This window comes from Gymnodraco acuticeps, unplaced genomic scaffold (assembly GCF_902827175.1).
Source record: "Gymnodraco acuticeps unplaced genomic scaffold, fGymAcu1.1, whole genome shotgun sequence".
Lineage (NCBI taxonomy): Eukaryota > Metazoa > Chordata > Actinopteri > Perciformes > Bathydraconidae > Gymnodraco > Gymnodraco acuticeps.
The window spans coordinates 4,182,332-4,587,773 of record NW_022990583.1 but is presented as its reverse complement, the minus strand read 5'-3'; the positions used below and the strand labels follow the sequence as shown (position 1 = coordinate 4,587,773).

Sequence of the window (405,442 nt, the reverse complement as noted above, 5' to 3'; positions counted from 1 at the left end):
ATCGCTCCCTCAAGTCGCCGGAAACGGCCGAATTGATCTGGAGGCGGATGTGACAAGGAGAGGTGTCTGTTGGCTGCTGCCAGACGTTCCACCTCAGTGATTCTAGCCACTCTGAGCGCCCGAGGCATGCAGCTACAGCTCATGCAGGCATTTGCCGTGAGAACCTCCCTCAGATGCTCACATTTCGTCCCCACTGACCGACAGAGGCGGCCGAGGCAGGAGGGGCAGCGGTCGTGGCCGTCCTCGGGCTCAAAAGAAGCCACACAGGCGCTACATGAATGAGCCATTCTGTAGGTAGCCAGATGCAGCGTAGCCGGGAGCGGGTGCGGGAACAAAGCCTTCACCAGCTACCTGCTTAATGGAAAGAGTAGAGCGTTGCTGCTACTCGCCGTACAGAAAGAGGGATGTAATTACACCCACGTTACCGGCAGAGGGGAGCGGGGAGCGAGAGCACTGCCTTCACCTGGATGGATTAATAAACACGGCAGTTCAGCGTCTACCAGGAGCGGGGGCGAGAACACTGCCGGCTGATTTAGAGACGAATGCCAGATGCAGCATAACCGGGAGCGGGGTGCGGGAACACAGCCTTCACCAGCTACCTGCTTAACGGAAAGACAAGGCAGTTCAGCGCCTACCAGGAGCGGGGGGCGAGACACACTGCCTTCACTGGTTGAGTCAGAGACGAATGCCAGATGCAGCGTAACCGGGAGCGGGTGCAGGAACACAGCCTTCACCAGCTACCTGCTTAACGGAGAAACAAGGCAGTTCCGCGTCTACAAGGAGCGGGGGCGAGAACACTGCCTTCACTGGTTGAGTTTAGAGACGAATGCCAGATGCAGCGTAACCGGGAGCGGGTGCGGGAACACAGCCTTCACCAGCTACCTGCTTAACAGAAAAACAAGGCAGTTCAGCGTCTACCAGGAGCGGGGGCGAAAACACTGCCTTCACTGGTTGAGTTAGAGATGAATGCCAAATGCAGCGTAACCGGGAGCGGGTGCGGGAACACAGCCTTCACCGGCTACCTGCTTAACGGAAAAACGAGGCAGTTTGGCGTCTACCAGGAGTGGGGGCAAGAACTGCCTTCACTGGTTGAGTTAGAGACGAATGCCAGATGCAGCGTAACCGGGAGCGGGTGCGGGAACACAGCCTTCACCAGCTACCTGCTTAACGGAAAAACGAGGCAGTTCAGCGTCTACCAGGAGCGGGGGCGAGAACACTGCCTTCACTGGTTGAGTTAGAGACAAATGCCAGATGCAGCATAACCGGGAGCGGGTGCGGGAACACAGCCTTCACCAGCTACCTGCTTAACGGAAAAACGTGGCAGTTCAGCGTCTACCAGGAGCGGGGGCGAGAACACTGCCTTCACTGGTTGAGTTAGAGACGAATGCCAGATGCAGCGTAACCGGGAGCGGGTGCGGGAACACAGCCTTCACCAGCTACCTGCTGAACGGGAAGAGTAGAGCGGTGCTACTACTCAGCTAACAGAAAAAGGGATGTACTGTAGCTACATCCGCATTACCGGTAGAGGGAGCGGGAGCGAGAGCACTGCCTTCACCTAGTTGGGTAAAATAAAGAAGCTTAACAGTACACGCAAGACGTTAGCCGAGCAGCTGCTGCTAACGATCAAGCGAGATCAAGTCAAATAACACACATGTTTAAGACCAGATAACTAGCTTCTAAAGAAGAGAACATCACAGAGCCGTAGTTGCAGCAGTAACCCTGGCCAGTGCTCACACGGCATATAACCGTAGTTACAGTAGTAACTATGGCCAGTACTTACACGGCTTAGAACCGTAGTTACAGTCGTAACTATGGCCAGAACTTACACAGCATAGAGCCGTAGTTACAGTAGTAACTCTGGCCAGTACTTGCACGGCTTGGAACCGTAGTTACAGTAGTAACTATGGCCAGTACTTACATGGCTTGGAACTGTAGTTACAGTAGTAACTATGACCAATACTTACACAGCATAGAGCCGTTTACGGTATTGACTATGGCCAGTACTTGCACGGCTTGGAACCGTAGTTACAGTAGTAACTATGGCCAGTACTTACGGCTTAAAACCGTAGTTACAGTAGTAACTATGGCCAGTACTTACACAGCATAGAGCTGTAGTTACGGTATTGACTATGGCCAGTACTTACACGGCTTGGAACCGTAGTTACAGTAGTAATTATGGCCAGTAGTTACGGCTTAGAACCTTAGTTACAGTAGTAACTGTGGCCGGTGCCAAAAGTGTCAGCCAAACGGCTGCCCACTAGATAATATAATATTGGGAGGATGAAATCCTCCTTAATGGCCACACATGCAGAGCATACATTACACACAGTGAAGATTGTTCTCTGCATATCGTCCTAGTGCTAGGAGTCTAGTACTAGGAGCAGTAAATACAACGATATAGCGCTACTGCAACCATACCATATGTGTACCGGGAGCGGGAGCGAGTTAAATAATGAAGCTTAACAGTACATGCAAGGTGTTAGCCAAGCGGCTGCTGCTAACAATCAAGCAACCAAGTCAGAACACAATGTTAAGACCAGATAATTAGCTTCTAAGAAAGAGAACAGCCCGCATAGAACCGTAGGCCATGGCACACAGCACCCGCAGTGAAGATGTTCTCTGCCAACACATCCTCACTCCCAGGTCGGCCTATGTTGACGTTATGTCAAGTCCCCTGTCGGCTTTTTCCAACGCAAGGGGGGGGGCCTTAGCGTCCATTTTCAACGCATGGGGGGGGCCCTTAGCGTCCATTTTCAGCTTTCCGGGATGTCCATATGCTTCTATGGACGCTCATGGAAGCACGGCATTCGTTTGTGTCGGCTGCCCTTAAAGGCAATGTGAGCGTCCATTCTCATTGGATAACGGAGAATTGTACACCCGGAAGTAAGTATTCCCCTTACTGTCGATTGATTTTACAGTGATATCTGCACTACTCATCGACTAAAAAACACCAGATTATCCTTGTTAATTACACAACATTGATTGGTTTAAATTGTGTGCAATGCTTTTGTATTTTTCCCCTTCGATTCGGAGAAACAAATGTTTTTTTCGGAGGTAAAGGATGGCAGAAGACACTACACTACCCAGAATCCCCAGCTATCGTTTGGACTACACTGTGTGCTCTGTTTGACAAACCCCGTGATAGTCCTCAAGCTCTGTGATTGGAGAGTGTGCTCCGAGGGTTATGCCGAGCCTCGAACAGCACTTGAAATGGGATGGAATCACGGCAGACTGTCCAAAACTGGATTTGAACGGGTCCACCGCGTCCCCCCCTCCCCCACCCTGTCCCCAGAACTACAAATGCTGGCTATTCTGTTTCGCAACATGTTCTGTATCTATGGCACGTCTCTACTGGGAGTTGTAGTTTTAAAAGACGTTTTCGTATTTCCCATAATAAGAAGTTGCCAGTATTAAACTGTGTACATCCCTGGAGGTTTAGGGGATAGGAAACACTCACATTTAAAACATATAATTAATAAATGGGTGAAAATTGCTTGTGCCCATAATGGGCAGCATTAATATATATATACTGTAGAGTTATATTTGTATTTATTCATGTTAGCAAACTATGGATAAGCTTAAAATGAGAATAATTTGGGTAAAACTGTGAGCTGCATTTGGGGCCTGTTGACATGTGTTTTTGAGGACAAAGGAAGATGGGGGAAGGTGAGAGCATGTCCTGATTTGCATTCAACTTAGAACGAGCTACAGTGGTTGTGCTATTAAGAGAGGTCTCTTGGGTTTCTCTGGTGCTTATCAACAGTAGCAGTTAAGTGAATACTGTTCAAACAATACCTGTGTTTGTGTTTTATATTGATTTCTCTGTTTTATCCTTTCATAAATGTAAGGACTACAAATGGCTATAAACATTCTGGGCTGGTTGGAGTAAACAGGGTTTTATTGCCCTGTGGGGGAGGTGTAGGTATGCAGGCCTTGAGACCTTTTGTTGGAAAGTGAGCCTGTTTGGTTTCCTGCTGCGTTTCCTGCTGCGTTGCGTCTCCCAATGAGATGACCTGAAAAGATGACCAGCTGACCTAACACCAAACCCCTCCTTCTTACTCTGGTATATATCCGGTGGATCCCTGGCGTTCGGCCTCTTCTTCACATGCTGCCCTCGGGTGAAAGTAGCTCTGCAGTATGCGGACCAGAGCAGGAGTAAGCCGGCATTACTCCTTAAGCATTACAATATAACTGTAATATATCATGTTGTATTGTAATGATTGTATTGCATTGTCATATTGCCATTAAAGTAGATTATTGTTAACGGTTACTTTGTAGCTATGGATTCCTTCCTGTATTATAACCAGCTTCATAGGAACGCGCGGAGATTTGAAAAGCGGACCAGTTATCCCTCCAAATCTCCAACAATACACACATGCCAGCTAAGGTCAGAAGAGCTTTATTTAACAGCTGGTCTTATGTTTGTGACCCCTGTTGTTAATTGATAACATTACATTACATTAATTGATAAGCCTGAAACATGCACTTGTTAAGGTTCAGAGGCACATTTTGCAAATATGGCAGTAGCCATCGATCAGCTTAAGATAAGATATACTTTATTGATCTCAAGTTGGAACATTTGCGTTACATCAGCATGTGTAACAGTTAAATATGCAGTGGTGTTTATTTGTAAATCATTTAGTATAATCACACAAATTCTGTGTTTTATATTCAACAATTCTGTGTTCTTTATTTATTGATTGTTCAATACCTGACAAGGTCGGAGATGAAATATCTACATACATCTTATAAGAGTATAATACATTATCTATAATATTAGTTAAAATAATTGCTTCAACATAGTTAACATTGCTGGAGGTACGCACAAATATTGATAGATGTCTTGTAATGCACTATTGAGGAACCTGCGACCCAAGTTTTTCATTCAATGCATAACTACACCATAGTTGTGTAGGCCTATATGATATGTCAATAAACCTTAGAAAATCTTGAAATCTTGAAAGGGATGTGCAAAATAGTCATTATATACAGCCTTGAAATTAACTATTAGTAGAGAATAACGAGTAATTAATATACTTTATAGGGATCCTATTAATATCTAATAATAAAAATAATGAAATTCAATAACATGCTTTAACCACTAGGTGTCCCTTTATATCAGCTGTGCACCTTTATGGTGTAAATACAGCCTATCTACCAATTGGATCAAATATAAAAGTCAGCCGAATTAGTGTTGATACTGCAAGGAGACGTATTGTGTGAAAAGAAATGTAAGATGTTGTTTAATGGCTGATATATTTATGATCCACGTCACGTTTTCAGTTCCTCATGTTTGTCTAGAAGTCTTCTCATCAGGGCTCTATAAATACAGAACTACGGCAGATATGTAATATTTAATGCAGCCGAACCGTGTATTACAATGCCGTTATGTGATGACTTCCAAAGAGAAAAGCAAGCACACTCGGAATAAAGTATTATTGTATTTTTTTTTAAATGTTTTCGGTCTGTTTCCGTTATTTGCAGTGCTTGAATTGGAATGAAAAAGGTGCCAGTACGCTAAAATCAGCAACTTTTTCAAGTCAATTTTATATATACAGCCCACAAACAAGAATTTGGCTACTATAATGCTGGTGGGTTTGTCTCTTTACTACTGTATATTTTAGAAAGGTTCACTGTACTTAACATTTTTTATGATAGGCAGCGGATATTGCTAAAGCTCAGTAAGGTCAATATTAACTGAAAATATAGCAATCAAAGTCTAGATCTTCTGCTGAAGACACATGAAGCAGAGACCTTTCAGGTGAGAGCCCCTCTGGTGGTGTTCAACATTAATGACAAGGAAACAAAGCTCTGGTCAGAAGCATTTTTTATAAAAAGCTTTAACAAAATTAAGTATTTCTGTACATTTTGAATGCAATCTAACTTTCCAACTCAGAAAACGAAAAACGAAAAAGTGCCAAAAGTCTTCTCACATGGCTGAGCTGCTTTGCAATATACTTCACCACTGAAGAATACAAATATGTATAAAGTAAACTATGATGCAATCTAACTTTCCAACTCAGAAAAATGATAAAGAGCATGAACAAAGAACATGTAAAAACAAATGCAAAATTTGCACAATCTAAAATGAGAAACTGTAACTGCAAGTAACAAAGTCTGAGCCATGGTAAAGAGTTACATTGAACACCAAGCTGATCAGATAACTCCCTGGTTGGTCTGAAGTCCTTCTATCTCCAGGATCTGTACAAATCGGCACATTATGCCAAAAGTCTTCTCACTGGGTGAGCTGCTTTGCAATATACTTCACATTGTTAGAAAAGGCTCCAGAAGGCCTTGGGGACATCAGTATCAGGGGCTGGAGCTGGACAGGCTCTTTCATCAGCACTTCTCCTTCTCTTTGCCAGCCAGGACCTCACATACTGTTCCGGATTGAACTGTCCTAGTGATGGTCCATTACATTTAATGAAAACCAGGCTGGACAGTCGGCTGACAGAGAGAGCATTCCTTTTTGCAGTAAGGATATCGTTCATGCAGCTGAATGCCCGCTCACACTCACTAGTGGAGACAGCGATGGTTCGGACTGCTTTCAGTAGAGGCTCCATGGCAGCAGGTGTACGGGATGCCCTGGTTTCCTTGTATTCGCGAAAGCCCTGAACAGTCTCTCTTCTGTCCACTTTCAGCACTTCGCACAAACGTAGCACCTCTACGTCCCCATACTGTACGTCTAACTCCTCTTCAGGCCAACTTTCAGGATGGATAACTTTCATGTCCTGGATTAGCTGATTGTCCCGGGCCTCCCGGCCATGTAATGGGATTTCTCTTGTGCTGACATGAGAGGAGGTTGTGGAAGTCATTCTGTGTCTCAGATTCTCTACCATACTGCGGAAAAACTGACCTGCATGAATCTGTACAAGCCTGCCATTCTCACGCAGGGCAACACCCTTGAAGGACTTCTCAGCTAGAGCTGTATGAACTGTAGTCATGTGTGGGCCAGGCATGGTGACCATGGATTCAAAAACTCGTATTTCTTGAGTTAAGAGCCTATCTGCTGTAGGCAGTATCATCTCTCTTTTTTGGAGTTGCCGAGAGAGGTCGCTGAGCTCTGTGAGCGCATCGTACATCAGTCCCAGATTGCTGACAAACGTTGCAGATGTGAGCACATCATCCAGGCCCTTGTACTTTGCTCTGTCTCTGGAATCCCTGCTCGTGTCGTTTGCAGCATTTGTGAAGTGATCATGAAGCACTCGGTAGTTTCCCCAGACTGCTCTGACGCTCCTTTCACTTGAAGCCACCCAGCGGATGGACAAAACACGCCCTATCACCAGGAGACGCTGTCCGACTGCTTGCGCACACTGCGCTAACTGCCTCTGATTGTTGGGGGAGGCATGGAACAAGGAATAGAGTTTGTCAAAAAAGATCTGGAAATGATTGAGCCCTGAGACCTCCTTGACCACATCCCCAACTGCCAGCTCTAGACGATGATTGGAGCAGTGCCACACAAACAGGCTTGGAAATTTACTACACAACTGGGTAGCAACGCCTGTTCTCTTCACTAGCATGACTGAAGCCCCATCACATGCAAAAGAAACGAAACACTGACCTAAAAAGTCCTCGTTAAAATCTCTTCCAAGACACTCCATTAACGCCTTTGTGATGTCATCAGCCGTTGTTCCATCCAACTCGATCAGCTCCCAAAAAAACGTTTCGGGCTCAGCATCAGCTAATGCTGAGCGTAGACACACAACAAGCACCGTTTTACCACTAATAGTGGTAGATTCATCGACCAAAACACAGAGTTTTCTATGGTTTTCTGTAATGTCTTTTGCCATTTTTTTCTTCAGCTCATGAGCTATGTGGTCGATGATTTCGCCACAGGTTTTATTGGAGTGCAAAACCCTGCCCACGTTCAGCCCATTCAGTTTCTGTACATTCAAATCAATTGGCATGTCTGTGAATGGCCGGCTATGTTTGCCAATTTTATATGCCGTTCGAAAAACTCTGATAGTGGTGTCTAATTCAGATTTATGCATAGACTGCACTTGATGTTGAATAGTTTCACGTGAAGCAGATGTAAGGATGTCAGCAGCTTTTACATGGGCTTGTGATTCTTTATGTTCTTTGATTTTTTTTTCTCAGGCTAGCTTGTTGTTTGCCCTTGTCAACACCGAAATGAGACACTGCACACTCACCCCATTCAGTTGACAGTTTCAGTCCTTGTCCAGTGTGTATTCCCAAAGATTTGACATCTCTGCATATCCGACATCCTAGCTTCTTATCTTTAAGAAGGAGCCATGCATTGGTCTTGCAAAAATATTGCACCTGGTCCGTTGTCCAGCAGTCAGGTGCATCGCTTTGCCCGGTGTTGGTGGTGGCAGTTGCGCCAGCAGCAGCTAACGTTAGAGGCTCTGGAGGAGGCGGCGGAGCTAGTGCTAATGCTAATGCACTAGAACTTGGAGCAGGAGGATCAACCAAAGAAAGCTCCCCATCAGACACAATTTCCAACACAGGCACAGCATTCTCTGTATTTGAAGTTTCTTCCGGCGACAACCGCTGTCTTTTTGCACTTTTATTAATCCACGCTAACATTTTAGAAATGCTAATTTGTGACGTGACTTGCTTTCCTTCTCTCGGGGGCGTGCCTGCTCTGTTCTATCACTCTACATAGCCACCCACTGGGTGGGAGTTGCACTGCATAAACACAACACACGTGCATCTAGGTATGTAAATTGTAAAGCATTAAAACATGGTTTTACTAACAGTTTTCAGTATGTTGTTACTTCGGCATTATTATTATTATTATTATTTTGAAACGTGTATTACTATTAAATCACGGTCAAATAGGTTAATTTTGACATAGTCGTTTCCACCACAGTATTTACATGGAGAAGATAAGCCCCGCCCCCTCTCCAGCACGTTCTGTTTGAATGACAGGAGTAAACAGCTGACAGCCGCTGTGAAACTCCAGCGGTTAGAGCGATGAGAATGTCCGTTCTGCACCTCATGACGCATCTACTGAGTACCGGGCGGCTGTATATATATATATGGATGTATAATAAGAACGGCGGGAGAGTGTTGAGTACTGGCACGGTGCATGAGTACCGGAGTACCGCCAGCATGCCGGTACTGAGCAAGAAGTGCCGGTACTCCATGGGTCAGAACCAGAAGTGCCGGTACTGCGTACCGGTGAGTACCGGCCCAATTCCAGCACTGATATATATGGATGTATAATAAGAACGGCGGGAGAGTGTTGAGTACTGGCACGGTGCATGAGTACCGGAGTACCGCCAGCATGCCGGTACTGAGCAAGAAGTGCCGGTACTCCATGGGTCAGAACCAGAAGTGCCGGTACTGCGTACCGGTGAGTACCGGCCCAATTCCAGCACTGGTTATTTGTTAATGACGATGTGCTGTGAGATGTGAGACTGGAATTGCACGGGGGAAAATAACGTAGGCTATCTTTAGATGCGGATTTTGTTAAACTAATATGTTTGCGCTGTGGACCAACACTATACATTGACGGGGAAGGGGGTAGCAATAAAGATAACACCATTAAACAGTTACACAACATAACAGAAATAATATCGATAGCAGCGTCCCTAGCAACCACCTTGGTAACAATGAAAACGTTATGGACGCAATTTCCTGAAGTAATCTTCGTAATAACTAGCAAACTAAAGATCATGTACATCCACTGCACACATAATCTGAAATAACAACTCATATTTCTCGCATCAAATGACATCAAAACGCATTTTAATGGCCAAACTAACTTTAAAATAGGCATTTTCCATCGAGAATAAAACGAAGTTCGGCCATGTTTTTTTTTTTCTGCAGGGAGAAATTTGAAGATCACGTGACGTCAAACAGAGCACATGGTGTAGTCCAAACGATAGCTGGGGGTTCTGGGTAGTGTAGTGTCTTCTGCCATCCTTTACTCCGAAAACATATTTGTTTCTCCGAATCGAAGGGGAAAAATACAAAAGCATTGCACACAATTTAAACCAATCAATGTTGTATAATAAGGATAATCTGGTGTTCTTTAGTCGATGAGTAGTGCAGATATCACTGTAAAATCAATCGACAGTAAGGGGAATACTTACTTCCGGGTGTACAATTCTCCGTTATCCAATGAGAATGGACGCTCACATTGCCTTTAAGGGCAGCCGACACAAACGAATGCCGTGCTTCCATGAGCATATGGACATCCCGGAAAGCTGAAAATGGACGCTAAGGGCCCCCCCCCCCCTTGCGTTGAAAATGGACGCTAAGGCCCCCCCCCCCTTGCGTTGGCAAAAGCCGACAGGGGACTTGACATAACGTCAACATAGGCCGACCTGGGAGTGAGGATGTGTTGTCTCTGCATATCATCCTAGTGCTAGGAGTCTAGTACTAGGAGCAGTAATAGTTAATAGTTAAGCTTAACAGCAAGGTGTTAGCCAAGCGGCTGCTGCTAACAATCAAGCGACCAAGTCAGAACACAAATGTTAAGACCAGATAATAGCTTCTAAGAAATAGAAAGTACTTACCTTACTCTCTGCATCTAAACGAAAAACGGGTTTAAAATATGACACTCTGGGCTTTCCATACTAAATTGAATGAGGGACACAGCCAAAGCTGGGACTCAAATGATAATGATAGCTCGGGCACAACGCCACAAGCAGAACTTTCAAAAGAGCATAAGGGCAACTTTATGGGAGAGGAAGCGGGAACACTGTCGTCACCAGAAAGTCTAAGCCAACAAAAAATAAGACAGCAATCAGGACAACTTGGCTGGGAGAGGGTGCGGGGACACAGACATCACCAGCAACAAGCTGACACCAACCTGTCTGTCGAGTAGGGGTGGGCGGATCGATCCCAAAATATCGATACCTCCGATATTACGTTACGTTTCAAAATATCGATACTAGAGCCAATAGGATCGATACTGTTATACTTTTTTTCTCGTCTCCTCTACTCGTCAATTTCTTCAAAAAACTATGTGCAGACGAACACAAGTATATGCTCTTTTCTTCTCTCTCCACTGCTGTCCTCTTCTGCTCGAGGCTCCCTGCCTGAACGCCGATTATCAAGCTGACTGACAGCAGCCAGCAGGGCAGGACAGCAGCAGCCAGCGACTCGCGAGTGCAACACACACACGCGCATGATGGCTGAGAGAAAGAGCAGCGTTGTGTGGAGCAATTTCACAACTGGCCATTAAAACTTAGCGAACTGTGATGTGTGCAAGAAGACAGTTCGCTACTTTGGCCACTTTGTATTGTTATTTTTCATGTTTGCACTTTAAATTTGCAAAAGTAAAACGTGTATTTGTCTATAAAAACTGTCCTGTCTTTATTCATGAAAATGAATTCAGATTTAGTCTATTTATGATGATTTCAGCTCAAAAATCATGTCATGCAGCTCTCCCCTATATGAAAGTACATAAGACGCTTTTCATTCAAAAAAGTATCGGTATCGATATCGGTATCGGCGATACTGGCTCTGAAATACTTGGTATCGGATCGAATCCAGATTTTGTGGTGTCGCCCACCCCTACTGTCGAGGCTCTGCACAGCGCACAGCCGGCCACAGCTCCTGGAGGACGCGTTAACGACCCGTAGCTCCGACAGTCAGTCACGAAGCTGCACGCGGCCAGCTGCTTGCAGAGCAATCCCTCAGATCAAACGTTCAAACCTGAACGCTGTAGGCTACAAAAATGTAGCCACAGTACCCTCGCGCAGCGAGAAGATGAAAGGAACAGATCCTCTGACGACACCGGCTAATATAGCCGGTGTCACGTGGGTCACAGGTGACTTTGTTGTTATTGGTACTCGAGCTGCGCATGCGCGCGATGGACATATCCCGGGTTGCGTTCCGATAATCCAAAAATTAGCTCCTAAATTCTAACCCTATCTCCTATTCCTTGACCTCTGAGTGAAACGTCACGGGGTTAAGGGATAGTGGATAGGAGAATTCAAAAGGATTTAGGAGAAGAGACTGCGGTGCTTAGAGAATCCGAATGCACTTTCACTATCCGACGTGTTTATGATGCGCCAGCGGACGTCATGAATGTGCGTCTGCTGCTGTGGGGAAACTATGGAAACTACAGTTTTCTATACAGCGGACTACAACATGGAGGTTTAATAAGAACGACAGACTCATCTAGAGACTCTGCACCGTGCTCTGATGCTGTTGCTTTATGCTTTATAAATGTGGACAACAGAGAAACATATTCTTCATGACCAAAGTTGGAATTGAAATAAAAAAGGAAAGTGAAACTTATGCTCGTCACCCTCTCCCTTCGGTCCACATTAATACAAATAATCCCAATACGTATGATTGTATGAACTATTAAAAGATCTTAAAATCAATACAAATGTATTTATTATAAAGTTAGTCCTTAACGTCTATCACTGTGTATATCACCATTCAAACATCTTTTAAAAGTTGAACAAACCCCACACAGCTCAGTGAAATGTTGACTTTATTTGATCATTTCAGTAAAAACTAACGTTCATATTTCTCTTTTTGATTATAATACTGATGAACGTTCAAAACAAAGCACTTTGGCAACTTACCACATACGTTTTAAAATGCGTAATAAGCACCGTAACTTTCATGATATAATTTCTCCCATTATCGTTTGTGTCCGTGAACGGCCGACTGTTGAGTGACGGCAAATGCTGCGGCTGCAATGCATTGTGGGGCAGCATTTTCTCCTCTCCTTTCGGTTAGGGAGGTCCAGTGGTTCCTAAGCTAAAGGAGGTTATAAAGGAAGTTTGAAACCTCCTTTCCTTTCATTTGGAGAATTGGAACGGCACTTATCATGGCTGCCAGTGACGTACTTCCGGGTCATTTCACTTGGTTAGGAAGGTTCCTAAGCTAAATGGACTATTGGAATGGGCCCCAGTGCTTAAAGCACCGCCTCTGGCGGTCAGTAGGGACGAAATAGAACACAGGAAGGAAGACACAGGAGAAAATAAGTCAAAATAAAACTAAACACAAAAACTAAGATCGTGACAGTTTTGCAAAATGTAGGTTTCTATCATCTTGAATTGATCTTCGCATGGCAACATTTGGACCCTGATAACACAACTTCATTTCAGTTTCAAAACTATGGATAAACCCGAAATCTTAAGGACATTTTAAATGTAAAATTTGGGTGTGTTGATTTGACGGCAGTCTGTGACACTAGAAGAACAGCTTTGAGAAACTCAACATAAAACTCCTGTAACATTAAGCCATTGCTGATTTGTAATTACAAGAGATAAGAAGATGAGTTGGGGGTTTAGCGCATGTCTTGACTAAATGAGGCATGGAATGATACACTCATTTTACAGAGGCTTAGCCCACCACGCCGCTGTTTGAAGAATCAGAAAGGATGCTTCTCTTGTCCTCTGTGCGCTTCAGCCCACTAACAAATACACGTGTTTTATTTGGCAAACAAACAAACATAGGAAGGCCTACTGTAAGTACACGTGTACTGACAGGTTGACAGTCTGTCCTTTTTGCTCATCGATTCCTATTTTCGTCACCTAAAATGCACACTAATCTACATTGGTGACACGCTGGTTGCTGCCCGGAGGTGCTTAGTAATCAGTGTCTCAGAGTGTGTTAGTGTGTGAAAAAGAGGGAGGCCACCAGAAGGCTTTGAGATTTGATCTGATTTTACAGTACACTGCAGCTGAGACATTTGGAAAAACAAGAAATGATGCAGTACAATAGAGATTTGAGGAGACACACAGGGGCAAATGAAGAATAGAAGTCAGAAAGGGAGAGCTGAGGGGGAAATGTATCGTCAGCGTTTTCTCTTCAAAATTGAACTGACAAACAAGCATTTATGTGAATATTAAACTCCCTGGATTGAAGAAAGCGTGAATGAAAAGGTGTGATGGCGGAAGCACTGTGAAAGAAGCAAAGCGTTTTCACTGAAATCACTCCTCGCTGCAGAAACTGATAAGGTTTTTTAATTAACTCGTATGACCTGCGGTTCATTCAAAAGCACATTACAATTTGACAGCATAACGTTATCTCCGGGAAATGAAACATGTACAATTATTAATTTTAGTTAATCTCAAATATAGCATGCGTTTTGTTTTACAATGAGACACATAGCGTGATCCGCGCCAGACAAGCATCCAATTAGTTTTACAACCTATATTTCAAAGGTTAAAGTTCGAGGTGACCTAATCATTTAAGAATAAGGCCAATGTAGGACTCATGAGCAGAAGCTTTCAAGAACTATAACATTTGTTCAAATCAAAACCAGTATTAAGCAGCAGTGAAACAACAATAAAGAGTCCAATGCAGTAAATACTCAAGAGTCTCAGACATGTATTATATTGTCACTGTGTCCCAGACAGCCTGTTAATGTGTTCCTCATTAATTCCTCTTCTTGGCCAAGCTGTACTCAGCAAGTTGCAATGTGCTCACAGCTTCAGTCGTGCTCATCAGCTCGTGTGTGTTTTTTTGGGAACGCATGTGTCTGTGTGTGTGTGTGTGTGTGTGTGTGTGTGTGTGTGTGTGTGTGTGTGTGTGTGTGTGTGTGTGTGTGTGTGTGTGTGTGTGTGTGTGTGTGTGTGTGTGTGTGTGTGTGTGTGTGTGTGAGAGAGAGAGAGACAGAGAGAGTCGTGTAGTCGGCTCAGCTGTTTGTTTCATTTGGCATTTGAGCGACTTGTGTAGATACATGTACAATTGGGATTTTTTGAGTAAAAAGCAGGACGGAAAAATCAAAATGAGACACATGAGAGATTAACACGAAATCTAGGGGAAAATAATGCAGCTAGACAACACCATGCCCCATGGTGTATTGTCATCCACTTCAGTCGAGCTTGCACTTATGTGGACCCAATGGGTTTCTTGAAGCTCAATTTAGCAAAACAAGAAAAGGAAATTCAGTATACAGTCGCCTTTTTGGTTCCATATTTCCAGATAAAATAATGGCATTTGAACAATTAATTGTTGCAGAAGTACACATGGAGTCCCTTCTCCCGAAACAAATCTTATATTAGTTCAAATGGCCTGAAAGGTGGATGCTTTAAGGTATAGTTCAATATTTTGGTAAGTTACAGTCGGGAGTTAATTAGTTAATGAACATAAAGACTGGAAGCAGACTGGCAGCATATTTGACACCAAGAAAAAATAAATTAATAACTTGTTAAAGCCAGCTTTCAGGTCTACATGGAGGGAGTTTTTTTTAAATTAAAAAAATAAAATAAAAGTGTTTTCTGGGTTTAGAATCACTTTCCTGGGACACAGTGAGGGGGAGAAGAAATATAAATTAGTGAAACATTTTAATTAAAAATAATCTGGAGTGCATGGAAATTGCCAAATTTAACCAAACATTATATATCAGAGAATAATTTCCGTCACCCTGAGCTGACATTTGTACTCTGTGTGCATGTGCGCTGAAGGTGGGAAGACATTTCCAACACTCTGAGAACAAACAACACAATATGTCTAACCTGATGGCCGCCCTGTGTGTGTGTGTGTGTGTGTGTGTGTGTGTGTGTGTGTGTGTGTGTGTGTGTGTGTGTGTGTGTGTGTGTGTGTGTGTTGTGGGGGAGTTCATGACTGTCACCGTTGGGGCGTGCATATGTTGAATATACAGTAGGTGGGTGTGTGCCAGTGCATATAATATTTAAGTATGTTCACACTTGCGTGGCATGTTTTTTTGGTGACTGAGATGATTCAGAAAACGATCGTCACATATGTCTCAGACAGTCACCGCACATGTCTCTAAACTGTGCCAGTATGTGTTGTGCGGGTTGGAAAAGTTTGCTGTACTGTACATCTCAGGAACTCAGGATGAGTTGTTATGATTCTTTAGGGGCCATGTATTTCTTCTAGTTTTGTGAGATAAAGGTCATATTAAGGTTATTTTGAATGTAATATTGCAGAAAATGTTGAATCAATACCTAATTAACTTATCTTTATTGAAACCATAGGCCTGTGCTCTCAAACAATACTGATGTAAGCAGACCTTCTGAAGAAATCTCCATACACTGAATGAATAGACATAGTTGAAAGCTCTAAAGAACAAGTAAGTACAGTAGACCTTGAGTTTGGATGTTTTTCCTTATTTTGTCAAAATAATAACTTTAAGATTTAGCTAGCTTTAGATTTTATTATGTTTTAGTTTTAATATTCAAATACCTGTCACTTTGTTCTTTGGTTGACATTTGATCCCAGTTAGGATCTTTCAATAGATGAGTTATATTTTCAATTTTTTGGAAACAGTGGCAACTATCAGTTAAAGGAAAACATGTAAGAAGAGATTCAGATGTCAAACAGGATCTTTCAGATCAGGAGCTTTGTGGAGAGCAAAATAAGTTGTTGTTGTCAGAAATACATAAACACCCGAATGACGACCGTCACTCCGGAAATCTTAGGGCAGATTATCTGGTGATTAGAGGAAAACAAATGAGGACATGACTGGTTGGAAGTACAGTTTAAGCTCGTAATCATTTACATCTGAGTCCATTAGATATATCTGATACTGTGTATGAACTTAACACAAATATCTTGATATCATAGAAAACCAGCATAATGTGGGAACAATGATAATGCATCATGCAAAAGCTTTATTTGTAATGTAGTGACTTGACAAGATGAAGGATCAAATTACACTTTTTAATTTACACGTTTACTCTCGAGTCAATAGTTTTATTGATAAGTCTTTGATTTCCAGTGTGTATTCTAATGTTTGTGCAGTGTTAAAGTACATTGGTATTGTATGGAGTGAGACAGACAGAGAGACAGGGTATATATAACACTCCCATCTGTTTGGGGCTACATATGCTGTCTCAGAAATAGAGGATTAGTTCTAAACATAGAGAAGAGGGGGACATGTGATGAGTGGATGGGGGGGGGGGGGGAGCCAGGCAGTGACTAACACCAAAAGCATACATCTGATGGTGACTGACAGCTTCAGAGTAGCCGCTCAAAGGGGAGGATGAGAAAATGGAGGGACGGCTGTGCAAAGATGTGATGGGGCCAAGCATGTTGCATCCATGTGAGGGAGGAGGAACCGGGGAGAATGCAAAAATAAGGAAGCCTGGAGGGATGAACAGAAATATAAAGAGAGAAATTTGTAACTTTCAAAACTGTCATAACATCTCATCAAAGCCTTACATATAGTTGGTTAAAAATATCCACCGTGTTATTACTTTCTGGAGATGTAGTCGTTGGTCTGTAGGGAGGAAATGTGCTTATATCTCTCTGAGTGTATGCAAACAAATTCACTGAATGTGTTTTTGTCTCCGTAGACAGGATAAATCATAAACTACACGATTCACACTGCTGGGAATTATTGATTTTCTTTTAGCTAAATTAGCAAACAAAGGCTTTTGTATAAACACAGAACTCAATCCACATAACACAAATTGTATTCATTTATTTCTCGTGATGCTCTTGGGCATTGCTGAATTTCAATGGACCTTTCAATCAAACAAGAAAGAGGCCTTGAGAAGCTGTAATCAAAATCTCATTTGTTTTCTGCTTGTCAGGGGAAGACACGTTACAGATGGAAGGAGGTACAAATGTCTGATTTCATAGCTGTCGGCAATAAAAAGGTCAGCTGAGTCCAAACTCTCAGTGGAGAAGCGTACAGTGTGAATGTGAAAGAGTGATGATGTACGAGGATCACGTAAAGGTATGTAAAACATATATTTCTAAAGTGAAACACAAATCCTGAACTAAGTAACACCAAAAAAGACATTTATGGTGGTGTTTTGCAGTAGTGTTTGATGAAAACCAATGCATTGTGTTGAACAGGGTGAAACTCTGGATGTCTTTCTTTGTTCTTTTGTTCGTCCCAATTTAAGTTGTTCTGTTTTCGATATCTACATGTACCCAGCCATGGTGGCTTTCAATATTTCAGCACACAATTGTTCTTTTTATATTCCAAATAACTGACTATTGCCACTTGAATAACAAAGACAAATCACTTCCTGTGCTGAGAAAGATTTCCCTCTGATATTCCCAAGTTTTCATGACATTTTAAATGTTTCACACACATGTTTCAAGTTTAATTAATACTGAATAGAAAAGCAGAAGTTCATTTATATAAAAAGTTACACTGATTATTATTTTAGCGTTTTTACCATGAGGTTACAGAAGTGGAATCATCGGCATCATTGATCAGTGATGACATTGCATCTTTCAAATCCTATGGGATCTCTATGAAGCACGTCAGGGCCCTCTAGGGCCTCTATGAGGGCCTAAGATATTCTAAAAAATAATATTTGAAAACATTAAAAAAAAAACATTTTTAAAAAAATATTTGTTTTAATATAGTTTTTTGTCGTTACATTTTTCATTAGTTTTACCAAAATGACTTGATTTAATTGTATTTAAAATAATATTTCCAAAGAAATAAATCCTTCGAATCTACCTGTTCAGTTTATGTTGGAATGTGAAGGGTTAAATGCCGTCTCTGCGAGTTATGTGAAGACGGGCTTGTTGGTCCCTCTCACAGGGCCCGCATAGTAACTCAATGTAATGTCAAATGACAGTACAATTGACCAATCATATCTTCCCTCTAAATGGGCGGGCTTTATTTTCGCGGACTTTATGACAAGTTCCGCCCGCTGTGAGGTCTATGCCTTACCCCTAGGTTGCGTTCGGATAGTTTAAAAATCAGCTCCTAAATTCTAACCCTATCTCATATTCCTTGACCTCTGAGTGAAACGTCACGGGGTTAAGGGATAGTGGATAGGAGAATTCAAAAGGAGTTAGGAGAAGAGACTGCGGTGCTTTTTAGAGCAGTGATTCTCAAATGGGGGTACGCGGACCCCTGGGGGTACGTTGGGGTACTGCAGGGGGTACGTGAGATTTAAAAAAAAAAAAAAAAGGTTTATTAAAAAAATAATCTTAGTAAAATAAGTTGAATAGAAAACACAATTTTATATAAAACATTCCTAGAACCACCAAGGGGGTCCTCATATAAACATGTTAAATGTGTGTATTGTATTTTATAGTTTTTCACAATAACATATTACTTAAATTGAAAAACTCCTTGGAAAAATCTGTTTTATAAAAGTGTTATGTTATTTTTTTTTCATGCATAAAATGAAAATATCCTTACTTTGTTGTAATGCATACCACGAAGGTATACACACATCACTATATTGTAATTATTTATATAGGCTTTTTTGATCAAAAATGTTCAGGATCGGTCAGGGGGTACTTCGCTGAGAAAATGTTTCAAAGGGGGTACACTACTGAATAATGTTTGAGAAGCACTGCTTTAGAGAATCCGACTGCACTTTCACTATCCGACGTGTTTATGATGCGCCAGCGGACGTCATTTTGTGAGTCTGCTGCTGTGGGGAAACTATGGAAACTACAGTTTTCTATACAGCGGACTACAACATGGATGTTTAATAAGAACGAGGGACTACTGTAAACTCATCTAGAGACTCTGCATCGTGCTCTGATGCTGTTGTGTTATGCTTTATGAACGTGGACAACAGAGAAACATATTCTTCATGACCAACGTTGGAATTGAAATAAAAAAGGAAAGTGAAACTTATGCTCGTCACCCTCTCCCTCCGGTCCACATTAATACAAAAAATGATCCCAGTATGATTGTATGAACTATGAAAATATCTTAAAATCAATACAAATGTATTTATTATAAACGTTAATCTTTAACGTCTATCACTGTGTATATCACCATTCAAACATCTTTTAAAAGTTGAACAAACTCCACACAGCTCAGTGAAATGTTGACTTTATTTGATCATTTCAGTAAAAACTAACGTTCATATTTCTCTTTTTGATTATAATAGCCTACTGATGAACGTTCAAAACAAAGCACTTTGGCAACTTACCACATACGTTTTAAAAAGCTTAATAAGCACCGTAACTTTCATGATATAATTTCTCCGTCATAATCGATTGTTTCCGTGAACGGCCGACTGTTGTGTGACGTCAAATGCTGCGGCTGCAAGGCATTGTGGGGCAGCATTTTCTCCTCTCCTTTCGGTTAGGGAGGTCCAGTGGTTCCCAAGCTAAAGGAGGTTATAAAGCAGGGGTCTCAAACTCAAGGCCCTGGGGCCAAATCCGGCCCGCGACTTCATTTTATGTGGCCCAGCAAGAGCTTGCAAAGAATATAATACGTTTATTATACGGTTACATGCCACTTTACAGAAGCAGGTTGCCCATAAATTACATACGCATCTCATTTTGTGACATGTGCACTGAAGAGACTTGCAATTATTTGCCCTGGACTTCTGCTTTCAGACGTAGTTAATTACCAAGTTATTATCCTATCTGATAATAATCCAATTCAGAGGCAATAATGTAATATAATACATTATTTTATATATATATTATATATTTATATAGTTACAACCGGCCCTTTGAGTGCAACCTTTATGCGAATGTGGCCCACAATGAAATTGAGTTCGACACCCCTGTTATAAAGGAAGTTTGAAACCTCCTTTCCTATCATTCTAGAGAATTCGAACGACACTTATCATGGCTGCCACTGAGGGACTTCCGGGTCATTTCACTCCATTAGGAAGGTTCCTAAGCTAAATGGACTATTCGACTGCAGCCCTGGGTTGCGTTCCGATAATCCAAAAATCAGCTCCTAAATTCTAACCCTATCTCTTATTCCTTGACCTCTGAGTGAAACTTCACGAGGTTAAGGGATAGTGGATAGGAGAATTCAAAAGGACTTAGGAGAAGAGACTGCGGTACTTAGAGAATCCGAATGCACTTTCACTATCCAACGTGTTTATGATGCGCCAGCGGACGTCATGAATGTGCGTCTGCTGCTGTGGGGAAACTATGGAAACTACAGTTTTCTATACAGCGGACTACAACGGATGTTTAATAAGAACGAGGGACTACTGTAAACTCATCTAGAGACTCTGCACCGTGCTCTGATGCTGTTGATTTATGCTTTATGAACGGAGACAACAGAGAAACATATTCTTCAGGACCAAAGTTGGAATTGAAATAAAAAATGAAAGTGAAACTTATGCTCGTCACCCTCTCCCTCCGGTGCACATTAATACAAATGATCCCAATACGTATGATTGTATGAACTATTAAAAGATCTTAAAATAAATACAAATGTATTTATTATAAACGTAGTCCTTAACATCTATCACTGTGTATATCACCATTCAAACATCTTTTAAAAGTTCACAACCCCACACAGCTCAGTGAAATGTTGACTTTATTTGATCATTTCAGTAAAAACTAACGTTCATATTTCTCTTTTTGATTATAATACTGATGAACATTCAAAACAAAGCACTTTGGCAACTTACCACATACGTTTTAAAATGCGTAATAAGCACCGTAACTTTCATGATATAATTTCTCCCATAATCGTTTGTGTCCTGAACGGCCGACTGTTGAGTGACGCTAAATGCTGCGGCTGCAATGCATTGTGGGGCAGCATTTTCTCCTCTCCTTTCGGTTAGGGAGGTCCAGTGGTTCCTAAGCTAAAGGAGGTTATAAAGGAAGTTTGAAACCTCCTTTCCTTTCATTTGGAGAATTGGAACGGCACTTATCATGGCTGCCAGTGACGTACTTCCGGGTCATTTCACTCCATTAGGAAGGTTCCTAAGCTAAATGGACTATTGGAATGCAACCCTGGTTTCCACTGGGTCCGTCTGCGGCGCGTTACGGCTGCGGCGTGTTACGGCTGCGCCGCGGTTTTGGTCCGGCCTCCTCCGTCGTCATACCTTACCGGGCGCGTTTCACGAGCGTTTCAGAAGCATTAAGGAAGCGGAGCATCGTGCAATGCCGGCTCGCAGTTCTTGTTGATTTGGGCATATTTCCTACAAGAAAGTAAGTAGGCTACGTAGTAAAATGGTTTATTTTTGTGTCTGTTTAAATCATGTTTATTGTTGTTATTTCCTATTTTGTTGTGTTGTAGACTACAGACATAATTAATAATAATTGTAATAGTCCAGTTAAAAACAACATGAATCAAAGATGGGTTGCTGTATTTTAGTGGTAAAAAAAATGCATTCATCATCATAATTATTCTATATAATTTACACACAGTGCCTGTAAACCGAAGGAGAACGCTGGTGTTGTCCTTGTAAAAAAGATTTGTTGTGTCATATAAAATCAAGTGTTTTTCCACTTCCAATATAAAAACTTCGTTGTCCATTGTGCGTGTCGTTGTGGAGACGATGTAGTGATGTGAAGCGGGGTCTGCAAATTAGTTTATTTGGGGGATGGGCCGGATGCTGTCACCTTACGGCTACGTCGCGTCGAAAAATAGACTTCAATCCTATTTCGAGCGGAGCCCAGCGCCGAACACAGTTTGTGTTCGGGCGGCAGACACCCTATCCGTTTTTAAGAGTGCGCTTAAGACCTTCCTTTTTGATAAAGCTTATAGTTAGGGCTGATTAGATTCAGCCCCTAGTTTTGCTGATATAGGCTTAGTTTGTCGTGGGACATCTTACTTCTTCCTTCTCTCTGTCTATACCTGTGTACTCTCATGTTCCGATTAACCCAGCTTCCCCAAATGTCTTTCTTTTTGGTGTCTATATACGCCGGGATCCGGAGTCATGGATGATCCCGCGCTCCTCTGTCCTGGATCGCGAGCCCTGGATCTTGAGTCGTGGCTGTGGTCCTGGATCATAGATCCTGGATGGATATCCTCGTGGATTCATCTTCCTATTATACACACATGCATTTCCAAACATTTGGACTACCTATGTTGCAAATGTATTATCTTTTCAATTTACACACGGCATCTATTGCACGTCTGTCCGTCCTGGGAGAGGGATCCCTCCTCTGTTGCTCTCCCTGAGGTTTCTCCCATTTTTCCCTTTAAACTGTGGGTTTTCTTCGGAAGTTTTTCCTTGTACGATGTGAGGGTCTAAGGACAGAGGGTGTCGTATTGTCATACTGATATTTTGTACAAACTGTAAAGTCCACTGAGACAAATGTAACATTTGTGATATTGGGCTATATAAATAAAACATTTGATTGATTGATTGATTGATTCTGGGACGCTTCTGAGCCGTAACGTGGTGCGTCTGGTGGAATAGCACCCATTGACTAGAGTGGCCGCGATCCTTGCGGACGCCGCGGCGCAGCCGCAAAGCGCCCGTAACGCGCCCGTAACACGCCCGTAACGCGCCCGTAACGCGCCCGTAACGCGCCCGTAACGCGCCCGTAACGCGCCCGTAACGCGCCCGTAACGCGCCCGTAACACGCCGCAGACGAACCCGGTGGAAACTAGGGGTTATACATCCATGGTCTATGCAAGTGGTGCAGTGACGCGTCCTAAAACCCGGAAGTAAGCTGCGCTCGGATTTCCTTGACAGAAAGCAATGGGATTTCTCCATAGGATTTTGGAAAATAGCTCGAAATAAGGTCTGTGGAAAACGAACCTGTTAGATAAATGCACGTTTTGTTCAGCCGGATAATATCCACATGTCTACCCTACTTTTATTATTTTTCGAATCATAAATCTAATCGATAGATTTATGATCGATAGATTTATAATTAGCATAAGTTCGTTCATGATGGCTCACTTCAGTGATAGTGATGAGGGCCTAGGTATAAAAGTCACGGCTCGCCACTGGCATCTGCCAATGCTGTAACCGATGTATGGGCCCTGTGTACAAGTGTTTTTTTTTTACAAGACTTTAAACCTTGCAGAGTTATGAAACAAGAACAAAAACAAGGTTTGAGCTATTTCGTTTTGACTTAAATCCAAACAAAACATGAAAAAGCTTTAAAACTGTCGTTGAACTTTTAGAAAGCTGTAAAGGAAACCCTTAAGTCCACCAGGTTTCTTAGAGATATGGGGAAGGCTTTACTGTACCTCCATGTAAAGTGTGATCATCCACACAGACGTGATGTTTGACCTGGTTGGTGAGTGGGTTTTGCCCAAGGTGCCTCCACAACGTGACATCAGTGACTTCTCTGGCTTTTACCTTCTGTGGCTCTGGAGCGATGAGCACCAAACACCACGTGTATTTCGTTATGCTCAGAGAAACATCTCTGACTTAATGGCACACATTATTCAAGGCTCATCATCATGAAGACAGAAAAGCATGTTCACATGTCGAGGAACGTGCTTTTTTAGGCAGGAGCCATAAGGCACAGGGTTTTTCTGTGCCAGTACCGGGATTCATCACTAAACAAACGTCACTGAGAGCACGGGTATCAGGTCGGGTGTCAACGCGGGGTGATCATCTGTTTCACATTTGTTGCGGTATTTTCTTTCTGATAATGTGTTCTTTGGGTGTTGCAGATGGATGGGTGTAGGGAGGCGGATGATTTCTGAATTATGAAGACCATATGTTAATGAAACATTTGCAGTTTGTATAGACTTGTGTGTCTCAGGTCATTGGTTCTTTTGATTCTGATAACCTTTTACATGGCAAAGTTGTTGTTAAGACATCAGAATGAGGCACCACATTAAATCGTGGTCAATGGAGCAACAACCATGAGTGGGCAGATCACAACAAACCCCAGGTTAGTCAAATTAGTTTGAATGGGAACAAAAAGGTGAACTGGATAAAATGAGAGCCCAGACACTCCATTTCCTATCAATACCAAATGGCAATGTTTGGTAGAAAGGCAGGACCCAAACGCAGTACAAAACAAGAGGTCAAGTAGTTTGACTAAAAGCTAGCTTTAATCCACAAAAAAGCCGATAACAAGGAAAAACTGAAGGCACAAACCTGGGAACGGGAACAAAACCAGGAACGCGAGGTACAGGTGCCCAGGGGAAACCAACAGGAACACGCATGGGAAACCAACGACGATGACCCAACAAGGACCACAAGGGAAGACAAGACCATTTAGACACCAGACTAATCACAAGACAAGACACAAGAGCAACAGGTGAACACAATCAGACTATCACTTGAAGGTAAGACATTTCAAAATAAAACTAAACAGACCGTGACACCAAAACTGTCAGCCAGACTTTGTTGTTCAACTTTGACCTAACATTCTCACCAGTTGTTCCCCAGCTGAAGCATTATTTATATCATCAAATGAGATCATTGTGGGTTTTCTCACTTTGGTTTACAACCTGTATCCTTGTCTGACCACTTTTATTTATTGCCTCAACCGAGCTATTTGTGGGTATGTTTCTTCATTATGTAATCACAACACTGTTGGTCACAATGTATCATAATTAATTAAAGGTCAGAAGGCCTGAGTTACACACATACAACCTGAGTTATATTTAATAGTATTTATTTAAAGTTACAAGACTTTAAATACTACTAAAGTGTGGAGATATTTGAGGAGGCCCAGATGAGCTTCAGCATATGACAGCTTCATGTAGGCCTTATCCCTTTAACACACAGCTATAAATGAAACTTTAAGTGTTCCTCTCTTTGAGAGTAAGTGTTAAAATGCATTTTAAACAGTTCATTGCAATGTCAGAGGTCCTCACAAAAAGGTAGCACTTTGTAAATGTGTGTGTCTCAGATATTGGTAGAACAAGCCTTTAGCAAACAGCTTTATATTTACAAGCCTGCCCATGCATAACATTGGTTTCTCTGTTAAACAAACACAATCAGAGTAGGCAGGACATTTTCTCTTCAGCCTGACTCATTGTGATAAATGAATGCAGACAAAAACGCTGCCTTGACATCCTTGACTGGGATATTTTTCTAAAGCCTTGGATGCATTATGCACAATATTTTAAAGGTTGGTATGTTGGAGAAAATGTCCTTCGCCTCTACAAGACACATCTTCAGCTTGGCGCCACAGCAAACCTTCTCTATGAACCAACCTGCTTCAACATGCTGTAGTTATATCATAACCCAGTTAAATACATCTGCATGTTTAATCCCAGTGACTCCAGTTACACAATGACCATTGTGGCTTTAATGGATTTATGTATTAAAATAAAGGATTACAAGGCAGGGGCATCGGGGGCTGCACCTCCCCTCACCAGAGCTGTGACTGAACAGCGGCCCCAAGTGGGGCACTTTTTTTTTACAGCTTTGGTCAATCATGATCAGTGTAAATGTGATTGGAAACTGCATCAGCTTCAAGATGGGGAAACAGAATAGAAAGGCTTTTACCTCAATTAAACTGCATCAATTATTCAGGCCTGCTAATTAAGTTATTGTTGGAATTCAACCCAACCACAACATCAGGCATTATAAGAAGAATGGTCTGAGATTAATAAGAAGGGAGTGTTTTGATTATATGAAAAATCATAAAAAATGTGTCTGGAAGCTTGTTTACACCCCAAAATGACTCAGGGTTATTCTTGGAAAATAATTGATGTTTCCAGAATATGGTTTGTTAAGCATTCCAGTCATAGCATTCATCCATCAAAAGTTTTCTTCTTAAATGTCTGACTCACGGCCTGGATCATATTCCTCTGGGCTGATGATCTACTGTATCCGTTTCCTGAAAGATGTGATGTTGCTTTTTTTTCAAACACAAGATCAGCGAGATTATAAGGATACGTCATTGCAGTAAATCAAACAACATGCCCATATCCCTCTACCACTGATACAAAGCTAATATGGTTTCATTGAACTTTTTAAATGTAATCTACATCATTTTTATAAACCTGAAAAGACACTAAATGAGTGTTAACAAAGCATCAAACTTGACTAAATCCTCCAACGTATTCCTCCCTTATTAGTCAAATCAGAACTTCTGTATCTCATTAAAATAACAATTTAGCCAAAAAACATGTGATTGAATAGCACTCTTTGAATTTAGATGTCATCTGGTACGATACATATGGTAAACAAAGAGGTGGTCAGGATTGGTTTGAAAAGTTCCTATGGATACTTTTTTTCCCCCTTTATCAAAGCACCATTTCGAAGACTATTAAGTATTGATAATTACATTTATAGCTATGGTTACTTTGCGTCCAAAGCCCGAACCTCAACGTGTTTGACTTTGCTGCCAGAACATTGTCTATGTGAACATGACTACTTTGACCTCTATCTGTCGATCTTCTTCCTCGTGCCTTCCTGTCACTTAGTCAAAGATATCTTTGGCACAACAAAAACCTGTTCAGAAGATCAGTGAGCCTGGCTTCGCTCTGACATTAGAAGCAGTTTTATCCTTCAATCACCAGCGCAGACATACAGGTACACACTGCAGGTTGGGCCCATTGTCATTCAAATGTGAGGCTGGTGATTGAAGCGTTTATCACTCCTAATCGGAGCGTGTAAAGGTATTACTGCTGAGGGAGAGAGCGCCACACCAACTTTGATATGGAAAATCACATCTGTGGGCTCCCAAACAACATTATCTATAGAGAGGTGAATATACCAGGAAAAACATTTCCTGCGATCTGCTGTCTTGGATTAGCTCCATGCATGTTTTCTGTTTTTTCAGATCCTCAAAGAGAGAGCGAAAAGGGCACGAGAGGGGGGGGGGGAGGGAGAAAAATAAAGAGCCGAACACACATCTTGTTAAAAGTAATATTTGTAAGCTTATTATTTTGTTATCATGATCATTGTTATAACCTCTGTTATGGTTTGTTCATTTTACATTTTATTTTCAAGTTCATTTAAAGTCATTCCAGTCGAAAGGTAAACATGATTGTAATTGTTGTTTCCAACACTATTAAATGCTTTTTTTTCTTTTGCCAGACAACATTCGGTCACACACTCTCGCTCATACACACACAGGAAGAGCAGAAACAAAGAGACTATTGCTCACCCATTCATTTGCTCACACACACATGTACACACTGACATCAGCACACACTAACACAGACAGCCTCTGATGCTAAAGCTCTGCACAGAGATGAAGTGATGAACAGAAATAGGCTCTTACTCTCTCTCTCTCACAGACACACACACACTTTCTTATTCTCGTGTCTAAGTTCTTAAGTGCAACTTCTTGAAGAGTTTGTAACCCTCTGCCTCCACACCAGGACCCACAACCCTCCCATCATGAGCCATATATACACCTGGGTCTTTAACACACTAATGTATTGATTTCAATGATGCTCCAAAACTACATGATCAATGTTTTTTTCCAAAGGTATAAACTCTTGTTTGGGGTGACAGGAGCTACATTCATTAAAAAATGTGTGCTCTCCAAAGTTTTGTGGAGAAAAGAATCTAGCTAACTCACAAACCATTGGGGAAGGTTACACAGAACTACTAGCACACTGATGAAAATAAAACGTTATAAGTGGTTCCCAACCTGGTCGACTTAACCCAGACACAAATCTGACGAGTCATGGGATCGTTAAGCAAAAAATTGAAATTCTACCGCACAATATCTGCTATGATTTTGGACTTTTTCTTATGATTTTCCGGTTCTGATTAAGATGACTGGATAATTTGACTTGTTCAAGAAGTATAATCATCTCTTGGTTGAACAGTAGGTCTATTTTTTCTCAGATTTTAAAAATGTCCCTATGTGTGACAGGAAACATTTTACAACATGAGTAAAGTCATCCTTATGTGTATGATTGATGAACTGTCCTTTAAAGGGGTCACTAGAAAAAAAAAAGGGATGGGAACCACAGCCATAAATGATTTGTCAATATTAATATTTCTGGAAATCATACTAACCCAAGATAGCTTAACCTTAAAGTTGACAAAGAGACTCACACAGTGCAGCCCAGGTTTACATATGGCTCAATCCCAAGACAACAACAAATTCAGCACAGCAATTAAAAAATAAGAGATTTAAAAACAAGATTTAAAAAACAACCACAAGGAAAATGAGCTTCAAGTTTGTAAAAATGCTTACAATACATTTCACCTTGGCAAATGTAAAGACATTGTTATTCCATTCTTTGTCCGTTATGACATTTACACGCGTACTTTAACGCCTCACATGCCGGTGGGTGAGCCGGTCAGCTCGCAGTCCATCAAGGTCTTCATCAACACTAAAATCATCTTCACCATCATCATCATCGTTTTTATCAGCTACTATGGTAAGCCATGCCCTACTAGAGTCCATCGTTGGCAGGGTGGGGTAACCATGGTGAATAAGGTGCTAGTTGCTATGGAAACTATTCTGAAGCAACCGACTGGTATAGTTGTTTGAGTTTTGAATCGCCGCAGCTCCCCACCAAAGCACTTGGTTTTATGTACTGTATATTACTTGTTGCTTTAGTTTGTTTTTATTTAAATTTTTGCATTTTCATACGTATAAGATGTACATAATGTGGATGTATTTTCTGACCGTTAGTACCATTTAAAATAGTCTCTCTCAATCTCAAACACACATGTGGCACACTCAGACATATGTTTTCTCTTTCAGGCACACTTAACAATCAAACAGTAACAGAAAACCGTTTACATGTGGCATCTGATGAATGGGTTTACAGAGATGGCATTGGTGGAGCGGACTGCTGCGCCACATTGATCAGTGGAGGGCTGCTTATTGTCCAGGACTGGACCCGCTCATAGATGCCTGTGTGAGGGACTGTCCTTTCTCCTTTGTCCCTGTTCCTCTTGCTCTCCTCAAAACAGCCTGCAGTGTGTTGAGAGGAGGGCAGTATTGCTGCATGTTTCCATGGCTGCTCTGTAGCCATCGTGTTCTTCCTTAACCTCGGTACTTCAAATACAGGACAGAAAAGTGACACAGCAACTTATAACATCAACAAACCCCCCGTGTCAATGGCACATCTACAGTAAATCCCCTCTTGTTTTGTTTGAGTGAATGCTTCATTGTTTAAATGCTCTGTGTTTCCCCAGGACCCCGTCCAGCCCCTTCCATAGAGACGAGCTGATGGTGAACACAGGATGACACGGCAGACACCGGAGATGAAAACTAAAACACTGGCTTCTGGAGTCCCAGGGTGTGTTTATGAAATATCAGCTACTTCGACTAGTCTCCTACACAGGACCTGCTCAGTTCATCAGCTGGTTCCTTTTTTCTTTCGTGGACTGGGAAAAGTCTCCAGCATCAACATCAACAACAACAACAAAAAAGGCAATTTCAGTTCAGTTTTCATTAAATCTATCTGATTCAGTTCATTTGAGTTCAGTTTAATTCTTGTTGCAAGAAACTATGGCAACTAGCTCTAAGGAAGTGTTTCAGCCAATCACATCCAGGGGAAAGTCTTCAAATGGTTTTCAATTGGTTGGGTGGATTTGATGCTTTTTTTTTTTACTAGGATTTCAGCCCGGCCTCTCCTGGTGTATAAATGCTTTGTGTGGTGTGCATGATTCAACAAGCTCAACCTGTGGCTTGTTCAGACACACAAACACACACTCACACAAACACAGTCTATCACACCTGCATCTGTATGCACAGGCTGACTTTACGGTTCAGTTTGTGTCACCGAGTGCCTCAAGGTCTTTCAACTCCACGAAAACCACACACTTCCTCATACACACAGCTGAACACACACACACACACACACACACACACACACACACACACACACACAACACACCACACACACCACACACACACAACACCACACACCACACACACACACACACACACACCACACACACACACACACACACACACGACACACACACACCACACACACACACACACACACACACACACACACAGGTGCGTGAAAACTCTAATTTCTTGCTCCTCTCGCCTTCTGCTCTATTTGTGGTATCTTAACTCTCCTCTCTCTCCTGACTCCCCCCTCCTCCCTCGACTCCCCCACCCGCTGATACTGTACACCCTCCCAAGGCTAGTTGGCATGGTGACACTGATGGGTATGGCCGTTGCTAGGAGATGAAGAGAGCGGCCAGAAGGAGCATCGTCACGGTGAGGAGAAGGCGATCCCTGGACGGGCTGCTTCCGCTGACACTCTTCTCCAGTTTGGGAATGAAAGGGTTATATTCATCTGGAAAAACAGAAATGGAGAGAAAAAAAGAGAATGAAGCAGAGCAATGTCTTCATTTAAAACTCATTACAGTACAAGGAAAGGGAAGATAAGTCTATCTGTGCTTCTTATTGTGGTATAATCTGCTTACACAGCAGGGCTTTTGGTAAAACACTTTTTTAATGAAACTGACTGACTGAAAAAAGGCAGCTTACAGCACAGCTACACACTCCCACTGAAATATAACAAGTCCACTACAAAGACATCAGCAGTGCCATTACAGACTGCTGCAGCTGTTATCAGGAAGTGACACGCTGTTATAACACACTTACATACTTTAACACAGACACACCGTATATAAGGAAACCCCCCTGCATGTACATCTGGCGAATGATGACCTAAAAATAGTATGCAGTCTTTTGTTGCGTTGATGTCTAGTCGTACGAAAAACACCAGACAGTTCTCAGCACGCCAACACTTATGAGACACACGTGCGGCCTGACACACCCTCTGAAGTCAGTTGATTAATGAGACTTGAGGCCAGACAGAAGCACAATGTTCAGTCTGTACACGGGACGGCTGATGCTGATTAGGAGCATTTGTGTTAATGGTGGAGTGGGGAGATTCTCAGTGTTTCCACTCGGTGCCATATCTAGCTTTCCAGCTGCTCTGGGGGTCAGACAGCAGAGTAATGACTGGCTGACACCTGGTTTAAGAGATGGCCTCTTCTGGTATGCTCTGCTGGCGAATCTAATGAGCTCTATGCAGCGGTGGAGCTCAGGTTAAATGCTTTGACCGCTCTGTAACCGAGCAAGCAGCGGGGGGGTCAGGACACTGTTACTGTGGCGCTGAGTGACATAGAAATGTGGTTTTGAAGACACAAAACAGCAGACTGCGGAGCATCTCGCAAGACCGGTTCTAAAGTGTGGCTCTAATCGCCTCATACACACTTACAGTACACACTGTCTCTCACTAGCTGTCACAGATAAACACATCATTATCAGCACGTGTTATTGGTGCGATGTTTGTGCAGGGGCCATGTGACGTGCATCATGACCTTCTGACATGTTCCTGCGCCAAACATCAGTGAGTAAGCTGTGTGTATTTCAGTGTGTGTGTGTGTGTGCGTGTGTGTGTGTTTGGGTGGGTGTGTGTGCACGCATTTGTGCATTCTACATTTTGGAACAGAAAAGCAGACAACATCCGCCTGATAATTAGAAAGCTCAGACACCTAGAGGCGTCTATGAATGTGAATGTGAATGTCATGTTGGCAAGAACAAGGAGATATTTTAGTCTCTGATTGTGTTTGTGAGTATCTGTCCTAGTGTGTGGGGTGTGTGTGTGTGTGTGTGTGTGTGGTGTGTGTGTGTGTGTCAGTAGCTAATTGACTGCAGTGTTTTCTGTATGAGCGTAAGTATAAAACTATATGCATGTAATATAATGTATTTCTTACTTTTCTCACATACAATATTTTTTAATTGGCATTTAGGATCATAAAACATTTTATACAAAACTATATAAATATGGCACTTTAATACCCCAGACACTATTATTTATGTATGTATAATGATAGACCTGGAACCACCTGTATATTGTTACACAATCCATGCCACTCGTAACATAAAATGTGTGAAAATAATTATCTTTAATTGTAGTTGTCAACAGGTTGCAACTATGGAACTATGAACTATGGAACTATGCAACTATGTGGGGATGTTCGACATTAGGATTTGTGGTGTTCCCGAATCAGAATGTCCTCATTTGAGGGTCAATCCAGTGATTAAGTATTGCAACCCCATAAAGTTTGGGAGGATTAGAGACATCATTGATACTATAGTATATATCCTTTATTTAACCAGGTAAAAGACGAATTGAGATTAAAATCTCTTTTCCAAGAGTAACTAGTATCTTTCAATAGCCCCTCCCTGATTGGTTTATAGTCATGTCTTTCAACTTGAGACTTATTAAAGTTCCTGCAGAAACACAAAGGACAGTAGACAACTGTTTAAGATGCTGGGTAGTTCTCCTTGTGACTGGTGGTTAGTCTTTAACATGTAAAATGAGCGGGGTGCTAGTGTTAATTATACAGAAAATTACTAATGGTTAGTCGACAGGCCATTTATTATCAAATAAAAAGCTAGTTTTATGTTTCTGCCCAATGAGATTTTAGAGATAACACCTGAAGATGTCTAGACATCTAACCGGCACATGGTTCATATCAATTATGTTATTACACTGCACCCCCTGGCGACTCTGACTATACCTGTATGGAGGCAAAAAATGAGTAGGCTTTCCATATCAGAATCGTTGATACATGCAGTAGTTAATACATGCAGACAACTTTTTCAGCTCCATGATGCTTTTGGTTTCATTTTTGCATTATGGAATATTCTTGCAAGTCATGCCCTTAATAAGCAACCTAAAAAATATACATACTAAAGGAAGAATAATTTGCCACTACAAGATATACACCTTCCTTTAACAGTAGTTACACGCTTATAAGGATCTGAAGTTGATGACATGTTGTTGAGAGCATTGGGTGTTGATTGTCGGTGGTAATAATATTGCAAGATATAATGCACAAATGTATTTTTGACACTTAAATTATAAATGTTTGCTACATACTGTATACGATTTGAAGACCTTTATATGGGACCTTTCAAAGTATAACTAAAGCATATAACACTTTTTGGATGTAAAGTAATAAATGTAATAAAAGCAGAGGCAACAGTTAGTTGGTGCTGCGCTCTGCCTACTGATAATCAGCCTGATGTTTCAGTGGCAAACTAACCAATCCACACTGTCACTTAACGGAGTGCTAATTAGGACAATAAACCTCATTAAAGATTCTTCTCCGGACCTGATCGTCAGATGCAGTAACCTGAGCCAACAGGGCTGGTAAATGAGTATCCTCCCACTGAAAGACATCAGTAATCACATGGCTGCACGGGGACCTGCTAGCACCATTCCATCTGTGTCGTAAATGAGATCTAAATGAAATCTAATACTAGAGGCCGTATTCAGGAGGGAACCACTGTTGAGCTGCAGACACTGATTGAAAGGGGCAGCGACCAGGAAATAAACTGTGAGCAGTGAAGGGGAGAGAGCCTGCTACATTCAGCTTAGTTGAACATTTTCAGACACGGTAATCAGGCAGATTTGAACGGAGCAGTTTGCGCATTGCCTCGTGTTTGTGTGAACATTGAATACGAGTAATTAAAGCTATGATGTGATGAGTCTAATCGGCAGTCAGAAGGACGAGGGAGGGGAATAGGAAACTGCTCTGCTTCTTTGTTTTCAGTTAATTCCACAGCTCCCTGCTGGCTCCCTCACTTCCTCTTCAACCACTTGAGTTATCCTATTAATTTAATTGGGAACACAGAAGACTACAGGTGAAAATGACCCACAGGAGCCGGGGTAATTTGTGCTCTGCTATTGTTTCAGCAGTTCACTTCATATTAGCAGTATTTTCATGTAGCTCACATTCTTTATTTGTTCAACTGTTCTTTTGTGGAAATAACTTTTTTTCTTTTCCGTATACTCTTCTGTGTAACCTGTAATTTATTCGGCAATGTTTGATTTTCAGTTAAAGGTTATATGTATTCTGTTATTTGACTATATTTTGATACGTGCAGAGAATAAAGTCATGTGCACAATTGGCGTGGAAACGTGATATATATGTAGAGACAAACACAATTATGGGTTACTTTACTTCGATCTGTGATAATGAAAGCTATTATTACATAGCTCACACCACTGTGACAACATTCGTGCATTTGATAACCCTAAGATTAATATCAAACTAAAATGTTAGAAGTGGGAAAAACTTAATTTCACACATCAAATGATGAATAAACTTGGTTTTGGTGGCTTTCCCCTCCACTGCGTTTCTACTTGTGCGCTCGGAGGAAACATGGAGGATGGGAATTAAAGAGCGGGAGGATGAGGAGGGCATGGATGAAGAAGATGGGGTGAGGGGAAAAAAACAAGATGAAAGAATGATGGAGGGAAGAAAAATAAGAGAGGTATCTCCACAAACTCAAACAACATGCTGCCTTGGCCACAGTGATACGTTTTCTTATGACAGTTATGAGAACACACTGATTTATTATGCACTGACACGCATGCGAGCGTGCATATTGACAGAACCATATTTTACAAGCTACCTTGGAGAGGTGTGTGAAAGCAGGACAGGATGATGATTGATCCCCACATGTCTGAATGTGTAACGGGTAGCCAGGCCAAGCTATCTGTGCATGTTGTTATTGTGCTGCTCATAACACTGAGCAGCAAGCACATGATCATCCCAAAGCCTATCACTTATTGATTTACTGCTCTGCTTCCCCCTTAAATCGCTGCCACATTTTATACAGTTCCAGTGCTAACAGATTTAGCATGATTGCCATGATTTCCTCAAGTTTCGTGACCCTGATCAGAGCAACACAAACAAACTAGGGGCACAAGATTTAGAAGTTACAGCAAATCTGATAAATATCTTCTTTTTTGCAACTCACCATGAAACTCTGTGTTCTTTGCATATCCGGGTGAAAATGGTGAGTGTGAGATGAATATGCATGTAGTTGTTTAGCGGGATCAGCAGCCTGCCAAGCCAGCTGGTGCTGTGAAGTTAACTCTGCTGAAGCCGTCTTTTGAAAATGCCACATTTAACTTAAGCTCTTCATTTTGGACTTTTGATGCATTGAACTGGTCTCTCTGCTGTCAAATATGAACGTTTAAAGTGCTGTCAGTATTCAGATAATAAAGCTACAGCATGTTATTCTTTTGTTATTGTCAATAAATCCCATCAAATGACAAGTGTGTAATTTACATCAGGGTTGGTTAGGGAATATTTTTTCCATTTTCATATTTTTGTCCACCCTATATTTAAAGCTTCATCGTGCGTTTGATTACTACAATATGTCTGATAAGTGCCCTCTAATTTTCCAGCTACCATAATAGAAATTGGAGAAGCTTTGAATCACTAAAAATGTTGATTTGCTCATTTATTTCACCGGTATTATGCTGCCCAGACTAACCTGACTTTGTTATTAGGGGACGTTGTCATGGTTGAATGTAGCCTGACAGAAAGCGATTGGAAAGAAAAATAAGCTCTAATTTCTGCCCAAGGACACAATATTGTCTTTAAAAGATACCTACATGCTTATTAATCAAACATAAGGCAGTAAAGGACAGATAAAGATGATATGTTACTGATTAAAATAATGATATTTGTTTAGAGATGCAAATGTAGATGTGACTTAACAAACTAAATATAATTTTTAGATGCTTTAATCGCTGAGCTTTAAAGAAGAATGAACTAATATGTGTGTGACCTGTTCAGGAAGTGCTACAGACACATGGACACACGTCAGTTTATGGGATTTGTTAAAAGTAAGAATAAAACATTAATAATCATTTAACGGCACCTTGAAAAGTGTGTATCATATAATTGCCATGATTTGAGGCTGTTATGATCTGAATGACAAACACGAGTGTATGTCTGTTTTTGTGAATTCAGACAGGCCGGATGTAAGTGCTCCACACTTACTCAACGACTACGTGTGTGCGTGACTCACCACTATCTTCCAGTTTTAGGCCTGGTCTAAGCGTGTAGTCTGGTTCTGTAGGCTCTGGCTCATCATCCACGTCAGAGGCTGAAAGAGAGACACAGAGGTCATTGAGTGAGGCGGCAAAAGAAGGAGGGAGAGGGTGAGAGAGCATGGGTTAAACCACTGCTCCAACCCAAAAGATTTTAATGAGATTCAACCTGACATCTTCAGAGAAACATGTGAGAGAGCAGCAACGCAAAAGGTGCAGGGGTTAAAATAAATACCCCGGAGCAGACAGACTGACAAGCCACAACACAACCAGCAGAACAAGAGGGAGAGAAAAAAAAGGAGAGAGAAAAAGAGGCTGAAAGATGGGAGGTGAAGGGAGGCAGATCAAACTGAAGAGAGGCAGTGTGTGAAAAGGGATGGCGAGCGATGGAGGGGGGTGAAAGGGAGGAGAGGTTAATACTACAGGGCTATGGAAGTTAAAAGGACCGGACAGGCCAGGGATCAAAGTCTGTGTGTGTGAGTGTGTGTGAGTGAGTGTGTGTGAGAGATTGAAGGAAGGCAGGAGAGCGAGATGGAAAGGTTAACACTACATATACACAGACACCCACTGACCGCACACAGCAATAAATGGATTCTGACAGGGGGCGAGGGGGGAGGGCTGAAAGAGGGAGGAATAGAGAGAGGAGGTGAGAAGGGGGGGAGGCGGGGGTGAGGGTCTTCAAAGCTGGAGCTGCTCCTCTCTGCTGCTGTGGATGGGGACTAGGGAGAGAGAGAACAGAGAGTCAGAAAAAGAGAGAGAGAGAGAAGCGGGAAAAAAAAAGAGGAGCAAGAGGGGTTCTGTGCCGCGAGTGAAAATGCTGCAGGGGAAACTCAGCAGGAGTATTAATAGCTCTGCCTGTTTTAGACTGTATTTAGATTATGTATGCATCTGTATGCAGTCAGCGTGTGTGTGTGTGTGTGTGTGTGTGTGTGTGTGTGTGTGTGTGTGTGTGTGTGTGTGTGTGTGTGTGTGTGTGTGTGTGTGTGTGTGTGTGTGTGTGTGTGTGTGTGTGTGGGGAGCCCGTAGCCTGCCAGATGGGTAGAGTGTCCAGATGGATGCAGGTACTGTCTGCAAACACGTCCTAGCATTGCATTATAGGTCAAACACTAATGCTCGCACACACACACATACAATACATACACACACACTCACATACACTTACCCGTGGAGCAGCAGACGTACACTCGTAGTCTCAGACAGCTGCGGCCGTGATGGTGGGTGGGCGTGGCTGTAAAAACACAGAATGCACAAAGATAAAGATGTGTGTTCACATGCGTATAATGCTTTCAGTGGTCTGCTTAAAAAAACAGACAAAAGTTGGGATTTGCTGCTTCACATGTAAACGAGATATCAGAAATAAAACACCGATCCAAACTGGATCAGTGTCGGCGCTGATGCTGACCTCATGAAACATCTATCAGCCAGACGGGACTGTTCCAAAATAAACACAGCTAACATACAATTTTACACATAACATCAAACGTTCTCTACATCGCTGCGCTTGGGTTATTTTGTACTATTGCAAGAAGCACTGGACAACAAGCTACAATTATACAGCAACTGTTTGTGACTTACAACTGCCTTTCCTAAAAATAGGCCTGCATTTATTGTACACATTACTGCAGAGTGAAATGAGCACTCTGTGTATGGCAGGAAAGAAGCATTCAGTTCTAGTTTCTCCAACCCGAAAACAGCAACTGTGGTAACTGTAAGTTCACAAGGTGTTTTTATTGGAGGTTACTAAATGCAGCAGAGTAATGGCACAGAAATTCGAAATGACAGCTTTGAGACAACTTTTGTGTTTTGAACACAGCACATTTCAGCAAAAATAAATCATCAAATTTGATAGTTTGAGCGACTTCTGATATATTATAGAAAATATTGTATTCTATAATATATCATAATTAAAACTATGTATTATAAAGATAACATGTTCCTCTACAGAGAGGACAGGAAAAGCCTCATTCCTGGTATTGTGCATTCTGTCTTACTGTCAAAAAAGTGAAATTGTCTTTAATACAAAAATATATAACCAACCAAATGTCCCATTATGACTGAATATTAGAATTTGAATATATTACATGGTAATTGAAAAAATAAAGGCATTTTGAGGTTTTTCAAAAACAAGCCTGCATAAAACCAAACAAACATGAGTTGTGTCTCGATCAGCTTTCTTATTACCGAATTGCAGAAACAAAAGGTTTTTAGAAACGTCTCCTTCAAGTAATGTAGGTTAAGAGTGCAGCACTCTATCTTAAACATTAATTTTTATAATGCATTCTTCTAAACGCTAAAAACGCATTATTTTTACTTTGACATATTGCCACGAAGTGTTGTTATTTTGATTAACAATCTGCAGGGTCATTTGATCAGATGTGAAACAACAATTTGTTACACTGAAATTACCTAAGGAGGGTCTTAACTGAGTTAATCGTTAAATCCACTCAAAATCCCCAAAATAATTACAGTGTGTGTTTGTCACATTATGGCTCTAGTCTCACAAGCTTTTACTGTAATTAATATATTTTACTTTCCACTTCAAGACAGCTTCATATTGATACGTTTCATCATGATATTGGTTTCACTCACAGATGTAGTAGTACTCCTGTCCAACGTGGAACTCGTATCCCAGCGAGAAGGCACTGTAGCGCTGGAACTTCTCGGAGAACTTGATGGGTGCGTGGGGGGCGTGGGGCCGGTTGCACTCCCACCTCTTGAAGCCCAGCTGGGGGTCGCAGTTCCTGTAACCGCGGTAACTGACCATGTAGAGGATGTACTGCTCGCCGGTGCCCACCATGCGCTGGCTGTCGTTGTAATGAGGGCAGTAGATGTCCAGGTAGTCGTTGACGTTCACCTGCATCGTGTAGCCCTCCCTACGCAGACTGGACACACAGAGAGAGGGCAAACAGTCAGAATTCATATAAACACAGCGCTGCAGAATATACATTTTGTATCATTACAATCATTTTTACAACCATTGAAAGTGTTTCATTTAGACATTAAAAATAATTGCATTTTCTATTAATTTTTAACAGGCCATTTTGAATTAACTAGAGTCGACAGATCATAATTGGACATGTTCTTGATTGTTTCCCCCCTCGGATAATCATTAAATGTTTGTGCAATTTGAGAGGAAATAACAGTTTTTTGCCTGTCAGGCAGATTTTAAGTATTATGTCTAAACTGCCCCTGGATACTAATAATATGTATCAGCCTTAGTGAATAACAATAAATATAATTTATATTGCCAAAACATGCATTGAATGCAGCTCATAGTTCTTAGCACACAGAGCAATTAAAGTAATTAAGATGTACAACACGCATTATAAATTACAATGTTTGTATGTGCAAAACATGATTATGTTTTTTCATAGAATGGGGTTCTACAATGAACAATATAATTAAAAATGTGTCACTACTACACACATAACACACAATATTTTGAGTAAATAATGGAACAACGAGTAGTGCAATCTAATTGTAGCTGCACTTTTTGTTTCATTTTATAGCAGTTAGCATTTAACATGAATGCTTATTGTCACCTATTTCCAAACGATGTGTGGAATATTTAATATTTTTACATACCCAGATTGTTTTAGCCTTAACCAAACACTCACATAACTCACTGCAGAGACATCATAACATGTCAGCGTAAGGCATACTGTGTTTCGGATGCATGCGTTTTAGCTTGAATGTTCACCCGGGGTCAAATAAATCTTTACTTGAGAGTTATTGAGTTATTAATAACACAAAGAAAGCAGGTGTGTGTGAAAGAGTGTGTGTATTTGTGGCTGCAGGGCTGCTGCATGCGGAGAATGCGGAGCTGGCTCTTCAGTACGGGCCGAGGGCCCCAGGGCCGCCGCTCCTACCTCTGGTGTCAGCGCAGTGCTGTCTCCTAACCCCAGCGCTCGTACATCAACCTGAGCACAACATTGCGCTCACGTCAGACGTCAACATCCTCGCCACGTCCCCCCCCCCAAAGCTCATAAATCAGCCCCAAAAAAAATCTCGTCTTGACAGGAAGATAAGGTCTGAACCTGTCTCTGCGAGTGTATGAGTGTGTGTAGTGTAGTGTGTATGACAAAGTGAAATAGATTTAGATTTGTTTCTGACATCCCAGACCTTTTTTTTCTCCCCATCACAGACACAGGCCTATATCTGTGTGACAAAGACAGGTTGCAGTTGTAAATCATACACACGCTGATGAGCATGTGAGCACACACACACGCTCATATGTTAAAGTGGTGACATCATAAAATCACAAGGGGGCAGCAGTGTGTCATCCTCACTCTGATGCTGCCTCTCTTCCTCTTTGCCAATTCTAGGTCATGTCTCAAGGGGGATTATTATTCAATTATTAAATGAAGATCGAAACACTGTTTCCAATGTGTCCCTCTCTCCATCACTCCTTAACGCTCTCTTCAAATCCTGCATGAATTTGTCTTTCTCCCCCTCCTCTCCATTTCTCTCATCCCTATCGCTCAGACTAACATGAAGGGAAGATTAATTGTTCAACATTCATCCTTTGCTCTCGTTCTCCTCTCCTCTCTGTTCTTCACTTTCTCTCATTACATCATTTAACTAGCCTACAGAGGGTATTAGTGGTAGAAAAAAGGGGGAAATGCTTCAAGGGAACTATATTTATAGTGAATGCAAAAAAAAGGGAGAGAGAAAGAACACGAGTGAGGGATGAGTTTAGTTCCACCAGGGAGGCGTGAATGCAAATTGAGTAAAAAAGAGAGAGCCAGAATGGAGAAGAGAGAAAAAAAGAGGCGGTGGGAGAGTTTTACGCTACCAAAGAAAAGCAAGTTCTCTGAGATGAAGGGATAATGGTGGAAAAAAGAGAGAAAAATGAGGGGGAGGGCAACTCCGAGCATCTTGAGTAATCTGAAAGTAAATCACTTCTCTAAGATAAAAGCTGGCGTTAGGATTCCCACTGTGCATGTGTGTGTATTTGTGCTTGTGCGCCTGCTTTGGTTTGTGTATGCATCTCTGTGTGAGATATCAAAGCATCTCATCTGCCGACATTTCATATTTGAGGTGGTGACATCTATAGGTGTGAACACACGTAGAACACTAAAGAGGGAGGTCATTTAGAACAAGTGTGTCTTAACAGTGAGTCTGTGTCATGTAAAAGGAGCGGTGGGAATCCTTGGACTTTAAAACAATCTGAATGAATTTAAAAGCATGATATAAGTCATACATTTACATGGACACAATAAATGTGCCTTGGGGAATAATCCTGTACACCGTAATGCAATACTTGACTTTGTGCGCACTTGTGACAAACTGGGTTTTAGTAGCAAGTGGCATATTAATGTTTCCAATAATCGTTGTTCTTTTGTTCAGTGATGTAGCAAATAACGTTTTTCTACGTGGATTGTTGCACTTATAGTACTTGAACAGGGACATCATTAATGGTATTAGAAACATCTATGATTTTTTTTTAATGCTATGACAAGTCTATAGTAAATGTATGTTGGTGAGAAAGCTGGTTAAAAAAAATTACTGTATATTTAAAATGTAATAAAACCAACCAATTGCACTAAATCCACACACATTGTACTGAAATATATCCAGTTGGTGGGATATTTAAGACGTTTTTAAGGTTTTGCAAACACTTCTGCTTCCAGAAGACCAAAACAACAGGAGGTGTCTCTTGGGAGTGAATCACTGATTATGGATTTGAAGAACAAAAAAAGTTCCTAGAAATGTCTCCAATCAAGAAATGCGTGTTAAATGAGTGCTGCAAACGTTAAAAAGCTATTTAATTTCATGAGACATTCATCCTTAGCCTGAAATGTTTGTTTTTAAATTGTTTCAAGACAACGACATTTTCATTATTTATACTGTGTCATGTTAGTGCAAGGTGTTAATTTAATCAGCAACCAACAAAATGGATGATATGATTAGAAGTGAAACAGCAATTTGTTAACCTGAAATTGCCTGAGGATGGATTGGTTTAATTGAAAGTAAAGCATTATGTTATGAGTAAACAAAAAAACAACAACCCTGGTATTGTCGGTACTTGGATATATTTGTATTCAAGTAAAGTATGTTTTACTGCACAGACATTGTATTGTCTTGTATTTCATTTGATATGATTTTGTACTGGTCAGACAGTGTCAACATGATTTTCTATCAACCACTTTGCTACATGTGCTGATGTGTACAAGTTGATTTAAATAATGTACTGAATTGTTTTATACAACCGATTCAAAAATCCATAAACTGTCTTCGCTATGACTCACACTTAAAGGTGGGGTAGGTAAGTTTGAGAAACCGGCACGAGATACACTTTTTGTTATATTCCATGGAATGCTCTTAACATCCCGATAGCAATGAATATCTGAAGTGCTTTGACAAAAAATCCATAAAAAAATGTCATCTGTAGAAGCCGTAGTACTGTAAAAAGCACGACCAATCATTTTAGTCGGCCCGGCTAAAACAACTGGATGGCCTACCTGCCTGTCAGCCCGAGGGGCTCTGTAAGGAAGTGGCAGATTTTTTCCGGCTGTGTATTTTAAAATTCTAGCACACTCGAGCTGGTTTCTCCAAAATTACCTACCCCACCTTTAAGTGAAGCAATCGGCTATAAACTGTGTGTTGGGAATGTGCCCTTTCCTTTGTGCAAAGTTGGTGTGACAGCCCCACACCAGTCACGATCATATTCTTCTTGCTTTAAGACGTAAGAGAATACAATACATATTTAAATTTTAAAACAGCTTTACATAAAAGTGTACTTGAAAATCCACTCCGACTGAAGATAAGAGTTTATTAGATAGTATTTCTCTTTTCAATTTCAAACCAAAACAGACGGACACAACGAAACAGATAGTAACAGGTTGAGAAGCTTGTATGGTGTGTTGCTTTCCTGTGCTCTCTCCTGATGCCTCCCTTTCATTTTGTGTCGTGTCCCTCGATCGCGACACCTGGTTAGTTGAAGCTGATAGCGAGAGCTGAGAGACGGAGCGGGACGCTTCATCGACAATAACAAATCTGACGAGCACAGCAGAGGCCACGATGAGCAAAAGAACACTTATATCTACAGATCCACCAGGGGACGGAGCGATGGAAGGATGGAAAGAAAGATGGGAGGGTTTATAAGATGAGACGAGGGGTAGTCGGGGTTAAAAGCTGCAGAGTCTGGCCACCAGGGAGCGGAGGATGATAGCGCGAGGGAGCAACAGCTAAGAGCAAGATCAAAGTGGGCCTGGATCAATGTCACTACTGTAAAATCACATCAGAGAGTGTGTGAGAGGGAGTATGTTGCCTATAAATCAGTCATGGGCAACATAATGCCACAGCGTTAACCCCTGCCTGCCTGTCATCTGGCTGGCCTGTTGGAGAACTGTACATCGATAAAACACTTTGACAGTAAGAGCAATCATTCCTTTTTGTAACCAGAGCTTAGAGTACCAACTAACTCTGCTGTGGGTAAGATGGCAGACTTTGAGGAAAAGGAGAGGTTGGAGGATTATAGCATGGAGTTACGCTGAAAACACACAATGTTTCTGCAACAAAGGGAAATTGGCCAATGGAGTTGGGAATGCTGGCTCACTGCCTAACGAACACAGACACTTGAATAAAACACAGGCACCATTAATGTTGTTAGTGACTTCTGTAGTGACTTAATACTAAGACGAGTTAATATGAAAAAGATCCTTTACTTAATTTTTCATAATAAAGACCCACAAGCATATGTTGAAAGAAAGTAGTTAAAGCAAAATAACCTTCATCAGGTAGCAAGCCTCACAACAGTTTCACATATCAATGCTAGTTGACGAGTGGGCTTTTATTTGCCTTTTTTGTAACTGTAGGAATCCGATTTATGATTAATTTTGGCAATTTTCAAGATATTTCCCTTCATTTATTAACCAATTCAGATCTTTCCGACGCCGTTGGCTGGAAATGTGTGTTTTCTCAGTTTTCTTTTACAGAACTGCGATCGTATAATATCACCTGACCTTACATAACCTTTTAAGACTTAGATACAAAATCATTAAGACTTAAAGAGAAAACTTTCTTCAAAGATTCTTGAGCTTCCTAATTACTTCATCATGTAAAAACATGCTAGTTGGCAAAAGATAACTACGCACAGTGAATGCTAACATGTGAGAAAGGAGCATCTGAGGACTTGACCTAGACTCCTAGAGGGCTCACATGGACATCTGTTTTTTATTCTTTCAAACGACTAAGTGCTCAACAATCAAAAAGTAGAACACCACAGGTGGCTGATTGGATTGCGTGGTTGTCAGTGTGTGTAACTGCCAAAAAAGCATGCATGCCTAAGTAAATCAAGGTCAAATAAATCAAAGGAGTCACTGCTGATAGGTACAAGTTTGGGCTGGATTAAAACTTGTCCAGCAGTGTAACAAATGATTGCCAATCAGGACTTAAAAGACAGTCGTCCCCATGAGGCCGGAATACTTAATCCCATCTCAGTTTGGTACAGATGTGCTAACATTGTTGCAGGAGGACTCAGAGCGAATTGAATGGCTCCCCCGCTGAATGGAGACTCCCAGAAATCTGTAGCATCAATGAGGCCCTCATCAAACACAGGCAGGAGTCTTCCTCCTCCATCCTCTTCCCACTCCCTCTGCCTCGCTCGGTTGTCTCCTTGCCTACATTTGTTCTCACTTCCTCTGTTACTTTCTAAGTTTGGCTTTTGTCTGAGAGGAAGCAGACCAGAGTATTTAAACAAATGTGTGTATACATGCTCTTTAGTATACATGCTCTTTAGTGATGCCAGCTGATTCAATATTGTTTGACATTGAAGATATTGACCTGTGACAGCTGCCAAAAAAGAGCCATCCTTCCCTTATACTATCTTCTGCCTTGTTTCAGTCTTCTCCTCTCCATCCCTCAATCATTTGTTCCTGAACCACTGGAGGAACATGCCTGGGCAGGTGGGTTTGTGAGAGTGTGTGTAAGGGGGCGTCTGAGGGTGTGTGTCCAGATATGGTGTAGTGCAGGTTCTAAATTCTCCTCATTGAAATCAATAGCTGTCGAGAGTGTGTCCAACAGACTGGAATAGGCTGCCTTCTCTCAAGGCCACACACACACACACACACACACACACACACACACACACACACACACACACACACACACACACACACACACACACACACACACACACACACACACACACACACACACACACACACACACACACACACACACACACACACACACACACACACACACACACACACACACACACACGGCTCGTCATTGGTAATTGATCAAAGTATTACAGCTAACAGTGTTTCTTGCCAAGCGGCCTCACACGCAGCACGGACATGATCCCATAACACGAGCAGCATTCTCTCTCTCTCTCTTTCCACACTTTTCTTCTACCTCGTTTGCTCAATTTTCTGCTCTTGTCTTACTTCTCTGGAGCTCTTAAGCACTCTTTCTCTTTCCCCTCCTTCCTCCTGATCCTCATCCATCATCCTCTCCCTCTCTCTCCCTCTCTCTCCCTCTCTCTGCCTGTAGATATTGACTGTGTGGTGTGAGAGAGAGTGCTCCGGCAGCACGAAACCTAATGGCAGGCGTTATTAGCCCTCTGCACTGAGCTGTCTCTCTTTCACACAGAGCCAGGTTCAAAACCCATTATGTGTACGACGAGCATGTCCTCCTGCACATGCATGTTTGCAATCAATCATTCATGCTTTTATTTGTGGGGTTTGTCCGAACACGCGTGACACAGATGGATGGATGAAATGAACAACTGCAAGAAACAACAGATGGTGGAACACGTGCTGGATACAAAGACAAATGCTGGAGGAAGAGGAGATCAGAGACGTGGAAGGAAAAAAGGATGAACGACAACAACTGAAAGGAGAAGAGACAGTGCACTTTGATCAAGACAAATGTTGTTTAACCCGTGAATGAGCCCGGGAGTAGTGGTCTTTAACTTAATTTGCGTGTTTATCGATTTAGTTTTCAACTTTAATTTATCGTCCATTTCACAAGCGTCCTACTCAGCCTATTTTACGCTCCAAAGGTTTCTCCACTTCAAGGCTTCCTCTACCTCTCAAGTGTCATTCACCAAGAATCTGCCAATACCAACCAATCTCTCCCTCTTATTCTATCACTTTGCTCACATCAATCCTTCCTGGGCCCGCTCTATCTCTCGGTTTCCCTACATCTCCCGCTGTCTCTGTTCCCAAAGCCCTTACATGAGCAATAGTGATCCCATCAGACACTGGGCCACAGAGGAGAAGAGACACACAGAGAAGAGAAAGGCAGTGTATGTTCCCTAAGCTCTCCGATGATTGATAGTGATCCTGTCTGATGGCTGTGTATAGACTCAGCACTCAGTGAGACATTACCCTCTGACCCAGCTATTGATTCTCTGCCCCAAACACACAACACTAGTCATGACCCTGCCCGTGCAAAAACCACACACACACTCTCACTCCTCTGTGAGTACAGTTCCTACAGATTGATAGTATCGCGGTGTCCTGTGAAACTTGATCAATCTGCTGCATTACAATCATTCTCCCTGCCCACTTCCTGCCCGAGTCACATGGCACCCGTGTCCCGCTGACTGATGTGTTTGGGTCAGGGTCTGGAGGCTTGAATATCAGGGCTGCAGGGAAAAGAGCTCCGGAGCTGGGATCAACCATTCTCAACAACAACAACATTACTCAGATCCCTCTCTTGAGCCACATTAAACAGAGACCATGGGCGAGAAACAATGCTTTCCAGACAAAAGTGCAATGTGGAAAGAGAAGTAGGGCCATCTATCACGCAGACATGGGTCAGATGTACTTTTCGCTAATAATTCTCCATCTGCTTGCACTCGTTTTAACCGACTTGACCCGCGCTGTAGGTGGGAGCGACTATATAAGCTACTAAAGGAACCTATTTAAAACTCACTTTCCTTTTTGTTTGCACTGCCAACTGGCTAAGAGAACTGGGGAAAAATCATCTATCGAGTACTTCAAATAGGGTAAAACAAAAGCTTTGAATGATTTGCAACCGTTATTTGACCCATGTCCGATATCAAGAGACAAGTTAAACACGGAGAGGATATTTTGGCCATTGTGAGTCCAAGGAGGCGAAGCCAGAAAGAAAAGCGAGACAGAGAGGAGTGCCAACTGAGCTCCAGCCTAATGGGCTTCCAAGACAAAACCACAGCTGGCTTTCAACATTAGTCTCCATGACGACAGAAGAAGCCCTAGCTATGCGGCTATTGTAACAAAAAAAGGGGGCTACAGGGGTTCATTGCTTTGTGCAAAAACCCATCTATCCCCTTTATCCACCATCTCCCCTCTGTCTCTCTAATGGCTAATTAAGTACCACTTATTACCATTACACATGATCACAAATCATCAGCTATTACTGTGGCAAATTCAGTGTCACGGCGTTTTCAGGAGTAGATGTCTGTCTCAGTGTGGCTGCAAAGGAACAAAGATTAAGGCTAAAAGCAGACGGGGAAGCAGGGGTGTGTTACTAACGGCTACAGGCAAAATGTGGATAGGTCATTTAATGTACTACCAGCAACACTTCATGTGGATACTATGGGGGACAGCCAAAGGTGAAATTAGGAAAGGTTATTTTTGTATTAAATGTACTCTGTTTCAGTGCAAAATAAAAAGAAGCATTATTCTGATATTATGTTAAGTTGTACCTACTTTAAATTCATCTCTCAGACTTTTTCATTTGCTTAGAAAGTGTTGAAAACCCACTACTACACGAAGGGCAGAAACAGAGCACTTAGGTTTTCAGGGCAAATAGAAGAGCTGTTAGTCTCAGGGCACGGTAACCACACACACTCAAATGCACACACAAAAAGAGCAGCGAGATGTATAGCAGACATCAGCATGAAGTCTTTAAGTGTTTAAATGCGTCTGGGTATTCTTGTCAGACTGAAGATGACATTGAGCTCGAACACTTCGAGCATTATGGATGTTCTATTAATGCACTGTGACGTGGAGAATTAAATAAATGTATTCGCATATACCCGGTTACAAAGGCCTGAAATTAAAGCATGCAGATTGAGGCACAATGCTAATCTAAGCGATAAGTGCTCAATTAGCCATTTAGGCAAATAAATCTGCTGCGTGGAATCAATGGAGTAAAACAATGAGGGGATAAAAAAAAGGCCTGCACTCAAAAAGAAACCCAACGATGTTCAGCCTCACTTCATCTGGAGAGTTTTCTATTTGTATTCTTTATCAAAGCAGAACATAAAAGAAAATCACAGCACAGATGTTTCAGTGCAAAGACCTTCCACATCGTGCAGGCCAGAGTGATAACAGAAACAAAAATATTTTGTTTTGTGATGAATGAGCTAAAAATCTATCAATGCCAGATTTGAACTCTGCACACAATAGGCTTACAAACAACTTATGGTGATGCACTCGGAGTGGAAACTAAAACTTTGGGATGTGCAGTGTTTCGCTAAAAAGACGTGTGTGTTTGCGGGGGGCTTCTACAGATGCAACCGTATGAAGCTTTGCCTCGCTATCTTCCATTACGCCTCCTAACCGGGCCAGAGGAATGTTACCAGAGGCAGCCAACACAGGGCACTGACTCGGCCCCGGTGCATGATATCCCCCTCGCAGCGTAAATTACCTGTCAGAAACTTAAACTCTGCAAAGCCTGTGAAAGTCGATACAAACAATAGTGAAAACGCAGCAGGACAATGATGGAAAGAGAAGCAACAGAACGTAGTTAGCTTGAAGCCAGATAACAACAGGACACCTGCTGGATCCCTGCATGGCAATTAAAATGTTAGTAAATAAAGTGTAGTTTGAGGAAACCTGCGAGTGTACGATTACGCACATTAAGCTTTAAATCCTGTTGATTCTACAAGCTTGTGGATCCGTGTTTGTGGGTGTCAGTATTTCATGATGTGACCGACTCTCTCCACTGAACATAAGCAGACTGTCAGACTCGACAGTCTATCAGTGGAACATCCCTCTCCCATTTCCCTCCCCTCTCCCTCTGCCTCCCCCACTATCACTCCCTCTGCCCTACTCTCCTCCTCTGTCTCTCCATCCTTATCAGTGTCCTTCCATCCGTCTCGCGTTCAATTTTTCATTTCAGGTTCAATCTTTTTGACGTCCTCACACACCTCGCCCTCCCTTTCTGTCTTCCTCTACTGGCCTATCAATCTGTCGTCCCCGCCCTCTCTCCCTCTCTCTCACATGAAGTCAATATGCCTATATGTGGCGGCGACCTGTCAATCATCATAAGGCAGTCAGCAAAATGTGCATTCATGTGGACCTGGTGGATGTGAGCTTGTGTTTAGGGAAGAGAAAGGAAATGTTCCTGCAACCAGAATTCTCAGGTGTTCGAAACAAAGTCCCTTTTTACAAGTTACTTACACTCACAATGCAAGAACTTTGCCTCCACATCCCAAGCAGTTCTTTGAAATAAATCAGTGGAGGGTGACAAACCACCTCTTACAGGTATCATTGTATCATGACTCTAACAAAGCAATTCCACTATTCCAAAAAAAATGTTTCCACCCATCTGTGTGGGTGTTCAGCTCAGGTCAGTGCGCTGCTGCAGCTTCACCGTGACTTACTGCTTTAATTTAAGAGGTATTCCACATAGACCTTCTTTATTTTTTATTATTCCAGCAAAGACTACAGTAGTTAATTTTGCCCTGTACCTCCCACCCACCAACCAATAAAATAAAGTTAATAATTTCCTAAGCAAAATATAAAACGCTGTGATGTCTTTCCGTCTGCACTTTCTTTTGATGAGGTTTGACTTCCTGTAGGTTTTTTATTTCATCCCAACTATTGAACTCCTCATCTGTTTAATTCAAAACAAACTTCTGCTGCTACTTGGAGCGTAAAATACACTTTATGTGTGCCTAGGGGTATTGCTCAAGAAAGAACAGGAAATTAAAAAGGTATCAGCTGAATCGCTTTTGTGTTTTTATGAAAGCAAATGGAGAGTAGCAAAGTAAGCATTCATTCATTTATAGAAACTGCAGTTTATTACTTTAAACAACTCTCTCGCAGTGAGTGACATGCATCAGCGGATAATAAAGCCGGCGGCCTCGCGGGTCCATTTAAGATCTGACATTCTATGCGTGACATTAGGGATTATGGATTTGTAGGTATCTTTTCGGCGAATGTTATGAAAAATGTTGTATTTATTTGTACTTGGGCGTTTATTCAAAGGGAACAAAGCAGTGGGATGAGTATATGAGCTCTCATAAAGTCAGCCCACGTCCCAGTGCAACATCTCGGCCATATAAGCAATGCCTGCTCTGCTTTGCTGCTGGAATATGAAATATGTATGGACCATAAAGAGCATATGGACCATCCATCTCAATATCCGCTACACCAGACCATCAAAAAAGATCATTAAACCTAACTCGCACACACACGTACACACAAAATGGCACATAAACATGCACTCCCACGTCGTGCATAATGGTTTATCAGTTTCAGTGCCAACTTTCTGCTGACAGAGCACACCTATTACAGGCAAAGGCATGCACACACTTAAAATGACACACACGCAAACACACATTAAGGAAAGAGACGGGATCCAGCAGTTGTGTAGAATTGTCACATTTCTAGTCTTAATCTAAATACATTACAATCAGCTGTCGCATAATAACAGTAGACAGAGAAACATTAACACATGTCTTTGTTCCGCTCTTTATCTAACACACACGCACGCGAACACATGTGCCACCCCTCTAAGCTGTCACTCTATATTTTCTTTACCATGGCGGCCCCCGTCAGGCTCTGTCACTATCAGCCCTCCACTGCAGGGAATAAAGATTTAATATGAAAGGAGAGTGAAGAGAGAGAGAGAGAGAGAGTCAAAGTCACAGTGACATTAAATCTGAAAATGGCCCAACTCATGGCTAGAGCGACAACAAATGCACAGATACAGAGCGAAGACAGGGAAACTGTTAACAGAGAACAAAGCAGGGAGGGATGGTGCGATGGACAACACGTGAAGGTGAGGGAGGAAGAAGAAAAATAGAACGACTCAGGAAGAGAGTCACTCACTCACATTTTACAAAACTTATAACACAGACTTCAACTGGGTGAGGCATCTGTCCTTCTTCATCTCTTCCCTCCATTCCTCACCCTTTCCCTCCTCTCCTTTCTCTCACATCCCTCTCTCTTTCTAACTACACTATGTGTCAGCGAGGAGTCTGACACTAAGTCAGCGTCATATTCTATCATCCATGCAGACGAAGACAGGAGCAAACAGGACAGCTACAAGGCGGGCTTCTTCTTTATCTGATCTCTTTACTACTTCAGCCCTTCCTTCTTCATCCTGCCATCTCATTTCCCCGAAAAACGTGTCAGCCCAGGTGCAGCAGACATCAATATGCTAATGGGCGCTGCTCTCTTGTTAGTTCTCACTGTGGCCTGAAAAGCCCATTCGGGTTGGTGAAAAGCTCTCATATTTTTGCAACAATGAGGATAGAATGAGAGTTGGAGCAAATGTGCAGCATGCGTGTACTTTCCAAGATGTTATAACTGCCACCTTGTTTTCACCTTCACAGCAGAGGGCAGAAGTTGGAGGAATCCAATTTTGGTTGCCAACTTCTGTACTTGCAGGTGTTATAATTTACATATTTATGTTATGTGTCTCCACAGGCATTTTCCATTTCCGATACACAGACTGCCTGTATAATTTAACAACTGTAAACATTTATGTGTATTTTTTCCATCAATTTGCTGTGGTTTTTATTACTCCGGTATCCATGAGCCCCGACTGCTGTTGCTATGGAGAAAAAGCCAGTTGGAGGCATGTTGTGTAAATGCTTGATTGTTGCAAAAAAAGACTGCAGCACAGTAGACATTATCTAAAGTAGAGTGTTGACTGCATGCATAAAGGTGTGTTTAGACAGAGAGCAGAGTACATTTTTGCCTCGTGTAATTCCTGTGTAATTAACTTTTGGATTGTTGGGGTTATTTACCCAAAACGGCATTAAAACCAACTGTAAAATATGCATTGCATTTCTGTCTGAACTTGCACTGATCATGAGCTTTCTCATTAGAAAATCACACAACTTGATTTTACACCAACATATTGGATTTTGAAAGTAGTAGCTCATTTTCTCGCTTTTATGAATAAGCTTATATATGTTTTTACCAAGCAGCAAACTTCATTTCTCAAACCAATATATTGGTGATGATTCACAAACGAACGGTAGACGTCACTGTGACTATATCCAATTCATATAGACTATAGTTTGACTATATCATTTTCATACTTTGTAGCTCATCTTTTATACTGATGATTCAACCACAATAGTTTCAAGCCCACCCAAGCTGCTAGTCACCAAACATTTCCTATGCTCAAAATGAACAGGACTTTTACCTCTGGAAACCTGGATGCTTAAAATATCTCCTCCTACTACTCCATTTCTCATTCAACCACCTTCTTCCTGTGGGATACTACACCCTCCAGTATGTGTCATTGGTATATGGCTGCTTTCTGGTTTGAGATTTAAAAATATCTCTCTTGAACCCAGATGTGCCACCTGCTCACCTCACCTGCTGTGGAGCTCCTTTGACAGGCTGACTCCCTGCCTTGTTAACGGCACTTTCATTCAGCCAATTTCAGGAATTTGAAAAGATGCTGTCATGTCTTGGGAGGCATTTGTTGTGCCTTTATGAATGGTGGCAGTGTGTATGTGCAGCTGGCTAAGGATTGATGCTGTATACATTGATGAGTAAGTAATTGTACACCTCAACAGATGTGTGTAAAAAAAACACAAACAGGCTCTGCTGACATTACAAAAAAACACACCAGACAAATGAATCAACAGTGTTTGTGTGTTTTTTGTCCCCTCTGGCAAGGACTTTCTCTCTCACTCACTGTCCTTACTCACCTTCAAACACTTTGTTTTTGAGTGTTTTCTGACTCTGTTCGACATCACCTGTTCCTCCTAGCTCCTGCTCTCCCTCTCTCTCTGCCAGTCTCTCCACCGTGGTGTAAAGTCATAATCCCTTCCTTTCTCTCCTGTCGTTTACTTCCCTCTCTATCTTAGTAATTATCTCTCCGCCCTGTCCCCTCGTCGCATCCCCTGTCATCCATCTATCTGCTTCTATGTAAAATATCTCCATCTGCTTTCACTTTCATACTTTTCCATTCCCTGCCTTCCCTTATCTCACTGGACTGACCCGTTCATCACTCCCCTCTTTCCCTCCATCCTTCTATCTCTCCTCCTCTCATCAGCACCCTCCTCCCGCCTGCCTGCCTCCATCTTTCCATCCCTCCTCCCGGTCACGAGCTGATTGAAATTCAAACCCGAGCTTTATTGTCGGTCCGTGCGGTCGGCGATTTGCTTAGCACACGTTCCTGTGCGAGGCCGTGGAGGTTGTGAGCAATCTGGTTTTGGGTGTTCAGAGAGAAGATAAAGCAACATCAGAGGCAGCGGCCTCCGACTCCACCATCCATTACTTTGCTGTAATGTTTATCATTGCCACTGAGCTAGAAGCAGCAGCAGCTCGGAACTTAGTTTTTCTCTCAGTTAACTCGCTCTAAATGGTCCAACACACCTGCATTTAGCTCTTCTAATCGTGCAATCAGTATTCCTTCCTCTTTCCCTCTGCGACCTCTATTTATTCTCCTCTATTCGTCCCATTTATCCGGTCTTTCTCACACATCCTGCTCCGACGTGTCCAGGCCATCATTTCCTCTATTTTCCTAGTCAGAGCCACAGCAGAGTGAATCAGACACAGTGAGAAGAGAATATGATGCTCAACATTTGGATGGAAAGGTGCACATGTGTACATTGATGTAACATCAATATTGGTACAATTCAATATTGTCTGCAATATGGTTGTCATCAAGACTTTCCTGGTTATAAAGGCTGCATTACAGTATAGGAACTGAGGTTATTTGTGAATATATAGAGATGGATTCTCAATTGAATTTCCAGAAAACACGATATACTTTAACTAGCAGTGCTATTCTGATATAGATTTACATATCCCATTATTATACCATGGGCTGCAATGATTGCCTGTCCATCAATAAGTCCACCAGAGAAAATCAGTCTGCACCAACTATATTCATCTTTCAAGCAATGTGTATATTGAATATTTGAGGGTTTAAAGACAATGGGACAAAACAAGACATCTGATTGTAGCTTTGATCACACTGTCATATTGAAGCAAATGAAAAATACAGCAACATTACCTGCTAACAAATAAATGATAGGCAGATGGTGTGTATGAGTGTGTATAAGTGTGTGGGTGTTGGGCAGGTAATAGAAGGGGATGTTTGTTTGCCAATACATGTGAGCAGCAGACAGGTTACATACATATTTGCAGGTGTCACATCTGCTCCTGCAGGCGGATTTATCCTCATGTGATTGCTTAAAAGTCTGTGTGTGTGTGTGTGTGTGTGTGTGTCAGTTAATGTTTCTATGTGGATTTGTCTGGCGCACGTGTGTGTGTGTTATCTGTGTGTGCATGGGACAGCAGTTTCAAAGATGGCAGCGTGAGCTTTTGTTCTGTCTCTTCAATCAAAGTGCTTCCCTACAGCTCGGCCTGGCAGACAAAACCAAAGTCAGCCAACACCGGCTCTGAGCTCGGATCAGCCGGAGAGAGAGAAAGAGAGAGAGACAGAGAGAGAGGGCGGAGTGAGAGAGGGAGAGAAAGACAGAGAGTGAGACCTATGGGTGAGAGGCCATGAGGTCTGTTTCTGTCTCTGGTGCAATGTGATGAAACCGGCAGACAGCCAATCAAACATGACGATGAGCCAAACAGGGAATAACCTGCAGGTCAGCTAACACACACTCTCACAAACGCAAACGCACGCACACACGCACACGCACATGCACACACACACACACACACACACACACGCAATCATGCGCATGTGCTTGTTAGAATGGCAGCATTGTTCACCGAGGTCTAAGAACACTTTTTCTTGATATCAAGTGTTGCATGTAGAATGTAATTGGATCAGATGTAATTGGTTGTGGTCGGCTGATTTGAATAGCAAATGCTGGCTTTGCATAAACACACAAATTAAATCCTTGTTTATGTTGTGTGTCTGCATGTGCCCATGCCACTGCGCGCTGTTGTTGTAACTGTTGGTGTGCTGATTGCAAAAACAAACCCTCAGCTAAGAAAGGCTGCTGGTGAAATTGGCAAATGATTAAAAAAAAGGTGGAAGAATGAGTGACGTGTGAGCGAGACAAGGAGGGAGGAAGTGAGGGTGGTCAGGGATGGAGAAAGAGACAGAGTGAGAGGCCAAAGAGGTCAGGGAGAAAATAAGGAGGGGGGTAGGCTGTACTGGTCTCTAGCGGCATATAGCTTCAAGCTTGGCTAATGTGCTCTGAGTGTGTGTGTGCCTGACCCTTTGTCTGAGCCAATGCTCCGTTACAGTGAGTCATATGAGCTGTAACTAGGAACAGATTGCTGTTTTTATATGAAGCAGGCATTTGTGTTTGTGTTATACTACCCTGGTGACTCTAAAGGTTTTCCTCATGCCCCTTAATGCAGCAGCACACGGTCTTAAACACACACACACACACACACACACACACACACACACACACACACACACACACACACACACACACACACACACACACACACACACACACACACACACACACACACACACACACACACACACACACACACACACACACACACACACACACACACACACACACACACACACACACACACACACACACACACACACACACACACACACACACACACACACACACACACACACACACACACACACACACACGTTGTGTTATGAGAGACTAAATGAGACAAAGAAACTTCAGCAGTGTAAGAAACACACAGATACACTTTGGACCTCCCACTGAGTACGAATGTGTAGTGTCAGCTTTCATGTCTCTGCCTTCCCTTTATTACCCCCTTGTCTCTCGCCTCTCTCTTTCTCAACGGCTTCATTTTCATCTCTCACTATACCTCACTCTTTCCTTACTTTCTCCCCCACTCCGCTCCGTGCCTCTCTCTCTCTCTGCACGGTCGTTATGGCAGAGAGGAAGCGGTGATGTCATGTCAACATGTCTTACTGGCTCAACTGTCTCTATATGATGTCGTTTCTACATCTCACCGCTCCCCCCCCCCCCCCCCCCACATTACAATGGGCTTAATGCACCGTTTAACAATGCCGTGAAAATGCTACTATGCAGTCTATATGGTGTTTTGCATGTGTGTGTGCTTTGTTGTGTGTGTGTGTGTGTGTGTGTGTGTGTGTGTGTGTGTGTGTGTGTGTGTGTGTGTGTGTGTATGTGTATGTGTGTGTGTGTGTGTGTGTGTGTGTGTGTGTGTGAGAATGTGCTAACATTGAGATCACAATAGTCCTATCTTTACACAACCACTGTGCTAACAGCAAAGTGGGGCAGCTAGAGAGGCAGCAAAACATTAGAGTGTGTCTGTTTTGGATTTTGCATTCCCTTTATGCGTGTGTGGGTGTTCGTGTGTGTGTGTGTCAAGGGTCAGATCGACGGGGAGATGATTTAAAGAAGAGATATGCAGGAGAAATGGAGAAAGACGGGCATGCAGTGCGGATTGTTAGTGAAGACGGAAAGATTCGGTTTTTCACCTCTGCCAAACACTTAAATCCAGACTGTATGCTGAAAATCGATCGAGACCTTCTGTTATCAAGGTCACTTCAACTGTTTCTCAGAGGGGAAGCTTTTTCAGGGGAGCCCAATGAGAGAGAAACACAATTGTATCCTGTGAGGAAGTCTCTAATTGGAATGTGTGTCGTATACAACGACGCTTGGCTGAGCAAAGACATCCCACTTAACAATATGTGTTGCACTGGCTTGTGTGTCCTCGATGTGCAGCCTTTCATCTCTCTGAAGCAGAAAGGAAAGGATGGAAATGAAGGAAGCACAGAAGTATTAACTGGGAATTAAAAATAATCCAATGATAGATAAGCAGTGGATTTTGGGTAATGGTGGGAAGGTGTATACAATGATAGAAGAGAGGGAAATAAGGTGGTGGGTTTATTGTGATTAGATACTGTTTATTGGCATTGTCCCCTTTCATTAGACCATTTTCTATATATATTTTACAATCAAGCTTTATGTGAACTAATGATGTTGAGAATCACAGCATCCATTTGATGTAATGGTTAATCTACTGTGGAGATTTTTATTAAGTTTTATTTTTCTTGAATCTTAAATTCTCCAGTGATTGCTGGTAAGCATACGGAGCTACGGGAATGAAAACGTAACCTTGTTTGTACTTAGTTTTTGCTGCAATATTGCTGATTACTCCCCAAAGCTTTTGTCTTTTAGGTGGTTGTACACAGATAATAGTAGCTTAGGTGATTGTAACAGTCAATCATTGGTATCTCCTATAAACATATCAAAAGGCCTTTGAATCTTAGATTGTTCCCTATTTGTGTGAAATGTGGGGTGTAATAAAACTCATTCTCTGCTTGATCAATTGAAATAGCTTTAAAATTCTGGAACAGACACTTTATAAATAATACAGCACAGAGATGGCTGTTTTAAGCTTTATACTCTAGATATAATGAACTCCCCGAAGTCTCTTGGTTTGGTTTGACTCCAACATCTCTGTCAAGAAAACAAATAGTTTGTGTTTTCTTGATTTTCAATTCATGTATCCCTGCCTTCACTGTCATCCTTCCTCCAGCCTGTGACCCAGAAAGGAATTGAGGTTCTTCATTTTGTTTTAAAGAAGAACAAGAGAAAATCTGACTAATGATGAAGCAAAAACCTCAGGTCTTGCTTTCAGTGTTTCTGCAGTGTTGTGTTCCTTATATTTCTTCAAAAATGTGAAGTTTTTGTGGTGAGGCTTCCTGAACTTGTTTGCAAAGCTGTGTTGGCTGGTGCTGATGGGCTGATGCAACACTTTAAAAAACAATTATTGGTTTCTCATTCACACTGACTGATTACCTTCAGTGACTGTATTAGACGTCTCTGGAGATGTGTGTGCTGCTGGTAAATGAATGGGAATTAATGAGCCTGAGAGGTATGGCAAGAAGTACTTAGAAATGTATTTAACTGTGTGCAGAATTAACAATGAAGAGATGAAAAATGAAAAAATATGTGTAAAAAGTGTTTTTTTTTCCTCAATGCAATGCAACGTCATTGAAAAAAGCCAATCCGATATCTGAAGCACACACTCTTTATAGATCATTATGTAAAGTGAATGTAATAATACTATTCTTTATGAGATGAGAGGTAGAATGATTGTTGTCTTGCCTCTGGGTTTAATTTCATCGTCCCACCTAAACCTGAGGCAAAGTGCCTGCATCCTTCTTGTGTTTTCTAAAGGACATTTAAAAAAAAAAAAAATACAATTAATGATGAAGGTACAACCAGCAGCTTTTAAGATAAGCTTAGCATAAGGTGTGTAACGGAAAGAGTAAGGCGGGCCATGTCAAATAGCAAACTTTTATGTCCTAAGTTAATGACAAGATTTAACAAATAATGTCTTACATATTAATTAAAGAGCTTGAGCGTTACTGCTAGGTGTTCTCTTTCGGATACAGGCAGGCTAGCAGTTCCCCCCGTTTCCAGTCCTTATGCTAAGCTAACCGTCTGCTGGATGTAGCTTCACATTTAACAGACAGATCTAAGTTGTAATTTATCCTTAATCCTACTAGCCTACTATTTATGTGTTGCTGTCATTCCTATTCAATCAGTATCAAAGTGAAAGTTAACTTTATTGTCAATCTTTCAGTTTGTGTGTACAGACAGGGAGATCGAAATACCGTTTCGAGCGATAGATTTATCAACAAAGCACTTATATAGGCTACTAATAAAGGGCTGGCTTATCTAAAGCCAGTTGAGTAGCACTTGAAATGTTTGGCTCTATGAAACCTGATGTACTTATATGATTCTGTTTTCTTCAAGGTTGTGTCTTCCTGGTCGAATGTACTTATTGTAAGTCGCTTTGGATAAAAGCGTCAGCTAAATGCAATGTAATGTTTCCCACAATCATGAATACGAAAAAAGAAAAAGAAAAACATGTACACAAAATGGCGGGTCAGGGAGTCAAACCAGCAACCTCCCAGCCTGTAATCCATCTTCTCACTGGGCCCAGTCTACTGCAGCTCCCATGTCGTTTAAAAAAAGATTATCACTCAGCAGGTCGCACTGCTCTCCTTCATATTTAAAGACTTTATCAGGATCATTATTCAGGAAGTGAAAGTTAAAAACTGATGAATAAGGATAATGCTCTCTGCCATTGTGTGACGGGGAGTGGCAGTCATTAGCAGGAGATATTAATAGACAGGCTATTAGCTTAGGTCGGAGCTCTGTGTCAGACTCTGTTACAGTTACACTGTCTTCCTCCTCTGCTTTTCTCTCCCGTATTGGCTTGCCCCTCTCTCCAACACATCTCTTTTATCCTCCTTCACCCAGCTCTAGCTTATCCACTCTGATTCCCTACCTTTACTCGTTTATGCCTCTTCTGTCTCCCCTCATACGCTCACTTTCACGTTGGCACACTCGCCCTCTCTGTCACTTTACTCACTCACAGCTCAGCTTGCTGCAGGCCCGAACCACTTCCCCATTGCGTTGTCTATCTAATCCTGTTTTCCATCATTCCCCGCTCTTTTCTCTTTTCTCACATTCGCATCATGCTATTTCTCACCATAAATCTTCAACCCCCCCCACAACACCCCCTTTGGTCACCACGCATCATTTAATAACACAGTCTAACCCCCCTCCAGCCCATCTTTTCCTATCTCTTTCGTTTACTTGGCCGTGACCACATGTAGATATATTTGATATTTGATAATTTGATATTTAATTCATCTTCTTATTACAGACACATGCATTTCCTAACATTCGGTCTATATGCTGTAAAATGTATTATCTCTTCGATTTACACACGGCATCTATTGCACATCTGTCCGTCCTGGGAGAGGGATCCCTCCTCTGTTGCTCTCCCTGAGGTTTCTCCCATTTTTTTCCCCTCAAACTGTGGGTTTTCTCTGGAAGTGTTTCCTTGTACGATGTGAGGGTCTAAGGACAGAGGGTGTCGTTTTTCTCATACTGATATTCTGAACAATCTGTGCTGTTGTATTTGCTATAAAGTGTCTTTACTGTAGGCTAATTTTATTATATGTACAGCACTTTGGCTCGACCAAAAATCGTTTATAAATGTGCTATATAAATAAAACTTGATTTGATTTGATTTGATAACCTGTTTTTTGTGCCAAACAGGCTTCCATATATATTTAAGTGTTCCAATCCAAGTTGAAGAAATAAAGAAAATACATTTGTAAACACAAAGCTGTTCCTCCCTTATATCCTCTGGTTTTCAGGGTAATATTAAGCAGAGAGCTGAGATCAGAAATGCTACCTGTTGCTACCAAAGCATGGGTGAGACCATCAATAAAATGAACACTATTTTATATTTAGGTATTGTTTGACAACTTCAAAATATGCCGACAACATACCAGTTTGCATCCTCAGCTATGCTTACTAACAAAAATGAAGTCACAGACATTCAGAAGATATGGACACTTAGCTGCTTAATGTCGCTGCCTGGCTGAGGAAGGGGCTGCGGATCAAATTAATACAGCGATGAAAACAACACCATTAACTCAAGCTAATTGTGTTAAGAGTCAGCATTGAGTGATTGACTTAAACTACATCTTGGCTGGTGTCTGAAATAACTCACTGGTTAATTCATTCACTGCTCTCTAAAGAATAATCACCCACGGGTTTGCTTTATAGTGAGCAGGTAAATTAGATTTTGGATAATTATCAATCATCATTTTATGGTTTCACTGATAAGGTGTAGTTTAAACAGTGTTCAAAAATGGTTACACCTTGCATTGTAGGATTGATGGTGCCATAAACAGGACTAATTAATTTGGGGAAACTTTAGACCATAAGTGTGTCCATTTCTCAATAATAAAATAAAATAAATGTCCAGTAAAGATACTGAACAACACATTATATTAAAGTGTTGTTGGAAACAGCTGTATTTACAAAATATTCTCACACTGACAAATGTAATAAAAACGTATGAAACTGATATTAGAACCTCAAACTCTCTGTGAGAAATAGTCTTTATGCATCTATAAAAGGAGGCAAACCTTTAAAAGGCTGAATCAATTGTTTATAAATGTATCCGTAAGCTTTGTTTTAGCCTTAAAATCACCTGCTTAGAGTCAGGCTCAAAATGAAAAAATGAATGCACCTTTATGTGGCTTCGCTCTTCATCCTTCATCAAATGTGGCTTCACCTCAACGCTGCGTCTCCTCTTTATTCCTCACTAACGACCTCCTCTCTGTCTAACCCCCTATCTTTAACAAATTCACAAATGTCTTCCCAATAATTGTATCTCTTCTCTTATCGCTGCTCCATTGTCGAGTTGTGACCCCTCCAAGAGAGAGAGAGAGAGGTTGAGGGAGAGACAGTTAGCAGTGGGTAAAAAGGAGAGAGCGGCAGAGGGTAAGGTTTCGATTTCACAGCAGACACATAGGCTGACTTTACGTACGTAGGTAACCTTTGTAAATGGGATTTCGATCTCTAATTCTCAATAGATCCTTGTAAACGATTACATAAAAACTCAGGGGTGAGAGAGAGGACGAAGAAGAGGAAGAACAAGACGAAAATAAGGAGAAGAAGAAGAAAAATATGAGACTCTTAGACTAACACCTACATCAAATTTGACAAATTGCCTCAGAATTTCCCGGTGGTTTTGCAGTCTGGTCGGTGAGTCAGAGACTTTACAGTCACACTGACTCCCACACTTTCCAACACATAAACAGATCAGTATTTAAACACAGATATACACATATGGCTTTCGCACATACCAACAGTTGTTTGGAGGTCTGACCTTAATTGCTCTCCTCCTGTTTGTTAGCCAGATATTACCAACGCTTTGGGAAAAGATCAAAACGCTCATTTGAGGCATTTTTTAAAAATTAACTGCATACTCCACTGATGTGATTAGCCTTGAAAATGATGTGTCTCATTAGTGTGGCTGTGAGAGAGAGGCATACTGCTAAGTAAAATACAAATCTTGGGTTTTATCTCTCTAAGAGTTGTACAAAGGCTTCACAGGTGGATTACCGCACAATGATCTTAACAAACTGAAGCAATAAAAACATTGAGTTGGAACAACTATTATTGAGCCATCCATCAACATGTAAAATACATTTCTTCCACAGCAAGGTGGCAGAAGCTGGAGTCTATCCCAGCATGAAAGGGCATCCTAAACAGGACGCCCACATTCACATCTAAATGCAATTTCCAGTTTACTCAAAACACATGTTTTTGGACTGCTGGAAGAAACCAAAGCATCAGAAGGGGGACTAATGCATACTCTGGTAGAGAAGAAGGAAACAACCCCATTGTCAGGTTGTTACATTTGTTAACACTGCTGAACTAAAATGTTTTTACCACAAAAGATAATCTTAATATTTCAGTAGTTATTGGTTGATTGATAGAGAACGGTCCACGCTTTAGGTATCAATTCATCCATCAATCATCAAAAATTACAAACATTGGCCAGTTTTTATCACTTTGAAATGAATATCTTTAGATTTTGGACTTCCCATCAAAAGGAAAATAATAATCAATTTGAAGACGTCACCTTTGGCTCTGAGAATATGGTCATGGTCATTTTTCCGACACCTTACTTAAAAAGTAATCGGCAGACTGATCGATAATGGGAATAGCTCTCAATCTGAAGACTGTAATGTGTTCTTGAGCAACGCATCAGTCAGAATCAACTCTCTGTAATTGCAAGGAAAATTCCTCTTTGTTTCTTCAGTCCGTGAATCAGCAGATATACAGTCATACTGACAGAGATTTGGAAACTAATGAAGAGAGAGCGAGGTAGAGTTTAATAAACCTAATCTGTACTTTCTGTTTATTCCGTCTCAGTTCAAATTGCTTCTAGGTGCGGTTTGTTCGAAAAGTAATTCTCCTCCACCATATTTAATTGTTTTATTGTGTCATTACTTCTTGTGGCCGGAGCATTAATGCGGCGTGCATTCCACTACGCCTATTAAAGTGTAATGGCTCTACAAAGCAATATTCGTCGTGATCAGATGTACACACAAACACTATCAAACACACACACACACTATTAAGCGCCAATGGTGCCAGAGAGTGATATGAGGCAATATTGCAGGCGAGCGATCTGATGAAGTGTGCAGAAACAGTCATTAGCCGAGTCCTCATCCCTGTTCAGTTTACCACACATTAAAAATCTTAACGAAGGAGCCGCATTGCTTTCGCTCGGCGTGGACTTATAATCACTCACAGAAACACATCGGAATTATAACACACACTAACTTTGTCACTCACTTATAAAGTGTGAAACGCACAAACACACTCTGCTTATAGTACAAACTGTGGAGAGAGAATCTGATGATATGTGCATACATTATGTAACGTGTAAGTGCAAGCTAGCGAGAGAAACTCTTAAATGTTTCTGAGAGTGTGAGAGGAAGTAATAAGATGAGTGGAGTGCGTTTGCCTGCTGAGAGGGGGATGATGGATTGTTGAGGAGAGGCAGGTGAGGCTGCATATCTCCCTACAGCACCGGTCATAAAGCAAGAGAGCAGCCTCCTCTCCAACAACACAATGAGATCAAATAACCTTCAGTGCCTCGGAGCACACACACACACACACACACACACACACACTGAGGTGAAAGCAAAATCAGTGGCTGGCTCTCATATTCAGGACTCGCTCTGTTTGAAACATCCATCATATTCTTGGGCAAAAAGAGAGGCAATGAAAGTATCAAGATGAGCACTCTTTGACACGCTCCCCCCCTCCGTATCTCTCATAAAAACACATATACGCTGACACACACGGGGCATGCACACGCTGATAAACAGCAGTTCGTGAAGTATCGTCTGAGAGGTGGTGAAGTAAGATGAACAAGCCGGAGAGGAGGATGAAGGAGAAGAACAAATGCAAGTAGGAAGTGGAGAGGGGAAAGCAAAGTGCTCGAGTGGAAGGAGGGTCACTGATGGGAGAGACTCTTCAGGGCTCAGAGGGGGATTAGGTCCCTGTGTGTGTGTGTGTGTGTGTGTGTGTGTGTGTGTGTGTGTGTGTGTGTGTGTGTGTGTGTGTGTGTGTGTGTGTGTGTGTGTGTGTGTGTGTGTGTGTGTGTGTGTGTGTGTGCGTGTGTGTCTGTCTGTGTGAAAAAAAGAGAAAGAAAGAAGGAATTACATCAATCTTGCTGAATCTGATCGTTTCGTTACTTAACAATAAACCTGTGAGCAAGGCATTTTTACAACCAGCATCTGTCACAAAGCCTTGACACCACCAGAGTCCCGCTCCCTTTCTGTCCCCGACAGTCATTAACAGCCCTTTCTGACTTCTCGCTTTGGTGTGTTATTGTGTGTGTGCGCTTGTCTGTGTGTGCCTGTCCACATGTGAGACTCCCCATTGCAATACAATGTGTGTGGAATTTCATGCTATAATCGGTTGGGGACCGGAACACACGGCAAACAAAGCAATCGGCACAACAGCGCCCCGTCTCCTCCCACACACACATAGTTTATAGGGCACACATGGATGAGGCTTCACACACATACACACACACCTCCTGAACAGGCCAGTGAGATGTAGTCCTCTGTGAAAGTCTGCACTTTGCCCTCTTCTGCAGATGGCCAATTACATGATCAGATGTGGTCCGTTATACCGTAGCCACACACGAAATGCCACATGTTCAGACTCCATGTAACATTCCCACACACACACACACACACACACACAGAATCATAGGATGCCAGATAAAAACATCCACCAGCATAGGGGGTAATTTAGGATTAGGATGGTGCGATGCTCAAAACATCCAAAAACATTCTGAAGAAGAAGAAGATTCAACATATTGTCATTACGTAGTACAGGTACTATGTAACGAAACGGTTTCTCTGCATTTGACCCATTCTAGTGTTAGGAGCAGTGGGCTGCCATTATGTACGGCGCCCGGGAGCAGTGTAGGGAACGGTGCCTTACTCAGGGGCACCTCGGTAGCACTTGGTCTTTCCGGGACTTGAACTGGTGACCTTCCAGTTGCCAAGCCAAGTCCCTATGGACTTCGCCACCACCGCCCTGAAAGCATCCAAAAGCATTCTCACATTGATATGGAAATTGGACCAATTTACAACTGCCGTAAATGGCTGAAAAACTGTTACTTAAATGGCAAAAAAAACAGTGTGTACATGCACACACACAGCGAAGGATATGCATATGAATGGCATGCATGTCCCAGAGCTTGGTTGTGCTTATCAAAGGCCCGTCTTTCCCAGAGACCAGTCGAGGCCCAGCCTTACACTTAGCATTAGAATACATCAATGGCACAGCAATGGAGGCACGCAGGCTTTCATAATCGGAGAACCCACCTATCTTCCCCTTTTCCCTCCCTCTATGGTCCATCCCAGCTCTCCACCCCCACTGTTAGCCCTCTCTTATTATCTCCTGCTTCTCTTACTCCCCCCTTCTTCAACTTAAGACTCAACTCCCCCCTCCACTCCAGAAGGAAGCCTCTTTAACCGTGACCAGAACTCACATGGACCGTGACCACATAGCCATACAACACCAAATAGGATGTGTGTGTGTGTGTGTGTGTGTGTGTGTGTGTGTGTGTGTGTGTGTGTGTGTGTGTGTGTGTGTGCGTGTGCGTGCGTGCGTGCGTGTGTGTGTGTGTATGTGACTGACATAAAATAATCATAGTTAGGCCTGCCACTGCTCAGTCACCCTCAGTGTTGTGAGTGTCTGAACAGGCAGCTTCAGATCCTGTTCAGCTCTGTGGGATTCGCTGTCTGGCCATCAGCATTCACACCAACACTTCATGACTAACTGACAAACTCCACTTAATAGAATCAAACTTGGCCCATCAAACGTGTGTCAGTGTATGTATATGTGTGGTGTGTATGTGTGTCCTGTCACTTGTCTGTCGATACCCTGGCAGACTTCAGCCAGAGAATAGGAGAGAGAGGTGAGAAAAAAACAAGCCAGCGATCCTTTACTCTCTAATTACAAATGACAAACCTGCTACCAAGAGTGAGTCTGGCACCTGACAACGCATGATAACCTCTCAGCTCACTGCCGATACTCAGTGGCCGACTGGAGCCAATCTGCGTGTCTGTGTGTAAGTGTGTGTGTATGCGCTGACTGACAGATTGAAACAAGAAGAACAAAATCAAACAGTGTCCTGCCCGACGGCACTGATTTCCAATGACAAAGCAAGAAGTCTACGGACAATAACTCACCTGTCTTTCCCTCTTCATTGCCCTTTTAGTTTTCCATCCTTTACTTTTATTCATCGATCGTCTCCTTACTTCCTTCCTCTCTCTATCTCTTCCTCCATCTCTTCTGCATCAATAAGAGAGCAGCTCTCCTTCTCCAGATGATCAATTTCCTCCCCATTGCGTAATAATGAGGTTAACACTACATTGTGGCTTGTACTCTTACTGGCTAATATCTCTAATTGCATTGTAATGATATCAACTTCTACTGTAAGTGTCGTGTGTTATAATATCCTCACAACACAGGGAGGTTGTAACATGTTCTCACACCATCCCTCAGCTCGGCTTTTTTAGTAGTTTCCTATTACATGGAAGCTGTACAAGGCTGTTGAGTTAAGATACTAAAGGAGATATGGGACCTGAGTACTGATACGAACATTTAGAAGAAAAAACATCTTGCCAAAAGTCTACATATCTGTTCCAAAGTTAAGAAAATATCATATTATTTTTGAACAGCAGGGAGTCGGGACCCACTACATTGAGTTAAAACATACATTTCTAATTAAAAACTGGATGTACAACAGAAAGTAGTTGTTGAACAGAGATCAATAATAACTCAAAATTAGGCTACATATTATTTGTTGTTATTTTTTCGTGACTTGGTTTGTCCTTTGCTCAAAACTAAAAACGTATTTTCTATCTGCCAAGTACTGTTAGTGTTACCTAGCTTATTGAACAAACTGACAAAGCTAACATTAGCTTGCTAACAGTATGACACAGCAGTTAAAAAGGTAATCTTAACCGCGAGGTCAATGTAATAGTTATTCCGGAGCTTTAAGGGTATATCACCTAGGTTTTTTTTATCAGTAAATGTTTGGCCAGTTGTCCCTCTGCGATAAAGAATTCTTGTTTTTCTATAAAAGAAAATTGTTCCTATATTAAAAAAAATGTAAAGTCTCAAACAAACTCAAATGGTAAGGTTGTTAAGATGGAAATGAACTTGACCTTGACAAAAAAGGTCTAAAATTATTATTCAACAAATAAAGATAAGCAAGGATATAATGGCACCTTTTGGTATTTCAAACAAGTCGATACTACTGCGCAACAGAACCAAAAACCTACAAAAGTACAGATAAACATAAGAACAACTTAAAATGTGAAAAGTAAAGTGGGGCGTAGAGATAAAGAGCGAGAAAGCCATGAGACTTAAAAACACACAAACTCCTGTCTGAATGGACCGGCAGACATGGGTTCACGCTAAAGGAGTGAGCTTACACTTCTTCCCATTCACACTTAGCATTGAGTTAGCATTGACTCCCCGCTGAATAGCCTTGTGAAGGCACAGGCTGATGCTAACCGGGAGGCACTATCGCTAGCCACCCTGCTCCCTGGCGGAATAGCCGGGGTTGCATTGATATGGTAATGTCAGGGACGTTTCAGGGCCAAAGCTTGGGACCGTGGGCTCTCTGTGATCCTCCAAGCCTAAAAAAGGACAGATCTCTGGGGCATTGTGATTTCCCCAGTCAAGGCCCTGAGTGATCAGGATAAGCCCGTCCATGCTGCTTTAGTGCTGTCACTCAGCCGCTATTGTGGTCATGTGAACGGCCATTTTCATCACAATTGACCTCAGTTTTGGCAGTACTGTTCTGCTAGACCCTCCTTTCTCTTTTCTTCGATGCCCTCCCCTCCTTCGCCTTCTATCAATGATTTTTTTTTCTTCTGTCTGGTCTTTCTTGTTCTGTGTTCTCTCTTTCTTTTTTTCCTCTCCGGCAGCAACAGAGGCCCTTAGATATGGCTGATGCAAAGTTTAACTGGCCTCTCTGCCTACCCACTGCCATCTCAGGAGTCCTCTGCTCCAAGAGGAGAGTGTCATGGAGCCTTTGATTATCTGGACTGATACTGTAGAAGATTGCAACCCGTGATGCAATACATATGCTGGGAATTACTATTGGCTTCAGTGCAACAATTGAATTTGAACACAGACAATGAGTGGGATGATAGGTGTCATTGTTCTGTTTTTTATTCACTCATGGTTTAGCAAATATAGGAGTGTAATATATGTTTGTGTGCGGAGCAGTGTGTGTGTGTGTCCTATCTGCTCTACTTTATTTAATCAGGCCTGGAAGAAAATAACAATGTAGTCCCTTGAGGAAGCTGTGGGAGGTAATGACAGAGATTGTCCCTGTGAAACGAGTTTTCCTTGCACGTGTATGTGTGTCAGTGAGAGACCGTGTGTGCATGTATGGAAGAGGGGGAAACAGAGGGAGGAATGGAAAGAAAAGAAAGAGGTACAAGAGGTGGAGAGTGAAGAGTATGCAAATGTATGGGTCTAATTAATACATGTGGGTAATGTGTGTGGGTGGTACACTTGTAGGCTGTGGGGCATTCCAAATCCTTCTTTCTCGCTTTCTTTCTGCAACACACCACACACACACACACACACACACACACACACACACACACACACACACACACACACACACACACACACACACACACACACACACACACACACACACACACACACACACACACACACACACACACACACACACACACACACACACACACACACACACACACACACACACACACACACACACACACACACACACACACACACACACACACACACACACACACACACACACACACACACACACACACACACACACACACACACACACACACACACACACACACACACACACACACACACACACACACACACACACACACACACACACACAAGGATGGGAGGAGAGTTTGCCTGGCTGCGAAGAACTCTGCTCCATCAACACAACACATCCTATTTCGCAACATCTCCTCCCACATCTCCCCCCCTTAACTGCGGTACATTCATTACAACAACCCTGCAACTCCCACATCCTCCAAACAGCCCTCCACCCTCTATCTTCTACGCTGCGTCTCCCTCCCTATAACACAAGTGAAATGAAGACAGGGTCCATATCCACCTCCAGCAGCTACCCTGGACTTTACTCTCTCATTAAAAAACTGATAGTCCGGCCGTAGAGAGAAGTTGGCTGAGAGAGGAGGTAAACACTCATTCATATACAGCCTTACTACAGTAGTGCTAGCCCATTCCCATGCCTGAGAGCGTAGGAAGGGAAAGCAGAGCCTACAGACAGTGTGGGTGTTAGCATTGAGGCCAGCCAGCACTTCCAGCTCTCAGCATCCTCCTTCTATCTCCCTCAATTGAGATCCATTGACTTTACAGTGTACACACATATGCAAACAAAAAACAGCTGTCCCTCTTGTAAATTCATGCACACCAAAGGTCAAAGGTATACATTGAATCACACATGTACACATTAACCCACTGACAGAGGAGATACACTACATCCCACAGATAATGCTAGATTAATAGACAATGTGTACCCCAAGTCAATAGGAGTTTGCCAATATCCAAACAGGCAATGTTGCAAATTAATGTTTCAGACTTCTTTATGGGAGTATTGGATTTGTGCATAGCAGTGATTAGGTATTTGGATTTATCAGGTAATTAAAAAGGACAGACTTTCCCCATTTAGTTATTTCATCTACAGATGATTTCTCAACAGAATTTTCAACAGGTAACAATTACTGAATCAATTACACAGTCCTTGCTCACTAGACAATTGTATTGACGGATGCATCGCACACTGTTAGTACCTTATTTCATTAGACATGTAGCTGAAGTGTCTGATGAGTTCAGGGCCGTCCCTGGCCAACATGAGGCCCCACGCAAAGTTATATGATGAGGCCCTCTGTTTCGCGAGCGTCGACGGGGGGGGGGGTGGGGGGGTGCTAGTGGAGCCTCGCAGCGGCGAAACCGTGCCACACTAATTGCGCCCCATAAGCGCATAGGTGTGCCACATTTTCGGCTCAGCTGAGACACCCTCCTCAAGATGAGGCCCCCTCCGCAAGGTGAGGCCCCACGCAGTCTGCATGATCGGCCTGTAGGGAGGGACGGCCCTGGATGAGTTACACTTTAAACTTCTTTAGAGAAGGTGAAGTCTTAAAAATAGCTTGTTTCGGGCAAAACCACAACAATTTATAAACAATAGAAAACATTGAATATACAACCAAGACAATCAGTAAGTCATCAAATTAAAGGAGCTTGAACTGATGAATATTTTGTGTTTTGCTGAAAAATATTTTCAATTAAATCTCTGTATCGGACAAAAAACATTTGTGTCAGACAATGCTCACACATAATACATTTCTTATAACACATAAGAAGAAGAAGAAGAAGAAGAAGAAGAAGAAGAAGAAGAAGAAGATGTGCAGCATTATATTGGCATTCTGCACACAAACACACACTGGCCAAGATATGAAGCCAAGAACAGGAATCCCTCATGAAGAAGCAGCTAGGTTTCTTCAGCACACACACACACACACACACACACACACACACACACACACACACACACACACACACACACACACACACACACACACACACACACACACACACACACACACACACACACACACACACACACACACACACACACACACACACACACACACACACACACACACACACACACACACACACACACACACACACACACACACACACACACACACACACACACACACACACACACACACACACACACACACACACACACACACACACACACACACACACACACACACACACACACACACACACACACACACACACACACACACACACACACACACACACACACAGCTGATCGGATCTAAAGAGAGACTCTAGAGTAGTACGGAGAAACAGGACAATGAGGAGGAGGAGGAGGAGGAGGAGGAGGAGGAGGAGGAGGAGGAGGAGGAGGAGGAGGAGGAGGAGGAGGAGGAGGAAGAAGAGTGATGGCGTGAAGTCTAGCCAACGGGAGAGGGAGAAGGAAGATGGGGAGGGAAGAGATGATGATAGGCGACAAGAGAGAGAGAGAGGAGAGGAACAAGCTGAAATATCGTGGGGACGCGTGCAATGTCTGTACGACGCCATCGATTCAACACTGGCAGAAATAGACAGCCAGAGCAGAACTGACCCTAAGACCGATAACACACAGCAGTGCTGCTGGCCCATGTGTGTGACCTCACACACATGGGCCAAAAGGCCAAAAGGCCGAAAGGTGTCAAGAACAACATTTGAATTATCATATTTTTCCCCAGCAGGGAATAGAAAGCTAAAAAGTAACTTCTCCTATCTTATACTACGGCTGCTCAATTAATCATATTTTAATCGCGATTACAATTATAGCTTGCAACGATCGAAATAAAACGATTATTTTTTTATTATTATTATTACTTTTTAAATAATTATTTTTGGTCAGTTGAATTATACTTAAAGTTCAGGGTAATCAACTGTTAAAAACATACTGTTCACATTTTTTTTCTCCAATAAATGGATGTTTTCAAAGTCATTGAATAATAGCATTTAATAATCGCAATTACAATTATTGACCCAAATAATCGAGAATATGGTTTTTGCCATAATCTTATACCCATCGATTAGAGTTATAAAACGATAACATTAACGGAAATTATTCTGCAACAATATTGCTTAACATTGTTAAATGAAATTGTAAAGAAAATGTTTTCTGGTTCCAGTCTACTAAATTTGAAAAAAATTACTGTAGGCAAGGCAAGGCAATTTTATTTATATAGCACTTTTCAGCATGTAGCGATTCAAAGTGCTTTAGGTTGGAAAAAACATACAATGTAATGATTTTTCTTTTGGCTCTGGGATGTCGAAGTGGGCGATTTTCACTATTTCCAGACATTTAATAAAAATATATAATAATTAAGAAAAATAATCTGTAATTGATAGTATAAATACTGGTTGTGCCTACAATACAAAATGTGAAAAGAGTCTAAAAAGCTAAATATGATTATTTAGAATTATTGAAGACCCACCATCACAAACTTATATGCAGATATAAAACACCAAAACAAAGACGATATAATAATAATATGGCTCTTTATGTCCATTAATGAATTTTCTGCCAATGTTTTGGACTAACCGGCTGCTTTCCACTGACACATCCGACCGGTTGACAGTTTCACTGACTGGTGGCTGTCAGAGTGCTTGTGTAGCACACATTTCTGCCTCTCTCTGGCCTGGCTGGGACTGATTAAAGCCTTCTGCTGAAACAAGGTCATAATTCACTTAGCCATTTCCCAATTTCCGCATAATTACCCTCCTGCTTCACGAACACTAACACACGCGCACCCGCACACATTCACACCGACGCTCACACACAAACGCATTTCCTCTCTGATTTGTGTCATTACTGAGAGGAGAGTGGTTAAAAGGTTTCAGAGTTGGCCTCTTAGTGACAGCTTAAATGGATAAAACCTCAATTAAAGACTCTTTCCCTCTCTGCCGCGCGCTCTCTCTGTGGATGGAATAAGCATAATTGTGTGCCCTCCGCAGTTTATTGAAGTGAGGACATTTTTCCTCTTCCTCTGGCTGCTAAATCAAACCTTCTCAATCAGGACTTTCTCACATCTCGCTATAATTGTTTCTTATGAAAACCTGTTAGAAACTAGCATTAAAATAAAACCATATAAAACTGTGAAGTTCTTTAAAAACTGATAACAATGCATAATCAAAGCTAAACAATAAGCATAATTTCTGCCTGGCGAGCAGTGACAAAAGAAACTCTTCCTGTTGAAGCTTTGGCTCTCCTCCCTGCTGCTCCTCTATCCTGATGTGGCCTGCGACAGTTGACTCCTGGTGTGTTTGATTAAAACAGTGGCATTTTCACGTGAGACGTTATTGTCTTTATGCGGAGGATTCTTAATTGTCATGTCGGTAGAGTTTATTAACGCTAGACCACTCTGCTCTGTTGTGATCAGGCTCAGCATATGGCCTCAGACTGCCACTACGCTGCTACCATTAGCCACATCACAAACACACCATGTGAGCATCTGGTGTGTGTGTGTGTGTGTGTGTGTGTGTGTGTGTGTGTGTGTGTGTGTGTGTGTGTGTGTGTGTGTGTAGGAGCTGACAGTCTGAATTATTAGAACCCCCTCCCCAAAGCCCAAAGAGTGCTAGCAAGGAATAGAGTAGACAAAGTATACTCGCACGCACTCTCTCACACACATACAGCGCTTTCAAACAGCTTGTAAACATCACAGCCTTGTTATTAGCACCTGATTACACTGCTGGAGCTTAGGCGTCGGCTCAGAGAATATTGTTAATATCAACAACAACATCGGGCATGTGTGCCTGAGTGTGTATTTGAATGTTTTTGTGCATTGCCTCCAGCCCATCGCTGTGGGATTGGCTCTCTGTGGACAATTTGTTCAAATTGAACACATGGGTGGGAAAGATACATTCTTGTTTTCCCTAAAAATCTACAGATAACGAGGAAAGATGGTCATTCAATCATTTGGCTATCAAGGGAACAAAAAGAATGCATCTGCGTCAGGCGACAGCATTTTAACTTAAATCAACACAAATATCATTTGGTATCGCCTTTTGATTTCTGGGAATTCATTGTTAAGATAACTTTCCTGAAAAGATCTGTCACTTTACCGTCCCTATTCAATCTCATCTGTGAGATCTACATTGCCCTTCTATGCTTTAACATTACTCATACAGACACTGTCCTGGGATTACCTCCAGATTGTGCAGCACAGTAAACACAGACTACCTAACATCCTGAAATCACCAAGAACAAAGCCAATATGGATGTGTGTGAACTTCTGCGGGTCCTAGTGCAATCAAAAGCCGGTAACTGCAATGTAAAATGGATCCCTGCTGTTGAAAACAATGGTATGCTTCTATAAAGCTATAGAGTGTGCATCTGGTAGTGTACAAATAAGGTAAAGGGGAGGTCAATGTTATCGACTCAATGTTGATCCTAGTCTTTGCTGCTTTGGCTCACTCAGGAAGCCACCAGGGCAGAAGCTTACATTTCTTGCTCACCTTATTTTCTCACCTGGCCGGGACGCAGGTGTGCCAGTCAGCTTGTTAAAAGTTACAATAATTGGGGGCGCCACGCCAACATTATCTAATTACCTGAAAGGAGCATTTTCTCATTTTAAGGCTTTCCAAACTGAAATTCTGAGAGAGTAGACAGTGGCCATAACATAACTCTCAGTCTTTGTCACGCCTTTGGGTATTTAGACCGTCCAATCTGACTGATGACGTGGTGTTGGAAGCGAGTGTAAACTGAAGCACAAGAACCAAAACCTGCAAACATATTTATCAAGCATCTACAGTGAGAAACAAAAATATCCTAACTAGCGAGATATGTCGGAGTGATGCATATTTCACCATCCTTTTAGGCAAGGCAATATAGCCATTAAATGTGCTGTTTAACTGAGAAAAGACATCCCGTCTGATCCAGGATTTAGTTGAGCTGCAGAGCTGCTCTAAGCTAGTAGGGATTCCCAGCAGGTGGCAAATTACATGATAAAGATGCACGTTTATGCTGAATTAGAAATATTAATACAAGAACACACTTCATTCTCGAAGATATGCAAAGATTACTGAATAAATCTAACATTTTGATTGTGTCAGGGAAATGATGCTCTCTCCAAACATGCCATTCACGCTTTATTGAAAACAAATAAATAGAGCAATTACATGGGACATAAATACTCGGAAGGCACTCTCAGAACATCAAAGCTCCAACACCACATATTTTCTATAAAATTGTGTAATTTAAGACCTCTCTGTGAATCGACAGTTTCATGAATTTCATAAATCACTGGCCAAGCATTGAAAAGGACAGATTCCAAATGAATATCTATATCACATTACGCATTATCCTTGATGTTATATCCAAATGACACACAGATGTGGTCCGAACATGAAACAGCCAGCAGCCAGCAAGGAATAAAGGCATGCAGTGCTAAATGTTGTAAGGCCGTATCATTTGTGTGTCATGTTTATCAGTTTAAAAAAACCCTGTTTCGCCTTTATTAAATGAACGACAAAAAACCTCCCGTTCAAAAAATGCATTAGGATGGCCCACTCAATAAGATGTTTTTCTGTTATCTTATTTCTTCATCTTCACATTTGTAGGAAAATGGGGATGAAATTGAACATTGACTGAAAAGTCTGCAAGAACTCAGCATTCATGTGCGCTGCTAAGCTTGTGAATTCACTGCAGCCGACCACGCTACACCTCCACCTCCCTGGAGGTTCACTGCCAAAAATACATTCTCAACCTGTGGGAAACACTAGCAGTGATGCTGTTTTCTGTGTTTTATTTAATCTTTCCTGCTACAACTTACTGTAAGTACATCATCCGGCCCTTGTTTTATCCATAGTGAAACTTCTAGGATAAAAATCACAATTCACATACCTTTTCTGATTTGCTACGTTTGATATTTTTATTTCTTACTTTAACAAAGCAAACTGAAATGACACTGAGGTAGTGTTTGTTTAGTGTTATTTCGAGCAATGACTCTGTTAGTCTCAATACATTTTTTTACTGCAAAGCATCTTTGCCAACCACTAAGCCACCAGCATGGATTCAGCAGTCACTTAAATCAATACTAATCGCAGGCCAGGCATTTACACTTATAAGACTCTTGCTTTGCTGGATCAGAAATTCTCAACATGGTCCGACTCTCATAGGATTCGTCTTAGCAGTATTACATCCCTAAAATCCCTAAGAACCTGCTTTCTTTGAATCTAAACCACGACAGTGACCAGTTTGCATTTGATCCAGACAGAGCGAGTGCAAACGCCACACATCAATACTGCGTTTTCACAGCAATGCTTCCGATTAGTCGATCATAAGCAGGACAGTGTTTGTGGAGATGAAAGAGACAATCAGAATAGGTGGAAAAAATTGGGGTGGGCTCGATATTATAGGCATGTATTTTTCCCAAGATCAATGTAAGAGTATGTGTAAATTCATAAGATCTGCACGGAGTTGTGTTTGAGGTGGCTTTCGTCAAAATCTCAAAGAGGAGAGAAGAACAGTGGAAAGAAGGGAATACAATGAAAGTGTGGATGAGGAAAAGAAAAGAGGAAACAGACAACAAATTCTATTCACTGGAAAGATTTAGTCCAAGTTAATTTGACAGAGAAAGAGTCTCACAACGTTCACATTAAACCACATAGCTCCCAAAATACCAACACCCCAGGAGTGCTTTACCATTAGACACTTGGAGGAGAGAAGAAGAGAGAGGGGGGAGCACTCTACTGAATCTAGCTCATCTCCTAAGAGGAAAAAGAAATAAAGGATAAGAATTAATTTGTTTTATTTTCCTTCTTTTTTGTACATGTCTCGGCTCACATACCACACCTGTCCAATCAGGAAAATGTATTAACAACACATGCACATAAAGAGAGAGAGAGAGAGTGAAAGAGAGACCACTGGATCTTATTATGCAAACAGTAGTCATCAATCACACAGGTGTTTCCTATTGCTTTTAATTAATGACGTCTCTATGCAAGCGTCTGCATGACACACACACACACACACACACACACACACACACACACACACACACACACACACACACACACACACACACACACACACACACACACACACACACACACACACACACACACACACACACACACACACACACACACACACACACACACACACACACACACACACACACACACACACACACACACACAAAAGCTGGAATCCATTCACTCTTACACCATGTGGCCTTATTATGTGTTACTAATGAACAACCTGATAGCTGTTTCTATAAAACTCTTATTATGATCACTGAGGCTGTGTCTGAGGTTTTTTTATGTGTGGGTGCATGTGCACAAAAACACATCACAGCGGTGGCTGACATGTAGCGATGGAGCGAACGCCTATGATGGATTAGTTGTACACACGTATACACACACACACATGCACAGGCGGGCCGTGCGCCTTGTGATAGTGAGTGAGTAATACTCTCCTTTGTGCAGATATTCATAAATGTAAATGTTGTTGTCCTAAGTGAGGCTGGGAGACAGATAGTTTTGTGTTGCTGTCGAGGGGTTGGTTGATTGGTCTGCTTAATCCTCTTGTCTGTGTTTCCCTTTTCTCTGTCAGGCACACACACATAAACTCCACCTGTCTTATGATGTCTAATGTGAGAACTCAGTGTGTGGATCAGGGCCCTGGCCAAGCATTATTATCATGATGACCCTCCTCCCCCCGCTCTATTATAGTTCTACACAAAGTCTGTTTGTGTTTTTCCTGACTTGCTCTCTCCCCTTTTCAGTCCCATTGCATTTCTCTCTCACCTCTTCTCATATATTCGTGCATTATTTCTCTCCTGCCCTGCGTGACGTGTCTCTGCACACTCTGAAGAGCCGGATGAATATAAAACAAGTTCCACATCAGCATCGATTACCACACATGCATGTGCATTTTTATGAGAAGCAAATTCTGCTTGCCATAGCTGGCCTCATTCCAGTGGCATGCGTTGAGGTGACAGTGTCAATGATACACACAAACTGCTGACTAGAAATGCTTATGCCTGTGTTTATTTGCAACTTAACCGCTTTCCGAAAATACAACTGATAAATTAAGAGATATCACCAGATATCCATTATGCAAACCAGTTAACTGCTGCCTTATTAGATTAAACATATATACGCACGCACACTCACAGCGGTGGTTAATTGCCAGGTGGTGGAAGATAATGTGTGATTTAACGGACTGATGGATTTGTTTTTGTTTCAGTCACCCATCGATGAACAGAGACATCTGTAACAGGGTAAACACACACGCGGAGATCTCACACACACAAAAACCCACACTGTTACACGCACACTCATGCCCAGGGATGTTGGTGACAATTGACTGATAGGCAAAGGCAACAGCCATTGTGAAGGATGCAAACGTGGGAAATTATCCTTCTTAAAGTTAAAAAAGTACACAGCGGGGAGATGTGTTTTTTGTGTACTCGGAACATCATAGATACATATGCAAATGTCCAGTAATAAGCACACATGCTGATCTTTGCGAGTGTGTGTGAAGCAGTTAATCCTTGGTAACAGTCCCAGCCTGTCTCTGGTGGTTGATGAGTGGCTCGGGGTCGGAAGCTGGTTGAGAAACTGCAGGGTCCTGAGGCTTTACAATGTGTTTACCACTCAAACTGACAGCTATACTACAGCTTATTATTGGCCTTCTAAACCTCTACACTGCATTGTGAGTTAGAGAAACTCCAGAGAGGCTGATTGCCAACGGCTAGAGACGTGCCAGTAAACCCTACAAATGTGGGATGTGTGACTGCAGAGATGAAAATAAAGGTTGGAAATAGGATCTGTACGGTTAAAAAATGTCCAGGAAGTGTATGCATGAGCAGATTACACAGGTTATCGTACACTTTATCTGCCTTTTGTTTGTCACTGTGCCGTGTCTCCTAATTTAATAAGTGAGCTGAATTGAAAATGTTATCCGCATTCACTGCTCATATATTGTCATTGTGTATGTGTGCACTGAGGAAGACAAAGAGAGGGAGAGATGGGAAGATCAGGGATGAGGCAGGTCCACGGAGATGCAGTGTTCTTTAATTAACCACAGCCTTGTATAAAAGACACACACACCAAGACTCACACTGCAGGGGCTGAGAATATTCTGCCGCTGGGATTGAAAGCGTATTGGCAATGAACGTGTGGAGCAAGAGAGAGGAGAGACTGCGGGGCTCTGCAGCACTCAGGTGCTAGACAGTTAGGTTAAAGGTTAGGCTGCCCCAGACTGCCTACTTCTCCCACTGCATTGTCAGAAAAATCATCTGCAGCCTTTTTTCTACTTTACAGTCTGAGCAGCATACAGCAAAAAGCAGCTGACAAATTACTTAATTAAGTATACATTTGACCAAGGTCAAAGCTGCTCATGTTACGTTGAGCTGATTGTACCGAGGTCCCGGGTTCACTTATTCCCTTCTCCTCCATGCCTTGAAGCGTTTCTTCCACATGTTATCTAAATCAACTTCTGTCTCTGATATGGAAACCGAAGGTGGAATTTCATTTGCATTTATTATCAAATTGTTACAGAGGAAAAAAAGAGTACTGTATATAAATTGAAAAGGAACACTTCCCACATTGAGAGAAAAATATCAGCTATAATGCATTAACAGCGAAAATATGCACACGATGTTAGTTTTTCTAAAATATGGCGGAATTTTTTTTTTTACACATTCAGGAAAACTAATACTGTTTACAGTATTGTACCACGACCAATAACCTTGTGTTTTCCGCTCCAATTACTTGGGGCAATACTTCATGTTAAGTAATTATGTTATAAATTCACTTGCCTCTCACAGTTTTATTTCATGCTGTAAACTAAAGTCATCAGCCTACAGTTATTGTCGGCGGACAGAATCATCGATCCTCCTGCTAAAACAACAGTGTATTTTCTGAGATTTCATTTTGTTTACGTCTTTAATAAGTGCAGTCGTAAAATATGAGTTGCTGTATATCTGGCTGCCCGTCTAGGGGCCAAGTAAATTCAGCTGAAGACGTAAATACCGCAAACTGAGATGTTATAAGGGCTGCCTGCTAGCCGAAACATAGCTTACACATAGACAGGATTCACTATAAGATGGAGAGCAAAAGGGAAGGTGTGTGTTAGTGTGTGACATGCGCTCTCGTGCACCTCCTAGACCTAAAATGCTGGTTGATTGTTGCATTATTTTGCAAAGTGATTGAGAAAATAAAGATGCATTACATTACACAGCTAGCTTAATTGCTCATTAAACGGAAGTCTTGAAAATTCACCAATATTTAATGTGAAATCTGGCATGCAGTTGTAAATTAACACAATTTGATCTGCATAATTTGGGCAGAGGAGAAGAAACGTGGATGTACAGTTTGAGACATGTGGAAATGCTAATTAAACATAAACTTACAAGATTTGACTGTGGATTGTAAGACGAAAGATAAGCCTAGAGTGTGTTGCAGCAGACTGACGCTAGGATCCAGCAGCAGAGCCATGGACTCAGGAGGACAGTATTAAAAAGGCAGCTTTCAGAAAAAAAGGAGAATGAGGAGAAAAAAAGCGTTTCGACTTGAATCGAGATAAAGGCGAAGAGCGAGGGATTAGGAGGATAACAAAAAGGCCAACGGACTGAGTGTAAACAAGAAAAGGGGTTAGAGACAGCTAGAAGAAGAGAGCAAGTTGAAGAGGGAGCGAGAAGGAGAGATTGAATAGTGACACTGCTACAACACAATGGGGTCAGGATGAAGAAGTGCTCCTAATTGAACCAGATAGAGGAGAAGACAGAGAAAGAGCCCTGAAAGCCTGAGAGAGGAGAGCCACATGATGAAGAGGAGAGGAAGGAAAGATAATCTTTATACTCCTCCTCGGCCATGCATGGTTAAGGGTATATGAGAAGGGTGGGCAATATGAGGAAAGTGATTAAATAAATAGAAAGATATGCATAGATTGATGCTAGGCTGAGTAAACTAAATATGTCTGAGTAGTTGAGCAATTTGAAATGTTGAAAAAGCTGGTTTGGAGCCACCTTGACTTCACAGTAGGGGTCTGACAGAGCACTTTGAGGCTCAAAAATAGCCTCGCCAAACAGGAGAAACATGACAGGCCTATTAAATTGCTTTTTTTTTTAAAAACGTTTGCTTTACAAAAAAATACAAATGAAGAAAGTGGATTTTACAACCATCCTAAATACTTAGAAGGGCACAATCAAAAACACTGCAGAACTGAAAATGTGAATGTGTGAACCTGACAGCACAGGGGGTGCATATCAGGAAATGTTTTCCCCCCTTTAACAGGTGGATAATGGATCAAAAGAGATATGCATCGAGCCACACACACACAGATATGCACAATGAGAGGGGGTCTTACTGTATGTTGGAGCTGTTCCAGTAAACGGAGTGCCTGTTGGCTGGCACCGGGATCACCTCCGCCCAGGTGAGACTCGTTAGCACCCAGAGAGACAGCACTATCAGAGCCATGCTCCCGGCTCCTCTCTCGCCTCCGTCCCTTCGGTCTTTCGGCCACTCTCTCGGTCCCTTCACCCCACCAAACAACGCGACTCAAACATCCCAGCAAATGCCTAACAGACGGGAGAGGGGGAAAACAAAAGCTTCATGCATGCAAAGAAACGGATACGTTCAAAGACTATACAACTCTGGTTAATAACTGTTGTAAAAGTCTATTGTGGAGTAAAGTGAATAAGGACCCTCCCCCTTAAACCTAACTGCGAACCCCCTCCCTTTCCCAACAAATCCTGGGGTTTCAAACAAGGGGGGTTTGTGGGAGTCCTTGTAAGCGGGTCCCCCTAAAGACTGAGCTTTGCCTGGTCCCCTCTTCTCACCAGGAACTGCTGCTTCTGAGCCCGCCAGAGGATAGTGTGAGGCCGGTATGGGGTCCAAGAGAGAGGTCGGTCTTCCACCTGGCATGAAACGGTCCTGTCCGCTGGGAAAGAGTTGCTGCTGCCGTGAAAAGGCTTACTGCAGAAAAAATGAGGAGAAAAAAATTAAAGTCCTCTTCTTTTTTTAAATGTTGTTTATCTGCGTGCTGCTGCAGTTTCTCCTTCGAAGGATCCGAGAGATGCAAAGCACGCGGAGCTCTTTAATCGCTGCTAACAATTCAGCCAGTTTCATTAGGTCTTCAAGACTCTATCCGACAACCATCGTTTACGGTGAGCAGCCTGCCCACCCGTCTCTCCCCTTTCTCTCTCTCTCTCCTCCTTCTCCCCTCTCTGTTTGGTAGGCAGCGCTCGTTCACTTTCTAACTCCACCCCCTGTGAGCGACAAAAGCGCATTACTCCAATATTGTGGCCGAGTCGCAGCACATCAGGCATCACTGCGACTTGAAGTTTTTTTTCTCAACTATTCGACCTCCATTGCCGGTCTAAAAGAAAAGGCTTTGAAATCCCCCCCCCCCCCCCCCTCTGTCAGACACGTCTGCAGCCACAATCTGCAGACTGTTTCCTCACATAACACCCCCTCCTCCCCAGCCACACACACATGCTTTTTCATTTGTATCACCAAAGGCTAAAAACACCCATAATGTCACGCAAGGATTCTCCACTACCAGCCTCATTGGATCCACAAGACACTGTAAGTCAGTTTAATACAGCCATATTATCATGTACAATCCTAGCAGAGAAAATAGCTGTAATGTTGTAGGTTTTTTAATAGTTTTTAGAGTAAGTTATATAATAATAAATAATAATAATATATTTTATTTATAAGCGCACTTTTCATTTGCGTAAACAAAACTCAAAGTGCTACAAAATTAAAAAGGGTGAAACAAAACAACAAAAACAATAAAAACAATTTAAAAACAATTAAAACAACATAATAAAAGCTGTGACATTCATGGCATAATGTGGGGGATTTAAAAATCTAGTTAAAGGCTATTCTAAAAAGATGCGTTTTTAGGCCTTTTTTGAACGCCTCCACAGTCTGTGGTGTCCTCAGCTGGTTTGGGAGGGCATTCCACAGTCTCGGAGCAGCGGAGCAGAAGGCTCGGTCTCCCATGGTCTTCAGTTTTGTCCTTGGTGGGATGAGGAGGTTTGCCTTTACTGAACGTAGGTTCCTCGTGGAGGTTTGTGGGGTGAGCAATTCCTTGATGTAGGAGGGAGCATTTTCATATATGCACTGATGAGTGAAGAGGGTGATTTTGTAGTCAATCCTGAGTGAGACCGGGAGCCAGTGCAGTGATTTGAGGATGGGTGTGATGTGTTCGTACTTCCGCACTCTCATCAGGATCCTAGCAGCTGTGTTTTGGATGTATTGCAGCTTCTGGATGTTCTTGCTAGGAATCCCAATGAGAAGTGCGTTACAGTAGTCCAGTCTGGAGGAGACAAAGGCGTGGACAAGCTTTTCAGCATCTGGCAGACTGAGTGTGGGGCGGAGTTTCGCAATATTTCTAAGGTGGTAGAAAGAGGTCTTGCATATTTGCTTGATGTGGGCCTCAAAGGTCAGGTGAGGATCCATTTTAACTCCCAGATTGGTAACCGTTGGTGAGAGTGGAATGTTCTGACCGGAGAAGGTGATGCTGGTGATGGTGGATGAACAAAGTTGTGCTTCATCCACACCTTTATCTCCTCCAGGCATGTGGTTATTGTGGATGATGGCAGAGGTGCAGAGGGGGTTGGGTTTGCTCTGATGTAGAGCTGTGTGTCATCAGCATAGCAATGGAAAGATATTCCATGCTGGCTGATGACACGACCAAGGGGGGATATGTATATGGTGAAAAGGGTGGGGCCGAGGACTGATCCTTGGGGGACACCGCAAGTCACAGAGTGAGTTCTTGATTTAGCCGCTCCCAAGGTGACGTGCTCAGTCCTCCCGGTGAGATAGGAGGTGAACCAGTTTAAGGCAGAGTCAGAGAGTCCAATTGTAGTGTGAAGACGGTGGAGTAGGATGTCATGGTCGACGGTATCAAATGCTGCAGTTAGATCCAGGAGGATGAGGAGAGATGGAGATCCGGTGTCAGCTGTCATCAGCAGGTCATTGGTCACCCTGACTAAGGCAGTTTCTGTACTGTGGCCCTGGCGAAAACCAGACTGGAATTTTTCAAAGAGTTTATTCAGTGTTAGATGTTCCTGGATCTGAATGGCAACTACTTTCTCCAGTAGCTTGGATAGGAATGGCAGGTTGGAGATGGGTCTGTAATTGGCTAGGACTTCAGGGTCTAAATTGGGTTTTTTGAGGAGTGGTTTGATGACAGCAGCTTTTAATGGTGGTGGAACATGACCAGACTGGATGGACTGGTTTATCACTGAAGTGATCAGCGGACTTATGGCACCAATGTTCGATTTAACCAAAGCTGTGGGAAAGGGGTCCAGGGCACAGGTGGAGGGTTTCATCTTTTTGATGATGGCCTCAACTTCATGCTGCGAGATGTTAGTGAAGCAGCAAAGAGGCTGGGTCGGTCCAGGCTGGGGGTTGACGGTCAGGACTAGCAGAGCAGCGGAATTTGAGAGGAGAGAGCGGATGGTCTCTACCTTTTTCTTGAAAATTGTGATGAAATTATCACACTGCTCCTCTGTGGTGTCTTTGTGTAGCAGAGTCTGAGGTTTGAGGAGATGGTTTATGGTGGAAAAAAGTAGCTTGGAGTTGCCAGGGCTATTGTTGATGATGGCGGAGTAGAATTTTGACCGTGTGTCTCTGAGGGACTTTGCGTAGGCATTTTGGTGGTCCCGGTATGCCTGTCTGTGAACAGAGAGGCCTGAAGCCTTGAAGCGCCGCTCAAGGACACGCCCCGCTGTCTTCATTTTCCTCAGCTCGCAGGTGTACCAGGGGGCTGAGCGTGAGAAAGTGACTGTTCTGGTTTTGACAGGGGCGTGGAGATCCAGGAGACTGCTCAGAGATTTATTTTAAAAATCCACAGATTAATTTACTGATGTAGGAGTTATTGTGGAGAGATGCTGGAGATCCGAGGTCATGGTGTCCGGGTTGATGTTTTTCAGATTTCTGAAACGGATTTGACGCTTGGGTTTGGTGTGGGGTAGCAGCAGTGGCAGCTCCATTGAGATGGCCTTGTGATCCGACACACCTAGATCGTAAACTGATAGTTTACAAATGGGGGCAGAGTTTGTGATTACAAGGTCCAGTGTGTGTCCCCTAGTGTGTGTGGGGACATCAACATGTTGTGTTAGGTTGAGGCAGTCCAGAAGGTGTAGGAACTCAGCTGCATAGTGATAGGAGGAGGTGTCAACGTGAATATTGATGTCTCCTAGTATTATAATGTTGGCAGAGGTAGCGCAGAGTGTACTGAGAAGATCGTGGATCTCTGGGATGAAGGCAGAGTTGGGTTTGGGTGGCCGGTAGATGAGAAGTATTGTCAGTGAGAGGGGGGGTTTACATTTAAATCCGAGGCATTCAAATGAGGATAGTACAGGCAGAGGCAGGGTGGACAGTTCCAGTTATTTTCTGTGTATTATTCCTAATCCGCCACCACGACCAGTGCTGCGAGATTTTTCCAGGTAGCTGTAGCCAGGGGGACAGGCTTCATTTAGGGCACAGTAAACCTCTGGCTGTTGCCACGTTTCTGTGAGGCACATAAAGTCTATCAGAGTTAAACCACGTTTTCATGCAAACGTGATGTGGTTCATATTGTAATTTTTATTTCCTGTGTCCTGGAGAGACATGTCACTTGCGTCACCTCCACTGCCACAAACTGCGGTGTGTGTGTGTGTGTGTGTGTGTGTGTGTGTGTGTGTGTGTGTGTGTGTGTGTGTGTGTGTGTGTGTGTGTGTGTGTGTGTGTGTGTGTGTGTGTGTGTGTGTGTGTGTGTGTGTGTGTGTGTGTGTGTGTGTGCATGAGAAAGACACAAAAGAGATAGAGAGAGAGAGATGAGATAGAGAGAGAGATAAGAAAAGAGGGGAGAAAAAGAGAGAGAGAAAGCAGATAGGAGAAAGATTGTTACAGTTTTCTCGCCGCCTGCTGGGAATGAGTTGGTTAAGGAGAAGTCAGAATGATTTATTGGGAGAAAAAAGGAGGGAAATAAGGAGAAGGAGAGCAAGAAAGAGAGTGAGATGAGATGCCATCGGGGAATCCCTCTGTCTTCTCCAGTCCTTCCACCTCTCTCATGAGCTGTCCATTTAATGTCTCTCTCTTCTCTACCCCTCTTCTCCTCACCTTATTCTTCCATTTCCAATGCAAACTTTCTCCACTCTTTGATTCCTGCTACCGAGCTATTTTGCCTCTGTCCTTTGTTAGCTTTGTCTCTGATGGTCTACCTGTCTCCTCTGCCTCTCTCTCCATCTCTCTTCGTTATAGCAGCCATGCAACTTTTTAATGAGCACTCCTCCTTTGCCTGCTCTCCTCGATCCTCTGTCTATAATTTCTCCTTAGTCATTCTCGGTTGCATATCGGTTTATCGCCACACTGCATTGAGAAGTATCACAACAGCACAGTCAAACACTTGGTACAATTAAATATACATAATCATTCCTCATGCATATAAAGTAAACATAGGAACATACATATTTTACGGTCAAGCCCTAGTCGTGTCCATGCAGACAGTTTTGTGTTCAATTATAATATAATGCCATAAATGTAATTAGAGTTTTGGTAGTTATAACATTAAAGCGCTAAGGAAATAATGCTGAGGATCTTTGTCATTCTCAGTGACAGGGAGGCCAGTTATTACACTTCGCGTTTTGTAATATGTACAACTCAAATAAAATAAATCAAAACAACTGTACATTAATGAAATACATTTGACATTTAGCTTGAGCTGGCTTTAATACTTTCTTTATGGTATTCAAATTGGGCTCAAGTAGAACCTTTACCCATGTGTTTAGCTAGTTCTGAGAGAATAATCAACATTGTGCATAACAAGATAAAGCACTATAACACCTCTATCAGCTGACGCCAACAGGCAGGAGCAGGGAGACAAAACACTGAGAGCACAGCAGCCCAAGGTTGCAAGCTACTCTGAAAAATATAAAATATAAATCATATACACCTTTATGTTTACATCATTCCATATTATGTTTTTTCATAGTTTTTATGTCTTCGGTATTAATCTACAATGTAAAAAATAATCTAAATAAATAAAAAACCTTCGAATGAGAAGGTGTGTCCAAACGTTTGACTGGTACTGTATGTGATCTAAGGTTGGGTGATCAGGGGGTGTGACTTCCACAGAACTGATAAAAAACACTTACACCCATAAACACACATGATGCGTGGACTCATTTGGCTTTGGTGATTGTTTTAGCATGAATTCAGTTTCATTTCCCTTGGAATATGACTCCTCCCAGGTAATGATTGCACAATGACCCACAGCATCTCTGTTCTCTATAAGTGACCCTTTCAAATCCAGCCTACAGAGCGTGGATGATTGACTGTATGGCAGCTACAGGAGGCAGCTTGTAAATGTACTATATGGCTACATTTAAAAGGAAAAGGTGAACCAGGACCAAGAAGACCAAGTTGGAAACACCTTCAAACGCAGCTATTTAAAAAAAAAAAAAAAACATTCCCCTGCACGCTTTTTCATTGGTTTGTTTAAAACAAACGCTGAGATGTTCTGTTTCAGCAAACGCCCCTGTCAATTCTAATCATCCAGGTTAGATTTTCCAGGAGTGGGTTGCAGTGCTATTGGATTACTTTTGTATTGGGGTTATTATGAGAAACGACCTCCGGGCTGACTGCATGCGGTGACACCGAGGCTCTTATGACATTTTCAACCAAGAGCCGGCCAACAACACATCTGTCAAGTGCTCCTTTCTGTAACCCCGAAATCTAATCGGAGCTTTCTCATAGCGCTGATAATTGGATATTAGGCCCTATAGGACCCGCATCCCTCTCTTGAGCCCCCGGGAAGTAAACAATGCACATATGGAATCAGCAGGACCCTTGCATGAACACGAACATGATGTACATTTACAGTAAACAATGTATATTTTGTTATACACTTGTATGTCTGCTGCATTCAAATGGCATTCTTGGACTCGGAGTCTCTTTCTCACTCCGCCTCCCGCTCGCCCTGTGTCTTGGACTGCTTCGCTGTTCACTGTTGTGTTAGTAAATTGTACTGACACTCCCCCCGCCTCTTCTCGCTCCCTCACCACCTCTGCTGCTCTCGCTCCCTCCCTGTCCCTCTCTCACCCGACTGACTGACACGGATTTTCAATCTCTCTGTTTACCTTTCACTGCTGTGCCTAAAACAACACTGGTACAGGCTAAGAGCAAGGAGGAGACTGGGGGGGGAGGGATGGAGATGGAGCTGAGTAGAGCGTCAGAGGAGGGAAGAAAAAAAAATGAGGATGAGGAGGAGAGGTGCCACTAAGATTGGATGGGAGAAGGAGAACGGCGAGGGGGTGAGGCGGCGAGGGGATGTAAGATGAAAGAGGTGCAAAAAGAGAGAGAACAGGGCTTTCTCTGTGTTTTGGTTGGAGAGGAATCCAAGGGGGAAGGAGGAGAGAGGCGTGAGGGGTTAAGGGAAGGAGGAGAGGAGCTGATACTTTTGAACAGTCACGCAAACTGAGCCAGCAGAGGAGGGGGGGGAGCAGAGAGGAGAGGGGAGGAAATGAAAGGGTGGAAGAGAATGTAAGTCAGAGTTGGGAGAAAGAGTTAGATGGGGCACAGAACATTAGGAGTGCAATGAGATATAGAGAGCGAGGGGGAGAGAGATTTATAGAGGTGCAGAAGGAGGGAGAGGACAGCAAGAGTGATGTGGAGAGAAGGGATTTTTTTTTTAAGAAGATGGGAGGGATGGAGGGAGAGCAGGAGGAGAGGGAAAGTGTAGAGAGAGAAAGAGAGAGAGAGCTCAGAATAGACACGCTCTCAAAAGCATGAAATATTGAACGAAGGAGACCGAACACAAGGAGTGGCGAGAAAATGGAGGGACTGATAAAGACAAATACAATCGTTTTGTGTGTGTGTGTTGTTTTGGAGACAGAAGAAGATGAGAGAAAGGAAGAGTAGGCCTAGGTGACAGGAATATGAAGAATGGTTGCTGCTGGCTGAGGACTAACACAGACACACACACACACACACACACACACACACACACACACACACACACACACACACACACACACACACACACACACACACACACACACACACACACACACACACACACACACACACACACACAATGTTGCTTTGAGTTTAGATTACTCCCATGTGTGGAGGAGATGGAGCGGAATTTGGTGGTGTTGAAAATATCCCACTGCAGAGTACGTTTCATCACTACTTGCACCATCCCAACACATACGCACACACCCTTCCCCCTCCTTTGATCTCACTTCTCACTGATCTTCTCTCCTTCCATGTCAAATATTTAGGCTGCATTTGGCAGGTTTGACGAAAATTACCATGGAGAAATTATTTTATTTATTTAACTTCCACATCAGAAGTCAGTGTCAGTAGCTGCGAGAGGATGATACCAAATTTCAACCAAAGCAGATGGTCCAATTTTTTTTCGAATATGCTGAGTTTCCAATTGTAGATGTTTTAATGCAGGAACCACTGTTTATTGTTTTCAGAGGAAAGCACAGAAGTGATTTGTTTGAGAAATGACGTAAAAAAAGTGCAAAAACGTTTGGATGGTTTAAGACACACATTCATACACACAAATTCACTCTGAAGGTGATGACTCAACACTCTCTACCTCCGTCATTTGCAATTAAAGTGTCGAGAGATGATATTTTATGGCTTTTTTTGGATGAATAAATGCATTTTCTAATTAATTCAAGCTGTGCAGCTCTGCATGGAACCGTAATATAAGTCTGAGAGGTTTATCATTTTAACATAGAATTGATATAAAGATCTGATTAGCATTGCACACAGACAATGACACACAACTGCAAATCGCCTCTTTTTGCCCCCTGTGTCTCTTCCCCCCCATCACACTCACACACAAGGACCTGTATTCACTTACTCAGCATTTTTTAAAGTAAAGATCTCAACGTGAATCAGATAAAGCGCATCAGGGAAGGGAGATATGAGTTTACAGTGGCTGATGAAGAAGGAGGGCCTCAGTAATAACTGGACATTTAGAGTACACACACTTGCATTGTACATTCCATTCTGAATTTAAAGGGTGCCTAATGTATCACAGTTCACTTTTGTCATCTAAAATGGCATGATTTCATACTTGATACTTCTAATTAACCGCTATAATACCAGCAATAACACATTTCACCGAAAGGAACTTTCTTCATCATCGATTTATACTCATGCAAAAAGGAAACTGTGATAGATAACCTCATATGCAACATATGGTGACAAGATAAAAGAGAAAAACAACATGTGTCTTAGTTAGGTGTTGTGAATCCGTGTATCTACCGTCCAATTGTTTTTCTTTATTAAACACGTAAACGGAAGAGCGTCTGAGGCGTTTTTGCTTTTTGCCTTACTAAATGGTCAAATGGTCCTTGGAGCGAGGGGCGGGGCCAAACTCACGGAAGTGATTTCAAAACAAAAGCACTCGTTTGCTAAAATCACACATGTAATCACTACAGTATCCTGCTGAAGGAACGGTGATTATTATAAACAAGGGGAATTTAGCGATCACAACGAAAACGGCCAAGACAGGTATTGAGCCCAGAAAATGGATGTTATTAAGGGCTGTAAATATAATAAGCCTATGTCTAAAATGGACAACATTGTTAGGAGATTTAAACTATACAGCGGTTCTGCACTGCGGTCACTCAGCCGTCTCTCGAGTTTGCTTTTTCAAATCAGCTGCTCTTCATTTCTCCTGCTATATTTGACGAGTGATACAAATATTTGTTACCACAAGTTCTTAAGGAAACTGACACTGTTGGACTCGGTTCTAGTTTGACTTCTACCAGAAATTAAATGAAGTACTTATACTGTGTACTTTGTGAGTAATCCTCTGTCATAGTTCCCTCCATAATGCATGTTTTTCTGCGATCTTTGATGAATGATACAAATATAATTTTACCATTACTTCTTAATGAAATTGATATCTGTTTGACTTTGTATTAGCCTACTACTTACAATACATTGAAGTACTTTTACTGTGTATTTTTTGAGAAATACTCTGTCAAAGTCCCCTGCTGAGAACAAAATCAAGCCACTTCTGCTAAGTTTGATGAGGGAATTCTTTTTTGTTGCCATTAGTTCTTCGTGAGATTGATCCTGTTAGTAGTAGTTTGGCTTTGGGGCTATTTAGACGTCTCATACATCACAATTCTCAGTACTGTATTAGCCCCCGCGAGTTTACTTGTGCAGACGGCATAGAAAACACTGAAGACAGCAGGTACGCACACACGGAGAGACACAAGCACATACACCAGAGCCCCCCCCCCCCCCCCCCACGGGTGCTCAGACAGACACACATGCAAAAGGAACAGGTGCTGGCTGAAAAAGCCAGCTGCCACGCGCTCTTTGTAACATCTACATTTCATCAGACACAGCAGCGGCAGCACAGGTGACGCAGAGCACAGTGGGGCCCGAGATTAGGAGAGTGGGAGAAGGTTTAAGGTTTACACCGTCATCTAAGGTCAGATTTGCATTTTCCTTTTATTGTTAAAGGTTAGGTATTCCAGTGGCTAAGCTGATCTGAGCTCAATGCCTAAAGGCACCCTTCCTGGTGACATCATATCTGTGAAGGAAGTTGAAAGGACAGTGGGGAGTTTCTTTTGCCAATTTTGGGCACGATTGGTAAACAGTCGGTGTCCTTTAGGCCTGCATCTCTGTTTCTCCCTCTTTCTTCTTTCCCTCTCTTTCTCTCTTGCCCATAGCCTCCTCTTTGTCATTCCATCTCAATTCCCTTATTTCTGTCACCGCTGCTATCTCTGTCGCCCTATTGCTCCTGGCTTCCTTCTTCCTCGTTCTATCTCTATTTAGCCGTTGCTATTGGCTTTCCTTTTTCCCTTCTGCTCGGACGCTGCAAAGAAGTGCTGTCAGGTGAAACCCTGGTAGATTAACCTCTGACCCTCAGCAGAAGGTGGGACCGATTGGCTTGTGTGTGGGTGTAGGTTGAGCATTTATGTGTGTCTTTGTGCAAAAAAAAATCTGCTTCTCTCAGCTAACTGGAGCTTAACGCTGTGTCCAGAGCATCAGCCCGGATGCACAAACATGTAAACACAAACACATTTGGAACACAAGACATGAATTCAGACGTTTTTCTCTCTTGTTCCGACTTTGAATGGCACCTGATTTGTGCTACAGTGAGTGTCAAGGGCCCTCCTCTGCATATTGTCTGATTGGGTTTGTGCGCGCTGAATATTTACAACTCTCCATATATGTGTGTGTGTGTGTGTGTGTGTGTGTGTGTGTGTGTGTGTGTGTGTGTGTGTGTGTGTGTGTGTGTGTGTGTGTGTGTGTGTGTGTGTGTGTGTGTGTGTGTGTGTGTGCACACGTGTGTGTTCGGGCATAGATGTGGTGCTGTGAAACAGGTTCTGACTCCCTGCAGTCTTTTGTCACACTGACTGCTGAAAGGCTGAAAGCAGGAAAGCCATTTCAAACTGCAGGGCCAAATGATGGCAGGTACTCTCATCCATCCGCCGTTGCTAGAGTACAGCCACATTAGGTGACATCATTTGTGTGCCTCCTGTTTCCTTTTTTTGTTTTTTGCCTTTTGTCGTCCTCAATTTGTTTTAGAGTTACTGTTGAATTAATGGGAAGGCTGTTTTGGTGGGAGGGCAGTGTCACTTGGCTCTAATGTACGACTTACTGAGAGTAGTATTTCTGGTGATGTCGCTGCAACTTCTTGAGCCTATTGATGAAATTAATGACCAGAATGATTAAATGGGCCGTCACAATACATGGCTCTGGAGACTCTCAGGGGTGGGCAGGCTTTTACGCCAGGCAAGCACTAACACAGTCAGCCGCAAGATAGACAGAGCAGACAGAAGAAAGAGACCTAGAGTTTTTTCAAGGTGAGGCGGCAAGAAATCAGAGGGAAAGGATCAGATGGCGGAGGAATACATACAGTGAATAGATGGAGAGAAAGGGGGAGTTAAAAGTGAGTGTCCGGGAGGGATAGAGAGATAGTGAGTAAGTAAAAGCAGGTCTGGTCCAGGTGGGGTTCAGACAGTCAGTGTGTTATTTTAGGAGGGCAGAGGGAGAGAGGGCGAGAGATAGGGATGGATGGAGGGAGGGGAAGATGAATGTAGTTAATTAAGATGAGCAGGCGGAGGAGACAGTGTGGAATTACACAAACACTAATTAGAGTCTTCGTTAGGGGGCACGAAACGAGAGCAGCACATCCATCATCCCAACGCATCATCCCTCTTTTCTCCCTCCTTCTTTACCTCTCTGTTCTCCACTGCTCTTGCTTTTGCATGGCAACCATATTTCCTCTCACCATCCTCCCCCACATGCCCCCATCCAGTTTACATCCCCCACACTTTCCTCCCTCCATCTTCCTTCTTCCTTTCTCCCCCATCGATCGATGTGAAAATTGAGCAGTTAACTAAATAGGTGCAATTTAACATCTGTAGTCGTAATCGAAGCAACCTGTGGGCTCCCTTTCCTTCACGTTGATATCTTCTCTTAGCCGTCACATCATTCCTCTGTTTTATCCGTGCTCTGGGAAGGATTTCATCCCCAGCACTTGCTGACAAACACACACACTTTAACTGTACCATGTCAGCAGTATTTTTATTGTTTCGCCAAGCCAGTCAATGCCTCTAGTCTTACAGCTCCTGCTCCACTCCTCCTGCATAGAGTATACACAGCACTGTAAACCACATACCTCTTCTTATCTGGCTTTCTCTCTCTTTACAAACAGGCTCTGAGCTCTACTCCTGTCCTCTTTATAATTTCTCTGTCCTCCTCCTCAGGCTCATCCTTCACTACCTGCTCTTACTGAGGAGACGATCAGACTGTCACTGTTGTCGTCTGCATCCCATTCCCATCATGAGAACACGGATACAGAGGAATAATGAGGATGAAGTAATATGTGATGAATTACTTATGTCAGTGAGCTTTTGGTTTCCCCTTTTTTATGTTACCAATGTTGGTAATACAATTGCAGTAGGATTACTTTGGCAAGTTAAACGTCTTATCAGCTAAATATACGATTCTACTCTGAAAGCAATTGTATTCTTATTTTATTTTGGAAAGATATTCTTCCTCTTTTGGGAAGTTGACAGTATAGAGACGACTGAAATTGACGGGGAAGAGAGAAATCTACACTGAACAAAAATTTAATGCAACACTTTTGTTTTGCCCATTTTTCATGAGATGAACTCAAAGATCTAAAACATTTTCTATATACACAAAATAACCATTTCTCGCAAATAATGTTCACAAATCTGAATAAATCTGTGATAGTGAGCACTTATCCTTTGCCGAGATAATCCATCCCACCTCACAGGTGTGGCATATCAAGATGCTGATTAGACAGCATTATTATTGCACAGGTGTGCCTTAGGCTGGCCACAATAAAAGGCCACTCTAAAATGTTCAGTTTTATCACACAGCACAATGCCACAGATGTCGCAAGTTTTGAGGGAGCGTGCAATTGGCATGCTGACAGCAGGAATGTCCACCAGAGCTGTTGCCCGCGAATTGAATGTTCATTTCTCTACCATAAGCCGTCTCCAAAGGCGTTTCAGAGAATTTGGCAGTACATCCAACCGGCCTCACAACCGCAGACCAAGTGTAACCACACCAGCCCAGGACCTCCACATCCAGCATGTTCACCTCCAAGATCGTCTGAGACCAGCCACTCAACAATCGGTTTGCATAACCAAAGAATTTCTGCACAAACTGTCAGAAACCGTCTCAGGGAAGCTCATCTGCATGCTCGTCGTCCTCATCGGGGTGTCGACCTGACTCTGGTTCATCGTCGTAACCGACTTGAGTGGGCAAATGCTCACATTCGATGGCGTCTGGCACGTTGGAGAGGTGTTCTCTTCACGGATGTATCCCGGTTTTCACTGTTCAGGGCAGATGGCAGACAGCGTGTGTGGCGTCGTGTGGGTGAGCGGTTTTCTGTTGTCAATGTTGTGAATCGAGTGGCCCATGGTGGTGGTGGGGTTATGGTATGGGCAGGCGTATGTTATGGACGACGAACACAGGTGCATTTTATTGATGGCATTGTGAATGCACAGAGATACCGTGACGAGATCCTGAGGCCCATTGTTGTGCCATTCATCCACGACCATCACCTCATGTTGCAGCATGATAATGCACGGCCCCATGTTGCAAGGATCTGTACGCAATTCCTGGAGGCTGAAAACATCCCAGTTCTTGCATGGCCAGCATACTCACCGGACATGTCACCCATTGAGCATGTTTGGGATGCTCTGGATCGGCGTATACGACAGCGTCTTCCAGTTCCAGCCAATATCCAGCAACTTGGCACAGCCATTGAAGAGGAGTGGACCAACATTCCACAGGCCACAATCATCAACCTGATCAACTCTATGCGAAGGAGATGTGTTGCACTGCGTGAGGCAAATGGTGGTCACACCAGATACTGACTGGTTTTCGGACCCCCCTAGACCCCCCCCAATAAAGTAAAACTGCACGTTTCAGAGTGGCCTTTTATTGTGGCCAGCCTAAGGCACACCTGTGCAATAATCATGCTGTCTAATCAGCATCTTGATATGCCACACCTGTGAGGTGGGATGGATTATCTCGGCAAAGGAGAAGTGCTCACTATCACAGATTTTTTCAGATTTGTAAACAATATTTGAGAGAAATGGTTATTTTGTGTATATAGAAAATGTTTTAGATCTTTGAGTTCATCTCATGAAAAATGGGAGCAAAAACAAAAGTGTTGCATTTATATTTTTGTTCAGTGTAATAGTGACAAAAATGCAACAATAATCCCAGGACCGACTCAAACTGAGGGCATCACAGTTTATGGTCAGCTCCCTAACAAGGCCCATCAGCACCGTTTATTTCTTCAAGACAGTTTTGTTTGTACCCAAAGATAATATAATTTTGATAAGTTTTCCCTAGTATAAGAAAATACTAGGGAAATGTTTACTCAGAATTTTTCTTCCACACTTGCCCCTGCTAACATCTCAGTAAATGAGCTAGTAGATCATTTTAATTAAAAAATTAAAAATGTTATAGATGCCATTGCTCCAAAGGTAAAGGAAGTGTCTGGCAAGAAAATATCTCCATGGAGAAAGGCCATGAGCGTGAAAACAGAAAAAAGAGAATGTCGAAAAGCTGAACGCAGGTGGCGAAAAACAAATCTCCAGGTTCACTTTGAAATCTATAAAGAGAGACTTGGCCTTTATAATTTGGAATTGAAAAATGCACAACAATCGTTCTTCTCTGACATCATTACCAAAACAAAAAAACGCACGTGCCTTGTTTGTTACCGTCTACAGACTAACTAACCCCCCAGTGTCAGTAGCCTCTGAATTTCTATCCACCGCCCTACAATGATTTTACCTCCTTCTATCCACCGCCCTGCAATGATTTTACCTCCTTCTCCACTGACAAAATTCAGAAAATCAGACAAGCAGTCAGTGCCTCTGCATCAGGAACAGCAAATGTGTTGTCTCTGTGTCCACTTAACATCAATTCAAACACCATGACACAATGCCATCAGATTAATGATAAAAACCTAGAGGACATTATTCAACTTCTGAAATCCTCCTCCTGCTGCCTTGATATTATTCCAACAGGATTTTTCAAAGATGTTTTGCCTTGCATGGCCTCAGATCTACTTCATATAGTAAACAAATCTCTTCACTCAGGTATTTTTCCACAGGCCCTGAAAACTGCAGTCATTAAACCGTTCTTAAAAAAGAATAATCTAGATTCTTCAGTAATGAACAATTACAGGCCCATATCAAACCTCCCATTTCTAGGTAAAATCATTGAAAAAGTTGTTTTTCAACAGTTGAGTAATTTCTTGCATTTAAATAACTGTTTCGATGTGTTCCAGTCAGGCTTTCGTCCAAACCACAGCACTGAGACTGCTCTTGTAAAGGTCTTCAATGACATCCACTTAAACACAGACAGTGGCAAAACTTCAGTGTTAGTATTATTAGATCTCAGTGCTGCGTTTGACACTGTTGACCACAACATATTACTAGACCGACTGGAAAACTGGGTGGGACTTTCGGAAACAGTTCTAAATTGGTTTGAATCCTACTTAAAGGACAGAAACAACTTTGTTTCTATAGGTAAATACACATCTGAGTTGACAAATATGACATGTGGGGTACCTCAAGGCTCCATCTTGGGGCCTCTTCTCTTTAACATCTACATGCTACCACTGGCTCAGATAATGAAGAACAACAAAATAAGTTACCATAGCTATGCAGATGACACACACATTTACGTAACAATTTCACCAGGAGACTATGCTTCAATTCAAACACTGAGTAAGTGCATTGAACAAATCAATTACTGGATGTGTCAGAACTTTCTCCAATTAAACAAAGATAAAACTGAGGTAATGGTTTTTGGAGCCAAGGCAGAACGTTTAAAAGTTAGCGCTGAGCTTCAGTCTGCAATGTTCAAAACAACAGATAAAGCCAGAAATCTAGGGTTAGTCATGGACTCTGACCTGAGTTTCAACAGTCACATTAAAACAGTGACTAAATCAGCCTACTATCACCTAAAGAACATATCTAGGATTAAAAGACTAATGTCACAGCAGGATTTGGAAAAGCTTGTCCATGCTTTTATCTTCAGTAGACTCGACTACTGCAATGGTGTCTTTGCAGGTCTCACTAAAAAATCTATTAGAAAGCTGCAGCTAATTCAGAACGCCGCTGCTCGAGTCCTCACTAACACTAAGAAAGTGGATCACATCACTCCTATTCTGAAGTCTTTACACTGGCTTCCTGTGTGTCAAAGAATATATTTCAAAATGCTGCTGCTGGTTTATAAAGTTTTGAATGGTTTAGGCCCAAAATACATTTCTGACCTCCTGCTAAATTATGAACCATCCAGATCTCTCAGGTCTTCAGGGACTGGTCAGCTTTCTGTCCCCAGAGTCAGAACTAAACATGGAGAAGCAGCGTTCAGTTATTATGCTCCAAATATCTGGAACAAACTCCCAGAAACCTGCAGGTCCGCTGCAACTCTGACTAATTTTAAATCCAGGCTGAAGACTTTTCTTTTTGTCGCTGCTTTTAATTGAACTATTCATATCTTAGACTGCACTGTAACTTTTATCCATGTACTTTTTCTGTTAATGTTTATTTTATTAGCTTTTCTTTTTAATGACTGATTTTAAATGCCATTTTCTTAAAGGTGGGGTAGGTAAGTTTCAGAAACCGGTTCGAGTGCACTAAAATTTGAAAGTACACAGCCGAGAAGAATCCGCCCCTTCCTTCAGATTTCCTTCCAGAGCACCTCCTCCAACACACATGAACGCGCACATGACATCAGCAGACTGGTGAAAGTGGCCGCCTGTTGCTGGCGAGTCATTGAAGTACTGCTGCAATGCACGCCCAATGACGGCACGCCCAATGAGGGCACGAGATACATTTGTGCGTGCACGAGATGGAAGGCTGACAGACAGGGCGGCAATCGGCTAAACGGATTGGTCGTGCTTTTTACAGGCTTCCACAGATGACATTTTTGTATGGATTTTTTGTCAAAGCACTTCAGATATTCATTGCTATCGGGATGTTAAGAGCATTCCATGGAATATAACAAAAAATGTATCTCGAGCCGGTTTCTCAAAGTTACCTACCCCACCTTTAATGTCTTTCATTTTTTGTAAAGCACTTTGAATTGCCTTGTGTTGAAAAGTGCTGTATAAATAAACTTGACTTGCCTTGCCTACGTTGGGTCAAAATGATAAGTAGTTTCGTGGACAAAAGCAGATTCTAGAGCCCCCGTTTGAAGACTCACAAATCAAATACTCTGTTTCTTATTCATCAAAAAAAGTGACATGACTTATTCAATCATTCCTTCTCTCATGAAGAAAATAATTAATTTATAAATAGGCAAATATTTTCATTGGACACAAGCTGTCTCCTAAAATGGGTACAGTATGTGTAGCATTTGTCAAAGACAAAGATTTGTTTTAAGTGATTGTGCTGTTACTCTATTTGTTTAACCAATAGCAGTGTTGGACTAATAATAGTCAATATATCATGACCAAATGTAAAAATTGTAAAATGTTGTTAAGCAGTGTAATCGGATTTACTATTTACTTCTTGCTCACTGACCTTTGACCCAGCCTGAACTTGGTGTGAGCTTCTTGCTGTTGTTTGCAGCTCCAGACGAAGGTCAAAGGTCACAGCGTGCTCACAGTTGCAGCCTCCTAACAAGCTACTGTCTACCTATCCGTTATGTCCACGTGACCCCAGAGCACCTATAGCATGTAACGCACCAACTACACTATCATTCATAACATAAACAAAATAAAAAAGTGGATAAACATAAATTATGCCAGGCTGACTTCCAATGAAGTTTGGAGAGGTCCAAATCAGCGGGCAAATAGATCAATACTTTCATCAACTAACAAAGCTGGCATTATTGTTGAAAACCTCCTTGGCAGTTTGCGATGCCCTTCACAGGTTTTTTTATTTTATTATTAACGCACGCCCTCCCAGGTCATAAAGGTTGAAATCCCTTCAGCTATCAACAGCCAGCTGGGACTCAGCTGGCTGTTGATAGCCTGCAAACAGCACCCATTAAAACCAGTACCATGAGTTATCCTGCCTCCCATCAGCAACCATCGTGGCACACACCTGCTGGCCACAACAACAGCAGCATGCTAATTTCCTGTGAAACCAGCATATCCCATCACCACAACTCCTGTAATCCCTGCAGGGGAGAAAAAGGGATGGATGGATTCCTGAGTATCTGATTGAGCAACAAACAAATGAATTATTGATACGTAGCTTCTCCATACCAATGAATACACTACACAGATGCACAAAAACCAACTGTGTTACAGCCCATGCAATTACAGGTCTCTCAGGCTAAACTAATCCTCCAGGAAATGTAATACGTGATTAAATTAGGAGCAGCATATAGTGCCAGCTACCTCCTGTGTATGACATGGTACTCTGTGTATGTGTGTGTGTGTCCCACCCACATCTCTTTGCGATCGTTGAGCATGAAGAGGCCAAAATGTACATGCTAGTGTGAAAACCCAAGAGATAAACTACACAGTAAAATGTAAATAAATGCTAGACTATGTCTCCGAAGGAAAAATACTGACTCAAAAAACTGGATTTCTGTATTTTAAAATACAACCTCAAAATTGATAGAATAGCAAACAATAGCCTTACCGCAGTCTCTGGCTTATGCTCTTTATTTGCTTTTCCATTATTCATTGTCTTGTTTTCATGCACTCCCCGTTGTTTTTCATGCTCACAGCATTAGGATGATGCCACTGTCTTTCAAGTGCGTTTCTAAGGGTCATCTCTTGCTTCAGACCCTGAAGTCTAAACAAACAAACAGAAGTTAAGAAACCTGCTCTTACTCATACAAGGGGTAAACGTTCTCCATAATATAAATTGCTCAGGATTTCAACGTGTTTAATGTAAAGATGGACATTAATAGTGTTTCAATAAGCCACTTCCTCAGTCACTAAGTCAAATTCCTTGTGTAAAGCTTTAAAATGGTATATTTGCCTCAAATTGTAGGAAAGTATATGAATATTTTGTAAATTATTAAAAGGGACACATATGGAACATTGCGGAGTTCTATAACATACTAAACATATACAATATAAAGTCAAACACGTTGAAAATATCAATTATAGTCCTTAGAGGAAGCTTGTTAAAAATTACAGTCATTGGCAAATAATAATTGCTTTGTATTTTAAAAACGCATGTAGTGAAATACAGCCCGTCTCATGGTCCAGTGGGGGAAGAGATGCAGAACAGAGGACTCTTTAATGCTCCATCTCTCTTTCACGTCCCCTGAATCCCTAAGTCTCATGAAACTCTTGATGAAAAAAACACACGCAAGCACAGAGTCCATCTACGACCACTGTATAATATACAGCATGTGGAATAATGAGTGTGTATGCGCTTCATTTCTGAGTTATGATTGATGTCTCTCTTCCAAAATGAGTCGACAAATGGGGAAAAGAGAGGGAACATACGACGAAGAAGGGATAAAAAAAACAGCCACTTAAAAAGGTTTAAACCATTTAACCAAATAACCTGAAAACCAAAGTCACGCTCAGACCGCCTCTTCTGTCCTGCGTCCCTCTGTACCTCCTCTGACTGCCATTTAAAGTGTCCTCATTGCCAGGATCATGGTATGCACAGTTTTCAACATTATACATATGTCATACTTACATACAGTAAGCGTAATGACACAGCATGTAAAAACAACTGGTTTGTATACTCTCTCTATACATACATTTAAAAGTTTTAAAACACCATCTATAATAGTAGTCTTATAAGGTTTTTTTAAAATTTCATTTTAGTATAATTACTATTTTAATGCCGTTTGTCTGTTATGTTGCTTTTATTGTTAAGAATCATACTTTGTACTATTATACACTTTTATCCATAACTGTGAAGCTCTTTGGAACTGCCGTTTTTGGAAAGTGGTATACAAATAAAGTTTATTATTATTATTACAGCCCGGCTGTAAAAATGTATTTGTACTATGCACGAATCTAGAATTTACTTTTTTGATTCAATGTTTATTCAATGAAATGTCAAAAAACTATAAAAAAACTGTCCTATCGATTCCAATTTCAGCTAAATCTACAAAAGAAAATAGAGGAACCAGACAACAATGAATCTTCTTTTTAAATTATTTTAATTGAATTTTCTTATTGGTCAAGTGGTTGGTTTTTATGTCTTTATTCAGGCTGAAGTGAAGCTGGAAGTCTGGTTCGATGTATTACTTTTGTTGTCGTCAAATCTGACAAAATAGCCTAGTCCTAAATCCATAATATACACCAATAATAAGCATGTATTGAGCTTTTTCACATGAAAGAGTGACAAAATTACATGTACATGAAATTGTTATGTGCACGCTGAAAAGTGCCTGATTTTTTAGTTTGAGGTGGATGCACAAAGGAGCTAATCACGCTGCACAACTTTGAAGAAAATTACAGAGAGAGCTTCAAAAGGATCTTATAACATTTATTTTTAAAAAACGTTCTTTTAGAGAAGTTAAAATGGCAGATTGATTCTTAAGTGGCAGGTTAGTTGAACATTGAATAACTTCCTGTTTTTATAAAATGGCAAACTAGGGTCAATTCTGGTAAACCGAAAATCCCTATAGGCCTACTGTTACGAAAATTATTTAGTATATTCAATTTTAGTGAATGGATTCAGGACACAGCATCTGTATTGTGAGTCAGTGTTCACTGGCCATGATTCTTGATTTTTAGTTGGAGTAGATGTGCAGAGTTTAATGTAGGCCTACTTTAATTTCTCTTTGGCTATCATTTCCTGGTCCAGATGGGATGAGGGTTTTGCTGAGGATTCACATACAGCTCCTCTCTGATAATCCCTTCATCATCATCATCACACTTAGGTCTGACATCCATCCATCCTCCTACCTACTTTTGTCTCCATAACTGCATTTTGTTAAGAGTCACATTCGTCACAAACTATACGGATACATTTACAGTTGCCTAGAAAAATCAGTGGCTCACTGACTGACTGTGATAGTGAGTTAACCCTGATTGGCCGGCCTGTCTGTCTGTAATCAGAGTGGATGAGGGGGGGCAGGCATCAGAACAGCCGGATGAGTCCCTCATTATTTTCCTCAATACTTTCTCCTGCTCTCATCCCCCACATCAATTTATAATACCGCTCTCTCATTGCGTCTCCTCTCCCACTTTCCCAAGCCTTCTGTTCATCAAATCCCCCTTCTAGACTTATCCATTCCCTATTTTTCATTTCCATGTTCTCTCTGTCTCTCTCTCTCCTGTCTCTCTGTTCTCTCTCTCCCCTGGATATTTAGTTTGATTTATTGCCTCTTGTTGGAAAGGTTGGCGTTTTAATAACTCAGCTCCTCCTCACCCGAACGCAGAGAGAGAGAGAGAGAGAGAGAGAGAACGTGCGAGAATAAGAACTTTAGTAAGCACAAAATAAACGTGCGGACAGACAGCGAGGTTTTTCTAGTGCTTTTCTTTTATCTCCCCAGCACTCTCCTACTCTTTCATGTCTTCCGGTTGCTCTCACCGTTCACTCCCGGCTGAGGATATAAAAGCTAAACGCGCAACCCAAATGGATGTCAATTTGAGCTCCTCTCTGATCTGTGGAGAGAAAAATACACGCGCACACCTAACAGCTGTAATGGACTAGGGATGTGAAAACTGACAAGCACATAAAAGATGGACCATCTGTTTTGAGGTGGAGGAAAGCATGGGACAAAAAACAACAAAACCTAAATACTCATTGATGAAAGAGGGACAGCACTCGGCAGAGACTGGTAGTGATAATAACAAATAAGTAGAGTTAGAGGTGTGAAATTAACAAAGAGAGACAAGGCTGGAGAAGTATGTTCCTCAGCTAATGGGACAGTGGAGGATGAGAAAGTCAGAGAGAGACAGACTGGGAGATTTCTACCACCAAACAGGGCCTTTATTTAGATTGTGATTATTCACACTGGTCATTAGAGAACCATATCACTTTCCCTCATTTACTGAAAGACAGCGAGGAAGGGTGGGGGCGAGGGGAGAATGAGAGGGCAATCATTAGAAGATATCACTTTCACCCGTCTTGTGAGGAGGGGAACAACGCCACAGATACAGTCTGAGAGACAATATCCTGGAGCAATAACACAATAACTGGCAATTAATAATTCACAAACGAGCAGCCGCAGTATTGACACGAAGGAGTTACAAACCCTGTTAACAGAAACTTGTTCATTTAGTTTTCTGTGTCTGCGTTGAAGGTAAATCTATCTGATTGGCGTAATTATGTAGTCTTAGCTATAGGCAGAGCATATTGTTTGTTCTTTAACAGCATATCTCTTCCTAGAGCAATTAAGTTAAAGTATATGCAGAGTTAATTACATAGCATGAAGTAGGATTATTGGAAAACATGCACGCAGACCTCATTTAATTAAATGTTTGAAGACATTTATCGTAAATCTGTCAAATATTGTGATGTAAGACTGGCAAAAAAAAGGCCCTTTTATAAATACACAGATCCAACACACAAACAAGGTATTTTCTCACACACACACACACACACACACACACACACACACACACACACACACACACACACACACACACACACACACACACACACACACACACACACACACACACACACACACACACACACACACACACACACACACACACACACACACACACACACACACACACACACACACACACACACACACACACACACACACACACACACACACACACACACACACACACACACACACACACACACACACACAGCTCTAGTGTCTGATTCCGCAGTAATAACTCACAGGAAAAATCGTTGATGGGGAAAAAGTCATTGACAAGAGGAAAAAAAGAAATCTGCATTTTCATCTTCAGCCCATAATTCTAAAGTGGTCCGGCCTTTTTGAATGTTTCCTCAGGGAACAATTAACTTGCTTTTAGTTCCTACCACATAAGCATGTATGCCAAATCCCCATCAGATCGCTACCCACAAAAACATCCACCGACAGTCGAGAGACTACAGCAAAGGCACACACTGGAAAAACCACTCGTATATGAAGAAAGCTACACGCACTGCAACAGCAATACATTAATCAACATATAGAGAGGTTAAAAAAGACAAAAACAACAGCTGTTTTCCCTGCTTTAATCCACTTTAATGTAGATATCATAGGTAGATATGCAGTACTATTACTTTACATTGAAAGTTGGCACTGTCACATCTTGACTTTTCTATATCTAAAGATGAGATGTCTGTCTAAGTACATGGCTCGGTGTCCTCTTTAAAGGTTCAAACCTCGATGTGCTGTAATGGGACAGTCACTTCATCTTCTACCTTGCCCCGCTGCCTCCTCTCTGTCTGTATTTAAATGGAAATCTCTTTCTTGGCACCTAGAAGAATTGTTTCTTTATAGACACCCGAGCATCATTTAAGAAGTTGTAAGTCACAAAAGTGAAGTGTCTTGGCAGTATATAGATCAAGACATAACCTTCACTGCATTTTTGGCAGAGTGTCAAACTGCATGCGCAAAACTGCCACAGCCTCGTTTATCTCAAAGTTAATTTTACTACAGAGGTTCACTCGTCCATCTGGGATGGAGAGGAGGAGTGGAGGGAGATGCAGTTCAGTAGCGGACAGAGAGGGAGAGGATGACTGCTGGCACGCAGAGAGGACAGAGAGAAAGTGGACAGAGAGCAGAGAGAGACCGCAGAGAGGGGCTGAGTGAATAGAGGGAACAAAAGGACAGATGAATATGCAGAGAGGGACGCGTGTCCTCTTCCTGTTTCCATCTGACTCTACTAATCATCCACACATGCTGCAATGGGGGGGGGGGGGGGGGGGGGGGCAGGAGAGAAGGAGGAACACTTTGGAAACAGAGTGAGGATGAGAGAACCACAGACTGGGGAATTATGTGATACTAGTTCAGATATCTTTTTACTTGTTTCATTACCTTACATTGAGGAATATACATTGTTCTTCTTTGGTTGCAGTTACTTAAAAGGCAAAACAAGCACCCTGCAAAAAACATTCATCTTACTGTCCTTATCATATACATTTTCGCTAAATTGAGTCATTGTACATTTTTATAAAATACATTTTTACATGTCACATTGGGAGAAGCACAGACGTAAATAATTTTAACATAACAATGGCTGAACTCAATAACCTGGTATTGTTTATGCTGACTCAGTGTCATTGTTAAGGCTATAGTAACACATGTGCTTTATATGACAGGTTAAATGTCTGTTATACAGCCTCTGTTTTTAATAGAAATACATAAACCCATCCTGTATATTTAGTGAATCTATCAAAAGCAGTCTTCCACCATCCTCTGCACGGCTATGAATTCCTGCAGTATAATTTAAGCCAATTCTAGACAACTTTAGATAAATATCACTGTGACCTAACATCACTGAGCCATATTGCCAACTTTAGACCCATTCTCTACTTGTACTGTTCCTTTTATTATTGATCATCTCTTAAGTGTCACTTGTGGCCATAAAACATTCTTTAGCAGAAGTTACATTGTTCACAATAAGTAGCTTATCTGATCAAACAATAAGATAACGACAGAAATTATGCAAAGGATGCAAAGCCTTTGTTTCAGTCAGTACCATATAGGGCTGCACGATTTGGGGAAATAATCGAATTGAGATTTTTCTGACAGATATTGCGATTGTGATTCGATTTGCGATATTTGTTTTTAAGCGACCCAACGGAAGTTTATTGTAAAATGCGGCCATATCTCCGGCAAGGAAGGTCGTATCAACGTGCTCCCGTCTCTAGCACCCCCGCAGCCCGAACTACGAGTGAAAGAACTAAACTTACATGAAACTTCCGTTGGGTTGCTTTAAAGTCAAGCTTCAGTTTCAGATTCACCCTGTAATAGATGTAAAACATGTGATGGAGCATTACTAACCTGACTCAGATGGTTTGTTTCACCAAACCATCTAGGAAAGCTCCATTGGAAGCCATTTGGAAAAGTATTTCAAAAATACTTGGCTCAATCTGTCTATCACCTACTATCATGGGTCACTTCTGATTGGTTAACAATGACTGGTACATGTGGAGCACAGCACTTCTGATTGGTGTGGATGTCTGATACACAAGAAGAACAAAACTAAAAAAGATTTATTTTTTTTAAACTAAAAACAAATCGCAGGCTTTGCGATTTGATAATTGCATCATTTGAAATTGCGATTTTGATTTTAAATCGATTAATCGTTCAGCCCTAGCACCATATAAGTATTAAAGTTTTAATTCCACATCCATCCAACTAGAGAGAGGCAGGCGAGAGGGAACATAAGGAAAACTGGCTTTTTAATAGATGAACAAACAGAAAAGGAAAGAAAAGCCAATGGAGAAAGACAGAAAGGTAGATTGGACACTTTGTCTGTGATGATGAGGGGAAAGAACAGACACAATCGTATTGCTCATCTCAGTGTTGTATTCAGTAAGGGGCACTTACATAGTCAATAAACATGGATCGCACATATAAGAGACCTTTCCTTCCTTATCTGCTTACATGACGCTCACGGTGCCGACAAAAACCCTGACTACTGCATTGAAAATCTGTCCGACATACCAAACTCATCTTTTCTTTAAAGATTGCAACTATTAGTCACCAAAGAAGTTAAAGTGGCTCCTCAGACAACAAAAGAGTGAAATTAAATAAAGGAAAAAACACAGATGACTATCAATTCACAGTGTGGGTGATGTGAAAAAGTCAACAGAGAAAAAAAAGTGGTGCTGAGGAGGAAAGAGAGGAAAATAGGTAGAGGCTCTTTGTGGGAAGTAAGCAATTCTGGCGAAAAGCATTCAATAAACATGTCTCTATAGTAACCAAGATGTAATTTGCTTGGTGAGAAAAGGAGAAAGATGGAGATTGAGGGGGAGTGATGGAGAGAGCGGAATAGAAAAGCATTTACCATCACTGCTTGAGTCCAGAGCTGTAATTACGGAACTGAAACGCAGCGAGAGAAGGGGAGGAAAAGAGCGAGGTACACACAAGAAAAGAGATGCACACAATGTACTTTCACAAAAAGGAGAAGGTGAGAATAAAAATACACACAAAGTGATGACCCCATAAAATTGGCACTGTTGCAAATAAATGTAGTAGGCTTTGCAGAGAAAAAGCAGGGGGTAGGGGAGCACACAATGACATAAAAAGAAAATAAAAAGTTATGAAAAGGCTTCTTTTGTAAAGGGAGTGTGTGTGGGAAGTGAGGTTAAAAAAAACATAATCAAACCATGGCTGATCATTAAGCCAGATAAAAATAAATCAACAGTGGAGACAAGAATGAAGTTAGGTCGCTGGGACAACACAAATAAAATCATGGATGGGAAGAGAAGAAGTCGAAGTACAAGTGAGGACGGAGAATAGTGACAGGCGAACCAAGATATCTTATGGCAAGCCGTAGTTCTTGAAACATGAGTGATAGACAGGCCACGATGTGTATGAAACATTCAAGCATATGGCCGATCAAAAATAGTAGGCGACCAAAAATAGCGGGATTACAGAGGAGACGGAGAATGGGGCCAGTGCCGCTCTGTGTGTGAAAGAAAGAGAGACAGAGTGAAATAGGGAGAGGAGTGTGTTCATGCTGTGTTTCAGGAAAAGCAAGTGTGTTTGTATAAGGTAGTTGATTACAGCTCTGCTGAGTGGCTTGGTGTTGGCCTGTATATGTGGAGATAACAGGATTAAGGGGCTACTGACACTACTGTACAAGAGAGAGGGAGAAATGTGAAGTGTGAAGAGAAGGAGAGAGAAGGAACAGCAGGAGAAGGAAGAAACATGAAGAGAGATTTCTGAAAATTCCTTTGACATTTATTAATAATACTTTTATGGAAAATCATTCACATAAATGGGTGACAAACTTGAATAAATGAGCCACTTAATACACATTTCCTTAAAAGGCACTTAATTGAATGAGTCAGTGAAGTAAAACAATGATATGAATCATATGTTATGGCCCTTAGAGTTGAACATGAATGGGGAATTTTTGGAAAGATATGTGAAACCGTTTTCTCTATCGTCATGACATCAGGAATTATTATTTGGAAGAATCTTCAAGTGATTGAAGCCCTTCTGGAGGCTTCTCTGATCCCAACACCTCACTAAGATACTTTTATCTGTTTTGTATTTTTGAAAAAAGCTGACCACTTCTTAAGCCTCTTACCTCAGATCCGATTTAAGAAGGAGCCCAGGAAATATAACTATTGAAAATGACAAACTAGTTCACGCCTGGAGCAATGACAGTGATATGTATTTACAGAGAACTGCAGAAAATCAATGCAGGCTTTTGTATTGGACTTTAAATTGTCATATTCATGAATCTTCTTTAGCCTAGTCCGAGTTGGTTTTAAAAGGCCCTGAAAAAAAACCTCATTTAGCTTATTGATGTATGTCATCTTCGACACACACACTTTACACGCCAAATAACAGTTTTTGGTAGGCTATTCTTGCTTCTCTGAATGGTAAACTCATGACACCTTAACATGTTTTCTTCCATACATAATACACTTCCACTGAATCTTACATGAATGGGAGAGTATAGGACACACACTGTGGGATAACAGAACATTTTTGGAGAGATAAACTGTGCCAGGAGATGTGGGGAAAAACATGTTGACCAGTAATGAGAAGATCAATGAGAGGGAAGATTAGGACGAATGATGGATAGAGATTGAAGAAAGATTTTTTGGAAAGAGTGCTCAAAATGATGAATAGCAGACACAGGATGTGCAGGGTGTGAAACAAATATTTTAGGAGGAGAGGAGGAAGGGAAAGGTTTGAGGACGAATAGAAGTTTAAAGTGCTGATATTTATTTTTCTGCCTGTTTAGTTAAAACGGCTATTAGTATGTGCGAAATTCAACAGCTTTGCAATCAAAGCGGCTCTTAATTTAGTGCCTCATACTGTAGATTTCAATTGGTGCTCCCATGAGGTAAATGAGGCCACTTTTCTCTCCAATGTAATCTGAGTCAAGGGGGGGGGAAACTGGTCAATTTATAGTCTGAGACACAAGAGTTAGCTGCAGGGCTGCATACTTAAACTGTTCTGATTCTGAAGTCAATTCCAAATTGAAAGTCAGAAAGTTTTCCAAATAGAAAGACGTAAAATTAAATGAATTTTCACAAAGCATTATTAACCTCTGGCACTCTTACAAAATGTGTTTTGTCTAGTCCAATAGATCAATCAAAACGAGAGAGAGAGAGACCCCAGCAGAGAGAGTTTCTCCTCTGTGGTCCGCTTTACTGAGCGCTATCACTAGGGACAAATTAGCCACACAGGAGCACTGAGGCATCATGGGAAATTAATGATCAGGACCTCCAGGAAGTGAGCTAATGAGTCCTAGTGCCACACGCACTTGTACACTATGAGCCAGACACACACATACACATGATAAAAGATGGAGAAAGCAAGAGAAGGAGGGGGAACCTGCAGAAAGGAAATAGCCAAATGTGCAATTGCAGCAGCAAATAACACAAAGCTATCAATGTATCTTTGACTGGGTGAGTTATAGGGCTGGAACAATAGTAATCACACACACACACACACACACACACACACACACACACACACACACACACACACACACACACACACACACACACACACACACACACACACACACACACACACACACACACACACACACACACACACACACACACACACACACACACACACACACACACACACACACACACACACACACACACACACACACACTTAAGAGAATCAGATAATTAGAGGGGACCACCAGTGGCTTTTGCCCATGGAGGCGTAGTGATTACTGTTACTACACCCTCCCTTGGGGCGTCTGACAACAACCAGTGAATTAATATCAACACATACACAGGCACACACAGGGGCACATACACACACCTCAAGCAGCCAAGTGTAGCTAAACCAAATGAGGGGTGGTGTGGCGCCCAACTATTTGATTGTTATGTGTTGGGTACCTGAACGCATCATTTTACCAGGTAACGTTGCCCTACTATGAGCTATAGCTACGGTGACTAGGCTAAAGCTGGAAGGAAATGTGTTGGAAGTTTGCTAGTTGAATTCTGTGAAAGGCACATCTCTACTGGAGTAGCCTACCTATAGGTAAACACCCTGCATCAGCTGCCCTAGGACTGTGTGTGTTGGAGCATAATGAAAGACGTTTAAATAATAAATAAATTGAGCATCTAGCTCCAGATGAGTCATGTCAGGGGGGAGAAAATAGGGGGGGTTCAAGGCTTCCCTGACAAACTGTGACAGTCTGTCTCCCCACACCAGTCGGCGCACCTCTCCAGGATTTAACCTCGCACGGCGCACTACAGTATCACACATCACCACACCCTTGCCTGGTGATTGGTCTAAAGTTTCCCGGGTCCCGCCCTCAGCTCAGCGGACCCTCCCTTCGTCGCTCTCAGCCTGTTGCTGCCAAATCAGCTGGCATTTTCAATTGATATCCTGAGCCAGGACTTTGTACCCGAAATCCTGACCTTTAAACCCAGGTTTATTGTCTTTAATTAATTTCCAAGACTGAGCTCAAGAGTTCCTTTTACGGTCATGCGGACAACGGAGAAACTCTCAGGAAATGCTCCCTGTTGAAACCCTCACCTCCCACTCTGCAGCCTGTGATTTAACCTGCTATTTTTTAGAAGGACTTTAATTACGTTAGCCTACCTTCATGCATCATGCGAGACTGCAGCAGCACATGACGTAGAAGTTTGTTCACGAGTTGGTGAATCTGCTGGGGGGGAAACTGCTCAGCCAGCTCCTCTGTCGGGGTCTCACCTGATTCGCACGCCACTCCCAGCCGCCGGTGCGCAGCTCTTTCCGGGGGGCCCGAGGCGGCCAGAATGGGGACACCGGGGGATCTGCCTGCTTGGAAAGTGACGATTTTCCTCTTTAATTTAATCTCAGCTGTTGTGGCCAAGAGACACATCGTTTATTGGAATTCAACAAACACAAGGTGAGAAAACACTGTGTGCTTAATGGTGCTCCTCTCCAGAAATATGTAAAGTGATTTATTTTTAATGAAAGTGGGCCAAATTATGGTTTATGTCGGTGTAAAGTTTCATTTCAACTTTGCACTGATCATTACTGGCCTAAACTTTCTCTGACACACTCTTGCGCAACTACCACAATAATTCCTACTAAATGAGTCAGACCTCTGTTGTTTTAAGGAATCTTTGCTATGCTGCATCACGTCCCAGAACCTAAACACATCACTAACTCAAAAGCCATCAGACTCGTATTTTTGTCAAAGAAGAAACCTGAGTGGCCTGATCTCACCTTCGCCCTGCAGCTATCTTTATAATAATGACTACACTTTGACCCATTGCTTTCAATCAACAGCCAGTTATTATTCTACTTATAGATATGCCAGATGTAAGGGTTTCTTCATAAGTGTTTGCTCTAAATAGTGTCATAGCATTCTGAGAACACAGGTGTGTATTAAAGTCTAAAGTGTTGCTGAGCATAAGCGGATATGTAGTTAGATAATGGGAAGGTGTGTGTTTATGAGTAAAGAGTTGATTTGGGGCCATTAGCAAGCCAGAGCGAGGCTCACCTGCTGATCCAGGTGTTCCAGTCTGTCTAATTGAGGGGTTGAGGTGAGAGACCTGCAGGGCCAGTAGGACTACTGCCCAAAATAACACACTCCCTCACCTTCTTATTTAAAGACTCTCACTCTCCGTGCGGCCTTACTCCCCAATCACTCTTTCAGATAAATGACCTTTTTAGCTAATAGCCACTGGCCACAGAGACCACTTTGTTGTGTCTGGTCCTGTCTTGTATTTAACATTTTGTGGATGCAAAGATTTACAGAGATATGACTCTCGGGACGGATCATTTCACCAAATGCTCCTTTGTCAGATCTACAGGCCTCATCCTGTGCTGGAGTCAGCTGAGGTTGTATCTAGTGTGTCCAGGCGGGTAAAACCCAGTCCTGTAATTGGGATCCAACCAAAATGTGCCGGGGAGGAAGACTGTGAGGATTAGGAAGCACCTTCTTGTTCCCCGGGGATTCAGGGATGAATGGTCACAGTCTGTGGCAGGGCCACACAGTTGGCTACAACACCACACAATCACAATGCCATCAGCATCACGGCGGCGGGTAACCCACTGTGGCAGAGAATCGCTCTCATCAGCAACACCACCCAATCACAAAGCTATCAGCAGAGCCGTGATGTTGCTCCCGGTCCAAAATCCCCTGGGTTTACTGTTCCTTTCCTTTCCTTTCCTTTCCTTTCCTTTCCTTTCCTTTCCTTTCCTTTCCTTCCTTCTCCTCTCCTCTCCTCTCCTCTCCTCTCCTCTCCTTTCCTTCTCCTCTCCTTCTCTTCTCCTCTCCTTCTCCTCTCCTCTCCTCTCTTCCCTTTCCTCTCCTCACTCTTCATTACCTCCCTTGTTACATCCCGCTCTCCTTTTCATTTTGTCTCTGCACTCCCCCCTCCTCGTCCTCCCGCCTCTTTATCTCTCACGGCTCCCTCCTGCCCAGTGATGGATATTGGCGGCGTGATTAGTTGAGCTTCAGTCATTTTCCCATACCATATTTTCTATTAGCTGCCAGCCAGCTAGCCAGGATGTCCTGAGGCCTGTAAATGTAGCCTAGCGTGTGAAAAGGAGCGCAGGGACAGGAGAGCGATGCTTCTGTTGGCATGAAGATACACTGCAGGATCAACTCATGCTTATGGTACACTGATCACTTCAGATCACACGATAAGATCAAAGATATTCACCTTTTTAATAAAGGAGACAAATCTGAAAATCTCCATATTTGAGAGGCTGAAAACTGTTTCGGCTGTAATTTTTGCATAACAAAATCAACTAGCTGTCCATTATTTGCAATTATTTCTCTGTCAATATTAATTAATTAAAATACATGTATTTATGTACTATCTTACGCTCATGGTTTTGATTCAGTTTCATTGGGTTTCATCACTTTTGTTGATTGTGTCTTTGCTCTGAAAAAGTTAATGTATGTCGTAGCACACCAAAAACAGATATTTCCTTCATACATTTAATAAAGAACAAATCAGAGCAAAATGTGGTCCTAAAGAAAGAAACACAATTTGAAAGATAGTGTTGGACGGTATGTGTGCTTAGTTTGTAAAAAAAAGCCACTCTTTACTAACCGTTTGCAAACTTTACAAGGTAATATGTCAAAGTTATGTTCCCAAAAATCAATAATGTAGTATGAAATAGCATACTTCTATATTTTGTAAACGTATGAGCAGAATAGGGGAAGCAAGCTGCCGTTACAGACATTACATTTAAGGCTCGGCTCGTATATAACATCACTGTAGCTGGTGAGAAAACAAGCCCCTCTTCATTACGGATGACAGAAGACGTTCTCTGGCCACCACCTTTCATTTGACATCTAGATTTATGGTTTTAATGAAGCAGGGGCAGTGAAGTGGAGACTGAAGGGCCGTGTTGCTCTGCTCTTCGCTTTCTAATATGGCTGTAACAAAGGCTCGCTGAAGCTCTTTAACTGGCACACATTTAGCACCCTGCAGATTGAAAAATGGAGCTCTGAAATGAAAGTGATAGACTGATGGGAGGGTCAGCGCTGAACATCGTGGAATCAAGACACCCTTGCCTCTTTCCATTGTGGGACTCGAGTGGTTCGACTGCCCTTTTATGATTTTATGAACCGCCGTTTACGATCGTTCCTTGTTTTATAACAGCGTTTCTCTCAGAGCGATAGTTCCTTATAAGAGGAGAAATTATTTTGTTACTTCCTGGAGCAGTTAAAGGTTAGTAACATATTATAACTGCTGTGCTCTTAGCTTGAGTGTGTGCTGACAGTATACCTCGGCTCTCCCATGAGTAGCAGGCTCAGACTAGTTTATTGGTATATTCAGCCCCCTCCTCTGTTCCATGGTGTGCTTTAAAACTTGGGCCAAATAAGTTGACCAGCCTCTTTGCTGACACTGGCTGCTTCGTGTGCTGCATTCATCCTCATAAATTCACTCAGTTTACTAGCACCAAAACTTTAGGAATTGAATTGCCTTTTCTTCCACACGAGATATGGCTTTTAGGATACTTTTGCCACTCGTTTATGAGCTGCTCATACATCTGTAATAAGAACAAATGTCACCCAAACTCGAGCCTTAAATCAGCTACTCCATTTCCCCGTCCTCTTGACTTATCTTTGGTCTTGGCACACACCTCTACTATTGCTTTCTCCTTTTACCTGACATGGCAGGAGGCGAACTTGTTGCAACAGTTCTTTTCGGATCACAGCTCTAACTCTTGTTTCCAGTCACCTCTTGTCTTTCCTTTGCAGAGCCTAGGATTAGCAAGGTGACAATTAGAGATGAGCGTTTCACAAAAGGGGATACCACACAACAGAAAAATTATTCAAACCAATTTCTCTTACCTCTATATTTATGTATTTCTCACTGGAACTCACTCTGCAAGTCTGGACACAGAATGTAACGCCAGAGCCCTCTGAAATCTCTCTTACCTCCTCAACTGAGTCTCTCTCCCCTTTCTGGCAAAAGCTCAGGGCGAGCTCCAAGCCAGTGAAGCGTGTTTAAACAACACGTGAGGAGATGAATATTTGTATTGGTTTTCTGTATCTTTATTGAAAGCAGCCCTCATAAGTCTTCTGTGTAATCTCTGCTCTGTTTATGCATAATTTCCCTTTGTGTGCACTTATGAATGATCTACTTTAAATACCAAAGTAAATCACATTCTGCTCTGCATACCTTCTCACACACACACATACACAGTCACAGACACACGCACACACTTGCCATGTACAGTAAAGTGAAAGCATACAGTGTTTGTACTTGTGTCTTGTCAGAGGAGATGATTGCACTTCTAGACTGATTTCTTTCTTTATATTTGTTTTATTATTTCTTCACCGTCAATGGGTCTATGTCTATCTCTATTCCTTCTGTGTTGTGTGTGTGTGCATGCAAATGAATGTATTTATCGTACTTCCTGCTATCTCTCCTCACTGTGTCTGTCTCTCTGTTAATCTCTGTCTTCCCCTGGTAAATGATTAACATGGAGAACCTGGCTGAACTATAATCAACAAACCCACAGTGAGGTAATTACTACCTTATTCCCTGTCCTGCTAACAAAGCAATCTCCCCCCCTCTCTCTCGCTCTCCATGTCTCTGTCTTTCCTTCTTCATCTGTCATCTAACTGTATCAATCCTCCTTTTCTGTATCACTGCCTATTGTCTAGCTCACTGCTGCGCTGCGGTCTGTAGATCAGAGATGTGTTTGTGATTGTGTACCTTATCTGTCTCTGTAAATGTGCTTTGTCTGTTTGTTTGTGGAATTGAGTGTATTATCTGGAGGAAAACTATGGATGAGTAAACTTTGTGTACTTGCGCTTCTTCTTCTCTGTCTGAAAACAATGAGAGGCAGTGATTCTTAGCGCCAATGTTGTCGGTTGAAGTTGTTTTTAGCGGAACAATAGTAATGTGTGGTGTGTGTGTTTTGATTTTGGAACTAACCTGCCGGTTTGTGTAAAAAAGGGAACTCTCTGTTCCCTTGAAGTGTGATCATTTCAGTTCTGGAGAAACAAAACCCAGAAATGCACCAGGATGCCCAGCCCTATTAAAACCTTTCATTCATTTGTGATCCTCCACATGATTCATCGTTTTTACAAGTTTTCTGAGAATTTCTCTTTTCCGCTCACAGCACGCAGTGAAAGTGGCTACGACTGTAAAACCTCCTCAGTTCCGGCCAGCGGTGTGCGGCTCTGGGAACATTTACCAACTGCTGTGCTGGCCTCTCGTCTAAATAGGTCATTGTTTTGTTTCCACTCGTTAGCTGATTTAAGGTGTGACTAAAGTGTTCGAAGAAAAAAGGAGCCTTACTGCCTTAGGATACTTCATTTTCCAAAGGTGGGGCATGCAGATACAGTATTGTGCAAATGCGTCCTTGGATCTAAAGTGCAACATTACGATAAGCTCCTTTTCTGAAGTGAATCCTTACAGATATATGTGGCTACTAACTATATATGCGTCAAATCAGCAATCCTCTATTTCCCTTTTTTAGTGTTATATTATACAGAGGAGTAAAACCAAAATACAAGTTTCAAAATAAGTTAAATAACCTTTGCAACGCAATTAAAGGCAGAGATGTGTACACGGAGAGATTGAAGCAAACTGTGTTTTAAAATGAGGTTTAGTCAGAGGCCTAGCAGTGAGGAAGTCTGTATTAAAATGGATCAGATAGTCACAGTGCAGCTTGGAGCCGTTGGAGCAGACATGGTGAACAAGCATGAAAGGACGCTCGCTCTCTCCTCCTGGTCAGGATATTTAGTCAATCAATACCAATTCAACACCAAGATATTATCGCCCGGCTCCTCGCATTATCTCCAGACTGCATATGGACCCATCTCTTTCCCAATTTCTCTCCACCGCGCTGCCCTGTTTCTCTGTGTACACACATCAGTATTAGGTAGCATTAAGCTGTAATAAGTAGTATTGTACGTATGTGTCCAAGTGGCATAGAACAGCTGTGGAATGAAATGAGGTTCAGCGTTGTCTGCCGCCCCAGTTGGCACGGCACAGCCTGGTTTTGGCACAAAATGGCTGCCGTGCCGCAGAAAAGGAGAGAGTGGTTATGGGGGTTAAGGGCTGCTGGTGAGCACAGAGCGGGAGCACATTCATTCATTCAGGGCACACAATGAGCTGGCATTGTTGTAGGTATCGGGCCAACTGTGTATTTCTTCCACATACAAAACAGCTATTAAATTATGGCGTGAGAATATGTGGCCTCAAAGTGTGGGAAACATTATCAACTTAAGCTTGACCATAATAACACAATCTGCTGGTTGTTTAGCCAATTCGGGCATTTTTTCAAATATCACAATGACATATGCACGCACAGACAGGCATACACACACACACACACGTACATATAACCTCACACAATACTCTTCCACTCAGCTCAGAAATCCTGCCAAAAGGCAACCTGGGAATTCCCTGAGAAAGAAATTGAATTAGTATTGACCCAGGCTGAGCAAAAGGCTGTAGCAGGAACCCGGATTATTACACCATACAAGGTGCTCGCTGCCAGGAGGACACTGAGACATGTTTGCCATCAGTCCTCAAATCTTCAAAGGTGCTTAAAGACAGTTGCTCCAGAATCTCTTTCTACTGCCTGTGTGTGTTTTCCATAGATACATTTTCACTGGTACAAGAGATGCTGCAGTTTTCCTTAATTTAAGAATACAGAGAGACATGTGGATGTTTAATTTACCCAACAACCCTGATGCACAGTTTCACATTTTATTTATATGAACGTATTAAGAATATTAATAGTGTCCCGTTGTGCGATCATTTACACTAGTTTTGGTCACCACATGAGTCCTGTTAAAAGCAGGTAGGAAAGAAAATCAGTTTAAGGCGTAAAACCTGTATCTTTAAAACTGATTTGATCTGACAAGCCACGGATTTGAAGACACAGTGCTAAGGTGTCCTTGTGAGTTTCACACTTGTACAATTTCAGATTGTGATAAATTTGAATATATTTTAATATCAGCCTTCAGTGATGCCGGGTTTACCTACCAACTCAATGAACCTGGTATCTGTTTGAACTGTTATTTTTTCATAATTGTTACAATGTAGAAGAAGAGAATACTTTTTAATTGATGCTTTTTTATGGATTTGACTTTGAAAAAATATTGTAAAATGTCATGACTTACCTCCATGAAATAAACACGAGTTGGCATTCTGCAATTTATGAACTTTTAAGAAGGATAAAAGCTATTCTGCTTTAAATGAAATCACATCTACTATGACTCCTTGAACGGTAAGAAGCAGAAAATACACTGCAGGAGTTCACGTTTTGCTTATGTAAGTTGTTATCTTTGACCTGGCAGCTTGTCAGTCTTTATTTATTGATTACTTTTTATTAATTATGTATTCTACAAATCCACCTTTACAGCACATATGTTGCCGTGTCATGTGCTTGCTGCAGTGCGGTGTGAGATGGTGAGCCTCCAGAAGCTGTATAAGAATGATAGTAGCGGCCGTCTTCACACAAGACCAAACTTTATGGACTAATAAACCTTCTACAAAGAGCGGCTTCACTACACTTCTTCTAGACACAACAATGAAACACTTAGATACAAATACTCAAAGGGCGGGAACATGTGTGTTTGTTAAGGAGGTGTGTAACTTTTGTGTATTAAAATTATTCTGCTTATCAGTTACCTCATAAAAAGGAGCTTTGTCAGCACCTTTTTCTAGTTCCTGAAAAACACCTTTCATCCTGTGCTTTGTGATTTCCAGAGGCGATGGATCACATGACAAATGTGAACATATTTTGAGTCCGCTCGATTTTTCCATGGTGGAACAAAAGCTAATATTATTTTGCTGTTTGCCTCCCAGAAGTACGGCAGCACAGCCTTCCAGCCCCCAGTGATGTGAAACACACATTCCTCCTCTTTGTTTCCTTTTGGGCTGGCATACACGTACCACACACGCACACACACCACATATGAATATACATTCCCTTTCTGCTTCCTTTTCTCGTCAGCCCCCAGAGATTATAAAAACATTAGACCTGCACTGAAGGGAGTGAGGGATGGAGAATGCGTTAAAGCAGAGGATGGTAGAGAAAGAGTCAACAGATTTCAACTCCCAAAACAGCTCAGGATGGCCCCGAGGGAAGGAGGGATGAGGTGAGAGGGAGAGAGGGAAGAAAGGATGTCAGCAGGAATTACTATCACTGTCTAAAGCAGGCGTGAGGAGCAACCCCCTTCTCCTCCCCTCCCTCCGTCCCAACACACACACAGGGGCTGTTTCACACACACTCGCTCTGTGATGCTCTTATACAGGTGTGGTATAGAGACACACACGAGTAGTAGCTGTGTGCGTGTTGACTAAGCATATTGAGTAGTGTATGCATCATGTTGTAAAATTACAGTAGAGTCCTTTTACCTGAGTTAAACAAAGACGAAGCATGACTGGAATGTGGTATCATGAGTTTATTCGTGTGTGTGTGTGTGTGTGTGTGTGTGTGTGTGTGTGTGTGTGTGTGTGTGTGTGTGTGTGTGTGTGTGTGTGTGTGTGTGTGTGTGTGTGTGTGTGTGTGTGTGTGTGTGTGTGTGTGTGTGTGTGTGTGTGTGTGTGTGTGTGTGTGTGTGTGTGTGTGTGTGTGTGTGTGTGTGTGTGTGTGTGTGTGTGTGTGTGTGTGTGTGTGTGTGTGTGTGTGTGTGTGTGTGTAGTGTGTGTGTGTGTGTGTGTGTGTGTGTGTGTGTGTGTGTGTGTGTGTGTGTGTGTGTGTGTGTGTGTGTGTGTGTGTGTGTGTGTGTGTGTGTGTGTGTGTGTGTGCGCGTGTGTGCGTGTGCATATTTAGACGTGTTATTTTTGTTGCAATAACCAGCACCACTTGATCTCCGGGTGTGCAGTAATGCTCAGCTTGATCCTCGTCTCCTGGTAATTTCACTGCTATTTTTTCTCTCGGCTTCCTTGTTGTTCTTTTTTCTGCCCTTCCTACTCTTTTTTTCTCAACATTTGTTCCAATCAAATCTTTTAGTCATGAGTTCAAGGAATGTTTTTTTTTTCCAGAATTATTTCTTTGATCAACCTGCAGTTGTGCCGCGAGATAAGTGCGGTATGGTGCAAACTGTACAGTATTGGTTTGCTTTTGAGTGATGCTAAGGTAGACATTACATTACATTACATTACATTGCATTTAGCTGACGCTTTTGTCCAAAGCGACTTACAATAAGTACATTCGACCAGGAAGACACAACCTTGAAGAAAACAGAATCATATAAGTATATCAGGTTTCATAGAGCCAAACATTTCAAGTGCTACTCAACTGGCTTTAGGTAAGCCAGTCCTTTATTGGTATAAAAGTGCTTCGTTAATCGTTCTAACGCTCGAAGTGGAGTCGAAAGAGATGAGTTTTCAGTTTGCGCCGGAAGATGTGCAAGCTATCTGCCGTCCTGATGTCAATGGGGAGCTCATTCCACCATCTTGGAGCCAGGATAGCAAACCCACGTGTTTTCGCCGATGGGAACTTGGGTCCCCCTCGCAGCGAGGGCGCAACGAGTCGTTTGGCTGATGCAGAGCGTAGTGCACGCGCTGGGGTGTACGGTTTAACCATGTCCTGGATGTAGACGGTCTACCTTAGTGTAGCAGTGGCCGCAGAATAAATATATTAATTTAACAGTTTTGTTAAACCACTAAGTCCGACAACGCCACCCCGGGAATTTCACCCAGGGAAATGTGACAAGTTTTAAGTCACTAGGACACACAGGTTCGGTTACTCATGGAACAAGAGACGTGGTTCAATCAAACTGTTAAATTAATATATTTATTCTGCGGCCACTGCTACAAACTGGCGTTGTCGGCAGGATCTACTCTTTGCTTGAACAGAGACGTGTGTTTCGATTGTTCTTTATTTTTGTGGTTGTAAGAAACAATTGTTTTATGCCTTTAAATAATTGTTTTATATTGTGTTCCGAAGCAAAACAGCAGCTGGTTTCTTGTGGACCTGTGGTAAGTCACAGTGTTTATTATCGTGTATTTCCTGTCCATTTTGTCGCCCTATCTCCCCATTTAAATTTGGAACGGTGTAGCTATGGAGGAAGAGTTACAAGAATTGAGGGATTTAGTTGCGCAGTTAAAAGCAGACAATGAGAGGCTGTGGCAGGAACAGGCTGCGGCGGTGACTGGTCCTAATGCTGCACCTCTCCTTGCTGCTCCGCCAACTTCTGTTCTTTCCCATGCTAGTGCCCCTTCAGCGGAGAGACTGGTTTTTGTGCCCCGAGACAGGAAATGTCCCATGTTTAGGGGAAGATCAGGAATAGGTTTGACAGAATGGATTGAGGAAATACAGGCTTGTATGAGAGCGCGCCGTTTGGCTATATCCGATCAGGCATTTTTCCTGTTTGACCATCTCGAAGGAGAGGCCCGTGATGAGATAAAATACCGTTCAAGTGCTGAGCGGGAAGACCCTGTTAAAGTCCTTGCTGTGTTGCAAGAGCTGTATGGTTGTTCTGATTCTTACGTAGCTTTACAAGAGGCTTTCTTCTCCCGACGACAGCAAGAAGGGGAGACTTTGCAGGAATTCTCCCTTGCGTTGCTTAGTCTTATGTCGTCTGTAAAGCAGCGGGCGCCTGACAATATGCCTAATGCAGAGGTTTTGCTGCACGACCAATTTGTAGAGCATGTCATTGACGGTGCATTGCGACGTGAGTTAAAACAGTTTATACGTCGGCAACCTACTGCAGCATTACTTGATGCCAGGGCAGAAGCAATCAGGTGGGAGCGGGAGGGTTTGCCTGGTGCTAATAGGGGCCGAAGTCACTCTGTCCCTTTAGTTCTTGGTCTACAGTATGGAGTTCAGGGTGGTCCTCAGGTGGTGACTGGCTCCCAGGTGTCTGAACTGAGTGAGATGAGAGAGATGCTAAAACTCCAGCAAGAGCAGCTTAACACACTTACTCAAAACATTTCTCGTTTCCAGGACTCTCAGCTGCACAGTCGCGCCCCCTATAGGGGCCCCATAATTTGCAGACGTTGCCAGCTACCCGGTCATTTAGCCAGAGAGTGCGATGGGGTACGTGCTGCTGTTCGTGCTCGACCGTCCTCACCTGCTCAACAGTCTAGCGGGCAGCGCCGTTTCACTCAGCCATCGGAAAACTAGCGCCCGCCGAATTACAAAGCCACAGTTCGGGGGGTGGAGTCACAGGCTCAGGAGAAGCTTTTAAGCTCATGTCGTCTTGTCCACATTTAGATGTCAGCATGGGGGGAGTTATGGTTCCTTGCTTGGTGGATACTGGGTCCATGGTGTCCACCGTCACAGAGAGCTTTTTCCTTCAGCACTTTGAGCCTTGGGGCCAAGAGAAGCTTCAATCTTGTCACTGGCTGCAGCTCAGGGCAGCCAATGGGTTAGCCATCCCTTACATCGGCTACTTGGAGCTGGACGTTGAGCTATGTGGAAAGGTAATGGCAAGCTGTGGCGTGTTGGTGGTCAAGGACCCCCCCGGTGGTGTCTCTTCTGCAGTCCCTGGTATCTTGGGGATGAACATCATTCGCAGATGTTATCAAGAGCTCTTTGGACAGCATGGGTTGGCCTTGTTTTCCTTACCTTCTGTATCTGAGGCCCCCCAGTCATTCATTGAGGCTTTGCAAAAATGCCATCAGTCCAGTGTGCAGCCCCCCCCTGGCGTCTCAGGAGGGCTAAAAGTGCGTGGAAGGAAGGTTTGTCGTATCCCTGGTGGCATGATGAAGATTGTTGCAGCCACATGCTCAGAGCAGTACTCAAGTGGCACTGTGTTATTTGAGCCCTTGGATTCGGGTCTTCCGGCTGGATTGCTTGCCTCTCCAGCTCTGGTTCGGGTGGAAAGGGGCACCGCCTATATTCCTATTGTGAACGTAGGCTCCGTTGACGTGTTGCTCTATCCCCGCACACTGATAGGCACACTCGATGACGTTAGGCTGGTTAACTTGCCTGTTGGTGTCACCGAAGTATCATCTAGTGTGGCCAGAGTGGCATCCCAGGCTGCCTTTCCCTCTGTGCCTGACCAGCTGGATGCTCTGGACCTGTCTTCCTTGCCTGCTGAAGAACAGGTTAAGGTACAGTCTCTTTTGACAAAGCACACATCTGTCTTTTCTGCTCACGAAGGGGACTTGGGTTGCACCACCTTGATCTCTCATGACATCCCTCTTCTTGATGACGTCCCCGTGAAGCAACGCTATAGGCGCATTCCCCCGTCTGAGTACGAGGTAGTGAAGGAGCACATCAACCAACTTCTTGAGTCACAGATCATAAGAGAGAGTTGCAGCCCCTACGCATCCCCCATCGTGCTAGTGGAAAAGAAAGATGGCAGCCTGCACATGTGCGTAGACTACAGGCAGCTAAACAGCAAAACCAGGAAAGATGCTTTTCCTCTCCCTCGAATCGAAGAGTCCCTTGATGCGCTGACCGGTGCCAGCTGGTTTTCCACTATGGATTTAGCCAGTGGGTATAACCAGGTACCAGTTGCAGAAGCAGACCGGCCAAAAACTGCGTTTTGCACCCCGTTTGGCCTCTTTGAGTGGAATCGGATGCCCTTTGGACTCTGCAATGCTTCTGGCACCTTCCAAAGATTGATGCAGCGGATCTTCGGGGACCAACAATGCCAATCTTTGCTTTTATACCTTGATGACATCGTGGTATTCTCTTCCACCGTGGATCAACATCTTGAGAGGTTGGAGGTCGTGCTGAGAAGGCTACAGCATGAGGGCTTAAAGGCTAAGCTATCAAAGTGTGCTTTCTTCCAGCGAGAGGTGCGTTACCTGGGCCATGTGATTTCTGACCAGGGTGTCTCTACTGATCCCAGCAAACAGGAGGTGGTAGCCAGTTGGCAGCCCCCCACTACCATCTCTGGACTGCGGTCGTTCCTTGGTTTTGCCAGTTACTACCGTAGGTTTGTGGAGGGCTTTGCCAAATTGGCGGCCCCTCTACATACGTTGGTGGCTGAGTTGGGAGGCACCAAGTCCAAAAGGAGATCAGAGCGTGAAATTGCTGGGAACTGGACTGAGGAGTGTCATACTCCTCCTGCTAACTTACAAATCTCTCCACTCCCTAGCCCCTCCATACATCTCTGACCTCCTTCAGCCCTACACCCCCTCTCGTCACCTGCGGTCCTCTGACAAAGGGCTGCTCTCCATCCAGCGCTCCAAGCTGAAAACATTTGGCAACAGAACCTTCAGTGTCGCTGGAATTCTCTCCCCTCTGCAATCAGGAATGCAGACACTCTGGACACCTTCAAAAAACACCTCAAACACCATCTGTTCACTCAGGCCTTTGACCTCAACTAATATACAGTACTCAGCAACCTGTTCCTGTTTTGTTTTCTTCAGCCTATGTATCTGTATGATTATTATTACTTTTTGTTTTGTTACTTCCCATTGTAAAGCGTCCTTGGGTTTCGTGAAAGGCGCTATATAAATTGAAATTATTATTATTATTATTATTATTATTATTATAGGAGCTTTGAGGCTCTCAAGACAAAGCTCACCACGGCACCTGTGCTTACCTATGCCGACTTCTCCCTCCCATTCATTCTGGAGGTCGACGCAAGCTTTGGTGGCCTCGGAGCTGTGCTATCACAGGAGCAAGGTGGTAAGGTCAGGCCCATAGCTTATGCCAGCAGAGGTCTGAGGCCCACGGAACGCAATTCTGCCAACTACAGCTCTATGAGGCTGGAGTTCTTGGGGCTCAAGTGGGCCATGACTGAGAAATTTAGGGAATATCTGCTTGGTCATAAATGTGTTGTCTTCACTGACAACAATCCCCTTAGCCACCTGTCCACGGCAAAGCTTGGAGCCACTGAACAACGTTGGGCAGCCCAACTTGCGTCTTTCGACTTTGAGATTAAGTACCGCTCTGGTAGAAGTAATGGAAATGCTGATGCCCTGTCCGGTCAGCACCCACCAGGGGTGCAAGATCTTGAAGCTATGCTCCCTAGCACCTCGCTCCCCTTGCCTTTACGGCAAGCCTTGCCAGTAGCACAGGCAACCCAAGCAGCTGTCATAGCCTTGCCTCATCATACACAGTCTGATATGGAGGCACTTCAGCAAGCCGACCCCGTCCTTCAGGAACTCTTGGTGTTCTGGAGAAGGAGGCAGCGTCCAAGCAATGATGAGAGGAAGCAGTTGTCCCGGCAAGCATTGGCACTGCTCCGCCAATAGGACCGGTTAGTTGAGAGGAGTGGGGTCCTCTATCGCCAGATCTTTCGCTCTGATGGGGCTGAAGCAGTTCTGCAGCTGCTTTTGTATGTTGTTACGTCGGCATCATTTAGAAACGTGTATTACAATTTAATCACGGTAAAATATGTTCATTTTGTTGTAGTTGTAGCTCCCGAGCCAGCGCGTCTTGTTTGAATGATGCGAATAAACACAGCTGGCAGCCGCGGTGAAACTCGAGCGACTAGAGCGATGCGATAGGAGCGTTTAGAGCGAAGTGAATATTCGCATCGCTTCCGGTGTGAACGTAGCATAAACGCTCCTATCGCATCGCTCTAGTCGCTCGAGTTTCACCGCGGCTGCCAGCTGTGTTTACTCGCATCATTCAAACAAGACGCGCTGGCTCGAGAGCTACAACTACAACAAAATGAACATATTTTACCGTGATTAAATTGTAATACACGTTTCTAAATGATGCCGACGTAACAACATACTGATACCGGTTAGTAAAAACCATGAATTAATGCTTTGACAAGTCTGCAGACAGACGGCAGGCGAAAAACCTTTTAGAATGCTTGTTTTCTGAATGGAGATTGGGTCGACCAGGCTAAGCTAACGTTGTATATGCTCACTCCACACTCATAACAACGGCCTACAGACATAAATAAACCAGCGACTGTATTCGCCAAGACACAGACAGTGCCGAGCCTTGCGGGGCCCGTTTTTGGTTGCGTTTCCACTTGGCCTAGTACTTGCTAGCGGGTCCTAATTCACAGTTTTTCTGGCCCCATAAAATCGTGGTTCTAGGGCCAGTAACAACCAGGCTGAGTCGGGCTGAGTATGCTAAACTAGAGAGAGAATCGCTGGCAAGGGGGCTACAACTACAACAAGATGAACATATTTTACCGTGATTTAATTGTAATACACGTTTCAAAATGATGCCGAAGTAACAACATACTGATACCGGTTAGTAAAAACCATGAATTAATGCTTTGACAAGTCTGCAGACAGACGGCAGGCAAAAAACCCTTTTAAATTGCATGTTTTCTAAATGGAGCTTGGCTAAGCTAACGTTATATATGCTCCGACCGTCCACACTCACAACAACGGCCTATACAGACATAAATAAACCAGCGACTGTATTCGCCATGACACAGGCAGTCTGTGGTTTGTACTTGTTTAACTTTTGTCTAGTTTCTGAACAGATCGTATCTGTCCCCGGCTGTTTGAAGAGCAAGCATGGGAAACAAAAGACAGCATTTACCTGTTTGCATCCAGCTAGCCATGCCTTTCTGGTGTACCAGCTACGTGAGAAGCCTCGTTGATACGTTTTGTCTTTTTCACGAGCTTGCTGCGATATATACAAATCGGGTTGGTCCGGTCCAAGGTCTTTAAGCAACAGTTTATCTCCCAAACTTCTCCTTTCGAAAGGATTGGAGATTAGCTCTTGAACGGAATTGGGCGGGGACCGAGGTCCGGCGACTCCACCTGCACACGAAGCCATTCTCATCCAACTCATCCAACACCTTGGTCACTCACAAGTCTAAAAAACAACTCACGTCAACGCACGTAAGCAACGTGGGCGCCAACGTGAGCGCCCTCGTGACCAAAATATTTGACGGCGCTGATTGGCTGAAATTATGTTTCGGCGGCACAGTTTACTATTGAGACTTTTGCAATGTGCTGGTTGCTGCTGTTTGGCTCGGGGGCTCCTTGCACGGCGCCCGGTAATGATAAACTAATGCCACGGGCAAGGCCAGGCATGAAACATGTGACTTATCAGTAACTTTAGACATCGTAACACGATTTTAAACGAGATTTTATCGTAGATTATACATTTTACTGATGCCAATTGTATGATATTGACCTTGTTCATTAAAAATAAAAATATAAAATATATATATATATATATATATTTTTTTTTTTAAATATATATATTTTTAATTTAATTTTTTTTTTTATTTTTTTTTTTGTATGTGGGAAGAGGTGGGGCGGCGCCCCTAGCACCCCTATGGGCCGGCCGCCACTACTTACCATCTACTACACTGACAGGCTGCTGACACGTTAGTATGCAGAGTGGGGACATACACACAATACACACAATACACACAATACACAATAAGGGGCTAAGTTGATTAAATTGCGTATTTTTTTACAGATTTCTTTAAGTAAACTGTCATTTTTTATTAATTGCTCTGTCACTGTCCAAAAATATGTTTTGTTATATTCATCAGAAATGATCAGATGGCTATAATTTACAGTCTGGGAGCATCCTGAGATTTGTTGCTAGGGTTGTTCTGAATGGAAGAGGGGAAAATAGCCTTGTCCCAAATCTCCATAGCGGTGGCCTTGTAGCAGGAGAACTCATGAATCTCATTGCTCTCCTATTCAACTGGAAATTGAGTTCTTGTACGCAGCACGCTTCTCAAAACACTGCTGCGTGTTTATGATTGTGGAATTAATGTGTGCTCACCTAAAATACACTCAGTGACAAATGCCTAGTCATGAAAGTCAGAAAACGCCTTACTCGCTACTTTTTACATTTGAGGAGTTTCACTGATGGATTTCTTTTCAGAACGAAAAAAGTTTAGAACGGTTTTGTTTAAAAAAAAAGGTAGATACTGAATACGTTGCAGGTTTTACTGTGGTATTTGCTTAGTTTGCTTAGTGGATTTACAGTGGACTTAGTCTGTTACTATGAAAAAAACCTGCTCACCACACTCTGCCACACTGTACTCTGTGCGTGTCACTTTTGGGTCATTGTGGTTGATTACTTTAAAGTAGAGACCAGTCCATTTTAATCCCAAATTAATCATTTAATCCCAGTCCAGCGCCCAGCTGTTGTTCACACTATATGTCAGACTGCCGTCTGCACCTCTCCTGTTGACCCTCACTACTTCCTTCCCCTCCTAAATCCACCTCCCCCTTCTTCCTTCTTATTGTGTCTTAAACCCTTCATCAGTGTTGTGGAACTCAACTGGCCTTTCTAAGAAATTCAGTGGCATCCGGCTTTGAGGCAGATAATGGCATCCAATACCAGCTCAAATATTAAAACCAAGAATTCAGTTTCACACGCTGCAAAGCAATGGATAAGCTAATGCTCATGTGCTAAAGTGAATATGCTGTATTAAGTTATAAATAACACATAGTATAGTAGCCTTGAAACCAAATAGGCAGATTTTGTTCAAATGTCTCAATAATTCTATTTCCAGCTGATTGGTATTAGACGTCAGTGTGAGTGTCCTGTCTCTGGTGTGAATATGTGTTCGTGTGAGAGGGTGGGGGCGAGTGGCTGGCTGTGCGTGACTAGAACAGGACAAAGCTGGCTGCCTTGAGGGGGAATAGGGGGGACCTTCCATATCCCTGATGCACAGAGCGATACGAATCTTAACGGTTGTGACGGAGAAAGATGGAGAGGGAGGGAGAAGCATGGATCGTCTGCGAGGGGGGGGAAGAGGGGGCCAGTTTAGTCTCCTGGGATTCCAAAGCAGTGACCGTGAAAGTGCTTAGATAAACAGAGAAAAATACAGAGTGGGGAGGGAGGGAGGGAGGGCGAAGTGGGTGAAATGGTGGTGGAAGAAGCAATGGAGGGAGAAGGTGTGTAGACACTCTGACAGAGGGAGGAAATGAGACCTGCTGAAGATGGGGTGGGAGAAAGCAGATGGGAGTGAAAGCAAGTATAGAAGTTTTTAAATAAGTTCTCCATGAGTCAGAGAGACGGGAAGAGCAGGCTGCCACTCTATTTACTCCCTAACTCGTGTGCCTCTCCCATCTCTCTCTCTCTCTCTCTCTCTCTCTCTCTCTCTCTCTCTCTCTCTCTCTCTCTCTCTCTCTCTCTCTCTCCATATTCTCCTTTGCACTCCTTCTCTGTCTTTAAATAATTCAGGCCTCTTGGCTGTATTAGCAGCTTTCATTGACATGTCTTGTGTGTGTGTGTGTGTGTGTGTGTCTGGCTGAAGGACAGATCCAGCCCTTGGACTGGCCATTCCTAACAACTAGCCAATGAGCCGACGCTGAGTTGAAGGCAGAGGGAATGCATACCTGGGTTTAACGGTCTATGTTGCCTATCCAGCATTGACCTTCACATCATGGAGAGAGACAAAAACACAGTGCAAGAATGGGAAAGAGTGTCGACGGCATCAGAAGGTTGACCCACTTAGTAAATGATGGATTCTCAAAGCCAACTCTGATTTATTGGCTCAGTGTATTTGCTTTGTGAGCGCCCTTTTCACTATAGTGAAGAGTGTATCTGAGTTAAAGTGTGTGTGTGTATGTGGTTGTTTTAAGGGGCGTTGCTGGCATGTCCTCCTTAACCTACTTACACAGGTGGGACCTGCTGACCTGAGACACAGATAAGTGTAGTTAAGTATAGTTAATATAACAGATGGGGGTGTAGAACGTATACTGCTAAGACGTTGGGACTCGATAGGGATACGAAAATATATATAAAACTATGAAACGTTGCCAATAAGCAACATGCAATATTCGCCAAACATTTAAAATAAATGTCACTGTTTAAAAGGGTTTGATTTTAAATTATCTTTGTCAAAGATGCAGACAAAGATACAAGATTCATTGAAAGAGGAACGGGTATGGCAAGTTGGATCTAACCAACTTAGGGTTGCAATGATTATATTTGATTATCCTTTTATCTGTATCAGAATAACTTTTGGTAGTAAAACATTTTCAAAAATTAGTAAAACATTTCCTAAAGCCCAACGTGACCTCTTTAAAGCTTTAATAATTCCATTATGGTTACATTCTATTAACTTAAATCCAAATATATTCAATCTATAATGATATATAACAGAACATTATATTTCTGGATTTTTTTCTCTCCGTTGACAGAAAAAAAATATTGTTTCAGCTTTAAAACAACAGATACGATGTATGATTCAAATGTGCAGTCTAAAGCCGGCTTTAAAATAAACACTTTTTTCTCTGTTTTGTATTTATCTTAATATATATATTTTTTATTTAAAAGCAAAAAGATCTCCCGGTGTCCTCTCTGTCCTACACCACCTGCCCAATTGGCATGAAACCAATATGACCAACCCTTGTGTCAGTGTTATTCACTTTAAAGTGAACATTCATTCATCAACTCTCTTTATTTGGCTAGTCTTATCTGCTTTGACACTGTGTATGAAGTTGGTACAAAAGACGAGACAAATTATGTTGACACTGTGGATCAGCCCAGCTGCCACTTTGTAGCAATACACTTTGATAGATTTTGTACATAGTTTGAATCATGGCTTTTTGTGTCCACCCATCATGGCTGTCACTGCCCCCCCTCCTCTGTCTGTCAGTGTCTGAGCGGTGAGGTACGGTAGCTATATTCAGGTTTATGTATCGGAGCCTGGCACCTGCACAGATCAGCCCTGTATTTACACTGCAGCTGCATTTAGACTGCAGAAACATGGAGAGCACTCATTACTCTGAGGTTAAGGCTGTCCGACAGAGAGATGCAGGAAAAAAAGACGTATGGAAGGAGAGGATGGATGGGTGGGGCGCTGGCTTGGCACCAATCCCAGCCTTGGATTTGTTGTTGTCCTGGCAACGGCACGTCTGACCTTATTTGCCCCCTCACACGCCCCTTTCTGTGCGTGCACCATGATCTCGCCCATCCGCATTTCTTTTGCCGCACACTTTCCCGTCATTATTATCTGCGTGAGGGCCGAACCTCTTCTGATTGTGCCCTTTCTCTCTAGCACTCTGCCTCCAAGTGTGGCCTCCACGCTGAGCAGGTGAGAGAGTCAAGTCTGAGCGCTCACAGCTGCTGCCCCGCTGGTGGGCAACATTTGCACTGTTTTTCGGTCAAGTGGCGAAAAGAAAAGGGAGCCTCAGACTGTCAGACTGCAGTCTTTGTCCGTTTATATTGTGGACAGTAATTTCATACCTCCTAGAAAAGTTGCTGGAAAGCTTATTTTTGGATCGGAATGGACCACACATGGAGAGCGTGCATGACGGCGCTGCCACGTAGAGGCTGTGATGGTTTCTGCAGACCTGCAGCCGTATCAAAACGGTTCCGATGGAATGGTTTCCATACTGATAGGTCCTGCAGACCCAAATCATGCAATTTTACTCAGCCCTGACGGCCGAGCTATACATCCTCTTGTGATGCTGATACCCACAGAATGACCACACACGCACACAGAGGAGGACCTATGCCGTAACAGGCAGAAAATAGGGTCCCTCAGGGCCTGAAGCAGCAGGTGTGTGTGTGTGTGTGTGTGTTTGTGGGTCCACGGGGCAGCCTGCTGATCCTAACAGTTTGAATGCCCATGCATCTTCCTTTAATGGAGCCTGCAGGGCAAGAAGGGTGCAACCAATCACTTCCTCCAGGCTATACACATACAGCCATTGTCACCAACGCTTATGCACCAAATTCATATATATATACGATGCTTTGCAATGTCTGTGTGCACTGATGTTCTTATCCTTCTCCCATTTATGAGGGCAGATGCATTAGGATTGTCTGTTAGCACAGGGCTTCCCCCAGGGAAGTGTTTATCAGAGGTCGTAAAGCCACCCAGATCTGTGTGCTCAGAACCTGCATAGAAAGAAAAAACGCACACTCAAGTGGATGGATACGGATGAGGGGAAAATGGAGGAGGGAAGTTCACATACCGTCCACATTTCGAAATTAGGAGTCATGGAAAAGAAAGCAAAAGGTCTGGTGTAGCGGGGAGATACACTTCCTTCTGACCTTGAAGGAAGCACACGTACATGAAAACATGAACATAGGCCCACCAAACAGGAAACGGTAGATAAGAGCAACAGCTTGTTCCCCTTAAGTCCCTTTTCCCTCTCAGTGAGGAGGGGTTGATCACCATCCTTTACCTCAGTTTGATGACACTTACATTTTGAAAATACAGGGTCTACAGCGTCCCGGGGATGTGAGGTTGAAGGGGGTTAGTAAAGGGATTTATTTCTGCCAACTGGGCAGGCGGGGTTGTGGGGGGCCCCAGATGGTCAGAGGTAGGGGGGGAAGTCCTTGTTTGTGCGCGTTGAGGGGAGTAAGCACCAGGTTAGACACAACATTGGTGTTTAGGCTCCGGACACAGCATGGCTTTGTGTGGGCAAAGAGGGGGGGGCATGGCTAGGGGAGGGGGGAGGTGGGGTTGCCCTGATTCTGTTCCATTTTACAACAGCGCAGCATAAGATTGAGCAGGAGAGAAGAGATGGGGAACAAAAGAAAGACATATTTTTCCGAGTTAAAGTCTCTCTCTCTCCCTCTCATGTCTGACTCATGAGGAGCTACAGGTGTCCTATTCCTCTTGTTTCTCTCTCTGAAGATAGGATAGCCTCTGGAGCAGGAGGTCATTAAAGCTTTGAAGAGAAAGAGTATTCTCTTGTTCTCTGCCCTGTTCCTTCTTTCCTCCTGTACCATCTTTGGGCTTTTTTGTTTTGAACTTCTCTCATACTTTCCAGCAGCTTTCCCCCACAGTACAGTGTTGTTATTCCCATGGAAAGACTTCTAGAGCCTCGTCTTCTTCACCTGCCCAGCAACAAAATGTGTACAGTTTTCTCCAATCCCTCTCTTGTGTTGAGAGATGTATCCATGTAATTCTTTCAGATGTACAAGATGTCACCATAAAACTGCTCAGCTGAAGTTGTTATTAAGTGTCTACAAAACAGCTGTGGTTGAAAGGTTAGGAACACGGTTAGTTAGTGTAGTTGGCTGCTGTGGTTGGTTACAGTTTCTTCAAGATGCATTTTTGTTCCAACAACCCCCGCCAATTCCAACAACTGCACGTTGTTCCAGTTTGTGGAACAGTTTAGTCTGGCAGTAAGTCCCGATTCAGTTTTTCCTTAAAGACTGGGAGAGGCGCAACAATGTGAAGTTGGTCGGCAGTCCACATTTTTGTGTTCACCACAGTATTGAAAGCACAGATTGACTTTGTTTCAGCAGGCAAAACCACATAGCAAAGCCATTCCAGAAAAAGTATCAGTTCAAATTGAGATGACTAGTTGGATTAACTAAACCGTGACACCCAGAATACTAATGCAATCAGTATGTCAAAGATGACATTATTTTATTCATCAAGATTAATGACTCAGCTGTCATCTGTTAACGGCTAACCCCACCCATCTGGTGTACCAAAACTGAAATATACAATAACATTTCACAAAGTCCTCCTCCTCGAGAGCAACACACATCCTCCCATTTTAGCTGAAGTGTTACTACAGCACCACAGAGGCTGAAGCTGTGTCACGCTATGCCCCGCCAAGGCACAGTGACCACAGAAACGTACTGTGCCCAGTCACCATAGTGAGCCGAGTTAGCGATCCGCCTGCTGTGATTTACCATGGGAAGAACTGAGGCTCCTCTAAGCCTCTCTGTCTCCCGTCGTCCCTTCAAGGGAGCAACAGACTTTAACTGTGGGCTTCTTATCGTTCCATCACAGGCATGAACGCGTTTATTAAATCCACATCATCTACAGTATACATTCATTTGGGATGCATGGTACAGTGTGATATTAGCATTTGTATTGTAGCGGAATATTTGTTGCTCGCATGTTTATGTGCAGTATATGCATTAAGTACCCAAGTGTATTCAGTATGCATAGTACGCAGCTGCTCTGCGTGATCGAGTATCTGCTCTGTATTCCTGAAGCCGTGTTGTGGGATTGTTGCTCCTTTAATTATTCTCTCATATTAAAGGATCAAAGGTCTCTACCACAGTCAAACCCCTGCATTTCATTATAACCACACACACACACACACACACACACACACACACACACACACACACACACACACACACACACAGGAATGTATGTTTCTCTGTGCACACACGTTAACATGGACACACATGGACACACATGGACACACATTAGTTGTTCAATTTTTTCAATTTTTAATGTCATTTCCTGCAATTATAAAAAAAAAAGGATAAATGTTCGCCTTTTCAAGTCCTCGATTGAAGGGCGCAGCGTGTTCTTTTTGATTCGGCTCCTTTTTTTGTATCAACCAAGAGCTTGCACTAGTGCTCAGAAGGGTGTCACCGATCACCCTCTGGCATGAGGGGAGAGCATGTTTTATTCTCCTGAAGTACTTTCATGTCTCTGTGTATGTATGCCTAAAGTGTGTGAACATGTGTGTGTGCATTCATGCCCACATGTGCTCAAACACACATGAGTGTGTGTGCTGTGTCTTTGCCCTCTCCCCTTTTGCTCCAGCTCTGGACCAAACCAATCCTCCGCTTCCAGAGCATTCTCCAGCTGATGGGCTACTCCACCAGCTCTCTGCTCTTTTACACCCTCAGCTCTTCGGTGCTCCCATGATGCCCCTGTTCTGTCACCGCTCTGCTGTGTGGTGGCTGGCAGTAGGGGAGGATGCTGAGTGTAATTAGGGCATACCCAAGCCTACCAGGGCCACAGAGAAGGGAGGAAGGAAGGGAAGAGGATGGAAAGAGGCCTGACAGTTTGACAACAGTAGAGCACACAGTCTCTGTAATTGCTGGCGTGCATATGGCGCGGGCCAAGGTTGGAGACTTGTGGGAGGAAAAGGGGGGTAATGTAGGATAGAGAGGAGTCATACATAGGAGGGAGAGCAGGATGAGATGCAGCCTCAAAAGTGGGGAGAGATAAGGAAGGAGGTCAAGAGAGGAAGGGGGTGAGGAGGAGGAATGTAATGAATCAGGAGTTGGGTGAGGGGGGAATCTGAGGAAGAAGCTTGAGATGAATGACATCGCGGGGGGGGGCAGCATGTTGACACAGCACATGTCTATTATTACACATTCACGCACACACCCACACTTCCACGGCTGGTGCACCTAAGCAAACATTTCTGTGTCTTGGAGAAGCCTTCAAAAGCACCACAGGTATGAAGAGTAAACGGGCTGCGGAGTGTGTGTGTGTGTGTGTGTGTGTGTGTGTGTGTGTGTGTGTGTGTGTGTGTGTGTGTGTGTGTGTGTGTGTGTGTGTGTGTGTGTGTGTGTGTGTGTGTGTTGTGTGTGTGTGTGTGTGTGTGTGTGTGTGTGTGTGATGTGTGTGTGTGTGTGTGTGTGTGTGTGTGTGTGTGTGTGTGTGTGTGTGTGTGTGTGTGTGTGTGTGTGTGTGTGTGTGTGTGTGTGTGTGTGTGTGTGTGTGTGTGTGTGTGTGTGTGTGTGTGTGTGTGTGTGTGCTTTTGTGTTCCCTTAACCAGACAATCAAGTTGGGCTGTAATTAGCACACACAGGTAATAGAGCCGTCGGGGCCCGGCCACACAAGCACATTCACAGAGGGGATATCGATCGTGTGTGTGTGTGTGTGTGTGTGTGTGTGTGTGTGTGTGTGTGTGTGTGTGTGTGTGTGTGTGTGTGTGTGTGTGTGTGTGTGTGTGTGTGTGTGTGTGTGTGTGTGTGTGTGTGTCCTGAGCGAGGGATCCCGATCAATAGCGTCCTGTAGATAGATAGATCGCCAATTCTTCACGCTAGCTATTGAGCAGGAAGCAGCGTTCAGTGAGACCTGCCTGCAGGGTCTCACCTACATTTCCACGACAAAACACACACCACACACACACACACACACACACACACACACACACACACGCTCTGCTTTATTATCACTGTTCAACCAGCATTCAGGTTGAAAGTCAATCATGTAATATGGCTCCTCCTTCTCATATAGCGTCTTGTGATTTCTCCTCTCATTGCTCCATCGATCCTTGACACGCTCTGTAGATCTGCTGGACCATCTTCGTCTCCTGCTACCTGTCATGTCTGTTTTATTTCAGTGTGTCCCCTCCTCTTCCTCCTCCCTCTCCACTCTTATTTTTCGCTTATTCTTTTGGTCTCCTCTCTGTCGGCCTACTTATCTTAAGTCTGCTCCGCCGCCCATCCCTTTTCCGCGCTCTTTTTCACTCCCATGTTCCCCTTCGGCGACTCCCAGCACTCCCTTCCTCTCTCCTCCGCTCTGTCACCCCTCCATAAAGACTCCCACTGATGGACCTGAACCTTCTGCCCAAGCCCCTCTTTCTTCGTCTCCTGCGCACCATGCGAAGAGAAGCCCAATTAAAGTCTGTCTCCTCTCTTTCTCACACCCGTTGTTCTCCTCTCAGAGTGTCTGCACTCGGACTCTCTGGGGTCGCTAATTAAAAAACGACTTTCTTTTCTCTTTACTCCACTTTTTTGTATACCTGTTCATCAAACTTCTGGCTTTCTTATTCATTTGTTCGTCCCATCTGTCTGTTCCAACCTGTCTCTACAGCTCTCTTTTCATCAGTCTCCATCTGTCTTCCTCCAGGCCTCGTCTCATGTCACCTCCATCAGTCACATTGGTCTCACATTTCTCTCCTCATTTACCATCTCCTGATTCATAAGTCTTATGGTTTCTTCATGTTCAATTCACCTCATACATCGACTTCCCTTAATTTCCCTCACATCCTTTCTTCTTCCGTATTAGTTTACACCCAGGTAACTCTTTATATTGTGGCTGACAGGAAGTGAGAATCTGCAGTCTAAAGGAGCATGCATAATGCAGCTCTTCTGTCCTAATGATGCTTTTCTTGTCCTGAGTTGTTGTTATGCCGAGGGCCGGTCAACCTTGACTGATGCTGCGGTTGTGCGTACGCGTGCACGTCTGCATCGCATTTTTACACTTCTGTGTGTGTAGAGGGAGAATGGACTGTGGAGGGAGTCAAGTGTATTCTACTCTGAACCCTCCTCATTGGTCTTAATTAGCATTTGAGGAATTGTTGTTTTTGCTCAAAACCGCTCCTTTGCTGGCCTGGAAGTAGAAAACAGTCGTTGGGATACATCAAACTGTAAAACATTCATTGAAACCTGCACAACTTTGCCTTCTAACCCTGTGCAATCGTTATGTGTAATATTGATGAACTATCCATCTGCTGTAACTATCCACATTCCTCCCGGCACAAAGGAATTATGGAAATCCTGTCATCTGTCTTCTTTCTCTCTCCATCGCTGTTTAATCACCATCTCTCTTTACCCTTTAGTTTACTCCATGTAATCGTAACGTGAAATATTAATGTGCTTTTCGTTCGTTCTTCCAGGTTAACAGCAGGAGATATGTCCATCCAGGTGAATCTGAATGACTACCTGGACATCTACTGCCCTCACTACCCCAACAAGAGGCCCCAGGGCTCCGGGCAGCCCGAGGAGCTGGCCCTCTACCTGGTGGGGGAGGCCTCTTTCCAGGGCTGTGTGGAGACCAGAGGGGCCATCAAGAGGTGGGAGTGTAACACCCCCTACGCTCCCTTTGGACCGGTGCGCTTCTCTGAGAAGATCCAAAGGTTCACCCCCTTCTCGCTGGGGTTTGAGTTTCTGCCAGGGCGCCACTACTACTACAGCTGTGAGTAGAGGATGTGTGTGTCTCTTTGTGTGGGAGTGTGGGGGGTCATTTAGTCATTGTGTCAGATTGAAGTGGGTCACAAGTAGAGCTGGGTATCATTTAAAAGAGTTTGGTATTGGTAACATGTACAGTAATGTAATGTATTGGTATCAACAGTCATGAGTTCTCAAAGCCTATTCTTTTAAAATAAATTGTCTAACTTGTGAAATAAATCCGTTTTTCAAATGTTAAACAAGCAGCCTTGCAAAAGATTTAAACAGTCAAATATTTGTATGGATTTGGTAATTTAATGAGGGCATGTTTCGGTCAGTTTTGGTTGCAAATCCATCAATTGTCTATGAACGGAAAACATATTAAAAGAGATCACATTTTCCTCAAACCAAAGATGACTGCAACAGTCAAACCCCTCAAAATGTTCAGATTATTATCACATCAGATAAAGAAAAGTAACTTGTGCTTAAAAGTAAGACGATGGCTTAGGCCCTAGGTGATGTTTTGATATTTTTTTTTGCAAGATGAGAGCGAACATTACATATTTTGACTCGGTAAGCAAAAAACTATTTCCAAGCTTTGAAAAGGACTAGAATGATGTAACATCTTATCCTAACGGGCCCTACACACGGCGGCGTGCGTTGACTCTTCAACGCTTCTGTCCATTCACTTTGAATGGGGTGACGTCACTTTTTGCCGAACTGCATTGTGGGAAGCAGAACGGAGCTTTCCTGGCGTTTCAGGCTGCAAAAGTTGAGCAATGGAAGCGTCAGCCAATCAAATCATATGCCAGTACAAGCTCTAGCCAATCAAACCGCTGCTTGTGTGGCAGGGGCGGGGGATTCATGTGATTGGTTGTTGGTCGAGCTTCAAACACGCCCGCCGGCAAGCTTTTTCCAAAGCCGCTGTGTGGACGGGCCATTAGTCAACCCTTACCCCAACCCCTTGGAGTTAAACACATTTCTCAGAGAAACTGCTTATTTTGTATCACAAATATTACTGAAAGCAGTACTGTAATTTCCTAAAAAGTATCTAGGTTCAATACATGACTAAAGGTTATTTGTTTTTAATTCCCAAAGTGAATGATCACTTAGTATTTTTTGAGCATCTTCTACTTTAGTAAAGCCATGAATCTTTGCTTCAGGCCTCTTACACTGGAAGTCAAGTGAAACAGCTGTAAAAGAGAAAATATGTAAATGTCTGCTGTTTCAGTTCATCAGATGTCGGTGTTGGAGGCAGTGTGGTGGCCGCACATCCTTACCTTTTTGAAGTGATGCAAAGGTAGAGAACAACTTTAGCTTGTGTGTTTTCTTTTTATGAGGCTTTGAGTGTTGGCAAACTGCAGCCTAAAGCATTAATGGTCTCCATAAATTCCTCCTGAATGACATTGATTTGATGTTTTCTTAGACCTGTAGGCAGTTACACACTGTTAGTGAAGGTTTCCCCTTTCCCATTACACTCTCCTGTGCTTCTGTCCTCTCACTCATTTATCTCAAACCACTGGAGGGAGAAAAAGGAGTGAGAGACACATAGGATGGTTTAGTGGCTGTAAAATCGGGTTTTTTCCTTACTTTTTACAACTTCTGGCATCAGTCCAACCATGAGGGGGAGGATATGAAACAAGTCAGAGAATGCAGTATGGAAAGGGTGACAACAAAGAGACAGAGCAACCGCAAAGTGTAGGAGGAAGAAACAGAGATCAATACAGGACGACAGTGAACAGGGGGGGGGAGCAGACGGAGGTAGAGAAGCGTGGAGGAGTGACAGAGAGAAAGAGCAAAAGATGGACACAGTCTGACAGTACAGGAAGGGGGGGGGGCAAGAGAGGCCGGATGAGAGGAATCCACACGAAAGAAAAGGGAGAGCAACAAAAGCGACAGAGTGAAGGGATGGATGAGACGAAGAGAAAGAAATATTCTTTACATAAATTACTGATGCGGTCCACGGGACAATGGAGCATTGTGAGGGCATGAGAGAGCGCTTCCACACACACACGCTAACACACATGTATATATGTACACACACTCACGCACACACTGGGCTATTGTGGTTGTTCAGGCAAGTTCAGTGAAAAGCAACAATGGGCCCCCCCCCCCCCTCGGTTGGGCCACATTGGGCTCAGAGCGATTGTGTGTGTTTTGTCCACATCAAAGATAAGGCGTAAAGTTGGTCCAAATGTCTGGCTCTGGGGTCCCTGTGCTGAATGGGCCCCTAGCACTGGGACAGTACAATGGCATTAGCCTGGGAGAGCAGTACAATGGTATTAGAAACACTAATGGCATTAGTTGGCTCAGTCTGAGCCGGGCTCAGCTCCTCTCTCGGCTCCCAAAGACGATCACCCTGACGACACACTGACTGTTCCTCTCACACTGACCTGTTGACCAATCCCTGCGGCTTCTACATGTGCGGATCCCCACAAACAGGAAGCACCTTGACATCCTCTGATGGTCAGCTGCGCCCTAACATGGAACCATTCGAGGAAACGTTTACAAGGGACACCTAAAACTGAGGAATGCTGTTGTTGTTAGTCCAACACTTAAATGTGCCATCATAATTGAAAGAACATATCTGTAAGATCTTATCTAGACATGTTTCAAGACGTTTATGAAAACACTTATGATAGTCTGCCTTTCAAAATAGTTTCTAATATGGTTTTTTGCAGACATAAAAAGTTAAACAAACTACTTCAAAATCTTTAAAAAACCCATCTACTTCTCCAAGATGTTAAAATGTTTTATAATACTTTGCATATATAGTTTGTTGCCAGATACAAGGTGTCTCCCACTAGATTAAAACGCCTGTTCTCAGTGTACAGTATGTGCAGTTGTTGTTTCCCCTTTTCAGGTTACATTTATGTAATTTGCATGACGCATCATGTTTGGCTTTCCAAATCCTGCTCGTATGGACAAGTCTCAAACAGAGATTTAAGGTTGGCGCACTGTAACTTTCACCTTTCAGCCCGTGAACATGCCTTCTAGCGTCAACCTCTGCGTTCTGCGGAGTGAAGCTCAAAGCTTTTTGAGTAGTAGTAGATCTTGAGTTAAGATTTGTTTCGTCAACAATGAACACATCTTGGAGCATAAGAGACACATGTTTACCTACAAAAAATCACATATCAAGGCATGTTCATCATGAAACGTACAGAGTTGAAGCTCATGCAAGTACTCTCATGGCCCCATTTTGCTTTTTTTCATTTAGCTGCATTTGTTTTCCTTATCTGACATATGTCCTGTCATAACAAGGAAGATATTCTGTCTTTGCGAGTGGAGCTCTCTCAGCCACTGTAGAAAGTGCTTTATAAGACAGCCCCACTGCTCTTCTGTTCTCTATCTTATCGGTTGAAATTAAAGATACAAAGTGGGACAGGCTGTTAGCGATCATACACTCAGCTTGTGTGGTGGGTCTCTGTTGAGATAGCAGCTGTTTGTGAATAATTCAAATGTAAAGCCCTTTAACTGCAGTTTCCAGACAGAGTTGTTTTGTGAAAGCGATGCTAAACTGACAGGTAATACGTCTGATGTTTGCCTGATTTCCCACATGAACTGTGATCAGTATTGATATCAGAGATGTTGCATTTTTAAATAGTTGCTCTCAATCCTGTATGTTATTGTTTTTATTTAATTGTGCAGATAAATAGGAGGTATGTTACTAAATGGGACACAGGGAGATTCTTTATTTGGATATCATGTATTGTATGATGTATTGATATGGTAGAAACAGGAAGACAACCTCCTTTAGAAGAGTTACCAAGAGAGCTCTCAAAGATAAGATCAGAAGATTTCATTCAGCATATTCATATTTGTCTTTATATTTGACATGTTTAAATATGAACCGTTTGTCAGGTTTAATATGTAAGCAACGTATTTAAATCTGTCTTTCTTTCTCTCTAGCTCTACCGGCAGATGAAGGCCCTCCTCTGCCATGTATGAAGTTACGTGTCACCGTGTGCTGTGAGCCCAGTGAGTACTTTTCATCTGTTCTTCCTTTCATGCTCCTCCCTTTGTTGTACAGCAAGATACTCCTCTCCCTGCCGCTCTCATCTCTACTACCAGGGCATGATGTTTAGACTGCTCCTCATCCCCCCCTACTATTCCTCCTTTCTGTTTGAATAACTGTGATGCTCTAATGTCCTTAACTTTTATCAAGGAACTTAAACTCATCTTCAGAATCTTGCACTATCTTTAACTTCATCACATGAGACTTACTGCGCAATCCACTCCAAGCTGGCTTTACAACGTAATTGGATTGAGAGTTGTTTGAACCATTAGTTCCCTCTCCTCTCTTCTTCCCCAATCCCTCCCTCCATTCTCTCCCTTTTTTTTTTTTTTTAACTCCTTGTCTCCCTCAATCTTCCACTCTCCATCTCTCTCTACCCCAGTGTGAAATTCCCAGAGTGATCTAATCCAGAGCACGCCTGGAGTAATGTTAGTCTTCCAGTCCAGTGAGCTGCCCATTCCGGTTGGGAATGCTGCCCAGTCACTGTGTGTGTGTGTGTGTGTGTGTGTGTGTGTGTGTGTGTGTGTGTGTGTGTGTGTGTGTGTGTGTGTGTGTGTGTGTGTGTGTGTGTGTGTGTGTGTGTGTGTGTGTGTGTGTGTGTGTGTGTGTGTGTGTGTGTGTGTGTGTGTGTGTGTGTGTGTGTGATGTGTGTGTGTGTGTGTGTGTGTGTGTGTGTGTGTGTGTGTGTGTGTGTGTGTGTGTGTGTGTGTGTGTGTGTGTGTGTGTGTGTGTGTGTGTGTGTGTGTGTGTGTGTGTGTGTGTGTGTGTGTGTGTGTGTGTGTGTGTGTGTGTGTGTGTGTGTGTGTGTGTGTGTGTGTGTGTGTGTGTGTGTGTGTGTGTGTGTGTGTGTGTGTGTGTGTGTGTGTGTGTGTGTGTGTGTGTGTGTGTGTGTGTGTGTGTGTGTGTGTGTGTGTGTGTGGGACATTGTTCTGTTTTTGTGCGTTCTTGCATGGGCCTTTGCGTGTGCTCTCTTGCTGTGTGTTTGTCCTCATGTGCGTGTCTGAGACGTCTGTCCCAGTTCCCATCCTCATGCTGTCTGCAGGGGGCTTGTCGTGCTGTCCCAGGATGAACCACACACTTTTTCCAGGAAAGCTTGTCCAATGGTTGTTTGTCGAAGCATGTGTGAGAGATCCGTTCACTAAATTCCTACATGTTGTCTAACAAATACCCCCCAACGCACCGCCTTGATTAAATGTTTGTGACTTTTGTGTAAAGCAAAAAAAAAAAGCTGAATAAGAAGAGCCCCATCCGTCTTGAATGAATTCTTAAATGCCATCACTGTTGGGAGTAATTTGCAGCGTTATTACCAGAATGAAGGCTGATGACTTTTTTTAATATGTTAATTATCCGGCTGTCATTAATTAGAAATACCACAGATAGTTGTTTTACAAAATGCTAATGTAGCAGTCTGACCTTCTTCATTCAAAATATTTGGAATGGTGTAGATTACGCACGCTGGCAGACACATGCACACACACACTTGACTTTACCGTTAAAGCCCATTACTTTACATCAGAAATACTTCCCCCCCCCACAAAGATTCACATACTTCTATCTACTGTTTCTTTTTCCCCTTTTTTTTCGGTGCCTCTCATCCTGTTCTTTAACCCAAAACTAATCCCGACTAAATGTCAGGATCTCCCTCTCCTTGTCTTCCACTCCTCCCGCTCTTTTCTAGTCTTCTGTCATTCCTGAAGTGGCACTAATCCTCCCCTTCTCTCTGTCTCCTCAGCTCTCTACACCCGTCCTCTTTTTTATGATCTCTCGCTACTGGAGCAAAACTAATCTAGGCACCATCCATGGCAGTCTCTAACACTTCCTCTTCCTTGACTCCGCCCCAGCCACTCCACCTTCTCTGTGTCTTCTCTATCTCTTTGTTATCTCCATATCTACTACAGAGTAATTCACCGACTCCCCTCTCCCGGTTTACCTGCTCCATCTCTGTCGTGCGCATGCTGTGCGACGAGTGCGTTGGGATGAAAATACATGAGGCCGGAGAGAGGAGAGCAAAAGGAGATGGATGAGGGAGGAGATGAAGGAGAGTTGGAGGGTCTCTCGCTCTCTTTGCCTGTCCATTAGTAGCGGTTTACCACAGCTGTTGTTGTGTTGTTCCCTGTAGTAACACCTCACCTCTGGTTCCTTCCTGCTCAGGTTGCCTTTTATCTGACAGGTAGCATGGCAGCAGGGCACACCGTGTCTATGTGTGTGTGTGTGAGAGTGTGTATGTGCGTGTGGCCCTCGGTGATGGCAGCTTCTCGCCCTTCAACTACATCTTATCTCTTATCTCAACTTCAAACTGTGTACCTCCCTTCCTTCTTCTTTCGCCAGAACTCTATTTTTTTCGTAAAAGCATGTTATTAAAACCACAATTCCATGCGGGGAGGCCCTGTTGTGGCCTTTTGAGTTCATTATCAACACACACACACACACACACACACACACACACACACACACACACACACACACACACACACACCTGCCTCACACCGGTCTGAAGGACAGAGTGATGACAGTGAGGGTCCGTCAGGTACGCTGTCATTGCTCCAAGGTCAGCTTCTACTCACCAGTCCCTCGGTCTCCTCTCCAGTGTGTGAATGTGTGTTTATCGCCTTAATTTAACCCAAAAACACAACAAACCACACAGGGCAGACTCAGGGACGCAGGGAGCTCCTAATGACGTGTGTATGTGTGTTTGTCTTATCCTGTTGTGGCTTGCAGTATTGTAAAGCATGTTTTGGCTTTTTTAAAGGTGTGGTTATGTTTTCGGCGCAGTGTTGTGTGTGATGATGTTTATTTGAACAAAATGCTGTCAAGGATCACGCCAGAAAAAGTGCTTTGCTGTAAGGAGCTTGAATTTGTGTTGCATCAGAAAACAAGGCTCTCAGCCGGCATCAGCAGACTGGTGTCATGTGAAATCTCAGGCCCCCCTCTATTGCATCTTTCACCGGTTTACTTTGCCTCTCTCTCCATACCTTTCCGTTGCTTCAACTTCTTCCTAAAACTCCTCCTGTTGTGTTTATCTCTGTGTTTTCTCCGTGTCGTACTGGCTCTCCGCCTTTCTCTTTTTCAGCTACCCTACTGTGAGAAACCATTATAGACCAACTTTCCTTTCTCTCTAATTGATTCCTGGTCTCTCTTCGTCTCTCTCCACGTCATTTCTACCGTTCTCCCGCTGTGAGCAGTCCATTGCATTCATTTCAGTTTACAGAGCTTCGCCATTTCTCCACTGTCTTTCTCTCTTTTTTTTTCCTTTTCGAAATGTCTTACACCGCTGCCCTCCTTTTCCCCCTCCACTTTCTCTCGAATACCTTTGTACCCTCTGAACTCGATGCACACAAGGACAGAACTTGAATACAGACACATGCGCGCACACACACACACACACACACACACACCCACACACACACACACACACACACACACACACACACACACCGCTTGGACAGCCGAAGACTCTCGAAAACCCAGACTCAATACTTTTCACTTAAACTGCTATTTTCCGTTTGCGTTTTTCGTTCGCCGTCATTTCGCCGTCATTTTGCCTTTTGTGCAAAATAAATTCTAATAGTGAAGTGCTAATAGTCAGGGTGAGTTATCTTTAGCTTCTATGTGTAAAATGGCGGCGTGAGAGGAGAGGTAGGATGGTGGAACAGTGTCTGTCTCTGCAGTGGGGCGTTCTGCCTACTGGAGAACACACACACACATATACACTTCCATGCGCACGCGCACTCACACTTTTGGCCATTGTTGTGCATGTACAGTTACACATGCGCATGTTTCTGACTGCAGTGCAGAGACAGCACTGTTTTTGCAGTCACGCCATCATGAACGCCATTTTGTGGCACTGTTCACCATGAGCGAAATTATGATGTTGACCAAACTAATGGTCCTTGGTGTTCAGTTTATGCGCAAATGATGTGATTAAAGTCAGATCAAAACACACATATCACACACAGCCGGGTAAACACAAGGCATTTTAGTTTCGAGGTGCGCGGCCGCGTTAACAGAAAAATACTTTTCAGAAAAGTGTTTTTCCTCTACCCAAGTTTAATTTAATACTGATTTTTCAATTGGCATAAGATAATTATTTTTCTTTAAAGTGACATCAAACATTTCCAGAATGAAAAAAAAAGTAATTATAGTCGAGAAGGAATTTAAGTGATAAAACTGGATATACATTTATTTTTTCGTATAAATCTTCTTTTTTGTTTTGTCTTTTTATTAAAATCGTTAATTTGATTTAGATCATCCACCTTCTTTTTCACCCTTCATCAACACTATTAAAACTTGAAATGACAGCTGGTTTATAAATATTCTTTGACCAATAAATTGTATTAAATCATGGGTTGATGGCAAAAATGCCAAACAAATGTAACTAGTGAAGGCCTGAAATGTTTGATTATTACGCTATTTTTGTTTGCTTTGATTTTCTCCGTAACAACACTCGCAATTATAGACACATAGACACACACATGCACGCACAGCGGAGTACTCAGAGGCCCAGACCCAGCAGGCTATTTAATGCTTCGTTAACCCCTCGATGGTCGTTAGCTGTACCGAACCTGGGAGTCATTTAGTGTCTCGTGTCTGTCGGAGCGACACGTAGCAACAGAGACCTGTAGGTACAAGATGGAGATAACAGACAGACGCAGTGTTTGGACAATAAGCCCTCATTTGATAAATCCTTTCTGCCCCTGTGTGACTGTACAGCAGATGAGCTCAGTGTCCCATTTCCTCTCATAATCTCAGTCAGTCGCAGCGGGATGTGGATAGGTGTTTTCCTGGAGACATCAATACACACTTTGTCTTTGTGTGTGTGTTTGAGTCTTTGGGGTTGCAGTGTCAGCGGTGGGTTCAAGGCTATAGATTGATTTAATAACGGCAGCAATTGTGCAGCCTCTTCCACGTTTCCTGACCTATAGTCCTCTCCCTCACTGATGTTACACTGCGGCTCCTTTTTCTGAACAGTTTCTGCTTTTCACTCTCACCACCTGTATTTCTTGTCCTCTTCTTTTTACCAGATCTCCCACCCCTCCTTTTCCCTTCATCCTCACCATCCCTCCATCCCTCCATCCATTATTTTCTTTTAGTCCACCCCCTGCTGAGAAAGTGACACCCAGACACAAACAACCCCCCCATCCCGTCTCTCTCTCTCCCTCCCTCCCTTTTCTCTCTGTCTGACCTTGTTTCAATCTTTCCAACCTTCTTTTTTTTCGACATACTTTCTCACTCGGGTCTCCAACGCTCTTCCTTTCATCTTCTGTCCACTTCTTGGTTTCGCTCTGTCATTTTGAATTTTCATGTGTTTTTTCCCCCCGTTTTTCATTTCCTGTATCCCCTCTGTATAATCTGGATCATTCTTACTCCTTCTAATTTACATAACACTATATTTTCCTGTTGCCATGCTTCTCAAGCGCTTTTTTTATCCGACCTTTAAGAGAATTTGCATAGGGGACATATTTAGGGTTGCGCAGCCAGTCGGTACTCATTTTTCATGGCGTAAGTCTTTGAGTAATGGTAAATACCTTCCCTTGGTCATTTGTCTGTTTCTCGCTCCCTCTGTTCCACAAAGCAGTAGCTTTATTGAGAAAGTTAAGCATACAAAAATGACTAATCAGCAACTTGATTCTTTGCCTTCACTGAATTATCTCTTTCTCTTCTTCTCTCTCTCTAGAAAAAGCATCAGAGGGTTCAAAACAAATACAAGGTAAGATACAATATTTGAATCCCTATTTATTCTCGTATAGGCATATTTACAAGTGCTTACAAATTATTTGTATGAAGAAAAATGAGTATGATGTCACCATAACTTTACAGCTCTATTATAACAATACCCAGTATTGCACTTCTATAACATCCTACTATCTTCTGGAAAGTTTTCCACACAATTTTGGAACCTGCTGCAGGGATTTGCATGAGTTTTTCCAATGGTGCTTTCTAAAAAGTTCTAAAAAACCAACAACTCCCTAAAAACTGCTGACAAAGTGAGGAGGCCTTTTCTATAATAACTGTATATGCTTTAACATTGAGGTTTTCATGAATTGCAATCAAAGCACTGAGCCCAAAACGTGGAAAACTAGTTCACACTAAGGGTGACAATAATGTTCTTCTCTCTTTCAGAAACTGAGGCTGTAACTAGTGCCTGCTACCTGAGGACAGCTTCCCCTCCCCTCCTCCTCACCCTCGTCCTCCTCCTGCTGACTACCTGACTTCCTCGTCCGTCCGCACCGCTGACCCGCACCCCCCGGCCCGGGAGATACTACTCAGACGGTCAATTTACACAACGCATTCTCCGTTCGGACAGTGAATGACGCAATGTGTTCTATGCCAAGTTGCTGCAGATGACACATTGTGGCTGGTTTACCTGTGAAAAGCCAGATTTTTTTTCGTCTTTTTCTAGAACGGGGCCACAGTGACTCAGGGACTGAAACGCTGGATCACAGTGATTAATTTCTTTCACCCTAAGTGTATAGTAACACAGAATATTACACATGGAGCTATGAGACTCATAACTCTGATGCCAGATAACATTGAGTCTGTCAGGACACGTTCCAGACAAGTTTGTCCTCTACCGTTTTAGTTCAGTTCCTCATGTTCTGCTTTTTGTGTTGTATTTTCTTATTTTTTGAGTACCTGCCTCATGGTAAAAAGTGACCAAATTAAAACACTACTGTACTGAATGGCTCAGGTTGAGGTTAAATCAGTTAGCTGGGGACTTTTATTATTTTCTTCATATTGTTAGACATACATAACTGACACATTTTTTTAAGTTTAAGAAAAAGATAATTAAGATCAATTCATCAACAAATGTATAGATTTTGGAAATAAAGGTATTTAGGAGGAAATTAGGAATGATTAGTCAACTGGGGCTGCTGCGCCCCCTACTGGGATCAAACTGGTTTAACTGGAGTTGGACTGGGTTGGCCTTAAACTTAAACGTGAACCCTATATTGCGGTCCTGTGAGGTAACAATGGGACCTGGGACAGAGTTAGTCCTCTTTGATTGGACCCCATGTTGTTCTCCTTCTCTACTCCTCTCTGCTTCAGAATATAGCACAGAACAGAGGGGTTTATGGGTAAAGAGGGAGCATCAGCGCGCCTTGCTCCACTGAACACGCTGCGGAGGCTGATTTGTCGATGCCCCCTGGTTTTTATACATCCTTGATTTTAGGTTTAACTGTATAGTTAATATATTCTGCAAAATTAAGATGTATTAACCGCACAAAAAATAAGAGCGGATCTCTGATATTCAAGTGCAGAAATCGGACAAAATGTATATTCTGGTAAAGGATGTGTTGCGTTTGTTTTTTTCATATGCTGTCACTACAATGTAGTTTCACAGGTAAATTGATATCATGTTATTTTTGCCAAATATTTTTCTTTAAATAAATTGATTGTCCTGGATTAAGAAAAAGATATCAGAAAAAAACATGTCTTTAAAAATGTAAATGAACAGCATAGTTGTTTATTTTTCTTTGAAATTAAATGAATTTTATATATTTATAAATTTACATAATTATTCCCCCACAATATTTGAGTGACTTGATGTCAGAAAATGTATAGGTAATTGTTTTTTTGTTCTTAAATGTTTTATTCTATCTTTAAACTACATTGTTAGCACTTAATATATGCTCCTCCATGCTGTAAATCACACCAGTCATGCTATTGTTTTTTTAAATGTTAATTTCCTAAATGGGTGATACAAGTTATGTTTGAATATGTGTTAAATAACTTCAGTGTAGGATTTTACAATCATGTACAACTAGGAATGTGTTTTTGATATCTTGTGACATCTAAGTGTTTGTTTAACGTGTTCTTCTTTCACATTTTAGTGAAGAATGTAGCTTCTTCTGTGAAGAGCCAATTGCAATCTGAGCCTTTTTTTACGTGGCAAGACAACAAAAATAAATATGGTTGCATTTAAAGGCTTCAAGTTGATCATCATTTAACTTTTGAAAGTATTTATGTTTTAACAGCAAGTCTCCGTGAAGACACACAAGCATACTCACAGCTTTATTTGCAGAACACACACGTCTAGTGTAATACACATGGGTATAGAGATAAGGAGACTTCAGGGACTTTAAATGACCTTGTGGTGCAAGAGGCCATTGTAATGTGAGTAACTTAGTGGAATATTGAGCTGAGTTTTTATCTATGGGCAGCCGAAGCCCGATAAGACTCCAATAGACTCCCGGTATTAATAGACCCCGAAGCATCATTGCCAATACATCAACCTAAAAGTAGCTAACTGCATTCATTTTCAGTAATTAAAAAAACACAGTTTCAACACAGACCTGAATACAGAGCAAGACAACATTTTGTGTAGTTTTAAAAAATATATAGTGTACATCCAGATAAGCTGTAAATGCATTTCCATTTATGTAGGCTGTAATGTAGCCTCTTGTGAAGCCAGAAAGGCAATTTCCTGGATAATAGGGCTAATGCTGCTATTTCATGGTTTATGATCTCTTTTGATGACATGTTTGTCACTGTTGAGGCATATGATGAGCTGGCTATGATTTTGACCTTCACGAAGACATTTCCAAAGCCTATGTTTTCCTTCTTTTTCTCTGTGAATAATGACGTAAGCATGCTGAAATCAGCAGAAAGTGAGGAGGTACTTTTAGACTTGTGTCAAAGGAAAAGGACTTAAAAAGCAGCAGCAGTGTCCATTTCCATTTTAGTGTGTAAAATATGTATGACTTTTTATTCCAGCAGAAGCATGCACAAACCAAAGCTTTTACATGATTATGTGATATTGAGTTTTGAAAAAAAGAAAATGTTTTATCTTTGATTCTAGGATATGCTTGAACAGTCAACATTTCTGAATTTCTTTGGACTTAACAATGTTGATGTTTTCATTCGGCTGTGTATCAATACCAAAGCTGGAACCAAACTCGACCTCCAAAATAAACGTTGTAATTATGGACAGATGTTGCCATAATGTATATATTTAGATCTAGAAGATCGTGAAATGTCAAAGCTTCCTGCACGGCCTTTTGTGGCGACAGTGATCATAAACAATTTCTGGGATGACATATTTAGTTTTTAACTATCTGTCTGACTAAAGTGTTCCATATCCATATTTGCAGCTTGTGTTTTCCACCAATGACACTGTAATTAGACTGTATCACATTTCAACACGACAAACTGGCTTATATTCTTGGATTGCCGTGTTGATTACATCTCAGAATACAAAACTCTGGCTATTAATAGAGTCAAACAATGCTTATAAAGCTATATTATAAATACTTGCACCTGCTGAAATAAGTTTAAAGATGTATGTCTGGTTCAGTTTTAAACATTTCCAAGGTACCATGTTTCTTTCTTCTTAGAGTTTAACAGGGATTACATGAACGAGATGCATGCTGCTTCAGCCTTTCTTTGAATTTTGTATGAATTAATTTCAATGTTGAGAGCTTCTTAGCTGGTAATTGACACCTTGAGCAATCTTCTTGTAAATTCTGTTGCTGTATATTTAACATATTTCAGAATCAGGGTGAATTGAGGTCAGAGGACGTCCCCGATGCTGGAAGTGTCCTTCTAAAGACTTGAGAAAATAAAGTTACAATTCCCTAATCGCAGGGCAGTGGAGATGGCTTTCTTTGGCCATTCTCTATGAGCTAACTTCACATTGGAAAACACATGCAAGGATTGTAAAAATAAACTGCAGTTGTTGCCGCAGTCAATGGGACACATTTTTGGACTTCATTCATGTTGTTATGTTTTCACTGTTTTCACTGAGATGGGGCTATGGTTATGAATGTGATTGTAGGGCAGAGCCAGTTAGCAATCTCAAAAGGTTCCACTGATCTTTTCCCAAATATAAGTTGTCATTTAGGCTCATAACTGTCAATATCCAAAAACTACTTTTTTTTTACAACCTTATGCATCAGGAAATGGGACTGAATAACTGTTAACTGTCTAAAATCTCCTCAATCTATAAAACACCTCCAGGCATAAAAAATCTCTGATTTACAGGAAAACATTTTGATTTTCTGTTGGACAAAAATCGCACTCGCATATCTGCATTGAGGGTTATTTACTCCTCAAGATAAAGTCTCAGGTGTGGTGTGTGTGTGTGTGTGCGTGCGTGCGTGCGTGTGTGTGTGTGTGTGTGTGTGTGTGGTGTGTGTGTGTGTGTGTGTGTGTGTGTGTGTGTGTGTGTGTGTGTGTGTGTGTGTGTGTGTGTGTGTGTGTGTGTGTGTGTGTGTGTGTGTGTGTGTGTGTGTGTGTGTGTGTGTGGGTGTGTGTGTGTGTAATATCATATAGTACTGCCCAGGACCTCTGAATGTTATCAAGATCGAGAACTATTCTAAAGTCGCCACCGATCAGTGAAGTGTCACATGACATCTCTTGCACATATTGCGTCTACTTTTTCAATACTTTATAATAAGATTCGGTATATATTTCTCGGGTTGAATATTTGACCCTTCATGCAGTGGAGAGTAAAAGACTGACTTAAGATGCTAAATCTTTGGAGCAGACTCTCCACATAAACGCCTTTTGAGTCTTCAGAATTCAGTTTAAGAATATCCCTTTAATTTATTCTGGGAGGTTTCACTTCACTTGTTTCCCAAGCTGCTCGCTATATACCACACTTATTTTATATAAAGGTAAAAACATTGGTTGAAAAAAAGTTGAATCTGATGACAAAAGACAGCCCAAAACTTCCACAAAAAAAATCATGTTTCATCTCATTTATCAAACTGAAGCTCCAAAATGTCACCCAAGATAATTTAAAATGAATTAATCTATTTAAAGACACATTAGCATTTACTGAAGATGTCACATTACAACACACCCGCTTTTAAGTAATTTGTTTAGTTTTGAACCCTATTTATTTGATTATATTTATATGAACTGATTTACTTCATCTTTAACATGAGTTCTGTTAAAAGCAAAAAAAGGTTTATGGTATCTGAATGTATTTTGTGTGTAAGACTTTGGGTTGTGAGAACCTCTGAGGATTATCTTTGAATGCTTTTACAGTGTTGATGAATCGGTGTTCTATTTCATTTCCAGGTAACGCTTAATAGTCAGGGTTTTTATTTCCTCTTCGGGTGTAGGCAGAGTTTGTTTGTTCTAAATAAAAATCCAAACCAACCGCAACTGCTTGGCTCGTATTCACATCCTTTCCACGTGTCAGGTAGCCAATAACAGTGTAATTATTTCTGCTGTGTGCTCACAAAGCAGCTACCGGTGTGTCACACAGTCTGTGATGAATGTGGAAAGACCAGAGTATAACAAGCAGAGAAAAAAACACGTTACTTGTTAAACTCAGGCAAGAGCATTTTCAATAGATACATCAAAACACATGGCAATCTTTTCGTGAATGTGTTATTTTTCAAACTCATTATGCACAAAAAAGAAACCCAAGAACGCTCTGAAAACATTTCCTGTACCGACTTTTTAAAGTAAAAAGATAAACGAGATGTCATCTAAAAGAGGTAAATATACATACATATTATTTCCATGCCTGATTTAGCATATTTTAAATCAGTTTTAAATTGGCCTCAGACAAGCCAAGGCAGGACCTTCTTATCTTTCAAAACAGGAATCAGATGTATTTGCTGAGCCTTTCTAGTGTAAAACATCTGTTATATGTCTAACACCCTGCACCATGTTTAAGTTATGGCTGTTGAGTGCAAACGAGCTCCAGTTGAGTTGAGCTGAGCTGAATTTCTCTCATCAGTTTTTCCGCATGCTGGTTCAGGCTTCACAGACCCTGGCCCTTTACATTAAAGCAAGCTCGCTGTGTGAAAGGCGTTTTCTAAATGCAGCCCATGTGCGGCTGCGAGCAGGGGGTATCGGTGTGTCTGCCGGACAGCAAGCTGTGACAAATTTAGGATTATGAATGAAACCAGCCTTTATTTGAACGCACCAAAACCAGACACAAACAAGCTGAAGTCAGTCACACTTCATGTAGCAGCAAAGCAAAGCAGCCTCCTTCCTCATTCTCTCTTCCTTCCTTCTTTTCTTTCCCTCCTACTTTCATCACCTTTAATGTGTGACACTTTGATACTGAACATCCTATTTCCCGTGTTCTGGTCGGTTGGCTTTACATGCAGATGGGATTGTAATTTGCATAGACTCAAAGGTCTCCCTTCTCTCCTGATGCTTTCTGACAACGCAGTGTCTATTCATCCTGTGTTAAGCATCCCTCCTAGGACATCGCCTGAATTGCTGTCTCATGCTGCTTCAAGTCTCGTTTTACACCGCAGGAACTGCTGAGGAGTTGGATTAGGAACATATTTCTTTAGAGGAAAGCAACACAATCACCAGGGCAGGCTTGCATCCAAACTGGATAGTTCTCTCCCAGATCAAAGGTTTTCACATGTTTTTGTACAAAGCCACACCGAGTCATGCTGAGAACATATCACACACACACGGTCACAGTTAGCTCTGTGGAATCTGTTGTACTGAAGAGTCCCACCTGGAGACAGACACTGGGGTGTTTCATCAGAAAAGTGAATTATGATTCTGATCCCCCGGTTCTTCCTATACTCAAATCCCCTTTAGTGGCTGCTGTAATCATACTTTTATACCAGCCCACCTAAAATCTATCTTTGGAGAGCCAATTAAGTTTAAATATGCACAAGAAAAAAAAAAATAGCCACTTTGTTTATTCCTGCTCGTTCCACTTTGTCTCAAATGACACAAAAGTTGCTGTATCGGTATTTAAAATAGTGTTTGTTTGCAGGTTTGTATATTTCAAACAGACCTTGTTTCAAAAGCACAGCCCTGTGAAATTAAAAGATAACATCTTCATAAATATGGAGTTGTGGGTCTCGCACAAAAGAAAGTATTTTAGTACAGATACTTTTAGGCTCCAAGTCAATACCCATATCCTCTCCCTATGTCAACAGAGACGTCTTTCTGAATAAGTCTTCCGGTTCAAAATCAAAACATCATTTTGAAATTCATAAAATGGACTGACCAAAAATCCTGAGTCATAATACACAGGAAAGGCAGCGAGGAAGGAAGTGTGATGACTAGATAATGTGAATAAAGTTGTCAGTCCAAAATGACATGAAGGATGAAACAGCCAAGTGAGAGGGATGAGTGACAAGAGAAAAAAGGACGAAGATGGAACTTTGGAAGACAAAATAACAAAGAACAAGGTAACAAACTTTAAAAACAAAATGCAATCTCAAATACAGGATTAGAGAAAAAACATTAAAGTGCTTTCTACTGCAACCTTGTAGTCAAGAAACATGATAATGTGCCCTTTAGTTCCCTTCAAGTAGAGAAAATGTGATGCAGTGCCATAAAGGCTTCCCTACATGCTAAGGTCTTTTTTTGGTGCTGGTGCCCTTTGATTTACTTTTCCCTCCCCTGGTCACAACACAAAATATAGTTCTGTGTCATGAATCGTAATCATTTTTATTGGAGTTGTCTTTGTGATTTATTTCTCTTTGGACCTTGAAGATTTAGAAATAAGAAGAAGTTAAGATGAGAAATCACACAAACGTCTCATTGACATCTGTAAATGTGCCAGAAACCATTAGAGGTCACAGGTCAAAGGTTGGGAATCCCTGATGGTAGTCAAATAATGTTATGCTTTTTAAGGTAAATTCTTAAATGAACTCGTATTTTTAGCTAACAGATGCATCTAGAGGAGTATAGGAATATGAAAAGGAACAACAACTAGAACTATGCTATATGTCCATCTGAATGTTACTTAAAAATACAATATTTGAGTAAATAAGTTGTTTATCTCCACAACTAGGGCAAATAACATGTACGTAATAGTCCTCAGACAAAGACTACTGGGCTTCAAGTGTCAACAAAGTAGGCCTAACATATTGTAGGGGCATAAAGCCTATACTTGCATTACAGCATTATACACACTTATTATTACATTATACTTATAAAGGCTGCCCTTTAAGTTGAAAAAGGGGAGCAACTCCGACACATTGTAAGTCTATATGACTTTAATTTTCTTCCACTCGAACATCATTCCAGACAATGTCCCGGTGTTTTTACCGCACCAGCAAAACACACACACACCATTACATTTCTGCTGTTATTATGAAGCCTCTGCTCATTGTCTCTTTTATTACTGTTATTATTAATAAATCAAGCAAGCCGTGAAGCCCGGACAGATAAGTTAGGGGGTATGGGGGCCGGGCTGGAGGAGGTAATTGTCGGTGTAACAGTGTGTGCTACCCCGCGGTGGCCTCGTAAACGACCCGCTTTATTAGATCGGCCGGTATCGATCCGCGCTCCGCCGCGTTGACTAATCTCCAGGCGGGGAGAGAGAGGGCGGATCGATGGGCCTGGATTCAATCATGTCTGAAAACAGAGAAGGTAATTTATTGTAATCACGTGTGCTAAATGGAGAAAAAGTGAGAACAACGCGACCGTGAGGTGCTCAAAGAGAACTGCAGCATCAGGGTGGAGGTTTTCCAGAGAAGATATGCTCCATTAAATAACTTGTAGTGTGTAAATATGGATATTCAGCAAGACACAGAGGAGTCAATAAGAGACTGACAGTTGACCTTCAGTTCTCTACATGCTGCTGCAAACTGGGTTTTCTCACCTTGACAGAAAATGTGTTCACAATACTGATACATTTTTTAGAGGCTGTCTTTCTTGTATTCAATTTAGAAATAAGACAAATGGATTCATGAATAAGAAAAACCAAGAGCAATATTGAAAGCCCTGCACACCACTCTCTATATGAGAGACTCCTCTTAAAATAGAGACATGACAATGGAAAATGATGACAAAGACTGATGTTTTATTGAAGAGCTCAGAGAGCCATCACTTAAGGCTCAAACTCACATGTATAAACAAATAGCAGACGCACATAGACTTCTTTAACAATTTCATTCTGAAGGTATTCCGCAAATATTCATATGAATACTTTATAGAAAGGTCCATGTTTAGTTTTGTGACCACTGTGTGTGTGTGTGTGTGTGTGTGTGTGTGTGTGTGTGTGTGTGTGTGTGTGTGTGTGTGTGTGTGTGTGTGTGTGGGTTGATACAATATCTGAAAACCTTCCTCAGCAACAGGTGAAACAGTGCAAAGTGTGACTACATCAGAGGCGGGAGTTTCGCTCCTCTTCTTCGTTCTCCAGGAGGTAGGCCGCCCTGTATCGCGTCACCCCCCTCTCATCCACCATCTGGAGAGAGGCATTGCGACAGCTGTTGTCCATACTGCCCAGAGAAGTGTACCTGCAGGTCCGACAGAGACATTTAATACAGAGGATGATTGTACACTTCTGCTGTGAATAATGGAGGATGCAGAAAGTGGTAAAAGTTGAATGTGTTCTTACCCTTTATCATAGAGAATACAGTAGGGAACATATAACGTCCTCATGAACGACCAGATGTCATGATAAGTCCAGTCCTGAGGAGTGTTGAACGACATTGAATTGGTTTGTGATTGATTCATGATTTGTTCAAAGAAATGACTATACTGTAGCCACTCCAAAAGAATGTGCCATTTCTAAATAAATAAGCAAATCTAAAAGGAGAAAACATATTTGTGTTCAATATTTGTTGAGAATTTCTCACAGAGGTGTTCATTCATACATGTTTTGGGGGGGTTGTAATGGATATCATTACAGTTGTATCTGTTATTTGTGGCGAAGGTGGCAAAAATATTCATAGAATCTTTTAAAGCCTCACAAACGTGCCATTACTGCAGGGTTGTTGAATCGCATTAAGCTGAGCAGGTGGTGTGATATTTTGTTCAGCCTGTGGATCTGCACTCTGAAACTTCAGTCAAGATGACAAATAACATTAAGTGTAACAAGGGGAAATTGCTTGGCTGGAGCAGTGAAAACAGATTTGTATTACCAGTCAAAAAGCAGTTTTCCTGCAGCACTATATACACTAACTTGAAGAATGGAGGGACACTGAAAGACTGATTGTTTTTTTTTTAAATATATATATATAATAAATGTCTGCAGATGCTCTTAAGATAAGGGCAATGTGTATTTTTCATTTAAATACATTAGCTGATATTGTTTTTGGTGGATTCTCCTAGACCCTGGTGCATGATATGAATGCATGATACAAATAGTGAATATCTATTAAGAGAAAAAATACCAGGACATAATGAAACCTTATATCTATGTAACATATGTATATATGTGTGTGAGTCTCACTAGTAATGGGTTGACTCTCATGTAGTCGGGCCAGCCAGGGTCAGTGCGACACATGGCTGTGAGTGTGTGTGAGTAGGGGTCAGTCCTCCTGGTCCCCATCAGGACGGCCTTCAGCTCCGGCCTCCTCTCCTGCACCTCGCTCAGCGCCTGCCGAATACTGCCCTCCACTGAGATGATCTCCAAGTCATATCTACAGGACACACATGGCAAAATAATGACCTGCTGTAGTGAAACATGGAGGATTAGGACACGTTTTTGACCAGAGACAACTATTAAGACTAGTAACAGCTGCTGACTCCTATTTATAATATATATACAAAAACCAGCTGAAAAGTCTTTAGCAGTGTAAAATAGTGTAGATTGATGGTTCACCTTTTTATTGTGTCCTGAAGGAATCTCTCCATCTCTGGGAATGGAGAGACGATACGGATATACAGAGCTTTCAACTTGTCTTTACCATCTGGAAAACGCCTGAGAGTGGCAGGAGGAGAAAAATGGGTCATTAAAAAAAGCCACAGAAAGAGATTCGATGTTTATCGTTATCACTATCTTCCACGACATTTCTAATACAGGTCAAGAAAAGTCCAAACACTCAGTCTCAGTCTAGTAGCTGCTAAACTCATTTTCTTCTTCATTACTTCTAGCAGTGATGCCCCCCTGAGTAGAAGTGGTATCATTATGTTTTTAATTTGACTCTCTGTTTCATCTCATCTCTCGGAGGTGATTTGTTTTGTCCTGATTAAATCTTCCCTGCCCCTAAACGTTATAATTGTCTCACCCCGTCCTCTCCCCTCCTGTTACCGTTTCAGCGCTGCGTGGTAGAGATGGAGCAGCGCCGTGCAGTCTTTGCCTCCGTTGAAGCCGGCGCAGACCTCCTCTGTGGAATACTGATCCAGAGCAGCCTCTATCGTTTTCAGTGCACACATAACTTTGTCACCCAGTGGTGTGCCTGTGGGGAATTAAATGAAATGTGACGTCAAAGTTTTACAGTTTCAATATAATGTATCCCTTGGTCTTATGTACAATTCTAAATAAAACCCTGTTTGTCCTTTGTCTCATCATATTAATTCTATTTTCTTTCCTCTAATATAGTTTTAATACTCGCTCTGATTTTACAGCGATAATTACTTTAACAATTTTGCATCATTTATTGGTCCCAATGCCTGTGATAAGAGTTCTCTGCAATATTCACTTTATATTAACTTCACTTAGTTTTACAATCACCCTCCCCCAGAGGTGGGAAGTAGTGGAGTACAAATACTTCATATCAGTACTTTACTCCACTATTTATTTTTCTGACGACTTTTTACTTTGACTTCTTACATTTTTAACACAAATACCTGTACTTTCTACTTCTTACATTTTCCAAACAGGCTGGTTACTTTAGTTTTAATCTGTGTTTGGTGGCGTGATCTTTATTATTTAGAGTCATTGCGTGCCTATTGATTTTAACACGATCCGTGCATCCATCATTTCCTGGTCTTCTATAAAGGGAGGTCAGTTACTCTTTTCAAACAGTTGGTAGTTATGGGTACTTTTTACTTAAGTACATTTCGAAGCCCATACTTCTTTAGTTTTACTCGAGTAAAGAAGTTTAGTCAGTACTTTTTTATTTTTAAACACGAGTATCTGTACTTCTACTTGAGTAAAGGATGTGTGCACTTTTGCCATCTCTGCGCCCCACCACCCGCTGTCTCCCCCTCACCGCTGTTGGCCAGCGCGTACACCTCAGTCGTGGCGATGGACACCGGGTCAGTGACTAAGGGCACCACGGTCCCCTTGGGCAGCTCGTCCAGCAGCTGTGTCCGCGCTTTGTCCACCTCCTCCTGGCTGTCTGAGTCCAAGACCAGCCGGACTCTGTGATAGTTGCCCAACCAATCAGGGTAGGAGCCCAGAGCCACCTTCCGGCTCCAACTAGCCTGCAGTCTGGTCAGCACATTGGCAATCTCTGTTTCATCTGCGTCCACAAACACCTAAAAGCAAAGATCTTTAGTTCCAATACACAGTGTTTAGGTGGATTTGTATGTATTGATGAGTACGGTCATGGTGTTACCTCACGAGTGTGAAAGGTTGTCCCTGAACCAGCAAAGAGGTGCTCCAGTCCATTGAAGGCCCTCTCCATCAGCGAGGGAATCCCAGGAAAGATATACACGTTACGCACACTGACCTGGGAAAAGATAGTGTGTTATTACCTAAAGTGTGTGTAAATGTAGTGCAAACATTTGTGTGGCAACTTCAATTTATTATTGGCACTAGGTAATCACTGATCCGTCAAACTGTTCAGTAAATATAATTATAAATATAATCCTATAGTCTTTTTATTATTAGAAAAAAGCTAGATGCAAAACAAATGAGGTGTGTATTCCTTATATTGCTGTTTAAATGTTTGCCCCTTGTAAGAAGCTGCTTTTAAGTCCTGCAACTCTGCTAAGTGATTGATGTTGCAATCTGTCTGAAACACAACCCCAGAACAGAAATGAACAGACTGAATAAACAACTTCCTGAAAGTTGTCAACTAAACCAAATGTATCTGCACTAAAAAAATCCAACTGATAAGTTAAAACACAGCACAGCAGATACATGGGATATCAGTTATAACGAAAGGGCTCTGGGGGTCAGTCAGCAGGTGGAGGGTGATGATGATACTCTGTACCTAATTGAGTGTTTTATGACAGCATGATCCTACGTCAAAGATCTCAGATTGATGGAAGAACTAAACTAATCCCCCTTCATCCGGCCTTCACTCACCACTGGGTAGCGCAGCAGTTGTCCAGTCTGAGGGTCAGTTCCATAGTTGAGATTGGCCGAGCGAGGCACCATGGCCAGCTTCATAGCAGCATTGTTCTTATCTGTTACACCAAAAAATTCCTCAACCAATCGGGTCATCTCAGGGTGGGCATATAACTCTTCTTCGAACGCCAGGGCAACACTCTCAAGGGTGACATCGTCATGCGTCGGGCCTATGCCCCCTGAAGTGATGAGGTGCGTATATTTAGAAGAAAGGAGGGACACCTCGTTGGCAATGACCTCCTGTACATCTGGTATTACTGAGATGCGCTGCACAGACACCCCGAGCCTCCTTAGTGCTCGAGTCAGAAAGGCACTGTTTGTGTCCCGTGTGTAACCCTGGGAGACAAAAAGCACAAGAAGAGACACTCAGTAAGTTTCAATACAGTGTTTCCACCAAAACATTACAAAGGCATATCAATGACTTTAAGGTTTAAATGAAATTCAATGTCTAACAGTGAGTATGTTTTGAGGCTAAGACTGACACTGGACGGAATCAAAGTCTTCATGTTTAAATCATGATAATGTCATGTCCCAGAAACAGTGGTGAACTTGTCATTTAAAAAAAAGAATACAGCAGCCACATCAAATAAACATCACAGGGATTGCCTGGGGATATACAATGTGGATCCTGGACTGCATAGAGCTGAGGCATACTGATGAATAAGGGTGTCATGTTAGTATGTTTATATTAATAAATTGATACTCTCAAAAGTGCACATTTTATTGAGATTTTATTTTAATCCAACAGCTTTCAAGGATTCTCAGTGGGATACTATATGAATACAGTTCAGTCGCACAAATCACAAGTAAGTATCCAACAACACTATATCACCTTGAGAATCTCATCTCCAATGATGAGAATGGCTGCAGTGGGAGCGTCCCCATTGGCTTCAGAAAAAGAACTAGATTCATGGGGGTTTGTTGACATGGTTGCTTTGGAGAGTTGAGCTGCCAGTCTCCTCACACGCACCACTGTTCTACTCAGATTGGGAAAAGCAAAGCTAGAAGACAAAGAGAAAATGCTTACAACACTGTTGCACATGTTTACTTAATGCGTGTGTACTGTAGTGTGGTTTGCTCTGTTTGCCATCTGAACAAAGCCATAAATCTCCCTGGTAATAAGCAACGCCATTTTGTCGTAGCCTACAGTAAAAAACTATTTAACTTCAATTTTCAATAATCTGTCTCTGTATACTTTTAGTTGTTTTTGTGATCAACTATTGTGTTATAAGTAGAGTTCATTTAGAATCTTACGTCAACATGAGGATTCAATATGGAGTATCCCAAAATATTTCAGTTCAGGCCCTCTTCTGCATCATAACTTGTCTCCTACCAGGGAGTATCTTGGAGCAGACATGTGAAAGAGCAGATTTGTAAAAAAGGAAGGTAAGACAAAGGGGAAAAAAGAAGAATCTGTAAGCGTTTTGTCAACTTTAGCAGCAAAAACACGAAACAACTACTAATAATTCAATGTTAGTTGATGCACTGACTAATGTCAACAAGTTGAAAAATGATGAGTCACAATTACTATATTACACATAGTTTAGTACACCTTATATATTTGCGAGGAAAGATTTATAATTGTATAACTGTCTAACTGTAGCCTGATTTCAATAATATGATGTAGCTGGAAGACAGTTCAGTTTCCTGATATGCATCAAAGACACGGATACACCTTCATACTGATAGCGCAGCTATAAACTGGTGACATTGCAAGTTTTGGTCTGTCTATAAATTGTCTGAGGCAAATGTGAAGGATTGACAAATAAGGCTGAACATGCCGATAGGAGTGAAGGAAAAACAATCTTGCGAAGAAATGCATTGAAGGGGGCTTGTGGATATAGAAAAGAGAGGAGTTTGAATGGTTAAATGGACAGGTCAGGTGCCAACTGTGTTCAGCGGTCAAAAGAGGTGACAACAACGCATAGAGTCGGTGCGAGAAAACTTTCCCTCTGTATGTAAAAATGTAGCCTTCATGTTCTTTGTACACTATGGGAAGGCTTTGCAGAAGCATGCTAATGTCTAACATATATGCACATTATGATGCGTAACACTGAATTTACGTAACAAAATAGTTCAATCAATGTCATGCACATTTATGACAAACTACACACATTATGGCAAATATACTTCTATGACAAATCTTAGCTAACTATAAAAGTGCCATATCTCCTTGCTAGCTTACTTATTAACCCACTATTGTTTTAATTACTAGCAACAAGCAAGCAAAAGCGTTCAGGTACACTTACATACTGTAGTAGCTTATGTCCTGACTCTACTGCCGATTTCTCTGCCCTACCATATAGCCTATGAAGAAACACGCAATGTTGTCTCTATTATTTGTGAAACCTTATAATTAAACCCGAGGAAACTTACTCCTGAGCCGCATCTGACCTCATTACATATCCGACAGTTTGTGGTTACATGTCACTCAAAAAGCATACCGTTAGCCGTCCAATCATATTTAAGGAATGGTTTCCGTGAGGACTGAGAGCCAATCAGGTTTGAGAAGGTCCCTCTTAAGGGCCAGCCTTATTTTATCAACACGGAAGTAACTGAAAGACGCAAGAGTCCGTGAAGACGATGCGGAGAAATATATGTCGTTTGGCAAAAGTAAATAAGATAATCAGCTTACCTTATATTAAAGGTACTAACGACGACTCATGTATCTGGGAGTTGACAATATCTGCACTCGGATAGCATGCTGCTAACTGCTGCCAAGACTTCTTCGACTTCTTCTCTTCTGCTCAATAAAAGAAAGGGACTCTTCTGCCTCTGCTGGCTGGAGAGCAGATAACTTGAGATTGATACTGACCGTCTAAAACTTGACTATAGGTGTCGCATTGGCATTACTTATACATAGGTCTGAAACTGTATCAGTATGGTCTGAAACCACAAGTCTGCATTTTGAAATAAAGTGGATCGCTTAACTTCCACAGCACTGTCCGGCCGGAGAATACATTGATAATTGAAGATACATTATGAATAATACAAAAAAAGTAAACACCATGGGTGCATGTTAGCAGGGCTAAATGAGTTATAGTGTTAATCAAAAGCCAATTTAAGTCAAAGTATTAACCAGTTATTGGCATTTGTATTATTTATAGTATGGCTTTCACAGTCACTTAAATAGTGTATAATGTGGTGACTAAGCTACAGTATGGTTTGAACTAGCATAGAAAGACACAATATTATGCAATAGTTCAACCGTTTTTTTCGATTCCATATTAGTGAGTGTATGCCTTTATCCTCCATCTAAACACTAAAACATTTTCAACTAAAACATCTATAATTTATCTGCATAAAGGTATAATTTACTGCAAAACTGTTACATTAGACTGCGTTAGTTTAAGCTTGGTTTAGGTCTACCTCATTAACTACTAGCTAGGCCTAATATTTAAAATAATAATAATTGTATGATAGGTTAAACGCCTCATACTAACACATTCACCCAATAACGTTTTAAGGGCTTCAGTACACTTTGAACCACTATGGTATTGGGATGATGATAATACTGTGATTTATTTCTTTTAAAAATTAAATTGTCTTCTTCTGGTAATCTAAGCACGAAACGAAACGTTGCATGTGGTTCTTATTAAAGGTAAGTCTCTGCTTTTGGCTCAGTCTGGGTTTTCTACATTTGCGCAATGTACACTGAATGGGCCAGGTGCAAAACAGGCAACACACACACACACACACACACACACACACACACACACACACACACACCAACCAGATGACGTTGCCATTTGTTCGCGGAAGTGGCTTCTGTCGTGACCGTGGAGGGGGAGGCAGGGGGAGGAGGAAGGAAAGGGAGAGGAAAGAAAAAGTTTAGACTAATCTCTTATGAAGTTTATTAAAACTGTGCGGCGCCTGGCGGGATAAAACAATCATCGACTTTTTGTCCTGTTAGATGAAATTAAGCTGAAGTTTCTGAAGCAACAGTTTGGTGGGCAGGAGGAGCAACTCGAGAGAAAGGGAGGAAGATAGCTGGTAAGTTGCTCGTTAAAGTTGACCACACTTTTTTGGGGCATGGTATTACTCTGTTGCGTGGTCTGCGTCAGTGTATCACAGTTATTGTACACTTCAAAAGTTTGAGGAAACTGTTCACTTACAACATTAACGGTGCCCGCAGGGAAGCATTGTCCTGCCTTGAGTTATAATAAGACGACACAGTGTAGGGAAGCCTGTCGGGTTACTGTAAAAATGTTGCTCAGGACACAACTATGCACAACATTAGCATAAATGGTTAACTTGTGTTCGTCCTCACGCTGTCAGACACGTTTTCAGGGTTTGTTATTTAGACGTATTTAAGTCCCAGAAGCTGCTCTTAGAAAACACATTGTAGAAACAGAGCACAGCCACTGTTTGTGTATTGTAGTTAGTTTAAAATAGGCTATGATGAAAAGTCAACTGAGTGTCCTCAAGCTGATGCCTCTTTCAATACACGAATAGAGAAAAGCTCTCTAAAATGCCTTTTTGTTATATCAAGCATTTTTCTCAAACATGAGTCAGTATGATACATGTTGAGTCAGTAAGTCCTTACCCTAACTTAATAGGCAACTATTTGATAGCCCGATGATAACTGTTTCATTCATAAAAATCAAACATTTGTTGTTCTATCTTTTCCAGTGTAACTGAATACATTTGCACCTATTGGAACAATTGTTTCATCATTATCTGACATTGTATAGAAAACACAATTGAGATAGTAATTAGCCAATTCATTATTAATGAAAAATTATGATTAGTTCCAGCCTAAAAACTATCAAGTTTAGGGTTCAGAGTTAAGCTAAATCTCTTCAGGTTGTAATAAGTTGCCAGTGAGATAAGCTGTAGCCTATCAGTGCACACAAACAAATCTGTACACAATCCAACAGAGAAGTTACAACTTTAGTGAACCATTCCTCCAAACATATCCATGGAAACCAATCGGCAGAACACACCTCAGATCTGTTGTAACAGGGTCACTGTGACAGAGTTAAAGTTCACCAAGAACCAGTGAAGGACAGACAGACTATTATGGAAAGGGGCTCAAGGGTATGGGGGGGGATGATTGAGGCGACAGAGCAGTGGGCTCAGTGCTCTTATCAGGGTCAGCCACACAGCTCACACCAGCAGCCCCCTTACATGATATTATATGGAGGAAGTTATCTCCGCTGATGAAATGGAAGGGAAGAGAAGGTCCAATCAACAGCTGATCCGAAAAATGGTCAATTCAGACATATGTCAGGACCCAGACAAACAAGTCATGTGCACCTAGGCTACACACACACACACAAATGGACAAACACAACGACAGTCCGAGACGCAATCTGTCAGTCACAGTGGAGAATCTCGGCCACTCTATCACAACATTGGCACAATCCAAAATCCACTTGATTAAAATTGGATCTGTCCAATTCTACTCAAACGGTATCAGTCAACAGTGACAGCTTTCGTCCTGATTGACGGGACATCGTGACACTTGTGATTGTTGCAGCTTCACTTTGACAGGTGTGTGCACATAGCCATACACTGACTCACGCACAGACATACAATATTTGTTGTAAAAAGTGAATGTTAGTGCTAATTTTAGCCTTGAATTAGGCTTGTGATACTTTGCTATTGATTAAAAAGAACACAGTGAGGTACTAAGCTGCTTAAACACGTCAAGGCTGTTGACAGGACTGTGTGTGTGTGTGTGTGTGTGTGTGTGTGTGTGTGTGTGTGTGTGTGTGTGTGTGTGTGTGTGTGTGTGTGTGTGTGTGTGTGTGTGTGTGTGTGTGTGTGTGTGTGTGTGTGTGTGTGTGTGTGTGTGTGTCTGATGCGAGTGCTATATCTATCTGCCTGCAGACCTGTGTGTGGGGGGATTGCTTGTATGTGTGTGAGCATGTGTGTTCTGGGAAACAAACTGTAGGAGGTTGTTATTGAGGTCATAGCATGTGGTTGTCCGTCTCTACTTCGACACAATGGGACTGAGCCTCAGCTTGTTTCCTCCTGCTCTGCTGGCTGGAGTACAACATGCTAAGTGCTTGGTACACTACGTGAACCACATTTTTTGTAAAGTCCTGCCCTGTGTGATGTTAGAAATGAGAAGTGACTACAGCTTGGATTTCCTAATTTACATTAAAAGCAGAACTTGGGTCACACTAAAGTGACAGTTAATGGTGTTTTTTGATTGGCTTGCTCTGATTGCATTTTAGAAGTTATCTCTTTTTTACAGATCAGGGCCCCTCCACCCATTTCTAGCCCCAGGTTATGTGATGGGTGTGAGATTGAAGTTACCTCTGGAAAGAAAGGTTAATATCAGGTGTTACCACTGTTTCCTATACGGATTTTAGAACAATACATCACCAATAGGATTGTGATAACACTCAAGGCGCTGAAATATTTACCTGCTCTGCAAAAACTGAGACTCATAAGGCCAGGGCCGGCCCTAGACTTTTTGTTTGTCTGTTTGTAGCCTTTATTCAACCAGGTGAAAGCCCCTTGAGATCAAAAGATCTCTTTTTCAAGGGTGACCTGCAGGACATTAGTTACACATGTAACATAAAAACAACAGAACAACAATAAGGATGACAAACAACATAATGTACAGTTTACAAACTCTATTTACAGTGCCGAGTTTTAAAATGATGCAGGGGAACCAAAGTGCTCAGTTTTAAACATGTTTGCAGACTGTTCCAATTTAGTGGAGCTGCACAACTAAAAGCTTTCTTCCCTAAGACAGTCCTAGCACTTGGCACGTTTAATAAAACCACATCATGAGATCTCAGGCTATACATACTTTCAATTCGTCGAGAGAGCAGATATAAAAAGGTAGTTTACCCAACATGGCTTTATAAATGAACATGTACCAATGACTGAGCCTCCGTACAGTACGTTTTGGGGGCCCTAAGCGAGCTTTGGCTTGGGGGCCCCCCTCCCTCTAGCGCGTTCTCACACAACACGGAACCAACTTTTGTCTTATGATGTTAGCATAAGCACACATATTGTATACATAAGCATGTAAACACCGTGGACCTAACCTCCTCTTGGGGTCCAGGGGAAGATTTTTTTTTTAAAATATTGAAGTTAAAAGCATCAATCTGGTGCACTTTTAGAGCAAAATTAAGAGATCTATGGATACATCTCTCAACACCCATATGAAACAGAACTGTGAACAGATTTTTCTTTATGGATATTTTACAAATCACTAGGGATGCTCCGATCGCCAATTTTGGGGCCAATCGCCGGAATTAGTATCGGCCGATCACCGATCCGATCGAGTGGGTGGGCCTATGGGGATCTTCCATTTAAAGTGATGTTTAAAACTCGGTTAATGGGGCTCATTCACTGGCGCTTCCACAAAGAACAACCAACATAATTATTACATTCAAATGAAGTACATTATTCAAGTTTACATTAACTTTGGATAATAACACGGGAGAAATGAGCGGAAGCGCTCTTTTTTCCTCTCTCTCTCTCTCTCCTGACAGCCTGTCATTATCTCATGCAGCTCACTGATCCAGTAATGAGTGACCCGACAGTGAAGAATAAACATATTTACAACTAGTTTAGCTAGTTCCAGAGGTAGATAAAATAGCTAAGTGTGTAAGGTCTAACTCTTAGTGTGTGTGCTGCTCCGCTCACCGGTCCGTCACAGCGGGTGGAGCTGCAGGATTTCTGCTTCACACACGTTGCATACCGCTATTTTATTGTCCTTTTCGGACACCTTCAAATACTGCCAGACTGGTGAAGCCATTTTGGCGAGCTTGTTTTGCAGCGCACTGAGAAAAGTGTCATGTATTTTACGTCATGCAATCGGCTCTCGCGATCGGCATTTTTAGAGAGCACCGATCGATCGGTAGAGAGTGAGTATCGGCCGATATCGATCGGCGGCCGATCGATCGGAGTATCCCTACAAATCACTCCCCTTTTTAAACTGTATTCTTGTTTTGTCATATAGTATTTCATAACTGTTCATTTAATCTATCTGGCTGTCCATCTCATAATGTTCACATAGAAACTAGCTTTCAATAGGAATATCATTCAGAGGAATTATAATTTCATGCAAAAATCTGTCACAAAAAGAGGTTGCACATTTAAATTCAGGTGTTATTATGGCACCGCCAGTGGCCAAACATACACATTTACTGCTGCAAATACATTCAAACATGCTATCGACACGTAAAGCACTGGCAATTATGCCACCATTTCAGTTGACTTTTTCTCAGACATACTGTCACATAACATCCATATATTTCATTGCTAGGTTGATGCTTAGCTAAGCTAACTATGAAACACTTTAACTGACAGGACTCAGGATCAACTGTGTACTGTATGGTAGCTTCTAGCTCAGGCATGGGCAAACTAAGGCCCGCGAGCCATATACGGCCCGTTGGGCTTTTGAATCCGGCCCGCCGAATATTGGTACAAAATTGTCCAAATTATAGTAAAGACCGCATTCATTTGGCCTTTTTCCTGCAATACCCGGCATTTCAGTTGATCCCACTAGATGGCGTACTCTAGACTTGTACGGCGAATACAAGTTGTAACAAGCAGTAGCGCTGACCAAAGTGACTAGAACGCGACCACACACTTATAAAAAAACACTTATATAAAGTCAGGCAACACTAACCAGGCTTAGTGTGATTATGTTTATTTGACCTTACTTTAATAACCATCCGTTCACTGTTATTGACCATTGTGAAGAGGCAGACGTTTTCCTGTTGTTTTGTATTATTGCAGCTATCGGATGGAATCAATACATGGGCTACATGTGGCCATCACAAGTAAAATCATAATGAAAACTACGCCGGTAAAATATGGGTGTAGAAAACGGCTTATGCCACAATATGATTGCAACAAGTAGTCAAGATAGTCTGATTAGCTTCGGTTACTATGCTAACATCAACTGTGCCAGAGAAACTTTCATAACAGCGTTGTGATGCCAAATAGCTTTCAGACTAAAACACATTCACATATGGGGATGGGGGATATTTATCAGCTGCTTGTGTGACAGTCAGACAATGAAAACTTTACAGCGGCCTAATTCACCTTTGAACCTGCATCTGTAACAATGAGTGGACCAAAGAAAAGAAAAATCAACAATGAGTGCCGAGTGTATAATGAGGAGTGGACAGCTAAATATTTTTTCACCAATCTGCTACTGGCCCAGCCCGTCTGACACATTTTAAAACTCATAGTGGCCCCCGAGCCAAAAAGTTTGCCCACCCCTGTTCTAGCTTCATGTCGAACAGTAAGTCAACATTTCCCAGAGAGCTTTCTTTTAAATCACCAGGTAACGCTAAAAAACATAACATTTAGATTGTATGACAGTGTTTATTTAAAGTGGACCTATTATGCTATATTGGAAAAATATATTGTAGGGCCATACCTATACAAAACATATCTGTGAAGTTTTTTGCTTAAAATACCAAACAGTTCACCCATTGTAGCCATGCCTCATACTGCTCATACACCTCTTTTGCAGCCCTGTTAGAGAAATGCGGATTTTGGGTCCTTACCTTTAAAAAAAATAAAAAAGAGGCGGAGCTAATGCCTGATCAGAATTCTACCGGAGATAAAGTTAAATTCTGCTGTGATAAAACGCCATCCTGTTCTAAACCACATCAAAGATTATTTCTGAAACAGTATGGAGCTCAAATGCTTTTTCTGGTGAGGTGAGTTTCATTTTTTTTAAATCCTACTTTTTAAACACATGTGCTCTACAGCAGGGGTTCCCAACCCCCGGTCCGCGGAGGTGTTACTGCCGGGCCGCGAAATAGCTGTGAGTTTATCGTAATATTTGGAGAATTATAAATATATACAAATATTTTATCATAATATTTTTTTCAAAAAGTGTTTAATTTTTGCACCTATACCAGTCATATTATTTCATCCAGTAGCCTAGTTAATCTTTCACCAGAAAACCGTTGAAAATGGCTTTTATGATGTTCCGAGGGATTCGGCGGCTCAGGGTCTCAGCCTCTCGTGCGCAGAGAAAGTTACCGGTGCGCCAAGTAGAGGAGCGCACAGCAGACAACCATTTAATTGCAGACTGTTATGTTTATGTGGGGAAATGGCAGTGCATACATTATTTGAGATATATTTCAAACTCAGACTTCATTTTAAGGACATGTCGGCCAGGGGTGTAGAGATATTTGTTTAAGCACCGGATTGGCAAAACAGGAGAGTCTGTAAACCAGTCTGCCTTGATCTATGAATTCATGTCCGGGACTCTCACGGTATGCTACCACAGCTGTTTTATAGAAGGAAAACCTCCTTCACTTCATGAAATGTCTGCAGCAGCAGCATCAGGAGGCAGCGGGACGTATACTCTGCCTCTGAGAAGTGCAGCACCAGCGCGCCGAGAGCGGTGCCTTTTTACGCACCGCCTTCGCTGTGTTTACCTTCATCAGAACAGTTTAAGAGTGACTGCAGGCTGCTACGTGTTAACCACACACACCTCTACACACATCTCTACACACATCAAACTCCCCGATTACTCCCAATTTTTATTAGTTTTATGAAGGAGATGTCCAGTCACCAAGGCGCATGATGTGTGTGTGTGTGTGTGTGTGTGTGTGTGTGTATGTACTCTGCTCAGCTCAGCTCGGTGTGTTTGTGTCTGTCCGACACCGGCATTTGTTTTCAAATGACCATGAACAGTCATTTACACGCATCTGGCTAACTCCATAGGTAGCCTATATGCGGGTGTTCCCAAAATAAATTAGTTTAATCTTAATCTCGATGTAGTGCTAAATGCTGTCGGACGCGCACCGGAACGAACGTCACTATCATAATATCTTCTGAAAACAAATGCCAGTCACACACACACGTTTTTTTGGTTTTCCGAAAAGCCAAAAAAACGACCCCGGTTCTTTTTTAAACGTTGTATGTTTTGGATGCATATTGTTCTAGTATTTGTTCAGGCTGTTACATACAATTAGCCTCTGTTGCTACCTTCTGGTGGTGAGTAAATATTAAAATCAGTTAAAATTGACAACCGGTCCGCGAGTTTTTTTGTAATGTATCTGCCGGTCCTTGGCACAATAAAGGTTGGGAACCCTTGCTCTACAGTACAGGTTAGCTCTGAGTGTTAGCGAGGCTTGCTAATGTAAACAAAGACGAGATTACGTCCAAAACACGTCAGGCATTGTTTCTGATAGCAATTTTCTGTGGGTCCGCTGCCGATTTGACGTCAAATCGGCAGCCAATCTGTATCCGCTCATTGTACCCCTGTTTTAAAATATTTGGATACGGAGGAAAAGAGAGGGTTTTATTTTCTGACGCTGCGTGAGTTCCCCCGACGCACCGGGGACACATATTTATGTATAAAATACATCACAAAGTGCATTTTGCATGATAGGTCCCCTTTAATATATCTGGCTAGCTATAGCTACTTGCTAACGGTTTAGCTTACCCCCGCGATTCAAAGTAACGTCAACGTAGCTGTAATTTATGCTTTGCTTACATGTTCGCATAACTTGGAAGTTTACTGACATTTACATACCTTGTTTACCTGTGGCTCTGCGGTTGTTGTGTGATCAACTACTTGAGAATTGTCGTCTTTTTTAAGAAAAACATTTATTATGTCCATCTTCAAAAACTCGGAGTCCGACTGACAGTTTAAACATTGTCACAGCTCACATGATAGGTAGGCTACCTGTCAGCCGATAAGACAGATGTTTATTTCCATTCAACTCTCTGGTTGGTCTGGTGTCTTGCCTCTGTTGCATTCACTGAACACGGGAAATTACATTCCTGCCGTCCTCTCTAGTGTCATGATGAGGTTCAGGTAAAGCACGATTAATGTATTATATTATTGACTCAATAATATAATACATGACCTGCTGAGAGTAGGTAATCTAGGCATATTAACAACATTAATTAAACATACTTATCACGGCGACGGTGTACTGAGATTATTATTATTTTGTCTTTCTTTTTTTGCTATAGGGGACCCTAAGCGGCCGTTTATGTCGCTTAATGGGTCGGGCCGGCTCTGCATAAGGCATTTAAAATGCAGAATACTCTTTATTTTAATAAGATACATTACAAATACAACTTATTTTTTAAAGCAACGCTTAAAACGAGGGCTGGTCAATAAACAAGTAAATGAGACAATATGATATCGTACTGTTTATTGTCTTTACTGCAATATGACAACCTAAGCTTAGTCTTTTCCTGGTTTAAAAGGCTGAATTACAGCAAAGTGATGTGATTTCTAGCTACCTTAACCCACTAAATCATTATATGCTGTGAAGCTGACCGTTGAGCGGCCCAGACCAAACAAGGAGGCAGAGGCAATGTCCAAAAATATAACCCGACGTGGGCATTTATTAAAATCTTGAGCACAGGACACAGCCTCAATCTTGCTGTTCCTGTGCACACAGCCACCAGCCTCAAGGATCTCACACACCCTACCAGCCTCCAAAACAGACAGGGCAACAGACCCTAAATACACCCACTCTAATCAGCACAACAAGACACAGGTGAGGGGGGAGGAGACAACACAGGACACCAAGTGCACACAATCATCAGCCTGAAGCCGTCAGTCCATAGTGACGAAGTTACCTTTGTCACATTTCCTTCCCCCTCTCCCCAGGAAGCACAGTGTCTTTACAGTCTCGGCTTCGGGACAACCAGTCAGCCACCCGGTTTCAACGCCGCCTCCTCGGCCTGCAAACGCTGCTCCTCCTGCTTGTCTCTCGTCTCCTGCTGCTTGTCTCTCGTCTCCTGCTGCCTCAACAGCCGTGGCCCCCTGGTCCGTTCCAGGCATAGCCACCCCCAGCTGCGGTTTCTCTCTTTGGTCCCTCTTCTTTCCTCTCGTAATTTTCACCTCCTTACTTGGTCAAATCCCACTTCTGACACCAATTGTGAAGCTGACCGTTGAGCGGCCCAGACCAAGCAAGGAGGCAGAGGCAGAACGTCCAAAAATATAAGCCGACGTGGGCATTTATTAAAATCTTGAGCACAGGACACAGCCTCAATCTTGCTGTTCCTGTGCACACAGCCACCAGCCTCAAGGATCTCACACACCCTACCAGCCTCCAAAACAGACAGGGCAACAGACCCTAAATACACCCACTCTAATCAGCACAACAAGACACAGGTGAGGGGGGAGGAGACAACACAGGACACCAGGTGCACACAATCATCAGACTGAAGCCGTCAGTCCATAGTGACGAAGTTACCTTCGTCACATATGCATTACTGATTATTTTTCTATAATAATAGTCGAATCATCACAATTATATACATATCATTATCAATGTAGTTGGTCAATAAATAATATTGTGATATTTGTTTTTTATCTACATTCTCCACTCTGTTATTTGATTACCTCAACATATTTTGCTAAAATACAAACCAAAGCAGTGATATAGCAAGATGAACTCAAACACAATTGCATCTCTTATCTACAATTATATTTAGTCATATTTTTCCGATTTAATTTGTTTATGTTGTAGAGTCTTCATTTTTACCTTAACCTAAAAAAAGTCTGATTAAAAGTTTAGGCAAAAGTAACAGACTATGACTCTGTGTTGTTATGCATTCTTTGATAATAGTATCAACACAATACCTGTCGGGACATGGAACAATGGGCCAAAGCTTCACTTTGATCCACTTTTCTTTTTTTGTACTTCGTTTTGGACAAAGTGTCCGCCAAATGAATAAATGTAAATCTTATGTAAAATACTTTTTATAAAACGTTACGTTAAAATAGTACTTTCAATACCTTGCCTTTTAGGAATGTCTTCACAAAACAAAAAAAGCAGCTTGTAATATGTTAGCTTAAGCAGCTACACCACACCTAAAGAGACTGCTGAAATTAAATAGTATAAATTGAGTATAAAAGCTATTTCTTAAATCAGGACATTTAGGATCATAGAATCTGCAAACAAGACCTGACAAAGCTTTCCATTCTAACTCTTGGCACTTAACAGTTGTATTACTCATTGCTACAAAATCTGGTGTTAAAGATTAACAGGGGAACTGAAGTAGTAAAGAAAGAAGTAACGCTCTTAATGGCGAATAAACGGTTGTAGCAAGAGGGAAGTTGTAAGTGGAGGGAGAGAGTGGCAGCAGGAAGGGAATGATGGAAGGATATAGAGATCTGGGAGTGTGGTTAGAGGGGGTGGTGGACCCAAAATAGCCAGCTCACATGTTTGCTGTGTACGTGGTGAGCTATGAAACCAGGAGAAAAGCCTCCTGCTGAATGCCTGTCCAATCTAATGTTCACCCTCACCCCTAATTTTTGAAAATGTGATTGCCATTTTGCTGTGTGTGTGTGTGTGTGTGTGTGTGTGTGTGTGTGTGTGTGTGTGGTGTGTGTGTGTGTGTGTGTGTGTGTGTGTGTGATGTGTGTGTGTGTGTGTGTGTTGTGTGTGGTGTGTGTGTGTGTGTGTGTGTGTGTGTTGTGTGTGTGTGTGTGTGTGTGTGCGTGTGTGTGTGTGTGTGTGTGTGTACACCTTTTCCAATCAGAGAGGCTCTCCCTTGACAGTTAAGCCTGCTCCCGCTGTTCCCTCTGTGCTCATCATCTTCATCATTGTCTCTCTTGTCTCCATAATATTAACTGATGTTAGACAGTGTCTCAGGCTGGCTGTCGTCCAATTGGGAAAAGGTCAGTGACTAGGCCCGTTTCTCTTCTATGCTCATTTTGACCTAATGTAGAGGCAGACAAATCAGATTACCTCCCCCCCCCCCCCCACACACACACACACACAGACAGACAGACAGACAGACAGACAGACAGAATAAGACCAGACAGACAGTATAAGACCAGACAGACAAACAGACAGTATAAGACCAGACAGACAGACAGACAGACAGTATAAGACCAGACAGACAGACAGACAGACAGTATAAGACCAGACAGACAGACAGACAGACAGTATAAGACCAGACAGACAGACAGACAGACAGACAGACAGTATAAGACCAGACAGACAGACAGACAGACAGACAGTATAAGACCAGACAGACAGACAGACAGACAGACAGTATAAGACCAGACAGACAGACAGACAGACAGACAGTATAAGACCAGACAGACAGACAGACAGACAGTATAAGACCAGACAGACAGACAGTATAAGACCAGACAGACAGACAGACAGACAGACAGACAGTATAAGACCAGACAGACAGACAGACAGACAGACAGACAGACAGACAGACAGACAGACAGACAGACAGTATAAGACCAGACAGCAGATTTGGCCCTGCAGCGTGTGTGCTTTAGATCCTGAGCTCTGTCTCGGCCTGTCTCCGACTGTTTCATCTTACTGACTCGATGCAGCTTTTACAGTTATTCATGTACTGCCTGCATAACAAACAATATGCACACACTGGTGGACTTGCGTTGGGCAGGCTGAGACACAAACATCCTACACACACGGTCCTTTCAGTTAATTCCTTTCATTCCACAGTGTGTTTCAACATGCACACTAGATGATTGCCTCTCTCCTCTCACTCTTGCTCTTGCTCTGTCTGTCAATGTTGCGTCTCTGTGTGCTGAACCAACCGGGCTGTTCATATCAAGGAGGTCCCATGACCCTCTCCACAGCTGATCCTGGGAGCAAAGCATGCTGGGAGGCACATGGCTACGAGGGCGGCATTGCAGTGTGCTGTGATTGGCTCCTTGAGTATTGTGTGTACAGTATGCTGATGTGCAGTTTGGTGTTTTTAGGGTCACAGACTTAAAGGCAGCTTGTGTTGGCCAATCGAATATATGGTAAGACATTCAAATGATATAACCAGCTAATCAAAAACACCATGGCAAAGGGGTCGTTCCTTCTCAACACAAAGTCATATTAAATAGAAAGGTCCTCAGGTCTCATTTCTGAAACGTAAATCAGTTATAAACAGGTTTTTATATAGGATTCAGAGATAAGGATAGGTTAAAGGCTGAACAAAAGTAAATGAACAATCCTTGAAGTAAATATTTGTCACACTTATCTTAAAGAGGGTGTTTTTACAGATAAATATGCTTTAAATGTGACTAGTTATGAACAAGACTGAAGTTTTTAGAAGTGGTACAATAATTCTAAATTCTTAATATATCATGAAATCAAGGTTCTTCCAGATGTGCCCTGCATTTCTATTTTTAATTCATTATAATTCAACTGTAATAGTTTAAGACTAAAATCAAAAAATTGAGCTATCTGTGACCCATTTATATTGGTTTCTATGGGGCAGCAGAAGCATTATTTAACCGATTCTCAACAAAGCACATTATGCAGTAAACTGAATACAGTATATTGCCAGACACTTACAGAGGATTCAAGACTTATTTTATTTTTTACCACAATAGCTAGCTTGTCAGTAATGTAGATTCGTGTTTAACTGGAAACTTAAGTCACAGTGTGTAATCATGAGTAATTGTGCAGCTCTGTGTATGTTAATCTATTGCAGTTTAAGTGAGTTATCATTAACTACACTAGGTTGCCAGTTACATCTAGTTTAAAAAATGCAGTCTAATACTAGAGTCCTTAAAAAAATCCTACATTTATTAAGATTTTAATGTACAGAATATAAAAAAGAAAAAAAGGTGTTGATCCAACTTTATGATCATGGAGGCTTACGTTTGTGGGATTATTGCTCTAGACTGCATTATTTTTAGTTGGATGTAACTCATAAACTGCCAGCTGAGTAATGTAATAGAGCAAATAAAGATGCACTTAATAAATCAGTATTATCTTCTTATCAACCCTAAGCCACAGTGTGTCCTGTGTTCACTGGTTACAGGCATGGTGCAGGTTAGGGTGGAGGGTCCTGCTGCTCACTGTGTGTTGTATGGGGATGGATATTAAATGACGCCCCAGGTCTCTGCAGTTCTCTGTTTTTCATCCTTCACACTAACCTAACTACTAACTACTAACTAACCACTACAAGATGGTGTAGTGGCCAGACGTAGTACTGCAGGGACTGAACATTGGGGTGTCATTTGAGGACTCCTTGCTATCCACTCTGCTGTGTCCCCGCGTCACCCTATGTGTGCTTTCTTCTGCTTTCCACTATACTGCCATCTTATCAGAAACGCTTGAGTGTCGGGACCTTTCTGTGGGGACCTCTGCTTCTGTTTGACTCTACAGAATCACTCGCTTGTTATTGAGCTCGCCTGCTAATTGCCTGTCCTTTTCCCCCTAGAGTGCTGTAGTTATAGTAATAACATAGACTGTTTATTATGTGAAGGAACATATTTGTCCTTTTTTTTTGTTTTGTCCACTTTCATCAAGGTTAAATAGTGACCTCATGTTACACTCTCAGCCCATAGAGGGAGGATGAACTCTCTCCCCCTGTCTGTTGCCATCATCCCTCCCTCTCTCTCTTTCCCTTCCTCTTTTATTCTGTTTCTCAGGTTACCAAACATGAATAACGGAGGAGACTTGACCAGCCAACATGAACACACAAACACACACTTCTCCTCCCCCTCTCCCCTCACCCCTTCCTCCCTTCAGCCACATCTCCATCTCCCCCTTGGATTGTGTGCGTTAATGTGCAGGAGCGCAGCATCTTACTGTGCATACACATGTACCCTGTTAAATAAGTGAGGCTGCAGAGAGGTGGGGGGAAGGGGGAGGAAACAGGAAGGATGCAAGAAAGGGAGGTGGGGAGGCAGAGGCACCAGCCACGAGTGTGTGTGTGTGTGAGAGAGAGAGAGAAAGTCAAAGAGAAAATGGGAGGCAGCTTCACCCACCCAAACTGAGAGGAGGGGAGGGGAGGGGAGGGGAGGACAGACAGCGTGCGCGTCCCTCCAACAGACAGAGGTGAAAGGAAAGTGGGAATGAGAGACAGACGAGAGGGTAGAAGAGGAGCACAATGAAGGAGTGCCATTATCCATCCTGGCAGCACTGCCATCACACCATCTGCTGAGAGGGAGAGACAGAGGAGGGCAGTAAAGAGAAGAGGAGGCAGCCAAACGGAGGATAGATGGAGAGGAGCTGCCGGCAGTGACTTTGTGAATTAATCGAGCGGATCAGAGGAGAAACACGTTTTCCAGGGAGTGGACGGACGGAGAGCCAGAAAGAGGAAGGAGAGGACAGAAGACCGGACAGTCTGAGGCTGTTTACAAATTAATGTGGTTCTCATGTAAAAAAGAAGCTTTAGATGAATCACCATGGATGATCAACTGTATGCTTTTTAAACCAAAAAAGGGAACTATTTATTTAGCCATTCACAAAAAAAACTCTTAGAGAAATTGATCAGACTCACTTTATCCAAAACTATTTGAATGACTTTTCTGTTTGTCTTTTTAAACATAGACTCTTTGTGACATGACTTTCTATTCTCTATGAGCATTCTCTGCAGGACGTTATACAATCACTATCTTTGTTAGCTGCTGCTGAGAATATTCAGGGTTTTATGCAACTTTTCTAAACATCAGTGTTGTCTTTTAGAAGTAAGTGGTTTGTGTGGCTGTTGTTGTTTATACTGTAATTAGGAAAGTGCTAATTGTTCTTTTGATATAACAGTTTTGCATGCCATAGTCGGAATCAGTGCATGCAGCCGACATGGGATGTCAACATTGATTGGGTTTTATGGCTGGCGCGACGCCGGTCAAACTTTGATCATTTCCTGTAACCTATTGATCTCTCTCTGAGTCTTTAGTTGTTCCAGCTGTTGGAAAACAAGCTCCATGTGCAGCCTTTGATGCAGCAGCTAATTGCTGTCATGTGATTTGACAAAGCAGTTATCTCTTTGTCCGAAGATTTCTGCGGTTGTCGGGACTTCTCCGTAAATTTCCTCCGCAGGCATCTCTTTTTAATGTCTGTTGCCATAGCAACGGGCAGCAGCTGCAGACAGAATAAGATTTAAAGTAGTTTTTTGTGTCTTGTATTTTAAAACCGGTGCTGTTCCCTTAGGATAACTGTGTATGTTGTGTAGATAAGAAAAACTAAGGTTTTTTTGAGACTTTCTTTCTCAGAATGTTTTCTCTTTACTAGACATCCTTTGTCTATTCGGAGCGCAGCAGTCTCCGAGAATCAGGGTTGTTTCAGGTCACCTGTTTCCCCCCTCCCCATTCTGTGCTTTAGTCTAGTGTGAATCGGCGCTGCCCCGCTTGTCCTGATCTCACCTTTATCGGCAACTACAATTTTCATCAGTGAAGCTGCCAATATCAGGAATGACTGCATAAATGAGATTATCGTGCAGTGTCACTTGTACATGTCACTCAGTGCAGCTGCTGTGCCACTAATCACTGATCATTAGTACTGTCTTTGTGACGGTCTGTGTGTAGGTGAGTCAGGATTTATCCTCCTGCAGAGGGTCATTTCCCCTGCAGTCACCTGACCTACATTGTGTTCTGTGCACTTAAACAATTCGGGCAGGGCATTGAAACTCTCAGCATCCCTGTGTTGATTTTCCTCTTGTGTGTCCATTTAGGATCTTTTGCCTTTTTAAGAACTAATTCCCTCTCAAGACTAATTTCTGTTTGAATTAGGTGTGTGACAGACGGTGTTGTTTGTTGTGCCTGCTTTTTGATTGTCCAAATACAGGGTGTCTTTCCCATCATCCCACCCTGTCTGGCAGTGCGTTAGTGTGACTAACCTCCATGGTGCTTTTTGGCCAGGACCAGATGGATGACTAGCTAGAATTACTAGACAATCCCTCTGTGGTGCTAGACTGGTGTGGGCGACTGTTCCATTACCATGCATTCAGCGCCCACTACAAGCTGGTGCGTAGTTCTTTGAACACAGTTAACTTCGGAAATGTTAGTGTGTGGAAAAGTCAACCTCCTCACTTGGCATCACTGAAACTTCGGTGGCAGATTCACAGAGTTGTGTAAGTGGTGTAGGCAAGGTGGTGTAAATCTTGCTCTCCTTTCAGGGAGTAAAGGTCAATAGATTTTAAATATAACAGGTGCGTAAACAGCACTGAGGTGTAGGCCAGCCAGCTTTCTGCCGGACTGCCTTACCTTCTACTGAGGTCAAACTGCTGCACATGGTTTAGTTAGTTGGACTCTGCAAGAGACTGTTACTGTAAACAGACTGTTGTTTGCCTTCTAGGTTGGACTATGCAGAATAAGGGATGTTATGCAGCGTCTGTACAGTAGTGTGAACTAGAACTGAGAGCCAACCGGCTGCTTGATAAGCCCTGCCTTAGATAAGGTTCCAGAGTATAACATGTGGCTTGTTAATATCATATAGGGCTGAGTCAAAGCTCTTCTCTCAGGAAACTGACTACAATCTGGGCTTGTTGTTTTAAACCACGCAGTAACCAAGTAATAGGGTGAGAAGAGAGCTGCAAATAAAAACTCAACATACCAACAGTTTTATTTGAGCCTCTCCAGCTTGGTGAGTTCAACTCCCAGGAGAATCCAGCACCATTCAGGGAATGCTGGGTTGAGGGCTCAAACCGGACAATTCAGGTCTCATTACCATCACAAGCCCACCGGTAGTCATCATCAGCCAATGACCTACATTCTCTGGTGTTACATCACCACCGTGCTACTGCAGAGTGTGTCACTGTACCAGACACAGACAACATCTCAGAGTCAGTTTACCACTAACTAATGGTGCTCTAGAAAAAAAAACATCCTTACAGAGTTGGCCAGTTTTGGAAACACACTTGAACCAAGGCCACTTGTTTTAGCCATATCAGGAACTTGAGTCAGGAACGGGCCAAACTCTAACGGCCCAGTCTTATACTCGCTTCTTTTCTGTTTTCTACTTGTCTAAATAGGTGACCGTGCCTGGCCTCTAGATCCTTAATATTAAAGTTGGCGAGGCGGAAAGACAGGGCTCACCATTAATATATTATACAGGGGACTGTTAACCAGACAGCCTGGAGAACGGGAGAGCATACGAGGGAGGGGGTGAGGGGGAGCGAGAGATCATCTGGAAGAGGAGAGAGGAAGTGGTGGTGAGGGAGAGGGCGGAGGCGTTGGAGAGGCAGAGACTGGCAGAGTACATTGTGTGGAGGAAGAGAGAGGGCTTCCAGGAGAAGAGAGACAGGGAGAAGGGAGGAAAGTGTGCAGAGAAAGAGAACGGGGCAGGGCCAGAAGTTATCTGGAAGAGGAGAGGAGAAGAAGAAGAAGACGCAGGGAGGGAGAGAGCCAGGGCCATTCAGAGAGGACATGATATCATTTGGAGGAAGAAAGAGAGGGAGTAAAACAGGAACGCGTGGTAAGATTTGAGATTACGATGCACTCGAAAGTGTTAAAGAAAGCGTGCTGCGTTGGATGCTAGCCATACATCAGTAAGCCTCTCTCTTCTTTAGCAGCTTAATTCAGCTCCGCAGGTGCTCACTGTAGTATCGAAAAACAATTGGAGCTGTCTATTGTGTGTGTTGCTGGAGTGTTCATGCGCGCAAGCCCCTTGTGATCCCCTCGTTGGCTGCTAATAGGATTTTTATACGCATGTGTCAAGCAGGATAGAGCTGCCAAAAGGCTTCACACTTCCACGAATGTACACACCACAACACACACACAGATAATCTTAAGAAGCATTGTGGGCAGGGAAGATTTATACAGCCTCACACACGTGTCAACACATCACATATGAGACCGCACCCCTCAGTGCAAAGACACATGGGAGGGGGCGTTGAGAGACAATCACTTGTGTTGATTCTCCATGGTGAAGCCGACAGCTGGATGACAGGCCCTCACTGAGAGGCTATTAAGTCCGGTCAAGATACTCACAGATATTGTTTTACATTGTGGCAAAAACTCCAAGACGAACACTTTGTGGAGAGCTAAGACTGTCGTCCTCAGTCCCTGGGAACACATGAACCTTGATGCAGATTTAAAAGTGAACTGATGACAACATGATATGCACTGGTGCAGAAGAAATAAACTTTTTTCATCGGCTTCTTCCATTAACTGGGACATCCAACTTTTCTTCCTCTCATTCTCCTTTCATCGTGGGTACAGCTGTTTTTAAAGCAGCTGGGTTTCAGCCGCCTGGTAACGAGTGGAGGACAGAAAACCAGACAGATGGGTGCTGCTCTTATGCTGACAGAGACATACAGATGGCTGTGTGTCCTTATAGAGAAACACATTGAATACTGAGACATAACGACTTTGATTGAATCACTAGAGACTGTGTGGATTTAAAGACTGACACTGCAGATTCACTATGGAGCTCGTCCCAAAAACCAAGTACACCCACTTTCGGAGTGAATCGCTGAGCTCAACTGATGAAACAAACTCCAATCCATCATCGTTCCCTCCATCCAGTCCTGCCACCCCGCTCACTCCCTCCCCTGGTTTACCTTCCTCTTTCTCCTCCTCGTCTCTCACTCCCATCTTGCCCCCTTCCTCTCCCCGCCAGGCTGAGAACAGCCCCACCACCCTCTGCTCCTTCTTCCCCAGATTGGGATCCCTCCGCCTGGGTGTCTCTGCCACTCTTCTCCCTGGACTCAAGGCCTCGAGAGGGCTGCAGCTGCCCCATGCGCCTGTTGAGTCCTCTGGGGACGACAGGAGTAACTCCAGCTCCTCCCCTATTTTTCATCACCTAATTCCCCCTTTAACCGCTCCTTCTCCCCCTCCCCGACCTCCTCTGCAGGACATGAACCGGCTGGGAGGGGCGTCCAGGAGGGCACGCGTGGAAGGAGGGCAGCTGGGAGGAGACGAGTGGACGCGCCATGGCTCCTTTGTCAACAAGCCCACCCGCGGCTGGCTGCACTCCGACAGTGTGGTCACCACCGCCGGTGTTTCCTACAGTGTCCGGGTGAGTGTCTGGCACACTCTTACAACCCCCTCAAATATATAATCACACATCCCTCTGTCCAGACAGTTTCTACTTTCTATGCATATAAACCGCCTTCTCTCACATTTTTAGACTCAAGAAATGAAAAGAAAACACCATTGCTTTTCTTCCTCTGTTGTGTTCCATCTGTGCAATGGAACTGTGATGCAGGAAATGTCTGATGCTAATGCATTGCCTTCCTGTTTCCTATTTCAGTACATGGGCTGCGTGGAAGTGCTACAGTCGATGCGAGCGCTGGACTTCAACACCAGAACTCAGGTCACCAGGTGAGATTACACACTACTCCTCTGTCACTGGCAGGCCATTTTGCTCACTTAATTTCTCATCGCTGCATGTGGGGGCGAGATGGTGCGGGGAACTGTGGTCAGACAAAAAGCACCGCCCACCTCTCATATGTGTATTTGCCGCCTCTTCGGCTTCCGCTCGCTTTTGCTTGCTTGCTTGTTTCTTACTCAGTTAGTGTCTGACTGTGTGTGTGTGCACGCCTGCAGCTCTTGCATCCCCTAAATTAGAATGTTCTGGAATCCTTGTGGTTTCCGTAGTGATGTTGGTCTCCATGGAAAAGACGAGCACAGTGTAGGGATGATAAATTAAATCAGCCACTGCCAGCTCTCGCTTAATTGTCCACATAATTGTGATTCCGAGAAGGTGTAAGGATTAATGACATGTTATTGTAATTCTTGCATGTTGTGTTTCAGGGAGGCAATCTCCGTGGTGTGCGAGGCCGTTCCCGGAGCCAAAGGAGCCCAGCGCCGGAGAAAGGTACACAACATGTACACAAGCACACACCCTTACAGGGCATTATTTATTTATACGGCTTAAGTGGGTGGTGGGAATGGGTTTTCAGGATAAGAGCTGGATTTAGCTTGATTGTCCACTCTGTGGTCAGTTGGCTATTCAGTCACACACTTTCCCTTACACACACACACAAAAACAGATCTTGATTTAAGATGATTGTACTCTTCTGCGGTTAGTGGCCTGCTCGCAGGTAATTACCAATCACTCTCCGGTCTCCCTTTTCCCACCCTCTTGTCACAAGGGAGGCTGGAGAGGTGGAGTAGTATCATGTGTGGAGCCACTGTCTGGCCAGAGAAGCATTAGAGAGACGCAGATGCAGTCGAGAGTCTGCTGCGTTAAGACTCCATGTGTTCCTGTAAAACTAAACATCCACCCAAACACTCAATAAAACAGGTGGCTAAATCCAGCAGCCCGCTGTCGGAGTAGGATTTAAACAAGGAATGTCTGGCGCACCAGACAACATCTAGTTAAGGATGTAAACTAGAATAAAAGCAGTCTAGTCCCTCGGATTTGGCTGGACTGAGGTTAATGTGGCTGAGCAATGTGCATCCTGCCCTGATGCTATTTTTCTCACAGCGCACGCCAAATATTCTGAGGCAAATATGGATGAGAGCAGGAGGAGGATTGGGATGAACAGGCTGGCACAACACTGCTGGTCTTCTTCTTCTTTCGTGTAACGTCAGAGGTCCAACTCGGTGTTGTGTAGCCATGCCCGCATCTCTGGTCCTACGTCGAAGAGGCTGGCTTCCGAGGGTGGTCTATATAAAGGGCAGGTGGTTATTATATGTTCGACAGTCTGTTCGGGGTCACCGCAGACTGCTGGTCTGAGTGATGCTCTTGGCCCAGCCTTCAGTATGCTAGATGTTCATTGGACACAGTTGGCCTTGGAGACAGGATCATTTTTACAATTGCAGCTGTTCTTCCACTCCCACACACACAGGCATGTCCACACATACGCCCACAGGCTCATGCAAAGACAGTGGGGACTCAATGAACGACGTGCCATGTTGGAGTACAAAAAAAAGCCTGTTGTTTATGTTTTTGCACCTTGTTTGTTACTCATTGATGAAATCCCTGTCTTTCTCAGCCATCTTCTCGCTGTATGACATCCATCCTGGGGAAGAGTAACCTGCAATTTGCCGGCATGACAATCACCCTCACCATCTCCACCAGCAGCCTCAACCTTCTGGCCGCTGACTGCAAACAGGTTAGACTACAACCAGCTCACACTTGAAGCTGCTTTTCTGTGTATTTTTCCTTAAAAAACTCTGTTGGTGTCTGTAGAGTTGTCCCTGATCTCCAGAGATTTGACTGAGTCAGAGATGCGTCTGATAGTTAGAGCTCTGTAGCCAGAGGTGTGTTTGGTATATGGAGAGCACTAAGCCTGTGCAGTTTACTGAAGCAGAGCAAGCCTGAAGATCTCTCTGCTTGAGGTATTTCATGTGGATTTAAGGATTATAAAAACTAACTTCAAAAAGATTTTTAGAAATGAATTGTTTTTATACGATTGTAACTTTATACATTTTTAAAAAAAAATATTATATTGTTTGTCATTTAAAGTTGGCTACACTATGTAAAACGCCTGATTATTATTTATCATAATTATATATACTATTATGAACTACATACGTTTTATGATCATTTCAAAGAATGTTTTTAAAGCTTTAATAACATAATATCCGTCACTTTTACTCTGTATTTAATATAAACATCAGATTTAACTTAGCTTGAATCCCACATAAAGTCGTACTTGAATTGTTAAAAAAATATATGTTTTAGACTTTACATCAAGAAAATATCTTAATAAATATCCACTTAACTCAAGGTTATATTTGTATGTGTTGTGACCCTTTAAAGATGCCCAGGGAAGTAATAGGCTTCTTCCCTTGCCTCATTTATTTTGGATGAAGCACAAACTACTCTCAACCATCGTCTTCATTCCTGCATCGCCACGGGGCAGGAAGTGATCTTCCGCTTATGAGTTAATAACTGCTGAATGATGTTTATTTCTTTGTGGCATCAGCACAGGATAGTGCAGTGCACAAAGAAACATGCCATACACATACAACCATTCACAAATAAAGCCTCAGACATAGACCGCACATTGTGCACAGAGCATTAGCCAGTGTTGATGTCTTTATTGATCCTGAATGGGTGGTTGCTGTAGACTGTTCAAAAGGTGTTCCATGTGCTGTCCCACTTAGTTGTATCTCTGCTGCAGTTGATGCTTCTCAATGGAGGGAAAAGCACTTTTCCCAGTAATGATTCCACATTTGTCTCTCCATCCACATGCTTTCATCTCACTTCCCACATACTTCATGTCACCCACGTGCTCTCCTTCTATCTCCCTCTCTCCCCCCTCTCTCTCTCTCTTTTTCTCCACAGATAATCGCCAACCATCATATGCAGTCCATCTCCTTCGCCTCTGGAGGAGACCCAGTGAGTCACTGTCTAGCTCAGCTCAAATCTCACTCTGGCCTTTTTCCATCTTTCTTCAGCCTGCATATCCTTCCTTCCTGTCTTCTGTCATTGTCTATTCATAAGAATGCCACTCACTCCGTTGCTGCCTCGCTGGTTTGCAGTCTTTCTCTCTCAACCTTGATCTTGTTACTTCCTGTCTTTTTCTCTTTCAGCTCAATGTATGTTTTTAACCTCTGTTTTGACTTTAAGACAGCAGCTTTTGCTTGATCTCTTTATTCTTATTCTTCTGTTTAACCTTTCTATCTTAAACCTGCCCTTCACTTTTTCCTTCTGATATTTGTGTACCCTCCCTCCTAACTTTCTCACCCTGTCTCCCTCAGGATACGGCTGAGTACGTAGCATATGTGGCCAAAGACCCAGTCAACCAGAGAGGTGAGCAGAAAGGACACCTTCACTCAGGCAGCATCTGAGGCTCTTAAAAAATCATATTGAAGTCATGTTCAACTTGTTCAGTCCCTTGGTTTGAGCAGAACTCTGACCGCGATCCTTCGATACACGAGTTCCACATTTTCTATCTACATTCAGTCTCTGGATGGTGAAATATGTTTTGAAAATGCTACTACATGTACTTCTGTATAATGCTGTAAATAAATGAGAACAAGATGTTTTATGAAATTATAATGAATCCTATTAAATTAATGATATGGCTTTATTCATATTTTACCCTCTTTTGAATTTGAGAAGTCGCCCACTAGAGCTGAGACATTACAGACTCAGAGTGCAGAGTGAAGGAAGAAACAGTACATTGAACACTAAATAGGCATAGCAAATAAAAGAACTGTTTTTAATTGTTTGGCATATTCTGCTTTAGTCATGCTCTTATGCTAAATATGTGAACATGTGACTCGATTTTCAATGTAACTATCTAAAAATAAAATTCCCTGTTTCGCATTTAGCTCAGGAGCAACAGAAAAATGACATATTTAAAACTATATTATTATATTTAGAACTATTCGTGTTCTCTATGCAATTCAGTTATAACTACCTAAGTGTCATTATTCAAGACACATATAAGAATGTACTGCTGCTGAAAATGCACTGTATTCTTCTTTACTTGCAATTCCAAATATTTCTCTATCTTTGCATATTGCATGCAAGTACATGTTGCTGCAGCTTCCTTATTAGTCATGTGTGCTTCCTCTTCTCTAGCTTGTCATATCCTGGAGTGCTCAGAGGGTTTAGCCCAGGAAGTCATCAGCACCATTGGCCAGGCCTTTGAACTGCGTTTCAAACAGTACCTAAAGAACCCTCCCAAACTGGTCACACCTCACGACAGGTAAATGCAAAACATGTCCCTCACTCGGGCCCAAAACATGAGCCTGTGTTTGTATTTTGTCTCATCTTATCTGTTTTAATCACCTCTTTCTGTCTCAGAATGGCTCCGTTTGACGGCTCTGCGTGGGAGGAAGAAGATGAAGAGGCTGCTCAGCCTCCTGACGTCCCTTACTATAATAATTTCCCTGGAAAACAGCCTCCCCCTGGTGGACTGGTTGACATGAGGACCCGCCCGGGTGCCACGCTGGTGAGAAATATGCATATAAAATGGCCTTCCTTGATGACTGGATGATCATTTGGTGTGGTAGTGTTACCACTGAACAGGTCTCTCTTGAAAATGAGACCTTGTGTCTCAATGAGATTTTACACCTGTATAAATAAAGGCTAAATAAAAATAAATAAATGCAACAGATACTGCTTCAACACATCCAAACTATACTTATACTGCAGTCAATAGATGATACACCAGTTAAAAAACCTTGCTTCAAAATGTTATCAAGACGAGAAAATTAAAGACCAATAATATGAGTTGCTCTGTTTGTGCTATATAAATTGACAGTGACCCTTTGTAACCCTATTAATAGGAATATATTTGTGTATATAGACACAAGAGCGTCTTCGGTAAAAGCGCTAACAAATTAAATCTATTATTATTATTATTATTATTATTATTATTAAGAGCAAGCCCACATGTGGTTATGAGTCATTATTTGTTTTTATTCCTCTGTGTTTGCAGCCGTATGGACAGCCAGGCCAGAATGACATCCACAAGCAGCCTCTGCCGCCTCTACCAGGTGAGTCTCTGCCTGTCTCTGTAAGGCACTGGACAGATTTTCATCCAGGTACAATTATGATAGAACTCAGTCACTCGTTTTTTTACAATACTATGTCTTTCTTTATTTGTTCAATCTATAAACTTGCGACCACCATGTTGGCACAAACAGCCAATTGGACTCAATGATGAACTGATAGATATTGGTGGACAATGGTCACGGTCAATTTGACTGCACACAACATGTTGTCCCGTAACTCAACAACCCCCATGCTAATTGTAACTAAGCTATCAACTGTGCATGGCAAAGGAAGAAATGGAAAAGTTGTGCTAAGGTCGCTTACCTGTTTTTTCCTTTCCTTCTTCTAGTGGGTGCCAAAGAAGGGGGACGAGAACTGTTCGATGACCCTTCATACGTCAACGTTGACAAACCCCGTCTCCCAGTTGCAGCCAATGGAAATGCTCACAGAGATGCTTTTGACATGAGTAAGTGCTTTACTCAGTCTTGCTATTATGTGTTAGTAATATCACACCAGCTTGATAAATGAAGCTGAAATGGACTGCTGTCTAAAAACACACTGAATAAGTGCAGGGAAATTAAATAACTGAAATAAGTTATTATATGATTTCTTGTAAATTACAAATTCTGTGGGTTGAAAGCTTAATGAACAGAAATACCGGTAGCACAAATGTGCAGTTATGTTACCATGTAGAAAGAATAGGGGTTAATTATTGACTGAGGAGACGAGCAGAGTAGTGTGTGCTTTACATTCCATATGAAAGGCTAATTGAAGAGTGGAGCTGGCCGCAGAAGGCAGTCTTGGAGGAAGATAAGGGAATTAGAGTGCCTTTGTCCATTACAGGGGCATTTTATGTTACATGATTGGTTGACTGCATAAAGCTTATCACATTAGAGACACAGTCCACTATCAGAGTAGAGCATGCATCTGTCAATCCATGCGCTTCACTTGGATAAGGTCCAATCATCTTCCTTATAAAATAAATGAGGAACATGAGTCTTCCTATACATGTGCATAAACAATAAAATAATGCAATTATATGTGTATTTATTTTCTATAGAGCCATTTGACGATGCCCTGGGAGTCTCTGGACATGGTGGTCCAAACTCGGTGTCAGCGGCACCCCCTCTGGTGGAGCAGCTGCAGTGCGAGTCCTGGTTCCACGGTAGCTTGAGTCGCAGGGAGGCAGAGAGGCTTCTGACCCGCGATGGAGACTTCCTCGTGCGAGAGTCTGGAACCACGCCTGGACAGTATGTCCTCACGGGACAGCAGGGGGGTCAGCCCAAACACCTGCTACTAGTCGACCCAGAAGGAGTGGTGAGTCATGAAGGGGGGAGGAGATCATAAGGGGCGAGAGAGATTACAAAGAGGAGGAAGAAGCATGAATTGGCCATTTTGTATTCCTAACACATGGTTGTATAGGTTTGTATCTTTTTAAACGTGCCTTTAACACTTTTTTATGTCTTTTAGGTCCGCACAAAAGACCATCGGTTTGAAAGTGTGAGTCACCTGATCAGTTACCACATGGACAACAGACTCCCCATCGTATCTGCTGGTAGCGAAGTGTGTCTGCAACAGCCAGTAGAGCGCAGAGCCTAACGTTACACAAACCAATACAATACTCCACCAAATGCACACACTCCTGAAGCAATTCAACACAAGACAAAGACACCTTCATATGCTTTAAACACAGCAACACTACACTAAACACAGACGCATACATACATATACAATGATAAATATGCTCACAACACTGCAAAGAAAGCCAAAAAAATATAATTGTTCTGTAAATCACACACTTGCTGCTGTTGCTACATATTCCTTTCCTTTCTGAAAGCTGAACTATGACCTGCAGTCCCCAACTCTTTTCAGGCGCACCCCTCCAACACGGAGAAGCACCGCTGCAATTTCTCAACAGCCTACTGTGAACCAGGGAGGAGCCCTTTGTTAATTTTAAAACAGGGCAGAAAACAAAATGCATTTTTTTTTATAAGAAAAAAAATAACATGCAATTTATGAGAAAAAAATAAGAACTAATACGTGGAATCTTGTACAAAAAAAAAGGACTCAAACATGAAGAAAGGAGCATTAATGGGACATTGAATGAGATTTTCAGTGCTTGTAGCCGTGTGTTGTTTTATTCAACAAAATGATTTCCCTCCTCACACTGTCGCTGGAGCATATTTGGCAAAACAGGAACTGGATGGTAATGATTGTTTTTTCCAGAGACATAAACTCTTCACTTCAAGTGTCAATGGAGCACTTCAGCAGCAAACCTGACTTTAAAAAAGAAAAAAAGCCTGGGGATTATGCATAAACGAGTTTTTGCTTCCAACCTAATCAGAGGAGGCTGCCCCAAGCCACTCCCCTTTTAAGGACTTTTGAACTTTGACCCCTGGAGTGATACCTGGCGATGATGAAAGCCTGTATGCAAAACTGGGGGATTGCTATGCCAACGACCACGTCCTTTTTTTTGGGTAACTGTTATCTTGGGACTCATTACTTCTAGGACATTCTGAGGAGGATCTAAACAGCTGTATCTCCCTAATCCCTCTGTAAATACACACACACACACACACACACACACACACACACACACACACACCTTTAAACCACACACGGTCTGCACCACCTGTCATGCCAAAGAACATGAATTGGTTGCCAACAGCAGAGAAAGCCATGACAACTATCAGCAGTTATCTATCATGTAGGCTTACAGCATTGGGAGCAAGTTTAGATTTAATATGCATATTAAAATTGGATTTAGGGGGGAGAAGAATCTAGGTGTTGTGTTTGACTACATAATCAAAACTGAGATTTTGTAAGTTAATTGTGCATTGATGTCACCAAAAAACTCGCAATAGCAAGTATGTTAAGAGATGCATCATTTGACACTTAGTGTGTGTTTGCACTGACAATCTATGGTTTATATCTTTACGGAGGATTATGACTGAAAGCAAAGTAGTTTAAAAAAAAGAGTGCTTTAAATGTAGGCAAACATTGAACAGTCCATGCAATTACTCTCCCTCTGCAAAATGATCATTGTAACTGTTAAGGTGATTTTGTGAATCGTGATGTTGCTTTAGTTTTATTATTCTCTCAATCACTTGAGGGAATAATGTGCTTTGAAAAAAGAAAATGAGGTGGTTTGGAGGTAACTGAACAAAAAGTACATACCTGTTTTCGGAGCATTGCTAATGTCAAGCCAAATGTTGCTCCTCAGTGTGCTGCTTTCACAAACTTTGAGGATTTAGGGGGGAGAAGTTCACGCTATTTTTTTTGTCCTTCTCTATTTCTCCTTCCTCAGTTCATGATGATGATGTTGTTGTTTTTTTATATCTTTTTAATTGTGCCTTGTTTCTTCAATGCAGTCACGTCACTTCAATGCAGTCACCTTATGTACTTAATTCAAATGTAGTAGAGTCGACTACAGGAGAATCTCACACAAGCCTCTCAGTTAAACACAGTTAAACAAAGACTTTGCAAAAATGACACTCCAATAAACACTCACACACAGATCCAGTGATGGCAATCTCCTCTGATGCACATTTTTGCATTCAGCTTATAGTCACAGATACTTGATGTCATCGTGGAGGGAGGGGTCATTTCCTGACCATCTGTAAATAACATAGACTTTTGATTGGTCAGTTCAGTGTTGGATTATTGTTTTCATATCCTTAATAACTTATGTGAGAAAAAAACACAGCACTGAGGTAGCTCTTTTTGAATCCAATTGAACTTGTCAAAGAAGTCGATGCCAAACTCTTGAAACATGAGAAGGGATCTTTTAAGCTAAACCTTAACTGTCAACTAGTCGTCAGACCCTGAAGTGGGTTCATATGTAATGCACACATACACATACCTGACTGACAGCTGGCTCAATGAGACACACACACTCTGCCTGTTTAGGTTTTTGTAGGTCAGAGATGGGAAAACCAGAGCTTTAATATCTGCCATTACTGTGAGTGTGTGTTCATAAGCTGACCCACTGGACCCTCGTCATCATTAGTGAACCAGTCCCGTGTTATCTTCCTTCATCACAGATGCCTTTGTTGCATGAAAATCCTTTTTTTTAATGTGTTGTTTGTTGTTGGTGATGGTGATAGTGTTGATGATGCTGTTGTACTTTTTAATTTGTGAAAGCCAAAGGTTAATTTTGAATAGCGTGCAAAGATATTGATTTTTACTTTCTGTTTTTCAGTTTTTTAGTACTTTAAGTTTTTAGGGAAACATTTGTGTTTACACCTGTATCTGAAAATATAGATTGCATATATAAATACATATATCATTCATCTCTCTCTGTGAGTTTGTGTTAGGCCTGAGGGTGTGGCCCTTTGTTGGAAAGGCTTTATTTATAAGATAACTTCATTTATCTATAAAAGTACACCAAACAACTTGGAAAATAAACAACAAAGCAGACACTGCTGGAAGGTATGATCGCCTGTCACATACAGTACTGTCCTGAACAAAGAGTAGGGTGCAGTGGCAGTTGTACTGGAGCTACTGGAACCCTCTTGTTTGTGAACAGATGAGCCTGTAGTAGGGGGCTGATTCAGGGATTATTAGAGCGCAGGGAGAGAGTGTGGGGTCCTATACAACAGAAGGGAATAGTGCAAAGCAAAGGTAAACAAGGCCTTTAATCAATCAGCGGATGTTTGAAAGCAGAGAACAGTCGCGAAAAAGCAGGATGGAGGCAGCCTGCAGCTTGTATAGGAGGTTATAAGTAGAGGGGCTAACTGTGGCAGGAATACGAAGCAGACCTCAGCTGTTGCACTGGCACAGTCTGATTCAACTTGTCAGACATCACCTCCTATTTCTTCTCGTCGGCTGGCCTCTTTGATGCCTCTGCTTCGTTTTCTCTCCGGAGCCATGCATCCCCAGCGTCCTCTTCCTCAGGCCATGCCCTCCTCCTCTCTGGGACAGAATCTGCGGGACATGGCCATGGGTCTGGGAAGAGGCAAGAACTTATTGGGAGGAAACGTCACCTACGGTTTTATCCAGTCGGTTAAGGAGTGCCTTTATTTTCTGCTCTGCTGCTGGTGCATCAAAGAGATCCTGGACTAAGAGATCCAGTGGTTGAACATTGATTTTCACTTTTTTCCGACGGCTCCTTGAGTGTTATTTCAACCAACTTCTATTTAATTGAGAATGGAGTGTTTGATCAGCAGTTCTGGCAAAGCATTGGCAAGTATGAGTTTTGTCTCATATGACAACAAACTACTTGAGTCTAATTTGATTATATTGCAATTTATGTTACTGTTAGAGTGAAGATCTCAATTTTAGAAAGCAGCCATTTCTATGGGGAATAGTTTGTGTTGAAAAAATGTTTATTTCTGTTTTTCAGTGGTTGTAGGATGCTCTTCTTGGGTTCCAGGAAACACACGTGCACTTTTTCAGAAGCTTCAAATGCTCACTGAGAGACTGGGTCAGAGTTTCCTGAGTTCAACCCTGCTGATCTGACTACTTGAGGAATGGCAGCCCTGGTGTTCACTGTACAACACAAACTGGTGTGCAATGAATAAAAGAACTGATGAATAGAAAAAAGATAACCGTTATGTCTGCATGTTTTTTCATTTTGTTTTGGTTAATATTTTAGTTTACTTGTACAGCTGAATAATATATATATATATATATATATAGAAATATTCATTAGGTGTCCAACTTTAATGTGACTTAGACATAGTTTGCACAATAGTGTCTTTATTGAGGTCCAATTAATGAATTATGTATTGAACAAAAACATGAGACATTTTACAAGTTGCCTTTAAGGATATTGTAACCAATAACCTGAATCGACCCAAGCCTATGGACTACCGGCATCAAATGCCTTGGACTGATGGACTTCACGCATATAAGATGATGTATGTTTTACATACCCTCCGTCACCTGTGTGTGTCAATCAACCTGGAACATTTCCCAGTGAAGCACATTGACGCCGCATGCCATTGGTCGAGTACGAGGAAGCGGGGCGGGTCCAGAGGCAAAGCTGTCTGCGATTGGACGAGAAGGGCAATCTTTCAAGTTCATGAGGCACTTTCTAAGTTCGCAGGTTGGATGGGAAGACTCAGAAGTGTCTGCCGCTGTATCTGTGACAGACTGTGGGAACTGAAGTAAATCGACGAACCACGGTAAGAATAAACCTACATTTTGACGTTACCTACAAGTGTTTAAATTCCAAAGCAACAGCGTCTGTTTTTTGTTCTTCTATTGCGTCGACAACGTAGTTTTACTCACTTTTTCCTGGTAGCTCGGTTGACACTTAAAGTGGAAAGTTGTGTAATGTAATCTAATTGATTTGCTTTTTAAATGTAAGTGCTTAAGCCTGCTCACACTAGTCTTCAATGTGTTTTTTTTCAGAAGTAATATTTTTGAGTTTATCTCGGTTATAAGTTTTATTTTTCTTTGTGCTCATATGACATTTCCTGTCACAGGCATCACACCCCTTTTCTAAAGCTGTCTCAATAACTAAAAGATACATTATTATTATTCTATGATGCTGTGTGTGAACTGCTGTAAACATGCTGGCCATGGTGCTTTTACTGACAGCCTAACATTGTTTTCATTATGGCCTGTCCTCTGGTTTATTCTTTTGACCTTTTTTGGTAATTTCCCCTGCTGAGACCAAGATGGTGAGATTTGGCCTACAGCTGTTAACATTCATTTGGCTGTGTTTTGCTCAAGAACAAAAAAGGCTACATTTAAACTAATAGCAGATCACTGTTTGACATGATATTAATAAATTGAGATCAGGCAGGCTGTCAAGTAGCCTATCTTTAAATATGACTGCTATGAAAATGTGATGTAACCCAGCCTCTTAGAAGCTTAACAGGTTATATTTGTGAGTAAAAACCGAGTACAGGACAGAGAAAAGTACATTTTCCTCTGTTAAAAGCATTAGATTTGTGGTGCAGTTAAAATAATTATTGTAACTCTGTCCTTAGAATACATTTATGTCTCTATGTTGTTCCTTATGGCCATTTTCTACATGCTCTGTCTTCACTCACTCTAGCTATATTTAGCCAGTATCTATTTAAGCCATTCCACTATATGCCTCACAATGCTCCGAGGACCCTAGGCTAGATTCAGTAGACTTCTCTTGGGAGACACTCGATTAGAAGACCTAAATTGCGGAGCTGGGAGAGAATTGAATTTGGGGAGTGAAGTGTGTCATCATTACCCAGACAATGTTGTGTTAATGTAAGCGGTTAGCTTTCAGTGACAAAAGCCAGACTACCCATGATAAATATGTATTTCTGTTATGTTCTCCTCTGCTGTTTTGAGAGGAAAGGGCTTCATACAGCTGTAAAACCTGACACTTGTATCTGAACAGGAGGTGAAATTGAAATGTCAGTCTGTTTCCGCTTGAGTGATCTGGATCCTGGAAGGTGTTTTGTTAGTCAGAAACATAACTGTTGACAGAGATTCAGGGAAACAGCACTGTATGTTTATCTTACAGTACATTGTGAAGCCAAATTCCACATAGGAAAAGGTATATCCATTATACAGTGGAAATGTACCGGTTTGTAGACAGACCAGTAACTTTCAAATGGAAACTCTCATTCTTCTGTCTGTATCTTAAGAATGGTGCCAGCCTTAGTTACCCCTGTCCCGTGCCAAAACATTTCCCAGCTAGTCAAAAGCTAGGGTGACCAAAAGGCCCACAACACACACAAACTACTAATGAAGGACTCAATGGTTTCAGGGAACTGGACTTCCTGCACACTTAAACACATGTCCTCTCTCACACACACACACACACACACACACACACACACACACACACACACACACACGGGGTAATATGTTACAGTAGCTCCTTTATTGTCAGAATGGGTGGGGCTGAATAGCAAAGCCATTTATTCAAATCCAGAGCATAGGTAAACAGAATATGTAAATATTTTAGCTGCAGTACTCACACTGTCAGCATAATTGTGGCCTAGTGTCAATCTTCTGAGTAATGCACCTGCTCAATGGGGTTGTTGGCTGTCGCTACAGTAACAAGTGCATTTTTTAATTGCCGTTATAAATAAATGTAGGATTAGCATCGTTTTAGAATCACACAACCAGCTTGATGTATAGACACAACACACAAATGAGTACATGTTTCATTTGTCTTATTCTCAGTGAACTTCTGTAATCTGTTTTGTTTGTTCCTCTTGTGTTGCAGGAGACAGGCACAGCCTCTAGGGGGCCATGTCTGGCGTCAGCAGTGCTAACAACAGCTGGACCATCCTCACTCCTGAGGTATCACCACTCTGTTAAGAGCTTAGGAAGTCACTGTGCATGACCTCATTGAAAAATCATTATTTTTTTGAAAAAAGTTCCTTGTCCTAATTTATTTTCTTTTGGGTCACCTTGATATTAAGTAGATATTGTAAGAAGACGTCAGGAGTGCAAACTGCCTTGAAAGAAAAACGTAACTTCTAAATAATTATTTGTTTATTAATTACTTACCCTGTGTTACATTGAGTTCTTGAGTAGAGATATTTTTCATGCATTGAAGTAAATGGCGCTGAGTGTAAAACCCAGGAAAACTAACAGTTTAGTCTCTCTAACAACAACTAGCTTTACTTATTAAAACACATCCAGGTAAACAATCTCACGCCTATGCAGGTGGGCTACTTGTCCTTCTGAGTCCATAGTATTTTAAATGGCTAGGTATTAGCAGAAACGCATGTGAAGAAGGGAGCATTTCATAAAACTGGATAAATGAGGCTTGGATCATACTGCATGTTTTGTGAATTTATTTTGTTCAATTTTCTGTTTATATCGCAGTCCCCCATTTACTTCATTTCATTGGGACTGATTTATTTATCATAAAAGGATGCTCAAAATGTTTTCTTTAAGAAAAGTGTGGGTGGAGTGTTTCTAGAGGCACTGGCCTGAGGGCTACACACACACACACACACACACACACACACACACACGTATGGTAATAATGTTTGTTTCCTGTTGACTGTTTGCTTGTCCTAGGAGACTGTAGCTGAAACCCTGAGGCCTTTAGCGGAGGAGGGGACGGAGCACCATGAAGGAAGCCTCACATCTGCAGCAGGTGATTGTCACAATACTTTTCAGGATAGTGAGATTGTGTTTGACACAGGAAATATATCTCACACAAAAACTTGTTATGATATCTAGTCTATCACTTGCTTTGCCCATGGAAATTATTTGGTAATAAATAGAACAACAAAACCGGAACAATTTCAAATAATGGTGTACGTTACCTCAGTACATCATTTTGTGTTATCCACACACTTATCCCAAGTAAGATATGCTAACATTTCAAATAGTCCTGTTTTAAATATATTTAATAACTGTCTTCCTTCCTGCATTGTTTCTGTGTTAGATGAAGCAGGTCCTGGGGAGAGCCGGCCTGCGGAGGGTGCAGAGGAGGCAGGGTCAGCGGAGGAGCTCCCTGAGGAGCGCCACCACCTGGTGAGCCAGCAGTACACGTCATTTTCTATTATGTTTTTGTTAATCAGCTCAAAAACAACAGTACAAGTATTTGAGTTTAAAAATGTAAAGCATGTGCACAAAATGCAGAAATGCACCACCATGTCACTTTAACCTATTTCTTGTATATGTTTTAATTCAAAGCAATATCTCAAAGTTTTGTAAACTACACTTATGGACTGTCTGTCAGAGAGTTAGATAGACACTCCAAACTAATTTAATTTCTGTCCATGATGATACGGCTACAGCCAACAGCCGGCTAGCTTAGCTTAGTACAAAGACTGGAAACAGTTGGCTCAGTTTGAAGGTAGCAATATCCTCCTGGACCATTTTGGACCATTTTGGACTATTTATTGGCCAGTTAATTTCCTGAAGGTTGCTTAGCAACTGGTTCTAGCCCAAAAATTGTCCAGCACATATCCCATTGTAAAACAGTAAGATTGTTATTTGTACCTATATTGATTATTTTACACATTTTTTCCCCTAGGTATTAAACTAAATATAAAGAACAAATAACAGTTTTCAGTCCATGAGCTAAACTACGCCAACGTGCTTTATATTTACCATACTGCTCAACATGTCTTGTGCTATTGAATTAGTCACATAGCTTGAGTTCAAACCTCACAAGGTTATACCTTAAGGAGTTGTAATGACCTGATTCTTGTCCCAGCTATCAGAAGACAAAGCAGCAGAGCTAAGTGAAGACACGGGAACAGAGCAGCAGCCCCCCGTGCCCGCCGTCATCACTGAAGCCCCCCCTCTCAGCTCTCTGGAAGTCTCCGACAGCCTTGTTCCTGGCAGTGATGAACTCAGCCAATCAGAGGGCCTCCCAGAGGGCCCGGCAGGGGCCTGCCCTGACCCGGACTCTTTTTCTGACTCCTACACCCACATAACGCCCTCCCCTGATGAGCCCCCAGCCTCCCTGCTCAGCACAGAGACTCTGGGAGGGGGGGAGTTAATAGAGGAAGTGGAGAGGCTCGTACAAGAAGAAACGCTGCACTCGAACTTGAACGGGAAGGAGCTACAATATGAAGGGGAGGAGTCTGACCTCTTCCCAAGAACAGCTGACTTAGGGAAACAGGCAGGTATGATCAACACAACTTTAGTCATGTCATTATTAGAAAAAAGGGACAGTGATACTTGTCACCAGATTGTTTTGGCGTGAGTTACTCAGTGTTGGAGATATCTGTCGTATAACAGAACTAGATAGCACTAAGCTTGCGGTGCTCAGAGCAGCAAATAAAACACATTTGACACACTTAACATAAACAGGCTTGTGCTAACTGGTTGGATTATTTTTAGTTTGGTGGAAAGACAATAGATCCTACGTGAAACTGCTCACAACAAGGTCTGTTGATTATCTTGAGTAACCCTGTTATGTTACGAGTGCCATCTATTCCCATAATATTAAAGAGAAGGCAGACATTTTTACTGGTATCCCCAACCCTCAGCATCTCACACCAAAACAATCTAGATTGATAAATAGCACTGCAGGTTAGAGGAACATGTATTTGTGATTGTTGGCTCTCTGTTCTACACTGAACAAAAATATAAATGCAACACTTTTGTTTTTGCTCCCATTTTTCATGAGATGAACTCAAAGATCTAAAACATTTTCTATATACACAAAATAACCATTTCTCTCAAATATTGTTCACAAATCTGAAAAAATCTGTGATAGTGAGCACTTCTCCTTTGCCGAGATAATCCATCCCACCTCACAGGTGTGGCATATCAAGATGCTGATTAGACAGCATGATTATTGCACAGGTGTGCCTTAGGCTGGCCACAATAAAAGGCCACTCTGAAATGTTCAGTTTTATCACACAGCACAATGCCACAGATGTCGCAAGTTTTGAGGGAGCGTGCAATTGGCATGCTGACAGCAGGAATGTCCACCAGAGCTGTTGCCCGTGAATTGAATGTTCATTTCTCTACCATAAGCCGTCTCCAAAGGCGTTTCAGAGAATTTGGCAGTACATCCAACCGGCCTCACAACCGCAGACCACGTGTAACCACACCAGCCCAGGACCTCCACATCCAGCATGTTCACCTCCAAGATCGTCTGAGACCAGCCACTCGGACAGCTGCTGCAACAATCGGTTTGCATAACCAAAGAATTTCTGCACAAACTGTCAGAAACCGTCTCAGGGAAGCTCATCTGCATGCTCGTCGTCCTCATCGGGGTCTCGACCTGACTCTGGTTCGTCGTCGTAACCGACTTGAGTGGGCAAATGCTCACATTCGATGGCGTCTGGCACGTTGGAGAGGTGTTCTCTTCACAGATGAATCCCGGTTTTCACTGTTCAGGGCAGATGGCAGACAGCGTGTGTGGCGTCGTGTGGGTGAGCGGTTTTCTGATGTCAATGTTGTGAATCGAGTGGCCCATGGTGGTGGTGGGGTTATGGTATGGGCAGGCGTATGTTATGGACGACGAACACAGGTGCATTTTATTGATGGCATTGTGAATGCACAGAGATACCGTGACGAGATCCTGAGGCCCATTGTTGTGCCATTCATCCACGACCATCACCTCATGTTGCAGCATGATAATGCACGGCCCCATGTTGAAAGGATCTGTACACAATTCCTGGAGGCTGAAAACATCCCAGTTCTTGCATGGCCAGCATAATCACCGGACATGTCACCCATTGAGCATGTTTGGGATTCTCTGGATCGGCGTATACGACAGCTGTGTTCCAGTTCCTAGCCAATATCCAGCAACTTCGGCACAGCCATTGAAGAGGAGTGGACCAACATTCCACAGGCCACAATCAACAACCTGATCAACTCTATGCGAAGGAGATGTGTTGCACTGCGTGAGGCAAATGGTGGTCACACCAGATACTGACTGGTTTTCGGACCCCCCCAGGACCCCCCAATAAAGCAAAACTGAACATTTCAGAGTGGCCTTTTATTGTGGCCAGCCTAAGGCACACCTGTGCAATAATCATGCTGTCTAATCAGCATCTTGATATGCCACACCTGTGAGGTGGGATGGATTATCTCGGCAAAGGAGAAGTGCTCACTATCACAGATTGTTTCAGATTTGTGAACAATATTTGAGAGAAATGGTTATTTTGTGTATATAGAAAATGTTTTAGATCTTTGAGTTCATCTCATGAAAAATGGGAGCAAAAAAAAAAGCGTTTCATTTATATTTTTGTTCAGTGTATATCCTCAGCCTCTTTATCCTATGTATGTTCTTCTATAAAGATGATCACCTGGTATGCCTGTATCCTTTTTATTTTTTGGACACTAAGCCGGATGTACTATTTGTGTTTGAAGTGTACTTGGTGGACCAGCTGGTTTTGGAATTGTTCAGTATCTGGGCCAGGAGGTTGTCTGCAGAGGCGTTGGTTGGTACGAGGCAGCATGATGTGACAGAGGCTGCATGACACCCTGCAGAAGTTAATTGGCTTCAGAGGGACTGGGACCTCTAACGTTTTTTGCAGTGTGGCGTTTTTGCTCTGCAGCTATTTTTCTCGCTACGACATTAAAAAATGAGCCTTCTTTTGCTCTGTTGTGCATTTCTGTTGTACTCTTTTTGTTTACCAACTAGAGCTCAGCGTCAGGGAGTTATTTACAGAGCCCTTTAATGATCCCATTGCTCTTTTTACAACAAATTGTGATGGCAGTAGTTTGGAAAGTTTCCCTACCAGAAGTTCCTAAATGAACCATTTGAATTAGTTTCTGGGCCATTTATTCAACATTGAAGTCTTATTTATGCAAATTAAAGGAAAATGAGGAAAGCAATGCAGTGAATTAACCAGCGTTCCATGCACAGCAGAGCCAATAAAGAAGCGGGTCTTATCTCCCAGCTGGAGTAAACTGCAGCTTTTTACAGCTGTTAAAGCTAAAGCTGCTGTGCTATCTAACATCAATTTTGTAATTTCAACAGTTTAGAAAAAACAAACATGGCAGGACATTTAATTGTCTCAGACACATTCACATTACATTATCAGCTGTTTTAAACAATTGGGACTCGGGGTAACCATGGCTGCACAATTCATCTAAATAGCAATATACAATAGTGCAATGTTCAAACTGCAGTCAGTGCTATATTGTGTAAAGGTGATCTTCTTTAAAAGTCTCACCATGATCATTTTACAATCCAAGACAATGTGGTTAATGTTTCAAAAAGTGTCATTCTCTCTAATCTCGCGATCATATTTCAATTACAGTTGAAATAATCGCTATTTTTTTTGCAGCTCAAGTACTCATAGAATACATTAAACCTCTGCAAGGTACAGCAGCCTCTCATTCTCTCCCTCTCCACTTCCCAGACTCCCCCGGGGATTCAGAGGTGGGTAAGGAGAGAACTGAGAAGACGGGTGAGGAGCCAGAGCCGGAGGTGAGGAGGAGGAGGTCTCTCTTGGCAGCTCTGGAGCGCATTGGAAGGGCGGAGGAAGAAGAGGAAGAGTTTCAGCTGCCACGGCAGGACGATGACAGTGGGTTCTCTGTGAACAAGTGCATCCTGGGTGCTCTCATTCTGCTGGGCCTTGGCACCATCTTTTTATCAGGTAGGATTCCCCTAATGAACATTTGCAAAGTTGAACATCTGTGTTGAACTTTGGATAAGTGAAGTTAGTCTGAGGAATATTTCCTAAGTTACTGCATTAGTAGACAAAGGGTGCTCTGAGACTGAGGTGTATTGTACCTGCAGGTGTCTTCATGGACCTGGATGAGGGTAGGTTATGTGTGAACATGTTTGTGTGTCTGAATGTGCATGCAGAACGTTTTTTTGTTTTACATCTAAAAACCTTTTTTAAAGCAACTTTCAAGAGCACTGCATGCAGACGTGTGTGAGCGCAAGAGAGAATGATTTTCCTTGAGTCTTGATGATATGTAACACAATCCTTATCCGCCATCACCAGACATTTAAACCAATGACTATGAGTATGGACATCATATCGTTTGAAGTGCAATGCCCATTTTGTAGGTTTTTGTTCGCTGTTCAGCATGATCACTGTAAAACGTTTTGGGAAAATAGTGTAGAAGGAAAAAGTCTAAACAGACAAGTTGCACATTGTTGTTATTTTAATATTGTTTGGGAAGGTGGCATTTTCCATCATATGCACAGCTTTTGCTTGTTTTCTTTGACAGTGTGTTCATTCACACGAACATTAAGCTTTGCATAATTCATTTGCAGAGAGTGACTATGGCACAATGGAGCTGAAAGATGCAGAAGTACCCGGAAAACAGGTCAGTCTGACGCCGTATACTGTATATTCAGTCTGTGTATTCTCTCTTTATTATAAATACCATTTGTGTCCCTAGTTTACAGTACAATAAATCCAGGCTGAAGACTTTTCTTTTTGTCGCTACTTTTAATTGAACTATTCATATCTTAGACTGCACTGAAACTTTTATCCATGTATTTTTTCTTTTAATGTTTCTTTTATTAGCTTTTCTTTTTAATGACTGATTTTAAATGCCATTTTCTTAATGTCTTTCATTTTTTGTAAAGCACTTTGAATTGCCTTGTGTTGAAAAGTGCTATATAAATAAACTTGCCTTGCCTTGCCTTACAATGAGTACTACCCTCATGCATCTTTAGTGTGACCACTCGCAACATTACTCCTACTTTGTACCAACTGTACAACTCTGCACTCATGTTCCCTCACTGCTCCACTAGTCTGTCTGGCCATCTTGAATCTGACATGTCTAAAATCGTTGTGCCGTGTGTCTTTTGTTGACAGGAGTGGCTTAATCCAGAGGTTCCTCCACTCCCAGTTGCTGCTGACAGCACAGAGCTTCTAAATAAATTGGACGAAGGGAACCAACAGATTTCTGTGCTACAAGCCCAACTTCAGGTGTGACTCCATTCTGTCTCTTACCTCATTTTTCTGTGTGTGTGTGTGTGGTGTGTGTGTGTGTGTGTGTGTGTGTGTGTGTGTGTGTGTGTGTGTGTGTGTGTGTGTGTGTGTGTGTGTGTGTGTGTGTGTGTGTGTGTGTGTGTGTGTGTGTGTGTGTGTGTGTGTGTGTGTGTGTGTGTGTGTGTGTGTGTGTGTGTGTGTGTGTGTGTGTGTGTGTGTGTGTGTGTGTGTGTGTGTGTGTGTGTGTGTGTGTGTGTGTGTGTGTGTGTGTGTGTGTGTGTGTGTGTGTGTGTGTGTGCTGTGTGTGTGTGTGTGTGTGTGTGTGTGTGTGTGTGTGTGTGTGTGTGTGTGTGTGTGTGTGTGTGTGTGTGTGTGTGTGTGTGTGTGTGTGTGTGTGTGTGTGTGTGGCTTATACATGCCACTGAGTTTGTAATATTCTCACAGGACCCTCTTTTCCCATTCTTTTTTCTCTCTTTCTAACAGGCACAGGGAGAAGAGCTAAAAGTAGCCAAGGGACAAGCAGCAGAGGGAGCAAAGGAGCGGCTGCGCAGAGAGGAGGCGGAGGAGGAAAACAGTAGGTTGAAGAAAGAGATGGCATCTCTCCCTGTGCTTTCAGAAAGAGAACGAGAGGATGAAGAGAGAGCTGGAGTCTGGCCCTGCCCTACAGAAAGAGCTAGAAACTCTGAGATCCACTGTGACTGAATTAAAACTCCCCACAGGTACAAGGATGATAGTGATCAGACAGCTAGGGAAAGTGCAGTATGGTTCTTCCCCTTCTTTTTTTCTGTTAATTCAATTGTCATATCTCATCTTTCTCAAGTGACTTTTTGTTTTCCTTTCTGCAGCAGCTCCTGTGACGCTCACCACACCGCCCTCTAGTGACAGCACACAGGAAGCAGCTGGATCCACAGAGAGAAAGCCCACAAAGCCTTGGGAGGACCAGAAGGAGACGAAGAAAGATGTGAAGAAGGATACAAATGAGATGGGCGAGAAGAAGGAGTGGAAAGAGAAATCTGAATGGAAGGAAGGGAAGAAGGAGCTCAAAGATGGGGGTAAAGCAGAAGGGAAGAATGAGCTCAAAGATGGGGGTAAAGCAGAAGGGAAGAAGGAGCTCAAAGATGGGGGTAAAGCAGAAGGGAAGAAGGAGCTCAAAGATGGGGGTAAAGCAGAAGGGAAGAATGAGCTCAAAGATGGGGGTAAAGCAGAAGGGAAGAAGGAGCTCAAAGATGGGGGTAAAGCAGAAGGGAAGAAGGGAAAACACGAGCAAGGGAAGTTTGAAAGTGAGAAAGATAAGGAAGGTAAGCTGAAGAAAGCCAGTGATGAGACAAAACAATGGAAGGAGAAAGACTTGAAGAAAGAAAAGTCTGGCAGAGGGGATGAAGGGAAACCATGGAAGGATAAGGCGGAGAAGAAAGAGTGGAAAGGAAAGAGTGAGGGGAAAGACTGGAACAAAGGAAAGCATGAGAAAGTGAAGGAGGGTAAACAGTGGAGCGGGAAGGAAGAGAAGAAGGATTGGAAGGTAGGAAAAGACAGAGGAGAGAAGAACAAGGGCAAGGAGGAATGGAAGAAGGGAGGGAAAGATGGCTTCAAGGAAAGTGGCAAAGGGAAATGGGGAAAAGAAGATCGGGGAGAGAAGAAAGAGTGGGTGAAGAAGGAAAGTGACTGGAGAGGAAAGAACAGCAAAGGAAAGGGTGAAAATAAAGAGTGGGAGGAGAGGAAACATCCAGAGAGGAAGGGGAAGGAGGAGAAGGAGTGGAAGAGGAAAGATGAGAAGAAACAGTGGGAAAAGAAGGAAGAGCCGTGGAAGAGAGAAGGGGAGAAAGACAGGAAACACAATGGAGATCGGAAAAAGGACGCATCAAGCTCCCAGAAACACAAATCTAACGGTCACAAAAACCACAAGGAAGAGCCTCTGTGGGTGGACAGGAAGCCCCCTCCCACTCACAGCAGACCCTCCCTGGATCAGCCCGAGTACTGGGAGCAGCAGAGAGACCGCCTCCAGCAGAACCCCAAAGCCACGCAGCAGTGTAGCTCAGTGGAGACCTGCGCCCAGGCGGAGGGGCTGCTGCCCGTCCCCCTGCTCCAGTTCGAGGCCATCCTCCAAACCTACCTGTCCAGAGCTGAGGAGGCCGGGGTGGCTGCCTCCAAAACAGACGAACTCAGAAAGCTAGCCGCCAAATTCTTCAAGGAGGGATTCTTCGTCCACGAGCAGACGAGCTTCACGGAGTTCGTGGAGGATTTGGAAGATATCTTGGAAGACATGGTGGAAGGAGATGAGGACGCAGAGGAAGAGCACAGTGACCTAGAGGACAGTGACCTAGAGGACGAAATGGAGGAGTTCGTAAAAGAAGTCATAAAGAAGTTTGCAGCGCCCGTGGTGGCTGTGGAGAAAGAGGGGAGGGCCATAGGGGAGGGGAGGAAGGAGAGAGGACGCGGCTGATGATGGGATGGATGGATCTGTCGAAAGTAGCTTAAGAGCAGTCATGACGGATGAGAGGGTATTCAAAGGGAACATTTGATATTGGACCACAAACGCTTACCAGTATACATTTATCATCCTGTCAGCGTTTTAACAGGACCTTATTTTACCCTTCTGTTGTCCGAGAAGTTCAACTTATTATTCAATTGCACTGTTTTGGGACGTTTTGTATTTGACCTACACACACACACACATTAGTCCCAGTCGCAGAAAGAGAGTGCATTTACTTAATGTTTTGGGATGGACTTGGATAGAAGACAAGAGGCTACAGAAACAAGTGTAATGCAAACATGATATAGCCTTCTCGTGCTCTTTCTTCAAAAACTCACATCTCTTTTATTTGTGGCTGCAGCTAATGTTGAATATCCGTTGGTGTGAAAGTTATTTCTACTCCTTCACTTTGCATAGGGGAAATCAAACCTGTTGGATTAGCGTTGATACTGCTCCTCATTGACAGCTGCTGTATAGTCTTATCACACAACACACCTCTGCACTGATGTCCTGTTCACTGAACCTACATGCCCTCTTTGTTTGTATTGCTTTAGCTTTGCACTTAATATTAGATGATATTCAAACCATCGGTTTTTAGAAAGGGTGAACTGCTGAAAACTGTTTAGTGAATATTTAATGTGAACGTAGAGAAGTCTGTATTGATTTAGTTTTGAATGTTTGTACATATTGCATTAAATGTGTTTAAGGACTATGCAGAATTACATAGTTAACTTATTTATAGAGTTTGGCATAATTTAGATACAAATATCTTTGGTTGGCACATAAGATATCAACATGTTGAGCTTGTTTTGTTTCAGGTACTGAGCTTATGTCGTGCACTAAGGTTCCTTAATTATTGTTTTATCGGGAATTTAGCTTTTCTTGATGAGGTTGGTTGTAGCGCTGAGGTCGTGGGGCATAGTTTCCCAAAAACGCATTTAGTACTTGCTATCTGTTTACACGCTAACTTATTACATGTTGCTAAATTAAAGGTCTAAAGCCACATGGAGATCTTCAGAGGGTGTTTGCAGAACCACATGCTGAGAACTTTGTGGCAGCATCGAGAACTTTGTATGTTAGGATGTTTTCTATTTGGCCCTGTTACTGTTGCAAGAGCAGAATAATAAATGTGGCGCATCGCTGGGATTAAATAACTCTGTTTTGTCATTTTTTTTCTCACTCACTTGTTGAAGGTTTACATCTGTGCTTTTCATTACCCACATTGATTTCAGCTCCTCGTCAGAATTAGATGTCCAAGTCCTTGAGATTCTGCACATTTGGAAAGAAGGTGAGGTTTTGTTGGTAATTCATAATAACTAAATTGTTGTTTGACCAGTTGTCCCACCTATTTCTTTTGAAATCCAGTGGGATCTGTGAAAAGCTGTTTGCTGACAGATCAATGAAACATGACTGATATATTATTGTTCCTTTGCAGATGAATCACCTCCTTTCTCCTTGGTTTGCCTTTCCCAGGCTGACGGTAACTTCTCCTCGGGGGAAACTTTTTTGGCAGTTTCTTCCTTTTTATATTCCCTGTATCCAGATGGGTGGAGTGGTATTACTGGCCCGGGGTAGTAGAGGAAAACAAGAATGAAAATCGAGACAGTAAGATTGAGTATGATGACTCCATGTCATTCAGTCACATATTGTCAGTCAAGCATGGTGCCTTTTTGAGACTATAAACTGGAAAAAGGCCTGGTTAAAATACTATACTTTTTAATAAATACTATTGATATGTTGTAGATACATAACTAATATAGCAGGGAATTAGCAGTGGTTCTCTGCATGTGAAGTACTGATATAACAATGTGAGCAGCTGTTCCTCATAACGTCTTCAAACTGCTTTACTGTAGCTTCAGCGGTTATGTCACACACTCACAAAAACACTCAATTAAACTGCTGTCTTTTCAACTAAATGCTAACTCCCATGCAGATTTACATTCCCTAATGCTCACCTCTCTAACGGATAACCAAGTAAAAAAGCCTGTGAAAAGAGACACTTAAATAAACCCTTAAGTGCTGCTAATTTATATATAACTTTAAGGTCATCTGAGCTTCCCACACTTTTTTATTTGCATGAAACTTAAAGCAGAAAACAAATGCATCTCTTCTGAGGACCTACTGCTGGAGCAGTGAGGAATTCAAAAAGTATGGATTATTTTTGAAATATTGACCAACAAGTCCTTAAATACAAATATAGAAATCATTAGTCAAGTGCCTGTGGAAAACCCTGATGCTTTTATAGGACTCCAGTATGCGATTGCTTCGTCCTCTCTGCAAGTCATTTACTATATGAGAGCAGCTGCACTCCTCAAAGAGGGCTGAGGGAATGGAAGAGAAGAACGGAGGACTGCTGTTTCAGGTGTAAGAGGATGTGTGTGTGTGCTCGTGTGTGTCTTGCAACTGAGACGGGAAATGTGGATGATAAAGCCAGTGTGCTTGTCAGCACTAACTGCCTCCCTAATATGCCAATTGTGCACATCCTGTCAGAGCTTTGGCTAAAATGATACCATTCCTCTGAAGTGAAACCCAAGTGCCCAATTCTCAAAAGTTTTTCGCAGCACAGTGTAATTATTTCTGATGTACTGCTTTCTTTTGGGCTATCTGCAGATTCTTTCCCAGAGTTTCACACCCTTACAAAGCTTAGGAAAAATGTGAGACTATGTTCTGCACATTGGCATAAAGTGAGTAAACATTAAACTATTTGTGGTATGCTAAACGTGTCCTTACTCTGATTGTTAGTCCTTCCTGAAGGAGGTGATTCATACAGCAACACATATCTTGCTCTTGACTAGATATACGCATGGGGTTGAATCTGAAAATTCTACTCCTGGAAAAAGGTCAGCAGTGTTTTGGAAACATGGTTTACATTTTAGTAGTTGTCTAGAAAAGACCCTTGTGTCCTCACAACTTACCCACACAAATACCTGAGTTTATGAGCTTCTCATTTGTGTTTCCAGTTTCTGATCCATCCCAATTTAGGCTTAATCCACATCATAAATGAACTGTATTATAGAATAGAATTTTACAATAATCAACCATATTTCCTTTCCTTAAATAAAGGCCCGAAGATTAGACCGGACCTTCTCTTGGCTTGTGATGCAGTCCCAGTTCAAGGCGTATCGGTGTTCCTCTGACACTGTGAGCAGAGATGAAACTGGTAAGATCTGAGCTATTCCTAACTTTACCAAGCTAAGGCTTTCTGTTTAACAACGGCACTGCAGTGATGCACCAGTGGAGTGTAATTTTGGCTGTACAAATGTGCATTATACAAGCCTGAAAATGACACTTTTCTATTCTTCTTGAGTAACATTTGCCAAAAGCTGAAGTGTTTTAGGGAATCAATCCATCTTTTTAAGAGTATGAGGATGTATTAGGGGTTGGATATCCAAAGAAGGAACACATATGTTTGTGGCTGAGAGTCAGAAAGAGCATGTTGCTGGCCTTATCTGTAGATGTTTGATCAGCTGCAATCGTCTTCCTGCTCTAAAGAAAAGAGCATTTTAAAGTTAAACTGATAAAAAAATATAAAAGATGTTCTAAGTTTGCTCTGACTCTCTTTGTTTGCCATGTCAAACATAACTCCTCACAAGGGCTGATTCATATTGAAATGGTTATCTGGATACCACATTGGCCCTTTTTGCTGTGACCATATAATTAACTGTTAGTCATACTTGTGTTCAAAAGGCCATTTTTGTTCTTCTCCATAAAAATACATGTGGTCTCACTCTACTTCTGAGTGGAACAACAGTACTTCAAATGAATATTTAGCTATTTTCACTCCTTCCTGGTATCTAGAGTAGAGTATATATCATGTTGTAACAGGATATTAGAACATTTTCACTGCACACTAACAATGAGTATTTTATGGAAGAAAGAGTTGGCAACCTTCGGAGAATTCAGTTTCTTTCTAGCCTTGTGTCTTGTGGTTGTGTTGTCATATTTAACCATTGCATAAAGTAGCAGCTTCTGAGGCCAAACACAAACTACTGGGCAGCCCTTTGTGGAAAATTCCATGTGGAAAACTCCATGCGATGGGAGCCATCGCATGGAGTGTTGAAATATTCCCTTTGGTCACTAGATGGTGATAGAGCTTCAGATCCTAGTGCCAAACCACTTCTGCTGACGAAGCATGAATTATATAACTGCTGTATGTGCCAGTGGTGTCAGCTTTACCTCTGTCTCATCGCCCCACACACACACAACCAATAATATCTCAGTCCACTCTAGTTCTAACTACTACTTTTTTTGTTGTATTTGATGTGGTGTCTTTCTGTTTTCCTGCAGAATGCTGCTGAGCCCAGTGCCACTGACCAGTTCATTGGACAAGAACAATGATGGAGAGCTCAACTTCAAGGAGTCCTGGCAGCTGATTGGGCATCTCCCAAACAAGCATGGGAGGGGTTCAGCCAATAGAGTGTCCTCAGATGCTCTGTTACAGTTTCAGGCATGTAACTCCCTTGTCTGTGTGCCAGTTAGAAAAAAACGGTTAAAAGCCAAATTGAAAACACCCTAAAGCAGATCTGTGTCTATTTCTCCTGGTTCTCTCACCAGCAACTGTCATCAAGCACACACAAGTCACTAATGAACAATTTGCAACATTAGCAATACTAAAAACCAGTCCTAGCTGTTTCTCAGACATACACACACTCACAGCTGCTTGTGCTTACAGGTCTATAAGGGAGTTGCAGAATGGGAATGTCTGAAAAAGTATGTATGTGTCTTGTGATCTTCATCTCCCTCTCGAACACAGAGTTGTTGTGCTGGCAGGCAAGATGTTGTGTTTAAGCTGAAAATAAAGTGTAAACAAAATGTTATTGCTGCTCAGACCTTGATTTGTTACAGTGTGTATGAAAGTGTCCTTTCTATTGAACAGCATATTTTCATTCGTTGCGCCACTGGGTAGAGTTTTAGGGTGTGGCATGAGTACATCTGTCTGTTAGGAAAGCTTGGAACACACGCGCACTTAGCCATGAGTGTGCGCTTGTCACTACACGTTGAGCGAAAGTGTGCCAAAAAAGTTCGAACGTAAAAACAGCCATTTAAAAAAACAAAAAATATGAACCAATCCACATTACGAAGCCTTGTTCTGTTTTCTTAAACAACGGAAATGTTTGTTACAAAAAGTTGGTGCAAAACGTCTGTGTTGCTTAAGCTGCGCCTCTTTTCACATTCCTTCTTTCCCAAGCACACGCCCTATGACAACGAAAAAAACGTTGGCAGGAGTGAACAGTTAAATCACGGAGAAGATATGTGTTAATCTAGCGCAGTCTGAAGAGGAGGATCTGTGAGAAACAAGGAGCGCAGTAACCGACACAGTTTCTTTCTTGCCTTTTGTTGTTCTATCCTAACGGTGAGTCTGATCACTACTTTTCTGTCGTGTCTATGTCATTAATTGTGCTGTTTAATAAGTTAAGTTTATTTCTTCTGCTGTGTCATACATGTTGCATAATTAGCGGGCGTCTCTATTGTCATTCCCAGCGTGATGGCCACAGGGATCAGGTTCTCCTTGGTAATTTAACCCCCAGCCCTTTACACTTCCACAGACACCGGAGTCTCGACTCACGTTTACTTATTCATTTGCGGTGTGTCAGTTCTTCCTCTGGCCTCTCTACAAATTGTCAGGATTATTTAGGGACAAATGTAAACTCGGGCAAGCCCCTGACATCTCCGTTACGCACGGTGCGCTGACTAGTTTTGGCGTATGCGCCAAAGGACATTTTCGCCCCGTTAAACAGCCATACTGATCACTGTACTGACGGTCAGATGTGGGCTCTTATCAGTCTGAATTATTAACGATATGATAAGACTCGGGTAGCGAGACTCGAGTAGCTTTGGCCTGGTGTGACGCGCAGGAGAAATGCCGACCTGGGCGACGACAGATAACATGGAGGAAATGAGTCAATCACACCCAGCCCAAACAAAACGAGCAGGGTGGAGCTGGTCGCTGGGACTTATCAATGCTCAGGAGCTCATGAACTATCAAGTAGCAGAATAATGGCCTGGGTGCTTTGTGTGCAGCCTGGTAAAAGCCGAGAAATTAAGGATGGACAGACAGTTTGTGGCGTCCGGCTTCAGGGGGGGGGGGGGGGGGGGGGGGGGGGAGGTCATGGCATGGGCTGGGTGGCCGTGTACCTAACATGCCTGTAAACTGGTTTGGACTTGTTGAGCCTTAAAGCTAGTGAGTGATCTCACCAACGTATGTAAGTCCACAATGCTGTTTGTTCTCTCAGGGAGGTGCACACACACTTAAAACATACTGTATTTGTTAGGAGCTTCATTTTCATATAGGTAAAATTACATAATACATAGTACAAATAAGTATATGAATATTTATTTATAATTGTACCTGAAGCTGCATGCTTGACCTGGGAGACCAGTTTAAAAATGCAGCCTTAAAAGTGGTATAAAACATGACCAATGAGAGAAAAGGATATAACAGAAAAACACATACTAAAATAGGCAATAGAGACGACATGTAATGCTCTTAAACTCTGCCAAAAGACACCCATATTTATGTGTTGCATATATTTTTAACATATTAACATGAAACTTTAACTTAACCCATTTTAAAACCGGATAATGCAGTTTACAATCGTCAGACCATAATTTAATGGGATAGCTATATATGTCTGAAGTATTGTAAGAAACAGGATAGAAAAGTAAAAAAAAACATATTTATTTATTCAGATGCTTTTTATATTTATTTAATCAACTTTAGGCTTTGAAAAATATCAAAAGTAGCAGAAAAAATATCACTCTATCGTAGCTTTATGCAATTGACAGTGGTTATATAGACATACAAATATAATATTTCAAGCCAAAAACATGTGAATCAGTGAACTAATGTTTGTGGTGCAACATTCCAGTGAAATGCCAAAAATAATGAGTAAAGCCAACAAACTATGCTCTGGGCCTCACACGAACATTATTACACCATAGTCAAGATAATCCCTTCATGCCGAGGCTGCAGGATAACCTCCTCTGTTCTCAGCACACATTCCCTGTCAGGCCACCTCCTGCTTATCTGACAAACCCTACGACAGGCACCTTGTGTAATTCTGTGGCCCCGATGTCTCCGGGTCTGACTGAAGACGACTTGGTTTCGTGCTTATCTCATTACACATTTGTAAAAGACACTAATGGAGGGTGGCCTGTCAGGCATTTTGATATATAGCCTGTAAAGAATACAACCACACACACACACCGGTCTGCAGGCTCCATGCTGCTATTCGTCTCAGAGAGGGTGTTGACTTGGGACAATTATAGTAACCTATAAAATAATGATGAACAGCAAGCTTGTGTGTGTGTGTGTGTGAGAGAGAGAGAGAGAGAGAGAGAGAGAGAGAGAGAGAGAGAGAGAGAGAGAGAGAGAGAGAGAGAGAGAGAGAGAATGAGAGAGAGAGGAGAGAGAGAGATGAGAGACGAAGAAAAGAGAAGCAGATGTCATGATGATGACATGTGGTCATGTGGGCTGTGTCGGTGTGGTGTGAGAGATTGGTATTTGGTCTGGTGTGTAATGTTGTGTGGTGTGTGTGTTGCTTGGCATGTTAGGGAGTCATGAAACAGAGATCCAGGGTGTGTGCTTGCTGCTCACTGCACCCAGTAATTCAGGTTAAATGCACAGAAGTCCGAATTGGTGTTGTCCCCTCTCTAGAGTGTGTGTTGTGTGTGTGTGTGTGGTGTGGTGTGTGTGTGTGTGTGTGGTGTGTGTGTGTGTGTGTGTGTGTGTGTGTGTGTGGGGTGTGTGTGTGGTGTGTGGTGTGGTGTGTGTGTGTGTGTGTTGTGTGTGTGTAAGGCCAGGGTGGAGGCACAGTCTGAGCAGTGAAGTTGGTGACGACTGTGTCAGATAGGAGCTTCTACAGTTACTCCGACAACATCGCCACGGCCCCCCCCCTCATCATTACCCATCCTGTGGCCTCCAGGTAGTTTCCGATACTCAGTGGAAACCCTGCAGGAAGGCCTCGCTACCCACTGCTGCGATACTTATCAACTCTACTCAAGTATCTGCAGAATTCATTCTGGCCCTCTTTATATTCTGTGAGCAGTTGCCTTAGAAATGTTGTTTGTTGAGACAACAGAAAGTTAAATGGGAACAGAAACCTAAAGAGGCCCCTCCGCTGGCTGAACTATGTCTGGGTGTGTTCACTACCTTAATAAAGTCTGAAGATAAAACATTAGGTGCCAGTTTCATTTAGCATTTATCAGTACACACAGTTATTTGTATAGTTTGCTGTGTTATCAGCTGTCTTAATGTCATGCTATCTACCAATAACATACAGTATATATTAAATATTGAAAGTGAGATATTATTGTCACACCGCAGCTGTGATTCCTACTTCAATAATACATACCTGCTGTAAACAAAACAAACAAAAATATATCGAAAAATGTCCATAATAATTTTTCCATTTCAGAACTAAATGTATTTGTATCTGTTCAATGCTTTACGTTCTTTATGTAGCTCTCTCATCACCACCACAAAGGTATATATACTTTTGTTGCAGCTGTGATTAGTTCCTCTATTTTGTTCTTGCACTGCATCGTGGGACAGCAGACCTTTTTCACCGCAGACATTGTCATAGTAGCAAAAGCACAGGTGTTGCCAATGACATTACGGATGGTTCTGTTCTATTCAGGTGTCCCAGTGAGCCGTGACGTTGTAACAGAGAGCCGCCATGCACGAGCCTGAAACCAAAGCGACTAAATGGAACAGGGCCATCATTAGTTTTATTATTTACACCTGTGCTTTTCCTACTGTGACATGTCAACACGTGTTCTGTGGAAAGGCCTAAAGTTAATCAACAAGCTCATTCAGGAAACAAGTGAATCCGTGGTTTCAGTATGCAAATTCACTGTTTTGATACAAGATTTAAAATCCCATGAAAACATACATGTGTTTCCATTGTCTATGTCAAAGGTCAAACTAGGAATATGCAGTGAGTGGAAATAACCAATCTTAAAACAGTTTGTCTCATGTTCAGATGATGGTTTAGCTTCAAATGACTCGGAGACCCTCTCAATAACAGCAGCATTAGATGTTTCAGGCTAGTTTAATATTTTGGTACTGTGTTATGTTCATATTTGAGCACAGTAAGCAGTGTATTCGTACAGTTTTAAGGGCGGTGTGCAGCAGCAGCAGACGGGCAGCAGGCAGTAATCTGAAGCTGTGGCCTCACGCTGGCTTCTGGGGATCAGATGTCCACCGTCAGAGATCACAGCTCCCATTGTGTTTACCTCAGAGACTCCCCTCCTCTTCAACCTTCCATCACCCCTTCTCTCTCGCTCTGTTTACCTCAAGATCCTCCAGGGTCTGCAACCCCCCTTGTCCCTATGTTTCTATACTGACATCACTTGTGTGTCTCACCTTTCTCCCATGTTTATGCTCTGATAAAGACATTAGAAGTAGAAGAATTACACGTCAGTGTCTTCTGTCTTTGCAGAACTATACGTTTTTTTTTAACTGACATCATTACATTTCATTTCAGTATTTTTCTAATCATATCACACATGCAACATGAAGTGGAATGCTGTAAAATGACTTGATCTTAGTACTTTGTAATATATAACAGAGTTAATTAGGAATCTTGATCTGTTCCAAGGTCATGCTCTGCTCTCCTCCCTGACTTAATAACAAAAAATAAGCCTTTTATCCTCCTTAGACCCCCATGTAAATATATTTTCATATTAATAAAATACCTAGGAACTGTAGCCAATGGCATGATGTCTGAGTGTCTAAGATATGGCAGTATCTCTCTTTGCCACTTCCCTTACTCAATTCTTCACTGTGTGTCCTTGTCTCTCTCTCTTTAGATATGGAGTCAGCCATAAAGACTGTGGTCACCACGTATCTAAGTTCTACCAAGGGGAAGGAGAACCTAAACGGAGGCGGCTTCCAGAAGCTGGTAAAGAACCAGCTTGGTGGCCTAATGCAGGTAAGGAAGTAAAGAAGGTTTAGCCTTTCGACAACACTCTTTGCTGTACAGATTATTCATAAGCATATATGATTGTTTTCAAAGATCTTATTCTGTCTTTCCTTTTGTGTGCAGGATACCAACTGCTCCTCTGCCGTTAAGGAGATGCAGTCCGGATTGGATGCGAATAATGATGGAAAGGTCAGCTTCCAGGAATACCTCACTCTGATTGGCTACCTGGCCTCCTCCCTCAGTGCGAGCAAGACTGGAGCCACTGCAGATGCATCATAGATGTTAAACCACAGTGTTTGTGGGAGCAGCATTTATTTTTGGGGATTTTTAAGCATATTTTTTTTATTTCTAAATGCTAAATATCAGATATAAATGTTTTCAAAACAGTCCATACATTTTATTCAGTTAATCAACTAGTTGTGTAATGCTCTTAATGTCCAGATCAGCCTTTTTTCAATCACACCATATTGATCTCCACTGTCAAGGACACATTGAAGGACTCTAAGATGGGAGTGTCTTTTTTATACCAATTATATACCAGATACTCACTGTGTTTTCAGAATAAAAGCTTTATACAATGAAACTATATTATCTGTCTCAGAGTCTTTCTTAAGTTTTAATTTAATTTAATTTAAAAGTTTTCTTCTTAAGTGATGACGGTACCCATTGACTTCCAATATAAAATACTGCTGGGAAACCCAACAGAATAAGCTATGTGTCTCGTGGTTTCCCTGATATGGTTTGACATTGTCCCGCATTAATGATACCTGCTCCTTCCTAGCTACCAGCAACGCTTGCTAAATATAGCTGTGACATACCTGACTAGTCAAACTCAGCAGCCTTTAGATGCATCAACTATTGCAACCAGATCCTGGAACACAGTATTCGCTTCCTATTGTTCACCATCCTCCACTCTGCAATACTATACATACACACATACAGACATGCGCACAAACTGTGCCGCCCCATTCACTGACACAATATACTGCTGCGACGGCACACTAACATGAAGATGCACTTACCCCCAAGGCTGATCAAACATACATTTCATGACATCCTGCAGTGGTCGTGCATTAATGTTGATGTTGTTTGCTTTAGAGAATATGAGCTTCAAGAACATTCATTCAAGTGTACATGATCATATGCTTTCTCATGTCATTTATTTTTGCTCTTCATTTACTTTTCATGCAAAGCCCTTTGGCTCTCTCTGTATCTATTGCACTGCTTGCATGTTTTAGAGGTTTAGGTGTGTGTGTTTTTTGAAAATGTGTGTGTGTTTTTATGTGTGCGCGTGCCTGCATGTGTGCGTGTGTGTAGCATGTTATTTTCCTTTGTGTGTGTTTTGCGGTCTTTGTATGGGGATTTCTCTGCATGGCTGCCAGGTGTGATGGCTCCATTCACCTGTGCTACAATAATCCTTTGGATACTGTATCAGTCACAAACTCAATCTACACTTCTATCTTACCATACAATAACGAGTCTAGATGTGAATGACACAATTGTTTTTAGTGGGGCTTGTGTTTTTATTATGGGTACTTCAATTGACCTAATGCTGTAGTCATAGTACCATTTTTGTTCTTTCTCGAGGGGGGCAGGTGGATCTTTCCTGTGTCCATTTAGGGGATAGCAGGTGTCTTATGCGTAAACAGAGAAGGAGGAGAGAAGAAGGATGGGGGAGGGAAGGGGGGCAACAGGTGGAAGGAAGGAGAGGGAGAGGGGAGGAAGGGATAGGTGGGATGGGTGGAGTGAGTGATGTATTTAAGACGTTGTCCTGCTCATCCTCCTCATCACTCGCTCTTGCCTTCTCTCTGCACCTGACCTGCAGGCCATCACTCGCCCTTCATTCAGGTAAGAATTGATGTAGGGGGCAGACTTTAACTCTGTCTCTGTTTCGTTATTTCTTACGATTTTGACTCTTAAAGTAGATTTTTGAGGGTGCATCCAATACACGATGCTATCTGTAGGTTAACTGCTTGTTGGATGTACTTGTGCAAATCATCAACAAAGATGATTTCTGTGTTTTTAGGATAAGATATGAATCCTTTGTGTATCTTGAACAAAGCTTACCAAAAATGTCTCTGATAAGTTTTTGTTATTCTGTTGATCCATGACACTTTGGAACATTGTGTCCACATTGAGAAACTGATAGGATGTGAGTGACAGTTAGGAAAACTCTTTTACAGTTCAGAGGTGAGGAAGCTTCAGGAAAGGCAAAGACTTACACCTGTCTTTGTTTTCTTTCTGCCGTCCGGTGGAGCTAAAGTAAAATCCGGATCAGGTTCCCTCTGCGTGTCCTGGTTACATCTCCTCCACTGGTTGGGCTGTTTCGCCAGCTTAGAGTTTCACTCTTATCAGCTGGCTCACATGTCCGGCTGCTGTCTATGTTCTGACTCCCAGAGGTCCTCTGGCAGGGGCAAAGCAACAAACAGATTGAGGATCAGTTTAATCTCTAGCAGAATCTTATCAGGACAACTGTCAGGGAGGAAACACTTTTGATGAGGAAACGGAACGAATTGCCTCCAGGGCTGTGCAGGGTTTCAGACTCTCCACCTCTGCTTTATCCAGATAGATTGAACTCATAATGGATCTGTTTCTAGCTATCTCAGTAAACGTATTGTAGCTTATGATTCTTTGTGTCCTTCTCCATGAATCTATCAGTCTAGCAGTGTGTTTTAGAAGGGATAAAGAGACAACGAGCGACAGAGAGCAACCAAAAAAGCATTTTGATTGATTCCAGCACGCTTTTCCTCCATGCTACAAATAGTTTATTCAAGCAGGACTTTGCTTGCTCTCGCCTTCTCTAACCCTCCTTCTTTTCTGTCCTTCTCCAGAATGTCTTTGCCCAACTCAGAGAACGCCTCCACCCTGGAGAACGCCATGCAGCTCTTGATCCAGACCTTCCACAAGTACTCTGGAAACGAGGGGGACAAATACACACTGAGCAGGGCTGAGCTCAAAGAGATGCTCACCACAGAGCTCGGCAACTACCTGGGGGTAAGAGAGGAGATAGTGAGGAAAACTAGATGCAAAGTTACTCGTGTGTTAAATAGATTCAGCCCCTCATTTCTGTTTTCTCTCCTGCAGAACGCCCAGGATAAGGAGGCAGTGGATAGGGTAATGGGTGACCTGGATTCCAACAATGACGGAGAGGTAGATTTCACTGAGTTCATCATCCTGGTCGGAGCTCTTACCGTGGCCTGTAACGACTTCTTCCTGGAGTTCAACGACAAGCCCACGAAGAAGTGAACACGCCCTCTGCACAAGGACGTCCACTCTGCAAAACCCCAAAAAGCTCCAGGGAGGAAACAGTTCGGACAGGAGAGAAGGACATCCTGTCATGGACTTCACATTCACAAATACACACACACTCTCACACATTAAATGATAGTCACTAGAGCAGTACATATTGGGTGTGTGTGTATTTGTCTGCAATGTCCAATCAATCCATTCCTAGTATGTTTTGCAATGTGAACATCTGGAGAGTTTAAGTCCATTTCAGCACCTGTCATTGTTAAATTCTTTTTTCTTTTTCATGTATTTTGTAACACATTCAAAGCAAAGAAAAACCTCCCTGGAAAGAATAAATGTGACTCAAACATAACGCTGAGTTGTACTTATTATTACAGTAGAGAGGATGAGTGTGAACACATGATGGACACCAGGGGGCAGCAAGTGGCCCTCAATTGAGTCTGATAGAGGATTCACTAGCAGGAACCACGCCAAAACAGTGTGATGTTTGTAAGTTTATTAAAGTAACATGTGAATGAGATGAGGGGGGTGAAGGGATGTTCTGGAGGACGAGCTGGTCCGTGCAGTGGGAGACTCAGAGTGGGGGTTCCGTCTCCGGCATGATCTGCGTGGGCTGATTACAGGCCCCCAGACGATACCTGGAATTAAAATGTTAGTATATACAGTATATAAATATGCGCAGTTTAAATATAAATGTTGACGGGCAGAGGAAGTTGGGATGAAGGGATGAGGGATGTGGGGATGAGGGATGAGGGGATGAGGGATGTTGAGGGGAGGGAGGGAAGAAGGGATGGATGGATGTATCGCTCGGTGTGAGTCGGAAGGGGAACTGTATGGGTAGAAGGGAGAGGGAGGGTGGGTTGAAAGGATGGAGACAAGCAGTGGCCGGAAGTTTTGCCAGCTATAAATAGGGGTGGCTGAGGTTCGAGGCGGAGTTTTAGGCGTGGCCATGCTCCTGAACCTGTTACATTTTTTCTCGATTGCTAACACACATTTTTTTTTAAATTGCTCAGTTTCTCAGAACACTAAACACAATTCACAAAACCACACACCCAAAGTGCAAAACACCTAATTTCTCCTGCTAAATGAAGAACTGCACTCAAAACTACATAAACACTTTCCAAATGCAAACTTTAGCACCAAATATAACACACTTCATTCATAACACTAGATGGTTTGACCACCCAACTACACACTGCTGAGCATAATCTAAAGCACTTCCATCTGTTATGGGCTGTGCTCTGTACAGAGAGGGTTCTGCAGAGAAAGATTGCTTGAGTTTACAGAAATACAGTAAATGAAGAAATACAAATGAGTTGTTGAAAGAAATCACATTTTATTCAAAAATAACATTGTGCAACATGCATCTCAGCACATAGTTACTATGCTTTAGATCTCTCTAAGTGTGATGGCATTGTTTGCCAAAACCCAGTTTGTAACTGCTGCTTCCTGTGCCTCATTGAACATCCTTAGCCTTCCACCTCTTTGTTTCTCAGTCCTTCAGATAAACAACAAAGACATAGTGGTCGGTCAGTGTCTGTGTTGCATAAAAGTTAGTTTACCACAGAACATTGTGCAGGATTGTTGTACAGTTATAGTATGCAACATGCCAACAATTCAATTACAGTAATGAAGTAAATACGTTTCACACAACAGATATAAGCTCTGATATATCATGAATTATGCAGAGCTACAAACTGGTAACTAACCTGTTTTCAAATCGTGTCCGGATTACAGAGGCAACGGTAAATCGGCTTAGATTAGGCTGAACCCTCCGTCCAGCCTCTTTCATCGTCAAACCATGGTTGATAACATTTCATTTAATTAGAGAGTACTCTTCTTTGTCCACGTCCTCTCCCTCCACCTCTACCTCTCATTCTTCCTCCTCTCACTCTCACCCACCTCTTCCTCCTCCTCTCACTCTCAGCCCAGCTCTTCCTCTTGCTCTTCCTCTTGCTCTTGCTTCCATGTTGGCTTCCATTGTTGCTGTAAGAAAGTACTCACCTGTGGTCTTTTTATAGTGCTAACATCCAGATTGATGAGCCAACAATTATGCTCTCAGGTGTTTGGTCAGGTGGAACGTGTTTCTTGATCATTGGTCCATGTGTGAGGCATTTTGAATATCAGTGTTTTAAACCTGCTCACACGTGACTTTATGTCAGATTCCTGTGTCTTACGTGGAGAAACGTGTGCAGTGGTTTGCAACAAGTGCCATGTTGATTTGTAAATTGTGTGAAAAGCTGAAAACGTGTTTAGAGTTTTGGAGATTTGAGCCGATGTTTTGCTCTTTGAGTGTCAGTTAAAATAATTGTGCTTTATGTAGAATTTTAGTGTGTTAGCAATCGAGAAAAACTGTAACAATTTAACCTCATTTACTGCATTGGGGTGGATTGATATGGAGATACATCTATGAATCATGCGCAAAGACGTATCTAGTAATAATGAAATAGATAGTAGGTTGTTTAAGCTCTAATATGGTGTGATATTCATCAGGTGATTTGGTGTTTAGATGCAGGGACAGACTCCTGTTTTTACAGCAGAATAATGAAAAACGTAAAGTGATCTGGGCCCTACATCCATAATTGTTTAAAAACCCTGCTTCCTAGAAGAAAGAAAGCACAAAAGGAGTGTGAAGGTGTGCATGCGTGTGTGTGTGTGTGTGAGTATATGAAAAGGAAGTTACCAGCCTGGACATTAGAAAGCCAGGAAACGTCTCTTTCTTTCTTTCTATCCTGTGGTATATGTTTGAGAGGAAGTTTGAGTAATACACTTAATTACAGACTACAGGGTATGTTTGAGTGTGTTGGAGAGAGAGAAAGAAAACATGGCACACACACGCACTTTGATTAATCTGAACCTACAACCTTTATTGGACTGGTTAAGGTGTGCACAGGAGCAGATTTGAGTCAGGAAGGAGAAGGGTGAAATATGGGGGAGCATGATGAGAGAGGTAGTGAGAAGAAATGAAGGAGAGTGGAAAGGTCAAAGAGAGAGAGAGAGAGAGTGGACAGCAACACTTTGTCCGTGTGGAGCCATGCAGGCTACAGTTTTCACAGGTCTCTGATAGGCTTTTCACACTTGTTCGGGATCTGTCAGGAATCCCACCCCAGGGTAATCCCATCCTCTAGAGACAGAAAGAGAGAGCTCCCAGTCCCGAACAGAGCTGAGCTGCAGACTTGGCCACGCAACCGTTAAAAGCCGAGGAATCTTGAAGCAAGTGACTGAGGATTACACAGCATTTCTCCAGAGTTTATAGTGGCTTTTCCATGGTGTAACAATACTAACAGTCTTTTGTCTCTGCCTATCCCTCTTTATTCCTCCTCGCTATCTGGATTGTGCTTGCTTGGTGATGTTATCCTGTTTTTATTCAGTCTGCAACCTTATTAGTCAAAAACATTTGCAATATTACATATCTGTTCTTCTTCATCCTGCATCTGCAACTTATTGCCTAGTGCGACTGCTTCAGCTTTGGCCCTCTTGTCATTTCTCTCTTGTTTATTTAAATTTTAATTCACCCCCCACTCCCTGCATGCCTGAAAAGGCCTTTTGCTTCTCGCTTGGTTGTAAGGGAACATGGGAAGATTGTGGGAGTAAGTAGAATCAGCCAGTCCGTGATGAAAAGGAAAACTACTGAATAGAGATAGTAGGTAACCATTATTCTAATTGGACTGAATGTCAGAAATGTGTTTGTCCATGGAAGACCAGATAGAGGAGAGTAAACTGGAGAGAGGTTGCCAGATATAAATAGAAAGGAGGGGAAGACACACATACAGTTTATCTTCTGAACATGGAATCTGGCAGATGTGATGCATCGGGATGTGGGGCACGCATACACATACATACACACGCGCATACATATGCTCAGAACATTACATACTGAAATATGAAATGACATATTAATACACATAATAGCTTCATTTCCATGATAGAATTCCCTTTCTTCAATCAATATAATTTGATTTACACGAAACTCCATCTCAGGGAAATCATGCTCCACTGTCCATCATAGAGGTGGTCCTGTCCACCATCTTGGCTCAGATTCCACAGTTACTCTGCAGCTGAACTCATCTCATAGCAGCTGGGCTCCCTGGCTCCTGCTGTCTTCTACTTAATGTGCATAACTCTGTCCATGCATCTATTACTTTATCCTCTCACTGAATAATGCAACCTCACTCTGTCTTTAATTAAAGTCCCCTCTCTGTATTATCCTAAAACTGTTGTTTGTACACATGTTGTGTTTGTGTGCGCACCACAGGCTGTGTAGTACAGTTTGTATCACATTCTTGTTTAATCTATACAATCATACAACACACCTTATCCTCTGTATCAGCATTTCACCCTTGCATCAGCTAACACATAGAGAAATTGTAATAATATATTACTAATGCTATACTGTGGTAATCTGCTATGCTATGGTAAAATATACTGAATCAGTTCTGTAGTGACTTAAAAAAAGAAAATAAACCTTTAAGAATCTTGATATGAACCATCCTTCCCTTTCTGATTAGCTCCCTCTGACATCAGTCAATGTTGAGAATGTGTAATGTCATAGTTGAAGGAGGACATGTCATGTGTCGATAAGCAGACAGTTTCGAGACGAAAGTGTTAATAAGCTGGCGTAAGGTTCAACGAGGAGTAAATCCTCTCTCCATAACTGAGTGGAGAGGAGAGCAGGGAGGCACCTTTCCAGCAGAAAAGGGAGGTCAGTCCATTAAACATCTGGCCTAAAAACTGCAGGTAAGAGTATGATTGTGTCTTCCTTGTTCGTTGCAAAAACGTTACTATAAAGGTAATGGGCGTGATTGCTGTGCAGTTCTAGTCCTGGTTTTTCAGTTCAAGAGACACAATAAAACCCAGACCACCCAGCCCCGCCCCCCAGCCCCACCTCTGGCCTTTGTCCTGCTGTGCTGATTGGTCGGGGGGGGGGGGGGGCTGTCAGGCGGGCGTGTCCTCGGCCTGCAGACGGTCAGCCTGGCGAGCTGGTGATGGTCTTGACTGTGTAATTCTGGTAGAGCGGCTGAGTGAACATGCCCAGCGTGCCGAACACACACACAAACACGAAGATCCACAGGAAGAGGCGGTCAATCACCATGGCAACGTACTTCCAGTCCTCGCTCACCTGTGGATACAGAGGAACAAAAGAGGTCAGGAGGGGGTGGAGAAACAGATTAAAAGGAGTAAGAAACCCACCGCTCACTCTCTAACTCCCCCCCCCTGTCTCTCCTATGCAGAGGGTTAATGGAGGTGAGGGTGTTAATGTGAGCCGAGACTCTGATGATGAGGAGGAGAAGAGCTGAGAGAGTGATGGAGGGCAGAAAGAAAGGGGGCTGACACTCAAAGCCCCTGGAGGAGGAGGAGGAGGAGGAGGAGGAGGAGGAGGAGGATGAGGAGGAGGAGGAGGAGGAGGAGGAGGAGGAGGAGGAGGGGAGGAGGAGGAGGAGGAGGAGGGGGAGGAGGAGGAGGGATGAGGGTTAAACTGAGGCAAGGAGAAGGTTGTTTTTTTTATACAGCCAGTTCGCATGGCAACGGGATGGTAACGATGTGGATGACGCGACAGCATAACGGAGGGTTATTATTTTCCCATTGTCGGGCTTCTTTCATTCAGGGCTGGTCCCCTAAGATGTCTTGAGGATAAGAGATAAACCGTTGTGGTTCCTCCATTCCTGCACTTCTCCAGTTGTACTCCTTCTCTATGCACACGTCATGCCGCCGCTGCTATAATTACATGTCTGTGTTGAATATTCAGAGATATGATTACGTCATCAGATCCGTCTCCTTTGCTTATGCTCTGGTGTATTCCCCCATGCGTTTAAAATGGCAGAGCTGCTCCGCTTTATCGTCTCTATAACTTGATACCATGAAAGGACAAATCTGTGCGGCTCAAAGCGATGCTTTTAATGGCTTGTAATGTGCACATAAAGTAGAATCATTTATGCTATGATTTTATCCACAAAGAGACAAGATAATATATTTGTTTTAAAATGGAGAGCAGCCCAAGTGATACATCAGCAGTCTGGTAACTGTTTATTACAGGTATATCTGTATAAGAGTGTGCAAAGCTGTAAACTACAGCAATAAAGGATTTATTGGCCTCGCCATCACTTTGTGTTTTTGTGTTTCACTTAAATAATCTACTTAAACATTATTTGTATGTGTTTAGTCATTTAAGCTTTCATTCATAGGGCTATTTTTTAGGACAACTTGGACACAGATCAAAAAGCTGTAAACAAACATTGACATTATTGGATCATAAAATTGATTTAGTGAACGTATTAGCTAACTGTTGCTTATTTGCAAATCCAGCAGTCATGGCACCACATTAGCATTTTTGTTTCTGGCTACCTGAAAACATTTAGTACAATATTCATTCATAGCTGTTTTAGTTTATACAAACCAGGAATATCTGTCTCTTTAGCTGCTAAATGCTCCACTGTGTTCATCAGCTAATCACTAAATGTGCCTGTTTGTGTTAATGAGGATGTTTTGTCTGTTGTGCTTCAACTGCCTCACAAATGATTGCAGGTCTGTCCAGGGCTCTCACAGTAGAGCGGTAATGTATCAGCAGAGCATGTGCTCCAGTAAACTTACTCAAATCCCTAAATACGTGTCTGTCTTTGTTGACTGCTGGGCAGGTACCAAACAGGAGTTAATCTGAATTTTTGTTTTTGCTTCCGTGTCTCACAATGAAGTGGGCAAAGTGAACCAGAACAGTAAAGTGGTGAGCTGTAAAACCAAACCAGTGAGCTAGTAATATAAAGCTGAGGAGAAATGCAGTCAGGTGAAACATCTCTGAGTGTTTGTGACTACAGCTTTTACATTAAACAGTCACTAATTCAAATTTCAAGTTTCTTATTGTCATGTGTGCATTCTTAGTATGATAAAATGTATTAGAGGGGCATATAATTAATCAAACTTGAATTAAGGACAACTGTTATATTTAATTTACTGTCAATTCTGATTAACTTGTATTAGTACTGTATCTGTAGTAAAGCTTTACTCTTTAAAATGTTAATTGGGTAATTTGAATATGTAAGAAAAATAAATCTCAGCCAAGATAGTTATGATCCTTTATATCACTGATCTGATTGTTACTAGTCTAGTACTGGTCGAGGCAACAGAGATTACCACTGTGATGCTGTAAATGGTAACAAACAGAATATGATACTCACACTCTGATCATCATCCTCACTCTTCATGTGGTTGGCGATGAAGCGAACCCCTTCCACGGCCTCCTCGAAGCCCGGACAGGCTTGAGCCAGCAGGGTCTGAGTCAGAGCAGGTCCTCCAGCCGCCTGCTTCCCCCGGGGAACGTTTCCAGCGCCCCCCTCCCGGCTCTCCCTCACCCTGTTCAGACCATCCATGGACCCTCCTGCTCCTCCCAGATCCCCTCCGAACTGTTTAACAGACGCCCGGTTCACATAGCAGGTACAAGGCTCACTGTCCTCCTTGCTGAACACCCCTGTGGAGGTCCCCCCTCCGCTCCCCCCAGCGTTGCCCAGCCCTAGCCCCACCATCAGGGCCCCTGCTTCCCCACTGCGCCCCCCCTCCTTCTGCTCCTGGGCCCGTCTTCTCTGGCGCAGCCGCTGGCGCTCACAGCTGTTCCTGGGCTGCCGCATGAAGAGCAAAGCAGGGAGCTTGTTGAGGAACACCAGTTTAACCCAGGGGGGCATGGTGTGTGTGGTGGGGGAGCGGTGGTGCACATTTAGCACACACACGCTGGTGACGATAGAGAAAGTCACAAGGACCATAGTGAACATTAAGTACTTCCCCACCAGAGGGACATCTAGAGAAGTGGGGGGGACGATTTTGGAGATCAGCAGCAGGAACACAGTGAGGGCGAGCAGCACGGAGATGCAGAGCGTCATCTTCTCTCCACAGTCGGAGGGCAGGTAGAACACCAGGATGGCCAGAGAGGTGATGAGCACGCACGGGATGATGAGGTTGATGGTGTAAAAAAGAGGCTTCCTGCGAATGATGAAGTCGTACGTGATGTCAACGTAGGTGGGGTCGGCCGGGTTCTCGTTTCGTCTGCCTGGCAGCGCGATGATGTCCCACTCACCGCTGGGCGTGAAGTCGTCCATGCTGGCCACGTCAGCTCGCAGCACCAGATCGATCTCGGTGCGGTCGTAGGTCCAGGAGCGGAAGCGCAGCGTGCAGTTCTGCTGGTCAAAGGGGAAGTGCTTCACCTCGATCTTACAGGCGGATTTGTAGATGGCCGGGGGCAACCAGAAGATACTGCCATCGTGGGACACCACCGCGTTAGAGTAGAACGACACCTCGTACACCCCATCAGCACTGAGAGGGATGAAGATGGAGAGGAGAGAGACAGAAGAAAGTAATGTCAGACATACAAAAAACGTGTATTTAAAGAAACAACTGTAATAAGATTTTTCCCCCTAAGTCTTACAAACAGTGGAACATCACGCATCTCATTATGCAACACGGGTTCATTAAAGAGCTCCAGGACACACACACACACACACGGATGCAGAGGATCTTGACTCACACACCTGTTCTACAAATACAAGGAACAGGATGAGCAGGCAGTCTCGACAGAAACACAGCTCACAGGTCACACTGGGTCGAGTAAAACGGCTCGAATTAGACACTTTGTTCAGAAGTTGGTTGAAAACATTAAAGCTGTAGATAGGGTTTCCATTTTATTAAAGCATTTAAAAAGTGAACTAATTAATGATGGGAGATTTGACATTTGCAAAACCATAACTTTTTTCTCTGGAAGTTTTTCCTTGTACGATGTGAGGGTCTAAGGCAGGGGTGCCCAACCAGTCGATCGCAATCGACCGGTCGATCGCAATCGACCGGTCAATCGCGGGGAGATTCCCAGTCGATCGCGAGATGTGTCTAAAAATAGAACAACAATATTCTGTTTTATCGTTAATGTCCTATAACATAATCTTCCTGTGGCAGAATAAAGCACATGAATGCATCAAAGCTTTGTGATTGGCCGGCGTGACCCCATGTGTCGGGGCGTGGCTGGTGCCATGGTGTCAACAGTAGTGACAGTCCGCACACACACAAGACCGCAATTATGGCAGAAGCAAAAGAGCCCAAAATATATAATTTTAACTCCGAGTGGGAGGATGATTATTTTTCTATCTATTCCAATTCAAAGTCCATCTGTCTCATCTGCAATGCGAGCGTGGCTTTATCGAAGAAGGGTAATTTAGGAGCGGCATTTCAAAACAGTGCACAAACGCTACGAGACGGAATTCCCTCCTAATTCTGCCCTACGCTCCAAAAGGGGAGGGGCCTGAGAGCACAGCTAAATGCACAGCAGTCCATTTTCACCAGGCCCAACAACAAGAGCAAGGCTGCTACCATAGCATCTTATCGTGTCAGTCACGTTCTTGCGAAACACATGAAGTCTTTCAAAGACGGCGAAGTTGTGAAAGAAGCATTCCTGGAGGCTGCCGACGCGCTTTTGGGGGACAGTAAAAATAACAGAAGCATTTCAACAGGTTTTGATATAATAAAAACTCAAGTTAGATACCGTTATTAATCAGCTGTAAGTTTTAGTTTGTTTGAACTTATTCATTATAATTATTGTACAAAATGGTATAAGAATGCAAACTTAAATTGATTATAGTCTATTATCAATTCAGGTTAAGAAACTAGTGTTGCTTGCATCCTATTTTAAAAAAGGCATTTATTTTTATACTCTACTAAATGCAACAAAAAAAGGGTTTGATTCTATTAATTTTGTCTTATTTATTGCACTTTGGCAGCAGATTCCTGTGTAGCTTCAGATCTGAGTTTTCTTATTAGTACGCCTAATTTTAATGGCAAAGAAAGGGTTCAGAGTCTTTTCTTTTTTCCCTGTGTCATATGTGGCAGCACTGTTCAATGTTTCTTGAAAACATTACCCACTGTAGTGACGTGTGAATAAACTCCAACTCTGTTTCAACAACACTGTTGTGTAACTTCAGTTAAATACTTGTATGTGTGTAGATTAGAAAGAGGTAAGATGAAGGATCTGCAGTATTTTATGAAGTATTAATCGTACAAAGGTCAGTTTTATACAATTAGAAGTGTGTATTTACCTGGTTGTAGGCTGTCAGTAATGGCTACGCCTCTCTATTTGGACTGGTAGATCTCGGCAGACTGGCAACTTTAAAAGTAGCTCTCGGTTAAAAAAAGGTGGGGCACCCCTAGTATAAGGACAGAGGGTGTCGTTTACTCATACTGATATTCTGCACAAACTGTGCTGTTGTATTTGTTGTAAAGTGTCCTTATTGTAAAGTATTTTTACTGTATGTACAGCACTTTGGCTCGACCAAAAATCGTTTTAAAAATGTGCTATATAAATAAAATGTAATTTGATTTGATTTGATAATTCATTATTTTTCATTGATAACACAAGACCCACCTGGCAAAGTGTACTATCAGAAACGTCCACTTTCCTCCAAATATAGATATAAAAACTAGTTGAGACTTTGGCATTAGCACCTCTAGTTGTGCTGTTTGCAGTGCTAATGGTCCTGTTTACTTTAATGCGACTGAGAGGAGTTCCAGGCAGTGAGAGGATATGGAAGATAACGTGTCGACCTGGGTTTCATGGGATTAACAGGATCATTTTATCCAGAGGTCTGCAGGTCGGGGAGCTTTTAATCTTTAGTAAAGTAAGGACTGGGACAGGGAAAGAGGAGAAGGCCAGACAGATCACTGTACTCTGATAAGCTGATTTACATACTGTAGGCTGACACTCTGTTTCCATTTCATTGAGACAAGTGGTCTGATCTGCCTCAGACATGCAAGCTCATATAATTACGCTCAAGACTAGATTAACAACTGTGCAAAACAGAACTAGATATCCCTATGTATAGTTTATATATTCTTAAGAAGATTGGTGTGTATATTAATTTCCACAAATGATTCTAACAGGAGTGTAAGAATATTGACACACTCTGATGCAGTGTAGTGATAGCTAGTAGTGATAGTGTAGTTTTGTGATACTGTATTCATTTTAAAAAAGTATTTTTGAAAACAAGTTTACAGGTAAAAACTTGTGACAGACTGATTCATTTTCTGTTGTGTTTGAATGTTTGATTGTGATATATGCAAATGTTGAGCTTGCTGTGCTGATGGCATAAAAAAGGGAATTCAATTTACTCGGATTTTAGGACTATGGTGTTGTGTCGTGACAGCATTAAAAAAATTATATTTAATATCCCAATATTTTGAATTTAAACCCCTATATCATGATGATTATTGTATTTCCAAATTCTTGCCAATTACTAACCCTACCAGCTGGATCAAATCAGCATAGAGTTAGCTTTAAAAAACATGATCAGTTGTCAAATGTATGTGCTTTAGTTTGTGAGCGTGCATGCGTCTGCCTGTGTGTGTCTTCAGGGTTGATGGAGGGAGGGTGAGTGAGTGACTCACTTGTTGTAGAGCACAACGTCAGGCAGCCAGATGTGTTTTGAGGGCAGCCTGACCTTCAACATCCCATCAAACTCCTCAGGGATCCAAGTCAGACGATAGTCCTGCCACTCCTGAGTGCCAATAAAAACAAAATGTTTAATAACTCATGAACCTATCACACAGCAGCAGGAGACATATTGAGAGGAGATGGTCTCTTTGTTCGTCTTTGAGTCAGTCAGTCAGTCAGTCGGTCAGTCAGTCGGTCAATATGACGCATCACAAGCCTGGGGAACATCCTGTACTGTGTCCCTCCACGCTTACATCATGCTTTTTACTATAAGTCAAAGAGAGAGATTCAAGCACTTATTCCCACCCCAACCCTGAATGATCCAGCCACAGACCAATCAGCATGATTAAAATGGCATAGGATTTTCCTGCGTGTGTGTGGGCATTGCCGCGTCCTCTGTGTAACCTTTTCTTTAAACACAGTATTATCTTGTTCTGTCTGCTGCGTGTCACTCATTGACATTGAAGGCTCTGCGACCTGCAACATCTGTTTTGTCTGGCCCTTATATGTTATGGCCATGTTGGAGCATTAATGCTCATGCTAGGTCATCTGCACTAACTGTGATGCATTGCGGTCATTACCGTTTGTCTTGGCTCAGGACAGCTGTCCTTGGCTCCCCTGCTTACAGATAGCAGGGGATCCATAGAGCACTGATGGCTATTCTACGCTCTGTTACATGCCATCAATCCTAACTTAGGACCAGGTGTATGTACATGAACATATGACAGAAAAATGCATAAAGCTATAAATAATCAAATTAAAATCCAGGATCCGCAAGGGTAACAATAAACACAGGTGCCTGTTTGGGGAAATGTTCATATACTGTAGATCAGTGGTTCTCAACTGGTCAGGCCTCGGGACGCACTTTTTACTTGGTCAATAAATCGCGACCCAACATTTTTAAGCACTCAAATCTATTCAACAAAAAACTGTAATATATACGCTTTTCAGCATACAATATTAATAAAAGTGAAGTACAGTGCATATATCCCTTCACAGAACTAAATTATGCTTTTAAAAAAGGTTAATGAGATGATGGAATCAAAGCTGAACTGTATAAAAAGGCACACATGCTGAAAACCCATCCCGAGAAGGGGGGTCTGGGGGGATTCTCCCCCAGGAGATTTTTAGAAATACTAACATAAACTACGCATTCTGGTGCACTCTGAGAAGAAAATAAATAAATCTGTTACTACCCGACATATTAATAATATTTTATGCCATTGTTTGTTTTTCACTCAGTTCTGACAGCTTGCTGCTCCTCACAGAGAGAAGAGCAAAGAGGAGATAGTCTGTGTGAATTACTTTAAATTGTGGGTAAGGGTAGATAGCCCCCATTGTTCTGTGACCTGTCAATCATCAAACCGGGGGTCATATTTCATTATGTGTTGATTTCTATCTGAAGTTGTACGCATGGATGTATAAAGAATAGTTCTACCGCAAAGTTATTCTCCGTGGGGACTTCCGGCAACAATCTTGATTCTGATTGGCCAGAAGACTCGAAAAAACATCAGCAAAGATGTTTTATTGAGAAGATGATCACTACGTGACTACTGGTTGTACTTCCAATCCAACGCCTACTGCATGCACAGCGTTAGAAAATTGGGCCTTCAAAATAAAAGTTTGACTTTTTTCCCCCAAAAGAAAAAAAAAAATTCTATTTTTCGAAACGGGTCCACTTTTGGGTTGCGACCCACCAGTTGAGAACCACTGCTGTAGATCTAAATATACCCCCAAATTAAACACACGGCTGTGTAATATGTTCTGGCACCTGCCCTCAAAGCAAGCACATATGTTGACGTTGTGTGGGTCAATGCATTTGTGTATCTAGTGTGTAAATGTGAACACCTACATGCTTTACCATGTTTCAGGCCTCAGCTGTAAGCATATGGAGAGCCAGCCATGTAGAAGAGGGTAGCAGCTCAACGAGGGTCACATTACTCACAGTGGTAGGGAAGCATAAATTGTCAAATTCACCAGCTGAGAAACAAGGCTTCAGTATTTGTGTTGAGTTTTTTTCCTCATGTGGTCAAACAACTTCTGATATTTCTCACGACAAGTTTTTGGAGGAGGTGTTTTGTTAGATGTCTCTGCCACTATCGGACACTAGCTGCTGCTGCTACACACGAGGGGAACAGGATTAGACGCTGCACATCCACAAACAGTGAAACATATAGAGCGGAGGGATGCATCTGTCCCCTTCAGCAACTGTACCACTTCTCATTTGCTATGGTCTACTGGTGCTACTGTATAACACTGTGGTCCATGATTATATAATGTAAATCAACATGCTAACTTTTGTTATATTAGAAAGGGAATATTAGTCCAAACACCATCCGCATCCCTTGAAGTGTGTGATGAACTTCCTCTGACCTGGCAGTAAAACTGTGATATTTAAGGTCTAGCATCGAAAAATCAAATATTTAATGCATGGCTCTGTCTTTTTGATACGGACTATTAGTCAGTGACCGGCATGATACATGTTTGCTTATTAAGCCATCTTTATTCTGGTTTCTCCCCTAGAACGGCGGCCCTAAATTACCATGACAAGGCCTACAATTTCATTTTCTTTCTGCTATAGGGTATTTTCCCTCTTTATAGCACAGTGTTTACTTTATAAGGACATTATTGTAAGATGAAGAGAAGGGTGGGAAGTCTCACCTGTGTGAGCCAGACATTGGTGGTCATCACCTGCTCTCGTTCATGCTGCAGAAAGAGAATACATATACATTACAACATTTATCAAATGGGTACTTCACTGATTCATTACAGCACTTCCGAAAAGATACAATGATACAGGACGTGCGTAAAATAAAAAAAGGAATCAACTTGTTTTTAGCAAAGCCGAGGTATCGTGACCTTACTGTAAGTCAATATAGGTTGAGACAAGTCTGCAAAATACCAGCTTAAAGTGTCTTTATTGCTTGATAATTGCCTATCTATTTCTAACTCCTGATCCCCAGTTTATAAAACGTTCTGCAAAAAATACTTCAACCCCAATAATGACATCACTAAATAGGGTTGTTACTAGTAAGATTATGTATATGTTTTGTATTGCTACTTGTGTATGAGATCTAAAAACTTCTTCCACAACTGGTTGTTTTCCTGTCTTTATAAAATATATTCTCAGAATGCCATGCCTAGATGTCCATGAAGCTGAACAGATCAAGCCTTGAGCTAAAGGCTAAATCATTATCACACTGACTCGATGTTTCCTTAGAGTTCCATCATTAGACAACCTAATTCTTGAACCACGAGACACAAATACAAACCGTCAGTTTAAGTAAAAGTATCCAGCATGAACCACATGCAGTGTGTAGTGCAGTGCTTGCCCCTAACAAACACCATCTACAGAACATCATTCGGAGTTCTGCTTCTTAAAATGATGAGTAACATCCTGGACTGCTGTGAAAGGTGCACAGAGTTTGTGTTTGGGTGTGTGTAACGTGCACACTCACCACGCTGATGAGCTGGGCCAGCGACACCATCAGCTGCACGGTAACCAGCTCGGAGCCATTAGTGGCAGGACGGATCAGTTTGTTGTAGTGGGCCGGGTTTAGGAGATGCTCCACCAAGCGCTCCTCTGTGTCTGCCCCCAGGCCTCCTGTAATGAGAACACATGATCATCATCTGCCTCTATCATGAGTCAAAAGTTGTGCAGCCATCTGTGTCTCTCTTGGCACTTGGCAAGATACTTTTTATCGTGTTGGATATATAGTATAACAAGCAGGAAATCAGTGTTGCTGTTGGGTTCCTGTGTTTGGCCACTGCCGTCACTGCAGGCATTGAGAGCTGGCTATCCATGTGTATGGAGAATGCAAAGCCTTTGTACCATGGCATTACTCGTCATCACTGCCGGCTGGAGCACATCAGCACAGCTCGATACACACTTCTTACAAGATGTGACATCATAAGAATGAGTCAACCAGTCTGAATATCTCTATCGCTATCGTTTCTGTCTTTATCGCTCTCTTCGTGCTTCTGCCCTGTCTCTTTTTATTCTCCTCTGCTGTGTTGCACTTCCTTCCAACTGCCAGTCTTTTGTAGCTTTGGGTTATTTTCACTTCATCTCTCACTTCCCTTCCCCTGTCTTTCCCCCTCCGTCCTTCCCCCTGCCCTCCTGTAGCAGACTGTATCAGTGTGAGTGGTTGGGTTCAGGCAGAGCTGTCACAACAGCACACAGGAGGGGAGGTGTTTCACTGAGAGACACGACGCATGGAGAAAAACAACTGTTCTGCACCTCCTCCTTCCTGCCACCCTCTCCGCTACTCACTCCCTGCCTCTCTGGCATCTGCTCGCTCCTGAGCTGCCTCTTTCCCTTCTCACAATTCCCTCACACGTTGCCCCTGAAGACAAACACAGGCTGTTAACTTGGTAGCAAGGATGTCATGTTTAAACTAGCTATTTTAGAGGCTATTAACGGGGCGGGAAAACAAACAAGTAAAAGCGAATGTGAGTAAGATTAACACAGTTATTTTGATGTTCACAATTTCACAATTCAGACAATTCAAACACAAACAAAGACTATAACAGAAAATTAAAAAAACAATTCAAAAGGGGAAAAGGGAACACATAATATAGAATAAAATACAAAGACCTAAACAGATCCTAGACAACTCCTTCTTAACCTTTATTTACCTCTATTACATGCATAATATGCACAAAAAGAACACTTAATTGTCTATATTACTTTATATTGTAAAGTGTCTTTACTGTAGGTTATTTTTTATTATATGTACAGCACTTTGGCTCGACCAAAAATCGTTTAAAAATGTGCTATATAAATAAAACTTGACTTGATTTTATTTGATTTATATTAACAATTGGTACACCAAAGAAAATGCTAATTTATTCTATTGTATACATTAAATGGTAACATTATAATTTATATATAATTGGATTTGGACTAAACAAGCAATTATAAGACATTATCTAAGGCTTTTGGAAATTCTGATTAGTATTTACAAATGACCAAATAAGAAATTGATTATTAATATAATCAAAAAAGAACATGAAGATTTTGAAATAAAAAAAACGAAGGATTTGAGGCCATAATGATGTCAAAATATGGAATAGCCCTTTGAATTTGAAATTAAAAACTTTAAACATGCTCAACTATCTTTCCTGTTTTTCATCTTTTCCCTCTGAATGTGTTTCTGAGCTCCTGTGACCCCCCCCCCCCCCCTCCCCCCCCCTCCCTCTGGCCCTGTAGCACTGCTGTGTTCACTGAGCAGGAATGATAGCCTCTGTCTCTGGATCAATGAGGACTCTATCCATGCCCCGTAAACTAAAATTTCTCGCTCCCCCCCCTCTTTTTCTAATCTCCTGTTCCTTCCTCTGTCCCATCTTTTCCGTCTCGTTTTCTTTTACATCGTCTCTGTCTCTCCATCATCCGAGCAAAAACGTATTTTCTTCTCACTCCCCTGACTGTCTCCCTCACTCTCCTCCCTCCTGTTATCTCCATCTCCGTGTCGCTGACAGCCACTGTCCATTTATTGCCCCTTCTCGCACTAATCCACCATCATCAATACACATCCTGTCAGCACGTGTGTGTAGCACTCTGGTTCTTTATTGTGCACAGGCGCCAGTTACTTTTATTCATATGTGTGTGTCTTTTTGTGTGCAGATATTCATGAGGGAAATAAACACTACTGTCTGTGCCTGAACCATATGAGTAATGTATATTATTCCCAGAAACCCAAGGCAATAACAGAGAGACAGAAAGCTAATACAGTTCACTTAAACAATGATGAAACAGAAATGGCCTACAAATGCCATACTCACAATGTAATGGAAGTTTCATACTCAAAACGATTAAATGAAATGTTGAAAAGTATTGCTCAATTGTCAAATTGATATTCAGTTTTTGTTCTTTGAAACACAGAATTCATTTGAGCATTCGTGCAAAACGTGACTATACATTTCTACGAACAATTGTTTGATTTTTTTCTGTCTGAAAATAGCTACAAATATATTTATATATTCTTAGAAGATGTTAACATTGTGACCAAGGCTGTTCAAATGTTTGAATAGTCTCAATGTTACTGCATCAACTCCTGCCTTTACTAGAATAAGACTGGAATTTGAATCCCACCATATGACCACATGACGCAGTCTTGGTTAACAAATGCAATCTCCTCATACTTTCGGCTTAATTTCCTAAAGTATTTGCATGCATGGGATCAGGATGAAAGACTAATATTTTACGACACTGAGACAAATTAGAGACTAAAAGAGAGAGCTTTTCTGGTTTATTCTTATCTCAACAACACTGATCAAAATAAGCACACACTCTAGTCTGATCACTGCACGAACATGTTGGTGTTCATCCTCAGCCCTCACTGATGCTTCTAAACACAGACTGATCTTTCTCCGTCTCCACATACGACACGCGGCCATGCTAAAGGCCGAGCTGAGCGGTTATAATATTGCTGGTAGCTCAGGTTGTATTCTGGTGGTTTTCCAGTGCAAATATTGCAAACTTAATGTGAAACTATGAATATTTCAGCAGGGCTCCCCATTAGACCCTGGAGCGACGGAAGTTACACACCACCACGCACATACCACACAGAGCAGGAGCAGACGAGATGGTAACCACGCTCAGAGTCTGATCGCTTTAACAGCCATTGATCTTAGTGTGCTGATCGACCTTTGAAAAATGTGTACGTGTTATTCCTAGTTTCTGGAGGACTGCTGCAAAATCATATCAAATCATCAATTGTTGCATTAAACAGCACATTGATTGCAGTTTACAGAGCTACTTAGCCAGAGTCCGCACACGCTGTAAAGACAAATGTGGAGAAAATGATGGCGAAGCGAGAGCTAAATTGAATAATCTCGCTATAGACTATTACAGCGATGATCTCTATTTATACAGCTCACTTAAATGAGAAAAGGTTAGAGCGATAGTAGGGTCCCTTTCTGCTCTGCCAAAAAGGCTTTTTGGCTGCAGATGGGACCTTTCATGCTGAAATATTCTTAAATCAATAATGGAGAGATCAATTGATCGTCTGACAACACCCAATTGGCTCTGTAGTGCCCATAGAACTGAGATATTAATATTGATCCTTCCTCCAGCCGCAATATCAGAGCACTGCAAAGACAAAGCCATCCTACTGTGAACTAACTGAGGCCAGAAGAAGCTTTATTGTCGCCAGATTCGACAAGCTTCAGTCAAGAAAAATGTGGCTGAATTAGTTGAACTTTTTGAGTTGCTAATAATGGACATTTTACAACAATGCCCCTAACCAATTATTTGTACCTGTATCTACCATCCTTTCAATAATATCAGTTACTGATACCCATATAAACTTTATCATAAAATCCTTACTGTATATAAAGTCAGATTTGATGTTGTATTTAAAGAAATGAAATGCAAACATCACAACAGAAACATTTGTAGATTCTTCCATCACTATATTCTATAGGCTAAAAGCCTGATTCCACAAATACAATAATTTTTTAGAGAAATGTTGGAGCTGAAACAACAAGTGTATTAATGTATTAGTTGATAAAAAAAAGTCATTGTTGACCATTCAGTAGTCTAATACAAATGTTATCAAATGGCTCAACTTTCATTTACATTACTTAAATGATTCTTTTGAAAAGTGAAAAAAACATATTTTAGTGGAATGTACCACATTGAATATGAACTAACTATGGAAGCCTGTTTGCGCCACAGGAAAAATAAAATAAAAAATCATGTAACTCATTATAATGACTTAGCTATCTCATTATAATGACTTACTATCTCATTATAATGACTTAGCTATCTCATTATAATGACTTACTATCTCATTATAATGACTTAGCTATCTCATTATAATGACTTACTATCTCATTATAATGACTTAGCTATCTCATTATAATGACTTAGCTATCTCATTATAATGACTTACTATCTCATTATAATGACTTAGCTATCTCATTATAATGACTTACTATCTCATTATAATGACTTAGCTATCTCATTATAATGACTTAGTTATCTCATTATATTGACTTAGTTATCTCATTATATTGACTTAATATATCATTATATTGACTTAGTTATCTCATTATATTGACTTAATATCTCATTATATTGACTTAGTTATCTCATTATATTGACTTAATATCTCAAATCAGGCCTCCCTCAGTAGACACACATTTAGGTGGCGCAGCGTATGTTTCGGAGAGATATGGGATAGGCTTGACGTGTTATTGAGCTCAACCTTGTCTTCTAAGAAGGTAACAGTAAAAACGGTGCCTACTTCCAGTGGATCAAATCAAATCAAGTTTTATTTATATAGCACATTTATAAACAATTTTTGGTCGAGCCAAAGTGCTGTACATATAATAAAAATAGCCTACAGTAGAGACAGTGGAGCCACGAGGGGTAGAGCGCTGGTTTGTCCTTGCTTCCTTTTTGTTTTGTTTTCTTTCATTTGAGCCACCGTGCCACATTAGACTTCCTGCATTCATGTAACGCAGTAAACAGAGTCGATGTGACCCTCTAAAACATGCAGGCCTAAAGGATATATACATAAAGATACACTATGGTCCACTCGGATAGTTTGCCATCTCCGTTCTCCACGAAATATCTTCAAAAAATGAGCTGATGTAGTTTAGCCAATTGTTTGCAAGTGTTTTGATCGAACAGGAAAAGTTTCACTGTTGTAGATATTTGATAGTGTGTGTGACGTACTATGCAAGAGGAAACAGGCCATCATCAATAGCCATAATGTCCATTATCGCCCACCTCATTAAACTTCGTGGAGTCCTCCCTCTAAAAATAAATTGCACCATATATTTGATTTCACATTTAGTTTTGACATTTTTAAACTGAGGCGCAGTACAGTGTATGTAAATCAGTTTGTATATAGAGAATTAATTATTGTAACTGTCTGATGGTCTGTAGGGCATTATACTGAAACACATTGCTTACCTCAAGACTTGAGACAAATCTCTCTTTTCTCTCTCCTGACATTTGTTTGGCCTCTCAGTCAGACTCTTTCTTTTTTTTTACGTTTCCTTGTACCTAGGCCTTCTCTTATATTTGGACATGTTATATATTGTATAATCTACACCTGAAGCACTATGGTATAGCAAACTAACACAAAAGCTGGTCAATGTTATGTGTAATCTATTTAAAGAGGCATTTATAGACACTATATAGGCCCACACGCACTCATCTGCAGATGATCAAATCCTTTTTTAAATGATCTATAATTGGCTGATGTTTGAAATAAAGCTGAGTTTCTTGTGCCTTCAGTGATAGTACAGTATACATGTTGCTGTGTTTAAGTGTTTGATGTCCGGAAAACACTCAGAAACAATCCAGTGGGTACAGCTACAGTCACAAACAAATAAATATATGATTGTAAAGATATACGTTTGATTAGGAGTCATAATACAGTCTATGCTTTGACCTTGGTATATATTCAGTATCCAAACAAGGCCTGATTTATCCTCTCATATTACCAAAACTTATAAGTCAATATAATGATATAACTAAGTCATTATAATGAGATAGCTAAGTCATTATAATGAGATAGTAAGTCATTATAATGAGATAGTAAGTATTTATAATGAGATAGCTAAGTAATTATAATGAGATAGTAAGTCTTTATAATGAGATAGCTAAGTCATTATAATGAGATAGCTAAGTCATTATAATGAGATAGTAAGTCATTATAATGAGATAGCTAAGTCATTATAATGAGATAGTAAGTCATTATAATGAGATAGTAAGTATTTATAATGAGATAGCTAAGTCATTATAATGAGATAGTAAGTCATTATAATGAGATAGCTAAGTCATTATAATGAGATAGCTAAGTCATTATAATGAGATAGTAAGTCATTATAATGAGATAGCTAAGTCATTATAATGAGATAGCTAAGTCATTATAACTTATATGACTTACAGGATTTTTTTATTTTTTTTCTGTGGCGCAAACAGGCTTCCATAACTAACAATAGCCTATTTCACAAAAAACTTTAAAAACTAAAACTTCTGCAGCCTACAAACTAGATTGATGTTTACCTGACTCACGTTTCTGCCATGTGTTTTTGCCACACCGGTGACATCCGGGAAGCAGGAGGCCTTTAACCGGTAAGCTAGCTGTGTTGTAGTTTCTGTTGTTTCTGTTTGCTTATATCTGCTTTTTACATCAGACATGCGCAATTAGGCGGGGGTGGAAATCAATAACATGCTAGGTGAATCGCATTAGCTGCTTTTTCATTCCTGATGAAAATTGAAGGCACAGATCGATCTCTATTTTGACTTTGTGACCCTTAATTATTATGTTATGCTAACTAGTGTCAAACAACTACACTGAGACCTTTTTAATGCAAATTATCAAAGGTCCATACTATTGTGCCAACGGTTGATCCAACAATAGAATTAGATACATTTTAGATTTAACCTACAAAGGCTATTTTCTAACTCTATTCAAAAATCTCAATGTTTTCATATAAGTATTATTTCTTGTGTTTTAGTGCAGAAAAAATGGCATCATAGCTTTTGCAAGTGGTTTAGACCAGTGCTTCTCAACTGGTCAGGCCTCGGGACCCACTTTTTCCTTGGTCAATAAATCGCGACCCGACATTTTGAACCACTAAAATCTATTCAACAAAAAAATCGTGCTGTAATTTATACGCTTTTCAGCATACAATATTAATTAAAGTGAAGTACAGTATCCCTTATAGGCTATCCCTTCACAAAACTAAAGAATGCTTTTAAAATAAAAAGGCAGATTTGGAGCCAATCCTGCAAATTCACCACACGTGAAAAACATGACATGCTGAAAACCCAACCCCAGCATGGGGGTCTGGGGGGATTCTCCCCCAGGAGATTTTTAGAAATAGGCCTACTAACATATAAACTACCTGGTACACTCTGAGAAGAAAATAAATAAATACTATATTAATAATATTTTATGTCATTGTTTGTTTTTCACTTTGTTCTGACAGCTGAACTTGCTGCTCCACACAGAGAGAAGATTCTGTGTGAATTACTTTAAATTGTGGGTAAGAGTAGATAGCTCCCATTGTTCTGTGACCTGTCAATCATCAAACCCGGGGTCATATTTCATTACGTGTTCATTTGTATCTGAAGTTGTACCCATGGATGTATAAAGAATAGTTCTACCGCAAAGTTATTCTCCGTGGGGACTTCCGGCAACAATCTTGATTCTGATTGGCCAGAAGACTCGAAAAAACATCAGCAAAGATGTTTTATTGAGAAGATGATCACTACGTGACAGAAGTTTTCAAAACCGTTTATGGTCTCCGGTACTTCCACTCCAACGCCTACTGAATGCACAGCGTTAGAAAATCATTATTTTTCTTCACTCACACATCTGCGACCCACTCGAAACGGGTCCACGACCCACTTGTTGAGAACCACTGGTTTAGACTACTAAATAATCTACAGTTAAAACCCTCTATGCTATGCAATCCTTGTGCAGGTGATATGCTATTTGGTTCATTTATATTATTTACAGCCAAAGGAGCTCAGCTGTCAGATGACAGACGGTATAGCTTTCTAAAGTGGTGCATATTTCAGGGATTGCAATACATCATCTGAACTGCATAATGCCTTTTATAACTGATGTTACCTAAGCATTTTTTGGATGTCTATAAGTCTTGAGGCTATGTTATCACCAGGTCGGAGCCAAAAACTATTTGCCCACATACAGAGATGGAACAGTAGAGACTATAGACCATATGTGTATTTGTGTCTTATACCTTTTTGTGCAGTCTTCAAAGGATTTACTGTTAATAAGCATATATTTTTCTATGTTAGTGCACTTTTCCAGGCACGAGTTATTTTAGATATTTTTTTAAGTCTACTTTGGATACACGTCTAGTCTACACATTCTGGCATCACAGCAACATAACTTGCCTGGGTGTAAGTCAACCTTTGTCTTGAAATTAAAACTCTTGACATTCCAAGTGACTCTTATCTTCTCCTTCTCCACTACTGAAGTTTCTATTAAACCTTGGTGCTCTCCTTCTGCTTCTGTTTAATCTCCAGGGCTACACACTGCTGTGTGCTGCTAATTCATTCACACAAACACACACAAACACTCACACAATCTTGCACAAATTACACATGAGAGCACACAGTTTTACACACGGGATCACACACACGTTCTCACATACAAATGAAGGCCTCTGTTGTGTGACTGCTGTGCATTTCTTATCACAGATGCAGCCCCTATCCACTGATCTGATCCTGTTGCTGCTGTGTGTTGGGAGTCAGGCCAAAGAGATAGAGACAGAGGAAATGAGAGAGCGAGATAAAGGCAGAAAGTGACAGAGTGAGAGAGAGAGACAATAGGAGGTGGTTGTAATGTTGCAGGTTGAGATGCTGCAGAGATCATTGGGCTGGAAAAGTGCACCATGAAAGTGATGACAGGCTAAACTGAGTGAACTTTCTAGACTGTAGCACTGCCAAGGAAATGGTTAGTTGATATTCACTAAGTGCATTCATAAAGCAGAGGAAAAAGATGATGGCACTTGCATACACACACACAGTCACTAAAGCAACGAGGATGACTTGGCTGTGCGTCAAATACATCTGTTTTAAGATGCAGCTGATAAAAGTGGTGCTGTAAAACTAATCCAAGCACATTTTGATGTCCTTGGGTGATGAGACTCTCGCACACTGTGCTCCATATCCAGTAACCCCTGCATCAGGTCAACTCAGCACCACAGAGCTGTTTATTATGCATGGCCTGCAGGGGAAATGACAGGAGACATCCCCCTCACACAGCAGGATGGCCACATCCTTGCGGCAGCATCTGAGACAGGTGGTGAAATGTCCTTGAGCGCCCTTGCACAGCCAACAAATGCGAGACTGCTTTTGTGTGCATGTCTGTTGCAGTCTTATGTAAGAAAGTATAAACAGTAAAAGTAGGGTTTTTTCTCATTCCATCACCACTACTGTGAGGGAAAAGACTTGAATCTGAGTCTGTATGCATACAGGTTTAACATTATGTGTTTTGTAGCGTCTCTGTATGGAACCTCTGTAAGTTAGCCCAGGTGTGCGACCATGTGCTCATTTCTTCAAACATTTGTTTGTGTGTGGATTAAGTTTACAGTCTCTGAGGATGATGCTAATCAGATTTTCTCCCTTAAGGAGAGATGACTCATTAGTACTCCACAGCTTATGGAGCTCATAAGAGTGATATTTCATGTTGGTACCATTTTCTACAGCATTCTTGTTTGAACTCAAAGAATGATCAACCAACAAAACATAGTGCTCGGGGGAACTGGATATTGTGAAGCAAGTTTACAGCAGCTTAATAACAAGACACCTTATTGTCCTATTAGTTTGCTCTATGTGAAGTTTGGGTTATATTAGTGATAATATTCTGTTTGGTTAAATCCTTTTTAAAGAGATCTAAAATGACTACAATTTATATATTTGATATGTGGTATGCACTAAGTTATTATTAGAAGGCTTTTATATCTATAAACATGTTCAATCATCAACCAAATCCAAAATTAACTTAAGTATTCTATTAAAATGAGAGTTTGCTCATGTAATGTTCTAGCACATAACCAGTATATGTGTACAATTATATTTGTTTGTTTACCTGTAAAACACTGTGTGTTTTTGAAAAGTGTAATTTAATCAAAAGTTATGATGACACAAATCAAACTCCACTCTGAACTAATAAATGGCAGATTGACTGCAGGTGAAAGTGTTTTTTTTTAACTATATGCTGCCGTTGTGAATACTCCTCTGGATGTATTGTGATGACCGTGAGTGGTGCAAAGCCCACTTTCTGGCTGTGTGTGTGTTTGTGTGTGTATGTGTGTGTGTTGGTGACGATTATGTATGTGTGCTGCAGAGAAAGCAGGAGCATGTTATCGCCATGGGTGATGATGAACAGTTAGTCAGTGCAAGGCAGATGGTCAGGCGTGTGTGTGGCCTAGCATTACTATACTTGTGGGGACCTAAATCTGTTTACACAGTCATGTGTGGGGACTCGCCTCCCTTATATTGTAATTCAACCAATCAGCTGATGTGTTTTCCACTCGGCAAGAACAAACACTCACTGAGCAGAAATTAACAACAAATTAGAGCCAATTTACGGAGGTAAAATATGTCTGAGCACCCTAATGACTTAACGCTACCTCATTTGCTCCGAATGCAACGCAACAACAACAATGTTGTAAATAAGGCTCATCTCCTCAGTGCATGTCCTCCACAAAGACAGAAAGATAATTTATCTGCACGCCGAGGCAGAAGGCTTTTCCTGCTCTGCTGATTGACACATCATCTGTCCTCTGATGACAGGAAGTTTCATTAACCTGCCCACTCAATGCAGGACCTCAGTGTTAATGAGAGAGAGAGGAGGGGAGTACGTGGATGATAACATAATTTTTCCCTCTCTCTCTGTCTCTAATGTATATTTAGAATGGAAAGGATAGCTGGTGCAATAGTGGATTGGTCTTTTTTTGAGTTAATGTATTGTAAATGTCATGCTTATATTCACAAAGCCTTCTATACCTGCTGTGCAAGCTATTTTTAATTAATGCTCAGCCTATTAGCAGCAAAACAATGTAAATGCTTTAAATTACCCTCAGAATTGGCTAAGTGCAATGTATCCTAAATACAGATAGCAATACTACCTAGTCCATCCAATTATAACCACATGGTGTTACTTTATAAAGTAAGATCTCTATATTAATAGCTACCCTAAATGAAAAATATGTATTTCAGATTGTAAACGGATAATCATGTGAGCTCATGCAGTTGCTAATGTTTGTTCAGTTTTCGCATGTGATATATAGAGTGGACAATATGTATATCATTCCGTCGCGCTCGCTTCTGAGAAAAATGGTGACACAGCAATTAAAGAGTCATTTTCTCCACGTCTGCCTCTCCTCAATATCTAACCACTCCTTTTGTTTTCACGCTCACTCCCTCGTTACTTTGAAGAAACCTATTCCAGACATTCTGAAAGCACGAACGCGCGGTGCTTTTGGCCCTTGAAAGGTGACGATGCACACAAAGGCGCATCGATGGAGCCATTAGACGGACAAGTTACTCACCTCCCGCAATGGCGAGGAGAGCAAGCAGCAGCAGCCAGGCGTCCATCATCGTGCGTGCGTCCGAGCCCGAAAGGTGTTCACCGCGATGGAGAGGCCACCCCAACACACCCGCAGTGATACTCCCTCCTCCTCACGACCCAAAGCCCCCCTTTCACTCTCTACCTGGCATGGTGACGGCAGGGCTCTCCATCGGTCAGCACTTCTTCGCTGGGGAAAAAAAGGGGGGAAATAGAAATACCTCTGCGGGGCCAGGTGAGCTGTGCGCTGGCTCGTGCGGTGCTGCTGTCCGCTGCTGAACGCTCCGACAGGCGGGGGCGGGGTGGTGGTGGAGGGGGGGGGAGGAGGGAGGGAGGGGAGGATGTGGCATACCTCTGATGCTCCTCAGCTCAGCTAGCGAGTGTCTTCCCCTGACAAAGTCACACATCACCATTTAATATGCAGTGCTCTTAGGCACGCAGTGTTTGTGGTGCTCAATAGTGACCTTGTCAAACTTAATGGCATCTCTCGTCCCTATCTGCTTTATCTTTAATATTAGCCCCAGGTCGAAATGGTTGTGACGGTCTGGTGGTATTTTTAAATCTTACAAAATATATTTTTCAGTAAGGAGCCATAAGAAAATAGATTACAGATAGTTAAGTTTTATAGTCGAACAATCTATCTCTCGCTAGGTGTGAGTCTCTCTGCTCTAGTTTCCACTCATTAAATAACCTTATAACACCTTTTATGTGGACTGCCTGATGTAGTCATTTGTCTGTGAATAATCTTCACCATTTAGAACCTGCGTGGTAGTCTTGCCTTCTCATATGAGATCTTTCTATTTTTGCATCCTGTTGCTTATCTTTTATTAAAAGTTTTCTTGTGCTTCTTTCCCTCTAGCCGACTGCGGTGACCTCTAGTCCCCAATCACAAAGTCAAACATGCAGGAGTCTGACAGATGGGGAGGAGAAAAAGGCCAGACAGGTGGGGCGGGGGGGGGGGGGGGGGGGGGGGGGGGGGGGGATTACAATATGTCCTCTTGTTCTAGATTTTGCAGCATGCTTACTAAGACTGAGAGTCAGGAGCCTGATGATAACAACATAAATAAACAAGTGATTTGAATGATGAGGGGCGGAGGGAATGCAGCAAATGAAGAGGGGTACAGCAGGAGGAGTCAAAAGAGCGTGGGAGGGATGGATGGGGGAAGAGTGAACTAAGCAAAGGAGTGCAGGATGTAGGGAGGAGGCGGTTACCGTGGTGACTAAGAGAAACCCAAAAGCTCCAGGAGGAAACAACCTGTTCTCCTTCATTTTGTCTATTTTCACACACAAAGGATACACATGCGCAGATGGCCTGTAGATATGCATGCACACACATGCAGGCAAACTCTCCCACAGTAATGTCTTCCTCTCCTCGTTCTATCTTTACACTCTTCCTCTCTCTCTCTCTGTACAGTCCTCTCCTCTCCCTCTCTCCCTCTCCTCTGCAGTGAATGAGCTGACCTGACAGTGCTACTCCTCTGCACTGAGTGCTGTGAGTCTCTGAATTATTTAAAAGCTGGGACCCCCACGAGTGCTTGTCTTCCTCTAACACCCCCTCACGCTCTCCCTCCTCCCCGCCTCTCTCTCCTCTTTTCTCTGTCCCTTCCTCTCATGCTGTCATTGCTTCAGTTACTTCCTGTGCTTCTGTCATATCTGGGACACACTTTGATTAACAACATAGGAATCTGATCTATGGACCAAGGACAGATGAATAAGAATAAGACAAATGTTCTTTATTTCACATAACATTTCATCTCCACAAGCAAGATACAAGATATCATTTTGAGAGTCCTGTACGTTATGTCACTTTTTCCTTTGAACTACATTTCAGAGGCAACACTGGTACTTTTGACTATTTACTAAACAGCTTTGGTATACTTTAAAATGATCATCTTGTAAAATATGTTATTATAAAGATTAAGCAATCCAGCGGTAGAAAAAGTAGTTTAAATTTGCTTCAACAAAACTACATCAACATCCTGCAGTAACAAGATAACGTTTTTGTCATTATGATGCTTTTTCTTATTTGTTGCTATGATTTTGTAAGGCAGTCATTTTAAGCCAGCTCTTACATTTGTATTTGTATATTTTGGGATTGCCATATTTACAAAATAAGAATACTTTTGGTACCACTGATACATTATAAACTCAGTGTGCAGTATAGAAAGTATGCATATCTTTCTTGTCCTGTAAAAAACCATGTATCTCCCAATGGTCAACTATTTTATGAGTTATGAAACATGTCCCTATATGTGACGTCAGTTTACTCCATATTGTTGTTTTTTTATCTTTTATTGAGCTTAAGAAGTAGGATCACTTTCTCAGCCAAACAAGGAACATGTAGTTCTTCACATAAAAAAATACTTTTTGTTTTTTACTGGACAGTGATGATGTACAAGACCTAGAATCTCAGACAAGCATTTAGGAATGTAGGCTACTTGGTTGGGACCATTCCCAAAAACAAGCTCTGCAGGAATCATATGTCCAACACCCCAGGCATCTTGTTTGTTTTGACCTAGTTTGTGATTTAATTAAGAGAAGATAGAGGACTAACCCCAACAGATCTCATGGATGGAAGAAAGGGTCATAGTTAGCGGTGTCAGTTGTTGTGTAACATTGCCATTTGTGACACACTGGGTGCAGCAGGATGGCCAATATGAGAGTGAACTAAGCGGAAAGCCTCGGTTCACCCTGAAGTTAGCCTCCTTCTTGCTGAAGTGACACATTAGTTCTGCAGTGGACCCTTCTGTTTGACCCTCTAATGAGGTGTATGTGTTGTATACGATTGATGAAGTGCGTCAATGTCAGTTTTGTGAGCTGACGGAGGAGTGAATCACTTTTTACTTACTCACTTACTCACATGTTGCTTCTCTCCATTCACAAAGCGAGCAGGCTATTCTGTGGGGGAGCTTCCGAACATTGCTACTATGGCTACGGTTATTCATAGCTCTTTTTATGGCAGCCTGTCTCTCCTCCCTCTTTCTCTTCCTCTCTCCTCCTCCCCTGTAGAGATGGCCCTACCTCACTCTAACTAATCACCATAGCAACCCGGTAATCCCTGAACAGAAAAATTCTGACTCCCTCTCTCTCTTTCTCTCTCCCTCTCCTCTCTCGCGCTCTCACACACACACACACAATAATGCACACATGGTTGCACACATGGGCATGTTATTGCTTGAACGCACAACACACACACGCACACACTCACACTTTAAGAGATCCCCATGCAAATCATCACACTGGTGTTTACTGGTTAGACATATCTTACCACAAACACACTCAGTCTCTCATGCATCATTGTGAGGTTTAAGCTGCTCTGTGTTTTGTGAGAAGCTTCATGTGTGTGTGTGTGTGTTTGTGTGTTGGCGAGAGGATTTAAATACACCACCTTACCGGTTGTGTGGGTAAATGCTATTTGTGTGAACACTATTCATGTGTGCATTTTGAACGTGTAGATGATGTGTTTGCTCATGGCAGAAGGTCTTTGTTGGTGAGGTGAGTGTGAGCGCATGCATGAGCTTGCATGCGTGTAACTGTAATTGATTTCACGCTCAGGTCAATGGTTTTACAGCTACAAGAGAAAAGCACACAGATTCACTTCTCATCTCCGTGTCTGCGCTTATTTTTCTTGAACCCTGCTTTGACTTTTGCTGCCGGCATGTCTAATAATAACACTCTTAGTCCACAGTTAATATCAGTTGTATTTTATTTCTGCATAAAAGTCTTACCACAATAAAATACAGCCCACATCATTGTGTGGTCCATGTAAAAAATAAATCTCCAACAGTCACTTCACACATACACCATTTATGCATAGATATTTTATAGCAACATTTTAAATTCATTCACAATAAGGTAGCTTTTGATCACAACCTCATTTAGATTACAGTGAAGGCACGTAAATGAACAATATAGTCAGCAATTGATTTTGCACATTTACATAAACAAACAATTTTGCTGACTGGGTACTGTAATGATATAAGACCCTCCCACTTCACTAGTTCTAAACGCCTAATCAATGTATCTCAGTCTCTTGACAGACAGAGTGGCTGGTAAATGATCCTGATTTTCAGTACAGATCAATAGGCTGATTGACATGTCAGATGGATGAATGAATATACTCCAATCAGGTGCCTAACTGGAAGGCATGTCACTAATCAATGTCATCATCTCTGTGAAAGGACAGGTTACGAACCTCTGAATGGTTACAGTGAGTGCATTTTTCCAGGTAAAGATAGAAATCAATGTTTTCCGGATACTTAGTTTTGACAAGAAAAATACACTAAGCAGTAGAAGGGCTGGTTTTCCTCTTAACTATAAATTCATTCAATGGGGATTTTTGGCAGGAAACAATTGCCACTTAGACAATGTGATCAATGATCATTGTAATATATAACTGTGACTACTAAGTAGCACATGGAGGAGATAGAAACATATAAACATATTAAGGTAGTACGATCCAAAGCAGCATATCTTTGAGTGTGTGAACTCATGTCTGAGTCTGTGTATATATCTCTGCTTTTGTCTGCGCATGTGTATTCATATCCCAGTGAGTTTGCTTTTCCTTGACGCATGTTCAGTGTGGCCGGGGTACGGGATGCTGCAGGGTCATGTGCTCTGCTCCAGTGAAAGGCAGTCTGTGTGTGCAGTAGCGGTGGACCAGCTCAGGGATGCTAGAGAAGACACAGCTGCTCTGATCCAGTGTGAAGCCCAAACCCTTGGCACTCTTCGTCTGGGCCACGATGATGTGCACACAACTCTGACTGGTCCTAATGGAACAAGAAAAGAGGAATAAAGAGGTATCGTCAGATGAGACAGGCTTGCAAAAAATAGAGCAGAAATAAGATGCTGAAAACCCCAAACACAATCTGAAAAAAAGGTTCTTCGTATTGGCTGTTCTCAGATGAGGCTGTTCATTTCCAGAGTTCATAGATGTGTAAAGGGGGTTAATGATGTGAACTCTCAAATGAATGAGCACCGTACAACTAATGTGCAATCAGGCGCATGCACGCTTGCGCACATACACAGAATTACTCCACAGGATTTCAGCTTTTATCCTAGAGAACCTGTTCTTGGCACGCGTATTGGTAGTGTCTAATCTACAAATGCCACACATTCTCATGCATTAACGCCTTAGAGGTGGCCACTGCAAAGGGAGTAACACCTTGGGAATTTCTTAAAAATAACCAAACACAGGCTCAATCAGTGGTTGAGGCAGTGGGCACCAAGACCTACAAACATATTTTGATGAGTAAATACATAAATAAATGAGCTATACCCATGTATAACAACATTGAAAGATGTGGCATTAGAGAAGAAAATACTAAAATCAGAAAAACATATTTGATTTCCAAGCAAAATGACTCCAATGTCATCAGTGTTGTAATTCAGCCAAAAAAAGAGATTTCGATGCAGCAAAATTAAAGTGGATAGTTTATAAAAAGATATGTACATGCTGTACTGTGTTCAACAAACACAAATCAGTGAACTCACTTCAGAGCGATGGAGTATTTGCTGGTTCCTGATTCGCTGTCCCTCACCAGGAAGCTGGCTTCCCTGCAGCGCTGCAGCTGAGCCTCAGCCTGTTGCCGACTCACACTGCCATGGTACCAGCTTGGAGGGCCGAGGGAAGGAGGGGGAGGGGGAGGAGAGAGAGAGAGAGAGAAAAAAAAACAGATCATTGACATATAGCGAGGCGACATATGGAGATAAGTCAGATGTCAAGATAATGATAGGTGGTGATGGTGAGAGACAGAAAAAAAAGAGTAACTGAATGCCGGGAGGAACGAAACACACAGACACCAATGGAGATTTACAGTCGCCATAAATCACAGCGACATATATGGTGAACTGAATGAGTTAACAATGTCAGAGGTGAACTTGAGAGGGCAAAGAGATAAATAAGAGGGCGGAACATAATGTGTGTGGTTGTGCAGTGTCAAGAGAGGCCTATTAGGACACAAGGTGGTGCTGACAGTGGCCACAGGCTAGAGCCATATATAAACACACGGTATGTGACCTTGAAGCTCGGAGGAAAAACACACTGACATTCAGCCACAACATAAGAGGGACAAATGCACACATGCTCTGAGCATGTTCCTCACATGTCCCATCTGGAAGAAAGCCCACGAGAAAGGTTTACAGTTAAAATGAGTCTGTCTATTCAAGCTTTCTCCTTAATGCACCTGCCTGCAGAATCTCCTCACCCTATGTGTGTGTGCTCAAGGGCTGATGCTGGCGTATGCCCTCAATGTTAAATGCCAAATTTCACTTAAAGAAAATGTGTTAAGTGTATAATATCTACCCTGGCCAAGAGGACTGGTTTACTGTTTAGTTTGACATTGTGAAGCACCAGATAAGAGATTGAAGGGAATCTGCTAGACTGCTTTAATACTCAAGCAAGATAACTTTTGTGCAGCCAAAACTGTGGAGGGCGCTGTTCCTCAACAGTCCAGAGTTTATTACAAACATAGATAGTAAAAGTCATGAAAGAGAAGAAAAGCAAATGTATTGTTTACTGTTCAAACATGTAGCAGCAGAACAACAAGGGACAGAAAGTGCTATACTCTACAGTTATTAAGATAAACAGTATAATGTTTAATGATCCTCACAGTCATCTCATTTATTTAATTGTTTCAATCCACTAATCCTTAGTTACTTTGCAGATTTGGATTAATGATGGGAAATATAATCAACGCTTAAATCAGACTTTAGTTACACCTGGAGTACATTTGACCAGCTTTGATAACACTTTAATGTATCAATAATTATAATCAAAACATATTATGTATATTATTCTTAACTGGGCCAATCTGCATAATGAGTACTTTTACTTTTGGTACTTTAAGTACATTTTAAATGCAAGACTTTTACTTGTAACAGAATATTCCTACACTCTGGTACTTCTACTTTTACTCAAGTACAAGTTCAAAGTACTTCTCCACCTTTGATCTTATTCGACATACTGTAATGTCAGCATGGTGTAATGAATGATGAGCGTAACTAGGTTTAATTGATCATAATATTGCCTATTTCAATCCGATACATTTTGGAAGCTGTAATCCAGTGTGAAAAAGTGTTCTTATTTTTCCTGCTACTTATTTATATGAGCATCATATTCAACTTTCTCCTAGTCTTTCCTATGAATAAGTAAGTCCTCTCTTCTCCCTCCTTACCTCTGCTTCTCCAGGGGCAGGCTGGGGTCCACTTTGGCTGCCTCCCCATCCAGTGGGGCATTGGGGGAGGTGGGGGACGGAGGGGAGAGTTTGTTAAGACTAGAAGAGGGGGAGAGGGGTGAGATTTTGAGGTTGGGGAAGGAGGGAGATGGGGGCGTGTGGGGGGAGAGTTTGAGAATAGGAGAGGAGGGAAAGGAGGGAGAAGAGGAGGAGGATGAAGAAGATGGTACGAGTATTTTATGGTTCCAGTTCTTCTGCCTCAGGGTTTGTTGCTGCTGGCGGGCGGAGAGGGAACCGTCCTCTTTAGTGGGAGAACAGTCCACCGCCTCGAACTGAGCTGAAGGAAACACAATATCAACCTTTCAAAATAAAGTTCTGTTAAAGCATGCCAGAGATACCAAAGTAAACACATCTCTGGAAATTGATTCAGCAGGATTGTTTTGTTTCCTCTCTAAAGCAAACACAAAAATGTTGTGGCATTACTGTACAAATAAAACTCATGGCATCCTTCCTCCACACCCTAAACCCCCACCCTTCCCATCATCCCCCTCTCCCTTTCTCTACCTGACAGTGCTCTAACAATGTCCTCCTTTCTCCACTCCCAGGGCAGTTCGTACTCTCCAGCGGGGCGGACGTCAGACTCTGGCCGAGTGACAGGGATCCACACTCCCCCAGCGTCGCTCTCCAGCCCGCCCTCATACGGTGTGTCGTAGTTGTTTGGCGGCGAGGGCTTTCCCTCCTCTCCCTTCCCTCGATCCAGCAGAACACACACTTTCAGGAGGTCTTTGGAGCCGCGTCTGCGAACCTCTGCAACACAATTGTCATGAGGTTAGTTATTGGGATGGAAAGGATTCTCACAAATGTAATGGTAGACAAAGCATTGTATCTCCTAAAAGACAGTTTCAAAATGTTTATCTTAAAATGTGTCATGTTTTGATCCCGAGTTGGCTCTTAATGTTTTGATACCTTCATAAAATATTCATGTACCAGAAAGAAGCTGAATTTGTGTGTGTGTGTGTGTGTGTGTGTGTGTGTGTGTGTGTGTGTGTGTGTGTGTGTGTGTGTGTGTGTGTGTGTGTGTGTGTGTGTGTATTCAGCATTGCGTCGTATTACTTTGTAGATCATCTTCTTGCTGCAAGTAGTTTTGCCTTCAGTATGAGTTTCTCATCAACCAACCTCAAACAAAATGCAATTACATATGATGATGAAATACCTGCCACGTACAAGATGACATACTGATTCTCTAACATAGTCATGTAGTGAGCTCTATTGGATCAATAATGTAATAGTGAGCTCTGTGTTTACGACAGTTCTGCAATATCTTCATGAGGTCGAATGCTGTCTCTAATATGTTGCCTACCGTTATTTATATCAGCGAGAAGTCCAAAGTATTAAGGACACCTCCCATTATAGCACAATGCAGCTATTCTTCAAAACCAGACAGCATTTAACATGGCCATTATGTCTCAGGAAAAACAGTATAAGTTACAGTTAATCATTATGACTGTCAGTAATGTACAATACATTTCTGAGCTGATGTATTACAATATACTGTATTAGCTTTGATTTGATTAACCTAATACACTGATATATAGGTGAATTTCACAATGAAAAAATACAATATGAGTTTCACAACTTTTTTTAACCCCGTCAGCTTGTTGAGTGGGTTTTTCTTTCTAAATTAAGTTTGTTTTGACATGTCATTACATTTGAGGGGATTTTCACTTGCATTTCTTTACTGTCTGACAGGTAGCCTGTGTGTCTGCACTATTGTGTGATCAAACAATGGAGCTACAGGAAGAAAAGGTCAACACAGCTGCTGATTGGCTGGCTGACCAGGCCACTTCCTGGCTGCTGGGAAGTGATTGGGCGAGACCAGGGGGGGACCTGTAGGTTTTGGGAAGGGTGAGGGGGGCTTTCAATTATTTTCACACGTAAGGGACCATAAAGCATTTTGTGTGTGTGTGTTTCTATGTGGGGGCACTGGGGCCAACTTCCTATCAAGAGAATGGGGCAAAGGAAACAGAGGCAGGAGACAGGAAGCTGGAAGAGGAAGCTGCACCCATTGTCCCTGCACAACACTGTTCCTACGGTAACCGCCAGCGGGGGGGGGAAGTCAGTAGAGACACTGAGGGTCTGGCTTGGCCCAAAGTCCCTTTTAAAATGGCCTTTTAGCAAGAATGTGTCAGTGTGAGCGCAGATAATCTATGCTAACCTTGAACTGCGTATGATATACATAGTTTATCTAATATGAAATACAGTGTTAAATACATTTTGTTTTGTTTTCTCTAGACAAACTGTGGTCCAGATTTGGCCGATTTGGCCCTTCGTCAATGTACCTGTAATGGCTGGAGATGGATCACAAGTCTAAACCCACCTGTGATGATGACCTGGGCGTCATAGGGCTCCATGTACCCATCATTCACTCCTGCTCTCTCGGCCTCCCTCTGCTCTTTGGTTTTCTCTGCATCAAAAGGATCTGCATAGTCCTCCAGGATGATCAGCTGTAAGAAAGAAAAGACATGTCAGGAAAGAAAACATGCTGATGCGGCTATGTATTCAGATTTTACATTTACTGGGAGACAACGGAGCAGAAAAGGGATCTGATGCAGTTTGTGTGTGTGTGTGTGTGTGTGTGTGTGTGTGTGTGTGTGTGTGTGTGTGTGTGTGTGTGTGTGTGTGTGTGTGTGTGTGTGTGTGTGTGGTGTCAATGACTTGAAATTACAAGTAATAGAAGGACACCCAGAAGGAGGGCAAAGAGGTCATCACATTGTGTTTGCCTGCTTGATCTGACACAATGTAGTGAAACTGCATTGTATTCTTTTGAGAGCAGTGGAAACTGAATACAGGGTTATGAACTGAGGTGGGGAGGGAAACACAAAGGAAAGCCCTGACATAAGGCCAACAATGAGAATCAGTTTTAAGCAACGTACAGTAAATATACTTTAAATCTGCATGCAGCTTTAACTGATTATTAAACAATAAACATGTGAAAATCCAAAACTTGAACACATGGTTACTTACAGTTGTTTTAATGTCAGACCTTCCCTTTTCTTCTTCGGGCTGCTTCTGTTCACTTATTCCATTGAGTTGGGTGTTTTGTCTTGTTTGTCAACTTTGATCATCCTGCTAATGTACGCGTGTGCCAAACTAGAAGTCCTGACCTGGCGGTTCTCATCTGGTGCCCCACTCTCAACCTTGGAGTTTTTGCGACCTTTTCCTTGTGTGAGGCTATCCCATACAGCCCCACTAAAACCAGCGTTATTACGACCCAAGTCTATTGTGGCATTTTTTCTATTTCTACCTGCCAATAAACCCCCCACTCCTCCATCTTTGCGCTGATTTCCTTTCAGGCTGTCACGAGAAAACGAAGGTTTGAGTCGTGTTTGTGGACCAGATTCAGAGGCCGAGCGAACCCTTTCATTTCCGTTCTTCAAGTTGATAGGGAAATCTCTAAACCATTTTGCCATGGTGTCAAGGTTTTGTCACTTCTCACAGATTTAAAACTTAACCCAGAGGTTTTCTACACGTTCCCGCATTCACTACCTGACTTAAACAACCGTGCGCCACAGCTCCAACTTTACGCACGCTTCGTTTGAAGGTAATTTTACTTCAAACTCAGACGACACACCTCGTGTTGTTTAACTTTTTAAACCGTCCGAAACTCCCTGACAACTTCTGGTTCGTCTTGGAAGTCACTGGTTCCTGTTGCTCATCACCCTGCACCAGCAGTGACAACTATATCAACTATCCCTGCAGTTTGAAAAGTAGCCTCTGCAAAGCGTAAACTCGAAAGAACTCGAAGTTTTTCTTTGAACCCAGTAAAGATCCCATTCCCGGAGCGTGAGATGATGCGTCCAGTCTTAGTCGAGGTGAAGAAGAGATGGAGAGGAAAGTTTGGTGCCAGGACTGTGGGATGTCACTGGAGTATGGGGAGGGGCTGTGTGCGCGGGGCGGGGTAGAAGTGTAACTGTCAAAGGATATGTAATCTCTAAACTTTATCAGGAGTTGGCCCGCCGCAGACAATAGAATCCTGGCAAAAGCAGACAGGATGATACAACAGGAGACTAGAGTAACAGTTTATTTGTGTTGCACTCAACTAGGCCTACATCGTTGAATATTCCCTAGTTGAGACTAAAGACTGACTCTCTCCCTGTTTGTTAATGCTCCTAGTATGCAATACTCTTTCCACATAAATCAATGTTAATATAACAATTTGGTACTTTTTAAATAAGTAATGGTAGATTTGAATTGTAATGTTATACTAAGACATTCCATAACATTCATTTAAATAGGAAAGCGTCCTTGAGATTAAAACATGTCATTCTAATTTTTGAAAAAGGCTGCCATGTTATATTACAGACAGCATTGCATATTCCAGAGAATCAGTAAAAAAAAAAAAACATAGGTAGTAGCCCTTCATGAATTACACGTCTAGGACAGTTACAAATAATAAATGCATCATAGAAACACACTAAATGACATCTTGGGTAACCCAACAACGATTTAAGTACTAACAGAAATAACAATAGGACATTGCGTGAATTATTTCAGCTGCACTTGTATTTTTGTAGTAGGCTGTATAGAGCTTTCAGTAAGGGGTCCTGGATGCTGAACCACCAGCTGGTAGGTAGTTGCGCCATCTACTGGCAAATTGGAGGGAAACAAACGGATTGAGGCACCCATCTTTATTAATCTGCGTCCAATCCCTATTCCTGAAAAGTGATTGTTATACCGGTAGATGATGTGTTTATTTCATCTAAAGTAATAATAGGGGCTTCCGTTATACAGCCAAAAGGTCATCAAGTGGTCCAGCACAATGAATGAATGACGTAGAGCTTTCACCAATAGCAAACGTTTTCCTTATCTATAGTCCGGCCCACCTTAGCTCTCTGGTCCAATCACTGCGCTCCCTCCGGAGAGGCTGGGCGGGACGGTTACATCCCCGACAAAGGTAACAGGTTGCAGTCGCCGCATAATGAATTTGTTGCTGTGTTAATTTGCGTAGGAGTTGTTTTCCCACCCTCTTTTCTATGTGGACTTTGATAGAAAACACTTGAATCATCATCGACATAAGGGAAGCCAAGTTTCAAAGAGGAGAAGAGGAAAGAACTTCATATAAAGAGGTAACTTTACGCTTGTTTTTGGACTTCACAAAGCCAGACTGCTAAACCACACACACACGACCTGTCAGACAGTAATGCTCTTTGTGGGATGTTTGTATTTTCTTGTGGCGCTTATGTCTTAGTTTAAGCTAGTTTGGTGACGTTGTCTTTTGACATCACTGAATCATTGCTATCATTGTTGGCGAGTTTAAAGTTAGCTTAGTAGCTAACGTTAACGTTAGTTTGATGGTTCTCGAGGGCAGAAAAACGGTGCTTTATCTAATGTAACTTCAGGATAACGTGCCTGTTAATATTACATACAATACATAACAGAGATGTTCGAGCGTGTTTGTTGTAATTGTATAAGTGGGGACAGAGTGACCACATCTTCCTGCAGTGTTTAAAAAAATAGTTTGATGCCAAATAAATCATATTATAAAGCTGCTCAAGATTCAAAGGCTGTATTGTCATATGCACAGTAGCTACATTGTAGTTATGACAATGGACATCTTAAGTCCCAGGCTCCTCAAACAAAACAACATACATATATATATATGAAAACATTTAAATGAAACAATGAAAAAAAGTGCAAAAGAAAACAGAGTAGAGTAGAAATAAAATAGTACAAGATTATGATTAAGACCAATGTGCAAGTAATGCGGAAGAAGGAAACTATATACATGTCAATTAAAATAAGCTAAATGTTGAGAAAATATTGCAAGGGATGCAAAAGTCTGATATGCATGTAAATAGAATAAGAAAAACAAAAGCAGAATGTAAACAATGTTCAGTGGAATAAATGCTGGTTATTGTAGTAATACATACATGTGTGTGTGATGCAAACAGATCAATGCTATGGAGCTATGAAGGCACTTAACAGAGCTCCACTCTAAGACGGATAAAGCCTAACATTACCTGCTACCAGGGGAGTTGTCACTGGAACAACTGCACTGAGAAACAAACAACTTTAAAATAGTGTTTAGGACACCAGAGGCTACATGTAAGCACATTTAAAATCCCGTTAGGCCTTAAAGCCATGCAGCTAAATAATAAAATAGTCTCCCATGAATTGCAACCTCTCAAGGCCATTTTTAAAGAGCAGGTGTATAATACAGAGATGCCCTTCAATATTAAACTTGACTCAGATGAAACTGATGATGCAAGCAAGAAAGAAATGCAGATTATAGTTTTGAATTCGGTGGAAGGGCTTATGAGTGTGTCATGAAATTGAATAATTATAGCACTTTCTAAGACATTGACCTGCTGACAGTTTCATTCTAAAACAGAATAAATGTGGACAAAAGTTTAACCTGGCAGCAAGTCTCACATCTTGACAGAAGTATTAACATTATTCCAATGTCACAGGTGCAAATCGTAGGTACTAATACTGTAGTTCCCATAAGTCAGTCTCACACACACACACACACACACACACACACACACACACACACACACACACACACACACACACACACACACACACACACACACACACACACACACACACCCTCGGCCTGTAAGTTAAAAAGACACAGAGAAACAAGTGTCTGGAATGTGGGGTAAGGGAGGGGCGTATTTATGTGCTCCTAATATGGTGTCATGTGTGTTCTATTTGGTAACGCTGAAGTATCCCTTTGTTATGCCAATGAACTTCTTTGGATTTGAAAAGAGGAATAATTGGCTGTTTGTTTGAGCGTGAAGGAGAAGCAGTGGCAAGTTTGGAAAGCGACAGACTGCTTGAGAGAGGAAGAGGGCCTGGTTTTATGTCAAGAATGTAATGGAGAGGGAGAGTACCCGTAGGACTGAGAGGCTGCCTGTCCTTAAAGAACACCGAAGGCATTAGCTACTGTTTTCTCCATTGCAGTCAATAACACCTTTATGCTTCTTTTTTCTAGGTGATTCCTGTAAACGTGTAATGATTCAATTGGAAGAAAAGGGGAAACCAAAAGTGATACTCCTGTCGATGTTGGCTTTTTCATTTGAATCTAACTAGGCAAGCCCTGAAGATCTCTTTTCCATGTGAGAAAGACTAAGACAGGTAGCAGCATAAACAAAACCCCATAGTTACAGACAGAAAACACAAAAAGAGACACACATTAAAACATAATGGAACCAGCATCTTTTTTTTTTTTTTTAATGTATTCTTCTAAAATCATACAAAAACAAAAACGTATAATTCATACACACAAATGAACAAAATTAGTAGAAGCGGGAGGGCTGAAGCATAGCTTATGGGGAGTAGCCCTCCTGTGCATCATCGTTAGCATCAATATAATAATGGCACTTATTTCGTCAAAAACGTATAGAAATTAAGGAGTACAAAAAAATAAAGAAAACTGGAAAAAAAGAAAAAAGTTAGGGCAAGAAAAAAAGTAAATGCATATATAAGTAATACTGGGAATATCAAATACTTGTTAGCTGGAGTAATCTGCAAATATAATTGTTTTTACTTTAGTTTTGAATTGTTGATGACTTGTCCATTCCACGTTCTCAAGCGAGAAATTGAAAAAGGTCAGTTTTCTACTAAGTTAAATGAATAGTACTTTGTATTCTGTACTTGAACACATGAATTCAAACACATGTAGTGATCAAAAATGAAGTAACCTCTCTATAGCTGTATTAGTTTTGGGCCAGGCCAGAGATGATTCGATCACATGAAGCATGCTCTGTGAGTCAGCAGAGGCCCTTTCATGACTCCACACATTGCTGTTGTTAAATGTGTCTCCACACTCGCTCTAACCTCCACATTATATTTCCTAAACTATCTTGCATCTTCACAGGGAAGCAGCTTCAATTCCATTAACGGTGCAGGAATTAGATTAGAGGCAGAAGTCCCGTCAGCATAACTGCAGGGTAACATGAATAACAACAGAGTCCAAAAGCACCAGACCCGCTCTCAGCTGGGCGAGCAGGCCTGACGAAGCTTGTTGTTGAAGTTACGTTCTACTAATCATAGTAGTGTGGGTTAGAGACCTTCGCTTGAGAGCCTGCAGTCTGCTTAAACAATAATGGAGGCGCAACTAACTATTATGTCAACCTAAAATAATTGTTGTCATCCTTACTAGAGTATTTGTTTGTTCTATACAAATTCCAAACAATAAAAAACCATCATTACCATAAATCCTAGGTGATCTCTTCACATCACAACTAACAGTCCAAAATCACATAAGATTACAAAAGAAATTAGAATACCTTTAAATAAAGGAATTAAAGACATACCATTATGTTTGACTGATGGGGTAATTTGACAGCACAGGGTTACTTTACAAAATGTGTAAACTGTATAAAATTGATTTTAAAGACACAAAAAAATCCCACTTTAAATGTATTTATTTAAGGATGTGTAAATATATTAGCTCTGAGGCAAAACTTAATAGGGTGTCAGAAATGTCAGTGTTAAAACAAAGAGGTTGTGATCAGATAGACCTTGTGGGAGGGGTTGAAAATCCATGGGGACTGTTTTGACATTCTCATAATTGCTGCCCTCATTTTCTGCCCTACATCAGCTGGACAATAGGATGCGTTCCCCCCTCACCCCTGTCCCGTTTGGAGCTGGGACTGCGTTCTTCTTCACTGACATACAGAATGAAACTGATAAATAATGTGGTAATAACAGATAATAAGAGAGTAGGGCGTGTTAATAAATCACATTTAGCTTCTCTGTATGTCTGTTGGAATACATTCACACAACAACAGTGGCGATTGCCCTCAGATAGCATGGTTCTAACTGCATGACATGCTTCACGTTGCATTGAAGACAGTCTGCTGCAGACTTCATGTTCCACTGCACAAATGTGTTGTGACATGGTGCTTCCTCTGAGGTTCCCAGAGGGTGGGGAAAAAATGGACTGACCGTGCAGGTTTGTCTGCGGACGCTGTTTACGCACAACAAGAGCACAGATATCAGGAAAGGTCGTCCTATTGCTTTGCTCACTGCCAGCTAGCAATGCAAGAGTTGGACACAAATAACTCATTGGGATTATTTTGACTTGAAATTGCGATATGATTTGCAATATTAGTGAGAATAATCATTTTTCAAACATGAATCAGATATACCATGAAAAATATATTTGACTGATTATGGTGTTTTTTTTACTTAACAAGGATTTCATCGGCCGAGGAATATCTTTTGTAGGCAGGGACTTCTCTGCAGCACCTCAATACTTTCAGATATTTTTTATTTACTAATATTTCGCTTACTGCTATCTGGATATTGTACCAACAAATCCATTAATCGTGCAGTCCTACTGCCAGCTAAGATATTTTCCATCAAGCTGTTTTATGTGTTAACTTTCGCTATCACAGCAGGGGGAAATAAGATCATATTTCCAGTCTCATATTTGCTGACTGTATGTTTTTCTTGGCTTTACATGGTTCCAGACGGCTTCATACAGCTTCCAAAATCTGTACAGATATATCCAAATGTGTTAGAGGGCGTTCAATAATGTATGGGTTCATGTGTTAGAGTTATCTTGTTGATGGTACTTTGGTATTCAGTTGTTTGTGTGGGTGTCTGGGAGGGTTGTGCACAAAGAAATCTTGACTTTGGATTTTATCACACCAGGCAGTGATAAGGGAAGACAAGCTGAGTGTTTCCTCTGTATCTCTCTCACCTCACACTCCCTTTCACTCTCCCAGCCCACTTTCTGTCTCACCTTGGAAAGCTGTGGAGAGGAAATACATGGTGCAGAGGTCTGAGAGGGAGTGTGGTAATAGGTCTCTTGTGAATGTAATGAGCCGTACCAGTGTAATAAGACATGGGGATGAGCAATGTGACGAAACACAAGGCATACTGCCAGGGTGATATCAGGAAAGTTCAGTTTAGTACTATTGTTATAGCCAGTGACGTATAAGGCTGACTGTTAATTGTTGCGACCAAACCGTCACAAAGGTGTGACCTGTTTAAATAGTTTCGTAGTGCCTCACCATGGAAGCTCAGCACTAAAAGGGGAGTATTAGGGAGTGAGGGAAAAATGAAAAAGCTCCTCACTAGTTTCTGCAGTACCTCTGTGGAGTTAAGCTGTCATCGTTTTGAAAAAGGTTTAGTTGGAGAGCCTTTGTTGGTCAATACAAGAGGAAAGTGATATGTGGGTGTGTACTCTCAGGTTAATGACTAATGGAGTGCACCGGGGACAAAGTCCACACAAGCAGCAAAGAGCCAGAAACCAACCGGAGTGTAATCTGTGTCCCTGGGTTGACGTCAGGGCTGCGTGCTGCTGAGTGTTGAGGTGTTCTTTGTTTGATTTAAGGAAAGAGTAGTTTTATCTTTACCTGGCTTTTGGTCATACTTTAGCTGTCCTTCCACCCTGCTTCTTTGAACCTGCTATTGTGAGTATAGCTCGACCGATACTGGATTTATTAGGCTGAAACTATAACAAATCTATTGTCCGGCAGTAACACATAACATAAACTAAGACTGTTGGTGCAGAACCTAATTGTTTTTTAAAGAAATGTGACCAAGTTACATTATTAATTGAAAAAAACGAACTTGTCTGTGCTGTCTGATGGACAAACTGTGTAATGGTTGCGCTATTTTAGACATTTCTCATACATTTTTTCCTGTAATCTTTTGTTCCCATATAAGCCAACACTCATACCAATATTTCTGCAATAAGCTTGTTTTGGCAGGGTGATAAACTGTGTCTGTGTACCACAAGTTTACAGAACACCAACAGTACAAACATACCTCTGCTAAATCCTGAAAACACAGCAAAATCCCTTTTGTTGTTTAGAGGTAAATATGGCCCTTGCAGGAATTACTTACTTTATTATAACAATGAATTTCTTTCATTTCGAAATGTTCTTGTTCACAAAACTGAACCAACAATTGTGTGTTTGCGTAGGAAAAATGTAAGTCACTTCAGACAAACACCGGCTAAATGAATGCATTAATAAAGAATTCTAATAAAAGTACTATATAAAATACAAGACCGAAGCAATTGTAAAGTCTGTTGGTTGGAGGCAGGAAAAACTTCTGTGTGCTCTAATCACATGCTTGTTTCCTTCTCCTTACCTCTCCGTGTTCCAGCATGAGCGCACCATCTTCAGGTCGGAAGACCCCGGTGGACCACGGTGTCCAGATCCGCTTCATCAATGACCTCTATGACGGTGGGGGGGGTCAGCCAGCGCCCCAGCCCAAGGCCAAGAACACCACCTCCAAATATGGCGTGGCGGTCAGAGTGCAGGGTATCGCCGGCCAGCCGTACGTGGTCCTGAAGGACGGACAGAAGGGAGACTCGTACGGGGTCCAGCTCAGGACCCAGTACCACTCTGGCTACAGTAGCCTTCCCCGGAGGAGGGATGACGCAGAGCCAGGGACACAGGTAGGTGATGTAGGGGGGGAAGGAGGAGTGCAGGGAGGGGCACTACGCCGAGCCCAGTCCCACGGGTCTCTGCTGGACAGGGACGGAGAGGGAAATGAGGATTATCCCCTGCCTAGACCACCAGGGGACGGGAAGTCTGGCAGTTATGGGAATCTGGATGGAGGAATTGGAGTGAGGGGGGAGAGAGAGCAGGGTCGCCGTGTGGGAGGTAGAGAGGGGGAGAATAATATGTGGGACGGTTCGAACATAGCAGGGCACAACGGGGCAGTGAGGGGTGGTCAGTCCTACCCTGACCCTCCTCAACAAACCAATCAGAGACTGACTCCGGTCAACAGACTCATCAACAGGTTTGATGGACAACAGAGAGGACCCCCTGCTGAACAGGATCCCAGAGCTACCTCTCCTCTCCTCACCCCCAACCCCTACACCTCCCCCTCGTCCTCATCTAACAGCAGCCCGGGACGCAACCAGGCCTCCACCCTCCCGGGACCCTCAGCTGACCAGTGGACCCCGCAGCCCATCTCTGAGGCACACGTAAGAATAACATATGTAATGGTTTGTCATCACAGCTGGTTTTAAGTGACTTCCAAACGCCACATAGCATGCAACATTGCAAGAGTAGTTTTCTGATCTATGTCTCAAGGTGACCCCTGACCTTTTGCTGGACCAGGGTCAGAGTGCAGAGACCGGTGAGGAGGAGCAGATCATGCAGACTATATACAACATCCTGAGACAAGGGTATGGACCTGCAGGTTATCCTGGCATATGGATTGTTTATGGTTATGTCGTTTTTTCTGTACTCAACATCTATTGTTGTCTTTTTCCATTTTTGTTGACCTCACTCGACACATGGATGTTTTATTTAGTTAATGCAAAGGTAATAAACAACATTTATATTAATTTGTCCATTTTTACCTTCACTCAGGACCAGCGAGAGTGATGTTGTCATCAAGCACAAAGTCAAGGTCATCTTTCAGAAGATTCAGAATCTAAAGGTTTGTCCTTTTAAAAATAAATCTAATTTAGGATGTTCATTCATCAGTTATGATAATCGGTAATGGATAGTATCAGCAATCTGCTTACATGTATATCCCCATTCATCTATACATCTTTTTTATTTCAGCAGCCTATTGGAGGAAGACACCAGGAAGAGTGGATGAGAGAAAAGAGCGAGCTTGAAAGAAAGATTGCTGAACTACAATCTGCCCTGCAGGCGGAAAGAAGGGTATGCCATTTTCCTTTATGTATTTTATAACTGTTTCAATACTTTCAATATTATAAGACGTTCTGAAATGTAAGGGGATGTAAAGAATGTGTGTTAGATACAGAGACTGGTTAGATATTTGGGTTGTTACTGTAGATTTAAAGGTGGGGTAGGTAAGTTTCAGAAACCAGCTCGAGTGCACTAACATTTGAAAGTACACAGCCGAAAAGAATCCGCCCCTTCCTTCAGACTTCCTTACAGAGCACCTCCTCCAACACACATGAACGCGCACAACTCCGATATTAACTCTGGTTTGACTTCTCCTAGTTTCCACTTTCTTTTTGTTCTTAATTTGCTCCGTTACATTTTTTCTTTTGCGACCAGTAGACGATGTTGAACCTAACTCTGCCATGGTGAAAGTGGCCGCCTGTTGCTGGCGAGTCATTGAAGTACTGACAGACAGGGCGGCAATCCAATCCGTTTAGCCAAGCCGGCTAAAATGACTGGTCGTGCTTTTTACTACGGCTTCCACAGATGACATTTTTTAATGGATTTTTTGTCAAAGCACTTCAGATATTCATTGCTATCGGGATGTTAAGAGCATTCCATGGAATATAACAAAAAGTGTATCTCGAGCCGGTTTCTGAAACTTACCTACCCCACCTTTAACATCTAGGGTGACCCACCAAACATCCCTAAATCCACTTGACTGATTGGAAACGCCATTCACAGAGTAACCTGCCACCTTCAGCCCTGATTAAATGACATGCATGAACGCTTATCAAAGTCTTCTTTAAACAAGGGCTATCACATTAAGAAGATACATGCTTGTTTGTTGAGAAGAGGAAGCTGTCCTCAGAGCTTTTATGTCTTTAGCTAATCTTACTATGTAGGCTGGGAGTTCTTGGAGTGTGCTTCAGATTAATCCTCACATTAATCCTTAAAGCTCTCTGGCCTGGTCACACAATAATCTAACTTCAATAATGACTCATTATATGCTGGTTTAAGGAAGGTGGGCAGCTCTTAATCCCTAATAGCTCCTAAGAACTTAATCCCGTATGCATATTGATCGTGGGCAAATGCAAGCTTGCTTTAACATTACCTTTTTAAAGCGCACCAGAGCTGCCTGGCGTCTCGTGTTTCACTGCTCATTTATTCATCATGTCTGCTTGTGTGTAGGACTCTATCTGCAACTCTGATCCTGCTCTGAAAGCTGAGCTGGAGTCCTGTCTGGATGAAAATCTGGCACTGCAGGAGATGCTCGACCGGAAGAAGAAAGAATTAAACGAAACCCAATCAGAGTGAGGACAGAGCCCACACACACACACACACACACACACACACACACACACACACACACACACACACAGGAAAGCAGAAGAGGCATGGTATATTGTCTGTGAGGGGTGCATGACAAGCCTTCTTTGTTTTCAAGCACACACTCCTCACAATTTCATGAAGCAAGCAGTCGCTGTAACTTGTACTCAAGATCAACACGTATGCTCGAGTCATTTTGGAGTCAAAGAGTCATTCAGTAGTGTGTGTGTTCTCTTCTCATGGCAGGCTGACTCAGCTGCGTATGGACAGAGAGAACGCAGAGGCTCGGGCCAGAGACATGGAGGACCAGCTGGCTGAGCTTCAGGATGAACTGCGAAGGGAGGGTGGCAGCAAGACGGTATCAAATAAACATATTTACACAAATAAACCCACACAGATATACTGGAAGACCCCATTATGGGAACTACTGTAACCCAAGACTCAAATCCAGACTCAATTGATTCTCAAGACCGTGCACGGGCATCATATTGACATGTAAAATTGAAAGGATGAACTTTAAGTCTAGAAACATTTACTTTGAATTAGTAAAGCTATACAATCATCATGCAGAGGGATTATAATGTACTGTTATGTAAAAGATCATGCCTCATACTGTGTTCCCTGCATGTGTAGGATCTGATGTCAAGTCAGACGCAGCTGATGGAGGTGTGTCAGCTGAAACAGAAGCTGGAGGAGGTGCTGAGACAGAGAGAGAGGGAGCTCACGGCTCTCAAAGGAGCTCTGAAGGAAGAGGTGGCGTCACATGACAAAGAGGTGGAGGTGCTGCGAGAGCAGTACAGCACCGACATGGAGAAGCTCCGCAGCAGCATGGAGCAGGTGTCTCAGGTGGGTGCACAGACACAGAAGCCAGCACATACTTTTATTAAACATGAAAATGTGTTAATCAGTCCCTCAACAACAGACTCCATATGCCAAACTCTGAGGCCCGACCTTTACATGTTGCTTTGTGACTCCTTTCAACTTACTTAAAGGTCCCATGTCATGGCCATTTCTACTGATCATAATTCCATTGTTGAGGTCTACTAGAATAGATTTATATTGTGCAATTTTCCAAACTCACATTGGTTTCTCATACAGCATCTCTGTAAAGTATGTGCATTCACCGGTATTCACTCTCTGTCCTAAACGGCTTGTTGGAGCTCGCCCCCCCCCCCCCCTCCCTGTGAGCCCAGTGTGCTCTGATTGGTCAAGCAACGTGCAGCTGCTCGTGAGGAGCTGCTGTGAGGAGCAGACAGGGCTTCCGTGTCGGAGATAGATACAGCGAGAACAAGCGAAACTCATCCTGAGCACACACAAACACTCACAGCCGAAGTAAAAACAATAAGTGTGGCTTGATATTGAGTAAGAAAAAGGTTTATAACGCTGTGAAAGTGAGAATGGGTCTGCGGAGAGCATTTCTCCGCGATCCCAACGTAGCAGTCCGAAAAACGTTTACCCATTTAAACAGTCGTGGTAGATACCTTGTTTGTTTTAAACATCATTAATACACAAACAACAATGAATACTTACAGGTTGTGTACCCGAATCTCCCGCTGGTCCAAACAAAGCAGGAAGTTACTTATATGTTTCATCACTATATTAACATCAGGTTTTTGAAATTATTTTACATAATAACATGCTGCATTTTGCTTTTGTATCTCACCAAACTTGCTCTTATTTTATAGCTTTAATTCTTTATAGCACCCACATTACAATCACCTGTTTGTACATAAACATTAATGAGAATAATTTAATCTGGACTACATATCTGTCTACTGTGAGGAAACTCCCCTGGTAACAGGCTGAGGACAGAGACACAGGAGGTTCAGCCGAGGAGAAGCTGCTCGCTCTGCTGCAGAGTGCGTGCTCAGCTTGATCTGTTCAGTTAAAACAGTGCGGAGTCTACTATAGTAGACTATATATGTATAAGTGTTTCTGACTATGAAATAGTCTCGATATAAACGACCATGCCCTCAATTCTTCTGTCTCCTATTTTAGTCCCATGCAGGGATCGAGTCGGAGCGGCTGCGAGTGAATGTGTCGATCCGCTCCCTGCAGCAGCAGCTGGAAGATTGCAGAGACGAGAGCAGCCACTGGATGGAGCAGTTCCACGCCACCAGAGACGAACTGCGAACAACCAAACAAGAGTGAGTTCATTCTGACCGTCACCATCAACTAATATTTCCTGCCTGGGTTCAAGCTTTCCAGTGCTTTCATGGATGTAGCCAACGTCTTTTCATGGTTCTCTTGCTGTACTGCTAATGTGTGTCCATCTCTCCTCTTTTGTCAATGTTGCCCCCGCAATTGTTTTCTGTGAATTTGTCTGACTGTTGTGTTAACAGGAAATTCTGATTTGCTGTTGCTTGAACATTTAAAAATGTGTTTGTTGAGTACATCAGAGTAAATTAAACTCATGAATCACCTAAACAAGCCAAATAATCAGGCAGTACTTTACTTTCATACAGTACAGTTTCTTTGGATCAACGGTATTTAAATTGCGTTTTCAGGCTCCTGCAAATCCGTCTGGAAAAAGAAGAGTTTGAGGAGGAACTGAAGGAGGTCCAGGACAAAGTGAGCACCATGAAACCGCAGAAACCAGACACTGGCCACACACAGACTCTCAGCCAGGTGAACACACACTCTGCCTCCCGTGATGTGTGACAACTGATCTGCGTAACAAAGGTGAATCTGTTTAACCACCAAACCCCCCCTGTTTCTGTTCAGGAACTTCAGCGACACAAGGACGATCTACAGAAGGCTAAGTCTGAGGTGGAGAAGCAGAGGACGGCGCATGACAAGAAGGTCATGGAGGTCATCTCAATAAAAAAGTCTCACCAGGGACAGGAGGCAGAACTGAAGTACGAGATTGACAGGCTGAAGGACCAATTACAGAAAGCCAGAGAGGATGTCGCCAAGGCACAGGAGAAAAACAAAAAGGTCAGTTAAACCTAGAGAGGTTATATCAATGAACAATGCAACAACTAAACTGGCTAGCACAAGAAAGATGGTGATTGTGGTAGTTTTGAGAGTGGTTAGATATGTGTTTAATTCTTCAACTGTTAATTCTCTACTTTAATCCCCATCGTCTCTCCATTACATTTGTTGTCTATCATTCCCTTTTTTATAGGTCTTAAGGGGTTTTATCTTATATTATTTATTCAACCGTTTCAATAGCAACATTTTTTTTAATTTTAATCATTTAACTTAATTAGAATGATGACATTTGTATTTCTGTTGTAACCTATATGTTCACTTTGTTTTACGGGGTTTTATATTGTTGCATCGACTCAGTTGTCTTGTGTCTTATCTTTCGGAGATAAATCATTATTTATTTTATTTTATTTTTCTTATCATACCTTTTACCTGCTTGTGTCTCTTAACCTGTTACAATGTTATATTTTGCTGCATGTACCTGTAAAGTTCTTAACATCTAATCTGAGGGGAATCTCTTGTTGTTTATTTTTAACTGGTGATGTGTGCACTTTGAGCTGCACGTGCTGTATAAACATAGCTTTATTATTATTATTGTCTTCACCACATATAGCTCCCAGACCCAGCAGTCATCTCAGACCTGGAGCAGAACCTCAGTGAGACTCGTGGGGAAGCCAGCCAGCTCAAAGAGAAGCTCTCATCAGCCGAGGAGGAGGTGGAGGCCAGTAAAACTCGTCTCACTAGAGCTCAGGCGGAGGTCAAATCGCTCGGAGATGCTCAGCTGGAGCAGGAGGAGGCCAACACGCGTCTCAAAGAGAAACTCTCACGGTTGGAGGTAGGTCATGTCGTGTCAAATGATCATATAATCATTTAAAACATATAGTCTTATACTCTGTTAAAATGTATTTGTAGTCTTGTATATGTTTAACAGAGACATGTGTTTAGGATTTACATTTCAGGAGGGCAAGAGGAAGTGTAAAAAGTGGATTGGCAAATGGTTAAGGACAAGGGGGTTTTATGGTTTGATGATGGGATGTAGGACCAGTTTCCTTTCATGAATATATAGTGGGACTGTAAGCTGTGTTCGGGGTGCAGAAAGTCTTTATCCTCTGAGGGTGAAGTTGCTCTGTTCCTGCATTTGAGATTGATTTTGATTGTATATTGACTTTCTTTATTACTTTATTAAATATAACAAAAGACAAACTTTGTCCATGAACCATTTATCAGTTTCTCTTAAGAATGTCCTCCACAGGTCGCATTCCCTCATACAAAACAGTGTGTTAGAAACCCTGAGAGATATTGAAGCGTCTGTGGTTCCCTCTGTGGTTTCCTCAGGCTCAGCTGCAGAACAACGCCTCAGAGAGCTCAGAGGCAGAGATCGCCCTGCACTCTGAGGTGAGAGGGTTGAGGTCTGAGCTAGATGAGGCCAACAGAAAATCATCCAGACTGAGCCAGGAGACCCGAGAACTCGTCCTTCATGTGGAAGACACGGAGAAAGACAAGGAGACACTGAAACAGACCTTCAGCCAGCTGGAAGAGACCAAACGACAGCAGGAAAGAGCTCTGGAGAAACTCAACAGAGAGGTGAGGAGGAAATGAAAACATCTTCTGCATGGAGCATCTAACAGAGAGGATTCACAGAACAAATCATTCACCTTCTTTGTCTTTTCCTCCTCTCCCTCCTCACCTGTCTGTCAGTATGAGACGCTCACAGTGTCCTCAAAAGAGGAGGCGCAGATACTCCGGGTTCAGCTGGAGGAGCAGAGAGAGAAGGCACGCAAGGAGGTGCAGGAGACGCAACGTCACGGGAAAGATGCTCAGAGTGAACTGGAAAGAAGTCAAATACATCTGAGGAGACTGGAGGAAGAGGTTTGTGTGTCGTCACTTGTTCGCCTGGCCTGGTTGCTGTTTTTATTATGAATGTCTGCTCTGAATGTTTCAATAGTTTTGACGCATAATATTCTTGGTGCGTGCTTCACTGGTGCTATCCACTTGATATAAACCTGTAAAACCAACCATAGGCAAGGCAAGTTTATTTATATAGCACCTTTCAGCACCAGGCAATTCAAGGTGCTTTACAAAAATGAAAGACATTCAGACAAAGGCATTTAAAAACAGTCATTAAAAAGAAAAGCTAATAAAATAAACATTAAAAGATAGAAGTTACAGTGCAGTCTAAGATATGAATAGTTCAATTATTTCGGTTCTTGATTTTTAATTTATTCTCAGAACCTCCCTTTGGAAATCCGAACATTTCCGTCCCGATTGTTCATTTAGACTGATTGTTTTCACCATGTTATGCTCGCATGACATCCACAATCGGACCCTCAGGAGGGTGTACTAGCCCCCTACTCTGCTTTGCGTTCCATAACAAAGTCTTTAAGTGTTACCTGAACACCCCGTGTTACCAAAACACAACCATACTTATTTCATTATGGTGATTCAGTCTGGCATTACTGTTTCTGATATTCTGTTAAACTAGATTTCACGACAGAAGAAGGAGCTTCTTCTCACATGTGAGGAGAGAGACAACCACCAGCTGGATAAAGAGCTTCTGAGCAACAGACTGCGCCACCTCGAGGGAGAGATGGAGGCCGGCAAAAACGCCCAAAATGAGAAAATCCGGGAGAATCGAATCATGGAAGTAAGATATGTGCTTCTTAGAGCAGAACCTCAATTGGAACTTTTAAAAGTAAATTAAAGGTGTATCTTTTTAATTTGGCTTATAATTTGGGGCAATTGTAATTTTTTAGTATCATTGTTCATGTTTTATGGTTCAGTGATATAACTCTTTCTTTTCTTGTTGTTAATTATGTTCCTCACTTATTATTGTCATTTTCTGTCATACTCTGTAAAGCATGTTGTCAAGCATGAAAGGTGCTATATAAATAACGTTTATTATAATTATTATTATCAGTTTGCCGCGATAGTTTGTCAGAATAAACTATTTAGGAAAAGAATCAATAACTCGATGCTGTTAATATATCTGCTCTTCACACAATGTCAGTATACACGTCTGAATATTTCTGTTCCTGCATATTACATTTATTTACACAGATGTTCATTCTTGGCACCATCAAATCTCCCACTGGGGCTAATCTGGGTAATCTCATTAAGCTGATATCTTCTTGTCTCGTCAGGACAAGCTGAAGCGTGTGGAGCTGGAGCTGGAGGAGGAGAGGAGCAGCGCGGAGATGATGACGGACCGAGTGGCCCGGAGCAGAGATCAGATCGATCAGCTGCGCTCAGAGCTCATGCAGGAGAGATCCTCCAAGCAGGACCTGGAGCTGGACAAGAACACCATGGAGAGACACGTAAGTAACACATGCACAATATCGGTGTTTGCTGCGTTAGTGCTCATCCGTAAGAGGTCTTCTTAGGTGAGAGTATTGTGTCTCCTGATGACTTGCTTTGTGTCTGTGCCTGCAGCTGAAGGAGCTGAGGAGTCGTGTGGCGGACATGGAGGGCCAGTCTCGCTCCTCAGCAGGAGTCTCTCAGCTGGAGAGCAAGATCCAGGAGCTGGAGGAGCAGCAGAGGGCTGAGGAGAGGTACAGTGCAACATACAGATCCATGCTGCAGTCCGTAGATGTCTGTTCTGGATCAGGATCGTGTTTTACCCTTTTTTTGTTATAAAACTAAATATCTCAAATATCTTTTTTAATACATTCTACTGTCATTTAGTAGATCAGAATCAGAATACCTTTATTCGTCTCACAAAGGGGACATTTACATTTGTTACAGCAGAAAAGAGCCAAAGACAGCTTAATATTAACTAAGAAGCATGCATACAACATATTAAAGATGAACACATTTATAAAATACACAATTTACAAAATACTTATCCTGTAACAGTTTTGAAGACACAGTTTGGTGGAGTGATAGTGGATTTTCATTTGGAGATTATCCAAGTTTAGATTCTCTACATGTCACTAAGGACTGTAACTAAGTACATTTACTCAAGTACTGTACTGAAGTATAATTCTAAAGTACTTGAGTATTTCCTTTTTATGCTGCTTACATTTTGGATGGCCAATATTGTATTTATTTTTGACAACATTAGAAAGTAGTTACTCTGTAGGATCAGAGTATTAATACAAACTTTAAATGAGCTAATACATTATGATATAGGCTATAATATGGATTAAGATACCCAGCAGTGTATAAAAGCTATAACAATAGCTCTGCCTTTACCCTCTGCAACATTAGGGATGCTTACACATTAAGGCACCACTATTTATAATGAATGTATATGATTTATACATATTATTCTGAAATGGGCTATTCTGTATAATGAGTATTATTACTTTTGCACTCATAGTTGCATGCTTACAAGTGCTATGCTTTGTTCCTCTATATGTGTAAAGGGAGAAGAACTCTGTTGTGGCGTCTCAGCGGCGTCTGGAGCGGAAACTGAAAGATCTGAACATGACGCTGGACGAGGATAAACAAACACACACTGAACAGAGAGACCAGGTAAACACATGCACCTCCTGCTGCTGTGTGTCAGTGTGTTTACTCCTGACACACAGGAATGCAACAACACCAAAAGCATACGCAGTTAAACTACACCGCCTTGTGTTGTGTTGCAGCTGGCTCTGAGAGTGAAAGCTCTGAAGAGGCAGGTGGACGAAGGAGAGACGGAGCTGGAGAGGATAGACGGGCTGAGGAGGAAGGCCCAGAGAGACATGGAGGAGCAGATGGAGCTCAAAGAGGCGCTGCAGACCAGAGTCACAGCCCTGGAAACTGAGCTCAAGTAAGCGTTTCCTTTGCTTTGAATCCAATTGTGTCTCTCATCCAATTTGCTCACTGTGCGCTTATGCAAGAGACTTCCTGGTAGACAGATTATCACAGCAACATGTGAGGGAGGAAGGGGGAAGTACATAATCTCCTCCTCCTTATGTCATAGAATCAATAAAACTGCATGGAAATGACGTTATTACCAGCAAAGCCAGATTCATGGTCTGTTACACACAATTACCTCACCTGGTATAAATTCACTCTGCCTGCCTGAGGGCTGTATTTCACAATGTGATGAGTGTAAAACAAATCAGCAATCACCCACGTGTGAAAGGTATTTCATTAAACTAAAAGGCACATTACTCATGTAGCTCGGGGGAAATCACATTTCAGACGTGCTCTCTGGCAACAAGAAGATGTTGTTCCCTTGTATGGCCAGCAGAGGGAGCAATATGGTCACCTGGCAGCATTAAGAGATCAGATCAGATAAGATGAGCGGTACTTAATAAACGTGACCATGTTCCTGCATATTACATTTATTTACTTTTTCTTTTTTCAATCTTGGTACCATCAAATCTCCCACTGGGGCTAATTAGATAAGACAAGAGGTACTTTATTGATTCCAAATTGGGATTGTTTGTGTTGCAGCAGCATACAAAACCATATAACAAAACAAGGAATGGCACACAAGTAGAAATGAAAGAGTAGAAATGAACAATACTAGAATTTAAACATCTCAAAATAGAATTAAAACAGCAGTAGAAAGTAGAAAATATAGAGTAGAACATTTGACAATAAAACACTATTGAAAGGCTTGAGACATAATGTAAAGCAGGAAAACAATATAAACCAGGATTTGTGAATACAGCAACTGATAAATAAAATGGTTTTCAACAGTTAATGATGACATTGATAACATTAATTATTATTATGTGTCACAGGAGGAAGGCTCAGGCAGCAATGCGCCCCGCTTTGGATTCATCGGCTCTCAGTTCAGACGACGACGACAGCCTGTACGACCGCTCCTCCATCACCTCCATCCTCACTGAGGGAAACCTCCAGACCAGCTCCTGCTAAAACACCACTTCAGGGACAGGGTGAGGGTGGGAAAATGTAGCACTGATGAGGAAAAAAGTGGAGGTTAGCTGCTTTGTAGACGTTAAAAAGGCAGAATGGCAAACACTACAGACAAAGAGGGAGGGCTGCCTGGTACTTACATTACATTTTAGAGGTTAGTAGGGGACTCATTTTCCACACCAGAGTGAATGGGAGGAAACTCAACATCCTCTGCATTTCAGAGTATTTCCTTCAGTCTACAATGTACACTGTACTCCCTGTACAACTCAAGGATACATAAATCGAACAAATTAATCGCCTGGATTGCAAGTAGAGAATTCTTTTTTTTAAAACAAGCAAATACCTCTTGCATTTTTAAATACAAATTCAGTATGTCAAACCATTTCAGGGTTTAGATTCTGGGTCAAGCACTTACTGTACGAAGTCTGGCTTTGAATGAACAATCAAAAGTACTCTCATCATCTCTGAACACACACAGTCTGTGCCCAGCGTACACACATATTGACCAAACACTAAACACATGATCGCCACGTTGTTGAAAGAAAAACTAAAAGAAATATAATTATATATTTATTCTCACGCTGGTTTATTTTCCTGACCAAATCTAATGGTTTAGTACTGAGAAATATTTGTATTAAATGAAATCCTGAGTTTGTTTATATAGAACAAAATATAATTTCACACTTTGTTTTGAATATGTCACTTCTTTGTTTATTCCACCATCCAGACTTTAAATACTATAAATGTGATCAAAAGCTCTTGTTGTTCAAATGGTTTTGAATAGTTGTGTCCTTTCTTTTATACTGTAACACTGTAAAGCAGTTTAATGATAGAGCTGCAACAGATGTTTTCTTTTATGATTATAACTTTAAGTACAGAGGGCTCCTTTGTAAGAATATCTCATAAAATAAAATAATAGTTTTTCCACTTTTTTCAAGCAAAAATAATGGCCAAAATATCTTTCTGTCCGATAAAAACTTTGTGTTTTTGTAGAAGCTGCACAATTTCTATGCATTTCCATACAGCAAGTTGCTGAAATATACGCTCATCATTTCATTACGATGCCTTCAAATTGTTGAAAATAATTTTGTATGTTATCCGAATGATTTTTATAAAATGTTTGTATTTAACATTTGTAGATTTTTGAGTCCTGACTTGATTTATCTTGTTTACAGTTTGAACAATCAGTGGGAGCAATAATAACTGTATTACGTTTTGTTGTAAAGTAAAGTTTCCCCGATCCTTTCATTGAGACTTATTAGGAGAGCATAAAGCTGTCATTTGAAATGTTGGTACATACTGTCAATGTTGACTGGGAACAAATTCACACTGTGACTGTACTTCAAATAATAGAAAATGTTTCTATTGAATATCAAGTTAGCCACAATAAAAGTTAAACTATTAATGTTAAATGGATGTGGGTTTATTGTCCTTTTAATAATTACAGAATGTTATTCAGCTAGTTACTCCATTGATTGCGTTGTACTTCCTCATAGTTTTTGATTGTTAATACATTCCCTTTTAACAGGAGTCATGTGACACTGGCGTGTTGCCCACTAAAGTGAAAGATTACACAGAACATTCCTCCCCCGTGTGTCGGTGGATTTCTACGGAAGCTTAATTAGTTTCAAAACTAAAAATCAGTTCCCAGAAACAGATACAAGTGGATGTGCAATACAGCACACCAAAGTCTATTTAAGAATGTGATTCATCTTAAAACTTGATGGTTAGTCAGTGTTGTGTTGATTACTCCAAAATAATTGATCAAATTATCCCTTAATGCACATTTAATCATTTCTGTGTAGCCATGGGGAAAGACACATGCATATTAACCACTCACAGCTCTTAGTAACAAAACAAAGTTGAATGACTTTGTTAACAGTGTGCGAGGACACAAACTGCACACTGACTTTTTAAAGATAATGATCGAAGCAGAAAAACATTGGATGATTATTATTACTGCTAACATTCCCATGTTTGAGGGAGTGTATGAACAGATAACAGCGAAGGATCATGTTTCTGTTTAGTCTGCAGGGCGGTGCACTCTGGAATTTGAGGTTTGTTATCTCTGCCTGATTTCCACAGAAGTGTTTTGCTGTGAGTTCATCAGCACCACCTGCAGGAAGTAACTTAAGCTTCTATAGTTATTATCATTGTGACTTCAAAGTAATTGACAATGACTGTGACCTGTACCCTCCTTAACTCACATTGCCTGTGTACGCATCAGACTGATTACAGCTTTGTCTTTTCCCATCTCAAATACTGGTTGCAAATGACAAATTGCTGTGGAAAAGCACAGGTGCATCACCATTAATTACAGCTTGTTAAAGGTCTTCATATTGTACATGCTGCATTGCCTACTGGAGCACTTACACGTTCTGCTTTAAAAAGGTGTTTGGATGTTGAAGTATCCCTTATATCCTCAGATGTGTGGATGTTATGTTGGTATCAAACATTCAAACTGCCCCATCTTTACTGTACAGTGTTCTATCCTGTCATTTTCTGTCCTGCTGCGGCCACAACTTTTGTTTTGTTTGTCCTCTTATCTATCGGCGCAGTATTGTTTTCATCAGCTCAGTTTGCTTCATGTGAATACAAGTGGGACATATTCCCATTTGTGGACATACTAAAACCTTAATGTGGTTGTTATGTTCATACTAACCTAGGTAAATACAGTAGTTCAGGCCTCTACTTTACATGGTAGACTTCAGCTTTCCCTGTAGAAAATCTGGAATTATATCTGTACGTCACCATGCACAAAACCTAACTGATAATAAAAGTGCAATAATGCCAGTGAAGTGATTTGTTACGGTGAGTGAAGCAGGCAGGACCCAAATGCAGAAAAAACTGAAAATACCTTTATTTCAAGGATATGGCATATGGAAAATCAGAACACTCCCCGGTGAACACAGTCACAGACAAACGACGAACCAACCCTGAACACAGGAAGAGACAAGACTAAATACAGGGAGGGGTAATCACAAGACGAGAAACAGCCGGGCAGGGGAGGAGAAACACAAGGGCCACAGGTGAACACAATCAGATAACTAGACACACCAGGGAAACTAACGACAGGAGGAAAAACACAGGGAAAAGGACCAGACAATATACCAAGAGGAAAACATGACAGGGAGAACAGCAAAACACCCAAAACAAGACATAGAAAACGTGACATAACACAATAATCGTAACATGATTGAAACAGAAACACTGAGAAGCAGCTCTATAATAGCAATGCTTTTTTTAATTCCTAATCTAGACTACCAAGTGCAGGGTTTGAGAGCCAAGAGCTGAGCTCCCATAAGGAGGGGTCTGAGCTCCTATGAAAGCATTGAAATCATACATCTGTGGGGGTCGCTAATACAGTACCAACAACCATCATTTTAATCACAAATAATGCATGTGTCAATGTAATGGATACCACTTTACAATAAGACTACTCTTATAAAGGGTTTACGAATAGTTTGTAATTCATTTATTAATCAGGTTGTGAACACTTTATAAATCTTTAATAAGCTTTTATAAGACATGAGATAAATAGGGCAACTGTGACCGGTTGCTTGCCAAATAGTGAGCCCACATTTATCTGAACTGATAAGCCTTATTAGAAATGGTTGTAACTCATTAATAAATGGGAATGTGTTTTACACTCTACAATAAGGCTCCCTTTTGGCAACTATAAATGTTAGTAACTCGTAAATAAATGGTCATAAGAGATGCCAAGAAACATCAAGATGGAAGGGGGGGAATCAACTCAGTGAACAACAGATATGGATGCTGGCTGATGAAGAACACGAAGTAAGCTACGTAGCCAATATAAGTCTTAGTCATCTTGCCAAATAGTGAGCCTGAAAACGATGTTAGAACTGGTTTATAAATGGTTCTTATTAATGATTAATAAAGTGTTTACAACCTAATTAATAACCTAATTATAAGCCCTTTATGAATCCTTAATAAGGTTAGTCTTATTGTAAAGTGGTACCATGTAATGAGTATTATTTACGTTAACGAGGTAAATATAATATAAAAGAACTACGTATCTCTTGAAGGATAATATGCCTGCACTGCACCTCCAAGGTGTGCAATACATTATTGCGCAATCTATGCCTGTGAGCGTGCTGCGCGAGCCGACATGATGTGTGTGTGCGTAGTTGAACCTTTTCATATTTAAGTTTGTAGCAAGTAGAGGGCTGCTGCACAGTTAAAATTAAATTCAACTATGTATTACACTTGGTCCAGGTGCAATACTAGTTGAATTTCATTGTAACTGTTATTGGGCAAGGCAATCAATATGTTTCTATGAAAGAGGCCTGCTTCCCCATTTGTGGATATATTCCCAGATTAACACTATAATTATGTTAAAGCACACCGAAATGGATAAAATGGGTCTCCTTTTCTACATACTATCATAAATGGAGAGATTATTCCTACTTCACGGACCCTAGAGGTGGGGAAATACCAAACAGCCCACATACCACATTCTTGATAGATTTCAGACGAATAATAATGTCTGTTTGTTGAAGCTTGAGTTGAGTGAGAGGGCCTGTCTCTTGAACTTGGTTCTGAGGTAGTGATGGATGCTGTGTTGATGCCAGGATCACTGCAGGGTGAAGCATGTTAGGAATGTGCTGTGTCCACTGAGATCTGTGGGGAAACAGGTGGAAGGAAACGTCTACAGAACTACAAGATATTTATAAAATATCATCTTCGGACAGCACTGCAACTGTTGATCCAAAATGTCTGAAAAAACAGGAATAAATCTGCACCTTTATATGTTGCGACAAAAACATTTTAATGGTTTCAGGTATTTGTTTTTCCTACATTTGGAAAATAGATGAAAGTCAGCACCCTGAAGGGTAACTTCACAAGCACCTCTGGTTATGTATGAGTTTACATCCTATTTGGCACTTTGGCACACAAAACCAGATTGTGTTTTACTATTTAGAGACAGAACAGGGACGCCTGCGCCTCAGAAGTAAACAAAGCTGGCTGATTTTGAGACTGTACCACCCGTGGTGCTATTGTGTGATTGATCTTCAAAAGCTTTGTTTTCTTCCCTCCCTTAGTTGTCGGCAATTCAACTTAAAATAATGTACTTGGAACTGTTAAATTGGCATGGAGTCGAGCCTTCAATATTTGCTGTAGAACCAGATTCAGCATCCATGATACTACACTCCCATCCAGAGTGACCAAACCTGTACAGTGCCAACATGTTTGTTTATACCTGTTTTGTTAGACTGTCAATAATGAGGGAACATACTTTCCATGGGTGGGTATCATTCCAGGTTTCCAGGATTATTCAATCCTGAGACTTGATTTGCCAAGAGCTGGGTGTGTTTTGTTTTGAAATCGTGATGTGTTTGCTATTACATAATGCTTGCTCTGAAATAACGCAACCCCATCGTGCATTTAGTTCCATCTGCCTCCATGTGTGGAAAAACAAGTCTTTTGGGCTTGGATTGCCTTGAGCTCGTTCACACACAAACAAGACCAATGTGTTTGAATTGTTTTTGCTCTATTGGTGAAAGGTTCAACAAATGAAAACATAAGGAGTGGTCCGTTCTATAAATATATCTTGTTTTCAAAAGAAAAAATAGTCAGGCCTTTGGTATTTAGTAATACAGTTATAGTGTCATAATTGTTTTCAAGGAGCAGCTCTGTGTCCCCATAGTGCACTTTTCACCATTGACCATTTGTTCTCCTAAATCCAAAATAGGATCTTTTCTGCCTTATTAGTCACTCTCTGCACTGTTGTTTCAGATTATCCAACTTGATTTGACTTTTGTTGTGGTCTCACTTGTACAAAAAGCAATAGAAACTAAATGGGTATTATATTTTAATTTCATTTAAATAATACTTAATGCAGCAATTTTGTTTCTTTGGTTACTAACAACAGCAAAGATGTATTTAAAATAAATGATCTTCTATAAAACAGTTGCCATTTCCATTCATAGTAAGAGTGAAGGTGGATGACATAACCACATGTATTTCTCCATCAAAGTGAAATCAAAGACGTTCTATTTGTTTCTATGCACAAGAACTGTGTCTGACACTTGAGAATTAAATCTATTGGCATGTAATGTTAACATGACATAATTCAAATGGTGAATACGTACCTTAACAAAAGGAATTGGTCATATGAAAAGAACAACATGCTCACATTTTGTTCTAATGGATCACAACTGTTCATTAGGTATCTTCTTGTGGTATTCTACAAACCAATGCTGACTAAAAACACCCAAACTTGTTTCCTATTCAAATCAACATGAACACAATATGCCCTTTTCATTTTGACATTCCACTGGATGGGTGAACAAAGGTGTATTTAATAACATTCATTATGGCCCAGTTTCATTGAGGTGGGGTTGTATTGTGCTCAGGGCCGTATCCAGGATTTCCTAAATACCGAGGTCCAAACATGCTAGGGGGGTTTGGGGGATACCCCCCGAGATTTTTGGGATTTTCATGATCTAGTTATGGTGCTTTTTAAGTCCTATGGGGGGTCACAAATTGGATAATATATCGATTTCAAACCATGTCAGTGGGCTGACAATGTCAGCATCAATTATTTTGAAAGTGTAATACATAATAAGAATCAGTTGATTGTTACTATTAATGATCTGGACATGCAGAAGAGGCTAAAATGATCACAAAACATTGTCAACATCAGTGGCCCCCACCCCTTCCCTCGAGTTATTACGTCACAGCGTATACTTCAGCGGAATATCAAAACAACGGCCCGGGGTGCAAAACGCATCAATGAAAGCGACCCTCTACCACACAAAACAACACCTGTAAATAACCCTATTTGTGTTCTTTGAAATTGAAAAGGATATTGCATTGTGTTTGTTACTTTCGTTGCAGTTGTATGTCTTAAGTGTAATTTGGCATGCTTTTATTTTGAAGGCGAGTTAACGCTGTTGACAGGAAGTTGTTGTTGCTATGGAAACAAGAAACGTTTCACAGCGGGCGGAACTTGTCATAAAGTCCGTGATAATAACACCCACCCATTTAGCGGGAAGATATGATTGGTCAATTGTACTGTCATTTGACATTACTCTCTCGTTCAGTCACTATAGCGGGGCCCTCTGTGAATTCATAGCTGGACCGCCTGGACGTCCAACAGCTCCTCTCTTCACAGTAACTTGCAGAGACGAGCTTCTTTCATTTAACTCTTCACATTCCAACATAAACTGAATAGGCAGATTCGAAGGATTTATTTCTTTGGAAATGTTATTTTAATTACAATTAAATCAAGTTATTTTGGTAAAACTAATGAAAAATATAACAAAAAAAATATATTAAAAAATATATAATTTGTTTTAATGTTTTAAAATATTATTTTGTAGAATATCTTAGGCCCTCACAGAGGGCCCTGACGGCTCGCCACTGGTCAACATTCATTTTCCATGTCTCTCTCCTTTCCATAACCTACAGCCTCTCTTCCATCTTCTTGAGTCTCTCTGTCTTCTTCCTGTGCATTACTCTCTCTGTCCTCTACGCTTTCTCTTTGTTCAATCTCTCCCTCGTTGTTCACTTTTTGCTCCTCTTCACTTGTCGCTCCTGCCAGTGAATTAAAAGCAATTCAGCAATTTAGTTCATTTCACTTGTTTGTTTGCATTCTTTTTTTTATTTAAATCTGTTTTGTTTGATTCTCAAAAGAGAACAAAGATGTAAGCAAATTGTGTTTTATACAATTGTATGTTATTATGACATCATAACTGCAATAGATGTATGTTTTAAAAGTATGCCTATTGTAAATGAAGACTATTGTTATAGATAAATAGATAGATATGGGGTTGTTAAGCCTACATTATTTTGTGTGACTATACCTGCAGTTCCTCCCTGACTTATATCACTTTCACTCTCTCTCTCTCTCTCTCTGCCTGTCCTGTCTCTTCCTTACCAAAGCTGAGCTTTGACTAACGTAGTCTTTTCATTATATCTGAGTCAGTGTAAAAAGAAAACAATACAATGTTATATCTTCAATGTTTTACTCAAATTGAAATAAAAGAAAAGCATTACAACGTTTGTTAAAAGGTAATCCTTCTGACATTGGATGAATGTAATTAACTTTAGCTCTCTAGCTAGTTTATTCACGCAATTTAAACCAAAGTATAGCCTATATCTGCAATATAAGTTAGTGTGCATGTTGTCGGACGTCCACTGACTAACGTAGAGCGTTCACACAGGATCTGCTGCTCATATGATGTCCTGATGAACAGAAACACAAGTAGCCCGCTGGACTCAGATCTCTAGATACCTCATCACTCCTCCGCTGCTCCGGTTCAAGTCCGGGCTGCGGTGATTTGTTGATACATGTCGTCTTCTTCTGTTTGCTTTAATCGAGGCTACGTAGTTATGCAGCGCCCCCATCGTCAGGAAATGGAAGTACTACAAAGAACCCCGTTTAGTGTAATTATTTCACAAGTTTTGTTATACACAGCTCGGAAAATATTACCGAGGTCCGGACCTCGGTGACCTCAATGGTAGATACGGCCATGATTGTGCTCACAAGAATAGCTTTGACACCGTAAATAGAACCGGACCATAATTAATGATATTAACTACACCTGTGTTTACCGTGCTATGACGTGTGAAGAATGGCCGCTGTGAAAGGGCTTATTCTTTATTCATTTGGTTTTAAAACAGGCAGTGCATACTGAGATATCTATATGTGTAAACTTCAACCGAGTCCGATAGATGGCTTATTCAGATTAAGTGTGACAAATGTATTAACTATATATTATAACTCGAACTGTACTCCTATGGCAAAGGTTAAGAAGTCCATCAAAGTCACATCTGGAACACAGACAGAGAGTGAACAGGAGTCTGACTCACAGTGTTTAGACTCAGACAGGGATGTATGTAAACACAGAGACCTTCATAGGTGTCTGATCAGTGGATCAGTCTGTCTGAGTGTGGTCGACTGTGTGATGTAAACACATTGTTGTGACTCATGTTGTGGATTAGTTTCTGAGACACATGATGACATACTGTAGTAAGGTTTAGGTGTGTTTGTTGAATGTGGGTAGTGTGGTGCCGAGAGACGGGAGTTGGAGGCGGGGTATCAAAGTTACAAGCTCTACTTTTATTTAGCATCGAAACACCTATGTAAACCACTTCATGCCCGGGAAGCGAAGACCGGCGGAAACAGGAAGTCCGGCTCACTCAAATGTCCGTGCGGAACAATACCCCAACCCATAGATCCGTGGGTGAATAATGTCAATCACCACACAAGCCCCCCCAGTATTCACCCATAGTCAAAATCCTCGTGCCTGGGAGGAAGTACCACCCGACCCCGGCGCGTACGGACCACAGGGGCCGAGGAGGGCGGGGCCGCAGGCGAGGGCAGGGGCGCCAACGAGGGCATCCCCACAGGGGGCGGGGGGCGGGCCATGGGAGGGCGGCCCCGACGTGGGGGCAGAGCCAACTCCAACGGCCTGGAAATGTCCACGTGAGCAGGCTTAATCCGATCAACGGACACAGTCTCAGGCCTGCCACCAACGTCCACCACCAGGCTCTTGTCCCCGTGACGTATGACCCTGAACGGACCGTCGTAAGGGGGCCGCAGGGGACCGCGGTGGGCGTCGTGGCGAATAAAAACGAAATCGGCCGACCGTAATTCGGGGGACACCCGGAAAGCTGGGTTGCTGTGCTGCAACGTGGGGACGGGCGTGAATGTCCCGGCGGTCTCCAGCAGGGAGGAGCGCTGCCCGGCTGCAGACCAGGGCACAGTGGCGGTGGGAATGAATTCCCCAGGGACCCGTAGCGTCTGACCATAGACGAGCTCCGCCGACGAGGACTGCAGGTCTTCTTTGGGGGCACACCTGAGGCCGAGCATAACCCACGGGAGCTTATCCACCCAGTTGCCGTCTATCAAGCCGGCACGCAGTGACGCCTTCATGGACCGGTGAAACCGCTCACACAATCCGTTAGCCTGGGGGTGATATGCAGTGGTGCGGTGCAGCTTGACCCCCAAACCCACAGCAACAGCGTTCCACAGCTCCGAGGTGAACTGAGAACCGCGGTCAGAGGAGAGGTCAGACGGGTTCCCGAATCGCGCCACCCACGTGCCGATGAAAGCGCGGGCGATGTCGGAAGCTGATGTCGAGGCGAGGGGAACGGCCTCGGGCCAGCGGGTCGTCCTGTCCACCATCGTAAACAGGTAAGTGAAACCGTGAGAGGGGGGAAGCGGACCTACGAGGTCGACATTGACATGGTCAAACCTCCTCTCAGGAACCGCAAAAAGTTCAAAAGGGGCCCTAGTATGGCGGTGGATTTTGGCCCGTTGACAGGCCACGCACGAGTCGACCCAGGACCTCACGTCCTTCTTAAGCCCCTGCCACACGAACTTCTGTGACAACAACTTCACGGACGGCTTCCTACCGGGGTGGGAAAGATTGTGAACCGCCTCAAAAACGGGTCGACGCCAGTCCGCAGGGACCAGCGGTCGAGGCTGGCCCGTGGAGACGTCACACCACAGCTTTGCGCCAGAGTCACCGACCGTGACCTCCTCCAGGCGTAATCCCGTGACCGAGGCCTTGAGGGTCTGGACCCCGTGGTCAGAGGCCTGGTCAGCGCCCATGCGGAGGTAATCGAGGCCCAACTGCACAGCTCCGATGACCGCTCTGGAGAGGCAGTCCGCGACCACGTTAGCCTTGCCAGCGATGTGTCGTATGTCCGTGGTGTACTCGGAGATGTACGAAAGCTGGCGTTGCTATCGGGCGGACCACGGCTCGGCCACCTTGGACATGCAGAAGGTCAGTGGCTTGTGATCCACGAACGCCGCAAACTCCCGGCCTTCCAGCAGGAAACGGAAGTGGCGAACCGCCAAATAGAGACCAAGGAGTTCTCTGTCGAAAGCGCTATACTTGCGCTCCCTGGGAGTCAACTGGCGACTGAAAAAGGCGAGCGGTTGCCAGGCGCCGTCGACCCATTGTTCATGCACCGCGCCCACTGCGTAGTCAGACGCGTCGGTGGTGATAGCGATGGGGGCCCTGTGTGACGGGTGAGCCAACATGGCGGCTTCGCTCAGGGCGGCTTTGGTGGCGTTGAAAGCGACCTCCCTTTCAGCCGTCCAGTCTATGGCCTGGCCGGGGGATTTGTCCCTGAGGGCCTCGTACAGCGGGCGCATGGTGTGGGCCGCCCGGCGGATGAACCGGTGATAAAACGTCACCATCCCGAGGAACTCTCGGAGCGCCCGAGCTGTAGGCGGTCGTGGAAAGGCAGACACGGCCTCCACTTTCGACGGGAGGGGGGCGGCCCCGTCCTTGCTGATAAGGTGCCCGAGGAAATGGATGGAGGACAACCCGAACTGACACTTCGCCGGGTTGATAATCAGGCCGTGTTGGTTGAGCCTCGCGAAAAGGACCCGGAGATGTGCCTGGTGCTCTTCAGAGGAGGAGCTGGCGACCAGGATGTCGTCTAAATAGACGAAGATGAATGGCATGTCTCTGAGCGCTGAATCCATCAGCCGCTGAAAGGACTGAGCTGCGTTCTTAAGTCCAAACGGCATACGCAGGAACTCGAAAAGCCCAAACGGCGTAATTACCGCAGTTTTGGGGACGTCCGAGGGGTGCACCGGAACCTGGTGGTAGCCCCGCACCAGATCCACCTTGGAGAAAACCAGCTTGCCCGCCAGGTGTGCAGAGAAGTCCTGGATGTGAGGGACCGGGTAGCGGTCTGGCGTAGTGGCGTCGTTAAGGCGGCGGTAGTCACCACACGGTCGCCAGCCACCGGCTGATTTAGGGACCATGTGAAGCGGCGAAGCCCAAGGGCTGTCTGAGCGGCGGATGATGCCCAGACGCTCCATGTTGACGAACTCTGACTTGGCGACTGCCAGCATGTCAGGGTTGAGCCGCCGGGCCCTAGCGTAGACAGGGGGGCCTTCAGTGTCAATGTGGTGCTCTACCCCATGTTTGGTAGTGGCAGCGGAAAAGGTGGGCTGCGTCAAGTCGGGAAACTCACTGAGAAGGTGCTGGAACTTGTCGCCCTGTGAGAGTGAGCTGGAGAGCCCGCTGAATGACGCCTCGCCGCGGGTACACGTGAACGAGGCAAACGTCAGTGCGTCCACCAGGCGGCTGTTCTTGACGTCCACCAGCAGTCCGTGAGCGCACAGGAAGTCTGCGCCGAGGAGAGCGAAGGAGATGTCAGCCGTGACGAAATCCCACTTAAACCGCTGACCCTCGAAGCACAGGTCCACTGTCTTTGTGCCATAGGTGCGAATAGGGGTGTCGTTAGCGGACGTTAAAGGTGGGCCGTGGCCTCCACCGGCAGCGTCCTCCACGGTAGCCTGCAGGACGCTCCGCTGGGCTCCTGTGTCACAAAGGAGTCTGCGACCAGAGAGGGTGTCCCTGATGAACAGGAGCCGGTTGGATGTGCCCACGCTCGCGGCCACTACCGAGCGCAGGCCTTGGCGTTTCCCGTTACCTTGTAGGTGCAGGGAGGACGGCACATCTTCGCTTTCGCCCCATAGCGTGCATGGTAATAGCACAGCCCAGGGCTGGAGTTGCTGACGTCGGCCCCGGAGCTTCTGCTAGGTGGCATGCCTGTACCAGGGAAGGTGCCGCTGCGTGTCGGGGCCAGCACCTCCGGGGCAAAACGCTGGGTTGCCAGGAAGAACCGGTCAGCTTCTTCGGCCAAAGTGCGGGGCTCAGTAATAGCCGTGTTAGCGAGCGCTGTCTGTACATGCGGCGGCATGTGCCAAAGAAACAGTTCTATGAACAAAAAATTAGGTTCTTCCGTACCCAGCAGGCTGAGCATCATCTCCATGTGGTCAGAAGGCTTGTTGTCCCCCAGGCTATGAATAGCGAGCAGGCGTCGGGCCCGTTCCGATCGTGACAGCTCGAAAGTCTTTAGCAGGAAAGCCTTGAACGCTGCATATGTATCCTGGGCAGGAGGAGATGTAATAAAGCCCACCGTCCGGGTCGCAGTGGAGCTCCCCAGCGCCGAAACGACGTGAAAATACCGTGCTGCGTCGTCAGCCACTCCGCGGAGCGCGAACTGAGCCTCCGCCTGAGCGAACCATGCAGCTGCAGATGTCTCCCAAAACTCCGGCAGTTTGAAAAAAACGGCGTTACTTGCCATGCTCGGTTCAGTCTCGGATCCTTCAACAAGACTTATGTCGGGGTCACCAATGTGGTGCCGAGAGACGGGAGTCGGAGGCGGGGTATCAAAGTTACAAGCTCTACTTTTATTTAGCATCGAAACACCTATGTAAACCACTTCATGCCCGGGAAGCGAAGACCGGCGGAAACAGGAAGTCCGGCTCACTCAAATGTCCGTGCGGAACAATACCCCAACCCATAGATCCGTGGGTGAATAATGTCAATCACCACAGTAGCCCCATTCCAAACGATAGATCGGCCGTTAAAAAAGAACAACTGGTCTGTTGTAGAAGTCCACATTCTTTGTTAGTAACCTATTTGGGGTAATAGTTATCTTGAAACATGCACTTATTAAGTACCCCCTGCACTTTAGGCAAACATTAATGTTTTTTATGGTGTCCAGTCAATGTGTCTTCATCTGCACATTCTTTCTGTGTGTGCTGTGTCTGCTCCTGGCTCAAATTAGTGTCATCCCTTATATACCACCGTGAGCTGTTGTTTGCTACAACCTGCAGTAGCTAACATCCATTAATGCCATTAAAGTCTTTATCCAATTTAAGGTCTGTGCCGGCCTGGATCAGCTGCTGCTGGAATCAGCTGAACGCCATCAGGGACACTCACTGTGTTACTCGTGCTTTGTCAGCCTATTTTTTTTTTCTTAGCTGACAAAGCACAACACACTTCTCTTGGAAACATTTAGTTTATCATGTGTAACATTGATGCTGTAAAATACTAAAAATAAAAGATAAAGGTTCACAAAACAACACACCCACATCATAGATCATGGTGAACAACTTGGTTAAATATATTTTAGGAACAGCCTGTGCTACACTAACCACATTACAATACTTATTGTTATTATTATTAAGGTTTTTTTTTAAGGTGGCATAATGTTCATTGTGTTGTTCTTCTAAAAAATGTAAATCTGCAAATGATTACCCATTATTAATTAAAAAAACACATGTTAGTATTTCAGGAAATGGTGGGAAGATGCATTCACTTCAATATGTTAAATGTGTCAATTCTTTTGACAAGAAAAAGTGAATTACAGATATATTGTCTCTATAAAACAGCCTTAAATTGCTTTAAATCTCTGAATCCAAGCCTAGTTTTCCATTGCTTTGTAAGATAACAGATCAAGTTCATCCAGGGGTTAAACCTCCTGAATTAATAATGTTTTGGTAAATTGAGCAGTGTTGTGCACGGCATTTGGCAGGAGCCGACCATCTTTAGTGTGTCACTGCTTGAAAACATTGCACCCATTCAACCTGATAGGAAATACCAGCACCATGAGTTAAAAAGCATTGACGTTTCTCCAGAAGTTGTTCCAGCAGGTGTATCCATCTGCCCCTTACAAGTTCCCTGCTTCCCTATTCCATGGATGTATAATAAGATTCCCTATTTGGCTGTCTCTTGTGTGTTAGTGGGCCGGTTGTTCCTGTTCCTCCCCCCCCCCCTCCCCTACCCCTCCCCCATAGTGACGTGGTGAGAAAAGTTTTAACAATGTGCAGGGAGGGGAGGGAGCATGAACGCACCAATACACCGGGCTGAACACTGATAACTGCAGCCACTGTGGACCATTGGAGACACACACCGGGGAGCTGTTCTAACTGAAGGAGCTTTATTTAGTTTGACTTTATTTATTAATTTATTATCTGAGTTGTATTTATTTCTATCCAAGATGAACGGAGTGTCGAGAAGTATGTGTACATTTGAAGACATCAGAAATCAAGAGCAGGCGGTGAGTTATTCCTTATATGCTTGTTTTTATGTATTTTATGCTAAATACAATGATAAAGTAGACCTTTGTGTACTTCTGTGTGTTGACCTCTATGGGTGCATTGTGGTACAATAAGACATTTGCAAAAGGAAACCAATGTCAAAAGCTTAAGTCCTTTTTCCCCACTTTTGGATCTGTTGGATCTTTTCTCACTTAAAACACTTGTAGGTTTCTATTCTTGCTTTCTTTTTCCTTTACATGACCCTGCTCAGTTGTGTATACTGTATTAGAGGTTGGTTTACTTACAGATCTTCAGGTTTCACCTCCTCTAAGTGGTGTATTAACTGTTTAGTCTCTTGTTGTGATTAAAGTTTTAGCCCCCCCAACCACAAGCACATGTTCTCCCTACCAACATATAAAGGCATCAGCTCAGAATTAGTCCAATTTACATTTGTCAGTCACAGGGGCCTTCTACCCACATCATTCAGGGGCTTACAGTTGCATTTGTGACAGTGTGAAGCCCTGTAAACACTTAGCTTGTGCAGTATGTGTGCCACCTGTGCATGAGGAGTTTCCTTAAAGAGGATTAAACATCCTTGACTTTGGCACAGACTTCTGATACTTGCACTGTGAATAAGTGATCACTAGTTGCCTGTTTCACCTATAGAAGAAGGGTTTTATTAGCACTCTGTGGCTGCAGAGGTTTTAATAATTTACCTCGACTGAAAAAGCAAACTGTTAACCTGCCCTGTGGTTTATGAGGTTGCTGAGTAACATGACACTTTCCCCTTATCAGCAGCCTCCCGCTGAGTACAAAACCTGTCTGCAAAAGATCCCTTCAACCCATCACAGAATAATATATAATAGGCATTACAGTAAAGAGTCCTCATAATGGTTATGTTAAGTTAAATAGTATGATGAGAGCGCCGTGCATTGATATTGACATGTGTGCCAATCTAGACAGTTAATGTTTTGTAACTGTGTGAAGGGGTTTTGTAACTGTGTGAAGGGGTCAGAGTATACAAAGGGCAGCTCCACTCACACACCTGATAAACCGATTATTGGTGGAGAGGAATGTGTCATAAAGCAGTATATGAAACTCCAAAAATGTTCAGCTTCTGTGTTATCTATCATACGGTACATTTCAACATGTGACTGAAAGCATATTTGAATGAGCTCTATGAGGAAAAATGCAGCTTTATCAAAGTCAAATCCAATAGTCACCCACATTCAGTTTTTTCCATATCTGATAGGGTTATTAACGTCCGACTAAACAAAGCAGCAAAGATATTTTTTTATAATGACTTATTAACAAAAATACCCCTTTGCTATTTATCAGGAAGTGTTTCTGATAAGGATGTGCCTGATGTAGCAGAGAAAGACCTTCAGTGGGTGGTTTGTGTGCTTCCTGGAACGGAGATGATGTATAAAACACAAGGAACACCCAGGCCTGGCTTTGAAACTAAATGTTACGTTAATAGCAGAAAATATTCAGCTTTTATTTGAAAATCATTTAAATGTTCTGGCATAATTCCTCCTCCCAAAAAAACTGTTATATTGGGCACTTTTTGAATAATGCCACAACTTTCCCCCCAGACGTTTAGTTCCTTGTGTCGTGTGACCTCACACATTCCTGCTGGCTTTCCTCATCACAGACACCATCTCAGTCAGGAGTGTGTGACGTTACTAGCTGGGAATGAGCCAGACATGACATAGGAGATGCATCAATGTATAGGAATGATCGTAAAATGCAAAATCCTACCTGGTTCACACGCAACAGAGAGCAGGAGAAGATGATTATTGATGGAAGGATGACTGTAGTAATTATATGTCTGTTCTGATGAAAGCTCTCACTTCATGACTCAAATCGAAGTGTTCACCTGTTGTTGGAAATACACACACACACACACACATGCACACACACACACACACACACACAAACCTCCAAACGCTTTACTTCACACCTCAACTTGAGTTGAACTGACTGCTGACTGGCCATAGGGCGCAGCGTGACAGTCAGTCACCCTTCACTACTGTGGGAACTACAGCTCAAGGATTTTATCCTAAAACAGGATATATTTAAAACTGTGGCTGCAGATGACGTTTCTATTGTGAATTGATTAATATACTTATTATTTACTATTTTTAATAGAGTCCAAAGGCAATGTGGAAAGTTGTTTGTCCTACCAAAATAACAAATCCCAGAGGTACTTCATTAACTATTATTAAAACATAAAAAAGAAGAACATCCTGACATTAAAGCAGCTTGAACATGCAAATGTTGAATTTGTTTCTTGAAAAATGTCAGTTTTAGATTGTCAAACTATTTGCCAATATTCTTTCAATCGATTAAAGGTTGAAGCTTTGTTGAGCAGGTCAAAATATGTCTGCACTATAGAGAGTATCTGATGGGGTTCGAATACTTGGCATTGAATGCTTCTATTTTTTTAGTCTTGTTTGCTTTTTAATTGATCAAATATTTCCTGATGTTAGTCATAACTTTGAGGTAAAGTTCCTGTTCACAGGCTTACTATGTGTTGAGAGAACTTTAAACACAGATGTACTGAGTAATCAAATTATGCTAATGGCGAAAGCTGTGGGAAAATACGTGTATCCTAGTTCCTTGTATGAGTAAGGTAATAGAACTCAGGTATGGTATTGGTCACTTGATACCTGCCTCAGTCTCACAGCTGTCGCCTCAGAGGTTTATTAAGGAATGGACAGAAGACAAAAGGGGCACAGTGTGGGAAAGTAGCTCATGAAAGGAAAGAGTGATTTAATGTACGATGAAGTACACACAACTGTGGAATTTAGTTGTGGTATGAAGGTACAACACCTGCAGGCAACATGTGTTTATTTCCAAGATCCCTGCTTCTGCATGAGTTCAGAAATCTGAACATCACGTTCTGTTTGAAACTGGCAGCGAGCTCTAAAGAACATTTCGTTTTTTTAAACCAAATCCAGCAGCTCTGTCTTTTTATCAGCAACTGACCTGATCTACAGGCCTCAAACACAGAAAGCATCCTCATACCCTTTAATCCTTTCTGCCCGGCAGTACCCTGTGGTCTTTTGTGCTCATTGTCCGAACACCCAGCAGTGTGCTGTGTGTGTGCTTAGTTTCAGGTTTCTGCCCTCTTGTTAAGGTACTGTGTACTTTTATCTGTGTGTTTTTCCGCGTGCGTACATGTACACACATACGTCACCCTCCATGAACACATCCAACTGGTGCCTTTGTCTGTGATCCCGGGAAGTCTAGTATTACAGGTTGTAAAGTAGTATAGATGGCATTTTAGTGTGATTTATAAAAGAGCAAATGGGCAGAGAGAGTAGCATGTCAATAGTCGCTGGCTAAGAGAGGATTAGCGGACTCTTTGTCTGGTTGTCTATGGAGATCAAGAGAGATTGTATAATGATGGATTCCTTCTCAACAACCCTCGCACTGTTCCCTCTTTATCCCCCCTCCTTTCTTTTTATCCCCCCCTTTTCCTGTGTTAAAGCTTTCAGGTGTTTGTAATCTAAAGCATGTTGAACAAGAGGGACATTTTTTGCTTTAATTTCCCTGAGTTTCGTTTTTCGTAGTTGGACCCCCCCCCCTCTGATTTATAACCTCTTACTGCCCTTTATCTCTGCTTTACACAACGCTGCACAGTGTATTGTCCCTGTTTGGCTAACATCCAGGTCGGGGTATCCTGCATATCAGACGTGATTTCTACAGCAGAGAAAAACATACACTCGTGGCTTAAACTCTTACTGTAAACGGCAACAACTATTGGCTTAGTAAGAAGCCGCAATTAACATATTTGTCCACTATTAATTTGATTGTTTAATCTATTGAAGGTCAGAAAAGAACACACCCACATGACAGCCATTTCTTCTTTGCCTTTTCAGTCTCAGAGTTGACATGAGTTTAATAACCAGGAGGACACAGTAAATGTATACGGGAAGATAAACAGAACAAGATGTCGTTTGCTGGAATGAGTTACGTAATGTCTCTGACCTCCTCCCTAACATACTCACACTCACACATGCACACACACTCTACAAGGGGGTTCCCTGCAGTACACACACCCATTCACATCCCTTTCCTGTTTAAAGACACTTCTCTCCTTCAACTCAAAGTAAAAACAATTTTTTGTTTTTGTTTTCGAAGCCATCTGTGCATTGTTTTGTCTCTGACTTGCTCCTCCCAGTGAAATGGTTGGCGTGCCAGGCAGTTTATCGCTTCTGTGAGGATTTTGTTACCATGGAAATGTCCTGTCTGGCTTGACATTACATTTTCTGCCCACTTTCCCAGAAATCAAGCCTCTGCTTCCAACTGGCTGTGAGCGCCTGGAGAGTTTCTGCCTAAAGTCCCTCTGACGTCCATAGCACACAATTTAATTCAAACAATCTGTCTCTGTGCAGCTGTAACACACTTTTGGTTTCTCTCTGACGCTCGTTGTACTCCCTCCTTCTCTTACTGGGTACTCTCTCCCTCCTCTGTTTCTGACTTTGAGTATGACTCAGTCTCTCCTCCTCTTTTTCCTCCTCTCCTCAAAATAGTCCTCAACAGTCTCTCCAAAACATAACGGTCTCTTTGTGGTTTCACTTCATCGTGTCCTCTCTTGGTTGCTTTTTTCAGGAGGGGTGCAGGAGACTGCGACTCACACTGCACGACCAGAGGCAGGCAGCCCAGAGAACGGAGCAGTACAGGGACAAGGTAAGAACTTCCTGCACCTGATAACTTAGTCTGCAACCTGGGCTGTAACACCGATGTAGAGAACAGACCTGGGAATCGGGACTGTAGGAGATATAGGAATGTTGCAATAGAAAAACATTCATCACTGTTTTAGATGCATGGTTTAGATACTTAAGGTGTTATTTATCATGCTGTTACTGTACATTTCAATTGACTTTTCAACCTTAATGCATCCACTGTGTCTAGTTTGTTCTACGACGAAAGGAAAAAGAGTAGCACTGTTTTCTTTTAAGGCGAAGTGATCGTCATTAATGCCATATTTGGATTTAAAGATTCAGACAATTCATCTTAATGAATCCCTCTCAAAAATACTGAGGATTTATCTCCGAGCTACCGTAGCGTACATTCACACATCATCATTATCACGGCACATGCCCACACACAATCTGACAGAGACACAAACTGCTTGTAAAATGCCACAGCTGCCACACCAAATGTCAAGAAAAGAGCCGAGATAACAATTGTTCTCCCAAAACCAATGCAAAAGTTACATATAAAGACATCCAGAGCAGCAGTTTTGTCTCCCGACCTGCCGTCTCTGTTTATGGTTGTGATGAAAACTGAATAATACCTCCAACGAAAGCAGATGTTTTTGGGTTTGTCTCCAAAAATGTTTCTGCCTTTGGATAATAGAGACTCAGTCACACAGGAATACTCCCTGCACCCAAAAAGACACAGATGGTGTTTATCAGAATGGCATTTAAACAGAAGTACTCTTGGCTTTCCTTTTAAACGTTGTGTCGCAATATTGATCCAAACCCCGCTCTAGCGTCAGTGACTTAACATCTGTTTGCTGATGATGTGTATCACACCCATCCTCATGAACTCTGTGCGTGCCACATTGTTAACTCCTCTCTAATCTGCAGCCAGTCGGACGAGCTTATGCACTGGTGCAGCCGGCCGCTGACAGGACATCTCTGAACCCTGAACCGGTCAAGTACAAAGAGGAGCAGGTGGAGGTTATCAAGGTATGTGTTGTCTTTTTTTTTTAAAAGAAATATCTGATATGTTAATATAGATTTGTCGTGGAGTTTCAGTGTTAATCATCCGTGCCTCTCTCGCCCTGTCCCAGGTGTATCTAGAGGCCCGTAAACAGGAGCAGCAGAAACACCAGCAGAGCCTCAAGATGCTGTCGGATGAAGTTTCACAGATACAGGAGGTCAGTCTCTGGACAGTGTCTACTGTAGCTCTGACGCACATTTGAAACACACACTATCACTACAGTCTCTGTCTGGTGTTACATATAACGATTTGCATCATGTAAATTCCTCCGTGCTTCTAGACTTAGTCTCTACCTGTTGCTAATAAAGTCTGCTGTTTAACACTTCATAGCATTTGCAGACATTCAACACATACCTGTTAACTAATAAACACATGTCAGTAACTCACAATGTGTCTGTATTCATCGCAGGTGAGGTATTGCCTGAAGACGCTGAGGGAGCAGATGGCAGCCAAAAACAAGGTAGATTTATTTTTGCTTTATTCTGCCCTCCACATTGTTAACCCTGCTTCCTGTGAGCTTAATGGCATTTCCTCCATCCTCTTTCACTCTTTAGTTGCTGACTTCCCCTTTTTCTCTCTACAGCCGCTCACAAATGGGTGGAAAGTTGGTCTTCCCTTCAGAAGGAGCGCCCCGTCTGCCCCTAAAGACGAGGCTAAAGCTGAGGCACAGGTGAGCATTCAAAGTGGTAAACACTCAATATGTGTGAGAAATGCACATATCAAATCTCGCATTATATCATAGCAACAGCTCCTCTGTTTTCCTCTGGACAATGTGTTCTTGTTCGTGCGATGCCTGTAAAGCAGTCCCCTCCCAGAGGCACACCGAAGACGTAAAAAGGAGGTATAAAGTTAAACAGAGACACACTGAGACATGGGAGGGGGGAGAGGTGTTGAAATGACAGCATAAGTGAAACTATGCTTATAGCACCCCGGGGTGTAGGAGGAAGCCTTTCCCAGCACACTCTGTTCCTCTCCTCTCTGTGTTGTTGAGTTCAGGCCCTCCCTATTGTTCCCAGCATTCCACAGATACCTCTCCTTTAATGGTTTTGTTGCTGTGTTTGAGCCACACACTTTTAGCATCCACCACTATCTGCGCGTCGGTTGTGTCTCGTACAATTACAAACAAAAGCTTGACATCACTTTGTTTGGTTGAATAGTTTTTGTGCCAATTATAGTATCTATATGTGACTCACGCCGTGGTGCGCTCACAGAAACGTTGCACAAATTAGGAGGGAAAGGCACGTCCTGATCCAATGACGCACACTGACACGCCTGTTGGCAGCCACGGAAAAGAGGATGTTCAATGATATCAGGAAAGCATCTGTCTATCAATCCAGAGTAATATTGTTGTTTTAAGGTCAATGGTCTGTGTACAAAACAGTTGAATATAAAGTGTTTACAACATCAGATCCTAGTAGGTGTGGCTTTTTTGACACTGATTAACAGAAAATAGGTGGAAACCTGGTCTCAATGTAGGGCTGCTCGATTATGACAAATCATAATCTCGATTATTTGGGTCAATAATTGATATCACGATTATTAAAAAACGATTATCCATTTACTTTGAAAACATCAATTTATTGGAGAAAAACATTTGAACAGTATGTTTTTAACAGTTTATTACCCTGAACTTTAAGTATAATTCAACTGAAAAACCAATACAACAAATATTTAATTTGAAAAAAAAAAGTAATAATAAAAAGATAATCGTTTTATTTCGATTACGTTGTTTTCGTAATCGTTGCAAGCCATAATCGGAATTGCGATTAAAATATAATCCATAAATAATCCAAATAATTTCAATATTTAAACAAAAAAAGATTTGTTTGCCAAATATTGAAGTCAGTATTTAGCAGATTAATCTCTGATGCAAGCTCAGCCAGGTTGCATAGAGACATGTGCTTATGATTTACATTCTGATTAACTCCTTAATATGAGGACATAATATCTGCTAATCTAACATTTGATCCTTTCTCTTTCAGGAAGCAGATGAAGAAGCAGAGAGAGCCAAGCTGAGGGAGGTCAGTAAGCGCTTGTATGCTCAGCTACAGGAAGCAGAAAAGAAACACCAAGAGGATAAAGAGAGGCTGCAGGTAACACACATCTACAGAGCTTATTTTCACAAATATCACCAATTATAATGTATACTGTATTTTGGGTGCACTGAAACTGCATTTAACACTAAAACAATAAGCATCCCCTCTTTTCCTCCCTGTCTCCTCCAGGCTGAGAGTAGCAAGCTGAAGGAGCGTCTGAGCGAGGAAGAGGAGAAGCTGAAGACCACAGAAGAAGCCAGCGAGAGGAAAGACATGCGCATAGATGACCTGCAAAGGCTGCTGGGAGGGATGGAGCAGGAGAGCGCCACCCTGAGGGAGGAGATGAACAGCCGCGAGGTGGAACTCCATGAGCTGCGCAAAATCAGAGAGGAGGGCCAGAAAGGGGGGCAGAGGTCGGTTAACTCAAACACATGAACAGAAAACAGCATTTATTAATTAGTGCCAATCAAGTCACAGTTTTAACTCTGTGTGTATTTTTAGGACTGAGCAGCTGGAGAGGGAGTTGGCAATTCTCAAAGAAAAGATCCACCATCTGGACGACATGCTGAAGAGCCAGCAAAGGAAAGTCAGACACATGATTGAACAGGTGAGGCGCACATGTGTGAGATTTAGTGAAGCAAACACACACTGTCTCCATGTTCATATTTGTGCAGGGTTTACTGACTGTTTGTTTTTTGGTTCTTCAGCTCCAGAACTCTCGCATGGTGATCCAGGAGAGAGACCGCGTGATCAAAGAGCTGGAAGAGAAAGTGGCTTTCTTGGAGGCTGAGGTGAGTGATGCTTGTTGTCTATAAAGAAAAATATTTGCATGGCTTTAAAGTGGAATTCAGAGTCAGGATGAAGTGCAAGGCATAGCAGGAGAAAGGAGATCAAATATGTTCAGATAAAGAGGTTTTTATGTTTTGTGGCCACATGCATTTTTGTCTTATTGCTGTTATGTGAACTGACCTCTGACCTCCGCCTTTCTGCAGAACCGAGAGATGCATGACCAGATGGATTACTTCATGGGAGGACAAAGGTCAAACTCCTACCTTTCATCCGAGCGCAATCCCCAGATCGTCTACAGGTATCTTATTTGACCCTTCCTCTTCATATTTCTTTTACCTGCAAACATTTACAAGTCCTACTGGGCCCTTTTTGCTGATGCTGGCAAGTATTACATTCATTGTTCATTTAATTATGCAGATTTGATTAAACGGGTCCCAAAATACAGTACAAACACACACTAAAATATTCCCCTGTTCTAGTTGTACACCTTCACACAATAACTTATTTTTATGCTGTTCCAAAATACAATTGACTAATTTCTCTTTTTCCTCTCCCCTCAGTAAACCAATCAAGCCTTCCAACTCCTCCAACAAACCTCTGCCTTTCATCAAAGTCATCGAGATCAGGTCATGAAGTAACCCCGCAGAAGAAAGACACGGTATTGGACCACAACACCGTTTCACTGCAGACTGAAAACAAGCACGACTCTACGATCGCCCACATCTGATTTCGCCGATAGTCGAGATGTTGGAGTTGAGCTTCCCTGGACTGTAACTACATCAAAACTTCCACCAAACCTCAAACACTCCTTGAAGGAAACTGTGTGAAGATTTGCGACACACGCACCACAACTTGCTTTGTCTATGCATAATGTGTGAATTTGAGCTCGATATAGATACTTTAAGCTGATTCAGCTAATGTGCATTTTAAGTTTTACATGTGATACTGCGTACCTCGTGCAAGTGTTTCCGTGTGCTGCCCTGTTGTGATCGCTTTATTAACCTTTGAGATATGACAATCTCGTGTTGTTGTATCAACACAGAACTGTGCGGGTTGGCAGACCTTTTGCCAAAGTGGGTTATGATATTATGAAATTCACATATAGTGATGTAGCAACATAGCTAACTAAGCTAAATGTTTTCTGTAGCAATCATTAACCCGAGGATCTACATCCAGTGTCCTTTTACTGAATAGTCACTCATCCTCCATGACTCCATTCACGTCACTGAGTGAATGGTATAATGCTCTAAACGTGTAAATACCGTTTATAATTTATACGAGGTCAACACCCTCTGATGTGTTTTTTAAGTCCTTAACAACTATTTAGCACTTCCTGAAGCTGTGAGGAAGCAGAAGGATGGAGTGTCAGTGGTGATGAAGATATTTAACATTACTGCTTCAGGGAAGTGTCGTTCTACATATTTCTTGTAAAGCATTTCAGTTCCTTATCATTTTGTAAACTGTCACCTTGTTTGTACATATTAATAATAATGAATGTGATTTGATATTGATATTTTAACTTCCTAACAGCTTTCTCCTTTGTATTTATTTATATAAAACCTCTAGACAGATTGTGTAAAGTAAATTCTAATCTATTATCTGTGTTTGTGACTTTCAGAATAAATTACTGAAAATAATATAAAGCTTCTTTTGTCTCCTCACTGAACTCAAGCATCCGTAGGAATTCAATGCAGATTACTATGAAAGGTGCGCCCTCTGCTGGACACTAACGTGACATTACCTTATTGTGCTGATCACTGTTAATAACATTGAAACGCTTTTACAACATTTTGACTGCATGTCACTGTTTTATTCGGATGGCAACTTATACAATAAGCATCACAGAAAATAATAATTCACCTGAATGTTCCCCTGATACGAGAATTAACAAACATTTCAGACATCTGGGGGCCAGTCAACCTTTTTAAAAAGAGATCTCCCCTGATGCTACATTATAATTGCATAAATGCACTGGGAAACAGTTAAATTACATTCCACTGAGAGATCTGATTAAATCTTAAGAGCACTTAATAATCACAATTCATTAAATCAAGTATGGCTTCTGTAAAACATGTTTAAGGCTAAAAACAGCAAATGAACCGCAGAGACATACATAGATGTAAACATAAGTGACATAAACAGTGTGTGTTTTTCAACTATTAACACTGGGATTTATCTACAAACATTGTTAGCATTTAAATACACTTGGTTAATTATAACAATTCTGCATAGGCTTTTATAATTGTGCAATAAATACTGATTGTCATGTATGTGTGTGCCATTGCATAGCCGAGAGCTCCAGTGTTGTTTTGGTCAAATCAACCCTACTTACCATAGTAACTCACTATAGTCATTTTCTACCTAATATAACACTTGTACATGCATTAATACAGGATATATGCATAGGCTAGGTAGAGCAGTTTGAAGTGCATTATACTTTGAACTAGGCAATATGTGTTAGTATATGAAGGCAGTGCTTTTTCATTTCACCCTAAACTACCGATCTGTAGGCACTTAAATCACAGGAAGCTCTACCTTGTCTTTGACCTTTCTCTCAGGTGCGAGTCACATATTTTCAGAACGAACTGTCCAGAGTGTTGTAGTTGTCTTTGAAGTTCTTCAGCTCCAGGAAGTGTCTGGGCCGCTTGCTGCGCTGCTGCATCGACGATGTGAGGTAGGTGGTTTGGGTGGGGGAGGAGGAGGAGGAGCTCATTGGCTCCGAGGTGCCGATCAGGTCTTTGGCGGCCGAGTGGTGGTGCTGGCTCGGAGTGCTGCTGCTGCTGCGAGACTTCACGCTGAAACAGGAAGGAAGAATCAGATTGACCCAATGATAGATTAACATTCCACAGTGGGATTAGCATAAAAGTGAGGCTGAACTGCGAGGAGAGGAGAGGTTGTGTTTACTCACACAGAGGCCAGTTCAGTCAGTGCTTCCTGGTATTTCAAAAACTCTGCTTCACCAAAAGCCTACAGACAAAAAAATAGGTAAAATGACAAGACATCCGTACATTTGACAGCTTTTCCTGCAGTCGCAGTTCACTGTACACAACAGGAGGGACTATATGGTGAATAGCAGAAGCACTAATAATAAGGATAATATACATTTGTAACAATTTTGTCAGAAGACCACAATACAGCCACTAAATAAACTGGTTAAATGTTTGGTCAAAAAAAGTCAGAAAATTGTGAAAAATATACATCCCAGTCTGTCAAAGACCAATTTGATGTCTTAAAATGTCTTGTTTTGTAAGTCAAACTCACAGATATTCAGTATATGACTTCATTAGACAGCCTAACAACTGTATTTTTTTCTGCCATTATTGCATTATTAGTATAACAATTAATCTATTACAAAAATAGTCAGCAACTATTTTTCTGTTGATCAGCTATGACATTGAGTTCTATGGAGCACAATGACTATTAAATCAATTGTGTAACAAACATGACTTACAAATACTCTCCTTTCATATTAAGCATACCTATATGATTTTGTTGCCAGTTTAAAACAATTGTTTTGCTCTTTATTTAGACAAGGTACTGTCACACAATATTGCCATGATGTGTCTTAAGAGATGTAAGTTCTTCTCACAAACGGACAGAGGGACACTGACCTCTGCCCCGTGACGGGCTTTGTTGTATCCGTCCAGCACCTTGTCGATGAGCGAGCTCAGACTGTTTTGGAACATGCACTGGGACTTTCGTAGCTGCAGAAGCCACGTCCGAAGTCTTTTACCCGTCACAGCGGTAGGTGTGCCGCCGAGTTCACGGAAAGGTAGATCTGTTGACAGAAAGTACAAGTAGAATTGTAACAGTTTGTCTTTACAACAAAACCAGAGTGTGACCAGATTGTTGACAGCAAAGCTTACCGGTGTCTCTGATGGCATCCAGTGCTTTCATCCTATACAGGAAGTTATGAGAACCTACAACAGACACACACATTATTCGGTTCAAAACTACTCGTATAGATAGTTTCAGGACTAGTGTATATGAGTGTGTGTTGTTGCATATGCTTCTTACCAGACTGTTCTCTGTGCTTTAGCCGGTCGTCATCTAGGGACAGCAGACGAGGCTCAAAGTGGATTTTCTGGACCTGGCAAAGTTTGGCTTCAATTTCTTGTCTCAGCTCCTACAGCGCAGACAACAAACACCTATCATATTTGACCAGAAAACAATGCACATCAACAGACTTAAGTGTAATTGTGTGGGTCACCTTGGGAGCATTGTGGCCGATTGGAACATGTGGTCCTCTCCGAGACTTCATGGCAAATCGCACAATTTGCCTTTTGACAAAGATGAAGAGCAAAACAAACACCTGGAAAAAAGTCAGGGGTTAGTTTTATTTGTACGCCCCTTTTGAGCATACTGAGCAGAATGTCTGTGGATCATAACAAATCATAATGCAAATAAAAGTTGTGCAGTAGAAAGTAAAATATATCCTCCCTAGATGTAATGGAGTAAAAGAACAAAGTTGCAAGAAATAGAAATACTCACGTAAAGTAAAAGTATCTCACCTTTGTACTTAGTTATAGTACTTTAGTACAGTGCTTCTCAACTGGTCAGGCCTCGGGACCCACTTTTTCCTTGGTCAATAAATGGCGACCCGAAATTTTTGAACCACTAAAATCTATTCAACAAAAAATCGTGCTGTAATATATACGCTTTTCAGCATACAATATTAATTAAAGTGAAGTACAGTATCCCTTATAGGCTATCCCTTCACAAAACTAAAGAATGCTTTTAAAATAAAAAGGCAGATTTGGAGCCAATCCTGCAAATTCACCACACGTGAAAAACATGACATGCTGAAAACCCAACCCCAGCATGGGGGTCTGGGGGGATTCTCCCCCAGGAGATTTTTAGAAATACTAACATATAAACTACCTGGTACACTCTGAGAAGAAAATAAATAAATACTAATATTAATAATATTTTATGCGATTGTTTGTTTTTCACTTTGTTCTGACAGCTGAACTTGCTGCTCCACACAGAGAGAAGAGTCTGTGTGAATTACTTTAAATTGTGGATAAGGGTAGATAGCCCCCATTGTTCTGTGACCTGTCAATCATCAAACCCGGGGTCATATCTCATTATGTGTTCTATCTGAAGTTGTACGCATGGATGTATAAAGAATAGTTCTACCGCAAAGTTATTCTCCGTGGGGACTTCCGGCAACAATCTTGATTCTGATTGGCCAGAAGACTCGAAAAAACATCAGCAAAGATGTTTTATCGAGAAGATGATCACTACGTGACGTTTTCAAACCCGTTTCTGGTCTCCGGTACTTCCACTCCAACTGCATGCACAGCGGGCCTTCAAAATAAACGTTTTTTTTCTTCACTCACATCTGCGACCCACTTGAAACGGGTCCGCGACCACCAGTTGAGAACCACTGCTTTAGTACATGTACTTAGTTACATTACACTAACTGTGTGTGCCTTGTAATGACTCAGCATAGGATTTTGAACTCTGTCCAGTTAAGGGACATATTGTGTGTTTCATAGTGAAAATGAAGCCATTTTGACTATTTGAAATAATAAGCTTTGTAAACAGAAACTCTGTAGTGAAAATGAACCAAAAATATGTTTTAAAAAACTACGCTTACAGGCTTGTCATCGCGAGAGTTAACATACACCTGACCTAGGTAAGAAAATGACACAGATATTTGAGAAACACACTCACCAGACTACCGTAGGCCATTACAAGCACCACGTTAACGCTGGAGAGGAGAGTGTCGCTCCGCATCTTGAAGCGGTGTGTTTAAACTACAATAAACTAAGTTTAGTTACCGCTTGCTAAATGACGGAGGGTGCGTCCAACACTTGACACTTGAAAGCCATTCAGTGTCCCTTTAGAGCTCGTTTTTAAAGCACACGAAGATTACATTAAACGCAACACATAAAACAGGGAAGTAGGTAAAGTAAAGTGCTTTTTAACATTTCGCTGACCGGTTTGTTGACTTCCGCATTGGTCAGGTGACAGGTACGGGCGGGCAGGACTGACGTCAGAGCAGACGTTTCCACGGCCTCTCCTGCCATCTGCTGCTGACGACCTGCAAACAAACAAAAACACTGGAGGGAAGAAACTACGATGTTCTTCAAGTGAGTGCAATTTTTAGGTCTCTAAATACTTGCCTACGTTACTGCCTTTACTTGTAAAAGAGTGTATTTACGTTTTCGAAATGTTCAATGGTTCTATTATCAAATGCACAGTAGCTAGTGTAGTTATGGCAACAGAATAAGATGGGCTAAAAAAGAATGTAAAAATGAAATACTGTACAGAATATATTTGTATTACTATTTTCACGTAAAAGATCTGATTAGGCTACTAAGGCAAATGATCCAAACACCAATAACAGAAGAACAAGATATAAGGATATTTCTGTAATATCCACATAACACAATTCCCAATTTCTTTTGTTCTTGTTTTTTGTTGTTGTGTTATTCAGGGAATGTTGTTCAAAGTTCTATGCAATAAAGTAAAAAACAAGATGATAAATAAAAACAGGCATACTAAAACAGTTGCCAATACTTCCCGATAAAACCAAGCGATTAAATGTATAACAAATAAGAAAAGATACAGAAAAAACAGGATAAAAAAAGGATTGCATTAGTACATTTAATCAGATAATAATGAACACTAAAAGTAACAGTTACAAGAAATCCCCAAGGCTCCTACAAAATGGGCTGAGCTGCCAACTTTCCTACTCATGTGACAGTTCCAATCCAAAAAGACACAAAGTTCAGAGTGAATTGTATTTTATCGATGGATTGCTTCACACTAAAAGCATGCAGACTATTTATATCCACTGTGACCCATTGATTAAATACCATAAATTGCCCTTTTCTCACATGGCCTCTGGTGCCTACACCCTAAAGAATGAATCTATTGAACCAGTGTGTCTGTGTGAGCAGAACAGCGATTTGCATCCATCCTGTTAGACAATAAGTGCCATTCTTCTGTCCGGGACAAGGGGGGTGTTTGGGATTTGAACTGGAGCTATTTACCCCTCCTCACAGACTAATCTCTGTCCTAAGGAGACCATGCGACCTACCACCCCTCTGGCTTATCATTTATTGGATTCTAAGACCTAGCCTATAGGATCAATGTCTCCACTCAGTCTATTTCGGCTTTTGACAGGCACTCACTTTAAGATGTGTACTCTTATGTAGCGTTGCAGCATGCTGACCACAGTTTCCTCTCTTTCAACGGAAGACAATTGCAGGTGCATGCCAAAAAGAATCAGTACAACAAGAGCGTCTACACAACAAACATAACTGTAAGTACTAGAATTGAATATTTTGATTGTATTTATCGCTGTCCTTTTGCTTTTTGTACATGTGACTGTTCTTACGCCTTCCCACATTTCACGAAATCTTCTTCTTCTTCTGCTTCTTCTTTATCTCAGACACTTTTCTCCTGTAGCCTGTTGTTTTGTTTAACACATGTCATACGAGAGGTGTACTTTTAACAATATTAATCCCTGCTGGTATTTCTGGGCCCTTTGTTGTCTCTGGTCCCAATTATAGGTGCTCTGTTATTATGTATTTTGATACCTGCTCAGCCCAGATGACTGAACTAACATTTACCCTGAGGTGGGGTTATGTAATAAGACTGTTGGAAAATGTCATTTGTGTCTGTTTCACACATTAATCTGGACTGCATCTTCTCTCCCTTGAGCTATGAAATGCTAATGTGTGAGGGAGCTTAAGGTTTGAATTGTCAGTTGTGTGTGTGTGATTGTGTGTCTGTTAAACATTTCAGTGGGTGACACATTGAACTGCTGTCAGGAATGCTACCCTGTGAGAAGAGGAAAAGAGGGAGAAAACAACAATGGGAGGGGGAGGAGAGAGAAAGAGAGACAGAGAGAGAGAGGATGAGAGGATAAACCAGTGTGGCAGGTTTGCGTCACTGTACACACTTCATCATGCAAAGCAGACAGAGAGAGCACAAGACAGAGAGAGAGAGAGAGAGAGGAGTTGAGCTGATGTCATTGCAGAGCGCTGCCTTTATTATGAACCTGTTTCACACAGCGGTGTAGGACAAGAACTCATTCCTAGGTAAGGTAAGGCACATGTGTTTGTGGATGTGGGATCTATTTGTGCTAATTCTTGATTATGTGAGTGAGTGAATGTATTGTGTATATGTCTTGATGCATTTTTGTTTCCTCGCTCTTCAATCTGGGTTTAAAGTATACTGAGCAGTGTTGCCTGGTTACCCAGATGGGAGGCTTTGACCTAACAGAACAGGTGTTTCTGTAAACCGACACTCAGACTCACCTTCATTGGAAAGCACCACGGAGACTGTCTCCCACAGTAACACGCTGACACCTAAACAGCTTCATACAATGATGCAGCCATTTCTTATCTGCTTGCTAGTCCTGTTGTATTTGTACAGTAAATCAACAGCTTACACTACTTGTGTTCAACGTCAAGATAGATCGCTCTTAATTCTGCCTTGATTAATGATCAAAGATGGTTTCGGTGGTTATCAAACAATGCCTGTAATTTGAACAAGTGCCATTGTTCATCAGTAATACAATATATCCCCAAGCAGGTTGGATGTAAATGAAAGTGACTTTGTCCTCATCTTTGTCCATCTTATCTGATCGTTTCCCCTGAACACTGTTACAAAGTTTCAGTCAGTCGTTGTCCTCCTGTGGCTCTATGAGGCCGATACGCGCATCACAGAGACTGTTTGTTGTATTTGAATACATTGTTTTTACTGGGAGGATTGCAGTTTGGTGAGTTATTCCAGTTTTTAATTCAGGTTTTGCTGACGCTGACAGGTAGTCATGAGTATGTTGCTTGTGTAAACAGCCGTTATGATATGTGTGTGTACAACAGAGTGCATTATGTGAGTCAGTCCCACTGTTCTGTGAATGGGCTCATTGAGACAGTGTGAGGGGTATGTCAGCAGGGCAGAGACGTGTTGCCAAATGACATAATTTACAGGCGTTAAGTTTACAATAGTTTAGTTCTCTGGCCGTCATGCTCTTTCTTTTGTTCCTATTTGTTGTTCTTAACATTTTCATATCTTCTGCATTCACTGTCCTCTCTATTCTTCTCTATTACGTGTTGTGTTCCCTATCATCAAACACTATGTGCTTCTGTTTGACCATTTCAACGAGCCACAATCTACATATCACAACATTTCATCCCAATGCGATCTCAGGATATAAATGTGTACCTTTGTTATGCTTTGCAGGCAGTGGGAGCTGTTCTCTCAAGTCATGTTGGGGGAGCCAAAGAATCCAAGGGACAAAACGACAAGAGATCAATGAGAGAAGCCCAGTGGAGCTCTCTTCTCAACCACACAACAGACAATCATCAGACAGTTGCTCGGATTTGCTTGAATATCAAGTTCACTCCTCCGCTCTCTTTTTGGGATTTGGCACTTGACAGCAGGTTATTAACTTTGTTTATTCTCAGACAATGGACTTGTCCATGCTGCCTACTCAAGTGAGTGACTATGACAAGCAGCAGACAGGAGGATGCTTCACTGTGCGCTCAGCCAGCTCTCCGTCTTACCGTCTCACTCGCAGGCCAGGTGTCCGGAAAACAAGGAGTTTTCAAGAACAGGAGAAGGAGAGTTCTGAGGAAGTTGGCGAGAGAGATTGGACTCTCTCTGGCACAAATGGCACAAACCAGGAGGCGGATGGCACAGTCACTGCTTATCAAGCCAGGACTGGGAGTCGCAGCACTGTCAGAGGGCAGGGCGAGGAGCAGGAACCATCAGACCATAAAAGGACTATTAAGCTGAACCAGAATGGCACATCAGATCAAACTATCACAGAGTTTGGCACCGACAGAGGTAGAAACTGTAACCCTGCCTCTGAAAGCCGGGGCAGGACTGACTTGAGGAGACAAAACATGCAAAGTAGAAGTAAGAGTTTGGATTGGAGAGCGGGGGACACGAGCCCTGATCGGGGAAAAAAAGGCTGACATATCTGTGTTGTCACCCAAACAAGGCTCGAATGAAATAAGGACTGTAGTTGAATGTGTGGGAGACAGGGTGATATCTTCAATTCACGCCTATATCTCTGCAGATACAAGTAGTGAGAGGAGGCCAGCGAGTCTCATGAGTGAGACTTTGGACAGGGTCAGTCGGGGTAATTCTCTCCCCGTTAGGATTAGGTCCCTGTCTGGATCTAGCACCGGTGCCAGAGGGACAGCTTCTTCATTCGGACCCAAAGGAGGTCAGAGTATAATGGAGCGGATAGAAAAACTCTATGGATCAGCTAATTTTGATCAAATGGAGGATTCAAGTGACTTCTCTACTTCTTTGACATCCCATCACAGAGAAACAACTACAGACTCCCTTGTTTCGCCACAGCAGAGGTCATATGAGAGGGCATCAGGGGGAACCTTCCCCAGGTGTATGTCACCCGGAGAGAATAGCAGCATTGTGCCAAGCAGGAAATCATTCACCTGGACACAAAATGACACTAAAGGTTCTGAGAATTCAATTAATACAGGGACAAGCAGGACCAGGGAGAGACTGTCAGGGGTACAAGGGCAAGGACCGACCCAGAGCAGGTTTTCAGAGGAGGGGGGAGCTAAATGGGGTAGAGGGTTAGAGGAAATGGGCACAATGTCTCTGGATAGAGCGGGAAGCAGGTACTCTGCAGCAGCTCAGATAAGAGCTGCGAGGGCTGCAGCAGGAATTACTGCACCATATCCAAACACTTTCCCAGAAGAGGAGAGTTCATTTTCTTTGAAAGAAGAGCAGGAAAACAAGTCAGATAATGCAGCAAAAGACTGGACACTATTGAAGAGCAGCAGCATTGATGAAGATGTGTTTGTGTCACAGGATATCACAATAAAAACAGTTGAGAAGAAGAGATTCCCAGAAAGGTCGACTGCCTCTGCAGCCAGTGTGAGAAATAAGATCAATCAGTTTGAGGCCCTCACACAGAGAGGCCACAATTTAGTTTCAGCACAGGTCGTGATGCCAAGACGAGCCTTTTCTGTGCCAACACAACTCAGCAGTGATTATGATGGAGTAAAAAAGAGTGGATCAGCAAAAGCGATTGGTGGGTTGAGATACAAGCGGGAGGAATTGAAAAAGGGAAGGGAGGCAGGTGATGAGGCTGAGGAGAAAGTGGCAGGAGCAGGAAAGAAGCCCGGGTCAAACAGGTCTTTATCAGAGGATGAGGTTGGACTAAGACTAGGGAGGAATGAGAGAGAAGGTACTGATTCGAATGAAACACAGGAAAAGGGAACAGATAATCATTTTGCTGATGATTTCGAGAAATATTCTAGACTCAAGAGTCGATTGGAAATCCCGCTAAATGGAGGATATGGTAGAAACTTTTACATAGATGAGACAGATTTCCAAAAAATCTCAAGCCCTGAAGACTCTAGCCAGAGTCCATCTTTGCTACTGTCCAAATCCAGCAACACTTCTGCTGGTGTGCAGAAAGCACACTCTCTGGTTACTTCACCAGTTAGCGATGACGACGAGACTCCAACAAACTCTCCAAATAACTCACCTCTTCTTTCACCTACCACTCAACCGGAAAACATCAATTCCATTATAGGCAGGGAAAAGGAAAGCACTTCTGTCTTCGCAGTGTCAGCCAAAATTCCTGAACAACATTCCCGCCTTTTCCCTCATCCCCTGGCCAGTTCGTCCCACAGCGACCTCCCCGGTCTCATCTCTCCGGAGAACAAAGCCCATCCAAATGGGAAGAAACAGTTGCTGGACCTTGAGGCTTGGGTGGCTGGCTTGAGCCCAAAGTTGAGGGTCTGGAATGACGATGAAGATGGTTATGAAGATGATGATGAAAGTACAGAGAGGGACGATGATTCAAACTATGACTCCGACTCTGGAGAGTCTTCAGTGACCGTCACTAGTAGCATGAGCCAGTCAGATCACAAGAGCTTCTGTGTCAGGTGGGTAATGTTTGTATTATATTTCTTCCAACAATTTGTCAGTACCTCACACCTATAACTCCTTTTCTTTCTTGCCTTTAGTCTTTCAGACCTGTGTAATTTTGCTGGAGTGGACTATGAGTCGGAGAATGACTGCGATGAGTGGCAAACGTCAAGCCGTCGGACTGCCTCCCTGAGCTCAGACATGTCGGCGCTCTCCTGTGTGTCCGTGATGCCCAGTGAGGAGCTCGACAGGCTGCTGGAGGATGTCAGGAGCGTGGGGGACAGCACCCTACAGGTACAAACATCAGCAACAGTCACTTTCTGTGGTTCTGAGACAACAAACATTACCATGAACTAGGGAGTTTATACAAGTGCCAAATAATCAGGCCTACTGTAACGTTGTTGTTATTCTCTCTGCCTTCCCTTTTTGCAGGACTATGATGATGTACAGGTGGTGGTTCTCCATAAGGACATGGGAGTGGGACTAGGCTTCAGTCTGGCGGGAGGCGTGGACCAGAACAAGCCTGTCACTGTGAGAAAATACCCCTTGCTGCCTTCTCCTGAAAACTATTTAAATTAATTGTCTTCAGTCTCCTAATTTGTACCACAATGTGTTCTCAGGTCCACAAAGTGTTCCACTCGGGCGTGTCAGCCCAGGAAGGCTCCATAAGGGAAGGGGACCAGATCCTGTCAATCAACGGCACAGCACTGAGCGGCTATGCCCACTGGGAGGCCTTGAGGTTCCTGAGGAGGGCAAAGGCTCGGGAGATGGGGGTGGTGGTCCTGAGGAGGGGAGAGGTTAGCAGTGTCCAAAAGAAAGGAAGGCAGACAAAAAATCAGGGACCAACACAGACTCCGTCAACTGACACGGGTGAGGAGGCGTACTTTAACAACACTTTGTAAAGATCATTATTACATTATTACATTGCATTTAGCTGACGCTTTTGTCCAAAGCGACTTACAATAAGTACATTCGACCAGGAAGACACAACCTTGAAGAAAACAGAATCATATAAGTATATCAGGTTTCATAGAGCCAAACATTTCAAGTGCTACTCAACTGGCTTTAGGTAATCCAGTCCTTTATTAGTATAAAAGTGCTTCGTTAATCGTTCTAACGCTCGAAGTGGAGTCGAAAGAGATGAGTTTTCAGTTTGCGCCGGAAGATGTGCAAGCTATCTGCCGTCCTGATGTCAATGGGGAGCTCATTCCACCATCTTGGAGCCAGGATAGCAAACCCACGTGTTTTCGCCGATGAGAACTTGGGTCCCCCTCGCAGCGAGGGCGCAACGAGTCGTTTGGCTGATGCAGAGCGTAGTGCACGCGCTGGGGTGTACGGTTTAACCATGTCCTGGATGTAGGAAGGGCCAGATCCATTCGCAGCACGGTAAGCAAGTACCAGTGTCTTGAAGTGGATTCTAGCAGTTACCGGAAGCCAGTGAAGGGAGCGGAGGAGCGGAGTGGTGTGGGAGAATTTAGGAAGGTTGAAAACCAGACGAGCCGCTGCATTCTGGATGAGCTGCAGAGGTCGGATGGCACATGCAGGTAGACCAGCCAGGAGGGAGTTGCAGTAGTCTAGGCGTGAGATGACGAGAGCCTGGACCAGAACCTGAGTCGCTTTCTGAGTCAGCTGGGGACGTATCTTCCTGATGTTGTAAAGCGTGTATCTGCAGCAGCGGGTTGTAGCAGCGATGTTTGCAGTGAAGGACAGGTTGTTATCTAGGGTCACACCCAGATTCCTTGCAGTCTGAGTCGGGGGAAACAACTGAGGTGCCGATGTTGATTGTCAGGTCAAGAGTTGGACAATCTTTTCCCGGGAGGAAGAGCAGCTCAGTCTTGTCAAGGTTGAGCTTGAGGTGGTGAGCAGACATCCACTGAGAGATGTCAGCTAGACAAGCAGAGATGCGTGCGACGACCTGGGTCTCTGAGCGGGGAAAGGACAGAATTAATTGGGTGTCGTCAGCGTAGCAGTGGTAAGAAAAACCATGCGGGCTAATGACTGATCCGAGCGAGTTTGTGTACAAGGAGAAGAGGAGGGGACCAAGAACAGAGCCCTGAGGGACCCCCGTAGTTAATTGACAAGGGTCGGACTCAGACCCTCTCCAAGTCACCCTGTAGGTACGGTCTTTCAGGTATGAGGTGAGGAGGGAAAGTGCAGAGCCTGAAACTCCAAGTTTTTGGAGAGTGCGAAGGAGGATCTGATGATTCACCGTGTCGAATGCAGCAGACAGGTCCAACAGGATGATGACAGAGGAGAGGGATGCAGTTTTGGCAGTGTGCAGTTCCTCCGTGACAGCAATGAGAGCAGTTTCTGTGGAGTGACCTGCCTTGAAACCAGACTGGTGCGGATCCAGAAGGTTGTTCTGATTGAGATAACAGGAGAGTTGTTTAAAGACAGCGCGTTCAAGTGATTTAGACAGGAACGGGAGGAGAGAGACAGGCCTGTAGTTTATAACATCAGACGGGTTGAGAGTGGGTTTCTTTAGGAGAGGGTTTACTCTTGCCTCCTTGAGACTGTTTGGAAAGTGACCAGAAGTTAGAGAAGTGTTGATGAAGTGGGTGAGAAACGGTATAGAATATCAGGAGCGATAGTCTGAAGGAGGTTTGAAGGGATAGGGTCCAGAGGACAGGTGGTAGGGCGGGCAGAGGTAATGAGGGTAAGAACCTCACTTGGAGAGAGAGGGGAAAAGGAGGTTAGTGTGTTGGTGGAAGGAAGGTCTGGTGACCCAGCGGTGAGTAAAGGTGAGTCAGAAAAAGAAGAGCGAATATCATTAACCTTTTTTTCAAAGTGGGTAACAAAGTCGCTTGACAGAAGTGAGGAGGGGGGAGGAGCTTTTGGAGGGTCCAAGAGGGTGGAGAAGATGGAAAATAGTTTTTTAGGATTGGAATAGGAAGATTGGATCTTATCTTGAAAGAAAGTGCTTTTTGCCTGAGAGATCGAAGCAGAGAAAGAGGAGAGGAGAGCTTGATAGGTTAGGAGGTCGTCACGGTGTTTGGATTTCCACCATTTCCGCTCTGCTGCCCTAAGGACGGTTCTATTAGCACGCAGTGCATCATTTAGCCAGGGAGCCGGAGGGGACTGACGAGCCTGCCGAGATGTCAGAGGACAGAGCGAGTCCAGAGTGGATGAGAGAGTAGAGAGGAGAGTTTCTGCAGCAGAGTTTGGAGGCAGTAGTTGGAACGAATCAGAGGAAGGGAGGGCTGAGAGCACCGACGAGGCAAAGGTAGAGGGAGAGAGGGAGCGAAGGTTACGGCGGACAAGTGTAGGATGGGAAGAGATTAGTTTGTTATGTTTGGAAAGGGATAGAGAGAATGAAATGAAGAAGTGATCGGATGTGTGGAGCGGGTTTACAGAGAGGTTAGAAGTAGCGCAGTTCCTTGAGAATATGAGATCAAGGACATTGCCAGCTTTATGAGTCGGTGGGGACGGAGAGAGTGAGAAAGCAAAGGCGGTTAACAGAGATGTTAGTTCGTCTATCTTCCCCATCTGGAGGTTGAAGTCTCCGAGAAGTACAGCGGGAGGGCCAGTTTCAGATCATAGTCCTGTATACACGTTTTTAGAGACAAATATTGACTGTTCTTCTGCTTTTGCTACTTTCAGGTCAGCTTTTGTGTGTGCGACTGGAGAAGAACAGCAGGGATCTGGGCTTCAGCCTGGAGGGAGGTGCGGACTCCAACCTGGGAAACAGACCCCTCACTGTACAGAAGATCTTCCAGGGTGAGGACTGTAGTATTATTTATCTTCCAAAGAAGAAATACAGAGATTACAGAGACTCTATCCACCCCACAAAGAGGTGAACATGAGTTGTTAGGTGGGGTTTAGGTCCGTGCTCCCTGCAGGCCAACTTAGCTCTTTCACTCCAAACTCAGAAACCACGTCTTTGGACCTCATTTCAATTAACATGGTAAACAAAGTCATGTTTACACAGAAAAGCATAAAAATGTCAAGATTACGTTTGCTACCGTGTAAGGTTTTGTTATAATCAGAACCCAAACCAGGAAAAAGCCCCAGAACGACAACATGCGGACAAGATTTCTCTTTATCTTCTTAAATAAATTGTGTCAAGCGTTGGATTTATTGAGTACTCAACGTTACTTTATTAAAAAATAACATCGGTTAAGAAATCAATAAAAAAAAAAACATGAAACAAAGTGACGATTATTTTTATTTTACTTTGCTCTTGTTATCCAGATATTCTTGTAGATAGGCCGAAAAGAGAAAGACACCTGTTTTTGCTTATGCAGTACAAGCTTAATAAAACATATTCTAAGCAACCCTTTCATAATAACTGTTCTACATTAAAACTATATTATACTATACTACACTTGAAGCAATTATCTTTCCCCTTGCCTGTCCTTTAAGATCTTAGTAAACAAACATGTGATTAAAGCCACCCTTTTACCCTTCAGGAGGTCCTGTTGACAAGATGTATCCTGGTGATGAGGTCGAGGAGATTGAAGGTGTGAGCGTGGTGGGGATGAGACGCCTGGAGGCCTGGACTTTGATCAGAAAACTGCCGACTGGGCCTGTGGACGTGGTGCTTCGACGCCCTCTTGAAAATCTGGAAACATGAGGACTGTTCAGCTGCTTTGTGCACAGTAGAGCTCAGTGACTGATGACAGCTCAAAACCCATCCATTAGTGGCTATACCTTTTTATTCCTAAGGCCATTAAAACAACTCAGTAATTTGTAGTAATTAATACAAATCCCTATAGGAAATGTAATCTTGAAGACCAGGTCAAAAGTGTGTATTTTTATCACTTTATCTACATCTACCTCAAGGCTTGGGATATGTCTGTATATAATTGAAGTGCACTGATGGCTCATACATTTATTAAGTCAACCAACCTTTGTAAAAGTTACTTTGGTCACCTTGAAGCTAGAAATGTGGCAACTGTAAATGAAAATACATATTGTTTTATATTGTGAATGAAACCTAACTGCATTTAAAGTTTATATTGCTTTTTAATAAATCCTAATTTAAAGAAATGCATTGTATTTGTATGTCCTGCAGAGGTAGAGAGTGTTACGATGATATCATCTTATCAGTGAAGTTCAGTGAGTTAAAGGTGTCTGTCCCTATCATACAGTTCACATACCACAATCAGTTAGTAATACCGAAAAGAAGATGTGATAAGATATGTCCCCCGATGCATCATGTCAAGGTTTTTGTGGTGGAGAGATAGTGATAATTTACTTTACTCAAATCACCAAATAAAAAATATAGTCTACTGGTCTGTTTTTAAATGAAATGGCAGTAAAGAAATTAATAAAATAAAGCTTTCTTACTAGGAAATAGGACCAACTTCCTCAAACAGTATTTTTATCTTATCAAATGTCAACAAATAATTTCCTGCCGCATCGTGTGCCTGTTTGAAAATGATCAGCAATAACACGTTTTCTTACTACTACAGGGAATTTTATGGTTTACATAATCTACTAGGGGTCCAGGGTTCAGTACAGCACGGTTACGGTGACATCTTGCTATTTAATGATTTCTGGATTAATTGCCTTATCAAACTATCACCAAAGACGGCTTCACCACAATAATTCTAATATTAGCAATAGTATTATTTGTACATTTATATATTGTTTTTTGGTCTTAAATTCCACAGAGTATTGTGGGTATTGTCCACAGTAGACGACTATTACATGTATGTATGATCTGTATGTATAATGTGTATTTGTAAAGCGCTTTGAGTCATTGATAAAGCGCTATAATAAATATAAGGATTATTATTATTATTATAGATCATCAATTCCAGGAACCTACCTAAAGCAAGGCCGTATCCATATAGCTCATCTTTGAAAACTTAATGAATTGAATTCTTTAGACATAAAATAAAGAGTACAAAGTATTGTATGTACACTGCATATATCATGGCGAGGGGTGTCATACTGTAAACCTCTGGTTGTGACGGTGGCCTGGTGAGTGGTATCCTATTTATTTTTAGTATGTTGGTGTTACCTGCATCTGTCTTTCACATAAACCTTATGAAGATATGAAGAAACTAGGGATGGATGCCTATTTATCATTAAGATCAGTAACTGGTTTCTTGATGGAGGTAGATGGGTTTGTGCTGTATGCATGTTGCGGCTCATTGCTTGTCATGGCTATAATCACATAATCTGACTGTTTATGGCCCCTGTTCATATAAGAAAGCTCCAACAGCTGAGGCATTACTCTCTGTGCTCCAGCCAATCCTGAAGGGTGCCTGCCCAATAAATGAGAAACCGTGTTTGACCAGCTGTGGAAGAAGAGAAGGCAGAGAGGACGTGGGAGCGCAGGTCTTCAGATGCTCAGTTGGAAGTTGTGACAGAAATAACTTCTTTTTTTTTAGCATCAGGACTGACTTTAGCTTCCGGACAGAGAGGCAGCCCAACAGCTGGTGTGTCTAACAGCAGAGACAGAGTTCAGTGTGAGATGAAAAGAAGGATTTAACTCGAACAATGTTGAACCGCCGAGTTCTGAGAGTGAAGAATCCTCTGATACGAGAGTGCATGGCTGAGTTCTTGGGAACATTTGTTTTGCTGGTGAGTCTATCAGCTTTTGGAACTTTTTTATGGTGTAATTTTTTACATCCACCTCACCCCTTTAAAATATTAAATAAAAGCACACGAAAACAAGAAGAGAGATGAATTTATGAATAAATATATAAAAAAGTCAAAAAATTATGTTTCCTTCTCATTATTCAGCTTCTCTTTCCTTTTCAATGCAATAGGACAACAACAAATATGATTTATACAACTTAATTGTAATGACTAATGGCACATTTGCAGCATCCTTTCGTCAGTGTATGGTATTTTATATTCTCTGATGTATAAAACAAATTATGAATTGAGCTTAATTGCACAACATATATATATTTCATGAGCTGCTACTAAACTTTTATTATTTTACGATACCATAACATGCTTTAATGTGACCTCAACCTGTCATAGATTTATAAATCAATCATGTCAATTGGTAATAGGCCATAACGTTTAATCAGAGTTTTATGATACATTAATGCGTGTGTGTTTCTTCTTCTCTTCTCCAAATCAGATTATTTGTTGTAATATCATTGAGATAAGAAGCTTATGATACAATAAAAGTAACCACATTTGAACAACAACACTGTTGTTTCTGTGATAACTGATACGTTTGTTTGGCCTATTGATAATTACCTACAGTTTTTTTATTTAATCATTGATGGATTGTTTCTTGTTTCCTGAAAGTGTAAAATATATCTTTTGATGTAACATTCATTTTTGGGTTTTTTCTTCATCTTCTGTTAAGCTCTTCGGCTGCTCTGCTGCGGCGCAGGTGAAGACGAGCAGAGAAACTAAAGGTCAGTTCCTGTCAGTCAACATGGCCTTCTCTGTGGGCGTGATGTCGGCTATGTACCTCACCAAGGGCATCACAGGTAAATCAAATGAATACTTTTCAAATAATGAGATCTTCTAACTAAATATACATTTGCAAGATATATACACAGTCAAATATAGCAGTGTTTAGTTTTCTGCCTTGCACTTCCAAAAGATTAGGGATAGGTCAATTGAGGAAATCCACAAAGAGTAACTGGAGATTTAACATGGCTTGCAAAAGTCTCCAAAAGTCCCTAAAGTTGGAAACACAGACAGCGCATCCCTTCAAGCCACCCTCCAAACTACTCCCCTAAAGTGATCATCATAAACCTTAGAAAATTCATAATAATGTAAAGAATGAACATGGCCATTGTTAGTACTCACAGTTATGAATGAATGCACAGGCAGACTGTGCACACGTAGGGTAAGGGTTAGCATGCAGTGATTGGATAGATTGTCAGAGTATTTGTTTTCTTGATTTGTGTCAGTATTTCAAAACCACAACAACAAATCTAAAACACATTAGACTTTTCCATTTCAGCAGTGATCCACTGATCTGAGCACTCTGTATTTATCACTGTAATATAAAAGAGGCCTTGTCCAGCGTGTCAAGGTCTTTGCTTTGAATTATGTCTACCAGTTGACACACTTTATGACTACAAGTAATCTACTATTCAATTGCCTTCACATTTCTTTGTCTGATCCCATCCATCTCCTATGTTTCTCTGCAGGAGCTCACCTGAACCCGGCAGTGTCTCTGAGTTTCTGTGTGTTGGGCCAGGTGCCCTGGGGAAGGCTGGTACCCTACTTCCTCTCCCAGCTGTTGGGGGCTTATGTGGCATCAGGACTCGTCTACCTGGTCTACTATGGTTCGTCTTTCTGGCACTTCAAAACACTTTATCATTGCTATAAATGGGCTGATAGATAAAGATCTTAAGTCATGACCAGATAAATCAAACAAATGGAGAAGCTTTGTGCACAAACTGTTTTTAACATTAACTCTCTGTCTGTTTCAGATGCTATAATGGAGTTTAGTGGAGGAGTATTGACTGTCTATGGCCCAAATGAAACAGCATCTATATTTGCCACATACCCCTCAGAGTACATCTCTTTGGCCAGCAGTTTCCTTGACCAGGTCAGTGGGAGACTTTGTGTGGACCTTGTTCATTATTTTAACAGCTGTTCCTTTATTGAACTGTGCATTACAGTATTTACACTTTTCATTAGGTAGTTGGCACTGGCATGCTGATGTTGTGCATCCTGAGTTTGGGTGAGAAGAGAAACACCCCGGCCCCCCCGGAGCTGATTCCTGCGATAGTGGCAGCGATCGTCCTGGGGATCTCCATGTCAATGTCAGCCAACTGTGGTGGTGCAATAAATCCAGCTCGGGATCTGGGGCCACGCCTCTTTACACTGACTGCAGGCTGGGGCACTGAGGTCTTCACGTAAGTAAAAGTATACAGCTCCTACTGTATATCTCTCTATCTCTTTACAGCTGTACACACACAACTTTCCAAACTGATGACTCTGGAATTCCTATTTCTTATCAATAATTGTATGGCCTTACAGATGAAGCTACACAATTCATTCAAACTGTTTGAAGGACATTTTAAGAGGTATTTGTCCTTGTCTTAGGTTATCAACAGTTTTCTGCACTATCAATAGAAAATGAGGTGTCAGCTCATTACAAAACATCTGACTGGTGTTTGCTTGACAACACAAACATAGGTTTATCAGGGGTGCCCAAACTTTTTTGAACCGAGAGCTACTTTTAAAGTTGCCAGTCTGCTGAGATCTACCAGTCCAAATAGAGAGGCGTAGCCATTACTGACCAGGTAAACTACCAGGTAAATACACACTTCTACTTGTATAAAACTGACCTTGTACGATTAATACTTCATAAAATACTGCAGATCCTTTATCTTACCTGCTCTTTCTAATCTACACACATACAAGTATGTAACTGAAGTTACACAACAGTGTTGTTGATATAGAGTTGGAGTTTATTCACACGTCACATACTACAGTGGGTAATGTTTTCAAGAAACATTGAACAGTGCTGCCACATATGACACAGGAAAAAAGAAAAGACTCAACTCAGAGCGTAGGAACCTTCCTAACCAAGTGAAATGACCCGGAAGTACGTCAGTGGCAGCCATGATAAGTGCCGTTCCAATTCTCCAAATGAAAGGAAAGGAGGTTTCAAACTTCCTTTAACCTCCTTTAGCTTAGGAACCACTGGACCCCCCTTACAGAAAGGAGAGGATAAAATGCTGCCCCACAATGCATTGCAGCCGCAGCATTTGCCGTCGCACAACAGTCGGCCGTTCACGGAAACAACCGATTATGACCGAGAAATTATATCATGAAAGTTACGGTGCTTATTAAGCATTTTAAAACGTAGGTGGTAAGTTGCCAAAGTGCTTTGTTTTGAACGTTCATCAGTATTATAATCAAAGAGAGAAATATGAACGTTAGTTTTGACTGAAATTATCAAATAAAGTCAACATTTCACAGTCTTTACTGAGCTGTGTGGGGTTGTTTACCAGCCACGCCCCGACACATGGGGTCTAGCCGGCCAATCACAAAGCTGTGATGCGATCAAGTGCATTATTCTGGCACGGGAAGATCATGTTATATAGGACATTACCGATAAAAAATAATATTGTTGTTCTATTTTTAGACACATCTCGCGATCGACTGGGAATCTCCCCGCGATCGACCGGTCAATCGCGATCGACTGGTTGGGCACCCCTGATCATAGGGTTTTCTGTGGCTCCACAGCTGTTCAATAATCCCTTTGCTTGATCTTGTCTATTTGAAAGCTGCATTCATTGATGTTATCCAATAGGGGGCATGTAATATCAGAAAAGTCCAGCATAGTTAGATAGATAGATACTTTATTTATCCCAAAATTGGGAACATATATTTGTTCCAGCAGCAGTGTCAAGCATTTACACGAGTGAAAAATGTTTAAAATATACAATAACATACACATATAATAGAAATGAACACTAACATTTGCGGCAAGTATATAAAGTAAGTATTTTAAACTAGGGCCGGGACTTTAACGCGTTAATTAAGATTAATGAATTACACAAAAAATTAACGCGTTAAAAAAATTAACGCATTTTAATCGCACTTATTTTTGCACCGCGGAACGTTTCTCACTGGATGAGTTTCAGGCGTACCGATTATACTGGAGCACCAACTAACGTTCATGACTTCAGACAACAACAAACCACAGTGAACAACAGTGGGAAATGTTGTTTTAAAAAACGGACGGATGGAAGCGTCGATAAGAGCACGGTTGTGTGCAAATTATGCAAAAAGGAATTCGCATATCACCGCAGCACATCAAGCCTCAAGTATCACCTCAATGCAAAACATATAGCAGCTAGCGTGGAAGCTAGCGTGGACGTTAGCCTCTTTTATCGCGTTCACACCAAAAAGAGCCGGTACTAAAATTAGTTCATGAGAACCTTTTTACCCCCACGAAAGTCCCTGCTAGAGAGCAGAGAGCTGCTAGAGAGCAGGGACTTTCGTACGGCTCTCTTGTGAGAAAAGAGCTATATTTCTGATTGGCTGGGCGGATTGCAAACCACGCCCCGTAAAACTCCCAAAAAGTTTTGTGAAGCCGCCATTTTATTATCCTCGCATTAGCATTATTAGCCCAGCGCAGAAACGCAGAGAGACTAACTTATGGCAACACAAAATAAAACATGGGAGCGGTGGAGATGAGGAGGTGTCGGCGTTCTGGCGATTTACTCGGAAGGCTGCTGGGACTCCCAGCAGCTTCTACTGAAGCCAGTCCCCAACTCCGGGGACTTCCGGCCGGGGACTTTGGGCGGCAGTATACGACGTGAAGTGGTTTGCTGCCTGCCAGTAAACCCAATGCAGAAGAAGAAGAAGTGACGTCAGCGGCTTCATTTGCCTAATCCACCCCCAGGTTCAAAGAGTTCTCATGAACTAAATTCTCATGAACCTTTGTGGGAAAAGTACTGCGGTGTGAATGCGCCTAATGGTATACTAAAATCCATGTGAAAAAAATTGCTTCTCACTGTTCTCAGGTCAAATATTTATATGTGATTAAAAATGCGATTAATTTCGATTAATTAATTACAAAGCCTCTAATTAATTAGATTAATTTTTTTAATCGAGTCCCGGCCCTAATTTTAACTGAATACATTTTTAAAAGATAATAATAATAATTAAAAATAAATGTTTTAATTAAAAATCAAAACATTTAAAATGACTTTCCTTATGAATAATGTGTTAAGAAATTATTGCAAGGATACACATTCAGCCGATATGATCAAATCAGAGTTGATATTGTGGCAACCTGACTGGTTTGTGTAAACAAATCTGTGGTATTTTAGCAAACCAACACTAATTGAAAAATAGCTGCTTTCTAATAATTGACATTCTTCAACAGTAAGCCGGTAATTTTTTCTGTAACTTTGTTTGGAGCCGAGCAGAGCTGAGCTTGTTTATGGAAAATAGCTGCTTCTGTTTTAGGAAAATACTCTTTTAGCTCATTAACCAATCCCTTTCACATAAGAGATTCAGTGTTATTATAAGAACATTGAATAATTCCACTTTAAATAACAAACTCTCATCTGAATCCTTTCTGTCTGCTCTCCAGGTGTTACAACTACTGGTTCTGGGTGCCACTGGTGGCCCCACTTGTAGGAGGTGTTTTAGGGACATTCATGTACTTGATCTTCATCCAATGGCACCTGCCTGACCCCGACCCTCCGGAGAGCCTCACCCCTCTCTCTATCATCAGTGATAAAGTCCTGCAGCCCAGCACAATGTGGGACAACGGAGAGGTGTTAAAGGCTGCACGTCTCTAATGGTTACTGTGATGGTGATGGATATGTCATCATGACATCAAGTTAAAGACAATTATCTGGTTGTGAGTTGGAAAAAGCAAATCCCTAAGTTGAGCCACTTTTAAAACGCACAGACCTCTTGTGATCTTCTTCTGGATTACTATAATACCAAAATCTCTTATTTGAATACTGTATGATCAAGAGAGAGTTTCTCAAACACAGTCTATAGATGTGGAGGCAGCTGCGAGAGATAATGATGATTCTGTTTACATTGATGTCTTTATTGTTTATAATATTGATTTTTTTCCTTTATTGTATTTACTTTTGTAAGATGCCATCATCACGTTTGAATATATCTTAAGATGATTAAATCAAATGTAACTGTGAAACAAATATATCAATGTTTCTTTGAAACTTAGTACAGCTGACTCAATGTTGATTATGTGAAGTCTTATAAAGCACTCTCTTCAACTGGAAGATAAATCAAAGTGTACAGACTGATACATGTCAACAGTGAAACATATTTATATTGCAATCAAAATTCAGCTTTTCATAGTGAGAGTCACTTTATCTATCACTGTTCAGACAGCTCAGGTGGAAGGCATGCTGCTTCACAGACTGAAATGTGTTGGTTCAATTCAGACATGCCCATATTTCTGATAAGCCCTTCAAGATACTGTATTATATTTATATATCCATTTGATAACCTAAAACCTGAGGTGCAACCCCAAACAATGTGGAAAACCCACCTGAATTTTGATGTAAAGTTACACATTTAATTAGACTTACAGACGTACAGAATTCATCTTGTAGAAAAGCTTAGTTAGATGGTTCTGAGTTCAAGTAACATCTGTGTGTCTTCAGTCAGTCAACCCCTTAGACGGTTTTTACTAAAGGTGTTTCTTGTATAGGCCTGGCTTGGCTAACCTTAAAGTCAGAAAGTATCATTAAACAAATGTAAAAAGGAATTACATAAATAAATGAATAAATAAATTAAGGACATTTTAAATATCTATTAAAATGAATATAAACCGATATCTGGTGCCTTGCTCAAGGGCATATTCAAGTACTAGTCCACACTCCATATTTTACTGACTGAGCCACTGCCAGTTGAATGTTATCTGTCTTAAGCAGGATTGGTCATCAATATAACATAACAAAACATATTTTAAAAGTCAGACTCAATACAAATTGTAATATAAATATAAATTGTCCAGACAGTCTGTGAAACTGACCAGTAGAGGGCGGTATGGCACAAAAAAGAAAAGACCGCACATGGCCAGTCTGTGATAGCTACTAACAGCAGTGTGTTGTTCACGGGTTGAAAGCAGCGAAGATTAAAATGTGAGTAGCCTATAAAGAAAGTGTGAACAATTAGAAACATGTCATCACAGCTTTACATTATCCAATTTAAATTTAAATGCAAACTGTGGGAGTGTAAAACTAATATATAATATAAATTCACACCTATAAAAAAGACATCCACTGATGCAGAGCAAAACGTCAGATAGTGGTCCTGAGTGCAGGAGGTTGGGGTGGAGGTGGGAAGGTGAAGGAGACTCAGCCCTTCCTCTCTCCTCTCCTCTCTCCTCTCCCCTGGCCGAAGCCAAACCCTCCCTCACCCTCCCTCACCTCGACACGGTGCGCGTCCCCGGTCCCTGCCTCACCCTCCCACCTCAGTGACAGCATCTCATCACGGGGACAACGTCCAGTTCAAGCCGAAACCTCACCATGACCTCGGCTAGAGCAGCAGCAAGGACGTCTCCACCAGAAACCTTTTTATAAAGCCAACTTGAAAAGGTAGGTTTGCGTTTCCTGAACTGTTGTCGCGGTGCTTAGAAGCCTCCATCATGTATGGCCAGCTGGTTTATTTTACAGCCTTACTTTCTCAGCTGACAACTATTGATTTGTGTCTCGGTTTTCATTGTAAAGTGTTCAGCTCTTATTACTGTGCCAGACAGTGTTATTTACAGTAAATCTGCTCGGTTCCTACTGTAGATTTCTTAGTTTCAATCGTCCCTGTAGCCCACTATTAGTCACAATATTTTCCCAAAGTCAATGTGAAAGTTAGTTATGTCACTGTTTTTACTGACCCCAGGCCCAGACATAACTGCATTTCTTCTAATGGATATCTAAAGAAGCATTGGAGCTTGATGGTGTAAAATTAAATGTATTCTTAAGAAATGTGCAACCGGCCAATTGAAAGTGAAACATGATGGTTTCACTTTGAGTTATTCAGGTCATGTGTTGTAAGAATGTGTTGTTGTGTGCATCCTTATGAGAGTTTTTGACCTGAAACCTTGTATGCTATTCCCCCCCCCCCCCCCCCCCCCAATATTGTTACCAGCCGCCATAGCCATACTGGTTTTGCTTTCAGTGTGTCATAATGGCAAAATGTGGTCCTGCAGAGACCTACAGAAACTACCACACAAACACTTTTGAGTCATTTGCTCGGTGTTTAACTTACTGTCTGTCTCTGGACAGATTTTGTCACTGCAATAGCGTCACAACTGTGCAAGATGCAGTCACAACACTTTACAGGTAAAGTTCAAGTTTTAATAGGTGCTTATTTAAAGCAAGTCCTATAGGGCTGCCCACTTTACCACAACTGTAGGCCCCTGGTCCAAGCTGTAAATGGGAAAAAAATAAGCAAAAAGAGCAAGTATTTCTATTTTTTTCATTAATTCTATAACGACATTGTCTACTGAAATAAGTAATTTACCTCATCATCTGTGTAATCTCAATCCTTACTGGAAACTTTTAAATAAAGGATGCCATGCTGACCTCACATTAATACACCACAAGACAGTAACAACCACTCTCAATCCTTAATTATTGTTTAAAGACAGACAGATGTATGGAGTGTGTGGCATAACGCTGAGTCAAACACACACTGGCATTAAGACAAACATAAATACCATAAACAATAGATGTTCATTTCTGTATCACACACATCATCCTCAAAAAGTATACAAACTGACTCTGAACACGCCTCTTTGTTAGAGTTAATCAAGTGATTTGTTGTTCTCTGTTTCCTTATAAAGTCACTAAAGTCACTTACAGTAAACTTGTTATTAATTTTAAACGAATGTTGTGCAGATACCACAAAAACAGAATTAGTATTTACTGCGGCAATATACACAAGAGATATAAAACTCAATTTGAATATACTCTTCCAGAAATGTACAACTTCCTTCAGAGGCCAAATGGGTAATGGTTTCACTTTGTTAGAGATAGACTTTTGTTGTTTCAGTTCCTAGATCGGGTTCCTTATAATTGTAACAATAGTGGTGTAATCTGTGGGTTCATGTTCACAGGGTTTCATGCAGCGAACATTGAAAAATTATTCTTTTTATAATACAGCGGCAGAGGAGAAAGGTCAACTAACGTCATTATTACGTGAAGACTGAGAATGTTCTGTAATGTACAGCATGAACCAAATTGAACACAGCAAACACTGGGTATAAAAAAAAAGAAGAAAGAAAGACTGCCTTATTGTCATTGTTCTATATCCGGTTCATTCATTCAAGAGGGTCATATAGCCTATAAATGTGTTTTTGTGTGTACAACCTGCCTCAGAGCTGGGAAATGACATTCATGAGCTACTGTAACACACACTAGGAATAGCATATGCAATACTGGTTGTCTTTTGGGATGTTAAAGATTAAAGTATTGAATGTTGTTGTTGCAGTTCTGACATTCCATCAAGGATTTAATGGCACTGCTGCAGATCTATAGGGTTTTACAAGGCGGCAGCATCCACAGATGGAGAGTTAGAGAACTGAAAGAGAGAGGCGAGAAGACATGACAAACAACTCCACAGTCTCTAGATTCAAAAAGAGAAAGCATACAGTGTAGAAAGTGAGGAGGAAGCATGCAATAAAAGAGTGTATGACAAGGCAAGAGACAATTCTGGAAACTGTATCTGAAAGCTGATCTGCTTAAACTTATATGAAGAGAGGCAGAGTCACTTTTCTCAGGAGTATTGATTTGAGGCTTGCTGCCTGCCTGCCATCCTGTTTGTACCTTCTCGTATGAGAGAACACTGAGATATTTAAAGCCCAACACTGAGATGTTTAAATCTTCCCCTCTGCAACCCCATCTCTCATCTTCCTGCCGTTACTTAGCCGGGATAAAACACCGCGAGTGAAAGCTGTGAGGTGTGTAATATTAACAGGTCAGCATAAATGGGTAGAGGGGAAAGTGAGAAGAGAAGAGTGCAGGGGGAAATGCTGCTCCATTACTCTTCCTCCTCCACTGTATGAGGAGACTGACAGTGATCCGGCTCCAGCCGGCAGTCCCCAGGCAGATGCAGCTCTCTGCTGAATGTCATTTCCTCATTATGGCTCCAACAGACCAGAGATGGTCTGGTGTGTGTGGTGTGTGTGGTGTGTGTGTGTGGTGTGTGTGTGTGTGTGTGTGTGTGTGTGTGTGTGTGTGTGTGTGTGTGTGTGTGTGTGTGTGTGTGTGTGTGTACATGTGTGTCCGGTTGTGTAGTGGTTGAAATGCCTGATTGATTTTACACTTTCTCTTTTCTGTGAGAGAAAAATCTTTTTTCACCCACTGAAACAAAAAAAGGTCTCAATATCAATAAATAGAGTGCATCACATACTTGCTCTTATTTTTTTTAAGTGAGCAGTTTTCTTGTCGCTTGTTTAAAAAGAGAAAATATGCTTTTATTGTTTTTACCTCCTCTTCTATAACCACCTCGACCTTCCTCATCCCTCAGTTGTATTCCTCTTCTGTGTCTTTCACTTACTCGTCTTTGCCTCTGCAGACAATCCCATGGGCCATAGCAGAGGGACGCCGGCTGAGCGGAGATGTTCAGAAAGAGGCCTCCTCCAGGTCAGTACCTGACACTCAACACGCTAATGACTGGTGCATTAAGGTAAACTAGTTATTCTTCAGCACCGGCGCTATGTTTTTAGGTTGCAGTCTGTCACATTAATGTGAAAGCTAAATCTCGGGAACGCCTTGATTTTTTAATTTAAAATAACTAATAGGAAAAAATGATGAAGTGATAACATTTTGGACAGACACGGTATTTGAACCTGTTAATACCAGGGACAAATGTAAATGCAGAGGTGGAAGGCGTACTCAGATCTTGTGAGTAAAAGTAGAAGTACCAGAGTGTAGTCTAGTTACTCTGTTACAAGTAAGTCCTGCATTCAAATGGTTACTCAAGTAAAAATACAAAGATGTAAGAATCAATATATACTTAAAGTACCAAAAGGAGAAGTAACTATTATGCAAATGTTTCCATTACAGAATGACATATCATATGTTTAGATTGTAATTATTGATGTATTTATTTATTAAAGCTGGTAAAGGTGCAGCTAGTTTTTATTACTTTGTATACTGCAGGGTAGATTGTGAATGTTACTCCAGATGTCGCAGTGGCTCAGTCAGTATGGGGCTCGGATAGGGAGCCGTAGGGTCGCTGGTTCAAGTCCCTGAACCAAACTTAAAATATGGCAGTTCACCATGGGCCCTGCCATGGTGCCCTTGCTTGCTCCCTGGGTGCTGTGCAATAGGTTCCCACTGCTTCTAGTAGATGGTTTCAAAGCAGAGACAAATAAAGAGGGTTTGGGGTTTTTCAGGCTTGTGGTTGCAGTATGCAATGGCATTTATTAGTTGGATTTGTTCTCCACCCCATGGATGCAACTCAAATTGATAATGGTTTGACTTTGTTAGAGATGTTCTAGACTTTTGTTGTTTCAGTTCCAAGATCGGCTTCCTTATAATTGTAACAATAGCTGTGTAATCTGTGGGTTCATGTTCACAGGGTTTCATGCAGCTTTATCATAGGCTATTGAAGAGGAGAATGTTTTCCGTCAACAAACTTATTAGAGAATGTTCTGTAGCATACTGTACAGCTTGAACCAAGATGAACAAAGCAAACACTGGTTATAAAAAACAAAAACAAAACGAAAGACTGCCTTTGGTCATTGTTCTATATCCGGTTCATTACACCATTACACCATCATAGCCTTTCCATCTATAAATGTGTTTGTGTGTGTGTACAGTACAACCTGCCTTCAGAGCAGGGAAATTAGCTACTAACACACTAGGAATAGTTTGTGTGCTACTGCCTGGTTGTCTTTTGGGATGTTTAAGATTAAATTACTGAATGTTGGTGTTGCAGTTTTTACATTCTGTCAAGGATCGTCGCTGCTTCAAATCCTCTAAAACTTCAGACACCAGTAAAAGATATGTGAAGAGGCTAATAAAGGTGCTCAGATATTCGTTGTGCCCATGGTGTTTCTCCCAGCTTTAGTTAATAGGCCCTATGGCACAGATGGAGAGTGAGAGCAGTTTGGTTACATTTAACTGCATATAGGTCTATTGTGTCACAATCTAGATCAGTGAATGCATATGACAAGACTTTGTGGAAAAGTGTGTTCGGCAATCTTAAATATATCGGCACGAGTCTCGCCAAACAGCACGTGCACCGGCACCTACCTTGCCCCGCCCATTGCAGTGCACTTTCTCCTTTAAAACGTGCAGGAAACTGCGCTGCTGAACCAGCCACTTTGGCTCTAAACGCACAGCCTTGTCATAATCAGCTCATGCTTTCTGGATCCAAAATGGCCCCCAGTTACCTCATCTGGCAACTTGCTCAGCTGTGAGGTCCCTGCAGAGGCGGATGCCATGGCAACGTCAGTGAAACCAAGAGGTTACGTAATGCTTTTAGTGTTTATGTTGTGGATGAGACGTAAAGCTGACGGTGCAGACTCTGCACATGGTCTCTTGATTTATGAGGCAGCTGTGGTGCAGAATTGATAACGCATTTTCGATGTGTGCGTCATAGAGAAAAAACAACAACCTCAAAGGCTAAAATCAAGTGAACAACCTTCGTGTTTAATATTTATTATATCTGTTAAGAGATTGTCTTTATTCTACACCATGACCTCAGACAGTGTTTCTGTGGCAGGAGGGAGAGAAACATAGCAACTGATGGACCCAGTGTCCGTGGCTGCGTGCGTGTTTGTGTTTGGGAGGCGAGAGAGGGAGAAACAGAGAGACAGGGATGGGACGGTGCGGCGCGCGGGCAATCCAACTTGACTGAAGTTGGGACCGGAGCTCCATCCCCGCGTCCTTGCGGAGATGCGGCGGTCATTGAATAACAGCAATTCAGATGGTGACAGTTAGAAAAGTTAAGATGACAGTACCGAAAGACATCCCGGAGAAATGGTTTCCACTCGTTCTTCCCCTGAAAAGAAACAAACAAAAAGGACTTAATGGAGCCACGTCGAAAAAGAAGAGGACAGGTACAGTTTGTGTGAGAATTAAGAATGCGGGGTAATTGAGCTTGTTGATGTCAAAAAGTCTTCACTGTCGTCGTCATCAGCAGGAGTTTGTTGCACATCTCAAAAATAAACATCATGTTTCACTCTCATCCCAACTGTGTCCAAGTATCACTCCTGCTTCTTCATTTTACTCACTCCATTTTATAAATAACTGTTTGTGTATGTGTGTGAACACTGTGGGCTACACCTCATCATATTACATGTCTGCATCAGACTTAATATACTATTCCACGTTGTTTTGCTGTTCCTGCAATCACAGAGGTTTTTCATTCTGTTAATTAGACATCAGCATCTGACATGAATAGCTAAACCGTAGCCTATAGTAAACAATAGGGAAATAACAACAATGGACATTTTTCATACTTAAATTCAGTTGTTTGTCCTAATATAAGAAGCTAGCCTGTTTAATGTGTCATCGCTCTATTTTAGCTGTTTGCCTGATGTTTGCTGCTGATTATGAATCTGTAAACAAAACTGAGTGCATATAAATCTGTATTTTGCATAAATAAGTAGGATGATGTCCTTGTGGTCTCGGCTGCCTGAAACACTGATCAATCTTCCAGGCGCCAGCCTCTGCTGTCACTGCACTGCCTCGTCTGTACTCCTTAGCTATATTAACTATCACAAGTCACAGTGGATGTACACCTTCATTTGACCTCCAGCCCACCAGTCTGTCACTGTTTCCCTCTGCATTGTTTCCAACAAAATGATATCACTGTGTGTGTGTGTGTGTGTGTGTGTGTGTGTGTGTGTGTGTGTGTGTGTGTGTGTGTGTGTGTGTGTGTGTGTGTGTGTGTGTGTGTGTGCGTGTGCGTGTGTGTGTGTGTGTGTGTGTGTTTGCACGTGCATGTGCGTGAGAATGACTGCAGACAATTCTACCATCCCATCTTCTTCTAATTAAATCAGCCACATTGAGTGAGGATCCCTTCTGCATAGAGTCTCATCCTGACTTTTAGTGATGTGAATGACAATAGCATTTCCTATAGCTCAGGCTGACTCTGCTCTTTGGTCATTATTCTTATGACTTCAGTCTGCGTTCACTGTGCAGTGAGTGTGTGTTGCTGCAGACACGAGGAGATTCTTGACAGTGGCATGTGTCCTCACATGTCCGGCCAGGGAGGGACGAGTGTTAAAGAGACAGGGATGATATAAAATGGATTTAGGAGTTAGCCAATATGTGTGAAATATTGTGATATTAAGGCTTACTGTTTTACTCAATATTTATAGTTGTTTATTAAAACATTACGCTCTCAGCCGAGTAAGCCTGCAAACTGAACGTTTCTCAGTAATGGAGCTTTATAGATTCATACAGACTTGCTGTGTAGCATCTCGTCTGCGTCAGGGTTTCATATGCCCTTGGAGCTGCCAGAGACATTAAACACTTAATGGACAGTTTGCTAAAGATGCTCGTGTATTCAGTTAGGGGTGGTTAGCTTGCACAGCTGGGACAGACACCGCCTGGTCTGACATCAGCCTCAGTCTCTCTCTGCTTACCTAACATCTGGCCTCTTCATGGCGGGTTAATGCAGCTTTTGCTCTGCCTGTCAGGCAGAATCTCTCTGGTAAACACTTGCACTGAAAGCACTGTTACGACCTTCAGGTAGATGGGAGGGCTGCCAGAGGGAAAAGAGGAGAAAAATAATTGGAGGAGTTTCAACAACAAGACATGGTGGAGGATGTTCATCTACCTAATCAGACAAATGTGATAGTGTTATACCAACCAGAGTTTAAAAGACAGGGAAAATCAAATAAAATCCGCCAAGAGTTGCATTTGTATTTTATTTACATTCACAGTCATAACAACTAAAGAATTCACTGTGACCAAACTCTAACACTGTGATAGAGAATGTTGTGCGCTCATTCAGCCACTAGTAACTTCAAATGTAAATCAAAGGGAGATATGGCAAATCATTTGTATTTTTTAACAATACTAAATACAATCCAATCCACTTTACACAATGTGTCCAAAAAGTCGACTAGAGATCATCTTCTGCACCAAATCTGTTTTATAACCTGAAAGTGATACTGCATCTTTTTAAGTGGTCTGTGTTTGTTTGTTAGAAGAGACCCAGATAAAACAAGTCTTCACAGTGCTGCAGAAACACAGGAAACCACAGGGTCTTTGTTTATGTGTGCATGAGATTATGTTTTATGATGTCCCTTCCTGTATTGCCTCATTGCATCTCAGTCATCAGTAAAAGGAGTGTTTCGGAGCTACAGTACGTCTGTGCAGAACATATACTTCTGGCCTGAATTTTAAATCTGGATGTGTGTGTGTGTGGGCGTGCATGTGAACTATGTACAGCCCTGTGCAAAACAGGCCAGTCATTTCATTTAAAAAGCAGTCTCATCAATATTAGAGGAGACAGGCCTGGTGGAGGAGGAGGGGAACTCCCAAACTACCTTGCTTCAGCATAAAGAGAAACCTAAAAACAGCAAGAGGATAAAGAGCAGGGTCAAAAGGGGAGAAACATACATTTCCCTGGTGTATTTTTGTTCTTTATAGATTTAAGTCATAATGCATGTAATGCTTTATATGTGACTACCTGGCATAGCTCCTGGTACTACTTTTTGCTCCTACAGATGTTCACAATCGTGATTACTTTGCTTCTCTGTCCCAGATTGCACATTTAGTCATTAAGAGAAAGAGGCAGCAGATAATTGAAGATCAGATATAATTGGACAGAATGAATGTGACTCACCCAATACTCAAACAACCTTCAGCAGACTACTCTAGCTACATTGATTTATAAATAAACACACACAAAGTGGACTGTCTCTTTCTCTGTTCTCCAGTTCTCTGGAGGATTTTACTGTTATTGACATTTTAGAAATTATTGCTGTTCCTTTTATGCGCTTTGACCAATGACTTTGACACACAGAGATGCAGTGGTTTGGGTGCTTATCTGTAAAACTAAGTGGTGATATCATCGTTCATGCCTCATTATGTGTCTTGTGTTTCTGCAGAGGAGGAGAGAAAGGTCAGAGCCAATGACAGAGAGTACAACGAAAAGTTTCAGTACGCGGTGAGACAGTTTAATCTTGTCCATGTTCCAAAATATTGTCGAAAGATGAGAGACCATTTTGATGTAATTCAACTGAAATAATCTGAGTCAAAATATAATTTTCTATTTTTCCTCTCCTCATCCAGAGTAACTGTATTATGACATCAAAGTACAACATCGTCACCTTTCTGCCCGTCAACTTGTTTGAGCAGTTCCAGGAAGTAGCCAACACCTACTTCCTTTTCCTGCTTATACTGCAGGTGAGGAGAGGGGCTGACCGAGGGATGTAAAACAGGGATTTGAGCATGGCACAGGAAGAGAGAAAAATAACGTGCATGCTGAATTTTCAAAGGATGAAGAGTTGCTAGCTTACATCTCTATAGGACAAATATGTGTTTTATTGTGAGCAGCATGGTGAAAGAAAATACACGTCTAATGGCGTTAGAGACAACGTTGTAGTCAAGGTAATATCAAGTAGATAGTGAAGTAGCTGAAGTAGAAATACCCTATCAAATATGTTTGTGTCTTGTGAAATCACCTGCTCACTTGGTACAGTTGGGTGCACTCAGGTTCTTAGGCAGCTGAGCGTTCTGCTATGTGGTTATGGTCCAATGTAGCTTTCTCTGAATCCCACTCTGCCTCTGTGTCCCTTTTCTAACTAATCTGCTCCTCTCTGTCTCTGTCTAGTTAATACCTCAGATCTCCTCCCTCTCCTGGTTCACCACCATCGTGCCTTTAGCTCTGGTGCTGAGCATCACTGCAGTGAAGGATGCCACAGACGACTATGTGAGCTCACTTTTTACGCACCGAATACTCATGCAGTTTTGCTCATGACATTTCAGTGAATTAAAGTAGCATGACTCACATTGACTTTTGTCTCCTGAAGTTTCGTCACAAGAGCGACAGTCAAGTGAACAACCGTCAGTCTCAGGTCCTCATCCGTGGCTCGTGAGTCTCCTGTCCTGTTATTTGCACCTGAGCACTCACAAGAACTTTGATTAAGTCTGCTTATCAGATTCGTTCAAGGTTTCCTACTTTGCAACCGTTGCTTAACATCTCTAACTCTATCTGTCTTTACTGTTTCTCTCTGTTTTGCTCTTACAGACTACAAAATGAAAAATGGATGAACGTTAGAGTGGGTGATATCATTAAACTGGAAAACAACCAGTTTGTGGCAGTAAGTGTGTGATGTACATTTCCACAGACGAAACACTTAGGGATCACCTCTTGCAGGGCACATTTTAACTTTGAAATTATACTACTTACTAACCTACTTCAGGGATCACCCTCAAACCATCTCTGCCTGTTTTCATACTGTATTGTAAACAAAGTGCTAAAATGCCTAATGGATTTCCGTGTGCCTTGCTAGGGGACGCTCCACGACATATGTTTGTTAGTTACTCACTTGTTTGCGGATGCTAATACTAATGTTGTTTTTGTGTCGTAAGTGCAGTGGATTCTCAGCTTTTGTATCTATTTTCAGGCTGACCTGCTCCTGTTGTCTAGCAGTGAGCCTCACGGACTCTGTTACATCGAGACAGCCGAGCTGGACGGGTCAGAAAACACCCACACATTAAAATGACTCGCATCAACTCATAAACTGCAGAAACAAAAAAAAGAAAGAAAGAAAACATAAATAAGACATTTTATTTAAATTGATTCAAAATAATATTGTTATGTCAGTAAATAGTGCTGTAAGAACATCTTTATTAGTCCCTTGAGGGGAAACTAAATTCAAAGAAGCAACATGACCCTACATCTAATTAACTGTGTGGTGTATTATCTTCCAGAGAGTCCAATATGAAGGTTCGTCAGTCGGTCTCAGTGACATCTGAACTTGGAGATCAGAACAACTTGGCTTCGTTTGACGGTGAGTTTCGAGAAAACTCATCCTCTACTCTTGATTTCTGGTTTGGTTCATCTTCAGTTAAGGTAATATTTAGGTCAACAGGTTTCAGTATTTGGCACAAATGTCATCCCTCTTCTCACCCTCCGACAAAACACACAAAATGTACACACACACACTTCCTTCTCTACCCTGCCAGCATTGAACGACAGCCCATCACCCGCCCACTAGTCCCACACAACGAAATACTTTTGTGTCAGCAGCACAGTGCGCCCACACACACACTCCTCACCTGCTGCGGAAAATACATTACTGCAGCAAATCAACCCACACTGCCTCATATCAACTTTCAAAAGGTGTGCGTTTCGGCCTTTGACTGTGTGACAAAGGAATGATGTAATGAGGATGAAACATTCAACCTTATATCATACAGTTAGAAAAAAAAAACCCATATAATGTAATTGGATTTTGTGGATATCTATAATGAAGCAACAGATTAGGACGTATCTGTATTTGTGTTTAAAGGTGAGGTAGTGTGTGAGCCCCCCAACAACAAGCTGGATCGTTTCTGTGGGACTCTGTACTGGAGAGACAAGAAATACACCCTGTCCAACCAGAACATGCTGCTACGAGGATGTGTCCTCCGCAACACAGAGGCTTGCTACGGCCTCGTCATCTTTGCAGGTCTGTGTATTTTTGCATTTGAATAAAGTATGTATATGATGTGTATAGCAGCTCTTAATTCCCCTGTTTTTCTCCCAGGCCCGGATACCAAGCTAATGCAGAACAGCGGTCGCACCAAGTTTAAGCGTACGAGCATCGATCGCCTGATGAACACTCTGGTCCTCTGGGTAAGACACCCCAAACCTCTCACTTTCCTCGCTCATAATGTCACTATTTCAGGAAATGAGCTCAGTGGCTTTACCTAGATTCATATATCTTCTCTAAGCCACCCTAACTTGGGTTCAACTGTCCAGAGATAAAAATGTAACACATCTGATTTGGACCCGTATGTACAATTTCTCCATCTGTGTGTTTCTGTCAGATCTTTGGCTTCCTGGTGTGTATGGGAGTGATCCTGGCTGTGGGTAACGCAGTGTGGGAGAGGGAGGTGGGCTTCTTGTTTCAGAGCTATCTGCCCTGGGACCCTCCTGTGGACAACTTCCTCTTCTCTGCCTTCCTCTCCTTCTGGTCCTACGTTATTATTCTCAACACCGTGGTGCCTATCTCTCTGTATGTCAGGTGAGGAGAAGTCCAAGACATACAGTTTGAAATGCAAGCTTGTATACATTACATTACATTGCATTTAGCTGACGCTTTTATCCAAAGCGACTTACAATAAGTGCGTTCGACCAACAAAATACAAACTTGAAGAAAACAGAATCATATAAGTACATCAGGTTTCATAGAGCAAAAACATTTCAAATGCTACTCAACTGGCTTTAGGTAAGCCAGTCCTTTATTAGTATATAAGTGCTTTGTTAATAGTTCTATCGCTCGAAGTGGAGTCGAAAGAGATGAGTTTTCAGTTTGTGCCGGAAGATGTGTAAGCTATCTGCTGTCCTGATGTCAATGGGGAGCTCATTCCACCATTTTGGAGCCAGGATAGCAAACCCACGTGTTTTTGCTGATGGGAACTTGGGTCCCCCTCGCAGTGAGGGTGCAGCGAGCTGTTTGGCTGATGCAGAACGGAGTGCACGTAGAAGCACTCTACGTGCACTCCGTCATATGTGTCTTCTATACAGTACAGTGTGCGAAAAAGTACACGTCCCACCGTCCGGGACGTGTTATTTACAATATCGGACAAGTAGATCTGTCAATTGACTTGTCCGGCGGACAAGTGACGTTTATTGACAAATTATTGATACATTCAGTTTACAAATGGCAGAACTCATTCGCAAATTGTACGTGTCCGCCAATGTTCGTTTAGAAATGTTAGTTTCGGTTCTGCTTGTCGATTCCTAACGAAATGCATCTCGCGCTTTCTGTACAGACGGGGGCGGGGCGGAGCGGAGCGGGGTGGGAAGTGTAGCACAGTGGCAGGGTTGGGAAGCAAAACTCGGTTCTGAGTAGGAACAAATAACAATTGTCCGGTACCGGGATTAATAAGAGTTGTGAGGACAGGAGGCGAGGCCGAGCCCCGCGGACTGCAGCTCTCTCATATGCTCCGTATCAGCTGATCGCTGCACGGTGCAGCTCAGTGTCTCTCTCTCTCTTTCTACACACAGCGGATCCGCTGCCCGTTTAACAGCCTCATCTTTGTCAAACTTTCTTATGTTCTTTCTCTAACACGTAATGAAGGTTATTAATCGTTTTAGCTCCTGTGTTGTTAATATTGACCGCCATTTCCTTTATGAAGTAAAGCAGCCTCCCTGTCTGTGTCCTCGCGCTGTCCTCACATCCCCGGACCCCCAGACTCGGAGCAGCGCAGGGATGTCAGTATTGTTTATGAAGCAGGGTATAGAAAGTAGCTACATTATTGAAATGAAAATACTATTTATTTACTTTTACAAACAGTGAGCAGCTGGGCAGCTGCAGCATGTGTATTGCAGGACATGTGTAAGAGTGCAAGCGTCTTTGAGTTGTAGAAAAGCGCTAGGCCTATAGGCTATACATATAATGTATTATTATTATTAGGTTATGTCCTATGTGTTGGACATGTGTGGTTGGACTCTGTCTCACAGGCAGGTTGCAGTGTAACATCAGAGGACACTGGGCCAATTGTACATTCTCAAACTGCACCACTTAGAACTAACTAAACAATGCAGAGATTATTTTTATATAATTGTATTCAATAACCGTAAGAAATTAAACAGTATGAAGTGATTTGTAAATAGGAATACAGATTTGACTTAATGTTTTCATAAATATATTTTTCTCCCAGTTTGACTTATTTTTACCCTCTCAAAGAACCGGAATCGAGAACCGAAAATAACCGGAATCGAAAAGCAGAACCGGAATCGTTAAAATCCAAACGATACCCAACCCTATGTGTGATGCAGTAAAATCTTACCGCTCACTTACGTTAGCGGTGTCGTAAAAACCGTGGGAAAATGTAAAATACGATGACGAAGAAGAAGATTCCAATGGCCCCAATTTTTGTCCATTCTGGACAAGTGAACAATGTATTCGGACAAGTAAATTGCCAAACTCACTTGTCCATGGACAAGTACTCTCTAAAAACTTTTTCTCACACTGCAGTAGAAGACACATATGAGACAAGACATATACAACATTCCTGCTTATATCAGACAGTAAGCTTTGTTGACACTGTTTGTAGATGTGGTCTGCAGAGATTTCCTCTCAGGTAAGGGAGCTGACACCCTGAAAACTGTTTCCTCTGCTCACCAATTCACAAACAAGCTACTGTTGAACCCCTGAACCTTTGACCTAGAACACTTTGAGGTTGTGTGTGTGACTTACATAAACTACTAACTGATTTTTACCCCCTATCTTTGTTGTCTAGGTGTAAGTGTTAGAGAACTTCACGTGGCCCTATGTTAGATTACTATTACTCTGTTGTTAATGTAACAGCGTCTCTTTCTGACCTGTCGGTGTATCAGTGTGGAGGTGATCAGGCTGGGTCACAGCTACTTCATTAACTGGGACCAGCAGATGTTCTGCTCACAGTGTAACACACCGGCTGAGGCCAGGACCACCACTCTGAATGAGGAGCTTGGCCAGGTACAGCAAAAACAGTCTATGTGTCATATTTATATTTCATGCATGTTCATTTATCGTCTATTATGTATATCAATCCATCCTACATTGGCCCTACTTTTCTTTGCTTATGATGCTTCCTTTTCATCTTATATTCTATTGAATTTAAATTCTGAAAGAATGGTAGAATTAGGTCAGAAATGAAATACTGCAAACTGAAAGCTGTCTAAATTCAGAGATGAGGATGATACAGATATTGATTTGAATAATGTATTGCCCTCTAGGGCTTTGGTGTACAGTATAAACTTTATAAACTGCTATTTCTTGAACTTCGACAAAATCAATTACTTTGTCTATGTCGATTTAGATCATGTGTTCACATTTAATTTACTTTCATTAGGTTGAATACATCTTCAGCGACAAAACAGGAACTCTCACTCAGAACATCATGAGCTTCAATAAGTGCTCCATCAACGGACAGACTTACGGTAACTGCACACACACACCACACTTACCAAACCACGCATTGCAAATTAGGCCTTTAAACTAAATTACATACACATATACTCCACTCCATACAATACAACTGTAAAACAATCTATTTTTAATATGTTCGGTTTGTTTTTTTGACTACATAAATTGTGTAATAGGCTTTTTGCTAAGGTCACATGTAAAGCTGGTGTTGAACCGGGCTATATTGTATTCTGAACAATGTGTTATTGTGTGTGTGTGTTACTATCAGGTGAAGGGTCAGACCCATTGGGACCCCAGCCAAAGGTAAGAATACTTATTTTGCTCAGAGTCAACACACACACACACACACACACACACACACACACACACAGATACACACACTTATTATCAGAGTCCCTGTCTCACCGTTTAATTTCAGAGATTGGACTTCACTCCCTTCAACCCCCTGGCAGACCCGGATTTCTGTTTCTATGACGACACCCTGCTGGAGGCAGTGAAAGTGGGCGACACACACACTCACAAGTTTTTCCGCCTGCTCTCCCTCTGTCACACCGTCATGAGCGAGGAGAAGAGCGAGGGTGAGCAAGGGCAGGGGAGAGGGGATTCTGGGAGGTCAAATAGCAGCAAACAGGGTCACCACACACCCTCTGTCCATCTGTACGCTATTTATTGCCCATTATTTACCATCTTTTATCTGTATACCCAGGAGCGCTGCTCTATAAGGCTCAGTCTCCAGATGAGGGCGCTCTAGTGACGGCGGCTCGAAACTTCGGCTTTGTGTTTCGCTCCCGAACACCTGGGACTATAACCACCACGGAGATGGGACGATCCGTGACCTACACCCTGCTCGCCATACTGGACTTCAACAACATACGCAAGAGGATGTCTGTTATAGGTGTGTGTCTTTTTCAGTTTGAAAATTACAAATATACTGGTAAACTATTATTCATATTTTTGGGGACTTTTAATCTGTCATTAGGCCACGTTGCTTACTTCAGTCTGCTGTGATCAATATCTTGTTGCAGCAGAAATAAAAGTGTTACATGTACAGGGACATTTAAATTACGATCCACACTCCTACAAACTGACACGATATAGGCTATTAGTCATGTTTACATTTTATCCGTCAGTGAGATTTCACTGTGTGTTCCTGTGAATAGTATTCCTGTAAGGTGCTGGAAAGCTGCCCAGAAATAACTGGTCATAAATCACCTTGCTTTCATACAAATGTGGTCAAGCAAAAGAGCAGCGAGGACCACGAGGCACACGTTCATACATCTCTGCCACAGACTGCGTTCTGTTTATCTCCCACTATCCGCAGGAACAACATTTGTTAAAACTCAGAAAAAGGAGATTGTTATTGGAAGGTATGTAATGTTGGAGGTGTATAGATTTCTTTAAGTATGTTGTCTTCCTTACTTTTATTATTTTCAGTGCGTAACCCAGAGGGCAGAATATGTCTGTACTGTAAAGGAGCTGACACTGTGCTGCTGGAGAGACTCCACCCCTGCAACCAGGAACTGATGAACATCACCTCGGACCACCTCAATGTGAGTAAACACATATCACATTATCTCCTGGGTGGATGGAGCTGTACTGCCACCTAGTGCCTCCAAACTTGAAAACAGCTATGAATGTCCAAGCCTTAACTCATACTCTACTTTTTCTGATAGATAGATAGATAGATGGATAGGTACTTTATTGATCCCAATTTGGGAATTTTTGGCGTAATAAGACAATGTATCACCTTGATACGTGGCAGACCATCAGCCTCAAGGTTTCCATTGTTTCTCCTTGTGTCAGAATGTTCGTATATTTAGTGATATGTCTGTGTAAATGTGTTTTGCTATAGGAGTATGCGGCAGATGGTTTGCGGACGTTGGCTCTGGCCTACAGAGACCTGTCAGAGGACGAGTGGGAGGCGTGGTCAGAGAGACACCGCAGCGCTGCCAAGGCTGCCAGCTGCAGAGAGGACAGACTGGCAGCCGCATATGAGCAGATAGAGCAAGACATGGTGGTTAGTGACTTGTGCTGAGAGTGTGCACTTGACAGTATTGTTAATTCGGATTGTGATAACCATGGCGGCAACTATTCCTGGGGTACATTTAAGGCTAACATCGCAAGGCTAGCAACATCTCATATTTTCTACAGTGCTTTTTTAGTCCATTCCTCATAATTTTTCATCAGCCATATTCCTCTTCCTTCAAATTACATTCAAGCAAGTCTTTGAAAATGCCTCACAAAGTATTTATGTGTGCGTGCGTGCGTCTGACTTTAAGTTTCTTTGTGTGGAAAATTAAGCCATTTCTTCATACGCAAAATTCTTCCTTCCTTCTGCAAACTAAAATTAATATAGTAAATCAAACAAGGAAACTTTAGGTTCCGTTGGTTGTATCGTTCAGACATATTTGAATAGGGGAATTTCTTTACTGTGGATTAAAAAAAAAAACATCAGATCTCAGATTAAGTTTCATACTTTCCTGCTTGAATAAGAATTGAAATGTACATGTATGTCTGTTTGTCTAGCTCCTTGGTGCCACAGCTATAGAGGACAAGCTGCAGGAAGGCGTCCCAGAGACCATCGCTGTCCTCTCCCTGGCTAACATTAAGATCTGGGTTCTCACTGGAGACAAGCAGGGTGAGACTCACACATATTTACACAAATTTCAGATCTGAGTTTGCACAGAGTTCTTTAAAAGCACCATCATTTGCAAATAACCAAACAAAATGTTAAATTTCACCATAAGGCTGTGAAGAGTAACATTAAAAAAAAAAACAGGTTTATACGTGTTTTGTATAATGGATGTCCAAACTGTCCCCCATTAGAAGTCAAAAAGTGATATCAGGACTGCTTTCCTTTCACATATGAGTAAATGTTCTGCCAGACCTCCAGCTGATTACAACTTGTAGTCACCGACCACAAGCCAATGATCAACGAGGTCCGGTTCATGTGCCACAATTATGTAATTGATTTGAGGAGGCACATGCAAGAGCATAATAGACTGTCAAAAAACTGTGAAATTATTTATTTTCCTCACATATGACTGAAGATATAACGATGTTCAACTCAACTTTTGATCCACATGAGCGTGCAATTTGGCTCCTGTTCTCTTTGAATAGATGGATACAAAACACTGGCCTTCCACCATTTTCCCATAGATAGAAAACTCACAGAGAAACTCATTTGCTGTGTTTTTCAGTTTTTTGAAACCTTGTCATCTGCAGGGAGGACCTCTCAAATTAGAGCTACTTAAACCTAGGCCACATTTCCAACAAAGGCATTATAAAATGAAATCTAATCTATATGTTGAACAGATGAGAGATTTACATGTTCTTCTCAGCTTAAATACCAACATTGACTGAAGGATTTTCAAGAAGTGGAGAAAAAAGATGAATGTTTACTATAAATATTTAACCAAATGCTTTACTCTCCCTTTCGCTCACATAGAGACGGCTGTCAATATAGGTTACTCCTGCAAGATGCTGACAGATGACATGACCGAGGTGTTCATCATCAGTGGACACACCGTCCAGAGCGTACGACAGGAGCTCAGGTCAGTCTGTCTTTTACCCTGCATTGTAGGATACACAATAAATTGAAGTTACAAAATGCATTTATATCCATGTTTATAGTGTGTGGAAGCACAGTGTTTCAACTACTGTACAAGAGTTACTGAGTAATATCCAGCTCTTTACCCTAGCTATAAAATAGACAGTTCAATCAAGACAATAAAGTATCTAAAAGCACAGCCAAACAAATGAACTAAATACGCCAAAAAGGGCCTTTTCAGTGAGTTCAAAATATATTGTTGTTAATAGTTCTTTCTAACAATAACTAAAACATCAACCATTTCTGGTGCTAAACCGGCATAGGCATGTCAAATATTTTGCCCTGTAAATGCAATTGTTTAGGCCACTGCTACAATATCCACACTCCAGCCTCCTGTAACATTTAACTCATGAACTCAGTGACTGATACTGACTGTCTTCCTCTCCAGGAGGGCGAGGGATAGGATGATCGAGATGTCAAGAACCAGAGATGGAAAAGAGGAGGGGGTGGAGGGATGTTTCATGGGTAACGGTTTCAGAGAAGGACAAGGCGATAGTAGGGGAGGAGAGAAACAGCTGCAGTGCCCTCCTCCTCCTCCTCCCTCTAACCTCATGGACAACATCTCTGGAGAATTTGCCCTCGTAATCAACGGCCACAGTCTGGTATAAAAAACAACCACCGCCACCTTCACATTCAAAAAAAGCAGATGCCATTAAAGTTAAACTGTCAGCTGTGAGAAAATAATAATTTGCCTGAAGTGTGTTTTTTGATCAACAACAAATAATTCCCCTACAACTATACAACTCTAAACCCTTAACATTTACCCTTAAACATCTCATTTGTATCTGCTGTTCTTTTATAGGCCCACGCACTAGAAGCAGACATGGAGACAGAGTTTGTGTCGACGGCGTGTGCGTGCAAAGCCGTGATCTGCTGCAGAGTCACCCCGCTGCAAAAAGCTCAAGTGGTGGAGATGATCAAGAAACACAAGAAAGCCGTGACCCTGGCTATAGGAGACGGGGCTAACGATGTTAGCATGATCAAAAGTGAGTTGGGCAGATGTGTATTAGAGGAGGAAGTGTTTGTTGATGATTTTTGAGACGGAGAGGAAAGAGAGAAGTTGAGCCACATACAGTAGGTGCGTGACTACCTTTATGCAATGGAAATTCTCATCAGAAGGGCAGAAGAAGTTGTTTATCTACATTGTGTTACTAGTAGTCGAGAAAGGTTGTGTGGAAATGTCTCTTGCAGTAAGAGTGATTTCCTCATCAAGATATGAACAGATTTTTTGTGTCAACCTAAACTCAATTTATTTGAAGGTTGGCCACTAATTTCTGTCTGCAGACAAACATTGTTGAAATCTGAGTGGAAATACCAAATATACCAGATGTCAGACTGAACTTTGGGAACATTTGTATGCAATGTTAAAAGAAATACATTAAAAAAATGTAGATTTTATGTAATCGTTCAAACAAAAACATGAAGTCTTGTGTTTTAATATTTCACTCTGTGCATATTGCAAATTGCTTTCATTAATAGTTGCAACAGTGTGAAACAGAATGACATTAAGAGTTGTTTTTTTTACGTTAAAGCAGCTTAAGGGGAAACGGAGAGGTTTGGTTAAGCCAATAACCCAATGTTCCGTTTATTTTAATACATGTAATAGTAAGTGTTTTGTAAGTGTTGCATCACCTTGTGGATTTGTCTGTGTATGTACGTCATTTGAACATGTTTTTTTTCCTGAGGCATTTGATTTTATATTTACATCTTTTAAATAAGGAACAATAATAATTTGTTCTTAAGGCCAAACATTACATTTATGCTTACCTTTCTCCCTCTTTCTCTGTGTGCCTCTCTCTTCCCGCTCCTCCAGGTGCTCACATAGGAGTTGGTATCTCAGGTCAGGAGGGGATCCAGGCGGTGCTGGCCAGTGACTACTCATTCTCTCAGTTCAGATTCCTGCAGCGCCTCCTGTTGGTGCACGGCCGCTGGTCCTACCTGCGCATGTGCCGTTTCCTCTGCTACTTCTTCTACAAGAACTTTGCCTTCACCATGGTGCACTTCTGGTTTGGCTTCTACTGTGGCTTCTCGGCACAGGTCAGAGGATAGAGCTTGTGAGACTACTCAAGGACATTGATCAGGGGTTAGAAAAGGGTAATCACTTTCAATGTGTTTGTGTGCATCTCCTCTAACTTTTAGACGGTGTACGATCAGTACTTCATCACTCTCTACAACATTGTCTACACCTCCCTCCCTGTGCTGGCCATGGGGATATTTGACCAGGTCTGTTCAAGCATAGTCACTGTGCATAGTTTGTTCTTACTTTAAATAGAAGAATACATCTAATAAATAACTATTGGGAACTAGGTCGCCAAAAAAAGACGATTATGTTTATTTCTGTAGTTATGACCACAACATAGCAGGCTTGACTTGTTTCAGTAATTGCAGCTCCTCACTTCCTCTCCTCTTGTAGGACGTTCCTGACCAGAGGAGTCTGGAGTATCCTAAATTGTACGAGCCCGGGCAGCTCAACCTCCTCTTCAACAAGAGAGAGTTCTTCATCTGCATCGCCCAGGGCATCTACACCTCAGTCGTGCTGTTCTTCGTCCCCTGTGCCATCCTGTCCGACGCCACTCAAAGCACAGGTGTGCCCCTCGCTGACTACCAGACCTTTGCGGTCACCACGGCAACAGCCCTGGTCATTGTGGTCAGCGTTCAGGTGAGAAGGTGTTAGATTTTCTCAAAGCTACCAAAGTGAACGGTCTGTTCCGTGCTGGAGCATTAACCGGCCTGTTCCTCTGTTTGTGTAGATCGCTCTGGACACAGGCTTCTGGACTGTTATCAACCATGTGTTTGTGTGGGGCTCGCTGGGCTTATATTTCTCCATCATGCTCGCTCTGCAAAGCCAGACCCTCTTCGGGATCTTTCCCAACCAGTTCCACTTTGTAGGTTGGTGTCCTGTTGTCTTTAATTGTCGGTTACCCACAAAACAGCCTGACCAATATAATATAGCAATTTCAAATCAATATTTCTGTATCACATTTCTCAATTGTAGTAGTAATGTTATCATAATGTCAAGAATTGCAAGTTCTGACCCAGGCACAGGCAATAATTCAGTAAACAAAAAAAGAACTTAGTCCAAATTAGGCAAAAAAGGTCCAAAAAAGATCCAGCAGGTAGGTGATAGGTACATCCAAATGTTAACCAGCAAAGCAACACACTGGATCACAACTGGATCAAAGACCTCAAACTGTTACAATAGAGTGAAGCAGGCAGGACCCAAATGCAGATTACACTGATAATACCTTTATTTCAAGAACTAAATTCTAACTCGGACAAAACAAAACACTCCACGGTGAACTCAGTCACCAACAAAAGACGAACCAACACTGAACACAGGAAGAGACAAGACTAACTATGGCCAAAAGGGTGGGTGGAGGGGGTCCGGAGGAGGGACTTGGGCGGACGGCCCGGGGGCAAGGCAGAGTCCATGGAGGGGCGAAAGCCACAGCGGGCGAACTCAGGGAGCCGAGCATGAGGGGAAGGCAGCGGCAGGAAGAGTCAGGGTGCAGGACCGCGGCTGAGAAAGTCAGGGGGTCCGGGCTCGAGGGCGAAGACCGCGGCACTCAGGGGGCCGGGCTCGAGGGCGAAGACCGCGGCTCTCAGGGGCCCGGGTTCGAGGGCGAAGACCACGGCTCTCAGGGGGCCGGGCCCGAGGGCGAAGACCGGACAGCTCCGGAGGCCGGGCAGGAGCCGGTGTCGACCGGACAGGAACCAGAGCCAGTGGGACAGGTGTCGGCAAGATCCCCCACGGAAGAGGACAAGGAGTTGGCAGGACCCCCTGCGAGACAGGGGATGGCGGGGCCTCCAACGGAACAGGACATGGGGTTGGCAGGACCCCCGACAGAAGAGCAGTCGGCGGGATCCCCAACGGGAAAGGACATGGAGTTGACAGGACCCCCGACAAAACAGGTGTCGGCTGGACCTCCAACGGCACAGGACATAGGGTTGGCAGGACCCCCGGCAGGAGAGCAGTCAACGGGACCTCCAACGGCACAGGACATAGGGTTGGCAGGACCTCCGGCAGAAGAGTAGTCGGCGGGACCTCCAACGGCACAGGACATGTAGTTGGCAGAACCCCCGGCAGCAGAGCAGTCGGCGGGACCTCCAACGGCACAGGACATAGGGTTGGCAGGACCCCCGGCAGAAGAGTAGTCGGCGGGACCCCCAACGGGACAGGACATGGAGTTGGCAGGACCCCCAGCGGAACCTCCAATGGCACTTGAGTAGGGACTTGAGTAGGGACTAGAGAAGGGACTTGAGATGGAACTCGAGAGGTGACTCGAGAGGGATCTCAAGAGGGAACTTGAGCGGAGACTCGAGAGGTGACTGGAGAAGGAACTCGAGAGGGAACTCGAGAAGAGACTCGAGAGGGAACTCGAGAAGAGACTCGAGAGGAGACTGGAGAAGGAACTTGAGAGGGAACTCGAGAAGAGACTCGAGAGGGAACTCGAGAAGAGACTCGAGAGGAGACTCGAAAGGAGACTCGAGAGGTGACTCGAGAAGAGACTCGAGAAGAGACCTGAGAGGGGACCTGAGAGGGAACTCGAGAGGTGACTCGAGAGGAGATTCGAGAGGGGACTCGAGAGGGGACTCGAGAGGGGAATCGAGAGGCGACTCGAGAGGGGACTCGAGAGGGGACTCGAGAGGGTACTTGAGAGGGAACTCGAGAGGTGACTTGAGAGGGGACTAGAGAGGGAACTCGAGAGGTGACTTGAGAGGGGACTAGAGAGGGAACTCGAGAGGGGACTTGAGAGGGAACTGGAGAGGTGACTTGAGACGGTCGGTACGCCGACAGGACACGGGGAGCTGGCGTCGGCCGGTAAGCCGACAGGACACTGGGAGCTGGCGTCGGCTGGAGAGCCAACAGGAGACGAGGTGCTGGAGTCGGCCGGTATGCCGACAGGACACGAGGTGCTGGAGTCGGCCGGTATGCTGACGGGACACGGGGAGCTGGCGTCGCCGGAGAGCCAACAGGAGACGAGGGGCTGGAGTCGGCCGGTACGCCGACAGGACACGGGGAGCTGGCGTCGGCCGGAGAGCCAGTACTGGAGCCGAAACTGGAGTCAGGACCATGGCTACTGGGGTCGGTACTGAAGCTGGAACCATGGCTGCTGGGGCCGGAACCATGGCTGCTGGGGTCAGGACTGGGGCTGGAACCATGGCTGTGTGGGCCGGTTCTGGAGCCGGAACCATGGCTGTGTGGGCCGGTACTGGAGCAGGAACCATGGCTGCTGGGCACGGAACCGGAACACGGAACCATGGCTGTGTGGGATGGCACTGGAGCATACGACCATGGCCGCTGGGGCCATAACTGGGGCTGGAACCATGGCTCTTGGGGCTCGGGCTGCTAGCCTGGACTTGCGACTCCTTCTCTTAGGAGCCTTTTGGAGGCTCCGTGGACCTCCGAAAGCCAGATGAGTTCCCGAGAACGGCTCCTGGACAGGAGCAGGACATGGGGAAGAAGCAGGGGTTGACTCCGGACGGAACACACCGAGACGCATATGGTGTCAGCAGGCTGGAAATCACACACCGAGAGGAAGTTCAAAATCCAGCCAGGTAAGAATTTCACCAAGCCTGGTTTCTCCATAGCCAACCGGTGCGCCTCTACCAGAGTGGCCTCCTTCTGCAGAACACTGGACGCTCCCTTCCACCAATCATAGCAGCAAGAAAAATAAAAGGAAAAATGTTGTAATTCCTCCTCAAATGGATCATCTGCTGGGTCCATTTCTTGGTTGGTTCGTTCTGTTACGATAGAGTGAAGCAGGCAGGACCCAAATGCAGATTACACTGATAATACCTTTATTTCAAGGACTTAATTCTAACTCGGACAAAACAAAACACTCCACTCCACGGTGAACTCAGTCACCAACAAAAGACGACCAACACTGAACACAGGAAGAGACAAGACTAAATACAGGGAGGGGTAATCACAAGACGAGAAAGAGGGGAGGAGAAACACAAGGGCCACAGGTGAACACAATCAGACAATCAGACACACCAGGGAAACTAACGACAGGGAGGAAAAACACAGGGAGAGGGACCAGACAATACACAAGGAGGAAAACATGACAGGGAGAACCGAACAGCAAAATAAACCCAAACCTAGACATACAAAACTAAAAACGTGACATAACATAAGATTCGTGACACAACGATTTAAACTAAAAGCAAAGAAACAGGAGAAACAATGAGAAGGGAGCCCTAAGACTAAACACACAAGGAATGAAGGGAACTGGTGAAAGCAGAACCAATGAGGAAGAGGTGAAACAATCAGGGATAAGCCAACAATCACACAGGCGGGAAAAGGAGCCATGACATATGAGGAGAGTGAGTAAAATAACCCAGCGAAAAAATAACAGACAAAAGAGCCAAGGAGCATGACAAGATAGCACTGTGGAGGATGTTGTCAAAGTGACAGTTAACCTGTATCATCCAAAAAAGTATACAAAAACAGAAAACCAAATGGTAATTTTAAAAAACTACTAATTATAAAGATGAAACCAGGAAAAGATCAATAGGGTCAAATAAACATACAATTATATTAAACATGTAGGCACCTGTTTGTATAAATGAAGGATATCTAAGTCATGTCCTGTGGTGCTTAAACAATTATACACCAGTGAGTTCATTATGTAAAGATGTCTAATATATGTGTGCTTGCAGTGTTTGGGAAATGCTGTAAAATCCTGAGACATATTTGCTCATGTTTGTTTATGTGTTTTTGAGTGCAGGTAGTGCCCAGAGCACGTTGTTGCAACCAGTCGTGTGGTTAACTATTGCGCTGGCGACAGCAATATGCATAGTTCCAGTTTTGGCATTCCGCTTCCTTAAGGTGGATCTCAAACCTCAGCTCTCAGACACGGTGAGAAAATACACACAAAAACAAAGTCTCTGATGTGTCCATCTTGTTCGTTGGAACATGTGTCAGTGTTGCAGCATCCCTACAGGTCAGTTTAAAACAAGCCAATGATTAACTTTTCACGTACAAATAGTTCATCTGAGTGTGTGTGTAATGATGAGTTCATTCTTACCGTCCTTAAATACTCTGTAAATATTGACTAAATTAGCGTACCCTAGTTACACCAGTGACTTAGTCTTACATCATATAAGCTCATGGTGCTTTCAACCAGAGCTGCTGCTAAGGTGGTGTGAAGAAGACCCTTTTTTGATTATTTATTTTGTCACTATTACTTGTGTCTGTCCTGGATATAAATTAAAGTTGTAAAGTACAAATAGGTTTGAGTATGGACTAGATTAACGATCAGATGGAGAAGAAAGAATAGAAGAATGAAGCAACCTTAAAGTAACAATTTCCCATTTGCTTAGCTTGGTACAAAGGCTGAAAACAGAATCAAACTGCCTAATTAAATTAAAAAAATCTCCTCTGCTCCATCTCCAGGTGCGCTACACTCAGCTGGTGCGGCAGAAGAAGAGAAAGCCGGCAGGTCGCAGTGTGGGCGGAGCCTGGCGGGGGGTGGGCAGTGTGTCGGAGGGCCGTCTGGGTGCTCGAGGCAGCTCCAGGAGGTCGGGCTACGCCTTTGCCCACACGGAAGGATTTGGAGAGCTGATCACCTCAGGGAAGAACATGAGGCTCTCCTCTCTGGCCATGGCCACCTTCGCCTCCAGACACAGCTCCAGCTGGATCGACACGCTGCGCAGGAAGAAACATTCTCACACTAACACCCCCCCCAGCGCCTCGGGGGAGAGCAGCCCAGCACCCAGCTGTGTCTCTGGGTCCATCCCGCCGCTCTCTAACTCCTCGTCTGTTCTGTGTGGCTCACAAGATGCACCCATAGAGGAGGAGACAGGAGCAGCCCCCGACACACAGACTGCCTCCTCCTCATCCACACAGAACCCACCAGCTCCAGCACCAGCTTCAGAAGCAGCTGATGGTTCAGCCCAGACCCTCAATGCTGGAGTCCTCACCCCCGCAGCATTGAGGTCCCAGGGGGGAGACTCACCTGGAGGCTGGACGATAAGTCTGGGTGCCGTGCAGGTAAACTGCTGTTACTTCATGTATCACTAACAAACAATGAAACAGGTACAACAAATCTTACACAATTAACACAACTGTCCCTCTCTCCTACAGGAAGCTCTGTTGAGATGGAAGGGTCGAGCCTCTGCATCCAACAGCCCGGTGAAACTAGCAGAATAAATGGAGGAAAATCATGTCCACTGCTATCCATCACATGTTTACACACACATACAGGATGTGTGTGTTTTCCTGGAGATACTGATAAAAAAGCTCCCCGCTCAGTGTTCTCCTTTCCAAACTAAGGCTTCTACAATAAATCAATTAAATCCATATCATAGGAACAGGTGGCACAATGTAGCAACATGGACATTGTCCTACTATGAATTGTGATGTTATGATGATATACATGTTCCAATGATTACTGTGTTCATGAATGACTACAAGATCAAGGTATTTAAAGAATTCGACTGAAGGAAAGCAGCAGATGCGATAACAGATTACTTACTATTAAGGATCTAAAAGATTGTTTCCACTTGTTATTTCAAGTTTAGCCTCACTCACAAACAAGTCACTGCAGAATCTCTCTTAATCAGCAATGGGTAGAATGAAGGAGCAGAACAATAAGACTTTCAATCAGCGAAGTGCGGGCAATATTTTCTGTAGAACTGTTTTTTGTTAAAAGCTTTACGTTCACTATAGTTCTCAGTGAGAACGGTACTTTACGTTACTCTTTTTTCCTATGTATCTGTTTTTTTACTTGATATACCTCTACTTCACATGTTTTTTCTTTTTTTGCATCATATTGATGTGTTTTATAATGGCCTAGTTGACCTTTAAGCAAGCCAAAGCGTTTTATTTGTCGGACAAAGGGCCAGATCATGTTACTGTAGCCTACCTCTGATGTAAATGTATTTCACCACCCTAGAAAGAACAAACTACCACTTGCTTACTGTAGGCATTAACAGACATCTAAACGTAATTTGTCAAACATTGTACACTTAAGTAGCCTATAGTGTTGCAAATGTTTTTCTGTCCGCAAATAAAGGGAATGTGTTTTGGGATAATGATGCCTTAACAATGTCAACATTTTGGTCGTTTAAACTCTTTCTGTTTCCTGATCCATAAAACAAGTACGACATCCCATCTGTGTTGCAAATGTTCCTGTCAACCACTGACCCCTGTCCATGACTGGGGTGAGATCAGGCGTGACGCCTGGGCTTTTTTCTTTAGCCCCGGACAATTCTCCCTCAATAATATAATATTAACCGTGCTTTACCTGAACCTCATCATGACAGTAGAGAGGACGGCAGGATTGTAATTTTCCGTGTTCAGTGAATCCAACAGAGACAAGACACCAGACCAACCACCAGAGAGTTGCATGGAAATAAACATCTGTCTTATTGGCTGACAGGTCTATCCTGTGACAATGTTTAAACTGTCAGTTGGACTCGGAGTTTTTAAAGATGGACATAAGAAACAAATGTCTTAAAAAAGACGACAATTCTCAAGTGGTGGCTCACACAACAACCCCAGAGCCACCACTTGAGCCAGGTAAACAAGGTATGTAAATGTAAGTAAACTTCCAAGTTATGTGAACATGTAAGCAAAGCATAAATTACAGCTACGTTGACGTTACTTTGAATCGCGGGGGTAAGCTAAACCGTTAGCAAGTAGCTATAGCTAGCCAGATATATTAAATAAACACTGTCATACAATATAAATGTTAGGCCTATGTTTTTTAGCGTTACCTTTTCAAAGAAAGCTCTCTGGAAAATGTTGACTTACTGTTCGACATGAAGCTAGAAGCCCAGTCACAGGGGAGTGATTTGTAAAATATCCATAAAGAAAAAGAAAATCTGTTTACAGTTCTGTTTTATATGGGTGTTGAAAGATGTATGCATATCTCTTAATTTTGCTCTCAAAGGGCACCAGATTGATGCTTTTAACTTTTTTTTTAATCTTCCCGGGGGAGCATGCCCCCGGACCCCCCTAGAGGAGGTTACCCTGTTTACACATATGCCGTGAGCTGATTCTCGAGCCTTCATTGTAACAGTCGCGGGTGCACTGTGTATGTGCGTGTGGGGAGTGTTGCAGTAGACATGTCCACTGTAGCGCCCCGTACCTTAATAATCTGTGGGCTAAGCCCCGAATCAATCAAAAGAAGAAATCAAAGTGCAAGAAATAAATGACTACCTCTGGTGTGGCACCAAAATAACTTGCAATTTGAGATTATTTTCAACAACAGAAGTTTAATCACATACAAATGTATTTAATTGAACTCTAGTTTATCAAAGTAAACTATCTGTTACGGTGTGTGAAGCAGGTAGGACCCAAATGCAGATTAACGTGAACATTCCTTTATTTCAAGGCTATACTAACAAAGACAGAACAGAACACTCACCGACGAACCAGTCATGACACAAGACGAACCGACAAAGACAGAAAAACCAGAACTTAAATACACACAAGACTAATCATACAAACAAGACACAGGTGAGGAGGGAGGAGAAAACACAGGGACATCAGGTGAACACATTCGGGTAAATTAGACACACCAGGGAAACTAACGTCAGGGAACCACAGACAGATTTAAACGAGACAAAGAGCCGACCGCCCAGGAGCACAGCAGAGGACCAGGAAGGGATCTCGGGCGGACGGCCCGGGGGCAAGGCAGAGTCCAAAAAGGGGGACTCTGGCGGACGGCCCGGGGGCAAGGCAGAGTCCAAGGAGGGGTTCTCGGGCGGACTGCCCGGGGGCAAGGCAGAGCCGGGGGCAAGGCAGAGTTCAAGGAGGGGCGAAGACCACAGCTCTCAGGGGACCGGGCAGGAGCCGGTGTTGACCGGACAGTAACCAGAGCCGGTGGAAAAGGTGTCGGCAAGATTCCCCACGGAAGAGGACAAGGAGTTGGCAGGACCCCCGGCGAGAGATGTGATGTCGAGGCCTCCAACGAAACAGGACATGGGGTTGGCAGGACCCCCAGTAGAAGAATAGTCGGCGGGGCCTCCAACGGCACAGGGTTGGCAGGACCCCCGGCAGGAGTAGTCGGCGGGGCCTCCAACGGCACAGGACATAGGATTGGCAGGACCCCCGGCAGGAGAGTAGACGGCGGGACCTCCAACGAGACAGGACAAAGGGTTGGCAGGACCCCCGGCAGGAGAGTAGTCGGCGGGGCCTCCAACAGCACAGGACACAGGATTGGCAGGAGAGTAGTTGGCGGGACCCCCAACGGGACAGGACATAGGGTTGGCAGGACCCCCGGCAGGAGAGTAGTTGGCGGGACCCCCAACGGGACAGGACAAGGAGCTGGCAGGATCCCCAGCGGAACCTCCAACGGGACAGGACACAGGGTTGGCAGGACCCCCGGCAGGAGAGTAGTCGGCGGGGCCTCCAACGGCACAGGACATAGGATTGGCAGGACCCCCGGCAGGAGAGTAGACGGCAGGACCTCCAACGGGACAAAGGGTTGGCAGGACCCCCGGCAGGAGAGTAGTCGGCGGGACCTCCAACGAGACAGGACAAGGAGCTGGCAGGACCCCCGGCAGGAGAGTAGACGGCGGGACCTCCAACGGGACAGGACAAAGGGTTGGCAGGACCCCCAGTGGAACCTCCAACGGTACTTGAGGGGTGACTTGAGAGGGGACTCAAGAGGGAACTGGAGAGGAAACTTGAGAGGGGACTCGAGAGGATACTTGAGAGGGAACTCGAGAGGGGACTCGAGAGGGGACTCGAGAGGGGACTTGAGAGGGGACTCGAGAGGGAACTGGAGGGGTGACTTGAGAGGGAACTCGAGAGGGAACTTGAGAAGTGTCTTGAAAGGGGACTCGAGAGTGGACTCGAGAGGAGACTTGAGAGGGAACTGGAGGGGAGACTTGGTTCGCCAACAGAACACGGGGGGCTGGAGTCGGCCGGTATGCTGACAGGACTCGGGGAACTGGCGTCGGCTGGAGAGCCAGCAGGAGACGAGGTGCTGGAGTCGGCCGGTATGCCGACAGGACTCGGGGAGCTGGCGTCGGCTGGAGAGCCAGCAGGAGACGAGGTGCTGGAGTCGGCCGGTACACCGACAGGACACGGGGAGCTGGCGTCGGCTGGAGAGCCGGCAGGAGATGAGGTGCTGGAGTCGGCCGGTATGCTGACAGGACTCGGGGAGCTGGCGTCGGCTGGAGAGCCAGCAGGAGACGAGGTGCTGGAGTCGGCCGGTACGCCGACAGGACACGGGGAGCTGGCGTCGGCCGGAGACGAGGGGCTGGAGTCGAAACCATGGCTGCTGGGGCCAGGACCAAGGCTGGAACCAAGGCTGCTGGGGCCAGAACTGGGGCCGGAACCATGGCTGCTGGGGCTGGAACCATGGCTGCTGGGGCTGGAACCATGGCTGCTGGGGCCGGAACCATGGCTGTGTGGGCCGGAACCATGGCTGTGTGGGCCGGTTATGTAACCGGAACCATGGCTGCTGGGGCTGGGCTGCTAGCCTGGCCTTGCGACGACACCTCTTGGCAGCCGCCTGAATACTCCGTGGACCTCCATAAGCCAGACGAGTTCCGGAATACGACTCCTGGACAGGAGCAGGAACTGGGGCAGAAGCACGGGTTGACTTCAGGCGGAACCCACCAAGGCGTATGGTGCCAGGTTGGGAATTGGGAGACATGGAGCTAGCAGGCCGGGAATCACATGTTTCAAGGAAGTCCAAAATCCAGTCAGATAAGAACTCCACAAAACATAGTTTCTCTGCTGCCAACCGGTGCGCCTCTACCAGAGCGGCCCTCTTCTGCCGAACACTGGACGCTCCCTTCCACCAATCGAAGCAGCAAGCAGATAGAAGGTAAAATGCTGTAATTCTACCTCCCATGGATCATCTGCTGGGTCCATTTGTTGGTCGGTTCGTAATGTAACGGTGTGTGAAGCAGGTAAGACCCAAATGCAGATTAACGTGAAAATTCCTTTATTTCAAGGCTATACTAACAAAGACATAACAGAACACTCACCGACGAACTAGTCATGACACAAGACGAACCGACAAAGACAGACAGAAAAACCAGAACTTAAATACACACAAGACTAATCATACAAACAAGACACAGGTGAGGAGGGAGGAGAAAACACAGGGACACCAGGTGAACACAATTGGGTAAATTAGACACACCAGGGAAACTAACGACAGGGAACCACAGACAGATTTAAACGAGACAAAACGCAGACAGAAAACCAAAAACAGATCTAGACAAGACAAAACACCATAAAGACAGATCGTGACACTATCACTGTCTACTGGTGGAGGGGACATTTTAAATTGAAATACATTTTCAAGACTAAAAAACGTAAACAATATATCCTAGTCTGTTGATTAGAATAAAGTGTTTTGTAAAAAAAGAATTTAAAAAAAACCCACTGATTACAACTTGAGTATGAATATTATAATAGCAGGGCTATATTCAGCTTTCATTGGGGTTTTATTTTTGACACTCAGGAGGATTTCCTCTGTGCAACAGGCTGAACAAGGGGAAGAGAGCTGGGATTTCACAATAACGAGTCTTACTGACAGCGGACTGCTGAAACCAGAGGCGGCCGGTAACTGCTTTGAGAAGCCAGAGGAGGACCGTCAGATGTTGATCATGTGAAGTTAGATGGGGGTCACAACGGTCTCCAGTGTTTGTGAGTGATGGTATGAGGACTCGGTGAAGGGAGACTTGTGCGCAAAAATGCGGATTTTTCTCCCTTTGCTGTGTGCCCTGTGCGCCACACCGGTCAACGGTATTTTCGACGGGACCTGTCCCAAAAAAGGTAAGCTACCAGATTTAATTTACAGCCAAAAAAACATGTTGTACGGTATCGGTGAGACGTCGAAAACAGTGTGGTAAATACTTTGAAAAGTGGAACATTTTACTAACTCACTAACTAACCTTTTTAGTGTTAAAAGCAATGTGTGTGTGTTTTTGTTTGCTAACATCAATGTAACCCACAGGAGCTCTTGAGACTGTCATTATGTGTTGATTTGATTTTGATAAGATTAGACAGATTAAATTGAACTCTGTAGCAGCCTGCTTTGATTTCACTTGAGCATAAAGTGCATAGATTAGCAAAACAAATTAGTAAACATTTTTATTTGACAGGTCGATTTCAGATCACATTTACAGAACACGAACATATTTATAAATCATTCAATCTAAATTAAGGGAATCTAACTATTAGCAGCATGTACCAATAATTGTGCTTCCAACACTCTGCACACCAATCTGAACTATAAATGTGCTTTCACAATGTGCTTGTTAAGCTGGACTCAAACTGGAGGAAGAAGGGGATGTAGTTGGTTTTACTTTTTTAAACATATCTTCACTAAAATTATCCTAATTGCTGATCAGGCAAATTCAATGTTATAGTCTAAATATATAAACCTAAACACTGCTCATACATTAGTGAATTTGCTTTTCTGCCTTGTCTGTATAGCTTCTATTCTAAAATATCTGATTTACAGGCAAAAGGCAAACAAATCAAAGTAAAGGACAAGAGTGTGTTTGTACTAAAAGGGCAATGAACTACTCTCGTATTTGTGTTACGTCCCCACGAAGGTCTAGGGGACCTGGAGACAATAATACACAACAACCAATAAAAATGACAGAGTCAGCGTAAAGGTTGACAAAAGGTTTATTTCTTGTAACCCTTGAACTGAACAGAAATTGAAGAGAAATACTCTGTGTGTGAGGAGGAGTCAAAGGAGATTGTGCCAAACAAAAGAAACAAGCATAACAAAACCAGGCCTATCTACATCTATCCTTTGAAACCAAAACAGAAATTCTCACTAACTAAACTACTCAGAATTGGACAAAACAGAATACAGGGGTGGCCACAATCCGCTAACCTAGTGTGTCTAAACATTAGTTATCTACGTGATGAGAAATGTACAGGGTACCCCAGACTCACCTAACTCCTCCACCTAGTCTCAACACACACACTTTCACAAAGGTCAGAGAAACCAAAGAGAATGAGTTGCTAAACACTGCAGTCGAGTTCAATCTGGAGGCTTTACACACACAGATACAGAATAGCCTTTCTGAAGGAGCAAATGACTGAGTTTGAGAGCAATCACAAAATCTGCATAATTAGGGGGTGTCAGAGATGTAAATACGAGATATGACCCGATACATGATCAGGGACAGAAAAAGAAACCATAAAGAAAAGACACTTTAAAAGAGGAAGTTCAAAAGGAGTTAGTAGTTTTAGTTATGCAACAATGCATCCTATATTTGCTGTGCAAAGCACTTTTTTATGTGCAAAAGATTAAGGAAGCCCTGAGAGGCAATTAAGTAGAAATCTGCTAATCTATTTTTAAGACAGATCCAAATGATTTTCTCTTCTTTGTTAATAGCTGAGGCACAGGTATACAAATGGTTTTCATTGCTCCATGCACTCTGTTAGATGTATTTTTGTTTTAGCAAATTCCTGTTATGTAGGGTAGGGCGTATCAAGATAAAGTATGTAAAAAAGGATTAAAGTAAAAACAAAAGAAAGGAGAACATCTTACTGATGCACTTTAGCCTCTTTTGACTAAAATTAGTATAACAACAACACACAGGAAAAAAGTACCCTGCAAATGTTCTTTCCTCAAATTTAGATTGTCCTGGCCAAACATTTCCCCCCTGCTCTGAAGTCTGAAAATCATTTTGATTAGACTTAAAAGGAAAAACGATGGTTTCGTTTTTCGCATTTGCCTCTCAGGGCTTCCGTAAAGCAAGTTCAGACATTCACAATTCAAGACAGCCAGCACACAGAGTAGTTTATATTAGCTCTGTAATCGTGTTTTTGTTTGTTTTTTTGCAGACCCTCCCCCTGGTGTGTTGGTTTTATATCAAGGCAGTAAATTGGTTTTGAGCTGCAGCGGTCATGTGGAGGCGGATGGAGTAAAGGTCAGAGGAAGGAGTTCTTCTGATGAAAATCAAACCTCTGTTAACAATATAAGGAACACTGAAGCTTTGATGAAAAGTGCCAAACCTACTGTGGAGAATACTGTGGGTGAAGGATACCACTCTAACACGACTGAGGCAGGAGAAAGCAAGAGCCTCAAACATTCAGCAACAGCTTACACAGCTTCTCCGAGCACTCCCACGGTCTGGGAGACTGGAGATTATGAGGAGCAGGAGGGTGAGGATGGGAGCAGAGTAACAAGGAGCATGAAGCCGAGACTACAGTGGAAGTGGAACGGGAGGATCGTGGGAAAAGGAGACAGGGACTGGGGTGGAATCGGCTTTGACAGGAGAGGGTCTTCACTGTCTCTGTCCTCAGTGAGACTGTCGGACTCCGGCAGGTTCACGTGTTACCACAGAGGCAGAGAGAGGTTCTCCCTAAAGGTCAAGGTCGCAGGTAGGTCACAACATCAATGAAGCTGTAACGGATGATTGAAGTTATCGAGTGTCAATTTTATCCATGCCATATTTGTCCTTTCATTTGTCTTAATTGAGAAAACAAAACGAAAAGTTTAACCTTAGTGGCGGTTTTCTGTACACAATACAGTGTGAGTAAGACATTGCAACATGGCATACTTTCTGTATAAGTATGTAAGGGCAATTATTTAAAACATCTTTAAATAGGTTTTTGGTTTTGCTTCTCTTTTTATTTTCCCTTTTGATGGGTACTTTTTTGCTTTTGCTTCTTGGTTTTACACAAGTCTAATGTTGGACTCTGGGAATTATTCATTCTAGCTGAGCAGAAATATTATTACAGTTTAATTGTATACATTTTAGTTTTAGCGTACTATACTATACTATACTGTACCATATTTTTGATGAACATATAATTAGGAAACAATTAACTGACTGAATGACTTGAATAATGTACAATATCATTGCCCCTCTTCTGTTAGATCCTCCAGAGACCCCCCAGCTGTCGTGCTACAAAAAGTCCCCCAGCAGTAAGATTCGCTGTGAGTGGGCCCCTCAGAAGCCCTTCACTATCTTCCCTAACTGCTCCCTCTTCCTCAGTAAAAGGTAAAGACACTTACAGTATCATTTCATATTGAATAACTTATACATGTGTGAGAAAATAGTAACGTTTATATTTAGACCCTGTATCACCTAACTCATACATGTCAAACTCAAGGCCCGGGGGCCAAATCCGGCCCATGGTGGTCCAAGATGAGATGCCAAGTATCTGGCTTGAACTAGCATCACAGCAGCAAACTGAGTTTAAATGGATGTTTCCTTCTTGCACTTTTTTTCTTGCAACAATGACAACAATGCAACAATGAAAGATGTAATCATAAGAAATGACTCCGGAAAAGAAAGCAACTGATTTTTCATTTATTTAATGTTTAATGTTGTTTTTATAGGCAATTATTTCAGCTTGTTAGTTCCAGCTTTAATATGTGCACTAAGTAGTTTTCAATACGTTTTGCAATAAACATTGAACCAGTCCGGCCCTCGACTAGTACCGATTTTTAAATGTTGGCCCACTGTGTTTAGAGTTTGACACCCCTGACCTAACCTGTAGATCACATTAGGTGAGGTGTGTAAACAGGTCCCTATTACACATATGATGAGCTATACATAATCGGAATGTATCCCTCTTGGAGATCTTTTCAAGTGATATCCACAGTAATAATTGGTATCATTCTTTAATCTATTAGAATAAGATTAAAGGTTAACCAGAAATGGGGACACTTTATGATGAAAGTATATGCTTGCTGAAATGTTGCTGTTCAAACATTTGAAACAGCAACAGTTTAACATCATCCAGTGTGAATGACTTCACACTGGATGATGTTAAACCACAGCAAAACAAACGTTTCATAATACCACAGGAAGTTGTGTTATTTATGTCTTTATATCTTATGTGTGTGTGAAACTGTTTTTTTTTCTTTCCTTCTTTTACATTTTTTGCTCGCAGCGCCACAAAGTCCTTTCTTCATTTGCAGTGCTCATACTCCTCTAAGCACTCCCGCTGTTGGTGTGCTCTGGATCACAATGACGACGAGCTAAGAAGCAATTACATGGCCTACTTGTGTGTCACAAGCATGGCAGGCAACGCCACCAGCTCCCTGCTTTCATTCATGCCTCTGAGCATATGTAGGTTTGTGTGTGTCAACGCAATATGTGTTTTTGGTGAAATGTATGGGTAATTAAAGCACTCATTCTATTCCTTCCTGCTCCTTCAGTGAAGCCTGACCCTCCATCAGAGGTGTCAGTCCGACAGGAGGAGGGACAGGAGATGAGGATAACGGTCACCTGGAATTTTCCGATCTCTTGGAAATCTCAAGACAGCTTTTATAAACTAATCTACGAGATCAAATACCGACCTCTCAAGTCCTTTGATCATTGGCAGGTGCATGCTAGAGTTTTTTTCATATGTTGTGTGTTTGTTTGCTTGCTACAGTTTAGTAGATCAATACACTGATAGCCTTCTGGCCTTAAACAAGTTAACACTCAGGTGAAGACATTGTTTATTTATCTGTTTTTTTTTCTGTAATTGGCTTTTTAGATACAGATGATTAAGGGCACACGCTCATATACTATAAGGGATGCAATGCCTGGTGTTGAATACTTCATACAGCTCAGGACTAGGGAAGAGTATGATGGTCACTGGAGTGACTGGAGCACACCCGTCTATGAAAGCAGCTGGACAGGTAAACACACACACACACACATCCCGAATAAAAGCATTGAGTCAAACCATTTCAAAATTAGATCCTCCCATTAGCTGATACGGAAAATCCTGGGACGCAAGTGAGCATTTTTTTCTTTTTTTTGCCTGGATAATTGTTCATATTTGTGGAAGAGACGCTTTCCCAGTTCAATTTTTCTATAAAACGTTTTTCCCACCTGTGAAAACAGCCCACATATCAATATATACCTTGTGTTAAGAGTGCATGTGGAAACTCACCTAAGAAGACGACCTGATTGCTTTAAGTCTTTTTGGAACAAGCGGTGGTGAACTTCAGCCTCACCTGCCAGCTGCTTTTTACACTTTGTCACCTTGGCTTTAGTTATAAACACAGAAGAGAAAAATAAAATAGATCAGACAACAACAAAAAAATACCTTAAATGTTCATTTTCTCACTTGCCTCTCTGGCTGCTACAGTATAAACTGAGGCTATTGTGTGGATGTTAGTTCTCTTCTATTAGAGGAAACTCTGAATAAGTGAACTCTTTATACACAGCTTGAGTGCAGTATTATGGATCCTGGATACATGTAGTGTTGACATTATTTAAAAAGAATATATGCTTTTTCAAATTAAATAAACCCCATTAAATTCAATTGAACCATGCAACTTTTGACATTGAAGTGAAACCTCTTAAGAAAAGGTTTTATCGGGATATTCTCTAACATCCTTCTGTTCTTTTAACTTGAAATCCTTCATATCTATTTGATATGTCTGACTTTTTGGGGAATGCACTGCAATAATGCACTCTACAGTACAATATGTTTTTCTGATTTAATCCCTTATCGATGTTTCTCTCCTCAGCAAAACGGTCAGTGGAGTATGAGGATCTCACTGCCACAACGGTAACAGTCTAAATGTGTCTTTTGATCATGCTCTCCTAACACTTTGATGCTTACAGTTGTTGTCCTGCCTCCAGTATCTCACACCGTCTCTTATGTTACCTTCTCTAACAGTTTTCAGTATACACTGAAGGCTCTGGTGCAGATGAGGATCTGTCTGATGGTAAGAAATATAGCAGAAAGTAAAATATGTTTTTAATTAGCTTATTGTGTTTGGGAGAAAGAGAGGAGGGGGGCTGAGAGAGTGAGAGGAAGGGAACTCTAAAATGTTGTTAGTGTTGAAAACCCCCTGTGCCCCACTGGGTTTCAACAGGAAGCCATGTCTTCATAATAACTAAGGCACGACAGCGAAACAAGCCACAGGAAGCATGGCTCAACACACCTATCTCACACACATACATTTAGTTCCACCCAAACGTACTTGCATGTATGTTATTGATCTCCATTTGGATTTCTCACAGTCTTCCCGTCTTTCCTGCAGTTCCTGAACCTATGCCAGGTGGAGACGAGGGGTCACATCACATCCTGTGGATCTCCTGTGGTTCATTTGCTTTCTTGTCGGTCATTTTGGCTCTTTTCATATTCAGGTAATGAATATATGTTTAAAATAGTTGATCCTACTGTAAAACAAACATGGATACATTTATAACAAAAGCTAAATAATCCCAAATGGACGGGAGTCATTTGATTTAAAACTTCAGCAAATCCTTTCACAGTTTTTTTCCCCCACTTCAGACACAGGGACAGGTTCATGTCTAAACTCAAGAGTATGAGTGTTAGCACCCCGTACGGTGACTCTCCACGGCCTGCACCCTCCACTCAAACACCTCCAGAAGGACATGCTCTGGTGACCTTTGCCCCTCCTTGTAACAAAGAACCCCCACCGAGCGAAATGGAAGAAAGTAAAGAAGAAAATGAAGAAGAAAGTGAAGAAGAAAGTGAAGAAGAAAAGCAGCGCCTGAAGGAGAGGATAGACGCCTTGCATTTCAACAACCCAAGTTATTTCTTTCACCAAAGGGATTGATGAACAGGCAAAAGGGGAATAAACAATCCATATCCAGTGTGATATATTATGGAAAGGATAATGGACTTAAAACGTTGATGGTTCTCCAATGAGCTTGTTTTTGCAATCAAACTCAGCTTGTATTTTTCTATTTCTATATGATGCCTTGAATACCTCTGAAAGACTTGTATTTGTTGTATTTGTCATATGAAGAGCAGTAAAGCTACTCTCTCATTTATCTGTGGCAATTGAAAGACCTGATAAAACAGCAGGCTATGTCATCTAATTCTAGTATACACTTTTATTAAGCTTTATCGACTATATTACTTGCTTCATGTCTTTTCAGTTTCCACATATTTTTTTACAAGATTTTTAAAAGCGATTGCAAAATGGTGGGATGTGATGTTTTATTTTATTTTTGAAGAAATATGGTCTGATGACTGGAAAAAGGTTATGGCATAAAAGTATCAATTCAGTCAGCTGCAGAACTGTTTACATGTTTAGGAATATTTTAAGCAAAATATAAATCAATATAACACAGGGCTAAAAGTGATTTATTATTTAGATGTCTCTGCACTAAAATATAGTTTTAAGACATGTGGTTATATGCTTCTATCAAGCATGGGAAAACTGTACACATTGCACAGAGAGGAGGAGGGACAGAGTTTTTATTCAGGCCCAGAGGCTCATTTTAGCCTTGAGGCCCCAAATAGCAGCTGAATACTGCCATGCTGGAATACTGAAAGTCAAAAAGCATTTTAAAATAGTTTTCAGTCTCAATATACTGAAGCTAGAACAGTTCCCTAATCACCCAGCCTCTTAAATGTTTTCTTTAGGCAAAAACCCATCCTATAGGACTTGTTGTGGTGTTATACATTTAAAAAGTTGAATGGTGACTGTCAGTGTTGAAACAGCACTTCAGCTGCCATGGTGTTTTACTGCAATATTACAGAAGAGTCCAAAAATGTAACTTTAAAAAAGGTCTAAGCTAAGCTGACATAACACTGCAGTTTTCATATGATGTATTTCTGAAACCGACAGAAAAGAGAGAACAAAAAAACCGTCACCCTGAAGGTGCTTGAGCTTCCAAAAAAGGATTCAATAGCACAAATGAATGTTGTCCTGATGGACTACAAGTTAAAGACATATTAGAAAGACTGTCAAGAAACAATACACACATTTATCCCCATGGTTGCTCATTCTATAATGTTGAATTGTGTATATTAACTGTGATTGATCGAAAGTAAAATGCAACCCAAAGTCCTGTACAATACAAACCCCACAACCCCTCCTCACACAGAAAGTGATACATTACGTTTTGGTTAATAACACTCATACAACAATAATTACAGCATTTATTAATAATAAAATAAAAATCCCATAAATCTTTAGCGAGGATACAACAGTCCGTCCTTGTATTGAAAAGGGTGGGTGACTGAAAACTCACACATTTGCAGAAATGTTAGTCCTTTTTTTGTCTTCTGCTGCCGCCTAGCGGACGCAGCCGTTAGTTGTTGGAGGTTGTTTCCATAGTAACAGTTGTGAGCAGCAGCCATGTCAGTAACAGGTGGACAGATCTGATCGTGACATGGCTCCGGTCTGTAAGGTGATACATTAGACCAACATTTGTAGAGAAAATATGTCTGGAAAAGGGGATTTAGCTAAACTGGACGTTGGTGTATTAACTGCTGATCAGCAGGAGAAACTTCGACAGTTCAAGGTAACAGTGTGTCATTCACACACAGCCACAACCCGCAGCTGGATTTGTATGTTGTTGACTAACCTGAAATGCTTTTTCTTTTTAGATCAAGACGAGAATTAACAATGAGAAGTATTTGAGATCACATCCAGAGATGGAGGTATTGATAGGTGACTTTTTAAGGTTAGTTAACTTACATTAAACCAACTGTTCTTTGCTCTCTGTGTCTGCTGATAGTAGCCTATTTGGGATAGAGACTGAACAATTCATTGTAGCCTATATATCACAAATGAGTGTTGTGTGTGCCCATGTGAACAGGACTTATCTTCTCGTCAGGGTTAAAGGGTCTGTCTGATATGCTATAGTATCATGTTTTTTCTTGTTCTTATACCCAACAATGACTTTTATTTTTTATTATTTTTCTAATCAATTATAATATGCATTTTTATGATTATTATGACATACTGACTTTTTATGATTTGTATCAGATGCTATACAAAGTAACTTCAAACCAGGGGCGGCGCCAGGGGGGAGCTAGGGGGTGCTGAAGCACCCCCCAGGATTGCCAAAGCACCCCCTAAGAACCCCCAAGAAATGTGTTTTTTTTCGAAAATAATTTTTATTAAATTAAATTAGAAAAAATATTGATTATATTAATGCAAATGTGAAACAAACACATGTTTTACCAAAAACATAAAGCCAACACAGGTGATATGATTAGGCCAATGGCCAGCACCCATTCGATTTTTGACCTACCCATAGGCTAAATTACTTTGTGACACTTGATTGACTTCCTGTTAGCTAGAGCGCCAAATTATTTGCTAACAGCAAAGTGATCGTTTTTTAGTCCTTAAACGTCCACGTGTGGACACTCAATCAAAACCACCTGAAAGCGAGAGGGATTCTGCACATAATAGCATAGCCTCGTGAATACAAGTAGCTTACTTCTGGGTCTCTGTGTTTCATTCAAGCTCTGCTGTGTGTGTGTGGCACGAGCCATTTTGTGTGCGTGCGCGAGCGAGCGAGAGCTCGCGCACCGGTGGGTATCTACCTATGGTATCTACTGGAGATCGTTGTGGTTAGCATCTGGTGTTAGCTAGCCAAGCTAACGGATATAAGGAGCTTTTTCAACAACAAGGTGGAGGGAGAACTCTCTCCTGTCAGACTGAGAGTCTCAGATAACCTCAGCTCAGGTGAAGTAAAGGACTCTAAACAGTGTTTAGATAGTTAACTTTAGTCTAGTTATCTCAGTGGGTCTCAAACGGTTTGTTTTAAAAGGGGAGTGATTTGTAAAATATCTATAAAGAAATAGAAAATCTGTTTACAGTTCTGTTTCATATGGGTGTTGTTGAGAGATGTATCCATAGATCTCTTAATGTTGCTCTCAAAGTGCACCAGATTGATGCTTAACTTCAATATTTTTAAAAAATCTTCCCGGGGAAGCATGCCCTAACCGGACCCCACTAGAGGAGGTGAGGTCCACACCCCACTTGTAAAAATAGCACTTTACCCCTGCTGACACCTATATGTCGTGAGCTGATTATCGAGCCTTCATTGTAACAGTGTGTGCGTGTGGGGAGTGTTGCAGTAGAACAGGGGTGCCCACACTTTTTGGGCTGGTGAACTACTTTTGAAATGACCAGCTCACCGAGGTCTACCAACCAAAAATAAAATCCCAAATTGCAAGGGTTGCTGAATAACACGTTTTATTTATACATGGGATAATAGGGCTGCAACAAACGACTAATTTGATAATCGATTAATGAAACGATTAATCAACTATTAGATTTAGCTTGAGGTTGTTTTAGGCATGTGGAAACTAACAATGAAGACAATAAAGATGAATACTTGATTCAAAAATACATATATTATTAAATTAACTTAACAAATTGTGAACAAAATTAACATTGCTTTTTATTTAAATTAAATAAATAATATTTCACATCAAAATAAACAACAATGTTTTAACAAATATTAAATAATCTGATGACAGAACTGTAAACAGAATAGCTGAAACTTTAACAAAATAAAGAGTAACTCAGTTACCTCTAATCATTAACCCATGTTTGTATAATTGTGTTAACTCTGTGTGTTGCTGCTAGCATACAGAACACCTGATGTGGAAACGTTTCTCGTGGATGGGGCTACAGAGCTACTAGAAAGACAGTGGAACCCGGTGCATTTCTCCGTCTGAATGTGGAGCACTTTTGCTAAATGTTTAGACAAATTGCTCGTCTTACCGCCCTTACAGTACATGCTGAACACTCTTGGCAACGAGCATTGTCCACCTCAAGAGTAACGAATACAAACCTTGTATTGATGTATCTTGCAGCTTATTTGAAAGAAACAGGCGATGTATTTTAAGATACTTTAGAATCTGCCTCCGACAATGAGTGTATCTGACTAGTAATATCAGTTGATCACATTTGAAGGTGAACTCTTTATTGTAAACACTCAAAGGGTGTCTCCTCAATATACTTTGTACTGCAGTTGTAAAGTTACTAATCACATTTCTTGTCCTCCTCTCACAGAGATGTGCTTCTAAAAAGGCCTGCGGACATCCGGGATTTCGCTGCAGGTGAGGCACACACACACACACACACACACACACACACACACACACACACACACACACACACACACACACACACACACACCATGTGTTGACCCATACAAATACGTCAAAACGACTCTTGGTGGGCATCAAAAAGTGCATCTAATGGGTTGAAATTCAAATGTAATTTGAAGGAATAGGAATATGGCTGAGGAGAAATTATGAGGAATGGACTAAAAAGCACTGTAGAAAAATACGAGATGTTGTTAGCCTTGTGATGTTAGCCTTAAATGTACCCCAGGAATAGTTGCTGCCATGGTTATCACAATCCAAATTAACAATACTGTCAAGATATACATGCTCATTTTAAACCACTAATACCTGTCAATGTTTTCATGCCAGATCACTTCACCAATCCAGACCTTCATGTGTTAATCGGCTCCAAAATGGAAGGAAACATGGAGTGAAACACACCCAACAGTCACAGTGCTTCCCCTTTGTGCCTTCTCTGTTCAGAGCAACACATGTATGGACTCTATCTTTAGTCAAAACAAAGACAGAAATACATTTACGTCCGTCCACTTGATAGCGTTATTGTCCGATTCCCCATCATACACATGCAGGAAGCCAACAGATGGGGAAGATGCTAACTGCATTTCCTAATAAGAGTGATTAAAAGGTTAATGAGGAGAGGATGTCCTGAGGGTCTCACACATACGTTACACTGTGCTGTTGGCCGCATCACCAATATGATATCAAGGCTGCATTTTGTGTTTACTGCTTTCAACAACTATTTCACCAGAACTATCTATGTGGCCTGCGTTGTGGGCACACAGCTGTTATAGTCCGCATTGATCTGGATATGGGCCAGTCAACACTGATTTATTTCACCTAAATATTTCATGATGATGCTGCAGTTTTCGTCTTTCTAATTTTGAAATCTGTCTTAAAGTCTTTCTCTTGTGTTTTTACATCTCTTGTTCATTTTTTAAACATATGTTCGTGTTTGTGCCATTGAAAGTAAGGACAAGGAAAAGTTATAGATTGCAAAAAGATTAAAGAATTTTTCTTTCAGATAAATGTGTGTGTGTTCTATTCAACTCCACCGTTTCACCTAATCCTACTTCTACAACGACCTTAATATTCAAATGTGCTCGGTTTCGGTTGTCACGGCTCTGTATTCAGGAGCTTGTGTTTGCCCACTTGCTTTATGGATTGTGTAAATAAAGCCTTTACTTTACCTTTACTTTATATGGTTGTTGTTTGTGGTTTTATAAGTGTGTCCATCTTTTCCTGCTTTCATTTAAAATAATGTTTAATCTGACGAATTATCAGAACATCCAATCATACAACCTCCAAAATAAATGTACAAATGTGCATCTGATCTCAACTCAATCCTATGTGATCTATTGTCAGCTTGTAGTGTCTGGTTTGTTCTGTTTTTTAAAACATTAAAATAGGAGCTGCAATGTAGCTATAAAGGTGTGTTCACTTCATGAATAATGCATAATGCGTTTCTGTTTCTCTCTCATGAGACGCACACACACACACACACGCAAACACACACACACACACAGCATCTCTTAAAAGCACGTACCTGCTTTGCCTCAGTTGAGGACAGGTAACCATTGAGCCAACCCACATCAGACAGGATAGAGAGGACGAGGAACATCTCTCACTTTTCTCTAAATCTTGTTTTTTTTTGTTGATTCTGAAATCTGCCTGGGAGCTGACATAGATTTGGTAAGTAAAAACAAATGTATATATTTATGAATTTCGTTTTTCGTTTCCTTTGAGAGACATAACTCAAAGGTTTTAATGGCATATGCACATAAGCTACAGTGTAGAAATGGCAATGAAAATCTTATGACCCGAGCTCCTCCAACGATGCAACATATATCATAAAATACAAATGAAAAATAATGCAAGAAGTCTATATAAGATAAGATATTACTTTATTGATCCCAATTTGGGAAATGTTTGTGTTGCAGCAGCATAAAAAGACATGGCATATACACATTAAAAAAAACAAGAAATAAACAAGAAAGTAGAAAATATACATGTTGAATTTACAAATTAACAATGATATAAAGCAAGGTATTATATATACATAAGTATGTGACGGATAGAATATTAAATATATACGTTAACCCTGGATTGCAAACTTATTACATTGAAGCTGTGACATTTACATGTATACTACACTTATTTTTGTACGTTTTAATAGTTATTTTTTAATCCTTGATGAAAGATTTATATCTATGATTACCAAGCAAAATAATAATATTGCATTACAATCTTTAGTGTAATATTTGTTAACTCTAACAATGCCTTGTCATCATTTGGCACATTTAATGAGAAGTCAAATCAAGGGAAAGTATACAAATGGAGTCAAAATAGCATCATGCAAATGCGTGATAGTTATCACCAATGCGTGAGAAAGAGAAATGAGGAACATAACATTTAAGTGAATGCAGCAGAAGTGATCGAGTAAGAGGGGAGAAAGAGAGGAACATCGTGTAAATTACCAAACATGTTTTTCACAGCCATTCTCTGAAGTCCAATAAGCTTCCCTGAGGAGGAGAAACACAAGTGGTAACTACATCACAAATCCTCAAAGGAGGAAATCAGAAAACTGGAGGGGGAGTCATGGAGACAGGTTCCATAACAAAGAGAGACATAATTACAAAACCCATTAACCTACTGTTTAGGGGAAAAAATGTATCACCACAAAGTACAAGGAGTTCAAATGATTCCCTTTTAATATTTGTTCCTATTAATGCTCTCATTGAATTGTTTACTTGCGTTCAACAGACAGGCTGGCAGGTCTTTTCACCATGGCTCCTAAAGGAGGAACATGTTGCTTTCTTCTCATCTTGGCGTGTGCAGCCTTGGGTAAGCATCAACACCATCACCTGCAACTTCTCCAGGCATTTTATTTATGTGTACAAAAAAACTTGTGTTTTTTATATAACTATTTATTACTACATTTTCAGCTAAGCCACCAGATGGGAATCCTGAAGACATTTCCAGGATACTGGTAAGTCATTTCTCTCTTCATCAAGTCCAACACATTATCTTTATAGTCACCGTTTTTTCTTCTTAAAAAGAGAATATTTCATCATCACATTAAGACTGTGAAAAGCTTTAGTCAAAAGAGTCATTCTTAAATAAAATAGGACAGTGAGTTAAAGTTATTACGAACATATAAGGGCAAGCAAAGTGGCTCTTCTGATTTGGTTTGAATATTTGAATGTGAATGCGTTCTCATTGTTTTTTAACCCGTTTGTTGCCATACAAAACATATTTGAAGTACTTTGGTAGAAAGTGTTTTATCTCAAAATCTTTTTATTTATAAAATCATCAAGTTTAGAAAAAGTATGATAAAAAAAGGTTATTTCGGTTTTGTCACAGAGAGAACATTTGTTTTGTAATATGGCCAACACATCACTTGTATTGCAGGCCTTTCAGCTTCATGAACACACGTTGTGCCTTACACTCATAGATTGTATATAAAGCTTACACTCAATCACAGCCATCATGTTGCTGCTTCCTGTTTTCACATTGTTTTAGTAATCTCATACTTTGTTTTGTTGAACTACTGTATACAGTTAATCATTTCTAACCTTTAACATTTGAGGATGTTGTGTCTGTTGTTGTTTCATCAGATGAAGAAGTGCCTGAAAAATGGTGAGGGAACGCTCACGCTCAATACACTATAATTGTTGTGTGTGTGTGTGTGTGTGTGTATGTGTGTGTGTGTGTGTGTGTGTGTGTGTGTGTGTATGTGTGTGTGTGTGTGTGCGCACATGTGTGTAACATTAGACAATGCTGATTCACTGAACAAAGGCAGTGTATGTTTGCATGTAAAGTGCCCTCTGTAACCCGAGTCAAAGCGAATACATGGCAAATACTCAACACTAGCCGAGTCCTGATGTGTTTTAACTGTGCAACATATTATTATGAGGGATGCTGTTTTACAGGGTATCCGGAGCCTAAGATGCTGCCGATAACTCTCTTCGAGAATTGGTAATTCTGTGTGTCTGTGTGTGTCCCTGCTGTGTGTTCGGTTCATTTCCTGGACCTGTTCAAATGCTGAGCTGCCTTTTTATTTTTTCAAACTATTTGGCTACAAAATAATCTGAATAATCAACAATCTATTGTTGTTGAAACCATCCTAACCAAGGTGTTTAACCCAAACTGCTTTATTAGTGGTGAAAAGTGGAAGACTATGGTTGACTGTGCAGGATGTATATGAAGCAAAGTAATGACAGACATTAATCAGCAGTAAAACACAAAACCAAGTATTTTAAACTGTTTTTTACTCACCACATTATTTTTTTTAACCCTCATTTCTCTCAGTGACTCGGCAAAGGCGGACCTGGAAAGCATGGTTTCAGGCTCTTCCAACAAAGACCCACAAGTGGATGTAATGGTGTGAATAAACCATGGACAACATATAATAAGAATAAACAAACATAGGATCACTTAAACCACAAAAGATGTATTCAGACAACAAAAAGGATTACTGTTATTGTTTATTTTAATCTTTAAAATTGCTATCTTGACGGTTGATGAGTAATTGTATTCATCATTAGGTGTATGTGTTGTTCAACTCTTTGTTTCTCTCATTTTAGATAAACAAGAAATGTCTTCTAGCCACAATCAAGCAGATGCGGAACTCCTCCGTCAGTATTCCCCACTAATGCCAAGATCTTGTAAAAAATAAAACATGATGCATTAACAAGTGCAGCTCTATGGTAGTCTAATACATCCTACCATCTATCTTATTTCCCTCAGATGGCATCTTCATGTCACATGCAAGCGATTTTGGCCTCTATCTCCTGGGAGATGTTGACCAAACAGAGTGAGAACATGACGTCAGAGGAATATGACACGCTGTTGGGGGCCTCCAAACCTGCTCTAGGAATGAAACTTCCTAGTTATGTAGGAGAGGGCCAAAACCTGAAAAAGTTGTGAGTTTGGATTTATGCAACTGCCTTCTCCACTGTCTCTCATCAACTTTTCTTAAAAGTGCAAAATTGGTCATTTGTTCCAGGTTGGACATGCTGAAGGAGACATTTGTTGGCATGTCTGAAGACCAAACAACTCAGGTGGTAAAATGGGAGAAAGAGCAGATCATGGAGAAATACTTCAACTGTACAACAAGGCCAGCAGCTGATCAAAGATCAAGTAAGAAAAGAGATAAAGCCATTGGATTCAGTAACCTTTTTTCACAATAACCGTCAAACATTTCAATACAATCCATTCACTAAGAAGTGGAGAAAATGTCACTCTTATGTTAAATAGAAAGAGGAAAGAAAGAGGGCAGAGAAGTAAGAAAATATAGGTGGCACGAAGTGAAAGGGACAGAGGGTAGTACCTAATAAAGTAGAAGTGGCAGCACAGAGGGAAACACAATCAGAGGGGAAGAAAGATGGAGGTATAGAGAACAAAAAGCAAGGCGAACCAAGCATCTGAAATAAAAGAAAGGATGACAACAATAGACAGTCAGGGTGTGTTAGAGTGGGAGCTGGACAAGCCTCTTATATGCAAATCATACAAAGCAGGTGGAGAATCATGTCATTGAACAACTAATAATAAAACTGGAAAGGACATCATGGAAAATCATGCAAATCACAGAACATGACCTCTTTCCAGTACCTTTGTTGAATGCGACTTAAGATTGCCTCATTTCATCTGCAGGTTTGATGGAGCGCTGCAACCCTAAAAGAAAATGGCTGGACTTGGACACATTGAACATGATGGGACCTTACATCGCCAAGTTAGCACCAAAGGATGTTGATTCTGCTCCCAAGGAAGAGGTGGGGGTTCTGCAAAGAAGAAAAGCCAATTAACCCATTTTTTATTTGTGTCTTTGCTGATTCGTTTCCTTCACTTTCTCTTCTAGCTGTGTGAATTCTTCCGCTTACGAAAGTTTAAAGTAGCCACGAACATGGTCAGCAACATGAATCCCAGCCTGGGAAGGAAGTTTCTCAAAAGATTTCAAGAATGCTTCGGGACAAATGAGTTTTCTAAGAATGTGGACAAGTGTGTATTCATGCATGAATGTGTGTCGATTAGTGTCGAACCAAAGTCATAGAATGTATTTATTTAGTGCCTAAAAAAACAAAGTTACAAAGGTAAATCCTGAAAGATAGAAACTCTATCATGTGGTGAAACTGAAGAGGGCAGATGGACATTTGTCATTGATTCCTACTCAGTGATTACTCTGAATGAGGGAGCTTTTGGAGTTTTGTAAGGAAGGAATGTTTTAACAGACAAGAGAGATATCATTAACAGACAGACACTCAATATGACAGAGAGAACAATACATGTATCATAATTATTTGCTATACAAATTAAAGTAGCTGACATTATAGAGGGCTGATTTCAAGGTTGGATTAATCACTACTTTTTTTGCTTTTTATCTCATCAGGCTCGGCATACTGGCCTGTCATGTTTCCAATGCTCCAGATTTGGATCCTGACCTCAGCCAAAAACTCCTCTCTGAGCTCGACAGCTGTGACGACGGCAACCCCAAAATCAAGCAGGTATACCCCGCTCCTAATTACTGAGGGGGTTATTAATGACCCCCCCCCCCCCCCCCCCAGATGGGACAATGGTAACATTTCAAGTAAGAGTAATCTCTTTAATACTTTTTGTTTCTTTTGTCCTCCCTGACTCCAGATGAAGAAGCGTCTTGTCAAGGCAGTTTTTTCAAATGCAACCGACATTAGAGGACTACAAAAGTTGGGCAAGAGTGTTGCCTTCTTGACTTCCTCAGATCTTTCTAAGATTTCTAAAGCAGATCTCAAAGACATCGTCACAAATCTGGGATCCAGCGTCCAATGGACACGGGCCCAGATGCGCGCCATAGGAAAGAAACTGCAGGACAAGAAGGTGAGCCTGCCTGCTGCTGGAAGATAGTCTCTTAATTCAAATGAGCTTTATTGGTATGACCATATATACAAAAAAGTAACACCTGCCTAGCATAGTGGGGGGGGGGGGTGTGTGTGTGTGTGTGTGTGTGTGTGTGTGTGTGTGTGTGTGTGTGTGTGTGTGTGTGGTGTGTGTGTGTGTGTGTGTGTGTGTGTGTGTGTGTGTGTGTGTGTGTGTGTGTGTGTGTGTGTGTGTGTGTGTGTGTGGCAGGTAAAATCCTATTATGTTGCCAGACTGCAGCTCTCCTAACAGGATTGGTATTTTTTGGGATGTTTGTTATGTTGTCATATTCAGGATGTTTGTTTTTAATGTAGTATCTCATGATCTCCTTCTGCTTTGTCTTAGTGCAACAAAAGTATGTCCGGTCAGGATCTGTTGGCCTTAAAGTCAGTTGCAGAAGGTTTGCCAAGTTGTGCATTTAAGCATGTCAAGGAGATCCTGAATGACACAGAGGGGATGAAGAACATCGCCCAGAGGATGAGGAAGGGGCAGCGGATGGCCATGCTGCAGGAGGTGAGGAAGGAGAAGCAGGAAATAAAGCTACATTTACATTTGATTAAGACAAACTCTGAATCTGATGAGTACTGCCTGTTGAGGAAAATGTAAATGTTTAAATGAAAAAAATCTTAAATTGTAATGTTAAATAAAAAAAAGTATATGTCTTGTTAACTGTAATAAGAGGTGGGAGAAGTACTCAGACCTTATACTTAAGTAAAAGTAAAAGTACCAGAGTGTAGAAATACTCTGTTACAAGTAAAAGTCCTGCATTCAAAATGTTACTCACGTAAAGTACAAAAGTATTGGCTTCAAAATATACTTACTCAGTATGCCGATTGGTACATTTCAGAAAAATATATATGATATGTTTTGATTATAATTATTGATGCATTAAAGTGTTTATCAAAGCTGGTAAAGGTGCAGCTAGTTTTAATCACTCTGTATGCTGCAGGGTAGGCCATCCAAATCTGTAACTAAATGTACAAAATAATTGTAGTGGAGTAGAAGTACAAAGTAGCATACAATGGAAATACTCAAGTAAAGAACAAGTATCTCAAAATTGTAATTAAGTACATAATTAATGTACTTAGTTACTTTCCCATCTCCGTCTAATACCATTTATAAATACTGTTGATATATTATGAAAAGTAATTGAGTGTTTGCCTTCAGCTGCTTGGAGACGTGGCTCCCTCACTGCTGGTGCAGAAGCTGTCCGGCCGTTTGCTCAGCAGTCTTCCTCTAAGCACGCTAGTTGAAGCAAACATCGTCTCTTTGGATCAAGTGGGGGATAAAACATGGAGTCGCTCACAGGTGAAGCCCCTGCATACCTCCTTGCTCCAAAAGCACACAATTGTTATCACATTTAATTATGTTTTTATATTTTTAACACACTCTGAATTATCTGGCTTCTTCCATGTAACTGTTCCTGATTAATTAACTAAGCTGGAGTACAATAGCTTTCATAAATGTATCACTTATGAAGTTATTGGATGTATTTACAAAAAATATGGTGAATTTGTTGTGAACTTTTTTTGTCTTTCTTTCCTGTTCTTTAGGCAGCTTTCCTGGCTAAAAAGATACTTAATGGAAATAAGTTTTGGTATAGGTGAGATATAAACAGCTGTGAACAAACCATATTTAATACAATGCAATACAAAAGCTTGCTATATGAACATCTGACAAAGCTAACATGGGTTTCTACTGAGAGGCTTTCAAGGACATTCAAGTATTTAAACACCTGGTAGGTCTTGTAACATTGAAGTAACATTAAATATTAAAATAAACAACTAACAACTATAATCCTCTGAAATCTTCGATAATCATAAATGTTGTTATCATATTGAAATATTGGTTGTTACATTAGCAGAAAACACTGTCTTCATGTTGGAAACAAATGACCCTTGACTTAAATCATCACTTCTGAGTATCCACAATAAAAATATTATAAGAAAACCTTTACAAAGACATATTACTTGGTTATTTTATCTGTGTGTTCTTGTAACAGTGTTTGCAATGACTTACATTCACTTGACAGAGTTAAGAAGCTGCGCTCAGTGATGCAGGGAATAACCTGTGAGATGATCGACGACGTATCAGACAGTGATACTGGGGACATGGGTCAGGCTGTAACAGAGGATCCGCAGTGGCTCTCCAAACGCCAGGTATGTATTTACGTCATACAATGTACACACATATGTGAATAAAACATGTGTGGAGCATACCAATGGATTACGAATATCTGTTTCCAGGCAGGATGCGCTGCCCGAAAGCTGTTTGCTTCTTTGGAGAAAGAGAGAGCTGACTACTTCAAAACCATCACTGAGGAGGAGATGAAAAACATCTCCACATGCTTACTCCTTCGGCTGCCGTAAATAAACAGTCTTTTATTTATTTCACTTTGTTTGAAGGAGTAAGTAATTAAATGTTACTGGTCTCTATCTCTCTATCTTTTTCTTACAGGCCTTCGAAGGTGGAGGATTTGCCTGACTCTGTGTGTCCCACCTTACTCTACAAGATAGAAGAGGCCGACCTGAGCTCATTACCTCAACGTTCCCTGTCTCGCCCCGCATTCACCGAGAGAGCTCTGCGTTGCCTGGCTAATGTACACACAACAAGGATACAGACAACTTAAAGGAAAAGCCTAAACACTCAAGAGAGCAACATAAATGGCTCCTTAGCATACATTTGTCCAGTACAAAAGACATTTCCTCATTTGGTGTTTTGATGGTGATGTCAGTGTAACACACTGGTCTCAACAGTTTGATTGGTATTTTTGAGTTGAGGTCTGACTGTGAAGATCACATCATAGATTCAACAAGCCTTAAAGTGAGAAGCATTCATTATGTTTCTCTGCTTATTTATTGTTCAGGTTTTCTCTTTGAATTGTCACCTGCCGGTTCCCCACACACATTATCACTTGAGTCCAGTTTGTGCAACAATGAGATATTCGCTGTGTATCTGCAGGGGACAGACTTATCTATGTTGACCGAGGAGGATGTGTCCAGGCTTGGACCTTTTTTGTGTGAGCTTTCGCCTGCCCAACTGAAACTCATGAGAGGCCCCCTCATGGCCCCTGAAGTCCTCAAATCCAGCCTCCGTGCCATGGCTTCCTGTCAGCAAATTCCCCGTCGCCACGTGGCAGATTTGGTTCAGCTGGTCAACGAGACTTTTGGGTAAGAAATAATCCCTGTGAAAGCCTAAATTATTGCAAAAAAAGCTTTTTCGATGATGCATGTTTTAAATCTCCTGCAGGGATCCATCTAATTGGTCAGCAGAGACTATGGAAGAACTTGGTGCTTTGGTCCTTTTGGATGACAATAAGATATCCACTCTGCCCAATAAGGTGTTCTTGGGTCTTCTCCTTCACTATTATTTGTGAAAGTAATTCTCATGACGCCTTCTGACCTATATTCTCTCTCTTTCTCTCTCTATCGGGCAGCCTTGGTTGAAGGATGTTCTCTATTTCTTGAAGTCGAAACTCAAACACACCTCCAAAGCCCTGGGAAAGAAAATCTTTGATCTCACCACAACCGCATCAAATGCAGCACGTAAAAAGAGAGCAGGTGAGGACGTCACACACAGGTGTTTGGTGCATTCTTCTACTGACTGCTCCTTTTCTCAACCTCTATTTGTTTCTTTCTTGTCTCTCATAGCCGAACAAGTCACTGCGGAGATGATTGAAGAACTGGGAATGAATAACGTCTACTGGTCAGTCGAACAGCTGGATGGGATGTCAGACCAAACCTTCCTTGCTACTGTAGAAACTCTTGGAGATGTCTCTGACTACAACGCAGATCAACTGGCCGTGCTCAAAAGCAAAATAGATAAGGTACAGTGCTTATAGACAAAAAGGAATTACCACTGTCTACAGTAACTCAGTTAAACTAAGCAAATGCTCAAACTCCCTCTGCAGTCAAAGGTCAACATGATATATTATGAATCTGGTGTCTTCCTTTTAAACAACTCCTACTTGATCTACATAAGATTTAAAACTTCAACATCCAGAATAATCCAAGTACAGAACTCCTTCAAAATAGGGATCATAAACCTTTGTTCAGCACTATCACTCTCTGGGTAAAGGTGTAAAACATGTAGGTGTGTGTGTGTTTTTCACAGAACTTGGTTCCAGAGATAACTGAGAGTGAGGTGAAGCAGTTGGGATGTTTAACTCGGGGATTCTCCAGTGAAGACCTCGAGACGCTCCCTTTCCCATTGGACACTCTGGAGGAAACTGCCAACTGTGGCTGGAATGAGTCCCAGGTGAAGTATAGAAGCCGCTTCATATACTCATTGACTGATCATCGTGGCGTTCACTAATCCAGACTTATGGTCTCAATAGATGGAGTCGGTGTGGAAGGGTGCTTCAAAATATAACAACCTGACGGTGAAGCAGCTGAAAGCAGCAGACATGGTGATGCTGAGCCGGTTCATCTGTGGCCTCGACTCCACTGAGATCAGACAGCTGAACATCGACGCCTTCAAGTTAGTGCACCATACAGAACTAACTAGTCATTTTCAATTGTTCAAGAGAAGGAGGAAAAAGATAACAACTCTGTCTTTATCATATGCAGCTAAACATATCCCCTTAACTTCCACTATCTATGTCTCTGATGACTATCCCCTATTATTATTATTATTATCTGGCCTCATTCTTTTTATTTAAATAAATGCTGAATTAGTTTGGTAGCAAATGTAACTATTATCAATACTTTAATTTAAGTTTACAAAGTATGTATCACCTGGTCAAGAGCAGAATTAAGAACTCGGACTAGTTTCTAATGTTTGTTTGTGTGTCGCAGGGACGCTGTGGGCTCAGTGGGAAGTGTTGCCTGCTCCTACAGTAAATCACAGGAGTTGAAACGTCTCGCTGTGTCTGCATTTGGAAATCCTAACAGCTGGGATGAAGCACACGTATCTGAGCTGGGCAACATCGCCGGTTAGATAATCCCCTCTACTTTCAGTTGTCTCTAGGAAACGTAACCCCACTGTCGTATTCATCAGAAGTGCTTTTAACTGTTGCCTACTGACTATTAAGACTTCTTACACTATTTGTTATTGTATTTTATTATATATGTTGCATCGTTGGAGGAGCTCTGGTCATAACATTTTCATTGCCATTTCTACACTGTAGCTTATGAGCATTTGACATTAAAACCTTTGAATCTTGAATCTACTGCAGAAACTAGTTTTGGTTCTCGTTTTGTGCTCAGCAACTTCTGTTTGTGTCTTCCTCAGCTGGGCTGAACGCAACTGAGTTTGCTTCTTTAAACTCGTCAGTCTTCTCATTCATCAGCAAGCCCTGCATCGCGCTCATACCACCACGCATCTTTGCTGTGAGTCAAAGTACTTTACTTTAGGTATTTTTGTTTTAACGTATATATTCCCATTATATAACGCTTAATACTTCTGCCTCAAAACATTTCAAAATCAACCAACTCCATCAACTTTGCATTTCTGCAAGTAAATCTGTTAAAAAATGTAAATGGTCCTAAAATACATTAATGCATCAGTCATAATACAAGGTATACATGTACAGTATCACACCATGAAAGACGGCATTTGTCATAACAAGTACATTGAGTGTTTTTATTTAATTTTTCCTGACTTTATACTTACATAACAATGCTACACTATTTCTTCTAGCAAGGTATTTATAAATGATTTTACTTGAGGGATTGTCTTCCTGTGGTGCTGCAGATGGCAGCGCTGATACTGCACTCTTTTGTTCTTCTCTGCATTTGTCTATTTGTTATGTCCACTTTGTGTACATTGAGTGTAATTGAAAAAACTCATACTGGCCAATAAATGTTGATTCTGTTTACCCCCAGAGTCTCAATGTTGATCAGCTGTTGTCTCTTGGACCTGACAACGCTGCCATGGTAACCAGTGGACAGCAAGCGGAGATGACAGACGAGCAGCTGGCCGCTGTTGAAAGAGCCGCGACCGGGTCAACTGACCAAGAGCAAAGAACTGACCATTCAGGTAAAAACAAACATGGACACTGCTGAAAATTGACATAGCATGGTTTATGTAAATGTACATCACTCACAGTGCGGAGTTCATTGCATCCATCTTCATGTCGCTGTTTCAGGAGCTCCATCAATGAGCGCCGAGGGGATCTCAGCCTTCATGATGCCGCTGCTGTTCCTCCTCATGGGTTTGCTGTTGCTGTGAGAACTGAGAGCTGCACATCCCGCTGCAACACAAGCAGGAGCTCCTACCCACCAACATGCAGCCTCTTTATGTTATAGAGACATGTCTCTCTTATTGTGAGGACGATGGCTTCTTTTAGATTTTCTGTTATCATTTGTGAGTGCAGGCTGTACTAAACAATAACAATTACATACTCAGGATATATTTAACTGTGAGGAATCTTTATTATTGCTTTTAAATATTCTGTCTCTATATCTCTATAAGAAAGTATATTTGAATAGGATGAAAGGTCATATTTAATGTGTGTCACTCAGGTGATCTCGTTGTAGGATGTCTTTGTACTGTAAGAATGACAAGTGAATATATCAATAAAGAATAGTAACATACGTTCTGGGGTATAGTTGAAATGGTATTTAAAGACAATGAAAAAGAACATTAAAGAGATCATGTGGCATTTATTTTTATATTTTTATAAACACTTAAAAATAGTTGTATCAATGCAAAAACATTAAATGCAACATGGTGTGTAAAAGCATTGGATAGTCTCCTGAGGAAGTAAACACAAGCAAACAGGTCAGTGAAGGCTGCAGAACATTGAAGGGGTAATTATTTAAGAAACACAACAATGATTTCTCTTTTTGCAGTGCGAAAGACTAAATAAAATAAAAATGGGCTTGATCTTCATGTTCAACATCTCTTTGCAAAGCACAAGGAATAAACATAATGACACACATCGGATCTTTTGTTTACAGTAATCTCATAAAACTACATTTAGACACAACCAAATGCTAACATACATTATTTTACTTCCAACTGTTGCTCACAGAGAAGGAATACCTCCTTTAATGTTAATAGTTCAATGTTTAATAGTAAATTCCACTCCAAAATATGTCGTAGTAATTCAACAATATTTCCTCTTTGTGTTAGTGTCCCTCTATTGCAGCTCAGCAAGGAAACACTGTACGTAAAGAAACTCAAAAAGGACATGTGATGGGTTAACTACTTTAAGCAAGTCCCTGTAATTTAGTTCTCATATACACAGACATGTATGGAAGCTAATGGCTCCGTTTAGAGGTGGGAACCAACAAACAAACATGTATGTTTCTGAAAATGGCTGGCAATGAGAATATAAACATGAATTGTAACCGAGTTAACAGACACTAAACTGCTGCCAAGATTCTTTAAAAGTTAGTGAAAAGGACTTCACAGAGAATTACACATGTTTGAAATGTCTCCTCGAGAGGATGAGAACCATTGAAATCAAGACAGACACATTCAATTGCTGTCCATCAACATTAAATAAAACAACCATCGCTGGCACATTATTATGTGATGCGGTCACAGCAGTCAGACTACCTGTTTACGGACCAGGAAGAGGCTTCCATGTGAGCAGTATCATTGATGAACACACAAAGGCAGCATTAGATCCTGAGGGTCACAAGTAGGGTTGAATCTCCACCAGTGAAAATCACACATGATTGTTTTACAAACTGTTCACATACAGAGGACAGCCTCAGTTCTACCACTGTTCTTTGGTTAGTGCAAAAGTGAGTGTAGATGACAGTAATTAAGGCACTTGCGATCACATACCCACAATGCTCTTCCTCACGTATTTGCCGTCTTACGGAGTTTTTCCAGAGTTCCTTGCGTTGATAAAAGCCATACCGTGAGTTCTGAAATGAGTATTCAGATCCGTTGCCTTTTCAAAATGTTTGCCGCAAACCCTACAGGCCAGCGTGCCCTCCTCCTCCCTCCCCAGAGCGTTGGAGGATTGAGAGGAGGGGGACGCTGGGGCAGAACCATCCAGGGAGCTCTTATCATCGTGGCTCCTGCTGTTACCTGGGGGGGGGGCTGGGTGGGCACCGAGGGACTGCTGCTCAGCTTCTCTCACTTTGTGGGAGATGAAGCGGTGGCGCGACAGGGAGGAGAGGGATGTGAAGCAGGCGCCACACTGTAAACACTGCTGACTGCCCCCTCCCCCCTCCGCCCCCCCTCGCCGGTGCTTGCTAATGTGCTGCAGGAACACAGCCTGGTCCGCCGCGGTGAAGCCGCAGGGGGCGCAGCGGAATCCAGACTCGGGGTGGGAGTAGGGGGCCGGAGCAGAGGAGGACGACCGCGACTTCTTCACTGGAGTCACCCCATCTGTGGACTCTTCGTCCTGCTCCATCCTCACAGCTCCCCTCGCTCTGCGGCCGGCCCCCACACTGCCCTCCTGCTCTGAGGAACTATCCGCCTCATCTGTGCCCCCCTGTGACCGGAGGAAATCACCAATACTGCCGTTTACATCTTGTTCAAGTGTTCCCTGTTTGACTTGTTAACATAAAGAGTGACTCACCATCAGTGTGTCCTGGCTGCCGGGCTCCGCTCTGTGTCTCAGCTGAACATGCCTCTCCAACAACGCTCTGCTGCTGAAGGTTTTCTTACTCTCAATACAAAACCTACAAACACACACACCACTTAAATATAACAATGTACTTTTATGATTGAGTAAGGGCAGTGAAGATATGAGTAGGTTTCATATTGTTAGTTTACTTATATATTAGGAATCACAGTTACACCTGGATTGTTACCAAGCAATTGTTTAAAAGTCCAAGGCTTTACAACAGTTTACCAAAAACAAAGAACATATCTTGGCTTTTTTGCAATGATTAACTTGGACTTGGTACAGTCTTTCCACTTCAACAACATACTGTTTTTTACTCTGCAGAATGTGTGTGACTCACTTGCAGCGAAAGCTACGACTCCCGGCTTTGTGTTTGTCTCTGAGGTGTCGTCTCATGCTGGAGGTGGTGGTGAAGGAGCTCTCACACTTGTTGCAAGGAAACTTCTTCAGATTCTACACAACACAGCAACATATGGCATATTCATTTATAGCTCTAAAAACCTTTTCTTTTGACATCTTAAACAGCAGGGGATGCATCCAGACCTTGCTATGTTGCTCAGCCATATGGGAAATGTAGTCTTGCCGGTCGGTGAAGCGGGAATGGCAAGGCGCACACTTCCATCCTGTGGGGGTCTTCACCTTTTCTGCTGTCTCTTCTTTATCTTCATCCATCCATTCCTCTCCATCTGAGCTCTCCATCTTCACTGACGGCCGGGAACAAGAGGAGGGGGCTGGAGGTGAAGGCAGCTCTTGTTTTAATGGTGGAGTGTTATGAGTCTGAGGAACAGGAACGAAAAGAGAATGACATTACGAGGGGGATATATTTTACTTTATTTGTAACTTAATTGATACTATTTCATTGATTCCTATAAAATCATGCATATACCTTGTAATGGTCCAGAAGGGATTTCCTCTGAGAAAACAGCTTGGTGCACTCAGGGCATTTAAACACATGGACCTTCTGATTGGTTAAATGCGTGTCAAAATGGACGTAAAGCAGGGACTTGTTGGTGAAAACTGTGTCACACATGACACATTTATAGATTGACCTGTGAAAGGATAAAAACCAGGTTGATTATTGAAAAGGAAACATTTGTTTTCATTAGCACATCTTTGTGTATATGCGAGTGTGTATATATACATGGTCTGTCCTTCGGTGAGGGTTGGATGTTGGGCGTTGATGTGGTTTTGTGTGCTGGGCTCAGATTTAAAAGCCATGGGACAGCTGGGGCATTTGTGGAACATATCACAATGAGCCTGTTGGATGTGAGCCTTCACTGAGTTGAGTCCTCCAAACACCACCAGGCAACTGGAACATCTGCAGAGAGAGAAAGACTTTATTTAAATGTATTGAAAATGTTGTGGCACATGACGTGAATCCATCCTTAGCTAAACAATATGCATCAGATAGTATCAAACTTGGCCAATTGTTTACATAGTAAATGGCCCCAAACAATGGCAGAGAAAAGAGATAAACATAGCCATAGAAACAGAATTGATGGGTATAACAATGATGTCCCACCTGTATCCGATGCGGCGTGCAAAATGTAAACAGATCTGGTCAAGGTGTGTTTGAAACAGCGGCTGCTTGGCCGTGCCCCCACAGTCAGGGCAGACGTGGGGGGGGCAGCCTTGGTGGATGCGCTGATGAGCCGCGGCGCTGCAGCTGTTGGGCAGCAGCATGGGAGGAGAACACTCTGTGCAAGGCTGGAGAACAACAGAAGAAGAAAGGCCAACAAATGGAGTTAGTTCACTTTCATACCATTGATCAACACAGTTTATGTATGTTCTTTTTTTCCTCCCGCTCAAAAGACTCACAGAGGTTTGTGCTGGTTTGATTTCTTGGAAATGCTCGGCCACCTCTTCTTTGCTGCTAAACTGAGCCTGGCACTCAGGACATTTATTACTGATGAACTGCAATGCCTCTGCTTTCTTCTTGGATACCGTTTGATGTGGCTGGGGTTTTGTGTTTGGAGTGGCCTGGCCTTTTAATGGTGACGGCCCTGAAGAGGAAGACAAAAGAGACCTAATCATAGAGATTGCATACAGGCAAATGAAAATCTATTCTGAGACAGCGATAACGTTGACCAACCAGCTGTGGGTTCCTGCTGGCCAATCATCTGCTCCACAGGAACGGGTTTCATCACCAGGTGTGAACACTGCATGATCAGGCCTTTCTCCTTGTGCTCTCTGGCGTGGAAAAGCAGGCTGCACTTGTTGTAGAAGGCTAGCCGCTTGGCACAGTGGTTACAGGTCACCTCGATCCTCAGCGAGCGCCGGTCGTAGTGCCGCGCTAAACTCTGCTCCAGGGCAAAGGCATCTCCACACTCCAAACAGCGGTAACCCTGCAGGGGATCAGACATTCATGTTCTTCGATAATCACTTCATTGGAAATAACGCCATGTAAAAAAAGTGCTGTGAGATTGTCATGATGTCATGATTATGGTATCAAAACCAATGACTCCTTCTGGAAGAGGAATGTTCTATTGAAAATGTTTTACACATATCAGATGAGTTATACCACACACACATCCTCTACCTGCATATATACTTTTTCTTTAAAACAAGTTATCATCTAACGGATCAGATTTAACTTTAAGTGCCAAAGCAGCTGGTTCTACCTAATAATCTATGTATGGGTTTGTGGCAGGGGTACCTAGTTGCAGTTAACACAACTAGAGCTGCGACTAAGGATTCTTTTTGATTAAGAGTTAAACTATACATTTTCGGTTAAATTGTTATTGTTTTGTCCATAGAAAGTCAAACTAAGCCAAAGCTCAATGTTGCATTTTTAAATCACTTGTTTGTTCAGACCGCTAGTCTAAAAACCCAAAGCATTCAGTATAATATCCTAAATGATCATATATCCAACAGCTGTCTAAACAGTGACAGTTCACCTGTGCAGGAAGAGGAAGGCCCCACTCTGCAGGAAGAGGCGAGCTCAGGTCTGGTTTATAACTGGGCAGCAGGTTCTTGTTGTTGAGGATCTTGTTGAAAGCTTCCACCAGGTTGGTCTGAGTTTTGGAAATGATCGCCCCAGTGCTGTTCACTATGGAGGCTGGTCTGCTGCTACTTTGGGGCGTAAGCAGAGGTGAAGGTGAAGAAAGTGTCATCCCACTGTTGGGGGTTTTCTGACCCAGGCTGCGAGGGTTGATCCCACCCGGGCTGACTCTGGGAGTGGAGACAGAGATGGAGGGCAGGGTGGAAGCTTTAGTGATGCTCACAGCTGTTGTGGAAAGTTTAGGCTTGGTGTCCAGCACGGTTTTGTCTTTGACCAGACGGGCACCTTCCAGCGTTGCGGCACAGGCATTCTGCAGCATCGTCATCGCAGGCAACTGAGGTTGCTGTGATAACTCCTTCTTAGATCTTGTGTTTTTAGGTTCTGGCGAAGGTTTTGAACTGTTCACATTCTTGGTGGTTGCTCTTCCCCTTCTTTTAGGGGTAACACCAGTCACGGTCCTTGTGACGCTGCCTTTAGGCATTTTGATTTTAACTTTGAGGGGACGCGATGGAGATGAAACTGTTTCCGAAGCACACACAGACACAGGACCCTCAGTGCCAGCACCACAGCTCTCCTCATTTAAATTGTCTTCATCTCCAGCCATCTTGTCGCTCTGCCCCTCAGCGTCACCCTGCCTGTCCTCTTCTCTGCACTCAGTTTCCATGAGCTCCTCTTGGAGACTGGAGTCCTTGTGGTTCTCTGCGGTTATGGCCGATTCAGAACTGCTGCTTTTCTTGGAGACAACCAGACCCATCTCACTGGGCGGTGGGCTCTCAGGTGAGTCCCTATCATCAATCACATGCTCTGGGTATGTCTCCTCTTGGACTGATGCAGAGCTAGAGGTGAGAGAGGGGAGGCTCTGTAGTTGAGGAGCGGTGGAGGGAGATTGGTGAGTGGTAGGTTTACCCTTCCCCTTGTGTTGGGGTTTAGGATTTGCAGGGGCAAGAGAAGGCGGCGGGCGAGGATGTGAAACAAGACAGGCAGCAGTATCAGGAGACCCAATGGCCTCAGACCGTAGTCTTGCTCTGTGTCTAAATTTGGGGGGGGAGGACATGACAGATTCTGGGCTCTCCTGGATCACAAGTGGACTTCCTAAATCTGGCTCTGAGTCATCATCATCTGACTGCATAACATGTCTAATTGCAGCCTTAATACCACCGTTTTGCGGTAAAGGAGAGGATGATGATTTACTCATTTCCTCCTTTTGAGGAGAGTGCGGAGGGCTGACTAAGTGTGGGTAGGGAGGAGTTGAGGAGTTAGGACAAGCACTCGTCGAAGACTGGGAGAAGAGGAGGGGCTTCAAACTGTTCATGACATCAGTCTTGTGCTGAACCGATCCAACCTCAGCTTTTTGATCACTTTCACCCTCATTCGAATTCAGTGCATACCTCAATGGGGAATGAGGGAGCCATGGCTCTGTGGTGGACTGTCCTTGATCCCTGGGGACAGATCCTTCAAAGCCATTGGCAGCCTGGGGCTCCACAGGGGCTTCAGCAGACTTTTTGAGGCCAAGCTGTGAGGTGATGTCCCCCACCTTGACCTGAACCTGAGAGTTTAAGCCACTGTTTGAGGGATTGTCTGTTCTGTCCCTGACAGACTTCTCCTCCTCTTCAAAAGACTCGGACCGTACTGTGTTCTTCACAATAACACTGACCACAGGAGGTTCACTATGTGAGGCAGGAGGGCGGGGAAAGCAGGAAGGAGACCCGCTCTCTCTCTCCTCTGCATTAGTTCCCACCTCATCTCGCTCGTCCTCTGGACTGGATTGAATGGCTTCTTTGGCATCGATGTCAGGAATGTCAAAAGCTGCTAGCAAATCGTCAAAGTCTGGGGTCTTCATGTCCCCCATTGCCAGCACAAGGCTCAAAACCTATAAGGGCAACACATCAGTCAGAGCAACTCATATTATGTCAGTTCAATCTAAAAACGTTGACATGAAGAAAGAAGGATGCATATCCTTTACTTAAGAAAAGATTCACTGCTTAAATACTACACTAGTAATAAAAGTCCTGCAATGTGCAGTAAAACGGACCCTGTCAAGTATTTTAAAGGATATGTTGCATTGTCGGCTGCATACGTTTAAGCTGAACTCATTTGACATATAATCCTTTATAAACTGTTGTACTAACACTGGACGCAGCAAAAATACCAACATTACTTTTTTGACAGCAGGTATCATTAGAAATTGTCAAACATGTTTGTGTATGTTATTTTGTTTACCAGACTTAAGTAATGAAAGTAAACATGTCTAAAGAAACAAGAAAGTTGCCGATTGAAGTGTCAAACTTCACTGTCATGTTGCAACAAGTGGGTCCTGCTGCTAACGACATGCTACATGTTAGCAGCTAACGTCAACCAGCCAACTTTCTACACGTCGTCAAAAACTACCTTTAGCTGCATCAGTGTAACACTCAACTAACGTGCTTCTCTTACGCTATGTTTAATGTGTATTGTGCTGCAGATAAAGCTAGCATTAGCACTTATTGCATTTGATGCGAATTACCTGCTAGTTGGCGAAGTTGGTTCCTGACTTTCCTCTTGGACGCATTAGTTCGACGTCACCAGATCGTGCGACAGAGACTTCCCAGGTGAGGCGCCTCCCACATGTTCACGTGTTGTTTACAAAATTGAAGATGCAAAAGCATTTGTATTTGTTACCAGGCATTTCAAGCTCAATCTCAGTAATATGTAATAATAGTTACTGCAGTGATCTTTACAAAACGTTTTTTTTTTTTAAATACAGATAAAAGTTGTGCATTCAAAATGTTACTTGTACAAAAGTATATTCCAATGTTTGTAAAATGGCCCATTTTATAAGAATATATTTGTATCATATTATGTGTATTGATTTATAATATAACTGTTTTCGAAATATGATAAGTAAAGATGATTATCTATGACCATATTTTTTTTTCTTTCTAGAAAAACAAACAAAACAAATATAAATTATTATTATTAGTAGTAGTAGCTTCCGTAAGTAACATGACGTTTTTTTCCATGCTTACATCCCTCAGCGGTTTATGCATCTCGTATTGACACTGGTAAACACTCAGTCATATTCATTATTCCCATCTTTCATCTTTAAATGCATGTGTAACTGGTTTCTAGCTGTGTTATATACCAGTGGCGTCTTTAACTTGATATTTTTGGGTATTGTGTATTAGTTAATACATTTTCTGCATCAGATGAAATGCCCCATTGTATTCTGTACATTTATTGAGGAAATCTGCTCATTTACTCAGTGCTTATATTACAAAATATTCAAAAGTAAGCATATCTGCTTGACACAAAACAATGAAATCACAGCAGTCCTTTAACTTAAAGTTGAAAAAAGGCGAATATTTGTACAGTTAACAGAGCTATATAAACAGAAATTTAACTAAATGGTTCCTGTACTGAGGAGAGTACTGGTAATGACACATGCCGTGCAATGTTCTGTTTTTTTTATATATATTAAGGTTGTCTCTTTGGATGTTCATTTCTTCTTTTTCCCATCCTTCTTGGTGTCAGATTTGGAGCCTGTCTGAGATGCCAGAGAGCCCATGGCGTTTCGGATGGCCTCGTTATTAGGGTCTACGCCAGGAAGGTTTTCCAGGACGCTCTGAAGGAACTCAGGATCCTGCATCACATCGTAGTGCTCTTCATCCTGGACACAGAAAATTACACATTTATCTGTTATCACACACTTCCAACTGATGAAAATGACAAATGAGAATAAACAAAGACTTGTCCTTACCGTAGCCTTACTGGAGTCCATGTCAGCTCCTGTGTCCATGTCCTCAGCACCAAACTCTGCAAGATAAATGAAACAGAAATGTTGCGGTCATTTTTGGTCTGGGCTTTTTAATGAACTGCAATGCAAAAATTGGAACATTTCAAACTGCGTCTAATATCTAGTTATAACTCAAAGTATTGCATGTTTGTTCTGTAATGCTTCATTGAGTACACACATTGCATTCACATTTGTAAATGTGGACCAAGACCAGTACAAACTGTTTTAGCCAATTTTTGTTGAGTCATTTATCACATTTAAAATATGTGGATATGTTTTTCTAGGCTCCAAAGTATCCACCTGGCCAGGGCCACTACAGACAAACCAATCACTGTAATGTCAGCAAGTCAAGGTAATATTTATTTAAGTTTGGTTGTGGCTTATTTTAGATAAGAAAATACAAAGTATACATGTAAAATATATACAGGACACCAGCTACAACAACTGATTCTTCCTCCAAACTGCCTTAAACATTGTATTATATTGTGGATGTGATGCGTACTAAGTCTCAGCTTGTTTTAGGGAAAACTAGAAATCTATGATTAACCTGCTCCTTCTCCCTGCATGGACATCTGCAGAGCGTAGGCGATCTGTTCGTCCTCTGTCATGCGGCTGAAGTCTGGGATAGCTGGTGTGGATGATTCTGTTTGGGGAACAGACATTTTCAACAGGGCATCCTCAGACTCTGGAACAGAAAGAGGGGAAAACACACTGTGTGAACACACTCCCGCTCGGGGTAAAATGTCTCTTCTGAAGTAATATTGGCAGAATGTTCACACCATCAGCAGCAGGAGAGGCAATGCCAGCTTCAGCAGCGGATGCGACAGCGACTCTGCGAGCTTCATCCTCCTGTCGTTGTCTCTGCTCCTCCATAGACACCCTCAAAGCCTGACGATAAGAGAGGAAGAAACAGTCTAATACAAAACAAGTAGCATTACAACACACAAATATACAATGAAGACAGAACTAAATGTTGGTGTTGAAGGCAGCAAAAGGGATGACTAGTCCTAAGGATTTTAGACACAAAATGCAAGAAGAGTTTGGATTACAATAAACACAACAGCATCTTTCCCTGCTCTCTTACCAAGGCCAGCTCCGGGTCTGCACTGGGATCCACTCCATACTCAAAGTCTCCGGCGCCCAGGCCCAAGGCAGCCCCCCCCTCTCCAGCCAGGATGGGTGAGGACAGCAGGGCATCAGCCAGACTGGGCCCTGGAGGCACTGTGACCAGGTGGGAGCCGGCTCCCTCTTTGCCATTCAGTGTGTTTATGAAGGACGTCAGCTTCTCTGTGTTCATCTCCTACATCGGTGAGAAAAGAAGAAAGTTAGCATGAGGACTAGACAAGGTATCAGAGAAAGCAAGAACAATACAGCACATTATATTATGATTGAGTGTGGGTCAAATATGAATGGAAAAATACCTCCTCTCCAAAGTTAATGATATCCACATTGACCTTTTCCTTCTTTAGACGCTTTGCCATTTTGACCATCTACAAGAAAATAAAAATACGTAAGTGACAGATACACATTCTGTAAAAGTCTTCTGCCTGGTTGTCAGTATCAAAGCATGCGTAACATGTTGACTAATGTCAGAATGCCGCTCACATCTTTGTCATTGTCCTCCACCGGGCTGCCAACAAAAGCAATAATGCGCATCTTGTGGTTTTTGCCCTGTCTGTGCTTCAGCGCCAACTAAAGAGAGAACCATTCAAAACATTAACTGTAACATATATTTTTCAACACAGAAATGTTTCCATTTGATGCAAGAAAAGCACAGGTGTTATTACATAATGATGGTTGCATTATATGTATACATATATTCCTAAATGTCACCTTGCACATCTTTTTTAGCTACTTTTTCGGTTCAGGATGAACGCAGTGTGTGTTATGAAGTTCACAAACTCACATGTGCCACCCTGATGCCGGTGCAGAAGCTAATGTTCCCGATAGGCTGCACAGCATGTAGCTTTGACAGTATCCTGCCTGTGTCTGGTGTCAGCGTAGTCAGCACCTCACAGTTGCTGAATGGGGAAATAACACTTTTGTAATTAATTTCACAGTTACATATGTTAATGTCACTAAGCTCATTTTAAAACACAGTGCCTCTTACTTTGCCATGGTGATGAGGCCCACGTTGTTTTCAGGGTTGGTGCGAGTCTTAGAGTGACAAACCATATTAACTGCATCCTGCTGGGCCTGTAGTCTGGTGGGCAGAAAGTCTCCATTGCGCATATACTCACTGTTGTCCACACTAAAAAAGAAAAGAAAAAAGCAGCATTATTAAAGATATTCCATTGATTTGACAAATATTTGTACATTACAGACCACAATTAATAGAACGACAAGACTCTAAAAAGAACACTGTTTAAGTGTTTTAAGGGGCAGACACTGAAACAGTTCGTTATAATAGCAGTTTTCAATGAATTAATTTAGCAAAACAGAAAATGACAACCATTCAATAGTTTCAGCCAGAGTTTCAGCTTCTCTAAAAGTGAGGATTTGCAGCTTTACGTTGTACATTTGAGAGTCTTGGATTAATGTTGGACAAAGACAAGCATTGTGAACACATTATTTGGGGAAATATGATTGTCACTTTTTTGGAATTTAAAGAGAAGAAAACAACATTATATTAAAAAATGAAGGATACTTTTATTGTTATAGCCCGAGTGAACACAACGGGTCATTTAATTTAATGGAAATCAATGCAAAAAGCTCTGCAGTACTGCTGCCTATGAAACGTTTTATTGACATTGTTTAATAAAACAAGGTATTTCATGTTGTGTCTTGCCTTTAACTGCATGCAACATTGACAGACAGAATGTATTTATGATAACTGGATAACACGGCAGCATGGTTGGACAAATAAACTGAAACAACAGAGCGATGCATGTTATGACCAAGACAGTAGGTTGTATTGTTGTTAGCTAGCTAATGCTAACGCTTTAAAGCCATGTTATTTAATTTGAAGCACACTATTTACTTTACAGTTGAGTCACATCAACCTGAGTTAGCGACACTCCATTTGTTTCTCGTTTTTGTCAAATAACGTAGATTGTGTGCTGGAAGCTGCAACTGGCTAACGTTGGCTAGGTTATAGTGACTCAGGAAATAGCTTAAGCATCTTAAATCATAAACAAAACAAGCAAACCTGTACAGTTCAGGCAAACTATATCAAAACATGCTTATTTAGTTAACGACCGTTTTTTTAAATAAAGTTAGCAGTCTTAATATTTAACTCAAAACATATTTATAATTTCTTACCAGACCATAGTACTTTCAAGCACCATCTTGAAGTCTGTGGTTTACGACGTCATCGGGTGGGTTTATGGGTAATGGTGTTTTTTCGTATGAAAAAAACAACTTGAATGATGATTTATAATAAAAATGCAATCATTGGGTTGAATCATGTGAGCAGAAGGTGCCCTGTAATGAAAAAATGCCTTCTTTACTCCTGCAAAAATGATGTGAGTGTCCCAGTAGGCTATGTCCCTTGATAAAAAGCTGTTTGATTTAGTTTATAGTTGGGAAATAGTCCACAGTAGGCTACTCCATAATAAACATTGCTACAAAATATGTCCAAAAAAAAATCAGGAGAAAAATAAAATCATTGGGTCGAATCATAGCTCGATTAGGAACACTGACCTTTAATCTTCTTTGAACCAGTTGTGTGAAGATTAAAATGGGCACTGCCTTGTGTTTTTTATGCTGCTGCAATAGGATGTGTAACGTGACAAGAACTCTCAATAAAGCAGATGGATGTTCAAAGAGAATGTATGCCTACTCAATGATAATTATTGGATAGCCTACTTCTACAGGGGCACTGTCAAATAGTTAAGGCACACAAACAAACACAAATTCATGCATGCATATTGCATTATGATAGATAGATAGATAGATAGATAGATAGATAGATAGATAGATAGATAGATAGATAGATAGATAGATAGATAGATAGATAGATAGATAGATAGATAGATAGATAGATAGATAGATAGATAGATAGATAGATAGATAGATAGATAGATAGATAGATAGATACTTTATTGATCCCAATTTGGGAAATGTTTGCGTTGCAGCAGCATAAAAAACACAAGGCAATAAGAGAAATTAAGACACAAGAAATAAACAGTCCAAAAATATTTCAGAAATAGAAACAATTAAAAAAAGTTAAGGTTTAGTTTATAAAATATAAAAAAGATATACACATGTGGAAAATATACAAGTTTAAATACAAATACTTATAAAGGGTTGCACATGTGAGCATAAGGTGCCCTGTAATGAAAAAAAAAAATGCAAGTGTCCTGGTATGTCCTTTCAGTTTGATTTACTTTGTGGTTAGGAAATAGTTCACAGTCCTTCATAGTAAACATTGCTCAACATCATGTCTGAAGAATAAAAGCAGGAGAGACATCCTGAAACGGGGTAGTCACGGACAAGAAGCTTACACAGTCAAGCCAGAAGGTAAAAAAAACGTATAGTTTTCAATTAATTTAATTAATCAAGTTGGGTCATTTATTATTTATGTGTCATTAACTATTTAATCCTTAGATTTGATGTCAGAATTTAAAATAACCTGTTTTAGTTGGTAAATATGTCTAAATGTTCTTGCTCAGATCTCGCAGATAATGGTGATTAATTATTTTCATTGATACTAAAACATTGACTTGTTGAAATCTCAGATGGAGAAACTCATACTTTTGATGGTGATCTTTGGAACATGTTGTGCAGCACCCCAAGGTTTGTAAACTTCGACCGACAGCATTGCGGAGAAGTTTATCTATGGAGAAGCATTTGAATATGATAGCTTTAATACTTTTGTTTCTAAACATTTTAGTTAATGATATTTAGTTTGCTCTCCTTCCCTAAAAATAATTTTGTTTTCCACCTGTGCAGATCTTTCAGGTAAAGTGTTTGTCTTTCCAAAGGAGACCAACACTGATCGTGTAGTACTCATCACACCTAAAACCAGATTCAACTCTGTGACCACCTGTCTCAGGTAACTGGTGTTGTAATCAGAAAGCTTCATTATTTGTGGTTAAGTTTGAAGAATGGTTTGTCAGATTTTCTCAATGCCTACACATCTTTTCAGATATCAATCAGATCTCAGCAGGACATATGGAATCTTCTCTTTGGCTACACCCACATTCAACAATGACTTTTTGATCTTCAAGAATAATGCAGAGAGTGACATCGAGCTGAATGCTCGGGATGGGAATGCAGTCTTCACGTCACTGAAACTTGATGCCAACACCTGGCACTCTATGTGTGCTACCTGGGAATCCTCCACTGGGTTGGCTCAGCTGTGGGTGGACGGCAAGGCGACCACCAAGAAATTTGTCCAAACTGGGGCCATCATTGGAGCTCCCATTGCCATCCTGGGCCAAGAGCAGGACACCTATGGCGGAGGCTTCGATGCAAAGCAATCATTCATAGGTATGATTACTGACTTCCACATGTGGGACACTGTCATCCCCACCTGTGAGATCAGACGCTATATGGAAGATAAGCACTTCAGCCCAGGCAATGTGTTCAGCTGGAAAGCCCTGGACTTTCAAGTCAAAGGGCAGGTTTTGATGGAACTGGCATCTGAAGTTATGTAACATGATGTATAACTGTGAATAAATCACAAGTAAAACAAATGTTTGATTCTCTCAAGAAGATTAAAGTATCTTCAGATAATTACATGATGGCAGTGCTCTTTTCTCTTTTTTTTGCATACACTATTTTCAAAAGCAACTATGAACATGTAGTATGATAATGAAGAAAGGGACCAAGATTTAGAAAATATGTTTAATCCTTTAAAATCAGACATGAAAACATCACCACCATCACCACCACACTACTAAATATCAGTCCATGCAGGTAATGAGGAGCGTCGAGGAACGATACAATTATAAAAAATCTTTTATTACCAAGTATAATGCAATTTTTTAGACTTACAAAGCAGATGTTTGTCTCAGGGACGATGTCTGAGAGTGAAATCACATCTTCATTCCCAGACAGGTTGCCTGAATTATCCATAGCCCCTTCGTCCCCAAAACTGGAACAGAGATAAGATTTAATTACGAAACACCTAAGACAATAAATAAACATTTATCATATCACATTTATCATATCTGTACCTGTGATGGTCCAGGTTTGTGTTTGCTGATTTGTGCACTTCGACCCCTACAGACCTACGGGTAAAGGTAAACTCAGATATATGAAAAAAAAACTTGAATGATGATTTATAATAAAAATGCAATCATTGGGTTGAATCATGTGAGCAGAAGGTGCCCTGTAATGAAAAAATGCCTTCTTTACTCCTGCAAAAATGATGTGAGTGTCCCAGTAGGCTATGTCCCTTGATACAAAGCTGTTTGATTTAGTTTATAGTCGGGAAATAGTCCACAGTACTCCATAATAAACATTGCTACAAAATATGTCCACAAAAAAAAATCAGGAGAAAAATAAAATCATTGGGTCGAATCATAGCTCGATTAGGAACACTGACCTTTAATCTTCTTTGAACCAGTTGTGTGAAGATTACTAAAAAGCCAGGGGCAAAGATTATAATGGGCACTTATTAGAGCAATAGGATGTGTAACGTGACAATAACTCTCAATAAAGAAGATGGATGTTCAAAGAGGATGTATGCCTACTCAATGATAATTATTGGATAGCCTACTTCTACAGGTCAAATAGTTAAGGCACACAAACAAACACAAATTCATGCATGCATATTGCATATGTATACTTAGATAGATAGATAGATAGATAGATAGATAGATAGATAGATAGATAGATAGATAGATAGATAGATAGATAGATAGATAGATAGATAGATAGATAGATAGATAGATAGATAGATAGATAGATAGATAGATAGATAGATAGATAGATAGATAGATAGATAGATGGATAGAAAGATAGATAGATAGATATATGGATAGAAAGATAGATAGATAGATAGATAGATAGATAGATAGATAGATAGATAGATAGATAGATAGATAGATAGATAGATAGATAGAAAGATAGATAGATAGATAGATAGATAGATAGATAGAAAGATAGATAGATAGATATAGTTAGATAGATAGAAAGATAGATATATAGATATAGATAGATAGATAGATAGAAAGATAGATAGATAGATATAGTTCAAACCGGAGAGACGTGATGTAAGGAATACATATTTATTGTTTACACGTCATATGAATGAAATGATTGCCATGATAATACAAAAGGAGAATGGAATGGTGTTTGGCGATTAGGCCCCGGTTTGCAGGATAATCATTCAGGAGGGAAAGAACCGCTCCGATGAAATCCCCGGGGTCTAGACACTGGTGGTGGTGATAAGTAGGTGGGACCGGTCTGAAGAAGGAAGTTTAGCTTTGTCCTGGAGGAGACGGGAGGCGAGAGGGGTGGAGGCGGGTTGTGTGTAGTCACCTGAAATGACAACTGACAGGGAGGAAGAGCAGGTATTTAAGGAATTTAGCCTGTGCAGCAATTGGCTGCTGAAGGGTGACGCCCTCGTATTTAATGAGGGGGGAAGGGAGCAATAGAGTGACGTGTAAGTGACTCATGTTAGGTCTTCCTTATTGAACTTGCGCTAAAGCTTTCATTTAGATAGATAGATATGAAAGCTTTAGCGCAAGTTCAATAAGGAAGACCTAACTCGAGTCACTCACACGTCACTCTATGGCTCCCTTCCCCCTCATTAAATATGAGGGCGTCACGCCTCAGCAGCCAATCGCTGCACATGCTAAATGCCTTAAATACCTGCTCTTCCTCCCTGTCAGTTGTCATTGCAGATGATCACACGCAATGGTAGTTGCAATACAATACTGCTTCTCGTGAGAAAAAACCGTAAGAAACAACTAGCTCAAGATGTCCAACTCGGACAATTCGGAACACGAACCTTCTCTGGAAATCTCCGATCCCGGTTCGGCTCCCCACAGCGGCTTATCAACAGAGGAAGACTTCCTCATCGCCCGGCTCCTGCAGCAGGGCTTTCCCACAGCCCCAGGCCTCACTCTCTCAGCGGCGATAGCTCTCGGACCAGGTCTCCAGCGTAGCTCCCCAGTCCGGGGCAGCAGCTCCAGCCAGCTTCCCAGAGAGCAGGACGAGGACGCAGCCGCGGAGGTAAAAAAGGGCAGGAAGTCGAGCCCTCCAGGATCCCGTCCCCCTCCAAAAATTTTTTTAAAAAAAATCCACCCCTTCTCAGGCTCGCCAGTCCGGGAGCGTCACACACCCCTATGGAGAGTAGCGCGGCCGGCTCCCTGCAATCCCTGGCTAGCTCCATGATAGCTATCGATGCTCGCCTCCAGGCTCTGGAAGACTCCGCCACAGGAGCTTCAACTTCCGTTGCACTCAGGTACTAGTTTTAACGAAAACGTTTGCACTCGACCCTTACACAGGGCTGGGTTGTAACGGAACACATGTAACGGTGTTACGTAATCGGAAGAAAAAGAAGGAAAAAAAAAAAAAAAAAAAAAAAAAAAAAATCAGTATATTCAGCTGGCGTTACATTTGAAAAAATGAGTAAACTGAGTGCAGTTACTCTCGTAAACCTGAAGTGAATACTTATTGGAATTATTGGTGGAAAGTTTCCTCACAATGTAATATTCATTACCGGCAGAACCGTGTGCACAGCGCTGCAGCGTATCTGCGAGCGAGAGATGCAGCGTGTCCGTGAGGCCCCGCCCCGCACGCAGATGAGAGAGAGAGAGAGTTCTCTTTCAAAACATATTGGAAGGTAGAAACGGAGATGTTTAGATAAAACGTGGAAGATAACGTTTATGTAGCATTTATTTATTGTCGAAATGATGACATTCATAACGGGATCAAATCTAACTGAATGGCCTGCTGCTGCCGAATGCATGGGGCAAGTAACTGGGAAAAGTTTTAAAAGTGATTACATCGTTTCAGATAATAAATAATAATGATAATGTATTCTATTTAGGGGTGCCTTTCAAAGCACCCAAGAACACCTTACAATGCATAAACTTTTCCAAGGAAAGGTTTTAAGACGGTACAAAGAATGCAGTCTGGGTGAGTTTTTCTTTTTTATGTGCGGTGCAGATGAGAGAGCTGTCAAGAATGACACTAAAATGTTGTGTTCGTGCTCTTCATAAGCCATTAAAACAGTAAAATACGTGTCTCCCGTTCACCAAAACATACCCATCTGTTATGGAAAAGAAAGTATTCTAAAGAAGAAAGAAGAGGAAAAGGAGAAAAGAAAAGATAAAAAGAAGAAGAGGAAAGGAAGTATTCTAAAAGTAATCTGCCACCGGTACCGGCGGGATCGTGGTTAGTTTCCGATGCGCAGAAGAAAAATCTGGCCCACCCTATATTTTTACAGGCCCACCCTAAAGTAAATTTCTGCCTACGCTACTGGTCCGCACAGCAGCAACAACCAATCACATGAATCTCTTGCCCCCGACACACAAAGCAATAGCAATGTTAAAACTAAGTAAACTGGAAAAAAAAAAAATCCCCAACAGGCGAAAACCTACCAGTTTCACCCACTGTCTCTGCCTCCTCCCTCCATGCCTCGCTCCTCTGGTTTGTATCCCGGTAGATGAACAGAGACTGATCATACAGCACCGGGTGATTCACTACCGCATAATGAATTTTCCCTCACATTTTTGGAATATGAGGAATTACCTGCGTAGTCTCTCCCAACATACACGCGGTCTGATTGGCTAGCGCTTGTACCGGCAGATTTGCATAAACGGGATTTCATCGGCTGACGCTTCTGCCGAGGCGCCAAAAGTTGAACATTGCTCAACTTTTTGAAGCGAGCAACGCCAGCAAACGCTCCACGTCGCTTCCCAAAATACAGTTCTACTAAAAGCGACGTCACCCCATTCAAAGTGAATGGGCAGAAGCGTTTGGAAGCTGTAACGCACGCCACCGTGTGGACGGGCCGTCACAGTGGCTCTGCGCCAGAAACATCAACAAATAAATAAATAAATAAAAATAAAAACATTCTGGAATATCACCCCTCCACTCCCATTAACATCCCTCAGCTAGCAGCTGCGCTATCTACAGATTCCGTGTTCGTTGACTATCTCCCGTCATGGCTCTCCCAAGGCTTCAGGGTAGGGGTCCTCCCATCTCCCACAGTGACTTTCGTAGCAAGAAACTTACAGTCAGCCGCTAAAGAACCCAACATAGTTTCCCAGCTCATCGACAAAGAACTTCTCAAAGGATATATAATCGGTCCTTTTAGCTCCTCCCCCTTCTCAGTGTTCCGTTCAAATCCCATCGGAATAGCCACACGTAAATAAAAGGCTGATTTTCGATCTGTCCGCTCCCTGCTCCGGCCCATTCTGCAGCGTCAATAGCATCATCCCTCCAGATCAGTTCTCCCTTCACCATGCCTCAGTGGATAATGCAATAAAGATGATCAAGTTCACAGGGCACGGAGCTCGGCTCTCCAAAGCGGACATTACCGATGCCTTCAAATCATCCCCATTCATCCGTCTCAGTGGAACTTGTTCGGTATTAAGTGGGAGTCCAAACTCTATCTTCGCGTTCGCCTGACCTTCGGGTGCAGAAGCAGCCCCTGCATCTTCAATTCCTTCTCGGAAGCGCTCTATTGGATCCTGCTGAACATCGTCAGAATCCCCTCCGTCCTTCACCTACCGGACGACTTCCTCCCCATAAACCCGCACAGGACAGCTCAGGGATCTCACTGGCCAAGCTTAAACACTGCTTCAGGAGTGAGGTGTCCCTCTCTCCAAAGAGAAAACGTTAGGTCCCGTCACACGCTTAGAGTTCTTAGGCATCATCCTCGACTCCATAGACATGAAGGCGTCTCTCCCCTCAGACAAATCGCAGCGCATCCAGGACATCACCAAGTCATACTGCGAGCAACAAGTTATCACAAAACAACTGTCGCTCTCCCTTCTCGTACACCTCAACTTCGCCATGCACATCATCCCCCAGGGGCGCTCGTTCATCTCCCGCCTCCTGGACGCAGCATCAGCGGTCGACAACCTCCATGACTGCGTTTTCTTAGACGAAGGCTGCCGCTCAGACCTTCGGTTCTGGTCCCTCCTGCTCGCCCACTGGAACGGAATTACTTTATTCTACGATGGCCTCGTGCGTTCCTCTGACTCAATGAGGTCTTCACGGATGCCGCCCATCCATGGGTTTTGGGGGGTTTCTTCCAGGGAGAGTCGTTCGCAGGGTCATGGCCCCGTCAATTTCTACCTCAAGACGGTGGTCCTCCTCCGCCTTCACAACCTTCATTCGTCCGGACATCAGCGCCGTACGGGCTTCCCAAAGATCTCTCAGACCCTAACTATGGTAGTTATACATATAACTGGTGGTGGCTCAAACACATTCACAAGTATACATGTCTCACTAAGGTTCCCGATATTCAAAACTGCATTCCTGTCCTAATTCCGCGGGCCCCGCCCACAGGGAATAATGTCTCGTCTCACGCCGCAACTACAGGTAACGGGCTTCATCTCCGGCACACAGGTATTTCATTCCCAGGCCTTGCTCAAACGCATCAGTGTAAAATGTATTTCCTGCAGTCCGCGTGGACTCGGGCCACCGTACACTCCGGTGTCAGTTACAAAGGAAATAAAGAAAGAGTAAAGATATATATATATATATATAGCCTGCGAAGTCAGGCGTGGCGGAAGGCCACCGTACACTTCGGTGCCAGTTACAAAACAAAGGAAAAGAAATGAAGAGTAAAGAAAAAAAAAAATATATATATATATATATAGCCTGCGAAGTCAGGCGTGGCGGAAGGCCACCGTACACTTCGGTGTCGTAGCGGAAGGCTACCGTACACTTCGGTGTCAGTTACAAAACAAAGAGTAAAGAAAAAAGATACATATATATATATATATATATATATATATAACCTGCGAAGTCAGGCGTGGCGGAAGGCCACCGTACACTTCGGTGTCAGTTACAAAACAAAGGAAAAAGAAATAAAGAAAAAAAAAATATATATATATATAGCCTGCGAAGTCAGGCGTGGCGGAAGGCCACCGTACACTTCGGTGTCGTAGCGGAAGGCTACCGTACACTTCGGTGTCAGTTACAAAACAAAGGAAAGAGTAAAGAAAATATATATAACCTGCGAAGTCAGGCGTGGCGGAAGGCCACCGTACACTTCGGTGTCAGTTACAAAACAAAGGAAAAAGAAATAAAGAAAAAAATATATATATAGCCTGCGAAGTCAGGCGTGGCGGAAGGCCACCGTACACTTCGGTGTCGTAGCGGAAGGCTACCGTACACTTCGGTGTCAGTTACAAAACAAAGGAAAGAGTAAAGAAAAGATATATATATATATATATATATATATCCTGCGAAGTCAGGCGTGGCGGAAGGCCACCGTACACTTCGGTGTCGTAGCGGAAGGCTACCGTACACTTCGGTGTCGTGGACGTTGGGCCACCGTTACAAAACGAAACCGCTCGCTCCTCGGCGTAGTCAAGCCCTGCTGGCCAGGCATGCGACCCGCAGGTCGTTTTCAGATAAGACCGGCACTGATTTCGGCAGTCAGAGTCTCAGCATGACCAGTAAGCTCCGGCAGTGATTCCGGCACAGTGTCGCTCATATACGTGTTAATCTATTATCTCTCCTCCCCAGATCACCAGTCACCCCACAAGGTAAGCAACTCAGTTCATCTCAGTATTCATACTTCACGGGTTTTGGGGATTTCATCGGAGCGGTGCTTTCCCTCCTGAATGATTATCCTGCAAACCGGGGGCCTAATCGCCAAACACCATTACATTCTCCTGTTGTATTATCATGGCAATCATTTCATTCATATGACGTGTAAACAATAAATATGTAATTCTTACATCACGTCTCTCCGGGTTGAAATGAAAGCTTTAGCGCAAGTTCAATAAGGAAGACCTAACTCGAGTCACTCACACGTCACTCTATGGCTCCCTTCCCCCCTCATTAAATATGAGGGCGTCACGCCTCAGCAGCCAATCGCTGCACATGCTAAATGCCTTAAATACCTGCTCTTCCTCCCTGTCAGTTGTCATTGCAGATGATCACACGCAACCCGCCTCCACCCCTCTCGCCTCCCGTCTCCTTCAGGACAAAGCTAAACCTTCCTCCTTCAGACTGGTCTCACCTACTCATCACCACCATCAGTGTCTAGACCCCGGGGATTTCATCGGAGCGGTGCTTTCCCTCCTGAATGATTATCCTGCAAACCGGGGGCCTAATCGCCAAACACCATTACATTCTCCTGTTGTATTATCATGGCAATCATTTCATTCATATGACGTGTAAACAATAAATATGTAATTCTTACATCACGTCTCTCCGGGTTGAAAGATAGATATATAGATATAGATAGATAGATATAGTTAGATAGATAGATATATAGATAGATATAGAGAGATAGATATATATATCTATCTCTCTAGATAGATAGATAGATAGATAGATAGATAATTTATTGATCCCAATTTGGGAAATGTTTGCGTTGCAGCAGCATAAAAAACACAAGGCAATAAGAGAAATTAAGACACAAGAAATAAACAGTCCAAAATATTTCAGAAATAGAAACAAAATAGCATTACAATTTAAAAAAGTTAAGGTTTAGTTTATAAAATATAAAAAATATATACACATGTGGAAAATATACAAGTTTAAATACAAATACTTATAAAGGGTTGCACATGTGAGCATAAGGTGCCCTGTAATGAAAAAAATATATGCAAGTGTCCTGGTATGTCCTTTCAGTTTGATTTACTTTGTGGTTAGGAAATAGTCCACAGTCCTTCATAGTAAACATTGCTCAACATCATGTCGGAAGAATAAAAGCAGGAGAGACATCCGGAAACGGGGTAGTCACGGACAAGAAGCTTACACAGTCAAGCCAGAAGGTAAAAAAAACGTATAGTTTTCAAATTAATTTAATTAATCAAGTTGGGTCATTTATTATTTATGTGTCATTAACTATTTAATCCTTAGATTTGATGTCAGAATTTAAAATAACCTGTTTTAGTTGGTAAATATGTCTAAATGTTCTTGCTCAGATCTCGCAGATAATGGTGATTAATTATTTTCATTGATACTAAAACATTGACTTGTTGAAATCTCAGATGGAGAAACTCATACTTTTGATGGTGATCTTTGGAACATGTTGTGCAGCACCCCAAGGTTTGTAAACTTCGACCGACAGCATTGTGGAGAAGTTTATCTATGGAGAAGCATTTGAATATGATAGCTTTAATACTTTTGTTTCTTAACATTTTAGTTAATGATATGTTGTTTGCTCTCCTTCCCTAAAAATAATTTTGTTTTCCACCTGTGCAGATCTTTCAGGTAAAGTGTTTGTCTTTCCAAAGGAGACCAACACTGATCGTGTAGTACTCATCACACCTAAAACCAGATTCAACTCTGTGACCACCTGTCTCAGGTAACTGGTGTTGTAATCAGAAAGCTTCATTATTTGTGGTTAAGTTTGAAGAACGGTTTGTCAGATTTTCTCAATGCCTACACATCTTTTCAGATATCAATCAGATCTCAGCAGGACATATGGAATCTTCTCTTTGGCTACACCCACTTTCAACAACGACTTTTTGATCTTCAAGGGTAATGCAGAGAGTGACATCAGCATGCGTGCTCGGGATATGCTCGCAGTCTTCACGTCACTGAAACTTGATGCCAACACCTGGCACTCTATGTGTGCTACCTGGGACTCCTCCACTGGGTTGGCTCAGCTGTGGGTGGACGGCAAGGCGACCACCAAGAAATTTGTCCAAACTGGGGCCATCACTGGAGCTCCCATCGCCATCCTCGGCCAAGAGCAGGACACCTATGGCGGAGGCTTCGATGCAAAGCAATCATTCATAGGTATGATTACTGACTTCCACATGTGGGACACTATCATCCCCACCTGTGAGATCAGACGCTATATGGAAGATAAGCACTTCAGCCCAGGCAATGTGTTCAGCTGGAAAGCCCTGGACTTTCAAGTCAAAGGGCAGGTTTTGATGGAACTGGCATCTGAAGTTATGTAACATGATGTATAACTGTGAATAAATCACAAGTAAAACAAATGTTTGATTCTCTCAAGAAGATTAAAGTATCTTCAGATAATTACATGATGGCAGTGCTCTTTTCTCTTTTTTTGCATACACTATTTTCAAAAGCAACTATGAACATGTAGTATGATAATGAAGAAAGGGACCAAGATTTAGAAAATATGTTTAATCCTTTAAAATCAGACATGAAAACATCACCACCATCACCACCACACTACTAAATATCAGTCCATGCAGGTAATGAGGAGCGTCGAGGAACGATACAATTATAAAAAATCTTTTATTACCAAGTATAATGCAATTTTTTAGACTTACAAAGCAGATGTTGGTCTCAGGGACGATGTCTGAGAGTGAAATCACATCTTCATTCCCAGACAGGTTGCCTGAATTATCCATAGCCCCTTCGTCCCCAAAACTGGAACAGAGATAAGATTTAATTACGAAACACCTAAGACAATAAATAAACATTTATCATATCACATTTATCATATCTGTACCTGTGATGGTCCAGGTTTGTGTTTGCTGATTTGTGCACT

General features: G+C 42.2%; 23 protein-coding genes across 45 annotated transcripts; 16 read left to right on the top strand and 7 right to left on the bottom strand.

The window, feature by feature from the left end:
- Positions 1-27,335: 27,335 nt before the first annotated feature.
- On the bottom strand, positions 27,336-111,169 carry efna3b (ephrin-A3b). 3 transcript variants are annotated; one of them, XM_034227963.1, is made up of 8 exons: positions 111,045-111,168; positions 100,025-100,180; positions 81,719-81,854; positions 81,247-81,457; positions 38,873-39,165; positions 37,446-37,511; positions 36,262-36,339; positions 27,336-30,706 (listed from the first exon to the last, which is right to left on the bottom strand). In XM_034227963.1, exons 4-8 carry the CDS (start codon positions 81,354-81,356, stop codon positions 30,588-30,590), a joined length of 666 nt encoding a protein of 221 aa, XP_034083854.1. In that variant the 5' UTR covers positions 81,357-81,457; positions 81,719-81,854; positions 100,025-100,180; positions 111,045-111,168; the 3' UTR covers positions 27,336-30,587. The 3 variants fall into 3 exon arrangements, with proteins under 3 accessions (XP_034083854.1, XP_034083855.1, XP_034083853.1); XM_034227964.1 differs by lacking the exon at positions 100,025-100,180 and having other exon boundaries at positions 111,045-111,169; XM_034227962.1 differs by lacking the exons at positions 100,025-100,180; positions 111,045-111,168 and having other exon boundaries at positions 81,719-82,120.
- si:dkey-246i14.3 (ephrin-A4) lies at positions 110,786-149,234 on the top strand. 2 transcript variants are annotated; one of them, XM_034227966.1, is made up of 6 exons: positions 110,786-111,333; positions 128,983-129,169; positions 137,021-137,319; positions 141,201-141,269; positions 146,981-147,013; positions 147,427-149,234. In XM_034227966.1, the coding sequence occupies exons 2-6, from the start codon at positions 129,141-129,143 to the stop codon at positions 147,513-147,515; spliced, it is 519 nt and encodes a 172-aa protein (XP_034083857.1). In that variant the 5' UTR covers positions 110,786-111,333; positions 128,983-129,140; the 3' UTR covers positions 147,516-149,234. The 2 variants fall into 2 exon arrangements, with proteins under 2 accessions (XP_034083857.1, XP_034083856.1); XM_034227965.1 differs by lacking the exon at positions 128,983-129,169 and having other exon boundaries at positions 110,793-111,333.
- Positions 135,134-162,976, bottom strand: flad1 (flavin adenine dinucleotide synthetase 1). Of its 7 annotated transcripts, none has more exons than XR_004570201.1 (11): positions 162,593-162,760; positions 161,049-161,217; positions 160,175-160,552; positions 159,480-159,593; positions 159,132-159,399; positions 158,228-158,375; positions 157,799-157,897; positions 157,427-157,616; positions 156,590-156,663; positions 156,214-156,488; positions 135,134-135,151 (listed from the first exon to the last, which is right to left on the bottom strand). XR_004570201.1 is itself a non-coding variant. In XM_034227956.1 (11 exons), exons 2-11 carry the CDS (start codon positions 161,476-161,478, stop codon positions 156,353-156,355), a joined length of 1,584 nt encoding a protein of 527 aa, XP_034083847.1. In that variant the 5' UTR covers positions 161,479-161,559; positions 162,852-162,965; the 3' UTR covers positions 156,031-156,352. The 7 variants fall into 7 exon arrangements, 6 of the variants coding, with proteins under 6 accessions (XP_034083847.1, XP_034083849.1, XP_034083848.1 ...); XM_034227956.1 differs by lacking the exons at positions 135,134-135,151; positions 162,593-162,760 and adding exons at positions 161,471-161,559; positions 162,852-162,965 and having other exon boundaries at positions 156,031-156,488; XM_034227958.1 differs by lacking the exon at positions 135,134-135,151 and adding an exon at positions 161,471-161,559 and having other exon boundaries at positions 156,031-156,488; positions 162,466-162,744.
- A 1,006-nt stretch (positions 162,977-163,982) lies between these two features.
- On the top strand, positions 163,983-192,534 carry shc1 (SHC (Src homology 2 domain containing) transforming protein 1). 3 transcript variants are annotated; one of them, XM_034227954.1, is made up of 13 exons: positions 163,983-164,209; positions 182,695-182,859; positions 183,094-183,164; positions 183,597-183,660; positions 184,784-184,903; positions 186,082-186,135; positions 186,498-186,549; positions 187,327-187,453; positions 187,552-187,699; positions 188,189-188,246; positions 188,594-188,710; positions 189,305-189,561; positions 189,715-192,534. In XM_034227954.1, the coding sequence occupies exons 2-13, from the start codon at positions 182,698-182,700 to the stop codon at positions 189,841-189,843; spliced, it is 1,359 nt and encodes a 452-aa protein (XP_034083845.1). In that variant the 5' UTR covers positions 163,983-164,209; positions 182,695-182,697; the 3' UTR covers positions 189,844-192,534. The 3 variants fall into 3 exon arrangements, with proteins under 3 accessions (XP_034083845.1, XP_034083844.1, XP_034083843.1); XM_034227952.1 differs by lacking the exon at positions 163,983-164,209 and having other exon boundaries at positions 177,920-182,859; XM_034227953.1 differs by lacking the exons at positions 163,983-164,209; positions 186,082-186,135 and having other exon boundaries at positions 177,917-182,859.
- A 290-nt stretch (positions 192,535-192,824) lies between these two features.
- Positions 192,825-193,793, top strand: lenep (lens epithelial protein). Its single transcript, XM_034227967.1, has one exon. It carries the CDS (start codon positions 193,084-193,086, stop codon positions 193,306-193,308), a length of 225 nt encoding a protein of 74 aa, XP_034083858.1. The 5' UTR covers positions 192,825-193,083; the 3' UTR covers positions 193,309-193,793.
- Positions 193,794-194,219: 426 nt separating this feature from the next.
- pbxip1b (pre-B-cell leukemia homeobox interacting protein 1b) lies at positions 194,220-207,140 on the top strand. The gene is given in 12 exon segments (XM_034227951.1): positions 194,220-194,372; positions 196,412-196,488; positions 197,218-197,296; positions 197,591-197,679; positions 198,368-198,782; positions 201,984-202,220; positions 202,364-202,387; positions 202,850-202,902; positions 203,400-203,513; positions 204,000-204,128; positions 204,130-204,235; positions 204,362-207,140. Coding segments are annotated over 11 exon segments (2,892 nt in total). The 5' UTR covers positions 194,220-194,372; positions 196,412-196,437; the 3' UTR covers positions 205,957-207,140.
- A 4,022-nt stretch (positions 207,141-211,162) lies between these two features.
- Positions 211,163-216,500, top strand: si:ch211-105c13.3 (uncharacterized protein LOC325758 homolog). Its single transcript, XM_034227944.1, has 3 exons — positions 211,163-211,339; positions 215,800-215,921; positions 216,036-216,500. The coding sequence occupies exons 2-3, from the start codon at positions 215,802-215,804 to the stop codon at positions 216,189-216,191; spliced, it is 276 nt and encodes a 91-aa protein (XP_034083835.1). The 5' UTR covers positions 211,163-211,339; positions 215,800-215,801; the 3' UTR covers positions 216,192-216,500.
- Positions 216,501-217,691: 1,191 nt separating this feature from the next.
- s100t (S100 calcium binding protein T) lies at positions 217,692-219,513 on the top strand. The gene is made up of 3 exons (XM_034228246.1): positions 217,692-217,760; positions 218,744-218,906; positions 218,997-219,513. Exons 2-3 carry the CDS (start codon positions 218,745-218,747, stop codon positions 219,156-219,158), a joined length of 324 nt encoding a protein of 107 aa, XP_034084137.1. The 5' UTR covers positions 217,692-217,760; position 218,744; the 3' UTR covers positions 219,159-219,513.
- A 2,489-nt stretch (positions 219,514-222,002) lies between these two features.
- chrnb2 (cholinergic receptor, nicotinic, beta 2) lies at positions 222,003-245,972 on the bottom strand. The gene is made up of 6 exons (XM_034228292.1): positions 245,668-245,972; positions 234,072-234,217; positions 233,275-233,319; positions 230,568-230,677; positions 226,331-227,456; positions 222,003-224,280 (listed from the first exon to the last, which is right to left on the bottom strand). The coding sequence occupies exons 1-6, from the start codon at positions 245,714-245,716 to the stop codon at positions 224,128-224,130; spliced, it is 1,629 nt and encodes a 542-aa protein (XP_034084183.1). The 5' UTR covers positions 245,717-245,972; the 3' UTR covers positions 222,003-224,127.
- A 3,400-nt stretch (positions 245,973-249,372) lies between these two features.
- she (Src homology 2 domain containing E) lies at positions 249,373-256,730 on the bottom strand. The gene is given in 7 exon segments (XM_034227930.1): positions 249,373-250,453; positions 251,178-251,297; positions 252,860-253,196; positions 253,424-253,666; positions 255,237-255,363; positions 255,884-255,948; positions 255,951-256,730. Coding segments are annotated over 7 exon segments (1,464 nt in total). The 5' UTR covers positions 256,330-256,730; the 3' UTR covers positions 249,373-250,260.
- A 1,064-nt stretch (positions 256,731-257,794) lies between these two features.
- On the top strand, positions 257,795-276,683 carry LOC117554070 (cingulin). 6 transcript variants are annotated; one of them, XM_034228297.1, is made up of 21 exons: positions 257,795-257,813; positions 257,909-257,985; positions 263,993-264,821; positions 264,931-265,025; positions 265,213-265,282; positions 265,411-265,512; positions 266,671-266,792; positions 267,055-267,166; positions 267,442-267,654; positions 268,807-268,955; positions 269,316-269,436; positions 269,533-269,745; positions 270,353-270,574; positions 271,075-271,323; positions 271,438-271,608; positions 272,222-272,383; positions 272,880-273,053; positions 273,169-273,287; positions 274,104-274,212; positions 274,329-274,492; positions 275,418-276,683. In XM_034228297.1, the coding sequence occupies exons 3-21, from the start codon at positions 263,994-263,996 to the stop codon at positions 275,551-275,553; spliced, it is 3,531 nt and encodes a 1,176-aa protein (XP_034084188.1). In that variant the 5' UTR covers positions 257,795-257,813; positions 257,909-257,985; position 263,993; the 3' UTR covers positions 275,554-276,683. The 6 variants fall into 6 exon arrangements, with proteins under 6 accessions (XP_034084188.1, XP_034084193.1, XP_034084192.1 ...); XM_034228300.1 differs by lacking the exons at positions 257,795-257,813; positions 257,909-257,985 and adding exons at positions 262,423-263,292; positions 263,622-263,698; XM_034228302.1 differs by lacking the exon at positions 257,795-257,813 and having other exon boundaries at positions 257,814-257,985; positions 264,958-265,025.
- A 13,489-nt stretch (positions 276,684-290,172) lies between these two features.
- On the top strand, positions 290,173-299,638 carry tuft1a (tuftelin 1a). The gene is made up of 12 exons (XM_034227914.1): positions 290,173-290,403; positions 295,004-295,081; positions 295,987-296,088; positions 296,193-296,279; positions 296,532-296,582; positions 296,706-296,792; positions 298,105-298,215; positions 298,348-298,571; positions 298,660-298,765; positions 298,866-298,949; positions 299,151-299,245; positions 299,508-299,638. Exons 1-12 carry the CDS (start codon positions 290,344-290,346, stop codon positions 299,578-299,580), a joined length of 1,158 nt encoding a protein of 385 aa, XP_034083805.1. The 5' UTR covers positions 290,173-290,343; the 3' UTR covers positions 299,581-299,638.
- Positions 299,639-300,731: 1,093 nt separating this feature from the next.
- On the bottom strand, positions 300,732-305,614 carry cunh1orf43 (chromosome unknown C1orf43 homolog). 3 transcript variants are annotated; one of them, XM_034227996.1, is made up of 8 exons: positions 304,627-304,937; positions 303,459-303,571; positions 303,158-303,259; positions 302,965-303,073; positions 302,814-302,867; positions 302,559-302,725; positions 301,856-301,914; positions 300,732-301,742 (listed from the first exon to the last, which is right to left on the bottom strand). In XM_034227996.1, exons 3-8 carry the CDS (start codon positions 303,206-303,208, stop codon positions 301,523-301,525), a joined length of 660 nt encoding a protein of 219 aa, XP_034083887.1. In that variant the 5' UTR covers positions 303,209-303,259; positions 303,459-303,571; positions 304,627-304,937; the 3' UTR covers positions 300,732-301,522. The 3 variants fall into 3 exon arrangements, with proteins under 3 accessions (XP_034083887.1, XP_034083885.1, XP_034083886.1); XM_034227994.1 differs by lacking the exon at positions 303,459-303,571 and having other exon boundaries at positions 304,893-305,614; XM_034227995.1 differs by lacking the exon at positions 303,459-303,571 and having other exon boundaries at positions 304,627-304,939.
- Positions 305,615-305,918: 304 nt separating this feature from the next.
- Positions 305,919-316,056, top strand: si:dkey-92i15.4. Its single transcript, XM_034227991.1, is given in 8 exon segments — positions 305,919-306,223; positions 308,152-308,876; positions 308,878-310,841; positions 310,923-311,118; positions 311,257-311,355; positions 311,445-311,694; positions 314,425-314,541; positions 315,234-316,056. Coding segments are annotated over 7 exon segments (3,288 nt in total). The 5' UTR covers positions 305,919-306,223; positions 308,152-308,378; the 3' UTR covers positions 315,398-316,056.
- Positions 316,057-317,219: 1,163 nt separating this feature from the next.
- aqp10a (aquaporin 10a) lies at positions 317,220-323,170 on the top strand. The gene is made up of 6 exons (XM_034227993.1): positions 317,220-317,358; positions 318,104-318,230; positions 318,903-319,040; positions 319,188-319,306; positions 319,399-319,616; positions 322,817-323,170. The coding sequence occupies exons 1-6, from the start codon at positions 317,275-317,277 to the stop codon at positions 323,025-323,027; spliced, it is 897 nt and encodes a 298-aa protein (XP_034083884.1). The 5' UTR covers positions 317,220-317,274; the 3' UTR covers positions 323,028-323,170.
- Positions 323,171-324,566: 1,396 nt separating this feature from the next.
- Positions 324,567-352,030, top strand: atp8b2 (ATPase phospholipid transporting 8B2). 4 transcript variants are annotated; one of them, XM_034227989.1, is made up of 30 exons: positions 324,567-324,806; positions 327,784-327,851; positions 333,284-333,342; positions 333,468-333,581; positions 334,009-334,107; positions 334,208-334,269; positions 334,426-334,498; positions 334,805-334,875; positions 335,112-335,191; positions 335,693-335,851; positions 335,930-336,018; positions 336,213-336,409; positions 338,731-338,851; positions 339,228-339,315; positions 339,570-339,604; positions 339,720-339,879; positions 340,008-340,196; positions 340,736-340,851; positions 341,154-341,318; positions 341,828-341,939; positions 342,750-342,855; positions 343,300-343,513; positions 343,714-343,897; positions 344,725-344,948; positions 345,051-345,134; positions 345,325-345,570; positions 345,662-345,800; positions 349,646-349,776; positions 350,314-350,910; positions 351,004-352,030. In XM_034227989.1, the coding sequence occupies exons 2-30, from the start codon at positions 327,827-327,829 to the stop codon at positions 351,067-351,069; spliced, it is 4,005 nt and encodes a 1,334-aa protein (XP_034083880.1). In that variant the 5' UTR covers positions 324,567-324,806; positions 327,784-327,826; the 3' UTR covers positions 351,070-352,030. The 4 variants fall into 4 exon arrangements, 3 of the variants coding, with proteins under 3 accessions (XP_034083880.1, XP_034083881.1, XP_034083879.1); XM_034227990.1 differs by lacking the exon at positions 327,784-327,851; XM_034227988.1 differs by lacking the exons at positions 324,567-324,806; positions 327,784-327,851 and adding an exon at positions 329,200-330,277.
- A 4,306-nt stretch (positions 352,031-356,336) lies between these two features.
- On the top strand, positions 356,337-363,912 carry il6r (interleukin 6 receptor). 2 transcript variants are annotated; one of them, XM_034228326.1, is made up of 10 exons: positions 356,337-356,664; positions 358,699-359,238; positions 359,738-359,861; positions 360,760-360,938; positions 361,028-361,194; positions 361,351-361,495; positions 362,336-362,376; positions 362,488-362,536; positions 362,855-362,960; positions 363,090-363,912. In XM_034228326.1, exons 1-10 carry the CDS (start codon positions 356,583-356,585, stop codon positions 363,130-363,132), a joined length of 1,476 nt encoding a protein of 491 aa, XP_034084217.1. In that variant the 5' UTR covers positions 356,337-356,582; the 3' UTR covers positions 363,133-363,912. The 2 variants fall into 2 exon arrangements, with proteins under 2 accessions (XP_034084217.1, XP_034084216.1); XM_034228325.1 differs by having other exon boundaries at positions 356,343-356,664; positions 363,109-363,768.
- A 215-nt stretch (positions 363,913-364,127) lies between these two features.
- LOC117554087 (RIIa domain-containing protein 1) lies at positions 364,128-368,880 on the top strand. Its single transcript, XM_034228327.1, has 4 exons — positions 364,128-365,096; positions 365,182-365,258; positions 367,607-367,653; positions 368,032-368,880. The coding sequence occupies exons 1-4, from the start codon at positions 365,016-365,018 to the stop codon at positions 368,094-368,096; spliced, it is 270 nt and encodes an 89-aa protein (XP_034084218.1). The 5' UTR covers positions 364,128-365,015; the 3' UTR covers positions 368,097-368,880.
- A 357-nt stretch (positions 368,881-369,237) lies between these two features.
- otoa (otoancorin) lies at positions 369,238-381,105 on the top strand. The gene is made up of 29 exons (XM_034228278.1): positions 369,238-369,372; positions 370,444-370,524; positions 370,626-370,669; positions 371,298-371,319; positions 371,613-371,658; positions 371,992-372,064; positions 372,267-372,317; positions 372,430-372,605; positions 372,689-372,822; positions 373,336-373,454; positions 373,541-373,680; positions 374,069-374,183; positions 374,320-374,532; positions 374,917-375,084; positions 375,739-375,879; positions 376,125-376,174; positions 376,604-376,730; positions 376,818-376,936; positions 377,029-377,170; positions 377,533-377,741; positions 377,821-377,911; positions 378,008-378,131; positions 378,222-378,397; positions 378,685-378,828; positions 378,908-379,050; positions 379,368-379,504; positions 379,804-379,901; positions 380,397-380,550; positions 380,660-381,105. Exons 2-29 carry the CDS (start codon positions 370,467-370,469, stop codon positions 380,740-380,742), a joined length of 3,297 nt encoding a protein of 1,098 aa, XP_034084169.1. The 5' UTR covers positions 369,238-369,372; positions 370,444-370,466; the 3' UTR covers positions 380,743-381,105.
- Positions 381,106-381,156: 51 nt separating this feature from the next.
- Positions 381,157-388,701, bottom strand: znf687a (zinc finger protein 687a). Its single transcript, XM_034228277.1, has 11 exons — positions 388,609-388,701; positions 386,002-387,975; positions 385,197-385,449; positions 384,923-385,107; positions 384,627-384,811; positions 384,246-384,422; positions 383,991-384,153; positions 383,648-383,881; positions 383,445-383,557; positions 383,057-383,159; positions 381,157-382,969 (listed from the first exon to the last, which is right to left on the bottom strand). The coding sequence occupies exons 2-11, from the start codon at positions 387,952-387,954 to the stop codon at positions 382,343-382,345; spliced, it is 3,993 nt and encodes a 1,330-aa protein (XP_034084168.1). The 5' UTR covers positions 387,955-387,975; positions 388,609-388,701; the 3' UTR covers positions 381,157-382,342.
- Positions 388,702-389,303: 602 nt separating this feature from the next.
- Positions 389,304-393,283, bottom strand: LOC117554020 (26S proteasome non-ATPase regulatory subunit 4-like). The gene is made up of 10 exons (XM_034228223.1): positions 393,139-393,283; positions 391,988-392,128; positions 391,784-391,898; positions 391,483-391,569; positions 391,299-391,367; positions 390,962-391,177; positions 390,657-390,765; positions 390,425-390,562; positions 389,842-389,897; positions 389,304-389,751 (listed from the first exon to the last, which is right to left on the bottom strand). The coding sequence occupies exons 1-10, from the start codon at positions 393,162-393,164 to the stop codon at positions 389,581-389,583; spliced, it is 1,128 nt and encodes a 375-aa protein (XP_034084114.1). The 5' UTR covers positions 393,165-393,283; the 3' UTR covers positions 389,304-389,580.
- A 968-nt stretch (positions 393,284-394,251) lies between these two features.
- On the top strand, positions 394,252-395,561 carry LOC117554046 (serum amyloid P-component-like). Its single transcript, XM_034228260.1, has 4 exons — positions 394,252-394,338; positions 394,557-394,614; positions 394,771-394,873; positions 394,967-395,561. The coding sequence occupies exons 2-4, from the start codon at positions 394,557-394,559 to the stop codon at positions 395,475-395,477; spliced, it is 672 nt and encodes a 223-aa protein (XP_034084151.1). The 5' UTR covers positions 394,252-394,338; the 3' UTR covers positions 395,478-395,561.
- Positions 395,562-403,665: 8,104 nt separating this feature from the next.
- On the top strand, positions 403,666-404,966 carry LOC117553937 (serum amyloid P-component-like). The gene is made up of 4 exons (XM_034228075.1): positions 403,666-403,742; positions 403,962-404,019; positions 404,176-404,278; positions 404,372-404,966. Exons 2-4 carry the CDS (start codon positions 403,962-403,964, stop codon positions 404,880-404,882), a joined length of 672 nt encoding a protein of 223 aa, XP_034083966.1. The 5' UTR covers positions 403,666-403,742; the 3' UTR covers positions 404,883-404,966.
- The last annotated feature ends 476 nt before the right edge of the window (positions 404,967-405,442 follow it).

What these genes read in the sequence shown, in the direction of transcription:
- efna3b (XM_034227964.1), bottom strand. Translation starts at nt 81,356, where the DNA reads ATGGCTCTGATAGTGCTGTCTCTCTGGGTGCTAACGAGTCTCACCTGG. An exon ending in TGGAACAGCTCCAACATACA is followed by an intron (nt 39,166 to 81,246) that starts GTAAGACCCCCT and finishes CTGTGTGTCCAG; the next exon opens with TCTGCGTAGGGAGGGCTACA. An exon ending in CCTAAAACTGGAAGATAGTG is followed by an intron (nt 30,707 to 36,261) that starts GTGAGTCACGCA and finishes CTGTTTTTCCAG; the next exon opens with ATGAATATAACCCTTTCATT.
- si:dkey-246i14.3 (XM_034227965.1), top strand. Translation starts at nt 111,221, where the DNA reads ATGGGGACACCGGGGGATCTGCCTGCTTGGAAAGTGACGATTTTCCTC. An exon ending in TGGAATTCAACAAACACAAG is followed by an intron (nt 111,334 to 137,020) that starts GTGAGAAAACAC and finishes TCGTTCTTCCAG; the next exon opens with GTTAACAGCAGGAGATATGT. An exon ending in GCGCCACTACTACTACAGCT is followed by an intron (nt 137,320 to 141,200) that starts GTGAGTAGAGGA and finishes CTTTCTCTCTAG; the next exon opens with CTCTACCGGCAGATGAAGGC.
- flad1 (XM_034227955.1), bottom strand. Translation starts at nt 162,615, where the DNA reads ATGAGGTCAGATGCGGCTCAGGA. An exon ending in TACCACGCAGCGCTGAAACG is followed by an intron (nt 157,898 to 158,227) that starts GTAACAGGAGGG and finishes TGCCACTCTCAG; the next exon opens with GCGTTTTCCAGATGGTAAAG. An exon ending in TGTATTCTCTATGATAAAGG is followed by an intron (nt 156,489 to 156,589) that starts GTAAGAACACAT and finishes TCGGACCTGCAG; the next exon opens with GTACACTTCTCTGGGCAGTA.
- shc1 (XM_034227952.1), top strand. Translation starts at nt 182,266, where the DNA reads ATGGAGCTCGTCCCAAAAACCAAGTACACCCACTTTCGGAGTGAATCG. An exon ending in GAGCCCAGCGCCGGAGAAAG is followed by an intron (nt 183,661 to 184,783) that starts GTACACAACATG and finishes TGTCTTTCTCAG; the next exon opens with CCATCTTCTCGCTGTATGAC. An exon ending in CTGGTCACACCTCACGACAG is followed by an intron (nt 187,454 to 187,551) that starts GTAAATGCAAAA and finishes TTTCTGTCTCAG; the next exon opens with AATGGCTCCGTTTGACGGCT.
- lenep (XM_034227967.1), top strand. Translation starts at nt 193,084, where the DNA reads ATGCCTCTGCTTCGTTTTCTCTCCGGAGCCATGCATCCCCAGCGTCCT.
- si:ch211-105c13.3 (XM_034227944.1), top strand. Translation starts at nt 215,802, where the DNA reads ATGGAGTCAGCCATAAAGACTGTGGTCACCACGTATCTAAGTTCTACC. An exon ending in AGCTTGGTGGCCTAATGCAG is followed by an intron (nt 215,922 to 216,035) that starts GTAAGGAAGTAA and finishes TTTTGTGTGCAG; the next exon opens with GATACCAACTGCTCCTCTGC.
- s100t (XM_034228246.1), top strand. Translation starts at nt 218,745, where the DNA reads ATGTCTTTGCCCAACTCAGAGAACGCCTCCACCCTGGAGAACGCCATG. An exon ending in AGCTCGGCAACTACCTGGGG is followed by an intron (nt 218,907 to 218,996) that starts GTAAGAGAGGAG and finishes TCTCTCCTGCAG; the next exon opens with AACGCCCAGGATAAGGAGGC.
- chrnb2 (XM_034228292.1), bottom strand. Translation starts at nt 245,716, where the DNA reads ATGATGGACGCCTGGCTGCTGCTGCTTGCTCTCCTCGCCATTGCGGGA. An exon ending in CCAATGTCTGGCTCACACAG is followed by an intron (nt 230,678 to 233,274) that starts GTGAGACTTCCC and finishes ATTGGCACTCAG; the next exon opens with GAGTGGCAGGACTATCGTCT. An exon ending in GACGTTGTGCTCTACAACAA is followed by an intron (nt 227,457 to 230,567) that starts GTGAGTCACTCA and finishes CATCCCTCTCAG; the next exon opens with TGCTGATGGGGTGTACGAGG.
- LOC117554070 (XM_034228297.1), top strand. Translation starts at nt 263,994, where the DNA reads ATGAGCGCACCATCTTCAGGTCGGAAGACCCCGGTGGACCACGGTGTC. An exon ending in AGAAGATTCAGAATCTAAAG is followed by an intron (nt 265,283 to 265,410) that starts GTTTGTCCTTTT and finishes TTTTTATTTCAG; the next exon opens with CAGCCTATTGGAGGAAGACA. An exon ending in TTAAACGAAACCCAATCAGA is followed by an intron (nt 266,793 to 267,054) that starts GTGAGGACAGAG and finishes TTCTCATGGCAG; the next exon opens with GCTGACTCAGCTGCGTATGG.
- tuft1a (XM_034227914.1), top strand. Translation starts at nt 290,344, where the DNA reads ATGAACGGAGTGTCGAGAAGTATGTGTACATTTGAAGACATCAGAAAT. An exon ending in AGATGGCAGCCAAAAACAAG is followed by an intron (nt 296,583 to 296,705) that starts GTAGATTTATTT and finishes TTCTCTCTACAG; the next exon opens with CCGCTCACAAATGGGTGGAA. An exon ending in AGGCTAAAGCTGAGGCACAG is followed by an intron (nt 296,793 to 298,104) that starts GTGAGCATTCAA and finishes TTTCTCTTTCAG; the next exon opens with GAAGCAGATGAAGAAGCAGA.
- cunh1orf43 (XM_034227994.1), bottom strand. Translation starts at nt 304,982, where the DNA reads ATGGCAGGAGAGGCCGTGGAAACGTCTGCTCTGACGTCAGTCCTGCCC. An exon ending in TCGGCCACAATGCTCCCAAG is followed by an intron (nt 303,074 to 303,157) that starts GTGACCCACACA and finishes TCTGCGCTGTAG; the next exon opens with GAGCTGAGACAAGAAATTGA. An exon ending in AAGCCCGTCACGGGGCAGAG is followed by an intron (nt 301,915 to 302,558) that starts GTCAGTGTCCCT and finishes TTTTGTCTGTAG; the next exon opens with GCTTTTGGTGAAGCAGAGTT.
- aqp10a (XM_034227993.1), top strand. Translation starts at nt 317,275, where the DNA reads ATGTTGAACCGCCGAGTTCTGAGAGTGAAGAATCCTCTGATACGAGAG. An exon ending in CGTCTACCTGGTCTACTATG is followed by an intron (nt 319,041 to 319,187) that starts GTTCGTCTTTCT and finishes TGTCTGTTTCAG; the next exon opens with ATGCTATAATGGAGTTTAGT. An exon ending in TGGGGCACTGAGGTCTTCAC is followed by an intron (nt 319,617 to 322,816) that starts GTAAGTAAAAGT and finishes TCTGCTCTCCAG; the next exon opens with GTGTTACAACTACTGGTTCT.
- atp8b2 (XM_034227988.1), top strand. Translation starts at nt 330,145, where the DNA reads ATGGTGACAGTTAGAAAAGTTAAGATGACAGTACCGAAAGACATCCCG. An exon ending in CAACTTGGCTTCGTTTGACG is followed by an intron (nt 335,192 to 335,692) that starts GTGAGTTTCGAG and finishes TTGTGTTTAAAG; the next exon opens with GTGAGGTAGTGTGTGAGCCC. An exon ending in CGATGTTAGCATGATCAAAA is followed by an intron (nt 343,898 to 344,724) that starts GTGAGTTGGGCA and finishes CCGCTCCTCCAG; the next exon opens with GTGCTCACATAGGAGTTGGT.
- il6r (XM_034228325.1), top strand. Translation starts at nt 356,583, where the DNA reads ATGCGGATTTTTCTCCCTTTGCTGTGTGCCCTGTGCGCCACACCGGTC. An exon ending in ATTCATGCCTCTGAGCATAT is followed by an intron (nt 360,939 to 361,027) that starts GTAGGTTTGTGT and finishes CTGCTCCTTCAG; the next exon opens with TGAAGCCTGACCCTCCATCA. An exon ending in AGGATCTCACTGCCACAACG is followed by an intron (nt 362,377 to 362,487) that starts GTAACAGTCTAA and finishes CTTCTCTAACAG; the next exon opens with TTTTCAGTATACACTGAAGG.
- LOC117554087 (XM_034228327.1), top strand. Translation starts at nt 365,016, where the DNA reads ATGTCTGGAAAAGGGGATTTAGCTAAACTGGACGTTGGTGTATTAACT. An exon ending in AGAAACTTCGACAGTTCAAG is followed by an intron (nt 365,097 to 365,181) that starts GTAACAGTGTGT and finishes TTTTCTTTTTAG; the next exon opens with ATCAAGACGAGAATTAACAA. An exon ending in TTGATAGGTGACTTTTTAAG is followed by an intron (nt 365,259 to 367,606) that starts GTTAGTTAACTT and finishes CTCCTCTCACAG; the next exon opens with AGATGTGCTTCTAAAAAGGC.
- otoa (XM_034228278.1), top strand. Translation starts at nt 370,467, where the DNA reads ATGGCTCCTAAAGGAGGAACATGTTGCTTTCTTCTCATCTTGGCGTGT. An exon ending in CTTGGCGTGTGCAGCCTTGG is followed by an intron (nt 370,525 to 370,625) that starts GTAAGCATCAAC and finishes CTACATTTTCAG; the next exon opens with CTAAGCCACCAGATGGGAAT. An exon ending in TGCTTACTCCTTCGGCTGCC is followed by an intron (nt 376,937 to 377,028) that starts GTAAATAAACAG and finishes TTTTTCTTACAG; the next exon opens with GCCTTCGAAGGTGGAGGATT.
- znf687a (XM_034228277.1), bottom strand. Translation starts at nt 387,954, where the DNA reads ATGGGGGACATGAAGACCCCAGACTTTGACGATTTGCTAGCAGCTTTT. An exon ending in CTCACCGAAGGACAGACCAT is followed by an intron (nt 384,154 to 384,245) that starts GTATATATACAC and finishes ATCCTTTCACAG; the next exon opens with GTCAATCTATAAATGTGTCA. An exon ending in AGTCGTAGCTTTCGCTGCAA is followed by an intron (nt 383,160 to 383,444) that starts GTGAGTCACACA and finishes GTGTGTTTGTAG; the next exon opens with GTTTTGTATTGAGAGTAAGA.
- LOC117554020 (XM_034228223.1), bottom strand. Translation starts at nt 393,164, where the DNA reads ATGGTGCTTGAAAGTACTATGGTCTG. An exon ending in CCGGCATCAGGGTGGCACAT is followed by an intron (nt 391,570 to 391,783) that starts GTGAGTTTGTGA and finishes TTCTCTCTTTAG; the next exon opens with TTGGCGCTGAAGCACAGACA. An exon ending in TCATTAACTTTGGAGAGGAG is followed by an intron (nt 391,178 to 391,298) that starts GTATTTTTCCAT and finishes TCACCGATGTAG; the next exon opens with GAGATGAACACAGAGAAGCT.
- LOC117554046 (XM_034228260.1), top strand. Translation starts at nt 394,557, where the DNA reads ATGGAGAAACTCATACTTTTGATGGTGATCTTTGGAACATGTTGTGCA. An exon ending in ATGTTGTGCAGCACCCCAAG is followed by an intron (nt 394,615 to 394,770) that starts GTTTGTAAACTT and finishes CCACCTGTGCAG; the next exon opens with ATCTTTCAGGTAAAGTGTTT. An exon ending in TCTGTGACCACCTGTCTCAG is followed by an intron (nt 394,874 to 394,966) that starts GTAACTGGTGTT and finishes ACATCTTTTCAG; the next exon opens with ATATCAATCAGATCTCAGCA.
- LOC117553937 (XM_034228075.1), top strand. Translation starts at nt 403,962, where the DNA reads ATGGAGAAACTCATACTTTTGATGGTGATCTTTGGAACATGTTGTGCA. An exon ending in ATGTTGTGCAGCACCCCAAG is followed by an intron (nt 404,020 to 404,175) that starts GTTTGTAAACTT and finishes CCACCTGTGCAG; the next exon opens with ATCTTTCAGGTAAAGTGTTT. An exon ending in TCTGTGACCACCTGTCTCAG is followed by an intron (nt 404,279 to 404,371) that starts GTAACTGGTGTT and finishes ACATCTTTTCAG; the next exon opens with ATATCAATCAGATCTCAGCA.